The following is a 576,716-nucleotide window of genomic DNA, read 5'->3' as shown; positions in this document are numbered from 1 at the left end:
TCAGTGACCCACCACTATTAGCGAGTTGAACATTCGGTGGTTTCAGTGGTCTTCTGTGTCAGAAGTGCTCGCGAAAGTATTCCATTAAGAACAAGGAATATGCCACGCGGAATTTTCTCTACGACCAAAAAAAAAAAAATCACGATTATAAAACATCAACTAACTTATTCAGAAACATCTAACTTTCCTCAAAATGGTCGTAACTTAAGCCGCCTTAGTCACGGCACGTTTTAAATGCAATGAACTCACTAGTTCTTCACTTTACATATTTTCACGGAGACATCTAACATGGTTTAACTCTGAAGCATGTTAGCGATGCTCCTCTCCTCTCAGCCTATCTACCTGCACGCGGGAACCGCTTCATTCTGATTGGCTATTGATCTGAATGACCAATCAGAATGACCCTTCCAGATCATTCTCGCGGCAAAACTTGACTTAGCCAACCACTAATCAAATAGTCATTTACGTCATTACTATTTCAATTTCTAATATATTGTTTAACAAAATAGAACTAAATGGAAAATATTCTTTTAATATAGAAACTTTTTGTGCTTCAGACTTTTATCCTGGCTGATCTCTTACAAAAGCAAGCACACATCGACATACGTCATCAGCATCGTGGTTGCAACACAATTTTCCCACAGTTCAGTTTTATAAGGTTTTGCATAAAATGACAAGTTTTAACGTATGTCCCGCATACACTCATTCATTCCCATGAATTCACACCAAAAAATTATAAGCAAATAATAATTCTGAATGATTTTTTATACTACATAACGTAGAGTAATTAAAGTTTTGAAAAGAAAATTGCAATTAAGTGATTTTATATACTGTGAGCTTTGTTATGAATTCAGATGATAATAAAAGACATTTTGAAACATAAGTGTCGGTTTTAGGACACTTAAGTAATTTTCTGAATCTCCGTAAATATAATAGATAAAAATATGAAATTGACGGGATCCCTTCCTTAATAACAAAAGATTTCGTACCAAGTTTGAACGAAATCTGATTATAATTACTATGGTTTATTTAGATTCTTAGGGGGTATGAATTTGCGTATCAATTGAATGCTACTTGAGACCGTTCTCACGGCTGGTAGCATCAGCAGCTCTATGAGTCGGAGCGAAGAAAAAACATAGCCATCCTGAAACCACCGTGATAAACGGCTGCGTGGCTTACTGTATCGAATGTTAATTCGTAATAACTTGCTACGTTACAAGTTGTCAAAAAATCGACTAATCAAATTAAAGAACAAAACAAACTTAGAGAAAATAGAACTCTAACAAAGCTTTCCATGCTGCGGTATATAAAATATTGCAAGATGAGACTTTAACATCTCGGTTGTTTGGAACAACAATTGCAGAGCATCATATGGAACGTAGACTGAATCAATGAGACGACGCTCAGAGTCGACGTGACTACTATCGTCAAGTCTGGGCACCTCGTGTTTAAGAATGTCTACGAGGTAAATTCGCCTACTAGCTGCATAACCTTGCTAATTCGCAGCAGGACGGAACACGTAATCAACAAGATCATATCCATTTCAGGCAGAGTGACCTACGTGTTCGTTGAGTTGAATGCTAAGTTAGCCACAAGATCATCTGCGCCAACGCACCGACACCCACCTCAACCAGTGAAAAATAAGTGCAGTTCTATGAAGATCGAACAATAGTTAATTTTTGAGGAACGTGATTTTTCACCTCAGTACTTGTGGTATTTAATACCAAGATAGTAGTGAAGCCCACAAAAGACTATCATTCATTGGAAATTTTGGACTTTCAATGCAATACGAGAGGGTAAATATTGCTGAACTTTCATATGGAAGGAAAATCTCATATAAAGATGTGAAACAAATACTAACAAAGAGAGGGGCTGGTCAGTACTTACCTCAGCTCAGTACAGCCGATAGATACACAAAACAGCACAGAAAATTTATGTATCCTAGCTTTCGGAACTTTGTTCCTTCGTCAAGGAGGAGAGAGGGGAAAAAAAGGGGAAGAAGGGGAAAGTGGATTCAGTTACTGAAAACCCAGGTTATGAAGCAACCGGGGAAAGGTAAACAGGGAGGGTAGCGGAGGCGTGGGTCGTTTACCTTTCCCCTGTTGCTTCATAGCCTGGGTTGTGAGTAACTGAATCCACTTTCCCTTCTTCCCCTTTTTTCCCCTCTCTACTCCCTGACGAAGGAACAAAGTTCCGAAAGCTAGGATACGTAAATTTTCTGTGCTGTTTTGTGTATCTATCGGCGGTACTGAGCCGTGGTAAGTACTGGTAGGCCCCTATATCTCTTTGTTAGTATTTCTTTCATATGGAAGAACATTTATACTGCAAGAGCAAATTTTACAAGAACAGTGCGAAAAGGAAGTGGACCTCCAAAAGCCCTGATGGCATAGTTAAGAATGAAATACATTACATCCTCAGATCGAACAACCGAATGTGCTCAACTTGTGTCAGTCGTAAATCACTTCAACACATGTGCCGACCACAGTCTAATCAGACACGGCATCCACACTGATACTCAACTCGAGAGAAGATGTATGATGGAAAGGAAGATCCGACCTACAACAAATGATCTGAGGGAGAAAAGAAGTCAGTTCAGCGAATGCACAGACAAGAACCTACCGACAGAAAAATTAAGAGGAATGGAACAGAACGAACTCTGGACAGAAACTACCAACAGTATTCAAACAACAAAAAGAAATTAACTGTACTACGAAAACAGAAAAATCTGACATTCATCCTCGAAGCAGAGCAACTTGTACTAGAGAGGTGAAACACAGGAAAGCGCCCAAATACAGAAACCCCATCAACAGTGTATAGAACGCGGTCAGAAGAGATCAGTGGACCCAAAACACCAAGATCAATGTGAACATGAGAATCCTTTGTTCCAGTCAATCAAAAGGGCATTATCATCCACAACAATCGGAATGGCTGGCAGACGTTGTTACTAAAAGAGACAGAATTATATAAACTGTCGAGGACTGTCATTGGAAGCTCTACAATCTATCGGTGACAAGCCAAAGCCTGCATGATAAATCACAAATATTTGGTATGAATGTCATAGCGGAAAAACTGGAAGCTGTGGTATCACGTATCAATACCACCTCACAGGCGACGCAAAACTGGCAACGGAATGGCAAGTTTCCGTCTGCCGCCGATTCTGTCGCACGGGATCTGGTGGACCCAGTGGTGCGCACCCACTGATCCACGCCTTCGTACCACAGGTGCTGCCCTCTGCCGCCGTGACGTAGGACGGCCGCAGGTAGCCTCCCAGCCCACTCGCACGTACGGCCTCATAGCTACGGCACCATCGTTCGTGCTTATTACAGGAAGCCTCATCCTTGTTGACACTGTTACAGCTGGACCCTATTTCTTGCTGCATTATTTGTAATAAGTCATATTTGTAATATGCTTGCAAAAATACAAGTTACATAAATCTTCTGTTTGTTGTGTTAGCTAATCATTTCTGCTTCTGCCCATCTTTCCTACGATGACGGATTTTTAGGATTTGAAGACCTAACTGTTTTCTTGGTGTTTTTTAAATCTATCGAAAATTTGGACTTTGATATAAGTTGATTGGACCCTCAGCCCATTGTTGATCCTGTCAGATTACCGGTGTCTCGCAGAGTTGATGAAGTGGAAGGATCCTCGGAATATACAGCCAGGTAAGTGGTTGTATGTTTTGAAACAGCCGAGTTTTCGTCGAATTTGCACACAGTATGAGGGAGATACAATCAGGTAGGATCTTTATAGGTCACCTAAATTTCTTCTGCGTCAGCTAAGAGAAGAGTATTTGTATCTAGTCTTCAGTTCTTCGTGTTTCTTCTTTTACTATGTTTGTGTTCCTACACTTCTGATCTTCATGTCGCTTCTTTCTCTTGATATAAATATTGTATTTTCGACAAGGATATCGGTAATTGTGGACAGGTAGGTTGACACTACACATGGAACTTGAGTCGTTGTGTGTGACTCAGATTCTGCAGAAGTCAGTCCCAGGAGACTGACTGCTACAGATTATGATGTTTATCAGCCTCTGTCTGGCAGAGAACAGCCGAAGGAAAAGCAAATAGTTCACAGTTCTGTACAGCTATTAGCAGTTGCGTTGTAGGCTTACCTGACTGTATTATGTGTGCAATTGGTTTATCTCATCTCCATCGTTTAGTACAACAGTGGAGACAAATCATTAGTGGCCGGTTAAACACCCACCTTGCCCTGAACCAGCAGGGCTGCTGCAGCTGCCTCCTGTTACCTGCTCCACCATTGTCTGCAACTTGAGGACTTCTGGTAGCCATATGAATAGGACAGCTGTTTGCCCATGTGTGACATGGTCGATGGCGTTCCATCCTTCTGGTCCGTTCCATCCGCACATCATGTTGTTGTTCCAATGTGTCTCGCAAAGTTTTTTGTGCATCCTGTACCCACTGTTATCGACATTTAATTTCCGATTCACACAAATACTATACAATACATAAAACAAAATCATTGACACTTCTCTGTTATGAAATATAACATTTTAAGATGCATTTACTAGAGAGGTCAGCAGTTGCGTTGTAGGCTTACCTGACTGTATTATGTGTGCAATTGGTTTATCTCATCTCCATCGTGTAGTACAACAGTGGAGACAAATCATTAGTGGCCGGTTAAACACCCACTTTGCCCTGAACCAGCAGGGCTGCTACAGCTGCCTCCTGTTACCTGCTCCACCATTGTCTGCAACTTGTTCTATTTGTACAATCAGCCAAGACACTCACTTACTTATTATTATTATTTTGATCAAAATTTCATGTACAAAGTTAATGTTAATTAATTATTAAATATCTGTTGGCACCTGAATACCTATGAAAAATACATGTTCATTAGTTTTCCATACAACAATAGCATTATAACCCTCACCAAATCCCTATGTTAATACACTCCTGGAAATTGAAATAAGAACACCGTGAATTCATTGTCCCAGGAAGGGGAAACTTTATTGACACATTCCTGGGGTCAGATACATCACATGATCACACTGACAGAACCACAGGCACATAGACACAGGCAACAGAGCATGCACAATGTCGGCACTAGAACAGTGTATATCCACCTTTCGCAGCAATGCAGGCTGCTATTCTCCCATGGAGACGATCGTAGAGATGCTGGATGTAGTCCTGTGGAACGGCTTGCCATGCCATTTCCACCTGGCGCCTCAGTTGGACCAGCGTTCGTGCTGGACGTGCAGACCGCGTGAGACGACGCTTCATCCAGTCCCAAACATGCTCAATGGGGGACAGATCCGGAGATCTTGCTGGCCAGGGTAGTTGACTTACACCTTCTAGGGCAAGTTGGGTGGCACGGGATACATGCGGACGTGCATTGTCCTGTTGGAACAGCAAGTTCCCCTGCCGGTCTAGGAATGGTAGAACGATGGGTTCGATGACGGTTTGGATGTACCGTGCACTATTCAGTGTCCCCTCGACGATCACCAGTGGTGTACGGCCAGTGTAGGAGATCGCTCCCCACACCATGATGCCGGGTGTTGGCCCTGTGTGCCTCGGTCGTATGCAGTCCTGATTGTGGCGCTCACCTGCACGGCGCCAAACACGCATACGACCATCATTGGCACCAAGGCAGAAGCGACTCTCATCGCTGAAGACGACACGTCTCCATTCGTCCCTCCATTCACGCCTGTCGCGACACCACTGGAGGCTGGCTGCACGATGTTGGGGCGTGAGCGGAAGACGGCCTAACGGTGTGCGGGACCGTAGCCCAGCTTCATGGAGACGGTTGCGAATGGTCCTCGCCGATACCCCAGGAGCAACAGTGTCCCTAATTTGCTGGGAATTGGCGGTGCGGTCCCCTACGGCACTGCGTAGGATCCTACGGTCTTGGCGTGCATCCGTGCGTCGCTGCGGTCCGGTCCCAGATCGACGGGCACGTGCACCTTCCACCGACCACTGGCGACAACATCGATGTACTGTGGAGACCTCACGCCCCACGTGTTGAGCAATTCGGCGGTACGTCCACCCGGCCTCCCGCATGCCCACTATACGCCCTCGCTCAAAGTCCGTCAACTGCACATACGGTTCACGTCCACGCTGTCGCGGCATGCTACCAGTGTTAAAGACTGCGATGGAGTTCCGTATGCCACGGCAAACTGGCTGACACTGACGGCGGCGGTGCACAAATGCTGCGCAGCTAGCGCCATTCGACGGCCAACACCGCGGTTCCTGGTGTGTCCGCTGTGCCGTGCGTGTGATCATTGCTTGTACAGCCCTCTCGCAGTGTCCGGAGCAAGTATGGTGGGTCTGACACACCGGTGTCAATGTGTTCTTTTTTCCATTTCCAGGAGTGTAGTTACAAATAGTACTTGTTAAACTATTTGTTAAACTACTGTTAAACTACTGGGCAGTAGGATGTTTATACTAGTCTAACTACAACCTTATTCCAAGTACTACTGTCATTGGGTATCACAAGATTGTCTGATCTCATCGCTCTTGGTTTCATCGCGGATGTCGTCGTGAACATCCGTGAACAATAAAGTGAACGTCTGCACACACAAACATACACAAATGAATGATTAGGTAGGCCTCTTCTTCATTTCATGTTTCGGCTTACTTCCTGTAGACAATCATAAACTACATAGCAAGTTTAGTACAAAATTACCGATTCTTTCTTTAATCATACTTCACGTATCTTTTCTCATGGTTTTACTCAGTAATACCTTCTCTGTCGCTGTCCCCTTTCTCCGGAGCTGCTGTTATTACCTTTACCTGGTGTTCTCTTCTTCTCATGTTAATAAACTTACGTTTTATTTTTACTAGTAGTACCTGGAAAAGTAAAGATTTTAGTACATTATACAGTGCGAGTCACCTAACGTTACCGCTGGATATATTTCGTAAACCACATCAAATACTTACGAACCGATTCCACAGACCGAACGTGAGGAGAGGGGCTAGTGTAATTGGTTAATACAAACCATACAAAAATGCACGGAAGTATGTTTTTTAACACAAACCTACGTTTTTTTAAATGGAACCACGTTAGTTTTGTTAGCACATCTGAACATATAAACAAATACGTAATCAGTGCCGTTTGTTGCATTGTAAAATGTTAATTACATCCGGAGATATTGTAACCTAAGTTGACGCTTGAAACCTCCGACGTTCAGTTGTGTGTTGTAACAAACACGGGCCACGGTCGGCGAGCAGCATCTGCATTGACATGTTTACGATGACGACCGTGTTTACGAGTGTGGCTGTAGTGCACTGTTGTGGTTTGGTATAGCTGTCGCAGTGTCCGCATGTAGCGCTTGCTGCTATTATTATTCTGCATTCGTCTCCGCACGCAGACCAACTGTAGTACATCGCGTTACCAGACGTCTGTGATAGTGTAGTGTTGTAGGAACTGTGACCATGGTGTATTCGAACTCTGAAAAGGCGGAGATGATACTCATCTATGGCGAGTGTCGACGAAATGCAGCTGAAGCCTGCAGGGTGTATGCAGAACGGTACCCGGACAGAGAGCATCCAACGTGCGCACATTGCAAAACATCTACCGCCAACTGCATGCAACAGGTATGGTCGTAGCACGCAAACGGGTCCGTAACAGGCCCGTCACAGGAGAAGCGGGTGCAGTTGGTGTGTTAGCTGCTGTTGCCATGAACCCACACATGAGTGCACGGGACATTGCGAGAGCCGGTGGACTGAGTCGAAGTAGTGTCGTGCGCATACTGCATCGTCACCGCTTTCACCCGTTTCATGTGTCGCTACATCAGCAATTACATGGTGATGACTTTAATCATCGAGTGCAATTCTGTCAATGGGCATTAACAGAGAATGCGTTGCAGTTCTACCTGTTTACCGATGAAGCGAGTTTCACAAACCACGGGGCTGTGAATCTACGGAACATGCATTACTGGTCCGTGGACAATCCTCGCTGGCTCAGACAGGTAGAGCGACAGCGACCGTAGACTGTAAATGTATGGTGCGGAATCATTGGCGACCATCTCATTGGTCCTGACTTCATTGCAGGGGCCCAAACAGCTGCAACATACATCGCGGTTCTACAGAATGATCTGCCAACGTTGCTCGAAAATGTCCCACTGGGAACGCGTCGACGTATGTGGTATCAGCATGATGGTGCACCTGCACATTCCGCAATTAACACTAGGCTGACCCTTGACAGGATGTTCGACGGGCATTTCATAGGACGTGGAGGACGCATAAATTGGCCAGCCCGTTCTCCTGATCTTACACCTCTGGACTTCTTTCTGTGGGGTACGTTAAAGGAGAATGTGTACCGTGATGTGCCTACAATCAGAGGATATGAAACAACGCATTGTGGCAGCCTGCGGCGACATTACACCAGATGTACTTTGGATCCCTATGTAATTCGGTGCTCTCCGATACACACGATCGGACAGCGGAGGAGTGGTACTCAAGCGTCAACTTTAGGTTACAATATCTCCGGATGTAATTAACATTTTACAATGCAACAAACGGCACTGATTACGTATTTGTTTATATGTTCAGATGTGCTAACAAAACTAACGGGGTTCCATTTAAAAAAACGTAGGTTTGTGTTAAAAAACATACTTCTGTGCATTTTTGTATGGTTTGTATTAACCAATTACACTAGCCCCTCTCCTCACGTTCGGTCTGTGGAATCGATTCGTCAGTATTTGATGTGGTTTACGAAATATATCCAGCGGTAATGTTAGGTGACTCACCCTGTATAAAAGCACTGCTCATCAACATGACTGCCATGCCCTTATGTATTACCCACTATGTCATGCTTTGAACGTACAGCATTCTTATTTTCCTTTATTGAATTTTAAGTGTCTATAGCCACTTATTACACTTCCACTTCGTGTCGCTATAACCCTCAAACAATATTTCGGTGCGCTCATACGGTATTCTGCAGAACTGGCCACCATGTACACAATTATTCCGTCTCTCTGACAAGCATAAATACAACATTTCAATATACAAATAACGGTGCGCTCTCGTCTAGCCACGTGCAGCAGGCCACGTATTGAACTCTCGTTTCTCTGAATGGAGACAAATCATACTTGGACGACACACCTGCATGTCACCGCAAACCACTACTAGCAAGTCACTCATTTGTGATCCCATTCCTAAACAAGTAAAATAGACACTCATTTAATGAAGTAGTTCAAAAATTTCTTTTTCAAAATGCTGACAGTCTCTGTTAATACGTTCCACCTCAGTTGGGTAACAAACCTACCTACTCACACATCTTTACAACATTTTGCAGTACCACACGTTTCTCATTTTTACTTTATTCCTTCATGGACAGGTAGCACATCTTAAACTCTAAACACCTTCTAAAATTGTACGCTCAGCTTGCTGTGCACATAGTTATAGTCTACACAAAGAAACATACCGTAATTTTATCATCCTCGACATCCTGCCCTTTTATGTACTGTAGTACCTCTTTTAACATGATAATAGCACAGAAAATATTGATAAATCTACATACCCCTTCAGTATAATAACTTAACTTAATTGCTAACTATATACATTATACTTTACTTTCGCCATACAAGCTCACTTTAGTTCTTCCGATTTATTCTATAAATGGCTTGAGATGGCTCACATGATGGAGACCGAGCGAGGTGACGCAGTGGTTAGCACACTGGACTCGCATTCGGGAGGACGACGGTTCAATCCCGTCTCCAGTCATCCTGATTTAGGTTTTCCGTGATTTCCCTAAATCGTTTCAGGCAAATGCCGGGATGGTTCCTTTGAAAGGGCACGGCCGATTTCCTTCCCAATCCTTCCCTAAACCGAGCTTGCGCTCCGTCTCTAATGACCTCGTTGTCGATGGGACGTTAAACACTAACCACCACCACCACATGATGGAGTCTCAAAGATTTTCCTGATTTCACAGACTCAATTTCAACCACATTTGCGTGCGCTAGTCTTCTTATATCTACAGGGCTGCTGTATCTCTTGAAGAACTTTTAAAATAGCTTCATTTGTTTATTGGACAACCTATAAGGCTTAACTAAGACTTTTTGTCCAACTACAAATTCCCTTAAGTTCCCCCTTTGGTCTGCACACACCTTGCACTTCTCTCCAGTGACCTGAATATTGCACAAAGCCTCCTCCACTATGTCTTTATGTTGTCGGCGCGTCCTTTGTGGAAAATCGATTGTCCCTCGAATTTTATCTGGAAGGTCCCTATTCTTCAGAACCATCATAGGTGGCATCAATGTAGTACTGCGGGGGAGCTTGTTTATCACATCCTGAAAATCTTTAAGAAATACATCCCAGCTAGCATGATTCTTTCCACAGTATAATCTACAGAAATTACCCAAATCTTTCATCGTTCTCTCCACAGGGTTCGAACTCGGATGAAATCTACTAATAAATAAGAATAATTTTATACTTCCTTAGTGTTCTTTTCCATACCTCAGATTTATATTGAGGTCCGTTATCTGAGATAATGCAATCTACAGTTCCCACTTGGTTTATGAAGTCTCTGCACAAGGCTCTACTCACAGTTGCACCAGTCGCTCTTTTTAGTGGTGTCTACGTCACAAATTTGGATGTCAGCTCCAGTACTACCAGTATATATTGATGGCCCCTCGATGTGTTGGGTAATGGTCCCCTTAAATCCGTCGCTGCCATATGCCTTAGTTTCGCAGGAATAATTGGGCATAAAGGAGCCTGGGTCCCTACAGTTGTGGATTTCACCTTTTGGCAGTTTTTACAGATGGCTAGTACTTTCCTTATACGTTTCTCCATGTTGTTAAAATAGCAGACACTCCTCATTTTCATAAAACATTTTCGTGGACCGAAATGTGCGTAACTTAGGTGTATATACCATATAAGCTTATGTATTAACTCATTTGGTATGCACACCACCGCCGGCCGAAGTGGCCGCGCGGTTCTGGCGCTGCAGTCTGGAACCGCGAGACCGCTACGGTCGCAGGTTCGAATCCTGCCTCGGGCATGGATGTGTGTGATGTCCTTAGGTTAGTTAGGTTTAACTAGTTCTAAGTTCTAGGGGACTAATGACCTCAGCAGTTGAGTCCCATAGTGCTCAGAGCCATTTGAACCATTTTTTGCACACCACCCACAACGAATCATTAACGTTCGCCCTATAAAACAAAACCCCTTTTCTCAAGAGGTAGTGCTGTCTTATGCAGGCATGCGTCCAATCCTCCCATTTTTCTTTTATTTTGACTAAATCAGGGTCCTTGTTCTGCTCATTCTGGACATTACGTATCGTTACAGAAACGAAGTTTTCAAATGCCACGCCTTTGAGGTAGAACAACGAAAAGTGCTCCTGATCTAATGCTTCAGCCGTCGCTCCTGTTATACCAATAGGTGAGCAGGACAGGGTGTCAGAAATGACGTTTGTTGGACCAGCACACAGATTGTTGAAAACTGGTATTCCTGAAGCACAGCTACCTATCTCGCTAGTCTTCCATGCCGAAGATTGGCAGTTAGGAGAAATTCTAGGGCCCTATGGTCCGTATAAACTTTTGTTTTTCTACCGAACAGAAAGTATCTGAACTTTTTAAATCCCCATACTATTGCAAGGGCTCCGAGTTCGGTAACAGAGTAATTCCTTTCACTTTTGGATAGTGCCCTGCTACCAAAGGCGATTGTTCTGTGTACTAATTTGCCGTCTTGTTCAAACTCCTGAAACAGCATAACTAGCAGACCGGTCTTCGTGCTGTCAGTGGCCATACAAAATCCTGTGATAAGTCAGGATGTGATAAAATAGAAGCACTGACGAGTGCCGCCTTCAAATTATTGAATTCTCGGCCTGCACAATCATCCCACACCCAGGGTGTTCCTTTTCCTCTCAATTGGCAGAGTCGGGGACTTGCTAATGTTTCCACATAGACAAACTTTTTATAAAAATTTATGATTCCCAGAAACCCTCTCAGTCGTTTTCTGGTTGTAGGACTGGTAAACTTTGCAACTGCTGCCATCGTCTGTGGGTCGGGACTAATCCCTCCTCCTGTTATCACGCGTCCCAGGAAGCTAACATTACTGCTCCCAGAACAAGAGTTATCAATGTTTGCGGTTACCCCATACCTTTTCAAACTGCTTAAACTTCCTCTAATTGTTTACTATGTCTCTCCCACGTATTTTTTGCTATCAATATATCGTCTACATAGCAAATGAGCTTCTCTTTTAACTCTTCACTCAATATTTTGCTAAAATCCCTGATAAATGCAGCTGAAGATACATTCAATCCAAAAGGGAGCCTTTTGAATTGAAAAGACCTTCCGAAGGCAATAAAGGCTGTGTATTTTCTGGGTAGATCACGTAACTAATGAGGAGGTATTGAATAGGATTGGGGAGAAGAGAAGTTTGTGGCACAACTTGACTAGAAGAAGGGATCGGTTGGTAGGACAGGTTTTGAGGCATCAAGGTATCACAAATTTAGCATTGGAGGGCAGTGTGGAGGGTAAAAATCGTAGAGGGAGACCGAGAGATGAATACACTAAGCACATTCAAAAGGATGTAGGCTGCAGTAGGTACTGGGAGATGAAGAAGATTGCACAGGATAGAGTAGCATGGAGAGCTGCATCAAACCAGTCTCAGGACTGAAGACCACAACAACAACAACAACATTTTCGGCATTCAGGATCAAGCTCTATCTGCCAAAAGCTCGATCGCAAATCAAGTGAGGAAAACACCGAAACTCTGTGAAATCTTTGAAGGAGCTCCTCAAGCGTTTCAGGGCGATCCGTCTGTGGCACAATAATGATATTTATTTGGTGTGAGTCTAGCTCCAGCCGAATACCATCTTCCTTTTTGTCTGCTATGCGTAGTGGACTATTGTACCCAGATATCGCGGCCTCAATTACACCTTTGTCCTCCATTCTTCGCAGTTCACCTAGAACCCTTTCCCGGTATGACCATGGAATGGCATAAGGAGGCACCCGAAATGGTCTATGTTTCTTTACCTCAAATTTATATTGATACCCTTCAATTCATCCGGTTTTAGGTAAGAAGATCTCTGTGTTATTTTTTAGTGCAAGCTCCAACCATTTCCTGTCCTTATTATCTATGTTTTCTAGATTCTGGAGTTTCGAATCAATCTTACTGTTAATTTCATTAATCTGCTCACGTTCTGACTTGAACTCTGCTCTAATCTCATTATTTTTTCTACACTCTTCCCTCTGAACTGCATGTTGGTCCATGATTTGTAGTTTTAAACAGCTCGCCGGTTTTTGAGCGTTTATTGCCTTCTCATCAAATCTGATTTTTATTTTATTCTCTTTCCCTAACGTTAACTCCCCCCTTCCTAGATCGGTGACTGCTTTCCGCGCTGAAAGAAAATCTACACCGATTATTATACCAGCTGTTAGTTTCGGTATTATGAACGGATTTGCAGTCATCTGGTGTCCTTGCCATTCAAAATCTAGACGTGTTTGTTGTAATATTTCCATACCCTTCCCAACCAACGCGCCTCGTATCTTTGTTTTTTACACTGTGAGCATCTGTGGATTAACTGAATCCTTGCACTTAGCGAATAGCCTATCTGAAATAGCTGAGAGTTCGCTTCCACTATTACAGCAGTACCCATAATTCCTCCAATTTGTACTTTTACCACCGGATAGATTTCCTGTTTGGGTAATGTTTCCTTTTCATCAAGTAATGTCTCCCTCATGTCCTCATATTCTATAATATTTATATTATTACTTCCGAGACGGTTGACAGGCGCATTTTCTCTAGTGCCCGTCGTCTGGCCTAGTCATTGTTCATTTTCCATGTTATTTTGGCGTATTCTCCCAGGGTTAGGCGGTCTAATTTCAATTGATTGTTCCCAATTCCTGTTGTTATTCATTCTACCTCATCCTTGGTCAGACCGTTGACGAGTTTCTCTATTGTCGCCCCATGATGCGCCATTATTTTGTGGCTCCCATCTGCGTTCATTTTGTTCCCTATATTCTCTGCCATAGTTCCTCCACTGTACATTGTTCCCACTACGATATCTATGCTCCATGTTTTGGTGAAGCGGCCGATTCACATTGTTTTCCCAATTATGGCCTCTATTACTCCCTCCGTTGTTCTCCCTTCCTTCACTTTGCATGTCTCTCTGATTACGTTTTTCTCACGCCTGCTGCTCGTTGAAAGCGAATTCCAACTCTCTTAGGATACCCTTGAATCCTTCTATATCACTTCCACATCGGCCGACGAGCGTTTGCTGGTAGTAAATTGTCAATTTCATGTAACACAACCTTGTGATCTCAACCGATGTGCATGGGTCGTCCAAATACTGATTTTTCTGCGACTGCTACGGTCGCAGGTTCGAATCCTGCCTCGGGCATGGATGTGTGTGATGTCCTTAGGTTAGTTAGGGTTAAGTAGTTCTAAGTTCTAGGGGACTGATGACCACAGCAGTTGAGTCCCATAGTGCTCAGAGCCATTTTTGAACTGATTTTTCTTGGTCAAATTTTCGAAATACTTCACCGGACTACGGAACCCTGAACCCTCCAAATCTCTGGTCATCATTATTTCCTGTTTGATCCTGTCCTGTGTCTCCTTGGACCAGTATCTGTTTAAAAATGCGTCACGAAACTCTTCATATGACTTGCACGTTTTTGCAATGTTCCGCATGCATTCGGCCGATGTTCCCTCGATATGTGAACAGACGAAGTCCAGTTTGTACATCAGAGGCCAGTGAGGAGGTAATGATAAATCAAACTGTCCAATAAAAGTTACCCCCGTCTTTGTAATGCTGGAATTTTTGCACAGAGATAAAATGCTTAAAATCGAAAATTTCATTAGAATTTCTTCTCGCCTACCACATTTCCATTTGTCGCTAACGTTTCCTATCTACTGTTACCTTGGGCGTCCTCTCTTCTATTCCCTGCCACGTTTTCATCATTGGAAAACTGTCCCATGGTGCGCATTATCGGGTAACACTCATGCATATGACATATCTCATTGCTGTTCTCCGTATTCACAATTTGCGACCCAGTCGTGCCCTGTATAGACGCAGGGGCCATATACCTAGCGATATTTCGTTGCTCTGCAAATACGCTTTCAGTCTGTAGTTGACGAGCAACTCTTACATTCGAGCACATTCTAATATCGTCTGGGCTTCGACACGATCGTGTAGAGTTTGAACTGGCTCTTTCGGTTTCTGTTGTTTCCAATTCTCCTACTAATTTTTTCTGAGAGGTGATTTTTGCCTTGGTTGCGACCTGACTTCCTGAGATAACTGTTTAATTTTGCATTCTATGTTCTGTTTAAATTGGGAGAGCTCCGTGGCCAATGCTTTATTTGGTGCAATTTCTGTCTTTTGCAACTGCGTTTATTTCTACTTGTTTCACGCGCATCTGCAACTTCGTTAATGCACCTCTACCTGTCTTTGTCCTGTTTTCTGTCTTCTCTAATGTTTCAAGAGCAATCCGCTTTGCGCCCCTCGCTAGTAATGGCGCCTCGTTCGCGGTTCTTCTGACCTTCCCAATCTCTCGTTCTAGTTTCGTTCGGAGCGTCACTACCTCATTTTTCACTTCCCTCGTTTCATGATTTATAGACTTAAATTCGGCACTAACGTTTTGAATTTTAGTTCCCATTTCAGAGCGTACTTCATCATTCCCATTTTTTATTTGATCTCCCAATTCAGCGCGTACTTTATCATTCCCCCGTTTTATTTGGCTTCCCAATTCAGAGCTGACCTTTTCAATTTTATTTCCCATTTCTGAGCTGACCTTCTGCATTTCAGCACTAACGTTTTGAATTTTCCTTCCCAGTTCACTTCCCATTGCTTTTAGGTATGCAAGGATGTCCAACACTCTCCTATTGTGACTCTCTTGCTCTACTCTTAGATGTTCTTCTCCCCTTTTCCCTTTCCATTTCTTGGTATTCGAGAAAGTCATCACCACGCACTCCTGATGTGCTGCCTCGTGACGATGTCACTGACGGCGATCTACCACAATTCTTTGTTGTTCTGCGTGCACTTGGACTCCCTACATTAAAGCCCCATATCTTTACGATTGCCTCAGTGTGTCTCTGTTCCTCATCTTCGCCATGTGATTGCCCACCACGGGATTGACTGTGTCTATCATCCTCACAAAGTTCCCTTGGATCGGTATTCTCCTCACCAGTTCTTTGTGCTGCTAACATAGCTAACTCTTTCTCATCCCATAGGCTTTCTTGACTACCCCGTGTATTTGCCATTTCTATATTGTTACAACTAGTGCTCTGTTGTGCTACTAAGCGCGCTTTTGCCCTTGTTAACATGGACTGATCCCTAATAACAGTTCTTTCTTAAAGGTACGCAGTCTACACTACCCACATTTATTATGTAAAGGGCATGAAACGTAAAATATCTACAACAAACAAGCTAAACTAATGGCAACATCGTGAACGAGCAGTGTCGTTACAATACAAACAAAACACAATGACATACGAAATAACCTAAATATCAATGAATTGCAGTCAGCCGGCTGAAGTGCAAAGCCTCTGAAAAGACATACATTAAAATACTCAAGTACTATTTTTGATGCTATCACGTGGCTTTACCACTGCAAACTATACACACAAGGTGATGATCACTATCAGTAACACCTAAACATTATAAATAGGGAAAAATTTCTTTTTGAAAATTTCCAAGGTTTCAAACCACTTACTGACTATAATCAGAAAACTCTAAGTAGGATCCTGGCAGGGTAAGCCATATCCAAGATGCTACTCCAGACGGCTGTAAAACGCATATCCTCAATGGAAAAATATTGAACACTAAAATGATGATTTGGCCTTGTCTGACTACCCCCTGAAGCAGATCTTAGGATCTCTTGAGACTCTTTAACATATAAATAACAACCTCAACTTAATGAATCATTAAGGCAACTACTAAATGATAAATGTTGTCTCTTATTACACATTTATTGTAGATTAAAAAACAACCCTTTCTTACGAATGTCTATATTTCTTAACTAAAATTTCTGATCAATTGCACAACTCTGCCCCTTTTTATGGCCACGCAATCTAACACAAATAACGCGAGATGATTGACATCATCTATGTACCAAACACTAGAAGACACTACTTTCAAAGATGATCTACGGTGGTGTGAAACCTCCGTGGAAATAAACTAGCGTGATCACAGCTGTTTAGATTTTATAGCCCTAATAAGCCGAAGCAATTATCACTGTACGTACTGCATCTGGTTCGTCGGAGTGATGGTGCTCGTACACGTCTGTGACGATGGAAGAACTCCAGCCACAAAATAAAGTTCTTTCAATCACTAGGACGGCAGAAGGTGGTCCTCTGACTAACATATTCTAATACTGTCTTCTCCTCTCTGTGTTCTACAGACAAGAAACGCGAACTCCCAGCCACAAGGACGGAGTTCAAATAACGTCTCAACATAAGTACAGGCAGAAGAAGTGCTCTCATTCACTGAACGCTGCATACTAAACGACGACTTCCAACATGGAGGCGAAGTCCAGAATCGTATACGTTCGCAACAGTACAGTGCCTAACCGACTTCCTATAAACTCCCCTGAGAGCCAAGACATCAAGTTCGCCTGTACCAACAAAGCTGATACTATGCGACCGTCACACACGGCCGCTCAAAAATGGAAGACCTCTTCTCTACACCGCTGGCCTCCTAGCACAGCTCGGCTCCCCCTCCCTTGTAACTCAGAAAGCGAATCATCTTCTCCAAACCACGGAATATTCTCCCTCTCTACAGAATCTTCCAAAAGCCGACCAACCATATTTTAGTCTTTTGTCGTCCAGCGCAGAAAGTTTGCTAGGAAATACCTATACTCATACAATGCTATGATTTTGAGTAAAAACCCTCGGAAATAACCCAGCCTGCATGATTTCCGAGGTGACGCTTCCTTGTTCCTCTCAACTGCGTCCAAGATTTTCGTAGCTTCGTAGTTTCCATTCCGGCCTAGCTACAAAACCGGCCAGCCGCCGCTGTATTGTGTTTACGCGCCCAGGCTGTCCGTCTTGGCACTTCCTGTGTCAAGCAGGACCAGCACACCTGGGCTTTTTTTTCCACCCAGGGCTTGAGTTCTGCCTGCCATTTCATCTCCACTGGCGCTCCAACCTCTACTAGTATAGGCAATCATTCATTACACCATTTTTGTAATAAAGACACTCCGTCACCTTTCATGCAAAAGCATTAAGAATTATTTACAATGGCTGACAATGTCAGCCTTCTTTAAATATTCATATATGTGACGTACAACCTATCAAATGATACCTAATTGTGGTTGTAGATCACGACAAAGTATGTAGATGAATGCTTGTAAGGTGCGAAATTGTAGCCACCTTACAATGGAATTAACGTTAGGAATCCAACTGAGTCTTGAACTGAACTACATTCCCAAGAATTTGGCTGACCATTTAACTTGGAATGAATAGTTCCTTGAGTGAATATCATCATGATGCAAATATCGTCTTGAAAATATAATAACTGAAGACTTCAAAAAAGAAATATCAAGACCATTTGCATATAACCAATCCTCCACTCCTGCTATTGCCTCCATCAGCTTACCGATTGCAGATGAATATAAGCATATATTGTCAGTGTACTGCAGTATGTGAACATTTCAACCAATAATTTCTTCAGGTTCACTAGAATAATTATGTATAATAAGGGCCTTAGGATGGCTTCTTGAGATTGAGCCTTGGGATAGAACCAGAGGACCTATAAATTGTTTCTGATATTTGACATAAATTGTTCTCTTTGTGAGAAAAGTACTAATGCCATACACCCAACTGATCAGAAGACGAATTTTCTTCAACTTGCCTAATAGGATGGAGACCTGGACATTATCATGAGCTGATGTCACATCTGAAAACAGTGATGTTAAGAACTTCTTTTCTTGGAGAGTTGAGAGAATGTCGTTGCACGAAATTGTTATGTTTTCCAATGTTCCCAGATTGTGATTGATGTAGTAGTTTCCAGCCATAGGCATGATCAGTATAGGCATGATAATTTGTGTAGTCCATTCCTCCATAAGTTCCCCTCTTCCCCATATTTCATTGAATATCCAAAAAAAAAAAAAAAAAAAAAAACAGTTCTAAAGCTTCTGGTGGAATAATTTTTATCATATCACAGTGGACATAAGAATTCCTGGAGAGGTATACAATCTGTTTCCTTTGAAATAGCCATGATGATTTCAGAGCACATTTGACACAAATTCCTCTGACTACACAGGATCCACCATTGAAGGAGAGACGGCATTAGAATGTTTTAGATATGGGATTGTCCTCCAGACCTCTGAAATGTTAAGAGACCTTTTCAGTATATTACAGTAGTTGACCCAAGCCTTCTTTTTCCTTTCTTCAGGAATCTCCTAATATTCGCATCTATTCTTCTGTATTCTACAAGTCGCTCCAATGACTATTCACTACGGTATTTAGATAAGACTAACTTCGTTTAGTCACAGCTGAGGAACATTTAGAGTCCCATAGAAAGCACATTGTTTTGCAGAGTAAATCTGTTTACCGCTGAGCTACTGAGATGCTACCTGCTAGATCTATACCTGACAGAAGTGCGTTATAAGCTTCCCTTTCGCCTATGTCGGATTTCGCTTCGTGAGAGCTGCTGCCTAGTTTCTTGATATTTTGCCAGAAACGGTCCTTTGTTTCCCATGGGTTGTTTGAATAATATCTCCTTCTTATACTTATTTCTAGGCCCAGTACTATTTTAATGGGGAAATGGTCTGTTCCCATAGAATACCTTAAGATCTCCCACTTCAAAATTGTGTAGAAATCAAGTGACACAAGACTTAGGGGAAGGTAACATTATTGTAGAGCTTTCCTTCAGAATGACCAAATCAAGATCTTCTATTGCATTAATGAGACTTCTGGGTCATTGACATCATTCCCCAGGCACTGTGAAGAGAGTCGGAATCTCCACAGATAAGGAGGAGAGGATGGAGTTGAGTAAACGATTGGTGCCAGGAACTGCTACTAGCTACAGACGGTGGAGATTTATAAATGGACATAATACAGAAGTTGCCATTCGTTGTTTCTATTTCCGCAGCTGCCACTTGAAATACCAGGTTGCTAAAGTTTAAGTGGATTTAGTTCATTTGATGATGTCCTTAATTAATAGTGCCACTCCTCCTTTACCATTTGGTCTTTTGACCTTAATAAATTGAATCCTTTGAAATGAATTTGCGTTTCATGGAGAGCCACAGTGACAATATAGTTATTCAGCTCATTTTCCAGGATTTCCCTGCTCGAGATATCTGACCTTGCATTCCATGGTAATATATTAAGGACCATCTTGAAATGAGAAGATGCTGCTGTCTGGTACTGGTCCATATTCTATTTCCTGTATAAAAAATTGATAAAAGCATATTGCAGATGCCTGCATGCTCTACACTGTCGTTATTAGAAGCGATTAACTGTGTTATGAAATTTAATGTTATAGACTCTAGCCTTTCCATCTGTGCTATGTTCTTGTCCTCCCCTTCAGGAACTTCGCCACAAGTGTCTGATTATTGGAGATGGTAAGGGCTATGAAGGTTTTGGTCTATTAGGATTAACAATTGTCATGAATCTGTGATGAGACGTTTGTGGGCGAGGAAGTTTTTTCTCCCTGTCCAGTTTGCTCTTACTGAGATTTCTTGCAACTGTAGCATATTGTCTGTGATTTACATATTCCTCAGCTTCCTTGACAGAATTGTTGAGGATAGCTGAAGTCTTTTTAACCTCCTGCTGTTTCAGGTACATTGGACAAGATTTATATGTCGACATGTGATCTCCTTTGCAATGCACACAAATAGTTTAGCCTGTACACAGAGTTGCCTCAGTGTATCCTCCACATGTATTACAATGGACTTCTGGTCGGCACCGAATATTTAAGTGACCAAATCGTAGACAACAGAAACACTGTTTGACGAGTAGAATGAACGAGGCGTAGAATGAAAGGCTTAACTGCACATCGCATATTGTATATTGAAAAATGATCGGTTAATAAGAACTGTGATGCAAACTTGAGAATGTATGTTTGTCGAGGGACACTGCTTAGTGTGCCCAAGTGATTCATATAATTGAACATCCTACGAATATGTGTAACAGGTATCGTAGATTGAATTGCACCATTTAGTTCCTATAACTCCCTGGAGATGAGTTCTGTGGCTTAGTATATATGCAACACTCTCTTTGTGCTCCAGTCGGTTGTCTTCCATAAATTTATTTTCAGCTTCCCTTATAGGCAGATCAATTCGAATTCTATTCTTCCTAACGACCTAGTGACGTGTGATTCCATCTTTATAATCGGAGTGTGAGATGAACAATTCCCCAGAGCCAGGGGATGGTACTTAGCGGCATTCCCATTTATTTCTTCGACAAAAACATAGAAAGAGCGAACTCCATCAGTCTGATACCTTTTGATCATAGAGGGTGTCCAGAAAAGGACTCCCTGATTTCAAAATTAAATATCTCGAAGACAAAGATCGATAGAGGAATGCAGTAAACGATATGTTTATTGTGAAAGCTGTAAGAAGTTTATACAGCAGTTTGAAATAATAGTTACAAATGCTGCTAACAGATGGCGCTGTAATCGCCATACGTAATGCCTAGTATAAATAGTGATCCGAAGCCCAGAGCGATCAGCACGGGACTACAAGTCCCACCGCCACACCTTCACCTGCCCATGTTAGGCAAAATTTTTCTGCCTGACTCATGTAGTACTATCACTGTCAGAGGGTGACACGGGACTACAAGTCCCACCGCCACACCTCCAAAGTGAATTGCAGTGACGCAGTCACTGCCCTGTGGAAATTTACTGCCTCACCAACACAGTTAGACCGCAATAGACCGGTGATGCTGTATTGTAACATATCACCCCAGAGCGATCAGTTCCACTATTGAAACGTGAAAGGAGGTTAGCGTACCGAAGGAAGAGATTAAAACCATGTACTCCATTGAACAACGCGTTTTTCTGGTGCTAGAGTACCATAGGTTAGAAGAGAGTCCTACGGCAACAAGGCGAAGTTTTCAAGCTCGATTTAATGTTCCAAAAGGACCCGATGCGAAAACCATTCATACGCTCTTCGCAAAATTTCAACGAACAGGCAGCGTAACTGATGATCTAGTGGGGCATGTTGGCCGCAGGCAAACCGCAGTTACGCCTGAAAATATCGCCACAGTTTCTGAATTATTCAGCGAAATCCAATGTCATCCGTCCGTAGAATTGCATCTGAGACTGGTTTGAAGCGTTCCAGCACGCAGAAAATACTGAGAAAGAGCCTACACATCTTTCCATTCAAAATTCAAACGCACCAGGCCATACCCGTACGAGCTGTGCAACAAAGGGTTGCCTTTGCTAATCAGATGCTCACAATGATTGATAGTGAAGGATTTGATGTTGGCTGCATCTGGTTTACAGATGAAGCCCACTTCCACCTGAATGGATACGTGAATAAGCAGAACTGGCGAGTTTGGGGTTCCGAAAAGCCATATTGGTGTGAAGCGAAACCCCTGTATTCTCCCAAAGTTAGTGTGGGCTGCAGTATGCAGCAGAGGCATTATTGGCCCTTTTTTCATTCGAGAAACGGTCACTGGTGCACGTTACGTTGCAATTTTGGAACAATTTGTCGCCACACAACAAGCGTTAGAGGATCGACCAGGTACTGAATGGTTTATGCAAGATGGAGCCCGACCACATCGGACCGAACAAGTGTTTCGCTTTCTTGAGGAATACTTCGGGAATCGAGTCATTGCTTTGGAATATCCCAAATTTACTGGTGCAGGCATGGATTGGCCTCCATATTCGCCGGATTTGACTCCCTGTGACATTTTTTGTGGGGCACAGTGAAAGACATGGTCTACCCGAAGCATCCCGCCACGCTGGACAAGCTTGAATCGGCGATCTCTGTGGCATGTGAATCCATTTCGGTTGAGACACTACGAAATGTGATGGCGAATTTCATTCTTCGTTTGCGCCACCTCTGTAGTGCCAATGGTGAACATTTTGAAAACATTGTGATGTGATTGTTTGCAAAGATTGTTTTTATACCATTATTTCACTAATGTATGCTGATATGAGCTGTATAGCGTACAGCGCCATCTGTTAGCAGCTTTTGTAACTATTATTTCAAACTGCTGTATAAACTTCTTACAGCTTTCACAATAAACATACCGTTTACTGCATTCCTCTATCGATCTTTGTTTTCGAGATATTTAATTTTGAAATCAGGGAGCCCTTTTCTGGACACCCTGTAGATTGTATTTACAATTGGACGAGTGAGAATGCATGCCTGTGCGGACTGTTCTTCTGGTAAACGTTGTTCTCTAGCTGAGTTAATACCCGACGACTGCACTAACGTCTCCGTGCGAGAAAGGGGACATGGATCTTTAAATAAACGATAAATGCCACTCATATCTGCGCTTGGACGACGTCTAGTTCGTTGCCTCTCTAGTTTCTGTATCATGTTGAGCGGTGATCGCTAGTCTACTCTCTTTTAGATCTTCATTTCATTCTAACGTACGCTTTGCTCCAGATCTTGTCGACTTATCTTCTTCCATACTCAAGCACACAAGATGTTCTGCACCCTATAACTAGTGAACCCCCACCCACCACCGCGAAAGACCCAATGTTCATATCTAGTGTACCAGTAACTAATAAGATTATGTATACGTTGGCTTTTGACACAATAATCACACTCATACCAGTTGTAATTGCCTCAATATTCTGTACTTAATACTAAATAACTTCGGAAATTAACTCCAGCGAAATTATTGACTTGGTTGCTAACCAAAGATGCGCTGCTGTCCAAAGCTGTAAATTTGTCAACACTGTTTGACGCGTGTTGAATGATAGGCGCCAGGTTTTAATGGTTTGGGACGTAGGGTTACGTTGATCAAATGGAACAGCATACAATGTAAGTGATGTGTTTCTCTCAAGTAAAGCATCAAACAATACGGATCTTTGTGCATTCATCCGGATGGAGCTGTAAAATGTGTCGTGAGAAGTAAGAGAAACGACTTCAAAAAATTATGTTTACAATAAACATTGCTCAGGCGGTCGTCAGAATATTTTGTGGTTCCAGCAAGTAATCACGTTATTGGACATGTCTTCATCAAGTCCTGCACAAAAACGCTCTTACGATAGTGGTAAGATTAAATATTTGTGTGTTTGTGTATACTTTTTGTTGCGAAGGGCAGCTGCTGCCAGATGATGTAGGCCTACTGAATTGTCATACAGCAGTTCAGTTCATGATGACCTATTGCTATTGTTAAAAGAAAAGAAAAAAATTCCTTGACGTCTATATTTATGTGCTGCTCCATGACTCTGCTGTCAATATCTTTATTCTTGGCTTGTATGTAACTTCTGTGGTTTTTTTTTCAGTAAATGTTTTTTTTTTTTCGTATCCAGAGTGTAATTACAAAGCTAATAAAATGTTTTCTTGCCTTTAAAATAATATTTTTCATCAGCTATAAAATTGTGTCTGTGCATACACACCTTGCAAAATGCTACCACTAGCTCTGCATAGAATTTAAGAACCGTTTAGTTGTCTGAAAGTTGTCGTTGAACTTAATGTTGCTGATCATTTTTAACAGCCTAATATTTACTGATAGTAAATTCTGTTAGATATCATGTAAAATTATGTATTTATTTGTTTCTTAAGTGACCAGTCAAAGAAATAGGCCTAGTTGTATCATGCAACAGTCTACAGAACAGGTAACCCACCCAATAGCTGCATTCACAAAACTTCTATTAACTGAATACATTGCTTCTTATATAAATGAAGCTGCAAAGGCCTTTCAGTTTGAGTAAGTGTTTTCTCTTGGCTGGTGAATATAAAACTACATATTTGTTTTTTGATCTTGGTCATGCTTTCAAAACATTTATCAGGAACTACAGTGTGTCCTGGCGCTATGTAGTCTGTCACCACAGCTTCAGTTAATATGGGCTGTAGTAGCAGAGTTAACAGGCACCAATTGTGTACTTTGAACGACAAATATTAGCATGGGAAAAGGTTACCTGACAGAGTAAGTTGGATGATGCTCTATAAACCGTCAATTATTTCCATGCCTTTTGCCTACAGTCAGGATTAACACCGCCCTGTGTTTTGTGACTATTAATGAAATATTAGTATTTTGTTTTTTCCACCATAGTCATACACTCGATGGTAAGCTCCCCCTTGTTTTCTCAATATCCTCATCTGTAGAGTGGTATTTCATGCCTTTTGGCTGAAAGCTCGAATGTATAGCTGTCTTGTTGTTCTGCCTGTCAGCATCTCAAAGTGTCCTCTATATGATGAGTTTCAATGTATACTCTTCATAATATTGTCATTATTCAGCCCTGGATTTTACGTTCTATGATTATAATAGTTAACAATACAAGTAACAGCAGTATTGAGCTATTATTTACTACTGCTTTGTGTAACTAGAGGTCTTTTTTCAATGGTTTAATGTGGGTAGAAAATTTGTGCATGGTTATCAACTAAATTGTATGTTTTATTGATGTATAGCGTGTAAAGCTTTGTAAGGGTAACCTATATCCCTAATTCATATCATAACTGTTAGGCCAAGTCTTTTTACTTTGATGCTACAGAAGTTTTCACCTTAACTAGGAATTGTTTTCACAAATTTAAACTTGCCTTTAAGTTTTGTGTGGATATGAACACAATTCCCTTGTGTTAATCCTAGTTGCATTTAACCATAGGTAAAATGGGCTAATGATGCAACTAATTTGTAAATGAAATTACATTACCTCACATAACTAAATATTCTGAATCCAATGCATGGTATGTACAAATAAGTAACATCAAAAACCAATGCTCATCGATAGAAACTCGGTAAAAGAATATGAAGAAAAGTACTGGAACTTACGAATAAATTAAACAAAAATAACAGAAGTAGCTTGACCAATAGAAAAAAAGACTTTGAAAATATAAAAAGACAGTTGTACATGCAGGAAAAAAATTAGCAAAGCTCAAAGGAGAAAGAAATGTGTGGTGGAATGATAACTACTAACAGGCATTGAAGGTTCATGTAACTGCATGAGGAAAATGCTATACATACAAGAAAGGGTAAAACTGGGACACAAAAAGTGAAGCATATATGCAGAAGCAGAAGTACATAAAGAAATTATTGAACAATATCATGCAAATTAGTGCTGCACACATTATAGAAATTTTAATCAAGGAATCTTTCAAAGGAAAGATGGAACTCTTGCAGTGTCATACAAAGAAAACTGTGAAATCCTTGCCAGATACTTTAAGAAAGCTCTTACTTATGAAAAACTAATTAATCCAGTCAGAAAATAAGCTAAGAGATCTAAATGGACTATCTCCTCCCCCAAACTGTAGTGAGGTCAAACGCAATATCCACATACTAGAAACAAGAAGACTGCTTCAGAAGACCATAAGAGCAGATCTACAGACCGCATAAGAACAGATTCACTGCAGAGGTGAATACATGTCATGGCAACTCGTTACTCCCAGTAACATAAATAGATAATAATTCACATGACGCCTCCCTAAAAGACAGTCACCACTGCTACCAATCTGACTATGTAGGAGTTGACCAGATGTGATTTACATTCAGAAAAATAATATCAACGGCAGTTGAGAGTATATACCAAAGAAATTAATAAGTGATAGTACTGATCCCCCATGGTGCACAGAACACTGTTGTAGAAGCAATGAAAAAAGCATGCTAAATTTAAAAGAATGTTTAATCCCCAAGATTGGCAAAGTTTTACAGACGCTCGAAATTTAGAAACCTGGCAGATAAGCCAAAGTTTCTGGTCGTGTGTTAAGTACACTAGCAACAAGATGTGTGATAGCAATGGTGATGTCATTGATGACATTGACGCTGAAGCAGGGTTACTAAACATGGTTTTCTGAAATTCCTTCAACAAACAAATTCCAGAATTCAAATCGAGAATAACTGCCAGCATGAGTAACGTAGAAGTAGATACTCGGTGTAGAAAAGCAGCTTAAATCACTTAATAAAGGCAGACCTCTGGTCCAAACAGGTTCCTTTTAGAGTATGCTGAAACAGTAGTTACATACTTAGCAATCATAAACAACCACTCATTCAATGAAAGGTCTGTATCTAAAGACTGGTACTCACAAAAGAAAATGGAAGTAATCCATTGAGTTACAGACGTATATGACTAACATTGATTTGCAGTAGGATTCTGGAATGTGTAATGTGTTCAAACATTATGAAGTACTTCAAAGAAAACGATTTATTGACAAATAGTCAACATGGGTTAAAATATTGTTATTGTCAAATGCGAAAAGCTCTTTATTCCCACAAAGTAATGAGTGCCATCGACAGGTCGTGTCAAATTGATCGTACATTTATAGATTTCCAGTAAGCTTTTGACACTATTCCTTACAAGTGACTTCTAATCAAATTGGCCGGCCAGAGTGACCGAGCGGTTCTAGGCACTACAGTCGGGAACTGCGCGACCGCTACTGTCGCAGGTTCGAATCCTGTCTCGGGCATGGATGTGTGTGACATCCTTAGTTTGGTTAGGTTTAAGTAGTTCTAAGTTCTAGGGGACTTATGACCTGAGAAGTTGAGTCCCATAGTGCTCAGAGCCATTTGAACCATTGTTAATCAAATTGTGTGCCACAGAGTATCATCTTAGTTGTGCGATTGGATTCGTGATTTACAGTCAGAAAGGTCACAGTTTGTAGTAAGTGATGGAAAATTGTCGAGTAAAACAGAAGTAATAGCTGCCATTCCCCAAGGAAATGTTATATGCCCTTGGCTGTTCCTGAACTATACAGATGATCTAGGAGACAATCTGAGCATCTACCTTAGATTTTTTTGCAGTTGATTCTGTCATTTACCGACTAGTAATTCATTGGATAGTCAAAACCATTTGCAAGCTATTTTAGACAAGATATCTGTCTGGTCCAGAAAGTCTACAAGTAGGCTACTAAGAGGAATCTGCTACAGTTCAGTTACACGATAAATCCCACAGATCTGAAGGCAGTGAATTCAACTAAATAACTAGGGATTTCAGTAACGAAAAACTTAATTTAGAACAATCACATAGATAATGTTGTGGGGAAACCAAACCAGAGTCAGTGATTTATTGGCAGAATGCTTAGAAAATGCAACACGGATACTAAAGAGATGATCTACGCCACGCTTTTTCATCATCTTCTGAAGTATTGCTGCATGATGTGAGATCCATATCAAATATGATTGATGGAGGACATGGAAAAATTTCAAAGAAGGGCAGCTCATTTTGTAATATTGCAAAATAGGGATGAGAGAGCAACAGATATGATATGTGAATTGGGGTGGCAGACATTAAAAGAAAGGCACGTTTCATTGTGGCAGGATCTTATCATGAATTTTCAGTCACCAATACTCTCCTCCGAATGCAAAAATATTTTGTTGGAGTCCAGCTACATAGGGAGGAATAATAATTATCATAAAACAGAGATACTAGAGCTCACACAGGAAGAATTAAGTGTTCATTTTTCCCATGCACTGTTAGAGAGTGGAATGATAGGGAGATAGCTTGAAGGTGGTTCAATAAACCCTCTGCCGGGCATATAAATTTACGGACGCAATTTTAAAACACAGAGTTCAGTTTTTTTATCACCCCGGAGAATCAGTGAATGATTCCAGATAGATGAAATAAAAAGCCATACAAAATCGAGATACCTCCCAAAAAGTTGTAGTAATGTTTGGGACCCTCCAAGAGGGTGAATGAACAGGTAGTCAAATGAACACCATGATGGACACAGTGTGTTCATGGAAAACATGTACTTTAAGTAAAGAAGAAAAACAGAGCAAACTGTCGTAATGATAGAAGCATTTCATGCTCTTCACATGGCGAACTAATGAAATAGGCTACTAAATAATAAAATAAAAAAGTGTGAGAATTGGACTGTTGTATGGTACAGCTCAGCGTAGACTAGATATCAGGCCATAAAAGTTTAAAATACAAAGACAATGGAGTAAAATTATATAGATAAGTTCACTGTCTGTTAAGTAGCCACTTATTGTTTGCAGCAAGCAAGTTAGATTCACAATTTCTTGCTACAAAAAAAAATATATAGCTTCCCTGATTAAGTATCAAGCTTATTTTATCCATTAGTGATTGCATAAATATTAAATAAATTGATTATGTTGTGACATTATAAAATGCTTTCATTTGCACAATTTTTGTAGGAAATTTTCTACCATAACTACTGCCAAACAACAAATGATGACAATTTTTATACAGTTTCTGCTCTGTATCCTTCTAAAATCAATTTGGAAACCACCATAAATTGTTATTTGGCTTCTCTCACATGCTCAGCGACACAGCAACATTTCAGTTTTTTTTCTGGGAATGTCCATTCACAGAAACAGTTATAAATATTCTAGTGTAACAATATTTAATATGCGCACATTGCTGCACACCAGTCTATACAAAACTTGCTTGTGTTTTTTGGTTTTGAACTCGATAACAGCTCCTAATTTTTGGATAGCTCTATCTTCATGTGTTTCAACTAAAACTTACTTATACTTTATATTGGCTTTGTCCTGTGATATAATTGTGATGTGTTGAGCGACATCACATGTGCACAAAGAGGAAGAGGACAGAACCCTGGCAACATCTTTTTGCATTTGTATGATTTTATGGAATGTAGGCGGTAGTAACAGACTAATCTGTAGTGTACAGGTTAGCTTGTAAGGTTTGAAGTTGGCGAAGCAAACGAATGAGTACTGATGAGGACATATCACACAGCTTGGTTCATGAATGTCAGCGAAACATTAGGTAAGGTATTACTGTTGCTTTCCTGGACACTATCTGTGGATTTCTGTGAAGTTAAGAGAGCTTCTGACATGGTATGTTGTCAGTATGAATACTTGAAACATAAATAAGGCATTGCATTCACTGGAAAGCAACAAAATAGACCTTCCTTATGAACCCGTTCTGACATTTTTTTAGATTTAGGTAAATGTATTTGTGAATTTCTTCAGATAAAACGAAAAAGTTATGTAGTTCAGAGCCTGATGCAAGCCTTTACACTTATTGTTGTGATAGCTAACATTAGTTTAAACTTTGTTCATGGCATCAGTACCTAAAAATCTCTTTTCTGAAAACTTTCTGTAACTTCAGTCCACTTCTTTCCATTAAAATACAATTGCTGAGTCACACAATAAACTATTTACTTTACAAAAGGAATTTATGTTGTAATAGATTTCAATTGTGCTTGTGCGATTGTCAGCTGCAGCATACAGCAGTTTAATCTATTGAGTTTTTTGTGTGTTCATAGGGAGTGCCAGTTCAAGCCCAGTGCCACAAAAGAAGTCACGGACATGTACTTTTGGTGAAAGTTGCTACAGAAGAAATCCAAATCATTTCTCAGAGTATGAGCATCCTCACTGTAAGTATTTGTTTACTGTGTTGCTGCATCATGTAACTGTAATTCATTGTCATTTACTGGAATGCAGTAATTTCCTGGATTTCGGGAGGTACTGTTGAGTTTTAGAGAAATTTATGAAAGTCTGTGGTGAATCAGTACTGGTGAGAATACTCGTAACCACATGAAAAATTGCAGTAAGTTTGGTAAAGGTATTTGGAAATATGGAATGTAACTGAATGTAAATCGCAATATGAATTTGCAGATATTAAAGATGCATGCTAAGACTGATTGATCCATCTGGGAATTTGATGAGAGACTGCACACAAATCGCAGGTTTCTTATTGGCACTGAAATTATATAAGTGTCCTTAGTATAATCAGATAAATTCATTGTTGTGTGTCTCTTAGATAATTGTTGAGATTGTCTAAAGTTAGTATTGTGTGTTGCCTCATAAAAATGGATAAAATAGAATTTCATCTTCTCATAGCTCTCATTGTCTGGAAGTAATAGAAAAAATGGAAGAAGAGCTGAGAATATATTGTGGGGACTCTGCTTCGTTACACGACATGCTTCCCAAGTGTGAATTTCAGTGTGTTCATTCAACAATGAGAGATGCTGAGCATGCAGAATGCCCAGTTGAGGTCACAAAAGAAGAAAAGGTGAACAAAGTTCGCAATAATATGATGCAAAACAACCAAGTGAAAATCTGACACATGGGTGGTGCAAAACCTTACAGTTGATAAAAACGGAATTGTATGATGGTTTCTCAGGAATATGGGAATGTAATAAAGTACAATCCAGATGACTGTTTGCTGAATTATACTATGGTTGATGAAACATAAATTGTATACTTTCTACCTGAAACTAGACATTTCAAGCAGTGACTTTTCTCTGATGACATGTCCCGAAGAAAACGGAGACCATTTCGTCAGCAGGAAAGTCATGGCAGCTGTCCTGTGAGATTCCCAAGGTGTGATTGATTTACTTATTTGTTCATTTATCCAGGGATTTTCTGATAATGACATTGTCATCATAAAACAATAAAAATAAAAAGCTCAAATATACCGACACTTAGAATTATGAAGGTTTTTTACAAGGATAGGACGGATGGTCAGCTGTGGCCTTGCTGAAGGAATCATCCCAGCGTTTGCCTGAAATAATTTAGTAAAACCACAGAAAACCTAAAGGCTGGACAGAGAACAGTATGTCCTCCTTCGTATGAGGTCAATGTCTTAGCAATTGCAGCACACTGCCTCAGTGGTTGGTCCCTATTGCACAATATTCTGTTGCTCAGACACAATATGCACAAGAAAATTTATATTGTTAAAAATAGTTTTGGAATGTCTCTTTGCACCTGTCCAGGTTATCCCAGCACTGTGAAATTTATAAATTAACTAACAGGGGTAAAATGATCACAGTTCATATTATGCTGCATTACTGGATCGATTTCACAAGAAGTTGTAACAGAAATGACACCTGCTTGGTGAAAAAAAGGTTCTCCATGAGGCCAATGCATACCCCCACATATATCATTGACATGGAAAAATTTGTGAAATTATACTACGAACAGCAGACTCACCCATCCTATTCTCCAGATTTGAATCAACAACTTCTTTCTCTTCACAAACCTGAAAAATTGACTCCGTGGGAAGACATTCACATCTGATGAAGCTATCATGGCACGAACAAAATCGGTATTTTGCCGTGCCTAGGAAATCTTTTTTTTTAAACAATTTAAACAAGTTGGGCAAGTGTATTGCACTGAAAGGAATATATGTTGGTAACTAAATGTTTTTTTTTTTATTATTTTATTTTATTTAAAACTCTCAGACTTCTTAATCCTTCCTCAAGTGTCCCATAGATATAGCTTATAAGATATCTATGAAGATGTTCTGTAAAGAAGGAAAAGTAATGATATTAAGCACTTTATCTCAGTAGTAGAATGATTTTAGGAAGAAAGGTTATTATGCTGACATCATGTGTGTGATAAACAACTCATAGAAGAAAAGAAGACAGTATGATTATGTGAATCTTCAGGTTTTGGCAGCACAAAGACTGTTCCATTAAGTTTCAGTTGTGCAGCCACAAGAATTCTCCTTCTTCTTCTTCTAATATTTCGACCATATAACGTTCAGCCGTCTTCAGAGTGAGCTGCAAGACTGCTGCTCCAGTGCTCGCTGCGCCCCTTTATGCTCGTGTACTGTGCAACTGCGCATGCGGCCACAGATGCAAATGTGCCAGAGATGTTGATTGACAGCAGAGACGTGCACAATGCGCGAGTACATCTATGACTCCACAGTTGATCCATGTTGGCATGTCGATATATCATTGTGAGCTGCACTGTGACAGCGTCTTTGTGAGTTTATTACAGCAAGTGCCGGGTTCCATGATTTATCAAGTTTGAAACCACTATCTCTATTAATTAAATTTGATGTCGAGCGAATTTCAATTGCCTCCTTGACTATTGAGTCCCAAAAAGATGATGTAGTTGCCAAAATTTGGACATTGTCATACAACATACTGTGACCAGTGTCAATACAGTGTTCTGCTACTGCCGACTTGTTAGGTTGTAAAAGTCGTGTGTACCTCTGGTGTTCTGTACATCTTTCTTGGACAATGTGAGTTGTTTTTCCAATGTAAGAAAGGCCACATTCACAGGGAATTTTGTAAACTCCAGATTTTTGGAACAGCAAATCATCTTTGACGGAGTCCACGAGTGCAGCTGTCTTGGGTGGAAAACGAAAAATCACTTTTACTTTGTGTCTGCTGAGAATCCGTCCTATTTTGATGAGAGGCTACCCACATATGGCAGGAAGGCCATCGATTTAAAGGTCTCTTTGTCTTCTCCTGCTTTCTTTGTGGTTTCTTTCAGTTTAATTTTCTGTGCCTTCTGTACTTGCTGTGGGGAGTTGTCTTCAAACACTCTTTGTAAGTGGGAAAGTTCTTCTTGCAGACACAAACAACTCCTACTGTCCGAGAAAGATGTACAGAACACCAGAGGTACACACGACTTTTACAACCTAACAAGTCGGCAGTGGCAGAACACTGTATTGACACTGGTCACAGTATGTTGTATGACAACATCAAAATTTTGGCAACTGCACCATCATTTCGGGACTCGATAGTCAAGGAGGCAATTCGCTTGGCGTCGAATTTATTTAATAGAGATAGTGGTTTCAACCTTGATAACTCATAGAATCTGGCACTTGCTGTAATAAACTCACAAAGACGCCGTCACAGTGCAGCTCACAATGATATATCGACATTCCAACACAAATTGACTGTGCATTGTGCACGTCTCTGGTGCATTTGCATCTGTGGCCGCATGCGCAGTTGCGCGGTACACAAGTATAAAGGGCCGCAGCGAGCACTGGAGCGGCAGTCTTGCGGCTCACTCTGAAGATGGCTGAACATTATACGGCCAAAATATTAGAAGAAGAAGGAGAATTCTTATGGCTGCACACCCAAAACTTATTGGAACTGTATTATTATGGTACCAGCATAACATTTATAAGCTATGTAGAGGTGTTTCCTCAAATAGGCAGACAACGTCTCTGTAGCATAACGTAAGAGAAGGTATAAGCCAGGCACGTCACACTTCTATTGAATAATAAGCGCCACCATGCTGGGCAGAGAGAGACCAATCAGACCCAACAAACTGCCACGTCAGCCCTCAGCCAGTGGTGTCACGTGGAAGCAGTTTGTAGTGTTGGAAGCAGCACACAGCCATCCCATGCTCCTGGCAAGTTAGCAGACGTGGTACGGCTACTACTCAGTCAGGTGCTCCTCAGTTGGCATCTTGAGACTGAATGCACCCCATTCCAGTTGACCTGCCAAGGAAAAATCCCTGGCAGTACCAGGAATCGAATCCGGGTCCTCCGCGCGGCAGTCAGCCAGGAAGGCAGACACTTGTATTGAAAGATCTATATACAAATACAACAATAAATAATAAAACTGGCACAGAAATATCTGTCAAAAACAAAGTAAACCAGAGGGTTAGAAGAGAGTGTAATCTGTTACCTGCTCTTGTTTAGTATTCATATTGATGACCCTTTGAGAAAATGGGAATTTTTGTTCCACTTTGGGTTAAAATACTATTTAAACACATGCAAACATTTGTTTGTTTTCTGATGACCAGTTAATTATGTAGGATGATGAAGATGAACTGCAAACTGCTGCCCACAAACTGAGCTTACTGTGCCAATAATATAATATGAAAATCTGACTGATAAGGCAGAAGTAATAACGTTTAAGGAATTCAAACATAAAAGATGAAAAATTATTTATGACAAGATAATAGAACAAATAAAAACTTTTATCTACATTGGCAATCAAATAAGTCATGTAGAAGATCAAAATTTAGACTAAAAACTTGTAAGCTTCCTTTATATGTGAGGCACTGTAAACAGGATTTTAAAAAATAAGATGAGTAAAGAAACTAAAATTAAATTTATTCTCTACTGTAGTGAGACACCAAATGATTTAGAAATAAGATTTTAACATCTGGAATGAGATACCTAAGACATACTAAAGTGTGTCCAAAATTAGATAAAAGAAAAAAATTAAGATGTTAGAAAAGAGTTAAAAGTTGAACCAATAATAGATGCATACAGAGATAAATGGAAGGACCGAGTGAAAAAAGTGTCAAAGTGGCAATTACTGCTGCAAGCCATGAAATGCGCACTGAGTCAAAAAGAAGTCATGGAAGACCCAAGAAGAATAAAGAAATAAATAAAACTGACCCTTGAAGGTGGAACAGACATCAGTCCTAATCCCTGAAAGTGAAAATGAAGATGATTAATTTTTGTATAAAACACTATCATGAACCATTAGTTTTCTGCCATTGTATTTAGTAACAACAGAAACTTGCATAACCCACCATATCATTAAAGCAGGCTGTACTCGAACCAAGCGAGGTGGCACAGTGGTTAATACAGTGGATTTACATTCAAGAGGACAACTGTTCAACTCCATGCTTGACCATGCTTCTTTAGATTTTCTATAATTTTCCTAAATCGCACCAGGCAAATGCCAGTATGGTTCCTTTGAAAGTACATGGCCAGTTTGCTTCCCCATCCTTGAAACACTCAAAGATTGTACTCTATCTCTAGTGACCTCAATGTCGATGAGGCATTAAATCCTAATCTTCCTTCTTTCCTTGCTTTCTTTCTTTCTTTCTTATACTCTGCAGATGTTTGTGTGTATCAGCTACAGTCAGAAACGGGGCAGTTTCCCACTATGGCACATAGATTGGCAATACATCTGTTTCTCAAAGTTATTAGAAGCAAAAGTTTCAGTTAGTGACAGAGAGAAAAAGCAACATTTTTGTACCATTTGATATCAATTTCAACACATTCGTGACCACACTGGACTGTGGTAAGTTGCCTCAAATAGCCTCTACCTCAGTTTTCTTTCTTTTTTTTTTCTACTGGAGATTGTAGTAACATGCTGATCTGTAACATACAGTCTAGGTTTATTGAGAGGCAATAGTTTGGTTGTGAGTTGGCAAAGCCAACAAATGCCATGAGGAAGAGTTCAACTACAGTTACCAAATAATTCAGGTCATGATTATAAGTGTATGAATTTGCCACAGATTTTTTTTTTTTTTTTCCAGATATGATTTTAGCTTTTGGATTAGAGTCAGTGCTGTTAAGAATGCATTGTGCATTCGACCATTACATTCTTGTCAGGGTTTGGCTGGATGGCTTCAACTCATTGCTACAAAGTACACGATTTGTCTGTTTCTCTTGTATTGGATGCTTATTGCCAGCAGTTGTCACACACCCTCACATTCTCACACCACCTCCCAGCGAGTGCTGCCAACAGTGCATATAAATAATGGGTTAGTCTCTTCTCTAGACTCTTAGTGCAGTATTCACTTTTTCTGTGTTGACAATAGAGCAATACTCTCACTTAGCCAGTTTCCAATTTTTTTTAGTCATCAGTCTTCTGACTGGTTTGATTCAGCCCACCAGGAATTCCTCTCCTGTGTCAACCTCTTCATCTTAGAATAACACTTGCAACCTACGTCCCCAGTTATTTGCTGGATGTCTTATCATCCTTTCCCTTCTCCTTGCCAGTGTTTTCCACATATTCATTTCCTCTCCGATTGTGCGTGGAACCACTTCATTCCTTACCTTATCAGTCCACCTAATTTTTAACATTTGTTCGTCGCACCACATCTCAAATGCTTCGATTCTCTTCTGTTCTGGTTTTCTAAGTCCATGTTTCACTACCATACAAAGCTGTGCACCGGATGTACATTCTCAGAAATTTCTTCCTCAAATTAGGGCCTGTGTTTGATACTCTTGGCAAGGAACGCCCTTTTTGCCAGTGCTAGTCTGCTTGTGATGCCCTCCTCACTCTGTCCGTCATTGGTTATTTTGCTGACTAGGTAGTGGAATTCCTTAACTTCATCTAATTCATGACCATTAATCCTGATGTTAAGTTTCTCACTGTTCTCATTTCTACTACTTCTCATTACTTTAGTATTTCTTCAATTTACTCCCAGTCACTTTGAATGGTGCTCTTCTGATCGGGCACAGTTGGACAGACTTTTAAAAGGTATTAAGGACTAAAAATTTTTAGGAGCACATGCCTTTAGAAACAGACAATGGTCTGAACATCTCTGTAGCCCTTAGCTCCTAGGCTGCTGCTTCTGTATTGACCACATTAGCCGCCATTTTATCACATGTTGCTATTACTCCTTGAACCAATAACAAATGATGACTCAGAATGAGTTTTCACTCTGCAGGAGTGTGCACAGATATGAAACTTCCTGGCTGATTAAAACTGCGTGCCAGACAAAGACTCGGAGCCTTTGCCTTTCATGAGCAAGTGCCCTATTGAATTTGAGTCTCAGTCTGGCACCAAGTTTTACTCTGCTATGAAGTTTCTTATCAGCTCACACTCTGCTGCAGAGTGAAAACTCATTTTGGAAACATACCCCAGGCTGTGGCTAAGCCATGTCTCCCCTTTCTTCCAGGAGTGTTAGTCTTGCTAGGTTCACAGGAAAGCTTATGTGAAATTTGAAAGATGGGAGGTGAGGTACAGGGGAAGTAAATCTGTTAGGACAGTCATGATTGTGTAGCTCAGTCAGAAGAGCACTTTCCTGCAAAAGGCAAAGATCCTGAGTTTTACTCTTGGTCTAGCACACAGTTTTAATGTGACAGGAAGTTTCAGATGGCGACTCAGTTCCTCATTTGTCTCTGGAATTTTCTCAAAGGAAGGCTTATGGCACTACATATAGATCAAATCACAGTTAATTGCAAATTCTGTCCGTACATCGCCATGAATTTTAGGAGGCTCACTGTTTCAGATTTGCATCACTGCTAGAGCAATGTTTTATCAATTTTAATTAACCTCCATTAACCTATGGCAATATGCACTGAATTATGTACTGAGACCTCATTTACCCATTCTGACATATACCATAATTGTGCCCACAATGCTCTGGTGCAGTACACCACTAAGACAATTTCTCCCTGCCACTATTACACAGCTATGCCCCACAGTCAGGTAACAGGATAGGAGAACAAAGGTTCTTCAACACTCCAACAATTTAGTGACAGTCACACAAATGAGTTGAAAAAGGTTTACTTGTCAAATAATGAAGTGTTCAACACTGCATGTAGTATAACACAAAAAAGGCACTCAGTGACTAAATGCAAATAATCATAGGTAAACTTCACAGTACATAGCAAATGGAATTTACAACTACTGTCTGTTTCTAAGAGTTCACTAAATGACATCCCCTGTCTAAGTCAGCCCTTGACGATGATCGATAACCAAATGGGCAAGAGCTGCTCTTCTGTCTTCTGAGTAGGCTTCTGTCCGTTGTCGTCCCGTCATTGGGGATTGTACTAGGCTGGCGATTGGCCGAGGCGAAGTCGTTATCTTCATCCTCAGTACCACTCGTGGCGCTGGTGGAACTCGCACAAGTGGCGAGTCTGTATGGCACTGGCACCAGCTTACATCTTTGTGCCTGTGGTGCTTTCACCTGGGCTGTGTCGTTTTCGGACAACACAGCAGATATCATCTTGCTTGGTACTGCGACTCGTGGAAATTCAAGGGAAGGTATCAGCTGATTCGGCTGCAATTGATACATGTTGGAGGCTATACTGTGACACAAAATGTGGTTACACAGCATACCATTAACATCAGTGGAGGAAGAGTTTTTGTAAATAAGGGACAGTAAGCTGTGGATGCATAGTTTGTAGATTGTAAACATAGTTATCTATAAATATTTTAGTAATGATACAGATACCTGCATTTTAGTTTACTAGAACCCTCCAATAATGTTAGTTCTGACATGCCATAAGTTACATTAGACTGTGATGCATTTATTCTTTCTGTTCGAACATTGATATTCATTTTTCAGGACAGTCTATCTATAATATACATTATATTTCATGATTTGTGATACGGCATATTACCTCTTGTGTTTGCTGCTTATATATAAACTCAGTCTTGAATCTATAGACTTCTTCCCAAAATGTTTTGTCTTTTGTGACAATATTATATTGAAATAGTTCTAATATGTGATAAGTCAGAAAATTATGACCAGCCCTCCATCATTACTATGAGGTTGCCCAAGTCGTGTGGAGAGCACTAAACTTTCTACAAAGTGTTACAACAACTGATTGGAATATGTGTAAATTGTTTAGCCAGTTCCATGTGCAGTGTGTGGAAAGAGCTATTCATTCAAATGGCTATGGCAAATGCCATCTAGGAGGAGATATCACTGAAAAAGTAAGAGTCTTCAGATACTTGTGTGTTCCCATCATTAATACGGTTGAAATTGGCTGAATAGTGCAGAGATCACTAAAAGATGATGAGGTTACTCATTCAAGAATCCCCCCTGCGGGTCCGGGGATTAGAATAGGCCCGAGGTATTCCTGCCTGTCGTAAGAGGCGACTAAAAGGAGTCCATCCCCCTCACGGGGGTAGTTAGCGCCTGCGTCCGGAGACGGACGGTTTCACGACCTATAATCGTGGTCCTTTTGGTTTTTCACTTCTCGTTTCTTCCTTCCTTTTGTTGGTTCCTTTCTTTGCTCTTCTCCACTTCACTGTCTTCCTTACTCTTTCCCTTGACTCCTCCTTGCCTTCTCATTGCCTTCTTCTCCTTGCCTTCTCATTGCCTTCTTCTCCTTGCCTTCTCCTTGCCTCCTTCTCCTTGCTTTCTCATTGCCTTCTTCTCCTTGCCTTCTCTGGTCTCCGCCTCGGCGTTTGAGACAGTCTGTCCTCTTTCTCCCTCTCTCTCTTCTTTTTCCTCTTCTTCCTTCCTCCCTGTGCGTGTCTGAAGGCCGACCCACGCGTTCGCGCGCGTAGCCGGTGACGGGGTAACGCGTAAGTCCCCGCCCTGGGTAGACATGTAAGGCACGCGCGTACCCCCTGGTAAAGGCCAGGCCCGGGGAGGGGTGATTGCCTGAGCTGATACCTTCTGACCATGCCGATTGGTCCCTCCGTCTGTTTCTCGGGAGGTGTGACCTGAGGTGTAAACATTCACCTAAGGCGGGAGTGCCCTCTGAGAGGGTCCCCACAAGGAAGGAGCGCGCCATCGGAGACGCTGGCAATCATGGGGGATTCCTCCGCAATGGATTCTACTCCATCGCTTTCGACTTCGACCCACAAACGGAAACGTGACCAGCCAACAGTAACAAAAATACTACCGCCTGCCCCACAGTTCCTCGTAGTTTCTCGATCTGAGGACGGAAAGGATTTTTCCTCTGTCAACCCTTTCGTTATCCAGAAGGGCGTAGATGCCATAGCCGGATCTGTCAAATCTTGTACCAGGTTGCGTAACGGTACCTTATTACTAGAAACTGAGAGTGCCTTTCAGGCACAAAAACTGCTTCGGGCCACACTCTTGTACACGTTCCCTGTCCGGGTGGAGGCCCACCGCACTTTGAATTCGTCTCGTGGTGTAGTCTATAGTAGCTCTCTCGACGGATTGACTGACGAGGAACTTCAATCTTTCCTCGCTGAGCAGGGCGTGACGGCTGTCCATCGGGTCATGAAAAAGGTCAACAATGACCTTGTACCGACCCGGACACTTTTCTTAACCTTCGATAGTGTTAAGCTGCCATCGCGCATCAGGGCGGGCTACGAGGTTATTTCTGTTCGCCCCTATGTCCCGACACCTACGCGCTGCTACCAGTGTCAGCGTTTCAATCACACTCGACAGTCTTGTTCCAATGCGGCTAAATGTGTCACTTGTGGCAGGGATGCCCATGAGGGTGACTGTCCACCTCCGTCTCCTCGTTGTGTGAACTGTCAGGGTGACCATGCCGCATCCTCCCGCGACTGTCCTGTCTATAAGGAAGAACGCTGTATCCAGGAAATTCGAGTCAAAGAGAAAGTGTCCACCTCGGCTGCTCGCAAGCTATTGGCTAGTAGGAAGCCCACGCTGCTCCCAGCGGGGAAATACAGCACTTTCCTCGCCTCTCCTCGGACTACCCGGGCGGTAGCAACCCAGACATGCGATCTGACCTTCAGCACCACGGTCGTCCGTTCGGCCAGTGCTAAGATCGCGCGGTCGACGTCTCCTCTTCCTCCCATCACCCCACAGACACCAGCCACTTCCTCAGCTTCTGCTCAGTCGAAGACCCCGAAGTCAGATGCACGGGCCTTCAAGAAGGAACCATCCCGTGCAGACTTCCTCCGTCCCTCGACCTCCCAGCCTTCGACCGGTACTTCCACCAAACGTCCTTCTAAAAAGGCGCATAGGAAGCACAGTTCTCCTTCTCCGCCGCGGCGCCTTTCTTCTCCTGCGCCACCCAGCGGTTGCCGCCCCAGGCCGTCATCCGTTTCGCCTGGCCGCACCGCTGGTAGCCGAACATCTGGCCGTTCACCGGCGGAGGAAGCTCCCCCTCCCGGCCATCCTCCTGAGATGGCCGATGACCCTATAGACCCCATGGACGATGACTGTCCGCCTCCTGCTAGCGGCGGCAGTGCTCGCTCGAAGCCAGGCCCTAAGCGGCCTTCGAGGTGACCCCTTCTCTCATCTTCCTTTTCTTACGATGGCACTTATTAACTGGAATATTCGCAGCATTCGCTCCAACCGAGAGGACTTGAAGTTGCTGCTCCGCTCGCATCGTCCGCTCGTCGTAGCCCTCCAGGAAACGAAGCTACGCCCATGCGATCAAATTGCCTTGGCACACTACACCTCTGTGCGTTTTGACCTACCCCCTGTGGTAGGTATCCCAGCTCATGGAGGGGTTATGTTGCTGGTCCGGGATGATATTTACTACGATCCCATCACGTTGCACACCGGCCTGCAGGCAGTTGCCATCCGCATTACTCTCCCCACTTTTACGTTTTCCTTTTGTACCGTTTACGCTCCATCGTCATCTGCCGTTACCAGGGCAGACATGACGCAACTTATTGCTCAGCTACCTGCACCATTTTTGTTAACTGGAGACTTCAATGCCCACCATCCTCTTTGGGGCTCTCCAGCATCCTGCCCGAGGGGCTCCTTGTTAGCAGACCTTTTCAACCAGCTCAATCTTGTCTGCCTCAATACTGGCGCCCCTACTTTTCTTTCGGACACATCTCATACCTATTCCCATTTAGACCTCTCTATATGTACTCCCCAACTTGCACGCCGGTTTGAGTGGTATGCACTTGCTGATACATATTCGAGCGACCACTTCCCGTGTGTTATCCATCTCCTGCAGCATACTCCCTCTCCGTGCTCCTCTCGTTGGACCATCTCCAAGGCAGACTGGGGGCTCTTCTCTTCCAGGGCGACCTTTCAGGATCAAACCTTCACAAGCTGCGATCGTCAGGTCGCACACCTCACGGAAGTCATTCTCGCTGCTGCTGAATATTCCATCCCTCACCCTACTTCTTCTCCACGTCGCGTACCGGTCCCCTGGTGGACCGCAGCATGTAGGGACGCTTTACGTGCTCGTCGACGTGCTTTACGCACCTTTAAACGCCACCCTACAGTGGCGAATTGTATTAATTATAAACGATTACGTGCTCAGTGTCGTCGTATTATTAAAGAAAGCAAGAAAGCCAGCTGGGCTGCTTTCGCCAGCACCTTCAACAGTTCTACTCCTTCTTCTGTTGTCTGGGGTAGCCTGCGCCGGCTATCTGGCACTAAGGTCCACTCCCCAGTTTCTGGCTTGAAGGTCGCGAATGAAGTCCTTATGGCCCCTGAGGCTGTCTCCAATGCCTTCGGCCGCTTTTTCGCCGAGGTTTCGAGCTCCGCTCATTACCACCCTGCCTTCCTCCCCCGCAAACAGGCCGAGGAGGCTAGGCCACGTGACTTCCGCTCCTCGAATTGTGAAAGTTATAATGCCCCATTCACCATGCGGGAACTCGAAACCGCACTTGGCCGATCACGGTCCTCCGCTCCAGGGCCTGATTCTATTCATATTCAGATGCTGAAGAACCTTTCTCCTGCGGGTAAAGGTTTTCTTCTTCGTACATACAATCGCATCTGGATTGAGGGACATGTTCCCGCATGCTGGCGCGAGTCTATTGTTGTCCCGATTCCTAAGCCGGGGAAGGACAAGCACTTGCCTTCCAGTTATCGACCTATCTCCCTTACCAGCTGTGTCTGTAAAGTGATGGAGCGAATGGTTAACTCTCGATTGGTTTGGCTGCTCGAGTCTCGACGCCTACTTACCAATGTACAATGTGGATTTCGAAGGCGCCGCTCTGCTGTCGACCATCTGGTTACCTTGTCGACCTTCATCATGAATAACTTCTTGCGGAAGCGCCCGACCGCGGCTGTGTTCTTTGATTTGGAGAAGGCTTACGACACCTGTTGGAGGGCGGGCATTCTCCGCACCATGCATACGTGGGGCTTTCGCGGTCGCCTCCCTCTTTTTATTCGTTCCTTTTTAATGGATCGACAGTTTCGGGTACGTGTGGGTTCTGTCCTGTCCGACACCTTTCGCCAGGAGAATGGGGTGCCACAGGGCTCAGTTTTGAGCGTCGCTCTCTTCGCCATCGCGATCAATCCAATAATGGATTGCCTCCCAGCTGATGTATCAGGCTCCCTTTTCGTGGACGATTTTACCATCTATTTACCATCCACGTGTCTTGGAGCGCTGTCTTCAGCGTTCTCTTGACCGTCTTTACTCCTGGAGTGTCGCCAATGGCTTCCGTTTTTCTGCCGAGAAGACGGTCTGTATTAACTTCTGGCGCTACAAAGAGTTTCTCCCACCGTCCTTACGACTTGGTCCCGTTGCTCTCCCACTCGTGGAGACAATCAAATTTTTAAGCCTTACCTTTGACAGGAAACTTAGCTGGTCTCCACATGTGTCATATTTGGCCGCCCGTTGTACCCGTTCTTTAAATGTCCTCCGTGTTCTCAGTGGTATGTCGTGGGGAGCGGATCGAACCGTCCTACTTCGTCTATATCGGTCGATCGTCCGCTCCAAGCTGGATTATGGGAGCTTCGTATACTCCTCTGCACGGCCATCCATCTTACGCCGCCTCAACTCCATACAACATCGGGGTTTACGACTTGCGATCGGAGCATTTTATACCAGTCCCGTAGAGAGTCTTCATGCTGATGCTGGCGAATTGCCACTCACCTACCGGCGCGATATACTGCTTTGTCGGTATGCCTGTCGGCTACTGTCAATGCCCGACCATCCTTCTTATCGTTCCTTTTTTGACGACTCTCTTGACCTTCAATACGGGTTGTATGTCTCTGCCTTGCTACCCCCTGGAGTTCGCTTTCGTCGCCTCCTTCAACACCTTCATTTTTCACTCCCTGCAACCTTTCGAGTGGGCGAGGGCCGCACGCCACCTTGGCTCCAGGCTCAGGTCCGCGTTCACCTCGACCTCAGCTCGCTCCCAAAAGAGGTCACCCCCGGTTCGGTCTACCACTCCCGTTTTTTGGAACTTCGTTCGAAGTTCAACAACATGACTTTCATTTATACAGATGGCTCTAAGACCAATGACGGGGTCGGGTGTTCCTTTATTGTCGGGGCACAAAGTTTCCAATACCGGCTCCATGGCCATTGTTCGGTCTTCACAGCTGAGCTCTTTGCCCTCTACCAGGCTGTTCTGTACATCTGCCGCCACCGACATTCTGCTTATGTCATCTGCTCAGATTCCCTGAGCGCCATCCAGAGCCTCAGTGATCCGTACCCGGTTCACCCTTTCGTACACCGGATCCAACGCTCTCTTCAGCAGCTGGTGGACGTCGGTACGCCGGTTAGCTTTCTGTGGGTTCCTGGCCATGTCGGTATCCCTGGGAACGAAGCTGCAGATGCCGCGGCCAAGGCTGCGGTCCTCCAGCCTCAGACAGCTTCTTGTTGTCCCTTCGTCCGATTTTAGCAGGGTCATTTGTCGGCGCGTTGTGTCGCTGTGGCATGCCGATTGGGCTGCACTTACCGACAACAAGCTTCGGGCCTTAAAACCTCTTCCCGTGGCTTGGACGTCCTCCTCACGCCCTTCTCGGCGGGAGGAGGTCGTTTTAGCAAGGTTAAGAATTGGACACTGCCGGTTCAGCCATCGCCATCTGCTGACGGCTGCGCCGGCGCCGTTCTGCCCATGTGGGCACTTGCTGACGGTTAGTCACATTTTAATGTCCTGTCCCGATCTTAAAACACTGCGCCTCGATCTTAACCTGCCTACTACTTTAGATGCCATTTTAGCGGATGACCCACGAGCAGCTGCTCGTGTTCTTTGTTTTATCAATTTGACAAACCTCGCTAAGGACATTTGATGATGTTTTTTAATCCTATGCCTGTCAGTCTGTCTTTTATTGTGTTTTCCCTTTTAGTTGTTGTTGTCAACTTGTGCCTCGCGGTGCATTCTTAGAGTAGTCAGGGCGCTAATGACCATTGAAGTTGTGCGCCCGAAAACCACAAAAAAAAAAAAAAAAAAAAAAAAAATCATTCAAGAATGTTTATATTGGTGGTTTGCTCGTGCTCTAAAAAAAAACAAAAAATTGTAATCTGTTGAGTAATGGACAATAGAGTAAAATCAGATTCTGCAGCAAACCATACTCTTGTGAGTATGGAATTATCATTTACAGTTCCAGTGTACAAGAGGAAATTGTAACTGGACCTTGACATGATGCAAACTAGCTAGCTGGTAAAATCTGGTAAACTGAATTGTACTTCACATTATTTTATACTGACGCTCATGCAAACGTACACCGTCATCCTCAATGTCTGTCTGGCACAAGTATCAGTGGATACACAGAGAACAATTAAGGCAGAATTATGTTCGTGGAAAGCTTTGGTCTTTGTAGAGGGCATAAGGAGAATTGTGAAGTATGTCAACATTGTTGCCAACCACCCCCATCATTTTATGGCTGATAGCTTCCTCTTCAAACTTAGTGTCTTCTAACAGCAATTGTTTGAGGTACAAGGCCACAAAACTGGTACAGCTTGAGGAGCATGATGACGAATTCCATTTGAAATCCTGCCCCTAGATTCATGAGATATTAATTTTATTTGTCACTGCAGTAGGAGAACACCACCTTCTAATCTGCATTAATTGTGTGACCTATGCATTGACATCTCTTATTATCTATGTTTGTATTCTAAAGACTTAGAGAATGTGTGGCCTGATAAACTGCAAGAGGCTTGCATTCTGAAGAAGTACTAATATGCTGTTAGATGGCTGGTCAAAATCTTCTGGCTGTAAATGTATATTGATTGCTTTGCTGCTGATACCTTACTATCTCATGGTAATCTCAACAGTGGATAAGCTACTAGAGCAACAAGAAGATGCAGAACCTAAACTGCCTCCAGATTATAAGCCAAAGACTACACCATCCATTGTTTTGGCACAGTTGATGATACTACAGGACCTTAATGCCAAAAATGGAATAAAAGGTAAGTCTATAGTTTTTTCTCTCTGTCCATATGCCATAAAATTCGTAGTAGAAGGAGCTTCTAATTGCTCCAGCATTTTTGTGTATTCTTACATATTCTGTTAAACTGCAGTATTCATTAATAAGTCAGTCAGTTTCAGAACCATCCAAAAATTACAGATTTTAAACAATAAATAACTGCAGGAGATAGGACTCAAACCAGTGACCTCATCATCACCAGTTGTTAGTTGGTGACATGTGGATTGCCTGTTCGAGTCCTTCCCCCTACAGTTATTTATCGTTAAAGATCTGTAAGTTGTGGAAGTTTGCGGTACTTATTTATGGAATTTTTAAAATTTGCTCGTACAGTCGATATATACCTAAAAAACAACACTCACTACAGAGACAGGCAGTTTAGCTCCACATGCACTTTATTTATACTCAATGAATGTGCTTCCGGTGTGAAGCATTGGTTCTCACTGACTGCAGTGCTCTTGTAATTAGTATTTTACTATGAATTCTATGTCCCATTGTTTGGTGGAGACACCAGGTATGCAAGTCGAGCATTGTTTTCAGGAAATGCTGACCAAGGTTTGACTAAATGGTTAAATGTACTTGACCCTATTGCTAAATACTACAGGTGAGATGTCGTGATGTGTCTTTCCAAATCTAAGTTTTCATAGGTGGGGTGGATTGCAGCAATTAAAATCTTCTGCGATAACACAGATGCTCCTCCCTCCTTATATTTTCACGATCTCAGTGTGTTCGAATTGTCAGTGCTATCAGCTTTCATTTCATCTATAACGAAGAAACATCAGTCATAATGCAAGAAAGAATAAGCTATGCTCAAATGTGTTCTTCTAGTGAGTTTTCTCCCACACAGCAAGTGCACTAGCACTGGCTCCTAGGTGGAGTGATGGAGCGTAACACATGTCATTGGCAGGCATTAAGGCTCAGCTCAGGTGCCCCCAGAAACTCTGAAAGTACTAAGCCAATCTGCTCCCTCGTTCCATAAGTCAGCAAGTAAATAGGTTGGCTGTAAACCAACCCCAAGTGCAAATTTGTGCTATTGATGACTAGATTGTATCTTTTATGTGCTCAGAAACTTGGATGTACTGCAACCCAAACAAAGCGTGTTGAGGGGTAAACAACTTGCTCCCTCAGAACTGATGCCTATGCCACCTCTGCACTGAGTTGTTGTTGGTCACGTTCAACATTGTTGTCGTCTCATTGGAAGCTGAGTGGCAGATCTGATATTGTAACACTAATCCAATTAGTATATTTTTGGGGATCAGATCTGAAGACTGTGGTCCTGTAATTTTACAGATTCTGCTTGATTATCTAATGACTCCATAAATAATGGCTTACTCTTCCTTAAGTAAACCTCCACAAAAAGTATCATAATTTTTTTTCTATCTGTCATCTTATTTGTGTAAGAAAATAATCAGTACTGGAAAACTTCTACGTTAATCAGAATTCAAAACTTGTTGTTGTTGTTGCTGTTGTGGTCTTCAGTCCTGAGACTGGTTTGATGCAGCTCTCCATGCTACTCTATCCTGTGCAAGCTTCTTCATCTCCCAGTACCTACTGCAACCTACATCCTTCTGAATCTGCTTAGTGTATGCATCTCTTGGTCTCCCCCTACGATTTTTACCCTCCACGCTGCCCTCCAATACTAAATTGGTGATCCCTTGATGCCTCAGAACATGTCCTACCAACCGATCCCTTCTTCTGGCCAAGTTGTGCCACAAACTCCTCTTCTCCCCAATCCGATTCAGTACCTCCTCATTAGTTATGTGATCTACCCATCTAATCTTCAGCATTCTTCTGTAGCACCACATTTCGAAAGCTTCTATTCTCTTCTTGTCCAAACTATTTATCGTCCATGTTTCACTTCCATACATGGCTACACTCCATACAAATACTTTCAGAAAAGACTTCCTGACACTTAAATCTATACTCGATGTTAACAAATTTCTCTTCTTCAGAAACGCTTTCCTTGCCATTGCCAGTCTACATTTTATATCCTCTCTACTTCGACCATCATCGGTTATTTTGCTCCCCAAATAGCAAAACTCCTTTACTACTTTAAGTGTCTCATTTCCTAATCTAATACCCTCAACATCACCCGACTTACTTCGACTACATTCCATTATCCTCGTTTTGCTTTTGTTGATGTTCATCTTATATCCTCCCTTCAAGACACCATCCATTCCGTTCAACTGCTCTTCCAAGTCCTTAGCTGTCTCTGACAGAATTACAATGTCATCGGCGAACCTCAAAGTTTTTATTTCTTCTCCATGGATTTTAATACCTACTCCGAATTTTTCTTTTGTTTCCTTCACTGCTTGCTCAATATACAGATTGAATAGCATCGGGGAGAGGCTACAACCCTGTCTTACTCCCTTCCCAACCACTACTTCCCTTTCGTGTCCCTCGACTCTTATAACTGCCATCTGGTTTCTGTACAAATTGTAAATAGCCTTTCGCTCCCTCTATTTTACCCCTGCCACCTTTAGAATTTGAAAGAGAGTATTCCAGTCAACATTGTCAAAAGCTTTCTCTAAGTCTACAAATGCTAGAAACGTAGGTTTGCCTTTCCTTAATCTTTCTTCTAAGATAAGTCGTAAGGTCAGTATTGCCTCACGTGTTCCAATATTTCTACGGAATCCAAACTGATCTTCTCCGAGGTCGGCTTCTACCAGTTTTTCCATTCGTCTGTAAAGAATTCGTGTTAGTATTTTGCAGCTGTGGCTTATTAAACTGATTGTTCGGTAATTCTCACATCTGTCAACACCTGCTTTCTTTGGGATTGGAATTATTATATTCTTCTTGAAGTCTGAGGGTATTTCGCCTGTTTCATACATCTTGCTCACCAGATGGTAGAGTTTTGTCAGGACTGGCTCTCCCAAGGCCGTCAGTAGTTCCAATGGAATGTTGTCTACTCCGGGGGCCTTGTTTCGACTCAGGTCTTTCAGTGCTCTGTCAAATTCTTCACGCAGTATAGTATCTCCCATTTGATCTTCATCTACATCCTCTTCCATTTCCATAATATTGTCCTCAAGTACATCGCCCTTGTATAGACCCTCTATATACTCCTTCCACCTTTCTGCTTTCCCTTCTTTGCTTAGAACTGGGCTTCCATCTGAGCTCTTGATGTTCATAGAAGTGGTTCTCTTATCTCCAAAGGTCTCTTTAATTTTCCTGTAGGCAGTATCTATCTTACCCCTAGTGAGATAAGCCTCTACATCCTTACATTTGTCCTCTAGCCATCCCTGCTTAGCCATTTTGCACTTCCTGTCAATCTCATTTTTGAGACGTTTGTATTCCTTTTTGCCTGCTTCATTTACTGCATTTTTATATTTTCTCCTTTCATCAATTAAACTCAATATTTCTTCTGTTACCCAAGGATTTCTACTAGCCCTCGTCTTTTTACCTACTTTATCCTCTGCTGCCTTCACTACTTCATCCCTCAAAGCTACCCATTCTTCTTCTACTGTATTTCTTTCCCCCATTCCTGTCAATTGTTCCCTTATGCTCTCCCTGAAACTCTGTACAACCTCTGGTTCTTTCAGTTTATCCAGGTCCCATCTCCTTAAATTCCCACCTTTTTGCAGTTTCTTCAGTTTTAATCTACAGGTCATAACCAATAGATTGTGGTCAGAGTCCACATCTGCCCCTGGAAATGTCTTACAATTTAAAACCTGGTTCCTAAATCTCTGTCTTACCATTATATAATCTATCTGATACCTTTTAGTATCTCCAGGGTTCTTCCATGTATACAACCTTCTATCATGATTCTTAAACCAAGTGTTAGCTATGATTAAGTTGTGCTCTGTGCAAAATTCTACCAGGCGGCTCCCTCTTTCATTTCTTAGCCCCAATCCATATTCACCTACTACGTTTTCTTCTCTCCCTTTTCCTACACTCGAATTCCAGTCACCCATGACTATTAAATTTTCGTCTCCCTTCACTATCTGAATAATTTCTTTTATTTCATCATACATTTCTTCAATTTCTTCGTCATCTGCAGAGCTAGTTGGCATATAAACTTGTACTACTGTAGTAGGTGTGGGCTTCGTATCTATCTTGGCCACAATAATGCGTTCACTAAGCTGTTTGTAGTAGCTTACCCGCGTTGCTATTTTCCTATTCATTATTAAACCTACTCCTGCATTACCCCTATTTGACTTTGTGTTTATAACCCTGTAGTCACCTGACCAGAAGTCTTGTTCCTCCCGCCACCGAACTTCACTAATTCCCACTATATCTAACTTTAACCTATCCATTTCCCTTTTCAAATTTTCTAACCTACCTGCCCGATTAAGGGACCTGACATTCCACGCTCCGATCCGTAGAACGCCAGTTTTCTTTCTCCTGATAACGACATCCTCTTGAGTAGTCCCCGCCCGGAGATCCGAATGGGGGACTATTTTACCTCCGGAATATTTTACCCAAGAGGACGCCATCATCATTTAATCATACAGTAAAGCTGCATGTCCTCGGGAAAAATTACGGCCGTAGTTTCCCCTTGCTTTCAGCCGTTCGCAGTACCAGCACAGCAAGGCCGTTTTGGTTATTGTTACAAGGCCAGATCAGTCAATCATCCAGACTGTTGCCCTTGCAACTACTGAAAAGGCTGCTGCCCCTCTTCAGGAACCACACGTTTGTCTGGCCTCTCAACAGATACCCCTCCGTTGTGGTTGTACCTACAGTACGGCTATCTGTATCGCTGAGGCACGCAAGCCTCCCCACCAACGGCAAGGTCCATGGTTCATGGGGGTCAATCATCATCATCATCATCTCTAACCCATTATACAGTTGCTGATAATCAACAATATGAGTCAATAACATATGTAATTCAGTGTCGTTTTCACTTATCTCATTGAGTGTCTTCAGTTCTAGCTGCTTGGTATCTGTTCCATGCCCACTTCATTTTCACAGTGACTTACAAATTCTGCCATTCTATGAATTAGGCTTCTGTATGTGGTACCTTGATTTTAAATGTATTTAGCAAAATTTAAAAATAAGTTTTCTCCCAAGCAGTCCTCAGTTATCACTGCAACATGTTAATTTGCAATTCAGAGATTTCGTGTTCCATCTTCAGCATCAAACATAAAGCTCTGCTGTAAAAATTGCCACTTGCTTAGGTGAAAACTTTTAGTGCATTTGCCCCTTGTGTTTCATTTGCCATACAGTGTGCTTTCAGGTATGCAGCTGAGTTATTAACTTCATTTTTGTGCACAGTATTTCAATGACCTATCGAACAGTGGCAGCTTGTGCAAAATTATACCATTGTGCTGCAATGGTGTGGTACTTTGGCCTTTTGACTTAAAATAAAAGTGATAACATCTAAATTGAATGTATTAATTGTATGTGTGTAGACTCAATTGCTTAAGTATATTTAATAAAACAACGGAAAATCCATGACGGAATGTACAGTATTATGAGAAGGAAAGTTGCTACTCATCCTATAGCGGAGATGCTGAGTTGCAGATAGACACAACAAAAAGATTTTCACACCTAAAGCTTTCAGCCAATGGCCTTTGTCAACAATAGACACATACGCGCACACACACTGATGCAAACGCAACTCACACACACACGACTGCAGTCTCGGGCAACTGTAACCACACTGGTTTCAGTTGCGTGAGACTGCAGTCGTGTGTGCACTTGCGTGTGTGTGTGTATTGTTGACAAAGGCCATTGGCCGAAAGCTTTAAGTGTAAAAATCTTTTTGTTGTGCCTATCTGTGACTCGGTATCTCCACTATATGTTAAGTATATTTAAATTTCATAATTTTTAGTTCATCATTGTGAGGAATAAAATAAAATGGAAAAAAATGTTGGTATTGGCAGAAATTGAAAAAGAGTCTACGGATTACAAGTCTGTGCTTAAGACAACTCACCCACGGTAGTGTCATGAGAATAACAGTTTAAAATGTCTCATATTCTACACTTGCACAATATGCTACACACAGTTTCAAAGAAAAATACTGACCTTTTGAATTCAGTAATATGTGGCAAATGATGACTTCACATTAAATATTTATTCAGAACATCATCTGCCATTCCTAAAACCACTTTGATATTCACGTAAATACTCTCTTGTGTTTGTACTCTTGGAAACTATGTTAATATGCAACTGGTTGCAAAGAAATTCCTTTGTTGTTGTTAACATCTTGTTTATTGCTTTTCTTATGTAATGGGTGTATCAGGGCTGCCTCCCACTCTCATGGAAATTTTCATGTTTTCCAGGTTTTCTCAAAGATTAATTTTAGCTCTTTTTTATTTTTAGTAGAAACCATTTCAAAAGTTCTGCTGAAGTTGAATCTTCTCCACTGTCTTTATAAAGCTTTAATAACATCTTCCATTTCTTTCATAGCTGGGGGTAAATGTTTCAGGTTTTCATGAGTGTTTGAGTTAGAACTTCAGTGTAAGGAAAAGATAGATTACTACTTACTGTAAAGATGACACGTTAAGTTGCAGACAGGCACAGTTAAGAGACACTTACACATTAGCTTTCATACCCGGCCTTTGTCATAAAAAGAAACAAACACCATTCACTCACACAAGCAAGCACACCTCATGCACACATGACCACCATTTGTGGCAGCTTGGATCAGAATTCTGTCAGAGTTGGCAGTCGTTTGTGTATGAGATGTGCTTACTAGTGTGAGTAAATGATGTATGTTTCTCTTTTTTTCTGATGAAGGCTGTGGCTGAAAGCTAATGGCCGAAAGCTAATGTGTAAGTATCTCTTAATTGTTTGTGTCTGCAACTTAACGTGTCACCTTTACAGTAAGTAGCAATCTATCTTTTCATTATATTGTTGTTGTTCCAACCTGGAGCTTCCATTGTTTGAGTATTAAAACTTATAGATTATGTTCTGGACAATTAAGAAGACAGTCAAAATGTTTTACAGGTATTTCGAAATTTCAGTTTTATGTGTGCCAAATCGATGAGCCTCATCCAAACCCCTCTGCCTAACTCTTTAAATCTCACTTTCTTCTCAAACGATCTCCTGGGCCTCTTTAGCAGATCATCTGCAGAAATCACTTTCATACTAAATTTTAGCCACCACTTAGCATACAGCCTTTAGACTTGTAAGAGTAGTGATCATAACTAACTCTAATATATTAGTTTTACAAATATAAACTCAACTGTTGTTTTTATATGTTGTATCGGTGGGAATCGAACCCAGATCTGCAAATTACCAGTCTGTACTGTTGACCACTCACCCACAGTGCTGTCACAACAATGATGCCTAAAAACATTCTCATATGCTACTCTTCCACAGTTCACTACACACAATTTCAAAGAAAAATACTAGGTGGAAGGGATGACTTCACAAAGCATGCGCAGTAGAAAACACAGTTGCGTCACTTCTCTAAGTTGACTGCAGTGCAGTTGACCATAATCTCAGCTCTCAACAATAATTTCTAGTTATCACAGAGAGAATGCTACAAAATATATTTGGATCTGTTTTATTTACATACCTGCATGCATTAAAAGAGAAATGGCATCATTTTATTGTAATTTCTGGCTCGCATTCGAAGAGAAATGGCATAATTTCATTGCAATTTCCGGCTCGCATTCAGAGTGAAATGGCAGTGTGCTGTAGCACATTGTTGTTGTTGTGGTCTTCAGTTCTGAGACTGGTTTGATGCAGCTCTCCATGCTACTCTATCCTGTGCAAGCTTCTTCATCTCCCAGTACCTACTGCAACCTACATCCTTCTGAATCTGCTTAGTGTATTGATCTCCTGGTCTCCCTCTACGATTTTTACCCTCCACGCTGCCCTCCAATGCTAAATTTGTGATCTCTTGATACCTTAAAACATGTCCTACCAACCGATCCCATCTTCTAGTCAAGTTGTGCCACAAACTTCTCTTCTCCCCAATCCTATTCAATACCTCCTCATTAGTTGTGTGATCTACCCACCTTATCTTCAGCATTCTTCTGTAGCACCACATTTCGAAAGCTTCTATTCTCTTCTTGTCCAAACTGGTTATCGTCCATGTTTCACTTCCATACATGGCTACACTCCATACAAATACTTTCAGAAACAACTTCCTGACACTTAAATCTATACTCGATGTTAACAAATTTCTCTTCTTCAGAAACAATTTCCTTCCCATTGCCAGTCTACATTTTATATCCTCTCTACTTCGACCATCATCAGTTATTTTACTCCCTAAATAGCAAAACTCCTTTACTATTTTAAGTGTCTCATTTCCTAATCTAATCCCCTCAGCATCACCCGATTTAATTTGACTGCATTCCATTATCCTCGTTTTGCTTTTGTTGATGTTCATCTTATATCCTCCTTTCAAGACACTGTCCATTCCGTTCAACTGCTCTTCCAAGTCCTTTGCTGTCTCTGACAGAATTACAATGTCATCGGCGAACCTCAAAGTTTTTACTTCTTCTCCGTGAATTTTAATACCTACTCCGAATTTTTCTTTTGTTTCCTTTACTGCTTGCTCAATATACAGATTGAATAACATCGGGGAGAGGCTACAACCCTGTCTCACTACTTTCCCAACCACTGCTTCCCTTTCATGCCCCTCGACTCTTATAACTGCCATCTGGTTTCTGTACAAATAGTAAATAGCCTTTCGCTCCCTGTATTTTACCCCTGCCACCTTCAGAATTTGAAAGAGAGTATTCCAGTTAACGTTGTCAAAAGCTTTCTCTAAATCTACAAATGCTAAAAACGTAGGTTTGCCTTTTCTTAATCTTTCTTCTAAGATAAGTCGTAAGGTTAGTATTGCCTTGTACAGTAAAGCTGCATGTCCTCGGGAAAAATTACGGCTGTAGTTTCCCCTTGCTTTCAGCCGTTCGCAGTACCAGCACAGCAAGGCCATTTTGGTTAATGTTACAAGGCCAGATCAGTCAATCATCGAGACTGTTGCCCCTGCAACTACTGAAAAGGCTGCTGCCCCTCTTCAGGAACCACATGTTTGTCTGGCCTCTCAACAGATACCCCTCCGTTGTGGTTGCACCTACGGTACGGCCATCTGTATCGCTGAGGCACGCACATTAGCACGTGATAACTGGCTATCATTGTGACCTAGTCATCATCTTCTAGTACTGTGACCTGCATTGTTTTACATACTCACTGCCTGCACTCCAGGCGGTCTGGTCTTCAGAGTATCATGAAAGAATAATGGGATCAACAGTTGACAAGTTTGAGAAAGGTGAGGAGGATTACACGCAAAGTGGTCACAATTCGTATTCTGAACAAGAACACCATGGTGAGTCACTCTTCACTTGTGATATTTTTGTTGGGAGGAGTAAAAGATGTAAGCTGAATAAAATACATGCTAATGTGACCACAAAAACATAAAGAAAGAATATTGTAAAAATATTTCCTGGGTCTAAACGAGTTGCCAGAGGGGCCATAAGTAAAACAAAAGCTTTATGGACAATACTTAGCCGGGAAATGATTGACAAAATAGTAAGATACACGAACGTATAGATTCAGTCTAAGAAAAAAAGTGCACAGTATTCCAGAGGGAGGGATGCTAAAGAAACTACAAGGTGTGAATTAACAGCATTGTTGGGATTGCTGTATCTTGTTGTGACTAATCATTCTTTAACTAAACTAAAATCAAACTGTGATTTGGCTCATACATGTTTACCTCAGTAACATAAAGACAGCTATTCTTTACTTGTGTACAAAGTATACCACATGCTCCCATAATCCTCCTGGCCTCAACCTTCATTAGTCTTTGTCCTTACCGTCTAGCCCCCTCATTGTTCCCATTCCAGCACTACACAGTATCTCTCCTTTCCGCTACCCCCCCCCCCCAAAACCACCCCGCCCATCCTCCATCTAACCTCCCGACTGCACGTAGTTGCCCTACCCCCTCTCCACCTCGCCCCTCTGTGCTTTCGCAAGCAACACTTTATCGTCCCCCACCCCCACCCCCACCCCCACCCCCACCCCTACCCCTACCCCTACCCCTACCCCTACCCTGCTCGCGCACTATATAGTGAGTAGCAGCCATCCTTTTAATAATATTGTTACACACCCACTCATGTTATATAAAATGGTGTGCCCTCTTGAGGGTTAATAAATGGGAATTCTTGCAATGTCTTACTGTTTAGCTTGCAGTTGTGTTTACCTATGATTAACACAGGTAATATTAAGGTAAAGCTTATCAAAGTCAGTGCTGCAAGCACTGGAAGTGCTAAAACTTCTTTACAACAGCGAATTTAGAACATGTGCTGTTGTTTACAAGATCACAATATTCTCAAGTTACTGAAAGACTCAATATATCATATCAAACTTGACAACCAATACAGTTTAGTTTTTTTATTTGAATGATGTGTAATGCCGATATTCTGAAACTTTAGGTGAATAAAGCATTGTATCAGGATAGGTGATTAGTTTAAAAAGAAATTGGCATGCAACATAAGACAAAAATGTGGAACATTTCTCTCACCAAAGAGGCTTAGGAGATACCGGGACATTTTGTTGAAAATTGGGATTGTCCCAGAAAAAATAGGATTAGTCAGAACCCTGGTATTGCATCATGTGATCATACATTTCTCCAAACTCAAACTAATCTTCCCCAAAGTTGACTCCTACCTGTTTTTATATTCTTCTGTAAATAATTTGTGTCAGTATTTAGCAAGCATGAATTATTAATTGGATATTTCGGTAATATTCACATCTGCCAGCACCTGCCTTTTTTGAAACTGGAATTATTACATTCTTCTTGAAGTCTGAGGATATTTTGCCTGTCTTGTATATTTTCCACACCAGGTGCATTTTTTACCAGGTGCATTTTTTTTAAAAAAAAAAAAAACTTAGTAACTCTGAGGAAATGTCATCTATTCCAAGGGTCTTGTTTAAACCTTTAGCTATTCAGTGCCCTGTTAAATTCTTTTCACAGTATCTCCTGTGCCATGTCATCTTAAACTTACTCCTCCCTTTCTCTAAATTCTCTTAAAGTTCATTTCCCTTGTAATAGCACCTCTAATATTCCTTTCACTTTCAACTTTTCCTTCTTTGCTTTGTGCTGGCTTGCTAAGTTGCTTCTTTCTTCTCCAAAGGTCTCTTTAATTTTCCTACAAGCAGCATCCATCTTTTCCCTATTCATGAATGCCTCTTGCTTGCTGTATCTGTTGCATTTTTACAGTTCCTCCATTCACCAGTTCCACCATTCATCAATTGAATTGTCTCATTTGTTATCCAAGGCTTTCTGCGGACCTTGTCTTTTTGCTCATCTGATTCTCTGCTGCATTCATTACTTCATTCATTAGAGCTACACATTTGTCTTCTATTGCATTTCGTTCTCATTTTGTTGCCTAATGCTTCCTTTGAAATGCTCGACAACCTGTGGCTCTTTAAATTTATCCAAGTCCCATCTCCTCAATTTTTATAGTTTAGTAAGTTTTAATCTGCAGTTTACAACCAATAAATTATATTCAGAGTCCACAGCTGCACCTGGAAATGTTTTGCTGTTTAAATCTGGTTTCAAAATCTCTGTCTTACCAATACATAATCAATCTGAAACCTTTCAGTGTCTCAAAGGTCTCTTCCATGTGTACAGCCTTCTTCCATAATTATTGAACTAAGTATTTGCAATGAAAAAATTGTGCTCTGTGCAAAATTCTACAATGTTGCTTCCCCTTTCAGTCTTTTTCTCCCAATTCGTGTATTCATATTGCTTTTGTGACAGCCACGAATACCTCTCTTGTGCCATTCTCTTGATTTCAGAGTAGAACTTGTACCAAATGTCCTCATTTATTTGCTGGATATATTCCAATCTCTGTCTTACTCTTCAGATTTTATCCTCTGCAGCTGCCTTGAGTAACATGGAGGTTATTTCCTGATGTCTTAATATATGTCATTCTTGTTAATGTTTTCCCAGTGTTCCTCTCATCTCCAATTCTGGGGACAATCTCCTCACTCCTTATCCTAATTGTACCAGTCCAACTATTTTTGACATCTTTCTATACCACTGCATTTCAAACTCTTCTATTCCCTGCTTTTCTGATTTTCGCACAGCCTATTATTCACTTCCTTACAATGCTGTGTTCCAAACATACATTCTCAGAAATTGAGTATGCTGTCTGAAACCTAGGAATACTCTCTTTGCCTAGCTAGTCTGCTCTTTATGTCATCCTTGCTTCATCTGTCTTGTGTTACTTTGTATTTAAGGTGGGAGAATAACTTCACTTCGTCTACTTCATGACCTCCAGTTTTGATGTTAAGTTTATTGCTAGTCTCATTTCCACTACCCATCTTCACTTTTGTCATTCTTCGATTCACTCTGTCTGTAATGTGTGCTCATTAGGGTATTTTTCATTCATTAGGTCTTGCAATGCTCCCCCACTTTCACTGAGGATGGCAGTGTCATCAGCAAATCTTATTACAAATATCCTTTCACTCTGATTTTCAATCCAACTCCTGAACCTTTTCTTCCCACACCCAACCCCCAATCTTGGCGCCATCAATGTGTAGATTGAACAGTATGGCTAAAGGCGGCATGCTTGTCTCACACCCGTTATAATCTGGTCGCTTCATTGTTTGTCATTGATTCTTATTTTTCCCACTTAGTTCTTGTATGTTTTGTGTATTAACTCTCTCATCATACATTGTTTCAATCTCTTAATCAGCTGCAGAGCTAGTCAACATATAAACATGTACTATTATGGTTGGTGTTTGCTTACTCTTCACCTTGGCTGTGATAATACATTCTCTATGTTGTTTGTAGTAACAGCCTTTGCCACAGTGGATACATCAGCTCCCATCAGATCACCGAAGTTAAGCACTGTTGGGTGTGGTCGGCACTTGGATGGGTGACCATCCAGGCTGCCATGCACTGTTGCCATTTCTCGTGGTGCACTCAGCCTCGTGATGCCAATTGAGGGACTACTTGACCAAATAGTAGCGGCTCCACTCAAAGAAAACCATCATAACATCCGGGAGAGCGGTGTGCTGACCACACTCCCCCCATATCCGCATCCTTGGCTGAGGATGACATGACGGTATGATGGTCCCGATGGGCCACTTGTGGACTGAAGACGGAGTGCTTTATGTTGTTTGTAATAGCTTACCCGAATTTCACTTTTCTTATTGATCATTTGATCTACTCCAGCATTACACCTATATGATTTTATCCTTTCAACCATGTACTTACCTGACCAGACGTCCTGTTCTTCCTGCTACAAGTAACTAATTCCCGTTATGTTTAAGTTCAACCTGCCCATTTCCTTTTTAAATTCTCTAATCAGGAAGTCCTTTCTGAAGGTATTTGTATGAAATGTAGCCATGTATGGGAGTGAAACATGGGCGATAAATAGTTTAGACAAGAAGAGAAAAGAAGCTTTCAAAATGTGGTGCTAGAGAAGAATGCTGAAGATTAGCTGGATAGATCGCGTAACTAATGAGGAGGGAGGTACTGAATAGAGTTAGGGAGCAGAGGAATTTGTGACTTAACTTGACTAGAAGAAGTGTTTGGTTGGTTCTGAGGCATCTAGGGATCACCAATTTAGTACTTGAGGGAAGCATGGAGGGTAAAAATCATAGAGAGAGACCAAGATATGAATACACAAAGCAAGTTCAGAAGGATGTAGGTTGCTGTAGTTATTTGGAGATGATGAAGCTTGCAAAGGATAGGGTAGCATGGAGAGCTGCGTCAAACCAGTCTCTGGACTGAAGGCCACAACAGCAACAACAATCTACTACCAGATTAAGGGAATTAAATTCCACAGTTTTGTTTTTCATGAGAAGGACATCCTTCTGACAAGTTGCACCTGGAGATCCGAATGGGGGACAGAATGTTTTATCCAAGAGGATGTCACAGTAGAGCTGCATGCCCTCAGAAAAAAATTATGGCTGTAGTTTCTTCATGCTTTCAGCCATTTGCAATACTAGCGTAGCAAACCCTTATTGGCCAAATGTTACAAGGCCTGTTCAGTGAAACATCCAGACTGTTGCCCAGCCAACAATTGAAAAGGCTGCTGCCCCTCTTCGGGAACCACAAGACTGTCTGGTCTCCACAAACTCCCTCCATTGCACCAAGGGTATGGCAATCAGTATTGTTTAGGTACCCAAGTGACCCTGCTGCATCAAGGTCCAGGGCCCACAGGAGGATGAGGAGGGGGAGAGGGGGGTTACGCAAGATACCAGACTGCAGATGTCAATCGCATGCAGTTCCCTTCCCAATGTTTGCCCAAAAACTATTTGAAATGGATCTACATTCATTCACAGCAGCTGTTCTTGTCAGATTTGAAACCAACTATCACTGATAAGCATGACACCCATCTCTGGTCTCTTGTCATTTAGAATCTCCTAACAATTTCAGTTCTTAAGACATGTTACATTTGTGCAAGTGGTGCGCCATTCCTTATAGACATGTTGCACAGTTAGCTTGATACACCAAATATTCAGATAACTTCATTTACAGCGTGGCCATGGGAACATCCAAACACGGTAGCTCTCATCTCCCATTCTGCCACGCCTGCATGTCAACCCATCTTACTGCGCTAATTCCATAAAATGAATGCAATATAAACATCACTTCATTGCCATGTTGTATGATAGTGGTAGAAGGTCAGAGTATCTTTTGGTATCAGTTTAATATCATCTGCACTGCTCCAAAGTGACAAGTGTACACCCTTAAGTGATTAGTATTATATCTGGAGAGCTTTGTTGTATTCTATTCATTCCACATCAAAGTGAGACAGTCATACTAAGGGTCCATCGAATATGTATAAAATAAAAATGAAGTAGTACATTTGGGGGAAGTTGGTTAAAAAGCTCTGAAAGGTCTGCTCATATTTCTGTACTTTTTCCTATCCGTAATTCAAAAAAGTCACTAATTTTTCCGTCTTCCATTGGTTTTGGTCCATAAATACCAAAATTTAATCTTCCTAATGAAGAGAAATAGTTTTAACCTCCCTCGTTTTCATTATATGCAGTATGTGTTGTCACTTAATTTTTTTGTCTACTAGGCTGATTCTCCCTTGAGAAAATTCTCCATACATCATATGTGGACAATGAAATAAATAGAAGGGAAACATATTACATACATTCTGTAAAATTTTTGCTTATTGAATCTGATGATTATTTGCTTTTGTTTCATATTTGAATTTTTTATCTTCATATTGATGTTACTTAGATCAGTTTTTCTACTTTTCAGAAAAAGGGAATGTGCCTAAAAATAAACCTGCAGCGCAGGAAGCTGCTAGTTCCAGCACATTTATGAGGGATGTCTACAAGCAATCTCAAGCTCCTAAGAAACAAGCTCATACAACAGTAAATAGCCCAAGTACATCTGTTGGATCTAGAAGTTCCAGTTCAGATTCCAGAGAATCTAAGAGGAATGTCCAACAGAAGACATCCACAGAAAAATTGAAAGAACGTTTTTCGGAAGCATCCTCTTCAAGTAATTATTCAAATAACCAAGCAACACATGATAAAGGTGCTGAGAGACTGAGTAAGGAATCCCGCTTGGAGATGAAAAGGAAGATCAGGGAACAGTGGGACAACATCTCGTCAGTGGTGCCTGTCAGTGACAATGTATTGGAGAAGCTAGCAGCTGGTGCGCCGTACAATTTTTTCCTTACAACAGTGCTCGATTCTAGGCCAACTCATTCAGAGATGACATCGATTACATTTGCTGATTTACTACATCCTTCGCTTGGTGAATTGAAAGCATCATTGCAAGTGAATTTTATGGTTGAACTGGAATGGCTGTTGGAGCAGTACGACTCCCATGGCTACAAGTTAGTTTCAGACATGTTTATACGCATTAATCAAATTCTACATATATAGTAGTAAGACCTCATCAAAACATGTATTTGCAAATAAGGATAATTCATCTTAAATACTCATACATGTGGTGGAGAAGCAGTAGTCAGGAAAGAAAAGTTTAAGATTCAGGATTGCAGGCTATAAATGAGAAATAGAGAAAAATTGTGGTAATGACAAGGAGGGAAGGGCAGGTTGCAGAAGTTAAGTTGATGTTAGATTTGTGGAAGTTCCTGTACTTGAAGTTCTGAGTTACCAATGTCTAGTAAAAGCACCCAAATTACTCAGTGACACAGGCAGAATGTTGATAGTTGTTTTGTTGAAGAGAATACCTTGTGACAAGTTACTGTGTTTTACCTGTACGTTTAATCCCCACTGGCAGCCTTGTATACATCATGTCAACATGTGAAGCTTAGCAGCAGTTGCATGCCAGCTAATGTATGATGTGCATTGCTTACCAGTGGCTCACCCTTTAAATTCAGTAGGGCTTACCAGTAAAGTGCTTGTCAGTGTGTAAAGACAATTCAGGACCTTTAATGTAATAGCCACACTCAGTTTCCAGGAGAAAGATGAATTTAATCAAAGTGTGCTAAAGAATATCACTGTTAAGAAAACAGAGAAAGGTAGATAACTAATTTACATCAGGTGGAGCCTGATGATGAGACCTGCAGTTGATTCCGTGAATACAAATGGAAAGAAGGTATCAAAATTCCATGTGAATCCTGCACGCAAATTGACAGATGAAAGATATGAGTTCAGGATGTGAAGGAGGGACAGAAAGAGTGTTACACTTTCAAATGCAGGAGACATTGGTAGAGAGTAAGATGCACCCAGAAATAGATATTTTTCAAGTTTAGTTGCATGGAACGGTCTTTAAGTGACAAGTAGGTGCAGCAGAAAAAGATATAGCATTGAATTCTTTAAAGTGCAGAAGCATGATTGCTACATCAAACTAGGTTTAATATCTTGTGGTGAGCTTATCATGGGTGTGAGAGAGGGGAACACTGTACAGCTGTCAATCTGAAGTCCCGTTACGGCAAGGTTATATAAAGCGAGCAACTGTGCTAAGCTCTTCACAGACCAACACACAACAGCCTGAAGCCAAATTATAGATTCATCATTTAAAGCTGGTTGTTGAAACTTTGTGAGTATTCTCTGCCGGGTTAGTTTGTGTCTATTAAGTGTCTGCCAGTTCAGTTTCTTCAGCATATCTGTGACACTCTCCAATGGATCAAACAAATCTATGACCATCCATGATGCTCTCCCCCTCTGTATGCATTCAATACCCCCAGTTATTCCTATTTGATGTGGATCCCACACACATCAGCAGTATTGTAAAAGGAGTTGGGCGAGTGGTTTCTAAGCAGTCTCCTTCTCCTTCACATTTCCGTAGTATTCTACCAATGTATGGAAGTTTGCCACCTGCTTTACTTAGGACTGAACTTATGTGATTGTTCCATTTCATATTCCTTCAAAGTGTTACACCCAGATATTTGTATGAGTTGATTGATTCTGTGGTGACTCATTGCTACTGTAGTCATAGGATACTACAATTTTTTTTCATTTTGTGAAGCATACAAATTTGTATTGCTGAACGGTTGAAGCAAATTACAATCTTTGCAACACTTTGAAACCTTGTCGAGATTGGCTGAATATTTGTGCAACTTTTTGAGACAGTAAATCATTATAGATAACTGCATCATCTGTTAGAAGTCTGATGTTACTATTAACATTGTCTTCAAAGTCATTAATACACAGCATGGAGAGCAGGGGTCCCACCACACTTCTCTGGGGCACACCCAAAGTTACTTCTACATCTGTCAATGACTCTTCATCCAAGATAACATGCTCCATCCTCCCTACCAAGAAATCATCATTCCAGCCTCAAATTTCACTCAATACCCCATGCAATCAAACTGTTGATATTAAGCATAAGTGTGGTACTGAGTCACATGTTTTCAGAAATGGAGAAATACTGCGTCTACCTGACTATCTTGATCTGTGGCTCTGAGAATGTCATTTGAGGAAAGTGCAACTTGGATTTCACACAGTCGATGTTTTCAGAATCGGCACTGCTTGGCGTGGAAAAGGTCATTCAGTTCACGATACCTCATTACGTTTGAGATCAGAATATGTTAGCTTGTACAACAGTTGCATGTCAAGGATATGTGAGAGTAGTTTTGTGGGTGACTTTTGTTTCCCCTCTTGTAGACTGGTTGACCAGTGCGTTCTTCCAACTACGGGGTATATTTTTTGTTTGCGGGATCTGTGGTAGATTGGGATTTAAAGAGGGCCTAACCCAGCTGTAACTTTGGTGTAGAACCTGAGCTTTATTCAGTTTTAACAATTTCAGCTGTTCCTAAACACCACTGACGTTAATATCCATATCACTCATCTTTGCAGAGGTGTGAGAATTAAATTAGGGCAATACCACTGGATTTTCATTTGTAAAGAAACATTTAAAAACTGAATAAGGTTTTTCCTCTTTGTATTTACTACCCTCAATTTCAGTCTCTGCTTCGTCCATAAGTGCCGGGACACTATCTTTTTTACTACTAACAACCTTTATATATAACCAGAATTTTAGTTTTGTGAGAGATCCTGTGATAAAATTCCACTACAATAGTCTTTGAAGGACTCATGCATTTCCTTCTTGACAGCCAAATGCATTTCATTCATGATGCCTGTATGTATATAAACCCTGTGCTTTGTTTTACACCTGTTATCCAGTAGAAGTTTCTTTACAGTGACTGTATGCCATCGAGTCTCCTCACTATCAATAACTGTTCTACTAAATACATATCTACCAAGTACATTATCAACTATTCCTCTAAACCTGAGCCTCATTTCTTATGCTCCTCTCCAGAGCTAATGTTTTGTGTTCCTTATTGAGATACAATACTACTAAATCACCTATGGCACTGTTGTGATCTAGCATGACAGGTACCATTTGAGCACCTTAGCCATTACACAGTTTATGCTGACGTTATCAGAATTACTGTCCAGCAGGAGTTCGAATTATTTCATTTCCACATTGCTATCTGAAAAGGGTACCAAATTCCTAATACCTTCAGTTAGCACCAAATACGCTGAAAAGTGCACATAAGCTGTTGTGTCTAGACAAGACAGCCTAGACACAGTGAGAGGAAGCCGAAAGGCACGCGCTTAAACTCACGCAGGCTGGCGTGAGATCTGAAACAGGACATGTAATGAATGCTATAAAGAAAAGTACGTAGCTTCTGGAATACTTAACTTTAATCCACATTTGTAGAACATCGCTCTTGATGATACATTAATAGAATCTCAATATCAATTGAATATGGCGCCTTGCTAGGTCGTAGCAAATGTAGCTGAAGGCTATGCTAACTATCGTCTTGACAAATGAGAGCGTATTGGTCAGTGAACTGTAGCTAGCTACGTCGGCTGTACAACTGGGGCGAGTGCCAGGACGTCTCTCTGGACCTGCCGTGTGGTGGTGCTCGGTCTGCAATTACTGACAGTGGCGACACGCGGGTCCGACGTATACTAATGGACCGCGGCCGATTTAAAGGCTACCACCTAGCAAGTGTGGTGTCTGGCGGTGACACCACATAAGCCTCTCCTTACTTATTGTCTGCCTTAAGTGTTTGAGGTCCACAGTCAGCCCAGAGAAATGGTATTTATCCAGCTTGCACTAAAAGTCACTGACTGCTTCAATAACATTTTTAAATTACACAAACTGTGGTTCCACATGGTGCCCGTTTCAATATAACCGAGGTAGTTGACATATTGGGGGATATCTTGATTTAATTGCCCCAGATGCCTTTTAAATATGGTCAAAATGCATGTGACCACAAAATGCAAACAATTGAATGTAGAAATAATGCTTATTTTGTTTCCTTGTCAAGTGTCAATTGTAAATATGTGTCCACCAAACCGACCCACCAGCTGGAAGAGATCAGCAGTATAAACTGCATGTTTTGTAGCTTGCCTAACTTCGCCTTAATTGCTGTACACATGATACTGGTTCCACACTGCAAAAATGTGCTCGCACTGACAGCTTCAGAGGGTTGCAGGTCACAAAATATTTAGCACCAAGAATGTGCTTATAGGTTACACAAGAAAGTCTCTAAACTGTCAAATGGGATGTTATATCACATTACGTTAATGCAGTCCGTATCTGGAAAACGAGCATTAAAGAGGTGGCCTATGCTGTAAACCTTTGTTGGTACTGGCAAAGCTACAACAAGAAATGATAGTGCTCTACAGCACAGCTGAATTGCCATAGGACATCACTCACTGCTATGTTCTCTGGAGCAGTGGAGGACCAATGATGTATAGGACAGCATTAATTAATGATGGAATGGCGTGTCAACTTATAACTCTAAGCCCTCTCCATTAGCATGGAGGGTGAGTATTAGCCTTGTCATAGTTCTGCCCGTTGACTCAAATACTGGCATTATGCTGTGCGCTGATTGAAATCAGTGCCTATAAAACAAGGTAAACAGTTACCATGTGCTTGGCTTTGTTGCAGGTGAAATACATTCCATCACAGTGTTGGTATCACTTATGGCTTTAAAGGTGATGAGTCTGGCCAAAATTCCTGTAATTCATTGCATACTGTGTACTTCGATGAATGCCTGTTACCAGCTTAGTCGAGGGGCACCACCTTAAGTTTTTTACCACACCAGTAGTGTGTGAGCATTAGTGATCTACATTCCTAATGTCGTTTTGTCATTGGCGACTACCATGCTAGGGAAGCTATTCTGCTGACGACTACTTTTCTAAATACTGTCATCTAATGTTACCTGGTATGAGTGATTCCAAATAGACCAATCATGAGCCCAGCATTTAAAAATTCATTGTCAAGTGAGGCCTTGTAACTCAGCTTCCCAGACCACATGGGATTAGACTACTTTTTGTGCCATTAACTGAGCTGGAATTGAGTGGCTGCAACATAAGTTTGGTGTGTAAACCGGATAGTCTACAAATATCAGTGAATGACAAGGTTTTGGCGGCTTTAACTTTGCATTAACTTGTACATAACAATACTGGGAGACAACAACAATGCCCTCTGCCAATAGGGTCTTCAATGCCTGTTTCTGGACAATACACAAAAGAACTTTCCAACTCTTCCTCAGCTTGTCGAAACTTGCAGACAGGGGGAGATGGATCTTATGCTGCCACCAGTTGCTACTACCAGGAGTATAACGGACTCTGCTAACAGTTGCTGCAGTTGACACTTTTCCTGCGGTTGTTTCTGTTCTTTTAGTTAAAATTTCTGCTGCACAGTTATTTCCTCTTAATATTAGTTTTGACACCGTGTTATTTGCTGCTGGTGTTGTTGATTCTGCTGTTTGTGCTCCAGAAATTTAAGTAACACTTCCTCCATAATGAAATAGTTTACAATGCATATGTGATTGAGTATTCATTGCCAGTGTAGTATCCCGCAGGATATCTTGGTTATCAGTTCATTATGCGAAGCACTGAAGAAAGCAGTATTGGCTGTATTTAGTCAGAAGTGCTTTGGTGAAACGTGCTGCACTGTCATTGTCACTGTCACATTGTAGACAGCACAAGGAAAGTCCCTGTTGCCATCTTGTTGTGCTCTGTTGCCTTTGATACACTATCCTGAGGAACTTTCCTAATTAATTCCTGTGTTCCTTTCCTCTTTTGCCAGATGAATGAACCTCTGCTCCCAAAAGTTTGTGACTTTGGACTAGCTGTGTATACCTGTATTTGCAAATGTTGGTAAGTAGAATTTTCTCTCTCAAACTTGTTGTTGTTGTTGTTGTTGTTGTTGTTGTTGTCTTCAGTCCTGGTTTGATGCAGCTCTCCATGCTACTCTATCCTGTGCAAGCTTCTTCATCTCCCAGTATCTACTGCAGCCTATATCCTTCTGAATCTGCTTAGTGTATTCATCTCTTGGTCTCCCTCTATGATTTTTACCCTCCACGCTGCCCTCCAGTGCTAAATTTGTGATCCCTTGATGCCTCAAAACATGTCCTACCAACCGATCCCTTCTTATAGTCAAGTTGTGCCACAAACTTCTCTTCTCCCCCATCCTATTCAATACCTCCTCATTAGTTACGTGATCTACCAACCTTATCTTCAGCATTCTTCTGTAGCACCACATTTCGAAAGCTTCTATTCTCTTCTTGTCCACACTAGTTATCATCCATATTTCACTTCCATACATGGCTACACTCCATACAAATACTTTCAGAAACGACTTCCTGACACTTAAATCTATACTCGATGTTAACAAATTTCTCTTCTTCAGAAACGCTTTCCTTGCCATTGCCAGTCTACATTTTATATCCTCTCTACTTCGACCATCATCAGTTATTTTACACCCTAAATAGCAAAACTCCTTTACTACTTTGTCTCATTTCCTAATATAATTTCCTCAGCATCACCCGATTTAATTTGACTACATTCCATTATCCTTGTTTTGCTTTTGTTGATGTTCATCTTATATCCTCCTTTCAAGACACTGTCCATTCCGTTCAACTGCTCTTCCAAGTCCTTTGCTGTCTCTGACAGAATTACAATGTCATCGGTGAACCTCAAAGTTTTTATTTCTTCTCCAAGGATTTTAATACCAACTCCGAATTTTTATTTTGTTTCATTTACTGCTTGCTCAATATACAGATTGAATAACATCGGGGGGAGGCTACAACCCTGTCTCACTCCTTTCCCAACCACTGCTTCCATTTCATGCCCCTCGACTCTTACAACTGCCATCTGGTTTCTGTACAAATTGTAAATAGCCTTTCGCTCCCTGTATTTTACCCCTGCCACCTTCAGAATTTGAAAGAGGGTATTCCAGTTAACATTGTCAAAAGCTATCTCTAAGTCTACAAATGCTAGAAACGTAGGTTTGCCTTTTCTTAATCTTTCTTCTAAGATAAGTCGTAAGGTTAGTATTGCCTCACGTGTTCCAACATTTCTACAGAATCCAAACTGATCTTCCCCGAGGTCCGCTTCTACCAGTTTTTCCATTCATCTGTAAAGAATTCGCGTTAGTATTTTGCAGCTGTGACTTATTAAACTGATAGTTTGGTAATTTTCACATCTGTCAACACCTGCTTTCTTTGGGATTGGAATTATTATATTCTTCTTGAAGTCTGAGGGTATTTCGGCTGTCTCATACATCTTGCTCACCAGATGGTAGAGTTTTGTCATGACTAGCTCTCCCAAGGCCATCAGTAGTTCTAATGGAATGTTGTCTACTCCCGGGGCCTTGTTTCGACTCAGGTCTTTCAGTGCTCTGTCAAACTCTTCACGCAGTATCTTATCTCGCATTTTGTTTTCATCTACATCCTCTTCCATTTCCATAATATTGTCCTCAAGTACTTCGCCCTTGTATAAACCCTCTATATACTCCTTCCACCTTTCTGCCTTCCCTTCTTTGCTTAGAACTGGGTTGCCATCTGAGCTCTTAATATTCATACAAGTGGTTCTCTTCTCTCCAAAGGTTTCTTTAATTTTCCTGTAGGCAGTATCTATCTTACCCCTAGTGAGACAAGCCTCTACATCCTTACATTTGTCCTCTAGCCATCCCTGCTTAGCCATTTTGCACTCCCTGTCGAACTCATTTTTGAGACGTTTGTATTCCTTTTTGCCTGCTTCATTTACTGCATTTTTATATTTTCTCCTTTCATCAATTAAATTCAATATTTCTTCTGTTACCCAAGGATTTCTATTAGCCCTCGTCTTTTTACCTACTTGATCCTCTGCTGCCTTCACTACTTCATCCCTCAGAGCTACCCGTTCTTCTTCTACTGTATTTCTTTCCCCCATTCCTGTCAATTGTTCCCTTAAGCTGTCCCTGAACCTCTGTACAACCTCTCGTTCTTGCAGTTTATCCACGTCCCATATCCTTAAATTCCCACCTTTTTGCAGTTTCTTCAGTTTCAATCTGCAGATCATAACCAATAGATTGTGGTCAGAATCCACATCTGCCCCTGGAAATGTCTTACAATTTAAAACCTGGTTCCTAAATCTCTGTCTTACCATTATATAATCTATCTGATACCTTTTAGTATCTCCAGGATTCTTCCAGGTATACAACCTTCTTTTATGATTCTTGAACCAAGTGTTGGCTATGATTAGGTTATGCTCTGTGCAAAATTCTACAAAGCAGCTTCCTCTTTCATTTCTTCCCCCCAATCCATATTCACCTACTATGTTTCCTTCTCTCCCTTTTCCTACTGACGAATTCCAGTCACCCATGACTATTAAATTTTCGTCTCCCTTCACTACCTGAATAATTTCTTTTATCTCGTCATACATTTCATCAATTTCTTCATCATCTGCAGAGCTAGTTGGCATATAAACTTGTACTACTGTAGTAGGCATGGGCTTTGTGTCTATCTTGGCCACAATGATGTGTTCACTATGCTGTTTGTAGTAGCTAACCCGCACTTCTATTTTTTTATTCATTATTAAACCTACTCCTGCATTACCCCTATTTGATTTTGTATTTATAACCCTGTAATCACCTGACCAAAAGTCTTGTTCCTCCTGCCACCGAACTTCACTAATTCCCACTATATCTAACTTTAACCTATCCATTTCCCTTTTTAAATTTTCTAACCTACCTGCCCGATTAAGGGATTTGACATTCCACGTTCCGATCCGTAGAATGCCAGTTTTCTTTCTCCTGATATCGACGTCCTCTTGAGTAGTCCCCGCCCGGAGATCCGAATGGGGGACTATTTTACCTCCGAAATACTTTACCCAAGAGGACGCCATCATCATTTAATCATTACAGTAAAGCTGCATGTCCTCGGGAAAAATTACGGCTGTAGTTTCCCCTTGCTTTCAGCCGTTTGCAGTACCACCACAACAAGGCCGTTTTGGTTAATGTTACAAGGCCAGATCAGTCAATCATCCAGACTGTTGCCCCTGCAACTAGTGAAAAGGCTGCTGCCCCTCTTCAGGAACCACATGTTTGTCTGGCCTCTCAACAGATACCCCTCCGTTGTGGTTGCACCTATGGTATGGCCATCTGTATCGCTGAGGCACGCAAGCCTCCCCACCAACGGCAAGGTCCATGGTTCATGGGGGGGCTCTCAACCTTATTGTAGTTTTATTTTGTTGTGCATTTCCCTATATTTATTTATTCAGGCATGTATAACAACAGAAGCATTAGTTGGCCTTTTCAGATTCACTTGCTAGATAGTAGTCACATGAAATCCAAGAGAATAATCCCACAAGAAAAATAAAGTTTTATTCATTATTCTTTCCTCAGTAGCAAAATCTCACATATACAGAAACATATCAGTAACAAATGGAATAACAAAAAGTCTTACATTCTAGTCAGTTGAACTGGCATTTCATAGAATCTACCAACAGCACTTGCTGCTGATCATATAGTTGTGACAATCTAGGCATTTGCAACATCCAGCAAACCTTGTAACCCTTCCATGGGCTCGTGGTGGTAGCCTTTATGCACAGGAATGATGAGAATGACACTTGATATAATGGTGTTGACCATCAAAACAATTAGCAAAAATGAAGTTTAACTATTCCACATTTGGTACAAATCTTCTTTAAATCCATTCTTAATAAAAACAGAGAACGTAAGAAAGAAAAAATTTACTTTGTGCTTTCTAATTTAACTTCTTCAGTTTTAGTGCTGCTAAATATGTAACTTTTATTACTGAAAAATATTTTGCATTAGACTTGTACAGTCCTTACACAGTGCAGTTAACAGAAAAGTGTATTTCGTAGCTGACAACACCTGCTACGCACGAAATGTTGAAAGGGTGTGTCACAGTTTCTCCTTTCCTTATTCTTCTATCTTACAGAGCATATGGTAGACATTAAACATATTTAGTAGCTGCATCATGTAATATCTCTTATTTTTGCAATGAATATTGCAGCCGCTGGCCCAGAACATTCAACAACAATGTGGGAAAACCTCGAGACTAATTGTCACAGAATATTGTGCTATAGCCAACATTGCACTAAAAATTATTATTTCCAAACATATAAAAATAACCTATGCCATTCCAACCATACAAAACATAACACGGGATTCTGATGTTGAGAAACTGACCACACCATGTGTGTTTTCATTTTAAACATTACACCAACATATTTTAATGTGTTGTACACTAGTACAATGACAAAACCTGCATAAGGTACCATGGTTGTGCGAAACCTTTATCAAGGACACTATCACGAGGTGCTTCCTTCACAGAGATGTATGGAATATTATGATGCTATATGCTTACTTCTCCCCCTCTCCCCCCCCCCCCCCCCCCCCTTCCTGTGGTGCAAGTAATTTGATAATACATAAGGGAGTGAAATTAGCTAATTGCTAACTCATGAAATAAAATCATTATTTCAGAATGAAAGAGCCTACACAGGAAGATTACTTCTGTCAGGTCACTAAAGGGAGTAATGTTTCACCAGCAAACAGGAACGTCATCTCCACTTTGTCTTTACTCATTCCATGCTCTACACTGGGTACTTGAATTAAAACGTGGAGCAGAGTGTAAAAATTCAGTGGGGTAGAGTATTTCAGCACATTTATGTTTACCCTAAAATGTGTGCTGCGTACATGCCCAATGTGAAACATCAGTTTTGTCATTAACAAGGCAGTGTACTGCGTTTGGAATTCCTCACTTGGTGTAAGGAGCATAAACATTGCACAATTGAACAGTGGAAAAATGTTGTTTGGAGTGATGTGGCGATCCCAAGGCAGGGTGTGGGTATAGCCAATGCCCAGTGAACGTCATCTGCCAGTGTGTGTAATGCCAACAGTAAAATTCGGAGGCAGTGGCGTTTTGGTGTGGTTTTGTTTTTTATGGAGAGGGCTTGCACCCCTTGTTGTTCTGTGTGGCATTATCACAGCACAGGCCTACATTGATGTTTTGAGCATCTTCTTGCTTCCCACTGCTGAAGAGCAATTTGGAGATGGTGATTGCATCCTTCAACATGATCGAGCATCTTTTCATAATGCATGGCCTGTGGTGGAGTGATTACAAGACAATAACATCCCTGTAATGGACTGGCCTGCATAGAATCCTGACCTGAATCCTATAGGACATATTTGGGATGTTTTGGTATGCCGACTTCGTGCCACGCCTCACTGGCCAACATCAATACCTGTCCTCAATGCAGCACTCCGTGAAGAATGAACTGCCATTGCCCAAGAAACCTTTCAGCACCTGATTGAATGTATGCCTGTGAGAGTGGAAGCTGTCATCAATGCTAAGGGTGGGGCAACACCATATTGGATTCTAGCATTACAGATGGAGGGCGCCACGAATTTGTAAGTTATTTTCAGCCAGGTGTCCGGATACTTAGGATCACATAGTGTAGTTGCAGGCTGATAAGTAGTAATGTCTTGCTGTAGTCCCAACCTGGCTGTTCCCATAGTAACTCACAGAGGCAGAGTGCTCTTTTGTGCTCACTGCCCCAACTTGGAACCTACGCAATGGGTGGGGGGGTCTGTACTCAAAACCCTCAGACTGCAAGACTTTATAACTGGCATAACATCCAGCAGTTTCACCATTGTATTCCAACATTGACAGCAACAGATACGGCTAGACCTGGGAGCCCCCCCATCCATCCACTACGAGATGATTGTAGTAATGGGGAATCTTTGGTTGAGTATATAAACATAGAAACAAGACTGAGAATGTTGCTAACTTGACGATGAATGTTTGTTCAGAGCTTACAGTCCACATTCACATACACTTGTGTGGTTAATTGCATTGTACCAGCCCAGTGAAGCTGCAGCCAATGTAGTCGACTGGTGTCTCTGTGTGTGTGTGTGTGTGTGTGTGTGTGTGTGTGTGTGTGAGAGAGAGAGAGAGAGAGAGAGAGAGAGAGAGAGAGAGAGAGAGATTTCTGTTTGTTGATAAGGATTGTTATCTGCAGTGCATTGTGTGCCACAAAGTGTTCAATTGAGCTAAGAATTGTGACATATGACTTCATTATAGATCTTTACGTGGTTAGTTATGAAAAGCACATTCATACTATAGAAGTTCTAGAACTATGCTACAACAATTTGCCCACTGTAGCATACTTCACAGGTAACTAACGCTAAAGGGATCGAAAGTGATGTAGCAGTACAGATAAGCTACAAAATTGCTCACAGTACAGCAGTAAGTAGCTAACTTTTTCCATTAGCATCTCCTTAAAATCGTGTATGGTATCAGTTCAGAATGATAATATCCAAAGCAGCCAGAGAGGGTTGAAGATTATTGTCTGTGAAAGCAAATAATGTATTGTCATATTTGGGATGTGGTAGTAGATATGGAGAGACAGCTCTGGGAGAAAGGCCTAAGGCTTTCAGGTTTTTCCTCTTATTTGACAAAACAGCTCAGTTGTTTCCAACTGTGTACCGATTTTCAGTATTTGTGTGTGATTTGGAGCTGCAAGTAATTGAGGAACTACTGGATGTAGTACTGCTCAATTACACATCACTACAGGTTTTTTGAAGCTGTTTGTGAATGAGTGGAAAGCATGATTGTCCAAGTGGGAAACACTATTCTGTAGCCATAGAAAGTGCACAACATATGGTTTGGCATCAGCAGAACTTTCTCTCATTTAGAAAATAAAGCTCCAACGTAAATTCTGGAAGGACATTATAATTGTTCATTGCTTCATTTCTGTGTACAGAAACAGTAGAAAATTGTCATGAAATATTTAAATTTTATGCTATGCAGCTTTTAGATTCCTGACTGTTAAAGGATTTCTGAAAGTCATAAAGCAGAATATTATTGGGAAATAATGTACCCCAGTGCTGTGCAACAGCTTAGTCAAGAAGAAATTCTTTGTCTTCCTTTAGCACCCATGCAAAACATTGCTCTCTCTTTTCTTGAAATGCATTGGGAATGATGCAGTGTGTGAGTGCGCCAAATCGGGTTTACCATTGCTAGTAGACATAATAGTGCATCTGATCATTTCGAATAAGTTACTGCATGACATTCCTTTTTGATCTGAGAAAGAAATTATTTAGTGTTCCTTTTTCAGTTTCAACCATGTATGTATTATGATCAGCCAAGTTGTAAGTGATAGACTTGCGGAATACAACTTTCTTTTAGGACAGATATTTCAACAATCTAAATTTGTCACATTGGCATCATTCATTACATAAAGATACACGTCTCAAGCTACACAAAATTGCAGAATAAATTATTTATTTTTGTGTCTATATACTGTTGGGAGCAGCTTTTCTCAGCAATGAAAAGAATAAAAATCTAGGAAAGATTTGTTCTTAAAGACACAACAATGAACAGATTACTCCATATGAATACTGAAAATGCGTTGACAACTTAAGTTCAGACATGCAGTATCTATATAATATACTTTTGACAGAATTATTTGTGTATATTTCCTATACTTCTCATTCCTTCAACATAGAATCACATTCAAAAAACTTTGTCTGTAATTGTCTGAGAAATATCAGTTGCAGTCACCAACCTCTTAGGTGCTTCTCTGCTGTGCCAATGCATTTGCTTGATCACTGTGAATGACAATGCTGTCCTGCGCAGGGAACATGCCACAACTGCCTTAGAAATTTGCAGCTTGGAACAGCCTGGACTCAGGAGGCTCCAGGAGATAGCTAGAGAATTGCTAGTTGTATCCTCTGAATTGCAGCAATAGTTCAGGGGTGCTGAAGTAACAGAGCTGGTAACTGAAATAAAACTACCAGAGTAAATCCTGACACTACCCTAGCTTTTGGAACTAATACCTCCTTCCTCAGAAAGGAGAGAGAGAGGGTTGGTTGAAGAAGGTTAATATTGAAGGGCTGGTCACTTAATATGAGACGGGTGGGTCTGTCTGAGTGTCCCACCCTTTCTTTCGATCCTTTCTCAACCTGACCCTCTCCTCTCTGAGGAAAGAACTATTAGTTTGAAAACTAGGATAGGTGAATATAAAAATAAATATGTGACATTACCCGCAGTTCTGATATTTCAGTTTGTGAAAGTAATTATTGGCCAGCAATTCTGGTTTTGTAATTTTTTCAAGTGAATTACTTTCCATACAAGGCAGAAAACATTACTCTTAATCAAAACAGCTTTCAGCTAGGTGAATGCTCACCACATCATCAGCTTCCTCTATTGGGGAGGTAATGCATGCAGTGAGAAATTCACCACTGCTTGGTAATGTATTGGTTTACACGGGCAGAGGACAGTTTCTTAAACCCTAATCTTTCTTCCAGACTTTTCATTACACTGGATGGGAATCAGCATGACAGTCCTGAATTGGACACTGATTACATTGCAGTAAGGCTCTGTCAAATGAATAAACAAGAGCACAAGGCTTTACCCCCCCCCCTCCCCCCCATGAACCACAGACCTAGCCGTTGGTGGGAGACTTGTGTGCCTCAGCGATACAGATGGCCATACGTTAGGTGCAACCACAACGGAGGGGTATCTGTTGAGAGGCCAGACAAACATGTGGTTCCTGAAGAGGGGCAGCAGCCTTTTCACTAGTTGCAGGGGCAACAGTCTGGATGATTGACTGATCTGGCCTTGTAACACTAACCAAAACGGCCTTGCAGTGCTGGTACTGCGAACGGCTGAAAGCAAGGGGAAACTACAGCCATAATTTTTCCCGAGGGCATGCAGCTTTACTGTATGGTTAAATGATGATGGCATCCTCTTGGGTAAAATATTCCGGAGGTAAAATAGTCCCCCATTCGGATCTCCGGGCGGGGACTACTCAAGAGGACGTCGTTATCAGGAGAAAGAAAACTGGCATTCTACGGATCGGAGTGTGGAATGTCAGATCCCTTAATCAGGCTGGTAGGTTAGAAAATTTAAAAAGGGAAATGGATAGGTTAAAGTTAGATATAGTGGGAATTAGTGAAGTTCGGTGGCAGGAGGAACAAGACTTTTGGTCAGGTGAATACAGGGTTATAAATACAAAATCAAATAGGGGTAATACAGGAGTAGGTTTAATAATGAATAAAAAAATAGGACTGCGGGTAAGCTACTACAAACAGCATAGTGAACGCATTATTGTGGCCAAGATAGACACGAAGCCCACACCTACCACAGTAGTTAAAGTATATGCCAACTAGCTCTGCAGATGCTGAAGAAATTGATGAAATGTATGATGAGATAAAAGAAATTATTCAGGTAGTGAAGGGAGAAGAAAATTTAATAGTCATGGGCGACTGGAATTCGAGAGTAGGAAAAGGGAGAGAAGGAAACATAGTAGGTGAATATGGATTGGGGGAAAGAAATGAAAGAGGAAGCCGTCTGGTAGAATTTTGCACAGAACATAACTTAATCATAGCTAACACTTGGTTCAATAATCATAAAAGAAGGTTGTACACGTGGAAGAATCCTGGAAATACTAGAGGGTATCAGATAGATTATATAATGGTAAGACACAGATTTAGGAACCAGGTATTAAATTGTAAGACATTTCCAGGGGCAGATGTGGACTCTGACCACAATCTATTGGTTATGAACTGTAGATTAAAACTGCAGAAAGGTGGGAATTTAAGGAGATGGGACCTGGACAAACTGATTAAACCAGAGGTTGTACAAAGTTTCAGGGAGAGCATAAGGGAACAATTGACAGGAATGGGGGAAAGAAATACAGTAGAAGAAGAATGGGTAGCTTTGAGGGATGAAATAGTGAAGGCAGCAGAGGATCAAATAGGTAAAAATACAAGGGCTAGTACAAACCCTCGGGTAACAGAAGAAATATTGAAATTAATTGATGAAAGGAGAAAATATAAAAATGCAGTAAATGAAGCAGGCAAAAAGGAATACAAACGTCTCAAAAATGAGTTCGACAGGAAGTGCAAAATGGCTAAGCAGGGATGGCTAGAGGACAAATGTAAGGATGTTGAGGCTTATCTCACTAGGGGTAAGATAGATACTGCCTACAGGAAAATTAAAGAGACCTTTGGAGAAAAGAGAACCACTTGTATGAATATATGAAATCCAGTTCTAAGCAAAGAAGGGAAAGCAGAAAGGTGAAAGGAGTATATGGAGGGTCTATACAAGGGAAGCAGTGGTTGGGAAGGGAATGAGACAGGGTTGTAGCCTATCCCCGATGTTATTCAATCTGTATATTGAGGTAGCAGTAAAGGAAACAAAAGAAAAATTCGGAGTTGGTATTAAAATCCTTGGAGAAGAAATAAAAACTTTGAGGTTTGCCGATGACGTAATTCTGTCAGAGACAGCAAAGGACTTGGAAGAGCAGTTGAACGGAATGGACAGTGTCTTGAAAGGAGGATATAAGATGAACATCAACAAAAGCAAAACGAGAGTAATGGAATGTAGTCGAATTAAGTCGGGTGATGCTGAGGGAATTAGATTAGGAAATGAGACACTTAAAGTAGTAAAGGAGTTTTGCTATTTGGGGAGCAAAATAACTGATGATGGACGAAGTAGAGAGGATATAAAATGTAGACTGGCAATGGGAAGGAAATCGTTTCTGAAGAAGAGAAATTTGTTAACATCGAGTATAGATTTAAGTGTCAGGAAGTCGTTTCTGAAAGTATTTGTATGGAGTGTAGCCTTGTCTGGAAGTTTGGACAAGAAGAGAATAGAAGCTTTTGAAATGTGGTGCTACAGAAGAATGCAGAAGATTTGATGGGTAGATCACATCACTAATGAAGAGGTATTGAATAGAATTGGGGAGAAGAGGAGTTTATGGCACAACTTGACAAGAAGAAGGGACTGGTTGGTAGGACATGTTCTGAGGCACCAAGGGATTTCAAATTTAGCATTGGAGGGCAGTGTGGAGAGTAAAAATTGTAGAGGGAGACCAAGGGATGAATACACTATGCAGATTCAGAAGGATGTAGGTTTCAGTAAGTTCTGGGAGATGAAGAAGCTTGCACAGGATAGAGTAGCCTGGAGAGCTGCATCAAACCAGTCTCAGGACTGAAGGCCATAACAACAACAACAACAACAAGGCTTTAATATTATAATTTTATGTCGTAGTTCATTGTTTTCCATGTGTAGTGTCAGTTTGACACCTGTAGTGTTACATACGGTTGTTGAACAAAAAAATGTGAACACACTTATATAGATCCTCATTTTCAGAGACTGTGTTCTTTCTTATAAGAACTGATCTCATCTACTGTTTCTTCCTTGTATTACAGTATTTCTGAAATTGTTTTCACTGTTGTTATAATGTATTAATTGTCTGGCTTGGTAGATTTCCAGCATACTCAAATTGGTTCGTGAGAACAGCTTTATACTGTAGTAATCAAGTAATACATGAAACCGATCCAGTAATTCATGAAACAAATCCAAGTAACACAAATATGACTTCATTCATAAACCTCTGATCAGTAGGAGAGATAAGCTTCTCGTAACTACACAGGATAACTGATGTGAGCTCTACAAACTAGAAGAACATAGAGACAGTCATTCAGTGCTGCTCCACATGTGTATTGGTGTGAGTTGCTGGTAGATAGCATGGCATAGACCATGCCATTTGCATGCTTCCTATAGGTGGCCTCTAGTGGCCAGCCTGCACTGATACAGTTGGCGGTTCATTTGAGTACACACACGACGACGCTATACTCAGCGGCGCTCTCTCTCTCTCTCTCTCTCTCTCTCTCACACACACACACACACACACACAAACACACTAGTAGCAGGATACAGCTCCCTCATGCGAAATGGGCACCCGCACGATGGAACACAGGGGGTCACAGGCACGCCATCTCTGCATCGTTATGAACTGGCAGGTCCCAAATGCGGAGGAGACGGGGTTGGACCCACCGGGGATGATGGCTGAGGCGATGATGACGAGGGGGCCGGTGGAGGTGGCCCAGCTAGAACAGCAGACTGCGGCAACAGACCTGAGGCCGAAGATGGACTGGTGTCCAGTGTTGGGAAACTGGGACCCCAAGGTGCTGCACATGAGGCTGCAGCCCATGGGACAGGAGCACCTCCACAGCAGGTGGTGATACGGACATCACGAAGATGCCATCCCAGCCAGTGAACAACACTGGCCGGTATCCACTTAGGCTGGCAACCAAACTCTGCCCCCGCTGGCGATCCCAGCAAGAAGCAGCTAGACGAATCCGACCATGCAGGTACGGCGCAGGCCACAGAAGGGGGAGCAGCCCATGTGGCAGCCAGCTGTGAAGCAACTGGGCTGGGCTCCCTTCCCCCATAGGCGTGAAGTGAGAGGTGGTCAGAAAACGTAGAAGGGCACAGTATGGCGATGGATTCACAATAAACTTTTTCATTTGGGACTTGAATGTAAGCACTAGTCTCACCATTTGATTGAGGGTGAAATGGCAGAGCCGTAATATGACGAATGTCGTCATGGTAATAAAATAATTGAAAGGTGTGAGAAATGAACTGGGGCCCATTATTAGAAACTAATAAAGTACAAGTCAACCCCTCAACAGAAAAAAAACACCAAAAGCGTACGAATTGTGACATCTGGTGACATCAATGCGCATCAGAGAATGTAAGGCAACTGGGAAAATGCATCCACAACAAGAGCCAGTATGAATTCAAGAAGGGGCCTACAAAGTCTACATGAATGCATTTCCATGGCTGCCTTGGAGAGTGCCAGGAGGACAAGAGACCCCTGGGAGATACTTGTTGTTGGGCACAATGCTCACAAGCCACAAGAAAACAGATGATTTTGCCATCAATCCCTAGCCAAAATGTCTCCTAATTAACAGTTCAGTGCACGAAACTCCCCAATGGCCCTGGTGGAGAAGGTAGAGAACCTCGCGCCTAACATGGCAGGACGGACTGTTCTGGGAGAGAGGTCTTTTGTGGACAACAGCAAAACACCATCAAAAATCAGAGAGGTGATGCAGTAAGTAAAAAAATAGCTATGCAGGGGGCCAAAGCTCAACCCTGTGGTTTACCTGGCCAGCCCTGTTGAGCAAACCAAACTACCTGGTGGAGGACTGGATCGGCGGCAACAGTAATCGCTATGGGTAAGCCCATAATTGGGAAAACCTCGATCATGGCCTGAATTTCCATACCAAGATGGAAGCAAAGCAATTATGCATAATCAAAATTGAGATCAGGACCCATAGGAAAGCAGGACAAGGTGTCTGCATTGGCCTGTTTGGATGTAGTTCAAAAATTGATTTCGTAATTGTAGCTAGACAAGAGCAGTGCCCAGCATTGTAGGCAGTGTACTGCATTGTCAGGCAAGAAAGTGTGAGGGTTAAGTAAGGAAACCAGAGGTTTATGGTCAGTAGTAATTGAAACGAAGCCATAAAAAAAAAGACCATGCAATTTCTGGAAGCATAGACTATGCAAAAGCCTTTTTTTCCACCTGAGAATAATGCTACGGGGCCAGACTGAGAGATTTAGAGCAAAAGCAACAGATCGTTCAGAGCCGTCAGCATGTTGGTGTGCTAGCATCGCTGAGGCCGTACTGTGAGGCATCAGTTGCCAAAACTGTGTGCTGGTCGGGAGAGGACATGGCTAAACAAGGAGCCAAGGGTAACTTTGATTTCAACATTTGAAAAGCACATCCACAATCTGGGCTCCATCGGAAAAGGTATATTTTGCGTAATAAGGTGTCCAACGGGCGTTCCGATGTGACCGCCCTTGGCTATCTTTCCTATGAAGGCTTGAAGCTCCTTCGTGGACAAGGGGCAAGGTATTGACGCAACAGTGGAGGTGTGGTCTAGCAGTGGGCGAGCCCTATCCCAAAAGACCTCAAACCCCAAATAAATAATAGAAGGTTGAAAAAAACTGAGATTTTGTGAGGTCACACGTAATCCTGCAGACTGTGAGGCAGAAAACAAAGTGTGCAAATTTTTCAAGTGATTGGCCATGGAGGAGCCCATGATGACAATATCATCCAGATAATTAATGCAACGTGGGACAGGCATAGTCAGTCGCTCTAAAAATTGTTGGAAAATAGCAGGGGCATTAGGCACACTGAAAGGAACACAAATATTGATAGAGACCAAAAGGAGTTTTCAAAACCAGAACCCGCCAAGACTCTTCATCCACAAGAACCTGCAGATATGCTTCAAACAAATCATTTTTAGAAAAAGGCTGATCACCCAACATTTTCACCTACAGTTCCTACTGGGGAGTCAGGGATTATATATCCAGGATCAACTGCACATTGACCGTAGTACTGAAGTCACCACAGAGGCAAAGTTTCCATGAAGGCTTCTGAACTACAACCAGCAGAGACAACCGTTCACTAGCCAAAACAGGTTGCACCACACCTAGAAACTGAAGTCTGTCCAGTTCTACTTTCACTTGATCATTCAGGGTGACAGGAATGGGATGCACATGACAAAAATGAGGCCGAGCGATGGATTTCAAAGAAATATGAGCAGAAAAATTAGTAGCGCCCCTAATACCTTCTGACAATTCCTTACACAGTGTTTCCAATTGAGAATATGGTACCTGACCGAACACAAGGTGAACTGTGTCAGTGATAGAAAACTCAAATGTGTGAAACGAGTGCACCCCAATGCAAGAGGCAGATGCTGTAAATTGTCCAATGTTCTGTTTATTATAATTGACCAGCTTCCACGTGACTGATGTCAATGGCAGCAAGCCTAAACTCACATAGGTTTGAGCATTCAGTAATGTCACTGCAGTACCTGTGTTGACCTGTAGCCAGAGCATTTCACGAATAACACTTAACTTGATAAACAACTTGGGAGAAGTGACAAGCTGTGGAGTTACACAATTTACATCAGTGTCCATATCCTGAGAAACCTTCAGCGAACAACACACGGAGGAGATGTGACCTTTCTTCTGGCAAACGTTAGAAGTAGCTCAGTGCTTAGAGTACATGAAATGTTCATGCTGGACAAAGCAGGAAGGACAAGACGGAAACAGAGAATGCTGATGCTGGCACTGTGGCTGTTATCTGCTTGGGCTCGCCTAGGTCTGCTCAGCACTGGACCTTCATGTTTACTGCTGCCCTGCCACTTCCTTGTGCAAGCCACAGTGGACACATCTTGTGACACTACTGCCACATGACCCCACACTTCAGTTTGGCCACCCTCCAGAGAAACTTCGGAAGATCAAGCTGTTTGCAAAGCTTCTGCCAAGAGGGAAGGGGGGGGGGGGGGTTGAGGTCTCATAGAGTAAAGCCTTCTGGTGCACTTCCTTGTCCAGAGCTAAACAGATAATTGTGTTGTGCATCATAGAGCCTGCTGAAGAGTCACTATGGGCGTCAGTAACAAATTGACACTTACAGCTGATGCCGTGAAGTTCAGCTGCCCAGGCCCTGTACGACTAGCTTAGTTTCTTGCACCATCGGTAGAATTAATCTCGCACCTGTATGACATGCGTTCATTTGTGATGGATAATAAAATGCTCGTGTGATCAAAAGTAAGGGCTGCCAGTTCTTGTAAAGGGGTAAGCTGACAGTAATAGAAACACCTTAGGTGCAATCCACGAAAGGAGGAAGGCTTTGCACAAATTCAAGTCTGTCACACTGAAAACCAAAACACACGGAGTCTTTTTTCATAATCTCCCTGGTCCTCAGCTGAATCATCATTGGAGGAAAAGTAGGTGGATGAATTGGTGGAACAGTACCCTGTCTGTTAATGGAAGCCAACACAGTGTTCACAGTTGAAGTAAGCTGTTTAATCAGAGCTGGTGTCACGGAGTCAGTAATGAATAAACCTGATAAAAGCACACTTAAAAGATTGCACATGCAGAAACTGTTCCACACTCATCGCCAGTTGTGTATAACCAAGCAATATACGAAACCAATCTAAGTAACACAAATATGGCTTTATTCATAAACCTCTGAACAATAATGGAAGTAAGCATCTTGTGACACCACAGAACAACTGATGTGAGTGATACAAACTAGAAGAACATAGAGTAAGTCAGTCAGTGCTGCTTCATGCGTATATAGGTGTAAGTCACCAGTAGATGGTGTGGCAGAGACTGTACTATGTACACGCTTCCTACAAGTGGCCTCTAGTGGCCGGCCCACACTGATGATACAGTTGGCAGTTGATTTGAGTGCACATGCAAGGCGACACTACACTCAGTGTACACATACTCATAATCACACTCACACGCACTAATAGCAGTATACACATATACCTACTAGACACAGCAGATGCCTCTACATCTAATGTTATGACAATGTACTTAGTCTGATAAACATGGTACTGGGGAAAAAGCTAACCTCTCTAATAGAATAGGATGATCTTAGAAAGGGATCTTATCTCTAATAAAGAAACCACTGCCACAAAAGTGAATATGAGCATTATTTCCATCCAGACAAAGTGTCCATGAATTGTGATGGGAGCTGCATAAACCAAACATTTATGGTGGTGTAACTATTCCTATAAATCAGGTGACTGTAGAGAACAGACTTAAGCTTTGGAATGAGTGCAAAATCTCATCTGCTGACCAGTGGAAACATGATGCAGCCCAATAGCCTATCTTTGTTTCCTACTGCTGGATGTGTTTATGTGCAAAGAGTACAAGGAAGAAAACAATCCAAAATATGTTTTTTCTGCCATAATTTTTGTGTAGTTTCTGTAATGGTTTAGGCAGTTGTGTTTTGGATTTCAGTGGGTCCTGTGATCACTCTGAAAGTGACCGGTATGGTCAAAGAAATAAGTTTAGGTTACCATTTTTGCGGAATTTATTCAGGCTGGGAACTGCTCCTTTGCACATGGCTTAGAAATGTCCAAGACTAGTTTGATAAGCATGGAATATAACGTTTAACTTGGCCTTCACAATGGTCAGATTTCAGTGTTGTTTTAGTTTGCATATTGAAAACAGTAAAGTGCCTTTTACACTCCACTCATAAAGAATTGAAACTGTTTTTTGGGATGTAGGGTATGAAATTCCATAGATTCAAAATATCTATGCTTCAGTCCCCATGGTTATTTAGGATATCAGCAGTTGTAAAAGGAAAAAATTTGTGAAAAATCCTAGGAATCACCAAAACATGCAGCATATTATAGAGGAGAAGATGTTGTTGTTGTTGTTGTTGTTGTTGTTGTGGTCTTCAGTCCTGAGATTGGTTTGATGCAGCCCTCCATGCTACTCTATCCTGTGCAAGCTTCTTCATCTCCCAGTACCTACTGCAACCTACATCCTTCTGAATCTGCTTAGTGTATTCATCTCTTGTTCTCCCTCTACGATTTTTACCCTCCACACTGCCCTCCAATACTAAACTGGTGATCCCTTGATGCCTCAGAACATGTCCTACCAACCGACCCCTTCTTCTAGTCAAGTTGTACCACAAACTCCTCTTCTCCCCAGTTCTATTCAATACCTCCTCATTAGTTATGCGATCTACCCATCTAATCTTCAGCATTCTTCTGTAGCACCATATTTCGAAAGCTTATATTCTCTTCTTGTCTAAACTATTTATCGACCATGTTTCACTTCCATACATGGCTACACTCCGTACAAATACTTTCAGAAACTACTTCCTGACACTTAAATCTATACTCAATGTTAAAAAATTTCTCTTCTTCAGAAAGGCTTTCCTTGCCATTGCCATTCTACATTTTATATCCCTCTCTACTTCGACCATCATCAGTTATTTTGCTCCCCAAATAGCAAAACTCCTTTACTACTTTAAGTGTCTCATTTTCTAATCTAATTCCCTCAGCATCACCCGACTTAATTCAACTACATTCCAGGAGAAGATGTATGCAAATGTAGAATAGTTGTTACCTGAACAAAGAGAGAAATGTATCAGGAAGACACTATGTGATGTTAAACAATAGGAAATGACAACGACAAGTGGCCAGTTGATGCTATACTTCACAGTATTGACAATGAAGGTGGATGAATAATGCCCCTCATCAGCATAAATATAAATGTGTATCGACAATAAGTTCCAAAAGCTAGGCTAATTTTTTCTATTTTTATGTTTTTATTTCAGCTGTAGTTAGAATTTAGTCTCCTGTAACTAAATGTTGGCCAGCCATACTATCTTTTTGTAATTTTCTAAATATGTACATGGGTTTTGCTAAAGATTATAAAGAAGTCACCTCAAGACCTTTATTAAATGTGGAAAATCATCAACAGAAGGATAAAGAAACTAAGGAATGTACCATTTGGATGTTCAGTCACCTATGCTGCATCGTCCCATGATAGTAGCAAAAAGTGTGAAATATAGAAGCACGTTACATGTAGGTTAACATACATGTTTGTACCTCCATTTCATTAAGAGGTTCCGTGAAGCATTAGGAAAAGCAAATACATAACCCAGTAAATCAGATTAGTCACCTTGGCTTGTAGTCATATGCATAAACAAGTCACAGGGGAGGAACCCATACAGTGAAATGCAACTCGCTCTCTCAATAGATAATGCGACCTTTGTGTGTCACCACAGTTATCCACAGAAATCCCCAAAATCGTCATCTGATAAAAATTCTGGAAGAGACATACTTTACCGTAACAACTGGGGACTTCTATGTTTATCATTCTAAGTGTAACTTTAGTTCATTATTTTTTTCCTACTTCAAACTGCAGGTATTACCCTCTGGATAACAACTTACTGGCTCATGCTATTCATATATATAAATGTACAAATGATGGTCTGACCCAACAGAACCCAGCATACTCTCAAACTTTGTTTAGGTCCACAAACACACTTAGTTCCCAGCCCTTGTCTGCTTCATTCGTGCATAACAAACACCATGAAATACAATTGATTTATACATACTTGTACAATGTAGAGGGAATGCTTACAAATAAAAATCCTCTCCACTTGAAAGCTATGTAAATCAAGTTGAAATGCTTGAGCTATCACCTTAATCTTCAGGCATTTAAATTACTGCCTGCTGGGGCTGCAAAGTGTCCTTGTACGTGCAGAGCAACAGAATCCAGAATGCTTATGGTTTAAATATTAGGTACTTGCAGATTTGTAGGTTGAGATGATTGTAATCTAGCAGCTCAGCACAAGAGAACACAAGACTACAGTTAGAAACGTTCTTTCTCATCTGCCATCTCAGAGCATCTGTAGTGTCTGTTGAAGTCCCTTTGCAGCCCTGGCTAGAGTCCAAGAAATCTTAGCACCATGTGATGCACAAGACAAATCGTGTCATATTGCCTCATAAATGCTCTTCCAAAATGTTTTGGTGGACCTGGATAATTCCTATCCACTGTTCCACATACCCAATAAGCTAAATCAGGCTTGCCATCTGACACTGACTTGCAAAATGGGGTTAAAGCATTCAGCTCCTTTGTACCAATAATCAGTCAGTGCCCTGTAGCAACCTGACTGCTCTCAAAAGATTCCCAGATCCAACCATGACCAATTTGCTTCTACCATATCCTCTGTACACAATACAGAATCACAGTCTTAAGTTAAAGGGCATAAAGACATACACAAAAACTTAACTGTTCAAATTTCCATTGAAGCAAAGCACAGTTTATTCCCTTGTAATTACTGTCGCTGAGTACACTTATATCATTAAACAACACCCTCGTACTCTATCAAGTGACCTGTTCCTAAATAGAGTGTGTACACTATCTAAACAAAAATATGCATCACAAAAACAGGCAGTTGACTAAGACATTTCTCATGTCTGCACCTTGGACTGCACTTCCAAATGCTCTCTTAACTTTCCACACTGAGAGAACAACTTCACTGATCCGTGACAACTGACTTCCAAAATATACGCTACCATGCCACATCCACCTTTGGGGCTCCAAATTCACCTACTATACCCCACCAGAACAGCTGACTGACTTCTCAATTTTGTGATTTCCTCTGCACTCCATAACACATTATTTTTACACGCAGACGTTTCAGCCAATCAACTTTCACAACGGAAAGTAGGCACAGTGACTGGCCATTTCCTTTTAACACTCACAGTACTTCAGTAATGTGCTGCTGCCTGGCAACTCTCTCAGGAGTTTGTTTCCCAGAGGGCACTAGGAAATGTCAGCCACTCTGTGGGAACACTTGCCTTTAAAAACCACCAGGTTGTGCAATGCCTTCACCTTTTAGCCAGATTTGCAGCATGTTACCGAGATAGTTTTCCCTGTGCTGCAGGTGTTTAACTGAGAAACCCGTACACATCCTCCATAAAGTCCTGATCTCTCCCCACACAATTCCCATATTTTTATAATCCTGAAGAAAGACATTTGTGGCCATCAATTTATTTTGGTCAAAGAGATACACACTTGGGTACAGTTGTGATCCATAGCCAACCACAAACATTCCCCCGCTCCCCTCCCCCCCCCCCCCCCCCCCCCAGGAAACCATTGGTCATCGTGTCTCACAGTGGGATAAAAGTACTAGAGTTATGGTGATTACTTTTGAAATAATAGACTATTTATTTACTTTATTTTCCATCTGTGTTGTTTTCACTTGACTGCCCCCTATAGAATTGAAGACTGTGCAAAAAATTGTTCTAAAGGCGAATGGATTTTTATTTTTCTTGTATTGATCTTATAGCATGGATGTTGTCAGTTGGACTTAAAATTACCATTAATAGTTTAATTTTTCTCACAGGAAAAAACCGTTACTCATTCTGTATGAAGATGATGGTGATGATTTCAAAAAGTGCAAGAACATCCCAGATAATGTGAAGGGTTATCGAGTAAAGCCAGGACATGCATTTGGACATCATCACACGTATGTATTTGCCACTGCATTTGTTTGTGCTAATAATTTGGAACTTTGTTTGTTTTCTGGTTTAGCTATCTTCTCGTAATTTTTCAATGAAATTATGTATTTGTCAGTGTTTCTGTACAACTATTCAGAAGTTGGTATGAAACTGCATGAAATCATTTTAGAAAACAATTCTTTTTTAAAAATTTAACCACAAATCTCAGTGAAATATAAAAGTACTAAATACATTCTAGGTTGAGGTTTTAGTGCAGTAATAAACATTTAGTCATTATATACCAACTAAGTTGGTTTGTCAGTCAATACTTTGAACACCTCGCACTCAAGTACTGCATGGTCCTAATTCCTGTTTGGCCATCCACATTTACTATTCTTTGCAGTTTCCCTCCACATTTAGTATTCTTTGGCATTTCCCTAAATTACTGCAGGTGATTGCTGAGATGGTTCCTTAATCTAGCCATGACCACTTACTTCAATCTTTTCGCAACTAAGTTAGTGTTCTGATTTTCTATCATCTGTCGAGATCAGGTCCACAGCTGTATCAGTTATATAAATTATGTAATGCAGCTGCCATTTTATTCTTCATTTGTTGCACGATTTCACAGTTTTGGTCTTAAGCAATTATCAGTTATCCTATTAAATAGAAGCTTCATACCCTCTGGGGGGGGGGTCACTCCTCTTTGACGGGTTCGTGCTTGGCTACCATGGGGCCCCAGCCTTTGCAACATCTTTTCCCTTCCGTGCTGCATGACTATTCGCTTGCTATTTCCCCCCCCCCCCCCCCCCTGGGGAACATGTCTGGGGTGTTTTTGGAAATGTGTTATGCATTTTCAATAGGCAATGTCAGAACAGTCTCTCCACTGTTTTTGTTCCTTTTTCCTTTCTTCATTCCCCTTCTTCTATGCTTCCTCCACCTCAACATTTGGGTTCCTCTGTTTCTTATTCCTCCTTGTGCGCTCCTGAAGGCCAGCCCGTGCGTCTGATGTGTAACAGGTGACTGGGTAACATATAATTTCCAGCCCTGGGTCAACGGGTAGGATTCACACGTCCCCTCTTGTAGAGGCCAGGCCCGAGGAGGGGTGATTGCTTGAGCTGCTGCCTTTCCAAATTGCCGATTGGTCCCTCTGTCAGATATTCGGGAATTGTGACATTTGGTGTGAATAATCACCTAAGGAGGGTGCACCTCTCTCTGAGAGGGCCATCAGAGACGCTGGCAATCATGGGGGATTTTCTCGCAGTGAGTCAATCATGTGTTTCTCAGTTAATGTCTGCTAAATGTAAACGAAATGAGGCTAACAATTCAAGGACCCTCCCAGCTGCACCAAGGTTCCTCATGGTGTCACATACTGAAGACGATCAGTCCTTTTCTACGGTAAATCCGTATATTATTCAGAAAGGTGTTGATGCAAGTGTTGGCCCTGTGAAATCCTGCTCTCATTTACACAATGGGACTTTGCTTTTGGAGACTACTTCTGATTCTCAGGCACAACTACTTCCACCTTCACTCCTCCATGGCTGTCTTGTTCGTGTTGAGGCCCACTGAATGCTGAATTCTTCCCATGGTGTTATTTACACTATGCTGCTCGATGGTCTGACCAAGGCAGAAATCCAAACGTACCTCTCTGATCAGGGTGTCACTGCCATCCATCACCCACTCTCTTTTTCTCACTTTTGATAGTGGTGCTTCCATCCACAAACAAAGCAGGCCCATGAAGTTATCATAGTGCAACTGTACATTCTGAGTCTGATCCGCTGCTACCAGTGTCATCATCACAACCACACTTGAATGTCCTGTTGACACTCAGCCAAATATGTAATACATGATAGGGATGCTCAGGAGGGAAACTGTCCACCTCCTCAACTGCAATGGTGACCATGCCACCTCCTCCTGAGATTTTCCCATGTATCTCAATGAGTGGGCAGCCCAGGAGATCTGGGTAAAGGAAAAAGTGCCTTATCCGGTCGCTCACTAGTTGGAAACCCTGTGTTCTACCATCCAGCACTTACAGAACTGTTCTAGTTGCATCTCACTCCACAAATGACATGGTCACGCAGACATGTTTACTCAAATTCAGCATCGTAGTTGTAAAATCACCCAGTGTCACGGTTGCATCCCCATCTCCTCCTCCAGCTGTGCAACATGCCACCAAACTTTCACCTCATGGGGCCAAGTCACCTGTTACACAACCAGCAGGCTGGATTGAACAAAAGGAATACTCCCATGAAGACTTCTTACATCCCTCCAGCCACCAAACATCTGAGTCTTCCTCTTGCAACCAGAAAGGCTCCAAGAAATCAAACAAAGGCAAACAGTCTTCTCCTTGGCTGACTCGGAGACTCTCCTTGACAGTGTCGCCATGTGATACCCTCGCCCAGCTGACCCCATGACACTGATGCGCACTGCCAATCATTTTTCTGCCCTGGACTCTGGAGACCAACAGAAGGAGAACGCCGATGCCTCTAGATCTCATGGAACAGGATCCTCCTGCCTCCGTGCCCTGTAGCAACAAGTCTTCAAAGGCTGGCACTCGGCAGCTGCTGAGGTTACACCCCTTCATTTTTCCCCTCTCCCCTTTCCTCATCATGACTCTTCTCTAATGGAATGTTCACGGGCTTTGATCTAACAAAGAGGACTTACAGTTGCTCTTGGAATCACAGCATCTGCTTGTGTTCCCTGCCTCCAGGAAACAAAATTGCGTCCTTGTCCTCACAACTGCTTTGACCCCCCCTCCCCCCCCCCCCCCCCCCAGGATAGCATTCCATCTGGTGGGAGATTCATGCTGCTGATCAGGGATGACATTCATAGTCGACCCATCTCCCTGACTTCTTGGCTTCAAGCTGTTGCAAGCCACATTTTCCTTCCTCACTTGACATTTTCCCTTTATACCATTTACGTCTCTCTGTCATTCGGTAGCATCAGGACAGACTTTCTCCAGTTTATTGGGCAACTCCCTCACCTGTTTCTGCTGCTCAGTGACTTTAATGCCCACCGTCCTCTTTGAGGTTCTCCAAGAACCTGTTAAAAGATGTGCCCTCTTGGCAGACCTTCTCAATCAACTTAACCTTATCCACCTTAACACGGGAGCACTCACATTCCTTTCAGACTCCATGCATTCCTGTTCCTCTTTGAACCTCTCCTTCTGCACTGCCCATCCTGCCCATCGTCTCGAGTGGTCTGTTCTCTCTGACACATACTCGAGCTACTATGTCCCGTGTGCTATCCGTTTGCTGGCTCCTACACCATCTACATGCACACCCAAATGGCAGCTTTCTAAGGCCGACTGGAGGCTTTACTCCTCCCTGGCAGCCTTCGACAGATATCATTTCCCCATTTGTGATGACCATGTAGGATAACTTACAAACATTATCCTTACCGCCGCAGAACGTTCCATTCCTTGCACTTCTTCTTTGCCACGCCTTGTCCTGGTCCCTTGGTGAACTGAGGTGTGCCATAACACAATTTATGTGGGGTGATGTGCTCTCCGTGTTTTTAACCATCATCCTACGATGGTAAATTGCGTTTGTTATAAACAGTTGTGTGCACAGTGTTGTCGTGTTCTTCAGGATAGCAAAAAAGCTACCTATTTTTCCTTTATCGGTTCTTTTAATAGCTTCACTCTATCTTCTGTCATGTGGGCCAACCTCTGACAGCTCTCTGGGACCGAGGTCCATTCCCCAATTTCCATCCTGACAATAGCAGGTAATGTCATAGTGGATCCTGTTACTCTCTCCAACACCTTGGGCTGCTATTTTGCAGAGATTTCAAGCTCTTCCCACTATCACCTTGCCTTCCTCCACCGAAAACAAGCAGAGGAGGCTCGGGCAATACCCTTCTCTTCTCAGAATCGTGAGTGCTACATTGCTGCCTTTACTATGAGGGAGCTAGATCATACTTTCAGTTCATCCTAATCATCTGCCCCAGGGCCAGATGCTGTCCATATTCAGATGTTGCAGCCCATTTCTCTTGCAGACAAGCGCTTTCTGCTTAACACGTACATCCGCGTCTGGGCAGAGAGCACGTTTCCCAGACGCTGGCATGAAGCCACCGTCATACTCATACCTAAGTCCGGTAAGGAAAAATACCTTCCTTTTAGCTATCACCCCAACTCTCTCACCAGCTGTGTCTGCAAGGTGATGGAACACGTGACTCATGCCCGGCTGGTATGGTGACCCGAGTCTCGCAATTTACTAACCACTGCACTGTGTGGATTTCGAGCGTGCCATTCTGCAGTTCACCATCTCGTCACTTTGTCGATCCATGTCACGGATGGCTTTCTCTGGAAATAGCAGATTGTGGCTGTGTTTTTAGATTTGTAGAAACCCTACAGCACCTGCTGGAGGACTAGTATGCTCCGTACTCTCTATATGTTGGGCTTCCATGGCCACATGTTCCGTTTCCTTAGGAATTTTTAAGACCGAGTTTTCAAGATAAGTGTAGGTTCTGCTTGTCCGACACCTTTATCCATTAAAATGGTGTGCCTCAGGATTCCGTCTTGAGCGTCATCCTCTTTGCCATCGCCATTAACCCTATAATGGCCTGTCTCCTGCCAGGCATCTCAGGCTCCCATTTAATTGACAATTTTGTGATCTATTGCAGTTCTCCATGAGTTTGTCTACTTAAGTGGTGTCTTCAGTGATGTCTCGATCATCGTTACTCATGGAGCATCGACAATGACTTTTGCTTTTCTACTGACTAACCAATTTGTATGAATTACTAGCAGCGCATTTGGTTTCTTCCACAATCACATCTTGGGCCTGTTGCTCTTCTGTTCGTTGAAACTACAAAATTCCTGGGGCTCATGCTCAATTGGAAACTTTCTTGGTCCTCCCACATCTTGCCTAGCAGCCTGCCATATGCAGTCAGTCAGTGTCTTGTGTGTCCTCAGTGGTACTTCCTGGGGAGCAGATCAAACCACTCTCCCCCATTTGTACCAGTCCCTTGTCTGTTCAAAACTAGACTAAAGGTGTTTCATTTATGCATCTGCACGTCCATCCCTCTTACGCTGTTTGGGCACTGGCGCCTTTTACACTAGCCCGGTTGAGAGTCTGTATGCAGAAGCTGCCGAACTACTGCTGTCCTACTGCCGTAACTTTCTTCTCGGCACACATGCATGCCGTTTGTCTGTCGTGCCTGTCACCCATCCTACGCCTCCTTCTTTGATGACTCCTTTGATTGCCAGTATGGGGTGCGACCCTCTTCTCTGTTATTTCCTGAAGTTCGCTTTTGGCTCTTGCTCTGACAGCTTAACTTCATGCTATCTGCCATTTTTCCGATGGGCTCCTTGGCTTCACGCAGCAACCCGTGTTCATCTTGGCCTTCATTTGCTTCCTAAGGACACTAATCCAGCCTTGCTCTGTCACTGTAAGTTTCATGACCTTCGCATGGAACTTCACAATAGTAGCTTTGTGTACACTGATGGTTCTTGGACTGACCGTGGTGTTGAGTGTGATTTCTTCATTGGCACCGACATTTTTTGGTATCGGCTTCTGGAACACTGCTCAGTATTTATAGCAGAGCTCTTTGCCTCCTGTCAAGCCTGTGCTGTTTATGTGGGTCACTGGTCACATCGGTCTGACGGGAAACAAGGCCGCTGACGCTACTGCCTAGCCTGCAGTCCTTGTACCGGGGCTCGCTAGTTCTTCCATTCCCTCCGATGATCTCTGTGTTGCTGTTTGTCAACAGGTGGTGTCACTTTGGCATTACCACTGGTCTCCCCTTCTTGGGAACAAGCTCCGGTAATTAAACCTCTCCCAGTGGCTTGGACGACCTCCTCTCGGCTCTCTCGCCAAGAGGAGATCATTTTAGCTAGGTTGCATATTGGGCAGTGTCTTTCTAGCCATCGCCATGTGTTAAGTGGTGCTCCCCCACCACTTTCCTGATGGAATGTCCTTTCTTTAATCACTTTCTCATTTACGTTCGCCATCTGAGTTACCAGCCATTTTAGTGAACAACACACAGGCTGTCAACGGCTTTATACTTTTTATCCAATATGGTGAAGGACATTTAATTTTTAGTTCAGGACCTCCGTCTCTCTACAGCTTATTTTATGGACCTTACCCCAAGTTCCTGTTTTTAGCTGTCACTCCTGCCGTCGATTGGGCTTAAGGTGCAGTTATTTTTAACTCATTTTTTGTCTTCATGTTCTATGGTTCTAACATGGGTGTGTATGACCCTAGTTGTTTTTGCATCCTAAAACAAAAAGCACCATAAATTCAGTGAATTAGTTAAGAGTTATACATAATAACAAGTCAGATCTTAATATTGTATTAAACCTAGCACACCTTAAATTTAACTTATTAATGTATTTAACTTTTAACTAAATAATGGAAAATCCAGCATGGAATAATGACAATATTATGTAAAGGATAACTTGCTACTCATCGTATAATGAAGATGTTAAGTTGCAGACAGGCACAGCAAAAAGACTGCTAAGCAAGTGAACTTTTGGCCGAAAGACCTTCTTTAAAGGTAGACAACACATACCCATTCACATAAACACAACTCGCTTACACATGACTTCTTCTCTCTGTGTGTGTGTGTGTGTGTGTGTGTGTGTGTGTGTGTGTGCGTGCGCGCGGCTGGGGCACAGGGGCTCCCAGCAACAGATTACAGCCAAGCCAGCTGTTGCTGTGGCTGGGTGGCACCCATGGGGAGGAACCCCATTTGGAGTGGATGGTACCATGGTGGATAGTTCACACACAAACAACTCAAACTTACTCCTGCTGGTGGTCACACGGCCCCAGCAATCTCTCCAAATGGAAAGGCCTCATATGATGCAACAAAGTAATATCCCAATGCATTCCCCTCCCTAGCCACACCATGAAAGGAATGCAGGACTAGATGACGAGGTGAAAAATCCACCCCTGTTGCTCCCCAACACCATAGATGGCACCCTTCATTGGAGTACTTCATTGCTTGCAAATGGCTCCATGCACGTATCCACTACCTCAAAATGATGGAAGCAAAAATCCTGGGAATGATGCTTCTCAGTGTAGTTTTTGCAAAGGCCGCACCACTGCTGATAATCTGGTTCACCTGAAGTCCACCATCCAGACAGCCCTTGCACGTCTTCAGTACCTATATCTTTTTAACCTACTGAAGATGCATGACACGACATTGTATCACCACATCCTTACTACATTACATGAGTGGTGTCTCTATTTTTGTCAAGAACTTCTTATTGCACTGTACGTTGTGGGTTCAAGTGAGTGTTTCACTCAGTATCCTCCATACGCAAGAGAATGGTGTCCCGCAAGGCTCCGTACTGAGCGTCCCCCTCTTTCTGGTGACCATCAAAGGTCTAAGGCAGCTGTGATGTCTTTGATATTACCCTCCTTATATACCAATGATTTTTGCTTGTATTATTGCTCTTCTAGTACAGCTGTTACTGAGTGTCATCTACAGGGTGGCATACAAAAGGCACAGTCATGGACTCTCTCACATGGCTTTTGGTTAACAGCCACCAAGGCTTGTGTCATGCACTTCTGTTGCCATTGTACTGCCCACCTGCACCTGCAGCTTTACCTAGACGATCAATTACTTCTTGTAGTTTAGACACACCACTTTTTTGGACTGGTCTTAGATTGCCGCCTGACATGGCTTCGTCACTTTCACCAACTTAACCGCAAGTGCTGGCAACACCTCAATACTCCTCACTGCCTCGCTGACACTAGCTGGGTGCAGATTGCTCTACCTTTTTGCAGGCTCTACAAGCCCTGGTTCTGTCTCATCTTGATTATGGTAGTCTTGCATATGGTTCAGCATCGCCCTCGGCATTGCGGATACTACAGCCCATTCATCATTGTGGGGTCTGACTTGCGACAGAATCCTTCCGAACTAGCCCTGCGAACAACCTACTGCTTGAAGCTGAGTCCCTTCATTACCCATCAGGCACCAATAATAGCTGCTAAATTACACTGCCCATGAAGTCGTGCTTCGGTAGCTCAGTTGGTAGAGCACTTGCCCGCGAAAGGCAAAGGTCCCGAGTTCGAGTCTCGGTCGGGCACACAGTTTTAATCTGCCAGGAAGTTTCATATCAGCGCACACTCCGCTGCAGAGTGAAAATCTCATTCTGGAAACATCCCCCAGGCTGTGGCTAAGCCATGTCTCCGCAATATCCTTTCTTTCAGGAGTGCTAGTTCTGCAAGGTTCGCAGGAGAGCTTCTGTAAAGTTTGGAAGGTAGGAGACGAGATACTGGCAGAAGTAAAGCTGTGAGGGCCGGGCGTGAGTCGTGCTTCGGTAGCTCAGTTGGTAGAGCACTTGCCCGCGAAAGGCAAAGGTCCCGAGTTCGAGTCTCGGTCGGGCACACAGTTTTAATCTGCCAGGAAGTTTCATATCAGCGCACACTCCGCTGCAGAGTGAAAATCTCATTCTGGAAACATCCCCCAGGCTGTGGCTAAGCCATGTCTCCGCAATATCCTTTCTTTCAGGAGTGCTAGTTCTGCAAGGTTCGCAGGAGAGCTTCTGTAAAGTTTGGAAGGTAGGAGACGAGATACTGGCAGAAGTAAAGCTGTGAGTGCCGGGCGTGAGTCGTGCTTCGGTAGCTCAGTTGGTAGAGCACTTGCCCGCGAAAGGCAAAGGTCCCGAGTTCGAGTCTCGGTCGGGCACACAGTTTTAATCTGCCAGGAAGTTTCATATCAGCGCACACTCCGCTGCAGAGTGAAAATCTCATTCTGGAAACATCCCCCAGGCTGTGGCTAAGCCATGTCTCCGCAATATCCTTTCTTTCAGGAGTGCTAGTTCTGCAAGGTTCGCAGGAGAGCTTCTGTAAAGTTTGGAAGGTAGGAGACGAGATACTGGCAGAAGTAAAGCTGTGAGGGCCGGGCGTGAGTCGTGCTTCGGTAGCTCAGATGGTAGAGCACTTGCCCGCGAAAGGCAAAGGTCCCGAGTTCGAGTCTCGGTCGGGCACACAGTTTTAATCTGCCAGGAAGTTTCATATCAGCGCACACTCCGCTGCAGAGTGAAAATCTCATTCTGGAAACATCCCCCAGGCTGTGGCTAAGCCATGTCTCCGCAATATCCTTTCTTTCAGGAGTGCTAGTTCTGCAAGGTTCGCAGGAGAGCTTCTGTAAAGTTTGGAAGGTAGGAGACGAGATACTGGCAGAAGTAAAGCTGTGAGGGCCGGGCGTGAGTCGTGCTTCGGTAGCTCAGTTGGTAGAGCACTTGCCCGCGAAAGGCAAAGGTCCCGAGTTCGAGTCTCGGTCGGGCACACAGTTTTAATCTGCCAGGAAGTTTCATATCAGCGCACACTCCGCTGCAGAGTGAAAATCTCATTCTGGAAACATCCCCCAGGCTGTGGCTAAGCCATGTCTCCGCAATATCCTTTCTTTCAGGAGTGCTAGTTCTGCAAGGTTCGCAGGAGAGCTTCTGTAAAGTTTGGAAGGTAGGAGACGAGATACTGGCAGAAGTAAAGCTGTGAGGGCCGGGCGTGAGTCGTGCTTCGGTAGCTCAGCTGGTAGAGCACTTGCCCGCGAAAGGCAAAGGTCCCGAGTTCGAGTCTCGGTCGGGCACACAGTTTTAATCTGCCAGGAAGTTTCATATCAGCGCACACTCCGCTGCAGAGTGAAAATCTCATTCTGGAAACATCCCCCAGGCTGTGGCTAAGCCATGTCTCCGCAATATCCTTTCTTTCAGGAGTGCTAGTTCTGCAAGGTTCGCAGGAGAGCTTCTGTAAAGTTTGGAAGGTAGGAGACGAGATACTGGCAGAAGTAAAGCTGTGAGGGCCGGGCGTGAGTCGTGCTTCGGTAGCTCAGTTGGTAGAGCACTTGCCCGCGAAAGGCAAAGGTCCCGAGTTCGAGTCTCGGTCGGGCACACAGTTTTAATCTGCCAGGAAGTTTCGTTTTACACTGCACATGTTCATAGCTCCCCTGAACACCCCAACTATCATGTCCTTGTCCCTGGAAGGGAGTCTGCCTCCCACAACAGTGACTGGGTTCACAATTGTTCCACTCCTCCAGTGTCTCTGTTCAGAACTGCAACTTCCTCCACTGTCACCTCTGGTCAGGGAGACATTTCATGTCCCCCCATGGCTTATGCCCCAACGTTGGATTTGTCTCAGTCTTCTTTAGTCCATAAGTTTCCATTCACTCCACCAGTCTTCGATGCCTTTTCTTGGCTGTCCTTGAGACATGTATAGGTTCAGAAGTGTTATTCACTGATGGCTCAACAGTCAATGATAAACAGGCTTTGCATACAGATATGTGTGGTCCACTATCTGCCAAACAGCTACAGTGTCTTCACTGCTAGCCCTTATCCATGTTCTTGCACTGGCAAGAGTATCCTAATCTGTAGTGACTTCAGACTATAGACCAGTGCTATTCTCCTCAAACACTGGTTACGGCTATCCAGGATCTTGTCTCTGACCTCCATCAAACTGGACAGCCAGCAGTTTTTGTTTGAACCCTCAGTCATGTTGGGATTTCAGGAAATGAATGAGCTGGTTCTGAAAACAAGGTTCCCAAAACTGGACCTTCAGTTGTTTGTATGCCATCGATTGCTCGAATCTGGAACATGGAATGATCCATCCTGATCTCCCCAAACAAACTAAGGACACTTAAGGAGACCATGACCATGTGGCATTCTTCCCTGCGTGCTTTTCGCAGGGAGCCCACCATCCTCTGTGAACTCCATCCCCCTCACTGCTGATTTGAAGCCTGCCTGATGGTGGCCCACTTACTCATTGACTGTCCTAATACGGCTACTTTGAGGTGGCATCTTAATCTTCTTGACACGCTACCTCTGGTGCTAGCAGAAAATGCCAAAGTGGCTGACCTGGTGTCACTTTTGCCCGTGAAGGTGGTTTGCGTTAATCCTTGTAAGGTAAGGCGTTTTGGCCCCGACCACTTAACGGGTTGGTGAGGCACCCCACTCCTGCCCCTCAACCACCCCAGGGGTCTTTTGGTGGCCCAGCCTGGCCTCTACCCTTCCCACTATTTTATTCTTTTTGTTCTTTTTTCATTTCTCTATTTTAATGTCTTGTCTTGACTGATATTTTAATGGCTTGTCTGTGCTGTCTTTTTTCTGGGCTTTTATCTCTGTGTGTGGGGATTTTTATTTTATTTTTATTTATTTTTCTTTTTATAATTGCATTAGGTCACCTTTTGCCTCCTTCCTTTGACAACCTCTCCTGGTTTGCCTCTTAATGAATAAAGAGACTGATGACCTTACAGTTTAATCCCTTTCACTCCAAACCAACCAACGAACCAACCAGCCAACCAGCCAGCCAGCCAGCCAGCCAGTCAGTCTGCTACACACCTCATGGGGAGGCCTTGAGCAGTGAACAGGCACATTTGAAAGTGTACTGTTAGATAAGCTATCAGGCATCCCATAGGGATGGACTAGGATGTTGTGGAGGTTGGGTGGACAACAGAACACCACTTCAGGAGGAGTGGGAAGTATCTCAGGTAGGCTGCCCCTCATTTCAGGGCACCATGATAGGTAATCAAAGCCCTGCCGAAGGATGTGATTCAGTTGTTCCAGCCCGGGTTGGTACTGGGTGATGAAGAGGACACTCCTTTGTGTCTGGCTCTTGGGAGTCATGGGAGGACTGGGGATGTGAGGGGAAATGGCACAGGAGATCTGTTTGCGGACCAGATCTGGGGGATAGTGCCTGTCCGTGAAGGCCTTGATGAGACTGTCAGTATATTGAGCAAGATAGTTTTTGTCACTGCAGATACACCGTCCCCAGGTAGCCAGGCTATATGGGAGGGAGTTTTTGGTGTGAAAGGAATGACAGCTGTCAAACTGCAGATACTGTTGGTGGTTGATGGGTTTAATTTAGGCACAGGTGCAGATGGAGCCATCAGAGAGGAGGTGGTCAACATCTAGGAAGGTGGTTGGTTGAGGAGGACCACGGCTGTTACGAATTGCAGAGACTACCTGGCAGAAGGCCTCTGCCAATTATCTGACTCCTCCACTTATAAACTCTGCCAGAGTGATCCGTCCCAGAAGTCCAACACAAACCCCAATTCCTGCTTAAAGCCCAAGGCCCTTCCCAGAACATCTCCACTGAATCCATTTCCCTCCTTGGCCCTATAATACCCCACACACTCACCTTCTACATGCTTCCCAAAATCTGCAATCCAACGATCCTGGACATCCAATTGTGGCTGGTTATTGTGTCCCCACTGAAAGAATTTTGGCCTTCATTGACCAACACCTCCAACCAGTTGCCTGTAATCTACGAGGGCCGTTCAGAAAGTAACCTCCGGTTGATTTAAAAAAATACACCAAGTTAAATAAAAATATTTTAATATATACATCTTACAACTACATCTTTGCATTATTTTTCTACATAGTCTCCATAGCGATTGAGGCACTTATCGTATCTCTTCACAAGCTTTGAAATTCCTTCTGCATAAAAATCACCCGCTTGTGCCTGGAGCCAGCCTGTGACCGCATCTTTGAGCTCTTCGTCGTCATCAAACCGCTGTGACCCGAGCCATTTCTTCAAATGCATGAAGAGGTGATAATCACTTGGCGCCAGGTCTGGGCTGTAAGGTGGATGGTTGATAACGTCCCACTTGAAGGACTCAAGAAGGGCCGTTGTTCTGCGAGCAGAGTGAGGACGGGCGTTATCGTGCAAAAAAACGATACCGGAAGTCAGCATACCACGGCGTTTGTTCTGTATAGCCCGTCGTAACTTTTTTATTGTTTCACAGTACACGTCTTGATTAATGGTCGTACCACGTTCCATGAATTCAACCAACAACACCCCTTTGGCATCCCAAAACACCGTTGCCATCAGTTTTCTGGCAGAAAAATCTTGCGAGGCTTTTCTTGGTTCGGTAGGCGAATTTGAATGTGCCCACATCTTTGATTGTTCTTTTGTCTCAGGGTTCACGTACTTAATCCAGGTTTCGTCACCGGTCACGATTCTGTTTAACAATGGTTCTCCTTCGTCCTCATAACGTGACAGAAAGTCTAATGCAGAGGCCATTCTTTGAGTTTTGTGGTGGTCGGTAAGAATTTTGGGCACCCATCGTGCACAGAACTTACGGTAACCCAATCTTGCTGTCACTATCTCGTACAAGAGAGTCTTAGAAATCTGTGGAAAACCAGTAGACAACTCCGACATTGAGAAACGTCGATTTTCACAAACTTTTGCATCAACTGTCTGAACGAGTTCATCAGTCACTAATGATGGTCTACCACTCCTCTCTTCATCATGAACGTTTTCTCGTCCACTTTTAAATAAACGTACCCATTCACGGCCAACTCCTTCACTCATAAATCTTGGTCCGTACACGGCACAAAGCTCACGATGAATAGCTGCTGCAGAATATCCTTTGGCTGTAAAAAACCTTATGACAGCACGCACTTCACATTTGGCGGGGTTTTCTATTGCAGCACACATTTCAAACTGCCACAAAAACTAAACTAGCGCAGGTACGACGTTCACTCGACCACGGCTTGATGCCGACTGACCTGTTGAGTGCGTGAACGCACAGATGGCGTCGCTACTCCCCCCACAACCCGCACTGTGACCAATCGGAGGTTACTTTCTGAACCGCCCTCGTAGCTTCCCACACCAGAGACACCAACCACTTGCTTCACCGACTGGTTTGTTCATTTATTACAAATTCATGTGTAATGTGCATGTGTGTAGTGTGTGTAATACCATTGCTTGGAAACTGTCTACGTAATTTTCCTGCTTATTGCAGAATCTTTAATTGTCTTAAGAATAAGCACTGAGATTTGGTATGTATTGTTTTGCAGGAAAATGTCCATCTTCTGTTATGATGATGACAGTGTGAGAGTTGTTATCAGTACAGCTAACCTCATCGCATCTGACTTCGAGAACAGAACTCAAGGGTAATGAACACATATATTTTTACTTTACACAGAACTAAAGGGTAATGAACACATGTATTTTTACTTTACTTATTGACTAACATTATCTAGAAGAAAATGCAACAATTCACAAATAATCAGTTAAAAGTTGGAAAATGCATGGAAATAAAACAAGAATAGTCATCAACCTTAACCTTGTTTTGAACTTAACAATATGTTTTATTTGCATTCTATTTATATGAAGATCAAAATAGTGCTGAAACATGACATTATATTGCAATATGTTGTAGAGACACATTGTAGATAACTGATCAGTTTACACAACAGTCATATATCACAGCACAAGGTGTTCAGCAGTCTGTTCTCTCTTCCCTAATTCATACGGTGTCTGGTGGCATCATCATTGGTAGTGATGTTACTTTGTAGCTATTTTACAATCTGGTTAAAAATTCTTAGAAGGTGTGGGATATTTGGTGAAGATTATGGAGGATAAGTAAGAAGCATATTTCATGCTTTCAGTTTTGGATGTTTTCTGTAAAAGAATGCAGGAAAGGAAATACAAGGGTTGGAACTTAAATAGTGACGACTATTTATTCACAACCGATACAAGAGTTACATGTTTGCACCTGTTACTGTCCTTCAAAGTAGTCACCAGCATTGTGTAGAACCCGTTGCCAGCGATGTGGAAGGCATAGTATACCGTTAGCAGAGCCTGTTCTGTTGATGGTGCGAATGGAGCCGTCTACTGCATGTCGAATCTCTGGAACAGTTCTGAAGCGAATGCCAGGAAGTTGTTCCTTCATCTTCAGAATCAAATCAAAGTCACAAGGACTTAAGTCCAGAGAGTATGGTGGATGATACAGTACTTCCCAGTCCCATCAAACGAAAAGAGTAGCCACAGCTTGTGCTGTATTCGCCCATGCATTGTCGTGCAAAATGATGGGTGGGTTGCGCAGAAAGTGTCGCCGCTTCTTTTGCGAAACTGGTCGCAGGTGATGATCCAGAAACGAACAGTAATACTGTGGATTGACGGTCTGCCACGGTGGACCATAATGTGTTAGGATAACAACATCACAGTCATACACGAGAATCACCATACTGGGACTCTGACGCACTTTCAACTTTCGTGGCAACCCATAACGATGCCATTTGTTAGATTGGCATTTCAGCTTTGGCTCATACGATAGGGCCCATGTCTCATCCAGTGTTATGATACGGCATAAGAAAGCCTCTCCTTCACGCTCATAGCACTTCAAGTGTGTCTGAGCAGTGTTGTAACTCATCCATTTCTGCATTTCCATCAAGTCGTGCAGAATACATCGTGATGCAATTTTTTGCATGCCCAGGCGTTCCTTCAGGATGCAAAGCACAATCGTATGCACTAATCTGGTTTCGTGGGCGAGCTCACAACTCGTATGGCGTCAATCACTGTCCACTAACGCGGCAACAGCATGCACTACTTCTTAAGAGACGCTAGGATGGGCCGGCCGAAGTGGCCGTGCGGTTAAAGGCGCTGCAGTCTGGAACCGCAAGACCGCTACGGTCGCAGGTTCGAATCCTGCCTCGGGCATGGATGTTTGTGATGTCCTTAGGTTAGTTAGGTTTAACTAGTTCTAAGTTCTAGGGGACTAATGACCTCAGCAGTTGAGTCCCATAGTGCTCAGAGCCATTTAGACGCTAGGATGACCTGCATGATGTATGTCTGCCACAGTTTGCTGACCTTCATTGAAGGCTTTTACCCAACATGCCTCTGTTGTGTACGACAATGCCAATTCCCAGCATGCCTCTTGAAGACCTTGATGACTCTGTCGTGCTGTATGACCTCTGGCACATTCAATCTTGATCCAACTCCGTTGTTCCTGTTTTGAAAACATAGTGGTATCGTTACGTTAGACCGCTTGCTCACAAGTGACTGTTTCCCTCAATTGTGCGCATGCCAGTGACGTGCAACGGGCGAGTCCATTTGCACAGAGGTAAGGTAGGTATGTCAACAATGCGTGCTCTAACATTCTGACGACTTAAAGTGTGAGTTTTGGTGTGTGTTATACTGATTTATTTCCCAATACCACCTTCCAATTCTTTACGAGGTGACTTACTTGGAATTTTGCAGGCCCTCTTCTTTACGGGATAGTCGGTTGCTGGAAAATCTCTTGACTACTTCTCCATCGAATAGCGCTAGGCACAGTAACTTTTAAGCTTCTTTCTACTTATAAAATGAGTAGACATACAAACATTCCTTTTTGTCAGTTAACGTATTTGACTTTCATGCACAATATAATTCACACTGTCAACATATGTATGTCACTTTCTGTAGGTACCTTATACGATCAAACATTAAAAACAAAATGTGTTACAGTAAAAGAAAATTGGCTTTACTACCATGACTTCCTTAAAATGAATCAGAAATACGTCTTGCCTCTACAAAGGCTGAGTCAAGAGTCTATAAGAGTATTTTAGGTAGGATTTTACCATTCCACACTCATATCTGGAATATCGTGTGTTTGAGATGGTAGAAGGCTGAGTGATTCTAGAATTTACACAGAAATTCTTGAATCACTACATATTGCCCCCCACAGATCGTCCACGCATTATTTTATACATAATCATTATGCAAATAATATAACTCGTAATAACATTTCATATCTTAACAGTATACATTTTTCTTTAAATATCCTTCCTTTCCATAACAATTCTCTGTCCTCTCTGGAACAATCTTTTGCTTATTGTCTCTCTATTCTTTTCTTGTTTTACTTTATTATTAAGACATGAGCATTTACTCGTAATTTTAGTCAGCTTTACTAATATTTAGAAATTGTTAGGACTCTCTTTCTTTTTCCTATTTCAATCAAAAGCTTCAGGTGTTTGACATGTGAGTAATCTATTTTCTATTCTTATCTTTTTGTACTACCTTTTTCCTAGGATCCACTATTTTTGTTAGTTGTTGCTTGGAGGAACTGTGAGAGAAATGAAAGTGTTCTTTTGACACTCATTTACTTCCACAGAACATAATAATGCTGTAGTCATTCATAGAATTTAAACTTTCCAGAATAATTCCTATAAAATTTGTGACTTGTCGCGATACTGTCCCCTTCTCCAAGGGTCAGCACCTATTCCCTTGCTTGTGGGTCGACCTTATGAGAGCACTTCCTCTTTCCATTCTGGTAGGTACGCCCCTTACAAAAATCTCTAATTTTTAGGCCACAGATCGTCCTATCTCCATGTAGGTATGTCTGCCCTTTATACTTGGTGAATGCCGGGTACGCCCCCCTTATCCTTTCTGAGTAGGCCTCATGGTTCATTACCCTAATATACATTTCGATTTATACCATAATTAAGTATCTTCTGGCAAAGCTATAAATCTATTTTAAACTTTGCATTCATTCTTTAATATATCATTCACTCCCTAAAGTCCTCCTCTACTTATCAACTTCTGTACTTTATTTTATACAACACACACACTACTTACGTCCCACTATCCTTCAGTTCATCAGAGTTTTATTGCACTGACATTGCTCATGCCTTTTTCTTACTTATCGATTACTCATTACTATTTCGTAGCTGTTCGTTATGTATGGGCACCTCTCCTTATGTATATTCGATGTAGAACAGTCATAACTCCCCGTGTATGTGCGCATAATTCCCTGTATACACACCTTTTCCCCTACAACACCTAGCGGTTTTCACATCGTGACAGGCTTTGTCTTATATAATTTAATGTTTGCGTAGAAGAGTATATTTGTGTATATGTGGATGCGTGTTCATGTAGTCTGATTCTTCGACCTTCTTATCAAAAGATAAGATGTAGGTTATTAGTAACCATGGAAATAAATGAAGGACTTCAGTGACAGAAGTTTATGAGTATGGAAATAGGGAAAAGATAGACAGGTCCTCGAGATGAGAAGTAAGTAAGGAAAAAATAGAAGTGGTTTCTAGGATTGAAGAAGAGAAAGAAGTTGGCCCCAAAGACAGGAAACCCTTCTCACCCCTCTTCCCCAGGATCCTTACCTCTCTGGTACTTGAGTGAGACACCGGAGGAGGTTTGGTGTTAAATCATATCCTACGGAACGGACTTGTCCCACCTTCACCCTTTGAGGGACCCAAAGGAAATCCTAGCAACCCTATGGAAACGGCAAATGAATAAGAATCAGGCACACTTGTTTGTGGGGATTGTTTGAAAGGTGTGATGTGTGTTTTGTGTTAGTCATGCTTTATCCCTTTCAAAATTTATACAAACCCTCTCATCTATATCACATCTCACAAAAGGTAGAAAATACCCAATACAAAATAGAAAATCTATACACTACGGTGTAATAGTTGTTCGGCTAGTCACATCTTATTATATTTTCCACAATTATATTACTCTATTTAGTTTATTTTGTCTAGATATCACTGTTTTTCTGCGATTCTCTTAAGTCGGTCTCTATATTATGGTAATATCCAGTTTAATACAACATTAGGTGAAGATACCCTTTTTCTACTTTATCCTGGATAAGCTTAATCTCCTTCCACAGGTCGTCTGTACCCTTCCTGGTATCATTAAGTTTGGAAGAAGGAAAAGGTGATATGTTCCCGGATGTTATTCTCTCGGTAACTTTTCGATCTATAATTTCTCCAAATTGTTCCTCCATACTAATTACATTTATATCAGAGTTGGCTATTTTCTCTTTGAAATTCCATTCTACATTATCTACTCGTGTACTGACACCCGTAATTTGTGATTGAATGATCAGCATTAACTAATTCTGCTTATCTACACTCTCTTTCAAAGTATACAGTCCATGCCTTACGTCATTATACTTAATATTTTACACATTTTCGAAAGGTCCTAACTTTTCAATAAGTTCTGATTCTACATTGTTACATTTGTTCGCAATGTCCAATTCTAACCTTTTCGATAAATCTTGCAAATTGTCACTCTGTTTCTGACTAAGGTTAGCAAACATATGATTTATATGAGTGGTTAAAGAATTTGTCAACTTGTTCTTTAAATCTATTTTTAAATTCTCTACTTTAGTACTTATAGTGACAAATTCAGCTTTCAAAGCACCCATGCCTTTGCATAGATTACTAAATTCTTTACTTTGAGAGTCTACTTCGGCACTTAACAAACCTAAGTTTGATGTTTGAATATTGAGAGTTTCCCTCTGAGCATTTAAAGCCTCACTCTGGGTATTTAATTGTGAATCTAATGAGTTTAACTTAAGACTCTGAGCATTTAATTGAGAATTTACCAAACCTAGTTCTTTACTTAGAGTTGCACTCTGAACTTTGATTAAATTTATCAACTCAGCCCAGTCAGGCCCTTCTTTGCTAATTTTCATGGCCATAGCTGGGTCTTGAGTCTCTCCAACCTGTTGTATATTTTCTATACTCTTGTATGCTTTAGCTTTTGTAAGCATTTAAAACTAACTTTAAATATGATAACTATACAAATAAAGTTCACTCAAAAGTATCTTGTACCACTTCATAATAAACTAATGAAGTTTTGTTTCACACTCACCCAGCGTAGAAGTCTTATAGCATAGGTGAGCAGATATGGAAGCAGGTCAGCACTTGCTGGTGCCAGCGGCAGCGGATGTACGTTGGTGTCTGCGTCCCCGCAATGTGTGTGAGAGCTGTATACTTCCTGCACTGGATCTTCATAGTTGATGTGTTCTATGCCTATTTCTTCTTAGACAAATATGTCGAAATCTTCTTTGATGTTTTATTGTTGTGAATTTTTCATGTCTTCGCCATTTTTCATTCAAATTTTGCTCCATTAGATACTTGAATACATTCCAATGTCTCAGAGTAAATTCCTTGTCGTATTATGTTTGGTTGCTATGGCAATACACAACAGCTTCTTTTCTTGTTTTCGACTGAAAATTCCTGTTTTCTCGTTCCTTTCACACAGGTCGCCACGTTCTAACGTTCTGACGACTTAAAGTGTGAAAGTAGACATACAAACTATCCTTTTTGTCAGTTAATGATGTATTTGACTTTCATGCACAACATAATTCACACTTTCAACATACATATGCAACTTTCTGTAAGTATCTTGTACCATCAAACATTAGAAACAAAATGAGTTACAATTAAAAGAAAGTTGACTTGACTACCATGACTTTCTTAAAATGAATCAGAAAATACGTCTTGCCTCTACCAAGGCTGAGTTGAGAGTCTGTAAGAGTACTTTTCCAACTGTTCTTGTTTCACATAACAATAGTGTATAACACAATAAGCACAGAGTGGCATAAAAACTCCCTGGTTCGGGAATGTCTCGTACCAGATAAGTGTAACCCCAAATGTTTGCGTGGTCGACTAATTATGGTGTACTCATATGTGGAGACGCTGTTTGCGCAGCAGTTACTGACATAGTGTAACTGAGGCAGAATAAGGGGAACCAGCCCGCATTCACCGAGGCACTGGACCTCGACACTAATTCACCGGGTGGATTCGTGCCGGGGTCCGGCATGCCTTCCCATTCAGAAAGCAGCACATTAGACCATGCGGCTAGCCAGGCGAGCAGAAATATTGTGAGTCTGACCAGTTATTTATGGATGTCACCCCATCCTCGTCAGTCATCACTGACCCTCTGGTATGACCTCCGCTTGGCTTTTATATGTTTAACCTGGACTCTTACCACATGATGATGATGATCCAGTGGATTTGCAACTGACATTACCATCACATACTGCAAATACAACTTGTTTCCTCTTATTCTGCGTTCTGTCATGCTCTTCAAGAAACGCACTTCAGTGATGACCACTCTCCAATGTTTTCTGGTTATTGGGCATTCTTTCAGAACCATACCGACCACTTAATAGCACCTGGAGGGGCCTGAACTTTGATTTGCACCAGTGTCTGGATCTCCTTCATACTAGCCTGGAGTGCAAACGACCCCAGCAATCACCATATGCAAGTCTACCTCCATCCAGGCAGGCCACTTTCTTGTGTTGACCTGCCTACATTAATACGGCAACTCCCTCCCTGTACTTCCTCCTCAGGGACTTCAATACACACCGCTTTGCTGGGTAGGGGTCTTCCAATTGACCAACTTATTACAGACTTTGATTCACAACTCCTCAGTGACAGTTCCCTTACCCATCTCAGCAACACTCATGGCACCTTTTCTGCTATTGATCTCTCAAGCTCCTACCCTCCTCTCGTGGCTTTCCCACATTGGTTACCTAGGCAAATGGGCCTCCAAGTTGGGCAGCTGAATGGTCTTAATATACGTCTACTGTGCACTTAAACACCTCTCGCCCGGACTACATCGATTTTGTTGTGCAAGACGTCTCTGCCACTCTTCTTCGTGGTACTGGCACTGCTATCTCCCTATCCACAGGTTCACCTCATTGTCAACCAGTACTGTGGTGGACCAAGGACCTAGCAATCGCTATCCAGGACTGCTGGCGAGTGTTGCAGCGATTTAAACGACACCCTTCACAGAAAATCTTATCGTTGTTAAGTGTTTCTGTGCTTATTAAGCAGAGTAAAAAAGGAATGATGGGAGTGGTATGTTTCCTCCTTGGGTGCGTGTGCCTCTTCATCGAAGGTTTTAGTCCTAGTTCCGTAGCCTTCTGCGCCAGCAGCGACAATCGGCTATCCTACAGGGTGCTCTGTACTGATCTGTCGGTCCTTGCAGAAGACCTTGCAGCACACTTTGCAACAGTGTCCTCTTCCTATTCTGCTACCTTCCTCCAGCAGAAATGACTAGTTGATGAAACCCCCTGTGTTTCAACCCCCACCAAGCTGAATCCTATAATGAACCATTTACTGAATGGGAATTCTTGCAGGCTCTTACACCTCTTCACGTGACATGGCCCCAGACCTGGGTTCCATCCACAACCCGATGATTCAACACTTAGACGTTACTCAGAGGCAACATCTACTCCAGGTCTTCAACACATTTGACTCATAGGTGCCTTTGCCTTGCAAGGGCGAGACAGCAGAGCTATTCCTGTCCTTAAGTCTAGGAAGAATCTGTCGTCTTTCGGCAGCTACCACCCGATTATCCTGACCAATGTACTTTGTAAACTGCTCGAGAGGATGGTTAGCATCCAATTATGCGGGATACTTGAGTCTTGGGCCTTTTGTCCCCATATCAGTATGGCTTCCGGGAAGGACGATCTACAACTGACCATTTACTCAGATTGGAAACAGCAGTCCAGCAGGCTTTTACTAACTGCCAACACCTTGTTACGGCCTTCTTTAACTTACTTAAGGCATATGATACGGCTTGGCACCATTACGTTTGAGTCACCCTCCATGACTGAGGCTTTCGCGGCCTCCTTTCAATTGTTATCCATGAGTTTTTATCCCACTGGTTCTTCTGGGTTCGAGGTGGTACTTCACTCAGCATTCCTCAGATTCAAGAGAACAGTATCCCACAGAGTTCTGTGTTAAATGTCATATTCTTCCTCATCACCATCTATTGGCTTGTAACCTTTTGTTTGGCCTTTGGTTACATAGGCATTGTATGTCAATGAGTTTTGCATCTGGTGCAGCTCCTACTCGGTAGAATTTGCTGAATGGCAGCTCCAAGATGCCATCCGACGGGTCTCTTTATGGGCCCTCTCCCATGGCTTCTAGTTTTCTCCCTTGAAAATGTGGGTTATGCATTTTTGCTGTCGACCCACAGTACACCCCAATCCAGAACTTTATTTAGGCGGCCAGCGCCTAGATGTTGTAGCACAGTCATGTTTCTTGGGACTTATTTTCGATAAAAAGCTGACGTGGTTTCCCCATATTCGCCACCTGAAAACTACCTGCATACAGAAGCTTAATGCTCTCTTCCTCCTTGCCCACACATCTTGGGGTGCAGACCATGCTACTCATCTCCATCTTTACCATGCTTTGGTTTTGTTGAGACTAGATTATGATTGTTGGGTTTATGGCTCAGCGGCTCCTTCCATTTTGCAACTACTTGACTGTGTTCACCATAGTGGGGTGCATCTGGCTATTGGTGCCTTTCACACTAGTGCCTTTGACAGTCTCCTCACTGAAGCAGGGATTCCCCCTCTACAAATACGACAGAGCCAACTCCTGGTTTCTTAGACAATCGCCATTTGACAATTCCTGGACCTTCCTATGTACCTCGTCCTCTTTGTAAACAAGGGTTGTCTACCTCCTGATACCAGCTGTGAGGTGGGATTGCTGGCTGGAATGTGTCTCACTTCCCCCTGTCAGGATCTCCATCTCCAGTCACTGGAAAGAGCCCTGTGTATTTCCTCCCACACACCCCCTTAGGATGTTGCCTCGACCACAGATTAGGTCCAACCTATTCCAGGGTGCTAAGGTCTCTGTCGCCTCTGAGATATTCTGGCCTCTTGTACGTTCCGCCCTTGAAGTGTTCCAGGTGCTGCCATCTTCTACACTGATGGTTCTAAAACAATAGATAAGGTGGGATATGCTTTTACGTCTCCTACTGGCATGGAGCACAATTTACTGCTGGAATCACATAGTGTGCCCACGGCAGAGCTGCTACCCTTAGACAGGGCCCTCCATTTTGTTACTCAGGCCATCCTCCACAGCGTTTAAATATGTACCAACTCGATGAGCAGCATGCAGGCTATAGAGCGATGCTAATCTCATCACCCTTTGGTCTCTGCTACCCATGACCTTCTCTCTGCACTTGGCTATGCCAACTACTCGGTTGTCTTTCTTTGTGTCCCAAGTAATATGGGCATCCCAGCGAATGAACTGGCTGACCATTTGGCAAGAAAGACAGATGATTACGCCCCCCTCCCCCATTTCCTTTCATGATTGCGGGTGCAGATATATGGATACACATCAAATCTCTCTTTGCCCAAACGTGGAATGACATCTGGTCAATAATAAACTCCGCACAATCAAGGGGGCCACTGCAGTTTGGCGTTCTTCCTTCCACTCCTCTCGAAAGGAATCCTCTGTCTTATGCCGTCTACGCGTTGATCATACCAGGTTCACCTCGTTTTCTCTTGTGCAGCGCACCACCACCACAGTGTGGCTATGGAGTCAAACTGACGGTATCCCATATGTTGTTAGAATGTCCCCTTCTTTTGGCCCTGCGTACTAAGTATAGCCTTCCAGATCGCCCGTCTTTAATATTAGCAGACGATTCATGGGTAGTTGGACTGGCCATCAGTTTCCTACATGAAAATGATTTTTATTTGGAGCCAGGGTAGGGTGGTTGTGGTTGGAGCCCCTCTTTGTGTTTTCTCGATCTTGGACTGATGACCACTTCCCCTTGCAAAGATCATCTTTTATCCCTCAATTTTTCCAGTTTTTAGATTTGGCCTACCCTTTTGTGCCTTCTAGTGTTGTGCTTTAACTTCCTCACTTTATAGTTTGACTCCTCTGACTGGATCCACCCCTTTTTAGTGAACCCTCTATATTACGCAAGTAACTTTGGAATTGCAGGACTGTCATCATCGCCATTTAGTACCATAACCCCCCCCTCAAACATTCAATCAGTTAATCAGTACAGCCATTTTTATATGTTAAAAGCATTTTGCAATGCTGAACATCTATTTCCAGTGAACAGTCATAGCAAATGTGTTCGAAAAGTTCTACATCTATCTCTACACTCTATATCCTACCTTTCATTGTGTGGTGGAGGGTACTTTGTGTACTACGGTCAGTTCCCCCTTTCTTGTTCCAGTCGCGAATGGTTTGCGGGAAGAATGGATGCTGGTAAGCCTCGATGTGGGCTTGAATCTATCTATAATTTTATCTTCATGGTATTTTCACAAGATATACTTAGGCAGCAGCTATATATTTGTTGACTCTTCTAGTAACTTACACTTTCAAAAACCATACCATGCAGACCATCTCTCTTGTAGTGTATGCCACTAGAGTCAGATGACAGTCTCCGTGATACTTTTGTACTTACTAAATGCATGTGTGACGAAACATACTGCTCTTCTTTGGATCTTCTCTATTTCCTCTATCAATCCTGTCTGGTTTGGATCCCAAGCTGGTGAGCAATATTAAGTGTTGGTCAAATGATGATTTTGTAGTGTACCTCCTTTGTTGATGGACTATGAGGGCAAGCTAAAAAGTAATTCCTCCAAATTTTTTATATGGAAACTCGTAAAGCTGTTTAAATAAAACAAACTTTATTAAGGTTCTACATCTTTATTCATCATGTCTACATATTTATTTCTCAACATAGTCGCCCTGGCGAAGAATGCATTTCCCTCAACGAGATGCCTGTTTGTTGTTACCATCACTGTACGATCTCCGACTTTGTTGACAGAGCCACAACCACGCATCTGTGTGCATCACTTCATAGGTATCAAAGTGAAGATCTCGAAGGTGTTCTTCAAGTTTTGGAAACAGACAAAAATCAGATGAGACCAAGTCAGCACTGTATAGAGGATGATCAATGAAAGTGAACCCGAGGCACTGGATCGTTGCAGATGTCGCAGCATTTATGTGTGATCTGGCATAGTCTTGCTGAAGGAGAGGGTGCTCAATGTGTGGATGAACTAACCGAATTCATGCTTTCCGTTTTCTGAGGTTCTGTTTCTCAAGCACCAACATAGTTGCGTTAAACACCATCATGTTAACACGCTACAATTCGGAGCCCTCTAGTGACAGAGGGTTGCAATTCGCATCAGAGAAGATGGGAAATGGTCGAGTAATATGCATGACGTGTAATATGTCAACCAATGTTGAATAAATTAAAAAATTTGCAGGCAAACTTTCCATCACGCCCTCGTACATTTCCTGAAGATTCTTCCAACGAATCTCAGCCTTGTATATGCCTTTCCTATAATTAGTTTATGTGGTTTTACCTCTTTAAATTGCTCTGTACAAGTACTCCTAGATATACTATGGAAGTAACTACTTCCATTGATCGATCTGCAGTTATGTAATTGTACAATAATAGCTCTGCCTATGTATACGCATTGTTTCATTTGCTTACGTTTGGGGTAAATTGGCTTTCCCTGCACCGAGCGTTCACCATCTGCAGGTCTCCCTTTACAATTTTCTAGCATTGCAACTTTTCATGATCCATGAAAAGCCTCATGGAACTTCCGATGTTGTCTACTGTGCCCTTTGTATATATTGTGAAAAGTAATGGCCCTATAAATCCCTTGGGGTATGCCCAAATTCACTTTTATGTGTGAAAACTTCTCTGCATTGAGAATAACATATTGTGTTCTGTTTTCTAGAAACTCTTCAATCCAATCACAAAGTTGGTCTGATATCCTGTATGCTCGTATTTTGTTCATCAGGAGGCAGTGCAGAATTACCGAATGCCTTGTGGAAATTGAGGAATGCAGCATCTACCTGGGCCTGCAGCCTTTTGGATCTCATGATCAAACCGAATGAGCTGTGTTTTACGTGGTTGTTGTTTTTAGGAACCCATTTTGATTCATACAAAGGAGATCTTCAGTCACCAGAAATGTCATAATACACAAGCAGAAAATGTGTTCCAAAATTCTGCAACAGACTGATGTCAGAGATATAGTCCTATAGTTCCATGCATCTGTTTGACGACCCTTCTTGAAAACGGGAATGACCTGTACTTCCTTCCAGCGGTCAAGAACACTTCAGCCCTTCATACAGGAACATTTCACCCCTCCATAGACCTGTGGTACACTGTTGCTAAAAGAAGAGCAAGTTCTTTCACATATTCTATGTAGAATCATATTAGTATCCCATCAAGTCTAGAGGCCTTCCCTCAGTTGACCGTTTCAGTTACTTTTCTATTTCATGGTCACTTATTTTGATATCGGCCATTTTGTTGTTCATTTGAAGTTTTAGAGGAGGTACTACTGTGCAAGCTTCCTCTTGAAACAGTTTTAAAAGATATTAAGTACTTCGACCGTTTCTGTATTGTCCTCCATTTCAGTGCTATTATGGTCACAATGTGTCTGGACAGATGGCTTTGATCCATCCTTGTCTAGAGGAAGATGCTTTGGTATAAACATATCTCCTCATGAGTGTTTTTCTATGCAATTTGCGTTTGGTTAATCTGAATCTATTAGCATTCTGAAATAAGCCACATATTTGAATCATTTGTTGATGACTACTGCTGTGACTCACTATGTTGCCATCATAAAACACAAAATAATTCATATTTATTCATGAAAAGTAATTTCTGACAGCTGATTTAGCAGCTGTATGATTTCGTTTGCAGAAGTACATGGTGTATACTCCCGCCCTCTAGAATTGAAGTGTGCCATCTAATGCCCCCCCCCCCCCCCCCTCCCAATGAACCATAGACCTTGCCGTTGTTCGGGAGGCTTGCGTGCCTCAGCAATACAGATAGCCGTACCATAGGTGCAACCACAACGGAGGGGTATCTGTTGAGAGGCCAGACAAACATGTGGTTCCTGAAGAGGGGCAGCAGCCTTTTTAGGAGTTGCAGGGGCAACAGTCTGGATGATTGACTGATCTGGCCTTGTAACACTAAACAAAACGGCCTTGCTGCGCTGGTACTGCGAACGGCTGAAAGCAAGGGGAAACAACAGCCCTAATTTTTCCCAAGGGCATGCAGTTTTACTGTACTGATAAATGATGATGGCGTCCTCTTGGGTAAAATATTCCGGAGGTAAAATAGTCCCCCATTCGGATCTCCGGGCGGGGACTACTAGGATGACGTCATTATCAGGAGAATGAAAACTGGCATTCTACTGATCGGAGCGTGGAAAGTCAGATCCCTTAATCAGCCAGGTAGGTTAGAAAATTTAAAAAGGGAAATGGATAGGTTAAAGTTGGATATAGTGGGAATTAGTGAAGTTCAGTGGCAGGAGGAACAAGACTTTTGGTCAGGTGAATACAGGGTTATAAATACAAAATCACATAGGGGAAATGCAGGAGTAGGTTTAATAATGAATAAAAAAATAGGAATGCGGGAAAGCTACTACAAACAGCATAGTGAGCGCATTATTGCGGCCAAGACAGACACGAAGCCCACGCCTACGACAGTAGTACAAGTCGATATGCCAACTAGCTCTGCAGATAATGAAGAAATTGATGAAATTTATGATGAGATAAAAGAAATTATTCAGGTAGTGAAAGGAGACGAAAATTTAATAGTCATGGGTGACTGGAATTCGAGAGTAGGAAAAGGGAGAGAAGGAAACATAGTAGGTGAATATGGATTGGGGGTAAGAAATGAAAGAGGAAGCCGCCTTGTAGAATTTTGCACAGAGCATAACTTAATCATAGCTAACACTTGGTTCAAGAATCATAAAAGAAGGTTGTATACATGAAAGAATCCTGGAGATACTACAAGGTATCAGATAGATTATATAATGGCAAGACAGAGATTTAGGAACCAGGTATTAAATTGTAAGACATTTCCAGGGGCAGATGTGGACTCTGACCACAATCTATTGGTTATGAACTGTAGATTAAAACTGAAGAAACTGCAAGAAGGTGGGAATTTAAGGAGATGGGACCTGGATAAACTGACTAAACCATAGGTTGTACAGAGTTTCAGGGAGAGCATAAGGGAACAATTGACAGGAATAGGGGAAATAAATACAGTAGAAGAAGAATGGATAGATTTGAGGGATGAAGTAGTGAAGGCAGCAGAGGATCAAGTAGGTAAAAAGACGAGGGCTAGTATAAATCCTTGGGTGACAGAAGAAATATTGAATTTAATTGATGAAAGGAGAAAATATAGAAATGCAGTAAATGAAGAAGGCAAAAAGGAATACAAACGTCTCAAAAATGAGTTCGACAGGAAGTGCAAAATGGCTAAGCAGGGATGGCTAGAGGACAAATGTAAGGATGTTGAGGCTTATCTCACTAGGGGTAAGATAGATACTGCCTACAGGAAAATTAAAGAGACCTTTGGAGAAAAGAGAACCACTTGTATGAATATTAAGAGCTCAGATGGAAACCCAGTTCTAAGCAAGGAAGGGAAAGCAGAAAGGTGGATAGAGTATATAGAGGGTCTATACAACGGTGATGTACTTGAGGGCAATGTTATAGAAATGGAAGAGGATGTAGATGAAGATGAAATGGGAGATACAATACTGCGTGAAGAGTTTGATAGAGCACTGAAAGACCTATGTCGAAACAAGGCCCCGGGAGTAGACAACATTCCATTAGAACTACTGATAGCCTTGGGAGAGCCAGTCCTGACAAAACTCTACCATCTGGTGAGCAAGATGTATGAGACAGGCGAAATACCCACAGACTTCAAGAAGAATATAATAATTCCAATCCCAAAGAAAGCAGGCGTTGACAGATGTGAAAATTACCGAACTATCAGTTTAATAAGTCACAGCTGCAAAATACTAACGCAAATTCTTTACAGACAAATGGAAAAACTGGTAGAAGCTGACCTCGGGGAAGATCAGTTTGGATTCCGTAGAAATATGTGAACACGTGAGGCAATACTGACCCTAAGACTTATTTTAGAACCTAGATTAAGAAAAGGCAAACCTACGTTTCTAACATTTGTAGACTTAAAGAAAGCTTTTGACAATGTTGACTAGAACACTCTCTTTTAAATTCTGAAGGTGTCAGGGGTCAAATACAGGGACGGAAAGGCTATTTACAATTTGTGCAGAAACTAGATGGCAGTTATAAGACTCGAGGGACATGAAAGGGAAGCAGTGGTTGGGAAGGGAGTGAGACAGGGTTGTAGCCTCTCCCCGATGTTGTTCAATCTGTATATTGAGCAAGCAGTAAAGGAAACAAAAGAAAAATTCAGAGTAGGTATTAAAATCCATGGAGACGAAATGGAAGTGATACATGGACGATAAATAGTTTGTACAAGAAGAGAATAGAAGCTTTTGAAATGACGTGCTACAGAAGAATGCTGAAGATTAGATGGGTAGATCACATAACTAATGAGGAGGCACTGAATAGAATTGGGGAGAAGAGGAGTTTGTGGCATAACTTGACTAGAAGAAGGGATCGGTTGTTAGGACATGTTCTGAAGCATCAAGGGATCACCAATTTAGTATTGGAGGGCAGTGTGGAGGGTGAAAATCATAGAGAGAGACCAAAAGATGAATACACTAAGCAGATTCAGAAGGATGTAGGCTGCAGTAGGTACTGGGAGATGAAGAAGCTTGCACAGGATAGAGTAGCATGGAGTGCTGCATCAAACCAGTCTCAGGACTGAAGACCACGACAACAACATCTAACGGTCAAGAATGTGTACACTAAAGTCTATTACTAGCTTAGATAGTGGTCATATGTGAAATTTATTGTGGTCTTAAATCTTTGATATTGCTAATCTGTAAAGAGTTCAGAAGATCGATTATTGCTGGTGCCTGTCTTGGTGAAATCATACTAACAAAAACAACCACCCTCAGTGTCAGTAGAAGTATTATACTAACTGTACTGAGAGCCTACATGAAATAGTGAAAGACATCATTTACCATACACAACAGTGGCTTCACTTCAAAACAGAGTGAGCTATATCATCATAGATTATCAATTATGAACAGAGTGCAGAGAACATTTATACTATAAATGGCTATTTCAAAATCATTGGCCAATCTGTGCAGTACATTCAAATAGTGAAATTAGTGTCGCGAGCATACAAATTGGATGTAACAACAATGGGAGAATGTAATCTGCTCAAATAAATTGTAATCCACATTATTCCTGACCAATGTTTGGAAATGTTGACTTTCTGCATCCTACTGGGAAACATGGCAGTGGTTCAGTGATGATAGGCCATGGTTTTTGCCCACCTGTTCTGCATGGGGGTAATTATGTTGGTATTGCTGCAATCTGTACCACCTGGTGAATAACCCATGTACCAAGACAGTAACACTTCCAGTCATACTTTCGGAATTGTTCAAGCTTATTTAATGAACACAATGATAAAAGTACACCACCTCATGTGGCCCCCTCTGTTCCTTGATTGGAATATAATTGAATCTTTCTGGGCTATTTTGGAGCACAAGCTGCACAGCTAGATCCCATTCTCCAAGAACGGTTTCTGAATTAGCGACCCTTTTGTTGCACTGGGTATTTATCCCCCTGACTGCAGTAAGTGACCTGTATTTGTCCATTCCACACAAGGACATATTCCTCTGACTGCATTGCATGACCTGTATTAAGAATACAAGCTGTTATTCATGGAAAAGGAGAGTCAGCAGCCTACTAATAAATACTGTCTCTCTTCACAGATGTTCACTTTACTTTGTTCAACATCTCTTCTTCCATAATGTTGCTGCTCGTCAATGTATTCTGATTCTTCTAACACTCTCAGCAATAAGGAAATCCTCAATGACTTAACACTCATCATATTTTGTCACATAAATACATGTACTTGCCCTCTTGAATACAAGGTCACAAATGTTGCTTGATAGACAAGTTCTGTTTGTAATAATGCATTCTTGTGGTCAAAACAATACAGGGATGTGACTGTTCAGGTGTGAGGCGATTTCTATCAACAGGAGCAAAATAGTGAAAATGTAATACCCAGTTCTTAAAATTATTGATTTAATTTTCCCATCTGCTATGTGGGACAATATCGTACATTCACCACTTTGTTGCTTGCATTGTTGCTGCTTTGTAATCACTCATAAAGGTGAATGCTAAATTATGATATCCCGCCGTCATTTTGTCTGGGAGATCTGAGTTCTTTGTTCAAACTAAGTTACACTACCTCGGATGGATTCATCGAATTATTAAGGAACTATTTGTTGTGGTGTATTAATGTGTGTGTGGGTTTCTCTCTCTCTCTCTCTCTCTCTCTCTCTCTCTCTCTCTCTCTCTCTCTCTCTGTGTGTGTGACTAGAACTATAAAACTGATCAATTCAGGGACAGTTTATTCCACTCAATGACCATAACAAGTTAGACCCTTCATGGAAAAGCCAATACAGAAATGTTTTGAGCAGTGGAAGAAATGAAGGCATGTGTGCTCAGGCTCAAAGTGTTTCTACTTGGGAAGTGACCACCCGTAACTGAACATAACTGTTAATTGAACAAATCTGTAGCACAAGTGTATTTTCTTGTGTGTCAGTGCAAGTACACATCTGAAGTAGACAGATTAACATGAATTGATCACTTTTGATGAGAAGTGTCCACTGTATATGAATGCAATTAAAGGTTGAAAAACTGTTGTGTACTAATACACCATGGCAAATAGCTCCATAGTGGGCAGGAAGTGTCACTGTATATATCACATAACTCACCCTTTTTATGTGCCAAAATTTCATCTTTGTCACCTGTTGCAGTTGTTCATACTGTCTGTACGATAGTATTAACATCAAACACTGTAATTCAACTTCTGTTTTCGTAAATGACTTTTGTGACAATCTTCTATCAGTAACACAGTAACTTACATGGCTAGATAATTGTAGTATAATTTTTGGATACGCAATACAGCAATAATTTGATAATAACTATTCATGAACAGCTTTGTAGTAATTATTTATTTTCAGTCACACTGTTGTTGTTGTCCTCGATGTCGTCGTCTTTCAGTCCAAAGACTGGTTTGATGCAGCTCTCCACACTAGTATTTCCTGTGTAAACCTATTCTCTGCATAAGTACTGGAACATAAATTATTTGAATGTGGTTACTGTATTCAAGCCTTGGCTCCTCTCTGATTTTTACCCTCTGCACTTCCCTCCATTACTAAATTGGTGCTTCCTTGGATCCCCCTTTTTTCCCAGTAGAGTAGTGCCATAAATTTCTTTTTTCCCAGTTCAGTTCAGTACCTCATTATTAGTTATTTGACCTACCCATCAAATTTTCAGCAGTCTTCTGTAGTCCACATCTGAAAATTTGTTCTTTTGTTGCCCGACTGTTTATTGTGCATGTTTCACTTCCATACAAGGTTACACTCCAGACAGATACATTCAGAAAATAATTTTATAATATTTAAATTTGTATTTGATGTGAACTAATGTATATTTTTCAGAAGCACTTTTCTTTCTAGTGGCAGTCTGCATTTTATATCCTCTCTGTTGTTTCTGCCGCCATCTGTTATTTCTAGCATCATCAGTTATTTTACTTCCCAAATAACAAAATTCATCTACAACTTGTACTGTCTAATTTTCTGACCAAATTCCCTCCGAATCACCTTAAAATTCGACTACATTCCATTACTGTTGTTTTAATTTTGTTGCTGTTCATCTTATAATCGCTTTACAAGATACTATCCATTTTGTTTAGCTGCTTGCCATCGCTGACAGAATTAGTGCATTATTGGCAAACCTCAAAAGTTTTTATTTCTTATCCCAGAACTTCAATTTAGTTTTCATGGTTTCCTTGAGGGCTTACTTGATGTGGGGTTTAAATAACATTGGCCATATGTTATAATCTTGTCTCATTCTCTTCTCAGCTACTGCTTCTCTTTCATGTCCTTCGACTCTTACAACTGCTGTCTGTTTTCTGAACATGATGTTAACTAACCTTTCACTCCCATTGTTTATTGAAGCTACCACCAGAATTTCAAAGAGCACATTAAAGAGCACTATTACAAACCAATTATTGTATTGTAAAAGAAATTATTAGGTAATTACAAAATAATATGCTAGAATTATTACATTTGTTGTTGTGTAAGTAACTCTTGCACAGTAGAAAGAAGTCATAAGAATTCTCAACACATGCAGAAGAATTTTAATTAACACAATTTGATTTTCAGGTTATGGGTAAGCCCAAGATGTCAAAGGATCCCACTGAATGCAGACACTAAAGCAGGTGACTCAATAACAGAATTCCGTGCTGACTTGATGCGATATCTATCCGCCTACCAGATGCCAGTTCTGCAGGAATGGATTACAAGAATACGTTGTGCTGATTTCTCCAAAGTCAGGTAGGTTCATTTCTTTCAGAGCATTACAAATAATTTCATTGACATGCTTTTTTAATCACATCTAATCAGAAAAAGGAAGCATTTTATACAGAATATGGGCTAGTGATGCTGATGTGTGCTTCATGTAGTTTTGCAAAGCCTCCTTCAGTGAAGGGTAAAAATAAAAAAATTGTTGTGGTAGGTCTTACCTGTAACTTTGCCCAGGCTGAGCAATTTTTTTCCCTTTGCCATTATTAAATTGTGGCACTGAGTTTCAAATTTGAAAGGATAAAGAACAAGCAAAAGAAATACGACTTGGAATCAAATAGAAAGAATTGCACTTCTGCACAGTCACAGTCATTTACAATAAATAATAGCAGTAGGTTGTACTAAATGTAAGTCATCACTTTGACATGAGAGGAATTTATATTGATGGAGAGATAAATTAAATTGATAGTAAGATTGATGGTAATAAAACAGAAGGACCAAGAGAATTGATAATGCATAAAAAGAAATTAAACAGAGAAATAAAATACCAAAAATAAGCTAAAATTTAAAACAGTTTAAGTAAGTTTTGTGGAATAACCATATCGTAGTGGTTCAGTAGTTGCAACTACAAGAAGATAGAACAGGTCAAGAATGACAGAAGAAGGGACTGATCTTGTAGTGTGCAGAATCAAAGGTAGGCTGTTCCAGCTCATGAGCTCCGTGCTGATCTGTGGAGTGCTCCCTGCTCTGTAGAGCATTGTCACTCACTGTGAACTATCAAAAGGGCTGGCAGCATATGACATGGCAAGGCTTTTGATATGCCTGTCCCACTTGTCACCAATTCCTTGGCAGCCATGACATAGCACCATGCTACCTTGGGAAACAGGAAGTTAAGGAAATAAATAAGGAATAACTGTTGTAAAAGAAATTGCATTGAAACTGGATTTTTTCATAACAAGAGCAGAAATGTCAGGTGTCAAAGTGTTCACAGCAAATGGGGGGGAGGGGTTGGCCTTCATTGTCGCGTCCTGAAAAAAAGTTTATTCCTTGTTTTTTATTCTTTTGTTTGCTGAGAAAAGCCACTCACAAGAGTACGTAGATCTAAACATGCACATGATCTGTGCGATGTTTTTGTGAAGCTTAGGAATTGTTTTTTCGCTGTAATGAATGATACCACCATGACAAATTCAGCATGTTGTAGTATCTGTCTTTCAGCAAAGTTGAATTTCGCAGCTTAGTAACTTTCAACTGGAGTGACGGTGGCAAATCATTCGGTCAGACCAAGAAAGGATTGCTTGAAAAATTCCGTTTAAAAAATGGCGGGCTCTCAGAAACTTGTTTCAAAAGATGTGATGGCTGCTTTATCTTGGCTTAATACTAACCGAAACTGGTACCTTCCAATAGTTTTAAAGAAGCCCGACAATTGAAGAATGTTAAAATGCCATCACTCGTCTGCCTCTCAAACAAACATAACTTTTCCATGAATGCTCTGATTTTGTCGTGCATGTCAGCTGTTAGCTACTGGTGGCCCTGCTATAACAGATTTACATTATTCAGGTGCATAATTATGTCAGCTAAGAGTGGTAGGTATGATGTCCATTTTAAATTTTTGAGACAATGCATTTCTTCCCCTTTCATATCGAGAAAGAGATACTTCTTCAAGAATGGCAAAGAAAAGTCAAGAATTTTTCCCCGACTTAGCCAACAAACAGTGCTGATCATTCAGGAATCCTTTGAACTGGCGGTGATTTACACTACAGCACCACAGAAAATTCGTGTACTTGATCACAACTTTCATTACATCACCTGCTTTAACTGTTTCAGCCCATAGTGTTGTCTTGGCATATGAAACAATTAACAGTCAAAACGTCTTTCCCAAATTCATTCTCGAGTTTATTTTTTAAACAAGAAGCGAAACCGTGATGATGTTGCTGATCCTGATCATTTGAGCCTACAGAATGGAGCTTATCCCAAGGTAAATTCATATTGTCCACTGATTCACAAACAGCTTCAAAAATATCGAGTCCTGTTACGGTGTAATCGAGCAGTACCACATCCAAGAATTCCTCAGTTACTTGCAGCTTTGTATCAACACCACATACAGATATTGAAAGTTAAGCACAGTAAGAAATATCTGTGCTTTCATCAAGCACTAACAAAAATGCAACAAAGGTCTTGACGTTTTCCCTGGGCTGTATGTGTAAATTTGCTATGAAGTCCCAGATTCAACATGACACTGTTTGCTTCGAAAGACGAACCCCTTCAGTTGCCTACAGCTCCCTTGGAAACAAACATTGTGCAACTGCTACTTTGCATGGTTCTAAAAGAGGTCCCACAGAAAACGGATTGCCACTTGTCTCTATAATGTGAGCAACTTTGTAGCTTGCCCAAAGTGCTGTTTCAGTTCCGTTTCCTTCACTGTCATTCACTTTAACAGTATAAATGCATTACAGTACATGAACTATGCTGCATATTTCTATAACTATTGCCCTAAGAATTCTTTTTGAAACTTATGTTTCCTGTTATGCTGTTCTTAAGCTCAGCTACTAGCTCTCCACACGCTTCACCTTCTATCTGATCATAATGCCCTGCGTGAAGACTTGTGTAACAATGCCATGTATTGTACTGCTTACAATTAGTGAAATTAAATACTTTTTGACATACAAGGCACTGCGGATGTCCATCCCTCTCGATAAATAGAAATATATCCTCCAATTGAAGCACAGGACTTCCACGATTGACCATAGTTGCCATTGAACATGGATTGTTTCAGCAGCTGCAGGAAAATGCAGCCAGGACACAATGAGCTTTATTTCCCCAACTACACGGACTCTGAGCCTCTGCAGTGAACACTCCTCCTCCCTAGAGCAATGTTGGAACAGCCTGATCTGTAGGAATGAACAGCACAATTACAGAGCTTTGACAGATCATATTCATGATAGAAATCTTGTTTTGCCTACTAATTGCTTCAGTTCTTAAGGGTAATTAGTAGTACTTATAACTTATTAGATCCAGAAATTAAAAGAGTATCAGGGGGCTTGTTTTAAAGTTATTTGCTTACTGTTCCACAGAACAATGCCCCAGCTACAATGCGGCCCTACTGTGAATGCTGTTCTTGATTATGGAATGAATTAGTTGACATTCAAAAGCAGCTGGAAATCACCCTGGGTACTGTCTAAAGATTGGTAGCAGGTGTGTTGGTAGAGCTCCCTAGAGTCATCCTCTTCTGTGGTCCTGTTTTGCATAGGAAGTAAAAGATATGTGTTACTCGTTCTGAGTGTGAATGGTGTGTGGATGGCAGGGCTAGGCATCCCCTTCAGTGCAGATAGGGACAAGGGTATTACATCCATCCTACTAAACAACAAGCTTAAGGTGCTGACTTACACTGAATATGTTACTGAGCCAGGGTCAGGTGTGTACTGCTATCCAGGTAGCTGACTGTGTGTGAAATGCACACAGGGCCTAGTATAAGATCGAGAGAAATGCCCCATACAGGTGAGAGTATTAAAATCCTAGTGATTAACTCACAAAGCATTTGCAACAAAATGTCAGATTTTGAAGCACTCCTGAAAAGTAAAGAATGCTAGATAGCCAGTTAACATAGACAGAAATGAGATTTTTTGGGGAAAATTTAAGCATATGCCGAAAGGACTGGCTAATGGTAAATGGAGTTTGTCACAGTGGATAAGATACTGAAAGCCGTACTACATTGTAATAACAGAACTGCATATGGAATAAAGTCTTTCCACCGAGAATTCTTCCCCTTCTCCCCTCATTAGGACTCGCTGTCTTACATTTAGATCAACGTCAAAGTATCAACAGAAAAATAATCCTGTTTCTCATCAACATCTTGTTTTACAGAGTTTGTCTTGTGGGTTCCGTGCCAGGGACACATCGTGGAGCAGATGTAGATAGATGGGGTCACCGTCGAATGGCAGCCCACCTTAAGCGCTTTGCTGAGGTTCCAAGTACATCGTGGCCTCTATTCTTCCAGTGTTCCTCTATTGGCAGCTTAGGTGCAACTCCAGATTCTTGGATGTGTGGAGAATTTCGAGCTAGTCTTGCTCAGTCCGTCAACAAGCAGCCCCTCTCACAGCAGCCACCAGTGAAAGTGGTATGTTGTTAAGTTATAGATATTGTTTCCTGCTACCTTTCCCATAAAAATGTATGCTCCTTTATGTGCTACTTTAATTTGCCTGCGTGTTCACTTATTTCCCTAATTCCAGTAATAATATTTATCTATATGCCATTGCTTTTGTGGAAGCTGTTGTTGATTCAAATACCTCATCAGAAGAGCTATTTTAAGAGTGAAATATGAAAATTGTTCCCTTTTTTTATTAATGTAAAATACGTTGTTTTTCCAGTAATTAAATGTGAACATATCTAAAGATAAAATGTAGACAACAGGTAAATGCAGAATGGCATACTATCTTCCAAGATGAAATTATACATGTATCATTGTCACATATACAATGGTAGGATTGCATTATGACTAAATGCAGTAATGTCCATACCACATGCAGCAAGTTGTGTCATACCTTTGCTCGGTACATATTGGCTAGCTGTTGTTTGCTGAAGACATCATGTGTTGTAAAGTGTGGGACAAGATGTGATGACGAAATGTCTGCTTCAGATGCAAATGTTTGTTATAATAATTGGGAATTGTTACAGCGTATAAGCATAGCTTTTCCCTGTACACACCACCAAATCAGTAGTGCTTTCTTTATTCTACTGTGAAGCCCTCCATGGTAATTAAAAGGAATGTCACATTAAGTTCTAACTGAGTATTTCTCTAGCGTGGCCATCCTTGCAGGTTATCACATCAGACACAGGCAGGTCACCTGATTGGCCAGCGCAGGTAGCACTCAAAGAATCTTACAAAGAAATTGCTACTGTAGCTATAAATCAAACACATGCAAAGCTCCCTGTAGACAAACAATTTAGCAGTCAATGTCACCTGCTTGGTAGCCATCATGCTAGTCAAGTAAGCTCACAGCACTGAAATTTCGGTTGAAGGCAATTAGTCATAGGTCTATGCATTATAAAATCTGTATAGTTGTTGTTGTTGTTGTTGTGGTCTTCAGTCCTGAGACTGGTTTGATGCAGCTCTCCATGCTACTCTATCCTGTGCAAGCTTCTTCATCTCCCAGTACCTACTGCAACCTACATCCTTCTGAATCTGCTTAGTGTATTGATCTCTTGGTCTCCCTCTACGATTTGTACCCTCCACGCTGCCCTCCAATGCTAAATTTGTGATCCCTTGATGCCTCAAAACATGTCCTACCAACCGATCCCTTCTTATAGTCAAGTTGTGCCACAAACTTCTCTTCTCCCCAATCCTATTCAATACCTCCTCATCAGTTACGTGATCTACCCACCTTATCTTCAGCATTCTTCTGTAGCACCACATTTCAAAAGCTTCTATTCTCTTCTTGTCCAAACTGGTTATTGTCCATGTTTCACTTCCATACATGGCTACACTCCATACAAATACTTTCAGAAACGACTTCCTGACACTTAAATCTATACTCGATGTTAACAAATTTCTCTTCTTCAGAAACGATTTCCTTGCCATTGCCAGTCTACATTTTATATCCTCTCTACTTCGACCATCATCAGTTATTTTACTCCCTAAATAGCAAAACTCCTTTACTACTTTAAGTGTCTCATTTCCTAATCTAATCCCCTCAGCATCACCCGATTTAATTTGACTACATTCCATTATCCTCGTTTTGCTTTTGTTGATGTTCATCTTATATCCCCTCCTTTCAAGACACTGTCCATTCCGTTCAACTGCTCTTCCAAGTCCTTTGCTGTCTCCGACAAAATTACAATGTCATCGGCGAACCTCAAAGTTTTTACTTCTTCTCCATGAATTTTAATACCTACTCCGAATTTTTCTTTTGTTTCCTTTACTGCTTGCTCAATATACAGATTGAATAACATCGGGGAGAGGCTACAACCCTGTCTCACTCCTTTCCCAACCACTTTCATGCCCCTCGACTCTTAAAACTGCCATCTGGTTTCTGTACAAATTGTAAATAGCCTTTCGCTCCCTGTATTTTACCCCTGCCACCTTCAGAACTTGAAAGAGAGTATTCCAGTTAACGTTGTCAAAAGCTTTCTCTAAGTCTACAAATGCTAGAAACGTAGGTTTGTCTTTTCTTCATCTTTCTTCTAAGATAAGTCGTAGGGTTAGTATTGCCTCACGTGTTCCAACATTTCTACGGAATCCAAACTGATCTTCCCCGAGGTCCGCTTCTACCAGTTTTTCCATTTGTCTGTAAAGAATTTGCGTTAGTATTTTGCAGCTGTGACTTATTAAACTGATAGTTCAGTAATTTTCACATCTGTCAACACCTGCTTTCTTTGGGATTGGAATTATTATATTCTTCTTGAAGTCTGTGGGTATTTCGGCTGTCTCATACATCTTGCTCACCAGATGGTAGAGTTTTGTCATGAGTAGCTCTCCCAAGGCCATCAGTAGTTCTAATGGAATGTTGTCTACTCCCGGGGCCTTGTTTCGACTCAGGTCTTTCAGTGCTCTGTCAAACACTTCACGCAGTATCGTATCTCCCATTTCATCTTCATCTACATCCTCTTCCATTTCCATAATATTGTCCTCAAGTACTTCGCCCTTGTATAAACCCTCTATATACTCCTTCCACCTTTCTGCCTTCCCTTCTTTGCTTAGAACTGGGTTGCCATCTGAGCTCTTGATATTCATACAAGTGGTTCTCTTCTCTCCAAAAGTCTCTTTAATTTTCCTGTAGGCAGTATCTATCTTACCCTAGTGAGACAAGCCTCTACATCCTTACATTTGTCCTCTAGCCATCCCTGCTTAGCCATTTTGCACTTCCTGTCGATCTCATTTTTTAGACGTTTGTATTCCTTTTTGCCTGCTTCATTTACTGCATTTTTATATTTTCTCCTTTCATCAATTAAATTCAATATTTCTTCTGTTACCCAAGGATTTCTATTAGCCCTTGTCTTTTTACCTACTTGATCCTCTGCTGCCTTCACTACTTCATCCCTCAGAGCTACCCATTCTTCTTCTACTGTATTTCTTTCCCCCATTCCTGTCAATTGTTCCCTTATGCTCTCCCTGAAACTCTCTACAACCTCTGGTTCTTTCAGTTTATCCAGGTCCCATCTCCTTAAATTCCCACCTTTTTGCAGTTTCTTCAGTTTCAATCTGCAGTTCATAACCAATAGATTGTGGTCAGAATCCACATCTGCCCCTGGAAATGTCTTACAATTTAATACCTGGTTCCTAAATCTCTGTCTTACCATTATATAATCTATCTGATACCTTTTAGTATCTCCAGGATTCTTCAAGGTATACAACCTTCTTTTATGATTCTTGAACCAAGTGTTAGCTATGATTAAGTTATGCTCTGTGCAAAATTCTACAAGGCGGCTTCCTCTTTCATTTCTTCCCCCCGATCCATATTCACCTACTATGTTTCCTTCTCTCCCTTTTCCTACTGACAAATTCCAGTCACCCATGACTATTAAATTTTCGTCTCCCTTCACTACCTGAATAATTTCTTTTATCTCGTCATACATTTCATCAATTTCTTCATCATCTGCAGAGCTAGTTGGCATATAAACTTGTACTACTGTAGTAGGCATGGGCTTTGTGTCTATATCTGTATAGTATGGAATAGAATATAGAATATTATATTAGTAACAGTGTTGCTTCAGGCTGCTCGTTTTTTATTTTGCTTTAGTGTGGTTATAAACTGCTGATTCAAGACAAAGTAAGACTTCTGTCAGAAGCAGTTTACTGCTGCTGCATCTCACTTTTCTTGTTGAATACAATGCTGTTAGTATATGCTAGTGTGGTAGTATATGTATGATCAGTATATGTAAGTCATTCAGTATTAATACCTGGTCTTAAAACTGGAACATCTTATAGTAGTCTCTTTAAAAAGCTTGGTATTTTGACAACTGTTCCATGGTATACAGTATATCCTTATTAATGTCTTTCATCTTTACCATGAAATATAATGCACAGAATTATTTATAATACTGGGACCAAACAAAATTTCTACAGAAAGTTAAAGGGTCTAACATAATTACAGAAAGGGATCAATTACATTGGTGAACATCTTGTTCTTCTTTCATCCTCACAACAGTTGGATCCCTCTCAATCCAGAGTCTGTGTGACCTACCTTTTTCTTTTGAACGTTCTTTGAGCTCTCCCTCTTTCCTGTGTGAGAAAGGAACTATTAGTACCAAAAGCTACAGTAGTGTATGTACTTTTATACGTTTCTATCGGAATCACTGACAAAAGAGCCTGGTGATCTAAAGGTAAAGCACAAGCCTCAAAACTGAAAGTCGCAGGATAAAATGCTAGTCGGAATTTGAAATTTTTCAGTTTGCTTTTACCTTAACCTTCACTTCTCAGTTATGTAAAAATATGCCAAGAATGATGCATGTTTCAGATTCCGTGCTAAACTGTACGTCCCTATCCCCAGTAGGATTAGTGGGGTAGATTAGGGGCACCCAGGCCACCGAAGTGGCATCTAATTGAAAGTCTTCACCAGGTGGCTGAACATCCCTCATCGGGGATTCGCAGCTGCCATGGCATGCAACTGTATACACCAGTACTGACATTTTTCTTGAAGTACTAAAGTGCGCGTCATATATCTTGGCGGCCGAGTTTAGGTTCGTTCTGCGCATCTGACGTCAAAACATACAGTCAGCCAATGAACAGAGAACGACGTTGCCAGATCTCGACTGTTGTACAGAGCACGAACGAGTGTCTTCAGTTTTAGAAACGTTCAGTCATAAATAAAGTAATAGAACAAAAGCAATGTCTTGATAGCAGACTTTGTTTTTTGAAAGTTTGGAAAAACCATTCTTTATGCCAATTGCTTCATTTTCTATTCATTAATTAAACCAAACAAGCAATAAGACTCTTAATTCAGGCGATAGCAAGGAAAGGTGTTTGTATCAATTTCACGAACCGTTTTTTCGCAATAAAGAACAGCGGTAATTGTTTATTTCCTATTGTACTTCGACGAAGTGCGAGTAATTCATAAGCATACCAACAGTGTTTGTCAGAATTTTGCGTGACGTGTTAGAGTCCTTATATAGAGATTTTGCAGGACGAGCTGCGTTAGCGTAATGGTTGAGGCGTTGGATTATAAGGCGATAGGTAACGAGTTCAAACCTTGTGTGATGCTAAATATTTTTTTTATTTTAAAACAATATCGAAGTGTCTTACTTCACGAATTTTATTCGTTTGAATGCAGTTTTTTGAAATTTCTAGTGCTTTGTATTTTCATTAACCCTTTCGCTGCTGCAGTCACGTGCTCCCCGCATTCCGCGCTGTGCGCGATTTTGTCATCACTGCACTGCTCGCCTGTGCAGACACATGGTGTTCCCACTGCTTTGACACACTTATCATTCGATTTCACAAAAACTATTTGGCCCAAAAATTAGATTTTTACACATCTTCTTGACTGATACCTTCCCCCCATAAATGACTTAATTTTGTTTCGATGTTCAACCCAGTTATTGTGCAGCATTAAACGTAGTAAACCATTGCACGAAATTTTGAAGAGTTTGCAGAGGTAAAAGTCCATAGCGTATACTTTCCGTATGGTCGATTTTAGTTGCCACAATGTTGAGAATGAAATGTGGACAAGGTACCTAAATTTCATATAAAATTTACTGTATAACAATATCTCATTTAATTTAAGTACCACATAGGTGTCGTATGTAATATTGAGAAATATTCCGTCTTTCGCGTCTGTAATAAAAGTTTTATTTACACCGGGCGCGTTTGGCTTTATTTTAAAGCACTTCAGTCAGTCAAAGGAAGTGGGGGGAAGGTATCAGTCAAGAAGATGTGTAAAAATCTAATTTTTGGGCCAAATAGTTGTTGTGGAATCGAATGATAAGTGTGTCAAAGCAGTCGGAAACACCATGTGTCAGCACAGGCGATCAGTGCAGTGACAAAATCGCGCACAGCGCGGAATGCGGGGAGCACGTCTCTGTAGCAGCGAAAGGGTGAATGCGGCCGTGGTGGCTTTACTTCATAAACTGCGCGCTCCCCGTAAGCTTGCGAACTATACTGTACTATGGCGCTGTTTCTCTTGGCGCGTGCGTCGTGTGCAACTGGCAACGCAGCAATCTCCCGCGTCTGGGCGGGCATGCGCGAGCCGCCAAGATAAAAGAATTCAACTATAGCCAGTAAATCTGTGTCATAATTTTATAACCATGTATTCACCAACTTTCAAGCATATTAAATATCTTGTAGTGCAGTGGATTTTAAGATACAAATAAATAACTTTATGCTGGCTAAATTGTTTTACCCAGCTCGAGATCATCTGCACAGAGGATCTTTAAAGTAATAATTTATCATATTAGCAACATAATATTATAATATTTCATAACTTCATCATTCTGTTGTTTTCTAGTTAAATAAAATTGACTTCGTACCACATTTTAGAGACTCATTGCTGTAGAATACATGGAATATGATAGAAAGTTCATTGGACACTGGAATCGCATTCAAAAGGAGGTGACATTTTAATTTCCATCTGGTATCCTTTCCGTAGGGTGGTGGTGTTTTCTTTTCTTTTTCTTTTCCCAAGTCATCACTTCGGATAAACTCCCTTGAACAACTGAGTTTGTGACACCTCTCTAGGGACTATATCAATGAGATATTGAAACTCTAACCCTCTTCTACATTTATGTAATAAGGTTCAGTGTCAGTTGGTTAGGTCTCACCTCAATTGTATGTGACAGTTTCTGCTAAATGTTTTACAGTTAATTGTAAGTTACATTTGTATAGATTTTGCATTTATATTGCATTCAGTTACTGGAAAGATTGATTCTATAACGTCTCTGGCGGAATATGAAAAGCAGTATGTTAACTCAAATATCTCATTTAGTTTCCTTTATATCTAGTTTTATTTATTGCCCCCCTGACTAATTTGTAGAATGTTTGTATAGGTGGCTAACACAGTAAATAGTGCTATTTGTCATCTTAAATTGTGTGTCATTGCCAATATAATAGCCCTAAAATTTTCTTGCAGATCTATCCCTGTTTTCGTAATGTGGCCCAAAGTATACATGGCCTTTTGGGTGGTGACTGTCTACCATATTCCATAAGAACTCATGGGAAGCAGGCTTGGTTTACAGGATACCTACAGTAAGTTTACTTTATTCTGATTTAATTTTTCTTGTTCATTTAAAACTTTATTTACTGAATAGCTCTTGTCAGAGGCACAAATGCAAAATATATACTTTTTATTGTGGTACAGGAAACTTAAGGAAAAGTAGCTACATTATTTACTGATGTACATTGCCAGTTGCAGGACTGAGCACTGTTACTTATTCAGACTGGTATGATTTCATCAGATCAAATTGTTCTAGCATTAGTAAATTTTAAACTGGAACTGCAATGTGAGGTTGATAAGGACCAGATTAAATGTGTATGAATTATTGTAAATTACTTGATTGTTTGAGTTTTTACATTGTATTGGAAATGTGTGCGGACAATTACTTAATTCCTTAGTTTTAAATCATTGACAGAAGTCATTGAAATCCTTACACTTAACAAAAGTTGCTATTTTTTAATATCTTTAACTATATTTACCTGTGTGTGCACAATCCTGTTACAACTTACCAATCTCACATACGAATAAGGAGGTGTGCAGTGCAATCCAAATGCTACATATGTGTTATCTTTGCACTACAGTGTGTATGCAGTTCCTATTGGGACTGAATTTTTGACCGTAGGGAAGGGGTATTTAAGAGTGGTACCAATGGGTTAGGGAACATGGTTAAATTGCCCCTACAATGTGTAGATCATTTGTGAGCTGAAAGTGTGTTTAGCACTCACATCAAGAGTAGATGAAGTGTACCCTCTAGCAGCATTCTGCCATCAAACTCTGTTACAAACTAACCTGCTTATGTTATGATCTGTGAGATGTAAAAGCAGCCTGAAAAGTCATTGTTTGAAGATAATTGAGGAAGTACAAGAGGCTTTCAAAGGTTGCTTGAACACTCTTGCGGTTGCTGATTTGTGGAAATCATTTGAAGACAGGAAAAAGTGTTTGTGGTGGATCACATTTTGAATATTATTAATTTATTGAATATATATCTCCAAGCCATTGGTTTTTTTTAAATTTTTATTTCAGTTTGTATAATTGTTTGGGAAACATTTATGAAAAGACTGTTTCATAACCAAGAGCAGCTATATTATATCTTTAAAAACAGGGCAACATTGTAAGGCCACTGTTTGTTTATCATTAGATTGTGGTTGTCAGTGCCAGCACCAACTAATGTTGAGTACAGAACACAAAAATACTGGGCACAAATAGTACTAGGATGGAGTGTCGTCTGTGTGGGTGCTCATTCTTTATCAAGTCTACATCTGCACCTACATTAACTAGTATAGCATCCTGATAATGGATTAGACAGCTCTGTGGGAACATTCATTGGGCATCCACTGTGTAAAGGTTTGAAACTGCAAAATATCCAGTTTGATAGCTTCACCCATCCCCCTAACATTGGTATAACAACTCATTGTCCTCATCATTATCGTTATCATCATCATAATCATAATCATCATCCATTACTTCCACCTCCATTCGAGACAGATATTTGTTCCTACCATTGAGAATTCCATGCATTTTGCACATTTATTTACAAACGTCATCTGACTACCGAATATTAATTTGTTGAGACCGTTTGTGCCAGATAGATCAAATTCAAAATTGGAACATCCTGGCAGATTAAAACTGTGTGCCGGACCGAGACTCGAACTCGGGACTTTTGCCTTTCGTGGGCAAGTGCTCTACCAACTGAGCTACCCAAGCATGACTCATGCCCCATCCTCACAGCTTTACTTCTGCCAGTACCTCATCTCCTACCTTCCAAACTTAACAGAAGCTCTCCTGCGAACCTTGCAGAACTAGCACTTCTGAAGGAAAGGATATTGCGGAGACATGGCTTAGCCACAGCCTGGGGGATGTTTCCAGAATAGTTTGGAAGGTAGGAGGCAAGGTACTGGCAGAAGTAAAGCTGTGAGGACGGGGCGTGAGTCGTGCTTGGGTAGCTCAGTTGGTAGAGCACTTGCCCGTGAAAGGCAAAGGTCCCAAGTTCGACTCTCAGTCCAGCACACAGTTTTAATCTGCCAGGAAGTTTCATATCAGTGCACACTCCACTGCAGAGTGAAAATCTCATTCTGGAAATTCAAAATTGTAGATTCTGATATTTTACCATTTACGGTATGTCATTTTTGTATAACCTTTCATTGAGTGTGTCAAGACCTTATATGTATCACGATTTATTGTTTCTTGTGGCATATCAGGCCCATAAATGAAAAGAGAATCGGCAAGCATAGTTTAAAATTACTTGTGTACTGTTCTGTAAAATATTGCACAAGCCGCAGGTGCAGCTTCAGTGTGTGTTCTGTTCTCGGGCAGTGGATAAGCTATGCCTGGATCAGAATCACAAAGTCATTTACAGCAGGGAGCGATGTTGGTTCACCGGTGCGAGCACGTGCAGTATGGCTGTAATGGCAACAGCTGTTCAGTTCCTTACTGGAATATCCTTGTGGCTTAACAAACGCACTCCTGTCTGTAAAATGATACAATGTTCCTGTTATTTGTATATCTCAACAGGAATCACACTTTCTTCTACAATAATCAGAATTATTCATGTTCATTTGCCATATTCAATACAAGAGGGGTGCTAAAACGGATCTGAATCGTTCATATAAGTACAATAACTAACAACATTAAAATAATATGAACTGCTTGAATACTTCAAATGGCTCTAAGCACTATGGGACTAAGCATCTGAGGTCATCAGTCCCCTAGACTTAGAACTAGTTAAACCTAACTAACCTAAGGACATCACACACATCCATGCCTGAGGCAGGATTCGAACCTGCGACCGTAGCAGCAGCGTGGTTCCAGACTGAAGTGCCTAGAACCGTTCAGCCACAGCAGCTGGCACTTTTAATACTTACCAATGACTGTAGTGTGGATGTAGAGTGTAATACTTGTGCAGAGGATTATTTCTTAATAAACGGTACACAGAATTGAGTCCAAAATACGATACATGACCACAAAAATATAGACGAATTATCACAAAAGGTAAATGGTACTTAGTTCAGAATCACTTTCTTCGTTAACACTTGCCATTATCTGTGCTCTGGTCCATGGAAGAGTCACTGATATTGCCCAAGGAAATAATTATATTTTCAGTGTTACTTTCTGCACTAAATTCACTTTTCATTATTTTTGCCACTGCTTCCTCTTTACAGTCTTTGAATTTCTGCCACAGTGAGGCTTTTGTTATTTGTTGACACATAGTGTTTAATCTGTGCACAAACCATTTTGATGGAATTGAAGTGGCAGTGGTATGGGGGAAACCTAAGAACCCTGTGGCCATATTCTTTAGCTGCCTCATCCACTACATACTATTGAAACTGTGACCTTTTTTACCATGAGCTCCACCTTACATATGTTGTCCTGAATTTTCACATTGTGGCATTTCAGCTATTCAACAACACTTTTTTGTGGTAGTTGGAGCTCTACCTTTAATAACTATGGGGTATAAGGCATTATCCATTACAATGACAGACAGCTGATTTAAGTTTTCCAATAGCTGCCAATTGAACCACTTTAGAAAAGTATTGTGGTATATCTCCTCATGGTAGTCACTTATTTCCCTCGATTTGCAAACAAGGAGACAATTTGGTATGAAACCAGATGCAGTTCCATCTTGCAAGACAATAATTCTTGTGCCCTAGTCCACAGGAACAGCAGAGCTTCCACATATGCTATGATGTGTCCTGTCTTTCGTGACAGAATGACCGGCATTTATCCAGGGTGTGTCAAGCCACCCAGTGTCTTCAAACACTGAATAACTGTGTCTTCTGAAGAGTAATGCAGTCTTTTTTTTAACAGTTGGATGTACTTTTCTCTTGTGATATCCATATATGTGGCGGTGAACAGCATCTTGTTGAAAAGAGTAAAAGTTTGTTACTAGTGGTTCTGTCCTCTTTTTACCAGATTTATTTTTTTCTTTTAATTATTTATTTACAACGTGCTGCACTACAATATTTGCAATACTACATGTATGTATTTTGTGGTGTGTGTGTGTGTGTGTGTGTGTGTGTGTGTGTGTGTGTGTGTGTGTGTGTGTGTGTGTGTGTGGTGTAACGTTTGTATTGTATGGTGGTGGCGGTGGTGGGTCACGAATAGCAGCAAGGGGACCATCAAGGTTAATGTCCCCATCCAACGGATGGATCACCATCAGCAGTTGTCGCAAGCCCTCGGTTCATGAGACACTGCACAAATGTCCAATTTAAATACCAGATCTCTCTGCAAAGTCTGGTGATCAAGAAATTTACACCACCACCTCTTCTCCACTAGCCGACCAAATACTGGCACTGATTTTCTCCCCCAGCCCCTACCCACCACCACCACCACCACCACCACCACCACCACCACCACCACCACCACCACCACCACCACCCATACGCCATGGTTGACCACCATTGCGGAAATGTGCATTAGTGACCTTGGCTGTGGAGGAAGTTTTTTTCTTTTCTACCGGGTGTCTACAGTTTGGAGGAACCAGGTTCTTCCCCTCTTGCACAGTCTCTTTACGATCTTTGACAACTATTTTTGTGTATCTTCAGAGCACTTGCAGTTCTTTCAGCTAACTTCGTTAGAGGCAATAGAGTTGCACTATTCTCTCTCTTCTTCTCAAAATACTCGCCGGCCGGAGTGGCCAAGCGGTTCTAGGCGCTACAATCTGGAACCGCGCAACCACTACGGTCGCAGGTTCGAATCCTGCCTCAGGCATGGATGTTTGTGATGTTGTTAGGTTAGTTAGGTTTAAGTAGTTCTAAGTTCTAGGGGACTGATGACCTCAGAAGTTAAGTCCCATAGTTCTCAGAGCCATTTGAACTTTTTTTTTTTTTTTCAAAATATTCCCTGCTTGTCTGTTGCTATGGTAGCAGCCCTGTAAACAGCAAGATTTCAGTCACTTTGTGATTCTTATCTGGGTATACTATCTGCTCCTCTGGATCCTGTTTTCTCTACTAGTTGATGGTAGATCTACACACCCACTACAAGGGAGACAGAGAGCCAAGAGTATCCAGGGTGGTACACCGATCCTCATAACCAGCTAGCTCCACCAGAAACTAAAACTGAACCTTTGAGATTCATTTCACCTGTCGGGAAATGTGCCATGCCCCATGTCAAAGGGAGTCAAACACAAAAGGGTAGGGATCTATTAACCATCAGCAGTTAAAATGTGTGGTGAAGAATGGTACCCCTTCGAGAAATGGCAGAAAAAATTGGGAGTGAACACTTTTCGCACTCAGTATATATGCTCGTGGGCCTCATTCATAATGTTGAAGAGGCTCTTGTGGCAGCTATTGAGGGTACAGTGTTTGACCAATTGCAGATCATGCAGCCTGTTAGGACAGACAATGCCTCTTGCCTGGGCTCTTGACTCATACTTGGATCATTCCAGCAATCAGCAGAGAAGGTTAAAAAGACCAGCTTTGCCCACAGTTTCAATGAAGTTCATAATCTGAACATTGTCCTAAAAAAGGGTAAGTGATGTCCCCCGCAGTTGCGGTCTAATTAGTCTCTTGCAAATCTGACTCCATTTGATGAAAATAAGTCATCTGAGAGACCAATGCTCTGTCCAATTAGATTTCTTAATCTGCTGTGCATTTTGTTGTGAACTAACTGGGAAATGCTATAAACTGAATCAATCAATTAGTCATTTGGTTTTCACTTGAGCTAATTCCCTTTTACGCTTTGCATGAGTAGGAGAGCACGTCTGCCATCTGGCCAGCTTGCCAGGGTGGCCCTGTTGGTAGCTCCCCTGCTGTTTCATGGTTGACCTTCACTGTCTCTCCATGAGCCACCATTTCCCCTTTTACACAGCCAAGCATTGTCCACATCGTCTTTCCCTGTCCCATTCACACAGCCTGCAAGCAGGGCAGACTCTCGAGGATTATTTGACTATTGAAAACCTAATAAGCTGCTGTACATGAACAGCATTGTCACCACACTTCACCATAAGCTTGTACTCACCTTTGTTGTCCATAAGGCTGGAAAGATCAATTCTCAAACTCAGAGTTTTTGTACCCACAGATGCAAAACTACATGGTCTATTCACATTAATGTGACCACCACCTATGTTCAACATCAACATGCAATAACCAGTCACAGACGGCAGGTGGCAGCACTAACAATGCGAATATGGAGCGATTCGTCAGATGTCCAAAAGGGCCAAGGATGGAAGCCTTTCCTAAATGGCTAAGTTTGTAACTGTTCAGTTGCCATCGTTGAAGTATACCATTCATGGTAAAATTGTGCTATGCAAAACCAGTGCTGAGGCAACTTTGATGCATCGTGCGCCATACATGACAAGTGTGAATGACAGCTGTGGAGATATGTTCAGCAAATATATGTGTAACTGTTGGGCAACATACTGCCCAGATGAACTAAGGGGCTAACATAAGTGTCTCTTCAGTGACTATTCAATGAATATTGCTGCATATGGACCTCCTCAGAATCCACATGGTTCCTGCACCCATGTCGACTGCTGTTTATTGGCAACATATGCAACTGCTGTTTATTGGCAACAGAGGCTGGAATTTACATTCCAGTACTGCAACTGGACATTCTCCAAGTGATGACAGGTGGCCTTTTCAGATGACAGATGGCTGTTGACATGAACAGTGTGCGAAACATCTGAAACCAAACACCCTGTAACAATTCTCGGAAGAGTCCAGGCCAGAGGAGGGATTGTTATAGTCTGGGGAATGTTTTTGTGGCATTCTGTGGATGATCTGTTCATTCTGCAATAGACAGTGGGTCAACAAAAGTATGCATCTGTCCTATATGCAGTTTGTTTTTCCTTGGGATGACAGCATCTTCCAAAAAGACAGTGCAACGTGTCATTCAGCTTGGAGTGTATATGCGTGATTTGAAGAGCACCAGTATAAGTTTACCATACATGCCGGGCCACATAACCTCCCGGATTTGAACCAGTCGAGAGTCTGTGATATCACCTTGATCAGGCTGTATGTGCAATGGATTGTCAACCAAGAAACCTAGCACAGCTGGCCACAGCAATGGAGTTTGCATGGTTCCACATCCCTGTTGGTACCTTCCAGAACCTCATTGACACTCTTCCTGCATATCTCGTAGCTGTCCACACCACAAAATATTCAGGCCTTTGACAGGTGGTCATATTAATGTTACTGGACAGCGTATTATACAACATGTGGTGTCACCGCCAGACACCACACTTGCTAGGTGGTAGCTTAAATCGGCCGCGGTCCATTAGTACATGTCGGACCCGCGTGTCGCCACTGTCAGGATCGCAGACCGAGCGCCACCACAAGGCAGGTCTCGAGAGACGGACTAGCACTCGCCCCAGTTGTACGACGACGTTGCTAGCGACTACACTGACAAAGCCTTTCTCTCATTTGCCGAGAGACAGTTAGAATAGCCTTCAGCTAAGTTAATGGCTACGACCTAGCAAGGCGCCATTAACCATTTGTAACGTTGCATGTACCTCAAGATAGAGTCTCACTTGTATCATCCAGAATTCTGTATACCAAAGGACGATATAAAAGTTAAGTGTTCTAGTAGCTACGTTCTTTTCTTTATCACATTCATTACGAATCCTGTTCCAGACTTAACGCAAGACGGCGTGAGTTTACGCGTGCCCTTTCGGCTACTTCACTGTGGACTGGCTGCCTTAACAGTCCACTACACAACACATTAACAACAAAGTACCCCAGCAGTCAAGATCTTTCAGAAGTAGCAGTACTAATAGCGAATGGCTTTAATTAATTAACTGTCATTGAATTACTGGTTTGTTAAAGTATCTGTAGTTGTGGATGCTAAATCCTAGTTCTCCTCCAGAAGCTGATTCCCTCAGTAGATCTCACTGGGAACTGAACAGTCATTTAGCAGGTATTCACAGCTTGTAGGTCTTGCAGTCAGTTTCTCAGTGTCGTTAGTGACAGCAGGTGGTGTCACTTGGAATTCCTACCTTTCATTGCCAGTATGTTTTGGACAGTGTCCAAGTAGTGTTAGTGGCAAGAAAAATGAAATACAGTTTCAACATGTAGAACCAATTTGTATCAAATGACATGGTGAAACAAGCTGTGCGTTGTTCTCAACACATATGTTCACAGGAATGTCTGCTGCTGAACACAATCACAGTAGCAGCCATGATTAACGTCGAAATCACTCAAAATTGTTCTTGGTCAGGATATTCATTATTCTCACTTTGCCACACCAATTCAGTGTGCACATTACTGAACTACCGTTCTTTATTCATACTTCACGGCTCATGATCTCTTTCTCCAGTTTAATAGTTTGTGGCACACATTTTAAAGAGTTACTGCACTTGTATCAGCTCCTGCATCGATATTTCGTAAAATTTACTTAAGTATATGCCCCAATGCTATTTTGTGCCCTCGCAAGACAACATGTCTGACTGTCACTACATTATGTTGTCTACATTACCATCTGTGACCCCATATGAATCTGGCTGTTGGCTGTTCAGTTCAGCAGCCTTGGCTCCTTGTATACATTTCCTTGAATAGATTCTGTTCTGTACTGTCTAGAATCATACGTAAGTTCCCCAGTTGTACTGCAGTTGCTAGAGGAGAAATTAATCATCCAACAATCTGTTGTAATAATTGCTGTTTTGTTAGTGGTGTGCTTCAGAGACATCCTGCAAAACATTACTATATCTCGATCAAAATAAAAGTGATAGACATTTGAGCTGGGGGGTATGTTACCAGTTCACGTATCTCTGCTCACATAATATGGCTACAGCACAAATGGCTGAGCATTACTGTTCTGCATACTTTCACATGCTGCTTTTAATGTGTAATGTTGGTTTGCTTTGCCAGATGGTTATAGTCTCATCACTTTTCTGTGCACTTTCGCAACCAGTTTAGGACGTTCTGTCGCACAGAATAAACACACCACACTGAGAAACAGTGCAAAATATGGAAAAGAATCACTATTTTACATCGCTAGTCAGAAAAGTGTCGTCTGCAACTGACTGTGGCAAATTGCACCTGATGTAGCAAAGTGATGTGACAGTGGTGGACAGAATAAATGATGATACCAAACTCCTGCTTTGATTGGTTGTTGCTGTGGTAGCTGTCCTGTAAGCAAGTAACTGTCAATCACTTTGTTATTCTGATCCAGATATAGATGCCTTCTGTGAAAACTACCTAGAACAGGCTGGTCAGAATTTCACTCGTGGTGAAAACATATAAAATATAATAACAACAAATAGACCTGACCCCTTTGAGGATGTCCTCATTGGGTTTGGTGTCAGTGATCTTGAGGCAGTTGTAGCAAGAATGATAACCATAGTACAAAAGGCAACTAATGTAAGTAGAAACAGTTGAGTGTTAAGAAACTAGATGAACGGACAGTGGGGGCCACATCTCAACAAGAGACTATAAACATTTGGCTCTGGACAGGACAAAAACTATTTGTCAAGTTTAAAAGCATATTTGACCATGCACTGGGTAGATATGTACCCATTAGAAAGAAATGTTTGTGATGGAAGGGACCCTCCATGGTTTGTAGTCACTGTAAAGGAACTCCTAAAGAAATATAGTGTATGGCATAATAGGTGGAAAACAAGAAGCATTGGGCTATACATAGATTAAAAAACTAAAAACCCGCCTTGATTGCGAAAAAAGCACCTAGTGTTAACTGTTAACCCAGGTTTCGGCGTAGATAACTACACCTTCTTCAGAACAACAATAAAACCCACAAGTGCCTAAGAAGACCTTTGTCAATGATTAAAAGAACACCATAGTTATACATTTATAAACGAAAAAGAAAAGGAAAACACAAACAGTACATATGTACAAAGTCAAAACCACTACTTAACTTAATGGTGTATGCACCACCTCACACCGGCCTATGTTCGATGGGCCATGACCCGCCATAAGTTTAATGATGTAATTACAATTATGTCAAAAATAATCACAGACAAGTGAACAGTTCCAGTAATGCACACTATTTAACAACATTGCTGAAAGGCTCTCCCCCCCCCCCTTTTTTTTTTCACAACTATCTCAACTCAAAATAAGAAGGATTAAGGCCTAAGAAGACTAAAATCGAAAATGTAGTATATGAATTAACAGTCAAAAGTCCCTTCTTTAAATATGAAAAGGTCTCCAAGTACATCAGAAACTACCATTCAGTTCATAAAGGTACATAATTTTGCTAATGTGAGGAAAACAAGGTGCAACATAGATTTAGTACACATTATAAATAAAATGCCCCCCATGAACCATGGAGCTTGCCATTGGTGGGGTGGCTTGCATGCCTCAGTGATACAGATAGCCGTACCGTAGGTGCAACCACAACGGAGGGGTATCTGTTGAGAGGCCACACAAATGTGTGGTTCCTGAAGAGGGGCAGCAGCCTTTTCAGTAATTGCAGGGGCAACATTCTGGACGGTTGACTGATCTGGCCTTATAACACTAACCAAAACAGCCTTGTTGTGCTGGTACTGCGAACCGCTGAAAGTAAGGGGAAACCACAGCCGTAATTTTTCCCAAGGGCGTGCAGCTTTACTGTATGGTTAAATGATGGCGTCCTCTTGGGTAAAATATTCCGGAGGTAAAATAGTCCCCCATTCGGATCTCTGGGCGGGGACTACTCAAGAGGACATCGTTATCAAGACAAAGACTGACGTTCTATGGATTGGAGCATGGAATGTCAGATCACTTAATCGGGCAGCTAGGTTAGAAAATTTAAAAAATGGAAATGGATTGTTAAAGTTACATATAGTGGAAATTAGTGAAGTTCGATGGCAGGAGGAACAAGACTTTTGGTCAGGTGAATACAGGGTTATAAATACAAAATCAAATAGGGGCAATGCAGGAGTAGGTTTAATAATGAATAAAAAAAACAGGATTGCGGGTAATCTACTACAAACAGCATAGTGAATGCATTATTGTGGCCAAGACAGACACGAAGCCAACGCCTACTACAGTAGTACAAATTTATATGCCAGCTAGCTCTGCATATGGTGAAGAAATTGATGAAATGTATGATGAGATAAAAGAAATTATTCAGATAGTGAAGTGAAGTTAGATGAAAATTTAATAGTCATTGGTTACTGTAATTTGACAGTATGAAAAGGGAGAGAAGGAAACGTAGTAGGTGAATATGGATTGGGGGGAAGAAATGAAAGAGGAAGCCGCCTGGTAGAATTTTGCACAGAGCATAACTTAATCATAGCTAACACTTGGTTCAAGAATCATGAAAGAAGGTTGTACAGATGGAAGAAGCTTGGAGATGATAGAAGGTATCAGATAGATTATATAATGGTAAGACAGAGATTTAGGAATCAGGTTTCTAAATGTTGTTGTTGTTGTGGTCTTCAGTCCTGAGACTGGTTTCATGCAGCTCTCCATGCTACTTTATCCTGTGCAACCTTCTTCATCTCCCAGTATCTACTGCAGCCTACATCCTTCTGAATCTGCTTAGTGTATTAATCTCTTGGTCTCCCTCTACGATTTTTACCCTCCACGCTGCCCTCCAATCCCTTCTTCTAGTCAAGTTGTGCCACAAGCTCCCCTTCTCCCCAATTCTATTCAATATCTCCTCATTAGTTATGTGATCTACCCATCTAATCTTCACCATTCTTCTGTAGCACCACATTTCGAAAGCTTCTATTCTCTTCTCGTCTAAACTATTTATCATCCACGTTTCACTTCGATACATAGCTACACTCCATACAAATACTTGCAGAAATGACTTCCTGACATTTAAATCTATACTCAATGTTAACAAATTTTTCTTCTTCAGAAACGCTTTCCTTGCCATTGCCATTCTACATTTTATATCCTCTCTACTGCGACCATCATCATTTAATTTGCTCCCCAAATAGCAAAACTCCTTTACTAGTTTAAGTGTCTCATTTCCTAATCTAATTCCCTCAGCATCACCTGACTTAATTCGACTACATTCTATTATCCTAGTTTTGCTTTTGTTGATGTTCATCTTACACCCTCCTTTCGAGACACTGTCCATTCCGTTCAGCTGCTCTTCCATGTCCTTTGCTGTCTCTGACAGAATTACAATGTCATCGGCGAACCTCAAGTGGATTTTAATACCTACTCCGAATTTTTCTTTTGTTTCTTTTACTGCTTGCTCAATATACAGATTGAATAACATTGGGGATAGGCTACAACCCTGTCTCATTTCCTTCCCAACCACTGCTTCCCTTTCATGTCCCTCGAGTCTTATAACTGCCATCTGGTTTCTGTACAAATTGTAAATAGCCTTTCGCTTCCTGTATTTTACCCCTGCCACCTTCAGAATTTGAAAGAGAGTATTCCAATCAACTTTTTCAAAAGCTTTCTCTAAGTCTGCAAATGCTAGAAATGTAGGTTTGCCTTTCCTTAATCTTTCTTCTAAGATAAGTCGTAGGGTCAGTATTGCCTCACGTGTTCCAACATTTCTACGGAATCCAAACTGATCTTCCCTGAGGTCGGCTTCTACCAGTTTTTAGAAAACTTGAAACTCTGCTTTTTCCTACAACTCTGTTTGGCTGTTCTCTACTTTTCCACATCACAAAAAGCCACATGCTTTTTACAATTTGAAGTAACTGTTTCTGTATAAACTGAATGTATTTCAAAATCCAAGACATGGTGGTTCTTACCAATGAAATTTGGTGCAGTTCAATCTGCTGTATATATCTTGAAAGCTCACAAAAATGTTCCCCAGAATTACTAAAATAATATTGAACTTCATTGAAAAAGTTAAAATTTTTTTATAAAGTAAGTAGTTTCCTCAAATCTTTAAATCTGATATGTTACAAAAGCTTTTCCAAACAGAATTTCTGTCTTTGTGCATTTACTCTTTCTTTAACACATTGACAGCCATGTGGCCACCAGCAGCCTCATGGAAGTCAGTATGTTGATTAGAATTATTAGTATACTTTGCAAACCTCACTAAATTCCAGTGTGATCTGGTTTGTATTCGGTTTTGTTCATACATTGAAAAGACATAAGATTATCTGTGGACTGAAATGGATTTTACAATAAATTGAAAATTTTTTTCTAATTATCCTGATTGTCCATCAGTAGTCTTATTTTGCGTAGTTGTCTAGTCGAACATTCATGTAGTACTTCTTTAGGACATTCAAACGACATGATGTGTAACTTACAACTTGTATTGTTGGAAGCATTACACCAAAGAAGGTACATCAAAGAGGTGTTACTCCCAAGTCATTGAGTCTTTCCAAAAATAAAATATTCTTCATCAGTTTTGATTTAAATTTACAGCATCATTAACATAATCTATTTACGTTAAGATTTATATTCTTTCATGTGAGTAAGTTTGTGTTTGTGTTGTCTATCATTAACAGTTGTACCTCTGATTTCATGTAGTCTCGTGCCAGCATTTTAATGAAAATAAACAAACATTTATGTCATACATTTTCATAATCTTTTACAAATGTTTCAGTAGTCAATGATGTTAGATATATATTTATTATAATAAGAAAATTTCCAAAAGAACTTAATACATACAGAAATAGCAAAGTATACAAAACATTCTTGGATTAACAGCATTTGGGTGCAGGCGCTATACACAAGAGCATTTCATGATGATACATAAGTTTAGTTAATATAAATTACTTGAGAGGGTACGAAATTTTCCATGGTTTTATTCATAATCATTTTGGTTAACGTTAGTTGGAAACTTCTGTACTGAACTTGTGTATAAATGAACAAGCATTATGAATTTTGTGTTAGTGGGAATTTTGTTGGAAGTTAGATGAGATCATATTCTCGAGAACTAAAGTAGTCTTTATTTGGGAGCCCCCTCCCGCCCCATGAACCATGGACCTTGCCATTGGTGTGGAGGCTTGCGGGCCTCAGCGATACAGATAGCCGTACCGTAGGTACAACCACAAAGGAGGGGTATCTGTTGAGAGGCCAGACAAACGTGTGGTTCCTGAAGAGGGGCTCAGCCATTTCAGTAGTTGCAAGGGCAACAGTCTGGATGATTGACTGATCTGGCCTTGTAACAATAACCAAAACGGCCTTGCTGGTACTGCGAACGGCTGAAAGCAAGGGGAAACTATGGCCGTAATTTTTCCCGAGGGCATGCAGCTTTACTGTATGATTAAATGATGATGGTGTCCTCTTGGGTAAAATATTCCGGAGGTAAAATAGTCCCCCATTCGGATCTCCGGGCGGGGACTACTCAAGAGGATGTCGTTATCAGGAGAAAGAAAACTGGTGTTCTACGGATCGGAGCGTGGAATGTCAGGTCCCTTAATCGGGCAGGTAGGTTAGAACATTTGAAAAGGGAAATGGATAGGTTAAAGTTAGATATAGTGGGAATTAGTGAAGTTCGGTGGCAGGGGGAACAAGACTTCTGGTTAGGTGACTACAGGGTTATAAACACAAAGTCAAATAGGGGTAATGCAGGAGTAGGTTTAATAATGAATAGGAAAATAGGAATGCGGGTAAGCTACTACAAACAGCATAGTGAACGCATTATTGTGGCCAAGATAGATACAAAGCCCACACCTACTACAGTAGTACAAGTTTATATGCCAACTAGCTCTGCAGATGACGAAGAAATTGATGAAATGTATGATGAGATAAAAGAAATTATTCAGGTAGTGAAGGGAGACGAAAATTTAATAGTCATGGGTGACTGGAATTCGAGTGTAGGAAAAGGGAGAGAAGGAAACGTAGTAGGTGAATATGGATTGGGGCTAAGAAATGAAAGAGGATGCCGCCTGGTAGAATTTTGCACAGAGCACAACTTAATCATAGCTAACACTTGGTTCAATAATCATGAAAGAAGGTTGTATACATGGAAGAACCCTGGAGATACTAAAAGGTATCAGATAGATTATATAATGGTAAGACAGAGATTTAGGAACCAGGTTTTAAATTGTAAGACATTTCCAGGGGCAGATGTGGACTCTGACCACAATCTATTGGTTATGACCTGTAGATTAAAACTGAAGAAACTGCAAAAAGGTGGGAATTTAAGGAGATGGGACCTGGATAAACTGAAAGAACCAGAGGTTGTACAGAGTTTCAGGGAGAGCATAAGGGAACAATTGACAGGAATGGGGGAAAGAAATACAGTAGAAGAAGAATGGGTAGCTTTGAGGGATGAAGTAGTGAAGGCAGCAGAGGATCAAGTAGGTAAAAAGACGAGGGCTAGTAGAAATCCTTGGGTAACAGAAGAAATATTGAATTTAATTGATGAAAGGAGAAAATATAGAAATGCAGTAAATGAAGAAGGCAAAAAGGAATACAAACGTCTCAATAATGAGATCGACAGGAAGTGCAAAATGGCTAAGCAGGGATGGCTAGAGGACAAATGTAAGGATGTAGAGGCTTATCTCACTAGGGGTAAGATAGATACTGCCTACAGGAAAATTAAAGAGACCTTTGGAGAAAAGAGAACCACTTGTATGAATATATGAAATCCAGTTCTAAGCAAAGAAGGAAAAGCAGAAAGGTGGAAGGAGTATATAGAGGGTCTATACAAGGGCGACGTACTTGAGGTTAATATTCTGGAAAAGGAAAAGAAGGTAGATGAAGATGGGATACAATACTGCATGAAGAGTTTGATAGAGCACTGAAAGACCTGAGTCGAAACAAGGCCCCCGGAGTAGACAACATTCCATTGGAACTACTGACGGCCTTGGGAGAGCCAGTCCTGACAAAACTCTACCATCTGGTGAGCAAGATGTATGAAACAGGCGAAATACCTTCAGACTTCAAGAAGAATATAATAATTCCAATCCCAAAGAAAGCAGGTGTTGACAGATGTGAGAATTACCGAACAATCAGTTTAATAAGCCACAGCTGCAAAATACTAACACGAATTCTTTACAGACGAATGGAAAAACTAGTAGAAGCCGACCTCGGGGAAGATCAGTTTGGATTCCGTAGAAATACTGGAACACGTGAGGCAATACTGACCTTACGACTTATCTTAGAAGAAAGATTAAGGAAAGGCAAACCTACATTTCTAGCATTTGTGGACTTAGAGAAAGCTTTTGACAATGTTGACTTGAATACTCTCTTTCAAATTCTAAAGGTGGCAGGGGTAAAATACAGGGAGCGAAAGGCTATTTACAATTTGTACAGAAACCAGATGGCAGTTATAAGAGTCGAGGGACATGAAAGGGAAGCAGTGGTTGGGAAGGGAGTAAGACAGGGTTGTAGCCTCTCCCCGATGTTATTCAATCTGTATATTGAGCAAGCAGTAAAGGAAACAAAAGAAAAATTCGGAGTAGGTATTAAAATCCATGGAGAAGAAATAAAAACTTTGAGGTTCGCCGATGACATTGTAATTCTGTCGGAGACAGCAAAGGACTTGGAAGAGCAGTTGAACGGAATGGATGGTGTCTTGAAGGGAGGATGTAAGATGAACATAAACAAAAGCAAAACGAGGATAATGGAATGTAGTCGAATTAAGGGGCTCCGGAAAGGCTCAAAATCATGAAAAGTTCAATTTTTACTTTTTTGCGTTTTCTGAATCTGCAGACTATTACCTTTTAATAGATATATAATTTATTCAATTCCAAAGACTACAACTATTTTTAAATTTTTTTTGAAATGTGTTCTACATGGGCGTGACCCACTGTGGCGCTCTTAAACTGCTGTCAAATGGTGTTATTATTAACGTCCATGTTCATCAGGTACATTTTAGTGATGTGAGATAAAGTATGTGTTGTGGCTATATATATCGCTGGTGTGATTGTCGATTGTTTCATGTTTATTTACTCTGTCGTTATCTCGAAAATATTCGTAATTAATTCTGTTTCTTGAGTCTCTGTTTTGTTGAAGTATAATAATGAGTAAAAGTAAAGTTATTAGAAATCCTCTGAAGGCTTTTAAGAAAAGGAGAAATGTTGGAAAGCCAAAGGTATTTAGAAATATGGGAATGAAGATAGGTTCTAACATGGTACGAGCGATGCTTGCTTTAGACAAGGAACGCCTTCGGGCTGCAGACAGGGCTGTAAAGAGTCTAGAAATACAAGCAAGAGTAAACAGGAGGAGGAACAAGAGGAAGCTGGAGGAGGAGTTTGCAGAGGATGAAGATAATCCATCCTATGGACCTGGAATGCACTAAAAAGTTAATCCAATCTTTGTCTCTCAATTCCCAAAACTTTTATTTTCTCATACTAATTACATGTTTTCTAAGGATCTTCCAAACATATTTGTTTCAAACTTTCAGTAAATGTTACAAAGTACCTTCTGCATAATTTAACAAAGCCTTTTTCCAAAAAAACTGTATATTTTTGAATATATAAATAAAAAATTGCAAAAAAATGTTGTGAATTTTCATTACAATTGAAAAAAAATCATCTTTAATAACTGAACTAAAATTTTGTAAAATCCCTGTGTTAAGTTGTAGCCCATATTCCGGTAAATAATCTGTAAAAAGTTCAACTTCCTACCTCAAATACTTTGTGAGGAAAGATGTAATTTATAAGCGTTATTTTAACATTGCAAGTATAGGGCGTTCCGGAGCCCCTTAAGTCGGGTGATGTTGAGGGTATTAGATTAGGAAATGAGACACTTAAAGTAGTAAAGGAGTTTTGCTATTTGGGGAGCAAAATAACTGATGATGGTCGAAGTAGAGAGGATATAAAATGTAGACTGGCAATGGCAAGGAAAGCGTTTCTGAAGAAGAGAAATTTGTTAACATCGAGTATAGATTTAAGTGTCAGGAAGTCATTTCTGAAAGTATTTGTATGGAGTGTAGCCATGTATGGAAGTGAAACATGGACGGTAAATAGTTTGGACAAGAAGAGAATAGAAGCTATCGAAATGTGGTGCTACAGAAGAATGCTGAAGATTAGATGGGTAGATCACATAACTAATGAGGAGGTACTGAATAGGATTGGGGAGAAGAGGAGTTTGTGGCACAACTTGACCAGAAGAAGGGATCGGTTGGTAGGACATGTTCTGAGGCATCAAGGGATCACCAATTTAATATTGGAGGGCAGCGTGGAGGGTAAAAATCGTAGGGGGAGACCAAGAGATGAATACACTAAGCAGATTCAGAAGGATGTAGGTTGCAGTAGGTACTGGGAGATGAAGCAGCTTGCACAGGATAGAGTAGCATGGAGAGCTGCATCAAACCAGTCTCAGGACTGAAGACCACAACAACAACAACAACAACAACATTTGGGAGGCGTGTTACTTTAGATCACATGCTGTTGTTCTGTTTGTCAGTCTGAGGTATTCCTTTTGAACTTCACGCAGCAATAAGAGCAGTGAAGCCGTGCCTTACATAATTACAAGTAATAGTGAGGAGACCTCCATGCTGTACGCTGCTCCAAGGAATTTCTATGACCCAAACATCTGATGGACAATAAAGTCAACTAAATTAATGTTTTCTTAATGGTGTTCATTTTATCACTCAAATGTTAAACTTGGTGCAGGACAGAGTTGTTGCATATTAAGAGAAGAATAAATTGTATATTTATGTTCAAATTTTTGGACTGATCCTTTAGTGGAGTTGCAGATTGACTAATAACTAAGTAGTATGCATCGGGAATTTAATGACTTCTGCTAAATACAAAAGTGTTTAACATTTGTGGGCTCTCGAAGACTTACTAGTAATAACTATATATGACGGTAGTATCTGTTCCCGAAAGAACAGTTACCGTCGATGACCATGCAGCTTTGCTCGAAATGAAATGATAATTAAATAGACACCCTAGCTGCAAGCAGGCGTTGATACACTTCATTGGGGACATGTTGAAAATGTGTGCCCCGACCGGGACTCGAACCCGGGATCTCCTGCTTACATGGCAGACGCTCTATCCATCTGAGCCACCACGGGCACAGAGGATAGTGCGTCTGCAGGAACTTATCCCTTGCACGCTCCCCGTGAGATCCACATTCCCAGCATGTCCACAACACTACATTCGTAGTGCGCCTAATAGATGTTTGCCCATCATACTCATTACTCGTGGCAGATTAATCTACCAAGTCCCGTACGAGTTCGGGCATAGCGTGTGCGTTCGCACAAGAAGGTCAAAGGTCGGGAACCCATATTTTTAACTATATATGACGGTAGTATCTGTTCCCGAAAGAACAGTTACCGTCGATGACCATGCAGCTTTGCTCGAAATGAAATGGTAATTAAATAGACACCCTAGCTGCAAGCAGGCGTTGATACACTTCATTGGGGACATGTTGAAAATTTGTGCCCCGACCGGGACTCGAACCCGGGATCTCCTGCTTACATGGCAGACGCTCTATCCATCTGAGCCACCACGGGCACAGAGGATAGTGCGTCTGCAGGAACTTATCCCTTGCACGCTCCCCGTGAGATCCACATTCCCAACATGTCCACAACACTACATTCGTAGTGCGCCTAATAGATGTTTGCCCATCATACTCATTACTCGTGGCAGATTAATCTACCAAGTCCCGTACGAGTTCGGGCATAGCGTGTGCGTTCGCACAAGAAGGTCAAAGGTCGGGAACCCATATTTTTAACTATATATGACGGTAGTATCTGTTCCCGAAAGAACAGTTACCGTCGATGACCATGCAGCTTTGCTCGAAATGAAATGGTAATTAAATAGACACCCTAGCTGCAAGCAGGCGTTGATACACTTCATTGGGGACATGTTGAAAATTTGTGCCCCGACCGGGACTCGAACCCGGGATCTCCTGCTTACATGGCAGACGCTCTATCCATCTGAGCCACCGCGGGCACAGAGGATAGTGCGTCTGCAGGAACTTATCCCTTGCACGCTCCCCGTGAGATCCACATTCCCAACATGTCCACAACACTACATTCGTAGTGCGCCTAATAGATGTTTGCCCATCATACTCATTACTCGTGGCAGATTAATCTACCAAGTCCCGTACGAGTTCGGGCATAGCATGTGCGTTCGCACAAGAAGGTCAAAGGCCGGGAAGCCATATTTTTAACTATATATGACGGTAGTATCTGTTCCCGAAAGAACAGTTACCGTCGATGACCATGCATCTTTGCTCGAAATGAAATGATAATTAAATAGACACCCTAGCTGCAAGCAGGCGTTGATACACTTCATTGGGGACATGTTGAAAATGTGTGCCCCGACCGGGACTCGAACCCGGGATCTCCTGCTTACATGGCAGACGCTCTATCCATCTACGAATGTAGTGTGTGGACATGTTGGGAATGTGGATCACACGGGGATGCGTGGAAGAGATAAGTTCCTGCAGACGCACTATCCTCTGTGCCCACGGTCGCTCAGATGGATAGAGCGTCTGCCATGTAAGCAGGAGATCCCGGGTTCGAGTCCCGGTCGGGGGACACATTTTCAACATGTCCCCAATGAAGTGTATCAATGCCTGCTTGCAGCTAGGGTGTCTATTTAATTATCATTTCATTTCGAGCAAAGCTGCATGGTCATCGACGGTAACTGTTCTTTCGGGAACAGATACTACCGTCATATATAGTTAAAAATTTGGGTTCCCGGCCTTTGACCTTCTTGTGCGAACGCACACACTATGCCCGAACTCGTACGGGACTTGGTAGATTAATCTGCCATGAGTAATGAGTATGATGGGCAAACATCTATTAGGCGCACTACGAATGTAGTGTTGTGGACATGTTGGGAATGTGGATCTCACGGGGAGCGTGCAAGGGATAAGTTCCTGCAGACGCACTATCCTCTGTGCCCGCGGTGGCGCAGATGGATAGAGCGTCTGTCATGTAAGCAGGAGATCCCGGTTCGAGTCCCGGTCGGGGCACACATTTTCAACATGTCCCCAATGAAGTAAATCAACGCCTGCTTGCAGCTAGGGTGTCCATTTAATTATCATTTCATTACTAGTAATAGGTAACGAAAGAACGACCCTATAAATTGTAAGTGTGATATTAATTAATATCATATTGTTTACTAAAAATGAAAGTGAGGCATTTTCAGTTCCATTACCATATGAATTACTTATTTTATAGTTTTAGTAACAGCTGCAAATGTGAACGTGTGTAAGCAAACAGTGTATTTTCATATACTGAATGTAGTTTTGCTATGCAGACACCACAGAACTGCAAATGTGGAGGCTCGGCATGTAGATCGCACCAGTAGCTATCTGGCACCTTCGCACAATATTCTATGTACTGTTTTACCTGTGGAATAAACACACTTGGTAACAGTAGTCGTGGTGTTTTGTACAATGTCTTTTTTACTAACATGTCTACCAACAGGAATACTGAAATTTGTTTTCAATCTGTACAGTGAATGGAAGAGTGACAGCCGCTACCGTTCAGAGGCTATGCCACATATCAAGACATATGGCCGAGCATCACCAGACTGGACCAGCCTAGCCTGGTTTCATTTGAGCAGTGCCAACTTGTCAAAAGCAGCTTGGGGTATGGCCAGCAAAGGAAAGACATGTGGTTCTGGGCACTACATTATGTCCTATGAACTGGGTGTACTGTTTCTGCCACAATTACTGGTTAGTGCTAATCACCTCTTTCGTTTCTTACAACCCCCCCCCCCCCCCCCACACACACACACACACACACACACACACACACAAACAACAGCTCCCCAGTGTTTACCTTAGGAGTACATATTCTAAAGTAAAAAAAAATTATTCCTAGCGTCCAAATTAGTAATTCACTATTTAGCACTCTCACAGCATCTTGGTTCCTCTCGTCCAAGGGTCTGAGTAACCTGCCCCTCCTTTCTAACCTTCCACATCTTGTCCCTCTTGCCTGCAAGAGGGAGGAACTAATAAGTTTCAAATGCTAGGAATAGATATTTTTTACTTTTAATATGTCCATTAGCAATACTGTATTTTTGCCCATGACGGTGAGTACCGGTGATCCACTTGTGTCTTAGTGTAGCTCCATACAGCTCATATTTTTGAGGAAAGTTTTGAGAACAACTGCAGATTATCTGCTTCTCAAGGAAATATGCTACAAAATAAATATGTGAAAGAGGCCTGGATTCATATCACAAAAGTTTGCCCTCTGCATCCAGTTTCCACCCCCATCTGTATTATTTTTTTGCTTTGGCATCTGTACATGTGAGTAATACATATTGCTGTTTACTGCAGTCCAAAGAGAGAAGAAATTACACATGGAAGTCTGTCAGTATGTTAAACTAAGGAAATGAGGGCTCATCATCAGGTAAGTGGTGGATAACAGATGAGAAAATAAAGGCTACAAACGGCTTTTAACATGTGCCTGCTTTAAGGCCTAACAGATAAGTGACAGCAGGGTGGTAAAATAATTCCATTATATTCTGCTGTCTCTTTTTATCCACATTTGTGTGTGTGTGTGTGTGTGTGTGTGTGTGTGTGTGTGTGCGTGTGTGCGCGCGCGCGCGCGTGCATGCGTGCACATGCTTGAGTGTGCCAGTAAACAATTGATCGTGAAATTCAAAGATCTACATCACAATCACAATCCAGCACAATTTTTGCCAGCTAGCTTTTTACATAGTCCCAAAAGCAAGAACTGTTCCAAAATTTGATGACATGAATATTATTTCCTTTGTATACACTAACCATCTACTAACATCTAGATTACTGTGCTGTGTTATTTAAGTAAGTGCAACTACTTTAAATTTAATGTGGGAAGCACTGTCATTTTTTACTTCCATTTTCTGTTTTTCAACTTGACATATCATATATCTTGTGCATAAAAGAAAAATAATACAAAAGGAATGTAAAAGATAGCTTCACAATTGAAAGGCTCAGACCAGTTCTGCATCCCACTAATAAATATGAGTAGTGTATCTTCAGATGTACTGTTACTATCCTTTTTTTCTTATTGTATCTTTCTAACATTCTGATATTTACTTTACAGATTGGAAAGTCAGAGTTTCGTGTTGGTAATACACTGGGGAATAGTTCAGCACCTTCATTTCCTCTACCATTCGATGTTCCACCTACACCATATGGCGAAAGAGATAAACCATGGGTTACTGAATATATGACTGTTAAATTTTAATATGTAATATTTGTGTCAAGCACCAATGTATTGTCACATCTTGTATTAGTGCCTTTATGTGAAGCACAGTTGCAAAGAACATTAAAACATTAATTTCATAAAAGAAATGTCCAATACGTAATTTTCAAGAACACTAATAAAGATCTTGGGTTAATATGTTAGGCATGTTTTACATTAGTATTCTTATTGTAGATTAAGGGGTAACTTTTATAAAATTTAATGTTTTTGCATTATGGTGTTCTGTGATCCTAAAAAACTTCTAACAACTACAGAATTTAAGAGTGCTACACGTGAATGGGAGTAGTCTGATTCCTGTCTTGAGGTCAGATGGCACTTATACAAGATAACTGCATATAGTAACGAGTGAGTGTCATCCTTTTTCTAGCCATAACAATTAGTGTATTTCATAGAATTGCACATAATCTTAACTTGACAACATCAAGCTGTTCATTGTCTTTGCAGTCATCTTTGCTTTGGCTTGGAACCACCAGTGCATATCTCTTTTCTTGTTAGAATGTAGTACAAGACCACAAATGTGACGCCATCTGTTGACTAAGAACTTTTTACCCTTCAAAGCTGACTCTGGTCTGTTTTTGTTTTGGGCTAAATAATAGTGAACCCAAAATTCATCAACAATGACGGTTTGGATTACTATACAATTTACCCTCATTTTGGCAGTAACTGACATGCTATAATACCACAAACATTCTGTGTATTTTATGTTGTCCCTTCAATATAAAGAGACTGTGATCATGTTATATTCCCGACTTTTAGAAGTGTGTCATTCCATGTAAACAACTAAATGACCTGCTGTAGTGTCTAGCAATAAATCCTGAACTCCCATGTATAAAACAGCTACAAGTGTCTGAGTACTTTACAAACGAGTTAATATGTTAAATATTTGCCTTTAAGCAGGTAAGCAAGAAAAAGCTTAGCAAAGGATTGAAATTATGTTTAAGGTTTGTTGGAAGTCTCTTAAGTACTCTCATAATAAAACATTGGATGACTATGAACTGGGTAATTTGTGCACCATATTAAGCAAAAGCTAGTTTTTCACACATCTCCTGAACTATGTGTCAAACAATGATATAATTTTGCAGATACACTAAACGATATATGTAGATACTGTCTGCAATGTATGTTGGGAATAGAGTTAGTATTAAAGAAGTAATGAATTAAAAGTCAAGCCTGCAGCTGAAGTCTGACTGCACGGACAACAAAAATGTAATAAGCAATGAACTTTTTTCCCTTTCACTATTTTGTGAGGTTGTTTTATAAAGGTCTGAACTTCATTGGAAGTCTTTGTGTTCTCATTCTCAAAGACTGGATGAATGAAGTCCATGTATTTGCACAGCATCATGTTACACTGCCTGAAAACACAGGCAATTTCTATCTATAATGGTTGTCTTATTGTATTAAACTTGCATGTGTCATTGCACCAGAGAACTTGTACAGCCAGTTGTATACAGATTAATGTGGCTCACTGTACTCACTGCATAGGGGTAACAATTCTCTGTGAACGTTCGCCACTACCTTCACATACATATTCTGGAAGCCACTGTGAAGTGCATAGCTGTGGGTACTTTCAATTGTATCACATGGTTCTTCTCATTCCATTCATGTAAAGTAACACATTGTGCAGAACTGAACAACCAAAGTGTGGTTTAACTCTTCTTCAACTCCAGTTACTCGCACATTCATTCCAGGACTGCCTACTTGTCACAACACTCACTCTTCAATATCCAGGAAGCAACTGTGTGAGGCCTACTGCAATCCTTTGCCTTTGTTGTGAATGATCCCACACAAGTGTGCCCATACCAGAGGGCAAGGGGAGGTCTGCTCCTCCCCTCCACCCCCACCCCTTCACACTCCAGCTCTTCAGGAAAGTAAAAAATATAGTGCAGTCATGTTTTTCTCTCAAGAAAATTGTTTTGAAGTCAGTATTATGCACTTTTCTAACAGGGACAGAACTGGGACTTTTTGTGACTAAATATAGGTCACCCTCCATACAGATTATTGAATGGGACCCCTTGATTCCATGCATGATTAACATTTTTGCAGACTGAATGCAGCACTGAGGATGTCATTCAGCATTCTTGCTTGTTGATTAGTGCCGTTAGCTAAATAGTAACAGAATAAAATGTCTGCTGTTCCATGCCTGGAATAATATGGCTCTGTTTTGCTGTTTACATTGTTCACATGCAACGGAATCACTATTCTTGTTCTGCACAACCTCAAAACAATATCTTCAGGACAGTTGACGTAAGAGACTATTGTAAGTGCTTTCTCTGATAACAGCATCCCACTCAAGAGGACTAATTCGTATTCTACCAATACGAAATGAGTCACGAATGTCAACAGGAAGGGACCAGCCCACACCACTGAATACTGACATTTCCCTGACACGAGTGTAGTTGCCTATATCACAAACAAGTATTTACTTTTGAAGTTTACAGGATATTTTTTTCATAGTTTTGATCTATCACTTGCAAAAATATCACACCCACACACCATATACTATCTGTTATTTCATTCTTTCTGAGCACAGCCAAAGTCTGATGTGACATAGGATTATGTTGAGGATTTTTATCACAGTGCATGGGAGCTTCACCACATACCGTAGTCTTACTTAATTTACCTTAGATAATTCGATTCTGATGATCCCTTCATCATGTTGTGATTTTCCCAAATATTTGGGTAGCATGCATTTAACAGGGGTCACAAAATTTTGGAACATGTATAAAAATATTTAAGAAAAGTCAATGTTTGAAAAACAAAATGCAAATAGGAAAATGAAGTCAAAATGCTGAGTGAAGAAATAGGAAAGAAAAGTAATGGCTTTAAAACCCAGTTGATGGTAAAAGGAGTGTTAATGGAAGGGCCATTTCCTACTTTCAGGAGCACTTGTTCTGAGGCCAAAAATTTTAACAATTCAATGACCTATTATTGTGTTCCATAACATTTTCAGTAATTTTATAGGAACTTTTTGGCTTCTAACACTTACTATTAGTTTAGTGGCCCTTAACCAGAACCACATACTAGCTGAGAAGCAACTCATGTATTGGCTTCCTAGTTGTTGCATATGTTGTCAGTTTTGTGACTAGAATACACTGCAGTAAGTTGGTGGATTTTACAGTCTGGCTGTTCTCTTGGGTAGAAACATGAAACCCTACAAAAATGTTTGAGCTGGAAGGTTTGATAATGAGGCAATGTTACATGTGACATGTACACCATGTAACTCAGTGCCACGCATGACAGGTACACCAGGTACATTGATATATATAAGGGGACAAACTGAATACATATTTTTAACCTCCATTGTCACTGGTATAGCTGCAATGAAGTTTTTAAATGATTTTATGATACTTTCAGCCGACATTTTCTTACTTTGATGTATGATTGTACAGGTTCAACCTTACGCCATATGCATCTAAAACAGAAGCATTATACATTGAATGCATTAGTATCACTTATAAATGCAAAATACGAACAAGTCATATCCCAAGATATACCAGGACAATTGTAACTTACTGTATGGAAGATTCGTTCATAGTGCATATGCTATAGGGATCTTTGTCCCCCTGTTGTAATTATGACTTGATGTAATTGTCATGAAATAAATTAGAAATATTTTTTGGTTATTATGGGAGCACATTACTTTTTAACAGTTGTTTCATAGATCTTTGTATATAAAGTCAATGTATTCAGCATATACAGATGGTAGACAATGGTTGTTATTCTTTATTTGGGTGTAAACTATTAACATGTATTTAATTAAGATAAAACTATGGTGTATAATTTACATTTTAGCATAAAATTTTTTTAAAGCAATGCACTTACAGCTGTATAATGAAAGAGTAATGAAAAATGTGAAAATCGAAAAAACTTTTATGACCTACTGTACAGTTGCATGATCTTTTGCATTAAGGTCACTTCTGTTAACGAGTATAGTGATGACTGTGCATTCTGTGGTTCTATAATGCTTTGTCATAGAACTGAACAAAAATTGTTTAGCAATTTCTTCCATCACGTCCATGACCTTTCCATAAATTATGTAATATTTGCAGTAATTTATTAATATCATGTATTTTGTGATTGGCATCTTTTAAGTGCGCAGCAAAGGCAAAAGTGCTGTTGTCATTGTCATGTGTTCTGTAAATCAGATGCTAATCTTCCTTTGTTGAATTGTGAATGAATGGCATTACTCTCTTCTGTTATGTCACTGAATAGGATTAAAATGTCGTTGACATACCTATACCAATAAAAGATTTCTTCAGGTCAGTCTGTTAAAAAACTTGTCTTCTAAAGTGTTAATGAAAATTATCAGCTAATGTACATGCTGGGCAAGAAACCATTCCAACCCCATTTTCTTAGAGATAAATTGTTTAGGAATGAGTAGCAGTTGTATGCAATGATTAATGATAGGAGTTCAGGAAGGAAGGTTAGCACCCGATTTAAAGAACACATGACAAGAAGTCACAAAGCTATTCCACCTTTCCGGCATACTTTACGATGCCAACCACAAAATACCTAATATTAATAAATCACTACAAACATTACATAATTTACAGATAGGTAAAGTCATGGATTTGGTGAAAGAAATAGAGATTTACATCCATCTAAAAGATCAGTTGAACAGAATGTTAAATGAACAAAAAGAAATAAAAAATCCTAGACAACTTTTCAACCGAATAGTAAGTCATGAAAGTTTTATTCAATTTCATGTTTTTCATTACACAGGTATGAGGTGGCAAAAGTCAAGGGATAGTGACATGCACACATACAGATGATGGTAGTATCACATACACAATGTATAAAAGGATAGAGCATTGGTGGAGCTGTCACTTGTATTCAGGTGATTCATGTGACTAAGGCCACACAATGGGAATTTACAAAATTTGATCTCGGAATAGCAGTCGGAACTACATGTGTGAGACAATCCATTTCGGAAATCATTAGGGAGTTCAATATTCTGTCCTCCACAGTGTCAAGGGTGTTCCGAGAATACTGAATTTCAGGTATTGCCTCTTACAACGGACAACTCAGTGGCTGACAACCTTCACTTAACGACCAAGACATCGTCGCCAACAGCTAACAGTACAATATCGCCTGCACCAATTCTCCTCGCCTCGTGACCGCATCAGTTGGACCCTAGAAGACTGGAAAACCAACTGCTGGTCAGATGAGTCCCAGTTTCAGTTGGTAAGAGCTGATGGCAGGGTTAGAATGTGGCACAGATCCCATGGACCCAAGTTGCCAACAAGGCACTGTGCAAGCTGGTGTGAGCTGTGTTTACATGGAATTAACTGAGTCCTCTGGACCAACTGAACCAATCATTGACTGGAAATGGTTATGTTCAACTACCTGCAGACCATTCGCAGCCATTGGCAAGTATTTCTCTGGTCCCAAGATTGTAATCCAGTTGACCTTCTGTGGGAACGTACCAATCATAATATTCTTTGTAATAATTCTGTCACGCACACTTTAACAGACGTGGGCAGCGCTGCAGATAGAATAGCTCCTGATACCTGTTGAGGTTTATCAGCAGTCAGATTTGAGTCACTCGTACTGCCACATGCACTGCAAACAATGGTTAATTTGGTTTCCAGAAGACAGTCATAATATATGATTCAACAGTACATATTCTAAAATACAGATAACAGTAGAATTTGACAATAGTTGACGTAAGCTTCTCATTTCTTAACAGGTTTACAGAAATGCCAAATTGTTTCCTAAAGCAGCTGGAACTTTTTGTGCACACAACTCGCGAAGTGGACACACTGTATTGAATAGCATAATTTCTAAGCACAAAAAGAATGAAAAGATGTTGGAAGCGTGAGTCTAAACAAAGAGTAATGAATGAAATGTATATGAATTGTCATTTCTAGCAAAAATAATTCAATTATATCATAAAAAAATTAATTGGATAGAGCATCTGGGTGAATGATTATGTCTAATAAGATACATGAAGAAATCACAATTATTTTGTTTTGTAGATGAACAAAGCCCCCTTTCTTTCTGATAAACATCACCACTTTCTGTAAAGAGTCAAATGCTATGGAATATTTTATGTAAATAAAGAAGTTCAATAATGGGTGCATTGTGGGTCATGGACATGGTAAATACACTGTCGAAAGAAGTGTGTAATAGCAGTAACTCTTTATGTAGAAGACTAGGTAAGAAATATGTAAATAAAAAAATATCTAAGATTAAACAGATGAACTCTGTGTTATTATTATGAAGTATTCATGAAACTGAATGTTAACTGGCCAAGTTTCCACACAAAGCAATCAATTGTTGTATAAAAAAGACTGAACTAACAGGTTTTTCAATTAGTAGTACCCTTTTGGGTTGAGATGGGTGTGGGGGCGAAGTAAAAGTGTTGTATTAATTCTCCAGGATATTTTGAATATAGTGACAGCAAAATTTGATACGTTTTTTGTATTATGTTACTCCTAATATCCAAATACAAAGAGCACATACTGCACAAACATTGCTATCCATTAGCAGAAATTGACAAACATTTCAGAATGGTATAAATAAGATGCAAGCAATGTTGATTAAATCACTTTTCTTGTTATGCGGGAAGGGAAGGGGCATTGGGGGACTGCAAGGGATATGTTCATCTCTCACATTTTAGTCCACTTTTCCTGTGAAAGGATATTCACTTCCTGTGCCCTCATCAATGACTGCTGGTCCTTGTGAAATTGACTCATCATACACATACATAAGGAACGGCCAAACATCACCATTATGACCTCTTCAACATTTCAAATGTTTCTGATGTGATATCAACACCTAGGTTACTTCACATTAGAAATTTTCTTATTAATTCCATAATGAAAAATATAAATGCCAAATGCTACACAAACCTCCTGGATCAAAACCTGTGACAAAAGAAAAATAATCATCTGTCAAGAGAATGGAACTGCACGAGAGAGAGACTTTTTTGCCAAAATGCAAATTGTTCACTTTTCTCTCATACCTCACTATACTTTTTATAGCTCCTTTCATAAATAGCTCCATCCTCTGAAAGGAAATAAGGGTAGGCTAGGTAGATTTATACAGGAGGGAAGGTGCAGTCAGACGCCATGTTGATGGAGGAGCCACCTATTCTGAGGATGAGGGGAGACTAAGACCTTTGTCTGTTTGTGAATGAAATGGTCACTGGAATCTATTAGGAGACTGCAAGACTGGATGGAAACCATTTTGTATTTTAAATTCTATAGTTTCAATTGCCTTTGATGCCACCCTGTTGATTGCTAATTCTTGCACCTTTACAGGCAGTTGACATTCCGTTACCAAGAGGTATTCAGAAATAAACATAACCACATCAGTTCCATATTTGCAATTCCTGATTCTACATATCACTGCAAAATCTAATTACCAACTTATTTATATTACGAAAATATGAATGTCCATAATAATATCATTGGACTGATAAAAAATCTACTCACCAAGCAGTGGCAGGAGGAAAACACACAAAAGTTTGAAAGCCAGTGGCTGCCACTCCTGGCAAAAGGGTTGAAGAGGAAGGAAGAGGGATGAAGGCAAAGGTCTGGTGAGGTTTAGGAAATGGGAACAGTTACAGAAAAGCTGCCCAGGATCTCGGGTCTGGGGAGACTTTATAGGCAAGGTGAGAAGGAACAACTGATTGTGACTCTTCAAGATTTCCCAGCAGATATGTTGTAAATAGTTTTCACGGGTTTGCCGCTGGGTGACATGGCGCAAATTCCACAATATTTCCTCAGAGCAACTGTCCAACATCTTCCGGTGGTTCAACCTTGCTGATCGCTAAGCACGACTGACGGTATCCGCATGTCGATACCCCATTTCTAGAATGCGCAGGTGCGGAAATCATGCATGCGCAATGATTTGCAGATAGATGGTGCCACATTCAAACTTCTTATTTCATGACCAATATTTTGAACAAGTGGACAGTGTCATAATGGGAAGCCCTGTGTCTCCTGTTGAGGACAATTATTATTTTACTGTGGACTTTGAAGAAAAAGCAAGTTCTCACTCTCAGTCCCTCTTGTTTCCTGCAGTATGTGGATGATACGTTTGTGGTGTGACCACATGAACTTGATACCCTACCTACGTTTCTTCAGCATCTGAATTCACTCCATCCAAATATAAACTTCACAAACAATGATGTTTTGGTACAAAGAAAAGCAGATGTAACCTTGGGACACAGCGTCTACGGCAAGCCATTGCATACAGACATGCAGGCCACAAGCTGCCATTATTCTGCACAATGTAAGTTAGTTTATAGAGCACAAGTGGAATCTGATCCTGAAAGCCTGTCAAGTGAAATACAACATTTGTAGACAGTGTTCCAACAGAATGGTTATTCTGAGAGACAGATATGTAATACATTCAGGCCCCAGTGAGTTCAATCTATTGAGCAGAATGAAGATATGAAGACACCTATCACTTTGGCCTTTTTGCCATATTTTGGTACCATGTCGTCAAGAATCGGAAGAGTCTTCAGAAGAAATGGCATTAAGTCTGTCTTTCAACCATAAGCAAAACAGAGAAACCTGTTGGGATCGGTTAAGGATGATCTTGGCCTGAGGAAATGTGGTGTGTACAAGATTGATTGTCAATGTGGGGCAGCACGTATAGGCCAGGCATATCGCACAATACAAGGACGGTGTGATGAGCACCAGTGTCGTACACGCCTTCGTCAACAGGAGAAGTTGGCAATTGTGGAACACTGTCTCAATACAGGCCATCGCATGATTTATGAAAAGACGGAAGTTTTATCCCCGGCATCCTCTTTCTGGGATTGTATCATTAAGGGAACAATAAATATTCATACAGCCAATAATCTCATCAACAGGGATGTGGGATTTCAACTGAGCATAGCTTGGAACCCTGCATTGGCTGCTATTAAATCATGACCGGAAATTACGATTTTTCGATAACAGATCCATCATAACGTTGGTCTAATACAGTTTTTAGAGTGTAACTTCTGGTTGCACTGTTAGTAAACACACATTACAGTACAGTGCAGCGCAGCGCAGGAGAGCCACTCTGATTTTTGGCAGAGGGCGTTTGAATATGATGCAAATCATTGCGCATGTGTGATTTCTGCGCCTGCACAATCTTCACGCGCGTTCTAGAAATGGGGTGTCGTGCATGCAGATACTGTCAGTCGTACCTAGCCACCAGCAAGGTTAAACCACCTAAAGATGTCGGACAGTTGCTCTGAGGAAATACTGTGGAAAGACTGATGGTTGGGGACTGCACCGGATGAGATTTGAAAACCTCAGAGGACAGGTTAGGATCATATTGTAGGGACCTACACAATCCTAACCTGTCCTCTGTAGAATTCCAGGCTCTTCATTCCCTAAAAACTGATGACTCCATCATCATCCTCCTACCAGACAAGGTATCTATCACTGTGGTACTTGGCCGATGGGAGTACGTAAGCAAGGGTCTACACCAGCTTTCCGACACTTTTACACACTGCATCTGCCATTAAGATCCCATCTCTGTGATACAAACTGACCTGCAGTCTGTCCTTAAAGCTCTGGCCCCTAACCAGGATTAACACCTCAGTCCACAGAACTTCCTATCCCACCAAAACCACACACTCCCATCTCTTACCTTCTTCCTACAGCCCACAAACACAATCACCCTGGTTGTCCCATAGTTCCTGGCTTCAAAGTACTCACTGAAAGTACATTTGCCTTAGTTGATCAACACCAGCAACCTACAGTACCAAGACTACCCTCGTATATTAACGAAACCCACCATTTCCTAGATCGTCTTAAATCCTTGCCCAGCCCACTCTCACCACACAGCTTGCTTGTCACCACTATACCACCTCTCTCTATACTAATTTTATTCACGTACATCATCTGTCTGCTGCTGAACATTACCTCAACCACCATCCATCTGATTCCAAACTATGATGTCCTTCTTGCTCACCTTAATCAACATCTATATTTACATTATTACTCTGCAATTCACAATTAACTGCCTGGCAGAGGGTTCATCAAACCACTTTCAAGTTACTTCTCTGCCACTCCACTCTCGATCAGTGCACGGGAAAAATGAACACTCAAATCTTTTCATATGAGCTCTGGTTTCCCCCATTTTATGATGATGATCATTTCTTCCTCTGTAGGTTGGTGCCAACAAAATATTTTCGCATTATGAGGACAAAGTTGATGATTGAAATTTCATGAGAAGGTCCAGCTGTAACGAAAAAGTCTTTGGTTTAACGTATGCCACTCCAATTTGTGTAGCATGTAACTTTATATTTACGAACAAATGTCTTACCTTAGAGGCGTAGACATACAAACAAACTGGGGGGACAGTCACGGGAACCAGAATGGCTCTTTCCTTTACCAGCCTTTTCATGGGTCACTTAGAGGGGGAACCCGTTAGCCTTCAACCCCAGGTTTGATTTTGATACATTGCTGACATCTTTACCATATGGACTTGGGCAAGGCTCACCTGTTAAAAAAATTTTGGAATCTCTACATATATTCTCCCAATTAAATTTCACATGGTCCTATTCTGAATCTCACCACTTTCATGCTGACATTCTCACCAAGGGTCAGCTATACCTTCAGTTAACATGAAACCCACTAACAAGCAACAGTACTCTCCATGTCAAACGTTCCTTCCCATCAGCCTTAGTATTCAAGGCAAATGTATTTTTTTCAGACGCAGACTCTTTGCAGTAACACACCACCATTCTCATCTCAGCCTTCACTGGATGTAATAACCACACTATCCTAGTTCAAAAGCAGATTTCCCGGCTGCAGCGAATCCTGGTACTGCTTATCCCTCTAAAAAGAACTAGGGAATACACCTCTAGTCACTCATTACTATCCTAATCTGTAATGTATTAATCAGCCACTTCAACAAGGTTATGACTTCCTAAAATCATGCCCTGAAATGAGGTCCATTCTGTCCACCACACCCACAATAACTTTTTGTCATTCCCCAATCTCCAAAATAGCCTGGCCAGATCCTATGCTCCTTCTGCAGCCATTTTCCTACCTATGGCCCCTACCCCGTGACCATCCGCCCTGTAAGATTTATCCTATGCTCCTTCCTGCCACCACCTATACCACCCAAGTAACTGGCAAAACATATACTATGAATGAAGCAGGCACATGTGAACCGACATATTGTATACTGCCTATTACGTAACAATATTTGTCTTTCTACAATGATATGACTGCCACCAAGTTGTGAGTTAGGACAAATGGACATAGACAGAAAGTGTATACTGACTACACACATATCCTATTGCAGAGTATGCTCTGCAACATGACAGTCATGACCCCAGTACCTATTTCACTGTACATGTCATACTGGATTCTCCCCTCTGACAACATTTTCTCTGGCTTTACAACATATTCTTGGTTCTCACCATACACGCAGCCTTAATACACGTCTCCGAATTTCTTTTCAGTAACTATTCCTTTCTTTGCTACCTTTTAGTTTTACATATCTTTTACTATCCGACCTGTTTATCTTTGCCGACTCCCTCACCTCACATGTCTACAATGTATAATGCACTTAGCCGCCTCCTCTTATTAACTCTTGCATAATGTTTTGTCAGTAAGCTCTGTCTTTTTTATTACCCTATTTTCCACATTTACACTTTCAAGATTTCAAATCTTGTGCAATACGGTCCCAACAACCAGTCTTTCCCTTTCATCCTGTCAGGTAAGTCCTCTCTGACCTGGGTTTCTGGGCAACTTTGTAATTGTTCTATTCCTAAACCTCACCAGTCCTTTTTCTTCATCCAGATGCCAGACTGAGGAGGCCATGCTCTGAAAGCTTGCACATTTCCTTAACTTTCATGTGTTTTCCTGCTGCTGCTTGATGAATAGATTATTTATCTATCGAGTTTATAATATATTTTCCAGTACTGATTATTTTTGTTGATATAAAGTCCAATATGCTTGCGAGAGAATAAGTCACTACCTGTAACGTATGTGAAGCAACCAACTCAAGACTGGATGCCCTCACTGGGTTTGGCATCCACTTATTCAATATAAACAATTGTTGTAACTGATTTTTCTGTTTGATGTTGTATGACTACAATAGTCTAAGAATTATTATATGCACCTCAGCTTACTTGAACATTTACAGCTTTGGTGAGAAGTTTGTATTACCTTTTAAATAAAATACATTAAAGATTTCCTTTACTTTCCCACATCCATGTGAACTATTTCATTTGAGGTCTATGGACGGTACATTAGCATATATTTTTTCAATGTAAAAATTAACTGTATGTAATTGTTTTCACAAGGTCCACATTCTTGACGATCTCCTCACTACGAGACCATGGAACAAAATGTACACATAAGATAATATTATGCTGCAGAGTGGAACACGAGATTTCAATCAGGAATACAGAAATTATGTTTGCATACTTTTTATACTGCAAAAAAATGAATCTCATTTTATATCATCATCATGGCTTGGACATCCATTAGCATTTTCTGCTATTTAAAAGAGAGAGAGGCTTACTGAGTGTGACTAATACACACTACAAATTGACAATGAGACAACACCAAGATTAATCACTAATATATTCAAGTTTTTGAACTATGTGTCAGCACATAGAGCTTTTTCCCTAAACACAGCATATTCTAACTGACCAAAACAGTCGCAAGTTATGTACAATTCTGCTCAACTTGCATTTTGTGACTTTTTATTGTATGTTGTAGGTATAACACTTCTGGTACAGCTAAGCACATATAAGGGCAATCAAAGAATCATGAAAACAATGCATTTTTACAAGGCACTGTACAAATATCCAACTTCTTAAATTATTATAGTGTGTGCAGAGGCCAAGGGAAAACATTGCTCTTCTCTGCTATCAAATTTTAAACATTTGTCAGTGCTCAAGTGTTCAATACACACATAAAAGTATTTTCTTGCATTTATTTTCGCTATGTTTATTAACAAAGGTATTTTTCACAACCCTGTCCAAATGTTCATCATTACAGACAACATCCTTACACAAATGCCAGACATTCTCATCACAGGCAAAAAATCATATAAATTTCTTTCAACTTCAACTATGTTTAGAAGCACAGAATACAATACAGGGTTAGAAAAAAAGTAGGTGAAATCAAATTCAGTAATAACTCAGCAAAATGTAGTTCTTTTTTGTACTTCTCAAGAAATGTTTGGCACTGTAACCTGTAACATATAAAAAACAAATATTTGTTTCATCAGATACAAGGAGTTATAGCTTATGAGATTTTTAACTGAATCTGAAATACTTGTAATAACTGCAAAATTAATTTGTACTATACAAATGTTTAGTAAATGTATAAGGAGATAAGGACACCTCAAAGTTACTGTATGTTGAAATACAGATGTAGGTCAAAACAAGGCATCTGCAATACTTTCAATGAAATATCTAGAAGGCATGAGAAAGACATTTCTTTTCAGTAGTAGGTTACCCCAATAAGTATCATTCAGAAACTTTAAATTTTACTGGGTTCAGGTATCATACTTGGGCAATGTGTGTGGTTCCTCTATTTTATACAGTCACAACTGCTTCGGAGAACTATACTGACTTAAGTATTGCATAAAAGCTAAACAACACTGTACAAAGTCTAGATGACAGGTATTTTCACACAGAAAGGTGACTTAACAAAACAGTTTACATAGTTTTTAATCAGTTTTCTAAAGTTAAATCAACTACAGGCTTAAAACAGTTTAATGTTAGTCACAGTCAAATAAAAGTTTGTTAACTGAAACATCCACAAAAATAAAATTATGGTCACACTATACAAAAACTACATTTGGCAATTGTGCATTTCTTCTCAGTTGCTGTTAATAAAAACATTATGTCACTGTTGACAGTGCCTTGGGTTGACTTAATCTTTGTAAGTCTGGGATCCCTAGGTCATAGCTAACATACATCACAAAATCTTCAAGAAATAAAGTGTATATGATGTGAGTATTCTGAGCCCTTGTGATTAAACTACGCAAAGGTGCAATGGCAGCCTAGATGTCTTTATCATTAATTTCTGTATGCTGCTTAATAGTGCTTTATGTGAGTACTGAAAATTTTCAGCTATACATTAAATATTTACATGTTTGTTACATCTGCAGGTCACTTTTAAAATGATAGTTGGTCCATACAAAGAACAAAATGCAAATGTCACTGTCTGAGTTAAGTTGCCAGTACTGTGTAGGGAAAATGGCACTTCCTTGCCCCATGTCTCCCTTCAGCAGTAATGCACAGGGTGAAGCTAATAATATGCCCTGTGATGTCACTCTCCAACAGGGTTAATGCAAACACATAAATAAATAAAAGTAGTATGTTTTCTTATGCTTCTGGCAAAGGGCTGCAAACTGTTTACTTAATTATGGAAAAATAAGAGAAAATTATGACAATAAAAACAAATATTCCTCCTCTTTCCATAAAGATCAGGTCATTAAATGTGAGCAATAAATGCCGCAAATACATTAAGAACAAAACAGCTGGATACATACAGAAGTAAAATGGAAAGATATTTCAAATGCAACCGAGGAAAATGTTTCAAGTTCCCAAAACCCCACATGAACTAATTTGCTCTGTTTGCCACTGTTACACTTTGCAGTTTTATTCCATGCTACACTGTGTACCACTGAAACATACACGTAATTTTCATTTTTCTTTCATTAACTAAGTCTTCAACTGCAACTAAGATTTTATTGGTCATGGTGATTCATCATCATAATTTTATTTTTATGAAGTGGGGCTCGCTCGCCACCCACCCACCCTCCGAAACGACTAATTTTATTTTTAGATGTTTTGGAACTGGGATCAGTCATCATCAACAGCTATTGCACTCTGTACAAAACATTATTAGTACTGGATGAACTTGTGATGCTAATGAACTGTTGAAGAAAGGCCATCACAAAACAATTATTAAACACCATTAACAATAAAAATAGTTCCTATGCTCAAACTGTGTATGTCAACTCTATGACCACTAATGTTTATTCATATAACACAGTAAATTATGATATGCATCAATGCATGTTTTCCTTCCAATTAATCATAGTTCCCCATAACTCTGAACCTGTCATGTAACTATGATTCAAGTTGTCAGTATCAAATTATATTGTTGTGTAGACCTGTACAATTGTTGTCTGCATTTGGAAGTGAGATAGTTGCTGAACTCCATGAAATTACTATATCATCACAGTTGGAAATTGTCATCTGCTGTTGAACTTTCTTGGGGAATTAACGTGATTTTAATTTTGTTGCAAACCTTTGTGTGACCATAAATGGGTAAGGAAATTTACATAATACTGTGTACAATCTCATTCTGATTATTTAGTAATTATCTCTGACAGATATTTGTAATACATTTGCATTAGGGCCTACACAATATTTTATAAGAAATTTAAATTTGAGATGAAAATATGGCCCAAAATTTCCATCTACGGACTGTTCATGTTAAATCATTTTACACTGCTGGTACAGTATTTAAATACCTGATATTACAATAGCTCTTTTTAACACAAACTGTAGGTTATACTGATACTGCAGTAAATAATGAACATCAAAAGAGAATATGTGGGAGTCCATATCACCCTAATGCCACGGATACAATGGACCTTATGTTTATGAGAAGTAATCGACATGGGCAAAAAAAAAAAAAAGTTGTCGAAACTGTGGATTTGGCCTAAAGAAAGGGATATTCTTTACGTACAATGAATCTGATGTAATTTGCATAATCCATCCCAGCCCCTCCAGTTAAGTGGTCCAACAAAAGAGAATTCTATTCTGTAAAAGAATGCAAAGGTGTGCAGGGCCAATGGACAACAAAATACCATCATAAATCTTCATCTTTAAGATGGGCATGCTGCAGCAGAGAATGTCAGATCAAACAATCTGTAAAGAAGAGCATGCAACGAACAATGTGAGTCAACCATTGGACAATCAAAACTAAGCTCCATGTGATATCCTTACCCAATGATGATGATGATGATGATGATGATGATGATGAGGTCCCATACTCCGAGGAGCACAGGGGACGGTGCAGGAGACCCACACCGCTGTATTCGGCAAGGTCCTAGTGGAGGTGGTTTGCCATTGCCTTCCTCCGACCATAATGGGGATGAATGATGACAATGCAGACGACACAACACCCAGTCATCTCGAGGCAGGCAAAATGCCTGACCCCGTCAGGAATTGAACCCGGGGCCCCGTGAATGGGAAGCGACAACGCTACCATAACATCTACTCTATGGAACACACAAGTAATGTGTAATGTCACTAATTACTCACATATCACTTGTACATAAGTTAAAGATCTGGTTCCATCTGTCCTTCCTACATACAGTACCAAAGATGAAACTTCCTGGCAGATTAAAACTGTGTGCCCGACCGAGACTCGAACTCGGGACCTTTGCCTTTCGCGGGCAAGTGCTCTACCAACTGAGCTACCGAAGCACGACTCACGCCCGGTACTCACAGCTTTACTTCTGCCAGTACCTCGTCTCCTACCTTCCAAACTTTACAGAAGCTCTCCTGCGAAACTTGCAGAACTAGCACTCCTGAAAGAAAGGATATTGCGGAGACATGGCTTAGCCACAGCCTGGGGGATGTTTCCAGAATGAGATTTTCACTCTGCAGCGGAGTGTGCGCTGATATGAAACTTCCTGGCAGATTAAAACTGTGTGCCCGACCGAGACTCGAACTCGGGACCTTTGCCTTTCGCGGGCAAGTGCTCTACCAATTCGCAGGAGAGCTTCTGTAAAGTTTGGAAGGTAGGAGACGAGGTACTGGCAGAAGTAAAGCTGTGAGTACCGGGCGTGAGTCGTGCTTCGGTAGCTCAGTGGTAGAGCACTTGCCCGCGAAAGGCAAAGGTCCCGAGTTCGAGTCTCGGTCGGGCACACAGTTTTAATCTGCCAGGAAGTTTCATATCAGCGCACACTCCGCTGCAGAGTGAAAATCTCATTCTAGTACCAAAGATTTGTACAATACACATTGCAATGAATTGCAATTTAAGTTTTTACTGCTTAACTTTCTCTTGTAAAATTAAGATACAGTGTCACAACCATGGAATATAGCTGCTGCATCTCATCATAAAAATATGACCAATAGCAAAAAATTTTCAGTATAATGAAACTCTGCAACAGCCATGTAACTGAGATTTTATTTTATTTTGAAGGCTACCAGTTTCGCCATTCCACTATGCCATCTTCAGGCCCCATAAGCATTACTCCAAATAAACAATAATGTCATATAGTGCCATAAAACCCTGGATGTCATGAATTCGATCATTTTACTAGTGCTTCACTCGAAGGCTTGATAGGAAGTCTTCAAATGAAGGACTACTGAAATGATTGAATTCATAGCAACCAGGGCTTTGTGTTGCATTGAAATTGGCAATTAATTAACTAGCGGATGTCCCCTATCCATGGTGGATCAACAGAGACTAGCAATAAAAGTCACATTATCCAAAAGTAATGACTGAATGGTTACCATACAATAAAATGTCCAATGTATTGCGAATGTCAAATGTCAGTTGAAGGTACTGCAGCTGATGAACTACAAGCTACTTAATTCATGTAATTCAAGGCAACAATATGACTTCTCTGCAAAATGAAAGTTAGTCTCCATTAACCAAATGCAATTTCAACATCATAAACACTTATTTGTCTTTCACTCTCATCTGTATCAGTTATCACATTTCATTAATTATCTCTGTCTCTGGTTCTAATAATCACTCACACTGTTAAGACTTTTTAAAACGATCTGCTGCTAATCCTTGCATTTGGTTAGTTGATTCTCTCACTTGCACCTTATTCTACCCAGGTATCAACAGTGCCATAATGTTTCTCAGTTGCATTAAATCAACACTACATTCTATTGGTTCCAGGTAGTTCAGTAACAAATGTATTAAACAAGATTAACTGATATGAGATCTTTAATACTGTATGGTGGTTATTATTAAAAATGTGAGAAGAGGGGACACTCCCAGTTACGTTACATTACTGATCTTCTTCTTCCACAGGAAATGGTTTACTCTAGACCCAAAGACTGGTGACCATTAAAAAAGAGGAAAAAATACTGTAAAGTCAACCCTGGTTTAGTTTATTTCTATATTCAGCATGCAGATAGTTAGTGTAGCTGCACAAAACTTCTCTAAAACACAATATAAAAATAATTTACAAAATCACAATTAAGTACTGAGGTGCAGTGTCTGTGAGAAGTTCATCACAACCTTGTAATTAATGATAAAGCATCATCTACAGCAACGCTAACCTATCACAATACTCCATCAACTGGACACATCTCATCTAATACTGACTGAACAAAGGATAGCACAACCTGTTAGCTAAGCAGACATTAGTACTGAAGTTATTTTACAGCAGGTTATCTGTATGTCACATGGATATGGCACTACGCCGCACAGCAGCACTCAATAGTGGGTTTGGATCTGGTTCCTCTGTAATAACATTCACCTTTACCCATTCACGGTTTGCGCTAGATTTCCGTAGCGCATCTATGACCGCTTGCACATACAAACCATCTTCAAATGTTGCTGCCAGTGCAACGGGCTCCTTCACCCATCCACTCTTGTCTTCAACAGGCAGAAATGCTTCTCTAAGAGCACTAATCATCTTAAATAATCCTTTCATGTATGGGCGTGGGATCACACTTATTGCAGCAGCATTAATAGATCCTCCACGCTGTAAATCTTCCACGTCCAAATATATGACTTCTTCCTTAGCTGCACCAGATTTGTACCCATACAAGTCTCCACCACGCACCATTAAATGTCCTTCACGCCCACAAACTAAAACTTCCTGGCTAAACGTTCCTGGAAGATGATTGTTAAGTGTTGCAGTGACAAGTGTGCCACCACTCATCTCCATCTGAAAGGCACAGAAGTCTGGACTAGAAATCTGCCTTATGCCACGCACATAATCTGTGTTCTTCGTGAAAGTTCGAACAAGGCCATGGACACGTGAAGCCCTCTGACCAGTCAGATGTGACACAAGGTCAATTACGTGGCTACCCACAAGAGTTAATATACCTCCACCCATTGTATCATCACATAACCAATCATAACCATCGTGAAGAAGGCTTCCCATCTGCACACGTACGTCGCAGACGGTTATTTCATTCTCACTGCCTAGGTACCCATCAGCAATAGCTCTCTTCATCTGGGAAAATGCGGGAAGAAATCTTAAGCTGTGGTTAACAATGGAAATAAGCGACGGATAATACTGTGCTGCTCGTACCATCTTCAATGCTTCGCTTTGACATAGCCCGGTTGGTTTATCACATAGCACATGTTTCCCAATACCCAGAGCTTTAACAGCAATTTGTGCATGAAGGTTTGGTGAACACATGATAAATATAAGATCAACGTCCTTTCGCAGCAGCACATCATCGATTTTGTTAGTGTAAAACGGTATCTCAAGTTCCTTAGATACTTCTTCAGCAGCAGTGAGTGTTCTACCCCATATTGCTTCTATCTTGAAGCCCTTTTCTCTCAAAAATGGAACAATAACTCGCACAACGTTACCCGTTCCAAATACTCCAATACCGGGCAACATCTTCCAAGGCAAGTACACTTCATCAGCCTTCCTCTCAAGTTGCGCGAAATATTGACGGACTCATGTTTTACTGTATTTATGGCAGGATTCTTCTTGCACTCACAATCGTAACTTCCCGAACTAAACAATTTACACTTTGACAGCTCGTGTACAAGTCAATAAACAAACATCTCAGAGATTCTAAGTAACGAAGTTCGCGTAAAAAATAAAAGTAGGAGCAACTGTTCAGCAATGAAACATTAAAAAATATTTCTTCATGTATTAATTTGATAGTGATTTATTAATCTGATAATAATCAGAAAGTATTTGACCAGATTTTACAATTTATGTAAACCGCGAAGTCCAACTTCAACAAATGACGTAACATTCTTATACGCTAACCTCGTATTTCCCCAAAATTTTCGAAATGAGTATCTACGAAGCTTCACCAACTATCAACGAGAGAAAATTAGGAATAAACCGAAACAGCGAATGTTTTCCATCAACTGAGAAAAAATACGTCTAAGAACTGAACTGATTAATTGAAGAAATGTTAACATTTTATGCCCCCATCAACATTGTGGTCATTACACGCCCTAGCTTGGATCGGATACAACGGAACAGAGCAGATATTTGTTTATGCCCTTTCCAAAGGAATCTCCATGACTTCCTTTGAAGTTATTTGATTCTTTCATTCATGTATTTAACTCACTGTCTGTTAAGCCAGGGTATATTCATGCCGTCTGTCACGTCACATTACATCCATTCACTTAGCCTATCTCGGTAGAAAGCATTGACTGTCTTGTCTCACAGCGGGATAAACCTGTTAACAGTTATGGCAAATATTTTTGCAATTAAAAACAGTTAACTTAGCTGTTTTCCATGAGTCTTGTTTTCATTTGAATGATTCTTATAGCCCTATGGCAGCTGCTCAAACAAACCTAGGTTAACCTACAGTTCACAAAACTTAGTTCATTTTGACATCATAAGCAATGATCGAATAACATAGGAACTGGTGTCGATTTCCATTAGCATCTGATGTGAGGTGCTTAAGAGATGCCATTCTGAATACTTTAGTTGATAGTTTTCGTATCGTAATTTGTATACTATGAAAGTATGCCATTCATGGCAATGGCACAGTGAAGATTTACAAAAACAAGTCGTTCTTCATACAATTTGTTATAATTATCGTCATGTGAATTGTCAGCAGTTAAAGATTTCATGACATCTAAGTTATAGAACAAAATTTTCAATTGCGGAAGTTCATTGTGATGTAGTGGTTATGAGTGTGAAGTTATGAAGTGTAAAGTAGCGGGGGTCAGTCCTGCCATTACCAATTTTTTTTCTCCTTCACATTTCTAATAGATATTGGACCTTCCTTATTAATTTCACATAAGTATGTTGTGTAATACTCTATGTTACGTACATCTCTTGGGAGTGAACCGACAATAATTTACAAACTAGGCATGAAATGCGGAAATGCGAGTAAGTATTCAAAATATGCCGATCATCTGGTGAAACAAACTACGCCCAAAATAAAAAGAACGGGAACGACTGACACATTTGAAAAAGAATTAAGAAATAACTTAATCTTAACTATCTATAGTGTATAAAGGAAGACTAAGGCTCTAGTTCTTTTAGAACACTTCATTTCCTGGCAACAATGCTTTCATTTAAGTATATCTTTAATACCGACATGTTTTCGAGAGATCCTCAGCGTGCTGGTCGTTTGAAACAGCAATGGCTACCCGCTGTTTCCAATTACAGACCAATTCCTGAAAACAGCCCTCGTAGTTTTTAAAAATAAACTTATGCTGTTGATACATGTTAATGAACACCATTATATATACGAAAAACCTAAATCAGGATAGTTCTACAGAACAATTCCAACCTCCTGACACATTTCAGCCTAGTGAAAAGGGTCTCGACACCCTACTCCTATAAGGAAATGTCGCAAAATTGGTCTTTATATCCAATGCTGAAATCCTTAACACCCTCTTTCATTATGTTCTAATACTCAGTCATGACGAAATGAAAACAAAGAAAAGCGAAACGAAACAAGTGATACAAAAGCACAGTGCAAAATGTGTCCCATGTGTGAGAGAGGTTCACATCAAAAGATCACAGAAGTAGATAGCCACTCCTGAAGTCTTTGATACTGTATGTGACATCAAATTGCCATCATGTGTGCATGAGGTGGGGCAAATGAGATGTACAGGCGCTGTGGCATGTATCATGGCATATGATCCTGCAGGGCTTATGACTCACAGCATCTGTCTCCAGCAAAGAGCGAGTTATTATTTCAAACCAGTATAATAATTCGTAACTCTGCATTTAAACACATGCAAACTCTCGATAACACATGAAAAACTTCAGTGAATACCTTTTCATTGGCATATTTGTTTCCCATGGGCCTTGGACAGAGCTGAGGATTCATGAAATATGTCGAGAAAAGCAACTAGCGACAATTCATATGGGACAATAGGCGTTTAAATACAGATGTGAAAAATTTAAAATATAAAACTGAATGAAAATTCCAATATTCCAGTGTGCCTGTTTTTATTTTTAAGTCGATTAGAGTCACACACAACCTGTGTCGCAACTTTGAAGTTGTATCTTCTGCTGTATATAAAAGCTATCTCATATAGTATAGGGAGTTATTACAAAATTCTGCAGAGTAACAGTCAGCACGGCTAGGCAAAGTTCCCAGTCCTCCTCAACTGATAGAAACCATAATAGATTATGAGTCTGTGTTAAAACATAAAGTGTCATCATTTTACTGATTAAAATATGTTTGTGTGGGCTTATGTCAAGCAACAAACTATGTCGTTCATAAATGTTATCCAGGAAAGTATTGCATCTGAGAGCCAACATACTTAAGTGTGTCTGTCACCAACATAATAGTAGTCGTAGTAACTGTCAATGCAAGCTACGAGTCTTCATTGTGTTGCTGGGGCATGTGTGATGGGTGCCTTATGGGTACCCAGGTTTTTACGAAATGTGCGTTCCTTGGTGTTTACAAGGCCTTTGTAATGATTATATGTATTAAATATACACTCACTCCGTCTTCAGGCCACTAGTGGCATACTGGGACCATCCGACCGCCGTGTCACCCTCAGTGGAGGTTGCAGATAGGAGGGGCGTGGGGTCAGCACACTCCTCTCCCTGTCGTTACGATGGTATTCTTGACCGAAGCCGCTGCTGTTCGGTCGAGTATCTCCTCAATTGGCATCACGAGGATGAGTGCACCCCCGAAAATGGCAACAGCACATGCCGGCCTGGATAGTCACCCATCCAAGCGCCGACCATGCCCGACAGCACTTAACTTTGGTGATCTCAAGGGAACCAGTGTATCCACTGCGGCAAGGCTGTAGTCTTTTTATTTATAGTTATAGTTATGGCGAAAAACATACTGTGACAATGTGTTGTTTTCAGATGTTGGTCTCATAAAAATAAATAGGCTAGAGCACATACTTCTTTCGTAGTGTGATTTCTGCAGGTTGTTCGGAAATTCCCATTACAAATTTGTAGGACTTGTGGAGGGGAATGAGTTCATAATATTCTGAATCGGAACCCAAGTCCAGAAACATCATCCAAAGATTCTAAAATGCTTCAAAGTTATAAGTGATGGCGCTTGTAAATCTCTGTCATTTTGTGATAATGCTACAAACTTTCAAAGATGCTGGAGATGGCTAAATGTATCAATTTGAGGTAATGTTCCCTGGTTCGGAAACGAATGTATCAAAAGCTACAAGTGAAAACCATTCTGATCCCTCTGATAGCGGTATATATGTATCGGTATTGTTGTTGCTAAGAATGTAGGGTATGCAACTTTCAGATGTGGTAGTATTGACCAAAACAGCAAAACGTGTCTCATAACTTGCCCTCTAAAGTACATACCTGAGTAGCTATAAGCACCTGTTCGTCCTCTCTTGTGTGAAACACATCGCCGCTATTGAATGAGCGCTTATAGCTCTTAAGGTATGCACTTTAGAGCCCATGTTTACTAGACATTTTTTCTTCTTTAGTCCATGCTACCACTTCTGAAAGTTGCATAACCCTTTCTTAGCAACAACAGTACTGGTACGTATATTCCACTGTCAGAGATATCAGAATGATTTTCGAGTGTGAATTTCGACTTGTTTGTTTCTGAACCAGGTACTCTTACCTCAGATTGATATTATCCTTGAAAGTTTGTAATGTCATTATGGAATCACCCTGTATATACGTGCATCTACAGGTGTTGTCGCCTTTTAACTCTGACGCTCTGTAGCATCATTGGATGGTGTTTCTGGATATGAGTTCCTATTCAAAATATTATGTACTCACTGCCTTCTACCTCGATGTTTGTAATGGGAATATCTGAACTCCCTGTACAAACTGGACTACAAAGTGACTATGTGCTCTAGTGCATTTATCTTAATGACTCTGACATCTGAAAACAATACGTTATCACGGTATATGTTTCACCATAACTATAAATAAAATAAGTTGGATATTTAATACAAATATTCATTACAGTGGCCTTGTAAACACCAAGGAAAACATATTTCGTAAAAATCTATATTTATTTGGCAACAGTGCTAAATTACTGTTATGTCTAAGTTCTTTCCATTGAAAGTGTGTACAGGTTTTCCTCATGTAGGCCTATGTATTGTGTTATTTTTAACATAGTTGTCAATATTTTTCTTTAAATTACATTCAAAAGGAAGTCAAAATTTCTGCAATATGAAGCATTACCATGGAGTTGAGCACTTTTGCCATTTTTCCGTTATCACCAGAATTACTCGTTTCTGTGTTATGAATGCAGTTTTGATGTTCATCACAATGCTAAAAACTTAGTTCGTGGTTAATAACAATGTCTGTAAGCAATGCAGTATGCCCTGGCACACAAAACATAATCTACATACTGGTGTTGCCAATAATGGACTGCAGCAAATCAACTGTCAATCACTGCTGAGATGCTTCGCAGCCAAGCAGCATCACTGGGCGCTGATCAGGAAGAAGCAGTAAGCCATGCCTCCCACAGTAATGTGGCACTGCTGCTACATCACATTCTTCCAGTATCGAAGCACAGGCCAAGTGCGGCCGTTTCTATTCTGTTGTGTCTGCGATCTGTGCCTGCATTTCCGTCTTGAGTACAGTCATGCGTCAAAGTTCCTCTTCCGCCTCCAAAGGATAGTGTTGTCGCCCAGGCGAGCCTAATTCAGTCTTACATGTACAGAGTGTTGAGTGCCCTCAACGTTATGTATTCATTGTGACTACAGAAAACATTCAGAGTAAATTATCTGCAGCATTGTATTTTAATGCAGTTCAGTGTCCATACTGCTTCTTGTGTATTTGATCAGTAAGTCTTTTATATGCATAATTAATTCCAAGTGTGTTCACACAACCATAGCAGAAGAGAGTTAAAGGAAAGTATATTTTTGGCTTCAATAAAGTGTTACCTTATTTGACTGTTATTTAATTCGCTGTTTGTTTTGTTCACTTGTATGTGTGTTTGAAGCAGATTACAACAGCACTGCTCTTAGAAACTGAACTGCATAACATACCACTACAAAAATTCTTCCAAGCAGTTTATTGTCTTCATCTTGCTTTACTTGACAGACAACATATATACAATATACTCCAATACTGCGAACAAAATACTGCGCAAATTTTAAAATGAGTAGAAAATATGTGTCATGTGAGAAATGTCAAGCCTGTACCCATTATGTGCACAGTGACTTAATGAAAAGTTGACTATACATTATGTTGTGACTGTTGATCTCTATGATGTCTCATAGCAAATAAGTCAGACTTAAACCTTTCTTTCTCCCACTAACGAACATTTATATTAGCATCCACCTTGTTTTATTTCTAGTTTTGATATGAAAAGTGAACTACAGCAACACTATGTTGTTTCTGGATGTTGGAGATGTCAAAATACACTAATTCACATACTCGCTCACAATCTGGCATCTGTAGGTTGTCCTCATCGAGTTTGGGAATGATATTTGCATCAATAAAGCAATTGAAGATTTAATGAGTTCCACCTTTAATTCATCTGGTAGTACTGCTACTGATCACAGAAACCGAAAAGGCGACGCATGGCTTCTGCCATCTTTGATAGACCGAAGGAGTTAACCTCCTAATCTTTTTGGTTTCTGCATGTACTCATCACAATTACGTCACACGCGAGTTGGGCGGAGTGAAATTAATGTACTCCCACCCACAGCGCTGTCAACGCATGGTCATGATAAGTAGCCTCTCTATGTTGACTGTGTAGCTCTTCGATGGACGTTAGCTCAAAACCTCACTTTCACAGTTCGATATTGGGCTAAGCGAAGTGACATGGCGTGACGTGACTTGATATGACGGACAGTGTGAATCCACTGTGATGTAACAGTGCCGTGACGTGACAACCAATTAACTGACCTTTAAACATATATCCTGTATAGTTCTGTGTTTCCTATTATTGTGTATATCTTTAATGTAGAAGACAGACTCGGAATTGAATTTCCAAATAATGTGTTTGCTTTGTAAATGTTACGCCATTGGTCGTTAGGGACTGCAGTATTTGTATGTGTGTTACTGAGCCGGCCTGGGTGGCGAGCGGTTCTAGGCGCTACAGTCTGGAACCGCGCGACCGCTACGGTTGCAGGTTCGAATTCTGCCTTGGGCATGGGTGTGTGTGATGTTCTTAGGTTAGTTAGATTTAAGTAGTTCTAAGTTCTAGGGGACTGATGACCTCAGAAGTTAAGTCCCATAGTGCTCAGAGACATTATTTTGTGTTATTGACCCTGAAGGGAAACTAAGTGCCAGTTCATACTTGCTGTCATGTCACATCATGTGAAAACATTCCACAATACATTTCAAATGGCGGCGTTCATACATGCTGTCAACGGGCCATCATGTCACTTCACATTTTTCTGGAGAAGAAAGTTCTCTGGGGTGTTGTCGTCTAGTAACATCTGAGGTTAATCTATTTTCACCGCGTTTACTCATGTTATGGTAGTGGATTTTGTGCCTATGTGTCTTTTGAACCGTTATGTTATTATTTTGCTTTGTTTTCATGGCAAATTCCAAATTTTCCATTGAGCGTTCTTCCATAAGGAAGGCTAGATATCTGAAAGCGAATAATTATTTACGTTTTACAATAACATAACTAATGCACAAAGAAATTTCATTCAGGAACATTATAGTACAAATGTCAGTTCTGATGTAAGACAAAAACACAGTTTTATGGCATTATTAGTTATTTATTTATTTGTTTTTTATGTGATAATCAGTGACTAATCATCTGATTTTGTTTATATGTCATAAGATTTACAGATTACTTATTCTGATATAGTTATCTATAACTAAACCGAAGTTATACATTAATAGCCGGCCGAAGTGGCTGTGCGGTTAAAGGCGCTGCAGCCTGGAACCGCAAGACCGCTACGGTCGCAGGTTCGAATCCTGCCTCGGGCATGGATGTTTGTGATGTCCTTAGGTTAGTTAGGTTTAACTAGTTCTAAGTTCTAGGGGACTAATGACCTCAGCAGTTGAGTCCCATAGTGCTCAGAGCCATTTGAACCATTTTTTATACATTAATGTGATTTACAAATAAACTAAATATTCATGTCTGAGTTTCTGAGATATACTCAAAATATGTGATAAATCTGAATATCTTTCATATCTAATAACATTCTACTGCATGTCAGCAAGGGAATCTTCAGCTAGGTCAGCTTTAGACATAATTCGTTTGCTGTCATCGGTATTTGGAGCATGCTAAAATGACATGATTAAAGACAGCTTCTTCTTCACTGTCTTGGCTGCACATTGGGGAATCCACGACATTAAGGTTATAAGGTGACTGAGATAATATCCATGTCCTAATCATACTCTTATTAAGGATCTCTAGTTCCATTTTTTCGTTCTGATTCCGTTAAACCAAGGTTTTTTTCAGTTGTTCGATTTGAATGTCAGTATAGAATCTTCCATGTTTCTGTGGGGAAGTGTACATCTGTTGTTCCATTCTTCCTCTGAGTGGTGGCGTATTTTCTGTATAAAATCACTAAAAGGTAGTCTAGGTCCTTGAAATAACCTTCAGTTGTACTTTCTTTAGCACACTTGTCAGCTATTTCATTTCCTAAAATGCCTGTACGTTCTTTGATCCACAAGAAGATTACATCAGTATCATCTTTTCTTGCAGTATGAAGCAGACTCATTATTTTCTGTACATAATCCATACGTACATGGGTGCGTTCTGATATGAATTTTCTATTATCTGGAGAGTATTATTTGAGTCAGTTAAAATTAAAACACAAGGAAATTCTTTCCTTATTCCATTGGTGGCCACTTCACATATTATTAATATGTCTCTCTGACTGTAGTATTTGTATGTATGTAACTAAGACTACAGGGAGTCCAAAGTCCAGTTCACAGTTGCTGTCATATCACTGTGTAATTGGATACTTCATTAGGAACTGCAAATGTCCCAATAGGGTTTATTAGTGTTGCTTCTGATGTCTTGAGGGGCATCTGTGTAGACTGGAAAGCTATTTGGGCATCTATTTTGTATGAGAGATGATTTTGTCTGTTCATTTTTGGCATTATTTTCCAACGTGGGTGAATGAAATATCTTGTTCCATAAGGAAGCTGACTCTTACAGGTAGTTGTATTGCGGTATGCTGCTATCTTGTAGGACCAATAGCAATAAAGGTCGAAGTTGCTGGTAGGTTATTAGTTATCTAAGAAATAAATACATAATGTGCAAGGTAAATGGGCTCTATTTCTTCCCTTATAAATGTTGATTGATGTGTTTGTATGTATATTTTTTTAATAAATGAAAAGCGCTAGTTTTCTTTTGTTCTACAGTATTACTTTTATTGTGTTAACCGGTTTTTGGCTTACAAGCCCATCTTCAGATATTTACTGACTACTGTCACCAAAGAAGTTACAATGTTTCTAAACAACGTTGGAAGAGAAGTTACACATCTAGACTGAAGCAGAAACAGACAGTAAATAACATCTTTGACGGTATGGAGGTAGCACGAAAGTAAAAAGTTGAACAGTAAATAAATAAACACAGAGTAAATAGGAAACAAAAACTTTAACACAAAACAGGAACAGCAAGTCTACGTAACAGTTTAAAACTTGGAGAATGATACACCAACCAATTAAAAGAAGAAACAATTATCAATGTAGCTACACATTATATAAGGAACTTAAGCAACATCAGTAAGATAAGCAGAGATGAATAAATGCATAAAATGGAGGAGTGTGAGGGAACATACAGTAAATGCAGTCTTTGAAAGTGTGGTCGTACTGAATTTTAAAAATTAACAGATTTCAACAAGACACAAATTCTAAAGGAGCAAAAAGGAAAAGCATATACTTTATGCTCAAACATATGTAACAGTTTGCGTTAAATAAATGAACCAAGTAAAATAAAATCAATATTCGATGAGACAACTGCAAGAGATATTAAACATGCAAAGTAATAAAAGTACCACTTAAAAGGAAGCTTTAACAATTGAAAATACAGTCTATGTGGATTTCATAGGCAATCTCAATAAAATAAAAGAATTCAATGAATACAGGAAAATGGGGTAGTATGTAGGAACAGACAGAGTGGGAAGTAATGAAAAATAAAGAAGATTGTGTGAAGTTTAGGAGAGGGGAAGTGTTAAGCTGTGTCTGGTCATTTAAGATTAGATCTGGACTGTAAGCTAGATGTTTCTTAATTTCCAGGGCTTCCAGCAGGTTGAGTTTATGGCCTTTGTTTGCTAAGCGAAGGGCATGGGACTCTGGCTGGTAGCTATGACCCTCTCTCAGTACATACTCAGCAAGTGTGGACTCGGAATTGTGCAACCTGCAGTGCAGTCCCACAATGTCTGGTCTGAAGATACGTCTATCATGCATCTGTCTTCTGACTTTGTATAGATATGTGGCATAAGGGCCATGGTCAGTTAAGTAATGTATCAATCCACTTCATGGATCTCCCTTTTTTTGGATCAACTGTCTTTTGACTGGTTTCATGGGGCCCGCCACAAATTCCTATCCTATGCCAACCTCTCCATCTCACAGTAACATTTACAACCTGTGTCCTCAATTATTTGCTGGATGTATTCCAGTCTCCATCTTCCTCTACAGTTTATGCCCTCTAGAGCTCCCTCTAGTACCATGGAAGTCATTTTCTGATATCTTAATTGATGTCCTATCATTCATTTCCTTCTCCTTGTCAGTCCTTTCCACATATTCCTTTACTCTGCACAGAACCTCCTCATTCCTTACCTTATCAGTCCACCTAATTTTCAACATTCGCCTGAGCACCACGTCACAAATGGTTCAATTTTCTTCTGTTCTGGTTTTCACACAGTCCATGTTTCACTACCACACAATGCTGTACTCCAGATGTACAGTCTCACAAATTTCTTCCTCAAATTACGGCCAATGTTTGATACTAGTAGACTTCTCTTGGCCAGGAATGGAATTTTTGCCAGTGCTAGTCTACTTTTGATGTCCTTATTGCTCTGTCCATCACTGCTTACTTAGCAGAAAAGGTAGCAGAATTCATCTACTTTGTGACCATCAGTCCTGATGTTAAGTTTCTCGCTGTTCTACTTCTGCTACTTCTCGTCTTTCTTTGATTTACTCTCAATCCATACCCTGTACTCATTATATTGTTCATTCCATTCAGCATATCATGCAATTCTTCTTCACTTTCACTCAGAATAGCAATGTCGTCAGCGAATTGATATCCTTTCACCTTGAATTATAATTCCACTCCTGAACCTTCCTTTTATTTCCATCATTACTGCTTCAATGTACAGCTTGACCAGTAAGGGCAAAATACTACATCCTTGTCTCACACCCCTTTTAATCCAAGTGCTTCATTCTTTGTCATCAACTTTTATTATTCCCTTTTGGCTCTTGTACATATTGTATATTACCTGTCTCTCCCTATAGCTTACCCCATTTTTCTCAGAATTTCGAAAATCTTGCACCATTTTACATTGTTGAACACTTTTTCCACATACACAAATCCTTATGAACGCACCTTCATTTTTCTTTATCGTCATTCCATTATCAACTGCAACATCAGAATTACCTCTCTGGTGCATTTACCTTTTCTAAAGCCAAACTGATCATCATCTAGCATATCCTCAGTTTTCTTTTCCATTGCTCTGTATATTAATCTTGTCAGTAACTTAGCTGTATGAGTTGTTAAGCTGATTGTGCGATAATTCTCGCACTTGTCAGCACTTGCAGTCTTCAGAATTATGTGGATGATATTTTTCGCCCCCCCCCCCATGAACCATAGACCTTGCCGTTGGTGGGGAGGCTTGCGTGCCTCAGCGATACAGATAGCCGTACCGTAGGTGCAACCACAACAGAGGGGTATCTGTTGAGAGGCCAGACAATCGTGTGGTTCCTGAAGAGGGGCAGCAGCCTTTTCAGTAGTTGCAGGGGCAACAGTCTGGATGATTAACTGATCTGACCTTGTAACACTAACCAAAACGGCCTTGATGTGCTGGTACTGCGAATGGCTGAAAGCAAGGGGAAACTACGGCTGTAATTTTTCCCGAGAGCATGCAGCTTTACTGTATGAATAAATGATGATGTCGTCCTCTTGGGTAAAATATTCCGGAGGTAAAATAGTCCCCCATTCGGACCTCCAGCGGGGACTACTCAGGAGGACGTCGTTATCAGGAGAGAGAAAACTGGTGTTCTACGGATTGGAGCGTGGAATGTCAGATCCCTTAATCGGGCAGGTAGGCTACAAAATTCAAGAAGGGAAATGGATAGGTTAAAGTTGGATATAGTGGGAATTAGTGAAGTTCGGTGGCAGGAGGAACAAGACTTTTGGTCAGGTGAATACAGGGTTATAAATACAAAATCAAATAGGGGTAATGCAGGAATAGGTTTAATAATGAATAAAACAATAGGAATGCGGGTAAGCTACTACAAACAGCACAGCGAACACAATGTTATGGCCAAGATAGACACGAAGCCCATGCCTATGACAGTAGTAAAAGTCTATATGCCAACTAGCTCTGCAGATGACGAAGAAATTGAAGAAATGTATGATGAAATAAAAGAAATTATTCAGATAGTGAAGGGAGACGAAAATTTAATAGTCATGGGTGACTGGAATTCGAGAGTAGGAAAAGGGAGAGAAGGAAACGTAGTAGGTGAATATTGTTTGGGGCTAAGAAATGAAAGAGGAAGCCGCCTTGTAGAATTTTGCGCAGAGCATAACTTGATCATAGCTAACACTTGGTTCAAGAATCATCAAAGAAGGTTGTATACATGAAAGAACCCTGGAGATACTAAAAGGTATCAGATAGATTATATAATGGTAAGACAGAGATTTAGGAACCAGGTTTTAAATTGTAAGACATTTCCAGGGGCAGATGTGGACTCTGACCACAATCTATTGGTTATGAACTGTAGATTAAAACTGAAGAAACTGCAAAAAGGTGGGAATTTAAGGAGATGGGACCTGGATAAACTGACTAAACCAGAGGTTGTACAGAGTTTCAGGGAGAACATAAGGGAACAGTTGACAAGAATGAGAGAAAGAAATACAGTAGAAGAAGAATGGGTAGCTCTGAGGGATAAAGTAGTGAAGGCAGCAGAGGATCAAGTAGGTAAAAAGATGAGGGCTAATAGAAATCCTTGGGTAACAGAAGAAATATTGAATTTAATTGATGAAAGGAGAAAATATAAAAATGCAGTAAATGAAGCAGGCAAAAAGGAATACAAACGTCTCAAAAATGAGATCGACAGGAGGTGCAAAATGGCTAAGCAGGCATGTCTAGAGCACAAATGTAAGGATATAGAGGCTTATCTCACTAGAGGTAAGATAGATACTGCCTACAGGAAAAAGAGACCTATGGAGAAAAGAGAACAACTTGTATGAATATAAAGATCTCAGTTGGAAACCCAGTTCTAAGCAAAGAAGGGAAAGCAGAAAGGTGGAAAGAGTATATAGAGGGTATATACAAGGGTGATGTACTTGAGGACAATATTATGGAAATGGAAGAGGATATAGATGAAGATGAAATGGGAAATATGATACTGCGTGAAGAGTTTGACAGAGCACTGAAAGACCTGAGTCGAAACAAGGACCCGGGAGTAGACAACATTCCATTAGAACTACTGACGGCCTTGGGAGAGCCAGTCCTGACAAAACTCTACCATATGGTGAGCAAAATGTACGAGACAGGCGAAATACCCTCAGACTTCAAGAAGAATATAATAACTCCAATCCCAAAGAAAGCAGGCGTTGACAGATGTGAAAATTACCCAACTATCAGTTTACTAAGTCACGTATGCAAAATACTAACGCGAATTCTTTACAGACGAATGGAAAAACTGGTAGAAGCCGACCTTGGGGAAGATCAGTTTGGATTCCGTAGAAATATGGGGACACGTGAGGCAATACTGCCCTACGACTTATTTTAGAAGCTAGATAAAGAAAAGGCAAACCTACGTTTCTAGCATTTGTAGACTTAGAGAAAGCTTTTGACAATGTTGACTGGAATACTCTCTTTCAAATTCTGAAGGTGGCAGGAGTAAAATACAGGAAGCGAAAAGCTATTTACAATTTATGCAGAAACCAGATGGCAGTTGGAAGAGTCGAGGGTCATGAAAGGGAAGCTGTGGTTGGGAAGGGAGTCAGGCAGGGTTGTAGCCTGCCCCCGATTTTATCTGTATATTGAGCAAGCAGTAAAGGAAACGAAAGAAATATTCGGAGTAGGTATTAAAATCCATGGAGAAGAAATAAAAACTTTGAGGTTCGCCGATGACATTGTAATTCTGTCAGAGACAGCAAAGGACTTGGAAGAGCAGATGAACGGAATGGACATTGTCTTGAAAGGAGGATATAAGATGAACATCAACAAAAGCGAAACGAGAGTAATGGAATGTAGTCAAATTAAGTCGGGTGATGCTGAGGGAATTAGATTATGAAATGAGACACTTAAAGCAGTAAAGGGGTTTTGCTATTTGGGGAGCAAAACAACTGATGATGGTCGAAGTAGAGAGGATATAAAATGTAGACTGGCAATGGCAAGGAAAGCGTTTCTGAAGAAGAGAAATTTGTTAACATCGAGTATAGATTTAAGTGTCAGGAAGTCGTTTCTGAAAGTGTATGTATGGAGTGTAGCCATGTATGGAAGTGAAACATGGACGATAAATAGTTTGGACAAGAAGAGAATATAAGCTTTCGAAATGTGGTGCTACAGAAGAATGCTGAAGATTAGATGGGTAGATCACATAGCGAATGAAGAGGTACTGAATAGGATTGGGGAGAAAAGGATTTTGTGGCACAAATTGACTAGAAGAAGGGATCGGTTGGTAGGACATGTTCTGAGGCATCAAGGGATCATAAATTTAGTATTGGAGGGCAGCGTGGAGTGTAAAAATCGTAGAGGGAGACCAAGAGATGAATACACTAAGCAGATTCAGAAGGATGTAGGTTGCAGTAGGTACTGCGAGATGAAGAAGCTTGCACAGGATAGAGTAGCACGGAGAGCTGCATCAAACCAGTCTCAGGACTGAAGTCCACAACAACAACAACATATTTTTCAGAAAGTCAGATGGTACTGGACTCATACATTCTACACACCAATGTGAGTAGTCGTTTTGTTATTCCTTCCCCCAATGATTTTAGAAATTCTGATGGAATGTTATGTATTCCTTCTGCCTTATTTTATCTTAAATCCTCCAAACCACCTTTAAATTCTGATGCTAATACTGGATCCTCTACCTCTTCTAAATCGAGACTTGTTTCTTCTTCTAACACATCAGACAAGTCTTTCCGCATTTAGTGTACTCTTTCCACCTATCCACTCTCTCCTATGCATTTAACAGTGGAACTCCCATTGCACTCTTTGTTTTGACTTTTCTGTATGCTGAGTCAGTCCTTCTGACAATTATGTATTTTTCGGTTTTTTCACACTTTGCATGCAGCCATTTTGCCTTAGCTTCCCTGCACTTCCTATTTGTTTCATTCCTCAACGATGTGTATTCCTGAATTTCCCCGAAAGTTTTTGTCCTTCCTTCTTTCATCGATCAGCTGAAGTATTTCTTCTGTTACCCATGGTTTCTTTGCAGTTTCCTTCTTTTTACCTATGTTTTTCTTTCCAACTTTTGTGATTGCTCATTTAGATATGCCCATTCCTCTTCAACTCTCCTGGCTACTGCGCTATTCCTTATTGCCACATCTATAGCCTTAGAGAACTTCAAGCGTATCTCATCATTCCTTAGTACTTCTGTATCCCACTTCTTTGTGCATTGTTTTTCCTGACTAATCTCTTGAACTTCAGCCTACACTTCATCACTACTACATTGTGATCTGAGTCTATATCTGCTCCTAGGTACACCTCACAATCCAATATCTAATTTCGGAAATGCTCTCCGACCGTAACGTAATCCAACCGAAATCTTGTCATATCACCTGGTCGTTCCTAAGTGTAACTGCTCTTCTTGGGGTTCTTGAACAGAGTATTCGCTATTACTAATGAAATGTATTACAGAACTCAATTCGTCTTTCTTCTCTTTCATTTCTTGTTCCAAGCACATCTTCTCCTGTAACCTTTTTTTTCTACTCCTTCACCTACAACTGCATTCCAGACCTTTATGACTATTAGATTTTTATTTCCCTTTATGCACTGTGTCACTCTTTCAATATTGTCATATACTTTCTCTATCTCTTCACCTTCAGCTTGTGATGTCGGTATGTATACCTGAACTATCGTTGTCATTGTTGGTTTGCTGTTGAATCTGACAAGAAGAACCCTATCTCTGAACTGTTCTATTCATAACAAATCCTACTGCCATTATGCCGTTTTCTGCTTCTGCTGACATTACTCTATACTTATCTGAGCAGAAATCCTTGTCTTCTTTCCATTTCACTTCACTGACCCCTAGTATATCAATTTTGAACCTTTGCATTTTCCTTTTCAGGTTTTCCAGCTTCCCTACCATATTCAAGCTTCTGACATTCCATTCCCCTACTCGTAGAACTCAATCCTTTCGTTGATTATTCAATGCTTTTCTCGTTGTCACCTCCTCCTTTGCAGTCCCCTCCCAGAGATTCGAATAGGGGACTATTCTAGAATCTTTTGCCAGTGGAGAGATCATCATGACACTTTTTCAATTACAGGCCACATGTCCTGTGAAGATGCGTTATGTGTCTTTAATGTAGTGATATCCATTGCCTTCTGCATCCTCATGCCATTGATATTGCTGATTCTTCCGCCTTTAGGGGCAATTTCCCACCCCTAGGACAAGAGAGTGTCCTGAACCTCTATCTGCTCCTCCACCCTCTTTGACAAGGCCGTTGGCAGAATGAGGCTAACTTCTTATGCCGGAAGTCTTTGGCCGCCAATGCTGATTATTAATGAAAGTTTAAGTGGTGGTCAGCAATGATCAACGACATGAGGATGCAGAAGGCAATAGAAACCACTGCATTAAAGACACGTAACGTGTATCCACAGGAAATGTGGCCCGTAATTGAAGAAGTGTCATGATGATCCCTCCATTGGCAAAAGATTCCGGAATAGTCCCCTATTCGGATCTCCGGAAGGGGACTGCCAAGGGGGAGGTTACCATGAGAAAAAGATTGGATAATCAACGAAAGGATAACGTTCTACGAGTCGGGGCACGGAATGTCAGAAGCTTGAACGTGGTAGGGAAACTAGAAAATCTGAAAAGGGAAATGCAAAGTGTGGTGTCACCGCTAGACACCACACCTGCTAGGTGGTAGCCTTTAAATCGACCGCGGTCCGGCAGTATACGTCGGACCCGCGTGTCGCCACTGTCAGTGATTGCAGACCGAGCGCCGCCACACGGCAGGTCTAAAGAGGCGTCCTAGCACTCGCCCCAGTTGTACAGCCGACTTTGCTAGCGATGCTACACTGACACATACGCTCTCATTTGCCGAGACGATAGTTAGCATAGCCTTCAGTTACGTCATTTGCTACGACCTAGCAAGGCGCCATTACCAGTTTATATTGAGATTGTTATTAACGAATCAACAAGAGCGATGTACACCAATTATGGATTAAAGTTAAGTATTCCAAGAACTACGTTCTTTTCTTATTAGACTCAACTCCTTTAATTGTTCCAGACCTCACGCCAGTCTGCGTGAGCTTTGAACGCGTGCATCTCAGCCTCCTCTAGCAACACGGTGTTGGCTCTTCTGCCAACACTACACAAAGGCTCAATCTAGATATAGTAGGGGTCAGTGAAGTGAAGTGGAAGGAAGACAAGGATTTCTGGTCAGATAAGTATCGGGTAATATCAACAGCAGCAGAAAATGGTATAACAGGTGTAGTATTCGTTATGAATAGGAAGTTAGGGCAGAGGGTGTGTTACTGTGAACAGTTCAGTGACCGGGTTGTTCTAATCAGAATCGACAGCAGACCAACACCGACAACGATAGTTCAGGTATATTCAGGTATACATGCCGACCTCGCAAGCTGAAGATGAACAGATAGAGAAAGTGTATTAGGATATTGAAAGGGTAATGCAGTACGTAAAGGGGGACGAAAATCTAATAGTCATGAGCGACTGGAATGCAGTTGTAGGGGAAGGAGTAGAAGAAAAGGTTACAGAAGAATATGGGCTTGGGACAAGAAATGAAAGAGGAGAAAGACTAATTGAGTTCTGTAACAAGTTTCAGCTAGTAATAGCGAATACCCTGTTCAAGAATCACAAGAGGAGGAGGTATACTTGGAAAAGGCCGGGAGATACGGGAAGATTTCAATTAGATTACATCATGGTCAGACAGAGATTCCGAAATCAGATACGGGATTGTAAGGCGTACCCAGGAGCAGATATAGACTCAGATCACAATATAGTAGTGATGAAGAGTAGGCTGAAGTTCAAGACATTAGTCAGGATGAATCAATACGCAAGGAAGTGGGATACGGAAGTACTAAGGAATGACGAGATACGTTTGAAGTTCTCTGACGCTATAGATACAGCAATAAGGAATAGCGCAGTAGGCAGTACAGCTGAAGAGGCATGGACATCTCTAAAAAGGGCCATCACAGAAGTTGGAATGGAAAACTTAGGTACAAAGAAGGTAGCTGCGAAGAAACCATTGGTAACAGAAGAAATACTTCAGTTGATTGATGAAAGAAGGAAGTACAAACATGTTCCGGGAAAATCAGGAATACAGAAATACAAGTCACTGAGGAATGAAATAAATAGGAAGTGCAGGGAAGCTAAGACGAAATGGCTGCAGGAAAAATGTGAAGACATCGAAAAAGATATGATTGTCGGAAGGACAGACTCAGCATACAGGAAAGTCAAAACAACCTTTGGTGACATTAAAAGCAACGGTGGTAACATTAAGAGTGCAACGGGAATTCCACTGTTAAATGCAGAGGAGAGAGCAGATAGGTGGAAAGAATACATTGAAAGCCTCTATGAAGGTGAAGATTTGTCTGATGTGATAGAAGAAGAAACAGGAGTCGATTTAGAAGAGATAGGGGATCCAGTATTATAATCGGAATTTAAAAGAGCTTTGGAGGACTTACGGTCAAATAAGGTAGAAGGGATGGATAACATTGCATCATAATTTCTAAAATCATTGGGGGAAGTGGCAACAAAACGACTATTCACGTTGGTGTGTAGAATATATGAGTATGGCGACATACCATATGACTTTCGGAAAAGCATCATCCACACAATTCCGATGACAGCAAGAGCTGACAAGTGCGAGAATTATCGCACAATCAGCTTAACAGCTCATGTATCGAAGCTGCTTACAAGAATAATATACAGAAGAATGGAAAAGAAAATTGAGAATGCGCTAGGTGACAATCAGTTTGGCTTTAGGAAAAGTAAAGGGACGAGAGAGGCAATTCTGAAAAATCAAGACACTTTCATAGGATTTGTCGACCTGGAAAAAGCGTTCGACAATATAAAATGGTGCAAGCTGTTCGAGATTCTGAAAAAAGTAGGGGTAAGCTATAGGGAGAGACGGGTCATATACAATATGTACAACAACCAAGAGGGAAAAATAAGAGTGGACGATCAAGAACGAAGTGCTCGTATTAAGAAGGGTGTAAGACAAGGCTGTAGCCTTTCGCCCCTACTCTTCAATCTGTACATCGAGGAAGCAATGATGGAAATAAAATAAAGGTTCAGGAGTGGAATTAAAATACAAGGTGAAAGGATATCAATGATACGATTCGCTGGTGACATTGCTATCCTGAGTGAAAGTGAAGAAGAATTAAATGATCTGCTGAACGGAATGAACAGTCTAATGAGTACACAGTATGGTTTGAGAGTAAATCGGAGAAAGACGAAGGTAATGAGAAGTAGTAGAAATTCGAACAGCGAGAAACTTAACATCAGGATTGATGGTCACGAAGTCAATGAAGTTAAGGAATTCTGCTACCTAGGCAGTAAAATAACCAATGACGGATGGAGGAAGCAGGACATCAAAAGCAGACTCGCTATGGCAAAAAAGACATTTCTGGCCAAGAGAAGTCTACTAATATCAAATACCGGCCCTAATTTGAGGAAGAAATTTCAGAGGATGTACGTCTGGAGTACAGCATTGTATGGTAGTGAAACATGGACTGTGGGAAAACCGGAACAGAAGAGAATCGAAGCATTTGAGATGTGGTGCTATAGATGAATGTTGAAAATTAGGTGGACTGATAAGGTAAGGAATGAGGAGGTTCTATGCAGAATCGGAGAGGAAAGGAATATGTGGAAAACACTGATAAGGAGAAGGGACAGGATGATAGGACATGAGGGAATGACTTCCATGGTACTAGAGGGAGCTGTAGAGGGCAAAAACTGTAGAGGAAGACAGAGATTGGAATATGTCAAGAAAATAATTAAGGACGTAGGTTGGAAGTTCTACTCTGAGATGAAGAGGTTAGCACAGGAAAGGAATTCATGGCGGGCTGCATCAAACCAGTCAGTAGACTGATGACAAAAAAAACAAAAAAGGTTTCGAACCTAGAACTGAAGACATTTTCATTAATAATCAAAAACGTTACCCCTAGACCATCGGTGCAGCAATGGGTGGAGCGATGCATTAAGAAATCTTTTTTTTAATCTCTCCCTGATGTTAGGGACAAATTTATATGTTCATCTGCCTATCCCTGAAATCTCCCATTCATTTTGCCTCAGTTTATAATATGCGATCTTTTATAGCATTTTTACATCCTTCGCACTTCCATTTGATTACTATTCGTTCCCCCATGAACCATGGACCTTGCCGTTGGTGGGGAGGCTTGCGTGCCTCGGCGATACAGATGGCCGTACCGTAGGTGCAACCACAATGGAGGGGTATCTGTTGAGAGGCCAGACAAACATGTGGTTCCTGAAGAGGGGCAGCAGCCTTTTCAGTAGTTGCAGGGGCAACAGTCTGGATGATTGACTGATCTGGCCTTGTAACATTAACCAAAACGGCTTTGCTGTGCTGGTACTGCGAACGGCTGAAAGCAAGGGGAAACTACAACTGTAATTTTTCCCGAGGACATGCAGCTTTACTGTATGATTAAATGATGATGGCGTCCTCTTGGGTAAAATATTCCGGAGGTAAAATAGTCCCCCATTCGGATCTCCAGGCGGGGACTACTCAAGAGGACGTCCTTATCAGGAGAAAGAAAACTCGCATTCTACGGATCGGAGCGTGGAATGTCAGATCCCTTAATCGGGCAGGTAGGTTAGAAAATTTAAAAACGGAAATGGATAGGTTAAAGTTAGATATAGTGGGAATTAGTGAAGTTCGGTGGCAGGAGGAACAAGACTTTTGGTCAGGTGATTACAGGGTTATAAATACAAAATCAAATAGGGGTAATGCAGGAGTAGGTTTAATAATGAATAAAAAAATAGGAGTGCGGGTTAGCTACTACAAACAGCATAGTGAACGCATTATTGTGGCCAAGATAGACACAAAGACCATGCCTACTACAGTAGTACAAGTTTATATGCCAACTAGCTCTACAGATGATGAAGAAATTGATGAAATGTATGATGAGATAAAAGAAATTATTCAGGTAGTGAAGGGAGACGAAAATTTAATAGTCATGGGTGACTGGAATTCGTCAGTAGGAAAAGGGAGAGAAGGAAACATAGTAGGTGAATATGGATTGGGGGGAAGAAATGAAAGAGGAAGCCGCCTTGTAGAATTTTGCACAGAGCATAACTTAATCATAGCTAACACTTGGTTCAAGAATCATAAAAGAAGGTTGTATACACGAAAGAATCCTGGAGATACTACAAGGTATCAGATAGATTATATAATGGCAAGACAGAGATTTAGGAACCAGGTAATAAATTGCAAGACATTTCCAGGGGCAGATGTGGACTCTGACCACAATCTATTGGTTATGACCTGTAGATTAAAACTGAAGAAACTGCAAAAAGGTGGGAATTTAAGGAGATGGGACCTGGATAAACTGAAAGAACCAGAGATTGTAGAGAGTTTCAGGGAGAGCATAAGGGAACAATTGACAGGAATGGGGGAAAGAAATACAGTAGAAGAAGAATGGGTAGCTCTGAGGGATGAAGTAGTGAAGGCAGCAGAGGATCAAGTAGGTAAAAAGATGAGGGCTAATAGAAATCCTTGGGTAACAGAAGAAATATTGAATTTAATTGATGAAAGGAGAAAATATAAAAATGCAGTAAATGAAGCAGGCAAAAAGGAATACAAACGTCTCAAAAATGAGATCGACAGGAAGTGCAAAATGGCTAAGCAGGGATGTCTAGAGGACAAATGTAAGGATGTAGAGGCTTGTCTCACTAGCGGTAAGATAGATACTGCCTACAGGAAAATTAAAGAGACCTTTGGAGAGAAGAGAACCCCTTGTATGAATATCAAGAGCTCAGATGGCAACCCAGTTCTAAGCAAAGAAGGGAAGGCAGAAAGGTGGAAGGAGTATATAGAGGGTTTATACAAGGGCGAAGTACTTGAGGACAATATTATGGAAATGGAAGAGGATGTAGATGAAGATGAAATGGGAGATAAGATACTGCGTTAAGAGTTTGACAGAGCACTGAAAGACCTGAGTCGAAACAAGGCCCCGGGAGTAGACAACATTCCATTAGAACTGCTGATGGCCTTGGGAGAGCCAGTCATGACAAAACTCTACCATCTGGTGAGTAAGATGTATGAGACAGGCGAAATACCCACAGACTTCAAGAAGAATATAATAATTCCAATCCCAAAGAAAGCAGGTGTTGACAGATGTGAAAATTACCGAAGTATCAGTTTAATAAGTCACAGTTGCAAAATACTAACGCGAATTCTTTACAGACGAATGTAAAAACTGGTAGAATCCGACCTCGGGGAAGATCAGTTTGGATTCCGTAGAAATGTTGGAACACGTGAGGCAATACTAACCTTACGACTTATCTTAGAAGAAAGATTAAGAAAAGGCATACCTATGTTTCTAGCATTTGTAGACTTAGAGAAAGCTTTTGACAACGTTAACTGGAATACTCTCTTTCAAATTCTGAAGGTGGCAGGGGTAAAATACAATGAGCGAAAGGCTATTTACAATTTGTACAGAAATCAGATGGCAGTTATAAGAGTCGAGGGGCATGAAAGGGAAGCAGTGGTTGGGAAAGGAGTGAGACAGGGTTGTAGCCTCTCCCCGATGTTATTCAATCTGTATATTGAGCAAGCAGTAAAGGAAACAAAAGAAAAATTCGGAGTAGGTATTAAAATTCATGGAGAAGAAATAAAAACTTTGAGGTTCGCCGATGACATTGTAATTCTGTCAGAGACAGCAAAGGACTTGGAAGAGCAGTTGAACGGAATGTACAGTCTCTTGAAAGGAGGATATAAGATGAACATCAACAAAAGCAAAACGAGGATAATGGAATGTAGTCAAATTAAATCGGGTGATGCTGAGGGGATTAGATTAGGAAATGAGACACTTAAAGTAGTAAAGGAGTTTTGCTATTTAGGGAGTAAAATAACTGATGGTGGTTGAAGTAGACAGGATATAAAATGTAGACTGGCAATGGCAAGGAAATCGTTTCTGAAGAAGAGAAATTTGTTAACATTGAGTATAGATTTAAGTGTCAGGAAGTCGTTTCTGAAAGTATTTGTATGAAGTGTAGCCATGTATGCAAGTGAAACATGGACGATAACCAATTTGGACAAGAAGAGAATAGAAGCTTTCGAAATGTGGTGCTACAGAAGAATGCTGAAGATAAGGTGGGTAGATCACGTAACTAATGAGGAGGTATTGAATAGGATTGGGGAGAAGAGAAGTTTGTGTCACAACTTGACTGGAAGAAGGGATCGGTTGGTAGGACATGTTTTGAGGCATCAAGGGATCACAAATTTAGTATTGGAGGGCAGCGTGGAGGGTAAAAATCGTAGAGGAAGACCAAGAGATGAATACACTAAGCAGATTCAGAAGGATGTAGGTTGCAATAGGTACTGGGAGATGAAGAAGCTTGCACAGGATAGAGTAGCATGGAGAGGTGCATCAAACCAGTCTCAGGACTGAAGGCCACAACAACAACAACAGCCAGTAAAAGGCTCGCCTTTTCGTAATTTCTGAATCCAGTGATGACATTTCTAGAATTACTAACAAAGCATCATTTGGGGTAGTGCAGTAGGGGCCCGTTAATCTTAGTAGCATCCCTCGTTGAACGTTTTGTGCATATTTTCGCTATAAAATGAATGTCGATTATTCTAAATGTTATCACACACTATGAAGTTTGTTTTGGCCGTTAATAACTTTTACTTCGTTATTTTGTCAAAACGATAGTTTACTCCGACTTTTTGTATCACAGGTGGTATCTCAGAATTTCATTTGCACTCTTTGGTACTGGGCTTCAGCGAAATGATGTGACGTCCAGCGTGAAACCTACCTTACGTGACGTGACGGTTCGTTAACGTCTTGTGTGAGTTGTCCTTAACTCAAACAAGTGTTTATCCTTTATATGCAGGGATAATTTAGTTTTCAGCTATATTTGCTAAACACTAGCAGTTGGATTATTTCATCGTTAGGTCTACTCTGTACATGATTTTTACTATCCCACACCTTTCCCATTGTTTTAAATAAAATGTGCTGTGGGGTCGTTCAGATCGTAACCATTAGGCCGCCTCAGTCATGCCAAGAAATAGATTATCTCATAAAAAATTCGAAAACTTGGCGCTTCCGAAGTGGAAGGAGGTCGACGGAGATATAAGTCGTGATTATTTGATAAAACCTGCTTTCCGTGTTGTGTAAATTCCCATTGTTACCCGAACACCTCCAATAACTGCAACAAAATTCAACACACAGAAGGAATTCTTTTCTTGGACGTGCGTCCCATATATGTTCGGTGTGCTAAAAATAATAACCTTTCAGAAACCAGCTGACTATAGTAAACTGTTCGTTGCATTTTGTAAATTTGTATCTAATCATTTCAATTTTACATCTTTCTCGATTAGTTTGACGTTTTTATCTTTGGCGATAAACTAACAGTATTCTATGGTCGAAGGTTAAACTTTGTTATGTTTTGGTAATACAGATTTGCGTGGCAAATTTGATTTTGTGTACGTATATTACTATTTTATCATGTTTCGGATGATTCATGTTCCTGGAGAGGTATCACCAGAAGAAAAAAAGAAAGCTAAAGAAGCAGTTATAGAAAACGTCGCCGCTTTCTTTATTTGGGTTGTTTTTATAAGAGGGCGTAAGCTATAAAATTTAATTTTTTTTCCCGGAATCGATTCTTCTTGTCGAAATGCATGTAGGTTGTTTTGACAGTGTATAGTTCTTGATGGCGTCGTGTACTTGTTTTAAATATATGTTGATTAAATTTTGTGGGATAGTGCAAACTGATCTGTGCCACTTACGTTATATCTACATTTACTCGGCGATTTCTTTTTTGGTACACCAAAAATTTATTTCGTCACTTGACGTAGCTACTACAATTTATATTTTATTTATTTATTGCAGTTCGGTATGTCTTGAGGCGGTTCTGACTGCTGATCAGAAGTGAAACGCTATGAAGTGAAATACCAAACAAAAGATGGCATTGAAAAGTTCCTGTATTTGTCTGTAGCAGTCAACTAATAAAATGTGAAACGGCGTATTTAACACAAAACTTGTATTCGTATGTTTTATTTGTAATCCTTAGTCTTTTCGAAGTTGAGTGGGTAGTCATTATATTTCGGTAAGATTAAATTTTATTTTACTTTTATAGGTTGCATTATATCATACTATTCAAAATATAAGTTTCATCGAAGTTAATGAAGAAATTGGCAGCAGCGCAATAGACATACACAGGTTGTGACTATCTGTAAGACGTTTCATTAAATAAGGTATACGGAACTTTTATGGTTGGGAAACTAATTGCAGTCAAGTGTATCAGAAGACCCAACCCTCAGCATAATTTCCCTATCATGTTTAGAACAAGACTAGAGTTTTCATAAGTGTGTTGTGTAAAATAGCAGTAAACTGAAGCTGTCATCATAGTAATTAAAGGAATATTATCTTGGATGTGTGTAGTGGTTTCTTTCCTTGTACCTTTCCCTTGATAATGAACACTGTGTGCACAAAGCTACAGTTATATAATTGTGGCAGCTTGAGAACAATCCACTCCCCCTCATTTGAAATCAACAACACATTTTGCATGATACAGATTTTAATGTTTGTGACAATATTAACTAAACTTTGTCTCATGATTTTAGGGCCAATTGAACTGCCCAATACAGCAAGCCAAACTTTGTTTAAATTTTGAGTAAGTTCTTCTGTAACATCAGTGTGTGAGTATCATGAAATATATTCTGAAGTACAACAACATTTTGGAAGAAAGTGCTGTGATCCACTTAAAGTTCATAAAAAGCTTATTACTAAAGGTTTAAGGGCAATAAAACCTCAACATTTGTTCTTGTTATGTGAGAGTGAAACAGCTTCCCAAGTGAAACGTAATGTGATTCCTGGAAATTCCCTGTGCCCAAATTGTTACTCAAAAATATTTGTTCTGAATCCAGAATTGGAATCATGTAACCGTGTTAATGACATTTATATCCCTAATGAGGAAGCTGTTAGCATATTGGATTTTGCTTGTTCTAAGTTAGATGTATCTCCTGCTTCGAAAATAATAAAATTAAGTAGCAGAAAAAGAAAAGAAGCTATTGAAAATAAGGCACAACACATTTCAGAGAAAATTAGAAAAGACTTGGAATCATGCTTTAATAATACAGATACCAACATTATTTCTAAAGAAGAAGAAAACTTAGGACTACCACCATCATCATCTGACACTGAATATTTGAGCTTAATAGAGAAATTAAAAATTAAATGTTCAGTGACATACAAAGAGGAAAAAGTTAAAATTTTAAGTTTGCTCCCTGACTTGTGGCCAAGAGAAAAAAATAGTTCATGAAATCAACATATCTTGTTTGGTTAAACTAACCCAAAAATTAGTGAAAGAGCAAGGCATTCTTCCAGTTTTAGGAAAGAAGAAAGGAGTAGGTATAAGTGAAGAAACAATTAAAAAATCCAGCAGTTTTTTGAAGATGATGAAAACAGTAGAATGTGCCCAGGTTGCAAAGATAGAAAAAGATTTGTTATAAATGCAGTTAAAGTAACAAAGCAGTAATGACTAATGCTGTCAATTTTAAATGAACTTTATGTAGCTTTCAAAAATTCTCACCCTGAATGCGAAATTGTAAGGTCAAAATTTTGTGACCTCTGACCTAAGTGGTGTATTTTGGCTGTATCCTCATGGACACACTCCATATGTGTTTGTTTATATCATCAAAATGTCAAACTGATGATTGCTAGTGCAAAACTCAGTGATCTTAACTACAAAGAGTTATTAGATTTAATGGTCTGTGACACTAACAGTTATGATTGCATGGTGAGTTTGTGTAATAAATGCCCTGGCAAGGAAACAGTTATTGAATTGTTTCGCGAATATGATGAGGAAATGCCAGGCAGTATAACCTTCAAACGGTGGGTCACAACTGACAGAGCAGAAATGATAACAGTGGTTAAATCCCAGGAAGAGTACTTGGAATCTTTAATTGATAACTTACAAAAACTCAAAAGTCACTGCTATGTTTCTAAAATCCAAAGGAAGTTTTTGAAGGACAAAAAAGCACAGCTTCATGAAACTGAATGCATAGTGCTAGCTGATTTTGCAGAAAATTTTACATTTGTGATTCAGGATGCAATACATGGGTACCACTGTGTCAATGACCAGGCAACAGTGCATCCATTTATTCTCTACTTTAAAAATGAGAAAGATGAAGTTTGCAGTTCTTCAATGTGCATTATATGCGACTACTTGGAGGACAACACTCTGGCTGTACATGTTTCAAGATTATGTAATAAATTACATAAAAGAAAATTTTTCCGAGGTTGAGAAGCTGATATACTTTTCAGATGGGAGTGGTAGTCAGTATAAGAACAAAAATTATTTTTCAAATCTGTGCAACCACGAAGTAGACTGAATGGCACTTTTTTGCATCGTGCCATGGTAAAAATGCATGTCATTGAGTAGGAGGTACAACAAAACGTGAAGCATGTAAAGCCAGCCTGCAAAGACCAACCACAGACCAAATTCTCACAGTACAGGACATGTATGTCTTTTTCAAGGATAATATTAAAGGCATTACCTATTTTCTGATCAAGAAAGATGAAGTGGTTCTGCATATGGAAACAACACTTCAAACCAGATTTGAAAACTGTATAGCAATAAAAGGAACAAGGTATTTCCACAAATTCCTTGGCATTGCAGAAAACTTAGTTTGATGCTGTATAACATCAGAAACCGAAATTTATGAGTATCATTGTGTCAGTAAAATTACATTTGTCTTTAACGTTGAATGACATAGTGGCATGTGTGTATGATGGACAGTGGTGGCTGTAGAGATTGAAAGAATAAGTTTGGAAAACAATGATGTTTTTGTGCATTTTTACCACCTTGCTGGCCCATGAACATCATTCAAGAAATTTACTAGTGAAAAAGTTTGCCAATGAAAAATGTTTTAAGGAAACTTTCAGTGCTTGAACTTACCACAGCAACTGGGAGGTCTTATTGTATATCACGGAAGCTGTCTGAAGAAATAAGTGTCGCATCTCGAAGGATGTTAATTGAAAATATTTATTTTAAGTATGTCAAAATAATATAAATGTTAATTTCAGTGATGTTTCCACTTTTTGGGTATAATTCAGTACCTTACTTCAATAATAATTGATTCTATCCCGCCAATATCACACATGAATAGGCAACAGCCATAAGGTCAGTTGTAGAATAATGTGAATTATCTCATTTTCAAAAATTCATATCTCTGTTCAGTCAGATATCAGTGTTGAAATTATTACAGTACGTTGCTATCATATAGGTGTACAAACTGTGCAAAAATCATATTTTTATATTCAATCCCACCTGACATAACTTACCCCAAACTTTACAAAAAGGAAAATTTTCAAATTTCAAGAATTCATAAAAAATTAAGGAAACATTTATAAGTGTCCTTGCTCTATATGAGGCTAGTAGTGTTATGATATCTAACTATAGGAAAAAAACAGACACTCATAAATCACTCCTTGTTTGTTATTTTTGGGCCTAAAAAAAGTGCATTTTTGAAAATTTGGATACCAAACTTTGGAGTTATTTTTGAATTTAGGGTGTTTTGTGTAATAGACAATGTTGTAGAGGACATTTTCTAAAAACAATCATGTCAATTGCAATGTAGTAACATAACCCAGTGCAGAGATATTCATATTTTTGCTAACGTCTCTAAACGGAAACATCGTCCCGCACTTACAAATGAAAATGGCCATCATTCAGTAAAGGTGAAAGGTAAAATTTTTTAAAAACTGTTTTTAACTTAAATTATAGGGTAATCACACATAAAAAATTAAAATATTTAAAACTGGTCAAGCACCCAACTTCATTTTTATTGGACCACTTCATTTGGATTGACCCAGCAATGCAGCTGAGCTTATAGCATCAGCAAAGTATAACAATAACGTAAGTTCCTGCCTACAGCAATATGTAAATTAAGGGACAGGCAACTACTCACCTTTAGTAGATTTGTGTGTGGATCACAGAAACATCCTATGGAGAGATTTTCCTAGAACAGGAAACCTAAAAATTAATCCAGACTGTACTCTCATCCCACAAAAATAAACCCAGCATTTTCAGTAATGTGCTACATTATTCAATAGACAAGTTTTGAGCCTTTTATGTCCTGTGACCCGTAAAAGATCTTCAAATCATAATTTATATTTAGTCTAAACTTGTGTTGCAAAGTTTTTGTTAATGTTGAATCTAAATGCTATGCTACATATAGTTCAGTAAAAACCGATTGTGTTGGAAACTGGAATCACTGTCAATAGATTCAGTACTCTAGCTTGTAGTGGTGAAAGTACTGGGATGTAACAAGGTAAGTTTTATCTTTCCTTTCTCATTGCAGTCTCTTAGCAATATTTTTTGAGTTTACTTTTGTTATTATAACTACACTGCAAAAACCTCTGTTACTTTCTCCACATTTTAAATTATGCAAAACAGAGTGAACTATACAGGGTGCTACTAAAAGGTAGGGCCAAACTTTCAGGAAACATTACTCACACACAAATAAAGAAAATATGTTATGTGGATATGTGTCTGGAAACGCTTAATTTCCATGTTAGAGCTCATTTTAGTTTCGTCAGTATGTACTGTACTTCCTCGATTCACCACCAGTTGGCCCAATTGAAGGAAAGTAATGTTGACTTCGGTGCTTGTGTTTACATGCAACTCATTGCTCTACCGTACTAGCATCAAGCACATCAGTACGTAGCATCAACAGGTTAGTGTTCATCACGAACGTGGTTTTGCAGTCAGTGCAATGTTTACAAATGCGGAGTTGGCAGATGCCCATTTGATGTATAGATTAGCACGGGACAATAGCCGTGGCGCGGTACGTTTGTATCTAGACAAATTCCCAGAACAAAGGTGTCCCGACAGGAAGACGTTCGAAGCAACTGATCGGCGTCTTAGGGAGCACGTAACATTCCAGCCTATGACTCGCGACTGGGGAAGACCTAGAATGACGAGGACACCTGTAACGGACGAGGCAATTCTTCGTGCAGTTGACGATAACCCTAATGTCAGCGTCAGATAAGTTGCTGCTGTACAAGGTAACGTTGACCACGTCACTGTATGGAGAGTGCTACGGGAGAACCAGTTGTTTCCGTACCATGTACAGCGTGTGCAGGCACTATCAGCAGCCGATTGGCCTCCACGGGTACACTTCTGCGAATGGTTCGTCCAACAATGTGTCAATCCTCATTTCAGTGCAAATGTTCTCTTTACGGATGAGGCTTCATTCCAACGTGATCAAATTGTAAATTTTCACAATCAACATGTGTGGGCTGACGAGAATCCACACGCAATTGTGCAAGCACGTCATCAACACAGATTTTCTGTGAACGTTTGGGCATGCATTGTTGGTGATGTCTTGATTGGGCTCCATGTTCTTCCACCTACGCTCAATGGAGCACGTTATCATGATTTCATACGGGATACTTTACCTGTGCTGCTAGAACATGTGCCTTTACAAGTACGACACAACATGTGGTTCATACATGATGGAGCTCCTGCACATTTCAGTCAAAGTGTTCGTACGCTTCTCAACAACAGATTCGGTGACCGATGGATTGGTAGAGGCGGACCAATTCCATGGCCTCCACGCTCTCCTGACCTCAACCCTCTTGATTTTCATTTATGGGGGCATTTGAAAGCTCTTGTCTACGTAACCCCGGTACCAAATGTAGAGTCTCTTCATGCTCATATTGTGGACGGCTGTGATACAATACGCCATTGTCCAGGGCTGCATCAGCGCATCAGGGATTCCATGCGACGTAGGGTGGATGCATGTATCCTCGCTAATGGAGGACATTTTGAACATTTCCTGTAGCAAAGTGTTTAAAGTCACGCTGGTACGTTCTGTTGCTGTGTGTTTCCATTCCATGATTAATGTGATTTGAAGAGAAGTAATAAAATGAGCTCTAACATAGAAAGTAAGAGTTTCCGGACACATGTCCACATAACATATTTTCTTTCATTGTGTGTGAGGAATGTTTCCTGAAAGTTTGGCCGTACCTTTTTGTAACACCCTGTATAGATAATAGAACTGTATACATAATGCTGTACACTTAGGGAAGAGATACATCTGCAATATCAGAGCAACACAGGATTTCACTGTAGGCTACCTCTACCTAAGACTGTCTAGTCCAAAAAGCAGGTGTTAAATGTCCCTTGCCATCTTATTTTAGAAATCATTTGTAATATTAATAACCCAAATGGCAACTGGTTGTTTTCTTATTCATCACATTGTCAGTGGTACAAATTGCAAACTGAGCAACAGATGAAATGTCTAGAATAATTATTTCTCCGGTATGCTCCCAACATTCATTCACAGTCATCAACAATTTGGCCCATTAAAATTTACAGATTATGTTGCACTTCAGAAGCAGAATAAACCTTGTGAATGCATTACAGAACTTTCCCAGCAAAAATAAAAAAGAATAAATAAATATTAATTCATGTAAAATGTGATTTCTTGTTTCTGTGTAGCTATAGACAGGCACTCTCCACCTCTCCTCTATTCAGTGAGCAGGGAGCTATCCTCATATAAATGTATATTCTAGCTTGTAAATATAATAAGGAAATTTTTGGCAGAACATAAATAATTTAGGAGTTAAGGAGACCACTCACTAAATAGCATAAGCATCGACATTGACAGGCACATAAAAAAGAATGAAAATTTTGCTAGCTTTTGGAAGAAAACCTTTGATGAGCATCTCTGTACACCTCTACATTTTGATGGTTGCACACGCAGTGCTGTGATTGCAGTTTGACAGGAGAAAAGGGGTGGGGGTTGCATTTGGTGGGATGGGTGGATTGGTAGGAAGAAGATGTTGCAAGTGGATAGCTGCATCTCAGAGGGAAGCACCACAACTGCAGGAGAGAAATATGGAGAAGGAAAGGTGGCACCTGCAGAGACTAGGTCGATTTGCTTCACCAGATCCTCCCCAGTCCAAAGTACCACCTTCCTGGACACTGGCCTCCATTTCTCAGATCACTCTATCCACTAACTGCCAAAAACACCTGGATTGACAGGTGCCACCCCCTAAAAAAAATTGTTCCCATACAGCCTGACCACCTGTGGACATTGCATCTGCAAAGATGAGAATTCCCTTGCCCAGTATGCTGAAGGTCTCACAAAGTCACTCAAAAACCGGCAATAGCCCCGCCACCTCAAACCTAGTCCACAAACAGATTGTGCATGCCGGACCCTCACACAGCCGTAATCCTCCCACAGCCGTAATCCTCCCACCACTGCCAAAAACCAGCTGGATAAGAGCAATGCGCCCCTCACCTCCCAACTGTCGTGGACTGGAGCCACTGGACTGTATCCTTCCCAGAAATGAGCAACATCCTACCCAAGTCCTTCCCACTCCTCCGAAAGTAATATTCTGTTGTCCCCATACTTAACACCCCATAATTACTTAACCACTCACAACCCCTTGCCACAGTACCCAGAACCCTGTGGAAGACCCAGAAGTAAGACCTGCCCAACTCACCCACACAGCACATCCTATTCTAGTCCTGTCATAAAAGCAGCCATGTCATATACAAGCTCTGCTACTGCTATTGCACAGCATTTTATGTGGGCACGGCCCCAACCAGCTGTCCAGAGTCATGAATGGCCACTGCCAAATTGTGGCCAAGAACAGAGTTGACCACCCAAGGCACAACGTGCAGCTGAGCATAATAAGCTCGGGTTCAGTGGCTGTTTCACAACCTGTGCCATCCGGATTCTTCTCTCTAGCAGCAGCTTCCAAACATAAATACAACACAACCTTTGTACCCGTAACTCTCCTGGCTTCAGTCTCCACTAACCCACTGTCCTCGCACTCACTAAGTTTCCTCCCTTCCTCCGGGCTGTCACTTCCTGAGTCCACACCTGCATGTCATCTTCATTGTCCACTGCACCTCACTGGCTCTAGTGCCTACGTGTTGCATCCCTAGCCCATGCACCTGCCAAGGATTTCTTCTAAAAGCTAGCACAGTTTTCATTCTGTTTTGCATGTGCCAGCAACTGAACGCTTCCGCTGTTTGGTTAGTGGTCTCCTTTATTTCCAGATTATTTACGTTCTAGCTTGGATATTTTAGTCTTATTCATCTAGAGTTTCTGTTACTACAGCTTCTCTGTTAGTAATTTGGAGAAGTGAACCCCTGATTGAACTTCTGCAAAAAATTTAGTATTTTATTTCACTAACACTTTTGCTGACACTAACCATCCTCTTCAGTAGTTATGAACCTGCAAGTGTGTAATATACCATTTGTTTCTACATTACTCAGGTTACCTGATACATTATTCTTTGCATTTACACAGGAAGGTAGCATTATGTCATATGATATGAAAATGATCTTGTTTGATGGTTTTATGAGCAAAACAGCCTATCTCACACTTTTATTACTAGCATCAGCCAAATTATTACATCTTCAGGTTTAAGGGCTGTTGCCAATGGTAGCAACAGCCTTCGTGTATTTTAATTGTAATTATGAAAAAGGTCTAACAATCTAATTTGGCTGAAACTGGTAAAAATCCTTAAACAACAATATGCTCTTTACCATTCTGCTTGTATTTTAAAAAAGTAGTAGTGCAGTCTGACAAAAAATTTGGCTATATTTTTGTACATTAAGTGTTCTTTGTTTAATTAAGCATTTTAGAACTTCTCTGATCCCAGGCAATATTTACATTCCATAACTATTATCAATATAACATGCTAGAATTGCTGGAATGTAAATGCACTGCCCTACAGTGAAAATGGTTAGAGAATTATGTTTGATTGTTTAATGAAATGCTATAAATACATAATGACACATTGTTACCTCATAATTCTACTGCACATGATTTGTGGAAACTAAGAATTACTATCTAACAAAAATGAGGCATATCACTCTCTCTCTCTGCTAAAAGAAATTAAACAAATGTATCATTTCATGTGGCTTTTAATCACAAAAATTTACAGTTGTATTTAAATCACATAAGTAAATTGTACTTTTCTTGTCATTGAGCTGTCATATGAAAGGAAATCTACAAATCTGTTGACCGCTGCGTCAAATATATTTGTAATTGATAAAAAATATTCCAATTCACATGCAACATAAATGGTACATCTCTTATTCAGAAGAAAAACTTATATTAAAGAAATGGATTCTGAACTTTCTCTGAATGTCAGTTACTTCAAATTATTAATTAATAATGGTTTATTTCTTATTGTTTGCCATATAATCATAGTTCGATGCTACATGTATCTACGTGTGAACTGAACAAATGCTTATACAACCACTTTAAAACCTCACCAGTGGGACATATAATTTCAAAAAATATACTAGCAAACTAAAATATACAAATGAAGTGGATCCATTTTTTGCTTTTTATTATTCACTATAATCTATTTGCTATGGGCAGGGAATAACTGCAATAAAAATAATGAAAATGAAAATTTTTGTTGCCGCTTGTTTCGAAGTTCTTCCATTCCATAGAAATTTGTAAGTTGAGTACAGTAGTTTCTAATACTTAGTTACATTATCAACAATAACAGTAGCCCATATTGTTCAGAAGCAATATACTGTTTTGTACCATAAACACTAATTTTAAGTTTATTATATCAGTAGTAATTACATATTGATGTACAGGATCTTATTCTATTCCATATGCTGCCAATATACACACTGCATCACATGCTAAATAACTAAATGAAAAACAAATAAGCAGTGCGGCAATTCTTAAATAACTGCTTTAAAGGTGAACAAAGGGGAATGTGTCAATAGATGGGATAGTTACCACAGCTGTATGAATGCACATGTATTAGCTCCCCTGCATGTATCTTAGGCATACCAACCCCAACCAATCCAGTGCTTTATTGCTATACTTGTTGTGTTGGCATTAACCCTCATATTAACTGGAAAATGTTTTTTCATAATTACAATGTAGCTTTTTCCTACCATTGCAATAAGAATATACTGAGTACAACTAATTAGATTTATTGGTAAGAAATTCTAATTAGTTGTTAACATAACAAGCAAAAGCAATTTATATTAGCTGTTTTTCTGTGGTATAGTAATTCTTGAATAATTGTTCATCACTGAAATCCATCATTGTTTTTGGTTCATTTGTTAATTAATGTGAACCTCATAATGACTAGATTGCTTATTTCCAATTATAAAACAAAATGAGTGGATGAAATAATTTACTAGATCACTGCAAAATTATGGAAAAAAGAGATGCTGGTTTTTAACTTGCTATAAGTAATGCATGCACTGTGGTATGGACTCCACCATAAAAGTGTTTAAATTTGTCAAATGCTGCACAATTTTGAATAAATATACTTAATGTCTTAATAGTAAGAGATTAGAATTTAATCAAGAGGCACTAGTCCATACACATTGTTGAGTATATAAAATATGTAATATACAACAATAAATGCCTTTAAAATGATAACAGAGAAAGCACATATAATAGTAGTTACGGCAGCACCTCTAATATTACAATTAAACTTCTATGAAAGAAATTTTCATTACAAGTGTTTTAAGTAAATGTATAATTATTTAACAAAAACTAAGACAGTTGTTCACATAAAAGGCAAAGATACTAATGATAATTTGGTAATACTTTCAGCTATTGTGCACAGATGTCACAGAGTCTTACAAAATCATGTCAACTGTAAACGGATACATGGCTAGTCTCCATTGGTGTAAATAGATCAAGAAATTTAGAGACAGAATGATGAAATATGGAAGACAGAAAACTAGAAATCTTTGGCTTGTAGAATTTTTCTTATTTGTATTTAACTAGGAAGACAGACTTTTTTCAGTTGCTGCATAAGTTATACTAACAAACAAAAAACTTAGTACAGCATCTCTTTTGCGCTATGTAACTTCCATAGCGAAAGCTGAAATGTACTTTTCATGTCTTGTGCATAATCCATTGGTACTTTCCCATTATACAGCATTATATTGAGAAGAATAAATAATGAAAGAGCATGTGAAGAAGAATGACATCATCACTCCACACTTTCAGAATCTCTCCATTTATGATACAAAAGTGACAATGGTTTGTATAAACTGTTGAACACTTCAGAATTCTTTTGGAGAAACTAAAACTATGGTTATACACATGACTAGGATAGTATGTAAAGTCTATAATATAAAAATAATTCTCTTTTATGTAATAAATATTTCTTTGTGCTAGCTTAGTAATGTACAAATATATGTAAATTTAAATGAAATAATTGTGCCTGCTGTACAAAAGGACTAGAAACAATTTGTGGTATAAATCAGAAGCAGAATAATCACTTTCTAATATTCATAACAGCCTAAGTGTTGCTGATGGCAATTTGACGGGACTTTGGTTTGGCTTTTGGGTAATGGTGATTAGTATAGCTATTGTCATCAAACTAATTAAAATTACTGCTGAAATTTCACCATAACCATGTGAATTCCTGAGGTTAAAAGCTACTTTTGTACTGTCATACAATTTTCTTGCATGTCTTCTGCTGTATCTAACCATATTCAGAGCTGACTGTAAGACTCATTTCTCCATCGTCTATATGGGTATCGTGGTACCACTGCCGTGTGTCCAGGAGAACTGAAAATTCATTAAGCAAATTAGAACAATAATAATGTATTTAAGATCCATATATCTTCAATAACAAGGTTTCTATCATTTTCTGTTGCATTAGTTTTAGAGATTTAATTTCCGAAATTATGTATTATACAATAATGTTGTCCTGGCGAGAAGAATAAGATCAAACAGTGATAGCAGTCACAGTGTTTTGAAGTATGAAAAGAGTTGCACCAATATTTCATACTTACTAAGGAACATACCACACATTTATGCCCTTTCAGAGAAGATTTGCTTATTCTGTGTTATTGTTTGGCGACTATCCTTTTCAAGTTTTGTTTAATACTAAATGAAGTGTGTAATTTTTACGTACCTATATCCCCTGGTTCAACACGGAAGCTAACTGGTGAACAAACATCATCACACTCTGGTGGCGGTAACAATTTCCATGTCTTGTGCCCTTTAATTTGGGCCTGCCACATCAGGCGGCTTACGTAGTCAATCTGTGAAAAGAAATAAATGTAATGTTTTGATCTTATTGATGAATGTAATAACTGCTTTTGTCACTGTTAAAATTGGCCTTTTGTCACTATTAAAATTGGCCATGTCAGAGTAATTTGATTTATTGGCTCATCTGCCTCCAATATGTAGAAAAAGTAACATACGTTTTTGTTCTGACAGGATTTTTATACCACTAAAAATTCTACTTGCTTCTTAATGGTTTACCAAAGACAAGGTAGTAACTACATTTCACCTTCTGTGAAAGCAAAAAATTAAGAGTGTTACTTCTGCCAACACACAAAGGGCTTATTTGAAGATACACAGATTAGATTAGACATACATTTTGTTTTGGAATAAAAATCAGTCATCAGTTGCATAATAATGCAACATGTCATAAAACACCAATACATAAACATATTTACAAAAATAAAGGTAGGTATGCTAAGATCCCTTCCACAGATTACATAATAGTGCAAAACAATTTGAATTTTACAGGAGACACTTGATAGTCACAACCAATAAGTGTTGAGTGTAGTACTGGTCGACAGTCTGAAGACTGATCAAAGGAGTCACTGCCGATTAAAAATAGCTCACCAGTTCACGAACGAAGGAGTCTGAGGGCTCGAGGAATGGCCACCAATTCAGTAGGGTTCATAGTTTATTGCATCTTGCATGTATGTACGCAAATCCAGTTTCTCTGTCGACCTTAGAGCCATCAGTGTACCCCACATCTGAGCCTGGAAATGTATGAAGGATGTCCAGGAACAAGCGGTGAAAATCTATTGCATCTATTGAGTGTTTTGGTCCAAAGGAGAGGCTGAGGCAGATCGAGGATGGGATACACACCATGGGAGCACATGCAGTTTCTCCCTGACAAGAGTCAACACTGGGGAAAGATGAAGTTTTAGAGCAGAACTATATCTGAATTGTGATCGTGACTCCAGACCTTGGCCTTTGTTGTCTGAGGTAGATCTCCCTACCAGGAAAAGGGATAGTAGTTTGGATGCTCAGGGGAGCAGCGAATGTGTACTACATAGTTGAGCAGCAGTTGGTGTCTGATCTGTAGGGGAAGGATACAAGCTTTCATTAGTAGGCTGTTCGCAGGGCTGGTCTGAAAAGCACTTGTCACAAATTTGATCACACAGTGGTGTATTGAGTTCTGCAGTCTGCACCCCAGTTGGTGTTACTGAGACAGCGAAGAGTATTAAGGTGTGACCAATATAATTGCTAAAGATGAGGAAGCCATGTCAACAAGGCATCAAAGACCAATCCCCCACCCCCAACCCAAAAAAAATCATCACACTGAGCATTTGGTCTCATCGGTGGTTGACAATGCGATGGCAGTAGAAGTGCATGACATGTCTTGGTGATGAGAAACCGGTTACTATGGGCGGAAACTCAGGACTGCACCTTTTGTGTGGAGCCCTGCAGTTGGCATTCGACAACACCCACAGCTGAGTAGTAGTAGTAGTAGTAGTAGTAGTAGTAGATGCAAAAATCGTCACCATACAGGGAAGATGTCAATAGATCCCACTGCTGAACTAGACCATCGACAGCCACTGGAAAAAGGGGCACACTCAATACAGAGACTTGTGGGACACCATTCTCTTGTAGATGGGGGTTAATGTGGTGGGAAGCACTAACTTGAACCCAGGAGAGAGAGTGAGACAAGAAGTCCCGAACAAAAATTGGGAGTGGGCCCTCGGAGATTTTACTAATGTAGTGTAGTGTGGGCAAGGTGACACAATGGGATGTCATCAACCCTATGCGAATCAAAGAAGACAGCGATAAGATGTTCACACAGGGCAAAACCTGACCAAATATTGAACGCCAGGCACACCAAATTGACAGCAGTAAAATGGTCTTGGCAAAACAGCCCTGAGATGGAGCCAAAAGACCCCAAAACTCAAGGTACCAACACAGCTGATGCCTCACCATATAGCTGACCAATCCGGAGAGAACATTAGTGAGGCTAAGTGGGTGACAGCTGTCTATCCCAAGGGTGTGTGTATACCAGTACTCTTGACAATAATGATTTCTCACCACTGCGACACGAACTCATCCTCGCTCTAGAAACAGTATGGCAAGGAATCACAATCCACTGGCAAGTACACTCATGTTAAAAAAAAACAGAATACCTTGAACGACTAGAGACAGGATGTTCATGTTCACATGACATGTGCATCAGGTTCCGAGGCCAACATTGATATTGCACTGAGGAATTCATATTCACTGAGTGGAGCATTGTAAGGTTATGTGTACTAAATTGTAAAGGAAGTTACTCTACCTGCTGTTTGAGGAAACAAAATGCAGACCAATAATTCTCAGACACAGATGCTCAGGCATAATTAAAAGCAGACTGGTCGGCAACAGTGTCTGGGTCAGTGTAGACAACAGCATTCACAGATATAACAGGTACACTCATGGGGTACTGGTGTTCATATTGGTGTCAAATCTTCACCCAGCCTGCCAAGGAGGGCTACGCGTGGTCCAATGGTAGCAACGTACTGCTTCCAGCATTCTCGTTTCTGTCTTTTATGAGATGGTGGACCTGGGTAGGGAGCCATTTAAAGGCACTGAGGTTGAGATGCTCCCTTGCAGATGTCACTTAGGGCATTTGGGAGCCCGCCTGCGATCTCTCATGGCATTGAAATTTCTGAGGTCCGCCAATGTAGTCTGTTCTGGCAGGGGGATACCAAGGAAGAGGGGATTGCTGAGTGAGCTGCAGTTGCGCTCTGGACAACTGCGTCGATACCTCCATGTGCTGGGGTGCAAAGGGTGACAGCAATGGAGAAAACATTGCAGTCAATAACACACTCGGAGAGAGCCCATTTGAGTGGGCAACGAGGTGTGCGATGCCAAGGGAACCACTGGAAAATGATCACTGTCGCACACGTCATTATGGAGTCTCTAATGGACAGTGGGAGAAGACCTGGGTTGCGAATGGGAAGGTCCATGGCCAAATAAGACCCATATGTCATCTAAGTGTCTGGATACTCCACTATTCAAGAGGCAAAGATCAAGCTCTGCGAGCAAGTTTACTGCAGCCAGTGGTCTTAGTTTCACCCCCACAAAGCATTGCAGGTATTTAAGTCACCTAATATTAGGAAGGGTGGGAGGAACTGAGAAAATGGTGAAGACAATTTGTTCTGGGACATGTCATTGTCAGGAGGGAGGTACACGTTACAGATGGTAAATTTCGGAGATGACTTCACATGACTTGCCACAGCCTCCAAAGTCATGTTGAGTGAAATGTGTTTGCTGTACAAAACTTATGTGCAAACACCACCCGATGCTCTTTCATAGTCAGTGCACTTCTTAAAATAGCTGCAGAGGGTAGAGGTCTGCAGTGCTGGAAAAGAAGTTCCCTGCAGGGTGTTGCAACAAATGCAGATCAACCAAGTAGCAGACAAAACTGCCACAATTGCAGTGGAGGATCACACTACCAGTATCCTGTGGGGGTGTGAAGGAACCATGGAGGCAAGTCACACTTCAGTGCCGACTGCTGCCACTGCTTGTGAAGATACAGCACCAATACACAATCATTCCATAGCAAGGTGTGTGGGGTGAGAGATGTTCCGGGGCGATATGGGCCACTAGGAATGCTGCCTTGGATACAGAAGTGGAACATGTGGGGGTCTGGTGGCACGGGACCCATCAGAATCTCTCTCTTCTTAGAGGACTACTTATTGTCCTTAGAGAATTGAGATTTCTGCAAGGGCTTGTCTGCTCCAGGTTCTGGGACAGAGGAGGAACACAAAGTCCTACAACCTGCATCCCTGTTTCTTCAGCCACCAGCTGGCACCTAATTCCACGTTAGCAGAGACCTGGGAAGGGAGCATCACAAATGACCTCTTCCTGGTAATGGGTGATGGAGGAGAGTTTTGCTTCTCTGGCTGGGGTTGGGGGCTGATGTCCTTGGTGGATGGTGTGTCTATGCTCCAAAAGGGGGTGTGGATGAAGCATTAGATGGAGGACCCCACACCATCAGGGGAGTGGGTGAAGTCTGGTGGCCCCAAGGGTTAGGCATAGAAGACATGGAGGGCGATGACACAGTCACAATGTCGTCGTCACAGTAGCTTGTGTCATTGTCATACGTGTAGGATGTAGGCAATCATATTTCTTCTTGATCTCTAGATATGTGAGGTGTCATAGGTCTTGTATTCCTGGATTTTCTTTTCGCATCTGAAAATGCTGCAGTCTGGTGAACTCGAGTAATGTCGCTCCCCACCGTTGACACAGATGGGGGGGCACAAGGAACATCCATGTGCAAACTGACAGTCACAATCTCTACAGACTGCTGGCTATGCAACGTGTATTCATGTGTCCAGAGTGCATGCATTTTTAGCACCATGTGGTAGAAGGAATATATGGCTTGATATCACAATGACACAAAATCACCTTTATCTTCTCAGGCAACGAGTTGCCTTCAAAGGCCAAGATGAAGGCTCTAGAATGCACTCTGTTGTCTTGTCATCCCCACTGAACCCAATGGACAAAATGCACATGTTGTCGCTACAAATTAGCACACAACTCATCATCAGTCTGTAAAAGGAGATCTCTGTGGAAAATGACACCCCTCTTTGATAGCTTTGTAGTGACAGGAATATAACCCAGCTTGCTGCAGGCAAGCAGTAACAGTGAATGAGGGGTCGGGGAGGCCATTTTAACACTGGAACTGCTGATATTTGGACATGCCTACAACCGCAGCTTGGTGACTAATGAGCTGCATATCTTTCCCTTTTAGTATCTTGTGTTGGTAGGTTATTGCTACTACAAATGAATGTATTCTTTGCTGTAAATTTTATTATGAAATCAACAAAAATGAAGTAGCTTTTCACAAATAATCATTTACTATTTTAAAAAACTTACACGCATTTGCTGAGTGCTTTTTACTGGCTACCATCCCATAATGAGCACAAAAAACAGTTTTTTTATGTACATTTGTTGCAGATAGTTTTCTTATGCATATGACACTTCACAAATGATTTGCTTCCTTCACAGTTGTTGTTATTATTATTGTGGTCTTCAGTCCTGAGACTGGTTTGATGCAGCTCTCCATGCTACCCTATCCTGTGCAAGCTTCTTCATCTCCCAGTACTTACTGCAACCCACATCCTTCTGAATCTGCTTAGTGTATTCATCTCTTGGTCTCCCTCTACGATTTTTACCCTCCATGCTGCCCTCCAATGCTAAATTTGTGATCCCTTGATGCCTTAAAACATGTCCTACCAACCGATCCCTTCTTATAGTCAAGTTGTGCCACAAACTTCTCTTCTCCCCAATCCTATTCAATACCTCCTCATCAGTTACGTGATCTACCCACCTTATCTTCAGCATTCTTCTGTAGCACCACATTTCAAAAGCTTCTATTCTCTTCTTGTCCAAACTGGTTATTGTCCATGTTTCACTTCCATACATGGCTACACTCCATACAAATACTTTCAGAAACGACTTCCTGACACTTAAATCTATACTCGATGTTAACAAATTTCTCTTCTTCAGAAACGATTTCCTTGCCATTGCCAGTCTACATTTTATATCCTCTCTACTTCGACCATCATCAGTTATTTTACTCCCTAAATAGCAAAACTCCTTTACTACTTTAAGTGTCTCATTTCCTAATCTAATCCCCTCAGCATCACCCGATTTAATTTGACTACATTCCATTATCCTCGTTTTGCTTTTGTTGATGTTCATCTTATATCCCCTCCTTTCAAGACACTGTCCATTCCGTTCAACTGTTCTTCCAACTCCTTTGCTGTCTCTGAGGTTCGCCGATGACATTGTAATTCTGTCAAAGTTTTTACTTCTTCTCCATGAATTTTAATACCTACTCTGAATTTTTCTTTTGTTTTCTTTACTGCTTGCTCAATATACAGATTGAATAACATTGGGGAGAGGCTACAACCCTGTCTCACTCCCTTCCCAACCACTGCTTCCCTTTCATGCCCCTCGACTCTCCTAACTGCCATCTGGTTTCTGTACAAATTGTAAATAGCCTTTTGCTCCCTGTATTTTACCCTTACCATCTTTAGAATTTGAAAGAGAGTATTCCAGTCAACATTGTCAAAGGCTTTCTCTAAGTCTACAAATGCTAGAAACATAGGTTTGCCTTTCCTTAATCTTTCGTCTAAGGTAAGTCGTAAGGTCAGTATTGCCTCACGTGTTCCAATATTTCTACGGAATCCAAACTGATCTTCCCCGAGGTCGGATTCTACCAGTTTTTACATTCATCTGTAAAGAATTCGAGTTAGTATTTTGCAGCCGTGACTTATTAAACTGATAGTTCGGTAATTTTCACATCTGTCAACACCTGCTTTCTTTGGGATTGGAATTAGTATATTCTTCTTGAAGTCTGAGGGTATTTCGCCTGTCTCGTACATCTTGCTCACCAGATGGTAGAGTTTTGTCAGGACTGGCTCTCCCAAGGCCATCAGTAGTTCTAATGGAATGTTGTCTACTCCCGGGGCCTTGTTTCGACTTAGGTCTTTCAGTGCTCTGTCAAACTCTTCACGCAGTATCTTATCTCCCATTTCATCTTCATCTACATTCTCTTCCATTTCCATAATATTGTCCTCAAGTACATCGCCCTTGTATAGACCCTCTATATACTCCTTCCACCTTTCTGCTTTCCCTTCTTTGGTCAGAACTGGGTTTCCATCTGAGCTCTTGATATTCATACAAGAGGTTCTCTTTTCTCCAAAGCCTTCACAGTTAGACGTTACAAATCAATGTGTCCACTTTTCTTGTCTATCAGGAATGCCTTCAGGTGTGACAGAGGTCTAGTCTTCCTTGTTGCTGTGTAGTTCTCAGCAAGCTCCTCCCCCTGCTGCAGTATGAAGTCTCTGCATTTCTACTTTTTCTCAATTGTACAATACCCAGCTAAATACAGCACATTTTAAAATGTGTGAACAGGCCAACGTCTCGATGTTGCTTTGACAGAGTACTTGCAAGCCATTTGGTTGATCATGTCCACCCCATATTTAGAGCTGTTATAAAATTTAACTGTATCTGGCTTCTTTTTCAAACTGTATTCAGTTTTAAGATAAGGATACATAGTGCTGAAAATCAGCACATTCTTGTTGCTCTTTCCCTAGTAAACTGCCAGTGTGGTATCATTCTTCTTCAACAATACTGTGCTGTATAACACTTCTTTTTCTTTCTTATACAGATTGGAATTTCCCTGTGAGATTAATTTATGGTACCCACTAGACTTGTAGGATTTGCTTTCAAGGTTTAAGAGAGAGCCAAGGAGGTGAAAAAATTGTCACATGTATCATTTCTTCTGTTATTGAGATAAGGTTGCATCAATTTTTTCACAACAAAATTGTCAATACGCTCATCACTTGGCCTAGTGTCATTTTCTAGATACCAGAAAACATTCACAATATATTTGGAGTCTTTATGTACTTACATCTAATACTTTTGCCAATCTTTTGAGGCCATGAACTGCATGGATCTACAATGGCACTTTCAAGGAAAAAGCTGTTCGTCGATTGTTTGGACCTCGTATGTAGCTACCTTGTGCATTCACAATGGACTACTACCACGTCTATGATACCAATGCAAACTTGTCTTCTTTCAGTTGTTCTGATCTTGCGGACCTAATGTCAAATCTGAGATAATGCATTATCTCTCTGAATCTGTCATGAGCCATTGCTGACTACACAAAATTATTTCCCCACTTCACCACAATGTGTGTAGTTCTAAGCTCTTCGCTCCTAGAGTACCACAGACGTACAGTATAGTTATAACAGCTTCCAGTTCTTCAACATTAATGGTCCAATCATCTGAACCCAATACTTGAAGTGCTTCGGTCACAGTTCATTTTGCAATGTGTTTCAAAATTTTGTCTTATCATTCATGTTTTGTTTTGCATGCAGAGATGGTCCTGCATGCCTTTGGAAACAGTCTGTTGTCCACATCTGCCAGTTTAACAGTCACCTACAACTTCCACTTTCCAGGTTGCTCCATATGGTGCTTACAATATCTCTACCTGAAGGAAACTGAAATAGTCCACAACCTTGGTGATTTCATAGTCCACAATGCCCGTGGCTATGAGTTAACCTAATCTTTTTGGCAGCTGTTCCTGTAATAGCAGAAATTAGTATTACAACACGTATTGGTATTCAATATATTGTCGAATACTAGAAGAAAAAACACACCTTCACAAATATAATGTAGGACTTGCAAAAACTCAAGAAAGCAACAAAATATAAACCTAAGTGTTGCAATTGAAATGTGTGTCTATAAAGCACATACAAAAACAATAATTATTATGGAAATAAACACAAACATGCATACCTTCCTCATCAATATTCAGTTGCACATCTTGAGGAATATCATCATCATCTGATGAAAAATCTGGAACTACAGGTGGTGATAATTCTCCCTCAGATGTAGACTCCAGATTCAGGATCCAAAATCTCATTTAGCACATTTATAATGTCCTCTGATGTTCATAGACGTTTGGCCGTAATAAATTTACACAGTTAGAATGCACTACTAAAATCACATTTCATGAAACAAAGCACAAGCTGTGCAATACTTGTATACACAGCCAGATGCATTTCTACCTGCTTTCCCTCTCCTCCCCAATTGGGAAACTGCAATGTCATTAGGTAGTGAGATAAAAGGGAGTTTTGCAATTGTTGACCGAACACCATCTAATAATAAGCATGAAGCTACATGAAAAACGTGATTGTTATAGCAGCTGCAGAAGAGGGGTCAGAACTGACATCTGCAGTTCTAGGTGAATCTTCATATTTCTTTTTTAAGGTTTCCCCATAAAATATAAAATGAAGTATAATCACTCACTAACTACCTTATTCTATAAAAAAGTAAAAGAAATTCAGCACTCTACGCAATAATGCAAAAGAGTGACAAACGAAAGAACTGAGAAGTGGGTTGCAAGTGACCCAGCAGCACTTCTAGTGTTAAGCTGAACAGAGCCACTTTTTATTTTTGAAATTGCTGCCACTTCCCCAAGACCTATCCTCCAGATGTTCAATGAGGAACAAAGGTTTTGCAGTCAAAAAATAATCTGTCTGGGGGGAGTATTTCTCACCTTGTCTCTGAGCCCTATTTTGGGGCCATACCTCTCCACAATGTAACATCTTAGTTTCAGAAGAAACTGCTGGGGCCGTGTGGCCACCAGTGGAGGAAAATTTAATTCGCTTCACGTGCAAATCTTCTGCCATGGTACCACCCACTCAAAATGGGGGCTCTCCCCATGGGCACCACCCAGCCACAGCAACAGTTACCTGTCCAATCAATCATCGCCTGGAGTCCCTGTGACCCAGCCATGATGGGCACACACTCCATGGCTTGCATGGGAAGCTTCCAGTTCAGGCACCAACCGTGTGATCCCTGCACAGTCAGCGGCCTACAACCAGGCAGGTACGTGGTGAGACAGCATACCACCCATTTCCTTTACATTCCACCCAACACAACGTGCTTCACTTTGGTGACTACTTCACAGCCTATGCCATCTAGATTCTTCCCACGAATGTCACATTTTCTAAATTGCACAGGTAGGAACTTTTCCTACATACTTTTCATTCCCATAACCTCAACTAAACATTTGATTTTATCACTTATATGCCCTTTTCAATCAGTTGCCATTAATGAATACACAAAAAAAATTGGAAAGCATCAACAGCTAGGAACATTGTGAAAAATACTGCATATCTTTTAGTAAAAAAAGAAAATTCTTACATGCATGACAGCTCCCTGTTGGTATCCGATGAAGATGTAGTCAGTGCGAGAGTGTTCAGCATCCTCTGGCAGGAAGTCTGGCTTATCATAGTACTGATGCAGTACGTCCAGAACTTCTGGATGACAGTTACTCCTGAAATAAAATTTATCACATTTTTATTTCTCCACATTAATTTGATAGCAATTTGGGAAGACATGAATATTTAATCCAAGGAGGTGTTATGCATGCAGAGCACTATCTGCTCTACATTTATATTTACAGGGGCAGGTTAGTGCTTTGGTTATTTGCCAGAAAAGTAAATTCTATATTCAGTCCACTACTTCAAGTTACTCTCTTCAGTTGCTGTAGTACATTTTGAACAATTATGTGTGTTGTGTAAAATGAGATATAATTAACCTTGTTTTCAACTGTGCAGTACTTATATTGATTACAAGAAGCCCCCAAGCATTTTGATTATTTACAAAACAAGTGTATAAAAATATGCACTTAATAATGAGTATCTGAAGATTTTTGATTTCTCATCTTCTCTGTGGGCAACTTGTCAAGAACATTATTTTGCATCCAAAATAGGGTTGCAAAGCAGTGCACATGAATATTATTTGTAGTTTGTTGTGTATACCACATTTCATTTGAGATTAACTTTTCTTATTTTAGTCAAAATTAAATATCCTGGCATATTTAGGAAAATACTTTTCCAATAACCCTCAGAGATACTTTAAATTAATATGTAATATTCTCAGAGATTTTTTAAAAAATAGAACATCAAATCAAAGCTACCTTAGATACTAATCTACAGATACTTTTTGCTACTTTGAAATGCAAGGAGTGACCATATCTGAAGAATAAGCTAAACATCTCCAGTCAAAACGTGCATTTATTGTCTTATCTGCTGTCACAGTGCTTTTGAATAATGATAATGCACATGACTGCTTACAAATGTTCAGATTCACCAGCCAAGCAATGAGACTATGGTTTTGTTTAGTGGTGAGCTATGTAATTCTGTCAATATCTTTGTCCTTTTTTGGCCATAGGGTTAAATTTACCAGGTAAAGTGATGCAGTGGTTAAATCCAGGAAGCCTATTCTATAGGAGCTGGGTTTAAAATCACAGACCTCCCATCCAGATAGATTTCTTATTGTTGTGTGTGATAACATGAGGTGAACATCACCAGTGTTCATTAGGAAGACAATAAGGTATTACCTTTACCACTATCTTTATATGTTCACTGTGAACACAACATGGGAAGTTGTGGAAGATACTGTGCAGAAGTAATGTGTTTCTTCCCTTATTTCAGAATTTTAACAGTTAGTCTTTGTGTAAAGCACAGTTTATTTACTTATAATGTTACCCACTGGAGATAGATGAGCTTTTTTTTTTTTTTTTGAGAAAATGCTTTCTTATTGAGCACCCAAACCAATAACAAATTGCTTTTCAGTTCAGTCAACCCCTACCCTCTTGGTAACGGTACCAGACAACCTATGCCCAAGAATTGACCAGACAATGGTTATGTGGGGACGAATCTTATTTCCTTATAGGTCTTCCACAGAATTTCAGCATGGTGCCAGTCTCTGCTACAATGAGTCATGTAATCATGCTACTTTACAAAATTCCAGAAGGAGGCTTTTATTTTAATTTTTTAAAAAGATTGCTTGAAGCCTTCAGCTGCCATTATCTTTATTTCCTGTACAATTGTACAATTTTGGCCTTAGGCCATTTTCAAGTATTTTATGGATGATTTTTTAGTAGCAGATTATGTCATATATGTCGTTGCTAATATGACATCATGTTAAGCTCATAAAATAATTCAAGGCGTTTACACTATTTTAGGAGCACGTTACTTTCCACTTTATTTGTTTGACACTGTAATTGATTCCAACAATTGAGCAGCAATGGCGCAGTTATACAATATTGGCTCTGTCTATGTGCACTGCAATACCTTTGGCTAATTATCAGTTGTCAATGGTTGTGCCAAACATTCATCATTTGGAGATCTTTGATTTTGTAATTATTTGATTTCCCAGTGAACAAATACATTATCCATTACCAGCTGCAGTCAGTTTTCATTTGTACATTATGTGATCAAAAGTACCCAGACACCCCCAAAAACATATGTTTTTCATATTACGTGCATTGTGCCGCCACCTACTGCCAGGTACTCCATATCAGTGGCAGCGGTAGTCATTAGACATCATGAGAGGAGAATGGGGCATTCCGCGGAATTCACAGACTTCGAACGTGGTCAGGTGATTGGGTTTCACTTGCACCATACGTCTGTATGTGAGATTTCCACACTCCTAAACATCGCTAGGTCCACTGTTTCTGATGTGATAGTGAAGTGGAAACATGAAGTGGCATATACAGCACAAAAGAGTACAGAGGGACCTCATCTGTTGACTGACAGAGACTGCCGACAGTTGAAGAGGGTTGCAATGTGTAATAGGCAGACATCTCTCCAGACTATCACACAGGAATTCCAAACTGCATCAGGATCCACTGCAAGTGCAATGACAGATAGGCGGGAGGTGAGGAAACTTTGATTTCATGGTTGAGCGGCTGCTTATAAGCCACACATCATGCTGGTAAATGCTAAATGACACCGTGCTTGTTGTAAGGTGCATAAACGTTGGGATGATTGAACAGTGGAAAAATGTTGTGTGGAGTGACGAATCATGGTATACAATGTGGCGATCCGACGGCAGTTTGACGGTGTGGCGAATGCTTGGTGAACGTCATGTGCCAGCGTGTGTAGTGCCAACAGGGGGTGGTGGTGGTGGTGGTGGTGGTGGTATGGTGTGGTCGTATTTTTTATGGAGGGGGTTTGCACCCCTTGCTGTTTTGCGTGGCACTATCTCAGCCCTACATTGATATTTTAAGCACCTTCTTGCTTCCCACTGTTTAAGAGCAATTTGGGGATGGCGATAGCATCTTTCAACATGATCGAACACCTGTTCACAATGCATGGCCTGTGGCGGCGTGGTAATATGACAATAACATCTCTGTAATGGATTGGTCTGCACAGAGTCCTGACCTGAATGCTATGGAACACCTTTCGGATGGCCGATACCTCTCCTCAGTGCAGCACTCCACAAGGAACTTTCCAGCACCTGATTGAACATATGCCTGTGAGAGTGGAAGCTGTCATCAAGGCTAAGGGTGGGCCAACACCATATTGAATTCCGGCATTACCGATGGAGGTCAGGCGTGCACTACACGCCGGAAGTGGCTACAAGGGTAGCTGAGTACGTGTGGAGTGCACATGTGGGTTTTTTAGGTTAGAGAATTCCCTCCCTAGGCCCGACAAGACGCCTCCTGAGACGCGGCAAGGTAGGAGTAGGCAAAATGCAACAGGGAATAACAATATTAATGGGCTAATAGTAAAGTGCAGGAGCGTCTGTAGAAAGGTCCCAGAACTGCTCTCATTAATAAACGGTCACAATGCCCATATAGTACAAGGGACAGAAAGTTGGCTGAAACCAGTCGTAAACAGTAATGAAATCCTAAACTCAGACTGGAATGTATACCACAGGCTGGACAGTGAAGGGGGAGGCGTGTTTATAGCTATAAGAAGTGCAATAGTATCGAAGGAAATTGACGGAGATCTGAAATGTGAAATAATTTGGGTGGTCACGGTTAAAGCAGGCTCAGACATGATAATTGGATGTCTCTATAGGCTCCCTGGCTCAGCAGCTGTTGTGGCTGAGCACCTGAAGGATAATTTGGAAAATATTTCGAGTAGATTTCCCCACCATGTTATAGTTCTGGGTGGAGATTTTAATTTGCCGGATATAGACTGGGAGACTCAAACGTTCGTAACAGGTGGCAAGGACAAAGAATCCAGTGAAATTTTTATAAATGCTTTATCTGAAAACTACCTTGAGCAGTTAAACAGAGAACTGACTCGTGGCGATAACATATTAGACCTTCTGGTGACAAACAGACCCGAACTATTTGAAACAGTTAACGCAGAACAGGGAATCAGCGATCATAAAGCGGTTACTGCATCGATGATTTCATCCGTAAATAGAAATATTAAAAAAGGTAGGAAGATTTTTCTGTTTATCAAAAGTGACAAAAAGCAGATTACAGAGTACCTGACGGCTCAACACAAAAGTTTTGTCTCAAGTACAGATAGTGCTGAGGATCAGTGGACGAAGTTCAAAACCATCGTACAATATGCGTTGGATGAGTATGTGCCAAGCAAGATCGTAAGAGATGGAAAAGAGCCACCGTGGTACAACAACCGAGTTAGAAAACTGCTGCGGAAGCAAAGGGAACTTCACAGCAAACATAAACATAGCCAAACCCTTGCAGACAAACAAAAATTACGCGAAGCGAAAAGTAATGTGAAGAGGGCTATGCGAGAGGCGTTCAATGAATTCGAAAGTAAAGTTCTATGCACTGACTTGGCAGGAAATCCTAAGAAATTTTGGTCTTATGTCAAAGCGGTAGGTGGATCAAAACAAAATGTCCAGACACTCTGTGACCAAAATGGTACTGAAACAGAGGATGACATACTAAAGGCTGAAATACTTAATGTCTTTTTCCAAAGCTGTTTCACAGAGGAAGACTGCACTGTAGTTCCTTCTCTAGATTGTCGCACAGATGACAAAATGGTAGATATCGAAATAGACGACAGAAGGGACAGAGAAACAAAATCGCACAAAAGAGGAAAGGCCGCTGGATCTGATGGGATATCAGTTCGATTTTACACAGAGTACGCGAAGGAACTTGCCCCCCTTCTTGCAGCGGTGTACCGTAGGTCTCTAGAAGAGCGTAGCGTTACAAAGGATTGGAAAAGGGCACAGGTCATCCCCGTTTTCAAGAAGGGACGTCGAACAGATGTGCAGAACTATAGACCTATATCTCTAACATCGATCAGTTGTAGAATTTTGGAACACGTATTATGTTTGAGTATAATGACTTTTCTGGAGACTAGAAATCTACTCTGTAGGAATCAGCATGGGTTTCGAAAAAGACGATCATGTGAAACCCAGCTCGCGCTATTCGTCCACGAGACTCAGAGGGCCATAGACACGGGTTCACAGGTAGATGCCGTGTTTCTTGACTCCCGCAAGGCGTTCGATACAGGTCCCCACAGTCGTTTAACTGTGTGATTGGATTGAAGAGTTCCTAGATAACAGAACGCAGCATGTGATTCTCAATGGAGAGAAGTCTTCCGAAGTAATCGTGATTTCAGGTGTGCCCCAGGGGAGTGTCATAGGACCGTTGCTATTCACAATATACATAAATGACCTTGTGGATAACATCGGAAGTTCACTGAGGCTTTTTGCAGATGATGCTGTGGTGTATCGAGTGGTTGTAACAATGGAAAATTGTACTGACATGCAGGAGGATCCGCAGCGAATTGAATCATGGTGCCGGGAATGGCAATTGAATCTCAATGTAGGCAATTGTAATGTGCTGCGAATACATAGAAAGATAGATCCCTTATCATTTAGCTACAAAATAGCAGGTCAGCAACTGGAAGCAGTTAAATTCCATAAATTATCTGGGAGTACGCATTAGGAGTGATTTAAAATGGAATGATCATATAAAGTTTATCGTTGGTAAAGCAGATGCCAGACAGATTCATTGGAAGAATTCGAAGGAAATTCAATCCGAAAACAAAGGAAGTAGGTTACAGTACGCTTGTTCTCCCACTGTTTGAATACTGCTCAGCAGTGTGGGATCCGTACCAGATAGTGTTGATAGAAGAGATAGAGAAGATCCAACGGAGAGCAACGCGCTTCGTTACGGGATCATTTAGTAATCGCGAAAGCGTTACGGAGATGATGGATAAACTCCAGTGGAAGACTCTGCAGGAGAGAAGCTCAGTAGCTCGGTAAGGGCTTTTGTTAAAGTTTCGAGAACATATCTTCACCGAAGAATCAAGCAGTATATTGCTCCCTCCTACGTATATCTTGCGAAGAGACCATGAGGATAAAATCAGAGAGATTAGAGCCCACACAGAAGCATACCGACAATCCTTCTTTCCACGAACAATACGAGACTGGAATAGAAGGGAGAACCGATAGAGGTACTCAAGGTATCCTCCGCCACACACCGTCAGGTGGCTTGCGGAGTATGGATGTAGATGTAGAGGGCACCACGACCTCTTGAGTCGTTTTCAACCAGGAGTCCAGATACTTTTGATCACATAGGGTATTTATCAAAAATAAACAGCACACCAATTGCGTAAAAAAAACAAAAGAAACAAAAAAAAATTTTTTTTAATGCAGTTAGTTAGGAAGTTGCACGTAGGTATTTCCTGCCTGAGGTGCGCCCATTGTACAGTAAAGTAGCAGCACTGTGTGCTTTTCTCAGACCTCTCTCGATGGCTGGAACGTGCAATGATGTAGGGTATGTCTGCTTGGTAAACGCTCCGCATACAATCTTGCAGCAGCTCTCTCGTTGCAATCAGCTTTGCTGTATGCAAGCACCATGTCGGTCACTTCCGCAGCTGTATAATGGTGCATGTCGTACTGCTGTCAACATCGATACTGCACTGGCAGTCCACATAAGATCTGCAGTAGAATGCACACGAAGGCTGTGTGGAGGAATGTACCGGTAGCGCTTGTGCAGGGATGTTGTTAGACACAGGTCGTCCATCCGCAGTACACAGATGGCTAAATAGTTAATTCTTGCCGTATTCAGGTAACAGAACGAAACTGAACAAATGATCACAACCGTTCGATCTCAGACTTCGATGCTCTTCGGCGCCCAACTCATGCGTTTCTGGATATGAAACCCTCCATGAAAATCGATCAGTTGGCCTTCCCGCACAATATACTAAGCGCTCACTTTTTTTTTGGGACACCATGTGTATGTAAAATTAATATATTCAATTTAGTTATGATCACTACCATTGTTAGCCAAAAGACTATACGCCATCTCACTGTAGCACACTGGTATATCTGTCAACAGCCGCCATTGCGTACAGACCTTCGAAAAAGTGGAGTATCGTGCGGTAATTCGATTTCTGCACTTGAAAGGGAAGAACGCTACAATAATTCAGGCTGAGTTGATGGAAGCGTTCGGCATCAAAGCGCCATCATATGACAGAGGAGTTAGGTGGCGATAATGCTTAAAGTATGAGCAAACAAAGCTGAATGACTAAGAACCATGATGTAGATCATATTTCTGTGAAGAAGCAAGGATCTCAATACATGTGACGCTCTTGTGCTCGAAAACGACGTATCAAAATCGGGCCGATAGTGTAAAATGTGAAAATAAATCATGGATCAGTTTTCAACTGCATGACATTTCGAACATGAGAAAAGTCTCTGCCCACGGTGTTCCGCGACAGCTCGCACCCATTCAAAAACCCGCCAAATCGAGGCACTAGCGGAAATGTTGCAATTGTGTCAGGCCAGTCGGGAAAACTGGGTGCATCACTAAAACCACAAGGTTTAACCAGCATCGAGCTAGGTAATGTTTTTGGGACTGTCAAGCTGCGGTGCACGCCGTCACAGGAGATGATGATAATAATAATTTCGTGTGGCTCAATGTTCTGGTGCAAGTCGTTCAATTGGACAATTGGACACCACTTCGGCGACTTGTGTGTTAGTAACCCATCCCAGTTATCCAACTGGGGAACCGCGACCAACAGTTTAACGTGTAATGTGAACCACGTGTTGTTTCTGGCGACTCCTCACAGCATTGAGAGGTGAAAAGATAGGTTAAAACGAAGGCTGAATAATCTGTGGTCCAAGCGAGAACTGATCCCGCGACTTCTCGGTCCCCAGGCACGCGCTTTATCACTAAACCCACAGGCCCGACATGCGGTGTCAAGACCAAGCTGTCCTAGTTATTGTTCCTAGCTCATTCTGCACACGACTCCAGCACAAATGCAGCCTCTTTGGGCTATAAAAATATTTGCCCCCCCCCCCACCCCATCTCCTCACCGACGTTATTCCAGGGTACGATTTGTGCTTTTACCAGTGGGGGGGAGGGGGAGGGGGGGACGGATGTCTTAGGGGGTTAGTAGAATTATATATGTTACTAGCTTGGACCGTGGCGTTACGCATGGTTAAACAGCTATTTGTAAACAGATGTTAATGCCGAAACTCACTATTCACGCCTATGCACTATCAGAAAAGCTATCCCTTGTTATATCTTTAAAAGTACATTATAGGTAAAGCTTATTTACAAAATCATCTACATACAGGTATGCGAGGGGAATTCAAAAAGTAGAGGCACATTTGTGAAAAGCTGTACTTATTCTGATGATAGAAAACTGAAACATGTTAAGGGGCTCCGGAAAGGGTCAAAATCATGAAAAGTTCAATTTTTACTTTTTTGCGTTTTCTGAATCTGCAGACTATTACCTTTTAATAGATATATAATTTATTCAATTCCGAAGACTACAACTATTTTTAAATTTTTTTTGAAATGTGTTCTACTGCTGTCAAATGGTGTTATTATTAACGTCCGTGTTCATCAGGTACATTTTAGTGATGTGAGACAAAGTATGTGTTGTGGCTAACCTGTGATGGTTCAATATATATCGCTGGTGTGATTGTCGATTGTTTCATGTTTATTTACTCCGTCGTTATCTCGAAAATATTCGTAATTAATTCTGTTTCTTGAGTCTCTGTTTTGTTGAAGTATAATAATGAGTAAAAGTAAAGTTATTAGAAATCCTCCGAAGGCTTTTAAGAAAAGGAGAAATGTTGGAAAGCCAAAGGTATGTGTTATTACTGTAAACAATAAAGACGATGAAAATCCCCAACATAGCTTGTGTCCCAAAGAAGAAGACAGTTGGTGTAAATATAACAAAGGATTGCTAACTGGTGAAGTGTACACTCATAAGCATAATCTGCCTCATGCAATAATGGAGTTGATAAAACCTATTTTCAGAGACTTAGCAGCACCTGAACTGTTGAAAAAGTGTATTCACGGAAAAACTCAAAACCCCAATGAAAGTGTAAATAGTGTTATATGGTCGAGAATCCCCAAGACTGTATTTGTTGGAATAGAAACACTTCACTTTGGTGTGTATGATGCTGTTGCGACTTTCAATGATGGCAACATTGTAAGGTGCAAGGTATTTAGAAATATGGGAATGAAGATAGGTTCTAACATGGTACGAGCGATGCTTGCTTTAGACAAGGAACGCCTTCGGGCTGCAGACAGGGCTGTAAAGAGTCTAGAAATACAAGCAAGAGTAAACAGGAGGAGGAACAAGAGGAAGCTGGAGGAGGAGTTTGCAGAGGATGAAGATAATCCATCCTATGGACCTGGAATGCACTAAAAAGTTAATCCAATCTTTGTCGCTCGATTCCCAAAACTGTTATTTTCTCATACTAATTACATGTTTTCTAAGGATCTTCCAAACATATTTGTTTCAAACTTTCAGTAAATGTTACACAGTACCTTCTGCATAATTTAACACAGCCTTTTTCCAAAAAACTGTATATTTTTGAATATATAAATAAAAAATTGCAAAAAATGTTGTGAATTTTCATTACAATTGAAAAAAATCATCTTTAATAACTGAACTAAAATTTTGTAAAATCCCTGTGTTAAGTTGTAGCCCATATTCCAATAAATAATCTGTAAAAAGTGCAACTTCCTACCTCAAATACTTTGTGAGGAAAGATGTAATTTATAAGCGTTATTTTAACATTGCAAGTATAGGGCGTTCCGGAGCCCCTTAATAGTATAGTAAGACTTATTAAAAACTTTCATTGTTCGGCTCCACAAATTTAAATTATATGTAAAGTTTTACTCCAGTGCGTGGGAAATAAACATCCCAGGTTGGGATGCATAAACTAAAACCAGAGGAGGGGATGGTCTGATGCAGAGGGGGGGAAATCCCCCCCCCCCCCTGCAAATCGCACACTGAGTTATTCTGACATGCCACCCCTAAACAAGTTAAGTATGTCTACATGTGGCGTCCCATGGTATACTATTGCTCTATCTAGACATCAACGTAAACTTGAGTGGATGGAAGTAAATGACTATAAGTGGCTTTCGCCCACCTGTGCATAGGACATTGATGGTCTCCTATCCCCGCTAGTTCCAAAGAATATTTTTTTTAAAGCCAGTATAACAGGACATGTTTCATACGAGGCATGTTCAGAGAGTAACTGTACTGTGACCATAATGAGCTGTGTTTTTTTGTGGGTTGGCATCACTGTGTCGTAGAGGCGGTGGGGGAGGGGCCCTGACCAGAGCGAGCATCGTCGGAACACGTTCGTAGATGAACTCCCGTTATAGAGTCCAGTAGCGTGAAATATGTCGGTAAGAAATCTCGCAAAGTGCGAGTCATGTGCCGTTATCCGCTTCTTACTAGCAGGAGGAATAACAGCTACTGAACTTTTTTCGCGAATCTAACCGGTTTACTATGAATGGTTATGAACAGAGCGAGTGTGGCTAAGTACTGTAGGGAGATCAGTGAAGGCAGAACAAATGTTCATGACGAAAAGAGACGTGGAAGACCTTCCATTTTCACAGAGGAGTTGCTGCAAAAATACGAGGAAACTGTTCGTGAAGGCTGCCGATTGCCAGTGGATGAAATTCCTGTGATGTTTCATCAACTCTCCAGAACTTTCATACACGGGACTCTCAGAAATTATGGGATACCGGAAACTCTGAGAAAGATAGGTCCCGAAACAGCTAGCAGAGCAAGTACAAGAAAAATCGGGCCAGTAGCGCGAACGCCAGCGATTTAAATTGTAAAGTGAAAATTTTCTGAGCTCTACTATAACTGGAGATGAAACGTAGGTGGCTCATTATACGACTGAGACAGAAAAACAGTCGCCACAGGGCACCAGACCAATTTCCCAGCTGCCAAGAAATTCAAAACCACAATTTCGGGTTTATTTATTTATCGTGCCAAGTATATATATCAATCCTCTCCCGGGATTGGAATGACTCCTTACCCTCTCCCTTAAAACCCCCATCCTTTCGTCTTCTTTCCCTCTCCTTCCCTCTTTCCTGATGAGGCAACAGTTTGTTGCGAAAGCTTGAATTTTGTGTGTATGTTTGTGTGTCTGTCGACCTGCCAGCACTTTCATTTGGTAAGTCACATCATCTTTGTTTATATATATATATATATATATATATATATATATATATATATATATATATATATATATATAAGTGTTGATATAATTTTACACAAAAGAAGACCAAAAATTGGACACTTCAACTGCATTTGGTGTAGCTCCCATAAGGTCTTGCATGGTGCAGGTGGTTGGTGATGAGGAACACTGATAGAAATGGCTGTTAGTTTGCTCAACGCCACACTGGCAAAGAACCCACAGAAAAACCCCAAATCCGCAGATTGATCTTGCATCTCGTTGTGTTTGATCGTAATCTACTGAGAGACCTCCATATTGACCTCATCTCCGAATGTCCATGAGGAAGCTCTTCCCTTGGAGCCATCCATTCTCCCAAATACCGACATTTCTCCCGCCGTCGCGAGATCTTTGCCGCATGTGGATTCTCGATGAGAGCCTCAGTAGTTGAAAAGAAGCTCTTTGTTGATTTCAGCCTAGGATGTGCGGGCTGCCGACCATATAGTGGATAGGCTTCATTAGTTGTGGCCTTACTTTTTTCATATCTCGCAGCTACCTCACGTCTGATTTCAGGAGGAGCTATGCCAGCGAGGCAATAGAGTTTGTCCACAGGAGTAGGTCTTAAGCAACCCGTGATAAACCGGCAAGACTCATTTACAGCCACATCTGCGTTCCTCGCATGACTGGACTTGTACCATACCGAACATGCATATTCAGCAGTGGAATAACATAGAGCAAGCGCGCTTGAGCGCACAGTGCATCGATTAGCACCCCATGATGTACCTGTCAATTTTTGCACTATGTTATTTCTGGCTGCCACTTCGTTTGGTGTTTAGGCAATACTTTTTATATGTTAGCACGCGATCCAGAGTTACTCCACGACATTTGGGAGTAGGATTATGTTCGAGTACGAAGCCTCCCCAGGATATATTTAAGGATCTATTTCCCTGTTTATACTTCAGGTGGAAAGCGCAGGTCTGAGTCTTGGCAGGATTAGGATCAAGATAATAGTATCTTATCTCCTCCTTTCTCTCTTGAAGAATTGAATTCAGCCCTGAATAAATGTAAATTGGGAAAAGCAGCAGGATTGGATGACATTGGAGCGGAACAAATCAAGAATTTTGGTCCTGCTACAATGCTTTGATTACTGGAGTTTATGAACAACTGTATTCGAGAATGCAAGATCCCTAAAGTATGGCGAAAAGCAAGAGTAACTGCGCTACCGAAACCAGGGAAGGATAGGAAAGATCCCAAAAATTATAGACCTATCTCATTACTCTGTCACCTCTACAAAATACTGGAGAGGCTCATTCTTCTAAGAATGATTAGAAAGGTGGAGTCTCTTCTTCTAACACCACAGCAAGCAGGTTTTGGAGAAGGGAAAAGTTGCACGTCTCAAATATTAAACTTAACACAACATATCGAAGATGGGTATGAGAAACGGCTCATTACAGGTGCTATCTTTATCGGTATATCCGAGGCTTACGGTAAGATCAACCATCGGCTCCTTCTGAATAAAGTTTATGATACAACTAAAGACTTCACACTCATCTGCGATATTAGAAACCTTCTCCAGAACCGCAGATTTTTTGTGGAATTACAGGGTAAGAAAAGTGGATGGAGAACTCAGAAAAATGGGCTACCACAAGGCAGCATGCTTGCGCCGCTATTATTCAACATCTATACCAACGATCAACCTATCCCTGAAGGAACTCTAAGCTTTATTTATGCTGATGACTGCGCTATCACTACTCAGGCTGACTGTTTTGAGACTGTAGAAGATACGCAATCAAATCTTTGGAAGAATTCACTGATTACTATCATGGGAATTTCGAATTAAAAAAAACATGGCCTCAGAGTTTTGAGATCAAAAAAAGCATCATTTTGGTCGAATTTCTGCCTCAGAGGGTGACCATCAACGCACAACGATATTATGAGACCCTAAAAAGCTCAAACGGAGCAATCACAAGGAAATGAGGAGAATGCTGGCGAGAGGAGCTTGCTTGTTACACGACGTCCTCACATAGCCTTAGCCACGAAGGTGCTCTTGGACTCATTTGGTTGTGATGTCTTGATTCCCCCGCCCCCACCCATTACCCTTTAGAATATCTTTTCACGCCCGTGAATGCACACGTGAGTGGAACTAAATTTTCAACCGACGCTCTGGTGCAGAATGAAGTTCTATAGTGGGGGAAGGAGTTGGCAGGAGAGCCCTTCGAGGATGTCTGAAGAAATCTTGTGCCACGGCTCCCAGATGCATTAAACGGGAAGGTGATTATGTGGACAAACAGGCAACTAGTGTATCCTGTAATTTTTTCCAAGTACATTTTATCTAAATACTATAACGATCTAGCACACTTTCTGAACATGCCTCATATTGTGACAAGTGTATAATAAATGGTTTGCTCACGGATCTAGCATTTTTACTTGACGAGAAGAATGTCTAGAGTGTTTTAAAATTTTGCGTGACGACTTATGTTCATAATCTGTTACGGTGGAGTTTCGGTGTTGTTCTGATGGGCGACCCTTCAGATGTTTCTGACAAGTGCTCAGCCAGTCACGTCTTCCGTGATTGATACACTGCTGGTCATTAAAATTGCTACACCAAGAAGAAATGCAGATGATAAAAACATATTCATTGGACAAATATATTATACTAGAACTGACATGTGATTACATTTTCACGCAATTTGGGTGCATAGATCCTGAGAAATCAGTACCCAGAACAACCGCCTCTGGCCGTAATAATGGCCTTGATACGCTTGGGAATTGAGTCAAACAGAGCTTGGATGGCGTGTACAGGTACAGTTGCCCATGCAGCTTCAACACGATACCACAGTTCATCAAGCGTAGTGACTGGCGTATTGTGACGAGCCAGTTGCTCGGCCACCATTGACCATACGTATTCACTTGGTGAGAGATCTGGAGGATGTGCCGGCCAGGGCAGCAGTCGAACATTTTCTGTATCCAGAAAGACCCGTACAGGACCTGCAACATGCGGCCGTCCATTATCCTGCTGAAATGTAGGGTTTCCCAGGGATCGAATGAAGGGTAGAGCCGCGGGTCGTAACACATGTCAAATGTAACGTCCACTGTTCAAAGTGCCATCAATGCGAACAAGAGGTGACCGAGACGGGTAACCAATAGCACCCCATACAATCACGCCGGTTGATACGCCAGTATGGCGACGACGACTACACGCTTCCAATGTGCGTTCACCGCAATGTCGCCAAACACGGATGCGACCATCATGACGCTGTAAACAGAACCTGAATTCATCCGAAAAAATGACGTTTTGCCATTAGTGCACCAAGGTTCGTCGTTGAGTACACTATTGCAGGCGCTCCTGTCTGTGATGCAGCGTCAAGGGTAATCGCAGCTATGGTCTCCGAGCTGATAGTCCATGCTGCTACAAACGTCGTCGAACTATTCGTGCAGAAGGTTGTTGTCTTGCAAACGTCCCCATCTGTTGACTCAGGAATCGAGACGTGGCTGCACGATCTGTTACAGCCATGCGGATAAGATGCCTGTCATCTCGACTGCTAGTGATACGAGGCCGTTGGGATCCAGCACGGCGTTCCGTATTACCCTCCTGAACCCGCCGAGTCCACATTCTGCTAACAGTCATTGGATCTCGACCAACGCGAGTAGCAATGTCGCGATACGATAAACCGCAATCACGATAGGCTACAATCCGACCTTTATCAAAGTCGGAAACGTGATGGTACGCATTTCTCCTCCTTACACGAGGCATCACAACGTCGTTTCACCTGGCAACGCCGGTCAACTGCTGTTTGTGTATGAGAAATTGGTTGGAAACTTTCCTCATGTCAGCACGTTGTAGGTGTCGCCACCAGCGCCAACCTTGTGTGAACGCTCTGAAAAGCTTATTATTTGCACATCACAGCATCTTCTTCCTGTCGGTTAAATTTCCCGTCTGTTGCACGTCATCTTCGTGGTGTAGCAATTTTAATGGACAGTAGTGTATTTTGGACTCGTCGCTTCTAAGAAATAAAGACCCTTTATATTGTCTGAGCCCATATGGTATGTGAATGTGTGGCTGTGAATGCGTGATGTGGTACCAAATCATAATTTCAAATATTTTAGTGAAGTTAGTCTCTTAGCAATTCTACGTGGTACAGCGACGCTTAGTGTCCGGAAGCGGCAATAATTATCATTGTCCCTTAATTTATGACATACTGCGCGATTCGAATTTATATTATAGTCTGCGACAGACGAAGCTAGACTCCCCAAACAGCAGCTTTACGCTGCGCACTGCCAGACAATGACAATACGCACACGTGTCAACGTCAGCAGGCGCTCTTAACAGAACATCTGTCGTTTAGAGTAACGTGTGTGTGCTGCGCCACACCCAGTTCCGGCCCCACATTAGTCACATGAGCTGTTGCACGAACGCAAACAACAGTGCAGGGCAGCCAAATTAAAGTGATTCCCGGTAAGGAAATTCTGAAGCCCACTTCATTTTTTTTTTAATAGATAGTTCTAGCTTATTACGAAAGCCACACAATTGTATGAATATCTGCTCTACATCTGCATCCTATAGCCCGCAAGCCACCATACGCTGGGAGGGTACTTTGGCGCCACTGTTTTCTCCCCCTCGCTGGTCCATTCGCGAATGTTTCGCGAGAAGGAAGACTGCCTGTGAACTTCCACTTGAACTCTTAACTTCCCTGATTTTCTCCCCCTGCCAATTTCGTGATTCGCCAATCGAAGTAATACAGTGACTCCAGAAAGTATCCGTCCAACCATAGCACCTCGAATATAAGAAGCACAATCATCAAAATATAGCTAAGAAACGAAAAATAACCATTTCCTTAGTCGGATAATATCGACCTTTATAAATAAAACGCTACTTGAGTTCATATGTTGCTTAATTTGTGAACAAATCCATGTTTAAAATCATGCCCCAATTGAGGTCAAACAAGTATTAGTCTAGTAAAGAAGATCCCAGGTGTGGTGCCGCACTGACACACACATCTCTCTCCCTGTCCTTACGCAGTTGTATTTCATGCACTGTTGTGGATAGTTTCCGCCCTCTGTTTTCAAAGCCGTTGAGTGACATGTAAGTAGTATGTGTCGAAAACGTCGCGAAACTGCAAAAGATCAGAGAGAAATCTACGTCAGGTTCTTTCGAAAAGGAAAATCTTTTCAAGAAATCGGAGAAACCGTGGCAGACATACCAGTACAATGAAGACTGTTATAATACACAGATTTAATTAAAAAGAAGTGCGATGACCAATCACGAAGCGGTCGTCCTGGAGTTCTAATCGAGATGGAAAAACGACAGGTACTTAGAAAAGTCGAGAAAAATGCAAAACTAAGCGCTGCAAAACTTGCTACTGCTGTTGATAAGCATACACGAAAGTCTGTTTCAGCACAGACCGTAAGAAATGTGCCTTTTTGTGGACCGAAAAGCCCGTAGAAAACCATAAACCAGTAAAATCAACAGCAGGAAGCGAGTTGTATTTGCAAGAGAACAACACAAATTCGATGTCTGGAATGAGGTTGTACTTACGGGCGAGAGTCGATTTGGGCTATTTAACTAAAATAGGAGAGCATCACTGTGGAGAAAAAAGAACTGTAAATTTGAAGAGAGAGATAAAACAGCCTCAGTTAAACGAGGAGAAGGTTCACTATTTGTCCGGGGCTGCATGAGTGCAAATGTTGTGGGGGATTTGTGTTTTATTGATGGAATTGTGGACCACAAGGTTTACATCCTAACAACGCATCTATCCAGTACTGAGTATAATATGAGTCTTTCTGGGGATTACATTGTCACACAAGATACTGATCCAAAACATACAACTCCAGCTGCAAAGCTGTGGCTCTTGTATAACACTATACGCTGGATGCCGATGTCGCGGCAGGCGCCAGACATTAATCCATTACAGAATTCGAATGTGGAATGCAAGAGACAAAAATATGAGGAATCACCAAATAGAAATGATCTATAGAACGCTCTTCTGGACGAATGGCGTAAAATTACAGTGCAAATAACAGAATCGCTAGTGAAGTCCATGCCAAGGAGAATGCGAGAGGTTATAAAAAGGAAAGCGGGGCCTACGAAGTACTAACACAACATTCTATGTTCAAAGTGTCACTTTCAGTATTATCGACGAATACTTATTTTGCATCCTACATTACCTATCTTTACCTTTGAAAGTTTAAACTTGTTTATGTAAACAGAAACCTGCGTTTCTTTATTGTACTCTCCTTCTCACTGATTAATGGACAAGTATATGCCGCTGCTTCACTTCATTCGGAAAATTTTCCTCTATGTCTACACCCTTAACCATAAAGTCGTGTGTTGTTGCTGCTGTTGTTGTGGTCTTCAGTCCTCAGACTGGTTTGATGCTGCTCTCCATGCTACTCTATCCTGTGCAAGCTTCTTCATCTCCCAGTACCTACTGCAACCTACATCCCTTTGAATCTGCTTAGTGTATTCATCTCTTTGTCTCCCTCTACGATTTTTACCCTCCACGCTGCCCTCCAATGTTAAATTTGTGATCCCTTGATGCCTTAAAACATGTTCTACCAACCGATCCCTTCTTCTACTCAAGTTGTGCCACAAACTTCTCTTCTCCCCAATCCTATTCAATACCTCCTCATTAGTTATGTGATATACCCATCTAATCTTCAGCATTCTTCTGTAGCACCACATTTCGAAAGCTTCTATTCTCTTCTTGTCCAAACTATTTATCGTCCATGTTTCACTTCCATACATGGCTACACTCTATACAAATACTTTCACAAACGACTTCCTGACACTTAAATCTATACTTGATGTTAGCAAATTTCTCTTATTCAGAAACGCTTTCCTTGCCATTGACAGTCTACATTTTATATCCTCTTTACTTCGACCATCATCAGTTATTTTGCTCCCCAAATAGCAAAACTCCTTTACTACTTTAAGAGTCTCATTTCCTAATATAATTTCCTCAGCATCACCCGATTTAATTTGACTACATTCCATTATCCTCGTTTTGCTTTTGTTGATGTTCATCTTATATCCTCCTTTCAAGACACTGTCCATTCCGTTCAACTGCTCTTCCAAGTCCTTTGCTGTCTCTGACAGAATTACAATGTCATCGGCGAACCTCAAAGTTTTTATTTCTTCTCCATGGATTTTAATACCTACTCCGAATTTTTCTTTTCCTTCACTGCTTGCTCAATATACAGATTGAATAACATCGGGGAAAGGTTACAACCCTGTCTCACTCCCTTCCCAACCACTGCTTCCCTTTCGTGCCCCTTGACTCTTATAACTGCCATCTGGTTTCTGTACAAATTGTAAATAGCCTTTCGCTCCATGTATTTTACCCCTGCCACCTTCAGAATTTGAAAGAGAGTATTCCAGTCAACATTGTCAAAAGCTTTCTCTAAGTCTACCAATGCTAGAAACGTAGGTTTGCCTTTCCTTAATCTAGCTTCTAAGATAAGTCGTAGGGTCAGTATTGCCTCACGTGTATTAGACGAATACTTTTTCGATTATGTGTATGGCGCCCCACAATTCGTGGAATGTGTGCTCTCTGAACTTCAACAGCAAATATCTCACATATGCAAAGTCTCTCCCAAATCGTCTGCCACTGGAATTTGTAAAGCACCTCCCTAACACGCTCGTGCGTATCTAAACGAACCCGTGACGAAACGCGCCGCTTTTCGTTGGTCCTTCTCTGTCTGTTCTCTTAATCCCAGCTGGTAAGGCTTCCAAGACTGCTGAGCGTACCCAAGAATCTGCCCAAAAAGTGTTTTGCACGCTACTTCTATAGTAGACGACTTACATTTTCTGAAGATTCTCCAGTGCATCTCAGCTTGACATGCAACTAGCCGTAACCTAGTCATTTCACTTTAGGTTCAAATGGCTCTGAGCACTATGGGACTCAACTGCTGAGGTTATTAGTCCCCTAGAACTTAGAACTAGTTAAACCTAACTAACCTAAGGACATCACAAACATCCATGGCCGAGGCAGGATTCGAACCTGCGACCGTAGCGGTCTTGGGGTTCCAGACTGCAGCGCCTTTAACCGCACGGCCACTTCGGCCGGCTCACTTTAGGTTCCTTTGGACAATTACTCCTTAGGTAATTTACAGCTATTACTGTTTCCAGTGATTTGTCGCCAGCACTTTCATCAAACACTAGTCTACCTCTTCGCCTATTTACTCGTATGCGCAACTACACTGTGCAACAGAATTACACCAACACTTTTCGAATCTCCGTAATTGTCTCTCATTCCGTAGCACAAGTTTGAAATTTGGCTGAAAGATGCCAACAACCTTCCTCTGTATTGGTGCAAAATAGTGGTGCCTTGTGACGTCACCCTCGAGTTCGGCAACGCTTCAGACAGCAAGGTGTCGACACGCGAGAATAAAGGCCACAGCTCAGTTCATGAGACGTGTAAGGTGGGTTAATGACGTCACAGTGACTCGAAATTTCATCAAAATTCTGCCCAACGCCACTGTGGCCGTGTCACACGATGGGATGGTCGTCACAGCCCCTCTTACCAGCATTTCACCCCTTGATTTGTGCCTCTGCGATGCAGGCCAGAACCGCGACTCTCAGTGTAGAAATCAAGCGGTTTTCTTACGGGCGGCCGAGGAAAACATTTGAGACACACCGCCGACCAGAATGTTAACGAAAAGGCCTCAGGGGGTAGTACGAAGAAGGTCAATGAAACCACCCCTTTCCTCGGGACACTGATACCCGCAAATTTCGTGCTCGAACACGACAGCTGTGGGATGAGCAACAGGGCGCCGTTCTTGACAACCTTTGGCACTATGCTCACGTCTTGGGAGATTCAACTCTTCTCGACGAACATCATGGGGCTGCAGTCCCACTGAATGTGATCTGACCCCTTTGGAGCACAGAGCGACAGAAATATTTACTCTCGTATACACGTTGGAACGACTCGGGACCGTTCAAAACTGTCCGACAAAATCTGAACGTGATCCGAAGCAGAAACGTGTCCTTGCGCTTTTTCAGTGCTTCTGTTTAACGCCCTCCTGTGGCGTGATCACGGAGGGTTGTGACACTGACACATGCTTCAATAAAGCGGGATATAGTACCTATAAGACACTCCCCCTCCCCCATGCTGAAGGGACCTCTAAGGATTGTCATCACATTCTCTTCACCGATGAAGTGTCGCATATGCCTTCAACCAGACAATCGTCGGAGACGTGTTTGGCGGCAACCCGGTCACGCTGAACGCCAGCGAGTGCAGCAGAGTGGAAGGTTCCCTGCTGTTTTGGGGTGGCATTATGTGGTCCCGACGTGCGCCGCTGGTGGTCATGGAAGACGCCGTAACAGCTGTACGATACGTGAATGCCATCCTCCGACCGATAGTGCAATAATATCGGCAGCATATTGGCGAGTCATTCGTCTTCATGGACGACAATTCGCGCTCCCCATCGCGCACGTCTTGTGCATGACTTCCTTCAGGATAACGACATCGCTCGACCAGAGTGGCCAGCATGTTCTCCAGACGTCAACCCTACCGAACACGCCTGGGACCTATTGAAAATGGCTGTTTATGGATGACGTGACCCACCAACCACTCGAAGGTGTCTTCGCCGAATCGCCGTTGAGGAGTGGACAATCTGGACCAACAGTGCCTTGATGAACTTGTGGATAGTATGCCACGACGAATACAGGCATGCATCAATTCAAAAGGACGTGCTACTGCGTATTAGAGGTACCGATGTATACAGCAATCTGGACCACCACTCTGAAGGTCTCGCTGTATGGTGGTACAACGGGCAATGTGTTGTTTTCATGAGCAATAAAAAGGGAGGAAATGATGTTTATGTTGATGTTGCACAGGTTCCAGAACTCTCGGAACCGAGGTGGTGCAAAACTTTTTTGATGTGTGCATACACAAATATTCCTATCTTCTTTGATTGTTATTAGAATTTCAGACCTTACGATTACACAACTACGATGGACGTTAGACCTGAAAAAGGAGCCTTGTCTCATAGATGTAATGACTTTTGTTACTGGGCATTTGTAAAATGGCTTATTTGTCACTCCGCTGTCGTCTTACCGTACATTGATTTAACTAAGTTCTAAGCTCAGCTTTGTACCACGGAAATGTGTGTTTTTTTAAATAAATATTAACATATTTATTGAGGAGGATAGTGACTTTTTCACTGCCTGATGCCGTGATAATTGCGTACTGCAGTCCATTTTAATTAACGGGCGATTTAGATTACTTCTACCTTTTATCAGTAGCAAAAATTCTTTAAATTGCGACGGAAAGCAGCTCCTCAGCATCTTCAGAGCCACCAACCGGAGAAACACATAACTACACTGGTAATCAAAACAGCTACTTTCTTATTTGTTTCTGTCACTGGAACTACAAAAAATATTTTTATACTTATTTATCTTCTAGCTTCCCTACTACTTTTCGATCCCGACGTCTTTTAATCTCCTTTCCTCTCTGGGTTTCATGCAGGTAGCAATGACTAAATGACCGACTTTCGTACTAATTCAAGGCAAACTCAAAAGATATGGGCCCATAATTTATAACCATATGTAAACAGTTTGCGACGGAGTGTGTGTTACAGCTGACAATATGGGACGGACGCTCAATATTTCGATAAGATACTTATAAAAACTGAAACCAAATGCCAGTTTCCAGAGACCAGCCATACTGCGTAAACGGCGTCTCACGGTAAACAAATCGATAATCTACTGCAGGAGAACAGACGTGAGATTTACCTGCAACGTGCCGAGGATGAGCGGTGGATTCTGTTCATGCAATCGTGCCGTATTTAGATTCGGAAGAACTGCTTCATCAACGACAGAAACGCCTGCTGTTCGACAGCAACACACGTCGTATCACCACGGGCCTAAAGTTCAAGCCAACATTGATTGACAGAAGCCAGAAAGCGCTCTAAAGAAATAATGGTTAGGATCGAGAAACTAGCACTTTCTTTAGTACTTTCAACGGACAGGATCTGTAAAAAATCACTTTCACTGGTGTTACTTTCATCTTAGGCGACCAAACCAAGGTTCAAATAACGCTGTTAGAACATCTTAGATCTTAAAAGAGACATGTTTTTCCATTGGGTATTGTAGTGTACCAAAATTTACAGTCCACTACGTTCTTTCAGGCTGTGTGACGTAATGTGAGTTTGTTATTTCTAAGTAACGCCTTTATTAGGATCGAAGTAGTAAATGAAACTACATAATTGTGTAATTTCGTCGGTTGATTGTTACCAAGCGAGAGCAGGGGGGACCAACGTAGCGTCGTATATGCCTTCTTCCTTTTCGACTCGACAGCTTTGATCAGCGCCGGTCGCTGTCAGCTTACAGGAGAAGATATTGCTGGAGTCCTCTGCGTCACCGGTATTTAGTTTTTGTACAATGCTGAAGAAAACCGAAATGTACTAGTCTAAACGCTTGAAAGGTTGAGACACTGTGAATCAGTGTGTTAATCAGCAGAACCGTAAAAGTCTATATTTATCTCTCTTAGCTAGCAACTGTATGGAAAGTTACAAGTTTTATTAAGACAGAAAGTTACTATATATTGCTTGAGATTACTTGTGAAGAGTATAACGAAACTGATTCACAAGTGTTTTACTATATACTACGAGTGAAATAAGTGTGTGACGAATTAAATATTTATTAGTAACAAGACTGGGAGACTATTAACGAACATCTCTGGATAACCGATTTTACGTAGAATTACATCATAGACATACACTACGGGACTTTTAAGACCAGTGACATAATTTTAAACCGGTAACAACAGTTTTAATCAAAGATAGAAAATAGTCCAAGACTGACTTTTGTACTTTTTTTTTTTTTTTTTTTTTTAAGATACAGGCAAAGTCTTTAATCAATAATAAAATTTGCATCAGCAAAAATTCAGGAATTACACGTCGGCTGCAGTATGTAATCTATGGAATATCTTTGAAGCATCAAGGACAGAAGTTTTATACGTTTCAAGAAGTTTTCTCCTCCCATTAGCTTAACCGGAGCAGAGCCTAAGAAGAATAAGTGACAATGCGTGAAGAGAATAGATCCAATGTAGCTACGAAGAAACGTTACGGAAAAAATATCTCTCAATAGTTACCACCATTAAGCGAGATAGTGAAAGCGACGACGAGGGTTTGCATTTATCCCCATTGCATCCTCCAGCTAATTGGTACTACACTGCGGCGGGACCCGACGGCAAACCAGAACTTAACAGCACAACACTACAGTCTTATTAACCACAACGATACTAAATCGCAGATACAGCGGATATGAAGGCAGAAACGCGCATGAAGGAATTTTTTAGGTTCCTCTGTATCGTAATATGCCCCTGACATATTTCGAAATACTTGAGCAAGACGCTGGGGTCGCATTTATGGAAAAGTCTACATCACTATCTGACAATTCAGACTGCGCACACTCAAGGGGCTTATTTCAAACTCCGAAGCAGAGAGGATTTTTCTGTCACCAGTCTTTGAACTGCTTTGGTGCCGTCATAGAACTTTTCCAACCTTCCGGTCATCTGTTCATACCAAAATACGACACAATCTCTATCTTGCACATTCGAGTTTTTGTCTGCCCTGGTATTTGTCACTTGTACTGTGTCAAGGTATTTCTGGATGCCACAGCAGATGTCTCACAAACCTGTCCCTTCTACTGACAAAAGTTTTCCACAGACTCCTTTCCTGAGCTACTACTTCATTTCGTGCTTTTCGTGCTTATCCATTCTTCGATAGCATCAAATTTCAAATGATTCCAGTCTCTCTTCATTCAGATACCCGATTGTCAACGTTTCACTTCCAAATAACGCTGTGCACGTCTTCTGACGAAAGCTTTCTTCGCCCGTGACAATCTACTCTCACACTCACAAGGGAACCTCCCCATCGCACCCCACTCAGATTTAGTTATAAGTTGGCACAGTGGATAGGCCTTGAAAAACTGAACACGGATCAATCGAGAAAACAGGAAGAAATTGTGTGGAACTATGAAAAAAATTAGTAAAATATACAAACTGAGTAGTCCATGCGAAGATAGGCAACATCAAGGGCAATGGGGCTACAGGAGCGCCGTGGTCCCGTGGTTAGCGAGAGCAACTACGAAACGAGAGGTCCTAGGTTCAAGTCTTCCCTCGAATGAAAAGTTTAATTTTTTATTTTCAGTTTATGTGACAAACTCTTATGTTTTCATCACTTTTTTGGGAGTAATTATCACATCCACAAGAAAACCTAAATCGGGCAAGGTAGAAGAATCTTTTTACCCATTCGCCAATTGTACAAGTTAGGTGGGTCGACAACATATTCCTGTCATGTGACGCACATGCCGGCACCAGTGTCGTATAGAATATATCAGATCTGTTTTCCTGTGGAAGAATCGGTTGATCTATGACTTTGCGATCAAATGTTTTCGGTTCCCATTGGAGAGGCACGTCCTTTCGTTTACTAATGGCACGGTTTTGCGGTGCGGTCGCAAAACACACACACACTAAACCTATTACTATGAACACAGACGTCAATGAACGAACGGACAGATCATAACTTTGCGAAAATAAAGAAAGTAAAATTTTCAGTCGAGGGAAGACTTGAACCAAGAACCTCTCGTTCCGCAGTTACGCTAACCACGGGACCACGGCGATCCTGAGCCCACATTGTCCTTGATGTTGCCTATGTTGCGCATGGACTACACAGTTTGTATATTTTGCTAATTTTTTTCATAGTTCCGCACAACTTCTTCCTGTTTTCTCGATTGATTTGTGTTCAGTTTTTCAAGGCCTATCCACTGTGCCAACTTATAACTAAATCTGAGGGGGGTGCGATGGGGAGGTTCCCTTGTCAGAAAAAAACAGAAGACATTGAACGACTAGAAATAAGAAATTCATATTCACAGAACATGTACATTAGTACGCTCTGCAGAAATGATTAGCATTTAAGCCATGTAGGCCCACGGGTTCAACACGGACATCGCGGTGCAACACAACCTACCTGTCTAATGTGCCTGCAGCTCGCGTTGTCGCTGTAAGTCGAAGGAATGGACCAGTGAGACTTGAGAAGACGTGCGGGACGCCCCGCAGACATATGAGCGAACCGTAGCGTCAAATCAGTGAGTTTGAAGGAGGGCGCGTTATTAGCATTAGAGAATGTGATGCGCCCATCTGGGAAATTTCTACTCGTGCGGGATGGAGTGTTTCAGCAGTGCAAACGGTGTGTGTAGAATGGTTGACGGCAGGCCGTAGAACACAACGAGATGGATCAGGTCGCACCACCCTGACCACACCAGAGAAGATAGACACCTCAACCGAATGGCACTGCAGGACACATCTGCGTGCTCCTCGGCTCTGGTGCAAGAGTATAACAGTGTAACACGCAGTCCTTCGCTGTTCGTTATTGTGTGGGTTGCATGTGCGTCGTCCACTTCTCCGCCTATCTTGGACGAATGTGCAGAAACATGCTACACGCCAGTGTTGTATAGGAATGGCATCAGATAGTGTTTCGGAAGAATCCAGGTTCTGTTTCTTTGAAATTGATGGCTGCATTTTGGTTCGCCGCAGACAGGGGGGAGTGGCATCACAATGACTGCATTCGCACGAGACATTCAGCGCCAACTCCAGGCCTTATGGTGTGGGACGCTATTGGATACAACCACAGACCACAACTGGTGCGTGTCCAGAGCACTGTGACCGGTGTGACCTACGTGAACGACGTCACGTGATCCACACCTATACCCTTTTCGCACAACACCCCGGACGCCATTTTTCAGCAAGACAATTCACGACCACATGTTTCTGCACAAACACGTGCCTTGTTTTTGTCACAGTATGTTAGCCTTATGCCCTGGCCCACAAAATCACCAGACTTGTCGCCAATCCAAAATGTGCGGGATATGGTGAAACGACGGGTTCAGCGCTGTCATCCAGTGTCAACCACCATAGATGAACTTCGGAACCAGTTGAATGCAGCATGGATATCTATCCCACAGGGTATGCACATCGATACCACCAAGCATGGACCAAGTTATCAGGGTCCATCGTGGGCTCTGTGCCTACTACGCAACGGAGAGTGTGTTGAAAAGAGGCGACTGAAAGGCCAATCATTTCTGCAGAACATACTAATGTGCATGTCCTGTAAATATGAACGTCCTATCTAGTTGTTCAAGGTTTTTTTTCTGAACAGAGGTGAACTTCTATTATCTTCCCTGCTTCGGGCGTTGTTTGTAATTTTAAATATCTTCAACATTTCTTCGACAGTTCGTCGGTCAATAGCATGTACGTGTAGTAACCGGAATGACCATCACCAAGTCACTACCCCTTTACAGAATATAGGTGTTACCACACAATCCTTCAATATGACCGATTGTGGTCAAGACTATGAGTATACGACAGCAGTGATGCCATCACCTAGTCATACACAACTTTTTATTAACTTAATTAATGGCAGTCATATCCATATAAGTATCACGAGAGGGTAACGTCACCTTGCCCCAATCTACTGGGTACGAAGTTTTGGTTCAGACTAGCCGGATCCATTTGAATTGATCTTACTCAGTGACGTTTAAAGGTGTCCTTGGAGCGTTGGTCGCCAAATCACATCATAATTTAACCATTTTCCCGCCATCCTCCCATAATTTAGACTAGTTCTTTAAGTACATATTGACCTATGTCGGTCAATTATTTTAAGTGTGTTCACTGGAGCGATGTTCGCCAAGTCACACTTTACCTTTAAGCGTATTTCCGCTGTCATTCCCTAAGTTCAATGGCACTGGGCATCAGGCCCGAATTATGATGGCAGTGGTCCACACACAGTTTTTACAGTATGTGTGTGGATCACTTCGACGAAGGCAAATTGAGTACCCCATTGCCGCCACATTATCCCTTACTATAGTGTTTTCTGCAACACATACCCATAACTTCGCCAAGAAGCTCAATCAGGCACGTGCATTAGTTTTTGACTTGATTCTAGATCATTTCAGGTCAAATATACTAATCTCGAACAATGACCTATTTTATATGGCCCGTATTGCCGGATGTTACAGATTAGATGTAGACTTGTTCATAAGTTCAGTCATGACCATTTGTGTGCTAAGTCAATAGGATGTTCATGCGTTGTAACCACAGCTAAGCTAGTCGTAATAATGACGCTGTTGGCTTTATATTATCCTTCCCACTCCTAAGTTCTTTTTAGGAGATTAAACTTCGTCCTTAAGCAGAAAAATTTTCCTAGATAGGCCATACCTTGTAAGCACATGATGTCTTCCTCATATCATGGCCAATGAATACTTCATAAATGTTAAGACAGTCGATCTAAATACGTTCTGCACAAGTTAACATGTACGCCCTTTTCCTCAGCTATATCTTTTATTTCACTTTACTAGCAAATTCAAGGTCAGGAATTAAGTTCACGTCTTGTCCCAACAAGTAACTATCATATAGTTTATGCGCAGGCGCAAGGTATTGTGTCCGCCTAGGCGGGCCTCATGACGCTACGGTCGGTTCCAGTACAGCACTCGTGGCTGCCGCATCGCAGTCGCGAAGTGGGGCCGAGGCAGTTCCAGATAAGTTTTAGTGTCTGACGATTATGTATGGGTTTGTAGTTTTATATTGACGATGTCCACCATGGACAAAACGGTAGTTACTGTTATTCTGAAGAAGGTTGGGTTATCCCGACTGAAACCTAGGTAAATTCTAGGTAAACGCTGCAACTGAGGCTGTTAATTATTAAAATTCTGAATTAGGTTTTCCGTGATTTCCCTAAATCGCTTAGGGTAAATGCCAGGATGGTCCCTTCGACATGGTATGACCAGCCTCCTCCCCCACACTCCTCCGGCTCGTTGTCCATTCCTCGTAACTTCCTCAGCGACGGCACGTTAAACGTTAATGTATTTTCCTTCTTCTTACATAGTGAAATAATCTCACAAATGACAGAAGTCTCTTACTCTGGAGGTGTAACGGATATATGCCGATTTGCACGCAAATACAGGGCTATTACAAATGATTGAAGCGATTTCGTAAATTCACTGTAGCTCCATTCATTGACATATGGTCACGACACACTACAGATACGTAGAAAAACTCAAAGTTTTGTTCGGGTGAAGCCGCACTTCAGGTTTCTGCCGCCAGAGCGCTCGAGAGCGCAGTGAGACAAAATGGCGACAGGAGCCGAGAAAGCGTATGTCGTGCTTGAAATGCACTCACATCAGTCAGTCATAACAGTGCAACGACACTTCAGGAGACGTTCAACAAAGATCCACCAACTGCTAACTCCATTCGGCGATGGTATGCGCAGTTTAAAGCTTCTGGATGCCTCTGTAAGGGGAAATCAACGGGTCGGCCTGCAGTGAGCGAAGAAACGGTTGAACGCGTGCGGGCAAGTTTCACGCATAGTGATGTGAAAGATTCAGTGTTTAAACCTCCTCTACCAAGAAACGTGCCAGAACTGCGAGCTCGCATCAACAATGCTTTCGAACTCATTGATGGGGACATGCCGCGCCGAGTGTGGGAGGAACTTTATTATCGGCTTGATGTCTGCCGAATCACTAAAGGGGCACATATCGAACATTTGTGAATGCCTAAAAAAACTTTTTGTGTTTTTGTATGTGTGTGCAAAGCATTGTGAAAATATCTCAAATAATAAAGTTATTGTAGAGCTGTGAAATCGCTTCAATCATTTGTAATAACCCTGTACACTTATACTGGGTTTCTAAGTACAGCGCTGTCTTTTACATACGAAGCCTACACTGATGGACCAAAACATTTATGACCACCTGATTAACATCGTGTTGTATCACCTATAGAATGGAAAACAGCAGCGATTCTGCGCTGCACGAATTCGCCAAATTCTTGGTACGATTATGGATATATGTGGTATCACATACGCACAGGCAACGCAATTCGCCTAAATTACGAGCCGGCGGTGTGTGGGAACGGAACGGGCGCCTTGCAGCGTCACGGATGTGTTCCATAGGCTTCAGATCAGACGAATTCAGTGGCCTGAAATGTTCACTAGAATACTCTTGTAACTACTGTAGCAGTATTCTGACCATGTGACATGGATTGTTACCCTGCTGGAAGATGCCATCGCCATCGGGGAAGACATCAAGAATGAAGGGAGGAACGACCATCGACCTGGCTTAGCAAGAAACGTGATTCGTACGGCCGCGCGACACGTTTCACTGATCCACGGTCCGGTCCAATCTCGATGATCCCGTGCCGACTGACTGACGATGTCATTGGGTCAACACTGTGCGCTGAACGGTGTGCTCCAAAACACTTGTGCCTGCATCGGCTCTGTACTCTGTCGACAGATCTGCCACAGATTCCCGCTGCCTATCCTGCTTTACAGAGCGGCAACGCCTCCGGTCTCCATATTCTGTGATGAGTCGCGGACGCTCGAGTAGCTGATCGTAAGGGAGTCGCACCAACTTTCGCGAGATTTTCACATTCTACTGTTTACAATGCAGGTGGAATTTACAAAATGACCATCTTTTCCATCAAATCCAATCCACGTTTCTGTATTTCTATATTATTCTTTGATGTGTCATTTATGTATGTTTAATACACTATGTGATCAAAAGTATATGGACACACCCCAAAACATACGTTTTATATAAGGTGCATTGTGCTGCCACCTACTGCCAGGTACTCCATATTAGCAACGTCAGTAGTCATTAGACATCTCAGAGAGCACAAGGGGGCGCTCCGCGGAACTCGAGGACTCCGAACGTGGTCAGGTGATTGGGAGTCACTTGTATCATACGTCTGTACGCGAGATTATCAAACTCCTAAACATCCCTAGGTCCACTGTTTCCGACGTGATAGTGAAATGAAAACGTGAAGGGACACGTACAGCACAAAAGCGTACAGGCCGACCTCGTCTGTCGACTGACAGAGACCGCCGACAGTTGAAGAGGGTCGTAATGTGTAATAGGCAGACATCTATCCAGACCATCACGCAGGATATCCAAACTGCATCAGGATCCACTGCAAGTACTATGATAGTTAGGCGGGAGGTGAGAAAACTTGGGATTTCATGGCGGCTGCTCATAAGCGAGACATAAGCCACACATCATGCTGGTAAACGCCAAACGATTCCTCGCTTGCTTAACGAGGCATTGGACGACTGAACAGTGGAAAAACTTTGTGTGGAATGACGAATCACGGTACACAATGTGGCGATCCGATGGCAGGGTGTGGGTATGGCGAATGCCCGGTGAACGTCATCTGCCAGCTTGCGTACTGCGGAGGCGGGCGGTGGTGTTATGGTGTGGTGGTGTCTTTCATGGAGGGGGCTTGCACCCCTTGTTGTTTTGCGTGGCACTATCACAGCACAGGCCTATATTGATGTTTTAAGCACCTTCTTGCTTCCCACTGTTGAAGAGCAATACGTGGATGGCGATAGCATCTTTCAACACGATCGAGCACCTGCTCATAATGCACGGCCTGTGGCGGAGTGGTTACATGACAGTAACATCCCTGTAATGGACTGGCCTTCACGGAGTCCTGATCTGAATCCTACAGAAAACCTTTGGGATGTTTTGGAAAGCTGACTCCGTGCCACGACTCACCGACCGATATCGATACCTCTCCTCAGTGCTGCACTCCGTGAAGAATGAGCTGCCATTCACCTGATTGAACGTGTGCCTGCGAGAGTGGAAGCTGTCATCAAGGCTAAGGGTGGGCCAACATCATACTGAATTCCAGCATCACCGATGGAGGGCGCCACGAACTTTTAAGTCATTTTCAGCCAGGTGTCCGGATACTTTTGACCACATAGTGTATCAGTGTTAGAGATAAGGTTTTGTTTCTGGCATTGGACATTTATCTACTGTCGTAATGACGTGCTATGTTTGCGAAAGTCTGACGAGAGTACACTAGAATACGGTAACGTTTTATCACCCAACGGCAGTTTCTCGATCGGTTGGATGAAATACATTACCTGATCAAAAGTATCCGGACGTCATTATCTAAATGCGGAATTGATCACTAGATGTCACGAGAGTTGACCCGCCCGTATAAAAGGAGGAGAGTATCGTGTTGTCAATAGAGAAGCACCGACAGTTGGATGGCTCGGTCAGGAGAGCTAATTGATTTCGGGCGTGGACTAGTTAGTCGTCGTCACCTGCGTAAAATATCCGTCAGGGATATTTCAACTCTTCTAAGGCTGCCGAGGTCGACTCTTGGTTATGTGACTGTGACGTGGAAACGCGAAGGAACAACCATAGCTACACCAAGATCAGGTGAACCTCAAGTTCTGAAGGACAGAGATTGTCGAGGACTCCAAAACGTGGTTGTAAAACATCGCAAGAAATTCAGTCCTGTTAGCACAATGACTGAGCGTAGGGAGTTACAAGGAGTGAGGTACAATGTTGGAGTACCTCCTCAAAAGGCATACGTCTATGCAGTCAATGCAGAGCGACGCTTGATGTGGTGTAAAGAGCGGTGCTATTGCACAATGGATGACTGCAAACGAGTGATCTGGAGTGATGAAAAAAGCACTACCCTGTGTCAATCCGAGGAAAGGATTCAGGTTTGGCGTATGCCTGGACAACATTTCCTGCCATCCATTTATAAAGTGTTCCCTTTGTTGAAGTCCAAGAAATTTTACTTTGGCTCAAAATATTCCTGCACCCTCAAACTTATCTTAGGACCCAGGTCTATTTTTCTAATCTGGGAAAACAGTTATTATAATTTATTACTGTGGCAAGTGATTACTACAACTGGACGGACGGCAAACGCAATAAACAGAAAAGTAAAGGTGACCTTGAGTGCTGTTGGTACACTAAAGGAACTTGCAAAATTAAGTTTTAAAATTTTTGGCTGTGAGGTCCGCCAGTTATGCAAAACACTGTTTTTCTCAGTACCCAAACATGTTTCGGGACCACTGTGCCATCATCAGTGGATTTTCTTTCTTATTTATTCTGCAATGTGCACGTTTTTGTTAAATGATTATAAAATTATGTGCATTTTTAGTTCAAAAGAAACGATCTGTTGTTTGAACTAAAAATGCACATAATTTTATAATCATTTAACAAAAATGTTCACATTTCAGAATAAATAAAAAAGAAAACTCACTGAGTATGGCACAGTGGTGCCGAAACATATTTGGGTACTGAGAAAAACAGTGTTTGGCATAACTGGCGGACCTCACATCCAACAATTTTAATTGCAAATACGACCAATACAAGGAGCTGCAAATCAAAATGATGGATATTAAGTCTTAAATTTTAATGAAATTGGACCGTAAAAAGCATTCAGAATTTGAGGGTGACTCATTGAAGAATAGGGGAATGCATGTTACAAAATATTGTGTGAGATAGGAATGCAAATAAATGAATTGGGGAAGAGATTAGAAAGGGAAATGTAACAATGGTAATGATGATGAAAAAAAAAGGTGGACGTGCGCTGGACAGTACCCAGGAAGACGGGTGGTAGATGATCAAAGAAACTTTTCTAGATGCTAAGATACAAGGAAAGACTGAAGACAAATTTATGGAAGGTAGGGAGATGACATTAGAAGATACACACGAGCAACACTGATTCCAATCGCTGAAAATTGCAATGCATGGAGAGATCTAGAGGAGGCTCTTATCCAGCAGTGGATGTCAAATGAGTGCTGATATGTTATATATTAATTTTGATAATCTAGATTATTTTTAACGTATCAATTTAGGTTGGCCACTATAATTTCGTCGAACCCATTTTGTCTTTATCCCTCCCTCAGAATTTTTCATTTTACTCGACGAGGATAATTACCCCGAGGTTAGGAACTACTGCTCTTATCACACAGTTTGTAACTGTAACACAGAGGTGAACAGACTTGCTAGTACCCCGTTCCGCCAGTTCCTTACTGTGACTACGCGAGGGGGAAAAAAATCATATCGTTTGTTTCACAAACACACTGCCGGAAAAAAATTGTACACCCTTTTAGGTTTCCAATACTCTCAAGATTGATTGTTTCAACAGTGCATATGGAGTATATGAGTTATTACATTGACAGTTCAATAGCACAAGTGGTTCTGAGGTACCACCTACGGACCCGTGATGAAACGATCATATTAATATTTGGTGTAGCGTCTATAGGCAGTAGTGCAGTCGCTAAGTCTGGCATCCAGACGATCGTACAGACAACGAATACTGTCCTGGGATACGTTACGCCACGCCTGCTCGACCTGTTACGTAGTTCTGCAAGAGTTGTTGCTGGACGAGTAGCACGAGTCACTTCTCGTCCCGTCACATCCCACACTTGCTCGATTGTAGACGAGTCCGTAGATCGTGCTGGCCAGAGAAGTTGCTGCACGTTTTGCAGAGCACGTCGAGTTTCACGGGCAGTGTGTGGGCGAGCATTATACTGCTGGAACGACGCATCACCTTCATGTTGTACGAACGGCTAAAGAACGGGTCTAACAACATTCTGCACGCGCGGAGCGCTGGTTAGCGTCCCCTACAGAAACACTAAAGGAAAAACAGGGTTGTAGCTTGTCCCACCACTACCATAAGCCCCGGGGTGCAGCCAGTGTGTCTTGGACGAATGCACTCTAACAAGGGAACCTCCCCATCGCACCCCCCTCAGATTTAGTTATACGTTGGCACAGTGGATGGGCCTTGAAAAACTGAACACAGATCGATCGAGAAAACAGGAAGAAGTTGTGTGGAACTATGAAAAAATAAGCAAAATATACAAACTGGGCCGTCCATGTGTAATATAGGCAATATTAAGGGCAATATGATACGAGGAGCGCCGTGGTCCCGTGGTTAGCGTGAACAGCTGCAGAACGAGAAGTCTTCAGTTCAAATCTTCCCTCGACCGAAAATTTTAACTTTTTATTTTCAGTTTATGTGAAAAACTCTTATGTTTTCATCACTTTTTTTGGAGTGATTATTACATCCACAAGAAAACCTAAATCGGGCAAGGTAGAAGAATCTTTTCACCCATTCGCCAAGTGTACTAGTTAGGTGGGTCGACAACATATTCCTGTCATGCGACGCACATGCTGTCACCAGTGTCGTATACAAAATATCAGACGTGTTTTCCTGTGGAGGAATCGGTTGACCTATGACCTTGCGATCAAATGTTTTCGGTTCCCATTGGAGAGGCACGTCCTTTCGTCAACTAATCACACGGTTTTGCGGTGAGGTCGCAAAACACAGACACTAAACTTATTACAGTGAACAGAGACGTCAATGAACGAACGGACAGATCATAACTTTGCGAAAATAAAGAAAGCAAAATTTTCAGTCGAGGGCAGATTTGAACCAAGGACCTCTCGTTCCGCAGCTGTTCACGCTAACCACGGGACCACGGCGCTCCTCGCCTCACATTGCCCTTAATGTTGCCTATCTTACGCATGGACGACCCAGTTTGTATATTTTGCTTATTTTTTCATAGTTCCACACAACTTCTTCCTGTTTTCTCGATTGATCTGTGTTCAGTTTTCCAAGGCCTATCCACTGTGCCAACGTATAACTAAATCTGAGGGGGGTGCGATGGGGAGGTTCCCTTGTAAGAAACAGCGCTCACCAGGCCTACGTCGCACGCGCTGAACACCATCGCTTGCGTGCGGGCACAAACTTCTTTCATCGCTGAAGACCACGGCGCGCCGTTTCATCTTCCAAGTGATCCTCTGACAGGACCAGTCCAGCCGTGCACGCTCGACCTGTTCGCAACACTTCTTGTTGGACACATCTGGCTCCCTAAGCTGTCTTACTTGTGCAGTGGTAGCTGTACTATCTGCCACTGCTGTCCTTACAATACGACGATCCTGGAGGGCGTCTGTGATACGTGGGCGTCCAGAACCTCGTCTATGGGTGTGAGAATGTGGTCACGTGACCACTGATACCAGCATCGTTGCTCAACTGACACAGCGCGTCCAACTTGTGTAGCAATTCTCCGAAAGGACTATCCCGCCACTCGAAAGGCCACAGTTTATCCCCTTTCAAGATCGCTCACTTGGCTGTAGGAAGCACGAGTGCGTCTCAGTGGCACGGTTGCCTGCTTGCTTCACACGTTTGCACCACAATGAGCCTTCTGGCTGTGAGCATTCCCTATTAAGGGGCTCCGGAACGCCCTATACTTGCAATGTTAAAATAACGCTTATAAATTACATCTTTCCTCACAAAGTATTTGAGGTAGGAAGTTGAACTTTTTACAGACTATTTATTGGAATATGGGCTACAACTTAACACAGGGATTTTACAAAATTTTTGTTCAGTTATTAAAGATGATTTTTTTCAATTGTAATGAAAATTCACAACATTTTTTTGCAATTTTTTATTTATATATTCAAAAATATACAGTTTTTTGGAAAAAGGCTGTGTTAAATTACGCAGAAGGTACTGTGTAACATTTACTGAAAGTTTGAAACAAATATGTTTGGAAGATCCTTAGAAAACATGTAATTAGTATGAGAAAATAAAAGTTTTGGGAATCGAGCGACAAAGATTGGATTAACTTTTTAGTGCATTCCAGGTCCATAGGATGGATTATCTTCATCCTCTGCAAACTCCTCCTCCAGCTTCCTCTTGTTCCTCCTCCTGTTTACTCTTGCTTGTATTTCTAGACTCTTTACAGCCCTGCCTGCAGCCCGAAGGCGTTCCTTGTCTAAAGCAAGCATCGCTCGTACCATGTTAGAACCTATCTTCATTCCCATATTTCTAAATACCTTGCACCTTACAATGTTGCCATCATTGAAAGTCGCAACAGCATCATACACACCAAAGTGAAGTGTTTCTATTCCAACAAATACAGTCTTGGGGATTCTCGACCATATAACACTATTTACACTTTCATTGGGGTTTTGAGTTTTTCCGTGAATACACTTTTTCAACAGTTCAGGTGCTGCTAAGTCTCTGAAAATAGGTTTTATCACCTCCATTATTGCATGAGGCGAATGATGTCTTTGACCTACTTTTTCTTTGGTCTTCGAGGAAAGTTGCTTGGGTAGCTCTTAGAACTTTCTTAGATTCACTTGCTCTTGGCTCCCTGACTCAAACTATTATGGAATGGCTATTAGGCAAAATACACAAAGTGTCGACGAAATGAAGAAGGCTGTTTGGGCTCTTTTTTTTCATACTTCTTCAACCGATGAAACTCCCCAACATAGCTTGTGTCCCAAAGAAGAAGACAGTTGGTGTAAATATAACAAAGGATTGCTAATTGGTGAAGTGTACACTCATAAGCATAGTCAGCCTGTCAGGTTAGCCACAACACATACTTTATCTCACATCACTAAAATGTACCTGATGAACACGAACGTTAATAATAACACCATTTGACAGCAGTTTAAAACGCCACAGTGGGTCACGCCCATGTAGAACACATTTCAAAAAAAATTTAAAAATAGCTGCAGTCTTCGGAATTGAATAAATTATATATCTATTAAAAGGTAATAGTCTGCAGATTTAGAAAACGCAAAAAAGTAAAAATTGAACTTTTCATGATTTTGAGCCTTTCCGGAGCCTCTTAAGGAGGGAAACCACATTGAGAGGATTTTTAAAAAATCCGTTTTTATTGCATAAATCGTTAGCTTAACTATCCAAGAGTACGTTGTCAAAATTTCAAAGCGAAATTCGCATTCGTTTAGATTTTATGAGCGTAGAACAGAGTGCACATTGGGTAGAGGCTCGAGCACAGACAGGGCTGAGCACTGTTCTGGAGAGATGTTTAGGTGGCCACACACAAAATGCGAATGAAAATTGCCGATTAGCTGCTAAACATTTGCACTCCGGACTAAAAGTCGTTGAATTGGCATCGTATTTAGCAGCGGGCTTATCCAATGAAGGAAATTAGTCCCTTCTGATGGTAATGAACGAGGCGGAATAGTAGGAGGCACGCAAAGCTTCAATTATGCCGAACAAATGGACAACCAGCGCGTCAGCCGGCACAATCGACGTAGTTCAATGGAATCGAAGGAAGGTCGGAAAGCTCGGAAAGCACTACTGCAAGCGCAAAACGTAGCCTATGAGGAGGTCGGAGAAGAATTACTGTATGGTGCTGGAATCGCTGATTAATCGGTAAGCATTTTACATTATTGTTAACTTCCTTGAATTTCTAGTTTCCGAGAATTTATTTTTAAAACGCGTTTATCTCGAAATGACTTTTTCACTTTTGTGTTCAGTCTAACTCAAAAAGTATAGAACTGATCATTATGAAAATTGATAGTATGATTCTTTATAAAATTACGAATTACATGAACCAACTTGTGAGATGATATCATGATTTTTGCATAATTAGAGAAAAAAATCGTGAAAATCTAAGTAAATTGTTCCAACGCAGGCAAAATTTTTACTTTTCATTTTGTCACCTGCACTGAGGTTCATATTCTTAGAAAATAAGTCATTAATGTAAAATCAAAACTTTGATTTCAGATGAAAATCAGAATGGCTACATTGTACGCAATTCGAGAACTATACTCAACTTCAGCGGATATCACAGCGTAACTTTGATTTTTTTGGCTGAAATTATTCAAAAAAATCACAAAAACTGTTCTAAATATGAATGAAATGTCAAAATTTGATTAAATTCCAATTACTTACTCCCACCCAAAAAAATCCCCAAACATTTGTGTCAGTATGGTTCAAATGGCTCTGAGCACTATGGGACTTAACTGCTGAGGTCATCAGTCCCCTACAACTTAGAACTACTTAAACCTAACTAACCCAAGGACATCACACACATCCATGCCCGAGGCAGGATTCGAACCTGCGACCGTAGCGTGGCGTGGTTCCAGACTGTCGTGCCTAGAACCGCTCGCTCAAACCTGCCGGCATTTGTGTCAGAGAGCCGCCCCCGCCCCCCCCCCCCCCTAAAGGGCAAAGACAGACTGCGCTCTGGTAGCTATGGCACTACGCTATCCGTTGACGAACAACGTTGAAACCATTATGAGTACATCAACAGTCCCCCCCCGAGTGACATACGCTGTAATCGGATCAAAATCGACGTCTTTCCAGGTGTATTAATTTTTTTCCCGGTAGTGTATTTATATTATTTAAATTTTATACTGTTCTTGTATTATTACTGACCGAAGATCGTGAAGTACATGCTTACAGGTTCACAGAAATACATAAAATTTTTCGTACCTTCGTCGTAACACGTTAACGCGCTTATAAGAAGAATGATGAAGCTCACTGGCGCGAAGTATGTACTAGAGGTGGCAAAAAATAGCTGATAGAAATAAACGGATACTGAGAAGTAGCAGTTACTGTAATAACCACTCATCAGTTACTAGCAGTTATTTTAATAACTGCCAATAGTAAGTGGCGCCATTTCCTTATCGAAGCATGTATGCGCTTTCGCATCATCTGATGATCTGACCACGGATAAATGAACAGAGCAGAAGGCAGTCATCTCAGAGGGATTCTATTGCTTATGGAAGTAGCTGTCAGACTGCGCGCCGTCTGTTCATTTAACTACGTAGCGTGACCGTACGGAATTCGTGCGGCTATGAAAATAACTGCCAGTAGACGTGGAGACATGTATGTTATTTTTCCGTGGCAGTTCCTCTTCGCTCGCAGTTCTGTTTCTCTGGGAGTTACGGCCTACCACTACAGGTAACCTGGAAGTTGATAACTGTGTTCCGTTCTTCTGAGGGTCGTTGCAGACGGTGATATTTCCAGAGAGGGCAGATATTTGACTGAAACAAGTATTTTCGTACTTCTACGGAAATAACCATCGGCTGTCAAGGATTTCCACCAAGTTTACGAATAACTGGATTGTTATTTTGTCCTTAACAAGATGTACATGTCGCCCCCACATGCAGCTGCCGTTAACCTGTATGCAGTATTTGGCAGTCTGACACCGTACGCCAGAGTCAACCTGCACGACTGCTAAGCCAAATAAATAATGTTAAATATCTCGTTTCGTAGATTAAGTATAGGATCACAATAAACAAACTTTTCAAAATGGGCTGTGACGTCACACGAGGCATGGTCTCTCAGAAGGCGCAAAAAGTTTCGATCTGCTCACAAATATAGCGACAAAAGCTTAAAGTCCCACCCATATGAAATACACTACTGGCCATTAAAATTGCTACACCACGAAGATGACGTGCTACAGACGCGAAATTTAACCGACAGGAAGAAGATGCTGTGATATGCAAATGATTAGCTTTTCAGAGCGTTCACACAAGGATGGCGCCGGTGGCGACACCTACAACCTGCTGACACGAGGAAAGTTTCCAACCGATTTCTCATACACAAACAGCAGTTGACCGGCGTTGGCTGGTGAAACGTCGTTGTGATGCCTAGTGTAAGGAGGAGAAATGCGTACCATCACGTTTCCGACTTTAATAAAGGTCGGATTGTAGCCTATCGCGATTGCGGTTTATCGTATCGCGACATTGCTGCTCGCGTTGGTCGAGATCCAATGACTGTTAGCAGAATGTGGACTCGGTGGGTTCAGAAGGGTAATACGGAACGCCGTGCTGGCTCCCAACGGCCTCGTATCACTAGCAGTCGAGCTGACAAGCATCTTATCCGCATGGATGTAACGGATCGTGCAGCCACGTCTGGATACCTGAGTCAACAATGGAAATGGGGACGTTTGCAAGGTAACAACCATCTGCACGAACAGTTCGACGACGTTTGCAGCAGCATGGACTATCAGCTCGGAGACCATGGGTGCTGTTTCCCTTGACGCTGCATGCAGACAGGAGCGCCTGCGATGGTGTACTCAACGACGAACCTGGGTGCACGAATGGTTCAAATGGTTCAAATGTCTCTAAGCACTATGGGACTCAACTGCTGTGGTCGTAAGTCCCCTAGAACTTAGAACTACATAAACCGAACTAACCTAAGGACATCACACACATCCATGCCCGAGGCAGGATTCGAACCTGCGACCGTAGCGGATGCACGAATGGCAAAACGTCATTATTTGCGGATGAATCCAGGTTCTGTTTACAGCATCATGATGGTCGCATCCGTAAGCGAGCTGAGATATATCTAACAGCTCGCGTTTCGCGGGCGCTCAGAGTTAAGTGTACCCTGTGTGGTCGAATCGGTAGTAAAAATAAGCCGTTACAAATAACTCTTAAAAGTGACTGGTATAAAAAATAATCGTAACTGATACTCCGAAACAACCGTTTGGCCCACCTCTAGTATGTGCTGTATAATGTACTGAACACTGACGACTAAACAATATCATTCCCCGCAGACCCCCGTGCAGCTCCTGTTGCAGCAACCGCATTGTAGCACTAGTCCAAAATGAACGTACCAAAAAGAGAAGTTTATATTGCGAATTCGGATCCCTCTATCTCAACTCCACGAACTTCTACAAGGGCCCGCACCCCTTCTTTCGCCGCCGTAAAATCAATGGCGGGTAGCATGCGGCCTGTGAATCCCCGGCTGTAGGGTCCCCACGGGATACTGTGTCCAAACCGCAGTGACAAGTTTACGTTTTCAGCGCTGGGCGAGTTCACTTGTTTCTTCGGAAGGGGAAGGACAGTGTTTGTCCCCTTCGGACGCTCGGCGATGACAGAATCTAGGCGCACGCCTTGCAATCGTTCTCGAACGATTTTAAAGAAACCATTCGCTAAAAAAAAAGCAAAAAAAATTTCAATTTCGCGGTACTGAGCTTATTGTGTCGGCTTCATGCTGTTGTGCCCATCATTTCGCTACTGTGATACATGCATGAAAGTAACACACTGCGCGAAATTCGAAAAAGTTTACAATGAGAAATAGAGGTCTCTATGGTTTCACGTTTAGTATATATTACATAATATTTTGCTGCATATCAAATTTAGCTAAAGTAATGGATTTTTTTTAGACTTGGGTGGAGGTCTTTATCTGTCACCAATCTCCTAACTAAAGCAGTGGTGACATCTTTTTATGGTCACCATGCAAGTGCGGGCGAGGAGGGGCTCCACTTAACATTTCAAAAAATGTGAGCCAGGCTTCTGTTTAAACGGCACTTCTGCAGCGCTCGGGAATTCCCCTATAGCGCCTGTGCGAAACCTCCACCACTACCGCTCTCTCCAAGCATCCCCTGCCGATTGCTCATCTATCGGCCACATTATTCTGCACATACTCTAATACTTTACTATCATGTTAGACCTGCAATGTACACTACTGGCCTTTAAAATTGCTACACCAAGAACAAATGCAGATGATAAACGGGTATTCATTGGACAAATATATTATACTAGAACTGACATGTGATTACATTTTCACGCAGTTTGGGTGCGTTGATCCTGATAAATCAATACCCAGAACAACCAACCACCTCTGGCCGTAATAAAGGCCTTGATACGCCTAGGAATTGAGTCAAACAGAGCTTGGATGGCGTGTACAGGTACAGCTGCCCATGCAGCTTCGACACGATACCACAGTTCATGAAGAGTAGTGACTGGCGTATTGTGACGAGTCAGTTGCTCGGCCACCATTGACCAGACTTTTCAATTGGTGAGAAATCTGGAGAATGTGTTGGCCAGGGCAGCAGTCGAACATTTTCTGTATCCAGAAAGGTCCGTACAGGACCTGCAACATGCGGTCGTGTATTATCCTGCTGAAATGTAGGGTTTTGCAGGGATCGAATGAAGGGTCGAGCGACGGTTCGTAACACATCTGAAATGTAACTTCCACTGTTCAAAGTGCCGTCAATGCGAACAAGAGGTGACCGAGACGTGTAACCAATGGCACCCCATACCATCACGCCGGGTGATACGCCAGTATGGCGATGACGAATACACGCTTCCAATGTGCGTTCACCGCGATGCCACCAAACACGGATGCGACCATCATGATCCTGTAAACAGAACCTGGATCCATCCGAAAAAATGACGTTTTGCCTTTCGTGCACCCAGGTTCGTCGTTGAGTACACCATCGGAGGCGCTCCTGTCTGTGATGCAGCGTCAAGGGTAACCGCAGCCACGGTCTCCAGGCTGATAGTCCATGCTGCTGCAAACGTCGTCGAACTGTTCGTGCAGATGGTTGTTGTCTTGCTGACGTCCCCATCTGTTGACTGAGGGATCGAGACGTGGCTGCACGATCCGTTACAGTCATGCGGATAAGATGCTTGTCATCTCGACTGCTAGTGATACGAGGCCGTTGGGATCCAGTACGGCGTTCCGTATTACCCTCCTGAACCCACCGATTCCATATTCTGCTAACAGTCATTGGATCTCGACCAACGCGAGCAGCAATGTCGCGATACGATAAACCGCAATCGCGATTGGCTACAATCTGACCTTTATCAAAGTCGGAAACGTGATGGTACGCATTTCTACCCTTTACACGAGGCATCACAACAACGTTTCACCAGGCAACGCCGGTTAAGTACTGTTTGTGTATGAGAAATCGGTTGGAAACTTTCCTCATGTCAGCAGGTTGTAGGTGTCTCGACCGGCGCCAGCCTTGTGTGAACGCTCTGAAAAGTTCATCATTTGCACATCACAGTATCTTCTTCCTGTCGGTTAAATTTCGCGTCTGTAGCACGTCATCTTCGTGGTGTAGCAATTTTAATGGCCAGTAGTGTAAGAGCATTTAAAGAGATTTTAAATTCGGCGAATAATTACATGAAATACTGAAAATCGAATTATTGTTTCCCCTGGAAGCTGTTAGATAGGCAAACACCAACTGGGAGCAGGCGACCTGTTCACCCTTTACAGATAGTGATAGAGCTCTATCTTTGGTAACGACCTCAGAAAGTCAACTACGCCACCGTACTGGCAGCTGGCGGCAGTTTGCGACAAACGGCTGCCGCCTCGCACTGGGAAGCGTGGCCGACAGCAGCGCGCTGTATAGATAACGGCGGACTTTTTACGCGGTGCGATACGGCGCCAGGCACGAGGAACGCCGCCGCAAACCGCAACAGATGGCGGCGGTGGTGGGGCGGCGGGGGCGGGGGCAGTGGGGGCGGTCCCGCACGTCTCGTGCACCAGACAGCGGCGTCTGGCGAGGACGCGGTTGCGTGCTCCCGCGACACCTGGCACCTGGCCGCCACACACGCGCGCTATTTACACGCGTGTCGCCTGTCCCACTGTGGGGCTAACGTCGACACTGTGCGTCTCCTACACCGAGTGGACGTGACATTCGCAGATATATGCAGGCCATGTTCTACTTTTTCTCAACAGGAGGAGGGAGAAATCGACTCATCAGGTCGTGTCCTATGGGATGTCCTCTAATTGAACATATAGCAAGGACATCATTTTGTTGCGATATTCAATCGGATGACTGGTCTGATCCACCTTTCCCAAGGCAGCCTATCCTGAGCGAGCCTTATCTGTGTGTATTACAACCCACATCCATTTGAACCTAGTTAGTGTATTTAAGCCTTGGTTGGTCTCCCTGCCTGTCTCCCTCTAGAATTTTTACCCAGATGGTGGAGCACTTGCCCGCGAAAGGTGAAGGTCGTGAGTTCGAGTCTCCGTCCGGCAGACAGTTTTAATCTGCCAGGATATTTCTATACGTCTTCTTGTATTCATACAGTATGATTTGCACCTGGTGGCAAAAACTGGACCTAACTTTTTTGCAGCGTAAGTCGGTTCCGCACTAACGCGTTAGTATATCTACCAAGTTTCCCTGTCGTACGATAATTGCAGCCCACACTGGACTTCTGTGAGTAGCTGCACCTTAATTATAACCATCCATGTAGTAGTAGTAGTAGTAGTAGTAGTAGTAGTAGTAACACCTACAGCAGTAGCTGATAAACTTAACTGTGAAATTACTTAAAGCATTGAAATAACCAAAAATGAACCAAGCCTTTTGTCCTGATCTCGGAGCTTCCGTGGCGTTGATGTCACGGCCTAGACGCACGTACTATTTGCGATCTGAGGCGCTCACGAGACACTCAAGGATAGAAGTGATTTCACGCCAAGACGGATGGGCCCTATCCTCGACCGGCGACAACGGCTAAAGTTGATAATACATTTTGCAACACTGGCCTAAATAACTGTACCCCTGACTTCAGTTTTGGAAGTGAAGCCATCTTCAAAAGTCTGCTCAAAGTCTGGCTAGACAATGAAAGCGTTAACACCTCACGTCATCTCATTATTACCCCCCAGCTATTTCTACGCCTTAACTATTTCTTGTTTCCTTACTTCTCAGCGCGAACTGAGCTGCGTTTCTGTGAGACTCACACAGAATCAGGTGGCACAGAGAACAAGGCAGTGGATTCCCATTCGCCAGGACGGTTCCTTTCCAACGGACACGGTCCATTTCCTTCCTCTTTATTGTCCAACCCAAGCTTCTGCTCAGTCTGTAACGGTCACGACGTATGTAAGATGAAACCCTAATCTTGTTGTCATTCCTTCTGCATGACAGCTGCTGAGTCGCAAGAAAGGATGCTTCTCTAAGTGTTACGTGTCCGTAGCCTGGGCGATAAGGCACGCAGTGTGCAAGCATCCGCCAGCAAACGGTATTGAGACACCACCGCCACATGTGTCGAAACCGACACAGAGAGTACGGACAGAGCAGAAGGACGCGTATGCCGGCCGCTGGTGGCCGAGCGGTTCTGGCGCTACAGTCTGGAACCGCGCGACCGCCACGGTCGCAGGTTCGAATCCTGCCTCGGGCATAGATGTGTGTGTGTTGTCCTTAGGTTAATTAGGTTTAAGTAGTTCTAAGTTCTAGGGGACTTATGACCTCAGCAGTTGAGTCCCATAGTGCTCAGAGCCATTTGAACCATTTGAAGGACGCGTAGGGAAAAATGCAGATGCTGTCAGCACAGCCTCCAAACAGCTAAATACATAAATCCAATTTAACGGATTCCGGAGGAAAAACAGTCCCCGATTCGGATCTCTGTGCGCGGGCTACTCAGGAGCATGTCATCATCAGAAAAAAAACATGACGCGTTCTATGGGTCACGAATGGTATGTTAGATCCCCTAATCGGACAAGTAGACTCTGAAATGTAAAAATGGCAATGGTTAGGTTACTGTTAGATGTAGTGGGGATTAGTGAAGTTCGGTGGCAGAAGGAACACGACTTCTGGTCAGAAGGTACAAGGTTATGAATACAAAATCAAATAGGGGTAGCTCAGAAGTAGCTCTAATAATGAGCAAGAAAATAGGAATGCGAGCGAGCTACAATGAACTGCGTAACGAACGAATTATCGGTGCCAAGCCGGACACGAAGCCAACACTCATCACAATAGTACAAGTTTATATGCCAACTATCTTCACAGATGAAGAGATTGGAAAAAGTATGATGGGTGAAAGAAATTATTCGGATATTTAAGGGATAGTAAAATTTAATTTTGATAGGGGACTGGAATTCGATAGTAGGAAAATGGAGGGGAGGAGAAATAGAAGAGAAAAAAATGGACTGGGTGAATGGTGTAGCTGTCTGGTGTAGGTCACAGTAGTTATTCGAAGAGGAAGATGCTTGTACAGGATAGAGTAGCACGGAGAGCTGCGTCAAACCAATGTTCATACTGACCACCACACAACTATTTAATCAAAAGCTGTTGACAACTCGGGGGACGTCTCAATACCAATAGAGACACGCAATAGAAGGCGTACTACAGAAATAATAAATGGGTATAATTTTGCAATAATGAGTGGGAATCACATTGTAATCCGGTCACCCACGAGTTTATGATGTACGAACAGCAATTCAAAGTTATAATAGTACTGATCTAGGAGTCAGTCGCGCAGAGGCTTCCTCATGGACGCAACGGGGTGTAAGGACGACCTACTTCGGAATCGAATGCAATATTTGAAATGTTCAGCTGTAGACGGTTCGGTCTACAGTGATTCCGCAAGTAAAGTGTCAGTGGAAGAACATCTGTAATAACATATCCGCTTACCAATCAAAATCATTGACGCACGTCAATTCAAAATAAGAGATCACAGAGCTATGGACAGACGCCGCAAGGGAAGTAGCATAAACAATGCAACGTAGCATTTTCAGCAGAAAGCTTTGAAAGTTCCGAGTAATAGGTAATAATTTAGACCTTTATTGTTTCAACTTGAGAAACAAATAAATTGGCGTAATTGAGGGATGATGACTTAAGGAATAATAGAGGCGGCGTGTAACCTTGCTAGGTATCAACAACATTAAATATGGCATCCAGTAAAGGGACGGTATTGTACTGTGTCAAGTGAATCACGGAACTGTATAAATGCCATTTTACACTGAAGCGCCAAAGAAACTGGTATAGGCTTATGTATTCAAATACAGACAGATGTTAGCAGGCAGAATACCGCGCTGCCATCGGCAACGCATATGTAAGACAGAAAGTGTTTGGCGCAGTTGTTAAATCCTTTACTGCTGCTACAATGGCAAGTTATCAAGTTTTAAATGAGTTTGAACGTGGTGTTACAGTCGGCGCACGAGCGATGGGACACAGCATCTCCGAGGTAGCAATGAAGTGGGAATTTTCCCGTACAACTATTTCACGAGTATACCGTGAATATCAGCAATCCGGTAAAACATCAAATCTCCGACATCGCTGCAGCCGGAAAAAGATCCTGCAAGAACGGGACCAACGACGACTGCAGAGAATCTTTCACGTGACAGAAGTGCAACCCTTCCGCAAATTGCTGCAGATTTCAATGATGGGCCATTAACAAGTGTCAGCGTGCGAACCATTCAACGAAACATCATCGATATGGCGCTTCGGAGCTGACGGCTGGACGTGCACGGGTATCTCCATACCCGAATCCTCATGAATCCTCATGAATCATGATCCTCATGAATCCATGGATCCTGCATGTCAGGAGGGGACAGTTTAAGCTGGTGGAGGCTCTGTAATGGTGTGGGGCGTATGCAGTTGGAGTGATACGACTCTGACAGGTAACGAGAAGGTAAGCATCCTGTCTGCCGCTCTTTTAAATTAAGGTTTAAAGAACACTCACAGCCACGAAACAAAACGGCTTTGGGACAGCATTTATCTGATACTGGTCATTCCATAGGGAGCGTTGAGAATTGTATGCGTATTCTTCAGAGAGTGGAAAAAGGTCGTGCTCTTAATTTGTTAGAGGAGCTTGAAATTTATAAAGCAAAAAATAGAGAACCAACTAAACTGCTTAACTTGCAAAATGACTGTGACCAATGCCTACTTTGCTTTATTTGACAATGTTTTACTCTAATCACTGCACGCCTCTGTTATATATAGTGTGTTGATAAGTTCACCTAGTATTGAGTGCATCACATAGTTACTTCGTTTTCATACTTTTACGCATGACTCTAGTATGTTCTTGTTTCTTCTCTATTCATTTCATAGACTACATTAATCAGATAATGTGTATCATCCACTGTTACGGAAATTTATCATTCTTTTCTTGCAACGGAGAACCGCAGGGTACGAGGGGTCCTCTACCGCTCACGTTCCTCCAACCACTTCCCGCCTGTGAGGAATTCCGGCGTCAGCGCTAAACAGAGGGCGCTTATTATGTGCAGCACTATGTTTTCTTTCATTTGTGGCTCCTTTAGCGATTTGTTTTATGGTTGTTTAATATCTATCAACTATCAACGGTGTTTGATATTTATGTCATTATCTAGAATATTGACACTAGAGCACATGTCAAACACTGTTTCTTAACTCTTCCTCTTTTTAACAATATTGCTTTTGTCGTGTTCTTTTTATTGTTTTTTGTTACTGTAATGCCTTTTACACGTTATAAGCTTATTACAGACTTCAACTATTGTATCCCCCCTTATTTTCGCTGTTTCAATCAATTATTGAAAACTAGTGTATGGCGACATTAGCGACATCTGGTGAACTAACAACACAAACATCTTGTGGATACTGAACGGCAGCTTGTTTTAAGCAGTAGTACTACTGACAACATGACTCGTGCATGTGATGTTATTTACATGTATTTGACGATGCTGGTGCTGATTCCGCATTTAACATTTGACGATGCCACTATGGCTGCAGTACATTAGGACTTTGTTTTTATGAAACAGGTATGACTCTTCATATTTAAAGCACACATATGTAAATTTTGTCAGTACTCTTTTTCATTGTGGTCCATGTATTGTTCTTAAGCTGTATACAGTTTGCGAGTCTATTGATGTTTTTCCCATTTTTGCTGCAGACCTGATGATGGTCATTAAAGCCTGAAACCGGTAATCTGTTAACAAAAAGTTTGTGATCATAGACGTAAATTAAAGGAAACTTATTTTTAATTGTAGTTCAATGTTGCTATTTCAGTTTACATATTGTCATTTGGAGGGAATGAGTGAAGCTTTGGGCGCTAGAAAATGGAATGCCAAGTGGAGAAATCGGAACATTTCCGACATATTCTTCTGTTTGAGTTCAATAAAGGGGTGACAGCGGTGGAGGCAGCCAGAAACATTTGCGCCGTGTTTGGGGATAATGCCGTTGGACAGAGCACGGCAAGAAAATGGTTTTCTCGTTTTGAGGAGGATCGCTTTGACATTAGTGACTTTACGTTCAGGAAGACCTTCGGCTTCTGATGGAGATCGTTTGAACGCATTAATCCACGATGATCCACGTACGTGTACTCGAGAACTGGCAAATGTGATGAACTGTGATGGTTCCACCATTGTGCGACATCTGCATGCAATGAGGAAGATTCAGATCTTTTGTTAATTATAATCCGTATTGATTGCAAAAATGTTTATACACATGACCGGTTTCGGTTCCTCTAGAACCATCTTCATATCTGCAATTTCGGTTACAGGAGTAACCCGCCCATATGGGAATGTGACGCAGCATGTGAAGGTTGCTGCGTGAGGAGGGGTTACTCCTGTAACCGAAATTGCAGATCTGAAGATGGTTCTAGACGAACCGAAACCACTCATGTGAATAAACATTTTTCCAATCAAGACGGATTATAATTAAGATTGTATAACCAGTGTTTGCGGTTTCCCATCAGACATTATGTCTGTTTTTGCAGAGTTTAAATATTTGGTGTATTGGTACAGCATCCTCTGAGCCAAAATCACAAAAACACAAAGATCAGCGGGTGGACGTGTGTGCATTCTGCTTGCTCGTCATCACTTAGGTGGCTTTTTTTTTTGTTTTGGTTTTAGGGCGCAAAACTTCTATGGTCACTAGCGCCCGGTCCGTGACTTAGGAAACAGTAAAAAACCGAAATTGAAAACCAGCAGCAATGAGAACGAAAGTCATAAAATTGGAGAAACTAAAAGCAGAAGGAAGGCTTAAAAATCCACTACAGAAAGGGGTTGGTTGTCCCCAAAAAAAAGCTTCAAATGACTGACGTCATTTCACTGGCACTAATAAACTTGAGAAGGCGGTCGGCTGAGCGCGTGTCATCTGCTAAAATCGACGATATATCAGGCGATAGCTGTAGACGGGAGCGTAACGGATTAAAATAGGGGCACTCAATTAAAAGGTGTCTTACCGTCCACAGCTGAGAGCAGTGGGGACAGAGTGGGGGAGGATCGCCGCTTAAAAGATGTCGATGGCTAAAAAGACAGTGCCCTATCCGGAGTCTAGTTAAAATTACCTCCTCCCGACGACGCGTTCGGGAGGAAGAGGTCCAAGCACGAGGAAGAGCTTTCATGTCCCGCAATTTATTATGGGTAAGTGTCGACCAATGCGTGTGCCATAATGAACAACACGTCGACATAGAACGCTCCGTAGATCGGCGAAGGGAATCGATTGAATAGCTGGCCAAGGAAGAGAGACTGCAGCCTTGGCTGCAATATCGGCCGCCTCATTTCTACAGATACCAACGTGTCCCGGGAGCCAGAGGAACGCCACCGAGACGCCCCCCCAGGTGGAGCAAGAGTAGACAGTCCTGAATCCGGTGGACCAGAGGGTGCACAGGATAAAGAGCGTGGAGACTGAGGAGAGAGCTGAGAGAATCTGAGCAGATAACGTACTGTATCCGCTGATGGCGGCGGATGTAGTGGACAGCCTGGAGAACAGCGTAAAGCTCCGCAGTATAAACCGAACACTGGTCGGGAAGCCGAAAGTGATTTGGGGTGTCGCCAACAATATAGGCACTCCCTACACCTAACGATGTTTTCGAGCCGTCGGTGTAAATAAATGTGGCGTCCGTCATTTGTGCACATAGAGCAGCAAATGCCCGACGATAAACAAGTGAAGGGGTACCATCCTTGGGAAATCGACAAAGGTCACGGAGCAGGCAGATCCGGGGACGGAGCCAAGGCGGTGCTGTACCCCAAGTTGTCAAGAAGGTTTTAGGAAAGCGGAAGGAAAGAGAATGGAGTAGTTGACGGAAGCGGATTCCCGGTGGTAGTAGGGAGGAAGGGCGGCCTGCATATCCTACATCAAAGGAGGCGTCGAAAAAAAGGTCATGGGCTGGATTAGCAGGCATGGAAGACAGATGGATAGCATAACGACTCAGAAGGACTGCTCGCCGATTGGACAGCGGAGGTTCAGCAGTCTCAGCATAAAGGTTTTCCACAGGGCTGGTGTAAATAGCTCCAGACACTAAACGTAATCCACGGTGGTGGATAGAGTCGAGACGCCGAAGAATAGACGGCCGAGCAGAGGAGTAGACTATGCTTCCATAGTCCAATTTCGAGCGCACTAAGGAGCGATAGAGGCGGAGAAGGACCACTCTGTCCGCTCCCCAGGAGGTACCATTCAGGACACGGAGGGTGTTAAGGGATCGCAGACAGCGAGCCGAAAGATAGGAAACGTGGGAGGACCAGCACAGTTTTCTGTCAAACATAAGACCCAAGAATTTAGCGACGTTTGAAAACGGAAGGTTGACAGGACCTAGATGTAAGGAGGGCGGAAGAAACTCCTTACGTCGCCAAAAATTAACACAAACTGTCTTACTGGGAGAAAAACGGAAGCCGGTTTCGATGCTCCAAGAGTGGAGGCGATCGAGACATCCTTGAAGACGTCGTTCAAGAAGGCTGGTCCGTTGAGAGCTGTAGTAGATCGCAAAATCGTCCACAAAGAGGGAGCCCGAGACATCAGGAAGGAGACAATCCATAATTGGATTGATGGCAATGGCAAACAGTACAACACTCAGCACGGAGCCCTGGGGTACCCCGTTTTCTTGGGAGAAAGTACGGGAGAGAGTAGTGTTCACCCGCACCCTAAATGTGCGCTCTGCCATAAATTCGCGAAGAAAAAGGGGCAGCCGACATCGAAAGCCCCAAGAGAACAGTGTGCGGAGGATGCCTGTCCTCCAACAGGTATCGTATGCTCTCTCCAGATCAAAAAATATTGCTACTGTTTGGCGTTTCCGGAGAAAATTGTTCATGATATAAGTGGAGAGAGCAACAAGATGGTCAACTGCAGAACGATGCTTTCGGAATCCGCATTGGGCAGGTGTTAAAAGACTGCGGGATTCCAGCCACCACGCTAAACGGTAATTCATCATACGCTCCAAAACCTTACAGACACTACTCGTGAGAGAAATGGGGCGATAGCTAGAGGGGAGATGTTTGTCCTTTCCAGGTTTAGGAACAGGAACGACGATAGCTTCCCGCCATCGTCTGGGAAAAGTACTGTCGGTCCAAATTCGATTATAAAGGCGAAGGAGGTAACGCAGACTATGGGTTGATAAATGCAGCAACATTTGGACGTGGATACCATCCGGTCCTGGGGCGGAGGAGCGAGAAGAAGAGAGTGCATGTTGGAGTTCCCGCAAGGAGAAAACAGTATTGTAGCTTTCGCGATTTTGAGAGGAGAAAGCAAGAGGTCGCACTTCCGCTGCACGTTTCTTCGGGAGAAACGCTGGCGGGTAATTTGAAGAGCTCGAAATCTCAGCAAAGTGCTGACCCAACGAGTTTGAAATTGCGACGGGGTCCACTAATGTGTCATGCGCGACAGTGAGCCCAGAGACCGGGGAGAAACTAGGCGCGCCTGAGAACCGTCGAAGCCGACTCCAAACTTCCGAGGAGGGAGTGAAGGTGTTAAATGAGCTAATAAAGAATTTCCAGCTTGCCTTCTTGCTATCGCGGATGACGCGACGGCATCGCGCACGGAACTGCTTATAGCGGATACAGTTGGCCAAAGTAGGATGGTGGCGGAAAACGCGGAGAGCACGTCGCCGCTCACGTAGTGCATCACGGCATGCCTCGTTCCACCAAGGAACTGAGGGGCGCCGGGGCAATTCGGAGGTGCGTGGTATTGAATGTTCCGCAGCTGTAAGAATAACGTCGGTAATGTGTGTGACCTCATCGTCGACGCTGGGAAAGTGACGGTCATCGAACGTCGCTAGAGACGAAAAAAGTGTCCAATCGGCTTGGGCGCATGTAGGGCAGTTGAGGCTGCAGTCTAAGGACACATGGAAAGTGGTCACTCGAGTGTGTATCATCAAGGGCGAACCATTCGAAGCGCCGAGCTAGCGGAACAGTACCGACCGCAAGGTCCAAATGAGATAAATTTGTCGTGGAGGCAGACAAAAATGTAGGGACCCCAGTGTTGAGGCAAACTAGATCTGCTTGGTGGAAGACGTCTAGCAATAGTGAGCCACGTGGACAAGGATGTGGAGATCCCCAAAGCGGGTGGTGGGCATTGAAGCCCCCAACCAGCAAATATGGGGGTGGAAGCTGACCAAGAAGATGAAGGAGATCAGCTCGTGCCATTGGTGTGGACGATGGAATGTATACAGTACGAAGAGAGAACGTGTATCCGGAAAGGGAAAGACGGACGGCGACAGCTTGGAAGGAAGTGTTTAAATGGATTGGGTGATAATGGAGAGTTTCATGGAGAAGAATAATGAGTCCTCCATGTGCTGGAGTGCCTTCAACAGAGGGGAGATCATATCGGACGGACTGAAAATGAGGGAGAACAAAGCGGTCATGGGGACGCAGCTTTGTTTCCTGAAGACAGAAGATGACCGGCGAGTAGGATCGTAAGAGGATCGACAATTTATCCCGATTGGCTCGAATACCGAGGATATTCCAGTGGATAATGGACATAGGGTGAACAGAAAATGGAGGAATGTGACCAAGGTCGCTGTCAACTCAACGACTGCTCTGAGCTTGCGACCGACAGCATGGAATGGCATTCAGCCGAAGGCAGAAGATCCTGATCCATAGGTTGGTCAGGAGCAGCTCCTGCCACCAGCGACCGGCCGGTTGATCGGCCGCCAGCAGTGCGCCTCGGCGACACAGAAGACGGCCGAGGGCGATTTCCGCCAGGTGGTGCTGTAGATGGGACACGCCTTGGCGGAGAAGGAGAGGAAATGGGTTTCTTTGTAGCCTTCTTGGAAGTATGATGTTTAGAGGAAGGAGGAACCGATGGTTGGGAAGTTGCCGTACGTAAAAACTCTTCACGAGTATGCTCTTTTTTCGAAGTCTTGGTGTCTGACTTTTGGGCTCGAGATTTAGCAGAACTCGACGAAGGGCGAGCCAGAGAGTGGGCAGGCGAAAGTGGTGAGGTTGAATGGGCGATCTTTGCGCTGGCTGATCTGACGACCGTGGCACTAAAGTTGAGGTCGCAAGTCTGCGTGGCCGCCTCCTTTGTTGGCCGAGGAGAAGCAAGGACAGCGCTGTATTTTCCTTTCTGAGGCACGGTGGGCTGTCGACTGGCGAATAATTTTCGAGCAGCAAAGGTCGACACCTTTTCCTTTACTCTAATTTCCTGGATGAGCTTTTCGTCCCTAAAAATGGGACAATCTCTAGAGGAAGCAGCGTGGTCACCCATACAGTTGACGCAGCGAGGGGATGGAGGTGGACAAGCACCCTCATGGGCATCCTTGCCACACGTAACACATTTGGCCGGATTGGAACAGGACTGGCTGGTGTGATTGAACCGCTGACACCGATAGCAACGCGTAGGGTTTGGGACGTAAGGGCGAACGGAAATTATCTCATAGCCTGCTTTGATTTTCGATGGGAGTTGAACTTTGTCAAATGTCAAGAAGACAGTGCGGGTTGGAATGATGTTCGTGTCAACCCTTTTCAGAACCCTATGAACAGCCGTTACGCCCTGGTCAGACAGGTAGTGCTGAATTTCTTCATCAGACAATCCATCGAGGGAGCGTGTATAAACGACTCCACGCGAGGAATTTAAAGTACGGTGCGGTTCCACCCGGACAGGGAAAGTGTGTAGTAGTGAGGTACGCAGCAATTTTTGTGCCTGGAGGGCACTGACTGTTTCTAACAACAGGGTGCCATTCCGTAATCTGGAACAAGACTTTACAAGACCTGCAATTGTGTCGACACCTTTCTGAATAATGAAAGGGTTGACTGTGGAGAAGTCGTGACCTTCGTCAGACCGAGAAACAACAAGGAACTGTGGCAACGATGGAAGAACTGACTGTGGCTGAGACTCAGTGAACTTACGTTTGTGAGCAGACATAGTGGAAGGTGAGGAAACCATTGCGGAAGAATCCCCCATGATTACCGGCGTCTCTGATGGCGCGCTCTTCCCTTGTGGGGGCCCTCTCTGAGGGCACTCCCGCCTTAGGTGATTGTTCACACCTCAGGTCACACCTCCCGACAAACGGATGGAGGGACCAATCGGCACTTTCGGAAGGTATCAGCTCGGGTAATCACCCCTCCCTGGGCCTGGCCGTTACCAGGGGGTACGTACGTGTCCTACCTGTCTACCCGGGGCGGGGAATTACGCGTTACCCCGTCACCGGCTACGCATGGAAGTGCGTGGGTCGGCCTTCAGACACGCACAGGGAGGAAGAAAGAGAAAGGGAAAGGAAAGAAGAGAGGTCTGAAACGCCGCAGCGGAGAAAAGGGTAAAGAGAAGAGGTAAGGAAAAGAGAAGGACAAAGGAAGGATGAAGACTTACAAGCAAGGAAGGCGAAGAATGTGGTACATTTACAAGCATCCGTCTCCGGATGTAGGCACAAACCATACTCCCAGAGGGGGAGAAAGGGAAGGAAAGAGCCAGAGGTTGGGGGGGGGGGCGAAGATGGGGGATGGGGAATGGGGAAGGATGCGGAAAGGGAAGGTATGCAGCCCGGAAAGGAAGGAAGGCCACATCAGCTCGGGGTCCCGTGCTCGCTACGCACGTATCCATAAAAGAGTTGTGGATCCCCTGGGGGGGGGGGGGCACTTAGGTGGTGGACAATACAGAACTGGTGACGAGAAATTGTGTCTTTACGTTAACATAAGAAAAAGAAAGGAGTGACTGAGCCGAAACAAGTCAGCAACACCCCTTACAAAGACTTGCGCATAACCACAAAAGATGTTATGCACCTGATGGCACAGCAACGTGTACTATGAGTTGCTTTCCCGAGGTGCAACCACCACTGCTGACATTTACTGTCAACAACTGACTCTTCTTGCAGACAGTCCAAGAACAACGAGCAGGATGACCGCGTGAAGCGATGCTATTCCCGATAATGCCCACCTGCATTCTGCTAGACTGACAAAACATAATATACAAGAGCTGGAATGGGACGTCATTCACACCCACCCTCTTCACCTGATCTTGTGGCCTCAGATTTTCACCTTTTCCGCTCTCTATCGAACAGCCTTCAAGGAACTTCCTTTGCGGGTTGAAAAGCGCTCCGAAATGGCCCGAAGAGTTCTTCACCTCAAAACCAGGCGATTTCTCACGGAATCTAAAGTTTGTCGCAGTGTTTGCAGGGTGTCCTAAATAGTGAAAGAAAATACATTATTGGTGACTGAAGTCGCTGGTATGTGTATCTGTTGTGTTTATAAAACGTACGGTAAAACGGTTCGAACTGACACGCCAACCCAATATTGCCCCCACCGGCGTGCTTCCGTTACGCGACACTCGGTCGTGCAAGCGTTCGCCTGGATGACGCCGTGTCCGTACACGACCATCGACATGGCGTAACTAGAAAGGCGATACGTTTCCATTGATACGCAATCCAGTCTCAATGATCCCGTGCCCTCTGCAATCGTAATTGACGATTTCGATGAGTCAACATGGGAAATGTAGGGGTCGTGTGCGGCGGAGCCCCATGTAAAATGTGCGCTAAACTGAAACTCATTTGCCTGCACCAGCACTGCACGAGGTCTGTTCAAAAAATTCCGGACCTTTGTCCACAAAATTTATCTACGCTTACGGTTTACTTTTAGTGGCACGGTCTCCTTCGAAATACTCTCCTTCACAATCAAAGACCTTGTAAAAAATAACTAGACTCACTGATGGCGCTGCAGTCGCGGGATAATTTGAACCTTCGGCTGGACGCCATTATAGTGGTTGTAGTCTGATGTGCTGTGTAGTATTGTTGTTTATGAAGACCCAGATTCAACGTTGTATATTTGTTGGGGCGTACATACAGTATTTGTTACTCGTAATTCTACTGTCTGTACGTTCCAATCAAAAGAAGTACAATGGTGAGGAGTTGTGCAGCGATTAATTGTGTAAATAAATTCGAGAAAGGAACGAATATTACATTTCACAGGTATGTGAATATTTTAAGTTGTTTTCTATGTCAGTGCACTTGCTTAATAAATGTTTTTGTAACACGGTATTAGCATAATGTCTGTGCATCTATTTACAGGTTTCGTTTCTCAAAACCACAGCTGTTACAAAAATGGTTACACGCTGTCAGGAGGCAAGATTTCCGATCGACAGAATACCATTTTATATGTTCTGATCATTTTGAAGAAAGTTGGCTGATCGGTAGTGTTTTCATGGTCTAGATTAGGTTGAAACTTGATAATTTGGTCGTGAGTTGCCAAAGCACTATGCCATATAAAACGCGCTTCTCGTCATAAAATCTAAAGCAAGGTAGAGTCAAAAAATATCTATTAATATAGTAGGCAAATCTTCGAGTATTTTGATGCATTTTGCGTACATCTATCGTAAATGAACTACGAAAAATGCTAGGGGTCCAGGACATAACTTTTAGCTATGGCAGATTCTATGTAGTACGTAAGATAAATTCATAAACAGTGACTAGCTGCTGTTTGTTCGTAAATGAAAAAGTATATTGTAGTAAAGTATTTAAATGAGGCATTATGTTTGTGACCTAACTCAAGGGAAGGCATTTTATAACCAAAAGCGATGTATAAACATTCGAACTCCGCGCGTCAGTTTACCACTCTAATGGCCGCCGCCCAGCTATTCAATTTGTCCGCACTTCACAGTCGAGCACTCGTGCGGTTGTGGGGGCCTGTTCACAATTGATACACCTCCCCCAACGCCGTTTCCACTTCCGGAAGCAGTCTTGGTACGCCTCTTGGTGGATTGCGCAAGGCGCCGTCTGCGAATTTTCTTTTATCTCCTCTATCGTTGTAGATCTTCGTCCTTTCAACGGTGTTTTCAACTTTGAAAATAAAAAAAAAATGTCCGCAGGGGCTAGGTCTGGAGAATACGTAGGATCAGGCAGCACAGTGATTTTATTTTTTGTGCAGTAGCCTCGCACCAACAGAAACGAATGTACGGGTGCGTTATCGTGACGCAAGAGCCATAATTGTCTCGCCACATTTCTAGCCTTTTCCTTCTCCCATTTTGTCGCAGGCGTCGCAACACTTCCCGACAGTGGCATCGATTAGCAGTTTGTTCCTCTGGCACGAATTCGTGATGAACTAATCTTCAAAGTCGAAGAAAACTGTCAGCATGGCGTTGACATTTGGCCTCGCCTGACGAGCTTTTTTGCCCTGCAGAACCTCCCCGACCCATTGAACAATCAGCATGGTGCGATTCCTCTTGGTTCCGTCCACTATATTAGAATCTGGCAGTTTTTAATATATGAGATACCGTCTTTTAGCGGTGTTTTGTTTTGACGGACAACGAATGTTGTGCAAAAAGATTCCTCGCTTTAAGAACCTTCAACATCGCAACGCGTCAGCAATAGTTGGTTAATATATTAAAAAAACTAAAAACCCGCCTCGATTGCGAAAAAAAAGCACCTAGTGTTAAGTGTTAACCCAGGTTTCGGCGTAGATAACTACACCTTCTTCAGAACAACAATAAAACCCACAAGTGCCTAAGAAAACCTTTGTCAATGATTAAAAGAACACCATAGCTATACATTTATAAACGAAAAAGAAAAGGAAAACACAAACTGTACAAAGTCAAAACCACTACTTAATGGCGTACGCTCCACCCCACACCGGCCTATGTTCCATGGGCCATGACCCGCCATGAACTGCAGCTACAAATGGTCGCTCACTTACAAGCCTGACGTGCGGTTGGTCAAGTTGTTCACCTTTCTTTTTATCCTCATTTTCCTTTTACGATGAATGTTATTTTAGCCTGTTGAACACCATACGTTTTATCCCTATATCTTTATTACCACGACGTCTTTAGATTGCGTCCCTTCAGCCCGCCCCCCCCCCCCCCCCCAGGCTAACTATAGTTTTTAAGAGTTCCTCCTGTTGTCATAGGTAGCTTCATATATAAGTTTCTTTACTAGCATAAGCAACCGCGTGCGGTTATTTTTAGGTTTCATCTCCTATTTAGCTCGTCTCTTGTTCTGTCCATTTCATTTTTTGATATACGAGGTGCATTCAAGTTCTAAGGCCTCCGATTTTTTTTCTCCGGACTGGAAAGAGTTAGAAACATGCGCATTGTTTTAAAATGAGGCCGCGTTCATTGTCAATACGTCCCAGAGATGGCAGCACTGTACGGCAGATGGAATTTTACCGCCAGCGGCGAGAATGAGAACTGTTTTAAATACTTAAAATGGCGACGTTTTCCTTACTTGAACAGCGTGCAATCATTCGTTTTCTGAATTTGCGTGGTGTGAAACCTATTGAAATTCATCGACAGTTGAAGGAGACATGTGGTGATGGAGTTATGGATGTGTCGAAAGTGCGTTCGTGGGTGCGACAGTTTAATGAAGGCAGAACATCGTGTGACAACAAACTGAAACAACTTTGGGCTCGCACAAGCCGGTCTGACGACATGATCGAGAAAGCGGAGAGAATTGTTTTGCGGGGATCGGCGAATGACTGTTGAACAGATCGCCTCCAGAGTTGGCATTTCTGTGGGTTCTGTGCACACAATCCTGCATGACGACCTGGAAATGCGAAAAGTGTCATCCAGGTGGGTGCCACGAATGCTGACGGACGACCACACGGCTGCCCGTTTGGCATGTTGCCAAAGAATGTTGACGCGCAATGACAGCATGAATGGGACTTTCTTTTCGTCGGTTGTGACAATGGATGAGACGTGAATGCCATTTTTCAATCCAGAAACAAAGTGCCAGTCAGCTCAATGGAAGCACACACATTCACCGCCACCAAAAAAATTTCGGGTAACCGCCAGTGCTGAAAAAATAATGGTGTCCATGTTCTGGGACAGCGAGGGCGCAATCCTTACCCATTGCGTTCCAAAGGGCACTACGGTAACAGGTGCATCCTACGAAAATGTTTTGAAGAACAAATTCCTTCCTGCACTGCAACACAAACGTCCGGGAAGGGCTGCGCGTGTGCTGTTTCACCAAGACAACGAACCCGCACATCGAGCTAACGTTATGCAACAGTTTCTTCGTGATAACAACTTTGAAGTGATTCCTCATGCTCCCTACTCACCTGACCTGGCTCCTAGTGACTTTTGGCTTTTTCCAACAATGAAAGACACTCTCCGTGGCCGCACATTCACCAGTCGTGCCGCTATTGCCTCAGCCATTTTCCAGTGGTCAAAACAGACTCCTAAAGAAGCCTTCGCCGCTGCCATGGAATCATGGCGTCAGCATTGTGAAAAATGTGTACGTCTGCAGGGCGATTACGTCGAGAAGTAACGCCAGTTTCATCGATTTCGGGTGAGTAGTTAATTAGAAAAAAAATCTGAGGCCTTAGAACTTGAATGCACCTCGTACATTGATCCACGGTTGGGAATATATGGGCTATTTAGCCCCGACCCATGTATAAACTTTCTCGTATTCGTATGCGCATCCAAATAACTTCCTTTGTCTTGCGCATATGCATACATAGCGGGTCAGGTTTGTAAGTGAGCGACAGTTTGTAGCAGCAGTTTATGGCGGGTCATGGCCCATCGAACATAGGCCGGTGTGAGGTGAAGCGTACACCATTAAGTAGTGGTTTTGACTTTGTACATATGTACTGTTTGTATTTTCCTTTTCTTTTTCGTTTATAAATGTATAGCTATGGTGTTCTTTTAATCATTGACACAGGTCTTCTTGGGCACTTGTTGGTTTTATTGTCGTTCTGAAGAAGGTGTAGTTATCTACGCCGAAACCTGGGTTAACACTTTTTTCGCAATCGAGGCGGGTTTTTGGTTTTTTAAATATATTCCGAGCTTTTCCGCTCCAATATTTTAATCATATGTTCACCTGACGATGTGGCTTTTAGTGCCACGAAACCGGTAGTGATCCAGTAATAAAGGACCAAATACGCCTGAAGCTGTTATTAATAAGCAAGATGAATACTCATAGCTGTGGTTGCCCCACCTACGAGTAAGACGTTTCGTTTCCGTGCTCGTGGTGCAATATGACGCGGTGCGGCAGTTTCAGCGAGCCCGTCTCGTTTGACTGTGTGGAGAATCGCCCGGAAGCTGGCAGCGACGACGGCGGCGTGCAGAATGGGGGCAGGTGTCGCGTCCCGTCGTTTCGTACTGTACGTGCACAAACAGCTCGCCCCCAGCTGGCGTGGCAGGCGCAGCGGAAGGGTAACGGACGGCTGCATGGCACACCACTGCCCCGCACCCCTTGCTATGCCCTGCTGTTGTGTGGACGGGCCGACATCTGCGCGGGCCAAAGGCTGCGCGGCCGAGCGTGAGAGGAACGAACGAGCTAGCGAGCTGCCACATGGGCAGGCGCGGCTTCTGTATCCGTTACACCGGCAACGGGAAGCTACCCTCCGGACCGGCCGGAAGACAAGAAGACCTCGCCTCGCCTGCAAAAAACCAAAGCCTCAAAGCACGGCAAGGCACAGGCCGGCCACGTGTGAACGCACGTGCTCGCTCCCAGAACTGGGGCACCGCCGCGCCGCCGATCGCTGCTCTTGCTTCTGCAACGACACTGTGCAAGGCTGCACCTTGATGACGCAGTTACCTGCAGTGCCTTTCTTAAGTTTTGGGAAAAATAGAACAGTTTTGTATATAGCTTGAAAATAACAGATAAACAATTTAACGTGTTATGTTTGTTATTGCAGACAGACAGAATGATATCCCCAGAGCAATAAATTGAACATTTTACTTCATTTAATGTTTCATATTTATGTGAAATAACAGATTTTTCTTCGCAAAAACTAGGAAATAATGAAGAATTAGTACTTTGTACTTCAACCGCGACGTTGTAACGCTGGTGTCAGCCGTTTTCGCATACTTTGTACAAGCTTCTGTACGAACGAAATGCTTACATTTTCCGAATCTTCTTGCAGTCGTCTCCTAACTTCTTGTTTGGGCTGTACAGGGACTTTTCGAATATTTTCCAACGTATCCCATAAATTCTCTATGGGGTTCATGTCCGGACTTTGTGGACTGACAACTTTTGGACAGTTGTATAGGAGCCACAACTGTACAATATACGCGGTACGTTTGGGGTCGTCGTCTGTGATAGATTATGAAACAGTCTCCAATCGCCGTATTTTCTGCGCCCTTCAAATTGTTCCTTAGACTCTGCAGGTAAACATTGTTATCCATTGTTTCGTCAATGAAAAGCAGTTCAACCACTCCCTGCGCCGACATCCATAACATGGCCCCTGCCATGTTTCACTGTAGCTTGCGTATATTTTTCTTCCAGCTGATATGTTAAATTTTGATTCATTCGAAAAAATTACTTGATTACATCACCCCATGTTCTTGTTTGTGTGTTCTCTTGCAAATACCAGCCTCTTCTTCCTCTTGGCAAGACTGATATAAGGCTTCCTTCTTTCAGTTCGCCCATGGTAATTTTCTCTGTACAGTACTCGTCTGATTGTGCTAGAACTAGCTTTCTTCCCAAACTCTTCTTCAGCCTCAATGGTGATTCGTGGATCTTTCTTGACCTTTTGTACTATTGCCCACTCCTCTCTCCTCACAAAATCCTCGGACGGCCTGTCTGTAGCAGATTTTCTATCCTGACTTCATATCTATATCGACGGACAGTGTTCCCTACAGTACGTTTCTTCATATTCACTAACGTTTCTATTTCTCGACATGTTCTTTCCTTTTCGTGGTGGATATTGCTAACTGTTCAGAAGCGCTGTTTTTACCTCTGCGTACCATTGTATACAAACACTTGTCTGTCCTTTGAGCTCTCGACAGATAATGACTGACATCGCAGGAAGTAACGAATAATAGATATATACACACACACTGACACTGTTGCCAAAATTTGTCCCAAAACTTTTGAAGTGCTGAGTTTCATATCTCGTAGTAAGAAATGGGTCTTGTTCTGTTGTAAACAAGCAAACATACGTGACTGCACTTTTGATCACCCATAATTACATGTACAACCTGCAGACGTACATCTTTATTTCCGCATTAACCATCATCTATTTTTTCATACCCAGACATACTGTGCACAATGTTTTGTCCCAAAACTTATGAGAGGCACTGTATAGCGCAGGAAATAAGACGACTGATGAACTGAGGCCACGACGCTGGGATCGTGTATTTACGTTAAGGGGCTCCGGAAAGGCTCAAAATCATGAAAAGTTCAATTTTTACTTTTTTGCGTTTTCTGAATCTGCAGACTATTACCTTTTAATAGATATATAATTTATTCAATTCCGAAGACTACAACTATTTTTAAATTTTTTTTGAAGTGTGTTCTACATGGGCGTGACCCACTGTGGCGCTGTTAAACTGCTGTCAAATGGTGTTATTATTAACGTCCGTGTTCATCAGGTACATTTTAGTGATGTGAGATAAAGTATGTGTTGTGGCTAACCTGTGATGGTTCAATATATATCGCTGGTGTGATTGTCGATTGTTTCATGTTTATTTACTCTGTCGTTATCTCGAAAATATTCGTAATTAATTCTGTTTCTTGAGTCTCTGTTTTGTTGAAGTATAATAATGAGTAAAAGTAAAGTTATTAGAAATCCTCTGAAGGCTTTTAAGAAAAGGAGAAATGTTGGAAAGCCAAAGGTATTTAGAAATATGGGAATGAAGATAGGTTCTAACATGGTACGAGCGATGCTTGCTTTAGACAAGGAACGCCTTCGGGCTGCAGACAGGGCTGTAAAGAGTCTACAAATACAAGCAAGAGTAAACAGGAGGAGGAACAAGAGGAAGCTGGAGGAGGAGTTTGCAGAGGATGAAGATAATCCATCCTATGGACCTGGAATGCACTAAAAAGTTAATCCAATCTTTGTCGCTCGATTCTCAAAACTTTTATTTTCTCATACTAATTACATGTTTTCTAAGGATCTTCCAAACATATTTGTTTCAAACTTTCAGTAAATGTTACACAGTACCTTCTGCATAATTTAACACAGCCTTTTTCCAAAAAACTGTATATTTTTGAATATATAAATAAAAAATTGCAAAAAATGTTGTGAATTTTCATTACAATTGAAAAAAAATCATCTTTAATAACTGAACTAAAATTTTGTAAAATCCCTGTGTTAAGTTGCAGCCGATATTCCAATAAATAATCTGTAAAAAATTCAACTTCCTACCTCAAATACTTTGTGAGGAAAGATGTAATTTGTAAGCGTTATTTTAACATTGCAATTATAGGGCGTTCCGGAGCCCCTTAAACTTTGATCAACTTTAGTACGCCATTAAAGCAACGTAATATGCAACTAGTAAGGTGCGCTACTCTGGCAATTCCGAGAAAATCGCAAGAGAAGTTTTACGGGTCTAATACGTTAACTGATGTATCTGTGCAGAGATGCCGGCAGTAAGAAGTCGTTGTGGTCAAGCGGTTAGCGTTCCCGCTGTGTAAAAGCGTCGTGACCGAGGCGATGGATCCAATCCCGCTAACACGTTTTCTTAATCAAGATTTTTTTCATCACTGCTCACATTATTTAATTTATATGACATTTAAGATGTAATTCACTGAAGCGCCAAGGAAACTGGTATTGGCATGCGTATTCAAATACAGAGATATGTAAACAGGCAGAACACGGCGCTGCGGTCGGAAAAGCCTATATAAGACAACAAGTGTCTGGCGCAGTTGTTAGATCGGTTACTGCTGCTACGATGGCAGCTTATCAACATTTAACTGAGTTGGAAAATGGTGTTACAGTCGGAGAACGAGCGGTGGGACACAGCATCTCCGAGCTAGCGATGAAGTGGGAATATTCCCCGTACGACCATTTCATTAGTGTACTGTGAAAATCAGGAATCTGGTAAGACATCAAATCTCCGCCATCGCTGCGGCCGGAAATAGATCCTGCAAGAACGGGACCAACGACGACTGAAGAAGATCGTTCGACGTGACAGAAGTGCAACCCTTCCGTAAACTGCTGCAGTTTCAATGTTGGCCAGCCCATCAACAAGTGTCCGCGAGCGAACCATTCAACGAAACCTCATCGATATGGGCTTTCGGAGCCGAAGGCCTACTCATGTACCCTTGATGACTGCACTACACAAAGCTTTACGCCTCGCCTGGGCCCGTGACCACCGAAAATTGGACTGTTGATGACTGGAAACAAGTGGCCTGGTTGGACGAGTCTAGTTTCAAATACCATCGAGTGGATGGACGTGTACGGGGTTTGGAGACAACCTCATGAATCCATGGACCCTTTATGTCAGCAGGGGACTGTTCAAGCTAGTGGAGGCTCTGTAATGGTGTGGGGCGAGTCCAGTTGAAGTGATTTGGGACCCCTGATATGTCTAGAAACGACTCTGACAGTTGACACGTACGTAAGCATTCTGTCTGATCACTTGCATCCATCACGTCCATTGGGCATTCCGACGGACTTTGACAATTCCAGAAGGACAATGCAACACCCCACACGTACAGGACTGCTACAGAGTTGTTGCAGAAACATTCTTCTGGGTTTAAACACTTCCGCTGGCTATCAAACTCCCCATGCATTAACATTATTGAGCATACCTGGGACGCCTTGCAACGTCCTGTTCAGAAGAGATCTCCACCTTCTCGTACTCTTACGGATTTATGGACAGCTCTGCAGGATTCATGGTGTCAGTTCCCTCCAGCACTACTTCAGACATTAGTCGAGTCCATGCCACGTCGTGCTGCGACACTTCTGAGAGCTCGTGAGGCCCTACACAAAATTAGGCTGGTGTACCAGTTTCTTTGGCTTTTCAGGTGTATATTAAGTGATAATGTCCCAGACCACAAGAGTAATGTAGAATTACTCGCTGGATGTGCTCTCGCCACCAAACGTTGCAGTTTGGTATTTGTCATACGAACAGGGCAAACGTAAATTTAAACTTCTTGCAAAACTTCATGCAAATGGTTTTTTCATTACATTACGTCTGAAATGTCACAAATTAAATAATGTGACCAGCGACGAAAAAAATATATTAATAAGTATGTTTGAGCGAGAGTCGAACCGTCGCCTAATACATGTTCGCCTTATGAAGCTGTAACACTACTCACTTTCCAAGGTGCTACTCCTGGCAGGTGTAAAAATGAATGTGCGCAACGGAAAATAATAAACGCTAAAATGATGATTTGGCCCTGTCTGACTACCCCCTGAAGCAGATCCTAGGATCTTTTTAACATATAAATTACGATATAAATATAAATCAATGATGAAGGCGACTAATACTACTAAATGATAAACGTTGTTGTTCAATATATATTTATTATAGACCAAAATCAACCCTTTAAGTACAATTGTCTATATTTCCTAACTAAAATTATTAATCAATTGCTGAACTCTGCCCCTTATTATGACTGCGCTGAATAATATCACTAACGCTAAATGACTGACATCATCTACGTACCAAACACTAGAAGACACTACTTTCAAAGATGATCTACGGTGGTGTGGAACCTCAGTGGAAATAAACTAACGTGATCACAGCTGTTTAGCTTTTATAGCCCTAATAAGCCGAAGCAATCTGCGGTATCACTGTATGTACTGCGTCCGGTGCGTCGAAGTGATGGTTCTCGTACTCGTCTGCGACGATGGAAGAACTCCAGCCACAAACTCTTGCAAACACTAGGACGGCAAAAGGCGGTCCTCTGACTACTATACTCTAAATACTGTCTTCTCCTCCCTGTGTTCTACGGACGATAAACGCGAACTCCCAGCCACAAGGACGTATTTCAGATAACGTCTCAAAGTACAGGCAGAGGAAGTGCTCTCAATTACTGACCGCTGCGAACTCAACGACGACTTCCAACCCGGAAGTGAAGTCCAGAATCGTATAGGTTTGCAACAGTACACTGCCTAACTGGTCGATCTACACTCCTGGAAATTGAAATAAGAACACCGTGAATTCATTGTCCCAGGAAGGGGAAACTTTATTTTGACACATTCCTAGGGTCAGATACATCACATGATCACACTGACAGAACCACAGGCACATAGGCAACAGAGCATGCACAATGTCGGCACTAGTACAGTGTATATCCACCTTTCGCAGCAATGCAGGCTGCTATTCTCCCATGGAGACGATCGTAGAGATGCTGGATGTAGTCCTGTGGAACGGCTTGCCATGCCATTTCCACCTGGCGCCTCAGTTGGACCAGCGTTTGTGCTGGACGTGCAGACCGCGTGAGACGACGCTTCATCCAGTCCCAAACATGCTCAATGGGGGACAGATCCGGAGATCTTGCTGGCCAGGGTAGTTGACTTACACCTTCTAGAGCACGTTGGGTGGCACGGGATACATGCGGACGTGCATTGTCCTGTTGGAACAGCAAGTTCCCTTGCCGGTCTAGGAATGGTAGAACGATGGGTTCGATGACGGTTTGGATGTACCGTGCACTATTGTGTCCCCTCGACGATCACCAGTGGTGTACGGCCAGTGTAGGAGATCGCTCCCCACACCATGATGCCGGGTGTTGGCCCTGTGTGCCTCGGTCGTATGCAGTCCTGATTGTGGCGCTCACCTGCACGGCGCCAAACACGCATACGACCATCATTGGCACCAAGGCAGAAGCGACTCTCATCGCTGAAGACGACACGTCTCCATTCGTCCCTCCATTCACGCCTGTCGCGACACCACTGGAGGCGGGCTGCACGATGTTGGGGCGTGAGCGGAAGACGGCCTAACGGTGTGCGGGACCGTAGCCCAGCTTCATGGAGACGGTTGCGAATGGTCCTCGCCGATACCCCAGGAGCAACAGTGTCCCTAATTTGCTGGGAAGTGGCGGTGCGGTCCCCTACGGCACTGCGTCGGATCCTACGGTCTTGGCGTGCATCCGTGCGTCGCTGCGGTCCGGTCCCAGGTCGACGGGCACGTGCACCTTCCGCCGACCACTGGCGACAACATCGATGTACTGTGGAGACCTCACGCCCCACGTGTTGAGCAATTCGGCGGTGCGTCCACCCGGCCTCCCGCATGCCCACTATACGCCCTCGCTCAAAGTCAGTCAACTGCACATACGGTTCACGTCCACGCTGTCGCGGCATGCTACCAGTGTTAAAGACTGCGATGGTGCTCCGTATGCCACGGCAAACTGGCTGACACTGACGGCGGCGGTGCACAAATGCTGCGCAGCTAGCGCCATTCGACGGCCAACACCGCGGTGCCTGGTGTGTCCGCTGTGCCGTGCGTGTGATCATTGCTTGTACAGCCCTCTCGCAGTGTCCGGAGCAAGTATGGTGGGTCTTGACACACCGGTGTCAATGTGTTCTTTTTTCCATTTCCAGGAGTGTATAAACTCTCCTTGAGAGCAAAGACAGCAAATCCGTCTGTATCAACAAAGGTGATACCGAGCGACCGTCACACAGGGGCGCTCACAACGGAAGACCTCGTCTCTCCACCGCTGGCCTCCCAGCAAGGCTCGGCTCCCCACCCTCGTAGTTCCGAAAACGAATTCCCGAAACCACGGAATATTCTCCCCCCTCTACAGATTTTTCCGAACGCCGACCAACCATATTTCAGTCTTTTGTCGTCCAGCGTGGTAATCTTGCGAGGAAAAACCTATACTCGTACAATGGTACGCTTCTGATTAAAAATCCTTGGAAATAACCCAGCCTGCGTGGTTTCCGAGGTGCTGCTTCTTCATCCCTCTCACCTGCGTCCAAGATTTGCAGAGTTCCCGGTTATACCTTCGGTCCTGCTACAATAGCGGCCGGCCGTCACCCTATTGTGCTCCAGAGCTCAGGTGCCACGACGTCCATCTAGCTACTTCCTCTTTTTAAGCAGTCCAACACTTGTGCGGGCCTTCTCAGAGCTTGAGTTCTGCCTGCCGTTTCATCTCCACTGGCATTCCAAACTCTACTACTATAGGCAATCATTCATTACGCAGTTCTGATAATAAAGACAATCCGTCACCTTTCATGCAATAAGAGGTAACAATTATTTACAACGTGTACGTGACAATGTCAGTCTCCTTTAAATATTCACATACACGATGTACAACCTATCAAATGATACCTAATTGTGGTTGTAGTTCACGGCAAAGTATGTGGATGAGTGCGAAATTATAGCCACCTTACAACTTGACCGCCATGAACTTAAGACACCCAATACCTTCGCACAGATATATGGCCACATAGTAGACGCGTAAAACTTCTCTTGCGATTTTCCCGGAACTGTCAGAGTAGTGCAACTTGCACACTGTGTTGTTAAAAGGGTCTGCTAAAGGTGTACGAAGGTTGAATTAAACGTGTGATCCCAACGTCGTGGCCTCCCCACGTCAGACTACATGAACTACCAACCGTGACATTCCGTGACTCAACTGGTGAAAACGGAACCTTAGCAGAATCACTTTGTTGTTCGCCCCTCTATCCAACTATTCGAAACTTTCTCAGGAATGGGTATGTGTATCAAGTCGAAGTTCATGCCACATACTAGGCACACAGTCCCTTGGCGGAGTATGAAACCTCTAAGTTAACGAAATCAAAAGATACTGCCGTTTGTCGCATATTTCGGTACTCACAAACAGCTCACTCATTAAAGCCTGCTGGATACTTACTTCCTGTTGACCCAGAACCATGAAATTTGGCAGGAATGAAGGTTTCACACTACAACTAGAGGAATAAATCCGATAATTGTTAATATATAATTATGTCACACAAGAAAAAGTCTTAAGTGTTTTGTTACCAGACTTCAAACTTAAAATATTCTCCTAAGTCTTTGAATTCCTGGAACCGATATTCTGTATCGACGTCGATACCAGGTAAAAATTGACGATATTATCGATTCTAGGGATCGATGAGCAGTTTATCAACATAATTAAGTTTTTACGGAACCATCAGTGCGCCAGTCCTATTACAGTTGGCCAAAAAATGGTAGGCAATGAAAACCTAGTAACGCCATTTTGTTAAATTTTACAGAAGCGAAAACGGTTTCTTAAGAAAATATGTAAAGTGATACAGAAAATGTTGATACATGTGAAACTATTTATTTCAAATGGCTCAAATGGCTCTGAGCACTATGCAACTTCTGAGGTCATCAGTCGCCAAACTATATATTTGAAACATATCTACTGACAAATTGGAGAATACATGCGAGAATGTTTTTCAGTTTCGGTGTTTGCATATATTGTTTTCCGTGTTACATACCGGATGCAGGCATCACCTTTATGGAATTCGAGATTGTCTCGTCTGCCCACTTCTACATTTCTATAGAGAACAAAGATCTCGAGTGCCTATGCGTAGTCGCAACAACTGTCGAACTGAACTTAAACAGTACTATGTAAGTCTGCAGGCTTTCGTGGCCGTTGTCAGTGAAGTTAAAATCTTCTGGGTTATTAGGCCGCGTCATGTTTCTTCTAAAATGATCGACGTTTCGACCCCTCTGCTGGGATCTTCCTCAGGATCTTCTGGTGTCCACTACTGCTATTGTTTCACTTGACGTGGGTGTGCATCCCTGACGGCGCGAGGAACATGAAGCAAGGCTCAGAGTGCGTGGGGAAGCACATACTGACAAGGGAGGAGGCGGATATGGGTCCGCCGTACCGAATATTCTCGACCTCTGATGGACAACACCAGTAACATCTCGGCAATACGTCGGCAACTACCAGCTGCGTCAGCAGTATTGCTGGTCACACCGCTCTGCTGCCGTATATTCCAGCCACATCGCAGCAATATTTAGTGCAACACACTTGCGACCACACACTGCCGTGAAATATCTGCGGTGGAATCACCGGGCAGCGCTTTTGGCGACTAGCACCCGTGAATCAGACACACTGCTGCTAAAATAACCGCACAATACAACACTGATCGTCGTGACGATGGATTCTCTGAAAGCACTGGCCGCATGATCACGTGTATCAGCTACTCTAGTTGATGCCGGGTGATTTACCCGTGCCTCACGTGAGCTGACAACGAAAATGGCTCGCCTAGAGCAAGGAACATTATAAAGTGTCGTAACAGAATCGATAACTTGGAAAATAATTTGCCTTTTGGCAATTAAACAGCTTTATTCCCACTTTTTAGGCGTTAAGTACGTATGAATGTGTGGCGGGGCGGGAGGGAGCGTGGGGAGGGGGACAGAACTTCAGGCTGCTAGAGCGTAGTAGCGGCAGTTGGTATGGGAAGGGCAGCATGAATGGAACGCTGGCTGTAAAGGAAGGCGCGGTTAGTTTGCTTGAAGGGCATTTTTTTAAATTTTTTTTAAGGACTGGATGTTCCGATAATCTTGTACTTGTTTTCAGAGGCTGCGATAGGGTATCAGTAACTGGTTGTAATGGGATTACTTAGTGATTTGCAATTAGCCAATGTAAAATTTCAGTCATTCACTTACATTTCCTCTCGGAGGTGTATGATAAGAATATAGGCCGTGTATACGTAATGTCCGGTATGTCCTTGTATTTGTAACACCGATACATGTAGAAATGCTGTGTGTGTTTGTCAAAAATACTACACTCCGCCTACAGAGGGGAAAATCACTATGATGGCACATGGTGATTCATGGAAAAAAGATGTTTATTCACGTACTTTGTATTGCACGTATTTTTTCCGTACAGGTCATAAAAAAAAACAAAATACCTTCTCATTTCACCATCATAATTAGGCCCAGTACTTTAAAATTAAAAATGGAGATTTATCGGGTAGGAAGGAGTGGAAGTTGGTATAAAGGAAGGCCCGCTAGATGGTGCGCACAGTGGTGAATGCCAACAGTTCGCTACGATTGCAGTTCGGAGGTAGTTACTGTGACAATGCCGTGTGGAAAGCCACTATCGGGCGACGAGCAAGGAAGTATTAAGGCATACAGAGAGGTGGCCTGTCTGATCGTCGGATGCCTAAGAAGTTAGGGCGTTCCAGTTCTGTTACTTATAATTTTGCCAGACTGCGTTCACAATATGGCGAAAATGGCCAATATGACCGGACACGAAAATTGTCGGATTCAGATTCGCGTTTGATTCTGCGTAAATCAAAAGCCAACGGCTTCCTCTCAAATCGTGACTTATTTGCAGTTGTAAGACACGTCCATCTCAAGACGCGAATCTGGCATAAGCCAATTTTAAACAATGCCCACAAGGAGACTCGATTGAAGTTTGCAGAACAACATATATCGTGGTCCGAAGACTGGAACTAAGTAATTTTCAAAGATGAGAAGAAGTTTAATTTGGATGGGCCGGATGGTTTTCAGTATTACTGGCATGTTCTCCATACAGAAGAACACTTTCGGGTGAGTAGAAATTTTGGCGGTGGCAGCGTTATGAAATGGGCAACATTATGTGCTACAGGAACGTCCAACGCAGCATGGCTGCTCGCCAAAATGAAGTCCGATGCATATACAAGAATGCTGGAAATCGGATTTGTTCGTTTGTATGAGGAATTTGACGACGACAATTTACTATTCCAACATAACAACGCTGCCATTTACCTGCCTGCCAAGACAATGTATTTGTTTGAGGATAAAGGAATTCCACTTCTCAGTTGGCCATCGAAAAGTTCAGATTTAAATTCTATGGGCAATCTATGTGGGATTCTAGGAGGGCAATTTGAGACTGTGATCTATCTGAAAACTGCAATTCGAATTGAGTGGACCTCAATCTCGGGAGAGGAGATCACTGCAGTTTTGATCTATTTACTGTACACGTTAGGCTACTTTGACAACAATTTATAAGTGCCTTTATATCAATTGCCACTCCTAAAGTTGTCCTGTTTCTTTAAATTTCTTAAGTACCAGTGCTAACGGTAGACTGTTATTCTGTTTTGCTTTGCTTTGTTGTAAACTGTACGGGAAAAATACGCGTAAATAAACACGTTTTTTCCACAAATAACCACGCGGCTTTATACTAATTTCCACTACTGTATTGAATAACGCCATTTATTTCATCCACACGTTGGTTATTTACACGTGAAGGTGAGACGACTGTTAGGATCTGCACCAGTCCAACGCACTGCAATGGAAACAGGAGTAAAAATTATTGAATATGGTACTCTGACGTTGGGAATTACTCTACCGTATTCTCCACACAGAGGAGCAGCGTCTCCATTACTTGCAAACTATTTAGTGTCGCACATGATATTTTGTAAATTTTCAAAGCCTACAGCGAAGAATTCGCTGAAAATGCAATAATGAGGACGAATGCATGAAGAACAGAACACGTCACTAAGTACTATTTTGGGGAAAAAAAGCAGGTTAAGCTCCATTTTGGTGGGAAGAAAACCGGATCAGAAGAGAATCTAAACATTTGAGATATGGTGCTACAGAATAATGGTGAAAATTAGATGGAATGATAAGGTAATGAACGACGAGGTTCTGCTCAGAATCGGCGAGGAAATAAATATATGGAAAACACTGGCAAGAAGAACGGACAGGATGATAGGACGCCTGTAAAGACATCAGCGAATAACTTCCATGGTACTTGAGGCAGCTGTAGAGGGTAAAAGCTATAGAGGAAGACAAACGAGTACACCCATCAAATAACGGAGGATGTAGGTTTCAACTGCTATTCTGAGATGAAGAGGTTGGCACAGGAGAATAATTCGTGGCGGGCCGCATGAAACAAATCAGAAACTTGACTCAAAAGATTACGATAATAATACTACCTGCTTTTCAGGAGGCCATGGTGATTATTCGTCGAAGTGATAATACATTGTAACCTTAGCGTTTCAAATGGTATCTGAAGTGAAACAGATGACTCGCTCTACACATGGGATTGCAGTAAGCAACGCTACCTCGAGGCGAAGGAAGCCGCTTGAATGAAATTCCCCCGCTCGCTATTCTACCGTGTCAGCTCCGAGATCACAGCTGTAACGGCGTGAAAGCTCCATTTCTAGACAAAGCACTCCGTGATCTGCACTAGTGAAACTGCATCACGTCGCATTCCAGCTGCACAGAACGCTAAGGCAAGAGACTTTCATGACCCAGTCAGCATTTTTCCGATGCTGTGAGAAGCACATTGGGTAGCACACTGGATTCGTTTCGGAAAGCGGTGTTCAGATCCGGTCCAGCTCTCGAGATTTAGGTTTTCCGTGGTTTTTCTTATTTTAAGACGAATGCCGAGATAGTTCATTCAATATGACCACGGCCAATTTCTTTCCCTTTTTTGTCCTGTCCGGCCTTCTATAATGTTGCCGATGGCACGTTAAAAACTAATTTATTTCCTTCGTCCCAGAAGTACACAAAATATTTGATTGTTCAAAGTAGCTTCGGGCTTTTACTCGGTAGTCGTTTACTGCACTCCGCGATTTTTCGACTGGACGACCGTTAGCCATTCTCCAGGCCAGTCATCGGCGACTGGACATATTAAAATTCACAATATCTGCTTGTCTTCAATCTGGCAACAGCGCGCAATGATTTCGAAGCCGCGAGAAGGACAGCTAACAACGCGGTCCAATATTATAAAACTCACCCAAAGTTTAGAATATAGCAAGTGTTAATTAAACGTTAAATTAGGTTGAGGGCGAAGAATATATAAAACTTCCGGTGCTTGGGGTCCACAGTGAACATGTATCTTTTTTTTAAAAATACATCTTTCTCCCGCTGACTAATGTTTCGCGTTTCAATGTACGATAGCATTTTCGGCGCTCACGGCATTGTCAAGGGTTTAAAAAAAGCATCTCCGGCATTGGCAAGAGTTTAAAAAAGTATATAAGTGCAAATAATCGACCATTTTATAAACAACGATATTCGAGGCCGGTCAAGAAAGCCTGGGTGGCATCGTAATTTGACTTTTAAATAAAATTCATATCATCTTATAAGACTTGACACAGTCCAATTTGTGGAGTACGTGATCTTTATTTTCGATGTAAAATATATTAGTCTGTATGACACATTCATAAAATGATGACTGGTTTCAATTACTCAAGCAGTCACCTCCAGGGCATTAAAATTTCTCACTGCTATGAAATTTTAATGATTTCAAGATGACTGAGTAATCGATAGCGGTCATCTTTAGATCTATACAATCTACAGCCCCTGCCGCAGTTGTCTGTTTCTACCAGTATGTGAAGGCTAATCCCAGAACTTGATATGGGGATTTTGATAAGGTTTTCACTAATAGAAGGCACTGACCGACGAGGTTGATTTGTGTACACAGGGAGGTAAAAAAGTCTGGAAAGCCTGGAAGGGTGTTGCAGAGTAGGTTGTGCCGAGAAATTGTAGTTGAGAAAAAATTCGATACGTTGCGCCGCTTCGAAGTTAATCAGCACTAAAATTAGCCAATGTGTCCCATGCGCCGCAAATTCAAGCGACCCGCTAGATACAATTACGTTCGGTCCTTACTATCATCCCATGTCCGATTTTTGTATCGCTCTTTTGTGTGGTTTTAGAAAACCAAACGCAGAGAGCGTTTGGCGACACTGTCTGGCGGGCGGCTTGAATTTCCGCTGATTTCAGAGTTAGTTAACTTGGAAACGGCGCAACGTATCTAACTTTTTCTTGATAATTACTTCAGCTAGCAACAACGCGATTTCCGTTATCCCGGATAGGGTTTATTGGATTCAAAAATGGTTCAAATGGCTCTGAGCACTATGGGACTTAACTTCTGAGGTCATCAGTCCCCTAGAACTTAGAACTACTTAAACCTAACTAACCTAAGGACATCACACACACACACACCCATCCCCGAGGCAGGATTCGAACCTGCGACCGTAGCGGTCGCTCGGTTCCAGACTGTAGCGCCTAGAACCGCTCGGCCACACCGGCCGGCTTTATTGGCTTCATTTCGGAAGATCGAGACGGCCATTTCAAGCACAGATTTGCTGTTAAGATGGTCAACCAAGACCCGGACGCTGTGCGGTCGAACATTAGTGCTGTGCGAGATGAAATCGACACCCATAGAACCGACATTGACCACATGTACGGCGTGTGCCAGAAATGTTGCGAAAAACTTCAAGGGTAGGTGGGGCACATCATAACGATAGGAACCCCTGGTCGCAACATTTTTGTCAGGAGATCCAGCATACGCAAAGAGGACATGACCTATACAGGATATATGACGCGAGGACTTTTATGATGTGTCCGTACCTGTGAAAATGTGTCTTACCACTTGCAGACGATGGCTTCTCCCGAACGTATCTCTTTCTCACGCGCACCTGACTGATGATAAAGGGTTCCGGCTTATCGCCAATCGAAACACGTCTGTCTGCTGTCACTTTGCCAGCTCCAGCGGGACTCAGCCGTGAAGATGCAGTCATGCGTACGTGCTGGCGTGGTCGCTGCATCTTCGCCAACGCCCGGTCGCTTCGTGCACACGCGTCCTTCCGGTGGCTGCAGCAAGGGCCGACTGCAGTTAACAGACGGGGTCGTGGAGCTATTCCTTCTAGCGCATAACAGACTCCAAGCCTCAAAGTTCTGACCGCTCAATCTACACAACCATCTAAATGCCGCTAAACCTCCTTACGGTGTTAGGCGGAAGGGATTTTTCGGTATCACTATCAGTTCCCCCTTCCTTATTCTCTAAGGCGTGTGGGAAGCAAGGCTGTCCGTATAGACTCTGTACCAGTTATTTCTTCGGTTTCCTCGGCGTTCGGAAGACGCTAGATTTACCTCAGTGGCACTTCACCATGACGTCACTATGTCGTTTACATCCCCAGTTTTGAAAGTTAGGGGCGTCTATCGACTTCCGTGGTCGAATCGAGATCGACTCTGAGTGCGGTGAGCTTTCCGTGGATCGGTCATACGTCTTGTATTTACGGAGTGATATTACCACGGTCAGCCTACAGCCCCACGGTTTCACTTGGGACTTCCCACGATCATCGTATTGATACACGCTATCAACTAGTGAAAATTTTTGTAATATCATTTTAATGATCTGAAATAATGTGACTGGTCGCTGTTTTCAATACCCAATTATTTCCAGGCATTACTGTGACATGTGGATAACAAGGCTATGTTCTTTTCAGAGATAGTCTGCAAATAAACACTGTGCGTGCCTCTCTGTTTATTCATTTGGGGACCAATCGGAGTTACATATATAAAATTATATGTGCTTTACACAACAGAATAATAAATGTAGTATTGTTGTAACACTTGTCCAACCACATAAAGATTGTAAAATCACAGTTCACTGCAAGAAAAATGAACTTCCTTTGCACCTGAAAGTAAATGAAACTGCGAGAAAAAACAGCAGTACTGTATCACTACCAGACTACACCTCGTCTGCTTATGCTTAAGTCTCGTAAAATAACTAGCTTGTAAATTTCTTTTATCTTTATAGACGACACATTGTTTTTCAAATTTATCCATCACTTCTAAGTTTTTCATTTTGAGTGGTACTTACTTCTTTTACCAGATGATCAACGTAATTCGAACATTTACTGGCAGTAGCGAATTCCATGCTTAATTTTTAAATTATTGACAATGACAACGCACTTCTGAGAGACAGCGCTCTTCTGTGTACGTAGCGTTGAATATTACAGAAGATACTTCAATCAGTAACATTCCAGAATCTTTCACAGAATCGAAGGAAAAAAACATTAGACGGGGTAGGACAAGAATCAACGCAACGGTTGTACTTGCTTCATAAGCCGACATGTATCCACTACATCAGTGTTGACATTTATGATATGGAACTCTGTTTCCTCTTTAGACACCCTGAACACTCCAACTGCCGATATTTTTTTTACCTTATATTTAATTACAACAACTCTCACCAACAACGGCGCGTTTTCGACAGATCCTCAACATTTGAAGCAGCATGTATTCATAGGACAAACGTAGTTTAAAACATATTAAAGATGGCGTCTCCCACTCTTCTGAACAGGATACGACCACGAAAGTCTATGGACACCGTGACGTCACGCAGAAGTTTCAGCGAGTTGAATGTAGCGTCTCCATCGGCGTTCATTTCGCGAGACGTAGGTGGGAAGAAGTAACATGTTGCCTGACTTCTTGCAACGTGAATGAATACCGGCCATGGTACACCGTTGCCTTCCTCCGATCTTTGAACTGACTTACCCAGACAATTACGTGGGGACCTACAGTTTAACGTGGATTCCGAAACACAGCGCATCTCGGCATTTTTCACATTAACAAACAATACCACAAGTGAAAGAAGTGGTAACTGACTTAAAACTCGTAGGTCTGACCGGAGAACGAACCCGAGACATTTGCGCCAGTTGTTGTTCAAATGGTTCAAATGGTTCAAATGGCTCTGAGCACTATGGGACTCAACAGCTTAGGTCATAAGTCCCCTAGAACTTAGAACTACTTAAACCTAACTAACCTAAGGACAGCACACACACCCATGCCCGAGGCAGGATTCTAACCTGCGACCGTAGCAGTCCCGCGGTTCCGTACTGCTGCGCCAGTTGTTGTTGTTGTTGTTGTTGTCGTCTTCAGTCCTGAGACTGGTTTGATGCAGCTCTCCGTGCTACTCTATCCTGTGCAAGATTATTCATCTCCCAGTACCTACTGCAACCTACATCCTTCTGAATCTGCATGGTGTATTCATCTCTTGGTCTCCCTCTACGATTTTTACCCTCTACGCTGCCCTCCAATACTAAATTGGTGATCCCCTGATGCCTCAGAACATGTCCTACCAATCGATCCCTTCTTCTAGTCAAGTTGTGCCACAAACTTCTCTTCTCCCCCATCATATTCAACTCCTCATTAGTTATGTGATCTACCCATCTAATATTCAGAATTCTTCTGTAGCACCACATTTCGAAAGCTTCTATTCTCTTCTTGTCTAAACTATTTATCGTCCATGTTTCACTTCCATACATGGCTACACTCCATACAAATACTTTCAGAAATGACTTCCTGACACTTAAATCTATACTCGATGTTAACAAATTTCTCTTCTTCAGAAACGCTTTCCTTCCCATTGCCAGTCTACATTTTATATCCTCTCTACTTCGACCATCATCAGTTGTTTTGCTCCCCAAATAGCAAAACTCCTTTACTACTTTAAGTGTCTCATTTCCTAATCTAATACCCTCAGCATCACCCGATTTAATTTGACTACATTCCATTATCCTCGTTTTGCTTTTGTTGATGTTCATCTTATATCCTCCCTTCAAGACACCATCCATTCCGTTCAACTGCTCCTCCAAGTCCTTTGCTGTCTCTGACAGAATTACAATGTCATCGGCGAACCTCAAAGTTGTTATTTCTTCTCCATGGATTTTAATACCTACTCTGAATTTTTCTTTTGTTTCCTTTACTGCTTGCTCAATATACAGATTGAATAACATCGGGGAGAGGCTACAACCCCGTCTCACTCCCTTCCCAACCACTGCTTCCCTTTCATGACCCTCGAGTCTTATAACTGCCATCTGGTTTCTGTACAAATTTTAAATAGCCTTTCGCTCCCTGTATTTTACCCTTACCACCTTTAGAATTTGAAAGAGAGTATTCCAGTCAACATTGTCAAAAGCTTTCTCTACGTCTACAAATGCTAGAAATGTAGGTTTGCCTTTCCTTAATCTTTCTTCTAAGTCGTAGGGTCAGTATTGCCTCACATGTTCCAATATTTATACAGAATCCAAACTGATCTTCCCCGAGGTCGGCTTCTACCAGTTTTTCCATTCGTCTGTAAAGAATTCGCGTTAATTTTTTGCAGCCGTGACTTACTAAACTGATACTTCGGTAATTTTCACATCTGTCAACACCTGCTTTCTTTGGGATTGGAATTATTATATTCTTCTTGAAGTCTGAGGGTATTTCGCTTGTCTCATACATATTGCTCACCAGATGGTAGGGTTTTGTCAGGACTGGCTCTCCCAAGGCCGTCAGTAGTTCTAATGGAATGTTGTCTACTCCCGGGGCCTTGTTTCGACTTAGGTCTTTCAGTGCTCTGTCAAACTCCTCACGCAGTGTCATATCTCCCATTTCATCTTCATCTACATCCTCTTCCATTTCCATAATATTGTCCTCAAGTACATCACCCTTGTATAGATCCATCTGAGCTCTTAATATTCATACAAGTGGTCCTCTTTTCTCCAAAGGTTTCTTTAATTTTCCTGTAGGCAGTATCTATCTTACCCCTAGTGAGATAAGCCTCTACATCCTTACATTTATCTTCTAGCCATCCCTGCGTAGCCATTTTGCACTTCCTGTCGATCTCATTTTTTAGACGTTTGTATTCCTTTTTGGCTGCTTCATTTACTGCATTTTTATATTTTCTCCTTTCACCAATTAAATTCTATATTCCTTGTGTTACCCAAGGATTTCTACTAGCCCTCGTCATTTTACCTACTTGATCCTCTGCTGCCTTCACTACTTCACCTCCTCAAAGCTACCCATTCTTCTTCTACTGTATTTATTTCCCCCATTCCCGCCATTTGTTCCCTTACGCTCTCCCTGAAACTCTGTACAACCTCTGGTTTAGTCAGTTTATCCAGGTCCCATCTCCTTAAATTCCCACCTTTTTGCAGTTTCTTCTGTTTTAATCTACAGTTCATAACCAATAGATTGTGGTCAGAGTCCACATCTGCCCCTGGAAATGTCTTACAATTTAATACCTGGTTCGTAAATCTCTGTCTTGCCATTATATAATCTATCTGATACCTTGTAGTATCTCCAGGATTCTTCCATGTATACAACCTTCTTTTATGATTCTTGAACCAAGTGTTAGCTATGATTAAGTTATGCTCTGTGCAAAATTCTACCAGACGGCTTCCTCTTTCATTTCTTAGCACCAATCCATATTCAGCTACTATGTTTCCTTCTCTCCCTTTCCCTACTGTCGAATTCCAGTCACCCATGACTATTAAATTTTCGTCTCCCTTCACTACCTGAATAATTTCTTTTATCTCATCATACATTTCTCCAATTTCTTCGTCATCTGCAGAGCTAGTTGGCATATAAACTTTTACTATTGTAGTAGGCATGGGCTTCGTGTCTATCTTGGCCACTATAATATGTTCACTATGCTATTTGTAGGAGCTTACCCGCAGTCCTATTTTTTTGATTTGTTATTAAACCTACTCCTGCATTACCCCTATTTGACTTTGTATTTATAACCCTGTATTCACCTGACCAAAAGTCTTGTTCCTCCTGCCACCGAACTTCACTAATTCCCACTATATCTTTCACCTATCCATTTCCCTTTTTTAAATTTTCTAACCTAACTGTCCGATTAAGTGATCTGACATTCCACGCTCCGATCCGTAGAACGTCAGTCTTTGTCTTGATAACGACGTCCTCTTGAGTAGTCCCCGCCCGGAGATCCGAATGGGGGACTATTTTACCTCCGGAATATTTTACCCAAGAGGACGCCATCATCATTAACCACACAGTAAAGCTGCATGCCCTGGGGAAAAATAACGGCTGTAGTTTTTGCCTTTGCTTTCAACCGTTCGCAGGACCAGCACAGCGAGGCTGTTTTGGTTAGTGTTACAAGGCCAGATCAGTCAATCATCCAGACTGTTGCCCCTGCAACTACTGAAAAGGCTGCTGCCCCTCTTCAGGAACCACGCGTTTGTCTGGCCTCTCAACAAATGCCCCTCCGTTGTGGTTGCACCTACGGTACGGCTATCTGTATCGCTGAGGCACACAAGCCTCCCCACCAACGGCAAGGTCCATGGTTCATGGGGGGGGGGGGGTGTTTGCATCAGTATCATGGCACAATACCACCATCTGCCTGCTCTCTTGAAACGAGCTCTCGGAAACTGAGCAGCACATTTCTCTGTGGTGCACTACGCCCCTCTTGTAGAGTGTGCTACTGGAATTCGTTGACCATCTCTGTAACGCAGTCGCGGCAAGTCAACAACCTCGTGGCTTAACGCGCCGCTCTTCGTTGTATCCTCTCTATTAATCTATCTTGGTACGAGTCCTTAGACTGAAGCATTTCGTCAAAGTGTTTCGTAAGACACTTCTTCCGTGGATGAATGACAGGTTCTTAAAATTAGTCCAATGAAACTCATCCAGACATCTATTTTTCCTACAATTAGTTTTATTTGGTCATTCCACTTTGCGCCGCTTGCGTTACGTGGTTGTTACTGATTACTATGATACACCACAAACAGTGTAATCAAACAGTACTTGATCTCTTCACCTCTCTATGCACAACAGGTTACATTTATTTAAAATGAGGGTCAATTGTCAGTTCTTGCAGCATTCTTCGACCCTCTGATGGTCGTCTCGAATTTAGCTAGTCTTTCGGTGCTGCAATTTCTTCCTGTAGGAAAGGAGAAGCACAAGCAGCCTCAAGGAGTTTCCGAACTTATCCAATCGATCATTTACACATAGCGTGTACAGTAAATACTTACAACACTCCCATGATCTACTCCCGAATGTACCTTACATCCAGTTTTTGGCCACCAGGTGCAAATTGGTCTTTTGAATGTAAGACAGACATATAGATATGCAATGGATTAGGAACGGGACATGGACAGAAAAGCTCAAACAAGTGAGAAAGACATGAAACTTCCTAGAAGATTAAAACTGTGTGCCGGACCGAGACTCGAACTCGGGACCTATGCCTTTCGCGGGCAAGTGCTCTACCGACTGAGCTACCAAAGCACGACTCACGCGCCGTCCTGACAACTTTACTTCCGCCAGCACCTCGTATCCTACTTTCCAAACTTCGCAGAAGCTCTCCTGCGAACCTACAGAACTAGCACTCCAGGAAGAAAGGATATTGCGGAGACATGGCTTAGCCACAGCCTGGGGGATGTTTCCAGAATGAGTGCTAGTTCTGCAAGGTTCGCAAGAGAGTTTATGTGTAGTTTGGAAAGTAGGAGACGAGGTACTGGCGGAAGGAAAGCTGTGAGGACGGGGCGTGAGTCGTGCTTGGGTAGCTCAGTTGGTAGAGCACTTGCCCGCGAAAGGCATAGGTCCCGACATCTTCAACTTTTGTGGTCCTGTCTTCCTCAGTTGCGTGTAATATTACGGTATATTGATAATTTTTATTTTTGGACCGTCTGACAGTAACTGAATAAAACAATTTTAGTGCCATACGCGTTTCGCCTTTATTTTCTGCAAGGCATCATCAGTGGCCTGGAATATGTACATATGTTAGCTATTTTATTTACATTTTTGTAACTGTGCCTATAGGTTATAAACAGTTCTGGTGGTTGGTATTTCCTATTAAGTTCAAAAATGGTTCAAATGGTTCTGAGCACTATGGGACTCAACTGCTGAGGTCATTAGTCCCCTAGAACTTAGAACTAGTTAAACCTAACTAACCTAAGAACATCACAAACATCCATGCCCGAGGCAGGATTCGAACCTGCGACCGTAGCGGTCTCGCGGTTCCAGGCTGCAGCGCCCTTAACCGCACGGCCACTTCGGCCGGCTCCTATTAAGTAGTAATGTTTTTAACTGTACTTGTAGGTTGCGTAGACAGTTTCTTACATATTACGCTCCTGTTGCATTTTTGGTGTTGTTGTTCTTCCTATGAACGCCAATTTGCTGTTTTTTCCACATTCCACAGCACTATGCACTGAGCGCTTGTTTTAATGCAATGTTTTGGTTTCTGTTTCCGACTGTCAAATGTTTTTGCCCAAGATCGAATATTACTGCCAAACTTATGAGTGTAACTATTGAAGTATCTGTGGTCTGTTCGTGTATGCATTTGTGTGTGTGTGTGTGTGTGTGTGTGTGTGTGTGTGTGTGTGTGTGTGTGTGTGTGTGTGAGTATGAGTGTTTTTTGGTGTGGTATTAATTTAATTTTATTTTATTTATTTATTTTTGTCCTGTGTATGTGTGTGTGTGTGTGTGTTTTTTTTGGTGTGATATATATATCACACACACACACACACACACACACACACACACACACACACACACAAATGCATACACGAACAGACCACAGATACTTCAATAGTTACACTCATAAGTTTGGCAGTAATATTCGATCTTTGGCAAAAACATTTGACAGTCGGAAACAGAAACCAAAACATTGCATTAAAACAAGCGTTCAGTGCATAGTGCTGTGGAATGTGGAAAAAACAGACAAATTGGCGTTCATAGGAAGAAGAACAACACCAAAAATGCAACAGGAGCGTAATATGTAAAAAACTGTCTACGCAACCTGTAAGTACAGTTCAAAACATTACTACTTAATAGGAAATACCAACCACCATAACTGTTTATAACCTATAGGCACAGTTACAAAAATGTAAATAAAATAGCTAACATATGTACATATTCCAGGCCACTGATGATGCCTTGCAGAAAATAAAGGCGAAACGCGTATGGCACTAAACTTGTGTTTTATTCAGTTGCTGTCAGACGGTCCATAAATAAAAATTATCAATATACCGTAAGCATAGGTCCCGAGTTCGAGTCTCGGTCCGGCACACAGTTTTAATCTACCAGGAAGTTTCATATCAGCGCAGACTCCGCTGCAGAGTGAAAATCTCATTCAAGTGAGAAAGACATAATTTTGATTTTATAATTAACCGCCGCTTACACAATTTGTTCAATATGAACACCGGAGACGTCGACGAGATGCTGCATCCGTAAAAAGACGCGATCAAAAGTTGCTCGCAGCAGTTCCGGTGGAATCTGAGCAACAAGTATACTGGCCATCGGATCAGGCGGAGACCTAAAGCGTTCTTAGTAAACGCGGTCTTTTAGATATCCCCAGAGCCAAAGGTCCCATGGATTCAGATCAGGTGATCTTGTAGGCAATGCATCTGGAAAACTCTGGACGTAGCATGTTGGTGGAACTTTGCATGAAGTAGATCTTTCACCGGGCGAGTGACATGCGGTGTTGCTCCTTCTAGCATGAAAACAGTTGTTTACACACCGTTGCACTCTTTCAAAGCAGGAATCACATGCTGTACAAGGAGGTCTCGGTAACGTGCAGACGTCATGGTATAACCGACAAGCCCTCTGGGTGTATTCCGTTGAAAAAAGAACGGACCCATAAAAAGGCGCTTGTGAAAGGAGACACCACCGTCACATATGGCGAATGCAGCGACTCTTCGTGCACAACACGCGTTTTAACAATACCCTCAAGTTTGGCAGCTACGAGTATGCAACCTGTAGTGCAAAACGTGCCTCGTCACTCAACAGAACATTTTACGGCCACCCTTCTTGAACTCCGAACCGTGCCAGAAACTGCAGAGCAAACTCGGAATGTTGCTGCGGATCACGGGGTTTCACTTGCTGCACCGTATCGATCTTGTACGGGAAGCAGAGTAAAATAGTTGACAAAACTTTCCGTACTGTTGACCGTGGAACGGACACTTCTCATGACACTGCACGAGCGCTGGCCCTACCCGATGCACGTGCTGCATGGTCAGTTGCAGCAACAGCAACCTCGTCAATAACTTAAGACCTCGTCGCCTTATGGGCGCCACACAAATCTCAACCGTGTTTTCGAATTTCATTATCGCCTTCTTTAAACCATTTATGACACTGGGATCCTCCTCAGACCTTTCACTCGGCGATGATCTCTGAATGCTGCACTGTAATTGCTGCCGTTCACATAAAACAATTTCGCCAACATCATACTGTCTCTCACGTTATGGCTTATCAAGTGACAGTTTGAGTGTGTGTGTCATACCGTCAAGCAAACAGTGTATAGCGCCAGATTTGCACCTGGTGGTTGTAGTTGGAACTAATTGTTTTTGCAGCGTAAATCGGTTCCGCACTAACGCATTAGTATAGCTACCAAGATTCGTGCCAGACGATAAGTACAGCCCACACTGTACCTCCGTGAGTAACTGTAATTACAACCAACCAGCAGTGTTGTGGAATGACGCGGCCTGCACGGTACGGTAGAGTACGAGGCTGTTTGGTGTGTCTTAAGGTGTTTTCACAGTCATATATCTTGAGTATAATGACTCCGTTCACTTGTGTGCGCTTGGCTCACGGAACTTGACGGTTAGTGGAGTGGCGAACTCACGGATGACATTAAAGACGGCCGAATTCCTGTCAGATTCTAGTAGCCGGACACAGTCTGTGCAACGCGGTTGGGAGGTGAATGCTGGCTGTAGCAACTTTTCACGCCTGGGGCGGAGATTTGTAGGAAGAGGGAACATTCAGTGGCAACGTGGCGCGGGCAAGGTCGACCAGACGCTGCAGCCCAGAGTCTGGATCGTTATCTCGTCTCGAGAGCCCCTAGGATCCCCACCGACACACACACACACACACACACACACACACACACACACACACACACACACACACACACACACACACAGCGTGACCTCTCCGCAGCCTCTGCGCCACTCATCTCCCGTCAGACTGCGTATCGTCGGCTATAGGCTTCTCTGAGCCCTCGAAGGTCCGCCAGGTGCTCTGTCTTCATACAGGGGCCTCGCGCGGCTCAGCAGTTATGAGTGCACGCCGGAAGACTGCTGTAGCACCCTATTCTCGGATGACTCTCAGCTTCGCCAGGATATTTACTGTCGCCATCTGTTCACACGGTGCAAACCTGGGATCAATGGCCGTTTAAACAAAACTGATGCACAATATTGGAAGAAAGGTAGAAATCAGGGCATTTATTTTGAAGCAAAAGGAAGGAGCGAATCGTTTGCTTCAGACTGTATTAATGGCCTTCCTTTTTCCTCCTATCTTAATTCTAACACGAAAGCTTCTAGCGATCTGTTTCGTCTGCATTTGAACAAGCGTGGGCATCTTGATTTCGCTGTTTCGTAGACGGTAAGACTTCCTTTCTACATCTATATACATACTCCGCAATCCACCACACGGTGCGTGGCGGAGGGTACCTCGTACTACAACTGGCATCTTCTCTCCCTGTTCCACACCCTAACAGAACGAGCGAAAAATGACTGCCTATATGCCTCTGTACGAGCCCTAATCTCTCTTATCTCATCTTTGTGGTCTTCCCGCGAAATATAAGTTGGCGGCAGTAAAATTGTACTGCAGTCAGTCTCAAATGCTGGTTCTCTAAATTTCCTCAGTAGCGATTCACGAAAAGAACGCCTCCTTTCCTCCAGAGACTCCCACCCGAGTTCCTGAAGCATTTCCGTAACACTCGCGTGATGATCAAACCTACCACTAACAAATCTAGCAGCCCGCCTCTGAATTGCTTCTATGTCCTCACTCAATCCGACCTGATAGGGATCCCAAACGTTCGAGCGGTACACAAGAATAGGTCGTATTAGTGTTTGACAAGCGGTCTTCTTTAAAGATGAACCACATCTTCCCAAAATTCTACCAATGAACCGAAGACGACTATCTGCCTTACCCACAACTGCCATTACATGCTTGTCCCACTTCATATCGCTCTGCAATGTTACGCCCAAATATTTAATCGACGTGACTGTGTCAAGCGTTACACTACTAATGGAGTATTCAAACATTACAGGATTCTTTTTCCTATTCATCTGCATTAATTTACATTTATCTATATGTAGAGTTAGCTGCCATTCTTTACATCAATCACAAATCCTGTCCAAGTCATCTGGTATCCTCCTACAGTCACTCAACGACGACACCTTCCCGTGCACCACAGCATCATCAGCAAACAGCCGCACATTGCTATCCACCCTATCCAAAAGATCATTTATGTAGATAGAAAACAACAGCGGACCTAGCACACTTCCGATGAACACTCACCATCGAGGACAACGTAATGGGTTCTATTACTTAAGAAGTCTTCGAGCCACTCACATATATGGGAACCAAACCCATATGCTCGTACCTTAGTTAGGAGTCTGCAGTGGGGCACCGAGTCAAACGCTTTCCGGAAGTCAAGGAATATGGCATCCGTCTGATACCCTTCATCCATGGTTCGCAAGATATCATGTGTAAAAGGGGGCGAGTTTCGTTTCGCAGGAGCGATGCTTTCAAAAGCCATGCTGATGCACGGCTTTCTTTGTTCTAAGTTAGCACAAGTGACTTGTCAACTGAAGACGTTCTTATACGATTCAGATGAAAGGTAAGTATGTGCAGACAGTACGATAGTGTTTGTAACCAGTGCTTTATAAACTTATCCCGATTTATAGAACTCACAGCTTTCGGAGGCAAAAAGAAACAAACAGGGAGCAACTCGTCGTTTACAGCAAGTTCGTTTGACGGGCCACCAACCTCGAAGAAAGCAAATTGTTTTCTAGAAACAGATGAGAGAAAGGTGCCCGGTGCCACGGAATACACGGACTGGTGCTGCTGGAGCAACTGAACTTGCAAATGAAAACAGAACCTGTGATAAAGAACTTCCTACATGCAAAGCTGAACAGCGAAAATCATGCTCAAGAAGTGGAAAAGGAAAATAGTTTTAATACATACACTGTTCTTTAGAGCGTGTTACTAATAGCTTGTTATAACGGTAAGAAGTTTTCTATGTTTTCATACGTAAAATAATTCAAAATGGTGCATTTTGTATTGAGTTGCAATTTATCTTTTTCATGTACTCTCCTAAAAATTTCCCCTTCAATTCCAGGCTCCATTCTCGCCATTAACATGGCAATCCTATGCTCGACCTTCAAAATCCTCATCCTGCAGATGTTACGCAGCATTATGTAGTACAAAGCAACAGATAGTAATTGTTGCAGCATTTGATAAGGAAACTCTACACACCGTCTATAAAACAGGAAACCGCCTATTCAACTGACCAAAAAACCGCTTCATCACGACGATCCCTTTTTAAAAAAAGGATGTCTGAATGATTCAAGACTCTCCTCTGTTGGTTTGCGGTAGGGTAGAGGGTCATCAACCAGGTCCCTAGGCCATAGATATCATCACCATCATCATCCAAAAGAGAAGTGTTTTTATGTTCAGTTAGCACTCCCCCGAAACTTCAATTTCTCCTTATACAATTATGTACTGACTGGGGCCAGATAGCCACAGAGCGCTAGTCCTTACATTGCACGTATCCTACACGTTTACACTAGCGTTAACCCTATCCATTCACATATTCGTCGCCATATTGCACAGGTTTCGGAATTCGCACCTACGTACAGTCAATTACACGTAAGGCACTTGGTTGGCAACGTACATTTCTCTAGCCACTCGTTTTTTGCAACAATCAAGTGGTGACGACCAAAATCTGATCTGCAACTCAGGTTTTTTCATTACCTTCTTAGAAACTCTACTCACTCTCGTTTGATGCACCCCCATTTCTTGTGCTATGCCGGACTGGAATCCTAGATCAACAGCATACCGAAGGAAAATCTTCAGCCTCTATTCTGACAATAGTGCTCCACCTCTTTCTTTCCCCGTGTCCGGCAGAAAATTATTCGCAAACCATTAAACATCTACTTTGTTGAAACGATAGAGAATTTTCTAACGCTCTTCAAGTGGACATAGACTTGGTCTGTAGCATCTTTCACGGTGTACACATTCTGCCAATTGAGCTGTATCTACAATCTGCAAACTTGAGACTGCTACTCATCAGCTTTCACATTTTATAAGTCTTTGCTTTCAAGATTAAGTCTGAACTTCTCTTTATTCATACAGTTTATCTAATACTGCAACCAGAGGCCAAGGCGAAGGAACTTCTTTTATCTGCGTTTTGTCCTCACAAACTAAAGTTCTTGCTTCACATTTTACTTACAAATTGCGAAGCGAATTCGAAGGACAGGCGTTTGCTTCACTTCATTCGTACAGCTCAAACGATGTCTACTATGGAACACTGCTAAATGCAGAGGAGAAAGCGGATAGGTGGAAAGAGTACATTGAAGATCTCTATGAGGGGGAAAATTTGTCTGATGATAGAAGAAAAAACTAGAATAGATTTAGAAGATATGGGGGATCCAATACTAGAATCAGAATTTAAGAGAGCTTTGGAGGACTTAAGGTCAAATAAGGCAGAAGAGATAGATAATATTCCATTATTCATAAGGGTATTTTTGATCCGTCGTTGCAACTACAAAAATGTATGATTTTTCACCAGACGCATTTCGCTTTATTGAGGTAAAGCATCATCAGTGGTCTGTAAATAAGTTTATTTACATTTTGACTTGCTTTTTAGATCGAAAAACAGTTCGTTAAGAATAGGTTGGTTTGTACTTACGGTGATTTTTCGGCTGCTAACTCGCTTACATCGGGAAATGCCGTCTGCTAGCACATCGTTTTTTTCCTGTGTTAGACACTGGTAATTTTCGTCTACTTTTTGGATACTCTGCAGCACTATGCATTTCTTACAACGCACTTTTATGCACACCATTGTATTCTGTTTGTTTTCGTACTTAAAGTATGTATTGATGTTTGTCTTTTGTAGTGTTGCCAACGTAAACTTTCCACTACTTTGTCTTTGACCTAGAAATATTCCTTTTTAAATTAGATTATTGAATGTGTGTAATTCTATATAAGTATGTTTCTGTGTATTTATATACTGTGTAATTGTAAAATGGCTCTGAGCACTATGGGACTCAACTGCTGAGGTCATTAGTCCCCTAGAACTTAGAACTAGTTAAACCTAACTAACCTAAGGACATCACAAACATCCATGCCCGAGGCAGGATTCGAACCTGCGACCGTAGCGGTCTTGCGGTTCCAGACTGCAGCGCCTTTAACCGCACGGCCACTTCGGCCGGCTGTGTAATTGTAGAGAAGGAATAGATATAGAGTTTTTTTTTTAAGGAAAAACCATGATGAGTGGACGTAAGTGTATAGATAGCAGTGTGCTGGAGTGTGGGTTAGAGGAGGAGGAGGAGGAGGAGGAGGAGGAGGAGGAGGAGGAGGAGGAGGGACAGAGGTGAAATGAAACTGCAAGTGGGGGGGGGGGGGTAGGAGGGGGTGAAGGATGGAAAAGGCTCTTTTCTTTTTCATGTTATTTCATCGCTTATTCTATATAGTGTCTGGTTTCCAATATTTATCTCGCTATTGAGCAAGTGTTTATTTTGTGTTAATGCTTTTTGTATATGGAATTTTTTTTTTTAGGAAAGGAAGGAGGTGTCTGTCTTTATTGATTCCTATGATCATGTCGTTTTCAATTTTGTTTTGTCTTTTAGATGATCCTCAAATGCTGAATGACTTTTACCGTATTTGAATGGTCTGAAGTGTTCTTTATATCTTGTGTCAAATGTCCTACTAGTCATTCCAATGTATATCTTCTCACAATCTCTGCAACTGAGCTGATAGATACCACATTGTTGGTATCTGCCTAGTTTTGATTTTAGTTTCGGGATGTGCTTTTCTATGGAATTGTTTTGTAAGCAACGTTTATTGCCTAGTTTTTTGAATATGTTTTCTATTTTATGAGTGAATTTGTTGCGGTAGGTCATTGTATACCATTTTTTGTTGTTGTGCAAGTTGTACGCGTTAGTGTGGGTTGGTTAATTTTCTTCCTTATTCGTTCCTTTATGTTTTTGTTTAGTTTGTCTACCATTTTACTTTGTGTCCATTTTTAGTGCCATTGTTTTATAATGGCTAACTCTTTTTGGTAATTAGAAGTGTTTAGGGGGATTCTGTTCTGCCTGTTTAACATGTATCTGGTTGCTGCTTGTTTGTGGTTCTGTGGATTGCTTGAAGTTTCATTTAAGATAATGTCTCTTGTGGGTTTTCTGTATATGTCGAATGTGTGTTTATTATTGTCTTTTTTGTGGTTATGCCTAAAAAGTTTAGTGTGTTTTCTTGTTCTCCTCCTATTGTAAACTTTATCTTTTTGTGTACAGTATTTATGTATTTGTTTAGTTGCTGCATTCTGTTTTTAGGTTCATCTACCATGCATATTATGTCATCCATATATCCGTACCAGTAGATGACAATGTAGCTTTTCTTTGTTATCATGTCTTCAAATATTAGTTTTTCTATGTGAGCGAAGAAGTCAAAGAACCGAGGTCTCTGAGCCAGAATAATTAATCTTTGCACGGAGATCACTGTGTACTTTTCTAGCCGTCGTATACTCTCCCCTGTCACAGTATCACAACAGTGTTCCACGCACAAACTTTTTGTTGGAGTTGTCAAATTCCTTAACTTCCGTTTTCATTTATATCCCTTTCTTGGAGAATCAAAACACATGCCCACTCCTGGAAATTCTGCCGATGTTACTGCATTGTTAATATCGAATACAGTGGATTCGGAAATACAAGGTTTTCTTGTCATTTTTAGGACTTGCGCAAAATTTCTTCATTAAGTAAAGAGCTTCAGCACATTCGATGCGACAATTTTACTTTGTTTTCGAATTTCCTTTCGCCTTTATGCACACCGATCAGAGCAGCACTACTCGGAAGCCACTGGTCCAGTGTTTCGCTCACTACCACACACACGCCAATGCACCGTTCCACGGAAGACTAAAAGCACCCATGACTTACTTGACTTAATTCTTTTGGCCCCTATGGGGGCATAGGGCATGCAGGAGAACTCGCTATCCGTCTCTGTCTTTGGCCATTTGCCTCAATTCTGCCCAGGTCTTGCCAACTCTTTTTTTCTTCCCCTTCCATTGTCTTCTTCCATGTGCCCCTTGTTCTTCCTCTCCTCCTTGTTCCCTGGGGATTCCATTCCAATGCTTTTTTCTCGATGGCTCCATCTGGTTTTCTCAAGGTGTGCCCCAACCAGCCCCACTTTCTCTCTCGTATCTGGTCTTCTACAGGTATCTGGTTTGTTATTCCTCAGAGCTCCTCATTACATATTTTTTCTGGCCACCAGATATTCATGATGCGTCGAAGACATCTATTTATGAAGCTTTGTAACTGGGTTATCTTTTTATCCATTTTCCAGCTTTCACTGGCGTACAGAAGGATAGCCTTCACATTAAAAATACGGATTTTTGTTTTGTATGTGATATTTCTATTTTTCCATATTGGATACAATTGTATGAAGGCAGCATTTGCCTTTTTAATGCGGTTTTTCACGTCATCTCCAGCTCCACCGTCTTCCGCCACTATACTACCCAGATACAGGAATGAGTTGACAGTCTCCACTCGCTGCTCACCTATTAACAGGGGCACCTCCATGTTACCTGAATTTACTCTCATTTCCTTTGTTTTGCCTGTATTTATCTTGAGGCCAGCAGTCTCTGCTTCTTCTTTCAGCAAGTTTAATTTACCTTGCATATCAGTCAGCCTTGGAGCTAATAAAACTATGTCGTCTGCAAAATCCAAATCCTCCAGACGTTCGTGGATCCCCCACTGGATTCCTCGTTTGCTGCCTGCTGTGACTCTTCTCATAACAGAGTCTAGAACGAGTAGAAAAAGTGTTGGTGACAAAATGCAACCCTGCCGGACTCCAGTTGTTACTTTTATGGGCTCTGTCATATTTTCCTTGTGGAGTACGCAGCATTCGTAGCCATCATATAGATCTTTTATGATGTTTAAGATCTTCTGTGGTATGCCATACTTCCGCAACACCTGCCAGAGCACTTTATGTTTCACGGAATCGAAGGCCTTTTGAAAATCAATGAATGCCAGGTACATGGTTGCTTGGAATTCTTTGCTTTGCTCTAAGATGATCCGAAGAGTGTTAATAAGACCAACACAGCTGCGTTGTGCCCTAAAACCGGCCTGTTCTTTACGCAGTCGCTTTTCAAGCGATTCTTTAATTCTGTTTAAAATAATTCTGGTGAGGACCTTACTGGGCACTGACAACAATGTAATACCACGCCAGTTGTTACAGTCTGACAAGTCTGATATTCGACGGAAACGCTGAACATTCATCTGGAGTTGACTTACTGCCCAGTTAACAGTGTACATAGGGGGCAACAAACGCTATATGCGCTAATCACATGGAGTAGCGCCAGCCGACTGCAAGGAGCGGCTGTGACCTTGAGGTGTCTACTTTCGTGACGGCCACTCTAGCGAACGTACTTCGTCTATCGCCGACATGGTTTCTGTGCCAGCAGTGCACTTGCTTCGCACTGTGGCCGTCTACGTTCCACGAACTTCGTTCAATGGAGTTCTTGCTGTTAGTTCGCTATGTGATTGTTGCAAACTCAGAAAGAGCCCCTTAAGCGTGGGATCGCACGTTCAGTGTTCAGTAACGCTCATCTGAAAGCGTTGTGTCAACGATTACGACAGGAAAAATACACTCCTGGAAATTCAAATAAGAACACCGTGAATTCAATGTCCCAGGAAGGGGATACTTTATTGACACATTCCTGGGGTCAGACACATCACATGATCACACTGACAGAACCACAGGCACATAGACACAGGCAACAGAGCATGCACAATGTCGGCACTAGTACAGTGTATATCCACCTTTCGCAGCAATGCAGGCTGCTATTCTCCCATGGAGACGATCGTAGAGATGCTGGATGTAGTCCTGTGGAACGGCTTGCCATGCCATTCCCACCTGGCGCCTCAGTTGGACCAGCGTTCTTGCTGGTCCAGACCGCGTGAGACGACGCTTCATCCAGTCCCAAACATGCTCAATGGGGGACAGATCCGGAGATCTTGCTGGCCAGGGTAGTTGACTTACACCTTCTAGAGCACGTTGGGTGGCACGGGATACATGCGGACGTGCATTGTCCTGTTGGAACAGCAAGTTCCCCTGCCGGTCTAGGAATGGTAGAACGATGGGTTCGATGACGGTTTGGATGTACCGTGCACTATTCAGTGTCCCCTCGACGATCACCAGTGAGTGGTGTACGGCCAGTGTAGGAGATCGCTCCCCACACCATGATGCCGGGTGTTGGCCCTGTGTGCCTCGGTCGTATGCAGTCCTGATTGTGGCGCTCACCTGCACGGCGCCAAACACGCATACGACCATCATTGGCACCAAGGCAGAAGCGACTCTCATCGCTGAAGACGACACGTCTCCATTCGTCCCTCCATTCACGCCTGTCGCGACACCACTGGAGGCGGGCTGCACGATGTTGGGGCGTGAGCGGAAGACGGCCTAACGGTGTGCGGGACCGTAGCCCAGCTTCATGGAGACGGTTGCGAATGGTCCTCGCCGATACCCCAGGAGCAACAGTGTCCCTAATTTGCTGGGAAGTGGCGGTGCGGTCCCCTACGGCACTGCGTAGGATCCTACGGTCTTGGCGTGCATCCGTGCGTCGCTGCGGTCCGGTCCCAGGTCGACGGGCACGTGCACCTTCCGCCGACCACTGGCGACAACATCGATGTACTGTGGAGACCTCACGCCCCACGTGTTGAGCAATTCGGCGGTACGTCCACCCGGCCTCCCGCATGCCCACTATACGCCCTCGCTCAAAGTCCGTCAACTGCACATACGGTTCACGTCCACGCTGTCGCGGCATGCTACCAGTGTTACAGACTGCGATGGAGCTCCGTATGCCACGGCAAACTGGCTGACACTGACGGCGGCGGTGCACAAATGCTGCGCAGCTAGCGCCATTCGACGGCCAACACCGCGGTTCCTGGTGTGTCCGCTGTGCCGTGCGTGTGATCATTGCTTGTACAGCCCTCTCGCAGTGTCCGGAGCAAGTATGGTGGGTCTGACACACCGGTGTCAATGTGTTCTTTTTTCCATTTCCAGGAGTGTATTAACTGCAAATGATTCACCATGTGCGACAGATGTGCGACAGAAAACGAGTGTCCCATATGTGAACAGACTAACCTTCTGTGGGATGTATGTATTACGCTTCACATCCCTGACACTCAAGAAAAGTTCAAAACAAACCATTAACTTGCACCGTGAACACCGAATGAAAAAGGCGCCCCACAGTAATTACAAAGGTTCGCACCATCAAGATCGAAGACGAACAACACCTTGGGAGTTACAAGCCGTGCAGGACATTCATCCAGATATCCACTCTTAAAAAATGCATATACACTGAAGCGCTAAAGAAATGGGTAAGGGCATGCGTATTCAAATACAGACATCTGTAAACAGCCAGAATACGGCGCTGCGCTCGGCAACGCCTGCATAAGACGTCTAGTGTCTGGCGCATTTCTTAGATCGGTTACTGCTGCTACAATGGCAGGTTATCAAGATTTAAGTGAGTTTGAACATGGTGTTATAGTCGGCGCACGAGGGATGGGTCACACCGTCTCCGATGAAGTGGCGATTTCCCAATACGACCATGTCACAAGTGTACCGTGAATATCAGGAATCTGGTAAAACACGTTCTGCGATATCGCAGGGCCGGAAAAAGATCCAGGAAGAATGGAACCAACGACGACTGAAGAGAATGGTTCAACTTGACGGAAGTGCAACCTTGCCGCAAATTGCTGCAGATTTCAGTGCTGGGTCATCAACAAGTGTCAGCGTGCGAAGCATTCAACGAAACATCATCCATATGGGCGTTCGGAGCCGAAAGCCCACACGTGTACGCTTGATGATTGCACTACACGAACCTTATACCTCGCCAGAGCGTGTCAACAACGACATTGGACTGTTGATAACTGGAAACATGTTGAAACTTCCTGGCAGATTAAAACTGTGTGCCGGACCGAGACTCGAACTCGGGACCTTTGCCTTCCGCGGGCAAGTGCTCTACCAACTGAGCTACCCGAGAACGACTCACGCCCCGTCCTCACAGCTTTAGTTCTGCCAGTACCTCGTCTCCTTCAGGTCCCGAGTTCGAGTCTCGGTCCGGCACACAGTTTTCATCTGCCAGAAAGTTTCATATCAGCGCACACTCCGCTGCAGAGTGAAAATCTCATTCTGGAAACATGTTGCCTGGTCGGACGAGTCTCGTTTCAAATTGTATCGATCGGATGGACGCGTATAGGTATGGAGACAACCTCAGACTCCATGGACCCTGCATGTCAGCAGGGGACTGTCCAAGGTGGTGGAGGCTCTGTAATGGTGTGGGGCGTGTGCAGTTGGGAGTGATATGGGACCCCTGATACGTCTAGCTACGACTATGATCACCTGTATCCATTCATGTCCATTGTGCATTCCGGACTGGGGCAATTCCAGCGGGACAATGCGACACCCCACACGTCCAGAATTGCTACAGAGTGGCTCCAGGAACACTCTTCTGAGTTTTAACACTTCCGCTGGCTACCAAACACCCCAGACATGAACATTATTGAGCATACCTGGGATGCCCTACAACGGCCTGTTCAGATCTCCACCCCGTCGTACTCCTAAGGATTTATGGACAGCCCTGCAGGATTCATGGTGTCAGTTCCCTCCAGCACTATTTCAGACATAATTAGAGTCCACGTCACGTCGTGTTGCGACACTTCTGCGTGTTCCCGGGGACTCTACACGATATTACGCAGGTGTACGAGTTTCTTTGGCTCTTCAATGTATTGGTGTAAAGGGCTTATGAGAAATGGTGGAATGTGGTGGTATGCAACTGAATGTGAAACAGTTTGTTGTGGATCTTGTGAAAATAGCAATCCTTTAAGACGTGGCTGCAGATAATGCAATAATATGTTTCATAGGCACGGCATCCGAATTTTACCAATAACTGCCGACTGAGGGAGGGAGCGAGACGCGAAGGTGGAGGAAGTAAGCTAAACAGATATAAATAAAAAAGAATTCTGTGGCTGGTTAACATTATTACGGGAGCCGAATGTCAAATTTAGTTATGTTGTCGGCAGAATACCACAGCTACTAAACATAACCTCAGTAGCGTATCTGAACCTTTGCTCAAAGCAAGGAAATGCACAGTAAAAATTTAATAAAAATTATTCACATTGAAACCAATCTGCAGTACCTGCGCCGGCCGCGGTGGTCTAGCGGTTCTAGGCGCGCAGTCCGGAACCGCGCGACTGCTACGGTCGCAGGTTCGAATCCTGCCTCGGGCATGGATGTGTGTGATGTCCTTAGGTTAGATAGGTTTAAGTAGATCTAAGTTCTAGGGGACTGATGACCTCAGAAGTTAAGTCCCATAGTGCTCAGAGCCCTTTGAACCATTTTGCAGTACCTGCCATAAACAGAGTGGAAGTAAAATTTCTCTTTTACACAATTTGTAATTTATTTCCTAGAAAGGAGGATTAATTTTTTTGCGTGTAATGGTGTAATGTTTGTCATCAATATAGTACATTTAACTAACATTTTTCAATTATGTTTCGCCATACGGGGAATGGCGTGCAGGGGTGGGGTGAGGGGGTGGGGAGGGAAGAGGAAGGGGGGTGGCATTTGGAAGTTCTCTCAGGGGTGCAGGATCACCTTCTTACGGATGTGCTCACTGCTGCCACTACCAACGCAAGCCGTGTTTCCTAACCTGATACACAAACTAGGGATTCAAATCCTGTGTTGACATTCTGTATGTCACCGGAGTAGGGACACAAGACCTTTAGTGTCGCCGACAATACGCTACCTTTAGGTGCACGTAATTATTTTACTTTGATATCTAAGCTCAAAGAAGTACAGCATTGTCGTATTATACGCAAGGATAAAAAATCAAACTCTGTTCAGTTACAGCTTGCCTAATTGCAGGACGGTACTCCATAACAGCTACTATTCATAGTTAGAAAATCTTCTCAGTAAGGGAAGAAGTAGAGATTGATACTATTTGAAAATTTTCATGTATATTTGTTCGAGCAGTTACAGAAATGAGGTTACCCCCTCCATTCAGAATGCTGTTGCACTCAGCGACTGTTATATTGACTTGTAAATTGTAAACTGCAGCGATCAGTCGTCCAATTTTAGATTTTATTGTGCAGTTCTAGTTTTCGGCTAGAAACTAGCCATTGTCAATGTACTGTTATATTTCGCTCAATGTATTTAAGTCCCTGTTGATTGGGCTTCACCCACAGAGCAAAAATAATAGTGCACTGAGAATGGCTAGCATCTAGCTGAAATCTAGATCTGCACAATAAAATTTAAAATAGGACGACTGACTGCTGCATCTGTAAGCTACAAGTTACAAAAATATGTCGTAATCAATCGGAGGTGTAAACGCCAGGGCTCCAATGTGTCTGCCAAAATAATGCTAAATGACGAGAAATACAGACCGTAGTATCAACTCGTGGTATACGCTTTTTGAACGTAGAGTTACTACACGGAACTTAAGATAACAGCTTTTTTTGGAACAATCACGTGAGTTATTTACTAACTAGTCAGCGTCTGAATTAAATTTTTAAAGTATGGCAGCTGACGTTATCAATTATTCTGCTCTAGTGGTAAAACGAGAATGTGCTTTATATACTAACCGGGGCACTGCATTCTGACCTTCCGCTGTCGAGGCAACACGTACACCTCCATCGTGAAAACACGCAACAGCTAATTTGGGTAGTGCGTGCGTGAGTCAGCAGCGCTACGTACTGTATGTACCTGAGACTGCATCAGACTGCTGTCGCTAAAAGCGAGTGTGTACTGGGAAACATGTGCGAGGACATGGTATTCCCATTATTTCCCTAGAATAAGGTGAAAACTGGTAACTTTCTTCACCGATAAAAGACACTGTGCTTCAAGGTAAACAATTTATCTTTTCAACGTGATTTGCCCTTAACTCTACACCTCCTCAGTACCTTATTCTTTTTATAACTGGAAATGAAAATATACAGTGATATTATCCTTACTTATAGGTATTTTCCACCGGCCGTTGTGGCCGAGCGGTTCTAGGCGGTCGCAGGTTCGAATCCTGCCTCGGGCATGGATGTGTATGATGTCCTTAGGTTAGTTAGGTTTAAGTAGTTCTAAGTGACTGATGACCTCAGATGCTAAATCCCATAGTGCTCAGAGGCATTTGAACCATCGTATTTTCCACAATTCGCAAAGTCAGATTAGTTATACAGACTCTTATGAGTATAAAATAAAAGAAATTCGTTTTCCCGTTAGTGTAATTTCGATATCGGTATGTCGGCTTCTGCTGCTGCGCCATTGCATTACTTGCGTGGACTTAAAAAGAAATCGTCGCCATCATGTTTTTCCTCCAGTATTTAAAACTTTTCGTATTTCCTTACTGTCTACCAACTTAATTTTCCCCACGCTTCTCCAAAGCCAACTTACTGAGTTTTCCAATTATCTCTCCTCTGTCTTTCTTTATTAGCAAAGTTCCTGAGCCTTATGTAACTGTACTCCTAAAACGCATTTTGCAGATCTCTATCTTACATTAATTCCAATTGCTTATGTTGACAGCAATAATAATACAACAACCTTAGCTCACACATTGCTCGAAGGTCACCTAATCCGTTTCTCCCTCCTGCACTTCTAAGCACTATTTACTGTATTAGGTACAGTTTTCTTCGTCGTTTACCCTTCTGTTTCTTTTAATATTTTTATAATCATCTTTCATTTTATTCAATAAAATGCCTTTCTCAAATTCTATGAAACACAATGATCTCCCTACCGTCTTCTCTCGTTCTTCCCATCAATACCCCCGCACATCTAATGTTATCTCTTGTTCCCTTGTTCTCGTGAACTAAATCACTGTTAAGATGTTTTGTCTTTTTTCTTCCTCTAAGAATTAGACATACATGAGGGATACGACTAATAGCTCTGTGAGCCTCTGGCTTCTTGGGTTTGTCATTTTTGATATAGGTTCCAAGACTATCTTATGAAAACTTTATGGCTCCTTTCCTGTAACGAATATTTTGTCTCTTTATTACATTTTCTCCTTAAAACCTACTGCACTTAACAGTTTAGTATCAGAGCTTGCTACATTTTTTAACCCGCTATCGCTACATCTGCGTCGTGTTCTATGATAGCCGGCCGAAGTGGCCGTGCGGTTAAAGGCGCTGCAGTCTGGAACCGCAAGACCGCTACGGTCGCAGGTTCGAATCCTGCCTCGGGCATGGATGTTTGTGATGTCCGTAGGTTAGTTAGGTTTAACTAGTTCTAAGTTCTATGGGACTAATGACCTCAGAAGTTGAGTCCCATAGTGCTCAGGACCATCTGAACCATTTTTTTGTTCTATGATACTTAAGGCCAATTCCACCCCTGTGACATGTCTCTTCTTATTTATTGCATTCCTCCACAGAATTTTGGTAGTCGTTAGTGCTACATAATGAATCCAGAACGCTTTCATAGTTTGTGATTGTGAAGTTACCATCCCAGGTATGTGGTATGACTGTCTTGCTGCTTTTATTAGCTTCCCGTATGACAAGTTCCTCGCTATGTTGTACATTTCCTCCATTTTACTTTGCGAGTCCATTTTCTGCACTAGTTAACGGTTCATTGCCATCTAATTTTCGTGCATTCCGTCTGATTCCCTACTCAGTTCACAATTTAGACTATTTTATTTTTATCGCATATGAATCGACATACTTCGATTTCTTCATTTAATTCATTTTTACAGCTTTTCTTGTCTGATGCATCCCTTCACTGCTTTATACTGCTCTGTTTCCCCAAATATCTCATCCACTTATCTCCGCATTCCGTCTTTCATTTCATGTGAGAACAAGACGGAGTCATGTTAATGATTAAAAACGCCAAGATATAAATAAATGAAAACTGCTGCTAGAAACAGTTGTAGGGTTTCTCCCATCTGCTCATGAAGGAAGAAATAACAACATGAGATCCAGTATTTTTGCCGTGTGTTGTGCGTGCTGTGATGATTTTTTCCCGAAATATTCAACATTTACAGATTGGCGTCAGTACCTCCAACAAGTGCGTTCATACTAGAGGAATATGTCTTAAGCGCTTTCAGACAGGCATGTGGTTCGCTGTATGTTACTCAGTCTTATCACCAAGCTGCGCCAGTAAACTTCGACTGCTTATCTCCTGTTTGCCGGCTAGACGTTTAGAACAATGGCTGCGCGAAAGCTGGGGGTTCCGCTTTAGATACCACAGTCGCCCAACCACAAAAAGCGTAGGAGGAAGAAACGCTCGTTTGGAAATCACTACGTATCGTTGTCGGTTCTTTGCAGACTGAATTTTCACTCTTGCTGATTTGAAACTTTCTGGTAGACAAAAAACTGCGTGCTGGTGGAAGGAGAGCTGTAACGGTGGGTCATGCGCCGTGTATGTATAGCTTAATCGGTAGAACACTTGCCAGCAGAAGGCAGAAGTCCCAGGTTCGGATTCGGGTACGGGTCCGGCACGAGTTTTAATCTGCCAGGAAGTTAGTTCTTTGTTTGCAGAAGAAACTTAAATTCGTTTGAAATACTTCGAAATGATGACCTTGAGCTAAAATTTCTTTTACGCAGTGTGTTCCAGTATTATAATAATGCCAGTATTAAGTCTTCTAATTTCGCAGTTTCTTGTTTGTGTATGATGCGGCGAATTTTGATTGGCACAGCAGTACATGTTCAAGGACCGCTGTTACATTTTCCTTCCTGGGCATATCCATACGTATTTCATACATATTATAAATCCGTGTGTGTGTGTGGGGGGGGGGGGAGGGGAGGGGAGATGCGCGAATATCTCCTCCTAAACCACTGGAGCGGTTTCAAACAAACTTGCTAAACATATCCTTTACTGAAACTTCCTGGCAGTTTAAAACTGTGTGCCCGACCGAGACTCGAACTCGGGACCTTTGCCTTTCGCGGGCAAGTGCTCTACCAAAGCACGACTCACGCCCGGTACTCACAGCTTTACTTCTGCCAGTACTTCTGTGAGTACCGGGCGTGAGTCGTGCTTTGGTAGAGCACTTGCCCGCGAAAGGCAAAGGTGCCGAGTTCGAGTCTCGGTCGGGCTCACAGTTTTAATCTGCCAGGAAGTTTCATATCAGCGCACACTCATTCTATATCCTTTACTGTGAGGCAACAACTGCTGTGAGGGTAAGGATCATCTACCTAACATAGTTCAGGAGCTATGACGTCACGAGCAAGGAAATGAGTCAAAAACTGCCACATCTTGCATTAAGTTTTAATGCATTTATCCTTTACTGCTTTCAACTGCTAAGCGTAAAGGGCTGAAGGCGAAAACCGTAGCCGTCTAAGCAGTGGAAAAGTAGCATAAGAGTTCGATATTCCTCGAAGAACAACTAGAAACAAAGGAAAGAGTCTTCGTTTACAGAAAAAAAGTGCCAAGGATTTTCTTGGTGGACTTACTCAGTTCTACGGAGGAAGCCAGTTTGAGGTCTCGTACAACAGACAGGAGGAAAATATTTTAGTGCCCAGGCGTCGCAGATGAAGCTTTCCCGAATGTGGCACACTGTGCACATAATTAATCCGCCTCACAATCAGAATCGATGACAATGCCACAGCCGCGCAGGATTAGCCGAGCGGTCTGGGCCCTGCAGTCATGGACTGTGAAGTTGGTGCCGGCGGAGGTTCGAGTCCTCCCTCGGGCATGGGTGTGTGTATTTGTCCTTAGGATAATTTCGGTTAAGTAGTGTGTAAGCTTAGGGACTGATGACCTTAGCAGTTAAGTCACATAAGATTTCACACAGATTTGATTTTTTTTGAAAATGCCACACTTAACTTTCAACGTTGAAGATTTAAATTTAACTCTCTTTGTAACTATCTTTTCATGAAAGTATAAATTATTTTCAGTTCTTTGAATTTCTATTTCTGTATTTTTTCGCTGATTTCCACTGATTTTAACACAGTTGTCCAGTTTGTCAGGTAACTTTGCCGATGGCGTTTTTCATTTCTTTTATGTATCAATATGTAACTAATTTGTCATCAGTCCACGTATTACGAAATTAGAAACCAAGGCATGTTTTAGGAAGGTTTGCATTATTAGTAAGAAAAGGGGTAGAAGAAGAACTATGGCAAACTTATCCCATTTTAAGGTATATTTTGATTTTTCCGCAAAAAGTTTGGTCCTTCATAGCCTCAATTTCACCGTTCAGGTGCCAAACTGCACAGCAGACAGCTCTCGCGACACAGGCAGTTTTCGCGCTGACGTGTAAACGAGAGCCAACACTCGTGACACGCATGAGGTAGAACGTGAACAAAGCGCCAGGGAAAATGCGAGTAGACAATTGGCGCGAACAGTGGATTGAGACGAGAAACTCGCTCATGTGAAAGGGGCCTTTCCAACTCCACACTCGGCAGAGACAACTGATCACTGACTCACTCACCCACTCGCAAGGTGATTGGGGGTTTATTTACACACACGCATGTGACGCGCAGCCACCAGGAATGGTTGATTTTGACCAGAGAATCTTTCGCGTAAAACGGCCTGAAAACTGTCTCTCACTTGGAAACTTTAGTTCAGCTCTTAAGAGGTAATGGCGCGAAGCTTCCCTTTAAACGGGCCGTAAAAACGAGGAAGACGAGCAGGCAGCCTTCAAACTCCCACGGGGGATTCGCCGACACCTGTCTTGTGCAGCTGCGTTACGCGCAGAGAATCCAAGACGCCGTGCGTGTGTTGTGGGAGTCGCTTGCCGGTACGTGACACCAGTAGGGGTGGCTGAGTCACACGTGCTGGCGGAAGCAGGGATTGATTTCCTGTCCCGTGCCGAGCCGAGCCCGTGTCCGGCTAGCCCAGGCAAGCACGGCGGAAGTACGCTCGGGCGCTCACAAACGCTGCGCGACACGTATATACATACATACATACACTGTATCTGCTCCTCCCATCACGGTTCACTGTCCCCGTCAATGCTGGAACCACGGTGCGGAAACGTTCTAACAAGGGAACCTCCCCATCGCCGCCCCTTCAGATTTAGTTATAAGTTGGCACAGTGGATAGGCCTTGAAAAACTGAACACAGATCAATCGGGAAAACAGGAAGAAGTTGTGTGGAACTATGGAAAAAATAAGCAAAATATACAAACTGAGTAATCAATGTACAAGGTAGAGAACATCAGGGATAGTGGGAGCTCAGCAGGGCCGTGGTCACGTGGTTAGTGTGAGCAGCTACGTAACGAGAGGTCCCTGCTTCAAGTCTTCCCTCGCGTGAAAATTTTAATTTTTTATTTTCAGTTTGTGTGACGAACTCTTATGTATTCATCACTTTTTTTTGGGAGTGATTATCACATCCACAAGAAAACCTAAATCGGGTAAGGTAGAAGAATCTTTTTACCCATTCGCCAAGTGTACAAGTTAGGTGGGTGGACAACATATTCCTGTCATGTGACGCACTTGCCGTCACCAGTGTCGTATAGAATATGTCAGACGTGTTTTCCTGTGGAGGAATCGGTTGACCTATGACCTTGCGATCAAATTTTTCGTTTCCCATTGGAGAGGCACGTCCTTTCGTCTACTAATCGCACGGTTTTGCAGTGCGGTGGCAAAACACAGACGCTAAACTTATTACAGTAAACAAAGACGTCAATGAACGGACAGATCATAACCTTGCGAAAATAAAGAAAGTAAACCTTTCACTCGAAGGAAGACTTTAACCAAGGATCTGTTGTTTTACACCTGGCGAATGGGTAAAAAGATTGTTCTACCTTACCCGATTTAGGTTTTCTTGTGGATGTGATAATCAATCCCAAAAAAGTGATGAAAACATAAGAGTTTGTCACATAAACTGAAAATAAAAAATTAAAATTTTCACTCGAGGGAAGACATGAACCACGGACTTCTCGTTCCGCAGCTGCTCACGCTAACCACGGGACCACGGCACTCCCTGGCTCAGATTATCCTTGACGTTGCCTATCTTGTACATGGTCTACTCAGTTTGTATATTTTGCTTATATTTTCATAGTTCCACACAACTTCTTCTTGTTTTCTCGATTGATCTGTGTTCAGTTTTTCAAGGCCTATCCACTGTGCCAACTTATAACTAAATCTGAGGGGGGTGCGACGGGGAGGTTCCCTTGTAAATTCCCAACAAAATCGCTAGACGCGTAACAGATTGCACTTTGTTTACATGCTGCATCGATCACATTACCAGGGTACTTTTTGCGTTCATTTCTAAGCTCATAAAACTCGGTAAGTTGGCCCATCAAAAGAAATTGTGAAATGCCATTAGAACAAGCAAATGAGTTTCCACATTTAAAATGCATCGATCACATTACCAGGGTACTTTTTGCGTTCATTTCTAAGCTCAGAAAAATCGGTAAGTTGGCCCATCAAAAGAAATTGTGAAATGCCATTAGAACAAGCAAATGAGTTTCCACATTTAAAATGCATCGATCACATTACCAGGGTACTTTTTGCGTTCATTTCTAAGCTCATAAAAATCGGTAAGTTGGCCCATCAAAAGAAATTGTGAAATGCCATTAGAACAAGCAAATGAGTTTCCACATTTAAAATGCGCACTCAACAGCAAGATTGACACGTATGCACGAATTCCCTTCCCTTCCGCATAGTCCAAGCAGGTTTGTACAAGAATCAGCTTGTCTTTCGAGTACATTGAACGCGAATGACGACTGTTTGCCGTATTGGCCGCCATTGCCGTTTTGGTGCGTAATAAACCATAAACTATGCGAATGTGCTGATATAACGAGAAGGGCAACAGGCAGATTCCATATTTCTAGATTTCCGGAAAGCATTTGACACGGTGCGCCACAACGTTACGAACGTTGTGGAGTAAGCTGACAGATTTGTGAGTGGCTCTAAGACTTCTTAACCCAGTATGTGGTCCAAGACGGCATGCATTCACCAGAGACAAGGATATCGTCAGGAGTGCCCCAGCGAAGTGCGACAGGACCGCTGTTATTCCCTGTATAAATATCTGAAAAAAATGGTTCAAATGGCTCTGAGCACTATGGGACTCAACTGCTGTGGTCATAAGTCCCCTAGAACTTAGAACTACTTAAACCTAACTAACCTAAGGACAGCACACAACACCCAGCCATCACGAGGCAGAGAAAATCCCTGACCCCGCCGGGAATCGAACCCGGGAACCCGGGCGTGGGAAGCGAGAACGCTACCGCACGACCACGAGATGCGGGCTATAAATATCTGATTTTGTAGTCAGGGTGTGTAATATTATTGGATTTCAGCTATTTTGCATGTGAGATATTTGTCATTAAAGAAAAGTACAGCCAACGAGCTGTAGTTCGTAAAGATGCTAAGCATCACAGCGCGAGAGTAAAGAGATAAAATATTTTTTTTTCAATGTGCGCCTATACCAAAACGCGCGTACAGCGTTTAAATTAAATAAACACTATGACCCGCTGGGAGCAGACATTCAAAATCATTGCCGCAGCGCTCAATAGCAAGAAGCTGCGAAACAGAAGAAAGAACAACCTATCTTTTGTTAAGAAATGTTCTAGAGACTTCATTACCCCTAGTACTTTTGGTCGCCGACATGGTAAGACGTACTACATAGCATTGCTACAAGTTGTATTTTTATTTTGTGTAAAAACTATGTGAAACGACGAACAAACATTCCAGTAACTCGGGTGTGGATACAATGTGATTATTGGACTGCGCCATGTACAAAAGAAATATCAGATGTAAGACATGCATTTATTGTGTATTTGTCAATGTGTAGAAGTTTAAAGCCAATTTGTTCAAAATATATTAATATTTTACGATGCAGTAATTTTCTTCTTGTTCTTTTCTTTCACTAACCAAAAATGATGTTCAAATTGTACACGAGCTTTGTTACAGGTTCGCTCTTTATCGCGGTGTCTCGACTGTATTTGGGAGACCACTGATGTGTTCAACTGCCGATCTGTTAATCTTTCTCTTACGAAATTCCACTAATTTGCTTTCATTTCCATACTTAAATTGAAATCTGTCCCTTAGGTATTTTCATCGAAGATTGTGATTGTGTGAAGGCAATCCGGGACAAAAGGTCAATTATTCGCGTTATCAATCCGTACGTCTCCTGAACAGAATCGAGAACCGACGCATCGGTGATCAATTAATAATCTCTCTCTCTTTTCAAGTCGTACTAAAAAAAAATAAAAATAAAAAAAGGCAACACAGGATAGCCGTTAGTACGCAATCTAGCGTTAGGTTGCATTTTGTCAGTAAGTATTACAAACCAACGGTTACAGCATCACTATTATTAATAAGCAAGTTCCTAACGCCAGAGGTGGGCAGCAATCTGCGGTTGTGTGCTGATGATGCTGTGGTGTACGGTAACGTGACGAAGTTGAGTGACTGTAGGAAGACACAAGAGGAGTTGGAGAAAATTTCCAGTTGGTGTGATGAATGGCAGATAGCCCTAAATGTGGAAAATAGTAAGTTAATGCGAATGAGGAGGAAGATCAAACTTGTAATGTTCGGATACTGTATAACTAGTGTCCTGCTTGACACAGTCAAGTCGTTTAAATATCTGGGCGTAACGGTGAAAAGCGATATGTAATGGAACGAGCATGTGGGAACTGTGGTAGGAAAGGCGAATTGTCGACTTCGGTTTATTGGGAGAATTTTAGGAAAGACTGGATCACCTGTGAAGGAAACCGCATATAGGTCAGATTGAAGCAATTCAGAGGCGGGCTGCTAGATTTGTTACCGGTAGATTCTAACAACACGTAAGTGTTACGGAGATGCTTCGGGAACTCACAGGAATCGCTGGACGGAAGGCGACATTCATTTCGAGAAACACCATTGAGAAAATTTAGAGAACCGGGATTTGAAGCTCACTGCCGAATGATTCTGCTGCCAACATACATAGCGCGTAAGAGAAGATACGAAAAGTTACGGAGGCATACAGAGAGTCGTTTTTCCCTCGCTCTATTTGCGAGGCGCATACGTGGGGAAATGGCAAGTAGAAGTAGTACAGGGTACCCTCCGCCACGCACCGTACGGTCGCTTGCGGAGTATCGATGTAGATGAAAAGTAATGCCTCCGAATTTTTGATGTGAAAACTCTTTACAGCTTTTTAAATAAAGTAACTTTATTAACATTCTACATTTTCTATTCGTTCACGTGCAGACATTTGCAGCCCTCTGGCGCTAGAGAGCTTCGTATTTTAGCGTGTAACATGGTGGTGTGTAACGTAACTATGATGGTGCGTGAGAAACATCTACATCCATATTCCGCAAACCACCTGACGGTGTGTGGCGGAGGGTACCTTGAGTACCTCTATCGGTTCTCCCTTCTATTCCAGTCTCGTATTGTTCATGGAAAGAAGGATTGTCGGTATGCCTCTGTGTGGGCTCTAATCTCTCTGATTTTATCCTCATGGTCTCTTCGCGAGATATACGTAGGAGGGAGCAATATACTGCTTGACTCATCGGTGAAGGTATGTTCTCGAAACTTCAACAAAAGCCCTTACCGAGCTACTGAGCGTCTCTCTTGCAGAGTCTTCCACTGGAGTTTATCTATCATCTCCGTAACGCTTTCGCGGTTACTAAATGATCCTGTAACGAAGCGCACTGCTCTCCGTTGGATCTTCTCTATCTCTTCTGTAAACGCTATCTGGTACGGATCCCACACTGGTGAGCAATATTCAAACAGTGGGCGAACAAGAGTACTGTAACCTACTTCCTTTGTTTTCGGATTCCATTTCCTTAGGATTCTTCCAATGAATCTCAGTCTGACATCTGCATTTCCGACGATCAACTTTATGTGATCATTCAATTTTAAATCACTCCTAATGCGTACTCACAGATAATTTATGGAATTAACTGCTTCCACTTGCTGACCTGCTATATTGTAAATAAATGATAAGGGATCTTCCTTTCTATGTACTCGCAGCACATTACACTTGTCTACATTGAGATTAAATTGCCATTCCCTGCACCATGCGTCAATTCGTTGCAGATCCTCCTGCATTTCAGTACAACTTTCCATTGTTACAACCTCTCGATATACTACAGCATCATCCACAAAAAGCCTCAGTGAACTTCCGATGTTATCCACAAGGTCATTTATGTATATTGTGAATAGCAACGGTCCTATGACACTCCCCTGGGGCACACCTGAAATCACTCTTACTTCGGAAGACTTCTCTCCATTGAGAATGACATGCTGCGTTCTGTTATCTAGGAACTCTTCAATCCAACCACACAATTGGTCTGATAGTCCATATGCTCTTACTTTGTTCATTAAACGACTGTGGGTAAATGTATCGAACGCCTTGCGGAAGTCAAGAAACACGGCATCTACCTGGGAACCCGTGTCTATGGCCCTCTGAGTCTCGTGGACGAATAGCGCGAGCTGGGTTCCACTCGATCGTCTTTTTCAAAACCCATGCCGATTCCTACAGAGTAGATTTCTAGTCTCCAGAAAAGTCATTTTATTCGAACATAGTACTTGTTCCAAAATTCTACAACTGATTGACGTTAGAGCATAGCTCTACCGTTCTGCACATCTGTTCGACGTCCCTTCTTGAAAACGGGGATGATCTGTGCCCTTTTCCAATCCTTTGGAACGCTACGCTCTATAGAGACCTAGAGCGTACTGCAACGAGTTTCGAATTCAAGGAGTTCAACCAATAATGGAACAGCACCCTCAGCACCTTCAGCGCGACAATGGCAGACGACATAGGACCGCTGCGACATCTGCAACAATCGGCCGCCTTCGGTTTACTGTCAGCGATCGTCCTCCATACAGTCTCGACTTGGTGCCATTATTTTCATCTGATTCCACGACTTAAAGAACACCTTCGAGGGCTTCAATATGAGTGATGAAGCGGTTGAAGCAAAAGTGATGTGTGGCCCTGTCCACGAAGTGAAACATTCTATAGTGACGTTTTCAACAAACTGGTCTGTAGCTGGAGGTGTTTGTCGCTATGGCGACTATGCTGAGAAATAAATATGAAGACTTGAAGAATAAAGGGGCAAAATGTTAAAGTTTGTTTCATTTAAAATTGAAGGGGCACAGCAAAAAAGTGTACCGGCCGACCTCGTCTGTTGACAGAGACCGCCGACAGTTGAAGAGGGTCGTAATGTGCAACAGGCAGACATCTATCCAGACCATCACACAGGAATTCCAAGCTACACTGCAAGTACTATGACAGACGGGAGGTGGGAAAACTTGGATTTCATGGTCGAGCGGCTGCTCATAAGCCACACATTGCACCGGTAAATGCCAAACGACGCCTCGCTCGGTGTTATGAGCGTAAACATGGGATGATTGAACAGTGGTAAAACGTTGTGTTGAGTGACGAATCACGGTACACAATGTGGCGATCCGATGGCAGGGTGTGGGTATGGCGAATATCCAGTGAATGTTATGTGCCAACGTGTGTAGTGCCAATTCGGAGGCAGTGATGTTATGGTGTGGTGTGGTCGTGTTTTTCATGGAGGGGGCTTGCATCCCTTGTTGTTTTGCGTGGCACTATCGCAGCACAGGCCTAAATTGATGTTTTAAGCACCTTCTTGCTTCCCACTGTTGAAGAGCAATTCGGGGATGGTGATTGCATCTTTCAACACGATCGAGCACCTCTTCATAATGCACGGCCTGTGGGGGAGTGGTTACACGACAATAACATCCCTGTAACGTACTGGCCTGCACAGAGTCCTGACCTGAATCCTATAGAACGCCTTTGGGATTTTTTGGAACGCTGTCTTCGTGCCACGCCTCACCGACCGACATCGATACCTCTGTGCAGCACTCTGAAGAATGGGTGTCATTTCCCAAGAAACTTTCCAGCACCTGATTGAACGTATGCCTGCGAGAGTGAACGCTGTCATCAAGGCTAAGGTTGGGCCAACACCAAATTGAATTCCAGCATTACCGATAGAGGGCGCCACGAAGTTGTAAGTCATTTTCAGCCAGGTGTCTGATACTTTTCATCACATAGTGCATGTTGTAAAGACTAGTTACTGGAAAGAAAATCTTAAGTCTCTCAGTAAGTCTCTCTGAATTCAAGTTGTTTCTCATAGTTGGTATAATTGTTTAGGAATCAACAGAGAAACGTATTCGAACCTTGCATTACTCTTAACATCTTTTATTAAAAAGTAGGATACGCTCATGAGAGAAGCTCTAACACCATACGGAAGGCAGCATTATTGCTATTTCCTGTGAGGGGAAGGGGCTATAAAGACAAATATGCATCTATAGAAATATGTAATACCTGAGTATTTGCTTATTCTTTTCGTATTTCAGGTCAATAAATGGCTTCGAATTTTTTTTCGCCTCCTGGAGTTCGTTCTAGGATGGCCTGTCTTTTTAGTAACGTCGTGTTTCTCTGTGATAAGGTAACTGTTTTCTTTCATGATAAAAATAATATATGGGACATCATCATTTGCTGGCTTTCGAATTAATGTTGATGACATCTTATTTCACTTGTCCAGCAACTTGCGACTGAATTTAACTTCATGTCACCTGGCTTATTGCCGCAACAGAGATTGCCAGAGAACTGAAGTTTACTTGTACAAGTTTGCACATTTTCGGTGGACACGTTCTAGCATGTAGACGTTCTTATGCTTACACAGGCTTGCGTAAGTGAATACTGATAAAGTAACTTGAGCAGTCCGAATGCTTGTACAGAAAGTTTGTTCATTCATACGTGACAAGTTTGCTGTTACATGTGTGGCCAGACGCCTTTAGCACAACAACCGAGCTGTATTAAGAAAAGCTACTGAGATGTATTCTCGAAACGAAGTGACAAGATAGAATGAAAATTTTATACGAGATACGACTGAAAACAAAGGAAATGTAGCCGAGAGGTCTCAGGCGCTGCAGTCATGGACTGTGTGGATGATCCGGCGGAGGTTCGAGTCCTCCCTCGGGCATGGGTGCGTGTGTTTGTCCTTAGGCTAATTTATGTTTAGTAGTGTGTAAGCTTAGGGACTGATGACCTTAGCAGTTAAGTCCCATAAGATTTCACACACATTTGAACACAAAGGAAATGTGAATAAACAAAGCAATATTGTTTGTAAAGTTTTGTGAATGTAAATACTTCAGGATTAAAGGAGATCGCTCACCGAAAAAGCAGAAGCGTCGATTCGTCGACAGGCCACACAGAGGAAGGAAACTTGCTAGCTTTAGCACTTATCTTTTGACGAACTAGAGCGCGCGCGCGCACGCACACGCGCGCGCACACAAACAAGGAAAAGTCCGAAAGCTACCAAGTTTTCCTTCTTTGTGCGTGCCTATCGACAGCTCAATGTTTCTGCTTTTCTCCGAAACCAAAACAGTCTTATGTTGGGTAGACATGGCACCACTTTCTCAGTACACGTCGTAAGGTCTAGGTATAGTCAGCAAATAATTGAAAGGTAACAGGGGTAAAACACAGGGAGCGAAAGATTATTTGCAATTGTACAGACAGCAGTTGTAACAGTCAAAGGAGATGAAAGAGAAGCCATACTTTAGTAGGGAGTGACACAGCATTCTAGCCTATCCCCAATGATAGTCTAGCTGTACGCTGAGCAGCTAGTAAAGAAAACCAAATAATGCGAATTAAAGTTGAGGGAGACGAAATAAAAACTTTGAAATTTGCTGGTAACACAGTTACTCTGTCACACATAGCAAAGGACGTGGGAGAATAGTTAATCAGAATGGGCAGTCTCTTGAAAGGAGAATGTAAGATGAACACCAACAAAATAAAACAACGGTAATGAAAGGTAGGCGAATTACATCAGAAGACGATTAGGAAATAAGGAATTAAATTAATAGATGGGTTTTGTTATTTGACAGGAAAATGAATGATGACAGAAATAGATAAGATACAAAAAGCCGGCTGGCAATAGCAAGACAAACATTTCGGAAGAAGAGAAACCTGTTAACGTTGAACATAAATGTAAACGATAAAAAGTCTTTTCTGAAGGTGTATGTCTGGAGTGTAGTCTTGTACGGAAGTGGAAACTCGCCGATAAGTAGTTCAGACAAGAATAGAAACTTTCGAAATGTGGTACTACTTAACAATGCTTCAGATTAGGTGGTTAGACCGCGTAACTAATGATGTACTAAACATAATTGGGGAGAAAGGGAATGTGTGGCACAAAATGACTAGAAGAAGGGATCGGCTGATAGGGCTGTTGATATTTTTAAAATATCGGGAACCCGATATAACGAATTTTAAAAAAATGTCACTATCGGCCCTCGCTACATCGTGAAGTACCGACATGTCGACGGGCGAAATATCGACGTACTGGTCCATAAAAATATAGGCTTCGCATTGTAAATATACCGCCGGTTTTAGATCTGTATATTTAGTTACTGATTTATTATTACACATTCTGCACATAAACACACTATCAGCCTGCCTATCCCCCTTAGAGCAAGAATTTAAAAGAAAGGTATTCACGTTCACGCTTGGCGACAACCACTTTGCTAACAATGGTAACTGCATGTAAGCGGCACAATAAAAGGTGCCCGGTGAGTCCGCCATTCTGTTTCGTCGCACATAGAATTTGTCCAGAATACTTCAGGTCGACTTGCCTTTTTTTTTTCATTTCTGCCAACGGCAGCAACCTAGCAGATATAGTGTCAAAATCACGTGGTGGAGCTAAACGTTGCAGTTTCTGTTCGTAACGCCAAATGCCGATTACGTCAGCATTTCTCTTCACACGCTTCCGACCACCACAAAGACTAGTCTTGTCATGTAGTTGATAGTCAACTTTTTCAGCAACTGCTTTTGAAGAATGCCGACGTGAAAAAACAGCACACTAGTTGCGTTAAAATAGTGTTTAACGCAACTGGTGAGCTGTTTCTTCACATCGGAAAATTTGTTATTCCGTTCACACGGCCACCCCCCAGTGCAACCAGGCAACTACCGATACTTTTGTGCTACATATACTTGCTCAACACAGTCAGAGAGAAGGATTCGACGTGATGAAAGCTCAAAAAGTACTAAGACTCCTTAACACAGTGAAAATACAATTATGTTCTAATTCACTTTCAAAAGAACAACTTCAAATGTATACCAAAAATTGCGAAAAAGATATAGAATAAAATAAAAATGTCAGCACTCGATATTGGCATTTTGGTATCGACGTAATGTAGAACAAATATCGCCGATATATTATATTTTTCCGAAAAGATGTCAGCCCTAGCTGACACGACACGTTCTGTGACCTCAAGGAATCGTCAATTTGGCACTGGACAGAAGAGTGGGGGCGTCAACAGGAGATGAACACAGTACGCAGGTTCAAATGGATGTATGTTGTAGCAGTTACAGGGAGATTAAAAGACTCGCACAGTACAGAGTAATGTGGAGAGCTGCACCAAACCAGTCTTCGGGCCAAAAACTATTACGACAACGATGTTGTACACAGAACTCAACTCCACTCCATGCAAAGAAGCGAACAGAGAGACACGCACCGGCTGTTCGGCGACCCTACTGGCTTAGTGCGCTTGGCTGACCCGCTTTGGAGCAAAGCTGCCGACAGCGAGCGGCATTCAGCTCTCGGATAAGCGACGCTCTCTATTCAAGGGCACTCAGCGTGAACGGCGCACACATCCCATCGCATTCTGATCTGGCGTACAACACTTGCATTCACTGAACGTCGCTTTGGCTCGCTCCAAATCATATAATAAATTATCGTCAGATTGTAAAACCTGAAACCGCCTCGGCCCCATTTCGCGACAGTACAGCACTCGTGGCTGCAGCATCGCGGTCGCGAAGTGGGGCCGAGGCAGTTCCAGGTAAGTTTTATGGTCTGACGATAATTTATGGATTTGTAGTTTTAGCTTGACGATGTCCACTATGGAAAAACGGTAGTTACGGTTATTCTGAAGAAGGTTGGGTTATCCCGACTGAAACCTAGGTAACTTCTAGGTAAACGGTGCAACTGAGGCTGTTGATCATTAAAATTTCTGGACATTTAACCCCAGGGCACTGGCGCACAGGTCGGTGGTAAGGAACTGTATGCTACCACATCTGTTCCGGTTCCAGCACAATACTGCGGGTAGAAAATTCACTCCCCTTGAGATTCAGATCTCCCGTGACTCAATCCAGAAATACGTTTTTCGTGGTTCCCTTAAATCACTGAAGGCGACTGTCGATATGTTTTTTTTTTTTTAAGGCTCATCGGTTTCACGTCCGATCTGATCTTACGCTGTCTCTAATGAAATCATCATTCATCGTAGACGAAATCCCCCTACCACCCCCCCCCCCCACCTCTCTCTCTCTCTCTCTCTCTCTCTCTCTCTCTCTCTCTCTCTCTCTCTCTCTCTCTCTCTCTCCAAGCAGTTTTTTTTGTATGCTATCATGTCATAGAGCTGTAGGATGATTTGCTTAATGCCAGAGCTACATAAAACAGAGTCAGTATTTTTATTTCTCAAACTTTCGTTCCTTTTATTCTTACAGTGATGCTGGAATAGAAACGTGTGCAGATGGGTGTTTGGATATGGAGTACGTGGCTTTCCTCCACACTGTAGATAAAAATGACATCGCGGACTCTAGGGAGAACTCTTGACTGGTAGTTCACTAACACACTTCGAAATTCGTCTGCTGTTCTTCCCTCGCCATCGTCAAAATCGGGCAACAATGAAACATTTTCCAAGAAATACGAGGAACGTTCAATAAGTAACACAACACTTTTTTTTCCTCGGCGAATTTCGGATGAAGAAATGCGGAATATCTCTCAGGAAATCGTAGAACATTTCCGCTTCAACACCTATAGTTTCATAAAGTCCCGATAGGTGACGACTCCATACGTAGCTTTCGAAATGGCGTCTGTAACAGAGGTGCGTTCCAAGGAGAGAACTGTCACTGAGTTTATTTTGCCGGTAAGCCAGAACACTGCAGACATTGAAAGGTGCTTACAGTAAGTCTGCGAAGACCCGGCAGTGAACAAAAGCACGGTGAGTCGCTGGGCGAGGCGTCTGTCATCATCACAACAAGGCCGCACAAACGTGTCCGGTCTGCCGTGTGCCAGCAGGCCGCACACAGCTATGACTCCTGCAATGCTGGAACTTGTGGACACATTCAGTGTGATCGACGGATAACAATAAAACACATCGATGCTCAAGTGGACGTCTCTGTTGGTAGTGCTGACACACTCTTCCATAAGTTGGGGTACTTAAAGGTGTGTGCCCGCTGAGTTTCTCGACGCCTAACAGAAGACGGCAGAGATCAAAGAAGGACCATGTGTGCGGAATTGCAAGCGCATTACATTACATTTATCGTTTTCCATGGATCCCTTGGAGAGGAGCATCTGGGATGCGGAAAGAGTCAAAGATTTTTTTTTTTTTTACTCAGATGCATAGATATTGTACAATTCTAATGCAGACAGAGTTATCAGCTATAATCCTTGCGAAGATATTCATCGATGGAGTAGAAGGAGTTGGCCAACAGGAAGTTCTTTAATTCACTGTGAAACCGATCTTTATCACTTACAAGACCTTTGATATGCTCTGGTAAGTTATTGAATATATGAGTACCCATGTATTTGACTCCTTTTTGTACTAATGCTAAGCTTTTATAGTCCTTATACAGATTGCTTTTGGTTCTGATATTATAATCAAGTTTTGCACTATTTTGTGTAAAAAGACATGTTGGAAATGATAAAGGACATCAATGAGTATACGTACTGAGAAGTAGAAGTTAGATTACCAAGTTTCTTAAAGAGGTCTCTGCATCATGATCTAGGACTGACACCAGAAATAATTCTAAGGACTCGTTTCTGAATTTTGAAAATGTTCTCTTTGTGAGAGGAGTTTCCCCAAAAGATCATTCCATAACTCGTTGGTGAATAAACTAACCTCTTCATTTTTAAATAACCTATTTCTCCTATCATGCATACTGCAAATGTAGCTGAACTAAGGGGTTTCATTAAGTCTATAGTGTGAGTTTTCCAATTTAGGTTTTGGTCAATTTGTAGTGCTAAAAATTTGACACTGTCTACAGCTTTAATTTCATTATTTGAATACATTATACTTACAGGGTCAGGTATTCTTTGTGAGGTACTAAACTGTATGTACTGGGTCTGGTCAAAAGTCAGCGTTAATCCATTTGCTGTGAACCACCCACTGATACCTACAAATATTTCATTAGCTAATTGCTCAGTGAGATTACGAGTCTGATAGTGGCAATCCTTTGCCGAACATCTTCATCTTCACGGGCGGTGAAGTATGGATTTAACACTTCGAACCGGAAACAAAACTGCAATCCATGGAGAGACGCCACCCCACCTCTCATCCGAAGAAAAATTTCGAAGCCGCAGCCTCAGATGGTAAAGGCGACGGTCTTCTGCGACTCTGATGTCCTCTCTCAAGGTGCAACGATCAACTCTCTAAAGTAGCCGCGCGGTCTGCGGCGCCTGTCGGAGGTTCGAGTCCTCCCTCGGGCGTGTGCGTGTGTGTGTGTGTGTGTGTGTGTGTGTGTGTGTGTGTGTGTGTGTGTGTGTGTGTGTGTTGTCCTTAGCGTAAGTTAAAGTAGTGTGTAAGCCCAGGGACCGACGACCTCAGCAGTTTGGTCCCTTAGGAACTTACCACAAATATCCAAAAATTTTCCAACTCTCAAGTGTAGTGTGCTATTCTCACGAAACTGAAGAAACGAGTTCAGCATGTTCATCAAAAATCCAAATACAAACGAACTTCCCCTTCTCCACGACAACGCAGGGGCTCACACAAGTCTGCGCATCCGAGAGGAGCGCACAAAACTTCATTGGACTGTTCCTCCTGTTATACCCTACAGCCCGAATCTCGCACCTTCCGAGTTCCATCTGTATGGACCGACAAAGGATGACTCCGCGGGAAGCAACACGTGGCTGTTGGGGAGGTTACTGATGCAACACGACGTTGGCTCCTACGTCGACCATTAGAGTGGCCGCATGGTACCATACAGGCTGTCCCAGTAAGTAGGCACTGAACGGAGATTAAGTTAAAAAAAAGTAAGGTTTTGTAGCCAAAAGAGTGTGGAATAATGGGGTGTAATGGGATCCAGGATAAAACCGATCTGTTTTCAGAAATAAATGTGTTGCATTACTTATTGAACGCTCCTCGTAATATCGTACAGTGTCTCCATCCCTCTGCAAGTGAAGTTAATGACTTTGTATTGGACTCAAATGCTGCCAGATTGTCAGTCGCGGATCGCGTCTCTAGGCCAACATTTAATCCGCTTCTAGTATCGTCTGATGACTTTCTAAGACAACGGAACCAGTTATGATACCATTTGGGTGACCAGAGGCTTTTTTTTTAAGATTGTAAAATATCTCTTTAGGCAGTATGCTCAGTCTACGTAGAGGCGTCAGTTTTTGCAATATTATTTTTCCTTGGTACCGTACCTGATGCACAGTTCTCACGCCGTTATGGGTAAAATAGAGATCCGGCGTACATTTTCAGCGAGCTGGTACACTGAAGAAAAAAGGAAAGTCAGGTACTTATGTAAAGAACTCCCTTTTTATAAAACAAAACAAGTAATTCGCCATGCTATTTGGAATGTCGCAACACCAATTAAAATAAGACATCAAGAGTTCAAATGGCTCTGAGCACTATGGGACTTAACTTCTAAGGTCATCAGTCCCCTAGAACTTAGAACTACTTAAACCTAATTAACCTAAGGACATCACACACATCCATGCCCGAGGCAGGATTCGAACCTGCGACCGTAGCGGTCGCGCGGTTCCAGACTGTAGCGCCTAGAACCGCTCGGCCACCCCGGCCGGCTCGCATCAAGAGTTATGAGACACACTAACGATCCAAGAACGTCATCAATGTTAACTGGGTGAAATTTTCTGCTGTGGAATGCTTCACACTTCTTTACTGAAACGGAAATACCATCGTCGGAACAACGGCGATGGAACAAAGAGTGCAAAGCGCTGGCATGGCACATCTGCACGAACATGATACGACACGTTACACAAGAGATTAAGCCGCAATTATGTACTTACCAGAAACGTGACAGGAAATTAGTTTTTACACACATTCGTCCAATCATGCGTCTCTTCCTCCCCCTCTATCATTTTTGAACCACTGCTTAACAACGCTTGCATGGTTTTGTAACTGTTTCCTTTAACCAATGATGCTCTTGCTCTAACTGTACTAGTGTATGTCTCTCGTAACTGCACTGTCGACGAGACATTGGTGATACATCTAATTTCCACCTATTTAGCAATCTCCAAAGTGCCGCAAGTTCGCTTCTTCACGTTTCGCGATCTGGTCAATCCAATCAACGTCTTTGGAAAAGTTCCTCAAGAAACGTTTCTTAGTTACACACAGTAACTTCTGAGGACTGACAAAGATGTCCATAGGGGGTATCCCTTGATTTGGAAAACAAATTATAAGGAATTGGGGGGGGGGGGAGGTGAGGAGAGGGTATGTGGGCTCTATCAGGATGGGGAAATATCTAGAGGGTATATGGGTTCTATCTAGATAGGCAAATGTCTAAATACGGGACGACGCAATCCCCCTCCCCCTCAATTCTGAGCAGGTGCGCGAATTCGCGCTTTCGGCTTTATCTATGAGTTCTTTCGAAAAGCTTAAAAAGTAAGCAATAGAATATCAATCCCTGATTGCTATTTCGAGTGATACCATGATGAATATTTGTTTACAGTAAAAAGTACACGTTATTTGTTTCCTCACATTATCTCCCCCATTTTTCTGGACGTCCATCACTTATGAAACCCAAGCGCATTTCCGTCTCATTTTTGCTTCAGATAACATTAGCATTTTTTCACCAATTACAATGTTGGATATCGGCACTGACCTTCAACCTATCGGGCGTCTGTTGACAGGAAACAAATGATCAGAATTCTATTTCTGGGTCAGACGGCTTGATGTCAACCGATTGCAACCCTCCCTGGCATGAACGATCTTAGGGGGCCACAGGCAGATTCCACATTCCTACATCATCGTAGAGCGTTTGACACAGTGTCACATGGCAGGCTGTTAAAAGAGTCCAAGCTTACGGAATAGGTCCGAGATATGAGAGTGGTTCCAAGACATTCTAACGAAAATACGTTACCCTTGGACGCCGAGTGTTCATCAGAACCAAGGGTCTCATCAGGAGTGCTCCAGGGAAGTGTGACAGTATCGTTCTTTTCTCAATATACGAGGTCTCTTCAAAAAAATTCCGGAACATTCGTAATATCGCGCTATAGGTGTGTTGGAGCGAAAAATGCATGTGGCATCCCCGCACACGTATGAGTGTAATGTGTAACTGGCGGAAGTTTCACTGTTGTATGTCAGTTAATTATTGTTCAGTGTTGTATTGAGTAGAACGTTGTGTCACACAGTTTGTAAATTCCGATGATGATGAGGAGTTGGGTTGAGGGGACGCTCGACATCACGGACAACAGCGCCCTGACGAAAAGTCAACATGAAATCTCATTGGTGGGGACAAAGGCTGTCCCCACATGCAGAGCAGTTTATAACGTACTAAAGTCTGCCGCCCTTCCCAACCAGTTTAGAGATGAGGCCTGATAGTTCACAAAATTTCACCACTCTGCTGCCGGCCAGGGTGGCCGAGCGGTTCTAGGCGCTACAGTCTGGAACCGCGCGACTGCTACGAGCATGGATGTGTGTGATGCCCTTAGGTTAATTAGGTTTAAGTAGTTCTAAGTTCTAGGGGACAGATGACCTCAGAAGTTAAGTCCCATAGTGCTCACAGCCATTTGAACCATTTTGAACCACTCTGCTAACACTGGTATATCTGCGAGTACGGTGGGCAGATCTCTAGCGTGACCAAGGGCTGTCCTAAAATCAGTATACAAGATACATGTAGCATTAAATTTTGCGTGAAACTGAAGAAAACTTTTACTAGATACACCAAATTATTCAGAAAGCCTACGGTGATGAGTACTTAAACCGTACTCTGAGTTACGAATAGTTCACACGGTTTAAGAATGGCCGGGTGGAGGCTAACGATGACTCTCGTCTACCGACGACACTCGTGTCACGAATGTCAACAAAACCGTGCGTGCCAATAGAGGAGTAACCGTAAGAGAGATTGTAGAAGAATGTAATATTTCAGTCTTATCATGTCATGAAATCCTGACACAGCATCTTGGAATGCATCGTGTTGCCGCCAAGTTCGTCCCACGGCTCATGAGTCAAGACCGGAAAGATCTTCGCCTGTGAAATCACTGTGCTGCCTCATCCTCCGTAGTCTCCATACCTGGCCCCTGCGGACTTTTATTTCCAATGTTGGAAACTCCGTTGAAAGGACGAAGATTTGCAGCGACAGACGAGATAGAAGAAAATTCGCAGATGGCGCTTCGCACGATCCAGCAAGAGGCGGACCAAGACTGCTTCCGGAAGTGGAAACGGCTTTGGGAGGCGTGTCTCAATTGTGGAGGAGAGTATTTGGAAGGAGACCATGCACAAGAAGTAGAAGCACAGAATTTTTTTTTTTTTGAGAAAGTTACGGAACTTTTTGAACAGACATCGTACATAAAAGATGTGATAGGAATGTTTGATGATAACGTTTTAGTGTACGGCAGTGTGTGATTGTTGAATGACTGTGTGTGAGTACGGAAAGACCCCGACAGAATTTCTGTTTGGTGTGATGGATGGCACCTTGTTCCAAATGTGGGAAAGTGTAAGTTAATAGAGATGAGTAAGAAAAACAATCCCGTAATGTTAGAATACAGTATTACAGTGGGGCGCTGTTTGACATAATCGAGCCGATTAAAATGTAAACGTAAAGTTGTAAAGCGACATGAAACGGAACAAGCACGTAAGATCAGTTGTAGGAAGGTCTAATAGTTAACTGTGGTTTATTGGGACAATTCTGGGACAGTGTAGCTCAGCTATGCTCGTAAAGGAGACTGCGAACAGGGCACTTGTGCGATTGTTTGCAATTCCCACCAGGTCGGATTAGAGGAGGACATCGAAGCAGTTCGGGCGTGTGCTGCTGTGTTTGTCACTGGTAGGTTCAATCGACCCTCGAGTATTGCGAAAATGGTCCGTGAACTCCAATGGGAACCTCTGGAGAGATGTAGACGTCATTCTCACGAAACACTGTTCAGAAAGCTTCAAGGGCCGACGTTTGAGCCATACTGGAAAACGATTCTACTGTCACCAACATTCATCTCGCGTATGGTCCACTATAACAACGCATTCAGTATATTAATTTTCTATGAATTTTTCGATTTTTTTTGTTAAAAATAAGAGAACTGATATTCTTTTCTTGTGATTCTCCTTCTTCGAACCTCGTTTCTACAAGGTTGTACCATTCCTGTAACTTTTACTTCATGTTAAATAATAATGGAATTTAAAATTTTTTCTTTATTTTAGTAGCACAGTACGAATCCTTGTGTTCCTATGTGCTAATGAAGTTCATCTATTTAATTCTTGGTCTGTAAGTCAGCTAGATGTTGTCGATTCGGTGAGACACGATTGCGCACCATAAACGCGCTATTGTATTTTCATTTCAATATTTGTAAGTCATACCTTCAGTCTGTGTTATTAACGAAGCCAGATTATTATTATTATTATTATTATTATTATGCAATACTAATTTTTGCATTAATGATTAAGAATAATACGATTTTGCGTCACCAAGCTCGCTGTCTCCAACGACGTCTGCTGGAACTGAAGGTATCATTTGCATTTGGAGGAAAATGAACTTACTCGAGTAAAAACTTGATGCGATAAGAAAAGACTTAAAGAATAAACACTATCATGCTAGTTTTATTGGCAGTGTGATGTGTCCTTTCTTCGCTAAAATTCTACTCTTCTGGACGAATTCAAAATATCTAAACATACTGAAGAAAGCTGACATTACACTGAAAAGACAATATAAGAGAAACCAGAGCTCGTACGGACGCTCATACACAGTAGTTTTTACCCTTACAGCATTTGCGAGTGGGACTGGAAGGAGAATGACTAGCAGAGGTACAAGCTACCCTTCAACATCCACCGCTGTAGTATGTAAGTAGATGTATAATAGAACATCATAACTGAATATGTTAACAGGTGCAACGACAACCCTATATAATATTTCTCTTCACACAAAACGCGTGTTCTGCAGAAACACTAGTTGCTGGGTGCCCACACAAACTTTCGCAGGCAAGAACATTTACTTGGCCTGAATTAGCTATGAAAGAACGAAAATCGCCAGACGTAATCGCTCGAGCCTGTTTCGCACTTACATAAAGTTAGCGCACGCAATGACACCCGTTTGACCTCTGCGGCTGGCATCGACTGAACGCCGGCTTAGTGTAAAGTGAGTTGTTTCACCGCTTCCTGTAGTTAAGAAATTGAAACTTGCAAAATAAGATCTTTTAGATCTTGGCTGCCGGCCGGTGCGGCCGTGCGGTTCTAGGCGCTTCAGTCTGGAGCCGCGTGACCGCTACGGTCGCAGGTTCGAATCCCGCCTCGGGCATGGATGTGTGTGATGTCCTTAGGTTAGTTAGGTTTAAGTAGTCCTAAGTTCTAGGGGACTGATGACCATAGATGTTAAGTCCCATAGTGCTCAGAGTCATTTGAACTATTTTTTTTAGGTCTTTGCTGAATGGGGCGACGTCATACTCATTACATTCTGAGTGATCCTCGCAGCAATGCATTTCCACACAGGTTCTTCAAGGGCGGCGTAAAGAACTGGTTGAAGACGAATTTGTTCTTACAAGGAAATGCACTGAACAGCTCGCTTTTACTGCACCAACGCTGAGAAACGGACGTAATTCTCACCATATGAGGCGCTGAGAACCATAAGGGCCTAAAGAACACCGCTACAAGGCCACATTTGACGGAATATTAGGTAGACTAGTGAGGCAGCTTTTCGTGAATGTTCACGAATATATTGTGCGCCTACTCTACACACAAACTTCACCATAAAATCAACAGATGTCGCTAGTCTCAAAATCGACGATGATGTGTTTTAGACCTTTATGGTTCACAGAATCTCATGTATAGTCTTCAGTCAGATCTGTTTTAAGTATACATCGAGAATTTTTTTATTAAATCTGGTTGTCCGGGCCAGATTCGAATAGTGTCTGCTTTTTTCTCGATTCCAAGCCTAATATTTCACCACTGCGTTGTTTGCCGTCAAGTTCTACGAGTAACATAATTCTATCCAATTGTTTGCTTTTGCTTTCTGCCTCCACACTGAAGCTGCGTATCTATCGCCACCCCACCTATGAACAGATGTTTTGATGTTCTAGTGATAGTTTTTATTTATATTTCATTGCTAGTACTACTGTTGAAGGCAGCTGAATGATGGGTTGCACGCATAGTCAGCGTTAGGTTTCAAATGGTATTATACTGTTTTTGGCACAATTTTTCGATCACAACGTCTCTTTCTAGACCTTTATACTTCTAATCGTAATATACGTTTCTCTTTTCAGTCACTGTCAGCCCACTTTTCTGCATTCCCTTACCGGGATATCTAGTGAAGAAAAAAAATGTACTGTAGCCACGCAGTGTGAGTTTTCTCACAAAAAAATCTCCCTAATAGAAAACCGCTGAACTGTTTCTGCAACGAGAGGGGTAAAGTTCGAAGGACTGCTAGCTCTCTCTAATTCCACGCATCAACAAAAAATATGACTTGGCTCACGAATTCTTGTTGAACCAAATCCGATGACATGATCCATGTTTGGAAAAAAAACAATATGCAGTATTAAGACTTAATTTCCCTATTGGAAGAACAGTACCAAGTAACGATATTGTTCCCTACATTATAGGCGTCTTCATTTCTCGCGGTGGAGGCAGACTTTCGCTACACCGCAATGGAAGTCTTTAGGTCAAAATATTTTCTAAATATGTATGGTTACACACATGGGCCGGCATTACGTAAAACGTGAAGGACGGCTAAATTACACACCAAAAGAAGAATGACCAAAATTCCGACTGAAAGGTGCTTGCTGCTGGACTAATATGTCAACCACGTAGGTTAGAGAATACTCATCGAATTAGAGGCGTGCGAGCCATACGAGTTAGCAGTCGCCGCTCAGTTCGTTACAGTGTCTTTTCCTGACTTCTCATGTTCTTGTGAAGTCACAGCATAGAGTCCACGTGTGTCAATTGGAGTCCCTCAGGTTGCTTGGAAATCGGAAAGCACACGCGGAATTATAGCATTTCAGTTGATGAAGACATAGCTGAGCAACATTTATTTCACAAAACGTGCGGTGTCCAACCGGCATACACCACCAACTGCCGCATTTTAAGGTACACACAAAATAGATCAGACTAGACGTATCGTTCGTTACTTCTATGTTGTGGCCTCACATTAATCTAGGGGAATATTGCCTGCATGTAAAAAGCCACTCTCATAGCAACTTCTGTAATTGATAAGCAGCAGGTGTCCATACAATCTGCTGAATAACATAGTCTAAATGGAATTTTTATTATGTTTTTAACAAACGGTTTCACCAAGTGGTCTAGACTGTGTTGTCCACACATTTTCACTATACAGATCGCTATAATGCCTCCACGATAACGTAATAGCGTCTTTTAGTAAGTTGGCGGGTCAGATTACAGGTCTTAAGGTGGGACTATATGATTACGAGGAGGACAGCATCGCGTATAGTAAGCATGTTCAAACCAGTCTTTCTTCGAGCTCTGCGTTACTTGAGAGGAAGACTTTCTCTGCGTGACGGCAATGATAATACTATCGATGACAGTACTGCTAAAACAGGATTACTAAACACAGCCTACCAAAATTCCTTCACCAAAGAAGACGAACTGAATATTTCAGAATTCGAATAATGAACAGCTGCTACCATGAGTAGCTTAAAAGTAGTAGTGAAACAAATAACTAAAAGAAAGTATTTTGATCCACACTGTATACCAATTAGGCTCCTTTCAGAGTATGCTGATTGATTTATTTATTTTTCGAGTCCAGGACATAAAATAATTACAAAAACTAATAAGTATTGATTCACATAACAAATTTGCAAAATTAAATATGTACAGTAGTATTTATGACACAGATGCAGTAGCTCCATACTTATCAATCATGTACAATCGCTCGCTCGATGAAAAGATCCGTACCAAAAGACTGGAAAGTTGGACAGGTCACACTAATATTCAAGAAAGGTAGTAGGAGTAATCCACTAAATTACAGGCCGTTATTATTAACTTCCAATATGCACATCGTTGTTGTGAAACAAGACTAGGTCTTTACTGACACGAAGTGTTGGGTGCTATTGACAAGGTATTTCAAATTGATTCCGTATTTCTAGATTTCCAGAAGGCTTTTGACACTGTACAACACAAGCGGCTCGTAGTCATATTGATTGCTTGTGTAATTTTGTCTCAGTTATGTGACTGTACTCGTGATTTCCTGTCAGAGATCTCACAGTTTGTAGTAATTAACTGGAAGTCATCGAGTAAAACAGAAGTGATTTCTGGTTCCCCAAGGTAGTGTTATAGACCCTCTGCTGTTCCTTACCTATACTAACGATTTAGGAGAAAATGTGAGAAGCTGTCTTAGGCTGCAGATGATGCTGTCGTTTATCGTTTAGTAAACTCATCACAATTCCAAAACAAATTGCATACGATTTAGAAAAGATATCTGAATGTTGCGAAACTGGCAACTGACCGTAAATAACGCAAAGTGTGAGGTCTACATCTACATCCATACTCCGCAAGCTACCTGACGGTGTGTGGCGGAGGGTACCTTGAGTACCTCTATCGGTTCTCCCTTCTATTCCAGTCTCGTATTGTTCATGGAAAGAAGGATTGTCGGTATGCTTCTGTGTGGGCTCTAATCTCTGTGATTTTATGCTCGTGGTCTCTTCGCGAGATATACGTAGGAGGGAACAATATACTGCTTGACTCTTCGATGAAGGTATGTTCTCGAAACTTTAAGAAAAGCCCGTACCGAGCTACTGAGCGTCTCTCCTGCAGAGTCTTCCTCTGCAGTTTATCATCTCCGTTAACGCTTTCGCGACTACTAAATGATCCTGTAACGAAGCGCGCTGCTCTCCGTTGGATCTTCTCTATCTCTTCTATCAACCCGATCTGGTACGGATCCCACACTGCCGAGCAGTATTCAGGCAGTGGGCGAACAATCTTACTGTAACCTACTTCCTTTGTTTTCGGATTGCATTTCCTTAGAATTCTTCCAATGAATCTGTCTGGCATCTGCTTTACCAACGATAAACTTTATATGATCATTCCATTTTAAATCACTCCTAATGCGTACTCCCAGATAATTTATGGAATTTAACTGCTTCCAGTTGCTGACCTGCTATTTTGTAGCTAAATGATAAGGGATCTATCTTTCTATGTACTCGCAGCACATTACACTTGCCTACATTGAGATTCAATTGCCACTCCCGGTACCATGCGTCAATTCGCTGCGGATCCTCCTGCATTTCAGTACAACTTTCCATTGTTACAACCACTCGATACACCACAGCATCATCTGCAAAAAGCCTCAGTGAACTTCCGATGTCATCCACAAGGTCATTTATGTATATTGTGAATAGCAACGGTCCTATGACACTCCCCTGGGTCACACCTGAAATCACGATTACTTCGGAAGACTTCTCTCCATTGAGAATGACATGCTGCGTTCCGTCATCTAGGAACTCTTCAATCCAATCACACAATTAATCTGATAGTCCATATGCTCTTACTTTGTTCATTAAACGACTGTGGGGAACTGTATCTAACGCCTTGCGGAAGTCAAGAAACACGGCATCTACCTGTGAACCCGTGTCTATGGCTCTCTGAGTCTCGTGGACGAATAGCGCGAGCTGGGTTTCACACGACCGTATTTTTCGAAACCCATGCTGATTCCTACAGAGTAGATTTCTAGTCTCCAGAAAGTCATTATACTCTAACATAATCCGTGTTCCAAAATTCTACAAGTGATCGACGTTAGAGATATAGGTCTATAGTTCTGAACATCTGTTCGACGTCCCTTCTTGAAAACGGGGATGACCTGTGCCCTTTTCCAATCCTTTGTAACGCTACGCTCTTCCTGAGACCTACGGTACACCGTCGCAAGAAGGGGGGCAAGTTCCTTCGCGTACTCTGTGTAAAATCGAACTGATATCCCATCAGGTCCAGCGGCCTTTACTCTTTTGAGCTATTTTAATTCTCTATCCCTCTGTCGTCTATTTCGATATCTACCATTTTGTCATCTGTGCGACAATCTAGAGAAGGAACTACAGTGCAGTCTTCCTCTGCGAAACAGCTTTGTAAAAAGACATTTAGTATTTCGGCTTTTACTCTGTCTGTTTCAGTACCATTTTGGTCAGAGTGTCTGGACATTTTGTTCTGATCCAGCAGGTGATCCACATGAGTGCTAAAACCCGGGTTACACGATAACTTAATTAAATCTTAAGGCCGTAAATTCAACTAAATACCTAGGAATAGCAATTACGAACAATTTAAATTGGAAACAAGTGTTGTGGAGAACACAAACCAAAGACTGACATTTACTTTTAGAATACTTAGAAAATGTAAAAGATCTACTAAAGAGACCGCCTACACAACGCTTATCCGTCCTCTTCTGGAGTACTGCTGCGTAGTGTGGGATCCTTACCAGACAGGATTAATGGAGGACACCGATAAAGTTCAAAGAAGAGCAGCACGTTTTGTATTATGGCGAAATAGGGAGAGACACCATAAAAACAAAGGCGTTTTTGGTTGCGGTAAAATCTTCTCACGAAATTTCAGTCAGCAACTTTCCCCTCCGAATGCGAAAATCTTTTGTTGACGTCGACCTACATAGGGAGAAAAACGATCATTATAATAAAAGAGGGGAAATCAGAGCTCGCGCGTTAGTATATAGGTGTTCGTTTTATCCGTGCGCTGTTCGAGAGTGGAATAATAGTGGTGGTTCGATGAACGCTCTGCCAGGCACTTAAGTGTGATTTTCAGAGTATCCATGTAGGCCTAGATGATGAAGACGCCCGTCTAATTATCCTGACCTTCAAAAGGTCAAAGTCACTAAAATCGAGTTTCAAAGTTTCGATTTTTAGAGTCGTTGGCAAAAAATGAACCCCGAACAGCTGTTCCAAGTTATATCAACTTCTGGTTGAAGTCACTTTTAGAACGTTAACGCGCGATACTGCTTTTACGTACTGCTGAGACAAGCTGTACACGTGGTAGCGTCGGTCGTGTGACGCCAGGAATGCAGAGCCTGCGGCTGCCGTAATTAATCTCCGCGCTCCACGTTCCTCTGAAGAGCGCACATGCCCGGCGAGAGAGGGGCCGGCGTTAAGTAGAGGCAGCAGTGGGCGGCGCCTCGGGCGGGCTGCAATCAAGCCACTGACTCAGCGCTCACTGTGGCCTGGCCCGGACGCCCTCACGGCACGGTGCTGGGACCCCAGCTACTGACACTGCCACTACACACACACACACACACACACACACACACACACACACTTCAGGACACACTGTAGGGGGGACTCTAGTCTGTATATGTAAAAAAAGGCGAGGGACAGTGCGAACGAACTGCTCCAGGAAGGACACTCACATCTCAAACCTGTATACAGGTCTATTGATCTTCAGCCGGAAGCCGGTATGGTGCAGCTGTCTATGATAGTCCATCCTGTGGCAGTCTCATGATCTCTGAAGGACTACTGGACCTTACATGCTCTTTAACGTGCTAATTGTCGTAGACTCTCTACAATTCCCGCCCCTACCCGACCCCCCACCAATCCCCTTCCACACGAACACCTTTCTCTATCCATCAAATTAACAGTCACTAGGGGGTCTGCACGGATGAGGATATCTATAGTAGTCATTGATCTCGTGAATGAAAGCCCACGTCTCACATGATACACTAACGGAAACAATCTGAACACCGAAAAATAATTAATAAGGGTAATGAAATTTCGGGAATACATTGTCTAGACAACAATAAGTGATTAACAGAATGATATTTTTACTCTGCAGCGGAGTGTGCGCTGATATGCAACTTTCGTGGCAGATTAGAACTGTGTGCCGGACCGAGACTCGAACTCGGGACCTTTGCCTTGCGTGGGCAAGTGCTCTCCAACTCAGCTCACGCCCCGTCCTCACAGCTTTACTTCCGCCAGTAGGAAAGTAGGAGACGAGGTACTGGCGGAGCCTTTGCCTCGGGTTCAACCCTTACTACCGTCCCAGGTCCATTTTTCGTATCGCTGGTGTTCGGTTTTAGGAAACCAATCTAAGAACACATTTGGCGACACGTCTCTGGCACGTCGCTTGAATTTGCGCGTGTCACTGCCTGGCTGGCTAACTTCAATGATAATTAACTCTGAAAACATGGCGCAAACGTACAGAATTTTTTTTTGTATCGATTATTTCCCATCATAACCTATCCTGCAATACTAACAATCTTTTCAGACTGCTCCTGGCCACCCACCATATAGAGCGTGCCCCGGGTGAAAGGTCCGTATTCAGAGACATGACAGGAACGACCATTCGAAGCAGTCCAGTAAACATGGGTTTTACAATGCGTACCGTAACAGCTAAGAGCGCTTGTTCACCCTCGCTACTGTGGAGCATCTCTTCTCCTGGACACGTCCGTGGCGGCGAGGTAATGTTCGTCCATTACCTGCACCTACCTGTGAACTCGTTGCAGCAGATCGCCGGGAGGAAACCTATCGTACTGCATCTCGCACCAGGCTGCATACAACGTAACTTTCTAAGAATTGGGAAAAGGTCTTAATTTTGAATAAAAGGTGGAAATACTGGAAAAACGTCGGTATATTCTGAACATTGATAATGTACACGTTCTCTGCCAATCCCGTGAAAATCTTAAAAAGTCATGCACAAACCCTTTCACTCACGTTAGCAAGTTTACGCCAACTTATTTCCCGAAATCTGAACAGCGACTAAGCACGCATTGTTCTTAAATGAAAATGCTCGCCATACTATTAAGTTAATCGGTGTCTAATGCATTCAAGTTTTTAGACACCGATCTGCTCAATATGCCACGAGGAATTATTGCCTTTTCTCATACACAAAATTACTGAAGAAATCAGTACTTTCTAAAAAACCACACCGGAATAAATATGTCTTCACTTGAAAACACTTTTGAAACATGCAGCACAACTAAAACCGGCAAATTATAGCTTCCTTCGGAGCTCATACCACACACGACAATACCATCGAAGGCTCCGACTCCTTTACACTGCTGTAAGTATTCTATATCTCAAAGTGAAAAGACATGCGAAGAATACTTCGTTCTGACTGGTCAGTTTTCTTTAAGGCCAATAGAAATACGTTAGTCCGCGCTTTTCATGACTATACACTCAACACATAACACACTTTCGAACTGTACTTTTCCCGAAATAAATGTTTAACATTCTGATATTTTGTTCATACTTTATTAACTATTTTCATTTGCACTAGAATTAGCTTTCTTTTTACCATAAACTTACTGAACATATTATGATACAAAATTCCCCGTCGTCAGTATTCATACTGTCTTAAAAGTTTCTCACACTAGTTCATCAGTAGAACAATGATCTACATATTTACTTTAGACCACATTCACGCATCATTCACACTACTAAAAGCATACACAAAACTGTACGTACACAAATAAATAAAAAAGCCTTCAGGAAATAAACAGAACAAATCATAGAAACATTCTCTTGACCTGTTTCTTGAATGTCTCTGTGCACTACTGGATACTGGTGGTCAAAATTCTTAACTACATTATAATTCTTTCTGTTTTGTCCTGTCCGCTACTGTCCTCTAGCAGATGAAAATTAGAAACTACGTACTCGACTGAACCCGCTTTAGACCATCTGTCACTGTGCACGCGAGTCATTATCCCTCACCGTGCTCTTAGATCTAAGATGTGCATTTTATGGCCAATGTTTACTGGGCCTTTTTTCTTTTTTCGGTCCACACGAGCTCCTCCCAAAATATGGGAAGCAAAGAGCCTGCAGCAGAAGAGATTTGTTTCTCAGCATCGAAGATGAACAACTTCTCACAGCTCTTAAGGTATTCACTTTAGTGCCCATGTTTACTGGGAAATTTTTTCTTGTTTTGGTTCATACTACCTCCTCACAAAATATGGAAAACAGAGAGCGTGCAGTAGAAGAGATTTGCTTCATACTATAGGAGATGAACAAGTGATCATAGCTCTTAAGATATGCATTTTAGAGCCAATGTTTTTTATACAGTTTTGCTTCGAATGATTGTATCTGCAATATCCCTGAATTTTGACGACATCTCCTGGGACATCCTGTGTATGACGCTCCCATAACACTTCCTTGCGGTACGACGTAAGGTATTTTAACAGGTTAAGATTTGTTTGAAGGACATCATTACGCGGCAGTGCGGGATTGTATAGAACGATATCAACTAGAAAAGGAGTATGACATAACCGTTAGCGCCGGTTCGTTATTCAATGTAAAATTTTCTGAAACACGGATGATCACAAATGAAGTAACCTTTTAGGAAACCGCTTACCACAGGCGGTTGACAATCAAGGTTTTGATGTAGCATTAGAACCGCCCGACTGGCTGGCTGAATACAATGTGCGAAGTGGACACTGTTCGGAGTCTACTAATACTGCCTCGTTCCATGTTCATGCGATGCCTACACTCTAGTTCAGGGCTTAACAACTGGCCGGTTTTGAGCGCGAGTACTCGCGTCTGCTCAGGCACGTGCTCGCGAGCAGGTGCAAGGTCGCGGAGCAGGGAGGGAGGGGAAATGCGCGCGCACGTTTGAATGTCATCTCGCGTTCTTAGCACATTTAACTAGCCATGTGAATGCTTTGAACATTTCACTACAAGGTAAAGATCTGCTGATTACTCATTTCATAGATCGAATACGAGCTTTTAAAATGAAATTGACACTTTGGGTGAGTCAGCTGGAAACAGGAAACCTAGCTCATTTTCCTAAATTATCATCCATGCAAGATGTTCACAAAGACTGTGGACGTTATTCACGTAGTTTAGTTGATCAGCGCTTTCAAGATCTGACACCACTAGACAGTGATTTTCATCTGTTCTCCTCTCTATATTCACCGAATATTGAAGAGATTCGTCCTGAGCTGCAGCAAGAAATTATTGACCTGCAGTGTGACAAAGAATACAGAGACAAATTTCAGAACAAGAAAAACATTTTGGAATTCTACAGACACTTCCCTCAGGATAGATTTCTTCGTTTGCACAAACTGGCGGCTACAATAATATCAATGTTCAGTTCCACATATGTTTGTGAACAACTGTTCTCTGCAATGAAATGTAACAAGACGCACCTGAGAAACGCATTGTCTGATCGAAATTTAAACTGCACGCTGCACCTAAAATGCACAAGAACAATTACTCCGAACATAGACGCAATTGTAAAGGGCAAAAAGTACAAGATAACCGAGAATCTCACACTTCAGTGACATCTTTTATTGTGTAACAGTTCACAAATTAATGCAAATGTAGAGGCATACACTGAGCTAATAAAATTATGTGGCATGTGTACATTCTCCTTTGTTTCATTTGTCGCAGTAATAATTCGTGAGTGATATCCCTGCAGGTGGCCGCGGATTTACATTGACTGGCGGCAACCGTTGTGTGCCCCACGTGACTCTCCCCACTCTCCTCTCTAGTCCGGTAGTGGGGGTAGAGTGCTCGCGTTGCTCCGTGCTCGCGTCTTGCTGCTCACAGCTTGCTCCGCGAGCACGTACGTTGTGAAGCCCTGCTCTAGTTGCAACCCACGCCCTGGCGCGCACTTTATGAGTGCGCGCTTTGCAGCGATCAACAGCTTCCTCTCTTGTGTATTCGTATTTATAGCCACCGAGAAGTGCCATGCGAAGTCTTTCGACTTCGCATTCGAATTTTTAAAATAACATTGCAAAGTATCTTTTCCCTTCCGACAGGGGACGGTTGTCGGATGAGTAATCGTGCGGTCCATGTTTCTACTACGAGAGAATTTTTACGAGCTGTAAAACACACTGGAGTCTGACCGGTTGGCGTACTAGGTGAAACCAGGATCCCTAGAAATTTTTTTAAAAAAATTTGTGTTGTTTAACTAATACACTTACTGCCCCATTAAGTGTACGTTGGATGGCGCTATTGATATGTGACATTTTTTCACCCACTAGCGCCCCCAACGCCGATTCTTTAAAAAATCTGCTATGCATGAAACAGCTAATTTTTCAGGTAATTCAATGTTCCTGACATTGTATCTCCTGAACTGTTTGTCGCATAACGATTTGATATATAACCTTGCAGGTACATTCAGTGGTATAGGTGTATAATGTTTTCAATATTTACTGTCAACAGAATTTGTAGCAAAGAGGTGATGAGTTAAAAGGCGATGCCGATTGCTGAAGTTATGCTGCATAAACAGCAAAAATTTTGTAAGTATTTTTTTTGCTTTCATTATTTTGTGCGAGAAAAAATTTCGCTCATGCTCAAATACTTGATGAATATATTATGGGTATTTTATGCGCCATGAATTACGCTGCCTAGACACACACACACACACACACACACACACACACACACACACACAGCTTCTAACTGCAATACTTGTCAAAAGTGAAGTGATTAAAACATTGGTGGACCAGACTAGAAGAATCTAAATTCACTACTGGGCCATTAAAATTATAACACCAACGCAGATGATGAACGGCTATTCATTGGACAAATACACTCCTGGAAATGGAAAAAAGAACACATTGACACCGGTGTGTCAGACCCACCATACTTGCTCCGGACACTGCGAGAGGGCTGTACAAGCAATGATCACACGCACGGCACAGCGGACACACCAGGAACCGCGGTGTTGGCCGTCGAATGGCGCTAGCTGCGCAGCATTTGTGCACCGCCGCCGTCAGTGTCAGCCAGTTTGCCGTGGCATAGGGAGCTCCATCGCAGTCTTTAACACTGGTAGCATGCCGCGACAGCGTGGACGTGAACCGTATGTGCAGTTGACGGACTTTGAGCGAGGGCGTATAGTGGGCATGCGGGAGGCCGGGTGGACGTACTGCCGAATTGCTCAACACGTGGGGCGTGAGGTCTCCACAGTACATCGATGTTGTCGCCAGTGGTCGGCGGAAGGTGCACCTGCCCGTCGACCTGGGACCGGACCGCAGCGACGCACGGATGCACGCCAAGACCGTAGGATCCTACGCAGTGCCGTAGGGGACCGCACCGCCACTTCCCAGCAAATTAGGGACACTGTTGCTCCTGGGGTATCGGCGAGGACCATTCGCAACCGTCTCCATGAAGCTGGGCTACGGTCCCGCACACCGTTAGGCCGTCTTCCGCTCACGCCCCAACATCGTGCAGCCCGCCTCCAGTGGTGTCGCGACAGGCGTGAATGGAGAGACGAATGGAGACGTGTCGTCTTCAGCGATGAGAGTCGCTTCTGCCTTGGTGCCAATGATGGTCGTATGCGTGTTTGGCTCCGTGCAGGTGAGCACCACAATCAGAACTGCATACGACCGAGGCACACAGGGCCAACACCCGGCATCATGGTGTGGGGAGCGATCTCCTACACTGGCCGTACACCACTGGTGATCGTCGAGGGGACACTGAATAGTGCACGGTACATCCAAACCGTCATCGAACCCATCGTTCTACCATTCCTAGACCGGCAAGGGAACTTGCTGTTCCAACAGGACAATGCACGTCCGCATGTATCCCGTGCCACCCAACGTGCTCTAGAAGGTGTAAGTCAACTACCCTGGCCAGCAAGATCTCCGGATCTGTCCCCCATTGAGCATGTTTGGGACTGGATGAAGCGTCGTCTCACGCGGTCTGCACGTCCAGCACGAACGCTGGTCCAACTGAGGCGCCAGGTGGAAATGGCATGGCAAGCCGTTCCACAGGACTACATCCAGCATCTCTACGATCGTCTCCATGGGAGAATAGCAGCCTGCATTGCTGCGAAAGGTGGATATACACTGTACTAGTGCCGACATTGTGCATGCTCTGTTGCCCGTGTCTATGTGCCTGTGGTTCTGTCAGTGTGATCATGTGATGTATCTGACCCCAGGAATGTGTCAATAACGTTTCCCCTTCCTGGGACAATGAATTCACGGTGTTCTTATTTCAATTTCCAGGAGTGTAAATTCACTACTGGGCCATTAAAATTGTAACACCAAGAAGAAACGCAGATGATGAACGGGTATTCATTGGACAAATATATTATACTAGAGCTGATATGTGATTACATTTCCACGCAACTTCCGTGCATAGACCCAGAGAAATCAGTACCCAGAACAACCACCTATGGCCGTAATAACGGCCTTGATACGCCTGGGCATTGAGTCAAACAGAGCTTGGATGGCGTGTACAGGTACAGTTGCTCATGAAGCTTCAACACGATGCCACAGTTCATCAACAGTAGTGACTGGCGTATTGCGACGAGCCAGTTGCTCGGCCACCATTGACCAGACGTTTTCAATTGGTGAGATATCTGGAGAATGCGCTGGCCAGGGCAGCAGTCAAACATTTTCTGTATCCAGAAAGGCCCGTACAGGACCTGCAAAATGCGGTCGTGCATTATCCTGCTGTAATGTAGGGTTTCGCAGGGATCGAATGAAGGGTTTCAGCCACGAGTCGTAACACATCTGAAATGTAACGACCACTGTTCAAAGTGCCGTCTATGCGAACACGAGGTGACAGAGACGTGTAACCAATGGCACCCCATACCATCACGCCGGGTGATACGCCAGTATGGCGATGACGAATACACGCTTCCAATGTGTGTTCACCGCGATGTCGCCAAACACGGATGCGACCATCACGATGCTGTAAACAGAACCTGGATTCATCAGAAAAAATTACGTTTTGCCATTCTTGCACCCAGGTTCGTCGTTGAGTACACCATCGCAGGGGCTCCTGTCTGATGCAGCGTCACGGGTAACCTCAGCCATGGTCTCCGAGCTGATAGTCCATGCTGCTGCAAACGTCGTCGAACTGTTCGTGCAGATGGTTGTTGTCTTGAAAACGTCCCCATCTGTTGACTCAGGGATCGAGACGTAGCTGCGCGATCCGTTACAGCCACGCGGATAAGATGCCTGTCACCTCGACTGCTAGTGATACGAGGCCGTTGGGATCCAGCACGGCGTTCCGTATTACCCTTCTGAACCCGCCGATTCCATATTCTGCTAACAGTCATTGGATCTCGACCAACGCGAGCAGCAATGTCGCGATACGATAAACCTCAAACGCGATAGGCTACAATCCGACCTTTATCATATTCGAAAACGTGATGGTACGCATTTCTCCTCCTTACACGAGGCATCACAACTACGTTTCACCAGGCAACGCCGGTCAACTGCTGTTTGTTTATGAGAAATCTGTTTTTTTAAATGCTTAAAAGGCGTCCTTCGTTAAATCTTCGAACGGGGCGAATCTCGGTAGTCTTCCTCCGTACCCGGCTGCCCGTACCGTTTGTATTTTCACGACCGCCCACCCTACAAGTCCCAAACGCAGACACAGCGACTAACCCCTGATCTGATACTTGACATAGTGGCGGGCTAGTTCAGTTTCCAGCGAGCCACTGCAACGTTACGAAAATTGCTTAGAAGTAAGGGGGCGATTAAGAGCAAACGCGAAGCAGGTTTATAGATAACTAAAATAGTCAGTGGCAACTTTTTCCAACGAAAATGTTTTTGAAACTCTCTGGGCCGATTAAAACGGTGTGCTGGAGAGAGAGAGAGAGAGAGAGAGAGAGAGAGAGAAACTCGGGACCTTTGCCTTTCGCGGGCAAGTGCTACACAAACTGAGCTACCCAAGCACGACTCAAGACATCCTCACATCTTTATTTCCCCCACTGCCTCATCTTCCACCTTCCACACCTCACAGAAGTTCTTCTACGTTCTTCTAAGTGGACGTACTTCTGTGTCTTAGGCACGTGTTGGCAGTGTGTAAGCTGCATTTCAATGCGGCCTGCAGTAGTCAATTCGTCCTACATCAGGCGATTTGCAGGAAGGAACCAAGATCAACTGTCCTGAAAGTGTTACATACACACGGTTATGCATTTTCGCCTAAAAAGTGCAAATGGTCCAATCATTGCAGCCAAACAATCGTCTCCTGTGGTATACATTCTCGTTTACCGTGCTATCCTCAATAGATATAAGGACTACCTGAAAAAGTGCCTGTCTCCAGACGACGCAACGTTTCACATTTCTAGAGATAAGAATCGTCACAACATTGGAATTTGTGGCTCCGAAAGCCCAAGCAACACAGGTGAACACGTTCGTGACAGTTGAAAGACCTTTTAAAATATTTTGTGGTAAAATCTTCTAAAAAGTTATAGAATCCGCTTGTAACTGCTAATGCTCATTTATTGAGAGATCAAGGTACAAACGGTTTCGCGATAAATGTCATCTTCAGATCAATTTGGCTGGATTACATTAAGCCAAAAACCAATACGATCTCCCGACGTTCTATAATGGATTAATGTAATCCAGCCAAATTAACCTAAAGACGCGATTTGTTATCGGGAAACCGGGTTATCTTGATCTCACAATAAATGAGGATTAGCAGTTACAAGCGGACTCTACAAGATTTTACCACGAAATCTCTTAACCGTGCATAGCTTAAACACAACGGTTGCCCACATAAATAACTTATACATCCGTGATAGCCCGAAGCTTAACATTTGGTGGGGGAGAATGCGATGTAGGATGACAGGTCTAATTCTCTCGCAGAGAAAACGAGAAAGGGAAATTGTTTATTTCGACATATGCTGCTGCTACCACAGACCAAAGAGCTCCAGTTGTCCATCAGTGATGGTGCACCTCCATATTGGATTTTGACGGTGTGGGATGTGCTGAATGACATTTCCTGACAGCAGGATGGGTCGTAGTGGACGTATGGCATGGCCACCGCACTCTCCCTATTTCACGCTATTTTTTCTGAGGGTTTACGTCAAGGATTGCGTTTACACAAAAGCCAATGACACTGTTACCCTTCATGCACGATTCAGTAATCCAATCAGTACTATTGGACTCATTATCGGCCAACCCAAACCGCTAAGAATAGAAACTTGTAATTTGGAGTGGTGTTATACTGTAGGTATGGTTACGAAGAAACTTTTCGAAATTCCAACCTTACGGGGGTAAAATGGAGGATGAATTTTTTTTTTTGAAATATATTACTATTAAGGCAATTTTTTAGCTAGAACCGGTTTTTGGTTTCTGGATCAAAAATGAAATTTAGTGCTTTAGTAATTGAGTTTGATGGGTTATGGGCATAAATCCGAAAAAGTGGATTTCTGGTAAAAGTTGAAGATTTGCATGTTTATATCTTACTGAATCATAATTATATTTCAATGATGTAATAACTCTGTCTTAGACCATACTTTTAACATACAGAATCATTCCTTACAACTGAAGATATTTCTTCCATTTGTGATATATTATCCAAAATTTGGTTTCTCTATTAATGACAAAAATGAAATATCTTCAGGGAGTCTTGTTGATTTATTAATGAACTTAAAGGGGATAAAGACCTTCCAATACGATTTTGAAGCACCGATTGTGCTATCACTGACAAAGTACATCCTCACATATGACTGCAAATGGAAAGGAAATTTCCCCTGTGGCTTTATGAGAAGAAGACCATTAAACTTTTCTTCCAATCTCTAATAAGCTCACTTCGTCAATCACTTGAAATGGCTCTGGTTTCCCCCTGCGTTGTTTAAGGATTATGACATACTCTTCTTTTGAATGCAGTTTCCCTCTTCTTCAAATTTCTTCCATAAATGCCAAAATTCCGGCCACACTGACTTCTTTTTGTCTGTAAAGTCATTTTCTGACTTATTACCACTCACTTCACTCATCATATCACACAAGTTTACACGCAACGCAGCTCTGAGTCGATACAATAACCTATACGCAGTAAACAAGGTGACAACTGCCTGTCATCCACTGCCTTCTTAAGCTGATTGCTTAGCCTAAACTAAAGATATCGAGTTGAAATTTTCAGTGTGGGTAATTCAAATATGGAGGTATCGATTTAGCTTTTTGATGCAAAAGGGGCGTAAAACTGTGGAGGGAAGTTTTTAAAAAAATAAATCATTTCTGAAGTACAGGTATTTATTTATAGTGCATTTTTAAAGCTACACGTATGAAATCTGTAATCTGAGTTCTTGGTTAGGGGATGAAAGTTTCTATGGAAATTTCACCTCAAGAATTCAAAAGGCAGAACTAACAAAGGCCTTCGACTCAGCTACCAGTATAGCTTTTTTTTTTTGTCAGAAGCACTTCCCGAAAAGACCATGCTTCTGCGTACTGAATTAGTGGAAAAATTTAAAATCTGTTGCAACTTGTGCACAACATAAAAATACGATTAAAGAAAAACAAAAAAGTCTGTGCAAATCATACACTGAGGTGACAAAAGTCACTGGATAGCGATATGCACGTACTGTATACAGATGGCGGTAGTATCGAGTAAATATAATATAAAAGGGCAGAGCATTAATGGATCTGTCATACTGAGATGACCCATCTGAAAAGGTTTCCGACGAGATTATGGCCGCACCAACTTTGAACGCGGAATGGTAGTTGCAGCTAGACGCGTGGGACGTCCCATTAAGGAAATGGTTAGGGAATTCAGTATTCCGAGATCCACAGTGTTAAGGGGTGTGCCGAGAATACCACATTTCAAGCATTATCTTTCACCACGGACAACGCACCGGCCGACGGCCTTACTTAACGACAGAGAGCAGTGGCGTTTGCGTAAGGTTGTCAGTGCTAACAGACAAGCAACACTGCATAAAGTATGTGTGACGTACGACGAACGTATCCGTTATGACAACGCGGCGAAATTCGGCGTTAATGAGCTATGGTAGCAGACGACCGAAGCGAGAGCCTTTGCTAACAGCACGACATGGGCTCCAGCACATCTCTTAGGCTCGTGGTCATATGGATTGGACCCTAAACGACTGGAAACAGTGGCCTGGTCGTGTGTGTCCTGATTTCAATCGGTAAGAGCTGATGGCATGGTTCCTGAGTGGCGCAGATCTGACGAAGCAAGGGACTCAAGTTGTCAACAAGAAACTCAAGCTGGCGGTGGCTCAACAATGGTGTCGACTGGGTTCTCTGGTCAACTGAACCGATCACTTACTGCAAATGATTATTTTCGGCTGAGCGGTGTAACACCCTAATGAACCCCAAAACCCATTTAGGAAAGACCGTCATGATTTAAAGTAGGGAAAAGTTATCCTGATAAACACCAACATTAAGCATTAAAGAGTGTGTTTTGGTAGAAAGGAAGAAGAAAGAAAGGTAATCTTTAGTTATTTGCCAAACATCTAAGTAATAATGGCAAATTAATACCATGAAAGTTAAGTAAAGAAAAATGTCGGTCAGAGATAACTTTTATGTGGAACAGAGTTGCAAACGCAACGAAGAAATTCAATGCGTCTACAATACTCATTCACGGAAGAAGTAAGTCGCTTGCTAGCTATCGTGCTGTCAAGTCATACGAGAACAGCTCTTGCCATAGTTGAGCGAACGGAGCGCGACGAGATTGTTTTACTTTCAAGAGTCGTTGTTGCGTGACGTAGACGGACGGATTTTGTGAACTGATATTCAGACTACAGACTTGAACCGAGATAGTATGCTGACTGTGTATACCGAGTTGCTGGACTCTATTAACGGAAGTAGGCAATATTGGACTCAACATTCATATAAGTGAACTTATAGAAAGGAAGGGACAAAGTGTCTAAAGACTATAATACACGTTTAGTCTCTAGTAGGAGACATTGACACGAATACATGAAGATACAATTACGCCGAGGGTTAAAGCTGTCGTAATTGTCACGATACTTGAAACTAACAGAACTGCCAGTGCTAATTAACCGTGTGTGCGTATGGCGTGATGTTTATAAAGTATTAAGCGAAAAGGAACAATAAAATTGTTCATCAAAAGTGGAAATTCAACGTGTCGCTTCCACCATTCTATAAATATTTGGTAATTGCTCATCAAAAGTTAATGAACAGTGACTATTTAACTTGGAAGTATATTCGTGGACTGTTAGTTGTGACACGGAAGGTTTGGACATACATAATATTTCGACGCAAGATAATTGAGACACTGTTAAAGAGTATCTGTGGATCTCGCGTCATATAGAGCGAACAATTTTACTTAGCAACGAACAAACAAAGACCAATACGATCTGCAATTGAACTTTTTCCTCGCTTTTCGTGATGTGGACGATGCGCATGAGGAAAGATTCACCAATTACTGCACTAAAGTGTTAACCGGGCACAGAATAATTCAACTTCAAACCATAAGAGACAGAGTGCGCAGTTCGGATTAATAAGGAAACTGTGCGGACTCGCAATCAAACTTTAATCATTACGCGAGGAACGATTTCTTAAGAGCTTTTTCAGATCTTGTCTCTCGTTAACCGACGGAGACATCCATCATCGCGCATCGCGTCTCGACTCCACCGACCGAGCTGTAGCAGTACGGCGTCGACAACACCAGCACGTGGCGGAGAGGGGACGTCACAACGGGGACGATGTTCTGCCACTCATGGACGTCCTATTCCCAAACAACAGTATCGTGTCACTGGGCCACAACAGGTCGCCACTGGTTTGACGTACTTTCTGTACAGTTCGAGCGAATGACCTGGCCACCCAGGTCGCCCGACATAAACCCCGTCGAACACTTACGGGAGATAACCGGGAGATCAATTCGTGCACAAGAGTGCTGCACCGGCGACACTTCGGCAATTACAGACGGTTATAGAGACAGCATGACTCAGTATTTCTGGAGGAGACTTCCAACGACTTGTTGAGTCCATGTGACGTCGAGCTGCTGCAATACCCCGGGCAAATGGAGATTCAAAGTTATGATTTTGTTTTGAAATGAATCTATAGAAGTGGAAAGCAGGAATGGAAACTCAAAGAAGTTGTTTCACTATACAAAGAAAAGTAAGAGAGGTTATCAAAGTGAAAACCTATTCATAAAAGATAAAAATCAAAATATGCTAACGCAGCTGGAAGGTATCCTAGAAAGATGGAAAGAGTATTTCTCGGAAACGTTAAATTGCACTGATCCGCACATAACCTTCGATTACGCAATGTCAGAGTGACATCATTAATAATCACGAATGTAGAATCACAGAACAGGAAGTGATCCACTCCATTCAAAAGCTCAAAAACAACAAGGCAGCAGGCGAGGACCAGATATCAGCAGAGATGTTAAAAGAGGGCGGAAGCAAACTACACAAAGAAATTTATAACCTTCTCACAATGATATGGAAAACTAAAACACTGCCTGAAGATTGGAAAACTGCAATAATTTGTCCCATAAACAAGAAAGGAAACAAAATGGAATGTGGAAATTACAGAGGAATCAGTTTGCTGAACATATACAAAATCCTGTCAATGACCATTCTGGAAAAACTTAAACCTTACGCAGAAAACATTATTCAAGATTACCAGGCTGGATTTCGAACAAACCGTTCCACAACTGATAATTTGTTTACTATATGACAAATCTTTGAGAAATACTGGGAATTTAACAAAAACATCCACTACCTGTTCAATGACTTCCAGCGAACCTACGACAGCATCCACAGAAGTAGCCTCTACAACACATTACGAGAATTTAGTATACCCAGTAAAATCATTAGTATGATACAACTGTGCATGGATGGCTCCCAGGCAGCAGTGAAGTTCGGAGGATCCATATCCCTCACCATTCCAATTAAAACAAGCTTACGACAGGGAGACGCTCCTTCATGTGTCCTCTTCAACCTTGTATTAGACAAAGTGGTTCGGGAGAGTAATTTATTACATCTATACAATGGTCTCCGAATCGAACACAGTGAAGTAGAACTCCTGGCTTATGCAGATGATATAGTGTTGCTGAGTGAAACTGAAGAAGAACTGAGAGACATGTACAGATCTCTCAAGCCACAGTGCCAGCAAAATTGGGCTTTTGATTAACCAAGAAGAAACCGAATATAGGGAAATAGGTCGAGTGATAAACCCAAAACCTTACTTTGAAATTGACCAACACTCTAAATTCTGAAAAGTTCTCCAGTTTAAATACCTTGGATCACGTTTCAACAGTAAAAATCATAACAATGGATATAAATGAAAGAATAGCCTCAGTTTCAAGATGTCTGTACTCACTAAGTAACCCACTCAAAAGTAAAGCTTTGTCAATCACCACAAAGATGAAGATATACAACACTATTATCTGCCCCACAGTACTGCACGGTGCAGAAAGCTGGACGCTTACAAAGAATGAAAGAGAAAAACTGAATGTTTTCGAAAGAAAAGTAATGAGAAAAATCTGAGGACCTGTGTTGGAAAATGGCATAGGAGAAATCGAAAGAACAATGAAATTTATCAGTTAATGAAGCAACCCACTATCATCCAGAAATAAAAAGTAGGAGACTGCAATGGGCTGGACATGTGGCCAGAATGGAAAACAACAGATTCACCAAGAAAGCATTTGAAGGAACTCTCCAGGCAAGACCATTGGACCGACCTCGTACAAGATGGAAAGATGACATAGAGAAGGACATCGCAGCATTAGGAATTTCCGCAGGGTGGAGAGAGGCTGCGAGAGATGGAAGGTGGTGGAAGCAGATCGTTGATGCAGCGCGTGGTCTACAGGGCCTGTGATTGCTGAGAAGGTAAGATTTGAAATGATAGTGGGATTTTATGGACACCTTGCTTATATTTTGCTATGACTGTAGTTTTAAGATACGCCACTTTCTTTAGTGTGCTTCCCGAGGACACCGCGTGACGTAATCAACAGTCCGACCGTACGCTGGAGAACAAGCGAAACGATGCACTTGTTGCAAAGTTGTAGCGCGGTGTTCCCGCGGCGCGCGCGCAGTGGCTGCGGCTGCGGCGGTGGCCGGACGAGTCGTGGACCACGTGGGCCGCGGCACGCGGGGGCGGCTGGCGGCCGGAAGCCGGCGCCGGATTGGAGGCGGCGGCGGATGCGGTCCCCCGCTGCCCTTTATGCGACGCCCGGATATCGCGTACACTCGTGCGCGCCGCAAGCGGGCCCTCGGTCACCGCCGCCCCGCCTGACAAGTAGCAGACTGGTTCGTTCCACCGACACTGCCGTCGCCTCACTTGCAAAGTAAAGCCGAGAGGCGGCAACTATCCGTTACCCAACGGAAGGATTTTTGCACCAGGACCACTAAACTGTCACCTAATTTAAGCGATATTTGTAGAGGTGCTGTGAAATTGCCTACTTGACATTTTTAAAAATCTTTAATTGAAAAAAAAAAAAAAACTGCTACTCGCCCCTACATGTCCAATGGTTAGCATCCATTAGATAATCCCCCCCACCCTCTGTGGGAGGGTAATGTGACGTTATTTGAGTTGGTTTGTTTAAAAGAGGGGGGGGGGGGGTTGGTTTGATGGGGGCTAAACATCGAGGTCACCAGTCACCAGTTAAAAACAGACATATTCGTAAAAGGCCTATACAGTAAAAGTGTAACCTCTGCACCCAGAGAGAGGGAACAGCTAGGGGTACAGAGCTAAAATGAACACCGCAATAACATAAAATAGAGGACACTTAAAAGGAGTAGAGCAAATAGTTGACTAGAGTAAAACAGACTACAGTGGTTGATGGATCAGGTAAAAGGTCAACCACTCAACTACAAACGAAGAACCTCCAGCTGGAAAGCGTTGATAGAGGTACCAACACAACTTGTTACCATAAAAGACACTATTTTGGTATCCACGTCACAATTAAAAGTCGCTGGAGTGGGTGTAGCCTGAGAAATCATGCGACAGCGCCCACACTAGAGTGAGTGATAAAACCCAGCTGCACGGATAAAACGTAACGCTGAGTCAGCTATAGAGGCATCGTCACGTTGAATTAAAGGAAGTGCAGCTGGTAAATTAAAGGACTGCCGCAAGGGGACTAAAAGGGGGCAGTCCATCAGAAGATGGACCACTGTCAGCTCTGCATCACAGCGACACTTGGGCGGGTTCTCACGGCGAACGAGATAGCTGTGGGGCAGCCGCGTATGTCCAATTAGGAGACGGCAGAGAACAACTGAGTCCCTACGCGTGCTCCTCAAGGATGAGTGCCATACGGCCGTGGACGACTTTACCATGCAGAGCTTATTTGGCGTGTTCAAGACAGATCATTCAGAGCTTCAGGCATCGCGGACCTTGCGATGGAGGGCTGACTGGAGGTCTCTTCCCACGAGACCAAGCTCAAGGGGTGGCCTGCTTGGCCAACCGATCGACACGTTCGTTTCCTGGAATGCCGATGTGGCCCGGGGTCCACACAAACGTCGCTGAACGACCACACTCGGCGAGAGCAGAAACAGCATCTTGAATACCGCGCACCAAAGGGTCCCCAGAAAAACACTGGTCGAGTGCTTGCAGTCCACTCAGGGAGTCGCTGCATATGGCAAATGACTCCCCAGGGCAGGAGGAAAGGTGAGCGAGTGCACGATAAAGAGCAACCAGCTCCGCAGTGAAAACACTGCTCCCACAAGGCAGGGAATGCTGTTCAACGTAGTCGCCGTGGATGAAAGCAAACCCAGTGTGACCATCAATCATCGGTGCAGACTACATCTGCATCGCGAAACGAGGCAAGAGGAGCCAGGAATTGTTGAAGACTGGCAGGTGGAACGGAGGACTTGGAGTCGCAGGACAAATCCAAGCAAAGCCGCAAGCGAGGGAGGGACCAATGAGTGGTAGAAAAAAGAGGGCCGGAAGGATCGAGGAAGGGGAAAGGACTCAAGTGACGAGAGAAGGAAACGAACGCGGACCGCGATCGGGGGACCCGACCTAGGCCGCCGTCGTGGGGAGTGGAGTGCAGCAGATGGAAAAAGGAGCCTGCGGTTTTGGGTGGTCGGGCGAGGCACGGATGCGGGCGATGCACGACGCAAGCAACTGTTGTCGGCGGAATCGTAGGGGAGGGATTCCAGCTTCTACAAGAAGGCTAGTCACCGGACTAGTGCGGAAGGCACCTGTCGCCAGGGGGAGGGGGAAGGGACCAAACTGCATCGGTCCCTTGTTCCGAAGGAAACAATGCCACAAGGGTGAGAATGAGACGATGACACTTAGAATGAAAGGAAAAACCACAACAACGACTGAAGGGCAAACAACACTTAAATGGACAAAAGGTGTGATGATGATGATGAGTTGGGTTGAGGGGGCGCTCGACATCACGGTCATCAGCGCCCTGACGAAAAGTCAACATGAAATCTCATGGGTGGGGACGAAGGCTGTCCCCACAGGCAGAGCAGTTTATAACGTACTAAAGTCTGCCGCCCTTCCCCATCAGTTTACGAATGAGGCCTGATAGTTCAGAAAATTTCACCACTCAGTTAACACTGGTATCGGTATCTGCGAGGACGGTGGGCAGATCTCCAGCGAGACCAAGGGCTGCCCTATTATCAGTATACAGAACACACGAAGCTACAATACGCTGAACTGAAAGCGGCATGCCACAAACTACACAGAAAGGTGCATCATCTAACCCCCCCCCCTCCCCGGAGGAGGAAGCTATGTGTGAAAGGGCTATGCCCGATACGCAGTCTGGTAAGCAAAACCTCCTTCCAGCAGCGAGGCTGACACGAAGTCGGCCAAGCTTTTGTGGTCGGTTTGGGTGACCGCAGTTTGTTGTCCGACACCTGCAATTATTCAGTCTCCCACTGACGCATGATGCAACTGTCAGAAAATGTGATAATGGCGTGCAACTGGATGGCACATTGATGGACAGCACCATCCCAACATGCTTCCTTGGCAGCTTTATCAGCCATGTTATTACGTTGTAACCCAACGTAGCCAGGTACCCAGCAGAAGATCACCTCCTTGCCACGGCGCTGGAGCCGCTGTCATGGGTGAGCTGAATCAGCGTGTCTACCGGATACATTTGGTGACGCACTTACAGTGCACTAAGAGAGTCGGAACAGACAAGAAAACTCGTACGGTGATGTCTGTGAACCCTCTCCAGTGTCATTAGAATGCCATGTAACTCCACATCATAATTTGTAAATTGTCCTGGAAGACGCACTTTAAAAACCCTATCGGGGAAAACCACAGAACAACCGAGAGCTTTCCCTTGCTGGGATCCATCTGTATGAATAACGATAAAACTATGGTACATACTTAAAATAGACGAAAACACATTTGTGAAAACCATATCTGGAGTACAATTTTTCGGGTACTGCGTCAAGCTTAAAATCACCTTGGGCCTCCGAAGACACCAAGGCGGCAGTGCGTTCCATCCCTGTGTGTGTTTTCATGCTCGAGAGATCCAGATCCTTGAGGCAGGCCATTGCATGTATACCAAATGGCTGGGTCGCCTGGGGCCGATTCCTGAATAGTCGTTCGAAGGCGGGTTGAAACACTGAACTAAATGCCAACGACTGGGGTGACGCTGAGATTTTCAGCGCCTGTCTAGCCAAACGGATACGTCGCCGAATCCAGAGTGGTGGTTCACCAGCCTCTGCACACAGACTCTAAACTAGGCTGTTCCGAAAGGCTCCAGTCGATTTAAATGGACAAAAGGGGTCAAGAAAACCACAAAGACGCAAGAAACAGGTAGAAGTGGTTAAAACAAGAAAGCAGGTTGCCATGGATGGCTGACCAGGAGGATAAAAAGGAAAATCCAGTCACTCTGCAACACATTAAAACCTCCACCCTGAAAGCACTACGGTAGAGAACACACAGGGACAAAGGACATGTGCTAAAACTTGGAGCAAATGATAAAACTCACCCTCACGAATAAAATGTAAAACTAAAGCTGCTGTTGAGGCAATGTCGCCCAATACCGAAGGTAGTACTGGGAAAGTTATTAAGTCCGCCCCAGAGCGGCTAAAAGTAGGCCAATTTTTAGACAACATAGTTGAATGGAGATAAACAGCGATTAATTTACTTATAATCAATTATTCAAAATGACAGTCACAATCGCATTATTTATTTTGCCGCTAGCCGGTTTCAACCCGCGATGGCGTCATCTTCAGGGCAATTTACACCATTTGGTCGCTCGCTGGTGTCGTCACCCTGCCTGTGCACGGTTGGTAACCACACATATATACACAGCAATAAGAGATGAAGAATGGGCACAACTAAATGCATTAACAGACAGTATCTCAGAAACAACACACAAAGCGTACACGTGGAGACGACATAACAGACACGCCTATATGCAACGTAACAAGAGTGGACAGCGACACCCACAGTGACAGCGAAAACAGTGCCACTGAAGAGGAACAAGAGGAAGGGATCGATGAGATGTAACAGTAAATAAGACACCTAGAATTATGAATCAGACATAGAGTGCCTAAATGCACTGACAAACTGTACATATCAGTCAAATAATAGTTAAGGATAGCGAATACTACAGTAAGGTGCTGGCAATCCACCCAAGAAAGCACTAATGTTGTACACGGATGAGTACCTAATATTAGCACACAGGGTTACCAGTACTATTTCTCCACTACTAACCATAGACAATTTTTTTGTGACTGGCGGTCAACAGCTATCCTATCATCTTTTTGAGTCCTCCTTCAAACAACCAACTTTTATTCTTAGTTCAGTCTCAAATAACTTATTTTTAAAAAGTATTAGTGTGTCAAATATTGCTTATAAGAAATTCAAAAACTACAAAAAGGTGACAAACGTAAACAGTGATATGTACGACCCGTTTTAAAATAGCACGTAACATGTCTTTAAATTTGCAATAAAGAAATAAATAATCCACAACAAACTGTTGTTCCACTGCAGCTGTCAAGCAGTGGTTGTCAGGACATTACGTTCTATGCTCTGCATCACACGTTGTGGTATCTACTGACTGGCCACTTTGACACTATGAAGAATCCAGACTAAGATTTTTGTGGTCGCGCTCATCCAATAACAATGCGCTGACACTTTTTTTTCAATCCCTATTCGAACACGAAACTTCTGTAGCCGACAGCTGCCGCTGCTGCAGGGCGGTAGGGCAGATTTTCGTCTTGTACAGACTGCGGCCACAGGAGGAGAGGAGTTCTCACTGTCTAACACTCGCTCTGACGGGTGATCACTCCATCTTCCATGTTAAGTCACATCCTGATCAAATTACAGAAATTATGCAGGGTGATTCACGAAGATACGCAAATATTTTAATATGTCATTCTGAAAGTAAAACTAAAGAAAACAGTTCATATAAACATAGGTCCGCAAATGCTTAGTTACGGCTAATAAAAGATTTCGCCTGAAGCAACTTCCCTAATATGAAGCTGCCGGCCGCGGTGGCCGTGCGGTTCTAGGCGCTCCAGTCCGGAGCCGCGCTGCTGCTACGGTCGCAGGTTCGAATCCTGCCTCGGGCATGGGTGTGTGTGATGTCCTTAGGTTAGTTAGGTTTAAGTAGTTCTAAGTTCTAGGGGACTAATGACCACGGCAGTTGAGTCCCATAGTGCTCAGAGCCATTTGAACCTAATATGAAGCCATCAGTAAACTGTACGAGGTTAAAGTAATCCACGATTTCTATTTATTTTGTTGTTATTGATCTGGTGAATCTAATAAGACATGACTCAGACGTGTATCTGCAGTAGTTTTCCAGAACATCCAGAGAGCAAAGAAGTAATTTCGTAAAATCTTTAATTTTTTAACTACTTGGTCCATTTTTTTAAAAAAAAATCCAGACAACTGCACAAAGTTTCAACAGAAGTTGAAGATAATTTAATTTTGGTAACTAATGGTAGTAACGTTAACTGAAACTGTATTAATGTGTCAGATAATGTGCTTTTGTTAATACCATTGCACACGTGACTTCATGTTAAACAGGAAAAAACAAAGCCCAGTGTTAAGGAAGTTGTACGGAGTACAAACAATTTCACAATGCATTCACAATAAATGTTCAAAAAATGTCTCCACCGAGTTCAGTGCATTTAGCTGCACGTGTATGAACAGATTTGTTGCTCCTTTCAGTTTCACAGGGTTGCTCTTAATTTCGTCTGTTGCATTGATAATGGGAGCAAGTAATGCCTAACGCTGTATGCCTTTCATCATTCCCCATACCCAAAAATTCATTGGTGTTAAATGGGACGATCTGGGTAGCCACAGACGTGTAGCACCACGTCCAATCCATTTCTGGGAAAAATGTTCATTTAAATGTGTAATAACGGCGTTGCTGAAATGTGAGGGCGCGCTGTCATGTTGAAAATACATCTGCAACCGCGTAGCAAGTGGGTGGAACACCTTCGAGCAAGAGGGGCATTTCTTTTCTTCTTGAAGGAATTGTGAAGTACGTCTCGCCAGTTAGACGTCCTGGGAAAATGAATGGTTCAAAAAGTGTGTGTTGACTGTACCATACCGCACATGTGCTTGTAATGTTGTGTGCCTCCCTGCTTTTCTTAAAAACTAATTTGTGTCTGATTTTATTCTGAGAAGCTCAGTAATGTATGTAAATACCGTAAATGTAAATTTGATTCAAAAAGTACTGGAAGTGAAGCACAGCTGGACAGTAACAAACTCTTTAGCGCGCAATCCCCGAAACGATAGTAGTTGTGAATCTGAGAATAACTAAAAAAAAAAAAAGACAATTGATTTATTTTAAAAAAGAAAGAGGACTGTTGTTAGGCCGTCGCTCAGAAAATATTGCTACATTTCATGAAAACCGATATTTTAGTGATAAAACCGAGTGAATTATGTGTAAGAGTTGCCAAAAATTTATGTATACAAATTTTCTGGAAGTGAAGACTAGAAATATATTGTTTTTGGAAAAGGATGTGAACATCTTTGTCGTCACCGTCTATCAATCGACAGAATTGTAAGTGTACCAAAGTCACTAAAATACAGGAAAAGAAATGCATTCCCTATAGTTTTCATTCAATAAGTAACAACCTCTCATAATTTATTAATTACAATAATTGGATTATGTTCTTGTACAACAGTATGGTGCTGAACTCCACTGACCCATTTTGATGTAGCAGACGTGTAGTTTGAAGGAAGTTGTGTGCCAAGCAATCTCCTTTTCTCACGAAAAGCAGATTGCTGTTTGATCTTATTTACTTACAATATTGGTCGCTTAGGTATGGAAAGCTACGAAAACTTGGGCTCAAAGCTATCCGCAATACGGCCAAGTAACTAACAGAGTCGTATTTTAAACCTTAAAGAACAATAACTTCCTCCAAGTTGTAATACGTCACCAACTGGTGCAGAAGCTGATCATTCAAGGAGGCAGCAACCAAAATTTAGGTACCAGTTACGACTTAAAGTAAATATCTCAATCAAAAATATATATATATAATCTCCAAGCACATATATAAATATTCATATCATTAAGATAAAAGTCATTTTCGCTCCTGGGAACTGCGTTGCACTGTTGTATGTAGGTTTGCTTCAGACCATACGTGCTCGTTATGTAAATGGCTTATACCATCTCGAGTAAACTGTGCCTCACCAGTAAATAAAGTGTATTTTTGTAACAAGTTGCACAACTCCAAGCGAAGGGCAGGATCTACCGGATGTAATGACGAACTTTTTGTTTATGGTATTGTACTTCAGTGTACGCCTTACCTTGATTGTGAAATGCCTAATCGTCGTGCACTGGTACCCGGCCTACGTTTAACAGCATCCATAATATCCTCATCATCGTCTTAACGTATCGAGTGCTCCTACTGATTATGAATGCTAGGTGTAAAACCTGTCTGTTACATTCGAAATACTCCACTAATGGTTCGTGCATTCTGAATCCTCCGAGTTGGATAACGTACACGATATTCGTTAACAGCAGCCGCTGCATTACCATCACATTTGCCATAAACAAGTACCATGTCCGCGTATTCCTCTGTCGTAAATTAAGGCATCCCTGTTTCATAAATAATCTACTAACTACAACAGTTACTGTGAGATTTCACTTAAATACACTGTTATGTTCTTTCACTGAACAATACAGAAAACTAACTCGTTTCAAGATAGGAAACGACCGAAACAACTCACTAACGGTTGCCAAAAGTGACAAACGTTTCTACATTCTTAATGCAAAGTGAACAAATTTACTTGCATAATAATCTCATTCTCTGGATGTTCTGTAAAACTACTGCAGATACACGTCTGGGACATGTTTATTAGATTCACCAGACCAGCAACTACAAAATAATGGAAATCGTGCTTTACTTTAACCTCGTACCGTTTTGCGCTGACTTCGTATTAGCGGAGTTGCTAAATTTCAGGCAAAATCTTTTATTAGACGTGACTCCGTAACTACACATTTGATGACCTATGTTTATGAACTTTTTCCTTCAGTTTTACTTGTAGAATAACGTATTAAAAATATTTGCATATCTTCGTGAATCACCCTGTATATTGAAGAAATTTGTAGTAAAAAGTGAACGTCCATAAACGCATGAATTGAATAGGCATGCGCTATACTACACATGATTTGTACAAGGATACGTGACCTGTTGATTTTTTTATAATCAGCCCTACGTGACAATGTACGAACCGTATTTCGTACTATGTCCCATTGGTAAGGTAATTACTGACGGCACGTAATCCATGCAGACAAGGGCTGGACAAGAAACGACGCTTCCTTCGTCTGCAAGGATGTGTAAGAACGTCATGCAAAAACGAAATTAAAATAGGTGTACTAGCCAAGATACAAAGGAGTGACCGACACATAGCTGCGTAGTGGGCAGTGATTTACATCAATGGGGAAAGTTGAAAATTTGTGCCGGACCGGGATTCGAATCCGGGACTCCCGCTTACTTTTTTTTATCTCATTTTATTCGTTTTCGTTCGTTGCATCTGCTCGGGGCGGATGTCACAAGACATCCGTTTCAGTTCGTCGTTGATTCTGACGGGATACCAATTCGATTCTACACAGAGTACGCGAAAGAACTTGCCCCCCTTCTAACAGCCGTGTACCGCAAGTCTCTAGAGGAACGGAAGGTTCCAAATGACTGGAAAAGAGCATAGGTAGTCCCAGTCTTCAAGAAGGGTCGTCGAGCAGATGCGCAAAACTATAGACCTATATCTCTGACGTCGATCTGTTGTAGAATTTTAGAACATGTTTTTTGCTCGAGTATCATGTCGTTTTTGGAAACCCAGAATCTACTCTGTAGGAATCAACATGGATTCCGGAAACAGCGATCGTGTGAGACTAAACTCGCTTTATTTGTTCATGAGACCCAGAAAATATTAGATACAAGCTCCCAGGTAGATGCTATTTTCCTTGACTTCCGGAAGGCGTTCGATACAGTTCCGCACTGTCGCCTGATAAACAAAGTAAGAGCCTACGGAATATCAGACCAGCTGTGTGGCTGGATTGAAGAGTTTTTAGCAAACAGAACACAGCATGTTGCTATCAATGGAGAGACGTCTACTGACGTTAAAGTAACCTCTGGCGTGCCACAGGGGAGTGTTACGGGACCATTGCTTTTCACAATATATATATAAATGACCTAGTAGATAGTGTCGGAAGTTCCATGCGGCTTTTCGCAGATAATGCTGTAGTATACAGAGAAGTTGCAGCATTAGAAAATTGTAGCGAAATGCAGGAAGATCTGCAGCGGATAGGCGCTTGGTGCAGGGTGTGGCAACTGACCCTTAACATAGACAAATGTAATGTATTGCGAATACATAGAAAAAAGGATCATTTATTGTATGATTATATGATAGCGGAACAAACACTGGTAGCAGTTACTTCTGTAAAATATCTGGGAGTATGCGTGCGGAACGATTTGAAGTGGAATGATCATATAAAATTAATTGTTGGTAAGGCGGGTACCAGGTTGGGATTCATTGGGAGAGAAAATGTAGCCCATCAACAAAGGAGGTGGCTTACAAAACACTCGTTCGACCTATACTTGAGTATTGCTCATCAGCGTGGGATCCGTACCTGATAGGGTTGACGGAGGTGATACAGAAGATCCAAAGAAGAGCGGCGCGTTTCGTCACAGGGTTATTTGGTAACCGTGATAGCGTTACGGAGATGTTTAGCAAACTCAAGTGGCAGACTCTGCAAGAGAGGCGCTCTGCATCGCGGTGTAGCTTGCTCGCCAGGTTTCGAGAGGGTGCGTTTCTGGATGAGGTATCGAATATATTGCTATCCCCTACTTGTATCTCCCGAGAAGATCACGAATGTAAAATTAGATAGATTCGAGCGCGCATGGAGGCTTACAGACAGTCGTTCTTCCCGCGAACCATACGCGACTGGAACAGAAAAGGGAGGTAATGACAGTGGCACGTAAAGTGCCCTCCGCCACACACCGTTGGGTGGCTTGCGGAGTATAAATGTAGATGTAGAACTCAGTCTTTTTATTACAGAGGGCAGCTAACCCTCTGACCGAACACGCTGAGTTACCGTGCGGCTGCTTACTAGGCAGATGCTCTGACCACTAAGCCATTCCGACACTGTACTGCACGGACTACCCTAGCACGCCTCCCGTCAGACCGAATTTCTCAACTTACCCACACACTACTGACGTAGTGTCTCTGTCCATTATTCTCATCACTCGCGGCGTTTCACCGATTCCCGCAGGAGTTCGAGCATGGTGTGCATGTGCACCGAACGGACCACTGGCTGGCCAGCCCACTACGCAGCTAAATGTCCGTGTGTTAATTTATGATGGCTGCAGGATCAAGAATGGTGTCTTCTTTCGGACATGGCCGATTGAACATACACCACATACAGGGCGACAATTATTGAACCATATGAAAAAAAAAACTGAAATTAGCTACAAACTACGGTGTGCGCATACTTTACTCATCATGTAAACATTACTACAGATAATCGGATTTAGGTTATGACATGTTCGATATGCCTGCTATCATTGCGCCGCAGACGAATAGCAAATAAGAGTGAGAAGCATCTGGGATTGGATATACATATATTGCGAAGAAAGTTCCTAATCTAACAGTCGTCAATAAAAATACTGCAAAGAAGTCACATTAAAAACTGACTAGGTTACATCGACATTAAGAAACAGGTGAAGGACGGGGGGGAGTGGAGAGCGTGCAGTCGACAAATATAAAAAAAATTAGAGATTTTAATTCACGTCGGATCGAGAACAAGCGCGTGGCTGATTGTGAACGACACTCAGATAAATCTTCAGCTTAGCCTATATACTCGCACTAAACTACTTATACAACATCGCAAATGAAAACTAAGTAGTGTGAACAAAAAAATGTACATATTCAAAGCCACTGACGATGCCTTGCAAAGAATAACGGCGAAAAGCGTATGGCACGAAAACGGTGTTTCATTCGGCCTTCATTAGACGGTCCTAATGTAAAAATTGTCGATATACTGTGACACTCAAAGCTCTTGAATTTTCGAGAAGTAACAGTACGCAATTCAGACCACTGACGAAGAAACACAACCTTGATTTGTGCCATACCTAGACATAGGGGAAGGAAAATGGCAGCACAATTTGAATAAAAGAAGGGTGGATGGACTGGCGCAAAGACTTGCATGAAACCAGTCTTCAGACTAAAGACGACAGCGACAACTGCTACTACTATTTAAACCTAGGCCTACTCTCAGTTTCAAAGATAACACTTTATCTGCGGATGAGTTTAGGAAAAACATTGCCGATTTTGTCATGGTCGCCTCTAATATGGACCGTGATTTGTTCAGTAATACGAAGTGGCTCTTAGGCTTGGGACAAGTACTGATTTGAAAGGTTCGGCTGATAACGCTTCGCCAACTTTCGAGTGAACTAATCTTTCAGCAGAATACAGACTTCACGCTACGCTACACTGCCTTGTCACCACCACCCTCCTTCAAAACCCAATGTAGAAACGAAAGAAATATCAGTGTTCCGTTTGCTTAAACACGAGTTGACGCGTCGTCACATGGTAGGGCCTACGTTATGGGACGAAGTCGACAACCAGTATCAGCAGTTCCACTCTGCTGAAAAACGCGAGCCATGGGCATATTCGTTTACTGTTTGCGCGTTACTATTTTCCAGTTTTTGTCTAACATATGCAAGTTTTGTTTGTTTGGAGGCATTAATAACAAAAAAGTCCTCGGATTGTGTTTCGCTAATGTTTTCACGTTCCAGATATCAATCGTTGGTCGTTTCCAATGGTTCGTTATCACCAACATTTAAGGATGTAACAAGTTATTGACAATATGCCCCCCCCCCCCCCCCCCCAAAAAAAAAAATCTCATGCATCTCTTTCTAGACATGAATATTTTCTGCCTGCGTGAAACATGTTTGAAAGTTGGCTGACATCTTGCGGATAACCAACTTGTAAATTGCTGGTTGAACTCTTGTTTGCTGGCTTTAAATTCTAATTTCAACACATATTGATATATTTAAATAGCAATGATTCCGGATTAATCAGAGAATGAGCACTCCTAGGCATAGTTCTAACAAGCAAGAAACCTTTGGCGATTTCTAGAGCACCGTTTTCAGCAAAGAATCTCCAAGGATACACACATAGTTGAACAATTGTTAGACGAGCAGCTATAATTACAATTATTATTTTGACTTCAGTTTCGGTGACTGGGAATGCCAGTCCGACGCGTAAAAAAACGCGCAGACGAGATGCATTCAATGACTGCCACTAAAAGCTATTTGAGCGTGTGGTTAATTTGTATGGCCTCAATAGATTATGGATATCAAAATTTATTTATATCCCTTAAAATTCAAATGTTTGCCAGTGTCCACACCACGTCCTTTTATTTACCTTGAATTGTATGAAACATTAAGCAATAATTGTCAGGTCCTGTCTTTGTATTGGCCTGTGTCGATAATGCTCTCGCAGAGATGCCGGACTCGCATAAATGCTCAGCTTTGAAATTATCTTTTAGATAACTGCTGACAAAACTGCTAAAGAAAAAGAAAGACAAATTTTACGTAGATTGTGGAATTAATGCTCAAAACAATACAAAGTGCAACGAATGCACGTACGCAAGCAGAAGTATGTTGCACGCATGGATGACATTTCGATTCCTAGAATATTCGAAAAATTTCAGCGACAGAATCAAATTTCACCACTGGCAGCGTAAACGAATTGGCTAATCCGCTCTGTTTCAAACAATACTACGCGGCGGAGTGGTTGTCTGACCTCAACAATACCACGCGTCGTGAATTCAAGCAGCCGGTACTTTCCACAAATGAACTGTCGACATGAAAGCATTCTTGAAATGAGTAAAAATTACCGGGAACCACTTCAAAGTTCTCATTCGCACATTATAAACTGCCATTCAAACCATCACTGCCTATAAACTTTTTAGCGAGGAAAAATTTTCCAGTATTGTTCCCAAAAACGGACAATACGAATTGCACTACACTGTCAGTAAGGCATGAAACGCTATGTGTGTTATGGAATGAAACCACTTCAAAGCTGCAGGGAAAGCATTGAAATGGTTTTTGAAAGCAGCTGAGAAACACCGGACCCTCCAATTTACAGTGGCGAACAGTCTCTCTAATGGAGAAATGGCACAACACAATTTTATTTCATCATATACTTAACAACTTTACTGTTAAATTATTCTATGACAGGAGATACTTAGAGGACGCGTAATTATTTAGATCAATGCCGGTCCTGCAACAATGCATCGAAAATACTAGAGACCTTTGGATACGTTAATATCCACTATACGTCAAACGACTGATTCATAATTTAGATCACAACATAGCTTATCTCACTACAAATATTAAATTAGAACATCTTTTCACGTATAAAGGTAATAAATGATCGCGTACCGACGTTCAATGATTCTGTTCACATGACGCACTGCTGCTTTTGGAGTAGAATTTAACTAAAAAAATAATTTAAACATTATGAAACCTGCAAGCGCACCTTTAACAACTTAAACATTAGTTACTGGTGGAAATGTTTACTTACCAACCAACATACCACGGCTTCTCGCCTACTTCTAGTTTGACTCTTGACTCAGGCATAGAAAATACTTCTTCTAATGTTTTGAATTCAGTCTTGAAAGTTAAAATCTGGCACTCATCCTCTACACTTTCGTAAGCACCATCAATTCTTTGATATAAGTCTCTTAAAAAATGATAATCAAACGTACGCATTGCAGGCCATTTTGAGGCAGCACCTTTCATTAACATCGGTCTGGAAATGTACGCATAGTTATTAAATTTTTCTCTAGTAATATTGTGAAATACAAGCACTTCCTTCACTTCCTTACACATTTCACAGTCTGTTATAGGTCTAGTAGCTTCCCAAACAAAATAATTGTTGGGTAAAATACATCGTATACCGATGGCACTCTGCACGATGTATTCTACAAATGGTATTTTCAGTACAATACTAACACACGCAACAGCAACAAGTGTTATTAAAATAAACAAACTGTGAGGTCTAAGTAGTGCAGAGCCACCATCACTTTTCGTCCTAGTTTTCCTATACGTCACGTTTCTTAATTCGTCTATGTGTATACCACAGTCGATCAAGTTCTGGTTCAACGCAATAAACTTTTCATACACTATTCGCTCAGCATCCGAGTCTCCTTCGTGGCCCTCATCGCTGTTGTTTACAGCCATGTTACACGCTTCATAGTGACGTTTGACGACGCTCGGCGCCGAGTAATTTTGAGTTTGACGTTTCACATCCTACTGGTAATATAATCGATAGCTATCGACAGTATCGATAACAAGTGGCAGTAGCGATAATCATCGAAAGTATCGATATTTGGCATTTCGAACTCTATTTACAGAAAACAGCTTTTAATAACTTTATAGTATTAAAATAATAATTTCTCCATATAAAAGTTATCACTTTCATGTAAGTTCGATAGTTGAAGTTATAGTGTCCCACCATATTTTTAAATCGATATATTTCAAAGACGCTCCTCCTCTAACTTGTCGGGTTGTTTTTTTACTTACACTGCCATCTGTTGGTCAATAACTAGACTAAGCATATATCTGACCATCTGTAGACTTGTACTCACGTTTCGTACGGTCTTCTTGTTTCCTCTAAACGAATTTTTTCCGTACTCCTGCTTAGAAAATAGACAGTAACAAATCAATCAACGTTAGAGCTACATAAAATGTAGAACAATGATTATTAGTTAGAGGGTTTGAAAATAACGTAGTATACTGTAACAAGATTTAAAGCCTTGTGTTGTATAGAAAGAATAAGTGGAACATGACATTAATATGGGTGCGATGTATAACTAGCAGTAAAGTACCAGCGCCAGAATGTGTTTCATACCCTTAACAGTCGTCTCTCTTCATATTCCGCTCACGCGCGGACTAGTGCGAAAAATACTAGTATTGTGTATGTCCATTTGCGTGTTACTCTCTTTCATATTATCCGTAGACAGAATTTACGATGGAAGCTGCAGAATTGCTTTTCATCGTACCCGAGATAATGAGTCTCTAAATATCCTTCAAATAGCGAGACAGAAATTGACATTCTACAGCTGTTGAAATATAGCTACTGTAGGGACAGTGTCTATTTTAGTTTGATTCACAAACAGGAACTTAAAGCCGACGAGTAAATATAGTGAATAGCTCTAGTTCCCAAATCAACACAGCGGTGTTTCGCAATGTCTTTAATACGGCTGCCCAAAAACTCCTGGTAAACGAATCGTTTTAAAATTAGTTACAGAATGCTCGTTTACTTTGCATGTTAACATCATAATTATAAACGCGTTATTGGTAACATTAATAATGTCATATTCTTTCGTAAGGTATGTTTTCTATGTTGAAGTGCGTGCAATAACCGCGCAGGAAACGGGTTAATCCGGAAGCCAGAGACTGATAAGTGATAAGTATGCCCCCACCTGTCACCAGTTGCCGCTTGACGACTTCAGTTCGTGGGCGTATGAATAGTTTGTGTTTTACTGTGTTTCTGATTTATGTAAAGTTAATCGTCACTGGATCCTTTCGTTTCGTAAACTCGTTATCAAGTTATTGCACTTCTGATACATTCGTCACAATGCTCGTGTTATGTAAACCCTCTGGTATAGTTTTGACGTCTAACATGCGGTAGATAGAGGTACAAAAAAAAGCAACGTAAACAGGCAAACAAACAACAAAGTGACAGTAATAAACATAAGTACCAATGTATTTAGCACAGACGATGCTCGAGTACGAAGACGACTACTTTTTAGAAGAAGACAAGATGTAAGTGTCTTTCCTATTCTTTCAGTTAGCTAAGTACACTTGACAGGCGTTACACATGTCCACAGTAATAAGCCACTTTTAAAAAGGGATAAAAAGCGAGTGTTCCTTTTTTTCCAAAAACTGCCACGAATTCCATTTGTATAAAAACCGATGTATCCAGAATCAAATAAAAAGTTTTTTGACACACCGTGCTGTCATTAGTATTTTTAATTACCAAAGTCAGGAGGATGCAATTGATTCTTGAAATTAAAAAGGAGAGACCTAAGTAAAACATAATTGCAGTTCAGCTGACATTTATTTGGTTTTTATGTTTTGTTAATGATTTTTGTATCATATTAGATAAGGAAGGCGTCCACAAATGGCTGAGTACTCACCTATTTTGAGAGGGCTCTATGGTGGTGTCTTCAGTGATTCCGACGAGGAAGACAGTTATTTTGGTACCATGGAAGATCGCATGTATGTTAACATTTTGTTTTTGAATTTTGTTTTATTTATAGTAGAACCTTTTCGTTTTGTCTTTTGCTTTCTATGGTGATGGGTGATTAATTTCTTGTCTCCAAAAATGTGTCTCTCTCGTGCTTACAGAAATGGAAAAAAAAGACAAAATAGGAATCACTTTGAGAATCTGTCAGGAGTTAAGAAAGGTCATTTTAAATCTCTCTGGTTGAAAAGGCAGTAAACCAGTTACAAGTCTCAAATTGCATAGTTATTGGTATTAGCAAATGTTTTATTTTCATCATTTTTTAAAATAAATAAACCTTGCAATGAAACGAGAATGTTAGTTGATAAACACACATTTCATTAGTTTTATTGGTAGTAATAGGAATAAATTATTTGTGAAAATATGCGTTGGCCATTTTCATAGACTTTTTTTGTCTGGAATTATCATTTGATACAGTGCCTCATTACTGATTTTCTTGAACGTGTCAGTTTCATCCAAACAGTGTGTTGTTGCTATTTTCAGTCCTAATACTGTTCTCAAAGCTATTCTGCCATGTGCAAGATTCTTCATCTATGCATAACTGCTCCAACTACTGTTCTTGCACCTGTTTACTGTAGCCAAACCTTGCTCTGTTCCAGGAATTATTTCCAGTCACCCTTCCCCCAGTTACCAAATTAACTATTCCTTGATGCCTCAGGATGAGTCAACCTTTTCCTTCATTCAGTCAAGCTGTGCCACAAATTTCGTTTCTCTTCTTTTACAGTCTGCTACAAAATATTCAGATATAGTGATGAAAAATGGAATTTGCCTTTGGCTTCTAACTGGTTTTCGAAATATTGTACAGAATATGGTACTGTTCATTGCCTTTGCAGAAAACTACTTAGCTTAGACTTCCTCTGTTATTATAAGGGCGATTATCGGTGATCATTTCTCACCGTTGTTTATGCCAAATAGCTTCATCACACATAAAGAAACATAAGAGTAGTCTAACGAAAGAAGTATGGTACACTTGACTTTGGTTTCATCTTCATTGTTTTATAAGATCTCATAAAGATACTCCAATCTTGTAAAAGTTTTTGCATATGGACATATTGCATACTGTCTTCAAGGTAAACTGAAAAGAGGCTGCATTGGATTGCCTAATTGGACTCATCCAATGGACTGTAAATAAGAGTCACCAATCAAGATACTACATGTTATTATTACTATGTGTATTATTAAACTTATAATTAAAAATTAAGCTTTTACACAAATCTAGGTACGAACATATGCTGTACAAAAAATGGAAATATGGTTTACATAATGAGAGTCTTTATTAAATGTGGCTTTCTGTATGAAATTTTACCAAATATGTGATTTGTAAACAAAATAACAGAAAATGTTGATTTGGTTTTTAATTATAAAATAAAGTTTGGTGCTGATATTGCATTGACTCTTGGTCTAGTAATTAACAATATGTAACAACTGTATCAAAAATAAATAATTTGTTAGTGTGTTTTCAGGAATTGCAAAAGTAGGTTTTCATAAAATAAAGATAATTTGAATTCTGATAGGAAGTCTATTTAAGCATAATGACTATTATAAACCCATGTTAAAGTGAAACCAAGATGGAAATGTTAGCAGTAGTTTACAAACTGTGTGTTCTATATGCAGCCTCTGTATTGGAATGTGCATCAGTCCTGGCATTGATCACTTCATTACGTTGTTTCCTGGTCTGCTACTTTACGATCTCATTAATTCAGTCCTGTTCAGTAGTTATCTGATTTACCCATCCATTCTTCATCATACTTCTGTAGTACCAACCATATTTCAAAAGCTTTTCTTCTCTTATTGTCTGAACTATTTATCACCCATTTTTCACTTCCATACAAGGCTGCACTACATACACAAACTTTCAGAAAAGACATTGTGATATGCTTAATTTTATATTCGATGCTAACAAATTTTTCATTGCCTGAAAGCTTTTTAACTATCGCCAGTCTGTACTTTATGTCCCTTTACTTATGCCTTTGTCATTTATTATTTATTTTCTAACGGTGGAATAATGACAATATTATGAAAACAGAATAATGACAATATTACGAAAAGAGTAGATTGCTACTCATCATATAGTGGAGATGCTGAGCTGCAGATGAGCACAACAAAAAGACTACTTAACATGTAAGCTTTTGGCCAGAAGGCCTTCTGAAATAGACTACATACATACACACACACACACATTCACACAGTTGCAGCTCACACACACGACCACTGTTTGTGGCTTCTGAGTCAAGACTGTGAGCAACTGCACAAGATGGGAGAAGCAATCGGGATGGTGGAGGTAAGGAGGAGGCTCGAGCGGGGAGGAGAATAAAAGTGGGTACGGGTAGGGGACAGTAATGTGCTATGTGTGGGAGCATACAGGGATGAGGTAGAGAGAGGGTAGGGCAGCTAGGTAAAGTTAGGAGATTAGACAGAGAGCGGAGGAGGAGGGGGGTGGGGCAGATGGAGAGAAGTAGAAAAACCGTGGGTGCACTTGTGGAATAGAAGGCCGTGGAGTGGGAACAGGGAAGGGGATAGGTGAATGAAGGACAATGACTGATGAAGGTTGAGGTCAGGAGGGTTGTGGGAAGTTAGGATATATTGCAGTTCAGAAAAGCTGGTTCAAAAATGGTTCAAATGGCTCTGAGCACTATGGGACTTAACATCTGTGGTCATCAGTCCCCTAGAACTTAGAACTACTTAAACCTAACTAACCTAAGGACATCACACACATCCATGCCCGAGGCAGGATTCGAACCTGCGACCGTAGCAGTCGCGCGGTTCCGGACTGAGCGCCTTAACCGCGAGACCACCGCGGCCGGCAGAAAAGCTGGTGTTAGTAGGAAGGATCCAGGTGGCATAGGCTGTTAAACAGTAATTAAAATGGAGAACATTATGCCGGGTAGCGTGTTCAGCAACTGAGTGGTCCAGCTGTTTCTTGGCCACTTTGGGAGGGGTGGGGAGGATGTGAGTAAGACATTCCTCATCAGAGGACAACAAGAGGCCATTGAAACCATGGCAGAGAATGTGTACCCTGCTCTGCCTCCCCCTTCCTGCCTAGCCTCCTCCTTATCCCCACCATCCAGATTGCTTCTCCTATGATGCAGTTGCTCGCATTCTGGCTTTGGCAGCCATAGATAGTGGTCATGTATATGTGAGCTGCATTTGCATGAATTTGTGTGTGTATGCTGCCTGTTTCAGAAGAAGGACCTTCTGGCTGTAAGTTTATATGTTTAGCAGTCATTTTGTTGTGTCTGTCTGTGACTCAACATTATTTATTTTCTCTTGTTCTAATCTAATTCTCTCAGTATTATCAATTTAGTTTGACTGCATTTTATTAAGCCTCTACCCCCTTCATTTTTGTTGAACTTCATTTCAAGATGCTACCCATTCTGTTCACCTTGGCTTTCAAGTCCTTCGGCAACTCGCGACCTGCCATCCTGTACAGGATGCTGAGCCCTAACACTGACGTACCACTCACAGTCAGCTGAATGAGTAGTGATCGATCCTGCAGTTCATAGTATCCACAGGCGAGTACAGTACTTGAGGTACCTTTGATATCTCTGGTGCACGACTTTTGGGAGCTCCCCAACACTCCCATTCACAACAGCTTCCAATCATTTGATGGTAGTCAGGGCAATTTCCAGCTGCTTTTGAATGTTAACTAATGCATCCCGTGTTTGAGAGCAGCACTCGCAGTGGGACTCCAGTGTGGTTGGTGCAATGTTTTACAGACCAATAAACAAATATCTTCCTCTTTTAATTTGTTAAGCTAAGATATTCCTTATTTTCTTTAAGAACTGAAACAATTAGTACGCAAAATGAGATTTCTGTTAAGACAACATAAAAACCTGGGATGAAAGTTACTAGTTTCAAGAAACATTTTCGAGGATATAGACACCATCCAACTTAGTGTACGATAAGTGCAGATAATATATGATCCTATTGAAAGGAAAAACTGGTTGTAACACAATATGTTAGTTACTTAGTAAATCAGAAATGCCAGTTTACTACAAAATAGATTATGCCCACTACAATTGTAAGTTCTGAAAATTCTCAGAAATGTGCATTTATTCCTGCTGTTGCACACGAAAGTTCTTGGTGAATTATTTTTTTACAGTGACCGTAAATCACAAACACTGATTTGCAAGGAAATAAGTTGCCCACAATGAATGTGACTTACTCCAGTCCCATCACTGGCATCTCATCGCATCAAAGGCAGGGCCACCTGTGGAAGCAGCCTTGTAATCTGCAAGTGTAGCTGCAAACACTGTGCCACATTCTATGTCGGCATGATAACTAATAAGTTGTCTATCTGCATGAATGGCCACTGCCATACTCTGGCCAAGAGTCTGCTTGACCCAGTTCTGGAATTTGCAACTAACACAATTTGCCTCACTGTAATGACTGCTTCATGGCTTGTGCCATCTCATTTCTTCCCACCAACTCCATCTTTTCTGACTTGTGCAGGTGGCAACTCTCGCTACACCGTATCCTTCATTCCCATAACACCACAGCCTCAGACTTTACACCCACACACTCTTTCTATTCCGCCATCAAATCTGCCTCCTAGCAGCTATATCCTGTCCCCATCATATCACTGCACACTCCCACAGGTAGCACTAGTGTCCAGCTAGGTTGCTGCTCTTGTCAGATGCAGTGACAGTTGAGCCTTAGTGCCCACTGACAGTAGTAGTGTGTGTACAAGTTGCTATTGTTCTTGTTGTTGTGTGAGTGTATGATTTCTGTTTCTGAAGAAGGGCCTTGTTCAAAAGCTGAAAATATTTACAGTGTTCTTTTTCATCGTGCCTATTTGTGATTCAACACCTTGCCTGTGTGGTGAGTAGCAGTCTAGCCTTTCCATATTATTAAACAATGCAAAATCCAGGATTTATTTTGTTGTGCCTATCTGCAACTCAATATCTCCACTGTAATGTTGTCATCTTTCCATATTATTGGTATTTCATCAACCTGCTGGAAATGATTTTCAGTGGTATTAACCAGATAGATGGATTTCACAGCTCTAGTGCTTTAATGCTTCAGGCAAGTAAAAAATATTTTCTGTATCAGTTCAGCCTCATAAGAACCCTGAAGCTCAGTGTCAGAGTGATTTGTTGTTATGCATCATATCTACCACTCTGTGACATTTTTTTTTTTTTTTTTTTTTTTTTTTGTGTGTGTTCAGAACATAAAATGTGAATTTCCCTTTTTTGCCGTGTAAAAGATTCATCTGTTTTCACACAGTATCCTGACAGAGATAAAAACTTTTTGGTTTTGATGGAGTGATGGATTATCTCTAAGCAGACAAGTTGTATGTTATGTGTTATGCTTCTGGGTCTCAACCCAAGTATTTTTTTAAACACATGTCATAAATTCAGTGTCTTGAGAATTAAGACTTTGGTAAACACGCACTTACAGTGTGCCGTGGCTTTTACATTGCGTGCTGCTGTTGGTAATGGTTTGCAAGATGAATAATGGGAAGTGAACACAGTGAATCATGAGTGAGATGTGGGTAGCTAATCATAGGGCTCATTCATATTTTCTGTAATTCAAAAAGAAGTTAGCTGGTATTTTGTTCCATTTGCAACAATTTAAGCTGTGCTGTTAGGTCCCAACCAAATTCCAACCTCAGAAATTGTGACCTACTCAGAAAAAAAAGTGAAATATTTGCAACAGCCAAAATTATAAGATTGAGAGATTCTTACTGGCATACTATCACCTAATTGGCCAAGAACAATGATAACAAACTGCCAGCACCAGCACACAATGGAAGATCCGTGGTATATTGTAAGTACGCTTTATACAGGACTATATAACAAAACAAGGGATTCAACATGTAAAGGGAGAAACAACACATTTACAACATAATATGTATCCACTATTCAGTGTGCCATTATAGCTGTCTATTCACCCATCATTAAGTAGGCAGCTTTGTAGGTAGGCGGATTCTTGCACATTTCTCAGCTCTAAATATTTACATGAAATTACTTGGATTGAAGTTATTTGTGAAATAGGTAGGAAAGAACAACAGTTTTGACATGAGATTCTAGCTGCACATATTTGACTCAAACTTCCTATACTTGGTGCATTACATCCACTGACAATTATGATAATGGTGTTAATACTTTTGTGACAACAGTATATGAATATGTTCAGATTTTCAAGATTTCTCCTTAAATGTACATCTTTGAATAGCAGTGTGTATAATTTTTCCAGCTAATTTTAGAACTATACATAACTGGACTATTATTTGTTTTTCTTGCGTCCCTTCAACTGCATGTAGTCCAGAATTACAGGTAGCAACATGCAGGGAAGAAAAACAACGTACTGGTCTACATGTGAGTGTAGATGTGGTTGATGAACTGTGAGTATTCATAACAGAAAAACAAGGAATTCCACATCCTGTAAAAATGTTTGTACCTCTCAATTACATTATATTAGGTTGTGCTTTTGTTCCATATATGCAATATGAGGCTTCCTGTAAAACGCTAACTATGTCTGTAGCATTCTTGGGTGTGTATTTTTGTTTCCATTGCCACGTATATAGTGCAATTGTCATTTAATGTAACAAAAAATTGAAAAAAAATAAACTGTTTTGCAAACTGTAGTTCAAAGCAGCTTTTATTATCCCTTCCTACTTATTTTTGTTACCTAAGAACAGTCAAGAGTGTCAAACTGAATGCTGTTATATTACTGTGAATATTACCTAGAAGAGGTGTAGTGTAATTTGATCCATATACCATCGTATATTCTATTATAGCAGCCAGTTAGATGTGAAGCACTGTGGTTGGTTTATTGATATGTCCAATATTTTATTGCAATAACAGTATGTTCAGAAGCACAACTGTAAAACTAATGAATGGGGTTGCAGTGCTTTTATGACTGTATTTTGTTACTTATGCTCATCTCCAATAACAGCTTTGCTTCGTTCACTACATGCATCAATCATCCAAAAAGTACTTTCATTCTCTTGGATGTGCTATCACCGACAACAACCATAACACAATACTTGTAATCTTAAGAATCCCCCATTTGTCAGATGCAACCCTAGAACCAAACGTTCTTTTCTCATATATACAGTTAATAAATATTTAGCAGACCCAGAGGTACAGTATTTTGTAGGCTTCATTTGAGCTTAGTCTGTAATGTCATTAATTTTACTGCCATTTTAGCCCCCTTGTAGAGGCTAACTGCCATAATACAATCTCCTATTACTAAACATAAAAGAACTTTCTGAATTTGGATCAGTGTACAAGTATTTGGCAGATGGATGGCAATGAGGTTAAGTGATAGATTGACTACAGAATACTCACAGTACAGGAACGAAGATTTGGAAAAAAAATAGTGAATTAGATTTAAATTTGACGATTCCGTCCTTTATTACATGTCAAAACATTTGCTACTTGTTTCACCACTTCCTCTTGTTCATTTTGACACAAATGCTTGAGGGTAAATTGATTTGTTTGCTTTATAATTTGTCACTCAAAATATTTCACAGTTGTATTCAAAAATTACATGTAGGCACATCACTAAGTTTGCACTGCATACATGAGTAGGTCAGTATTTTTGCTATCGTTTTTAAAAACGATGGGTTGCTGAGCAACATCTTATATCCATCTACACATTAGAAAATAAAAAGTAAAAGGTAAATATTTCACACATTCCCTTCTGTTTTAAAGATTAATACGGAGCTCCCGACTGGGACCTGCTACTTTTTGTAGGAGGTGCAGTTACTAACTGATCCACCCAGGCATGCTTCATGGTCCTGTTCTGTAGGGGGGGGGGGGAGGGGGGGCTAATGAGGTTTCCTTTGGTCTGCAACACATGATTTCTCTTGAAACATATAATTATGAGATGCCAGCAAATAGTTTAGACATTTTTTAAAATTGTCAGCTACCTGTTTCCGATTTTTCTCTCTGCATCTTTTTGGGGGAATGCCAGAATAGATCCCTAAGGAGATTCATGGTTAATTCCTGCTGCATTCATTGTGTAAGCAAACATTCATGTCATTATCAATGTCCTTGTTTGTCAATAGGAAATTAAAAACTATAGAAGAGAAAGTACAAGGGTGGTTTGAAAAGTTCTTGGAATCACTACGCAAAGTCAGTGCTAGCGCAACAAGTTGTTCACTTGATATTATTTGGATTATTGCCTGTAAACATGTGCCACGTCAGTGCTCTTGGAAGAGAGCTGTGGCTCTGACATGGCTCTGTTGTTGTTCCCACATAGTGATTTGCAAAGATGGAAAAAACTGAGATTTGAGCAGTGATACTTTGTAAAGAAAGGTTTGAAAGCAAATGATATTCATGCCAATTTCCAATTTAAATTTGGTGAGGAGAGCTTAGATGATGACCCGCGCAGTGTTTGGCCAAGATGTATCACTACTCCAGAAATAATTGCAAAAGTGCACAACATGGTCATGGAGGATTGCCAATTGAAAGTGCATGAAATTGCTCATGCTTGCCAGATGTAATCCAAAAGGGTATATCACATTTTAACTGAAGAATTAGAAATGAAAAAATTATCTTCAAGATCGGTGCCGCGACTCTTGACACTGGATCAAAAACACATGAGAATGGTCATATCAGAACGATGTTTGGCCCGTTTTAGGAGAAACGAACAAGATTTATTGCACTGGTTTGAGACCACCGATGAAACTTGGGTGCACTACTATACCCCAGAGACAAAACAACAGTCAAAGCAGTGGAAACATACTGATTCTACGCCACCAAAGAAAGCAAAGACAATTCCTTCAGTGGGAAAGGTCATGGCATCAGTGTTCTGGGATGCTATGGGGATTGTGTTTGTAGATTATGGAGAATACTATGCTAAACTCCTGGTCAAATTGCTACAAAAGACATTCGAAAAAAAGGCCAGGTTTAGCAAGGAAGAAAGTCGTTCCGTCAAGACATGTGTGCCCGCTCACATGTGCTGTCGCCATGGCAAAATTACATGAACTAAGGTATGAGTTGTTGCCACACCCGCCTTATTCACCTTATATGACTCTGTCAGACTTCCATCTCTTCTCATAACTGAATATTTTTCTTGGTGGATGAAGATTCGCTTCAAACAAAGAATTGATGACCGGAGTTGACAACTATTTTGCAGGCCTGGACGAAACTCATTTTTGAGATGGGATCAAGGCACTGGAACATCGTTGGACCAAGTGCATTAATCTACAAGGAGACTACATCGAAAAATAAAAATAGTTTGAGTAATGTAAGTACTGTTTTTCTATTCCGTTCCAAGATTTTTTCAAACTACCGTCATAGTTGTTACATGCACACAAGCAATAAAAATTTTCATCGCATCTGGATGGTCGAGCACATTAAAGTGCCTGCTTCTGGGTCATGGGAAGGCATGCTGGCCACATATCAAATCTGCCTTGGGGATTAATGATGGAGCCTGGTTTGCAAGCCAACCTGGATGTAGTTTTTAGGTGGCTTTCCACATCCATCAAGGTAAATAAATACTGGGGTGGTTCCAAGTCGTATCTCAGATACATATCCTCTAAAAAAATTGAAAAATGTTATTAAATTAGATCATGTGACGAACACTAGACACAGACACAAGGGGTGCATGGATTCATCCCCAGGGTGAACTGGCAGTAGCTAGGGGAATGGCGATCTTATTTAATAATACCTATACACAGCTATGGTCAGTTCTCCACATAATAGTGACAGAATATCAGTTCAGATCTGACATTAGTTGGATAAAGGGCGCCATAATGGCTAGATGGATAAAAAATTTCATTTAAAAAGTAGCATAGTTTTGATATAGTGCTAGTTTGCCATTGTTATCAGTTATATTTGTGGTTGTAAAATAAACTTTGCAGTATTGCAGAATCTGCTACATTTTAGTTTAATTAATGTCAGTAATATTCCATGTTATGAGCTCTGGTATTTATTGTGAATTAATCATATCATCAAAATTTTTGTCTTTGAGAGAAGGTAGGAAAAGGTCAGATGCTGCTATATTTGTTTCTGAGGTGAATAAAATAACAGTTCCAGTATGTATACATTATTTGTGTGTTGTTATAGCGAGAGTGGATTTGCCTTTTATACATATCTAGGAATTCTTAATGATTGGGTTTGATAAAATTTTCAATCTTGCAAGCTTTAGTAACTGCTCTGAATGTAATGATCGTAACCATGTGAACAACTTAATGGAGCATCACAGTTGTACATATCTGTTGTTAGTTGAAGCATATTAACTCACTTGACTGTAAATTCAGATATGTCTCTGTAACAATCTTTTGAAATCCTGTAATTGTTGAGAATGGTCTCTTAGTTTAAAGGAGGAACTGTTTTTAGAGCTATCTTTTCATAATTAAATTATTTTAAATTTCGGAGTTCCCTTAGCTTTTGAATCCCTTTTGTGAACAAATGAAGAGGTTTTACTGCTAAAAGTTCTTCCTTCATTAGCATGTTAAATATTTGTTGGGTAGACCAACTCCATCTGAGAACAAACGCAAAGAAGTGGAAGATCATATCCAAGAATGCAGGAAGACTGATTCAAAAAGTGAAGGAGAAAAGTTGTGTGACAGGTAAGAAGACGTATTAACTGGAACATGTAAAAATCACATCTGATTACAATGAAAGTATGTAACATGAAGTTCATGATACGAGGGTTATTTGGAGAGTAAGGTCCGAATTGCTGCAGCTAATCAGATGTGTCACGAACACTGAAATGCACATGCGCACCAACTCTAGGCATGCTTTGCTCACCAAACAATGCTATTTGATTTAATATTCTTGCAGTGTACTGTTCGCAGTGTCAGCTCAAAATGTTTAAAACAGTTGTTCAGCCTGCCAACTGTGAAATACTGTCAGTGGTTGAGTTTCTGACAGCAATAAATGTTGCAGCAGCAGAAGTTCATTGCCATATAAGTGAGATATATGGCTTTATCACAATGAATGACAAGAAAATTTGTAAGTGGGTGATAGTTTTCAAGAACAGATGGGTAAAAGTCCTTAATGAACCTCTTTCAGGCCAACCATCAGTGATCTCAGATTTGGTCAAAGCCATGAATGAAAAGATTTGTGCAGACTGGCGATTCACAATTTCAGCATTGGAGTTTCTGAATGTGAGTAGAACAACTTCACACAAATTGTCTCTGAAAAGATGGACTTTCATAAATTGTGCACACATTGGTTTCTGAGGCTGTGTAATGAGAAAAACAAAATGGAAATAACAGCTTGTGCTCTTAATTTTTTGAATCGGTATCTCTAGGAAGGTAATCACTTTTTAGAGAACATTGTCACATGGGACAAGACACAGATTTCTCACATGACCCCCAGAGTCTAAATGTCAGTCAACCGAATGTTCTCAGATAACATCACCAGTCAAAGTCAAGGCCAAAGCAGCCAATTTCAACATGCAACGTTATGGCAGCTGTGTTTTGAGATATACAGAGACTTATTAGTCAAGTTTATTCAGCCAGGGACACCAATAAATGCAGTTGCTTACTGTGTTAACCTGACAAAACTTTGATGTGCAATACAGAATAAGCCGCGTGGTCTACTGTCATATGGAGTTTTGTTGCTGCATGACCCCATTCTGCCATTCACACCCAAAGTCTGATCAGATCTGTTGGATGGGAACAGATTGTCCACCCACCTACAGTCCAGACTTGGCCCTGAGTGATTTTAACTTGTCCCGCTACCTAAAGGAGTTTCTCGGTGACAAGTGCTTCGCAACAGATGATGAGGCAAAAGAAGCAGTTAAAGACTTTTTATCCTCAAAGGCAGCAGATGTCTATGACCAATTGATTAAAAACTTGTAGAACATTATAACAAATGTGCAGACAAGTATCAAAACAATGTAGAAAAATACAAAGGAATTAAATAAAAACAGTTTCTTGAAACAATATGTAATGGTTTATGTTTTATAAAAAATCAGGCCTTACTTTCTGAACAACGCTCGTAGTAAAATGTATTAATACTATTTGAGTATTATCAATGGAAGCACATTTAACTCTAAGTTTTGCGTACTTTAGTTGCTGAAGCTGCATTTTCAAGTCCATTATTTGATTTGCTAACATGCTATCAATTTCACAAACAACATAGCTCCTCAGACATTAACAGATAAATTCAAATTATGGGAACACTATGTTGTGAATATCATAATAGCATAGTCACATATCTTTGGTAAGGTGGTGTAAATTATTGTCCACTGTTGAGTTAGTGTACTCAGTATGATTTCCTTGTTATTCCAAGCATTTGTACTATCATTTGTTATTTTATAAACAATGTAGGAAAAGACAGATTGCTACTTACCGTAAAGAAGACATGTCAAGTTGCACAGAGGCACAATTAAAAGACACTTACATAAAGCTTTTAGCCATAGACTTTATCACTAAAAGGGACACACACACACACACACACACACACACACACACACACACACACAAAAACTGCCAACTCCAGCATCTCAGAATGCATTGGCCTTACCTGTTCATTACATTCAGTTGCTTCATTTGCTAAATGAGTTTTATATTTAAAAGTGATGCAATTATTTCTATAATTTGTTTTTAGTATGTTAATGAGAATTGCTTATTTTAAATTGTTACTATTGTCTTTCACTCTTATTCTATGTCATATGTTATGGTAATCTAGATTATTTTTTCTGGGTATGTTAGTTTAGCTTATGCAATTTTGCAATAATGAAATTTTCAGTGTAAGACAACAAACAAAAATCATGAAAGGCAAACTCACATCTAATGTTGACTGGTGTAATGTGTATAAACAACTATAACAGTACAGAACTATTAGTAGCTTATGAGGTGCTGTACTACTCTTCTTCTGTATAATCGTAGGCTTCCACGGCCATTGTAACTATCAACAAAATTATTCTGGGCTGTTGACCACATTGTCAATATATAAAATAGTCTGACGTTTCAGCCACTGTTGCAGGTGACCTTCCTCAGGACTATGCGCTGAGCTGCCTGCTGAATGAGAGAGACTTAAGATATTGTATATTAGCAGAGGAAGCTGTTTTCGTAATTTGACATGGTACTTGAGGATAGGAGGAGGGATGTTAGGCATTCATAATTGGTCTTTATATTATTTCATGTCATCAGTGGGTAAAGATGTACTTGATTGGTCTTTATATTATTTCTTGCCATTGGTGAAAACAGGTGAATTAGAAGCAGGTGGTGGCTGTGACATAGTGCTGTTTACTTGTTGCCAGGTGCGGGCTGTGGAGTGCTTGCGCTCTGTGTACATACGATCACCACAGTTCCCCTGTGCTCCTGTGTGATTTGCTTTGTGCGTGTTGTCCTCCTGTAGCATTATCACTGCTGCCGGAAATGTATACCCGTCCTCTCTATTCATGTTGGTGGGTCACTTGGCTATTTGTATCACGTCTCTGATCTTCCTCCTCAGTATAATTGGCTGCTTTGCCAGTATGCGGGCTGCTTGGAATATTACCTGTTTATCGCTCTCATCCTGGTGTTCGGCCACCTCTGATCTGTTCCGCCGCTCCTGATCTGGCATGTTGTCCCAGATGGATATATATTTTATGCTCTGCAATTCGTTTGCTGATTGGCTACCCTGTGTCGCCTACATACAGACGTCCACATTTGCAACCGATTTCGTAGACTTCTACGATGTTTAGCTTGTCAACCGCATCTTTCTTTGAGCCTCGAACATGTTTTATTTAGTTATTGTTCCAAAATATTGGCGTGATGTCGGCTTGGTGGAAAATTTTGCCCATACGTTCAGTGACCACTTGTACACATGGTAGTAGGGCAACGTTCTGTGCATCCTTCTGCTCTTCCCTATTGCCTTCATGCTTTGTTATCATAGTTTCATCTATCATATTCTTGCCATAACCATTGGCTCCAAAAATGGATCTGACATTTCGTAGTTCTGCCTTCAGGTGTTCATCATTGCTGATCCTGTGGGCCCTCCTGTTTAAAGTGTGAAGGGCGAATGTCTTCTGCATAGGGCGATGATGGGAGGAGGTGTGGAGGTACCTGCCCATGCTGGTGGCTCTTCTGTATACTCTGGGCCAAGTTTACCATCAGGCCTTTGGTAAACTTTAACACGTAGGAAAATCAGCACCCCATTCTTTCGAATCTCCATATTAAATTGTATTTTACTATGCTGTTGATTGAGATGTTGATGGGAATTCTGTAGTTCTTTCTTTCCATGTGACCAGGTGATGAAGGCATCATTAGCATATTGGAGCTAGGAATCGGGGCATAATGGTGCAGATGGGACAGCTGTTTCTCAAAAGTGTGCTTGAAGGTGTCTGCTGCAATAGGCGAGAGAGGGGAACCCACAGTCAACAGCCCAGAAGAATTTTATTGACAGCTGGCCGTGGTGGCCGAGCGGGTCTAGGCGCTTCAGTCTGGAACCGAGTGACCGCTACGGTCGCGGGTTCGAATCCTGCCTCAGGCATGGTTGTGTGTGATGTCCTTAGGTTTAAGTAGTTTTAAGTTCTAGGGAACTGATGACCTCAGATGTTAAGTCCCATAGTGCTCAGAGCCATTTGAACATTTTTTCTTATTGACAGTATTCTTCTTCTAGTTTATAGACACACGCTTATAACAACATTTACTCTCAAATGCACCCAAGCTTGCCAGCCAGTTTGAAAGACACGAACCCAATCCACTACAGCCACGGAGTTGCCTTGTTTCCTTGTTTTTGTTTATTTTAATTTATCTGAAGTATTTGCTGGAATATGTATGTCACAGTGGTTGTAAAATTGAGAAATTTCATGAACCTGAGCATAACAGATATTGCTGGGTCACTAATAATTTATTTAGGTCTTAAAACTTGTAGTTTGAGAGCAGTATAATGTGTTTCTAAATTTTATGCTCTCTTTGTTTTAAAAGGTTCATGTCTCTATGTTGCCATCCTAATTTTGATTTTTGAGGTTTCATAAATCAGTTACAGTGAAAGACATGATAATTCAAACAATGGAAAATCCAGGATGTAGTAATGCATTACAAAATAATAACAAAGTAAAGCAGCACTGGGTTATGGTATGGAAGAAAAGCCATTTGGCAAAATTGAGCAATGTAAAATCCAATATAAAGAAACAGATCTCCTGTGCCTTACGTCTCCAGTCACCCACCATCTCCCAGAGCCCCACTGTCCGGCCACACAGGAGCATTCCCATTGTGGCTCAGCACCACCCAGGACTGGAGCAGTTGAATCACAGTCTCCGGCAGGCTTTTGGCTACTTCTCTTTGTGCCCTGAAATGAGGAATGTCAAACCCACTATCCTTCCCACCACTCCCACATAGGTATTCCGCTGCCCGCTGAACTTTCACACGTGTTGCATTCTATGTGGGCATGACAACCAACACGCTGTCTGTCTGCATGGATGGCTATCGACAAACTGTGGCCAACAAACAGCTGGACTACCCAGTTGCTGAGCACAGTGACCAACATGACATTCTTCATTTCAATGACAGCTTCACAGCCTGTGTCATCTGGATCCTACCCGCCAACACAAGCTTTTCTGAATTACGCAGGTGGGAACTCTCCCTCCAATATATCGTGCATTCCTGCTATCCTCCTGGCCTGAAGCTCCGTTAGTCACTGTCCTTACCCATTTAGCCCCTTCCCTGTTCCCATTCCAGCACTACACAGCCCTCCATTCCATGAGTGCACTCGTAGTCTTTTTACTTCTCTCCTTGTCTGCTATCCCCCCACCCGCACCCCCACCCCTGCCATCTGTCTGACCTCCCAACTGCACCTAGCTGCCGTACCATCTCTCCACCTCATCCTTGTATGCGCTTTACTGTTCCCTGCTATCCCTCTTTCTCCCCACCCCAGCTTCCTCCTTACCCCCACCACCTGGTTGCTTCTCCCATCATATGCTGCTGCTTGCAGTTTGGCCTCAGCAGCCAGGTAGCATAGTTGTGTGTGTGTGCGCGCGGCGTGCGCGCACAAATTTCCTTCATAGTCCACGGTCATTCCAAGCTTTTGCTCTGTTTCTAATGAAACGTTGTTAATAATGTGTTATGCTTAATATTCATTCCTTCACTGATATAAACAGAGACTTTGTTTTATCTGTACCCTTGTTTCAGTACACTCTTGTTCAGCAGTCCCCGAGTCTCACTTTCCCAAACTGAGAATTTTGCCCACCATCACAACCTTAGAACATGCTCACACGTGATAACCTTAGCCTCATATTCCCACTTTGGAGTAATGTTATTCGCTAAACGTTAGGTGTTTCCATCAGCCTGATGTAGCTGCCAAGCTCTGTTCTGTTGATCTGCTGTGCTTGTAACACTACCAAATCCCTTACCCAACAGAACCCAAATGGCCTCATAACACAGCCTTAGCCTTACAGATGCTGCAGTCCTCTTCAGAGGCCCAGTTTTGGGTTCAAGTGAAATTTAATCTTGCTGGACTTTTTTGCTATCATTCTGAAAGTACAGAATGTGTCAAAAGCTGACATTTATCCTGCCTCAGAATTTTTTGAAATTTTTAATTTGGCTGCAGGAGACAATAGCAGCTCCGTGTGTGAGTATGGGGGATGGGGGTCAAGGATGGGGCAGACTTGTTCTGAAGGAGAACTACCACTTCTCAGACTTCTTTTATTGTGTGAGAAATTACGTGTTCTTATGTATATGTGATATTCCATTTTCCATCAATATAACCATAATTTTAGTTAAAGAGCTCTTTGAAATGGGATTATTGTGTGTGTGTGTTCCTATTATTGCATTTTAGAATTTACATCAATTTTTGATTGTTTCTATATTGCTTTGTCTTTGCCTAAAGTAAATGCATTGAAGAAGAAGAGGAGGTGGAGGAAACCAACAGTGAAAGAAGCTCACTAGTACATCTGAATTTAACACAAAATACATTGTAAGTTTATCTGACTTTGATAATTAGTGCACTTATAAAATGAAACTGTAATCAGAATATTTTAAAAATCCACATGGTAGTTCATTATAGTCATCCCTTGTGTAGGTATCAGCTTACTCGCTTCTTGAAGTCACAATTCCAAATGTCCAGTTATGTCCTTTGTAACTGCAATTTGTGTCTAGTTCAGCATACACATGAAAAGTTAGAAAAACAGAAATCAAATAAACAACTAAAAGTACCACCGTATTCCTATTTTCAGTATCGTACTGTGTCCAAGTATGCACTCTCAGTATGAAATAATTTCTGTGGAGCCCTTTATTTCCAGAAAAGCACTGGATGGGAATTTAAAGAGTGGGAGTTACACTTGGATAATGAAGAAAAGTATAACTCATATTAAGGATTAATGCAGAACTAGAGATTTAATTGTTGATAGGTGAAACTGCAGAGTTTGTGTTCCTTTTATGTCAAGTTTTACTGGATGTCTCAGGAGGAATGATCATTATTCAGGGATAGGACAGAAACAATCATTTGAAACAAAAAGTCTGGTAAACATGGACTCTATAATGTATCCGTGAAGAGTTAAGAGTACTTGATCAGTAGAAGAGATGTGTTTCACAGTATTGAAGATGAACAGATGCTCATAGCTCTTAAGACATATGCTTTAGAGCCCATTTTTACAGGACATTTGGTTTTCTTGTTTTGGTCCATGCTACTACTTCAGCAAAGAGCTTACAGTAGAAGAGATTTGTTTCACCATGTCAAAGGTCAGGAGGTGCTCATAGCTCTTAAGATATGCATTTTAGAGCCCATGTTTACTGTACTTTTTTGCTTTGAATGACCGTTTCTGAAGAACATAAGCATTTAGTCAATGGTACTGCTTCAACAGCTTTATTGCTAATGTAGTCTATGATCGCCATGGCAGCAGTATGTATTTTCCACTGCTTATTACCACAAACATCTTAAGCCTTTTATTACTGATTTTTCACAAAGAGTTTCATTGTTGGTTTAGTAGACCCTGTTTACTGGAGCAGGATATGAATTCTTCTCCAGTGCAATATTTTTGTCCAGTTGATAAAAAAAAAATGTGACAGACGTTTTAAAAAGACATTTTCAGATAACTTGTTTAACACAACTTCATCGTGGCCTTCATAGGTTTGTCTTATTTTTATGAACTTTAAATTAATTATTGCAATTGTAAATGTCTGATAGTAATACAGAAACTACAGAACTGAGTACAAAGTATAGTCACTTTAAAATAAGTGCACATTTTTATGTACGCAAAAAAGTATTGGGTGAAGATGGTGAGCAATTGGAGTCTCACCACACAACTTGCACAGACAGGGTTAGCAAGTGCGTCAGTCTATACGGCATACCTCTGTCAGTGCTAGACAAACATATCAACAATAGGATGATGATAGTGTAGTGTGAAGAACTGAAGAAAACTGGTTTTCAGACCAAAAACTACAAAAAACAACTCTTGAGTTGCTGTGTGGTACATGCTTGTTCTTAACCAAAACATGCAAATTATTTGTATCATTTTTGCCTAATATTGTATGGTGTGTATCATACTTCCTCTTGCAATAATTGAGGGGATGCAGAAGAGCCAGAAGAAGAAGACTGCAGTTATGTTCAACAAGAAGAGGAACTTGAAGTTCAAAGTGATACCTACCTTATGTACAAAGTAGATACAAGTGTAATGGAGTTTATTAAAATTTTCCCTTTATGTTAACTTGAAGCTTAGGACCTTTAGAGAACATGTGAGAATGTAGCATGCATGGTTAGCTGGTTATAGGAAGTCCTCATAATACTGTGTTAAATGTAACTTTGCTGTTATTAATAGTATCATGTGAAGCAATGTGCTTCGTCATTGTACTAGCAGTGTCTTATAATATTGTTTTATGCTGACATGTAGTAACAGTGTAGAACATAATATATTTGGAAGTATTTAGAAATATCTGATCCACAAATAGTGAGTGATTTATCATCCTATTTTTTCTTATTTGCGCTGCTTATTAAGTTCCAGTGTACTTAAATTTTGTGGAATGTTTTAGGGGCATGACAGTGACATCTGGGAGTGTCACTATTACGAAGGACAATTCAAATTTGATTGGAATCAGCATTGGAGGAGGAGCACCATTGTGTCCTTGTCTTTATATTGTGCAGGTACTATAGTTTTAATTGATTTGTTCATTTGTTGTGGAGCAATATGTATGTGAAATTAGTCTGTAGTGTGTCAAGGCAGAATAGGACAAAAAGTTAAAGTTCAAAATCACAAGGTAGATGAGTGTGGCTGCCTAACAATTCATTTCACTTGACAAATATAAATTCATTAACAAAGTTGTGAGCAAAGATAACAACTCACTGTATAGAGGGAGGTATGGAATAGGAACCACACACTAAATAAGGTGTTGGTTCCTGTCATCCTTGAGCTTTTCATCCCTGTGAAAGCACAGCTGCTCATATACCCCCCCCCCCCCTGCAACACACACACACACACACACACACACACACACACACACACAATCTCCTGTATTGTCTCTTAAGGGGTTAAATGCATTCTTAATGTAGCTTGTAGCTATAGAGCCTGAAAGTCTTTCAAACAAAGGATGTTTCTTGAATACTTGAGCTCAGTACTTTTCATGTTATTTTATGTTTATTCGTTATGATATGGCAGTAGGTGCTGTTTTGGTTTGTGATGGAGCTGTGACTGTTTTGAGTATATGTTATGTTAGTATATGTTGTTGTTATTGTTTGGACAGGACACACAACTAGTGCTATTCAGTGAAAAAGAAAATGTTGATATTGTGTACTCTTGCTCCATTTTCTTCGTGATTATGTAGAGTCTGTTCATCCATATGCATTTGATATGGGAACCAAACTGGTAAAGCTGTGAAAATGGATTATGTGGCTCGGCTTGCCGTGTGCACATCTCTTAATCTGAAGTGAAAATAACAAAGACAAATCCCAGAGAGAGAAGCTACTACTTCTCATATATTGAACACTAGTTTGGTGGTACAGAATAATTTAAAAGTCAATGTTGATGCAAGTTTTGTGGAAGAACTTCCACAAATTTTTGCCTTCTGCTTTTGTACTGATAATCTGTTTAAGTCTGTATAAAAGAACTGCTCTTATACATTCTCATTAGTCTGTGAAGAAGTGAAACACAGTTGGCATTTGTTAACAAGGCAGGGTATGTTTTAGTAATGGTATAATAAAGTATGTTCATTGTGTTAAAGTTGATGATATCACGACTTAAAAATTATTTATTTCTAACAAGCAATAAAACACACCTATCAATTGCTCAGTTGAGACAAACCAAAGCTCTGCATCCTACAGTAGTAATATATTATTATGTGCCGCTTGTGTTCTTATCAGTGTAAAATCTAAAGAGTGAAAGTGCCATTTCACCAAAATTTTATTGATTTGCATTTTTCCTTCTCTAAGGAGCTCATGGGGATATTCCTATTTTTCTTATTTGCCATAACTTTTTCCATGATTTTCACCCATTGTTTATTAAAATATACTGGTGTCCAAAATTAAAGCAACAAACTACTTTTTTCCCATCCTGTGTCTAATTCACAATATAATCATACAAACTGTCAAGAGATGTCATTACAATTGTGTTCTGCATGGAAGATGGCATTCCAATCAATGGACAACCACGCCAGCAATGACATCAGGGCATGATCAAGTGTGGTATTGTTGTTTGCAGGGTAGTCCCACATCCACAGTCACTGTGTATACAGTCATAGATGGTGCAGGACATTGCTGTGGAGGGCCATAGGAAGAATGGAAGCAGGAGAGTTGCATACTCATGTGGCTCAATGGCTTAATGTGAATCTTCCTGTTGTTTTTAGGATGAGGCGATAGTTTATAGAGACTGAAACTGTATCACAGAGACCAGGACAGAACCGACCACTGAACAACAGAAAAAGTGGATTGTTATTTGGCTGTAAGGACATGATGGTACTGCCTTTATACTGCACCTTAACTGTCATCTGACCTTGCAGCATCCCATGGCCATGTTGTATTGAGGCAAACGGTGTGCAGAAAGCTTCAGCGGAGTGGCCTTTATTGTTGGATACCTGCTGTCTGTTTACCTCTTGGCATGTCTCCACAGAAAGGAACATCCAGGGTGGAGGTATCAACATGCCCCTGGACAGTCAAATGGTGGGCCATTGTTCTTTTCGCAGATGAATCCTGATTTGGTCTGGAGAGCGATTCTTGGTGTATTCACATCTGGTGGGCATTTGGAACATGATTACGGGACCCTAACATTGTGGAAAGAGACCGATACCAAGGAGGATCCCTAATGGTGTGGGCAAGGATTATGCTGACCACTCGAACACCTTTTTATGAAATTGTATGGGCGAATCAGCAAGATTTAACTGCTGTTAGGTAATGCGAGTAGATCTTGGGATCTCACACACGGTTTTTGCAAGGTGCTGTGGGCCCAGACTTCGTATTGATGGATGATGTGCCCGACCTCGTAGAGCATGGGTGCTTAATATCATTTTGGAAATGGAAGATATTGCAGGCATGGTGTGGTCTGCTTGCTCTCCAGATTTGAATCCCATAGAGGATGTGTGGGGTGCACTAGGGAGACAGGTTGTATCATCTCAGCATCCACCCACCACTCTCCAGGACTTGTGAGCAGCTCTGCGGGAAGAATAGGCGTTATTGCCTCAACATGAGATTGATGACATCATTCACAGCATGTCCCATCGTTGTCAAACCTGTATTGATGCCAGAGGTGGTCACATCCCATACTGAGCACATTAATCAGTTGTCAGAACGTGCGTGCAAATCCATTAAGTTGGAAAGAAATGAAGAACATTTTTGTCTACCATTATGCATGTTGCAGTTGATTACATTCTCTTTCGTTTACATTGTTTCTACTTTACTATCACCTTTTTATACTGTTTTGTGGCAAAATAAACACAACCTTGCAAAATTTCCATTTGTTATTTTAATTTTGGACACCAGTGTATGTTATTGTTTATGCCCATTTTTTACTTTATTACCATAAAGTAAATTCCTTCATTTATACACCAGGTATTTGACAACACCCCAGCAGCAAAAGATGGCACATTACAAAGTGGGGATGAGCTTGTTGGTGTAAATGGCCAGTCAGTGAAAGGGAAGACTAAAGTAGAAGTTGCCAAAATGATACAGGCATGCAAGGTAAGATATATTTGTGGTCATTTCCTCACTTTCCTGTACTTTACTGACATTTTATTCATTCGGCTTTTCTCTGTGCTGCCAGTATCCTGATGTTCTCTGGGCAAGTTGTAAATTAGATTTACTTTGCAAGAACAGCCACAAATGTTTATCCTGCTGTAATTTATATTTGTACTGAAACTTAACTGTGTCTTTGAAATACTAACTTGTTAAGTTATTGAATTGACCAAAGTGGAGCAAACTGACTCATTATTCTTGTTTCTAGACCTGGCCATAGAGGTTAAAGGTGTTTCAATATACAGTTCTCAAAAAGACTAAGCAGCTTTGACAGTGAGATATTTCTGTAGTATTTGTTTGTTTGTTTGTTGCTGAGGTCTCTCTTTGAAATTTCTAGCTGAGAATATTAGAAGTGTCACATAGTTTTATACATTTTGACATTTATGTCTTGGACACTTTTCTGCCTGATGTTTCATTTTATATTCGACTGTTATATGTTCAATGAATACAAAGCATATTTACAATAATTATGTAAGATCCCTTGCTAAAGAGATATGGATACAATGGGACTTATACAGCCAACCAGTTGCATGCCAAAAATTAATTCAAACTTGTACCTAGTTTTTGATAAAAATAAACCTGTCGTCCTCAGAAGAAGTAATAACGCATGTTACATATTTTGCGGAAAGAGAAATGAAGCTTAGCAAACAGTAAAATGATCCATATAAATGCTGTGGCATACCCTCTCACTTTATCTTCTCCTTCCTCCACTCTGTGCCTGTTTCCTGTGCCATCCTCCCCTCCCCATCCATGTCCTCCTGTCCCTTATCTCTGACCTGGAACCTTGTTTATTGTTATTGCAAACAAAACCTTGGTTGGGAACTGAAATTGCTTAAAACGAGGGAGTAAATCGGTTGGAACCATTGGTATATGGTGTGTGAGAGAGGCCCCTTCTAGTTGCTGGATCTGTGAGTATAGTAGCTTCAATGACAGTATTTCACATTGTTTACTCTGTGGACATGTACTGTTACAAAGTTTTGGATGATTTAGATTCTGTAGTAGTGTTCTAATCATAAGACGATAAGCCATATATACAACTTTCATGTTTTCTGTTAAAACTGACTGTGAGGAACAAAACAAAACAGCACATTCTTGTGCACACAATACTTGTTTAAAATTATATGTAAGGACAAATTTCAGATATGGGAGAAACCATTTGTCTAATGCTGTAAATGTCCCACTATTCCAATTATTACGGACTGTGAAAAGGAAAAATATACGGCATATTTGCACAGCACAGCATTTTCTTTTCCACAGTTGGTTTTAACAGAATACCTGCACATTGTTGTTTAATATTACATATGGACAATGTCTGTCTGAATTTTTATCAGAGTATCGTGTAAAAATTTGAAGTAAATCGATCAAGAACTTTCCAAGATTTTTGATGATAATGTTTCCCCTGTACATGTTATATACATATTTATATATGTGGCCTTTTACCACCTGGGTGTTTATTAGAGAGCATTGTGTAAAAGTCTGAAGTAATACTTATCAAGAACTCTTCGAGAATTTTTGTAACAATTTTAAATGATATTCTGTTTTTATAGTGGCCCATGTTCTTCCAAATGTTCATCAGAGTATCATATAAAAATGTGAAGTAAATCAGTCAATAACTTTTCAAGACTTTTGGTAACAATATTGAACATCAGACTACCTTGATGTAGCAGTATACATCTTGAATATATATTTTTATACCATATATATTAAAAAAATATGCAGTGTTTGTCCGTCAAAAGTTTTATTAGCGTATCATGTAAATATTTGAAGTAAATTGGTTAAGAACATTTCAAGAGTTTTGCCAGCGATCTGTATACTTGTATACAATACTTAACATATATATTTTAAAAATATCCAGCCTATGTCCATCTGAATGTTTATTAAAGTGTGTTGTAAAAATTTGAAGCAAATCACTCATGTCCTTTCTGAGATTTTTGGTAACAACATTAAACAGTGACTTGTCTTTATATAATTGTAGAGATATCCAGTGCTATCTTAAATTTATGGTCATTAGTGCTTAACCATGTATATACATTTTTCTATTAGACAGCCTTTTGGATTGTTTCCTGAAAGCACGCTTCATTTTATTTCTTTTAATATTTTGGCCAGTTTATTGAAATGTTGCCAGCCTGCTACAATAGGAGCACACATTGCCACTGTGAGTTTCCATTGTTTTATGTAATAATTCTCCATACTTCAGACTGCACGTTCATGTATGTCCTTACTGGGGAAGGTGAGATTTAATGTATCGCACCAGCGTGATAGTCTTTAGTGGTTTTAATTTTAAAAAAGAGTGTTTGCCAAAAAGCAGAAGCATTGAGTTGTCAGTAGGCACACAAAAAAGGAAGAAAATTTGCTAGATTTCAGACTTTATCCTTTGACGAGCTAGAGTAAAATAAAATAACACACACACACACACACACACACACACACACACACAGACACACACACACACACACACACACACACACACACACAGAGCCTGTGGCACTACATACTACCAGCTAGATTGACAGTGTAGTGTTGGGTGGTGTGTGTGGAGGGAGAGGGAGCTGGGAGGTGGGAGGCAGAGAGCTCAGAGGGAGTCAGCCGGTTTGCTGGCTAGGAATGCAGGTGTGTGACAGTGAAATTACCTGGTCTCGTATAACGGGTCTAGGTGAAACCAAGTTAATTGTTGTTTTTTACTGGCCACATGATTTTGTTGTGACAATTCTAGAGTCATTCAAACAAAGTTTATGGTCAGTATGGTGCAATACTAGTTGGAGGTGGCTTTAACCTACTGAGTATGGGTGGTATGGGTAGACAGTTTTGTGATGTAGTTTTGAACATGTTATCCCAAAACTGTCTTGAGCACCTAGTTCAGCAGCCCACATGTGATGCAAATATCTTAGACATTTTAGCTATAAACAGGCCAGACCTTATCGACAGCATCAGTATAGAGACAGGGATTAGTGATCATGATATCATCATAGCAACTATGGTTATGGAAGTTAATACATCCCTATCTACATCGACATGGATACTCTGCAAATCACATGTAAGTGCCTCTCTGTTATTCCACTCTTTAACAGCCTGGAAAAAACAGCACCTATATCTTTCCCTGCGAGCTCTAATTTCCGCTATTTTATTATGATGACCATACCCCTATGTATGTCTGTGTCAACAAAATATTTTCGGATTTGGAGGAGAAAGTTGGGCTTTGAAATTTTGTGAGAAGATCCCGCCGCAATGAGACACACCTTTGTTTAAACAATGACGTCCACCCCAAATCCTGTGTCACACCTGTGACACTCTTTCACCTATTTCTCGATAATACAAAACGATCTGCTCTTCTTTGAACTTTCTTGATGCACGCTGTTAATCCTATCTGGTAAGAATCGCACATCACACAGCAGTGCTACAAAAGAGGACGGACAAGTGTATTGTAGGCAGTCTCTTCAGTAGATCTGTTTTATCTTCTATGTGTTTTATCAATAAATTAGTCTTTGGTTCACCTTCCCCACAAAATTTTCTGAGTGTTTTTTTCCAACGTAAATTGTTTGTAGTTTGTCTTTGTAATTCTTAGGTATTTAGTTGAATTTAAGGCCTTGAAATTTGATTGATTTATCATGTAACCGAATTTTAACGGATTCCTTTCACAACTCGTGCAGATTACCTCACACTTTTTGTTATTTGGAGTCAACTGCTAAACTTTGCACCATACTTATATCTTTTCTAAATTGTTTTGCAATTTGTTTTGATCTTCTGATGATTGTATTACATGATATATGACAACATATGCAAACGACTTACGACAGCTGCTCACATTGTCTCCTAAAGAGTTCATATAGATAAGGACCAGCAGAGAGCCTATAACACTACCTTGAGGAATGGAGCAAAATCACTCGATGACTTTCCGTCAGTTACTATGAACTGTGACCTCTCTGACAGGAAATCGTGAATCCAGTCGGATAACTAAGATGATATCCATAAGCATGCAATTTGAATACAAGCCACTTGTGAAGTACAGTGTCAAATGCCTTCCGGAAATCTAGAAATATTGGATCAATTTCTAATCCCTTGTAATTAGCATCAACACTTTGTGTGTATGAGTCAAGAAGACTAGAAGTGTGTTTCTGCTAGAAAGAGCAGATAAGTAGTTGTGAGCACCTCACTTAGACAATGAGTTGCAATCATTTAGCTCCAGTATGATGGAATAGATGAATTATGGAAAAGCTTTTACAGATTTTAAATTGTGCTCTGGACAAGTATATGCCTAGTAAGTGGATTACAGACAGAAAAGGCTCATTGTGATTTAGCAATGATATACAGAAAATGCTGGGGAAGCAAAGGCTGTTGCAATCTTGGCTCAAAAGAGAACATGCAGGTGACAACAGGTAAAGGTTAGTAGAGATTCAAGAATCTGTGAAAATATCTGTGCTTGTAGCATAGACTAGTACCACCGTCATACCTTAGAAAATGATCTGGCTGAGAACGCAAGAAAATTCTGGTCTATGTAAAATCACTAAGCAAGTTTAAAGGTTCCATCCAGTCTCTTGTTGAACAGTCTGGTGTAGCAGTTGAAACTAGCCAAACAAAATCTGAAGTTTTAAATTCCACATTTAAGAAATCATTCACACAGTAGACTTGTACAAACACACTGTCGTTTGACCATCGTATAGACTCATGTACAGAGGACATTATGATGATAAGCACCCGTGACGTAGAGAAACAACTGAAACACTTCAAAACATGTAAGTTACCAGGTCCAGATGGAATCCTAGATTGGTTTTACAAAGAGTACTATATTGCATTGAAACCTTACATGGCTTTCATTTATCACGAATCTCTCACCCAGTGCAGAGTCACAAGCAACTGGAAGAAAGTGCAGGTGACTCCTGCATACAGGGTGTTACAAAAAGGTATGGCCAAACTTTCAGGAAACATTCCTCACACACAAATAAAGAAAAGATGTTATGTGGACATGTGTCCAGAAATGCTTAATTTCCATGTTAGAGCTCATTTTAGTTTCGTCAGTATGTACTGTACTTCCTCGATTCACCGCCAGTTGGCCCAATTGAAGGAAGGTAATGTTGACTTTGGTGCTTGTGTTGACATGCGATTCATTGTTCTACAGTACTAGCATCAAGCATATCAACAGGTTAGTGTTCATCACGAATGTGGTTTTGCAGTCAGTGCAATGTTTACAAATGTGGAGTTGGCAGATGCCCATGTGATGTATGGATTAGCACGGGGCAATAGCCATGGCGCGGTACGTTTGTATCGAGACAGATTTCCAGAACAAAGGTGTCCCAACAGGAAGACGTTCGAAGCAATTGATCGGCATCTCAGGGAGCACGGAATATTCCAGCCTATGACTCGTGGCTGGGGAAGACCTAGAACGACAAGGACACCTGCAATGGACGAGGCAATTCTTCGTGCAGTTGACGATAACCCTGATGTGAGCATCAGAGAAGTTGCTGCTGTACAAGGTAACATTGACCATGTCACTGTATGGAGAGTGCTAAGGGAGAACCAGTTGTTTCCGTACCATGTACAGCGTGTGCAGGCACTATCATCAGCTGATTGGCCTCCACGGGTACACTTCTGCGAATGGTTCATCCAACAATGTTTCAATCCTCATTTCAGTGCAAATGTTCTCTTTACGGATGAGGCTTCATTCCAACGTGATCAAATTGTAAATTTTCACAATCAACATGTGTGGGCTGACGAGAATCCGCACGCAATTGTGCAATCACGTCATCAACACAGATTTTCTGTGAATGTTTGGGCAGGCATTGTTGGTGATGTCTTGATTGGGCCCCATGTTCTTCCACCTACGCTCAATGGAGCATGTTATCATGATTCCATACGGGATACTCTACCTGTGCTGCTAGAACATGTGCCTTTACAAGTATGACACAACATGTGGTTCATGCACGATTGAGCTCCTGCACATTTCAGTCAAAGTGTTCGTACGTTTCTCAACAACAGATTCGGTGACCGATGGATTGGTAGAGGCGGACCAATTCCATGGCCTCCACGCTCTCCTGGCCTCAACCCTCTTGACTTTCATTTATGGGGGCATTTGAAAGCTCTTGTCTACGCAACCCCGGTACGAAATGTAGAGACTCTTTGTGCTCGTATTGCGGACGGCTGTGATACAATATGCCATTCTCCAGGGCTGCATCAGCGCATGAGGGATTCCATGCGACGGAGGGTGGATGCATGTATCCTCGCTAACGGAGGACATTTTGAACATTTCCTGTAACAAAGTGTTTGAAGTCACGCTGGTACGTTCTGTTGCTGTGTGTTTCCATTCCATGATTAATGTGATTTTAAGAGAAGTAATAAAATGAGCTCTAACATGGAAAGTAAGCGTTTCCGGGCACATGTCCACATAACATTTTTTCTTTCTTTGTGTGTGAGGAATGTTTCCTGGAAGTTTGGCCGTACCTTTTTGTAACACCCTGTATAAGAATGCTAAAAGAACAGACGATAAGCCATATATACAACTTTCATGTTTTCTGTTAAAACTGACTGTGAGGAACAAAACAAAACAGCACATTGTTGTGCACACAATACTTGTTTAAAATTATATGTAAGGACAAATTTCAGATATGGGAGAAACCATTTGTCTAATGCTGTAAATGTCCCACTATTCCAATTATTACGGACTGTGAAAAGGAAAAATATACGGCATATTTGCACAGCACAGCATTTTCTTTTCCACAGTTGGTTTTAACAGAATACCTGCACATTGTTGTTTAATATTACATATGGACAATGTCTGTCTGAATTTTTATCAGAGTATCGTGTAAAAATTTGAAGTAAATCGATCAAGAACTTTCCAAGATTTTTGATGATAATGTTTCCCCTGTACATGTTATATACATATTTATATATGTGGCCTTTTACCACCTGGGTGTTTATTAGAGAGCATTGTGTAAAAGTCTGAAGTAATACTTATCAAGAACTCTTCGAGAATTTTTGTAACAATTTTAAATGATATTCTGTTTTTATATATATATATATATATATATATATATATATATATATATATATATATATATAATTAAAAATGTGGCCCATGTTCTTCCAAATGTTCATCAGAGTATCATATAAAAATGTGAAGTAAATCAGTCAATAACTTTTCAAGACTTTTGGTAACAATATTGAACATCAGACTACCTTGATGTAGCAGTATACATCTTGAATATATATTTTTATACCATATATATTAAAAAAATATGCAGTGTTTGTCCGTCAAAAGTTTTATTAGCGTATCATGTAAATATTTGAAGTAAATTGGTTAAGAACATTTCAAGAGTTTTGCCAGCGATCTGTATACTTGTATACAATACTTAACATATATATTTTAAAAATATCCAGCCTATGTCCATCTGAATGTTTATTAAAGTGTGTTGTAAAAATTTGAAGCAAATCACTCATGTCCTTTCTGAGATTTTTGGTAACAACATTAAACAGTGACTTGTCTTTATATAATTGTAGAGATATCCAGTGCTATCTTAAATTTATGGTCATTAGTGCTTAACCATGTATATACATTTTTCTATTAGACAGCCTTTTGGATTGTTTCCTGAAAGCACGCTTCATTTTATTTCTTTTAATATTTTGGCCAGTTTATTGAAATGTTGCCAGCCTGCTACAATAGGAGCACACATTGCCACTGTGAGTTTCCATTGTTTTATGTAATAATTCTCCATACTTCAGACTGCACGTTCATGTATGTCCTTACTGGGGAAGGTGAGATTTAATGTATCGCACCAGCGTGATAGTCTTTAGTGGTTTTAATTTTAAAAAAGAGTGTTTGCCAAAAAGCAGAAGCATTGAGTTGTCAGTAGGCACACAAAAAAGGAAGAAAATTTGCTAGATTTCAGACTTTATCCTTTGACGAGCTAGAGTAAAATAAAATAACACACACACACACACACACACACACACACACACACACAGAGCCTGTGGCACTACATACTACCAGCTAGATTGACAGTGTAGTGTTGGGTGGTGTGTGTGGAGGGAGAGGGAGCTGGGAGGTGGGAGGCAGAGAGCTCAGAGGGAGTCAGCCGGTTTGCTGGCTAGGAATGCAGGTGTGTGACAGTGAAATTACCTGGTCTCGTATAACGGGTCTAGGTGAAACCAAGTTAATTGTTGTTTTTTACTGGCCACATGATTTTGTTGTGACAATTCTAGAGTCATTCAAACAAAGTTTATGGTCAGTATGGTGCAATACTAGTTGGAGGTGGCTTTAACCTACTGAGTATGGGTGGTATGGGTAGACAGTTTTGTGATGTAGTTTTGAACATGTTATCCCAAAACTGTCTTGAGCACCTAGTTCAGCAGCCCACATGTGATGCAAATATCTTAGACATTTTAGCTATAAACAGGCCAGACCTTATCGACAGCATCAGTATAGAGACAGGGATTAGTGATCATGATATCATCATAGCAACTATGGTTATGGAAGTTAATACATCCCTATCTACATCGACATGGATACTCTGCAAATCACATGTAAGTGCCTCTCTGTTATTCCACTCTTTAACAGCCTGGAAAAAACAGCACCTATATCTTTCCCTGCGAGCTCTAATTTCCGCTATTTTATTATGATGACCATACCCCTATGTATGTCTGTGTCAACAAAATATTTTCGGATTTGGAGGAGAAAGTTGGGCTTTGAAATTTTGTGAGAAGATCCCGCCGCAATGAGACACACCTTTGTTTAAACAATGACGTCCACCCCAAATCCTGTGTCACACCTGTGACACTCTTTCACCTATTTCTCGATAATACAAAACGATCTGCTCTTCTTTGAACTTTCTTGATGCACGCTGTTAATCCTATCTGGTAAGAATCGCACATCACACAGCAGTGCTACAAAAGAGGACGGACAAGTGTATTGTAGGCAGTCTCTTCAGTAGATCTGTTTTATCTTCTATGTGTTTTATCAATAAATTAGTCTTTGGTTCACCTTCCCCACAAAATTTTCTGAGTGTTTTTTTCCAACGTAAATTGTTTGTAGTTTGTCTTTGTAATTCTTAGGTATTTAGTTGAATTTAAGGCCTTGAAATTTGATTGATTTATCATGTAACCGAATTTTAACGGATTCCTTTCACAACTCGTGCAGATTACCTCACACTTTTTGTTATTTGGAGTCAACTGCTAAACTTTGCACCATACTTATATCTTTTCTAAATTGTTTTGCAATTTGTTTTGATCTTCTGATGATTGTATTACATGATATATGACAACATATGCAAACGACTTACGACAGCTGCTCACATTGTCTCCTAAAGAGTTCATATAGATAAGGACCAGCAGAGAGCCTATAACACTACCTTGAGGAATGGAGCAAAATCACTCGATGACTTTCCGTCAGTTACTATGAACTGTGACCTCTCTGACAGGAAATCGTGAATCCAGTCGGATAACTAAGATGATATCCATAAGCATGCAATTTGAATACAAGCCACTTGTGAAGTACAGTGTCAAATGCCTTCCAGAAATCTAGAAATATTGGATCAATTTCTAATCCCTTGTAATTAGCATCAACACTTTGTGTGTATGAGTCAAGAAGACTAGAAGTGTGTTTCTGCTAGAAAGAGCAGATAAGTAGTTGTGAGCACCTCACTTAGACAATGAGTTGCAATCATTTAGCTCCAGTATGATGGAATAGATGAATTATGGAAAAGCTTTTACAGATTTTAAATTGTGCTCTGGACAAGTATATGCCTAGTAAGTGGATTACAGACAGAAAAGGCTCATTGTGATTTAGCAATGATATACAGAAAATGCTGGGGAAGCAAAGGCTGTTGCAATCTTGGCTCAAAAGAGAACATGCAGGTGACAACAGGTAAAGGTTAGTAGAGATTCAAGAATCTGTGAAAATATCTGTGCTTGTAGCATAGACTAGTACCACCGTCATACCTTAGAAAATGATCTGGCTGAGAACGCAAGAAAATTCTGGTCTATGTAAAATCACTAAGCAAGTTTAAAGGTTCCATCCAGTCTCTTGTTGAACAGTCTGGTGTAGCAGTTGAAACTAGCCAAACAAAATCTGAAGTTTTAAATTCCACATTTAAGAAATCATTCACACAGTAGACTTGTACAAACACACTGTCGTTTGACCATCGTATAGACTCATGTACAGAGGACATTATGATGATAAGCACCCGTGACGTAGAGAAACAACTGAAACACTTCAAAACATGTAAGTTACCAGGTCCAGATGGAATCCTAGATTGGTTTTACAAAGAGTACTATATTGCATTGAAACCTTACATGGCTTTCATTTATCACGAATCTCTCACCCAGTGCAGAGTCACAAGCAACTGGAAGAAAGTGCAGGTGACTCCTGCATACAGGGTGTTACAAAAAGGTATGGCCAAACTTTCAGGAAACATTCCTCACACACAAATAAAGAAAAGATGTTATGTGGACATGTGTCCAGAAATGCTTAATTTCCATGTTAGAGCTCATTTTAGTTTCGTCAGTATGTACTGTACTTCCTCGATTCACCGCCAGTTGGCCCAATTGAAGGAAGGTAATGTTGACTTTGGTGCTTGTGTTGACATGCGACTCATTGTTCTACAGTACTAGCATCAAGCATATCAACAGGTTAGTGTTCATCACGAATGTGGTTTTGCAGTCAGTGCAATGTTTACAAATGTGGAGTTGGCAGATGCCCATGTGATGTATGGATTAGCACGGGGCAATAGCCATGGCGCGGTACGTTTGTATCGAGACAGATTTCCAGAACAAAGGTGTCCCAACAGGAAGACGTTCGAAGCAATTGATCGGCATCTCAGGGAGCACGGAATATTCCAGCCTATGACTCGTGGCTGGGGAAGACCTAGAACGACAAGGACACCTGCAATGGACGAGGCAATTCTTCGTGCAGTTGACGATAACCCTAATGTGAGCATCAGAGAAGTTGCTGCTGTACAAGGTAACATTGACCATGTCACTGTATGGAGAGTGCTAAGGGAGAACCAGTTGTTTCCGTACCATGTACAGCGTGTGCAGGCACTATCATCAGCTGATTGGCCTCCACGGGTACACTTCTGCGAATGGTTCATCCAACAATGTTTCAATCCTCATTTCAGTGCAAATGTTCTCTTTACGGATGAGGCTTCATTCCAACGTGATCAAATTGTAAATTTTCACAATCAACATGTGTGGGCTGACGAGAATCCGCACGCAATTGTGCAATCACGTCATCAACACAGATTTTCTGTGAATGTTTGGGCAGGCATTGTTGGTGATGTCTTGATTGGGCCCCATGTTCTTCCACCTACGCTCAATGGAGCATGTTATCATGATTCCATACGGGATACTCTACCTGTGCTGCTAGAACATGTGCCTTTACAAGTATGACACAACATGTGGTTCATGCACGATTGAGCTCTTGCACATTTCAGTCAAAGTGTTCGTACGTTTCTCAACAACAGATTCGGTGACCGATGGATTGGTAGAGGCGGACCAATTCCATGGCCTCCACGCTCTCCTGGCCTCAACCCTCTTGACTTTCATTTATGGGGGCATTTGAAAGCTCTTGTCTACGCAACCCCGGTACGAAATGTAGAGACTCTTTGTGCTCGTATTGCGGACGGCTGTGATACAATATGCCATTCTCCAGGGCTGCATCAGCGCATGAGGGATTCCATGCGACGGAGGGTGGATGCATGTATCCTCGCTAACGGAGGACATTTTGAACATTTCCTGTAACAAAGTGTTTGAAGTCACGCTGGTACGTTCTGTTGCTGTGTGTTTCCATTCCATGATTAATGTGATTTTAAGAGAAGTAATAAAATGAGCTCTAACATGGAAAGTAAGCGTTTCCGGGCACATGTCCACATAACATTTTTTCTTTCTTTGTGTGTGAGGAATGTTTCCTGGAAGTTTGGCCGTACCTTTTTGTAACACCCTGTATAAGAATGCTAAAAGAACAGACCCTCCAAATTACAGTCCAATATCCTCAACATCAGTTTACTGCAGAATTATTGAATACATTTTGAGTTCAAATGTAATAAATTTTATAGAGACCGAGAAGCTTATCTCCACAAATGAGCATGGTTCAAATGGTTGAAATGGCTCTGAGCACTATGGGACTTAACATCTGATGTCATCAGTCCCCTAGAACTTAGAACTACTTAAACCTAACTAAGCTATGGACATCACACACACCATGCCTGAGGCAGGATTCTAACCTGCGACTGTAGCGGTCGCGCAGTTCCAGACTGAAGTTTGCAGAACTGCTTGGCCACACCGGCTGGCCAATGAACATAGTTTTAGAGAGCATCACTCGTGTGAAACACAAATTGTCCTTCTCACATGATATACTGTGAACTATAGATGAAGGCCAATAGGTAGATTCCATATTTCTAGATTTCTGAAAAGCATTTCACATGATACCCCACTGCAGACTGGTAACGAAGGCGTGAGAAAACAGAATAGGTTCCCGGATGTGAGTGGCTCAAAGGCTTCTTAAGTAATGGAACCCAGTATGTTGTCCCCGAAGGCAAGTGTTCATCGGATACAATGGTATTGTGAGGTATGCCCCAGGGAAGTGTCCTCCTCCTGTGCCCGAATAGGCCTCAGAAGGTCCAGTGGTATTGATTGATCACCGTGTCATCCTCAGCCTGCAGGCATCACTGGATGCCGATATGGAGGGGCATGTGGTCAGCACTCTGCTCTCCCAGCCGTTGTTAGTTTTCATGACCAGAGGTGCTACTTGTCAATAAAGTAGCTCCTCAATTAGCCTCGCAAAGGCTGAGTGCACCCTGATGCCAACAGCATGTGGCAGGCCCAGACGGTGATCCATTCAAGTACTAACCAAGCCCAACTGCTTAACTTCGATGATCTGACGGGAACTGGTGTTACCACTGTGGCAAGGCCATTGGCTTCAGGGAAGTGTGATGAACCACTATTTTTTCGATATACATAAATGATCTGTTGGGCAGCGTGGGCACCAATCTGCAGTGTTAACTGATGAAGCTGTAGTGTATGAAAAGGTGTCAAAGATGGGTGACTGTAGTATGTTACAAAGTTTCTTGTTGGGGCGATGAGTGGCAGCTGGTTCTAAAAGTAGAAAAGTTAATGCCGATGAATAGCAAAGACAAACCCATATTATTTGGATACAACATTAGCAGTGTGCTCCTCGACACAGTCCTGCAGTCCTGTCATTTAAATATCTGAACATAAACAAAAGAAAAATTCGGAGTAGGAATTAAAATCCATGGAGAAGAAATAAAAACTTTGAGGTTCGCCGATGACGTTGTAATTCTGTCAGAAACAGCAAAGGACCTGGAAGAGCAGCTGAACGGAATGGACAGTCTCTTGAAAGGAGGATATAAGATGAACATCAACAAAAGCAAAACGAGGATAATGGAATGTAGTCAAATTAAATCGGATGATGCAGCAGGAATTAGATTAGGAAATGAGAGGTTTAAAGTAGTAAATGAGTTTTGATATTTGGGGAGCAAAATAACTGATGATGGTTGAAGTAGAGAGGATATAAAATGTAGATTGGCAATGGGAAGGAAAACGTTTCTGAAGAAGAGAAATTTGTTAACATCGAGTACAGATTTAAGTGTCAGGAAGTCGTTTCTGAAAGTATTTGTATGGAGTGTAGCCATGTACAGAAGTGAAATGTGGACGATAAATAGTTTAGACAAGAAGAGAATAGAAGCTTTTGAAATGTGGTGCTACAGAAGAATGCTGAAGATTAGATGGGGAGATCACATAACTAACGAGGAGGTATTGAATAGAATTGGAGAGAAGAGAAATTTGTGGCACAACTTGACTAGGAGAAGGGATTGGTTGGTGGGGCATATTCTGAGGCATCAAGGGATCACCAATTTAGTATTGGAGCGCAGTGTGGAGGGTAAAAATCGTAGAGGGAGACCAAGAGATGAATACACTAAACAGATTCAGAAGGATGTGAGTTGCAGTAGGTACTGGGAGATGATGAAGCTTACACAGGATAGTGTAGCATGGAGAGCTGCATCAAACCAGTCTCAGGACTGAAGACCACAACAACAACAATGTTGCAAAGTGACATGAGCTGGAACAAGCATGGGAGGATTGTGGTAAGGACAGTGAAAGGCCAGATTCAGTTTATTGGGAGAATGTAGGGAAGTGTGGTTCATCTATAAAGGAGAGTGCATATAAGACACTAGTGTCACCTATTCTTGGGTACTGCTGGTGTGTTTGGGATCCACACCAGTTTGGATTAAATGAAGAGATTGAAACATTTCAGACATGGGCTGCTAGTTTCATTACCAGTAGGTTCAAAAACACCTAAGTGGTACAGTGATGCTTCAGGAGCTCAAATGGGAATCCCTGGAGGGAAGGCAACATACTTATTGTGAAGTACTATTGAGAAAATTTAAAGAGCCGGCATTTGAAGCTGAATGCAGAACAATCGTCCTCCTGCCAGCATATATTTTGCTTCAGGACCACAAACATAAGATAGATAGAAATTAGGTCTCATATGAAGGCATATAAACAATCGTTTTTACCTCATTCTGTCTGCGAGTGGAAGAGGAAAGGAAACGACTAGTAGTAGTACAAGGTACTATCCGCCACACACCATATGATGGCTTTCAGAGTGCATATGTAGATGTAAGTGGAGGGAGTGTTGGCAGATATATGGGCTGGCATGATTGTAGTGGCCGGTGGGAAACTGCATGCTCTGAAGGTGATGTGGGGATGTGAATTTAATTTTTTTGGTATTTGTTTGGCCTTGATTACAACAAGCATTTTTTATTTTTACTAAAAACTGGGCAAGAAAACCAAAATATCGTTTAGCCATAGCAGCAAACAAAAACTTTGTTTTTAAATAAACATTTTTTTTTAAAAAAATGAGTACTTTTTATTCATAAAATTTCCGTTGTTTTGAAATATTGGGTTGTAATAGAAAATGGGAAAAATGACCTGTACCGTTTTAATAACAGTGCCAACAGAAATGAGCAACAAACCCATGGCATAAGAATTGGTACAACATTATGAAGACGGTAATGTACATGTTACCATGTGGTGTGGCCTAGTATGCATGCACATGCAGTGTGGAGCATTTGTGCCTTCTGCCCACTGCAGGTCTATAAATTAGTTTCTCGCTGTTGTCATCGGACATCAACAAGATGATGGCGTCCCTAGTCTGGAAGTATTTTACAAACTGTAGTATCGGTGAAGTACAATGCTCCATTTGTTTTAAAAGATTAAAAATGGGAAGAACCACAGCAAACTTGCAACATCATATGAGGAGAAAACTTAAAACTTGGCGAAGAGTTCTCGGGCTTCCAGCCGGGTGGCGGTGTTTTCAAACTGCGACGTTTCGACGAGTGACATACTCATCATCTTCTGGCGAAGTGCCGAGACTTTGCGGATGCCAGTCCCTTTATACCTTCGGTGTGCCCCCCACCACCTGGCCGCGGGAGGCTGGGTCCAGAGGAGCCGGCGGGCGGGGTGGAGGGGGAAGCAGGTGCGCCGTTCGTGTCTCTGTCAGAGCATTCTGATCGCGTCTTGTGAGCTGGACGGTTCTTGTTGTGTTCCTGGCGTATTGCGGCTAATGCTGGATTCCAGGCCGCGCTCAGTTGATAGCCTTCGTCCCTGTTCACAAGATTCTCGTGGACCCGTATTTCTATTGATTCTTTAATGACGCTATCCCAATAGCTCCCGGCTTGGCACAGCACCCTGGTGTTTTCAAAAGCAAAGGTGTGGTTTTCTTTGATGCTATGTTCAGCTATAGCAGATTTCTCTGTCCAAGTCGAACATGCCTGATGTGTTCCTTGCACCTTTTAGAGATGCAGCGCTGCGTTTGACCAATGTACTGTACACCACATTCACAGGCAATGCTGTATATACCAGGTGTGTCTAGTTTGAGTGGGTCTTTAGCTGAGCCCAGCAGCTCTTTCGTCTTCTGCGGTGGTTGGAAGACGGTATTTATGTTTGATTTTCTTAATAGCCTCCCAAATATGGAAGAAAGGCGAGTCTCTTGTTAACTTCCTCTTGCTGAAATTTGTCAGCCTGTCTCCTCTTGAAGGCCCTGCCAATCTGTGTTTCACTGTACCCGTTTTTCCGAAATACCTCTCTTAGGTGGTGTAATTCGTCTGAGAGGCTTTTTTTGTCACAAATGATGTGCGCCCTATGTACCAAGGTGGTCAGTACTGACTGGCGTTGCGCCGGATGGTGGCAGCTGGTTGCATGGAGGTACAGGTGTGTGTGTGTCTTTTTTCTATATACTGAATGGCCCAGCGTGCCATCCCCTTTCTTCCTGATCAGTATGTCCAGGAATGGAATACAGCCATTCTCTTCTACTTCCATCGTGAAGGTGATATTCTCATGTATGCCGTTTAGGTGGTCCATAAACTCCTCCAGTGCCTGCCTGCCATGCTGCCAAATTACGAAAGTGTCGTCCATATAGCGGAAGAAGTGCCTGGGTTTACGGTGAGCAGTTTGTAGTGCCACCTCCTCAAAGTGTTCCATATAAAGATTCGCGATCCCTGGAGCAAGGGGAGATCCCATGGCCACTCCATCCACTTGTTCATAATGCTCTCCATTGCACTTGAAGTAGGTGGTCGTAAGTGCATATTCAAAGAGCTTCACTGTTTCAGGCTCGAAGTGCTGATTAAGGAGCGCCAAGGCGTCTTGTAGTGGTACTTTCGTGAACAAGGAGGTGACGTCGAAGCTCACGAGTAGGTCATCACTCTGTATTCGGATGTCCTTCAGTACTCTAACGAAATCTGCGGAGTTTTTCATGTGATGATTGCTGTGTCCCACCAGTGGTTTCAATAGTGTCGCCAGGTATTTGGCCATTCCATAACTGTGTGAGTTGATAGTGTCCAGAATCGGCCGTAGAGGCACCCCATCTTTGTGAATCTTGGGCAATCCATACAGGCGCGGTGTCGTTGGCGCTCTGGGATACAGTCGTTTCTGCACTGCCTCTGGTAGATCTGAGTCCTTCAGTAGCGCCACGGTTTTCCTGGTCATCGTCGATGTAGGATCCTTGTTGAGTTTCCTGTAGGCTGGGTCTTGCAGCAGAGAGCAGATTTTCTGTTGGTAGTCGACTGTGCGAATCAGCACCGTCGCATTTCCCTTGTCTGCTGGGAGGACCATGATGTCAGCATCATCCCTCAGTGCGCGGATAGCCTCTCACTCCGGCGCAGTAATGTTGGCTTTAGGGAGTCGTGACTTGTCGATGGTCCTGCAGGTCTCCCTTTGGATCTGCTCAGCTTCCTTCTTGGGTAGGCCCCGGATTGCTTCCTCTACGCTGCTGCTGATGTCCCGTTTCGGTATGGTCCTTGGTACAGGTGCAAAGTTCAACCCTTTCGTGAGGACAGAAGTTGTGTCTGCATCTAGCACCTTATGTGTCAAATTTACAATAGCTCTAGTGCTATTTGTCACCTTCTGGGTCGACTGAGCTCCAGAGGGTCTGCCGAATTTGTCGATCTGTTTTGCGGCAACATGTCGTTTCTGCACCTCACTGTCAGCGTGAGAGCTGCAGTCAACCCACTCCCAAGTGTGTGCCGGTAATGCTTCTGCCATTTTCAGGTGACATGCGATCAGGATGCGTGCATTCTTGTCCAGTTCTTGCCATGTGTAGTGAATGCGTTCCCTGACAATGGCCATCCCTGCTCGCCATAAAATACGTTCAGTTTTCTTCGTTTTCACAGGGTGTCTTAATTCCGCAAATCGTGGCAAGATGTTCTTGTCTCGGCAGCATTGGAGGGAAGCCAATGAGCTGAGCAATTTGGCTTTCCTGTTGCGTTCTTTCTGCAGCAGCTTGAAGCTACAGAGCATCTCCTCCCTGTAGAGGTGTCGTAAATGTGAATGTATGCTTTCCCGGCGTATACGTCTTAGGATAAACAAGACTAAAACAGGAGGTGCTGAGTGGGTAGATTGGGCATGTAATGTTTTAACTCGCCCATTCCCGAGTCATTTCCTGTTTCCTAACATCATCCCTATCCCAGTCGACCACTGCTTCATCTTTCTTTACAAGTTCAGGAAAGTATCCCTTTCCTCGGCTAAAACCAAGTCCTACATCCTGTACCTACCAGGCTCTATTCCTCATAGACCTATTACTTCTCAATGGCCAGACATTCCAGAACCACCTCTATTCCCTCTTAAAGACACTGTTACAGTGTGATACTCACTTCATACACAACATCTCTGAAATAGAAACCGTTGCAGTCCAACAGCTGGAAGAGCATTCCAGACATGATCTGTCAGCATCCTATTCTTGCCTTTGGGCACCACTTTCTGCCAACACCCGTCCTTCCTCATAGTGAACCGCATGTCAGCCCCTCATAGCACCCAGGCCCTGCCTAGCTGACGTCTTCAATTTACCTCCAAAACTCCCTCCAAACAGCCCACAAAACCCAGAGCCCAAGCAAACCCTAAACACTGTTGTTAAGCTCTCCACTAAAAACATCAGTCACACACAAGTTTCAGTCCTACTCTCCTTCTCCCGATCCCTACTGTGGAAACACTTCTTTGCCACCAGTCCCTCCAACCAAAACCAAAAAGCCAACCTGATCCCACCATTGAACCTTGCCTCTCCCAGATCATACTGCGCTCCAACTGTGACTGACCCCCCTCCCCCCCTTTCCATCTAACCATCCCTTAGCCAGCTTCCAGGAATTCCATGCCTCCAACTTGGCCTCACCATGCTCCCCCTGGTTCCTGCCACAAACATTTTGGCAGAAGAAAAGACGGTCATACACAACCTGAAAACAGATCCAGACCTAATTGTCCTCCCTTCAGACAAAGGCACCAATACTATTGTGATGAGTTACAGTAATCACTTGATGGAAAGCCTCAGCCAATTATCAGATTCCTGCCAGGGTGATCTTAGATGTCCAACATATCTCCAATACCTACTCAAATCCATAGACCCTTCCCAGAACCTCTCACCTGAGTGCATCTCCCTCCTCACCCCAACAGAAACCCGCATACCCACCTTCTATATGCTCCCCAAATTCCTCTAACCCGACAGTCCTGGAGACCACATTGTCGCTGGCTATTGTGCTCCCATTGAAAGAATTTCTGTTGTTTTTGACCAATACCTCCAATGAGTTGCCAAAAACCTAGCCTCCCACGTACTAACCACTTCCTTCACTGACTCTCCGCCATCCCCACCCCTCTACCTCCTGGATATTTACTCATCACTGCTGATACCATCTCCATATGCACTAGCATCCCTCATATCCAGGGACTTGCCACTATCAAAGACTACCTCTCCCAAAGTCCTTCAAACTCCAAATCCACCACCTCATTCATTATAAACCTTACCTACTATATCCAGACCCAAAACTGCTTTCCCTTGGAAGTGAAGGTATGCCAACCTGTTTATGGGCCATCTTTAGGAAACCTCCCCCCTCCCCCCAGTCTGGTTTGGTTTCATTGATGATATCTTCATGAGCCAGATTCAGGGCCGAGACACCCTAACCATATTCTATCATCACCTCAACACCATTTCACCCATTTGCTTTACCTGGTACTCCTCTGCCCAATGCAGCACCTTCCTGAATGTTGACCTCCACCTCACTGATGGCTCCATCCACACCTCTGGCCACATTAAACCATAAACTGTCACCATATGTGCTGTAGTTCTTTGTCTTTGTTCAATATCCCTTCTTAGAACTGTTTGATATGGGTCCCACAGAACTGAGCAATTTTCTAGTATTGGTCACACAAGTATGTCACTATTGTAGACAAACAACTTCTCACCAGTATTTTATCAGTGAAGCAATGACTGCTACCTGCTTTACCAACAACTGAACCTATGTGATCATCCAATTGCATATTCCTACAAAGTCACTATAAGAAGATGCTTGACAGTTGCCGGGTTGAATGCACAACTTTATGCGCCTGTTGCAACCAGTCATGTTACATCATTTTGTAAATGTCTCTGTGACAACACCTTGATGTTGCCAGAGTTCTGTAGATGACTCTCTCTCTCTCTCTCTCTCTCTCTCATTCTCTCTCTCTCTCTCTCTCTCTCTCTCTCTCTCACACACACACACACACACACACACACACACAAAAACAACTCATGTCACGTGGCCACCACTGTCATCTCTGCATACTAAGGCCTGACTGAGTGTGTAGCTACTACTTATATTATCTGCCATGTCATTAATATGCAATATGAACAACAAGGGTCCCAGTGCTTGTCCATTAAACATTCCTGAAGTTACTTCTGCATCTGTCAATGACTCCTCTCCTGGGGTACACTGAAGTTACTTTTACATCTCTCAGTGATTCTCTATGCAAGATAAAATGTTGCATCCACCTTACCAAGAAGTCCTCATTCCAGTCACTGAAAGTATCACTTTGCAACACTGTCTCAAAACCTGACATTGAACCCTGCTTTGAAGAGTTCCAACCACAATCCCAATTTGATCCAACACCACTATTTCAAAATTACACCTTACAAGCTTTGTGATAATTCGTAACATTCAGTGTTACCCCACCACCCTACAATTTGATCCTAACCTCTCCTCTGCAGAATTCCAGGAACTTTGTATCCTAAAAACTGATGACTTCATCATTATCCTCCTGACAGACAAGAGATCTACCTGCCACCAAGATCCTCTCCCTGTGGTACAAACTGACCTATATTCCCTTCTTAAAACCTCAGGGCCCACACAAGGACTAACACCTCAATCCATAGAATTTCTTAACTCACCCAATCTGTGCACTCCCACCTTTTTGCCTCTTCCTAAGACCCACAAACCCCACCACCCTGGCCAGCCCATAACTACTTTCTTCAAAGTATCCACTGAATGTATCTCTGCCTTGGTGGTTAGAGACTCCAATCATATATTAAAGACACCAACCATTTCCTAGATCATCTGAAATCTGTCTCTCTCCCTATACCACCACACACTTTGCTTGTCAGCATTGATGCCACCTCGCTCTATGCCAATATTCCCCATGCATATGGTCTGTTTGCTGCCGAACATTACCCAAACTGGCACCCACTTGATTCCAAACCTATGCAACATTCCTCCTCAACTTAGTCAACTTTATATTTACCATTAACTACTATACCTCTGAGGGACTGACTTGCAAACAAACCAGGGGGATGGCCATGGAAACCACGATGGCCCTTTCATACGCTAACCTTTTCAGAGATTGTTTGAAGGGGGCTTTCTTGGGATCCATAAGTCTTCAGCTCCTGGTTCGGTTTAGATGCATTGTTGACATCTTTGCCTTATGGACTCATGGTGAGGTTGACTTGTTGAAGTTTTTTAGAAACTCTAAACACATTCTCCCGATTAAATTTTACTTGGACCTCTTCCATATTTGATGCCACATTTTTTTTTATGTTGACCTCATGTTCACCTTGCACAGCTACACATTTCTGTTCACATTAAACCTACAAACAAATAAAAGTTCCATCATTTTCTTGTCAAACATTTCCTTCCATACAGCCTTGGCATTCAAGGCAAACATATTTGTTCAGATACCATTCTTTTGTCAGACCCTAAGTCCCTTATGCATCCATTTCCTTACTCTTTGGCTCCTAGCCCTGTGTCTGTCCCCACTGTAACTGGAAAAACATATACTAACAAAGGCAGAGCCACCTGTGAAAGAACAGGTGTCATGTGCCAGCTGTTATGCAAAACTAGTTCAATTGTACAGTGGCATAACTACAACCAAGTTATCAGCTAGGATGAACGGCTGTAGACAGAGGTTGTTTCATCTACATCTACATTTATACTCCGCAAGCCACCCAACGGTGTGTGGCGGAGGGCACTTTATGTGCCACTGTCATTACCTCCCTTTCCTGTTCCAGTCGCGTATGGTTCGCGGGAAGAACGACTGTCTGAAAGGCTCTGTGCGCGCTCTAATCTCTCTAATTTTACATTCGTGATCTCCTCGGGAGGTATAAGTAGGGGGAAGCAATATATTCGCACTTGAGTTTATTAAACATCTCCGTAACGCTATCACGGTTACCAAATAACCCTGTGACGAAACGCGCCGCTCTTCTTTGGATCTTCTCTATCTCCTCCGTCAACCCGATCTGGTACGGATCCCACACTGATGAGCAATACTCAAGTATAGGTCGAACGAGTGTTTTGTAAGCCACCTCCTTTGTTGATGGACTACATTTTCTAAGCACTCTCCCAATGAATCTCAACCTGGTACCCGCCTTACCAACAATTAATTTTATATGATCATTCCACTTCAAATCGTTCCGCACGCATACTCCCAGATATTTTACAGAAGTAACTGCTACCAGTGTTTGTTCCGCTATCATATAATCATACAATAAAGGATCCTTCTTTCTATGTATTCGCAATACATTACATTTGTCTATGTTAAGGGACAGTTGCCACTCCCTGCACCAAGTGCCTATCTGCTGCAGATCTTCCTGCATTTCGCTACAATTTTCTAATGCTGCAACTTCTCTGTATACTACAGCATCATCCGCAAAAAGCCGCATGGAACTTCCAACACTATCTACTAGGTCATTTATATATATTGTGAAAAGCAATGGTCCCATAACATTCCCCTGTGGCACGCCAGAGGTTACTTTAACGTCTGTAGACGTCTCTCCGTTGATAACAACATGCTGTGTTATGTTTGCTAAAAACTCTTCAATCCAGCCACACAGCTGGTCTGATATTCCGTAGACTCTTACTTTGTTTATCAGGTGACAGTGTGGAACTGTATCGAACGCCTTCCGGAAGTCAAGAAAAATAGCATCTACCTGGGAGCCTGTATCTAATATTTTCTGGGTCTCATGAACAAATAAAGCGAGTTGGGTCTCACACGATCGCTGTTTCCAGAATCCATGTTGATTCCTACATAGTAGATTCTGGGTTTCCAAAAACGACATGATACTCGAGCAAAAAACATGTTCTAAAATTCTACAACAGATTGACGTCAGAGATATAGGTCTATAGTTTTGTGCATCTGCTCGACGACCCTTCTTGAAGACTGGGACTACCTGTGCTCTTTTCCAATCATTTGGAACCCTCCGTTCCTCTAGAGACTTGCGGTACACGGCTGTTAGAAGGGGGGCAAGTTCTTTCGCATACTCTGTGTAGAATAGAATTGGTATCCTGTCAGGTCCAGTGGACTTTCCTCTGTTGAGTGATTCCAGTTGATTTTCTATTCCTTGGACACTTATTTCGTTGTCAGCCATTTTTTCGTTTGTGCGAGGATTTAGAGAAGGAACTGCAGTGCGGTCTTCCTCTGTGAAAAGCTTTGGAAAAAGGTGTTTAGTATTTCAGCTTTACGCGTGTCATCCTCTGTTTCAATGCCATCATCATCCCGGAGTGTCTGGATATGCTGTTTCGAGCCGCTTACTGATTTAACGTAAGACCAGAACTTCCTAGGATTTTCTGTCAAGTCGGTACATAGAATTTTACTTTCGAATTCACTGAACGCTTCATGCATACTGGCAACACACAATATTCTATGGCAGAGCACACTCTACAACATGACAGTCGTGACCTCGATGTCTGTTTCACCGCATGCGCCATTTGGATTTTCCCTCCAGACACTGGTTTCTCAGAACTACACAAGCTGAAGTGGCTTTACAACATGTGCTGGGTCTCACCACTCACTTTGCTTACATTAAATCTATTCCTTTTCTTTGCTGCTTTTAATTTTTCTCTGTCTTTTTTTAAAATTTTGTGACATGTCTATTTTCTTCTTCATGTCATTGACAGTGTTCATATGGTACCTGTTCAAGTGATTACTCTTTTGCTATAGGACGAGGTAACAATAAATTACAACAAGCTTCATGCAGATCCACAACAAGGGCGGACTTTGGACATCATTCTGAAGAAAGTGAAGCATCGTTTGGTAGAGAACATGAGTACTGCCACAGCTGATGCTCTGGGTTTATCAAGAGCTATTCTCTGCAATGACACTTTGGTTCGCAAACTTCAAGAGCTGGAACAGACGGAGAATATGTACCGTGGGCTTGTGGATAATTCAAAAAGAGTACTACGTGCCTTTTTTGACCTCTTGCAGGTGTACAAAGGTAAGTTTGTTCTTCGAGGACCTGAATATTCTTTGCCTCTTATATGGTTAAAAACTAAATTGGTGCTCATTTCCTACTGGCATCAGTAGCTCTTCATTTTAAGATCAATCTTCTTTTGTCATGGTGTGTGAGCAGAAGGCGTGAAAAGTACATTTTTTTAAATGTTCAGTAAAAAAACTGACAAATATTTTTAAGGATTGCTGATATCAGAAGTGAGCATACAAAAGGCAGGGCTTGGGATTCACCAGTTCATTCACAGCCATAATTAGCACCAGTTTATATTATTCCACGCAGAATGTGTGAAGGCAATTCTCTCTCTGCTTACAGTATGTAATTTTGTGAATACGTACAAAATAGTTTCTGGTAATTTGAAAGTTCTTTTGTCTTGCAGAAATTATCCTTGTAATGGTAATTTTATGAATCACTTTCAATTCTACTAGGAAGCACTGGAAATATTATAATTAAAAAATAGTAGGTAACATTTTTATTTAGTGTAAAGTTAGTTCATTTTGACATTACTTTGCCAGTAATGGGAGAAGAGAAGTTTGTTGTTCCCAGATGTGGAAGTCATGACTGTATAGAATCTCCCAAACAGGATCTTAAAATTGTGGCTCATGTCGGCACCAATGATGCCTGCCTCATTGTTTCTGAAGCCATCGTGCCACATGGGCAGCTGGCACAAGTGGTGAGGACTGCTGGCCTCACTTGTGGGGCACAAGCAGTGCTTGCAATCTGCAGCACTGTACCCGGAATTTTTCTTTTTCTTTTTCTTTTTAGGCTATGTGGTATTTTGAAGTCCTCTGACATATGCCGGCTAATCAGTATGCAGGACGTGAAATCAGGTTGTGCAAAAAGACACTTCAAATATCAAAATGTTAAGGCTAAATTGCAGAAGCATTCATTGCAAAGTCCTTGGACCCACCATCCACTAAGAAACCTGTGCTTAAATTATACTCAGAACTGAGAGCTGGATGAAAGCTGAAGTAAAATGCTCCAATAATCAATGAGGTAAAAGAACGTATATTGAAAAGACTAGTTAGATACTGCAGTTGACAAAAAATTGTGTCTATTGAGATCTAAAAATGTTGTGTCTGTTGAGGTCTAAATTGAGTCTGACTGCAAAACTGTTTGGACACACCTAACCAGTGTAGGTGAAGCTCAAGTTCAAGTTAGAATGTTTTTTATCAGCCATTTGATTCTACTGTAACAGTTGTAGAACCATTCAAAGGAAGTCTCCACTCAGCAGTGCAGGAGTGCACAGTGTTTTCTTAGGCTAAGTGATATTTTGAAGTTCAGTGATGAATGCCTGCGGTTCAACATGCAGAGAGTGGAATCAACAGTGTAAAAAGTAAAGACACTTTGAATGTCAAAATTTTAACAGTAAATTTGTACCCCACTCATACAATTATAGTTGGTGATAACTTCAATCTACACCTGATACATTGGCAAAAATACATGTTTAAAGCTGGTGGTAGGCATAAAATGTCGTCCGAAATCGTACTGAATGCTTTCTCAGAAAAGCATTTTGAACAATTAGTTCAGGAGTCCATTCAAAGTGTAAATGGCTGTGAAAACATTGACCTCTTAGCAACAAATAATTCTGAGCAAATAGTGTATCATGACAGATAAAGGGATTAGTGATGACAAGGTTCTTATATCTAGACTGAATCCTTAACATCCAAACCCACCAAATATAAACGAAAAATACATCTATTTAAAAAAAGCACATAAAAATTCACTTGAGACCGTCCTAAGAGACAGTCTCCACTCCTTCCAATCTGACTTTGTAAGTGTAGACCACATGTGGTTTAAACTGAAAGAAATAGTTTTGATGGAAATTTAGAGATACATACCAAATAAATTAAAAAGGGATGGTACTGTACCCCATGCTACACAAAGTGGGTCTGTTGCAGAAGCAGCGAAAAATTCATGCCACATTTAAAAGAATGCCAAATCCCCAAGAATGGCAGAGTTGTACGGAAGCTGAAAATACAGCATGAATGTCAATGTGAGATGCTTTTAATAGTTTCCACAATGAAACTCTTTCTTTAAATCTGGCAGAGATTCTGGTTGTATGTGAACTACACCAACTGCAAGAGGCAATCAATACCTTGACTGCGCAGTGACAATGGTGATGTTATTGATGACAATGACACTAAATCAGAGTTACTAAAAATGGTTTTCTGAAATTGCTTCATGAAAGAAGAGACAGTAAATATTCCAGAATTTGAATCAAGAACAACTGCCAACGTGGGTAACATAGAATTAGGTATCCTTATTGCAGCAAAGCAGATTAAAACACTTAAGAAAGGGAAGATATCTGATCCAGATTATATACAAGTCAGGTTCCTTTCAGAGTATGCTGATGCAATAGCTCCTTACTTAGGAATCATAAACAACCACTTGCTTGATGAAAGATCTGTACACAAAGATTGGATAGTTGCACAAGTCACACCAATACCCAAGAAAGGAAATAGGAGTAATCCACTGATGTCATCATTGCAACAGTGGTTACTTAGGATGGCTAGGAGAGTACCTATAATGGAAAAAGCAGATAAGCACTTGTTAGCATCCTGTTCAGACTATGAGTGGACATCATTTAGTTTCGTGTCTGATGGACACAGAGGAATTATGGGTTTAGCTTAAACTGATTGTAAATCAAGCTCTGTAGAAGTAAGCAGACTAAGTGGTTTAAGGACAGAAAAGATCCACTATGGTTTGATTAGGAAATTTTGCGAAGCAGAGATTGTTGCATTTTGAGTCAAAAAAGAATGTGTAAATGTTGACAATTAAAAGTTAATAGAAGTTTGTGTGTGTATAAAAGGATCATTACATGAAATGTACATCTTCCTGCACCATACCTCAGTGAAAGATCTTGCCAAGAAACCGAGAAAATTCTAGTTCAACTTCAAATCACTAAGGGTTCTATCTAGCTTGGTGTGGCAATAAGCAACAGCAAAAAGAAAGTTAAGTTTTAAATTTACCATTTAAAAAAAAAAAAATCATTCATTCAGGAGGATTGTAGAGACATACCATTGTTTGACCATCACAGTGACTCTGTATGGAAGACAGAAACAGGCATTCCTGGTGTTGAGAAGTACCTGAAACAGCTAAAAACAAATAAGTCACCAGATCTCAATTTAGTCTTACTGGGAGTACGGTACTTAATGGTATTGAGCCCACACTTAGCTTGCATTTACTGTGAATCTCTCACTCAGCACAATACCCCCAGTGACTGGAAAAAAAGTGCAGGTGACTCCTCTGTTTACAAAGGGTAAAAGAATGGACCCACAAAATTACAGACCAGTATACATTTGTTTGCCGCAAAATTGTTGAGCATGTTTTAAGTTTGAATATAATAAAAGCTTCTGTTCATAAATCAGCACTGATTTTGAAAGCATCACCTGTGCAAAACTCAGCTTTCCCTTTTCTCACATGATATCCTGAAAACCATAGCAGATTTCCTATTCCTTGATTTCTGGAAACTGTTGGCACAGTGTCCCACTATGGACTGTTAACGAAGTCTGAGCATACAGCGTAGGTTCCCAGATATATGAGTGACTTGAAAACTTCTTAATTAGTGGTACCTAGTACGTTGCACTGGATGGTAAGTGTTCATCAGAGACAAGGGTATTGTAAGGAGTCTCCAGAAAGTGTGATAAGACCCCTGTTGTTTTTTATATACATAAATTATATGATGGATAGGGTGAGCAGCAGTCTGCAGAGTTTTCTTTACACTGTAGTGTAAAGTGTCAGTGTTAAGTGACTGTAGGAGGATACATGCTGACAGAATTTCTATTTGGTGTGATGGGTGGCAGCTTGCTCTAAAAGTAGAAAAATGTAAGGTAAGAATATAACAGAGGGAAACATTCCATGTGGGAAAAATATATCTAAAAACAAAGATGATGTGACTTACCAAACGAAAGTGCTGGCAGGTCGATAGACACAAACAAACACAAACATACACACAAACTTCAAGCTTTCGCAACCAACGGTTGCTTCATCAGGAAAGAGGGAAGGAGAGGGAAAGACGAAAGGATGTGGGTTTTAAGGGAGAGGGTAAGGAGTCATTCCAATCCCGGGAGCGGAAAGACTTACCTTAGGGGGAAAAAAGGACATGTATACACTCGCGCGCGCGTGCGCACACACACACATATATCCATCCGCACATACAGACACAAGCAGACATTTGTAAAGGCAAAGAGTTTGGGCAGAGATGTCAGTCGAGGTGGAAGTACAAAGGCAAAGATGTTGTTGAAAGACAGGTGAGGTATGAGTGGCGGCAAATTGAAATTAGTGGAGATTGAGGCCTGGCGGATAACGAGAAGAGAGGATATACTGAAGGGCAAGATCCCATCTCCGGAGTTCTGACAGGTTGGTGTTAGTGGGAAGTATCCAGATAACCCGGACGGTGTAACACTGTGCCAAGATGTGCTGGCCGTGCACCAAGGCATGTTTAGCCACAGGGTGATCCTCATTATCAACAAACACTGTCTGCCTGTGTCCATTCATGCAATGTAGGCAGGTCAGTTGGTAAATCACGTGGGTGCTTTCACACGTGGCTCTGCCTTTGATACACCGGGGGCGGTTACAAGGGTAGGAGCCAGAGGGTAGGGAAAGTGGTTTGGGGATTTCATAGGGATGAACTAAGAGGTTACGAAGGTTAGGTGGACGGCGGAAAGACACTCTTGGTGGAGTGGGGAGGATTTCATGAAGGATGGATCTCATTTCAGGGCAGGATTTGAGGAAGTCGTATCCCTGCTGGAGAGACACATTCAGAGTCTGATCCAGTCCCGGAAAGTATCCTGTCACAGGTGGGGCACTTTTGGGATTCTTCTGTTGGAGGTTCTGGGTTTGAGGAGATGAGGAAGTGGCTCTGGTTATTTGCTTCTGTACCAGGTCGGGAGGGTAGTTGTGGGATGCGAAAGCTGTTTCCAGCTTGTTGGTGTAATGGTTCAGGGATTCCGGACTGGAGCAGATTCGTTTGCCACGAAGACCTAGGCTGTAGGCAAGGGACTGTTTGATGTGGAATGGGTGGCGGCTGTCATAATGGAGGTACTGTTGCTTGTTGGTGGGTTTGATGTGGACGGACGTGTGAAGCTGGCCATTGGACAGGTGGAGGTCAACATCAAGGAAAGTGGCATGGGATTTGGAGTAGGACCAGGTGAATCTGATGGAACCAAAGGAGTTGAAGTTGGAGAGGAAATTCTGGAGTTCTTCTTCACTGTGAGTCCAGATCATGAAGATGTCATCAATAAATCTGTACCAAACTTTGGGTTGGTGGGCCTGGGTAACCAAGAAGGCTTCCTCTAAGCAACCCATGAATAGGTTGGCATACGAGGGGGCCATCCTGGTAACTATGGCCGTTCCCCTTAATTGTTGGTATGTCTGGCCTTCGAAAGTGAATAAGTTGTCGGTCAGGATGAAGCTGGCTTAGGTAATGAGGAAAGAGGTTTTAGGTAGGGTGGCAGGTGATCGGCGTGAAAGGAAGTGCTCCATCACAGCGAGGCCCTGGACGTGCGGAATATTTGTGTATAAGGAAGTGGCATCAATGGTTACAAGGATGGTTTCTGGGGGTAACAGACTGGGTAAGGATTCCAGGCGTTCGAGAAAGTGGTTGGTGTCTTTGATGAAGGATGGGAGACTGCATGTAATGGGTTGAAGGTGTTGATCTACGTAGGCAGAGATATGTTCTTGGTAACCAGCTACAATGGGACGGCCGGGATGATTGGGTTTGTAAATTTTAGGAAGAAGGTAGAAGGTAGGGGTGCGGGGTGTTTGTGGGGTCAGGAGGTTGATGGAGTCAGGTGAAAAGTTTTGTAGGGGGCCTAAGGTTCTGAGGATTCCTTGAAGCTCCGTCTGGACATCAAGAATGGGATTACCTTGGCAAACTTTGTATGTAGTGTTGTCTGAAAGCAGTATATCCTCTCTTCTCGTTATCCGCCAGGCCTCAATCTCCGCTAATTTCAATTTGCCGACACTCATACCTCACCTGTCTTTCAACAACATCTTTGCCTCTGTACTTCCGCCTCGACTGACATCTCTGCCCAAACTCTTTGCCTTTACAAATGTCTGCTTGTGTCTGTGTATGTGCGGATGGATATGTGTGTGTGTGCGAGTGTATACCTGTCCTTTTTTCCCCCTAAGGTAAGTCTTTCCGTTCCCGGGATTGGAATGACTCCTTTCCCTCATCCTTAAAACCCACATCCTTTCGTCTTTCCCTCTCCTCCCTCTTTCCTGATGAAGCAACCGTTGGTTGCGAAAGCTTGAATTTTGTGTGTATGTTTGTGTTTGTTTGTGTCTATCGACCTGCCAGCACTTTCGTTTGGTAAGTCACATCATCTTTGTTTTTAGATATATTTTTCCCACATGGAATGTTTCCCTATATTATATTCATATCATTAATTTGAACCCAACAATTATGTTTGTTATTGTCACTGTTGCATTTCGAAATCTTTCCTGTCATCTTATTTTCTCTTTCTGTTTTTGCAAGTAGTTGCATTTTGTATTCACCTTCTCCTCTTTACCGAATCTACCATACAATTTTATCCCACCTATATATACTCTATAATACGTAACCCACTTCCAAACCATAACCAAAAAATTTTTTTCCGCTTTCAACAGTACCGCTGCTATAAAATCCACCATTTCCAGTTCACAAACAGTTCCTTTCAGCTATTAAACAGCCATTTCGGCTAGTTCTAATAACTTTCGCTTTTTTTCCATTTCCGTTTTTCCCACATCACTGATCTTTTTTAGCCGCTTCCCACAGCTTTTAACGTCATTATTTCTTCGTCAGACAACTGTTAGCCTCATTTTCACTATCTGCCACCACAAAACCACTCCTTTTAATACATTTACACACAGTTTTTTTAAAATTTTCTCAAATTGCTCCACCCTTTAACGTGTTTTGGCGGCAACACAACCACCTAACCTTTGTGCACATCGTCGTCTACCAACCCAAGTTCACCACAGGATCAACATAGCCCAGCTATAACCAACACTTTTTCGCCATTTTTCACACCAGATCTCCAGTTGCTTTCTAGTTCACCTTTATCTCTCCCCATATATTTTTATTTTCATTTTCATTTCAGCCTCATGTTACACTTTCCACCTTCTAATACCATGTCACCCTCACAACATCCCCACAACGACCCCATTAAGTTTTATTTACATTCCCTCCGCAAACATGCCTTCGCCCTAGCCAGATTACACTCCCATATTTTATTTTCTCAGGCTTGTCTGACATTTGGCATTACCCCCAAAGGCCTCACACTTAAAGTTCCCATCTCTGGCTGTAACCCTTCTTTCCATCAGTCCCTATACCAGTTCCAAACTGAACAATCCATTGCCCTCACCCACCTAATCCTTCACCTACACATCAACTCAGCCAATGAACCCACCCGTCAACTCCTATCCTTAATAAAAGTCCTCAATCTTTCCTCTCCCACATCCACACCGGCTGTTCAGAGCATCCTCCTACAGGCCAACCGCAAATTAGAACAGCATGCCACCCTCCACCTCAAAAAACTATCCAATCTACGGGTTTCCCACCTCCGGAAAGGCAACTCACTCACCCTTCACAACCTTTCCAGCAAACCTCAATCTCCTCTCATTGCACACAGACCCAGTCTCTCCCATCTCCTCAATCTCCCACTTCCAGCTCCACTCCCCCCAAAACCTCAAAATTCCAATCAACACAATCTGGAACAACAACACCCTAATTCAGTAGTTAACCTTTCCTCCAAACCTCTCTCCCAATCCGAAACCTCTGTCGTATCCAAAGGCCTCACCTTCAGCCCCACTCCCAGATTCAACCAAACAGCCCTTGTCAAAGATTTACTGTCCTACACCCGTACTCTCTGCTGGAAATATCACTTTGCCACGAAGAAAAATGATCCTAATCCTACTCCTAATGATCCAACTCCCCAAGACACTATCCAAATTGAACCCTGCCTCGAACAGTTCCGTCCTCCGTCACAGTGGGACCCACCTCCTCTTCCTCAAAATCACCCTCTCCAAACCTTCCAGGAATTTCTGACTTCCAGCCTTGCCTCTCAATCCTTCTTAAAAAAACCTTAATCCTAATCCCAACATCACCACTGCTGAAGCCCAGGCTATCCGTGATCTGAAGGCTGACCGATCCATCGTCATTCTTCCGGCGGACAAGGGTTCCACGACCGTGGTACTTGATCGTTGGGAGTATGTGGCTGAGGGACTGCGTCAGCTTTCAGACAAAAGTACATACAAAGTTTGCCAAGGTAATCCCATTCCTGATGTCCAGGCGGAGCTTCAAGGAATCCTCAGAACCTTAGGCCCCATACAAAACTTTTCACCTGACTCCATCAACCTCCTGACCCCACCAACACCCCGCACCCCTACCTTCTACCTTCTTCCTAAAATTCACAAACCCAATCATCCCAGCCGTCCCATTGTAGCTGGTTACCAAGCCCCCACAGAACATATCTCTGCCTACGTAGATCAACACCTTCAACCCATTACATGCAGTCTCCCATCCTTCATCAAAGACACCAACCACTTTCTCGAACGCCTGGAATCCTTACCCAGTCTGTTACCCCCCGAAACCATCCTCGTAACCATTGATGCCACTTCCTTATACACAAATATTCCGCACGTCCAGTACCTCGCTGCGATGGAGCACTTCCTTTCACGCTGATCACCTGCCACCCTACCTAAAACCTCTTTCCTCATTACCTTAGCCAGCTTCATCCTGACCGACAACTTATTCACTTTCGAAGGCCAGACATACCAACAATTAAGGGGAACAGCCATGGGTACCAGGATGGCCCCCTCGTACGCCAACCTATTCATGGGTCGCTTAGAGGAAGCCTTCTTGGTTACCCAGGCCTGCCAACCCAAAGTTTGGTACAGATTTATTGATGACATCTTCATGATCTGGACTCACAGTGAAGAAGAACTCCAGAATTTCCTCTCCAACCTCAACTCCTTTGGTTCCATCAGATTCACCTGGTCCTACTCCAAATCCCATGCCACTTTCCTTGATGTTGACCTCCACCTGTCCAATGGCCAGCTTCACATGTCCGTCCACATCAAACCCACCAACAAGCAACAGTACCTCCATTATGACAGCTGCCACCCATTCCACATCAAACGGTCCCTTGCCTACAGCCTAGGTCTTCGTGGCAAACGAATCTGCTCCAGTCCGGAATCCCTGAACCATTACACCAACAACCTGAAAACAGCTTTCGCATCCCGCAACTACCCTCCCGACCTGGTACAGAAGCAAATAACCAGAGCCACTTCCTCATCTCCTCAAACCCAGAACCTCCAACAGAAGAATCCCAAAAGTGCCCCACCTGTGACAGGATACTTTCCGGGACTGGATCAGACTCTGAATGTCTCTCTCCAGCAGGGATACGACTTCCTCAAATCCTGCCCTGAAATGAGATCCATCCTTCATGAAATCCTCCCCACTCCACCAAGAGTGTCTTTCCGCCGTCCACCTAACCTTCGTAACCTCTTAGTTCATCCCTATGAAATCCCCAAACCACTTTCCCTACCCTCTGGCTCCTACCCTTGTAACCGCCCCCGGTGTATCAAAGGCAGAGCCACGTGTGAAAGCACCCACGTGATTTACCAACTGACCTGCCTACATTGTGAAGCTTTCTATGTGGGAATGACCAGCAACAAACTGTCCATTTGCATGAATGGACACAGGCAGACAGTGTCTGTTGATAATGAGGATCACCCTGTGGCTAAACATGCCTTGGTGCACGGCCAGCACATCTTGGCACAGTGTTACACCGTCCGGGTTATCTGGATACTTCCCACTAACACCAACCTGTCAGAACTCCGGAGATGGGATCTTGCCCTTCAGTATATCCTCTCTTCTCGTTATCCGCCAGGCCTCAATCTCCGCTAATTTCAATTTGCCGCCACTCATACCTCACCTGTCTTTCAACAACATCTTTGCCTTTGTACTTCCACCTCGACTGACATCTCTGCCCAAACTCTTTGCCTTTACAAATGTCTGCTTGTGTCTGTATGTGCGGATGGATATGGGTGTGTGTGCGCGAGTGTATACATGTCCTTTTTTCCCCCTAAGGTAAGTCTTTCCGCTCCCGGGATTGGAATGACTCCTTACCCTCTCCCTTAAAACCCACATGCTTTCGTCTTTCCCTCTCCTGCCCTCTTTCCTGATGAAGCAACCGTTGGTTGCGAAAGCTTGAATTTTGTATGTATGTTTGTGTTTGTTTGTGTGTCTATCGACCTGCCAGCACTTTCGTTTGGTAAGTCACATCATCTTTGTTTTTAGATATAAAATGTAAGGTAATACAGATGAAGAGAAAAAAATAATCCTCTGACATTGAAATACAGTATTAGTGGTATGCTGTTTGACACAGATTAAATATATAGGCATAACATTGCAAAGCTGTATGATACAGAACGATCATAAAGAAGGTGAATCATCTACTTTGCTTTATTGGGAGAATTCTAGGATAGTGTAGCTCAGTTGTCAATGAGACGAAATATAGGAGAGGTGTGTGATCCTTTCTTGAGCATTGCTTGAGTGTGTGGGTGCCCCAGCAGTTTGGATTAGAGGAAGACATCAAAGCGATTCAGAAGTGTGCTGCTGGATTTCTTTCTGGTAGATTCTATCCGATCAACACGTATTAAGTAAAAGCTTCATGAAATCAAATGGGAATCCCTGGAGGGAAGACGGTGTTCTTTTCACAAGGCACTATTGAAAAAAATTTAGTGAACAGGCATTTGCAGCTGAATGTAGAAGATGCTACTGCCATGAATCTATATTGTGCGTAAGGACTGCGAAGACAGTATAGAGAAATTAAGGTTGTACCGAGGCATATAGACATTCAGTTTTATCTTGCTCCATGTGCAGTTGAAACAGAGAAGAGAGTGACTAGTAGTGGTACAAGATACACTCTGCCTTGCACTGTATGGTGGCTTGTGGAGTATGTCTGTAGATTTAGCTGTAGATGCAGATGTTAAACTTTAGATGGGGTCCTTAATATGTAGATTGACACTTGCCATTGATCCAGCAACCATCACTTCACTGTAAATGAAATGTAGTTACAACAACAAAATTCTTTGTATCCTTTCTACATGAACTGGGTCATAACCAGGTTTTTCTTCTAGGTGTGTTTATTTTTTTGTCCTATAATTCTGTAATATAGGAATTACTGCCTTTACATGTCAAACAATTTTTAAATTTTGATTTTATGCTTGGATCCTGATGTATGCCGATCCCAACAGTAGTGCATTGTTCATTAAGTACAACTGTAACTTATTGTTTTATTTGTGAAAATTGCTGCACCATGAAGGACTCATAAAAAATAAATCTTGTAGGTCTGAGCGACCTGCTCTTACTTTTTCACCTTCCATTATGTATCACCGTTACTTCCCTGATAAAGTAACTACTAGTTCTGTATGCCAGGATCTTGTATGTACTTTTATGTGTGTGAGTTGGTAGTGCTGATATTTCTCCTCAAGGTGACTAATGGCCAGCAGTTTTGTCTCAGAAAATTCTGATTGAGTGTTTAGAACAAGAAAATGATGATACATGGCCAAACAAGAATTTGATGAAACTAACATATAGCACACTGGACTCGGCTTCGGGAGGACGATGGTTCAATCCCGCACCCGGCCATCCTGATTTATCATCGCCCATGCCTATCCACATGTACGTAACGCAGTCTCCGAAACATTTGCAGTATCTGCACAAACAACATATAAACACCAGACCAGAATGAATAATGATACAGAGGAATTCCTGAGAAACTATGATGCTCTTGGAAAACTATTTCCTCTTCTATTTCTGTTATTTTATGACCTACTACTTTAAGGTCTTCTAATTGTTGGATTACATTTTCCAACTGCATGCCTAACTGTAGCTCAGACATGTTCTTCTTTTCCTTATTTGTAATAATACAGTCAGTCTCCACATCTAAAGCTGGCACTATGTCTTCACTGGTCACATTAATTCTTATTATTTGTTCAGATTATAGGAACACCAATGTTCCATGCTCTTTACATTTTCCATAAAATGTTAGTTTTCCTGTACCTGTAACCAGTACATTGCTGGCTTATTGTTATTACCCAAAATTGTTAAGCCTTCTTCTTTTGGAGGAATGAATAACCATTGTTCCTCACTCAGTGGAGTAAAAGTACTAGCACCTAGTTTTGCAAACTTCCTGATACAATCTTTGGGAGTTTCCCTTATGGGTTGCAACATCCTTGCTTCACATGTGGACACAAAACAAACATTTGTTTACAAATTTTGCCAGCATGATCTAGTTCTTTACACAACAGTTGTTTGTTACTCAGTTTTACATAGTGTCACTTGGATTCAAGTAACGAATAATATTTTTCTGGCTGCATGTACATAAAAAAACACTGACTTAATCAACTTCAGAAGGTAGGTGTAATACTTTTAACAGTTAAACAGTTTGTTTTCTACTAATGGCACATTCAGTACATAACTTAATATATGGCCAGACATAAACACATCATATGGCCAGACATAAACACATCAGCATCTATTATGCATAATTACTGGTACCCGCTCTGTTCTGTGAGAGAAATTTGGAATGTCTTGTCTTTAATATCATCCCAAATTAAATGCAATTACCTAACTTTTTGCATTGCATTAATTATATGATGCCAGTATTCCTTTGTGAGCATTTACTATGACAGAAATTAGCACCTCATATTCCCTGTCTAAATTGGTGTAAATCGGTACGAACTGTATCAACATTCATTAACAGTAGTAATCACAGCTAAGTGCTGTATCTTTTGGTCAGTACTATTAACATATTCATTCATGCACCTTTGGAGCTTACTGAGTGAGGTGGTGTAGTGGTTAGCACACTGGACTTGCATTCGGTAGGACTACGGTTCAATCCCGCATCCGGCCATCCTGATTTAGGTTTCCGTGACTTCCCTAACTCGCTCCAGGCAAATGCTGAGATGGTTCCTTTGAAAGAGCATGGCTGATTTCCTTCCCCATCCTTCCCTGATCCGATGAGACCGATGACCTCGCTGTTTGGTTTCTTCCCACAAACAACCCAGTCCCCTTTTCCATGTTTTTTAACAATCATTTTCTAATTATATGCAAGACTAGCTGTTGTATTATTGAAACTTGTCAGAGTTCCTTTTACTGCTGTTACTTGCTCTTTGATCAACTTAAGTGATTACCTCTGTTCATTTTCAATTAAATCAATCTTTGATTTGAAGTAGGAAGCATCCTATTCATCTAATGTCCCAATCAATATTTTACTAATTTCACCCACAAGATTTAAGGCACCCTATTTGACTCATGTCTGGTTAATTGTCCAATTAGACCTTATGAATTCTGTATCTTTTGACATGCCATTCTAACGATTGCTCTACAGTGGTACATTCTTTATCATGTATTCCCAAACTTGTTAACTTCCGTTTACAATATACTATGATTAATGTGCCAGTCTCTCTGACCGATCAGATTTTCCCTGAAGTTCTTCCAGATTAATATAACTGATGTTTTTCGATGTCACACTGTAGATTTATACCTCGCCAATACTGTCATAATATAAGCTCGACAATGAAGGAAACTTCTCTCCACTAAAATCTTGACATTGTCCAATTTTGTACACTGCAGCAACAGAGCTCACGAGGTGCAACACTCTTGTCAGTTTCCTCATCTGAAATTCAAGAAAAAGCTCTATTTCAGTTGAACACATTTAACCTATTGGCAAATTTTTAATGGTGCATACCATTAAAATTTGTTTCTCTTTGAATGAATGACCACATTTGAGCCCCTTGTCCTTAGTACAGTGTCTGTGTGTCTAGGTTACAGCTAGCACACTGGACTCGCATTCGGGAGGACGACGGTTCAATCCCGTGTCCGGCCATCCTGACTTAGGTTTTCCGTGATTTCCCTAAATCGCTCCAGGCAAATACCGGGATGGTTCCTTCAAAAGGGCGTGGCTGACTTCCTTCCCCATCCTTCCCTAATCCGATGAGACTGATGGCCTTGCTGTCTGGTCTCCTCCCCCAAAACAATCCAACCTGACTCTAGGTTACATCTTCTGCACCTGCTTACACATTTGTCATACAATAAGACTGGATCACTTGTTTTAAAATGTTTCGGATGCTGGTCTCTGTCATAGTAACACCTCTGGGGGTTCCTCTGCAATATACCCAGAATGTTACACACTCTACTGAAAAATAATTCATGTGTTGTATAATCCGTGGCTCTATGAGGTGTGTGGTATTATACATGAATACCATGAATGGAAACCATATGTCCCAATTTGATTTAGCCCTATTGATATCGTGTCGCAGAGATTCTTTTGTAGTTTGCTGTGATCTTTCCAATGCTCTGTTTCAATGAGGATGGCAACAGAATGTCTGTACCCTACCAATCCTTAACAATCTGCACAATCTCTTTAGCACATCACTCAGAAAATTGCTATCATTGTCACTGAGTGTTACTGAGGCTATCCCAGATCTCAGAATTATTCTTTCCACAAGGACATGAGCTACTGTTTCTGTGTCCTGCTTTTGTATTTGTTCTGCTATAGTGAACTTTGTTAGACCATCCTGGCATGTTAGTATGTAGCTAATATTTCTGTCTGTTACTGTATGTGGACGATGATATCAGTATCACATCTTATTTTGCATTATTTTGTTTTTTTGACAGCTAGTGCATTTTCTCCTGAAATCCTCAATATCCTTCTTCATACTGTACCATGTTCATTTTTTCCTAATTTGGTGATAAGTTCTCACACTCCCTTGATGTCCACCTATGGGTGCATCATGGAATTCCTGCAAAATTTCCACCTTTTTTTCAGCAGTAGATAACTGCTGTTCATCTTCCTTGACTACCGGCACTTCCTCACTTTCATTTGCCCCTGTTTCGATATCAGCTGACCATACTTCCCTTATTCTCAACAGTGGATCTTTTATACAGTTGTTCTTTCCTTTTTTTGTATACAGTTTCGGAATCATACTCCTCTAATTTCAGTCTGAACTTCACTAAGCGTGAGGATGGGTTGCTAATATTTCCGACCCTCTGCAATGGTTTATGATCTGTACAGATGGTAGACTTATAACCAAAAACGTGATCTGAACTGTCCGACCACCCAAACTATGGCCAGTAACTCTCCCTCAATTGTTCTACATGTTTGCTCTGCATTGTTCAAAGATCTGGATACATATGGAACTGGAAGCTCTTTTCCAACTTCCATTTGGCTAAGAACTGAGTCGAATAGTGTCCTGGCTCAACCCAGTGGTGATTATAAACTTGTTTGAAAAATTTGGATACAGTAATTTAGGGGGATTGAGTAACATCTGTTTTAGCACTTTGAGTGCCTCTTCTTGCTGGGTGCCCCATTCATACTTTTTTTTACAACTCATGTGGTGGTTTTGCCACTTTACTAAAGTCATTTATGATGTGTATATAGTATTTGACTAACCCAAGAAAACATTTTAACGCTGTTGTTGTGCTGGGTTGGGGATATTGTGCCACTGCTTTGTTTGTTTAGGTCTGGTTTTTACCCATCTATGGTTAAGACATGTCCCAGATACATGACCTCTTCCTGTAAAAATTCTCATTTATCCATCTGCAACTTCAAATTATGTTGCCTTAGCCTCTCAAAAGCCTCACCCAATCATGCATTGTGTTCTTACCGTGATGGGCTATGTTGTCCAAATAAATAAACATTTATTCACCCTGTAAACCCATTAGAACCTAATTCATCAATTTTTGAAATGTGGAGGTGCAGAACGGAGACGCACTGGCATTCTTTTGTACTAGGAATGGGCATATGGTATAAAAAAAGCTGTCAGATTCTGTCTTTTTTTATCTAATAACACCTGATAGTATCCCTGAGCTAAATCAAGCATTGAAAAATATTTTGCCTTACCCAGTCCATCCAAAATGTCATCTATACATGGAAGTGGGAAGACTGTGTTGACAGTAATGACACCTAGTTTTCTTTAATCAGCTATCTCTCTCTATTTCCTTTTACCAGATGAATCCATCTTTTTCGGAATCATGAGTAACAGGAAATTATAGGGACTTGTTGAAGTACTGTTATATCATACTCAAACATTTGATTCATCTCCTGTTGTAATGCTTTTTTCTGCACTTCTGCTATTCTGTAAGGACGAGAGCAAATTACTTGTTCGCCTTCTTTGGGAATCAGTTTTATTTGATGTTTGATTGTCAGCTTGTCTCCTGACAAATGGGATATATCATTGTACGCATAACACACCTCTATTATGAACTGTTTTTTAGGGCATTTAAATGATCTAACCACAAGTTTTCTTTTAATAAACTGATCCTCGATTTTTTTCTCACTCGAGACTTTGTCTACTTCACTCACAGTCTGCTTCAGACTTAACCTAAATAGCAGAACTTCTTCCACTTCAATGTGAGGCATCTCTGTAGAAAGTGCCTCTTCTCGTGTATTGAACATGCTAATGTAACAAGAGCTTTTTTGTACTCTCACCAGAGTCTCTGGTAGGTACATGCCTTCCTGCAACTCTTGTTTCTTGACAGTGCCTTCTCTTAGGCTAGTACCTGCAAACTTTATCCTCAAAATACTGTCCTCACAAGGACTCAACTTTACTTTAGCCACCTGGCCTGCCTTAGGATCTGTATCACCTGTTTCCCATCAGTAAAATATCTCTCTATTGGTACCCTGTTTACCTCACCATTTCTTCGAATACTGTTGTTTACTGGCCTCTAAACAGCTCAGAATGTTGAACTCCACTGCATTCACTCCTTGCTGTTTCAGAATCTGTTTGTGGCTTTCTAAGGCTCTGCCCTTGTGTCCTTGTGCATTGCACTTCTATATCCGTACACAGTTTTAATGGGGCTACACATGATCCACAGGGTTCCCTTGGCATAGTAAATTACTACACCGTGTGTTGTAAAGAAGTCCCTACCAATTAAACTGGTGTAGAGGATATCCAATTCCCCTCCTACCAAATGAGACTTATGTTTCATTCTTAATTCTCGATCTATTCAAGATCTAAAACTGCCATCCCGTACATATGTATGACCAGACTTGTGATACCTTTAATTTTTATACTTTCTTCCAGTCTACACCTGATCTGGCTTCGCAGGTGCTTCATATTGAACAAGCTGATCCCATTATCTGGAAGAAATTTTAATGGAGTTCCTGTAATCTGTGGGCAATTCAGTACTTCAAACTCATTTTTACTTTGAATACCTTTCCCATTTTTCCATAAGGCGACTGTGATCTTACACTTTTCTTCTTCATATTTTTCACAGAATACCCTGCATTCTCAGTACATTCCTGAGCCATGTGGCTTGGCCTATTACATTCGAAGTGCACAACTGGTTTCGCTTTCTTACAAGGACCTCTGTGTCCTAATAAACTGCAACATTCACACCTGACTGTCTTTGAAGCCTCCGACTCTTGACTCGCTTGAGCTGGTTCTACTTTGCCAACTCTTTTCTCAAGTCAATTGTCTTGTGTTAAATTCCCTGGTTTGCCACAGATCTTACAATTGGCATTACTTCTGCTATCCTTAAATGTGTGCCCTACACATCCACATAAGAGATAGCTAAGGGTGATCTTCCCCATCTTGTGCTGACGACTTTTATCACCAAATCCTTTTAATTGCTGACTCTTCCATCATAGCTACCTTAACAGCCTCACTGACGGTGATGTTTTTGCCCCTTGCATGCACAGTTATCGGTATGTGCCCATCATATATACACTGAATGAGTACTGCTCTACTTAATTTTTCTGCTGACGACAAAGATCTTGCCAGTTCTGATATACAGACATGTATATGTGTGGATGGATATGTGTGTGTGTGCAAGTGTATACCTGTCCTTTTTTTCCCCCTAAGGTAAGTCTTTCCGCTCCCGGGATTGGAATGACTCCTTACCCTCTCCCTTAAAACCCACATCCTTTCGTCTTTCCCTCTCCTTCCCTCTTTCCTGATGAGGCAACAGTTTGTTGCGAAAGCTTGAATTTTGTGTGTATGTTTGTGTTCGTTTGTGTGTCTGTCGACCTGCCAGCACTTTCATTTGGTAAGTCACATCATCTTTGTTTTTAGATATATGTAAAGAGGGAAAGATAGATAGGTACTCAAATGAGATGTACGAAAGGAAAAAGTAGAAATGGTTGCTAAGATCGAAGAAGAGAAAGAAGATAGTCCCAAAAACATGAAACCCTTCCCACCCTCCTTCCCCAGGATCCCTACTTTGCTGGTGCTTGAGTGAGAAGCCGGAGGAGGTATGGTGTTAAACGTCTCCTACAGAACGGACATTCTCACCTTTGCCTTTGAAGTCCCTGAAGAAAATCTTAGCAATCCCAATGGAATGGCAAATGGTGAAGAATCAGTCACACTTGTTTGGGAGGGTCATTTGAAAGGTGTGGTGTGTGTTCTGTGTTAGCCATGATTTATTTGTTAGTGTAAATCATGCTTTAATATATAATACCCACCCCTTCCATAACCAATACAGACCCTCCCATATATATCACATTTTGTAAAAGGTATAAAATATTCTATACTAAATAGAAAATCATCACTGTGATAACATAGTTATTTGGTCATTATGCTTATACTACATTTTTATACACACATAAAAGATTATGTTCAGTTCATGTCATCTAGATATCATTCTGTTTGAATAGTACCATCATATTATGTTTTCCACTAATACTATATACTATTTGTTGCATTTCATGTTTAGAGATCACTGTTTATCCATGATTCTCTTAAGTCTATTATGTTTGAGTCATATTTATTTTCCTAGGTACTAACATTATAGGATAGATTAAGAATTCAAGAATAGATTACAGAATAGTGTATGATTTGAAGGGAATTCAGTGCAGGAAATATAGTACAGAAGAGACACCGAAAACAACTCGGGATCCGACGGTCGTCACTCTGCCCATTAACACAGAATGTTAACGTCCCTGGGGAAAACAGATATGACTCCATCCAGATCCCATGGATCTGACATTAACCTTACTCGATTACTTATGGAACGATACTTCTCATTAAAATTTGTGTTAAAGCCTCCCCACAACAAAACAATTACCACTTTACTGGGAAACACAACATTAAGTAAAGTTATTCTATTTTCTACTCTGCCATGGACAAGTTTGAATTCTTCGCACAAGTCATCTATAACATTTCCATTATCATCAAGTTTGGAAATAGCAACAGTCAAAATGTGTCCGGAGATCATCCTCGTGGCAACTTTTCGATCGATTATTTCCTCTACCTGTTCCTCCAGATTACTTATATTTATTAAGTCTGAAGTGACTAGTTTCTTCTTAAAGTCACATTCCACGTTATATGCTCACGTGTTAACACCTGAAATTTGCGATTTTACTATAGGAATTAGTTTGTCCTGCTTCTCAACACTTTCCTTTAAAGTGTGAAATCTTTGTTTTACAGCATCAAATGTAACATTGCATACGCTTTGAAATGATCCTAATTTTTCACCAAGTTCAGATTCTACATTATTATACTTATCTTCAGTATCACATTCTAACTTTTTAGCTGTCCTGAAATTGGTTACTCTGTGTCTGACTCAAGTCAGTGAACAGTTGGTTTACTTGACTACTTAACAAACCAGATAACTCCTCTCTCAAATCTGTTTTAAAATTCTCTACTTTATTAGTTAAAGTGTCAAATTCAGTCTTCAAATTTCCCATGCCTTCACATAACTGACTAAATTCTTTACTTTGTTCATCTACTCTAGCACTTAACAATCCTAAGTCTAATTCTGAACATCCAATTTATTTGAGTGTTCACTGAATCTAATTTAAGACTGAGCATTTAGAGTTGTATTTAGTTACTTTATTAAAGAAGTATTTTGAGCAGTGAATTCTTTACTTTGTGCATCTAATCTTTCACTTAAAGTTGCAATTTGAGCATTTGACTCTGTTCTTTGGTTATCTAATTTAAGACTTAGTGCTTTAATTAAATTTGCTACCTCAGTCCAGTCTGTCATTTTTTTTGTTACTGTCATGGCCATGGCTGGTTCTGATGTTTCCCTAGTTTTCTGAGTATTATCCATATTTGTCTTACTTTCAAATCATGTTATCATTAAAAAAATTCCCCCTGAATATAATAACTATACTAACAGTCTGTTATTGAACAGTGTCCTTAACTTCACACTCAATTAATTGTCTTTCACTCACCCAGCGTAGAGTTTTAGGCTGTGTCGGTGAGCAGGTGTGGAATCTGTGCCGTTGAATAGTGTGGGTACTGGCAGTGTCAAAGTTTGGTTTCAGCGTCGGTGTTGGTGAACGGATTTGTAGCCAGCACTGGTGAGCAGCAGCTCACGTCGTTGGTGTCGGTTGCTGGTTATGGGGCCCACACCACCACAATGTGTGTGAGGGCTGCTTACTCTCCACACTGGATCTTTGTCGTCGAATAGATCTCACCGTAACTCTTCTTAGTCTAAACTGTTGAGTTTTTCCTTGCGTCTTTTCTTTTATGGTATTTATTAATTTTTCACCCCTTTTTACCATTTATGAAGAATAAAACTCGGCTATACAATTTCCCTGTCTTGTTACTAATGGTTGCTATGGAAACTCACAATATCTTTTTATCTTGATTTCATTTCAGAATTTCTCTTTCTTCAAGTTTTGATCACGTCAGTCAACATGTTCTAACGGTTTCAACGATAGAATGTATAAAGTTGGATTGCTGTCCTTGTTAAATAAGTCGGCAATTCATGATGTATTTATACACCATAAAATTCTCTTCTTAGACATAAATATCTCTGCTTCTTCTATTCTACTCGTACTTTGAGCTTTAGAAACACACTTAATTAACATTTACAAACGAGTTTGGTTTTAGAACCACTCGGAAATTCAAAAACAGGCCTTGCTTCTAGCAAGTCTAGCACCAAGATTAAGAGTCTCTAGACAAATCATGTTCCAATTACAGTCATCCGACGGCCAAGGAATAATATGTAGTTACTCCTTGCATCCACCATACAAGTTCTATGGCGTGAGCGGCAAACACTTGTCGGCGTTGCTCGTCTGGCACAACTCTTGTCTTCCCACGATAAACATCCATGCTGCACACACAGACATGTGTTGTGCAGTAAATAGGCTCTCTCTCTCTCTCTCTCTCTCTCTCTCTCTCTCTCTCTCTCACACACACACACACACACACACACACACACACACACACACGTACCTTTAAAACACTGCGTGTTTGAGGTGGCAGAAGGTCAAGTGGTTCCAGAATTTACGTGGAAATTCTCGAATCACTACAAAAGGTATTTAATTTTGCAAGCTTTTGGAGCTAGTGGCTCCTTCTTCTGGTAGCAGGGTTGAAGGGAAAGGAAGAAGGCTGAATTAAAGAGACTGGTGAGGTTTAGGAAATGGGGGACAGTTTGGAGAATCACAGGTTAGGGGAGACTTACCAGACAGGATGAAAGGGAAGACTGGTTGTTGAGGACTGCACTGAATGAGATTGGCAAATCTGATTATTATTGTTGATACAAGTAATCAATATACATGATTTATTACCAGTGGCTAGTAAACTAAAGACACCATGGAAACTGGGGACATATTCGGCTGGGCACAAGGGTATCCTTTGCAAAAAGAATTGTTACATGTGATGCTCTGTATGGCCAAACAGTGAAATACTTATAACAATGGTAAACTATAGTGTCAAATCTTTAATGTGTGCAGTCGAATGTTTTCTGTTGACATCACATTTTGTTGTGCAGTTGCCAGATTTATGACCCATCTGCATGTTTATGGCCATTAGAGTGAGTCACTCGCTTCTGTAGCAACATTATCACCCATGAGCTGCAGATTTATAACACAACAAACCAAATTCATAATGGTAAGCCATTCCCACCCTCCTGCTCATTCCTGATCCCCTAATGTTGTTCTATGACATCTTTTGGTGTTTGTGAACGACAGTGATCTCTCATTAAATGTTTAATGTAGGAAGGCAATGACAAACAAAGTTCAGTACATCTTTGCAGCCATATGTCAGCAAAGGTTGTTTCTTCCAGTTTTAAAATTTTTGAACAAAATGGGTCATTTTTAGAAGGTAACTGTAATTATGGAAAATGTTCTTCATGCAATTCTATATGAAAAACATCTTATGTATAATTTAAACGAGACAAATAGTTTTAGAGATGTAAGAGTTGGAATAACATTCTGTTATGCATAATATTTGCAACTTTTGTTGCTTAGTGAGTTATGTAAATGAAAGCAGTAATTATGTGCAGTTTACTCTCAATTATTAAGGGTAACATGGGGGAGAAGATGCATAAATAATAAAAAAACACAAATAATAGAGATATTTTCAAATATGTATTCTTTGTTTATCCAAGTTCTGTGGATAGGCACTGTAGGCTTGTTTATTTGTTAAAATACTCTGTGATGTTGGTTGGCTTATGAGAGGAGTTGACATTTTTTCAAACAGCATTTCGAATTTTTCTTGTAGCAGTAATCTCATTGAAATGCTCTCTGGCCTGTATAATCCAGAGGAGTATAAACACATTGCAATACTGTATATAATCTAGAAGAGTGACAAGATGTTGCAGTGTGGTTCTTTCTTCATCCCCACTTTCACATTTACTGTCATTTTCTTTGTTTTGTCGTGAAGCAGTGGTCACAATTTTGGCATCACTCATTTACTGGAAGCCGGGTTCAGATGTATCAATCTTTAGCCACTCATTCAGGTTTTCTTCATCAACATCTGCAAAACCATTTAAAACAGATTTGTTATTTGTGCAGTTATTTCTTCATTAATGAAATGCTGAAAATAACTTTCTTCATCTGGAAGAATTTTCTTCCACGATCGAACTAGTCTGTGTGGCCTGACTTCCTGCCAGGCATCAGAAATCCTGCGTATGGCATGTATAATTGTCAGTTACTTACAGAATGCCACCAAATCATCCTCATCAACTAGCATTCTCAGGAGGCCAATCCGGTAGTGCCATTTTACTGTTGCAATTATGCCTTGGTCCACTGGCTGTATAATGACAGTCACATCAGGGGATAGAATTTTAGTACAATGAGATCATCATCAGACACAAGAAACCTCTGAATGAGATGTGAAGGGTCATTATCTAGCAATACAACAGCCTTCTATGGGAATCCTTTCTCTTCTAGAAATTGCCAAATTTGTGGTACAAAATGTCTCTGAAACCAGTTTGTGAAAATTTCACTCTCCGTACATGCTCCTTTTTGGTTGTAATAATACCTTTTTCCGGTCACTAGTAGTATCACTTTGTGGTTCCCAGAAGCATTAGCAATTCACAAAATTGTAATGCGTGTCTTTGACAACATATATCCATGAGCATGAACTTCACTCTTAAAAGCAAGGGTTCTGGTTGGTAGACTTTTCCATTGTAAACCTCTTTCATCTGTGTTATAAATTTGGTCTGGTATGAAATTCTCTTCTTCCACAAATTTCTAAAGCTTTTCCCAGAAGGAATCAGCTGCCGCAACATTTGAATTAAACCACTCTCCTAGTACAGTAAGTTCGCGAATCCTGTGATGATGTTTAAATCTGATTAGCTATCCAGAAGAGGCATTAAATTCTCTCCCTAACCCTAGAACTTCATGACAAAATTTAGCTATTTCAACACACATTACACCTGAAGCAGTGACACCTTCTAATCGTTTTTGACTAAACCATTGCAAAACAGCAGTATCTAATTCATCAATGTAGATCTCTTCCTGCTTTTTCATGCAGACAGTCCAGAACTAGAATTGCGTTTCCTGATAAAATCCCATATTTTCTTCTTTTTCTTTTTAATGTCCCAAACAGTCTGCATTTTAATACCATCAGCACACAGAATAGGCTGACTGATAACAATGGAAACAGTACTCTGTTGTCATGGGGCAGTTGCTTAAACGTTGGAAATGGCACTTATTGCTCACACGGTGAGATGTTTATTCCTGTTTGCAAGAGAAAAATATTGTAAAATTTTTTTGGTTGTGCAAATAATCCACAAATTGGGTAATCCACATACAAATAACCAGGAGTACACTGTATATGAAAATATGTTATATATTTTCAACGTAAATTTCTTGTTGAAATCAGGGTCAGGCGCCCAACAGTGAAAACGGGAAGTTTTTCTCACTGTCACTGCCGTTTTCCCCACCCCATGTCCGGTTTAGTTGAGTTTATGTTGCAAACTTACTAAAGGCATGTGGGAGAGCTCAGCTTGTTGTGCTATGTAGTGTTTCTTCTTACGCTCTTTTCTTTTCTGTTGACAGAGAGAAGAATAATAATATTAAAATGTGTACAACTTTGCTTCTGCTGTTTTTTTCCCCAACATTTGAGGCTTTAATGAAACAAATTGGTTACACATGTATCATTCAAAGTATTTTCCATTGCTGGTCACTACTTTCTCCCATCTTTCAGGCAGTGTACGAATCCTGCGTCGAAAAAAATTGTTCATCCTTTGAAGCGATCCATGAATAAATCCAATTTGTGACTTCTTCATAAGATCGGAAGTGTTGGTCAGCCAGGCCATGCACCATTGATCTAAACAGGTGATAGAGGGAGCAATGTCTGGAGAATACAGTGGTTGGGGTAGAGCTTCCCATTTTAACATTTCCAAATACGTTTTGGCCTCTTTTGCAACGTTAGGTCGAGCGTTGTCGTGCTGCAAAATCACTTTATCATGTCTCTCACTGTATTGCAGCCATTTGTCTTTTAACGCTCTGCTCAAACACATTAATTGTGTTCGATAATGAGCATCTGTGATTGTTTCCCTTGGTTTTAACACCTCATAGTACACGACGCTGAGCTGGTCCCACCAAATGCAGATCATGATCTTGGAGCCGTGAATATTCGATTTGGCTGTTGACGTGGAAGCATGTTTGGGATATCCCCATGATTTTTTGTGTTTAGGATTATTATAATGTACCCATTTTTTTGTCCCCAGTCACAATGCAATGCAGAAATCCCTTCCTTTTTTGCCTCAGAAGCAACTGTTCACAAACACACAAATGCCATTCAACGTCTCTTAGTTTCAGCTCACATAGGACCGAAGTTCGTTCTTTCTGAATCATGCCCATAGCCTTGAGACTTTTGAAATGGCTTGCTATGTCACTCCCACTAATCGTATCAATTCTTCTTGAGTTTGATGTGAGTCTTCATTCAGCAATGGCTCCAGTTCTGCATTTATGGAAACATTCTTTCTTCCACCACTATGCCAGTCTATGACGTTAAAAAAACCATTCTTGAAGTGTTGAAACCACTCACATGTTCTTTCACTAATAGCATCCTTACCATATGTACCTGAGAGCATTCAATGAGACCCAGCCACTGTTTTCTTCATACTGAAAACAAAACAGTAACACCTCCTGCAAATGATGAGAATTAGGCTCGTAAACTGACATTTTCTATCAAGAACAATTTTATGATGCAGACACAAATCTGACGTCTGTGATCTGTTTCTTTCGACCACTACTCACCGTTGTCGCCACCTATCTGCAAACGGCGTAAGCAAAGTTGTATACCTTGTACCTGTTTTATTTCTGTTGAATCTATTTTGGTAGGAGAGACATGAGAAATGATTAAAGTGGTTGGGGACTGTGATACGTTTCAGCAAGGGTTAGAAGGATGAGGCTCATTCTCTTCTCCAAAACATTTGAATGATTGAAGTGCTTAAGTTATGTTGATTTAAATATATTAAACAATGTAATGTTAAGAAACAAATTAACCAGAAAACTGTGCAAGTATATGACAGAAGTTTAAGTTGGTCTTTGTTTTATCCATTCAGTTTCAAAAAGAGTATTTCATATGAACTGAAAAATGTGACTTACAAACTGAAAGAAAAAGAAAACCACTCCAAAAATGCTATGGAGTGTTTGTAGTTCATTCTTTAACCCTGAAACACAGAGCTGGAGAAAGCAGAGAAATGCTACAGTAGTTTCAGTAGAAAGAATGCCAAACACGTCAACATTGTTCTGCATTTAGAAGCTACAGAAGCCTGTTATCATCAAGACTGCTATGCTAAATTAGTGTTGAGCCCCTCCATTGTTCGAAAAAGAGGCTGCCCTTATGATACCAGTTTTATGCTGTTTCCTAAGAAGTACGCAGTTCTTCAGATTACATAGATGATTGTCAATTTTCAATGCATTTTTTATTGCAGGAAGTCAATAAATGTCTTCGAGAATGAGATACAATGACCATAAAAACTCTAAAAAATGTATTGGCTGAACATAATGGTGATCAGACTCATCCCCCTTTCAAATTCACATGAAATGACAACTGCCTCCAGACAAGACATTGCTACTGATTTCATGTGGCTGCACTCGAAGTTGCGGGAGAAACTGCAAGTGTGTGAAGGCTGACTTATTCTGTGCAGCATTGTGTAAAAACTGTCGAGTACACAAGTGGCACTTACATGACTCACAGTAATTTGACAGAAGCTGTAAATATTTATATACAACAACTTATTTGTTCAACAGATATTGTGGTATTTTAGCTGTATAGGTGTTGTATGTATGATAATTGTATATGTATTATAAAGACAGTAATTGTTGGTTAGTTCTAGGAAATCTTCTTTAGCCAAGATCACTTGGTATTTTTATTTTATTTCACAATGACCACTTTCAACAGGATTGCTGTCATCATCAAATCTACCATGTAATCACGGCATCAATACGGTGAGAGCACTTTCCATTCGTAGGAAATGACACCACATTTGCTTACCAAATACATAAGAAAGAACCTATAAAATATCCATTGTACCAGCTATGTGCTCAGGAGTGGAGATAAACAAACAGGAAGTGCAGTCATAGCCCTAGCAAATTGTGGGACTAACTCTGCAGGCACGCAGCTTATGGCAGATTGGCCCCTTACATAAATGCCAGCCGCTATGGCCGAGTGGTTCTAGGTGCTTCAGTCTGGAACCACGCGACTGCTACGGTCGCAGGTTTGAATCCTGCCTCGGGCATGGATGTATATGATGTCCTTAGGTTAGTTACGTTTAAGTAGTTCTAAGTTCTAGGGGACTGATGACCTCAGATGTTAAGTCCCATAGTACTCAGAGCCATTTGTGCCTTACATAAATGACCAACAAGTGGGGTATGTGTGCACCTAACATCTTACATCTTTGGCAAAGCAGTGTGCTCATTGTATCTGTGGATTGTATACTTGTCAATACGAAATTCCAAAGTTATGTAAATTAATGCATATGTACATCTTATCACTGAGATGTGGGTTCACACACAATGATAAATTCTCCTTGTAATTACTTTTTTTTGGTACAGTGTAGATCTGATGATGACAGCAAGATTCTGTCAAAACCAGTCAGTGTGAAATAAAATAAAAATACCAAGGGGTCTTGGGTGCAGAAAATTTTCCTATTCACTAGTGACACAGCTGTAACCCATATGTTAATTAATTCTCCAATAATTCTTAATTCTCATGACAAGTGACTTGTCATACAAATATCAAGGGGCGTGATACTGAACTAAAAGTAACTGAATTGTTCCGAATGACTAAATGTCAGTTTTAAAAGGAATTTCACTCTTTCTTTTTTTACATTCAGATTTTGATACTAACATTTATGTGCTACATTTATATTTCTGTATGTATAAAATCCAAGTAGTTATGGAAAAACAGAAGAGTGATTTCATTTAATAATAATTGAAGTTGAAAGTTGTGCCAAACTCACAAGCTAATGGATTTTTAATCTCCCAGATAGAAGTCTCGAAAACTGGTTATTTTCCTTGATACGTTCATATCACCTTCTTTGAGCAGAATTTCACTAGAAATTTTTTTTGTCGTAACAGATGTATTTGAAAAATGCACCATTTTTTGTCAAAATTGTAAACAGGTAAAAGAAAGTTAATTAAGGGCTGAGGGAGGGTAATGCTCACCTGCTAGGGGAGGGAACGTTTCTGTTTCTTGTCGCTATATCTCCTTTGAGTGTTATCCCGAAGTTTCACAACCTTACAGATTATTTCCCCCATTTTTCCTGATTTGCTTGGGGTAATAAATGAGTAGCTTTAGTTAGGTCTGTCCCTGTATTTCCAACACTGAATCCATTTTGACAAAAATTTTTGTGTGTTACCTACAAAAAATGCTGTAACACTATCATTGATTTGAAAAAGGTTCATTTTAGTGGATCTTAAATATTTTGGGAGACTTTGCTTCAGTAAGGCAACATTACGTATTTTTAGGTACATGTGCAGAAGAAATGGGTTAGGATTTGTGAAAGGACATATTGACCATAAAGTCTGTAATTTTTCATACCTGTGCTATATTGCAATTTTTATCATTCCCTAAGCCTTGCACATAGTTTCTTTTGTTTTAATGTGTGATGATACTTTGTACTGTATTAACACACTCCAGTCAGGCCACAGTGACGGCTGCAGTCCCCCAGATGTCATAAACTTTTTCAACTTCAGTATGTGGCTCCTGCTTATATGATGAAGGAGAAAAGCAGATTGCCATCTGTTTGAGAAAGACTGTCATTGATTTCAAAACCGTTATCATCAATTTTGGAGCCAGATTCTTCAAGAATCCTCAGAATTTCTTCATCAATCAAACTTTCTCCTATTTTATGATTAAATTTTGTGATCATGACAACTATGGAAGCACACTGCAACAATGAATGTGCAGGAACTGATAATGCCTGTAACATCTTTTTCAAGTCATGTAGCACTTTTTGAAAGTGGGAACATCCATTTAGTAGCTCTCCAAAGTGCTAAAATATTGAACAGCTGACTTCAAGCTGTCACTGCTTGGAAATAATTCATCGTGAAGTAACAGTCAGGAAAGCTGCACTTGGAGATTTAGTGCTGACTGTTAGGGAAACTACAACATACCTGTAATTTTTATCAACAGCAACTGGAATACGTACTATCAAATTGCCCAGGTTTTGGTCCAGTAAGTTGAAATGTTTTTAAAATGATTACTTGTGCTGTCCCTAAAAGACAAGGGTAGTATGCAGTCTGATAATATGTGGAAAAATTGAGTTGAGAGGTACTAATAGCTATTATATGTGAAGGTAGTGTCTATGAGTGAGAATGTATCCAGTTGTGGTTTTATACAACTTATTTATCTCATCTAACAAAATTTCCCACTTAATTAACATTTTTACATATATTACGAACAGACCAGATAGACGAATGGTTGGCTTTATAAGCTGTTATGCAGTGTTAGCTAAAAAAAAGTGCCGTATGTATAAAATGGCAGCTAATTTACTTTGTTTTTCCATTCAGTTTGTTTTACAAATTAAAATAAACACCAAGAACAGTTATTTTTAAACCAAAATGAATGGAAATACATAATATGAATACACTGCCATTTTTATATGCATGGCATCTTTTTCTAACTAAGCACCGGATAAAGCTTCAACAATCTAATTGGGAAAATTCCACATTCATTTAATAAATTTATGGCTGTAGTACCCACAATGAAGGAGATATAAGTTTTGTATTTTCTCTTGATAATAGACGCTTAATCTGTAAACAATACCAAGTTCATTGTGAACTGAACACAGAAAGAATGCCAGTAACAGTAATTGGAAAGTCAATGTCCACAGCAAGGTCAGTATCCAAATAGCAGCTGGGCAAGATTTGTGATAGCTCACGCATCACACTGTTCAAGGCTGACTTACGACCACTGGTCTAGCTCTGTGTGGCTGGCAGCTGAGCCCACGTGACCTGTCATTCAGCCTCTGATGGTGCATGTCGTTTATTATCTAGTATTTCCAAGCTGCTATCAATCTGCTATCTGCTGGTAGAGATATTAAACTGGTAATGCCCTGACACATTTATTCAGGTTGTTTATTTGTCCTCTTGATCAAATGTGCTTGGTTATGCATTAAATGTATTCTACCATTTTTTATTTTTGTATTTTTTTTTATTACTCTTCCTACCTATAGAGGGTTATTGGCTAGACTGGCTGGAGCTGACTCCGTAATGCTAGACCAACAACGAAAATATCCTCTCTACATCCAGCAGTTATTGATGAAACTGTATAGAGTTACTTTTTTTTTATCTCCGCCAAATGTACCAGAACACTTTTAGGTAAAGACACTCTTCTATAGGTCATGGCTTTTCATAATGAAGCAGTGGTTAGCACAATGGACTCACATTCAGGAGGATGAAAGTTCAAACCCGTGTCCGGCTGTCCTGATTTAGCTTTTCCATGGTTTCCCTAAATTGCTTCAGGTAAATGCCAGGATGCTTCCTTCGAAAAGGCACAGCTGCTTTCCTTCCCTATGTGTCCATAATCCGAGCTTGTGGTCTGTTTCTAATAACCTCGTTGTTGGCGGGACGTTAAACACTGACCTCCTCCTCCTCCTCCTCCTCCTCTCATAATGAAGGAAAGAAACCCTGTGCCTTATTGTAGATTACATGTCTTATACTTTGATAGGTTTTTAGTATTTTCGTATATTTCTGTGCTGGTATAGGGATAACCAATAACCTTAGGACAATTGTTTCTGTAAATTCAACTTGTAAGTTGCACTTTATACAAAACAACTATCCCTGTGATTTCAGTGATTGTCATCTGACCAGGCACACCTTGTAACATTTTTAACAATATAAGACAAAGATAGGTTTCTACTTATTGTAAAGATGATGGAGATGGCAGTCATCTGTGTGTGATTGCTTGTGTGGACAAATGTGTGTATGTTTACGTCTCTGATGAAGGCTGTGGCTGAAGCTAATCTGAGAGAGTCACTTGTTTGTGCTTGTGTGCTACTTGATGTGTCATCTTTATGGTAAGTAGCAATCTATTTTTTCCTTATATAATTGATATTCCAACCTGGAGCTCAACATTTTTGTTGAAAGTATTTATTAGCAATATTAACACACAGCTATATATTTGGAGAGTCACACTCTCGCAATATGGCTACCCATATTTAAATTGTCAATCAGATGTACATGAGTATGTAAAGTAGCAATCATATTATAAAGACACTTGTACAAACAGTCTCAGTCGTACTTAAATATTGATTTCTTGTGTTTCTCTGTTCAGTCCTATAAAACTATCACCTTTTCACCAGAGTGCCTCGCCTTCTTCAGCAGTATTTCCAACTGTGTATGTTGTCATGCCAGCTGCTTTCTTGTACAATGACTTGTCTAGTGAACACTTAAGTGCCCAGTGCCACGTGAAAGCACTGTGTTAGAAATTGTACCCTTCCACTCCCAAGATACCAACTTGTGGTTATGCTGAAGTGTATTCTTACATTAGACGTGTATGAAAATTTTTATGCATGCTTTGTTTGAACTAATTTCAAAAAAGGTTTGTGAAACCATGACAGATGTCTATCAAATCTGTCATGATGAATTACTACTTCAACTTTTTCAGTTAGGTTAAGTTTTCTTTCCTATCTCCTCTGTGTGAAATACTTCTAAATCCTCTGTAGCCCCATTTAGTGAATGGCTGTCACATGTTTGTGCTTGGCTACTGTTTATTTCCCATACTTGCATATCCTAAAGTAGTCTGTGTGTTCATTATATCTCATAGAGTGTGTTCCCCTGTCTGTCTGATACATCTTGCTTCGTATGGCATATGTTATGTTTTGTAAGATCCTGCCTATTCCAGTGCCAAGCCAAATTAGAACCATTGTTGCTGTCAGAAGCAGCAGCTCTACATCCAGATTATCCCCAAACCACCCATAAATATAATCACATATGTTTCCTGCTATTCTTCATACGAACAATAAGGAAAGCTTCGTTTGCCATCCAACCTGGAGTTGCAGTTTTAATGACCAGCTGTGTAGCTTATTCATAAAATTTGTTCTCTCATAGTGGTCACAGACATACATTTTGCCGAATGATAATATGTTTTTTCCAGCATTTGGTGATACTTTTGCTGCGATTGGTGTTCGTGAACCGCAGCCCAGAGCCAGTGAGGCATTTCGACAGTTTGGTGATTACCATAGACAGATGGAAAAATATGGAATCCAAATGCTGAAGTCTGTTAAACCTGTGAGTTTCAGTTTTGCAGTCATTTGGTTACGTATTTTTTACAGTGTAACTAACTGTGTGGTACAACAAATTATTGTTTTAACCACTGTAATGAATATTATTTTATTTTAATGTCAACAGATATTGACAGACTTGGGTACTTACCTGTACAAGGCAATCCCTGATACAAAACTGACAATTCGAAAGTATGCTGATACAAAATTTGAATACCTCTCATACTGTTTGAAAGTTAAGGAAATGGATGATGAAGAGTATAGTTACAGTGCTTTACAAGAACCCCTGTATCGCGTGGAAACAGGAAACTATGAATACAGGTATAATATATTAAGTCTTTTTCTTTCTTTCTTTTTTCTTTAGGTTATTTGAATCATTGTTTCCACTGAAGCAAAAGTAGTAGTAGTAGCAATAGTTAACACAGAGACTGAAAGTTTCCACCATTGGTACCACTGGATGGGGATAGGCATTATTATTACAAATGAGAGCCGTTATTATTATTATTATTATTATTATTGTTATTACTATAAATGAGAGAAATTACTGTTGAAATTTCAAGTCTTACTAAAAGTGATCTCATTTCATATGACTTTGCAAGTTTCTTTTATATTAGATGGCCAATAAAAATTCAGGTTTCCATAAGCTCTCAGATGGTCCACTTGCACAGACAAGAACCGAATGTGGCAATATGAACATCCTGGCTAGAAATATTGCACTTCCTGATCCTTTTTTTGACTGATATATTATGCACTTACATTTTCTTCTGTTTTGCTCTTGTATTATAAGTTCCCTGGAGCTGTTCTGAGGTACCTGCACATGTGTGATCACTGTAGTATTGTGTTGGCATGAAATCTTGGATGTTAAAGACTTTCAACAACAAGAAATTGTTCATGTCCACTTAGTTATTTCATCTTCGGTCGGACTCATAAATGTTCTGCTAGGTAACACACAGAAATTGGCAGTGCTGTTCTTGTGTGATCAATTGAATATTTTGATATTATAAACAAATCAGTAGGTAAGATGTAAGATGTATAGAGAACATCAGAGGGAAACGCAAGTTAGTAGTCTTTTTTTCAACAGTGAAACATAATATAGATTACTATAACAATGAAAACAGTCAATTGTTGACAAAATTATTTAATTCGATAGATAAAAAATCTACTCACCAAGTGGCTGTAGAACACACACATAAAAGAGTGTTGTTATTTGCAAGCTTTTGGAGCTAGTGGCACCTTCTTCAGGCAGAAGGGTTGAAGGGGAAGGAAGAAGGGCGAAGGGAAAGGACTGGGGAGGGTAGATTTCAAGGAAGATCACCCAGAAACATGGGTTAGGGGAAAATTACCATACAGGATGAAAATGAAAGAGTGATTGTTGGGGACTGTATTGGACGAGATTGAAAGCCTGAGAGCTTGAAGGTGGAAGACAGGATAATATGCAAGACAGAGATTACTACTAAAACATTATGCACAAATTAATAAGAGTGAAAAGCTAAGTGCATTGTATGTAACAGAGGTGGGAGGGCTTGGTGAAAAATAGTGGGAAAGACAATGAAATATGTAGAAAACTAAAATGGAGTGAAGCAAAGAGTAATAACAGTGAGGAAATGCTGAGACAAAATAAATTAACTGAAATTAAGGCCAGGTGGGTGGCGAAAACCAAGGACATGTTGTAGTGCTAGTTTCCAGCTGTGGAGTTCCGAGAAACTGGCATCTGGGGGAAGAATCCAGATGACGCATGTAGTGACACAGCTGCCAAGGTCATAAATGTCATGTTGTAGAGCATGCTCTGCAACAGGATATTGCCGGTTGCCAGTATACACGCTCTACCTATGCCTATCATCCTAATTGATAATTTGCTGGTAGTCATGCCGATGTAGAAGGCCGAACAGTGTTTACATAATAGCTGATATACGATGTGTCATTTCTCAGGTGGCTCTCCCTTTGATAGTATATGGTTTGCCAGTTACAGGACTATTATAGGTGGTGGTAGGAGGGGGCATGGGGCAATCTTGCAGTGGGGATGGTCACAAGGGTAGGAGCCATAAGGCAGGGAGATGGGTGCAGAAGGAGCATAGGGTCTGACAAGAGTATTGTGGAGGTTGGGAGGGCGACGGAAAGCTGTTCTAAGAGTGATGGGCAAAATTTCAGACAGAGTGGGTCTAATTTCAGGGCATGATTTTAGGAAGTCCTGGCCCTGTCAAAGTAGCTGACTAACACATTCCAGAGCAGGATGATACTGAGTCACCAGTGGTGTGCTCCGAAGCTATTTTGTGGAGGTATCAGCAGTACCAGGATTGGATGTGATGGCACAGGAAATCTGCTTTTTAACTAAGCTGGTGTGGTAATTATGTGCAGTGGCGGATGAGATGAGGATGGTGGTGTATTGCTGTTAAAAGTCTGCATCAGAACAAGTATGTTTGCCTCGGTTGCCAAGGCTGTATGAGAGGGAATGTTTGACGTGGAAATGATGGCAAATGTCAAAATGTAAGTACTGTTGTTTGTTGGTCGGTTTAATGTGGACAGAAGTGTGTAGCTAACCTTTGGTGAGGACGAGATCAACATCAAGGAAAGTGGCATGGGATTTGGAATAGGACCAGTGAAATTTAATTGGGAGAAGGTATTGAGAGATTCCAGGAATTTTAGCAGGTCTGTCTCACCATGAATCCATATGTTAAAGATGTCATCAATGTATGTAAACCAAACCAGAGGCTGAAGACTTATGGATTCCAGGAAAGGCCCCTCCCAAGTGACCCATGAAAAGGGTGGCATAGGAAGGGGCAATTCTGGTTCCCATGGCCTTACTTCTGATCTGTTTGTATGTCTGCTCCTCAAAGGTGAAGTAGTTGCTGGTAAGTATAAAGTTGATATAAGGTAAGTAGGAAGGATGTCATAGGTTTGGAATCAGGTGGGTGCTGACTGAGGAAATGTTCAGCAGCAGACATACCATGTACATGGGGGATGTTGGTACAGAGGGGGGTGGCATCAATGGTGACAAGCAAGGTGTGTGGTGGGAGTGGAACGAGCGTGGATTTCAGACGATCTAGGAAATGGTTGGTATCTTTAATGTAGGAGGGGAGTCTTTTTACCACGATTTGCAGGTGTTGACCAAATAAGGCAGATATATGTTCAGTCGGTGCTTTGAAGCCAGCAACTGTAAGATGGACAGGATGATTGGGTTTGTGGATCTTAGGAAGAAGGTAAAAGGTGGGGTTGGGTGGTTTGGGTGGGGTGAGAAGTTCTATGGATTGAGGTGTTAGTCCTCGTGAGGGGCCTGAGGTTTTAAGGAGGGACTGCAGGTCTGTTTGAATTACAGGGATGGGATCTTGATGGCAGACTCTGTATGTAGAGGTGTCGGACAGCTGATGTAGACCTTCACTAACATACTCCTAGACAAAGGATCTAGCACTGTAGTAATTGACCAAAAGGAGTATGTTAGTGAAGGTCTACACCAGCTGTCTGACACCTCTACATACAGTGTCTGCCATCACGATCCCATCAGTGTAATTCAAACTGACCTTAAAACCTCAGACCCCTCACAGGGAGTAACACCTCAATCCGTAGAACTTCTCACCCCACCCAAACCACGCACCCCCACCTTTTACCGTCTTCCTAAGATTCACAAACCCAATCATCGTGGCTGTAATATAGTTGCTGGCTTCAAAGCACGCACCAAACATATATCTGCCTTGGTCAGTCAACACCTGCAACTCATTGTCCAAAGACTCCCCTCCTATATCAAAGATAGCAACCCTTTCCTAGATCATCTGAAATCTGTGACTGTCCCACTCCCACAGCAATAAAAGTCCTTGCTTGTTACCATTACTGCCACCTTCCTCTGTACCAGCATCCCCCATGTACATGGTCTGTCTGCTGCTGAACATTTCTTCAGTCAGCACCCACCTGATTCCAAACCTATGACATCCTTCCTAGTTACCTTAATCAACTCTATACTTATCAACAACAACTTTGAGGGGCAGACATACAAACAGATGAAGGGTACAGCCATAGGAACCAGTATGGCTCCTTGCGAGATGAAGGCAGAGCTCACCATCTGTAGCATCGTCGACAGGACCGATTGCGGACCTTTGGTACAGAGCTAAGTGGAGGATCTGAATCAGAGGTTCAGATGGTCCTGCGACCATGTAGGCTGCAGATTCCTTGAATTGCGCCGTAGGGTGGTGGTGGGGTTTTGGGTTCCACTAAATTGGTCAGGTGTCCACTACACACAGGAGGTGGCTACACGGGTAGCAGAGGCTGTGTGGCGTGGATTGGGCGGTTTTTTAGGTTAGACAGTCTTGGTAAAGATAAAAAAGGGCTCCAGTCTCAAAGGGTACAGCACAAAGAAATGACGAGAATCGACCAAGCAACAGTCGGTATTGTAGTTGTAAATGGTCGTAGCTGTGTTGGAAAAGTACCAGAGCTGCAAGGGCTGATAGAAGCACTGAAGCTGAAATCGTTATAGGAACAGAAAGCTGGCTAAAGCTGGAGATAAATTCTGCCAAAATTTTTGCAGGGGCTAAATAAAGTAGGTGGTGGTGTTTTTGTGTCTGTTGGTAGTAGTTTATCTTGTAGTGAAGTTGAAATAGATAGTTCCTGCGAATTACTATGGGTGGAGGTTATACTCAACAGCTGTACCAAAATAATAATTGGCTCGTTCTACCGACTCCCCCCCCTGCCCTCCCGACTCAGATGATATAATAGCTGAACGCGTCAAAGAAAACTTCAATCTCATTACAAATGAGTACCCCACTCATACAGTTATAATTGGTGGAGACTGAAATCTACGCTCGATTTGTTGGCGAAAATACATGTTCAAAGCCGGTGGTAGACAGAAAACATCTTCTGAAATTGTACTAAATGCTTTGTCTGAGAATTACTTTGAAAAATTAGTTCATGAGCTCACATGATTCGTAAATGATTGCGAATACACACTTGACCTCTTAGCCACAAACAATCCTGATCTAATAGAGAGCGTCATGATGGATAGAGGGATCAGTGAACACAAGGTCATTGTAGTAAGGCTCAAAATCATATCAACCAAAACCACTAAAAATAAACGCAAAATATATCTATTTGAAACAGCAGATAAAAATTTGCTTGATGCCTTCCTAAGAGAGTGTCTCCGTTCCTTCCAAGCTAATTATGTAAGTGTAGACCAGATATGGCTCAGATTAAAAGATACAGTATTGACAGTGATAGATAGATTCATACCACATAAGTTAATAAGAGGCGGGACTGATCCACCATGGTACACAAAACACGTCAGAACACTGTTGCAGAAGCAACAAAAAAAGCGTGCCAAATTCAGAAGAACGCAAAATCCCCAAGTCTGGCTAAGTTTCACGGAAGCTCGAAATATAGTGTGGACGTCAATGTGAGATGCTTTTAATAGTTTCCAAAATGAAATATTGTCTCAAAATATGGTAGAAAACCCAAAGAGATTCTGGTCTTATGTAAAGTACACCAGTGGCAAAAAAACAGTCAATACCGTCACTGTGCGATAGCGATGGAAATGTTACCAGTGATGGTGCCACTAAAGCAGAGTTACTAAATACAGTTTTCTGTAATTCCTTCATGAAAGAAGATGAAGTAAATATTCCAGAATTGGAGACCAGAACAGCTGTTAGCATGAGTGACATAAAAGTAGATATCTTAGGTGTTGCGAAACAACTCAAATCATTTAAGAAAGGAAAGTCTTCTGGTCCAGATGGTATACCAATCAGGTTCCTCTCAGAGTATGCAGACACAATAGCACCTTTCTTAGCAATTACATACAACCGCTCACTTGACGAAAGGTCTGTTCCTAAAGACTGGAAAGTAGCACAGGTCAAACAATATGCAAGAAAGGAAATAGGAGTAACCCATTGAATTACAGATGCATATCACTGACCTCAATTTGCATTAGGATTTTGGAGCATATACTGTACTCAAACATTATGAATCACCTTGAAGAAAATGACTTATTGATACATAACCAACACGGATTCAGAAAATATCATTCTTGTGCAACACAGCTAGCTCTTTATTCCCATGAAGTAGTGAGTGCTGTCGACAAGGGATCTCAGATCGATTCCATATTCCTAGATTTCCAGAAGGCTTTTGATACCGTTCCTCACAAGTGACTATTAATCAAATTGTGTGCATATGGAGCATCATCTCAGTTGTGTGGCTGGATTTGTGATTTCCTCTCAGAGATGTCACAGTTCGTAGTGATAGACGGTAAATCATCGAGTAGAACAGAAGTGATATCTGGTGTTCTGCAAGGTAGTGTCATAGGCCCTCTGCTGTTCCTGATTTTTATAAATGATCTAGGTGATAATCTGAGCAGCCCCCTTAGAGTGTTTGCAGATAATGCTGTAATTTGCCGTCTATTAAAATCATCAGACGATCAATTCCAATTACAAAATGATCTAGAGAGCATTTCTGTATGGTGCGAAAAGTGGCAATTGGAATTAAACAAAGAAACGTGTGAGGTCATCCACATGGGTAGTAAAAGAAATCTGATAAATTTTGGGTATACAATAAACTGCACAAATCTAAAGGCTGTCAATTCGACTGAATACCTAGGAATTACAATTATGAGCAACTTAAATTGGAAAGACCACATAGATAATATTGTGGGGAAGATGAAACAAAGACTGAGCTTTGTTGGCAGAATACTTAGAAGATGGACAAACCCAGTAAAGAGACAGCCTACATTACACTTGTCCATCCTCTGCTGGAATATTGCTGCGTGGTACGGGATCCTTACCTGGTAGGATTGACGGAGGACATGGAAAAAGTGCAAAGCAGGGCAGCTTGTTTTGTGTTATCGCGAAATAGAGGTGAGAGTGTCACTGATATGATACGTGAGTTGGGGTGCAGTCACTGAAACTAAGGCAGTTTTCTTTGTGGCGAGATCTATTTACGATATTTCAATCACCAACTTTCTCTTCCAAAATCATAAATATTTTGTTGACACCCACCTACGTAGGGAGAAATGATCATCATAATAAAATAACAGAAATCAGAGCTTGAATGGAAAGATTTAGGTGTTCCTTTTTCATGTGCGCCATTTGAGAGTGGAATGGTAGAGAAGTAGTATGAAAATGGTTCGATGAACCCTCTGCCACGCACTCAAGTGTGAATTCCAGAGTAACCATGTAGATGTTGATGTAGATGTTGATGTAGATGTTCCTCTGCCAACCTTTTCATGGGTCACTTGGCTTGCCTGGGATCCGTAAGTCTTCAGCCCCTGGTTTGATTTAGATTCATTGATGACATTTTTACCATATGGACTCATGATGAGGCTGACCTGCTAAAATTCCTAAATCTCTCAATACCTTCTCTCAATTAAATTTCACTGGTCCTATTCCAAATCCCATGCCACTATCTCATCCTTACCGAAGGCCAGCTACACACTTCTGTCCACATTAAACGTACCAACAAACAACTGTACCTACATTTTGACATTTGCCATCCTTTCCATGTCAAACGTTCCCTGCCATTCAACCTTGGCAACCGAGGCAAACATATTTGTTTGGATGCAGACTCTTTACAGCAATACACCACCACCTCAGCCTTCACTGCAGGTAATTACCCCACCAGCCTAGTGAAAAATCAGATTTCCTGGGCCAGTCCACCATTGGTAACTCAGTATTATCCTGGTCTGGAATGTGTTAATCAGCTACTTTGACAGGGTCATGACTTCCTATAATCGTGCCCTGAAATGAGAGCCATTCTGTCTGAAATTTTGCCCATCGCCATTGCCCTCCCAACCTCTGCAATATTCTTGTCAGACTCTCTGCTCCTTGTGCACCAGTCTCCCTGCCTTATGGCTGCTACCCGGAGACTGTCCCCGCTGTGAGACTTGCCCCATGCACCCTCCTACCACTACCTATAATAGCCCTGTAACTGGCAAAACATATACTATCAAAGGGAGAGCCACCTGCGAAATGGCACATTTCATATACCAGCTATTATGTAAACACTGTTCGGCCTTCTACATCGGCATGACTACCAGTAAGTTATCAATTAGGATGAATGGGCATAGGCAGAAGGTGTGTAATGGCAACCAGCAACATCCTGTTGCAGAGCATGCTCTACAACATGACATTTGTGACCTCAGCAGCTGTTTCATCACACGCGTCATCTGGATTCTTCCACCAGGCACCAGTTCCTCAGAACTCCGCAGGTGGGAAATAGCACTATAACATGTCCTTGGTTCTTGCCATCCACCTGGTCGTAATTTACATTAATTTCTTCCGTCTCACCATTTCTTCACTGTAACTGCTCCTTGCTTCACTCCATTTTAGTTTTCTACATATTTCATTGTCTTTCCCATCTATTTTTCACCATGCCCTCCCACCTCTGTTACATACAATGCACTTAGCTTTTCACTCTTATTTATCTGTGCACGATGTTTTTGTAGTAACACTGTCTTGCATATTACCCTGTCTTCCACCTTTAAGCTCTCAGGTTGAATCCTTACAGTAATTGTCTCCTGACCCACGGTTCTGGGTGACTTTCTCAAAATCAACCCCTTTTCCTAGATCTCTCCAGTCCTTTCCCTTCTCCCTTCTTCCTTCCCCTTCAACCCTTCTGCCTGAAGAAGGTGCCACTGGTTCCAAAAGCTTGGAAATTACAACACTCTCCTATATGTGTATTCTGCAGCTGCTTGGTGATAATATAGGTTATGTAATGATAGATCACAATTTGGACAATATGCATTGAATGAGGCAGGTAGTGTCCCTAGCAGGGAATTGTGCATTCCAAGGTTAGACTGATGAGCTTGAGAATGAAATAACTTGGTTTTTGTAGGCTCACACATTTGAATATTATCTAGTGATTGTGGTGCTTATCTCTGTTCTTCAACATGTCAGTGAGGTTCAGAACAACTCTATTTCTCCTGGGTATTGATAACTGCTTCAGTTGTATTTAGTCCATTAATATTGGACCAATACCCATTTTATGTTACTAAAAGCCATATCTTCAGGTGAACATATGACTAAAACATAAGACGGGAAAAGCTCAGAACCTTTTTACCCAACATTCGTTGAAAATGTGGCTTTCATTGCCATGAAACCAGTAGTGATCCAATAATAAAAGACTAAATACAGTTGAAGTGATTATTTATACCCAAGATGACTACTCATAGCTATGATTGCCCTACCTACAAAATTGTCTACAGAACTCCCTCTCCCTCTCCCTCTCCCTCTCCCTCTCCCTCTCTCTCTCTCTCTCTCTCTCTCTCTCTCTCTCTCTCTCTGTGTGTGTGTGTGTGTGTGTGTGTGTGTGTGTGTGTGTTGACTTTGTATTATAGCTCAGATGATAGTTCTCCTTGGGTTTGTTCCTATTGTGTTTTATTAACTCTTCTACTAACTTCTTATCACTGGCTAGTGACTTATATGGGTGTTTAAGATTTGATTTTTCCTGTTTCTGTGTTATTTTCATGCAGTTTTAGCAATCTCTAATAATAATAATAATAATAAGTAGCTTCTTAAAACTGGCTATAATTAAAAAATATTTTGTGTATAACTATTATGATTTTTGAGAAAATATTTCAATTGGTGGCTGATGTATTCCTCCCAATCACTGATTTTTTTGTTTCCAGTTTTTTTTTCAGGCTGTGAAATTTCCAAAAAGAAAAAAAGTATGCTTTTTACAACACTCTACTCGTGTGTCCTTGATTTTGACATGGGGAGGGGGGCACAGAAAACTCAAGCTTTTGTTCTTTGTCTGATGAATGTTTAACAGAGTAGTAAATGTATGCTGAATGAAATATTGAGCTGCCCTGAGGACAACACAGTGGTGGCTGTGGATAACTTGTGCGTTTGACAGCACAATAATGTAATTTGTGGTGGAACAATGACCACCGAATAATAATGATTAAAAAAAGTGTGGTTTCTTCCATGGCATAAGACTTTTTAATTTATGCAATGGTGGCACCTTACATGTCAGTTTTGTGAGAGAACCTTATTCCAGACCTTTTCACCACAAAAAAAATCTGATGTGGTCACTGCATGTTAAAGGCACAAACCACTACATCACAGAAGCAGGTGTAATGACAATGAAATAATTGTGTTTTGAACAATTCCATTACTGCTCTCTCTCTTCTGTTGCTGTGACACATCAGTCTGGTGCAAATAATTACAAGGAACCTTTCATCATTATGAATTGATACTTTCAAGTAACTCAATGACAGTTCTGTTTAGGATTTTGAGTAGAATGGTTGCTAATAACTTATGTCCAGATATGGAAGAAGTGTTTTACTATGTAATCTATTCATAATTACTTTTTATTGCCAAGGATATTTTCTACATTGTCTTGTTTTATAGTTAAAAAGAATGTTCCTGTATGTAATTTGTTGTATTTCTTTTTCTCTTGGACAGAAACAATTTAGAGAGAAATGGTTGTTCCAGTGGAACAAATTGTTGCTAATATATTTTAAGTGTTACTTAGAAGATAGAAATAAAATTAATGATTATATTTTCCTGCAGGCTTATTTTGAGATGTCGGCAAGACGCACGGGCAAGATTTGCCAGACTGCGTGCAGATGTGTTGGTGAAGTTGGAGTTGCTAGATAACAAGCATGTCCAGGATGTAGTGTGGCAGCTTCAGCGATTGGTTGCTGGCCTTGCTAATTTCCATGGGGAAACATACAAACTCCTGCAAGGACGATCACTTTTTCCTGTAGAAGTTGATCTCAGCCGGTCTGCTTTCCAGTACAAGAGTGCCGGTGTACCAACACAGGTGACTTTCATATCCAACTCACATTTGTAATTGGAGAAAAATGTTTATGGGTTGTATTAACACAGATGCAGTGATGTTAGATGCTGCTTATAATTAATCTAAAATAGAAATAAATCTCTATAAGAAATGGATTAGGACACTATGGTATTTGTAAATGTTCTTAGTGGCTGCTGAGCCACCATTCAGTGTCAGGTGGCAACTTGTCATGGTGTGGCAAGAGGACAATATATGTATCTATGTATTGCACTATTGCTTACCAGTTCTTGTATGGAGTAGGATGTATGGGTCGCAGGTTGACATTTTGGTGGGGCTACTGTAATGGTGAATTTGACAGGAAGCTCATTGAGGCTCTCTGTAGGCTATATGAAATGGATAAGATAATTTCTGTGCAGGAGAAAAGGTTTGTGGCCTACATGTTGCATTATACAGGGTGATTCAAAAAGAATACCACAACTTTAAAAATGTGTATTTAATGAAAGAAACATAATATAACCTTCTGTTATACATCATTACAAAGAGTATTTAAAAAGGTTTTTTTTCACTCAAAAACAAGTTCAGAGATGTTCAATATGGCCCCCTCCAGACACACGAGCAATATCAACCCGATACTCCAACTCGTTCCACACTCTCTGTAGCATATCAGGCGTAACAGTTTGGATAGCTGCTGTTATTTCTCATTTCAAATCATCAATGGTGGCTGGGAGAGGTGGCCAAAACACCATATCCTTAACATACCCCCATAAGAAAAAATCGCAGGGGGTAAGATCAGGGCTTCTTGGAGGCCAGTGATGAAGTGCTCTGTCACGGGCTGCCTGGCGGCCGATCCATCGCCTCGGGTAGTTGACGTTCAGGTTTCATAACTAACCTTTTTCGTAGGACTCTCCATACAGTTGATTGTGGAATTTGCAGCTCTCTGCTAGCCCTGAGAGTCGATTTTCCTGGGCTGCGAACAAATGCTTGCTGGATGCGTGCTACATTTTCATCACTCGTTCTCGGCCGTCCAGAACTTTTCCCTTTGCACAAACACCCATTCTCTGTAAACTGTTTATACCAACGTTTAATACACCACCTATCAGGAGGTTTAACATCATACTTCGTTCGAAATGCACGCTGAACAACTGTCGTCGATTCACTTCTGCCGTACTCAATAACACAAAAAACTTTCTGTTGAGCGGTCGCCATCTTAGCATCAACTGACGCTGACGCCTAGTCAACAGCACCTCAAGCGAACAAATGTACAACTAAATGAAACTTTATAGCTCCCTTAATTCGCCGACAGATAGTGCTTAGCTCTGCCTTTTGTCGTTGCAGAGTTTTAAATTCCTAAAGTTGTGGTATTCTTTTTGAATCACCCTGTATATCGTAAAATGTTACTTAGACAACATGAAGAGAGAAAGAGGTAATGGGAACTGGGAAAAGGCAAAAAGCAAGAGATACAGAAAAGGAACAGTTATGCGGACACACATGAGATGACATTGATAGTAAGCTTGGTATGTTACCTGAAGTAGGAAGGAAGATCCCCATCTAGATGTAGCCGTAAGTAAGTTGCAGGACTGTAACTATGACTTCATCAGTAACAGAAGGAACAGAAAAGAAGAGATTCTTGGTGCAAAACAGTAGTCTGGGAGGCATGTGAGCCAGATGGTGCAGGGAAAATTAGAAACTGGTTGTCAGGTCACAAATAGTGCAAGGCCCAGTGTCAGTCTTAGCCTGGTGACAAAGAACATGGGGCTGGGCATATTATTGCAGAGGCTGGTTACAGGAGATGGAAAACTGCAACTTTTATCTTAACATGCAGATTTTGATATTACATGAGAACATTATGACAGGATTTATCTTACTTTATATTAAATGTGACTTAATATTTTGTATGCATTGTTATTTTCAAATACCAGGGTTTGGCAATGCCACCATTGTGTAAAAAGAGCAGCATAGAAAAAAAAGTGGAATAGATGTGCACAAAACACTGTTTACATGCCAATCTTGTATGGCTTTGGGATTGTTTTTGTTGTGGGTTGGCATGAGAGCCAACACTGGGTTACTAGAGGCAGCCGAAAGGCATGCGTTTTAGCTCATGCAGGCTGGCGTGAGGTCTGGAACAGGACAGGGAAATTAGACTTGAGAAAAAACGGACGTAGCTGGTGGAATACTTAACTTTAATCCATAAATGGTGAACGTCGGTCTTGACGGTACATTATTACAGTATCAATAGTAACTGGTACCGGCGCCTTTCTAGGTCATAGCAAATGACGTAGCTGAAGGCTATGCTAACTATCGTCTCAGCAAATGAGAGCGTATTTTGTCAGTGAACCATCGCTAGCAAAGTCGGTTGTACAACTGGGGAGAGTGCTAGGAAGTCTCTCTAGACCTGCCGTGTGGCGGCGCTCGGTCTGCAATCACTGATAGTGACGACACGCGGGTCCGACGTATACTAACGGACCGCGGCCGATTTAAAGGCTACCACCTAGCAAGTGTGGTGTCTGGCGGTGACACCACAGTTTTGGCTTCCATAAGAACTGAAATTCTGGGCATTAGTGGCAGTGAGAAAGAAAATAACACACACACACACACACACACACACACACACACACACACAATGTGTGTGTTTTAGTTAGCCTTCTAAAGAAGGACCTTCTTGAAAATCTCAGCAAGTTACTCTAATTTTTCATGTGTCTGTCTACTATTGAGCTCCTCCTCTATTTCGTGAGTACTGGTCTATCCCCTTATAGATACTTACAGGGTGATGATTATAGAACTATATAAAATAAAATAAACGTCCTTCTGAACGGTTTGCATTAGGATGTTCAAACTGCGTGGTTGGTCTCTGGGCATGATGGGAATTAGTATGTGCATTCGTGTGGTTTGGTTTAGCGATGAAGCACATTTCCATTTGGATGGGTTCGTCAGTAACCAAAATTAGTGGTTTTGGGGGACTGAGAATCCGCATTCTGTGATCTAGAAGTCTCTTCACCCTCAATGGGAGGACTGTGGAGTGCAGTGTCCAGTCACAGAATAATCGGTGCGATATTCCTTGGTGGCATGGTGACTACCGAACGGTACATGAAGATTTTGGAAGATAATTTCATCCCAATTATCCACAGTGACCTTGATTTTGACAAGATGTGGTTCATTCAAGATGGAGCTTGACCCAGGAGAGTGTTTGATGTCCCGGAGGAGCACTTTGGGAACTGTGTGCTGCCTCTGGGGTATCCAGAGGTCACTGGCATGGGCCACGATTGTCTACCCTATTCTCTGGATATGAACACATGTTACTCCTTTTTGTGGGGTGTATTAAAGGCAAGGTGTACAGAAATAACCCTAAAACCATTGCTGAGCGGGGAACCAACATTCAGGTGGTCATCGACAGCATCGATGTTCTGACACTTCAGCGGGTCATGCAGAATTGTGCTATTTGTGTGTGCCACATGAGCCAATGATGGGAGGCATATCAAATATGTCATAACCTAAAGCTGAATATCTGTAGTGATGTTACATGTTGAATAAAGTGTGTGCGCACCATAGTTTGTAACTAATTTACGTTTTTTTTCATATAGTTCAATAACTGTCACCTTGTATATTCAATCCTGAATTTCCCATTGAGTATGGATAATTATAATGTGCTCCAACCTTCGATTCAGATGCTACTGTTGTACACTTATTTACTTAGACTTACAGAAAGTAACTGTACACTAAACTTTGCAATTCCAGTGATTTATCAGATTTATTTTCTTGAGCTTCATAAGATATATAATGTCACCAAAATGTACAATAAATACCATACGTCCAATTGTACGATGGTAGTTTGAATTGTCACCTAGTCATTTTACTGCTGTTACTACCCTCTGTGATCCTACATCATTTGTATGGTTGGTTGTACTGCAAGGGAGCTGGTGACTCTTCATCAGAGTGTCTTGATTTCTATCTTTGTTACTTATCACTACTTCATCTTCCAATCACACAAGGGCTTCCCTTGATAGGTCAAGGGTGTAATACACACAGGAAGCAGCTACTCCGGTAGCAGACTACTTGTGGAGTGCACATGCGAGTTTTTTATACTAGGCAATAGTTTGCAGTCCTCTTGGTGAAAGCTCCTCATTCGATGCACAGAGAGTAGAGTTAGATCACATACAAAGTAAAGATATTTTTACTATGAAAATTTTAACAGTAAATTGCCAAAGCATCTGTAATGAAGATCCTGAATTTAGTGCCCTCCAGGAAAGTTGTCACACTCAAATTATTCTCAGAACTGAGAGCTGTATGAAAGCTGAAGTAGAAAGCTCTGAAAGGTGTGGAATATATGTGGAAAAGATGGATGAGACCCAATAGGAGGGGGAATCTTCATTGCAGCCAGCAAAAATATTGTCCATTGAGGTCGAAATTGAGTCAAATTATGAAGTTACCTGGACTTGAGTAACCAGCGTAGGTGAATTCAAGCTAATTATCAATTTTTCCGTAACAGATGTAGAATCATTTAAAGAAGTCTCTGTTCAGTAGTGCAGAAATCTGTCAAGCAGTATTAATTGGAGATGACTTGGACCTTCTGAGTATAAAGTGGGAAGTATGTGAATTTGCTGCAGGTTGTACAGACAGAAAGTCTTATGAAGTAGTTCTGAAAATGTTTTTTAAGAACTTCTTCAGCAGCTAGTTCGATAATCCACATGCAAAGGAAATATTTTAGATCTTGTGATCTTGTAGCTGCAAACAGGCCTGAACTTATTGACAGTGTCGGTGAAGAGACTAGGATTAGTGATCAAGCTGTCATCAAAGCAGTCCAACAAATATATAAAAAAATGGAAAAGCTCCAGGCCTGGACAACATCAGCCAAGAGTTACTTAAAGCGGATCCTTCTATAACAGCAGAAATTTTACGTCCAGTCCTGACAGCCATATGGATGAATGAAAAGTACCAAATGATTGGAACAGAGGCTTGCTCGTGAAGCTCCCCAAGAGAGGAGACTTGTCGGTTTGTGATAACTGGAGAGGCATTACCTTGCTGTCAATCACAAGCAAGATCATCTCATCAATAATCCTAAATAGGAAAAAAGCATATGTAGACACGAAAATAGAAGAGAACAAACAGGATTCGGGGAAGATCTCTCTTGTATTGACAAGATAAACACCTTGAGAATAATAGCTGAACGTTCATATGAATATCAGTCACTGCTTTACATGGTGTTTGTAGACTTCGAAAAGGCCTTCAGCAGAATAATTAGAAAAAAAATATGGAGCTCACTGCAAACTTTTGGAATTTCCAAGAAAATAATTGCTCTTGTCAAATGCATGTATGAAAACTACACATGCCAAGTTCAACATCAAGGTCTGATTTCAGATCCAGTAGCAGTGAAAACAGGAGTTAAGCAAGGCTGCATGCTCTCACTGATACTATTTAACATAGTACTGAATCTTGTAATGCCACAAGCAATAGATAAAGTGAGAGAAATGAAATGGAGCAATGGATCACATTTAGAAGACCTAGATTTTGCAGATGACCTTTGCCTTCTCACAGCCTCAATGACATGAAATAGAAACTAGAAGATCTGAAATCAGCAGTAAAGAAAGTCGATTTGAAAATTAATGCCCAAAAAACAAAATTCATGTGGGCATATGATAACACTGCAGAGCTTAAGCTTGGGAGCCAGGTAATCGAAAGTGTGGATAAGTTTTGCTACCTTTGAAACATGATTACACCATATGATGGTTCAACAGAGGACATTAACAGCTGCATCAACAAAACCAAAGTCACTTTTATGACCCTCTGCTCTATTTGAAGATTGAAGGAATTAACATTGAGGATCAAATTGCGGATATTTGAAAGTAAAGTAAAATCTATGCTTCTATATGATGTGAAACTTGGAAAGTGACAAAGCAGCTAATCCATAAGCTGCAGACATTCAACAACAGATGTCTGAAGAACATCCTGGGGTACGGTGGCCAGATGTCATCTCTAACGAAACACTCTGGGAAAGAACCAACCAGAAGCCAATTGAGCTGCAAATAAGAAGCAGGAAGTGGATCTGATTAGGACATACACAGAGACCAAATGAACATATTGCAAAGGGAGCACTTTATTGGATCCCACAGGGATGACGGAGACAAGGAAGGCCCAAAATGACATGGAGATGATCAGTTGAAGCAGAAGGCCAGCAGCAAGGAATGGGATGGAAAGAAGTGAAAATATTAATAGAAGACAAAACAAGATGGTGATCCTGTGTTGCATGCTCCACATAAGGAGTTGAAGGAATTAATAAAATAATAATAATGTCACCATAGTGATGCTGGTTACTGAAATTAATGAATTAATCAAGAAGGCTATGAGAGTGTGGTGATTTCTCTGAAAAACCTAGAATCTTCAGGGAATTACATTTTACCCGGAAAAATCAGGGAATTTCATAAAATCTCGGGGAATTCTACTTTTTAAACCAACATTGAAATTTAATTTTATTGGGTTTTATAAATCACAGATTTTAGATAGTTGATATTTCAAAATATGTTCATTATATGAATATTATTCCATATAAGTTATCTATGTTCAAAAATTGTGGTTAAGCTATTGCTGATGGCTAGTACACCTCTGCTGAGAGGAAAGAAAGAAATATTGTTATTGTGGTATGCCGCTCCTCCCTCCCTATGATTAAATTATCTACAGATTCTTGACATCATCTTCCTCCTCACACCCGGAATTCTCAGGGAATTTTTCTTTGAAGTTTGAGTAGTCATCCTGTATGATAATTTTTTATGCTGGAAAGAACAGATATACTGTTTTAGACTCCTACTTAGACAACCAATGGACATCATTTAGTCCCAGTATGATGGATTTATACATGGAAGAATCCAGGAGTTACTATAAGGTATCAGATAGATTATATAATGGTAAGACAGAGATTTAGGAACCAGGTTTTAAATTGTAAGACATTTCCAGGGGCAGATGTGGACTCTGACCACAATCTATTGGTTATGAACTGTAGATTAAAACTGAAGAAACTGCAAAAAGGTGGGAATTCAAGGAGATGGGATCTGGATAAACTGACTAAACCAGAGGTTGTACAGAGTTTCAGGGAGAGCATAAGGGAACAATTGACAGGAATGGGGAAAAGAAATACAGTAGAAGAAGAATGGGTAGCTCTGAGGGATGAAGTGAAGGCAGCAGAGGATCAAGCAGGTAACAAGATGAGGGCTAGTAGAAATCCTTCGGTAACAGAAGAAATATTGAATATAATTGATGAAAGGAGGAAATATAAAAACGCAATAAATGAAGCAGGCAAAAAGGAATACAAACGTCTTAAAAATGAGATCGACAGGAAGTGCAAAATGGCTAAGCAGGGATGGCTAGAGGACAAATGTTTCATATTTATTTATTTATTTAAATAAATAAATATGAAACATTTATTCTACGAATTTCTTTGTTTATGGGTGAGTATTCAGGCAGGTCGTATCTGTGGCTGAAGTTCACGAGTATGATATTCGTGTTTGTTAGGAGTAATAGAAGTCTCACAAGCTGTTTAAACATGTACATAGCTCTGTTTTTGTATATGTCATTAGCTCCAGCACAGATAATTACACTGTCTTGTCCAGTATAGTTATTTTTCACGATGTTTTTTGTCGCTTCCTTGAAATTGGCGCCTGGCTTGATCATACCTGTTACTGCCAATGACTTACTGATGCTTTTAAGCTCTTGAGAGAGTCCCTTGGCGTGGCTGTCCCCATATACATCGATTTTTGATTCACACTTTTTCACAGTGCGTACTTCATTTTTGTTTACACTTTTTAAGGGTCTTTTTGGGTCATTTTTCGTAGATAGATTTATACTAACGGCATTGTTTGTACTTATTATCGGTCTTTTTGGCTGATTTTTCGTCACGAGAACTGTAGTAACGGTATTGTGAGTTTGTTGTGTGTTCACATCTAGGGGTGGGAAAGCATTTTTGTCATTGTTCATTGCCCTGCGTTTTTCCTGACACTCGAGAGCACCGAATTTGTTTGTAACACTTAATATGTTCGCACTTTTAATTTTGTTTCGCACAACATTCCATGGAACACTGTTTGTAGGTTGGCACCACGTGTCTTTGTTTACATCCGAAATGCTCAGAAGGCTGCTGGTTTTCGGACACATTCGCGTCTCTAGATTCACACATTTTTCACTCAATGCGTTATATTTCGTTTTTAAAGTGTCTAGTTCACTTTGGAGTCCTTTTATTAACACGGCTTTGTCCCGTAAAACTTTATTAATATCTCGTTGGCACGTTTCCGTAATGCACTCCTGAAATGTCCACACGAAATCATTTGTTACAAATTTTACAGATACCTTTGAGCACTTCTCATGGAACCAAAAGTTACACATTGAGCACCGAATGCCTTTCACTACTCTTTTTATGCACAGTTTACACTTGTTACCAGTATTAAATTCATTTTTCTCACGATCATTCTCACTTACAACTTCAACTTGTGCCATCTAGGATGTAGAGGCTTATCTCACTAGGGGTAAGATAGATACTGTCTACAGGAAAATTAAAGAGACCTTTGGAGAAAAGAGAACCACTTGTATGAATATTAAGAGCTCAGATGGAAACCCAGTTCTAAGCAAAGAAGGGAAAGCAGAAAGGTGGAAGGAATGTATAGAGGGTCTATACAAGGACGATATACTTGAGGACAATGTTATGGAAATGGAAGAGGATGAAGATGAAGATGAAATGGGAGATACGATACTGCGTGAAGAGTTTGACAGAGCACTGAAAGACCTGAATCGAAACAAGGCCCCCGGAGTAGACAACATTCCATTGGAACTACTGACAGCCTTGGGAGAGCCAGTCCTGACAAAACTCTACCATCTGGTGAGCAAGATGTACGAGACAGGCGAAATACCCTCAGACTTCAAGAAGAATATAATAATTCCAATCCCAAAGAAAGCAGGTGTTGACAGATGTGAAAATTACCGAACTATCAGTTTAATAAGTCACAGCTGCAAGATACTAATACGAATTCTTTACAGACAAATGGAAAAACTGGTAGAAGCCGACCTCGGGGAAGATAAATTTGGATTCCGTAGAAATGTTGGAACACGTAGGCAATACTGACCCTACGACTTATCTTAGAAAATAGATTAAGGAAAGACAAACCTACGTTTCTAGCATTTGTAGACTTACAGAAAGCTTTTGACAATGTTGACTGGAATACTCTCTTTAAAATTCTGAATGTGGCAGGGGTAAAATACAGGGAGCGAAAGGCTATTTACAATTTGTACAGAAACCAGATGGCAGTTATAAGAGCCGAGGGGCATGAATGGGAAGCAGCGGTTGGGAAGGGAGTGAGACAGGGTTGTAGCCTCTCCCCGATGTTATTCAGGCTGTATATTGAGCAAGCAGTAAAGGAAACAAAAGAAAAATTTTGAGTAGGTATTAAAATCAGAGACAGCAAAGGACTTGGAAGAGCTGTTGAACGGAATGGACAGTGTCTTGAAAGGAGGATATAAGATGAACTTCAACAAAAGCAAAACGAGGATAATGGAATGTAGTCGAATTAAGTCGGGTGATGCGGAGGGAATTAGATTAGGGAATGAGACACTTAAAGTAGTAAAGGAGTTTTGCTATTTGGGGAGCAAAATAACTGATGATGGGCGGAGTAGAGAGGCCAAAGGAGGTGCGACATGATATTGGGAGGTATCCCATGACTTTTGTCACCTCCGTGCAAAACTGTGCATTTCACATAATGGACAAAAAATGTAGCCTGTGACTACAGAATTTAAAAAGAGATATTGAATGTGTAGAAAGAAAAGCAGTGCCAATGGTGGTAGAGATGTTCAGCCAACAGGAGAGTGTCACGGATATGTTGGTATACCTAAATTCAGATGCTTGAAGATCAAATGCCAACTATCCTTTGTAAGTGTGCTTTAAGAGTTACAAGAAACAACATCAAGGGAGGAATCTAGGAATATACAACAACTCCCTACATATAATTCTTGTAGGGTCTACAAAGCATCATTAATCACAAGGTGCATAGAGGCATTCAGGCAATTATTCTTCCTATGATCCACACATTAATGGAACAGGATTAATCCCTAATAAATGGTGCAATGGGAAGTACTCTGTGCCATGTACTTCACAGTGGGCTGCAGAATATAAAATTAGATCTACATAAAAATGCGGTGTCTTAGACTTACCATTGCAGTAATTGTGATATGTACTTCATAATTAAGAATGCTACTTCAAATGTATTTAAAACAGATGTGTTGACATTATTTAATGTTGCATAATGTAAAAGAATTAAGTTTTTGATTTCATAATACATTGTGCATATTTGTAAATTATGTTCTTTTCAGATATGTCTTTTATGTGAAATAATGATTTACCATTGCTATCAGCAAAACTGTGAATAAGTTTATTAACATTACAAAATTGAATAAGAATTATTCGATAGCTGACAGAAAATTTTTTAGCTGTTCAAATAATTTGATTGATGTTTGTGATTCTATTTTTTAAGTACTTTCTGGTAGTACTTGTATGTACTCATATTTTGTTACCACTGACCATTTGAAGAAATAAATGTGTTGTGGCTTTATACACAGGAAGGAACAGAGGAAGAAGATGACGAAGACCTGTTGCATGCTGATGAAGCCAAAGAGAATGACTCCACACTGATACCAGAATTAAATTAATTTTTAGGAATAACATGCAGTTTTAAAGTGTATACAAGCATAAATTCTATGAATCGAAGGTTGCATTGTTTACATTGTGTGAGGTTAAGAATCTTAAACACCAGTAGCAAATGTTGCTTGCTGGGTAAAGAATCATAATTGATTTAAATATTTTTTTGCCTAGTCACCTGTTTACCAAAGAAAACTGAAATACCACTATGATGCAGTGTACAATTCTATATTTGGATTCCTTTACCATTTATAGTCTTTTACCATTTATAATCATTGTTGAATTTGAAAGTGGACCACATATTGTTTAATCTCATTATTTTTTAATATGTGACTAATAGCATTAGAGAACCAAATAAAGTTGATTTACATTTTGCTGCACTATTTATTGTTTGTGTGTGTGTGTGTGTGTGTGTGTGTGTGTGTGTGTGTGTGTTTTCTACTTTCTACTTTGTTCTACTTTGATTCCTTAGTGTTGTTCTGTTGGATATGTCTAATACACATGAAGTAGGAATTTGATTTTGTACTTGTGGTGGTTACAAATTTTTGTTTGTGTGAATAAACCCCTGTTCTCTTATGTTTTCAGTCTTCATTTTTTAATGTATAAATTTTGAATTAAATTTAATGTAATTGTACAGGATGGTGCTGAGCAACTTACCTATTTAGAAATACAATTAATGCAGATATGTATTTAATTCTTTGAACATCATCAAGTGCAACAATTAAATCACCAATTTTTGAAGATATCAAGCAGATGGCATCCATTATTCTCAGTACACTGTGTTAATTGAACTTGGAAATTTTGTTCAACTCTTTCCAGCATATCGTTGGGTATGTTGGAAGCAATATGACGAATGTTGTTCTTCAGGTGAGCCAGGGTCCTAGGATAATCTTTGTAAGCAAATGACTTTAGATAACCTCATGAAAAATAGCCACAGGGGCTAAACCAGGTGACCATGCTGGCCAGTGTACACGTTGCCCCTCAAAGAGAGGAGTGTCCAGGGGAACGTTGCTGCGAAATAGCCATTTGCTCCAACGCAATTTGAATCGCGCGCCAAAAACACAATAACCAATCAGAGACTGTGCTCGACATCTATTGAGGATCCCAGAGTGACCCAGAGAGCATCCCAGAGTGCCCCAGAGAGCATCCCAGAGTGCCCCCCAGAGAGCTAAAACACTAAGAAGAATCGCTTCTCGGCTTTTGGCAAGATCAATGTGTAGTATTTGTGGCCCTTAAAAGGGCCGTTTATTGAGAACTGCTTTCAATGATTATATAAAGTACAATCACCCACAATGCGACAATCTTCCAAAGAAGAAGGACCACTAGCCTTCACCCATAAGTGAATACTACAATCGGAATTTATCTTACAACGTCTGGAACCATACATCTCCCACATGTATATCAATAAGATTGGCTGGAAAAACTGAATTATATGGACATAATGCTTAGTAGTAATCGGAACTGCCCGTTCATTTTCTTCTAAAAACCATATCCAGTTATTCCAACTTTTGATAGGGCACACGAAACATGGGGGTCACTGATGAAGTTTTCTGGGGCAGGAAAAGAGGAAGGGGTATTAGAGTGCTTCACATACCTTTTCTCAAGCTACAAAATTGCATGGGTTAAGTTCATGGACTACAGCAAATTTGTAGGGATGAAATTTTATTTCTTCTTGAAGGATTCACTTTACAGGAAGAGCAGACATCCAAAAGCAGCTGCATGGGTGTGGGCCGGGTGCTGAAGGGATCGAAAAACATAAAATCTTACCATGTCAGTGCTTTGGGGTGACCTCCCTGTTTGTGGAAGCTCAGTTTTTTTTTCCCTCCATGTACCACCAGTTTTCCCGTTGTTTACCCACGCAATTGACTGCCAGCCAGGAACATGCCCACGGGGTGCAATATTGAAGTAGTTACAGAATGCATACTGTGTGATGATTATTGAGCAGCCATTAGAAAAGTATGCCTCAACAGCGAACAGGCGCTTCACCTTTGTCCATTCCATGATGCTAATGAAATCAAATGGAACTACAACATTATTCCCTTACATCTCAGATGTGTCTAGCCCCATCCTCCTAAGAGCAAGTATCACTTCAGGGTGCCAAATTCAAATAAGCAAGTAGCCCTTCCCCCATCTTTTATGTACACATCTCTCAAAGCATTTCAATTGACTTAGTTTAACATACTGGTAAATGATTTTGGCCACTCCTTTTATTCAGTTCATAGTGTAGCAGCAGAAATAATCTTGTTGCTAATTATTTATTCTTTGCAGATTCTATCACAAAAACATGATGAAGACATTATGTTTTTAGGAAACCATTCAGAGTTGTGTGTATTTCAAAGACTTAGTTAGGCTTAGTAAGTCAAATCCTAGGTAAACATAATAAATTTTAGATTACTTGTTTTTGGGTTTGTGGGTGAGTAGCTATTTCCCTTTATAGGATAATTCAGAAACTTCCTTAGTTGCCTGTGTCCGATATCAAGCACATATTTTGTTGCTCACTCTTGGAATCCAGCCAAACTGTAAACAGTAAATACAGTGTGATGCTCCTTCAACTGTTTCTTGGCACAATAAAACAGATAAAGGGAATTCAAATCCAACAGAAAGATTGTACTAGAACATAAAAAAGTTCAAGTAAAAAAACTGAAATGAGACAGAAACCCTTCACTTAAAAGCCTCTCTATAGACCTTTCTTTATGAGCAAAGAGCATTGGGACATTTTCCAACATGATTTAAGTAAACTGAATACTGGATCCCATACTTTTCTTAAACCAAAGTCTTTGTCTGTGTTGATTAAATTGCCCCTCCCCCCTCTCACCCAATTTAATCTCAATGTCCTCCTTTAATACATGGTCACTGGAGTTCCTTGCTGCTCCACAATGTTGGTGTCTCCACATTTCATTTTATTTTTGTGAGCTGTTTAACAAAGGTATAAAGAATACAAGCGTTACACCAGACCCAAGCAGCCAACTAAATCAGCTTTTGCTGAACACTGCCTGACAGTGAAATATGAAGATACAGCATTGTGGTGCAGGCGACAGATTTCTGTGACAGTATGTTAAAGGATTAAATTGAAATTTAAGTGGTAGATAACTTAATCAACAAGGACAGAAGTTTTAGCTTACTAAAAGCATGGGCTCTGGCACACAGTGTCGGAAAACATCCCAATGCTCTCTCTTTGCCCATAGAGAAAGGTCAGTTAAAGGACTTTTTGTGGATGGTCTATATTTTATAGTAGTTTCCTCACTTTAACTTTTTTAAATTTTGACAGAACCAGTCTGTTACGTTTGAATTTCTGATAACTGTTTTATTGTTTTGAAGGTGCTGGGAAACAGTTGCTGTGGCGGCACATAGTGTGTTCCATTCATTATTAGGCTGGAGTCTAAAAATGTGCGCAACAAAATCTATGTTCTACACTTGAAGACAACTAAAGAAGTTGTCAAAATGTCATTTAAAGAGAAGATGGTATTTGGGTGCAAACCCAAAAAACATGTAAACCATCAAAACCTGAATGATCACATAATAAATTCGGTGAGGCATCACCATTCTAACATTACATCATGGTAATATCTGCCAAACAGATTTTAGTTGTAGGGACTTATTTATTCACTTAGCCTGTTGACCATGTGTAATACGATGTACAAGATGGTGTTAGACTTAACTTTAGTCTTTACAGAGAACAGTAATTAGGATTATATGTTGTCAACATATTATAAATTGAAAAAGGTACAAGGTACTTATACTGAAGTTCATGTATTCACTTAAAGAATTGTACTGTAGATATTCTCTGTTAAATCTTTCAGAAGTGTTAATATTTATTGTCCATTTTGTATCATTTGGCAACCTAAGGAATACTTTTATTCCCGTATAGCATGTTCCCGTCTGATGGATTAGATTAGATTAGATTAGATTAGATTAGATTAGATTAATACTAGTTCCATGGATCATGAATATGATATTTTGTAATGATGTGGAACGAGTCAAATTTTCCAATACATGACATAATTAAGTTAATTTAACAACTTACTTTCCCCCCCCCCCCTCCCCCCCTACTGACTGGTTTGATGCGGCCCGCCACGAATTCCTTTCCTGTGCTAACCTCTTCATCTCAGAGTAGCACTTGCAACCTACATCCTCAATTATTTGCTTGACGTATTCCAATCTCTTTCTTCCTCTACAGTTTTTGCCCTCTACAGCTCCCTCTAGTACCATGGAAGTCATTCCCTCATGTCTTAGCAGATGTCCTATCATCATGTCCCTTCTCGTTATCAGTGTTTTCCACATATTCCTTTCCTCTCCGATTCTGCGTAGAACCTCCTCATTCCTTACCTTATCAGTCCACCTAATTTTCAACATTCGTCTATAGCACCACATCTCAAATGCTTCGATTCTCTTCTGTTCCGGTTTTCCGACAGTCCATGTTTCACTACCATACAATGCTGTACTCCAGACGTACATCCTCAGAAATTTCTTCCTCAAATTAAGACCGGTATTTGATATTAGTAGATTTCTCTTGGCCAGAAATGCCTTTTTTGCCATAGCGAGTCTGCTTTTGATGTCCTCCTTGCTCCGTCCATCATTGGTTATTTTACTGCCTAGGAAGCAGAATTCCTTAACTTCATTGACTTCGTGACCATCAATCCTGATGTTAAGTTTCTCGCTGTTCTCATTTCTACTACTTCTCATTACCTTCGTCTTTCTCCGATTTACTCTCAAACCATACTGTGTACTCATTAGACTGTTCATTCCGTTCAGCAGATCATTTAATTCTTCTTCACTTTCACTCAGGATAGCAATGTCATCAGCGAATCGTATCATTGATATCCTTTCACCTTGTATTTTAATTCCATTCCTGAACCTTTCTTTTATTTCCATCATTGCTTCCTCGATGTACAGATTGAAGAGTAGGGGCGAAAGGCTACAGCCTTGTCTTACACCCTTCTTAATACGAGTACTTCGTTCATGATCGTCCACTCTTATTATTCCCTCTTGGTTGTTGTACATATTGTATATGACCCGTCTCTCCCTATAGCTTACCCCTACTTTTTTCAGAATCTCGAACAGCTTGCACCATTTTATATTGCCGAACGCTTTTTCCAGGTCAACAAATCCTATGAAAGTGTCTTGATTTTTCTTTAGCCTTGCTTCCATTACTAGCCGTAACATCAGAATTGCCTCTCTCGTCCCTTTATTTTTCCTGAAGCCAAACTGATCGTCACCTAGCGCATTCACAACATACTTAAGTTAATATAACAACTTTTTTTATTTTTTTTGTGTTTTTTTAATTTTTTTATAATTTTTTTTTCTTAATTTATATCTAAAAATTCCTCTATGGAGTAGAAGGAGTTGTAATTCAGAAATTCTTTTAATTTCTTCTTAAATACTTGTTGGTTATCTGCCAGACTTTTGATACTAATTGGTAAGTGACCAAAGACTTTAGTGGCAGTATAATTCACCCCTTTCTGTGCCAACGTTAGATTTAATCTTGAATAGTGAAGATCATCCTTTCTCCTAGTATTGTAGTTATGCACACTGCTATTACTTTTGAATTGGGTTTGGTTGTTAATAACAAATTTCATAAGAGAGTATATATACTGAGAAGCTACTGTGAATATCCCTAGACCCTTAAAAAATTTCTGCAGGATGATCTTGGGTGGACTCCAGCTATTATTCTGATTACATGCTTTTGTGCAACTTTATAGGCTGACAGTACATGCAAGTTACCTTTTAATCTAGTGTTGTCATTATGTAAATCACAATGTTTTCTAACACTAATTTCATTTCCAATTACATTTAAAAAAATATACATTAGTGTGTCAAGAATGGTAGTGGTAGCGCTTTCAGTGTTCTAAACTACAGTTCACTTAACTGTGTATATCTGCTCCCTGTGATAATCCTCATGGCTCTTTTTCGGATCCTGAAGGTCCGCAGAACTGCTGCATAATTTCCCATGAACATGAGGACATATTTCAAATGCATTAAAATATGCACAGTAGGCACTTGTTAGTGAGTGCTCGTTTGTGCGTGCCTTTAAAGTCCCTTAAAAGAAAATGGCCTGTACTCAGCTTGACAGTAATCTGTTCAATATGTTTGTCCCATTTTTGGTCATTTAACATCCAAATGGAAAGAAGTTTTGTTATCTTTGTATTCACACTGGGTTCTTGGTGATACCAGGATAATCCAAGGTGTCATTCTGAGAGTTATGGAAATTTAATGTTACTGTTATCCTATTGTTTATTATGTTGTTGTTGTGGTCTTCAGTCCTGAGACTGGTTTGATGCAGCTCTCCATGCTACTCTATCCTGTGCAAGCTTCTTCCTCTCCCAGTACCTACTGCAGCCTTCATCCTTCTGAATCTGCTTAGTGTATTCATCTCTTGGTCTCCCTCTTCGATTTTTACCCTCCACGCTGCCCTCCAATCCTAAATTGGGGATCCCTCGATGTCTCAGAACATGTCCTACCAACCGATCCATTCTTCTAGTCAAGTTGTGCCACAAGCTCCTCTTCTCCCCAATTCTATTCAATACCTCCTCATTAGTTATGTGATCTACCCATCTAATCTTCAGCATTCTTCTGTAGCACCACATTTCAAAAGCTTCTATTCTCTTCTTGTCTAAACTATTTATTGTCCACGTTTCACTTCCATACATGGCTACACTCCATACAAATACTTACAGAAACGACTTCCTGACATTTAAATATATACTCGATGTTAACAAATTTTTATTCTTCAGAAACGCTTTCCTTGCCGTTGCCAGTCTACATTTTATATCCTCTCTACTTCGCCCATCATCAGTTATTTTGCTCCCCAAATAGGAAAACTCCTTTACTACTTTAAGTGTCTCATTCCCTAATCTAATTCCCTCAGCATCACCCGACTTAATTCGACTACATTCCATTATCCTCGTTTTGCTTTTGTTGAAGTTCATCTTATATCCTCCTTTCAAGACACTGTCCATTCCATTCATCTGCTCTTTCAAGTCCTTTGCTGTCTCTGACAGAATTACAATGTCATCGGCGAACCTCAAAGTTTTTATTTCTTCTCCATGGATTTTAATACCTACTCCGAACTTTTCTTTTATTTCCTTTACTGCTTGCTCAATATACAGATTGCAGAGCATTGGGGAGACGTGATGACCCTGTCTCACTCCTTTCCCAACCACTGCTTCCCTTTCATGCCCAACGACTCTTATAACTGCCATCTGGTTTCTGTACAAATTGTAAATAGCCTTTCGCTCCCTGTATTTGACCCCTGCCACCTTCAGAATTTGAAAGAGAGTATTCCAGTTAACGTTGTCAAAAGCTTTCTCTAAGTCTACAAATGCTAGAAACGTAGGTTTGCCTTTCCTTAATCTTTCTTCTAAGATAAGATGTAGGATCAGTGTTGCTTCACGTTCCAACGTTTCTACAGAATCCAAACTGATCTTCCCCGAGGTCGGCTTCTACCAGTTTTTCCATTCGTCTGTAAATAATTCATGTTAGTATTTTACAGCTGTGACTTATTAAACTGATAGTTCTGTAATTTTCACATCTGTCAACACCTGCTTCCTTTGGGATTGGAATTATTATATTCTTCTTGAAGTCTGAGGGAATTTCGCCTGTCTCATACATCTTGCTCACCAGGTGGTAGAGTTTTGTCGGGACTGGCTCTCCCAAGGCTGTCAGTAGTTCTAATGGAATGTTGTCTACTCCCGGGGCCTTGTTTCGACTTAGGTCTTTCAGTGCTCTGTCAAACTCTTCACGCAGTATCATATCTCCCATTTCATCTTCATCTGCATCCTCTTCCATTTCCATAATATTGTCTTCAAGTACATCGCCCTTGTATAGACCATCTATATTCTCCTTCCACCTTTCTGCTTTCCTTCTTTGCTTAGAACTGGGTTTCAATCTGAGCTCTTGATATTCATACAATTGGTTCTCCTTTCTTCAAAGGTCTCTTTAATTTTCCTGTAGACAGTATCTATTTTACCCCTAGTGAGATAAGCCTCTACATCCTTACATTTGTCCTCTAGCCATCCCTGCTTAGCCATTTTGCACTTTCTGTCGATCTCATTTTTGAGATGTTTGTATTCCTTTTTGCCTGCTTCATTTACTGCACTTTTATATTTTCTCCTTTCATCAATTAAATTCAATATTTCTTCTGTTACCCAAAGGTTTCTACTAGCCCTCGTCTTTGTACCTATTTGATCCTCCTCTGCCTTCACTATTTCATCCCTCAAAGCGACCCATTCTTCTTCTACTGTATTTCTTTCCCCCATTCTTGTCAATTGTTCCCTTATGCTCTCCCTGAAACCCTATACAACCTGTGTTTCTTTCAGTTTATCCAGGTCCTATCTCCTTAAATTCCCACCTTTTTGCAGTTTCTTCAGTTTTAATCTACAGTTCATAACCAATAGATTGTGGTCAGAGTCCACATCTGCCCCTGGAAATGTCATACAATTTAAAACCTGGTTCCTAAATCTCTGTCTTACCATTATATAATCTATCTGATACCTTATAGTATCTCCTGGATTCTTCCATGTATACACCCTTCTTTCATGATTCTTGAACCAAGTGTTAGCTATGATTAAGTTATGCTCTGTGCAAAATTCTACCATTTTTCTTTCATTTCCTAGCCCCAATCCATATTCACCTACTATGTTTCCTTCTCTCCCTCTTCCGACTCTCAAATTCCAGTCACCCATGACTATTAAATTTTCGTCTCCCTTCACTACCTGAATAATTTCTTTTATCTCATCATACATTTCATCAATTTCTTTGTCATCTGCAGAGCTAGTTGGCATAGAAACTTGTACTACTGTAGTAGGCGTGGCCTTCGTGTCTGTCTTGGCCACAATAATGCATTCACTATTTTTAGCCCTACTCCTATTTTTTTATTCATTATTAAACCTACTCCTGCATTACCCCTATTCGATTTTCTATTTATAACCCTGTATTCACCTGACCAAAAGCCTTGTTCCTCCTGCCTCCGAACTTCACTAATTCTCACTATATATAACTTTAACCTATCCATTTCCCTTTTTAAATTTTCTAACCTACCTGCCCGATTAAAGCATCTGACATTCCACGCTCCGATCCGTAGAATGCCAGTTTTCTTTCTCCTGATAATTATTATATAATTATTAACTGATATAATTACTGATATTTTACATTTTTGTGGTCAAGAAACAAGTGGAGCTATATGCTTTTGCAATGTGTAGTGTTTTTTTAATAGCTAAGGATTAAGTATAAGGAAGGGAACTTAATCTAATTTCTATAATAACGTGTCAGATAATCAACGAATGTGATCTTTTACAGTTGTCAACACCTATCACCCACACTTAAACAGATTCCGATTCATTTATTTTACAATGATTCCTGGTCCTGAGAACCAAAGATATAGTCAACATGTAATATACACTTCACAAATCAGAAATTTCCAATAAGCGATGACATCACGTGAATTGAAATTACCTAACCCTTTTACTTTATCGACTTTTGGTCCACATACAAGAGCTACGGTGACCCAGTTGTTACCGTGTTCATTCGTATCCTTGTTGGTGAGAGTGGAGTTCAAAACTCCACCGCAAAACACCAATGGACCATGCAAGATGACTTGGGTGCCTACAAAATCCTTGGTAGTAATAGAAATGTTGTCTGTTGCTTTAAAAACTGTAAGACCCGAACGCCTACTCCTCCTAAAGTAACGCGGCATAACTAATCTATCTCGATGCTGCTCCATGTGCGGCTACTCGACGACTGACGCTGTCTTTCCAGATTCATTACTTATATAGCTGTCAGTTATCAAACCACAACTTCAGGCTTCAGCGCAGTGGCAGTGGGTGCGGAAAGGTGTTGACCGGAAGTTTTGATTTTAGTGCTACGGCCGGTCTGCTGGCACCGCAGATAGGCAACCAACTACAACACTTTTGAGAAGAGATTTTCGCACATATGAACAAATATTAATGAGCATTTAGCATCACAGGGTGCCCCAGAGAGCATCCCAGGGTGCCCCAGAGAGCTACAACACCAAGAAGATTTGTGAAGTGTACAACAGAGATAGGGGTTCATCGTATTACATGTTAACTATGCCTTTGGTTTTCAGTACCAAGAATCATCGTAAAATAAATGAATCAGAGTCTGTCTTAGTGTGGGTGAAAGGTGTTGATAACTGTAAAAAGATCGCACTCATTGGTGATCTGACTCATTATTATAGAAATTAAATAAAGTTCCCTTCCTTACCTATTAAAAAAAACTACACATTCATCTTGCCAAAAGCCGAGAAGCGATTCTTCTTGGTGTTGTGGCTCTCTGGGGCACCCTGTGATGCTAAATGCTCATTAATATTTGTTCACATGTGTGAAAATCTCGTCTCGAAAGTGTTGTAGTTGGTTGCCTATCTGCCGCGCCAGGCCGGCTCTAATTTTAACAAGCCGGACATAGCACTAAAATCAAAACTTCCGCGTTACTTTAGGAGGTGTAGGCGTCCACGTCTTGCAGTTTTTAAAGCAATAGACAACATTTCTATTGCTACCAAGGATTTCGTAGGCGCCCAAGTCATCTTGCATGGTCCATCAGTGTTTTGCGGTGGAGTTTTGAACTTCACTCTCGCTAACAAGGATACGAATGAACACGGTAACGGCTCGGTCACAATTGCTGAACACGCTGCCAAGTATAATACCCTTCATTTCAATGACTGCTTCACACCCTGTGCCATATGGATCCTTCCCACCAACACCAGCTTTTCTGAATTGCACAGGTGGGAACCTTCCCTGCAATACATACTACATTCCCGTACCCTTCTGGCCTCAACCTTTGTTAGTCACTTTCCTCACCTGTCTAGCCCCTTTCCTGTTCCCATTTCAGTACTACATAGCCATCATTCTGCCACCACACCCAGTCTTTTTATTTCTCTCCTTTTCCAACACTATCCCCCCCCCCCTCTCCTCTCCCCTGCCCTTCGTCTAACCTACAGCACTTCACTGTCTGTCACCCTCACCGTACTATGCTCGCTGTTTGGTCTCTTCCCCCAACCAACCCAACCCACCATATTATCCCTCCCCCTCCCCACCCCAACTTCCTCGTTACCCCACCCAGTTGCCACTCCCATCATGCACTGGTGCTGCTGCTCGCAGTGTTGTTTCAGTTGCCTGAGAGTGCAATTGGGTGTGTTGAGTTGTGTGTGTGTGTGTGTGTGTGTGTGTGTGTGTGTGCGTGCGTGCGTGCGTGCGTGCGCGTGCATGCTTGCGCATGTGCATGCATGTATGTCTATTGTTGAAGAAGGCCTTAATGGCTGAAAGCTATAATTGTGAGTGTCTTTTTGTTGTGTGTATCTGCGACTCAGCAACTTTGCTGTATGGTAAGTAGCAACTTTCACTCTCATATTGTTACATTCCATCCCAGATTTTCCATTGTTTGATTTTTTACTTAGTTGATTTGTAACAGAGTTTACTCTGTTAATACTCGGCAGAAATCAAACCTGCATTTGGATTGGACTTCCTTAACTCTTGTGCAAAAAGGTGTGCAGTATACTGCTGCATCCATTTTCAATAAGGTACCACTCGAATTAAAACATCTTAGCAGTAATCCGCTCGCTTTCAAATCCAAACTGAAGAGTTTCCTCATGGGTCACTCCTATTCTGTCGAGGTGTTCCTTTAAAAAATTAAGCTGGTTCTTATTGTATTGTTGATTGCATTTACTTCAACTTATGGACTGACTTTTCTCGGGTTCATGAACATTTATTTTTATCTGTTATTACTTTTATGTTGTAATTTCATGTAGTGACATGTTCCACGACCTTGGAGATTTGCTCCTCAATTTGGTCCTACTGAACTTTACATGTAAATAAAATAAAATACATGTTGGGTATCATCATTTTTTGATGCTTCTTACTGATAATGTTATGTCATCAGAAAGCAGAGTTATTTTGTGTGAATCAGCGTGCACATTGAGATTTTCTTTCTTCTTTTTCCTGACCATTACCCCATATCTTGACATGTTCAGCTTGTTAGTCTTGACCTGGCAATGTTAGCGGTATAGGGTGGTCAGATGCCCCTCCTGTCACCACCCCAGCCCTCCTTCCCCAGGCATGGAAATTGTGCACCCCTTCTGTTTGCATCTTGTGTTAATCATGTGAAAGTATAAGATCATTTTCAAAATGTTTGTGAATCATGTAAGAGGTGGGACATGGGCACTAGCCTGGTATACACCTAGCTGGACATGGGAAACCACTTAGAAATCGCATCCAGGCAGGCCGGCAGAGCCTTCATTATTAATCCATGAGGCGGATTGAATCTGGGGTTGGTGCCCCTCCCTGAATCCCAGAAATGATGTGGGTGATTATTAAGATTATAAGGCTGAGCTATTTAAGATGAACCAAGTCAAGAGTGACTTGGCAGAATTAGAGAGCTATGAAGACTATTACATTTCAGAGTGCGATTTGGATACCTATGGCAGGTTAAACCTCCCAACTCCAGACCTGGTAATATCATAATCAATACTGTGATATGGCAAAGTCAACTTGGTACATGATGGTATCGTCAACAATCAAAAGCCTACTTGGAAAAATTGTGCCACTAACACACTGATCACAGTAACATTTGTTTTATCTGAAACACTAGAAAGGACACTGGTTACACGATGCACTGTTTCGGACAGCAGCATGCATCAATACGTGGACAGATCTCATGGTTCCAGCTCTTTGGTTGAAGACAATAGCTAGTAATCGGGTCGTTGGTTTGGAATACCAGTTGTTCCTAGTGCTTGTAGCAACAAAGCCTACAAGCAAATGGAGAACACGTCAAGGTCCATGACAGATTAACCTGTGGCACACAATGAGAGACACAATCTACTTTTTTCCTCGCAGATGGAAAACCCTAACAAAACTTATACACACTGTTGATACACCCAAAACATGTGTGCAGCATCAAGCTGAGCAGGCTGGTTGGTACTGTAATTCTTCAAGCAGTCATGAGATTTGTAACAAATGTGATATGCACAAAAGGAGAGACAATTACTTGTTCAACACCGTAGGCTGTTGATCACATTTTGTTTAAATGCAATACCTCTGCAATTTACTCAGACGAGTCTTCACTTACAGGAATGAAGTTTTTGATCTTGAACAGACCTACAAAGATTTCGACCCAACCCTACCTTACCATACGTGCTATGTCCGTGCAAGATAAGCTCACAAGACAAAAATTTGTCATCCCAGTGGGCATGCACAAATGAAGTGTTAAGCCTCTACATATGACACACTGACTGAATCATGTGCTCAACCATGTATACACTGCCTCTACATGAACATAAGGCAGTAGTGATCAGTGAGACATTTATGTCTCTAGTGGACATTGTACATAAACATGGGTATCTGTAAGGACATGAGGAAGTGACAGGAGGAAATCGTGTTTGGCTATACCCAGGACCATATGGTTTGTGAAGTTGCTGGATGTGCTGGTATTTTGCAGTGGACTGTTTGTGCTTACAGGCAGTGGTGTAATACACGTTGCCATGGAACACACTGACGGAATTTTGGTCAGAAAAAGGTCCTGACGTAGAGGGAATGAGACACTTTTAATTGTTTTTGAATCAAAATTGCTTCCAAACATGACAGCAGCTGTTGCAGACAGTGAATGAAGGTACATCTAACCAGTTAGTGAAGGAACATTATGATGGTAACTGCATGCAATAAACATTTGGAGTCACTCACCTCTCAAGAGGCTATTGCTCTTATGGACATATAAAAACAGAAACAGTAAAATTTGTTGGACAGGAAGAATATGTGACTGGTTTTCTGTACATTGCCCCTCTGTATTAATCTCAACTGGCATGTAAAATCACCTGACATGAGCCTTACGGGAATTCTGTGGGACATGTAGGAACAGTGGGTAAAATGCTGATATCAGCATCCCCACAATTGGGTAGAAATGTGTGCTGAAATCCTCAGCTGGTCACCTAACCGATCAACTTTGTGGACTCACTTCCTAGCTGAATAAAGGTCAGGGGCACAATTACACAGTACTAAATAATGCTTGTAATGATGTCTCTAGGGATGATTTTTTTTTTTCTGGTGAGCTTAGATCTAGCGGCATTAGATTCCTGTAGATCAACACTGTGCATCAGAAATGAGTTAACTGTGAAGACCATAGAGGAACTGGATATTGATGTAGGTTGAAGTTGTAGTGGGAATTAGTAAAGTTCGGTGGCAGGAGCAGCAGGACCTTGGTCAGGTGAATGCAGAGTTGTTAGTACAAAATCAAATAGGGGCAATGCTTGAGTAGATTTAATAATGAATAAGGAAATTGGAATGTGGGTAAGCTGTAATACTAAGAACAGGATAGGGAACACACTATTGTAACCAAGATAGAGATGAAGCCAACACCCACCACATTAGTACAAGTTTATATTCCAACTAGCTCCGCATATGATGAAGATAGCGAAGAAATGTATGATGAGATAGAAGGATCTATTCAGATAGTTAAGGGAGATGAAAATTTAATAACAGGAAAAGGAAGAGAAGGAAAAATAGTAGTTGAATAAGGAATGGGGGAAAGGAATGAAAGAGGATGCTGTCTGGTAGAAGTTGTACAGAACATAATTTAATCATCACTAACACTTGGTTTAATAAAATGGCTCTGAGCACCATGCAACTTAACCTCTGAGGTCATCAGTCGCCTAGAACTTAGAACTAATTAAACCTAACTAACCTAAGGACATCACACACATCCATGCCCGAGGCAGGATTCGAACCTGCGACCGTAGCGGTCACGCGGTTCCAGACTGAAGCGCCTTTAACCGCACGGCCACACCGGCCGGCACTTGGTTTAATAATCATGGAAGAAAGTTGTATATGTGGAAGAGACCTGGAGGCACCAGAATGTTTCAGATTGTTTATATAATGGTAAGACGAAAAGCATCAGAACGAATGAAGAGATACTGGGCCACTCGGAAGGGGAAAATACCAAAGAAGAGGACCAGAAATGATTGACTGAAGTGGTCCAATGAGGCCGTAAAAGCAGAAGAAGAAGAAGAAGAAGAAGAAGAAGAATGGTAAGACAGGGATTTCAGAACCTGATTTCAAACTGTAAAAATTTTCCAGGGGCATATGCAGACTCTATATATTAAAACTGAAGAAATTGCAAAAAGGTAGGATATTAAGGTTATTGGACCTGGATAAGTTGAAAGAACCGAAGGTTGTTGAGAGTTTCAGGGGGAGCAGTTAACTAGAACATGTGAAAGGAAAACAGTGGAAGACAAATAGGTAGCCTTTAGATATGAAATAGTAAAGGCAGCATAGAATCAAATGGGCAAAAAGACAAGGTCTAGTAAAAGTGAAGCAGGCAAAAGGGAATACAAATTTTTAAAAAACGAGGTTGACAGGAAGTGCAAAATGGCTAAGCAGGAATGGCTGGATGACAAATGTAAGGATTTGGAAGCATATTTCACAAGGGGGAAGATAGATACTACCTGCAGGAAAATTAAAGAGGCCTTTGGAGGAAAGAGAGGTAGTTGTATGAATATCAAGAGCTCAAATGGAAAACCAGCCCTAAAAAAAGAAGTGACAGCTGAAAGGTGGAAGGAGTATGTAGGGTCTATACAAGGGAAATTAACTCGAAGGCAGTATTACAGAAATGGAGGAGGATGTAGATGAAGATGAGAAGGGAGATACTGTGAGAGGAATTTGGCAGAACATTGAAAGACACACGTCTACATCTACATAATTTCTCTGCTATTCACAATAAAGTGCATGGCAGAGGGTTCAGTGAACCACCTTCAAGCTGTCTCTCTACCGTTCCACTCTTGAACGGCACACGGGAAAAAGGAGCACTTAAATTTTTCTGTGTGAGACCTAATTTCTCTTATTTTATCATGATGACCATTTCTCCCTATGTAAGTGGGTGCCAACAGAATGTTTTCACAATTGGAGGAGAAAACTGGTGATCGAAATTCATGAGAAGATCCCATTACAATGAAAAATGCCTTTGCTTTAATGATTGCCACTCCAATATGTCGAAACAGGGCCCCTGGAGAAGGTGCATTCCATCAGAACTACCGATAGCCTTTGTAGAGCCAGCCTTGTCAAAATTCTTCTGCCTGATGAGCAAGATGTATAGAGAGGAGAAATATCCTCAGACTTAAAGAAGAATGTTGATGTTGTTGTTGTGGTCTTCAGTCCTGAGACTGGTTTGATGCAGTTCTCCATGCTACTCTATCCTGTGCAAGCTTCTTCATCTCCCAGTACTTACTGCAACCTACATCCTTCTGAATCTGCTTAGTATATTCATCTCTTGGTCTCCCTCTACGATTTTTACCCTCCACGCTGCCCTACAATGCCAAATTTGTGACCCCTTGATGCCTCAGAACATGTCCTACCAACCGATCCCTTCTTCTGGTCAAGTTGTGCCACAAACTCCTTTTCTCCCCAATTCTATTCAATACCTCCTCATTAGTTATGTGATCTACCCATCTAATCTTCAGCATTCTTCTGTAGCACCACATTTCAAAAGCTTCTATTCTCTTCTTGTCCAAACTATTTATCGTCCATGTTTCACTTCCATACATGGCTACACTCCATACAAATACTTTCAGAAACGAATTCCTGACACTTAAATCAATACTTGATGATAACAAAATTCTCTTCTTCAGAAACGCTTTCCTTGCCATTGCCAGTCTACATTTTATATCCTCTCTACTTCGCCCATCATCAGTTATTTTGCTCCCCAAATAGGAAATCTCCTTTACTACTTTAAGTGTCTCATTTCCTAATCTAATTCCCTCAGTATCACCCGACTTAATTTGACAACATTCCATTATCCTCGTTTTGCTTTTGCTGATGCTCATCTTAAATCCTCCTTTCAAGACACTGTCCATTCCGTTCAGCTGCTCTTCCAGGTCCTTTGCTGTCTCTGACAGAATTACAATGTCATCGGTGAACCTCAAAGTTTTTATTTCTTCTCCATGGATTTTAATACCTACTCCGAATTTTTCTTTTGTTTCCTTTACTGCTTGCTCAATATACAGATTGCAGAGCATTGGGGAGACGTGATGACCCTGTCTCACTCCCTTCCCAACCACTGCTTCCCTTTCATGCCCCTCGACTCTTATAACTGCCATCTGGTTTCTGTACAAATTGTAAATAGCCTTTCGCTCCCTGTATTTGACCCCTGCCACCTTGAGAATTTGAAAGAGAGTATTCCAGTCAACATTATCAAAAGCTTTCTCTAAGTCTACAAATGCTAGAAATGTAGGTTTGCCTTTCCTTAATCTGTTTTCTACGATAAGTCGTAGGGTCAGTACTGCCTCACGTGTTCCAACATTTCTACGGAATCCAAACTGATCTTCCCCGAGGTCGGCTTCTATCAGTTTTTCCATTCGTCTGTAAAGAATTCGTATTAGTATCTTGCAGCTGTGACTTATTAAACTGATAGTTCGGTAATTTTCACATCTGTCAACACCTGCTTTCTTTGGGATTGGAATTATTATATTCTTCTTGAAGTCTGAGGGTATTTCACCTGTCTCATACATCTTGCTCACCTGATTGTAGAGTTTGGCAGGACTGGCTCTCCCAAGGCCGTCAGTAGTTCCAATGGAATGTTGTCTACTCCTGGGGCCTTGTTTCGACTTAGGTCTTTCAGTGCTCTGTCAAACTCTTCATGCAGTATCGTATCTCCCATTTCATCTTCATCTACCTCCTCTTCCATTTCCATAATATTGTCCTCAAGTACATCGCCCTTGTATAGACACTCTATATACTCCTTCAACCTTTCTGCTTTCCCTTCTTTGCTTAGAACTGGGTTTCCATCTGAGCTCTTGATATTCATACAAGTGGTTCTCTTTTCTCCAAAGGTCTCTTTAATTTTCCTGTAGGCAGTGTCTATCTTACCCCTAGTGAGATAAGCCTCTACATCCTCTAGCCATCCCTGCTTAGCCATTTTGCACTTCCTGTCAATCTCATTTTTGAGACGTTTGTACTCATTTTTGCTTGTTTCTTTTACTGCGTTTTTATATTTTTTCCTTTCATCAATTAAATTCAATATTTCTTCTGTTACCCAAGGATTTCTAGCAGCCCTCGTCTTTTTACCTATTTGACCCTCTGCTGCCTTCACTATTTCATTCCTCAAAGCTACCCATTCGTCTTCTACTGTATTTCTTTCCCCCATTCCTGTCAATTTTTCCCTTATGCTCTCCCTGAAACTCTGTACAACCTCTGGTTCTTTCAGTTTATCCAGGTCCCATCTCCTTAATTTCCCACTTTTTTGGAGTTTCTTCAGTTTTAATCTACAGTTCATAACCAATAGATTGTGGTCAGAGTCCACATCTGCCCCTGGAAATGTTTTACAATTTAAAACCTGGTTCCTAAATCTCTGATACCTTTTAGTATCTCCAGGATTCTTCCATGTATATAACCTTCTTTTATGATTCTTGAACCAAGTATTAGCTATGATTAAGTTATGCTCTGTGCAAAATTCTACCAGGCGGCTTCCTCTTTCATTTCTTCCCCCCAATCCATTTTCACCTACTACGTTTCCTTCTCGCCCTTTTCATACTGTCAAATTACAGTAACCAATGACTATTAAATTTTCGTCTCACTTCACTTCACTATCTGAATAATTTCTTTTATCTCATCATACATTTCATCAATTTCTTCTTCATTTGCAGAGCTAGTTGGCATATAAACTTGTACTACTGTAGTAGGCGTGGGCTTCGTGTCTATCTTGGCCACAATAATGCGTTCACTATGCTGTTTGTAGTAGCTTACCCGTACTCCTATTTTTTTATTGATTATTAAACCTACTCCTGCATTACCCCTATTTGATTTTGTATTTATAACCCTGTATTCACATGACCAAAAGTCTTGTTCCTCCTGCCACCGAATTTCACTAATTCCCACTATATCCAACTGTAACCTATCCATTTCCCTTTTTAAATTTTCTAACCTACTTGCCTGATTAAGGAATCTGACATTCCACGCTCTGACTGTAATAATCCCAATTCCAAAGAAAGCAGGTGCTGGCCGGTGTGAATATTACCAAACTACCAGTTTAATAAGTCATGGTTGCAACATACTAACATGAATTCTTTAAGGAAGGATGGAAAACCTGGAAGAAGCTGATCCAGGCAAAGATGAGTTTGGATTCTGGAGAAATGTAGGAACATGCGAGGCAATACTGACCCTATGACTTCTCCCAGAAGATAGGTTAAGGAAAGCAAACCTATGTTTATAGCATTTGTAGGCTTAGAGAAAATTTTTGACAACGTTGACTGGAATACTCTCTTTGAAATTCTGAAGATATAAGGGGTAAAAAATAGGGAGCAAAAGGCTATTTACAACTTGCACAGAAAGCAGATGGCAGAGTCAAGGGGTTTGAGAAGGGAGTGAGAATGGGTTGTACCATCCCTGATCTGATTCAATATGTACATTAAGCAAGCAGTAAAGGAAACTAAAGAAAACATTTGTAGTAGGAATTAAAGCTCGGGGAGAAGAAATAAATACATTTAGGTTTGCTGATGACACTGTAATTCTGTCAGAGACAGCAAAGGACTTGGAAGAGCAATTGAGCGGAATAGACAGTGTCTGCAAAGGAAAATATATGATGAAAATCAACACAAGCAAAACGAAAATAATGGCGATATTGAGGGTACTGACTGCGAAATGAGACTCTGATGAAAGTAGAAGTTGAGTTTTGCTATTTGGGTAGCAAAATAACTGATGAAGGCTGAAGTAGAGAGGATGTAAAATGTAGACTTGCAATGGCAAGGAAAGTGTTTCTTTCTGAAGAGGAGAAATTTTTTAACATTGACGTAGATTTAAGGATTACTAAGTCTCTGCTGAATTATGTGTGTGGCATTTAGCCATGTATGGAAGAGAAACATGGATGATAAACAGTTTAGGCAAGAAGAGAACAGAAGCCTTTGAATTGTGTGGTGCTACAGAAGAATGCCAAAGATTAGATAGGTAGATCATGTAACTAATAAGGAGTTACTGAATAGAACTGGAAAGATAAGACATTTGTGGCACAACCTGACTAGAAGAGGGGATCACTTAATAGGATGCATTCTGAAAAATCAAGGGATCACCAATTTAGTACTGGAGGGAAGTGTGGAGGGTAAAAATCGGGAGCAGATTAAGAGGGATCTAAGTTGCAGTAGTTACTCACAGATGATGAGGCTTGCACAGGATAAAGTGGAATGGAGATCTGCATCAAACCATCACTTCAACTGAAGACCACAACAATATATTTTGTTGGATCGGCTGGCCAAATTATAATTCTGAATTGACTGAATATTTATTACACTAGTATCCTTGGGCTCATTTAAGATTTTTTAAGCTTTTCTATATCAGTGAGGCTTTGAATTTACTCTGAGCTTGATTTGTAAAAAATGAGGTTTCCGTACTATGACCTTTCAGGGGGGGGGGGAGTGTTCTTTTTTTTAGACGTGGCCCTGGTATACACTTCTAGGATTAAATATCTGAAGAAATTAATTTTGCTCTCATAGCATGTTTCAAAAATGGCTATCGAACCATGGTGGGTCTTACTCATACCTCGCAACCACGCCCATTATGCATCACCTCTAAGAAATAAAACTACTTCTGTGACCCTCACCATGGATTCTCGTGCTGTTAATTAATACCACTTTAATACTTTTTTGTGATCTACAAGAATAACAGTTCTACTCAGTGATTAATATGACTGACGTTCTCTTTTGTCCGTTGACAGCAGATGGCTGGAAAAATTGCCGGCCTCTATTGTTTGCAATATTCAATTATTGTGGCACGTCTGAAGGTACGTTTACGTTGTGTATTGAGCCGGCCTGGAGTTATCTTCAATTTACACCGTTGAAACATACCGAAGCTTTAACTGCGAGATACTTAGTTACTAGAAGACGCAAAATCGTTGCCACAAAACGAACAAACATAGTTGAGAACGTAAAATTATTTTCAAACGACTCTTAACAAACACACGAGAAGATGTACATCTAGAAATGGAGTTCAGCAGATATTAGATTCGGAGAGCTGAAATTACAGAATTACGACACTACACACCAAATCGGCGTCCTTAAAACATTAATAATTCAGTGTTGTGTGGAGAAAAGTAACAATATTAACGAGCCTATTAAGACGTACTGGTAAAAACATTTTGCGGAAGATAAGCGATGCTCTACCTCGACCTCTAAATTCGGTCAGTAACTCGCTAAACATTCGTCGTCGCAGTTCTACTCTTGCAGAATCCAGAGAACACTCCTTTAGCACAATAACAAAACATGCAGCCAGATTAACGTTCCAGTTACGAAGCACTGACAACTGAATATGGCAGGAAATATATGTTGGGCGCTTTCGGTCGCTACTTTCGGAGGTCAATAACTAAATAAATATCTGCCGTTGCAATGTGTGACTTGCTGCATACGCAGGACACTCCTTAATTAGAGAAGACGGGTAAGTTCTTCCTAATGTTCGACAGACACTGATATTGCAATGTTCTCTTTAACAAGTTATTTCCGGACGTTTTGCTGAAGTGTGTTTACCAACGTTGAACCCACCTGTGCCGACGGAGTACGATCCAAATATCTAGGAATTGGCGTAACTGAGAATTTTGTTCATCCCACTGTCGCTGAAGAAGAGATTGCAGAGGTTTGGGAATCTAGAAGGAATACTGGATGTTAAGAGGTAATTATGGAAGCCTTAGTAGTGTGTACGTCTATCGAAATAGCGATAGCAATGGAATGTAATGGACGAAATGTTATCAGTATATCGTACAGTTCAGAGTTTGAACAAGGAGAGGGATTATTTGCAGGTTCTATGCTGCTAGTGGAGAGAAAAAAATAAGTTCATAATTACAATGTTATCACACGAAGCTAGGATTCGTTTTGAAATAACTACAATGACACTGTAAATTTAGAATTTAGAGTTAGGAACAGAGATAACCAAGAGGTAGATTTCATTGTGTACTCAATTACAACAGATAGTAATACAGCAAAATAAAAGTAGTCGGATGTTTTGATAGTTACCAAAATTAAGAAATGACAACAGTTAAGGTTAATGTAAGAACAGTGGGAGGAACAAATACAAAAATAGCTACAGACTTATTACAGTTGCAAAATGGTGTCTAGGGATTAAACAATATCACACTAGTTTGGTAGCAAAACAAACACAAACGGTTACGTTCACAGTTTTGCTCGCCTTGCTTTATTTAATATTATTCAGTTCTTTCCGACTGCAGTCCTGGTAATTCTTTTGCCATGCTTGGTACACTCATTCTGAAGGCCGATACGTCACATGTATTATTGTTCAACCAGTTTTTGCTAATTTCTTGTTCTTCTGGCTAAATATCTCCGTCTTTATTTGGTATGAGACAAATTTTGTGCCGACTTCTACCGATCTGCCCTAACACAGATAATTCAGTTACTGAACAGTTGGAAGAAAACTTGAGTACCGTGACAACTATTGTTGATGGTGACTTCAATCTACCTTCGATATGTTGGCGGAAATAGATACTGAAAGCCGAAGGTAGATATGAAACATCGTCAGTAATAATACAAAATGCTCTCTCCAAAAATTATATTGAACAATTACTTAAGGAGCTCATGCAAAGGGTCGGTGGTTGTGAAAACGTACTTCACCTCTTCACACCAAATACCCCTGGGCAGATAGAGAGCATGATGACGGATACAGTGATTAGTGACCACAAGGTCGATGTAGCAAGACACCCTATCGGAACATCCAAATCCACCAAAAGTAAACGCAAAATATCTTTATCTACTCCTTCCCAATTACCCATGTAAGTATGGACCAGATGTGGCTTAAATTCAAAGAAATACACTCCTGGAAATTGAAATAAGAACACCGTGAATTCATTGTCCCAGGAAGGGGAAACTTTATTGGCACATTCCTGGGGTCAGATACATCACATGATCACACTGACAGAACCACAGGCACATAGACACAGGCAACAGAGCATGCACAATGTCGGCACTAGTACAGTGTATATCCACCTTTCGCAGCAATGCACGCTGCTATTCTCCCATGGAGACGATCGTAGAGATGCTGGCTGTAGTCCTGTGGAACGGCTTGCCATGCCATTTCCACCTGGCGCCTCAGTTGGATCAGCGTTCGTGCTGGACGTGCAGACCGCGTGAGACGACGCTTCATCCAGTCCCAAACATGCTCAATGGGGGACAGATCCGGAGATCTTGCTGGCCAGGGTAGTTGACTTACACCTTCTAGAGCACGTTGGGTGGCACGGGATACATGCGGACGTGCATTGTCCTGTTGGAACAGCAAGTTCCCTTGCCGGTCTAGGAATGGTAGAACGATGGGTTCGATGACGGTTTGGATGTACCGTGCACTATTCAGTGTCCCCTCGACGATCACCAGTGGTGTACGGCCAGTGTAGGAGATCGCTCCCCACACCATGATGCCGGGTGTTGGCCCTGTGTGCCTCGGTCGTATGCAGTCCTGATTGTGGCGCTCACCTGCACGGCGCCAAACACGCATACGACCATCATTGGCACCAAGGCAGAAGCGACTCTCATCGCTGAAGACGACACGTCTCCATTCGTCCCTCCATTCACGCCTGTCGCGACACCACTGGAGGCGGGCTGCACGATGTTGGGGCGTGAGCGGAAGACGGCCTAACGGTGTGCGGGACCGTAGCCCAGCTTCATGGAGACGATTGCGAATGGTCCTCGCCGATACCCCAGGAGCAACAGTGTCCCTAATTTGCTGGGAAGTGGCGGTGCGGTCCCCTACGGCACTGCGTAGGATCCTACGGTCTTGGCGTGCATCCGTGCGTCGCTGCGGTCCGGTCCCAGGTCGACGGGCACGTGCACCTTCCGCCGACCACTGGCGACAACATCGATGTACTGTGGAGACCTCACGCCCCACGTGTTGAGCAATTCGGCGGTACGTCCACCCGGCCTCCCGCATGCCCACTATACGCCTTCGCTCAAAGTCCGTCAACTGCACATACGGTTCACGTCCACGCTGTTGCGGCATGCTACCAGTGTTAAAGACTGCGATGGAGCTCCGTATGCCACGGCAAACTGGCTGACACTGACGGCGGCGGTGCACAAATGCTGCGCAGCTAGCGTCATTCGACGGCCAACACCGCGGTTCCTGGTGTGTCCGCTGTGCCGTGCGTGTGATCATTGCTTGTACAGCCCTCTCGCAGTGTCCGGAGCAAGTATGGTGGGTCTGACACACCGGTGTCAATGTGTTCTTTTTTCCATTTCCAGGAGTGTAGTATCTGACGCAACTGAGAGATTTATATTGAATAAATTAATAAAATATAAGGCGCTGATCTTCCATATTACATAAAACAGGCCTGAACACTGTTACAGGAGCAACGAAAAAAGCATGCCAAATTTGAAAGGTCACAAACTCTCGAAGACTGGAGATGTATTACTGAAGCTCGACACTCCGCACGGACTTCAATGCGAGATGCCTTTAATCCAAAATCCCTTCAACGAGGAAGATGAAGTAAATATTGCAGAACTGGAGTCATGGACAACTGCCACGATGAGTAGATATCTTCAGTGTGGCGACTTAATAAAGGCATGTCTTCTGGTCCAGATTGCATAACAATAAGATTTATTCCAGAATGTGTTGATGCAATAATCCCATACTTAGCTCTCATATAAAACCGCTCACTCGACGAAAGATCCGTACCAAGAGACTGTAAAGTTGCACAGGTCACAACAATACTCAATGTTGCCCTTGTGAAACACAACTACCTCTTTATTTGCTCGATGTAATGAGTGCTGTCGACAGGGGATCTCAAATTGATTCCATATTTCTTGATTTCCAAAATGCTTTTGACACTGTTCGTCACAGGAGACTTTTAATCAGATTGCGTGGCTATGGAATATTGCCTCAGCTGTGAGGATTGATTGGTGTTTCCCTGTCAGAAAGGTCGCAGTTTGCACTAATCAATGAAAAAGCATAAAGCAAAACAGGAGTGATATCTGCCGTTCCCCAAGGATGTTTTATAGGCCCACTGCTGCTCCTAATCTGTTAGGAGACAATATGAGCAGTCCTCCTAGATTGTTTGCAAGCAATGCTGCCATTTACAGTATAGTAAAGTCATCATAAGGAAAAGTGTGAGGTCATCCACATGAATACAAGAAGAAATCAATTAAATTTCGATTACTCGATAAATCACACAAATTTAAAGGCTATCAATTCGGCTAAAAACCTAGGAATTACAACTAAAACAACTTAAATTGGAATGATTACATATACACTGAAGAGCCAAAGAAACCGGAAATGCTGCTTAATATAGTGTAGGGCCCCCATGAGCATGCAGAAATGCCACAGCACTATGTGGCAAGGACTTGACTAATGTCTGAAGTAGTGCTGGAGGGAATTTACACCATGAAACCTGCAGGGCTGTCCATAAATCCGTAAGAGTACGAGGGGGTGGAGGTCTCTTCTGAACAGCAAGTTGCAAGGCATCCCAGATATGGTCAATAATGTCCATGTATGGGGAGTTTGGTGGCCAGTGGAAGTGTTTAAACACGGAAGAGTGTTCCTGGAGCCACACTGTAGCAATTTTGGACGTGTGGGATGATGCATTGTCTTGTTGGAATTGGTTAAGTCCGCCAGAATGTAAAATGGACATGAATGGACACATTTCTCGATTAAAAAAAGTAGATAATAAATGTAGGTTTTGGACCACTAGACTAATTTTATAAAAAATAATAACTTGCTCGTTAACTCTCACATCTTTATTTTTTATAAAATTGATCAAATAATCCAGAACCTACATTTATTATTTACTATCCCTTTTACCTAATAATAATAAAATATAATAAAATATAATAACAGCTATAATAAAAATAATTTATTTTACATACATTTCCCATAGCTGAATGCAAAGTAAATAAATATATTAGAGAATTAACTATTATTTTAAAAACAATTTTTAAAAAAGCATTTTTTACAACTTTTTTTGCCCAAAAATTGTCCTATTTTTCACTTTTTTGAGAAACATGTTTTTTAAAATTATATTGAAGAATAAGTATATAAAAATCATTTCTAACAACTTTTTGTTATTCCCAAAAATTGTCCTATTTTTGACTTATGTGAAAAATGTGTTCTTTAAAATTATATTAAAGAATAAGAATATAAAATGATTTAATTTCTACTTCAGCAACCATAAGATTATTATGAGTTGTTGTTTTACATTTTTAAAAAATATTTATAATATAAAATAAAAACTTATTTTTTGTAAAATTAATAAAATTTTTTCTATATAAATGGAGTCTACAATCAAGAAACCCAACGATGTTACTGTCTCAAAAGAAATTAAAAAAATAACTGAACTAGAGATGAATGTTTTATGTAATGTTACTGCCTGTGAATATTTAAGTACTAGATATGGAGAAAAAATTTGTTTGGAGCTTAATAATGATTTTAAAGGTATTTTACCAAATAGATATTACAAATTAATTGATCATTGGGAACTTGAAATAATTAGAAAAGACCAAATGAAACTGAAATATAAAGGAATGAAAGAACTTAAAAATAGAAATAATTAATTTCATGATATAGAGTTCACGATGTGATTTTTTAAAATAATGCAATTTTGAAATTATAGCTAAATGATTTATTTTTATTTTCTATAAATCTAATAGCAATTATTTCTTATAAATGGAGAACCAAAACGAAATGCAAGCTAAAGAAAAACATACTTATGAAATAATTGAGGTATATGAAAAAGATGTTGATTGTCCTATTTGTTTAAGTAATGAAATAACAATCAATTTGTTAAAACAAATTGAAATCATACTTTTCATAAAGAATGTATTGATAAATGGTTAAAGCAAAAAGAAAATTGTCCACTTTGAATAAGTATTATTAAAACTAAAAAACAAACATCAGTTGACATATTGACAACACTTGATTCCTTTCCAGCAACTGCAATTAGAACTATTGATCATTTTTTTGATTCTTTATCAGTAACTACAAGATCTTTTGATCCTTTGTTTGATAGAATTCAACAATGTAGAAAAAGTATTATGAATCTGATGATTCTGATGATTCTTATGTTTAAATTAATGTATATGAATAATTTAAAATTATAGTTTAAAATATTATAAAAATAAAAAATTATAAAATTTTACTTTTTCGCAATTCTAACATTTTTTTATACAAATGGGGCAAGTTCAACAAGATTGTTCTGTGAAAAATAAAGTTTGTAAATATTATAGTGCAGAGAAATCAATTGATAATTTCATTTTACAAAAATACACAAAAGATAGTTATAGAACTATATGAAGACCATGTATAAATAAATATCATGTACAAAATTACAATAAAACCAATTTCCTTGAGTATGTGGAAATGTGTTGATAATATTATTTTTAAGAACATTTAAGACGAAATCCAAGTGAAGAATATATTATTATGAACAATGGAAAATAAAGAAAAATCTAAATCTACAATGAATACTGAAGAACTTAAAACTGAAGAAAAATCTACATCTACAAAAAATGTGATATTTGTCAAGAAATTAAAGATTTAATTTGTTTTTATATAAATTCATCACATAAAGATAAACATAATAATACATGTAAGAAATGTACTATAGGATATATTAAGAATAAGAAAGCTTTAACTTTATGATTTATTATTTATTAAATAATAATCCGTTAAGATTAAATATCTATTATGTAATAATACTTATCCATCTATTAAATAATCACCATTTTATTACTAAAAATAATTTTTACAAATCTAATGCTTTTTTTTTAATAAATAGAAGAGTAAGGTAATTGACTGTTATACTAAATAATAAACTAATTGTTTAAAAAGTAATAGACTGTTAAAATAAATAATATACTAATTGTTTACAAACTAATTGATTGTTAAACTAAATAATAAACTTATTGTTTAAAAACTTATTTATTGTTAAACTAATTCTCTTTATGATTAATTATTTATTAAATAATAATCCTTGTTCATCTATTAAATAGTTATTGTTTTATTAAAAAATTTTTTACAAATTAGATAATTTTCTTTGTAATAAATAGAAGAGCAAAATGAAAGTAACATTGCTGCCCAACTAAAACAATTCACTTTTGCTAGACTTCGTGAATTTTCTAAAAAAAAACAATTTATGAGGATATCCAAAGTTACGAAAAGCTGATTTAATTCGTTTTATTAATAGTTATCGTTCAATTATTGTTAGTAATCACCCAACAAATGTTAGAAATAATACAAGTGAAAACAATACAAATATTGTTCGAAATAATAATAAATCTGAAGTAAGTGAAATTAATAAAAATTATATAGCTGAAAATAATAAAAATTATATAACTGAAGTAAGTAAAAATTATAAAAATATTGTTAATATTTATATACCCGAAGATAATTCAAATTATGCAGCTGAAGTATGTGCTAATCTTTGGAAAAAGTCACCATTTTATGATATTTATGATGTTTTTCTAAATGAAGAAGATAAACCAAAACAAGATTACATCCATTTTCTACAAATATATTTGTAAAACCAAGAGATAGAAAAACAATCAATTAAAGATTAATTAGTTGAAAAGCATTTGAAACTAGATTACTATAAATTTAGAAAACAGTATACATTACTTGATCCTAAACATTTCGTAAATGCAGTAAAAACAAAAAATTTTTAAAATTGTCAGAGAATATTTGAAAGTACATCATGGTCCAAAGATAAATTTTATTTTATGTTGAAAAAGTTCAAGAATTTGGAAAACATACAGCAAACTATACTATTTTAACAGAAAAAGATTTAAAAAAATTTCAAGTACGATAAAAGACATATTTTAGAAAATATATCTAATTTTCAAACACAAAATTCTGGATGGTAATTAAATAGAATTATTGGTTTACAACTAGGAATTAATAAATATGTTCCACTAAAAGGTTCATCTTATATCGATTTTCCTGAAGTAATAAAAAACAAAAAAACTTGTATAAATGCAAAAAATTTTCTGTGGGCTACAAAATCAGCGTTGTTTCATGTAGGTGATCATTCCGATTCAATAACAAAATATAAAAATGTTGGTCTTGATCTTGATAAAAAACTTAGAAATATTTAATTTCCTGTATTAGTTGATCATATTCTAAAAATAGAAAATATAATTAATGTATCTTTTAATGTTTATTTAATTTATGATGATGATGATGATGATAAAAACCTTCAAGTATAACCATTAAAAGTAACAAAATCTAAAAAAGAGAACCATATAAATCTACTTTATTTTAAGAAAGATAATAATTCGTACTATTGTTTTATAAAATTTTTTATCTAGACTTGTATCAAATCAAATCATGAAACATGAAACAGTAAAATTTATTTGTGATTAATGTTGATTACATTTTAATACAATAGTAAAGAAGAATTAGAGAATCATACACGAAATTGTTTAGCTAAGAAACGATTAAAAGTTGAAATGTCAAGTGAAGGAGAATATGTTTATTTTTAAAACTACCAATATACACAAAAAGATCAGTTTGTTATTTATGCTGATTTTGAAATTTTACTTTTAATATGGGTAATTTTGAACCAAATTGAGAAAGACCATATACTGCAAAATATCAAAAACGAAGTGGATTTCTTTATTATAAAGATCCTATTGTTTATAGAGGATCAAATTCTCTTAAAAATTTTATAGGATGTATAAAACAAGAAGTTGACAAAATTGGAGGAATATACTCTGAAATTGAAGAAATGAAACAACTTACACTTAATGATTATATATATATATATATATATATATATATTGGTAAACAAACAAAAATTTAAAAAATGAAATTTGTTGATGGATTTAAATTTATGCGTTTTTCACTTGATGTACTTTCATCAAATTTAATGAAAAGTCAACTAAAAATATTAAAGAGTATTTTTCTACATATTTATTTAATTTAGTTATTAGAAAAGGTATTTATCCATTTGTTTATATGTCGTCTTGGAATAGATTTGTAGGAACACAATTACCAATATTTAAATTTTATAGTAAATTGAATGATTGTAATATAACTGATGAAGATTATGAACATGCAAACTTAGTTGGGGAAAAGTTGTATATGAAAAATCTTGGTGACTGTCATGATTTATATCTTAAAACTGATGTATTGTTGTTTAGTGATGTTTCTGAAAATTTTAGAAAAACATGTATAAATGTATATAATCTAGATCCTTCTTGGTATTTTACAGCACCAGCTTTATCTTGGGATGCAATGTTAAAGATTACTGAACTAAAAGTGAATTATTATATGATTACGTGTGAAAGAGGAATAAGGGTAGAATCTCATAATTTTGTAAAAGCAAATAATAATGAAGAAATATCAAATTATATTATGTATCTAGATAAGAGGATTTTATATAATTATGCTTTGAACCAATATTTACCATATGGTGGATTTAAATGGGAAGAATTGTACAAAAATAAATGAATTTTCAAATTCTGAAAATGGTAATATATATGAAGCAGATTTAGACTATCCAAAACCATTACATGATTTACATAAACATTTGCCATTAACTTCTGAATAAAAACTAGTTCCAGGTACAAACGAAAGTAAATTAATAACTACTTTAGAGAAAAAGTGTAATGACGTAGTACATTGTAGAAAACTTAAACGATATTTATCTTTAGGAATGAAACTTACAAAAATACATAAAGTTTAGACAATCTGATTGGTTAAAGAAGTATATAGTTCTAAACACACAGTTAAGAACTGAAGCCAGAAATGATTTTGAAAAAGATTTCTATTGATTAATAAATAATTCTGTATTTGGAAAACAATGGAGAATATAAGAAAAAGACAAGATATAAAATTAGGTCAAATAGTAAAATATGTTATAAACTTGTAGCTAAACCGAACTTTAAACATAGAAGTGTATTTAATGAAAATTTTGCCGCTATTCATATGAATAAAACTACAATAATATTTAATAAACCTATTTATGTTGCATTATGTACACTTGATTAATCTAAAGAATTAATTTATGATTTTCACTTTAGAGCTATGAAACCTACATGTAGAGAAAATATTGAATTATGTTATCGAGATACAGATAGTTATAATATTATTACTGAGATTTCTATGAAGATATGAAAATGATGACTGATTACTTTGATGCAAGTTGGTATCCAACATATAATATATATATGGTATTCCACAAGTAAACAAGAAAGTTGTTGGTAAAATGAAAGGTGAATGTAATGGAAGAATTTGTGGTTTAAGAGCAAAATTGTATGCTTATAAAGTTGGGGACAAAATGTAAAAGAAATCTAAAGGGATTAAAAAAATGTGTTGTTAATAACAGATTAAGTGTAGCAGATTCTAAAGATTGTTTGTTTAGCAATATGGAACAATATAGAAAATTTAAATTCATTAAAATTGAAAGACATGAAAGAAATACAATTCAAGTAAACAAAAAAGCAGTAAGTCCTCATGATAATGAAAGATATTTATTGGAAAATAAATTACCATGTGGTCATTATAAGTTATTAAATTAATAAAATTTTTATATATAAATGGAACTTTTTGCAAAGATAAAATAAAATATTACAAAATTCAAATAAAATATGAAGATTATTGTATACAAAAACTACAAAGATTGAATAATTTAAACAATGAAATAATTAAAATTAAAGTTGATAGAATTAAACTGTAAGATGAAAGTAGTAAAGGAAAAATATAAAAGAATTAAAGCAATGGATGAAATAATTAAATCAAAAGATGTTCAGATTCAAAATTTGATGCAAATATTTAATACTTATTTTTCAAAACGTAATTGATTGTTCAACTAGTTATTTATAAAATTACTTTATCTTTATTTATCCAACTGTGATGTGAATAATCAAAACCTAACCATTTAACAATATTTAACTTTATTATCTTTCTTTTTTAAAACTTTTTCAACAATGTATACATATGGAAAATTAGAAGTTTGTAGTTCTTGTTCGTAATATTTTAGTTTTATATCTTTCAGTTTATATGTAATTGGATTAGAATGCCCTTCAGGGACTCACACCTAGTGAGTACGTGGCTGGCGACCACAGGGTCCCGAGCTGAATCCTGGCATTGCTTCCACTTACTTATGCCAGGCTCCTCACTTTTATCTTTCCTATTTGGCCACCCTCGGCCAACTCTTGTTCTCTTCCGACCCTGACGCTATTAGGTTTCGAGGGCTAGGGGTCTTCCATTTCCAACCTATACTTCTACTGAGCCGAATATCTCCCGGGATAAGGAGATTACCTTCTATCAAGTCCCAACGGCCTTCTAGGAGGGCGGATGAGCGGCTAGAAGGAAGGGCACTCTCTTGACCTTGGGGTGGGAAACTGCTCCTAAAGGCGGAGGAGCCACAACGTGGCCAACGGCATAGAATGGAGAAGGCAACGGGAAACCACTCCATTAAATCCCCGGGCAGGTATCCCAAGTATCAACAGCTTATGATGGAAAGCTCTTTGGTTAAATTCTCCGGAGGTAAAATAGTCCCCCATTCGGATCTCCGGGTGGGGACAACTAAAGAGATACCAAAATCCAAAAGCATTAATGTAAGAAGGATAGCAACATGGAACGTCAACTCACTTCTTAAATGTGGTAAACTGGAAAACTTGAAAATGGAAATGAAACGAATGGATATTGATGTACTGGGAGTCTCAGAAATGAGATGGCCAAATGCTGGCGACTTTTGGTCAGGGGATTAGAGAATCATACACACTGGAACAGCACAAGACAGTCCCGGGATAGCAGGAGTGGGAATTATCCTCAATAAAGAGATGGGGTTAAGAGTAAAAGGATTTGTCCAACATAGTGAGAGGATAATTTATGTCCGATTGGAAACTAAACCAAGAGACACAATCATAATCCAAGTATACATGCCAACTACGAGGCACGAGGATGATGAAATCGACATGATGTATGACCACCTTGAAGACGTAATTGGCAGAATTAAAGGAGCTGAAAACCTTGTCATCATGGGAGATATGAATACCGTTGTTGGGGAAGGTAAAGAAGAGGATGTGGCAGGGAATTTTGGATTAGGATTAAGAAATGAAAGAGGGGATAAACTTGTAGAATTCTGACAAAGAAATAAACTTTGCATTACAAATACCTTCTTTAATCATCATCCAAGAAGAAGATATACTTGGAAAATGCCTGGTGACATTAACAGATACCAAATTGACTTCATATTAGTGAAGCAAAGATTTAAAAACCAAGTTAAGGACAGCAGATCATATCCAGGCTGTGATGTGGAAAGTGACCACATACTCGTTATGATGACGACTGAACTAAAATTCAAGAACATTAGAAGAAGAAGTACATGTAAATGGGATTTGACAAACCTGAAAAACGAAAATACACTGAAGCACTATCAACTAGAAACAGACAAGAAAACAAATACACAGGGCTGCAATGACATCCAAAGCAGCTGGGAAAAAATAAAAACTGGTATTTTAGAAGCAGCAGAAGAAGTAATAGGAAAAGAAAGGACAGAGAAATGGAAGGAATGGATCACTAATGACCTACTAAATTTGATGGAAGAAAGAAGGAAATTAAAAAATTCTGTGAAGAAGGAAGACCAAGAGAAATACAAGAGTCTGAAAAACAGAATCAACAGAGAGGCAAAACAAGCAAGAGAAAAATACCTTGATGATCTCTGTATTTCAGTTGAGGACAACATGAGCAAGGGAAATATCGACAAGGCCTATAAATGTGTGAGACATTGCTTTGGAGACAGAAGAAACAAGTGTAGGGCTGTGATGGATGAAAATGGCAATATGTTCGATGACGATGATGAAGTTGCAAGAAGATGGAAACAATATATAGGAGAACTGTACAGCGGACCAGACCTGTCTGAAAACGTCATTGAAGAAGAAACAGAAGTAGATGCACACAACATAGGTGAACCTATATTAAAGGTAGAGTTTGAACTAGCTCTGAAAAAATTGAAAAACAACAAATCGCCTGGTATAGACAATATCCCAGCCGAACTTCTGAAATCTGGAGGAGCAAAACTGAATCAGGAGTTGTATAATCTTGTTTTCAACATGTACGAGCAGGGTAAAATTCCTACAGACTTTGAGAAAAACGTTATGATCCCCATTCCAAAGAAGGCAAATGCTACAAGATGTAAAAATTATAGGACACTCAGCCTAGTTACTCACGCCTCTAAAATATTAACCTCAATTATCCTAAAACGCATAGAACAAAAAGTCGAAGCTACACTCTCCGAAGACCATTTTGGATTCCGGAAGGATAGAGGAACCAGAGAAGCAATATTTGCTCTGAAACTAATACTAGAGAAACGACTAGATAAGAACCTGAAAACATACATAGCTTTTGTAGATGTAGAGAAAGCCTTTGATAATGTTAAATGGGATAAGATGTTTGAGGTACTCAAAAAAGTAGGAATAGACCATAAAGACAGAAAAATGATATGGAACCTGTACAAAAACGAGACAGCAGTTATCCGTAGACAGACAAAACAAGAAGAGGTGCAGATACGGAAAGGTGTCCGACAAGGTTGCGCACTGTCCCCTGTTATCTTTAACGTATACATTGAAGAGGCGCTGAAAAAAGTAAGGGAAAATTCACAGACAGGTGTAGTAATTCATGGCCAACGAATAGATATGATAAGATATGCCGATGATGTAGCTGTCCTGGCTGAAAGTGAAGAAGATCTTGTAGTCCTACTGAATAGAATGGATAAAGTTATGGGTGAAGAATATAATATGAGAATTAATAAAGCAAAAACAAAAGTAATGGCATGCGACAAAGAAGATCAAGTGAAAGTCCAAGTTCATGTAGGCAATGAACTGCTTGAACAAGTTGATAAATTTACTTATCTGGGCAGTAATATTACCAGGGATGGAAGGAGCAAGGCAGAAGTGAGAAGTAGAATAGCTCAAGCAAAGGCTGCTTTTAACAAGAAGAAAAACGTATTAACATCTAAGAGCATCAGCCTTGAAACCAGGAAAAGATTTTTGAAATCATATGTGTGGAGTGTGGCATGCTATGGGTGTGAAACATGGACTCTCGGGACAGAGGAACAGCAGAAGCTAAATTCTTTTGAAATGTGGTGCTATAGACGCATGCTCAAAATAAAATGGATCGACAAGGTCACAAACGAAGTGGTTCTGGAAAGAGCAGGTGAGAAGAGAAGCTTCTGGAGTTTCATTGTTAAAAGAAGAGTGCAATTTACAGGCCATCTATTAAGACATAAAGGACTCCTGAACACAATCATACAGGGATATGTCGAGAGAAAAAGACCAAGAGGAAGACCACGGCTGAGATACATGGATCAGATCGTGAAAGATGTGGGATGTAACACCTATAAAGAAATGAAGAGAAAAGCTGAAAGACGCACAGAATGGAGACAAGCTGCCATTGTAGCTGTTGCAAACCAATCCTTGGATTGACCACTACAGAAGAAGAAGAAGAAGAAGAAGAAGAAGAAGGATTAGAATGAATAACATGTTCAATTTAAAATATTTCTGTTGACCAGTTAGCTGTATATACTTTTTCCAAAAGGCTTTTAAGTTTACTAATTCTCCTTTTTTCAATTTAGCTTGATCATTAGCTACAATATTACTTGTATTTAAATTGCCATTTGCTTCTAATGGTTTCATGTTCATTGTAGAATGTTTTTTATTATATTCATCAATTAGAGTTTTAATTAAGTTAACCATTTATAATTTCCTTCTAAAGCAAATTTCTTCCAAATTTTTTCTTTAAGTGTCCTATTAAAACGTTCAACAACAGATGCTTTTAATTTTGTATAATGAGTAATGTTATATTTCTTCATTAAATGTTTAACTTCTTTGTTGTAGAGTTCTTTACTATTGTCTGTTTGTAAATTATTTGGTTCTCTAACTATTAAAATTTTTTGAATGACATCAACTATATTTTTAGCTCTTTTATCTTTAATAGGAACAGAACACACATATTTTGAAAAAAACATCAATTATTGTTAATAAATATTTATAACCTTTGTTTCTTTTTGAACTTCCTTTTAAATTACCAGAATTCGTTTCAACTAAATCAGCTCGCCATAAATCATTTGTATTAAAAGAAACAACATTTTTTCTTTTAAATTCTTTCTATGTGGTTTATGTAATTCATTAATTATATTTTCACAAATATTATTATTTAAACCTTTAATTGTTCATTATTTAACTTTAATTTAATTGACTTTTGTTTAGTGTTGCCACTAGAGACCAAAGAATAATCAATTGTAAAGTTATTCATTTACATAATTAAAAATTTAAATAAGATTTTTGTAAAGTATAAAAGTTTATAAAGGTCAAAATTTATAATGATTTTTTATATAGTTAAGAAATTTATGTCTTTTAAAAATTTATAAAGATTTTTATAATCCTCATTCATTTTCATCAAAATCTAAATCCATATCTAATTTTCTTTTTCCATAGATTATTACTCTAAGTGCTGTTGCTGCTACTTTTTCACCAAATGAAGCATCATTTGGATACATTCTTTGTTTTTCAGCTAACTGAAATTTTTATCAACCATATGTCTTTTTTCTAAATCTTTATTATCTCTATAAGCAGTATCATGTTTTTTACAAGGTTCATCTAATGGATTAATACCTTTATCACCTTTGGCTAATCTTTCTTCCAATTTTGTAGCTGGACCACAATAATTATAGCCTGGAAGATGCATTTCAAATGGTAATTTGTTAATTAAAGTATTTACTAATTCTTTTCTCAATTTAACATTTTTCCAAAATGTATGTGGAAGATTATTTAAAAATGTAATTAAATATGGAATTCCTTTTGGATTTTCAATTATAATATAACAAAACTTATTTGTTATAATTTGTGCAATACTATCTTTTTTATTATTATTATTCTAATTTTCAGCTAATTCTATGTATCAATTAATTGTGTAATATCATTAAACCAAAAGTATTCAATTGATTTATCTGCATACTTTTTAATTAAACCTTTAGCTTTTCGTTCTGGAGGAGGAGGACTAGTCTCTGAAGACTCTATGATTTGTTTTCTTAAATTTGGAAAATAGACATCGAAATTTCTTTTATTAAATAATTATATTAATACCTCCACTTGATGTTATTTTATTTGGATTATTATCAGAGTATAATGCTCCTGAATTAAATGATATATCGGCATAATTTGATAAATCTACAGCATCAAACATTTTATTTAAATCTTCCATAAAATTTGTTTTTCAGTTAAAAGTTCCATTAAACCATCTGTACTTTCATTTTTCATCACCAATTTTTAAAAAATCACCATTAAATTCTACAGGTAAATTACCAACATCACTTATATTCGTTAACATTCGTTCACTAACATTTATCGTTTTGGTTTTGCTTATAATTTTACTTTTCATTTTATTTATATTTTTACTTTTATTTTCCTCTTCATTTTTATTAAATATATTATTAACCTCCGTTTCACTTAATGTATAATCATATTTTCCAGGAATGTTATCAGACCAATCTTTTAATATTTTATTGGTGATAAATCTCCAAAATCTTTTATATGATGATGATGTGGTATCATTTGTTTTTCAACTTCTCTATTTTCTTAAATTGCATTTAAAACATTAATACCTAAACCTTCAATACCTTGTTTTACTTTTTCAATAGCATCAATAACAGGTTGTTCTTTCTTTTTATATTTTGCATATTCTTTCTTGGTTGCTTTTTCCAAACTTATAATTTTTCTATTAATTCTTATGCTTTCTTTTTATTTTGTTAAGTTTTTTTAACAACTTCTTTATCATACTTTGCAAACATTTTTTTAGTTAGAAGAGAACATTAATTTTGTTAAATGTTACGTTTATGTTTAATTTTTATGTTATGTTTGTGTTTATATTTAATGTTTATGTTTATGTTTAACGTTTGTGTTTATGTTTATGTTGTTCATCTAATGTTAAAGTTAATGTAAAAATTAATGTTTTAATTTAATGTTAATGTTGTTAAGAATGTTGTATTTTATTTCTAAATTTGCCTTCATTTAGTTTTCTAGACATATCTATTGTTGAAAAACCAAAGTCATCATCCAAAAATTTACTACACATTTCTTTGAAATTATCCAACTTTATATCTCCAATAACAAATTCATGTTAAATATGATTTAAATTTGTATCATCTTGTCTAAATATATTTAAAAATTTTAAATTGTCTCTAACTGTTTTGGTATTTTTGAATACGTTTGAGAGAAATAAAAAATCGATACCTTTGTGTCTGCGTCTAGTGAGATAATCTTGATTTTCTAAAATAAAATTATCAAATACAACTACTGAATTTTCTTTATGTAATAAATTTTTGTTCATTTATTTTATAATTTATTTTTATTTATATCTTTTAATATATTTATATTTTTCACTTTTTAATAATTTTTATATTTATGAATAAACTTTCAGTAGTTAATGAGTCGTCTTTTCCAAGTTATTGATAAATCTTACTTAGAAAAATATTAACTGTTTTTAATACATGATAATTATACCAATGTTTCATTAGTTGGGTTTTATTCAACTTTTTAACACCAAATATTACAACGAAATATAATAAACTTTATTGTGTTGGAGAAATAATAGAAATTCCTAAGGCCAATATAGTATTAAAATTTTAAAATATTTTATACATTAAAAAACCTTAACATACATATTAAAGCATATGAAGTTTTAAATAGAATTATTATTGAAAGTGATGAAAAATTATGTGTAGGTATACGAGATACTATTGGAAATTTACATGGTTTTAATAATCAAGTTGTTTTACCCAATGAAAAAGCTGTAGCTAAAGATCTTATTAAATTAATTCCTTTTGAATTAATATATATAAATTTTAATCTTGCTGCTGGAATGGATGGAAAAGATAATGATCATCTTCGTAAGGAAACTAATATTATTGCTTCGTTTAAACCTAATGCAAAATTTGATGGACCAATAATTTATGAAACAAAATATCCTGTAAATGTTCCCATTTTTAATATAATTCAAGATTTAGAAGTTACTATAATGGATGAAGATGATAATTTAATTAATTTAATGGTGCTCTTGTAACAGTTGTTTTAAAAATAATGTAATAAATTTTTTCCTTAATAAGTAATTACTAAAACAATTTGACTGTGTCATGAATAAAATTGAAAGTTACCAGTTTTACTCATTTCCTGTTAATGAAAAAACTGATAATAATTAAATGTTCCTAAAAAAGATACAGAACTTGAAATAAATATTGGTGATGGTTGGCTACATCCAAATCATTACAGAGTTATACATGAATTTTAGTATTATTGGAAATGATGGTATAGATTATTCAACTGTTTGAGTTTGTAACAATAAATAAGGATATAATAATTTATCTAGAATTGTACATTCTTTTATTTCATCAACAGTTTTATTACATTTAGCTTCATCTGTTACTGACAAAACAACTTTAGAAGGACATATTCTTAATACAGGAAAAATAAATAGTAAAAGAAATGAAGTACTTTATCCATTATCATTACTTGGTGGATTTTTTGCAGCTTATCAAGAAATTATGTTTGAAGGAGAGTTAACTGTAATTTTTACTCATAGTTCATCCTCTGGAGATGTAACTCTGCATTGGTCTGGTACAAATGATTCTTTAATTGAAATAAAAGATACATTACGTGAAGAAGGAAAATTATTATTGAATCTATGGAAATTCGTGTACCTGTTGTTAAATATGAACCAAATTATGAACTTGAACAACGTGAAAATATTTTTAAAAATCCTAAAATTCCTATTTCTGTTTGTGAACTTCAAACAGAAGAAGTTGGTGGTGTATCTGGTAAAAACGGTTTTGAACTAGATATAAGAAATTATTATAACTCTACAGAATTTTATATGCCATATTTTGTATTTGTTATATTTCAGACAAATCATAAAAATAATCAATTAGCTGATTCATTATTATTTGACCATGTGAAACTACAGAATATATAATTAAAATGGTAGAAATGAAGCTTTTCCCCCATAAATGTGGTATATTAATCTGCCAAATAATTTTATTAAAGCATATGTTGAATTTCTTGATTTTAAAAGATTTACTTTACTAAAATCAGATGTTGATACTAGTTCATTTAGTTTTATAAATAATTATCCAATTTATGTTATCAATATGACACGTAGGAAGAATGTTGTAACTACACAAAAAAACAAATATGAAACTTTGTGCAACTTTTAATGATAAAATTCCAAATGACACACTTCCTTGTGTAATTATGTATGGTAAAAAGAATCTTACATACGATGCACATCTTAGAATACGTCCTGAAAATTTTTAATTATTAATAATAGCTTCTCTATAAATGAATGAAAAACTTAAAAAAATATATAAAAATATTAACTTCATGTTTATATGCATTTCTGAAACATTTTAAGAAACATATATAAAAAAATAAAAACTGAACATTTTAATATAATCGAATTTTATTAACTAATTCATTTTAATTATTTACTATTGTTAACTAATACATTTTAATTATTTACTTATGTTCTCAATGTGGTTTTTAAAAAATGTACTTTGTTAACTAATTAATAATTTTTATTTTATTATTGCTGTCCATTTTTAGTTGTCATGTAATTTTTGATTTAATTAACTTTTGTTAACTAATAAATTTTAAATAATTTTCTTACATTCATAAAAATTAATTGTTTTCAAAAAGTAGGTGGAACTAGGTAGATGAAAGCAAAGTAAAGTACTTTTCTTACATATCTGAATGTGGTAGAACCGTAAATAAGTCTTCCTTCAAGAAACATTCAGAAAAAAACTCATAATAATCTTGTGGCTGCTAAAGCAGAAAGCAAATTTTTTCATATACCTATTCATAACATAATTTTAAAATCATGTTTTTGACAAAAGTAAAAAAATACGACAATTTTTGGGACTAAGATGAAGTTGTTAAAAATGATTCTTATATACTTATTCTTTAATATAATTTAAAAAAAACACGTTTTTCTCAAAAGTAAAAAATAGAACAATTTTTGGGCCTAAGAGAAAGTTGTAAGATTTAGTTTTTTAAAAATTGTTTTTAAAATAGTAGGTAATTCTCTAATATATTTAATTACATCACATTCACCTAGGGAAATGTATGTAAAATAAATGATTTTTTATTATAGGTCTTATTATGTTATTTTATTAGATTATTATGAGGTAAAAGGGATAGTAGATAATAAACGTAGGTTCTGGATTATTAGGTGAATTTTATAAAAAATAACAAAATTGTGATTGTTAACGAGCAATTTTGCCATCTTCAGGCCCCTTACGCTTTTTTCATGTTAACAAGTTTATCATACAGTGGCATAAAGCTGGAACCGTAAATGCGAGCCGTTATACAGCTGATTCATGTGATTTGGATTTACGGCTCCAGTTTTATGGCACCATATGATAAGCTTGTTAATACAAAAAAAGCATATGTGGCCTGACGATGGCAATATTGAGTTGCCGAAACTGGTAGTATTTGAGATACATGGCTGTTGGTAAAGTTTTTTGAATCGAGAAATACATACCAACTGATGTCCCTGGCCATAATGGACTGAATGGATGCTGGTGATCAGGGAGGATGCTTACGTATGTGTCACCTGTCAGACTTATATCTAGACGTATCAGGGGTCCCATATCACCCCAACTGCGTATGCTCCACACCGTTACAGAGCCTCCACCAGCTTGAACAATGCCCTGGTGACGTGGATGGTCCAATGATTCATGAAGTTGCCTCCATACCCGTTTATGTCGATAGGATTGATACAATTTGAAATGAGATTCGTTCGACCAGGCAACATGTTTCCAGTCATCAACAGTACAATGTTGGTGTTGAGGGCTCGGGCGAGGCGTAAAGCTTTGCGTCATGCAGTCATCAAAGGTACACGACTTGGCCTTCTGCTTGGGAAGCCCATATCGATGATGTTTCACTGAATGGTTCGCACACTGTGACTTGTTGATGACTCAGCTCTGAAATCTGCAGCAGTTTACAGAAGGTTTGTACTTCTATCATTTTGAACGATTCTCTTCAGTCATCGTTGGTCCCATTCTTGCAGGACTTCTTTCCGGTCGCAGCGATGTCGGAAATTTGATGTTTTACCGGATTCCTGATATTCACGGTTCATTGTCAAATTGTCGTACGGCAAAATCACCACTTCATCGTTATCTCGGAGATGCTGTGACCCATAGCTTGTGCTCTGACTGTAACACCACGTTCAAACTCATTTAAATCTTGATAAGCTGCCATGGTAGCAGCAGTAACCGATCTAACAACTGCGCCAGACACTTGTCTTATATAGGCGTTGCCGACCGCAGCGCTGTTTTCTGCCGATTACATATCTCTGTATTTGAATAGGCATGCCTATACCAGTTTCTTTGGCGCTTCAGTGTATAATGTTGTGAGGAATGAAATCTGGTCTTGCATGACAGAGCGGATCAGGTTATAATTGTGGAAGGGGGCAAAAATAAGTTACTGTTAGTTGCACAAAACATCCAAACTTTATTTTCCTAAAACACTTAATCACATATACCCTTAAAAGCATTCAAAACCATATGCCTGAAGGCCCGAAAACAAGTTATTAAAATTGCCTTAAGGGATACACACGGCTGAAGGCCTTAGTTAAAACATTTTTACATAAAAACTCAGCTGAAGGCCACACACTAGAGATGGAAGAACTGAGGGCTTAAGGTCTGGGTAACAAGGATTTGCAATAGATCAAAATTCCCCTTTTTTTCTTAAAAAAAATTAGTTCAAACAAGAATCTTCAAAGTTTTAACTTAAGATGCCTGGAGGCCTTATTTTAAAATTAAAAAAAAAAACTAAATTAATAGGCGGCTGAAAGCCTCGACGGTACTTGAGACAAAAAGCACAATCTAAAAACAACAGAACAATGGTGCTCAAAAGTGTTCCAAGAGTTGGCCTGAGGAGGTAACTCTAACGTAAAATTAGGTGAGATAGGCAGCCAAGAATAAGATTAAGTAATCAGATGGCAACCCGACCCAGGAACAGTTGATGGATCGACCAACAACCTAATCAATTCCACTGCGTCGACCAGCGCCACGACAACAGAAAACATGAGCCGACGACGAAGATACCAGGTGCACTGCGTCTTCACAATCGGTGTCTAAAAGCATCCAAGGCACAATAACCACTCAAAAATATGAACAAAACCAAAGGCTGTCAAACTGCACGCGGTACGGACAGCATCAACACGGCGAGGAAAAACGCACTGCGGAACACTACACTAATGCCCTCGCTGCACTGTCCCAACCGACTGACTGCCTGCTCCAGTTTGCAGACAGCATTAACGTAACTGCTCAGTCGACATTACACAAGCTAGACACCGTTCCACGAAACACTTCCGCAAGAACTCGAACAACCGTAAAAGCAATCACTGTGGAACAACCAGGACGAATGACAAGCGGACACACACACAGAGAACCTGAAGCAGTCGGCGACCAAATACTCGTCGCCTGGTGAGACGACCAACCGAACGACCAACCACCGGTCGTTCCCACTCAAGTCATGTGTGTCAACAACAGTCGGGCGAGTCTTGGCTGTCCGGACCCCACTGCAGCTCCATCCTGACTCAACTCCATGTCCGTTCGGATCTTGGAGACATGGCGACCCGGGCACAAGGGCTCGGACCCAACCATGCAGAGGTAACACTTGCCCATTCGCCACCCGACATCTCTGCACAAGGAAGGAACCGACCCACGTCCGGCACGATGACCAACTGACGAGGCCCAGAAATGGTCTAAAGACCAAATACATGTTGCCCGATGAGACGACCGACCGAACGACCAACCAACCAGTCTCCTTCCGTCGGACATTACATGTGAGTCGCCAGTGGTCGGCGAGTACTGGCTATACACACCTCACTGGTTCTCCGTCCCAACTGAACTCCCAACACACGACGAGCTGGAATGCTAACGGTCGCTTCAAAGATAATACGACAGTGCTCTTATCTATACGTGCTGCTGCTGCCACTCACGGGCAGGCAAGCCAGCAACTTAGTGATGCCAGTAAATTGAATAAGAAACGAGGCGACAGTTCCGTAATTACACGCTGTCAAGCAAGAAACGGCATGAACACGAGCCACACATGCCTCAAGGAAGACAAACCAAAGACTACGTTTTGCTGGCAGAACAGTTAGAATATGCAACAGGTCTACTAAAGAGACTTAATTACGCTTATTCGTCCTCTGCCAGAATACTGTTGTGCTGTGTGGGATCCTTACCAGATGGGAGACATCGAAGAAGTTCAAAGAAAGAAGGCCTCCTTTCGTCTCCCCCTCAGTATAGGTTTTTTTATGTGCGGCCTGCTTGAGCAGATTGTCTTTTGTGTTCCACCTAATTTTCTGCTTCGTTGGAAAGAGGCAAGCTATTTTGACTTTGATAATTTCATTTCTAGTTCGACTGTGTAAATAGACAGTTTTTTCCTTAATCTTGCATCTTTTTCATATACTCAAGACCTTTTTTGTCAATAACTTCTGTAGATTTTTTCAATAATTTCTCGAATTTTGACCTGGACTGCTATCCTTACCACGTCTTCGGCAGTGTACCCAATCAGGTCAGTGTACCTGGTGGAGCGCACCAATCCCCAGAGCGGAACTCACTATATCTGGAACCGAAGAGAGTGCTGCCGTCCATCGAGGACATTTACTTGTGCAACCTCGCTGCACGTGCTTGACATTTTTTTCAGTGTATCTTAATGGTATTAAACTGTGCTACTACGACGTAACGCATTTCAAAGCATTTTCTGACGTTTGCTATGCCGCATTTCCTATCAAGGGCAGATGATTAAAAGAAGAGGCGTGAGCTATGAAGACGTTGACTCTGATTGTTTGGGAGTCTTCTCTGTCTTCAAGGAAGTCACCAGTATTGCGAGGCATTCTGCTAGAAAGGTAATTGTCCATCTTCATAATTAGTGGCAGGAAGATACGCACAGCATCGTTGAAGAGAAGTTCTTAATGACCCTTAGACTCAAGCTTATTTTGTGTCATATGTTTCAAAGGACTATACAAACAGAACGCAAACCGTATTTCAGTTATGTTTACTATGGAAAGTGCAAATTTAGCTATTGTAGACTTTCAAGTTTGGTTGCTTTCTTAACAATGTTGCTGTCCGTGTATAACTGATGTAATTGGAAATCAGGATAACAAATTTTGTACTTTCAGAGATGCAAAGAAAGGAAGGATGAAAAGTATTCTTAGAGATGTCGCTCCAAGGCAGTGTATCTTAAACTGAATTACCTCTGTGACGAAAATCTTGCTATGAGCGGTAATATGCAAGATCTTCGTAAATTAGGTGTTTTGCAGAAAGCGAAATCGGAAGCTTTTTGTGATCGTGATTTGGATACGAACGATTATCTGGACATGGGACTACGGTCCCTCAATCAAAATGCAGAAGACATGTCCATTCAGCGTGTGTCGGTGCCGCTTCAAGCCTTCATGTTTTGCTCAGAACACGTTACTTTGTTAAACACAATAAGGCATGAAACTCTGTGTTTCGCAACGCAACAGGATGTGTATTTCGCGGGCGGTTAGAAGTGGAAGAAAACAGTTTTTACTACGCTGGAGTAATAAATATTCACAGAAGAATTCTGTGTTCGACATTGTACGTGCTACGCATTACGTCAACTGAATTGCATCTTTGTTTGGATGTTTTAAGAATATTGTGTTACAGGAGGCGTCAAATGCCAAGCCGTGTCTGGGATCGTAATGGGTTGGCTTTGGGCTAGTATACACTCTGTTTTGGAAAAAAATATGTGATGTAGACATGGAGGTGTACTTGGACATTCTGTAAACTTACATTGTATCCAGTAGTGCCTTTTTGAAAGACCAATGTTCAACTACACTCGATGTTTGCTTGCTCATTTCATGAAGATTATACCTGTGGATCTCGAGAAACGAAGGCTTCCAAACTGCAACAAGAAGTTTGTTATGGTGGTCATGGCTATAATGGTTTTTGCAAAGAAGTGACAAGAGCTGCTCTGCAGTTCTCAACATTTCGTCACTGTTTGATGATCAGCACAATGACGTCACGTGTGCGGGAATCGTTAGATTTGCTAAATAGGTTGAACACGAAAGACCATTAGTTGTAATCTACAGATACCACTGAAAGCGAATCCGAAGATCATACACAAGCATCAACTGTATGCGAACTGAGTACATTTTACTGGCTTTTCAGAAGGAAAGTAGAAGAAATAAGAGAACAAATATTGCTGAAAACGGATACCGCCCAGAATCCTTGCCATGACGAAGATAGTGTTACACATATTTTAAGGAAATGTATGACATTTGTGCCTTTGTGGTCAGATCAGAATCGGACCAGTCATTAACTGCAAGAAACACAAAGGTTGACGGTAGTTTGAGATCATGGAAACCCAAGTACGATCTATTTTCAGAGAGTTTAAAATCCATTCAGTGGAAGAAGTTCCTGGAGAGCACTTTGAAAAGAGTAATGGGCCTACCGCAGAGGAACTTTGTCAAAGAAAAAAGAAGACTAAATTTACTCATTTCAGTCAGTATTTTGATATTGCCGCTGTTCAGTATTCTGCGCTTGGTTGTAAAGACAGTAAATGCACAGGAAGTGCTAACGTTCGTGACTGTGTAACAGGATGTTTAAAGAACGGCTTGCTCAAGTATTCAGCCCACTATGAAAAAAGATGCATTGTGGATTGTGTTGTTGCTATTTACCGTGGCACGGTTGAGCCACAGAAAGAACAATTCCTGCGAAGTGAAGATTATAAATATCTCTTCGATAACAGCTGGCTTGATTGTTGTGCAGTAATTATTTTTCATTGTCATTAGAAAGAGTCCTACATTGATTCTCAGACAGAAGGCAGCATTTTGGAAGGAATAAATTGTAAAAATAATTCTATACATCGGAAGAATGTCAACGATTTTGAAAGGACTTTCGTTCCAGTATATGTAAATGGTAATCACTGGTGCCTGTCTGCAGTCAACTTGAAGCTAAGAGAAGCAATGTATTTGGATTCCTTGCGACAGCAAAATAGGTAAGGTGAATATTGCTTGTCAGTGTACAGAAACTTTTGTAGGTCGTGGAATTACTTGACTATGTTCGATAAAGTGACCTGGAGCGACTTTCCTAAGTTGGTTGGGGCGGAAAAAGTCAAGGCAAAAAGATGACTGGATTAGTGGATTATTTGTCATTACTTATTTGAATAACGTGACTGCAGGAAAGACACGCACTGAAGGCGTAAATCCATTTGATTCAAGAATGTATTGCCAATTGAAACTGTTAAAGATATCTCTAAACGTGCACGGTAGATATCTTTACTATGATTTAGAAGCAAATGATCGCCAAAGTGTGAAACGCCTAAAAATGGGGGCAATTAACACAGGACAAATGCTGTGAAGGTTTTTGCAGTCTCAGCGACGCAAAAAACTTTCAGTTCACTTGTAAGGTGTGCAACGTCGCACTCTTCTCTGAGTGAAAAATGTGTTTCTCTTTTGGAGTGGTTATATGGCTACTGACGAGACCACCACTTACCAAAAGGGGGAACGCACTGGGCTGCGTCCATCCTGGGTGATACGGAAACTGCAGGAATTCTCTTACTGTTACTACGTTTCGAGCTACTATTTCCAATAGAGTGTCGAGCGAGGTGGCGCAGTGGTGAGCACACAGGACTCACATTCGGGAAGACGATGGTTCAAACCCGCGTCTGGTCATCCTGATTTAGGTTTTCCGTGATTTCCCTAAATCGCTTCAGGTAAATGCCGGGATGGTTCCTGTGAAAGGGCACTATCGACTTCATTCCCTATCGTTGCCGAATCGGATGGGACCGTTGACCGCGCTGTTTGATCCCTTTCCCCGAATCAATCAACCAGTCAACCAACAGAGAAGATACATTGTCAATAAGGCCATCCAGAGCTGCAGACCTGCTATCTGCGTAATTAAGTGATCAGATGAAATCTAGTGAAGTTCGATTACAGAGGTTATATTTTTAATACTGCAGGTGCTTACACGGCATTCTGATACTGATACAAACATACTCGCCGACGCCTAAGCACCGTATTTCTTAAGTTGTGAACAGTGGCGGATTTAGGTCTGTTCGGGTCGTGGAACAGCAAAAGACATCTATCGGTTCCCTCGCCCCCCCTCCCCCCTCCCTCCCCCATAGCATAAGAGTGCATTGTAAATGTATTATATTTCTAAATACATTAAAAATATTATGTAGCATTAATATTTTATCTCCATTAAATTTCAATTTGGTATGGGTATAAACTTTTTCTTCTTCCAGTAATTTTCGGGTTTGCAGCCAGATCCCATCAACATTCTGCCACGATATTTCGGCCCAGAGACGTCCGGCCATTCTCAGGTGATTAGACAAGTACTGAGGAGACCTGACTTTTTTTTCTTTATTGTTATTTTAAAACCTGTACAACAGGCAGGCTGTCAGCAGCATTCTACGCTGCTCTTCAGCCATAGAATACACAATGAGAAAAAACAGTAAGAATACACATAAGTTACAGAACGGTGGGCAATAAAACAGTAGACACATAAAGACAAACACGGAGACATTCACACTCGACGATAATCCACACTGCAAACTGTTGACACGACGCACAAACACTGAAGATGGCGATGGCACAGGTGAACGTTGGAGAGCGACGGTGACCACTGAACACTAAACACGACGGCACACACGAGACACTGATGGCGATGATCTCCGGCGCGCGAAAGTCCACGTAGCGTGTGCGAGTCTGGGGACCTGCCAAGAGAGGAGGAGGGGGGGGGATTGGGAGAGGGAGGGGAGAGCAGAGATGCCATGGGCAGGGGAGATAGGGGGAGGGAGGAAGGGGGAGGGGAAGCCTGGGGGAAGAGGGGCGGAGGAAGGGGGATGGGGGAAAAGGAAAGAGAAGGGAGCGAGGGTACCTAAAGGAAAGGACACAGGAAGTGGGGGGGGGAGGATCAAAGTTGATAGGAGGGGTAGATGGAGGGGAGGAGGACATCATCAGGGAGGGGGAGCTGGCGGAAGCCACCTTGGGAGAGGGTAAGGAGGGTGGAGAGATGGAGACTGGGTGGGACGTGGGAATACAGGTGCGGCAGCGGGCGGGGGTGGGAGAGGATGGGTGAGACAACCGGGTGAGGAGGATCGAGTTTGCGGGAGGTGTACAGGATCCGTATCCTTTCAAGGAAAAGTAGGAGGTGGGGGAAGGGGATGAGAGCGTACAGGATCCGCGTGGGGGAGGGAAGACGGATGCGATAGGCGAGGCGGAGAGCATGGCGTTCCAGGATTTGGAGGGATTTATAAAAGGTAGGGGGGGGGGGCGGAGATCCAGGCCGGATGGGCGTAACAAAGGATAGGGCGGATGAGGGATTTATAGGTGTGGAGGATGGTGGAGGGGTCCAGACCCCACGTACGGAGACTGAGTCGGGAGTGAGCCTTGGCTTGGATTGTCCGGAGGTGGGGAGTCCAGGAGAGGCGACGGTCGAGGGTGACGCCAAGGTACTTAATGGTGGGAGTGAGGGCGATAGGACGGCCATAGATGGTGAGATAGAAATTAAGGAGGCGGAAGGAAGGGGTGGTTTTGCCTACAATGATCGCCTGGGTTTTGGAGGGATTGACCTTGAGCAACCACTGGTTGCACCAAGCAATGAACCGGTCAAGATGGGATTGGAGAAGGTGTTGGGAGCGCTGCAGGGGGCAAGGGCAAGGAAGGCCGTGTCATCAGCAAACTGGAGAAGGTGGACGGGGGGGTGACGGCGGGGGCATGTCCGCCGTATATAAAAGGTACAGAAGGGGAGAGAGGGCGGAGCCTTGGGGCACACCAGCGGAGGGGAAAAAAGGTGTAGGAATCCATGTTATGGATGGTGACGTGGGAAGGACGGTGTGAGAGAAAGGAGCTGATCAGATGGACGTAGTTAATGGGAAGGACGAAGGTTTGGAGCTTGAAGAGGAGACCGGAATGCCAGACGTGGTCATAAGCACGTTTGAGGTCCAGGGAAAGGAAGATTGCGGAGCAACAGGAATTAAGCTGTTCGGAAAGGAGTGAGGTGAAGGAGAAGGTCGTCGGAAGAGAAGGACGGCCGAAAGCCACACTGGGTAACGGAAGGAGGCGGTGCTGGCAGAGATACTGGTGGATGCGCCGGGTGAGGATAGATTCCAGGACCTTGCTGAAGACCGAGGTAAGGCTGATGGGACGGTAGGAGGAGATGGCGGTTGGCAGTTTACCAGGTTTAGGGAACATCAGGATACGGGAGGTTTTCCACAGGTCGGGGTAGTAACTGGTGGACAGGACTACATTGTAGAGCCTGGCCAGGGTGGAGAGGAAAGAGACAGGAGCTTCACGAAGGTGGCGGTAGGTGACACGATCATGACCAGGAGCGGTGTTGCATTTCGTGCGGAGTGTAGCAATGAGATCCTGTGTAGTGATAGGGGCATTGAGTTCCGTGTGTGCAATGTTGTCCAAGTACTGGAAACCAGGTGCGAGGGGAGGGACAGAGGTGTCAGTTCAATCGCGGATATCCGGGAAGAGGGAGTAATCGAACTGGAGATCATCGGGGATGGAAAAGACATTGGAGAGGTAAGAGGCAAAGTGATTGGCCTTACTAAGGGTGTCAGGGAAAGGGTGATCATCATGGAGAAGAGGATAGCAGGGGGAGGGTTTCGTTCCGGTAAGGGGACGGAAGGCTGACCAGAACGTGGACGAGTTTATAGGTTGGGTAGCATTTAAATGGGTGCATGCCTGTCACCAGTCCTGGCGTTTAGTAGCTGCGAGCAAATTTCGAATGTGTCGCTGGAGTTGCCGGTGGCATCGGAGTGTGTCCGGGTCACACGTGTGGAGGAAGGCACGGTAGAGACGACAGGATTCACAGAGGAGATGGACGGCCTGTGGGGGGTAAGGTAGGACAGTGAGGGTGGATGGCGACGTACTTTGGGAGAGGGTCATTACGAGGGGCGGGGGCGACGTCCGTCTGAAACGGTGAGGAGGACAGGGAGATGGTCGCTACCAATAGGCTCCAGGACATCCACTGTTATGCGGCCAAGGAGGTTAGGGGAAGAAAGGATAACATCGGGAGTGGAGTTGGATTCGGGACTGTGCTGGGGGATGGGGATGAGGCCGCCTTGAAGGGAGGAGAGGAACCAATGCCACCACCGTAACTGGACGGCGGAACGACTATGGATGTTGAGGTCGGCAGCGATCACGTAGGAGGAGAAGGTACGGTCAATGTGGGAGAGGAAGTCGAAGGGAATAGGGGCATTAGGGCGGACATAGATGGTGGCGCAGGTGACGGTAAGGCCAGGGAAGAAGAGACTAAGGATCAGGTGTTCGGTGGGGTCGGTAAGGAGAGGTTGGAGCCGAATGGGGATCTGGCGGTGGTGACCAATGGCAACTCTGCCACGCGCAATCGGGAGGGGATTATCGGAGTGGTGAAGGAGGTAGGGCGACGTGTGGACAGTGTGGTGGGGTTGGAGGAAGGTTTCATTGAGGAGGAAGCCATCCACGCGGTGGGTGGCAAGGGTGTGCAGGAAGAGGTTCTTGCTGACGGGAAGGGAGCAGATGTTGAAGAGGATACGGTGCTGTCGCGCCATGACAGGGATTTAGACAAGGGTGTCAAGACGGGAGAAGGTGATATGGGCCTGGTTGTTGGAGTAGGTGGCATACATTTTTAAGTCGAAAATGGAACGGGCGACTAGGGAGACCTGTTGGAGGGTGTGAGGGTGCTGGAAAGGGTGGACGTTTTGTAGGACAATGGTGAGGAACCTGATGATGTCGTCAGCGGTGGGGGGGGGGACGAAGGGAATTGCCAGGAGGGGTGGGTGCATCCAGAGAACGGACAGGGACGGTGAGTTCAGGAGTGGTCGGAGGGGGTCGGGCTTTACACTTTTGGGAGTAGGTGGGATGGGGGAGATTGCAGGTATTACAGGAGGGAGGGGATTGAAGGTTAGGGCACTGCCGGAGGAAGTGCGCTTGCCTACAATGCGGGCAGGTGGGGGCCTCGCGGCACTCGGCTGTTGGGTGTGCGTTATAGCGCAGACACATCTGGCAGCGCAGGGATTGAGGAGGGGGAGGGGTCGACCTTATAGCGCTGGTTGAAGAAGAGGGCACCCTCCTTCAGGAGACGGTCAACGGAGGGGCGTGCTCGGAGAAAACCCGCATAAGGCGGGTGGGGCCAGCCGAGTTGAAAATGCAGTGTACCGGCCGCACCGACAGCGTGGGATATGCCTTGAGCTCCACCAACACCTCCTCCTCCGTGATCGACGGACTGAGCTGAGTGGTCACGGTGGTGAGGGTCGGCGGGCGACGCGGGGGTTGGGGTTGGTGGGTAGGAGATGGAGAAGGAGCAGGGGTGAGGGAGGCGTTGGGACCAAAACGGGTGATGGGGAGGCGGGAGAGGATGTCAGTATGGAGGGTGGGGCTGGGGGACGAGATGAGAACGGAATCCCGCGTGGGAGTGAGGAGTGAGATGGGGGCACCAGGGAAGTGTTGGCGGAGGAGGAGGAGGGAGAGATTCCGGGCCTCGAGAAGGGAGGGATCGGGATGGGTGAGGAGGTATTTGTATAAAGAGGGTGGGGAGGAGGAGGAAGCAGAGGGAGCAGGGCCAGGCGGGGAGACATCCATGGCATCTTGGGGGGGGGGGAAGGAGGACGGGGCGGGGCCTTCTTGGGAGCGGAGGAGGTGATGGTGCCACTAGGGCGTTTAACGGCGGCAGAAGGGTGGGTGATGACGTGAGGGACGGGAGCTATAGGGAGGTGGCGGGAAGGGGCAGGTCCCGGTGTGGACACAGCAGTTGGCGCTAGAGATGGTGACGGTGAAGGCGACGGCGACGGCGACGGCGACGGTGGTGGCGGTGATGGCGAAGGCGATGGGGAGAGTTGGGCATGGGCAGTGGCCCGGCGGAGCTGCAGTGACAGGCTGGGGGAGTGGGGGGAAAGGATCAAAGGGAGAGGAGCGGGAGGAAGAAGCTGGAGAGGGGGTGATAAAGAGAGAGGGCGAAGGGAGAGTGAGAAGAGGAGGGATGGAAAGAGGGGGGGTGTGACTGGGCACACCATGTAATGGTGGTGGTGGTGGCAGAGGGCGACGTGTATACAATAGCAGTGGTGGTTGTAGTGGCAGTGGTGGTGGGGGCTGACTTGACGACAGGGATAAAGAAAAAAGCAGAGGATGAAAAGGAGAGGAAAAGAACTGGGGACAGATGAAGACGGACGAAGACGAATGAAGACGAAGACGGACGAAGACCAGAGTCCCACGCTGCTGGCGCTGGCGACGGCTGGCAGGAATGCTGCAGCTGCTGCTGCTGCTGCTGCTGCCGCGGACGGGGCCGGGCCGGTGCCGGGGCCGGGGCCGGGGCCGCTGCTGCTGCTGCTGGAGGGCCGGCTGGCTGGACCGCTGCTGCTGGAGGGCTGGCTGGCTGGCTGCTGCCGGCTGGACCGCTGCTGCTCGGCTGGACCGCTGCTGCTCGGCTGGCTGGCTGGCTGGCACCTGAAAACCTAGCGCTTCGATTAGTGCTGGAATGGCACAATCGAAGGGCGGTATCCTTTCGGAGTACCGCCGGAGATGTGAGGAGACCAGATGCAGTCATAGTATTTATAGCGAATTCCGCGCATGCGAACCGTACTGGCGGTTTACGGCGTATGCGTTAGGAGATGACATGTGCGAGGCAGTCAAGTTGTGTGTGCTGCCCTCAGTAGTGAAGTAAGAACAAACTAATCGCTGAGTTTCGACTGAGCATGTCGATTACGTTGTGACCGCATAATTTTAATAATTGGATTCCAATTTTTATCCAGCTGAAAGCCATTATCACGATTCATTAAATTATCAGCAAGACATATTTCCACGGATTCTCTAATTACACAGTCTCAGAAGCTGGAAACCGGTGCTAAAATTTTGGTATTATTGTATTCTATTGAATGTCCCATGGAAATGCAATGTCCTGCTACTGCTGGTTTTAAAGGTTGCCTCAGACGAGTGAGTCTTTCGTGGTCTACTCAGTGTTCCTGGACCGTTTGTGTCGCCTCACCTGTGTGTATGCAGAGCCACACCCACAGGGAATTCTGTAAACACCCACCTTCCTCAATTGTGAATAGTCTTTAACGGATCCGACTAATTCCCTGCTCTTTGCTGGTGGACGGAAGATGACATTAATATTATTCTTCCTAAGCAATCTGCCTATTTTAGAAGACACGTTCCTGGTATAGAGAAGGAATGCATTTGATTTGTAGTTGCCATCAGTCTCCTCAGGGCGTTGCTTCTTGTTATTATAATCGTGCATGTCCTTCTGTATTTGAGGCGAAATGTAGCCATTCTCTTTAAAACCTTCTCCAGATGCACTAATTCTTCGCGCCCAATGAATTAAGGTACTGAGAACACCGGCGATTTGTGCGGGGTGATGGCAACTGGACGCCTGAAGATACTGTTCTGTATGTGTGGGTTTTCTGTACACCGAATGTCACAAAGACCCATCATTCTTATGGCGTACTAACAAATCTAAAAAGGATAAAGTCCCATCTTTCTCAGTCTCCATAGTAAACTTGATGTTCTCATGTAAAGAGTTTAAATGACAAAGGAATTTTTCCAGATCTTGTCTGCCATGAGGCCATATAACGGAAGTATTATCTATGTACCGCCAGAAAACCGTACGCTTTAAGACGGCAGACTCAAGAGCTTTCTCCTCAAAGTCTTGCATAAAAAGATTGGCCACCACAGGGGAAAAGGGACTCCTCATCGCGACACCGTCAGTTTGTTAAAAAAATTCGTTATTAAATAAAAAATAAGTTGAGGAGAGAGTATGTTCAAACAAAGCCGTCAAATCATCACTGGACAAGTTACCAATAAGATGTAGAGAATCAAATAAAGGCACTTTGGTAAATGGTGGGACCACATCGAAGCTAACTAGCAAATCCGAGCTGCTTAGCTTGTCTTCAAACGATTGATAAAATCCTTGGAATTACACATGTGGTGGCAGCACCTACCCACATTCGGCTTGAGTAAGGAGGCCAGATGTTTTGCAGTCGAATAAATACACTCCTGGAAATGGAAAAAAGAACACATTGACACCGGTGTGTCAGACCCACCATACTTCCTCCGGACACTGCGAGAGGGCTGTACAAGCAATGATCACACGCACGGCACAGCGGACACACCAGGAACCGCGGTGTTGGCCGTCGAATGGCGCTAGCTGCGCAGCATTTGTGCACCGCCGCCGTCAGTGTCAGCCAGTTTGCCGTGGCATACCGGGCTCCATCGCAGTCTTTAACACTGGTAGCATGCCGCGACAGCGTGGACGTGAACCGTATGTGCAGTTGACGGACTTTGAGCGAGGGCGTATAGTGGGCATGCGGGTGGCCGGGTGGACGTACCGCCGAATTGCTCAACACGTGGGGCGTGAGGTCTCCACAGTACATCGATGTTGTCGCCAGTGGTCGGCGGAAGGTGCACGTGCCCGTCGACCTGGGACCGGACCGCAGCGACGCACGGATGCACGCCAAGACCGTAGGATCCTACGCAGTGCCGTAGGGGACCGCACCGCCACTTCCCAACAAATTAGGGACACTGTTGCTCCTGGGGTATCGGTGAGGACCATTCGCAACCGTCTCCATGAAGCTGGGCTACGGTCCCGCACACCGTTAGGCCGTCTTCCGCTCACGCCCCAACATCGTGCAGCCCGCCTCCAGTGGTGTCGCGACAGGCGTGAATGGAGGGACGAATGGAGACGTGTCGTCTTCAGCGATGAGAGTCGCTTCTGCCTTGGTGCCAATGATGGTCGTATGCGTGTTTGGCGCCGTGCAGGTGAGCGCCACAATCAGGACTGCATACGACCGAGGCACACAGGGCCAACACCCGGCATCATGGTGTGGGGAGCGATCTCCTACACTGGCCGTACACCACTGGTGATCGTCGAGGGGACACTGAATAGTGCACGGTACATCCAAACCGTCATCGAACCCATCGTTCTACCATTCCTAGACCGGCAAGGGAACTTGCTGTTCCAACAGGACAATGCACGTCCGCATATATCCCGTGCCACCCAACGTGCTCTAGAAGGTGTAAGTCAACTACCCTGGCCAGCAAGATCTCCGGATCTGTCCCCCATTGAGCATGTTTGGGACTGGATGAAGCGTCGTCTCACGCGGTCTGCACGTCCGGCACGAACGCTGGTCCAACTGAGGCGCCAGGTGGAAATGGCATGGCAAGCCGTTCCACAGGACTACATCCAGCATCTCTACGATCGTCTCCATGGGAGAATAGCAGCCTGCATTGCTGCGAAAGGTGGATATACACTGTACTAGTGCCGACATTGTGCATGCTCTGTTGCCTGTGTCTATGTGCCTGTGGTTCTGTCAGTGTGATCATGTGATGTATCTGACCCCAGGAATGTGTCAATAAAGTTTCCCCTTCCTGGGACAATGAATTCACGGTGTTCTTATTTCAATTTCCAGGAGTGTAGAAGCACCAATATTACCCACTGTCAATCGTAGTGGAACGCCAGCCTTGTGAATCATGGGCAGCCCATACAGTCCTGGTGGGACAGCACTGTGTGATCTCAGCCTCTTGATAATTTGTTTAGGTAAAGAACAATCATTCTAAAGAGTAGCAGATTTTCTGGATATATGGCTAGTTGGGTCCTTATAGATTTTGCGGTACATAGCCGAGACCGTGTCTTCTAAGATAGGCAGATTTAGGAAGAATAATATTAATGTCATCTTCCGTTCATAAGCAAAGAGCACGGGCTTAGTCGGATCCGTTAAAGACGATTTGCAATTGAGGAAGGCAGGTGTTTATAAAATTCCCTCTGGGTGTGGCTCTGCATATATACAGGTGAGACGACACAAACGGTACAGGAACACTGTGTAGAACACGAAAGACCCACTCGTCTGCGGCAACCTTTGAAATCAGCAGTAGCAGGACGTTCTGTTACGTTCCTAGCAGAGTCAACCAGCATATTGCTTCCTCCTACATACAGGGTGAGCTTTAATAAAACCGACAAATTGCAGGGACGGGTTCCTGACTGGAAACGGAGCAAAAAAGGTCCTATGAACACGTGTCCGGAAGTGTATCGTTGCCACGGTGGACAGCGGTGATGAATGAAAGTTCCTCTGATCACGTATCGTGTTTTCCTTGTGCGTTGCAGGCTGTGTGACGCAGTGTACTGCAAGCTGCAGGATAGCCCCGTATTCATGTCGGAGATAAGCCGAGATAGTGTTTTTGCACGCCCAAGCAGATGGAAACGGTCGAGAGGCAGCACGGCTGTACCAAAACAAGTACCCTCACAGACACCAATCACAGCACACAACGTCTCGAGCCGTTCCTGGGCGTTTGTATGATCACGGGTCCTTCCAAACACACGAACGCCCAGGGAGGCGACGGACTGTGTGTACATTAGATCTGGAGGATCGGGTTCAACAGGATACTGAGACGAACCCTAGGACAAGCTCCAGGCAAGTGGCCCGCCAACATGATGTAAGCCAAAGTATGATTATTAGTATCCTGCATGACAACCGATACTATCCCTGTCATCTACAGCCAGCGCAATGGTTCTTAGCAGCGGATTTGCCTCATGTTGATGGCTTTAGCACTAACACCGTTCGTTGCCGGATACATGTTCGTAGGACGTGTTTTTCCTCCGTTTCCAGTCAGGAATCCGTCCCTGCAATTTGTCAGTTCTATTAATGTATATCTCGCGAAAAACCGTTAGTCTAAAATTATGTAGACACGGACTCATACGTTAACTGTCAATAGGTATTCTTCCTGTGTTTCATTAGCAACGAAAACAGGGAATTGAGGTAATTGTATTGGTACAAGGAGTACCCATCGCCACACCCTGTAAGATTGCTTCCTGTAGGCGTCCCCAATTATTCTGCGTCTGTTTCTCACGCACACATTTTAGTGGGACTATAGCTGAGATTGAGGTAGTGTAAAACTATACAAAGGTTTCTAGAGTGGAAACGCAAGCATGCTGGAGAGCAGTCGCGAATGGACAGAAAAACACCAGAAGGCCTTCCGGATGGTAAAAGAACATCGTTGAACGATAACAGGAAAGCACACGCAGCTTCATTTTACTTTTACAGCATCGTTCAAAAGATATTTCTTCTTCATGAAAACTGTAGCAATGGGTTGCAGGAGTTAAATTCGTAGTATCAACCAAAATTGTCTTTCGCTTGCTTGAGTGGTCAAGCAGACAAACAAGGATGGTCACCTGCCTCCTATTTAAATCCCTCTTCCCAGGAGGGAAGTAGTGCACACATTCTGCTTGCATATAAAGCAAATTTTCTGTGAAAGTGTTAAAAAGTGTTCCCGAAGTTCGTGTAATGTGTATCTGAGGCGTAAAATTGGAACCAGCCCAGTATTCACCAAATGGGGTGCGGAAAACGGCTCAAAACCCACATCCAGGCTCGTCGTTATCCTCCAGGCCGATTCAATCCGGGGCCGGAGCATCTCCCTGTATTGGAAGCGGGCCCATTAACACGCGCGTCTAAACAGGCGGGTGAGCCAAAACGATAAAATTTTGTTGAGTTACTAATGAGAAGTTGTTGTTGTTGTGGTCTTCAGTCCTGAGACTGGTTTGATGCAGCTCTCCATGCTACTCTATCCTGTGCAAGCTTCTTCATCTCCCAGTACCTACTGCAGCCTACATCCTTCTGAATCTGCTTAGTGTATTGATCTCTTGGTCTCCCTTTACGATTTTTACCCTCCACGCTGCCCTCCAATGCTAAATTTGTGATCCCTTGATGCCTCAAAACATGTCCTACCGACCGATCCCTTCTTCTAGTCAAGTTGTGCCACAAACTAATGAGAAGATACCAACTTAATTCAAAAAATGGTTCACATGGCTCAGAGCACTATGGGACTTAACGTCTGAGGTCATCAGTCCCCTAGAACTTAGAACTACTTAAACCTAACTAACCTAAGGACATCACACATATCCATGCCCGAAGCAGGATTGGAACCTGCGACCGTAGAGGTCGCGCGGTTCCAGACTGTAGCGCCTAGAACCGCTCGGCCGGCCAAACTTAATTCATATCTTGCTTTCTGTGTTGCCAACTTATTACAAACCTCGTCACAACCAAAAATATGAAGAGAACCTAACCTCTGAACTGGTGTGAAGTTAGTGTCTGTGACCCATACCTGGAGGCGGACCTCAGGGAACGCCTCCAGTTTGCTTGCCCTAGTTGTCTCGAAGGAAACGGTCTGTTGAGATCACTGTTTGTTTTCAGACAAGTTTATGGAGGCATCCTGCGCGAAATGTGGCAGTTAGGGCTACCTGCAGCGACGTCCCAATGGAGATGCGCCAGCAAACCAGCCACAGTCGCTGGCTGTATTCTTCAAGTACCACTGGCTTTACGTGCAGGGGCCGCGCGGGATTAGCCGAGCGGTCTGGGGCGCTGCAGTCATGTACTGTCCGGCTGGTCCCGGCGGAGGTTGGAGTCCTCCCTCGGGTATGGGTGTTTGTCCTTAGGATAATTTAGGTTAAGTAGTGTGTAAGCTTAGGGACTGATGACCTTAGCAGTTAAGTCCCATAAGCTTTCACACACACTTGTACACATACGTGCAGTGTGATCATTACCTTTCTACTGATTATTCACTCATACCAAGAAGGATGGTGGTTCCCTGTGTTAATATACACTACTGGCCATTAAAATTGCTAAACCACGAAGATGACACGCTACAGACGCGAACTTTAAGCGACAGGAAGATGCTGTGATATGCAAATGATCAGCTTTTCAGAGCATTCACCGGGGTTCGCGCCGGTGGCGACACCTACAACGTGCTGACATGAGGAAAGTTTCCAACCGATTTCTCATACACAAACAGCAGTTGACCGGCGTTGCCTGGTCAAACGTTGCTGTGATGCCTCGTGTAAGGAGGAGAAATGCGTACCATCAGGTTTCCGACATTGATAAAGGTCGGATTGTAACCTATCGCGATTGCGGTTTATCGTATCGCGACATTGCTGCTCGCGCTGGTCGAGATCCAACGACTGTTAACAGAATATGGAATCGGTGGGTTCAGGAGGGTAATACGGAACGCCGTGCTGGATCCCAACGGTCTCGTATCACTAGCAGTCGAGATGACAGGCATCTTATCCTCATGGCTGTATCGGATCGTGCAGCCACGTCTCGATCCTTGAGTCAACAGATGGGGACGTTTGCAAGACAACAACCATCTGAACGAACAGTTCAACGACGTTTGCAGCAGCATGGGCTATGAGCTCGGAGACCATGACTGCGGTTACCCTTGACGGTGCATCACAGACAGGAACGCCTGCGATGGTGTACTCAACGACGAACCTGGGTGCACGAATGGCAAAACGCCATTTTTTTGGATGAATCTAGGTTCTGTTTACAGCGTCATGATGGTCGCATCCGTGTTTGGCGAGATCGCGGTGAACGCACATTGGAAGCATGTTTTCGTCATCGCCATACTGGCGTATCACCCGGCGTGATAGTATGGGGTGCCATTGGTTACACGTCTCTGTCACCTCTTGTTCGCATTGACGGCACTTTGAACAGTGGACGCTACATTTCAGATGTGTTACGACCCGTGGCTCTACCCTTCCTTCGATCCCTGCAAAACCCTACATTTCAGCAGGATAATACACGACCGCATGTTGCAGGTCCTGTACGGGCCTTTCTGGATTCAGAAAATGTTGGACTGCTGCCCTGGCCAGCACATTCTCCAGATCTCTCACCAATTGAAAACGTCTGGTCAATGGTGGCCGAGCAACTGGCTCGTCGCAATACGCCAGTCACTACTGTTGATGAACTGTGGTATCGTGTTGAAGCTGCATGGGCAGCTGTAGCTGTACACTACATCCAAACTCTGTTTGACTCATGCCCAGTCGTATCAAGGCCGTTATTACGGCCAGAGGTGGTTGTTCTGGGTACGTATTTCTCAGGATCTATGCACCCAAAATGCGTGAAAATGTAATCACATGTCAGTTCTAGTATAATATATTTGTCCAATGAATACCCGTTTATCATTTGCATTTCTTCTTGGTGTAGAAATTTTAATGGCGAGTAGTGTAATATTGTTCCCTCATGAGTGGCAACCATATTATTTGTCTCGGTGTACCCGTTTCGTATTCACCAGTATGATCTTTTATTTGTGATTAAGTAAGTTTTGTCGAAAATTAAAGAAATCTACGCCTTCTGTCTTACGGACATATATCACATTCAAAATTTATACACTGATAACCTAAAACGTTATGACCACTGCTTACCGCGACGGTGGATGCCGCCAGGTGGCGTTGCGGGCACATGATGTGGTAACAGAAGTATGTAAATGGAGTAGACATGGACGGGGGACCACACTAGCGAAGATATGGGCTACAGATGGGGAAACCCATTAAGATATGCGTCTCTGACAAGGGGTAGATTATTATAACGCCGAGGCTGTGGACGAGTATCTCGGAAACGGTGAAGCTGGTCGAATGTTCACGTGCTACTGTCGTGAACATCTACGGAAAGAGATAGAAGGACAGTGAAACTACCATTAGGCGCTAAATGCTTGGACGCCCACGACTCTTCACAGAACGTGGAGTTCGGAGGTTTGTCTGCTGTGTAAAGTAGCGTAGACGGTGATATGTGGCATCTCTGGCGAAAGAGCACAACGCCGGCGCACGTACAAGTGCTTCGGAGCACACCATGGCGGTGTCATCTTTCACCAATACAATTATCCGTGTCTCGGAGCCTTAACCTTCCTACAGTGGTTTGAGCAACATTATAGTCAATTCACCAACGCGTACGTAAATCAGCGGCCCTCTATTCACGTGGATTAACTGACCTGCGCCGGCCAGGATGGCCGAGCGGATCTAGGCGCTACAGTCTGGAACCGCGCGACCGCTACGGTCGCAGGCTCGAATCCTGCCTCGGGCATGGATGTGTGTGATGTCCTTAGGTTAGTTAGGTTTAAGTAGTTCTAAGTTCTAGGGGACTGATGACCTCAGATGTTAAGTCCCATAGTGCTCAGAGTCATTTGAACCATTTGATTTGAACTATCAACTGAGTGAGCGAAATGTTTATTCAAGTCGTTGCTAGATTTGAAAAGCTAAATATTGATTCATTAGTTCTGCTCAGGGTATCTCTGTCCTTTTCTTTTATGTTTATAATCCGGCGGTAAAATAAATACCGCATATAGCCCAAAGCTCACCCTACAAGGATCAATCTTTTTGAACACCTACTAGTTAGAGACAGAGGGCTCACATCCCGTATTTTCTGTCGTATTCGGTTGCTTGTATGTCATGCTCGGACAGTGATTGAACTAAACGTGTATTCTGTGGATGCTACAAACGATATTTTGCCAAGGCGGATATTTACTGTGTTACTTGCAAAAAATGGTTCAAATGGCTCTAAGCACTGTGGGACTTAACATCTGTCCCCTAGACTTAGAACTACTTTAGCCTAACTAACCTAAGGACGTCACACACATCCATGCCCGAGGCAGGATTCGAACCTGCAACCGTAGTAGCAGCGCGGTTCCGGACTGAAGCGCCCAGAACCCCTCGGTCACAGCGGCCGGCACTGTGTTACTTATTTCCGTAGTACTCACTGAGGACGCCAAGCGCATATTTTCTGCCGTGTTTAGTTGCTCATATCTCCTACTTGGACCGTTTATCTGGCTCACAAATGGTATTCCCCAAAGACGAATATTTACTGTGTTACTTACCTCCGAAGCTATCGCCCAGGACGCCAAGTGCGTATTTTCTGTCGTATTGAGTTGCTCGCATCTCCTAGTCGGATTGTTACTCATTATCAAAAACCTTGGTCTCCAGATACCAGAATCGCTTTCTGGTCAGAAGTACATTCGGAAAAGGCCGCCTTCTATGGCGTTAATTAGTGTAAAAAGTTTAGAAGGTGTTGCAATTTGTGAACGTAAAAATTCGATTAAATAAAAAAAAAAAAATCGAGCACAACATGCAGTCTACGGGAGCGGAGCAGCAGGCCCTAATCAATCTGTATACACAAAGGGCACTGCCCTGATTGACTGACTCGTCATCATCCGCCCCAAACGGTTGAGGGTAGGAACTTGAAATTTGGCGAGGGTGTTGATCTTATAATGTAGGTGTCGTTCAAGACGGGATTTTTCAAAATACCTTTTCTAAGAGATGAAATAGGGGATGAAAACAGAGGATGAAAAGTTTTTTGAAAATATATCTCTTTTAATGCAATTTTTGAAGCTAAACCTACGAAAATTGGTATCTGGTTTCTCGGTTAGAAATAAAGACACACGTGTTTCAGCAATTTTTGAAAATTTAGCCCCTCTTGGGGTAAAATAGTGCGTGAAATTCTTTTCTGAAAACAAATCAGTATTAAAGAATCAATAAAGTATTTTTAAAGCTACGTCTGCGAAAATTGATATTCCGCTCCTCGGTTACAAATAAAAAAAATTATATGTTTCACTGTTTTTGGAAATTCAACCCCTAAAGAGGTGAAACAGGGGATGAAATACTTTATGAAAATATTTCATTATGAAAGTATTTTCGAAACTAAATCTATGAACATTTGTATTTGGATTCTCTGTTAGAGATAAATAAAATATGTATTTCACTGTTTTTGGAGCTTCAACCCTGTTTCACCAAACAGGGGATGAAAATTTTTAAGAAATTATTTCGTTTTTTAAAAAATTTAAAGCTAAATCTCTGATGACTGATATTTCACTTCTCGGTTGGATATAAAGATATATGTGTTAAGGGATGAAAGTTTCTATGGAAATACCACCACAAGGTTCCAAAAGGCTTGTTTAACAAAAAAACATTGGACCCCAGCCACCGGAATCGTTTATCGGTCAGAAGTACACTCGGAAGAGGTCATCTTCTGTGGCCTTAATCAGCGTTATTTAAAGGTTTAGAATGTGTTCAGTTTGTGAACAACATAAAAATTCGATTAGAAAAAAAGAAATAAAAAAAGGATCTATTCAGACGGTACAGTCTTCCCGATCGAAGTGGCGGGCGTCGAGCCAGTAGATTATATAAAAGAAAATCATCGGGAGACAGGAACAATTACAGTCGAATCTTCGTCTCCACCACAGCGATATACAGGGTGTTCATTTTAACTGAAGACATTGAATATCTTGAAAACTATATATCGGATCAAAGAAGTTATGATTCCAATTTGTTTGTCTCGGAGGGGGACATCCAATGATACCACACTCGACCCCCCACCCTTGCGTGCGTGGAGGGCGGTAACTTCAATGGAACACCCATTTTTTATTGGAGATTACTATTTTACAGCAGAATCTACATACTTTTTATCTGAAGAATTTCCTTCTTTTCGCCACAGATGACGCTGTAATCGGAGGAACAGAAATGGGTACACAATCCTAATTTACGACGTACTACTCAATGGCACTTGAATATCTAATGGTATGTGGGGTCCCACCAACATGCTGCGATGGTAGGACAGGCCAGTGTTTTATAACTTCCAGTTGGAAACCCCACTCGCAAAGTTGTATTCCTCCGACTTATCGAACAGGATACTTCTCGACATGCCGCTGCGACCGTGGCTCGAGGCGAACGCTTCTCTACTTTTCCCGTTAGAATAATTGTTCAAACGTAGTACGGGCAACTTCAATACACTTAGTATTCCGCTTTTCAAATGACCGAAGAGAGGAAAGAAGCATATCTGCGGGAATGTCAGTACAGGCGTTTCTGATGCGGTCGACATGTCTTCACGGCATGCTTGTACTTGCTGGTACACCTTATGTTTTAAATACACTGCAGAAAGAAATCCGGAGACGTCAAATCGGGCGATCTAACGGTCCAATTAATAGGGTCACCTATGCCGAACCATCGACCAGTGTAAATGCGGACTAATACCTTCCGTGTTTCAGTTGCGTTGTGCGCTGGCCAACCCTCATGCTGAAACCACATACGTTGTCGAACGGGGAGAGGGGTTGATAACACGCCATTACTGCGTGTTATGTCTGTCAACGCTACCATGGTTTCTAAATGTAGATCGGAAAAAGAGTACGAAGGCAAAGATTGTGGGGATCGTTTTCATTTGATAAGGTGCTAGTTTATGAAACAGTGTCCTGTTATGGAAGTCGGCACCATGAAGTTCTTGATGCAGTGGCACGTGGTATGAATGAAGCACTTTGTGATCAAAAGTATCCGGACATCTCCCAAAAACATACTTTTTCATATTAGGTGCACTGTGATGCTACCTGCTGCCAATTATATCAGCAACCTCAGTAGTCATCTGACATCGTGAGAGAGCAGAATGGGGCGCTCCGCAGAACTCAACGACTTCTAACAGTCAGGTGATTTGGTATCACTTGTGTCATACGTCTGTACACGAGATTTCCACACTCCTAAACATCCCTAGGTCCACTGTTTCCGATGTGATAGTGAAGTGGAAACGTGAAGGGACACGTACAGCACACAAACGTACAGGCCGATCTCGTCTGTTGACTGACAGAGACCGCCGACAGTTGAAAAGGGTTGTAATGTGTAACAGGCAGACATCTATCAGACCATCACACAGGAATTCCAAACTGCATCAGGATCCACTGCAAGTACTATGACAGTACGGTCGGAGGTGAGAAAACTTGGATTTCATGGTCGAGCGGCTGCTCAAAAGCCACAGATCACGCCGGTAAATGCCAAACGACGCCTCGATTGGTGTAAGGAGCGTAAACATTGGACGATTGAGCAGTGGAAAAATGTTGTGTTGAGTGACGAATCACGATGCACAATTTGGCGATTCGATGGCGAATGCCCCGTGAACGTCATCTGCCAGCGTGTGAAGTGCCAACAGTAAAATTCGGAGACGGTGGTGTTATGGTGTGGTCGTGCTTTTCATGGACGGGGCTTGTTTTGCGTAACACTATCACAGCAAAGGCCTACATTGATGTTATAAGCACCTTCTTGCTTCCCACTTTTGAAGAGCAATTCGGGGATGGCGACTGCATCTTTCAACACGATCGATCACCTGCTCATAATGCACCGCCTGTGGCGGAGTGGTTACGCAACCAATAACATCCCTGTAATGGAATGGCTTGCACAGAGTCCTGACCTGAGTCCTATAGAACACGTGAGCCGTAGTAAAAATTGCTGTTTTGAAGAGCGCGCCGCAGCGCGTAGTGTGAAGCAGTCGCTCTCCGTTTCTGGCGGTGGCGCCGCTGTGGCAATCGCAGCTTTGATGTCTCCCTGTGGTAGGAAAGGGGAAAGGTTGCCTGTTCACGTGCATTTAAGGGGCGCTATGAGCTCGCCAGTCGGCCAGTCTGGGTCAGTCTCTCGTCCCCATCTTGCCAGTCTGTCTCTCGTCCGCATTTGTTAGGCAGTCTGTCTGTCGTTCGGGGTGCTAGTACGCCTGTCGTTCGGATCAACCTTTAAAGCCGGCAAAATGAGAGTCTTTCCACTCCGCCAGTGAGTGGTCGCCCGGTCGGGACTTAGTTCCTGCATCTGCGCGTTAGGGCGCCAGTCTGCTCGAGTTTGCTCAGGCAATGGTCATTGGCAGTTGGATCGATCGGTTGGTCGGTCGCGCTCTGAGACACAAAATGACTTGTCCGTCTTGAGCGTCGGCGCATGTGAGGTCGCCACATGAGTCCAGTGGGCCACGGCGTATAGAGAGGGTTAGTGACTTCGCGGTCGACACGAGAGCAACAGGAGTCAACCCACTACATGAGTCTGGCCGGTGCGAACTGCGACGCCGTGAGGCGGGAGATCGGCGCGCCTTCCTGCGTCCATTGAAGTGGCTGGCAGCGGACGGTTCGGGAGAGCGATTTGGGGGTGCTGCGCCAGGTCTTCTCGAGAAATCGCAGTTTATTAGAAGTTAAGTGATTGGTGATATGTTGTTTGATTTACTCTTGTTAAATTCTAGTTGTTTTCTTGGTGAGGTCACCAGCCGTTTTGCTTTGGGGTCGTCCTACCATTCTTCTCCGTTTGCCCACCCGCGGGAAGGTGGTTGTTTATAAATTCTGTGGTCCGTTTTTCCCTTGTGGAGTAGGGGCGGGTTAGATCAACCTGCGGTTCGGGTTGTTCGTTAATCTCCCTATCAATGTACCGTACGTTAGTAGCTGCCTCTGTCATGTTCGTCGGATTTGGTGTGTTAACGAATTTATTACTTGGAGTGTGACGGCATAATACCTGAAATATGTTTTGATCTTTGGAAACTTTGATATTATTGCCTATGATCTTGAGAGGCGGTATCTGTGTACTGTAGAGCATCTTAACGATTGTTTGGCCAACCTTGTAGAATTTTATATAAGATTGCACTCCATGGGCTTTTATTTAATTGATTATTTTAGTATATAAAGTTGCTACCGTTTCACCGTAAGACTTTTCGTAGATGTTAAAATCAAGTTGCACCTTCGGTGGGCAAGGTTAATATCTTAATTGTTAGTGTTTTGTACCATTTCCACCACTCCTACGAGGGGTGCATAGTTTGTGTGCTTGTGTAAATTGTTAAAACTCTTAGTTTAAAGTGATCTGGTGTGTTGCAGATTTGCACCAGTGTAGTCTTTCTCAGGCTGTTGTGAGCGGTCGTAACTACGGCCGTGTCAAAAGGGAGAGCGGCAAGGTTCTCTACCCGAAAGCTCATACAGTCAAAACTTGTTTCTTTCTGCCTCTGAATAAATTGTAACTCTGATATTTAGAGGGTGCTTTCTGATTATAATTTTAAATCTGTTTCTTTTAAAAAATGCTTTTAGGCACTATTAAAGGGAATGAAATTCCCATTTGTTAAAAGGAATTTGGTTATGATTTCATCAGTTACTCCCTGGCAACTACTTCCATGCTTACATAGTGTGATTAAATGTGTTAATGTTCTTGATGAATCGCTAGTAACTAAAATAAATTCGTAAGAATATTCTTTGAAAATAAATCACGGTTCAACACGTTTGGAATGTTTTGGAACGCCGACTTCGTGTCGGGCTTGACCCACTGATACCTCTCCTCAGTGCAGCACTCCGTGACGAAGAGGCTGCCATTCCCCAAGAAACCTTACAGCACCTGATTGAACGTATGCCTGCGAGAGTGGATGCTGTCATCAAGGCTAAGGGTGGGCCAACACCATACTGAATTCCAGCATTACCGATGGAGGGCGCCACGAACTTGTAAGTAATTTTCTGCCAGGTGTCCGGAAACTTTTGACCACATAGTGTACTTACGACGATGCAGTACTGTGATAGTGCTACCTACGACCAGACGGGAATCACGATGTAATTGCCTGGCGCTTATCCGGGGCTTGTGCTGCCTGGCCGCTAGTGCTGCTATTCCATTAACTTCTCCGGTAACACGTTTGCTTCGTTTCCTTTTGTCGGTCTGCACGTTACTAACAGACACAAAGGCGTTCACAACTTTTTAAAAGAACGAGAGAGAGAGAGAGAGAGAGAGCTTTCTGGAAAACTCTTGGCAGACAAGGCAACAGCAGTCTCAACATTTCTCCTACATCATCCGTAAATCAGGATCATTTCAATTTCTTCTTCTGTGGTTGCAACATTCATCGTCCACTTGGAGGTCTGTTCTCCAAATGATAGGTAGGTGCACAGGCAAGAAACGCTGCGCAAATATTGCCATGTTTAGAGCCGCTATCTGTTCTACGTCTGCACGATACGTGAGCTCCGGCCGCAGTGTACTGTCTGTTAGATACGTCGTATCGCTACACAGCCGCGGAGGAGCGTCGAGTAGTCCCCTGTTCGATATAATAGAGAAATACAACGTTACGGAGGGTGTTTCCAATTAGAAGTTATGAAATACTGGCCTGCACTACCATCGCAGCATGGAGGTGCTGTCCAAAGTGCCATCGGACATTCAAGGGCCAGTGAGTAGCGCGTCGTAAATTACGATCGTATACCCATGCCTATTCCTCTGATTTCAGTGCCATCTGTGGCGAAACGAAGAAAATGCTTCAGACAAAACGTGTGTAGATTTTGCCGTAGAATCGTAATTTGCAGTAAAAAACGGGGATTCCCATTGAAGATTTCAAAGTTACAACCCGCCAAGCACGCACTCGATGTCCCCTTCCGAGACAAATAAATTGGAAAAAAAAAATTGGAAATTTGTGGTAAGGACTATGGGACCAAATTACTGAGGTCATCGGCTTACCCACTACTTAATCTAACTTAAACTAACTTACGCTAAGGACAACACACACACACACACACACACACACACACACACACACACACACACACACACACACACACATGCCCGAGGGAGCACTCGAACTTCCGACGGGGGAGCCGCACGAACCGTGACAAGACGCCCTAGACCGTACGGCTACCCCGCGCGGCAATAAATTGGAATTGTAAGTTGTGAGGAGCTGATATGTAGTTTTCAAGGTATCTCATTGTCTTCAGTTAAAATGAACACCTTCCGCTTGTGGGGAAGTTATCGTATCAGTTAGCTATGTTTTCCATACTCTAGAAGTCTGTGTAGCTTTTTTACTGCATAACAAAATTCGGAACTCTTGCGTGCATATTGAGGGGCCTGGAATGGCATGGCTGCCATAAATTCTATATTGGTCGAACTGGAAGCATGATTAGCAAGACATTTAGCCAGCGTTTGTTAACCAAAAAAGGTCAAGTATAGCAACAAGCACTTTACATGTGCTGAACATCTGAAGACTACAATGCACCAGCCACCCACGCTCCATAGTTCCCGTGTCTTATGTTGTGCTCGGAAAGGTAAAAGGTTTGATTTATTTGAGGAGTCAGATATTCTTAAATATACGTGTACAGTCGATGAACAATTGCTAAACGATCAGCTCACTAGTAGGAGACAAAGCCCTATCCCCCCCCCCCCAATCCCCCCTCCATCCCCACTGATTTCAGTCGACATTATACTTTTTAAGTCAAGTCGGGGCCTGCTGTTATGAGAATTTATTTTATTTCCATATATCGAGATGACTCTCATCTTTAGAGGTTATCTTACTATTTTATTTACTTGCGGTTGGTGTTACTATTTTATCTATTTCGAGTAATTTAAAGGTTTCTTCTTTGGTTGACTACGTTCTAGTTAACTGTAACCTCCTAATTTTGTTCTAGTGATTCAGTCATTTCAGATGTTTTTTGTAAGCATTAAATATAGTATTTTATCCATGTTTAGCAACTGTAGTCGTATATAATGAAATGATAAGCAACCAGTTGTATAAAAGAAATTTAATTTCTTTACCTGTTTCGGCCTCTTAGTGCCCTTCTTCAGAAGGTTATGCCTATCGCATTACTTGCGAGTGTCAATAATAAAGTGCGTACAGCACAATGCAATGGACCTAAAAAATATATGCAGGAGCAATAAGTAATACAATACTGAATCCATTAACAGAATTGTATTACTTATTGCTCCTACACATTTTTTAGAACCATGGCGTTGTGCTGCATCCATCTTATTACTGACGCAAATAATGCGATAGGCATAGCCTTCTGCAGAAGGCCACTAAGTTCCCGAAAACGGCAAAGACATTAACTTTCTTTTATGTAACTCTTTGCTTATTATTTCAGCATTAAATATGCTGACAATTATCACAACTGCTTTGTGTGCCATCTTGGTGCGTCCTTTGCAGACATTGTATGAAAGCCTCATTCCATTACTCGCCTTTGTGCCAACCTGACGCTACTGCTGTGAAATTACAGCAGCGCCTCTGTGTACTATGTTTAAATGTGTAGGCTTCTTTGAGAGTGTAACCCTAAAAAAAAAAGTCTCTGCAGATTCATCTGATTTGATGTGTGCTTCTGTCTAGCACAGAGCGGTTTTATGGTTTTTAAAAAGTTGTAAAAGGAGTATTTTAAGGTCAGTAGCAATTCGTTGCATTTAGAATGGTGCATTCTAGAGCCATACCACAATTTTTCCTTTTGTTATCTACAAAGGTAATCTAAAGATGTACCACGATAGTGAAACTCGTCGTTAATAAAAGGATGAACTGCAACCAAGACTGTTTGTAATCCAAATATTCTTCATGCTGTAGCTGTTCCAGACAGCCTAATGGAGTGGAAGATATTTTACGACGATGATGGAATGTAGTGGAATTTAACCAGGCGACGTAGGATGAATTAGATTAGGACATTCGGCAGATGAGTTTTATTACGTTTACGACAAACTAACTGACAATGGCCAAAGGAGAGAGGATATAAATTGGAGACTGGCAGTAACAGGGAAAGTATTTCTGAAAAAGAGACGTTTGTTGCTACTGAGTGTAAATTCAGTTATTAGGAAGACTTTTCTAAAGGGATTTATCCGGAGTATGTATAGCCTTTTACGGAAGTGAAACGAGAACGATAAACAGTTCTGTCAAAAAGGGTATAGATATGGTGCTGCAAATGAATTCTGAAGATTAGATGGGTAGAGCAGATAACTAATGAGGAGGAACCGAATGGAATTAGTGAGAAAGGAAACTTATTGCAGAACTTGACTTAAAGAAGGGTTCAAATGGCTCTGAGCACTATGGGACTTAACATCTGAGGTAATCAGTCCCCTAGATTTAGAACGACAAACCTAACTAACCTAAGGACATCACACACATCCATGCCCGAGGCAGGATTCGAACCTACGACCGTAGCAGCAGCGCGGTTCCAGACTGAAGCGCCCAGAACCGCTCGGCCACAGTGGCCAAGAAGAGGACAGGCTAATAGGACGTACCTTGCGTCATCAAGGAATCGCCAGTTTACTTTTGGAGGGAAGAGTGTTTGTGTGTGGTGTGGGGTGTGGGGGGGATTGAAGTGGGAGGCTTGACTACAGTAGCCAGATTGAAATGGATGTAGGTTGAATAGATAGGCAGAGGTCTGTCTTGCACGGGTTGGACTAGTATGGAGTCTGAAGACCACATCAACAACAACGACTCAACGATAACATTCAGCCGCGCGGGATTAGCCGAGCGGTCTGGGGCGCTGCAGTCATAGACTGTGCGGCTGGTCCCGGCGTAGGTTCGAGTTCTCCCTCGGGCATGGGTGTGTATGTTTGTCCTTAGGATCATTTAGGTTAAGTAGTATGTAAGCTTAGGGACTGATGACCTTAGCAGTTAAGTCCCATAGGATTTCACACACATTTGAACATTTGATAACATTCACCAGATCTTGTCCTTTGGCTCAGACAGAGTGCCAACTGGGCAGAAAGGGTACCGCTACGAGGAAGAATCAGAAGTGGTTAAGCATACGAGCGCACTTACTGAAACAAAACAATTCATTCACTATGGGTTTTGGACATCATAGCAGACACACCTACCCGGGTCTAAAAGGCTGATTTGCACGTAATGTTCGGTACAGAATTTCTTTATTGTGTGAGTGGTTTGCGCTATATTTACGAGTATCTATAAAACCGCCCATTTTGTAATACTAGGGCTAGTTTCTTCTCGACCTCCGATCGGTAGCGGATGTAAAACCACACTGAAAATCGGGTGAAACGTTGCGCAGATGTGTTGCACAGTGCCTCTAGTATGCCCGTCTGTCGCGTCTCACTTTTCAGTTCTGAGGGCACAGATGATGATGATGATAATGATGATGATTTGGTTTGTCGGGCGCTCAACACCGTGGCTATTAGCGCCTTACAAATTCCCAATTTTTTCTTTGTCCAGCCCCGCCAATTTCCGGAATGACGATTAAATGATGAGGACAACACAAACAGCCAGTCCCCGTGCGGAGAAAATGTCCGACCCGGTAAGGAATCGAACCCAGAACCGTGTGATCCAGAGGCAGCAACCCTAACCACTAGACAACGAGCTGTGGACCTGAGAGCACGGTGAGCGCGTAAGGATGCCTAGAAAATACTGTCTTTCACCAACTGCGAAGTCCTGCTGAGTGGTTTCAGCCGATATCATGCACATAAGTAACTGCATGCGTTTCGTGCTTCATGACTGTTCTCGGCCGCATACTGCACCTGGAACGAAGACGCTCCTGCAGCGATTTCGATGGGAAGTGTTTGATGACCCACCATACAGCCCGAACTTGGCTCCCTCTGATTTTCATCTCTTCGCTCACATGAACCGCTGCCTATGAGGACAGCACTTTGGCACAGCCAGCGTAGGGAACTGGCGGAAATAACAGGCGGCTGCCGTCGATGACGAGGGTATTGGGAAGTTGGTACCATGCTACGTCAAATGTCACAGACGGAACGGCGACTATACAGGGTGAAGCGAAATTCGCGTACTCGGGCTTCGCAACGCGAATCCTCACATGCTAACGATAAAAAAATGTCTGTCACAAAATTTCGTCCGGCGAGTACATCCGGCAGAAAAATGACTTTAAAGAGTGGCAATCTGGCAACAATGTTACGCCATGTATGTTAACTACCTCCATAATCACATTTTAGCTGTGCTGTACAGTTAGTGCAGTGGATAGAGTTTTTGGGTTAGCATGCAGGAGGTCGAGGGTTCCATCCTGGGTTGGGGTGCATCTTTTTTTTATTTGCTAATTTCATTCTGACATTTCATACAGTAATATAACCGTTTCTTAGGTCACATGTATCCTAAATTTACTACATTTTGTAACGATGAACATAACAAATACATGGTTAGACAAATAAGAAATAGAAAGTTGAAATAAATGATCTGTCACAGGACAGAATAACTACAAAAACAATATCAATTTCGATATGCTAAAGATAATAACACAGTACTTGTCATTTATACTACATGTAATATGAGTACTAAGATGTCGCACATTAGCAACCAGTGATTACAAAAATGTCCATATTAATGACCGCATGATCTTCCACAACAGAATACGTTGTAATCAGATCAACAGATGCTCAAAGCGACCTCCCCGTACATCCAAACACTGCGGAACCCGACAGGTCATACAGCACTGGATCCTTCACAGCGAAGCTGTGTCTACAGTAACAAGAGTAGCATGAACATGTGCTGCCAATTCTTTCACATTCGTCGGCGGAGTACAGTACACGTGCTCCTTCAGGTGCCCCCACATGAAGAAAGCCAGGGATTTATGTCATGTGAACGCCATGGCTATACAACTGGACCTCCACGTGCAAGCCATTTCCGTGGAAATGCTTAGTCCAAATACTGTCGCACATTAATTCCAGAGTGTGGAGGTGCACCATGATGTTGGAACCATATTCTCTGTCGAACATGTAGTGGAACATCTTCCAGCACACCAGGCAGATAGTTTGAGAGGAATGCATGATACCTTCGTGCAGTCAATCAGTCAGGCAACATGTAGAGGACCAAACATCTGTCGCCCAATATCCCGGCCCAGATGTTGATACCGAAGCGATATCCCCAGTAGGGGGTGACGTGCGGATTAATCTCATACCAATGGTGGGCACTGTGCCTATTGAAGACACCCTCATGGCCGGCCGGTGTGGCCGAGCGGTTATAGGCGCCACAGTCTGGAACCGCGCGACCGCTACGGTCGCAGGTTCGAATCCTGCCTCGGGCATGGATGTGTGTGATGTCTTTAGGTTAGTTAGGTGTAAGTAGTTCTAAGTTCTAGGGGACTTATGACCTCAGAAGTTAAGTCCCATAGTGCTCAGAGCCATTTGAACCATTTGAACTCCCCAATGAGTGAATGCTGCTTCATATGACCATATTACGGTGTTCACGAGGTCATCGTTGGCTTCCTGTTGTTGTTGGAACCATTCACAGAATTGCGTCCGCTGATGGCGATCTGCAGGATGGAGGTGTTTCACGAAAGCATAGTGATAGGGGTGAAGCCCATGCTCGTGGAGCATGTTAGTGACCATGCCTTGCGAGACACGCAGCTGCCTTGATACGCTACCTGTACTTCGCTGAGGTTCTTGGTGTATGACCTCCAGAATAGCTTCCTCAGTAGCTGGAGTACGGCCAGTCCGTGGACGACCTGTGTCACACGATGGTGGAAGGAGAGAACCTGACTCTCGAAGGTGCAGCTCCAGACGACGAAACACATTTTTATCTGGATGGCGTCGACGAGGATATCTAGCAGCATATTCACGAGAGGCAACACCAGCCCGGTTATCAGATGCACCAAGGACCAGAAGCATATTCACGTATTCATTGTTTGTGTATGCCATACGTCTGCCACACTGGTTTAGAGGTTTACAATGAGAAAATTCGATACGTGTACGCATGTACATTGGAGTCTGTCACGGGCGCGTTACTCCGCTCGCAACAAGTCCCTGTCTGGTGGACAGCGCATGCAGTATAAACACGTCGTCAGTCCTGCGCGCTGTTCCACATAACGCGCACTACCCCCTGACAGATATTGCTCTGCATGATTCATCCCAACACCGCTAATTGTGAAATGTTCGGTTTCGAATAGTAATAGACGTGATGTTTCCACAATCCCATCGATAGAATAACAATAATAATAATAATAATAATAATAATAATAATAATAATAATAATGCATCGAGATACCTACTGAACAGCATGCGGTTGGAAGGCATAATTAGTGGGACCATGGTGATAACACAACAAATAGTAATAGAGTTTGGACATTATTCGCAAAGCACGTCGCTAGTCCTACTGGTAAGTTCCTAACGAAATGGAATGGACCAGAACGAGGCAAGAATAATACACTCCTGGAAATGGAAAAAAGCACACATTGACACCGGTGTGTCAGACCCACCATACTTGCTCCGGACACTGCGAGAGGGCTGTACAAGCAATGATCACACGCACGGCACAGCGGACACACCAGGAACCGCGGTGTTGGCCGTCGAATGGCGCTAGCTGCGCAACATTTGTGCACCGCCGCCGTCAGTGTCAGCCAGTTTGCCGTGGCATACGGAGCTCCATCGCAGTCTTTAACACTGGTAGCATGCCGCGACAGCGTGGACGTGAACCGTATGTGCAGTTGACGGACTTTGAGCGAGGGCGTATAGTGGGCATGCGGGAGGCCGGGTGGACGTACCGCCGAATTGCTCAACACGTGGGGCGTGAGGTCTCCACAGTACATCGATGTTGTCGCCAGTGGTCGGCGGAAGGTGCACGTGCCCGTCGACCTGGGACCGGACCGCAGCGACGCACGGATGCACGCCAAGACCGTAGGATCCTACGCAGTGCCGTAGGGGACCGCACCGCCACTTCCCAGCAAATTAGGGACACTGTTGCTCCTGGGGTATCGGCGAGGACCATTCGCAAGCGTCTCCATGAAGCTGGGCTACGGTCCCGCACACCGTTAGGCCGTCTTCCGCTCACGCCCCAACATCGTGCAGCCCGCCTCCAGTGGTGTCGCGACAGGCGTGAATGGACGAATGGAGACGTGTCGTCTTCAGCGATGAGAGTCGCTTCTGCCTTGGTGCCAATGATGGTCGTATGTGTGTTTGGCGCCGTGCAGGTGAGCGCCACAATCAGGACTGCATACGACCGAGGCACACAGGGCCAACACCCGGCATCATGGTGTGGGGAGCGATCTCCTACACTGGCCGTACACCACTGGTGATCGTCGAGGGGACACTGAATAGTGCACAGTACATCCAAACCGTCATCGAACCCATCGTTCTACCATTCCTAGACCGGCAAGGGAACTTGCTGTTCCAACAGGACAATGCACGTCCGTATGTATCCCGTGCCACCCAACGTGCTCTAGAAGGTGTAAGTCAACTACCCTCTCAACTACCCTGTCCCCCATTGAGCATGTTTGGGACTGGATGAAGCGTCGTCTCACGCGGTCTGCACGTCCAGCACGAACGCTGGTCCAACTGAGGCGCCAGGTGGAAATGGCATGGCAAGCCGTTCCACAGGACTACATCCAGCATCTCTACGATCGACTCCATGGGAGAATAGCAGCCTGCATTGCTGCGAAAGGTGGATATACACTGTACTAGTGCCGACATTGTGCATGCTCTGTTGCCTGTGTCTATGTGCCTGTGGTTCTGTCAGTGTGATCATGTGATGTATCTGACCCCAGGAATGTGTCAATAAAGTTTCCCCTTCCTGGGACAATGAATTCACGGTGTTCTTATTTCAATTTCCAGGAGTGTAGTTGGTACTAATCCATGGGACCATTGGAGGAGGGTACAAAGAAAACAGGTTTAACATCTGGTAGATAAAGTGGCGCGAATAAATTCACCCCCACGAAGTGGAACGGGCTTCTTTCAAAGCTGACCAATCCTCCATTTCTACGATTGTAGTATGTAAGTGCAAATGTTTTCTAGAAGACCCGTTGCAATCGCTGTTGACGATTAATATGCCAGATACCGTACCACCTGGACTACATTTAATAAATAAAGAACATATACCTGAACGCAGGATCGAAGCATTGATCTCATACGCGCTAACCCAAAACTCTATCCACTGCACCAACTGTACAGCTCTGCTAATATGTGCTGACAGAGATAGTTACCACGCATGTTGTTACAGTGTTGCCAGATTGACACTCTTCAACGTCCTTTTCCTGCCTGATGTACTCGCCGGACGCAATTTTGTGAGAGACATTTTTTTATCGCTGGCATGTGGGGGTCGCGCTGCGAAGCTCGAGTGCGGGAATTTCGCTTCACCCTGTATAGAGAGGTAGTTGGAAGGTGTAGCTGAGTTTTGCAGATAAAACATTTTTTGATTTTTAGTGTGGTTTCCATTTCGCGAAAAAAAAAAACCTCTTGTAGCGCTGATGTTTAGGAACCGGGCGACGTATCGCCAGAAGCAGTCTTCAGTGGATGCGCACTGCCTACAGAATGGTTTCCAGCAACGTTCACTTCTTCAACCTCGCTTTGACTTAAGTTGTCTCCCTCAGTTCGACTGTAGTGGTCTGGGGTTCAAAGAAGCTGTGGCAGCTGTATTAACTGTGCAACTAATCATTCAAAAGGTTCAAATGGCTCTGAGCACTATGGGACTTAACTTCTGAGATGATCAGTCCCCTAGAAGTTAGAACTAATTAAACCTAACTAACCTAAGGACAACACACACATCCATGTCCGAGGCAGGATTCGAACCTGGGACCGTAGCGGTCGCGCGGTTCCGGACTGAAGCGCCTAGAACCGCTCGGCTACAACGGCCGGCAAACCGCTGTTATTGGACAGTGCAGGAGTTTCAGTGTTTGTATCGGTACTGAAGTTTCATTCATGTTTCCAGCATGAAAGTAACACTTGGGTATTACTTGCTAACATGTTTGGGTGAACAGTCATTAATGGCTATTGACAGCGGTCCGAAATAAATTCGAAGTAGATCAGTGAGCACGGTTAGGTGAACTGGTCAGGGCGACAGCTCGCGATAAGCGGAATATCCAGGTTCAGCTCCCGGTCCGGAAAAATTTTCATTTGTCACTAATAGATGGTACAGACATAGATACCTAAGAGAGCTGACGCCAAGTTAATAGCAGTCAGCGAATTTATTTCGAATTAACAAAGCTATTACTTTAAACGAACAAAGTAGACTGCATTAAAATTTTTCTTATACAATTGTTTTGTATTAGACCCAGACCTGTAAGTCTACTCTGACATATTACGTAACGTGAATCACATTCCTTTAATAAATGGCGATTGATAAGTGACGAGTGATAAATGTCGAGCAATAAGAAATTTTTATCAAGCTTTGTACTAAATATGGCATGTGTTTCAGCTTTTGCGTTGTGTAGCTGTTGGTGTGCAATATCTTCTTCATCATTATTTCTTCTAGCAGTACAACAATGAACCGCGTTCACTAATTTTAGAAGCGTGCGTCTACTTGCACTAATCTACTGGAAAACTGACCTACGGGGTTGATGTAACCCTGCTTCATTTACACTTAGAATATTTCACAGCTTAATGAGCTTTTATTGTGTACAGCAAGAAAATCGGAAAACTCATTTTTCTCATGTACTATCAGCCGCTTTGTGACAACCTCCTGTTACTTTCCCGTGTTGTCTTTTTTCTTACTACTGTTGATTATACAGGGTGATTCAAAAAGAATACCACAACTTTAGGAATTTAAAACTCTGCAACGACAAAAGGCAGAGCTAACCACTATCTGTCGGCGAATTAAGGGAGCTATAAAGTTTCATTTAGTTGTACATTTGTTCGCTTGAGGCGCTGTTGACTAGGCGTCAGCGTCAGTTGATGCTAAGATGGCGACCGCTCAACAGAAAGCTTTTTGTGTTATTGAGTACGGCAGAAGTGAATCGACGACAGTTGTTCAGCGTGCATTTCGAACGAAGTATGCTGTTAAACCTCCTGATAGGTGGTGTATTAAACGTTGGTATAAACAGTTTACAGAGGATGGGTGTTTGTGCAAAGGGAAAAGTTCTGGACGGCCGAGAACGAGTGATGAAAATGTAGCACGCATCCAGCAAGCATTTGTTCGCAGCCCAGGAAAATCGACTCTCAGAGCTAGCAGAGAGCTGCAAATTCCACAATCAACTGTACGGAGAGTCCTACGAAAAAGGTTAGTTATGAAACCTTATCGTCTGAAATTGGTTCAAGCACTGTATGCAGCTGATAAGATTAAAAGAATCGATTTCTGTGATTTTATCCTTGCTCAAATGGAAACAGATGAATCTTTCGTTTCAAAGATTGTGTTTAGTGATGAAGCAGCTTTCCACACTAACGGGAAAGTCAACCGTCACAATGTCTGTATATGGGGCACTGAGAATCCGCGGGAAACAACTCAGTATGAACGTGACTCGCCTAAGGTGAACGTTTTCTGTGCCATTTCAGCCAATAAAGTTGTTGGTCCCTTTTTCTTCGAAGGTGCTACTGTAACTGGACTACAGTATCTGGAGATGTTAGAGAATTGGCTGTTCCCTCAGCTCGAACAAGAAGCACAACAATTCATATTTCAGCAGGATGGAGCGCCACCACATTGGCACTTATCTGTCCGTAACTACCTGAACATCAACTACCCGAGGCGATGGATCGGCCGCCAGGCAGCCCGTGACAGAGCACTTCATCACTGACCTCCAAGAAGCCCTGATCTTACCCCCTGCGATTTTTTCTTACGGGGGTATGTTAAGGATATGGTGTTTCGGCCACCTCTCCCAGCCACCATTGATGATTTGAAACGAGAAATAACAGCAGCTATCCAAACTGTTACGCGTGATATGCTAGAGAGAGTGTGGAACGAGTTGGAGTATCGGGTTGATATTGCTCGAGTGTCTGGAGGGGGCCATATTGAACATCTCTGAACTTGTTTTTGAGTGAAAGAAAAACCTTTTTATATACTCTTTGTAATGATGTATAACAGAAGGTTAGATTATGTTTCTTTCATTAAATACACATTTTTAAAGTTGTGGTATTCTTTTTGAATCACCCTGTATATTTCTACCTTCAGACGTACATTAACAAAAATGTTTACTTCTAGGTAAGATAAGCAGCTGGAATGCAGCATTAATGCACTGAAGATCCAAAGTAACTGGTACACGTGCCTAATATCGGGTGGGGCTCCCGCGAACACGCAGAAGTGTCGCAACACGACGTGGCACGCACTAGCGTCTGAAGTAGTGCTTGGGGGAACTGACACCATGAATCCTGCAGGGGTCTCCATGAGTCCGTAAGAGTACGAGGGAATGGAGATCTCTTCTGAATAGCACGTTGCAAGGCATCCCAGATATGCTCAATAATGTTCATGAATGGGGAGTTTGATGGCCAACGGAAGTGTTTAAACACAGAAGACTGTTCCTGGAGCCACTCTGTTCCAATTCTGGACGTGTGGGGTGTTGCATTGTCCTGCTGAAATTGCCCAAGCACGTCGGAATTCACAATGGACGTGAATGGATGCAGGTGATCAGACAGGATGCTTACCTATGTGTCACCTGTCACAGTCGTATCAAGACGTATCAGGGGTCCCTTATCACTCCAACTGCACACGCCCCAAACCATTACAGAACCTCCACCAGCTTGAACAGTTCCTTGATGACATGCAGAGTTCATGGGTTCACGAGGTTGTCTCCATACCCGTACACGTCCGTCCACTCGATACAATCCGAAACGAGAATCGTCCGACCAGACAACATGTTTCCAGTCATTAACAGTCCAATGCGGTGCTGACGGCCGCAGGCGGCGCATAGGGCTTTGTGTCGTGCAGTCGTCAAGGCTGCAAATGGTTCAAATGGCTCTGAGCACTATGGGAGTTAACTTCTAAGGTCATCAGTCCCCTAGAACTTAGAACTACTTAAACTTAACTAACCCAAGGACATCACACACATCCATGTCCGAGGCAGGATTCGAGCCTGCGACCGTAGCGGTCGCGCGGAAGGGTTCACGAATGGGTCTTCGGCTCCGAAAGCCCACGGTTGTACATCTGTCAATTCTCTTGAATTGTCGTTGGTCCCGTTCTTGCAGGATCTTTTTCCGGTCGCTGCGAGATCGGAGATTTGATGTTATACCGGATTGCTGATATTCACATTACACTCTTGAAATTGTCGTACGGAAAAATCCCCACTTCATCGCTACCTCGGAGATGGTGTGCCCCATCGCTGTGCGCCGACTGTAAGACCACGTTCAAATTCACTTAAATCTTGATAACCTGCCATTGTAGCAGTAGTAACCGATCAACAACTGCGCCAGACACTTGTCTTATATACACTCCTGGAAATGCAAAAAAGAACACATTGACACCGGTGTGTCAGACCCACCATACTTGCTCCGGACACTGCGAGAGGGCTGTACAAGCAATGATCACACGCACGGCACAGCGGACACACCAGGAACCGCGGTGTTGGCCGTCGAATGGCGCTAGCTGCGCAGCATTTGTGCACCGCCGCCGTCAGTGTCAGCCAGTTTGCCGTGGCATACGGAGCTCCATCGCAGTCTTTAACACTGTTAGCATGCCGCGACAGCGTGGACGTGAACCGTATGTGCAGTTGACGGACTTTGAGCGAGGGCGTATAGTGGGCATGCGGGAGGCCGGGTGGACGTACCGCCGAATTGCTCAACACGTGGGGCGTGAGGTGTCCACAGTACATCGATGTTGTCGCCAGTGGTCGGCGGAAGGTGCACGTGCCCGTCGACCTGGGACCGGACCGCAGCGACGCACGGATGCACGCCAAGACCGTAGGATCCTACGCAGTGCCGTAGGGGACCGCACCGCCACTTCCCAGCAAATTAGGGACACTGTTGCTCCTGGGGTATCGGCGAGGACCATTCGCAACCGTCTCCATGAAGCTGGGCTACGGTCCCGCACACCGTTAGGCCGTCTTCCGCTCACGCCCCAACATCGTGCAGCCCGCCTCCAGTGGTGTCGCGACAGGCGTGAATGGAGGGACGAATGGAGACGTGTCGTCTTCAGCGATGAGAGTCGCTTCTGCCTTGGTGCCAATGATGGTCGTATGCGTGTTTGGCGCCGTGCAGGTGAGCGCCACATTCAGGACTGCATACGACCGAGGCACACAGGGCCAACACCCGGCATCATGGTGTGGGGAGCGATCTCCTACACTGGCCGTACACCACTGGTGATCGTCGAGGGGACACTGAATAGTGCACGGTACATCCAAACCGTCATCGAACCCATCGTTCTACCATTCCTAGACCGGCAAGGGAACTTGCTGTTCCAACAGGACAATGCACGTCCGCATGTATCCCGTGCCACCCAACGTGCTCTAGAAGGTGTAAGTCAACTACCCTGGCCAGCAAGATCTCCGGATCTGTCCCCCATTGAGCATGTTTGGGACTGGATGAAGCGTCGTCTCACGCGGTCTGCACGTCCAGCACGAACGCTGGTCCAACTGAGGCGCCAGGTGGAAATGGCATGGCAAGCCGTTCCACAGGACTACATCCAGCATCTCTACGATCGTCTCCATGGGAGAATAGCAGCCTGCATTGCTGCGAAAGGTGGATATACACTGTACTAGTGCCGACATTGTGCATGCTCTGTTGCCTGTGTCTATGTGCCTGTGGTTCTGTCAGTGTGATCATGTGATGTATCTGACCCCAGGAATGTGTCAATAAAGTTTCCCCTTCCTGGGACAATGAATTCACGGTGTTCTTATTTCAATTTCCAGGAGTGTAGGCGTTGCCAACCACACCACCGTATTCTGCTGTATTTAAAGACACATGCCTGTACCAGTTTCTTTGCCGCTTCAGTGCAAAATAAGCAAAACGTAGCCGTTCGCTTTTGGTTTGAGACACAGCTGTTTTCTCGGTTTAAATATATCAGACTACGCGCATGCGCACTAAAGTTTGGCGCATGGATTGCTTTCTGTGTTTTCGTATTCTGTGATGGTGCTATCGTTATGTAGGACGTCGACCTGGATTCAAAATGTAGCATCGCCATCTGCGTAAGGCTTCATTATGTGCTAGTACTGAGGTGCACTTAATGCGAAATTCTTTTACTTCTTCTCAAGTACCAAACTACTGTAGCACGAACTCGTCAGGACAAATTACAAGAGCGCCACCATAGCGTCCATGTACTGTCCGCTTCGAACAGCCGTTTTGTAAGGGAATATTACACGTTAATGGACGAATTAAGATTCATGATATCACGTGGCGACTTTAAAGCGCGCAACACGGCGACTAATATTTCGTGCGGTGAGCTAACGTGTTTCTGTATTTGGATAAATTGTGAATCTTCAGAAGATCAAAACACAAAATTTGAAAAGAAACAGATTGCTGGACATACCAGGGGAAGCAAAGACAGTGCCGTCGCGAAAGAGATTTTCCAGACTTGTTAAATTTTTAGTGAAAAATTTTTTCAGTTTCAGAACATTTCTAATTACGTACCTTGGAGATTATTGTATTCCAGATGACTTTTGGTCATCTTTATCGTGTAAACTATTCGACATCCTGTTCAGGATTTGTACTGCTATTTCCTGAAAATGCTTGAGTTCAGTAACCAGAGTAAAATAATAATTGGATCCTTTTACCGATTCCCAATTCAGATGATACAGTTGCTGATAGGTTAAAAGAAAACTTGAGTTTCATTTCAAACACGTACCCGAGTCATGCAATGACAGCTGGTGGTGACTTTAATTTACTCTCGATATGTTGGCCAAAATATATGTTTAAATCCACAGGTACGCATAAACTATCGTCCGAAATTGTGCTAAACGCATTGTCTGAAAATTGTTTCGAGTTGCTAGTTCATGAGCCCACGTTGTGGAAACACACTTGACCTGTTAGCAACAAATAATCCTGAACTGATAACGAGAATCAAAACGGATACAAGGATTAGTGAACACAGGGTTGTAGCGCGAGTGAACATTGTAACCCCCAAATCCTCCAAAAATAAACGAAAAATATACCTATTGAAAAAAGCATATAAAATTCACTTGACACCTTCCTGAGAGACAATCTCCATTCCTTCCAAATTAACAATGTAAGTGTAGACCAGATGTGGCTTGAATTAAAAGAAATAGTAACGGCAACAGTTGAAAGATGTATACCAAATAAATTAACAAACGACGGAGCTGATCCTTCTTGGTACACAAAACGGATCAGAACACTGTTGCAGAAACAACGAAAAAAACGTGCCAAATTTAAAGACAAACAAAATCTTCAAGATTGGCGATCTTTTACAGAAGCTCGAAATTTTTCGCCGACTTCAATGCGAGATGCTTATAATAGTTTCCACAACGAAACTTTGTCGCGAAACATAGCAGAAAATCCGTAAAGATTCTGGTCGTATGTGAAGTATGTTAGTGGCGAGACCCAATCAATGCCTTCTCTGCGCGATAGCAATGGAAATACTATCGACGACAGTGCTGGCAAAGCAGAGTTGCTAAACACAGCCTTCTGAAATTCTTTCACCAAAGACGACGAAGTAAATATTTCAGAATTCGAATCAAGAGCAGCTGCCAACATAATGTAGAAGTAGATATCCTCGGAGTAGTAAAGAAACTTTAATCACTTAACAAAAGCAAGTCTTCCAATCCGAACTGTATACCAGTTTGATTCCTTTCAGAGTATTCTGATACAATAGCTTCATACTTCACAATCAAATACAACAACTCTCTCGACGAAAGGTCCGTACCCAAATAATGGAAAGTTGCACAGGGCACACCAATATACAAGAAATGGAGTAGGAGTAATCCATTACATTACAGTTTCATATCATTAACGTTGATATGCAGCTGGATTTTGCAGCATATATTGAGTTCGAACATTATGAATTACCTCGAAGAGAACGGACTATTGACACAATCAACACGGATTTAGAAAACATCGTTCTTGTGAAACACAACTAGCTCTTTACTCGCATGAAGTGCTGAGTGCTAATGACAAGGGATTTCGAATTGATTCCGTGTTTCTGGATTTCCGGAACTGTACCACACAAGTTGCTTGTAGTGAAATTATGGAATATCGTCTCAATTATGTGACTGGATTCGTGATTGGCTGTCAGAGAGGTAACAGTTCGTAGTAATTGACGGAAAGTCATCGAGTGAAACAGAAGTGATTTCTGGCGTTCCCCAACGTAGTGTTATAGACTCTTTTCTGTTCCTTATCGATGTAAACGATTTGGGAGAAAATCTGAGCAGCGGTCTTAGGTTGTTTGCAGATGACGCTGTCGTTTATCGACTAATAAAGTCATCAGAAGATCAAAACAAATTGCTAAACGGTTAAAAAGGATATCTGAATGGTGCGAAAATTGGCAGTTGCTACATAACCAAAAGTGTGAGGTCATCCACATGAGTTGCAAAAGGAATTCGTTAAACTACGGTTACACGAAAAATCAGTTAAATCTAAAGTTCAACTAAATACCTAGGAATTACAATTACGAGCAACTTAAATTGGAAGGAACATATAGAAAATGTTGTGAGGAAGGCTAACTGAAGACTGCGTTTTATTTACACGACACTTAGAAAATGCAAAGGACCTACTAAGGAGACTGCCTACACTACGCTTGTCCGTCCTCTTTTAGAATACTGCTGCGCGGTGTGGGATCCTTACCAGATAGGACTGACGGAGTACATCGAAAAAGTTGAAAGAAAGGCAGCACGTTTTGTATTATTGTGAAATATGGGGGAGAGTGTCACTGAAATGATATAGGATTTGAGATGGACATCATTAAAACAAAGACCTTTTTCGTTGCAAGGGAATATCCTCAAGAAATTCAAATCACCAACTTTCTCCTCCGTATGCGAAAATATTTTGTTGACGCCTACCTACATGGGGAATGATGATCACCATGATAAAATAAGGGAAATAAGAGCTCTTACGAAAAGATAGATGTTCGTTCTTTCCGCGCGCTATACGAGATTGGAATGACAGAGAATTGTGAAGGTGATTCGATGAACCCTGTGCTAGGCACTTAAATGTGATTTGCAGAGTATCCATGTAGGAGTAACCTTTTTTGTGACGGCCTTCGTAGCGACAACACTTCGCTGTAGAAACGGCCTACGAAGTCACCGCCACACTTTTAATAGCGGGCCGACCGGTCCGCTGGAACAGTGAACAGAAAGATGAAAACCCAAACACTCGGATTAAATGAAAGTCGGTACTTATCTTTATTAACGACGATACAGAACACAGTGGTGAACATGGTCTACAGAAATCTGTCTAGTTCGAGTCGGAGCGGCTTGGTCAGCGTCGGCTGACGACAAACAACAACTCTGCTGCGATGAACACACAACTGACTAGCAGGTACACAATTCGGTGGCGAGTGTACAACTGAGCGGCGAATCCAGAACTGTCCTAGCGCTCGCGACTCCAGCGCTTAAGAAGCCAGAAACCAGCGGTGGCGCGCGCAGACTTGCGGCGATTTCCTGTATCGCTGGCGCTGCTTATGCGGACGGCGCCCGGACTTTGGTGCTGCCAACCTTTTTGGCAGCGGGCTCGGTTGGCATTACTGGCTAGGATGTAACACTCCTCCCCCCCAAATCGTCGCACTGTCGTTGAATAATGACGTGGCGAGCGTCGACGGCGGGGGAGGGGTCTGGCCGCAGGCGTAGCAGAAGAGACCGGGGCGGAGACTGTTGTCGGTGGCAGTCCCCGGTCCGCACCCCAGCATTGGCTGCGCGGGGCCTCGGGAAACACCGACTGAAAACGGAGGTCAGGGTGCACGCCTGTGACCACGGGCGCAGCTTCTGGTACTGGACGCGACGGGGCGTCGGGACCCACGAAGAGAGGCAGCGTCTCCTGACGCTGCGTCGACGGCTGCTGAGTGGGCGCCGGACAAGGCGCTGCGGTGTCAGACTCCTTGGGGGTGCCCAAGGAAAGCGGCTGCAGTACAGGCTGCACAGCCACCGCTGGGGAAGGCGGCCCGGCTGAGGGGTCGACGTCCATCAGCTCCGAAGGCGGTGGCGACCGAAGAGGGACCGCAGGCGCCGGAGCGACCACCTGGGGCGCTCCCGTATGAAGCTGCGCGGGAGGCATCAACGGGACGGGCTGTCGGCGTGGCAGCGGCGACGGCTGCTGCTGCTGCCCTGGGGGCGGCAGCGAAGTCGGAAGGCGCGGCTGGAACCCGCCGCGGACCAAATCTGTGGACAAAGAACGAGCGGCAGAATCCGGGCGTCCAGCGCGGCGCAACTGGTTCTGATGCCTCCTGTGCACCCCAGTAGCACCTTGAACAGTATAAAAACCGCGACCCTGGACACTTATCACGGTACCACGTTCCCAACGACGGCGACCGTGATAAACTCTGAAAAAAACGGCGTCGTTGCGCTGAAAACGCGTGCGATGCTCAGAAGCGGCGGGTCGATCCGGGGGGTGCAACAACCGTAGTAGGGTGCGATGACGACGGCCGTGGAGAAGCTCCGCAGGCGAAGGGCCGTCGCGTGGCGTGGTCCGGTACGACGACAGGAACGTGATGAGGGCCTGCTGACGAGAGTGCGTAGCACGAAGGCGGTCCATATGATCCTTGAATGTGCGTACAAAACGTTCCGCTGCACCATTCGATTGAGGGTGGAATGGCGGAGTAAGAACATGGCGAATGCCATTGGCAGAACAAAAACTTTCAAATTCAGCAGAGGTAAATTGTGGACCATTGTCAGACCCTCAATACAAAAAATTGAAGTCAACGCCAGTATAGTTTGTGCAGACGTTGTAGACTGCATGGGCACAACAAACGGAAAATTACTAAATGCATCTATCACGATGAGCCAACGAGAATTCCAATATGGACCAGCGAAATCAATATGTACTCGCTGCCAGGGACCGGCAGGGCGTGCCCACTCAAAATAGCGTTGAGGCGGAGCAGCTTGGTGTTCGGCACACGTCGAACAATCTGTAGACATCTGCGTAATCTGCTTATCAATGCCGATCCATGTACAATGACGGCGGGCAAGCTGCTTGGTGCGGAGCACTCCCCAATGACCTTGATGCAACAAGTCGAGGACCTTGGATTGGAGCACTTGGGGAACCACTACACGAAGCTGATCATTCTCGGTGCGTAACAGCAAAACTCCGTGCGAAACAGACAACAGATGACGTTGCGGATAATAGCGACGAACCACAGGATCCGATATGTCCTTTGCCTTGGACGGCCAACCACGTTGAACAAAACGTAATAGTAAACTCAGATGAGGATCCGTAGCTGTCTCACGTGCCACCTGACGATAATCAATCGGAAAATCCCGGAGGAATTGATGCTCAGCGGCGTCAATCTGATGGCAAGAGTCGTCAGAGGAATCGAAGACATCATCCGCAGCAATCGGCAATCTAGAAAGCGCGTCAGCGTTTGCATGCTGAGCTGTAGGGCGATACAGTATCTCATACTGGTATTGTGATAACAAGAGAGCCCAACGTTGTAGTCTCTGAGCTGTCCGCTGAGGAACTGGTTTAGACGGATGAAACAGCGACGTCAGGGGCTTGTGATCTGTGACTAAATAGAATGGTCTACCATAGAGGTAGTGATGGAATTTTGTGACACCGAACACAATAGCCAACGCTTCCTTGTCCAATTGGCTATAATTACACTGAGCTTTGTTTAACAATTTAGATGCGAACGCAATAGGACGTTCGGTGTTACCGACTCGGTGAGACAACACAGCACCGAGACCGAAAGAAGAAGCATCACAAGCTAACACCAGAGGCTTGTTAGGGTCGTAATGGACCAGACAACGATCATTCAATAAAGCCTCTTTGAGCTGCTGAAAGGCTGATTGGCAATCAGCTGACCACACAAACGGAACATTCTTACGGCGGAGACGATGCAACGGTGCAGCAATCTGTGATGCATTAGGTATAAACCTAATATAATATGTCAATTTGCCAAGAACTGCTTGCAATTCATGCAGATTGCGAGGGGCGGGCAAATCACGAATAGCTGCTAAATGTGACTGGGAGGGATGAATGCCTTGAGCATTAATAACATGTCCCAGATACTCCAACTCCGTAAGGAAAAATGAACATTTATCGATGTTGCAACGTAGGCCTGCCTGAGACAACACTGTAAACAAACACTCCAAATTACGGAAATGTTCAGCAGGCGTCCGACCGGACACAACAATATCGTCTAAATAGTTGCAACACGATGGCACATTAGCCAGAAGTTGTGACAAAAAACGCTGAAAAACAGCTGGAGCTGACGCACAACCAAAAGGCAAACGCAGAAAACGGAACAACCCCAACGACGTGTTTATGACAAAATACTGTTGTGATTGCTCGTCGAGGGGCAATTGCAAATATGCTTCACGGAGATCAATTTTGGAAAAGAAACGAGCTTCCCCTAACTTATCCATCAGCTCGTCCGGTCTAGGCAAAGGAAAAGAATCAATGACAGTCTGAGGATTAACTGTCGACTTAAAATCAGCACACAAACGTAACTTGCCAGACGGTTTCTTTATAATAACTAAGGGAGAAGCCCACTGGCTCGCTGAAACGGGTTGAATAACACCGTTGTTTTGCCAACGACGAAGTTCATCTTCTACAGGTGCCCGGAGGGCGTGAGGCACTGGACGAGCACGAAAAAATCGAGGCTGAGCATTATCTTTTAACGTAATATGAGCGGCAAAGTTCGCAGCACAACCGAGTTCGTCTTTAAATATGTCACTGTATCGGTTACACAAATCGGTTATGCTGTCTTGAGGAACAACAACAGAATTAAGTTGCAACACATTGTCTTGGATAGACAGGCCAAACAAGTCAAAACAGTCTAATCCGAAAATGTTTACACTGTCTGTAGCGCGGAGCACTGTGAATGAAACTGTTTTTGTATTGCCACGGAATGTGGCTGGCACGCTACATACACCTAACACAGGAATTTGTTCTCCACTATAAGTAGCCAAAGAATGTTTTGCCGCTGAAAGTTTAGGGCGGCCGATAGCCGCATACGTAGCACTATTTATGAGAGTCACAGACGCACCAGTGTCTAATTGAAAATTGAAGGTCTTATCCTGGATGCGTAGCTTCACAAATAGTTTATTACACTGTCTCTGGATCGGTGCAGCGGAGGCGGAAGACACAAAATCAGCGCGTTTAGCGCGTGTTCGCTGCTTACGACAACTCGTGGGTTGGGCGGGTGGAACAACAACTCCCGCTTTACTTGCAGTCTGTACATTACTTTTTACAGCGTTTGAATTACGCTTGGGTCGCATAGCAGAGGGCTGGGTGGGTGGCTGATTGCGAACAAGTTTATTACCCACACGAACGTGGAAGAGTCTTTAAACGCGACCTTCTGGGCGGGCTGGCTTTGAAGAACATGAATATCCATGGGCTGGGCAGCACTAGAATTGTTCTTGCGTTTACACAAACAAACAGACTGGATGTGTCCTTTCCTTTGACAAAAGTGACAAACCGCGTTTCTTAACGGGCAGCGTTCACGAGGATGAGCAAGAACACACTTAGGGCAAGACTTAACTCTATCATTTTGCACACGCGGCTGACGAATGTGTTTAACATGACGCGGCCGGCTAGTGTTTACAGTCTGACTCTGCCGGTGGGGCCGCGGGCGTGACAGAACTTGCTTAGCACAGGCAATTTGAGAAATACATGGCTGATCTAACTCACACTCAGCATAGTCAAAAGTATCTTGGGCTTCAATAATGTTCATCACAGTCTCTAATGACGGGTCAGGCAACTTTAAGATAGAAGCACGAATACGAGAATCGGCAATGTTTTGAGTAATAGCGTCTCGTAACATGACATCACTGCAGGAAGCTCCACACACACAATTAAATCGGCACTGACGGGTGAGGCCCCGTAAATCTGTTAACCACTGTTTATTAGATTGATGTGGCAGTTTCTTTAATCTGAAGAACTTGAATCTGGCTGCTGCCACATGAACTCTCGACTCGAAATACTCAGCAAGCTTGGTAACAACAACGTCATAGTCTAAAGCTTCTGGCTTGGATTCCGGGAACAACTTACAAAGTAGTCTATAGACTTCCACGCCTGCAGTGGAAATTAAATAAAGCTGCCGCTCATTACCTGTGATTCTGTAGACTGTCATGTGCGCCTGCAACTGCGCGAAATATTCTTGCCATTCTTCTCGTGATGCCTCAAAAGCACGAAAAGGCGGTGCTGCCTGTGCTTGTTCCTTGTGTGGTGGTGGATTAGCCGCTTGTTTGGCGATTGCTTCCACCAGACTTTGTATTTGCTGACTCTGTAACAAGATCAACTGTTGTAATTCGGCAGACATAGTGAACACAAATTAAACCAGCCCCCAAAATTCTATCTCAAGAAACAAGTTGAACCAGCCCTGCACACGAGTTCGGAAGTCCTCGTCGCCAGTTTTGTGACGGCCTTCGTAGCGACAACACTTCGCTGTAGAAACGGCCTACGAAGTCACCGCCACACTTTTAATAGCGGGCCGACCGGTCTGCTGGAACAGTGAACAGAAAGATGAAAACCCAAACACTCGGATTAAATGAAAGTCGGTACTTATCTTTATTAACGACGATACAGAACACAGTGGTGAACATGGTCTACAGAAATCTGTCTAGTTCGAGTCGGAGCGGCTTGGTCAGCGTCGGCTGACGACAAACAACAACTCTGCTGCGATGAACACACAACTGACTAGCAGGTACACAATTCGGTGGCGAGTATACAACTGAGCGGCGAATCCAGAACTGTCCTAGCGCTCGCGACTCCAGCGCTTAAGAAGCCAGAAACCAGCGGTGGCGCGCGCAGACTTGCGGCGATTTCCTGTATCGCTGGCGCTGCTTATGCGGACGGCGTCCGGACTTTGATGCTGCCAACCTTTTGGCAGCGGGCTCGGTTGGCATTACTGGCTAGGATGTAACAATCTTCGTGTATGACATTCAGCTAATCGGTAGGGTATTGTAGAATCGAATCATCTGAGGGTCCCTTTTCTGGCATGTCGCTCCTGTAGAACGCCGTTTATTTCGATATCTGAGGCAGTTTCAATTTTTTTTTTTTTGCGTTATTGCCTTCAGAAGTATCAACTATATTTTAGTCACATGTGAATTGTTTTGGTAATGTTATTTAGAAATTATAATTTAATTTAATTCAGTTTGTTTAGCCTTTTATAAGAGAGCACTGAAGAAAATAGTAATTCCCGAAACATAAATCTAGCAGAATTTGTAAACAAATCTGAGGTAAATATGGAATGAGCGCCATGTGGCATCAAATGAGACAGAACAAAAATGGTGATAATAAATGGCTATGTTCAGCAGTGAATTCATGCTAACTGTAAGCAGTGGGTTTCTGATAAGTGGTGAAATCTAACTGGATAAAAATGTCGACTACAATATTTCGAAAAAAAGGAACCCTTATAAGTCAGTGAGAATCTTTTCCAGTAAGTATGTAGACGTCGATATACACATTATGAACTGCATGTTGTACATATCAGGTTTATTAATTTTACAGTTTCTTGTGGTGTTTGGAATTCCTTGAGAAATTTTACTGCCTTTAAATTGAAACATTCTGTCACACAGGGACGGAATACCACTGATAACACAGAAGTCTATCAATCTTTATTTATTATATTGTAAATACACCACGATTCCGTACTGCAGCTGTAAATAAGGAGCCAAACGGGGCCACAATTCACACGCAACCATTGCTGAGAGTACGTGTTGATTAGCTGTTTTTGTCCGTGGTTAATCAGGAAACAATTTCAGCATTAGTGTTCAGTATGACGAATACGTAATTTAAAAAAATGAAATCAGGATGTACACTCCTGGAAATTGAAATAAGAACACCGTGAATTCATTGTCCCAGGAAGGGGAAACTTTATTGACACATTCCTGGATTCAGATACATCACATGATCACACTGACAGAACCACAGGCACATAGACACAGGCAACAGAGCATGCACAATGTCGGCACTAGTACAGTGTATATCCACCTTTCGCAGCAATGCAGGCTGCTATTCTCCCATGGAGACGATCGTAGAGATGCTGGATGTAGTCCTGTGGAACGGCTTGCCATGCCATTTCCACCTGGCGCCTCAGTTGGACCAGCGTTCGTGCTGGACGTGCAGACCGCGTGAGACGACGTTTCATCCAGTCCCCAACATGCTCAATGGGGGACAGATCCGGAGATCTTGCTGGCCAGGGTAGTTGAATTACACCTTCTAGAGCACGTTGGGTGGCACGGGATACATGCGGACGTGCATTGTCCTGTTGGAACAGCAAGTTCCCTTGCCGGTCTAGGAATGGTAGAACGATGGGTTCGATGACGGTTTGGATGTACCGTGCACTATTCAGTGTCCCCTCGACGATCACCAGTGGTGTACGGCCAGTGTAGGAGATCGCTCCCCACACCATGATGCCGGGTGTTGGCCCTGTGTGCCTCGGTCGTATGCAGTCCTGATTGTGGCGCTCACCTGCACGGCGCCAAACACGCATACGACCATCATTGGCACCAAGGCAGAAGCGACTCTCATCGCTGAAGACGACACGTCTCCATTCGTCCCTCCATTCACGCCTGTCGCGACACCACTGGAGGCGGGCTGCACGATGTTGGGGCGTGAGCGGAAGACGGCCTAACGGTGTGCGGGACCGTAGCCCAGCTTCATGGAGACGGTTGCGAATGGTCCTCGCCGATACCCCAGGAGCAACAGTGTACCTAATTTGCTGGGAAGTGGCGGTGCGGTCCCCTACGGCACTGCGTAGGATCCTACGGTCTTGGCGTGCATCCGTGCGTCGCTGCGGTCCGGTCCCAGGTCGACGGGCACGTGCACCTTCCGCCGACCACTGGCGACAACATCGATGTACTGTGGAGACCTCACGCCCCACGTGTTGAGCAATTCGGCGGTACGTCCACCCGGCCTCCCGCATGCCCACTATACGCCCTCGCTCAAAGTCCGTCAACTGCACATACGGTTCACGTCCACGCTGTCGCGGCATGCTACCAGTGTTAAAGACTGCGATGGAGCTCCGTATGCCACGGCAAACTGGCTGACACTGACGGCGGCGGTGCACAAATGCTGCGCAGCTAGCGCCATTCGACGGCCAACACCGCGGTTCCTGGTGTGTCCGCTGTGCCGTGCGTGTGATCATTGCTTGTACAGCCCTCTCGCAGTGTCCGGAGCAAGTATGGTGGGTCTGACACACCGGTGTCAATGTGTTCTTTTTTCCATTTCCAGGAGTGTATTTGAAACGTCGAAAATAATACCCTCAAGTTCACTACCTTTTAGAAGCTTGAGCATACCGTTTTTATCTGTACGGCTGTACGTCGCAGAAGCAGGCTAAACGCTTCTTTTTGGAAAATCAGAGCAAGATGCCTCCGTGCTGAGACACAGGACTCGCATTCGTGAAGACGGCGTTCCAAATCCTCGACATTCCATAGAGATTTGGCTCTCGCTGTTTTCCCTAGCTCTCAGAAAGTAACTGCAGGCATGGTTCCTTTGTAAATGACGCGGCCGATATCCTTCTTCACCCTTTTCAGTCCGAGATTGCACTAATAG

General features: G+C 41.7%; 4 protein-coding genes, 1 long non-coding RNA gene and 1 other non-coding gene across 11 annotated transcripts; 3 read left to right on the top strand and 3 right to left on the bottom strand.

The window, feature by feature from the left end:
• The first annotated feature begins 23,751 nt into the window (after positions 1-23,751).
• Positions 23,752-155,989, top strand: LOC126252861 (probable tyrosyl-DNA phosphodiesterase). Of its 2 annotated transcripts, none has more exons than XM_049953816.1 (11): positions 23,752-23,842; positions 30,209-30,319; positions 45,979-46,113; positions 61,255-61,840; positions 88,260-88,382; positions 102,095-102,190; positions 121,717-121,887; positions 125,716-125,968; positions 132,909-133,024; positions 154,162-154,381; positions 155,739-155,989. In XM_049953816.1, exons 3-11 carry the CDS (start codon positions 46,074-46,076, stop codon positions 155,880-155,882), a joined length of 1,749 nt encoding a protein of 582 aa, XP_049809773.1. In that variant the 5' UTR covers positions 23,752-23,842; positions 30,209-30,319; positions 45,979-46,073; the 3' UTR covers positions 155,883-155,989. The 2 variants fall into 2 exon arrangements, with proteins under 2 accessions (XP_049809773.1, XP_049809771.1); XM_049953814.1 differs by having other exon boundaries at positions 23,753-24,074.
• Trnat-ugu (transfer RNA threonine (anticodon UGU)) lies at positions 152,569-152,643 on the bottom strand. Its single transcript has one exon. It is a non-coding gene; the product is annotated as a tRNA-Thr (tRNA).
• A 12,562-nt stretch (positions 155,990-168,551) lies between the features above and the next one.
• Positions 168,552-175,612, bottom strand: LOC126252554 (glucose-fructose oxidoreductase domain-containing protein 2). Of its 2 annotated transcripts, XM_049953455.1 has the most exons (2): positions 174,345-175,612; positions 168,552-169,067 (listed from the first exon to the last, which is right to left on the bottom strand). In XM_049953455.1, exons 1-2 carry the CDS (start codon positions 175,443-175,445, stop codon positions 169,044-169,046), a joined length of 1,125 nt encoding a protein of 374 aa, XP_049809412.1. In that variant the 5' UTR covers positions 175,446-175,612; the 3' UTR covers positions 168,552-169,043. The 2 variants fall into 2 exon arrangements, with proteins under 2 accessions (XP_049809412.1, XP_049809411.1); XM_049953454.1 differs by lacking the exon at positions 168,552-169,067 and having other exon boundaries at positions 172,844-175,612.
• Positions 175,613-199,866: 24,254 nt separating this feature from the next.
• Positions 199,867-200,887, top strand: LOC126252799 (uncharacterized). Of its 2 annotated transcripts, none has more exons than XR_007545854.1 (3): positions 199,867-199,938; positions 200,345-200,501; positions 200,592-200,887. It is a non-coding gene; the product is annotated as an uncharacterized LOC126252799 (long non-coding RNA). The 2 variants fall into 2 exon arrangements; XR_007545853.1 differs by having other exon boundaries at positions 199,883-200,078.
• Positions 200,888-209,390: 8,503 nt separating this feature from the next.
• Positions 209,391-380,890, bottom strand: LOC126253065 (uncharacterized). Its single transcript, XM_049954151.1, has 4 exons — positions 380,179-380,890; positions 222,247-222,379; positions 212,399-212,528; positions 209,391-212,049 (listed from the first exon to the last, which is right to left on the bottom strand). The coding sequence occupies exons 1-4, from the start codon at positions 380,835-380,837 to the stop codon at positions 211,964-211,966; spliced, it is 1,008 nt and encodes a 335-aa protein (XP_049810108.1). The 5' UTR covers positions 380,838-380,890; the 3' UTR covers positions 209,391-211,963.
• A 1,170-nt stretch (positions 380,891-382,060) lies between these two features.
• LOC126251486 (PRKCA-binding protein) lies at positions 382,061-482,778 on the top strand. 3 transcript variants are annotated; one of them, XM_049951938.1, is made up of 12 exons: positions 382,061-382,424; positions 382,764-382,880; positions 389,171-389,251; positions 393,335-393,433; positions 399,630-399,716; positions 401,768-401,879; positions 404,772-404,900; positions 428,685-428,958; positions 460,759-460,892; positions 461,013-461,206; positions 471,364-471,616; positions 482,174-482,778. In XM_049951938.1, the coding sequence occupies exons 2-12, from the start codon at positions 382,783-382,785 to the stop codon at positions 482,261-482,263; spliced, it is 1,551 nt and encodes a 516-aa protein (XP_049807895.1). In that variant the 5' UTR covers positions 382,061-382,424; positions 382,764-382,782; the 3' UTR covers positions 482,264-482,778. The 3 variants fall into 3 exon arrangements, with proteins under 3 accessions (XP_049807895.1, XP_049807898.1, XP_049807897.1); XM_049951940.1 differs by lacking the exons at positions 389,171-389,251; positions 393,335-393,433; positions 399,630-399,716 and having other exon boundaries at positions 382,063-382,424; positions 482,174-482,771; XM_049951941.1 differs by lacking the exons at positions 382,764-382,880; positions 389,171-389,251; positions 393,335-393,433; positions 399,630-399,716 and having other exon boundaries at positions 382,062-382,424; positions 482,174-482,773.
• Positions 482,779-576,716: the final 93,938 nt, after the last annotated feature.

This window comes from Schistocerca nitens, chromosome 4 (assembly GCF_023898315.1).
Source record: "Schistocerca nitens isolate TAMUIC-IGC-003100 chromosome 4, iqSchNite1.1, whole genome shotgun sequence".
Lineage (NCBI taxonomy): Eukaryota > Metazoa > Arthropoda > Insecta > Orthoptera > Acrididae > Schistocerca > Schistocerca nitens.
The sequence above is the reverse complement of the archived record's forward strand: the minus strand, read 5'-3'. Positions and strand labels throughout refer to the sequence as shown.

Coding starts and splice junctions, on each gene's coding strand:
- LOC126252554 (XM_049953454.1), bottom strand. CDS start 175,445: ATGTTGCCCGGTATTGGAGTATTTGGAACGGGTAACGTTGTGCGAGTT.
- LOC126252861 (XM_049953814.1), top strand. CDS start 24,032: ATGTCTTCATCAAGTCCTGCACAAAAACGCTCTTACGATAGTG. Junction 24,075..30,208: donor AAAACGCTCTTACGATAGTG/GTAAGATTAAAT, acceptor GTGTGTTCATAG/GGAGTGCCAGTTCAAGCCCA. Junction 125,969..132,908: donor AGCAGCCACCAGTGAAAGTG/GTATGTTGTTAA, acceptor ATTTTCTTGCAG/ATCTATCCCTGTTTTCGTAA.
- LOC126253065 (XM_049954151.1), bottom strand. CDS start 380,837: ATGGCTGTAAACAACAGCGATGAGGGCCACGAAGGAGACTCGGATGCT. Junction 222,380..380,178: donor AAGCCGTGGTATGTTGGTTG/GTAAGTAAACAT, acceptor ATTTTATTTCAG/GAGTAACTGTCATCCAGAAG. Junction 212,050..212,398: donor TGTTGAACCAGGGGATATAG/GTACGTAAAAAT, acceptor ATGAATTTTCAG/TTCTCCTGGACACACGGCAG.
- LOC126251486 (XM_049951938.1), top strand. CDS start 382,783: ATGGCTGAGTACTCACCTATTTTGAGAGGGCTCTATGGTGGTGTCTTC. Junction 393,434..399,629: donor GGAGAAAAGTTGTGTGACAG/GTAAGAAGACGT, acceptor CTTTGCCTAAAG/TAAATGCATTGAAGAAGAAG. Junction 461,207..471,363: donor ACAGGAAACTATGAATACAG/GTATAATATATT, acceptor ATTTTCCTGCAG/GCTTATTTTGAGATGTCGGC.